Below are 525,000 nucleotides of genomic sequence, written 5' to 3'. Positions count from 1 at the left end.
CCTTTTCTTCTGTATGTGTTTAAACCCAGAACAAATGTCAATTTAACAATTTTATCCAATATTTAGATACATAGACACAGTGCACCTGTCTTCGCTCAACGTCAGCTGGGATCGGCTCCAGCGCCCTGCGACCCTAAATGGATAAGCGGTTTGGATAATGGATGGACGGACACAGTGCTGATAGATAGGAAGTGGCCAGTGGCCTCGTTGTCGAGGCACATACCATATAATCAAAATATATATTTATATCTTTACAGCATAGGCTAAATCTGATGAAACACTAACTCACACAGTCACAGCAAATTGCATTACGTTATGGTGTTATAAGTTAAATGTTCTCTCTCTTTGTCCACACTGTCCTTTCCTGAATAGTATCTAATAAACGACAAATGCCCTGAAGGATGATCCAATAATAAAGGACAAATGTGAATAGCTTAAGGTGGCCGAGCAGAGGGACAGAGGGAATGAAATTGAATGAGCAAAGAAAAGAGAGAGGAGAGAAGAAAAGCAGTAAGGGTGAAATTGTCATAGGAGGCATTCGGTTAAATAACAAGAACTGAGGATTGTGTGTGTGTGTGTGTGTGTGTGTGTGTGTGTGTGTGTGTGTGTGTGTGTGTGTGTGTGTGCGTTTGTTTGCTTCTGTCTATGTGGGTCCCAGACAACATTCTCCTTCTGGTTCACTCGAGAGTTTATCTGCTGTCTGTCTGCCAAAGAAAACACAGACACAGCACAGCACCCGCACACACAAACACACACTCTTGAAATTAGCATGACTAAAAACATATCTTGACATAAGTGAACGATGCCATGTTGAAGATACATGTTTCAGACAACATTACCATAAACTCTCCAAAAGTTGCACTTTATTCCAAATAATAACTCAATGAATATCAAAGAGTAAAGGAAGGTTTGGCAGTGTTGTAAGTCTTTTGAAAGATTATTTGGGAGCTGTTGAAATTTCGGAACTTCTGAAGCCAAATATTTATCAGAATTACATTAGATTAATTTACATGATTTATCCTTCAATAGCAACGGAAAGCTGTGTGAGAAACCAGACTCTGGTCTCTCATCTGACCATCTGGTAAAGAAAGACAGATATTCACTGTAGTGTGTGTGTGTGTGTGTGTGTGTGTGTGTGTGTGTGTGTGTGTGTGTGTGTGTGCGTGCGTGTGTTTATGTGTGTGTGTGTCTTTCCTTCGTTCTATTTAGTGGAACAACAAAACATTTAGTGGAACAACACACATGGAATTTACTCTGACTTTCGGAGTACACGTGTTTAATCTGTCTCCGTCTCTTGTCAGATCTCCCAGATGATCTCTGAGGACTCCAGAGAAGGTTTGACCGAGGCGGCCCTGAACCGCTACAACACACACTCTCCTTCACACACCAATTCAACATCAAACACAAACTCGCCCTCTCACACGCCAGCTGTAACCACGACCGCGTCGACCACCACCACCTCTGCTGCCGCCTCCTTCTTTGCCAGGTAAGATGCATTCAGATGATAACAACACTGTGGTCCTGTGTTTTGTTTAATCTCATGGGTGATTTTTGTTAGGATTTAGCTGCATTAAAGGGACTAGAATAATCAGTATAGGTCAGAATGTATGACCATTTCAGTAAAAACAAGGGTGTGCCATGCATTTTACCAGTGTATTTGTGCCAGATTCATCTTGGTTTATGGATACAGATTACCACTGTCCTGCTTACGCTGTCTCTTAAGTTGTCTAATAGAGCAGACAGATATAATGAATGGGAATACAATCTAAGAACTGCATTTCAAAATGTTGTAAAATGAAGTTGTTCGAAAAATTAAATCCTGTGATATAATGTTCTTAAATGCACTTAACTGTTTTTTTACGTGTTCATTCATAAATGATCTATCCAGTCAGCGACCGCTGATGAGCTGTGTAATCGAATCCAGAATAATGCAGAGCGACAACATGAATAAGACACTGGTAATCTGGGTGAATTATTGATGAATAAACATGGCAAGCTTGAAATGAATGAGTAAATTATTCATGGCTAACACAAGACTATGAGGGTGTCACGGTGTCTGAAGTATTGCTGAGACGTCGTATCAAATGAGTTGCGTTAAATCACATTTTGAATGATACCGTTGGTTTCCCTCCTCTCTTCTACAAGTACTCTCCTCCTTCTCTCATCTTCTCTATTGGTGTGTGCACATTTCTGTATTTTGTTTTCAGATAATTTAGTTTGTGTTTGATGTATGTGCTTCAGTGTGGCAGACAAAGTGCTGTCTGGCCTATAAGCACCTTTGACCAGGCGCAACTCGTAAATGATATGAGAATGCACATAAACACATACACGCGCACACACACACACTTTCTTTAGCTTTATTTCTATGACCCTTTGAACTTTCAGGTAACAAGGCCATTTCACAGGCCTTGTTACCTGGAACACAAACAAACAAACAAAAACACACACACACAGACACACACATCTGGTTGACATTTCAAGCATAGTACCAGCTGTAGTTGTGCTGATTTATGAGCATTAAACTTCTGAGTGAACAGTGTTTGTTTTATGGTACGGGTGTCACTGATTGTGGATACGTGCGTGTGTGTGTGTGTGTGGGTGTGTGTGTGTGTGGGTGTGGGTGTGGGTGTGTGTGTGTTTGTGTTTGTCAGTCTTTCTCCCCTGTTTCAGGCTCTATAATTACTGTAAATCTTCGATGCTGTGATCTGTAATGTCCTCTTCAATCACAGTGTCAGTGTTTGTTTTGTTTGCTTTTCAAAACTTCACATACATTTGTCTGCAATTTTCATATAATTTGTGTGTTGTGGGTGTGGTGGGATTTTAGTTTAATTGGCAAATGGTAACACTATACACTCTGTCACCTTGTGTGTGTGTGTGTGTGTGTTTATGGTCGATGGATGCAGCCATGCAGTGCTGTTAAATCCCATGGCTGTCTTAGTCTTTACTCTCAGACGTGGACTGCATACAGACAATCTTATTACGCACAAACACGAGCTCCCTCTTGCTCACCGTCTGCATACAGCAAAATCCCCATGTCCACCACATCTCCTCTCACCCGATCCCTTTCTTCCTCCAGATCCTCCTCTTTCTATCCCTTGTCTACATCTAATTGATTTCTGTTTTGCTCTCTATTTTGCTCCTCTCCTCCTTCGCTTTTGTTCTGCTTCTATGTTTTTCCAACTATTTCTCTGTCTCTGCATTGACCTTTTCTTTACCTCTACTAATGTGCACGAGAGTAATATCTTTCATTAGTACCGATCTGTCTGTGAATATGTCACACTCACGCAGTAGCGCTCCATCTTCTCTGTGCTGCAGTGGCCCTCAAGGGACGCCGGGCAAGAGGATAGAGACATGCTGCATGTGTGTGTGTGTGTGTGTGTGTGTGTGTGTGTGTGTGTGTGTGTGTGTGTATGTGTGTGGAGGCTCTCCTTCACTGGGGGAAGGGAGTTTCTATCAGTAAAGGATTTTTTCCTGCATGCTCCAAGGATTGGATCTTTGGGGATTTGGCGTGGTGTGTGTATGTGTGTGTGTGTGTGTGTGTGTTGTTGGAGGTAGCAGAGTAAATTAATATGTCCCAAGTGAATTTGTGAATTGGGAAGGCGTTGTTTTTTTGTGTACACTGTGTGGCTGTGGAACCACTCTCTTTCTCTGTTTACCTCTTGCTGCCTCTTTTTTCTTTCTTTTAAAAAAGTGTACTAAAATGGTGTAAAATGATAATTGGCCCCTAATGACGCACCACTTATAATGTAGGATTTGATGATTTAAATATCAACTACCCAATCACATCAGAACCACATTTGTTGTCTTTGCCCATGTGTCCTTTAACAGTACTTCAAAGTGGTCTTTTATTCTAACATTATTTCTAACACTATTTGCTCTTCGCGTGGCCTCGGTGTTTTCACTATCGGAGGCACCGGGAGTGCAGCAAAAAAAGATCCAACTTCACAGTTTTATCCATGCAATAGAAATCAAAACACCGAAAGCTCACAAACATTAGTTTCGGAAATTGCTTAGTTATAAGTGGTTTAACACATCACACAAAGAGTGTGCGTCATTCTGCTGTAATGAAAAAACTATTTAGTTCAGACAGATTAGTGACCAGCTCAGTTATCTACAGTATCGCAGACCAACGTGTGTGTTCGAGTACACATGAGCCAGAAGTATCATGTGGTCATCTTAAGCCATTGAAAACATCAATGTATTTATATTTTAATGCTTCGGCTTGTGTTACAGGATAGCATGGCAGATAGGAAATGTGTAAATTGGAGCCTACATGTACATGTCAATAGATAGATAGTGTCACTCAAGCCAGTTGGTCCACACAAGCCTTGTTGTTCCCCCCACAACACACACACGCACACACACACACACACACACACACACACACACACACACACACACACACACACACACACACACACACACACACACACAACATCGCTCTCTGTCTCTCCCTATATCTCCCTCCACTGACGGCCTGTTAAATAGAATGTAATTAGTTACTGAGTCGACAACATAGCCCACAGACACTAGTCATAAATCAGCTGTGTGTGTGTGTGTGTGCGTGTGTGTGTGTGTATCCTTTTCGACAGAGTCTTTGTATGTACGTGGCGAGTGTTTGTAGTTTTGTGGAAGGGAGAGGGAAACAAGGCAACAACACGTTAGTAGCTGCTGTCTTTGACCTGTGCTGCCTCCTAACAAGAGAGAGACACATGAAGGGACCGAGGGGAAGAGAGGCAAAGATGGGTGAAGGGATCAATATGTGTAAGGACGGCTGAATAGATGGTGGAGTGGAGAAGAAGGCAAAGGATGAAAGGATAAAAATAATGAGGAGGAAAGGAATACAATAGAGGGAAAGATAAGGGGATGGTTTTTGAGTGAGAGGGATTTGAAATAGAAAAAATAGTGAAGTGAAAGATGGAGGAGAGAGGAGGACTGACTGAATGTAATGGAGGAAGGGGAGGGGATAAAGGTGACAGTGGAAGAGCTGAGGGGTAGATAGATGGAGAGGATAGATGGAAAACAAGCACACTTCACTTTAGGGTTAGATTGGAATAGATCCACTTAACCAAATCCCAGGGCACTTGTCATCAAGCACTACCAATTAGATGGCGTTTGTGTGTGTGTCTACCATGCTTAAATTGTGCCATAGAATACACCAGTCAGGGTGAGAGAACATAATAATAGTGTAGTAACACACATACAAATATATAAGCGTGTTACAAAATTGATGTGGCTGACGGATTTAAAGGCTCCATTATAAAAACAATCACAACAAGTGAGTACCATTGCCCAGAGAGCAAGTGGGAATCTTCAGCAACAGAGTAACTGTGCATGAAACCATTATAGCCATGTCTCATCCGACAAGCACCGGCACTGCAGCAGCAGCACTGCAGCAGTTGCAGCAGCCTGTCGTTTCCATTGTTACATAGAAATCAAATGTAGATTTGAATACAAGCACATCTTCTTTAAAATTCTTGAGCCTCGTGTACCTTCGTGCTGCATATGGGGATCGGAGCATTGGAGTTATACAATAAAAAAAAAATTGCACTTTTGATTGCATTTGATGCAATATGTATAGAAGCAGAGCTGGCACACAATGAAAAAACAATTAGTGGTCTTCTTGTGGAGCTTTGTTTCAAACATAATGTAAAAACACATCCACAGTCACAAACACACCTACACACATTCACACACACAAATCCCCTGGGAGAGCTAGCCAAACGGTGAAACGCTTCGTCGTTCTCCGGGTCACTGAATCCACATCTTCGCCCATCTCCTCCCCCCACACACACCCCACACACACACACACACACACACACACACACACACACACACACACACACACACACACACACACACACACAGACAGACTCATTTCTGCAACCTGCTGCAGTTAATTGAAAGCCAATGGTGTGAGAATACGCCTCTTTGACAGAGAGTGTGTCAGGGCACAAGGTCTTCTCTCTATCTTGCTCTCTTTAAAATCAAAGAAATATATGTGAGGATAGATTAAAGCAGGACAGGGCAGAAAATTCCCGCCAGAGCACTTTTACTGGTGCTACATGTAACTCAGTTTGTCAGCAAATCTGCTAGTTTGAATTCTGGCTTCATAAATTGTAGAAAAGGAATTACACTGACGCGTATGAATACTTTTTACTAATGACAACAAATCATGTTCGCTGAATTACTGCCTGCAGATTTACTGTCCCTGGGTTTTCTGCAAGATTGCTCTCACTTAACCTTTATTCATCCCCCTGCATTTCTCTCTCAACGTGACCAAGGCTTTTGTCAAAATGAAAATAATGTATTTGTATCTATTCATCCATAACCCTTATTATCTGTACATGATCAACCACTCAGCAGCCTGTTCTAAGCCTTGAACATTAATGGTCACAAATTTAAGTCGAGATCAGTTACTAAGGTTAAAAAAGTTAACTGACCGACTAAACAAAATGAGTTTATTGAAGCTGCTGTTTATTGATCCACTTTCATTCCTGGAGTTCAGCTAGAAAACTGAGGAACATCTTTGTTGTCCTTCACTTCAGTTAATCCAGTAAAACTGTCTGTCAGGTGTTGCAAAGTTACTTTACCTAACTTTACTGTATGTTTGTACTTTTGTTGCTGATATCATTTGGCATTATTGCTCCATTAATAAACTTGATCTACTAAACATAGATTAGTTTTTAACTATGCTCTTTCAAAATTGTTACATTTTAAGTCAAATGCATGCATTGTATTTTATATCTATATATTTTGTATTTCAAATCTGAAACTCAAACTATGAATGTTAGATAAATGTAGAGTAAAACACACAATCTTTCCCAAAAGATCCTCAAGTAAAGCAGTTTCTTCCTTCCACTGGTGCTTGGTAAGAACTGCCTCATGTTGACTTTTTAGTTCATCTAGGTTGGAGCAGAAATTCAGTCTGTTATGTGGATATGCAGTGTTTCTGCAGGGAAAGAAAGAAAGAAAGAGAGTTAAAAAACGGATAAAAAGGTATACACTAGAGATGATGTGAAGTACCGTCGTGCTGACAGAGGCAGACAGGAAGACATTTCTGTGTTGAAGCAAGAAATGAGGAAGGAGACAGAAGCGAAATTTAGAAGTTGAAGTTAAAAGGAGACAGCAAATACGGAGAAGGCAGAATATATGGAGTATGAATATAATTTCTGGTGGCTCCTTTTCAACTGAATGCTATAGGGAATTGAGCTGCATAAAGCAAATGAACCACTCCCTATCCAGATGTTGCTACATATGTAAACAGCAGTGTGTGTGTGTGTGTGTGTGTGTGTGTGTGTGTGTGTGTGTGTGTGTGTGTGTGTGTGTGTGTGTGTGTGTGTGTGTGTGTGTGTGTAATTGAGTTCTATTCTTCAATTAGCATATTTGTCGATTGCCATGGCGGTACTGTGGCAAACTATGGGAGCATATAATTATAGCTGCATGTGCATGCAAATAAGCCACCATACCTGTCCTTCCTCATCTACTTAAAATGTTAAAATGTCTTTATTTAAACTACTGAGTGTGTGCAGTATTGTTTTTACAGTGATGGAGCGGAGTACATTGTTTTAAAAGATCAGTTTGATTGACTGGCTTCTCTTCTTTCCTCTCTTATGCTTTCCTCTCTCAGAGCTGCACAAAAGTTGAACTTAGCATCCAAGAAGAAGAAGCAGAAGACCGCGGCAGTCATGGCTCCAGTGACAACATCCTCACCGCCATGTGACCCCCCCTTGTTCCCCACCAATTTTAGCTCCGCCCTGTTGATGGTCCCGCCCCCAGCTCCACCCTGCCTTCTCCGTGCAGCCAACAAAATCAAAGATACACCTGGGCTTGGAAAGGTAAAGGAAATATACTTCCTCAAAATCTTTCTTAAAATATGTATAGTCTTCATTTTTTACATTTTTTTCAGAAAGTGGAGGCATTTGTTCATAATGGAGAATTTATATTAATTTATATATTTGGTAAGTGACATAATGCAATTTATTTTTATATCATAAATTCACTGACAGTTTAATGCTTTTTTTACAACATTATATTTAAAAAAATTGAACTTTTTAGCAAATGTCTAGTGTCAATTAATTCTGTGTCAGACACATTTAGTTAGTTATATAGTAATGTTATGATAGATAGACTCATCTTCCTTGACTTTTGAAGATAAATCCTGTATTTTGTTTCATTAAAAAACAGCCAAATCCAAGTCAGTTGATGTGAAACAGTTCTAATTTGTTAGTTGTATTAGTGTAGATTTCAGAAATTGGTCATTAGTGTAGTGAGGTTTCTATTTTTTCTTGCCTTATTAAATATAGACCGATTTTGTGGGCTACGGAGGTATTGATAACCAAAAAGTCTTCATTTTGATTAATAATTTATCCTTTATTAATTGCCCTGGCTACTGTATTTGTGAGTAGTTCAGTGTCAGTACTTGTACTTGGCGATCAGTCTGCCTGTCGGTCGGCCCACCACTGGCCGGTTTGTCCAAATGTATGTACTGGTGTGTGTGTGTGTGTGTGTGTGTGTGTGTGTGTGTGTGTGTGTGTGTGTGTGTGTGTGTCACCGGCCTCTGTACCATACTGGTGGAATGCAGACTAATGGTTACCACGGTAACACATCTCAGGCTGACAAAAGTCATCTGTCACCATTGCCAGCGGTTGATGGAACGGGCTTGTGTGTGTGTGTGTGTGTGTGTGTGTGTGTGTGTGTGTGTGTGTGTGTGTTGCGGATGTGAGGGGGTTTCATGCTTCTCAAGTGCGTGCAATATTGATCGTCCATGTAATGAGTTTTTAGTGCCCCCTCCTCCACAGTTTGAGTGAGAGACTCACTGACTCTGTGTTTGTGTGTGTCACTGCTGGAGAAAGAATGACGATGGAGGACAAAATCAAACAGACATCAAACAGTCATACGTCCATTCCGGTACACAGAGAGGGAAAGGGACCCCACACATCCTGTTGTGATCATGGGAATGAGTGAGAAACTGTACAGTGCATCACAGCTAGTTGTGCATACTGTATTTGTGAGCTCTTGTCTGTCTGTCTGTCTGTACTTGTATGTATGCTTGCATGTGTGGTGATGTGGGACATTTGACACTGAAGATGAAGATAGAAACAAAGGGAGGGAGATAGGGACATGACATGTAACAAAGGCTTGAAACAACTGTTAGTTGGCTTGTGCTGTCACCTTCCAGTCACTGGGGTCGAAAGATGTGACGTACCTTTACTTAAGTAACGAACATAAGTACAATTTGTATGTACTTGTATTACCTTTTCATTTTCCACTTCTTTATACTTCACCAAGTCAGAGGAAAATACTATGCTTAATATATTTGATAATTTAGTTACCCGTAGTTCTAAAATAATAGAAAAAATAATCAACAAATAGATTTTGACATTATTACATCAATGAGCCTTTATTGATCCAGAGAAAAAAAATACAAGCGAGCCAATAGTTTGTCAAGTAATTCATACAATGAAATACTATATGAATACTTTGGTCTGTTTCCCACACAGTCTCAATGTTGTAGTTTAGGTCTGGAAATAGACTGTATACAGGAAGTGGACGTACTCACCGTGTGAACAACCATTCGTTTTGAAACCTCGAGTTCAGCATTGATTTTTGGCCGTCACCATCTTGGTTTTTGGCCATCGGCATCTTGGCTTGCTTATTTGCAACCAGAAGTTGCACGAGAACAGTCGAATGCTGAATAAGAGATTTAAAACCAACTGAAAATGCTGAAATTAAGTTTCATGAACTGAAAATCCACTGTGAAAGGGTTTAAGCTGTAAGTAAAAAACACAGACAACTTCAAAACAACTAATCATTATTGATATTTCTAATGGTAAAGTTGCAAAGATATACAGACGTGTGGCTGTAGCCATGTTGGTAAAAAAAAAAAATGCTTTCACATGAAAATCTAGTTAGACATCTCATCATATTTAGTTGAGGCCTTTTATATTTTATTTGTCTTTTTTATGCTACTGATTATTTCATGTGTTGAGCAAAACAATAATAAAAAAGAAGGTTTTGCTTCAGCCCTCCTCTAAATCTTCATCTCCGTTTCTGTCCATATGGAGGTGACAGATGTCCCCTCAGTTGTCAGGGAGACAGATTCACACTCTCATATAAGCGCACTCACACACACAGCAGCCAAATTATACTGACATTATACACCCCTACACTACAAGCCCATATAAAGTACACATTATAAACCACATACACACAAACCGTCTTCACCGTCATTCTCATTCTGGCTTCTGTTTCTTCTCACTATGATCTTCTCGGCTCTTAGCAGTGATTAGCTTGTCTGGCCGGCCGCGCTGCTACTAATGTTTAATTTACAACTGTCAGACAGCCCCCCTTTTCACAGTCATGTGGACGTCTCACAGTAATCATTCAGGTGTGATCTGTGTTGTGGTGGACTTCTGATAAAGGTGTCCAGTTGTTTTAGCTACACGTACCCACTTTGTCTTCCTGTTGCCCTGCTGGCAGACAGCTCCTTCCAACTGCGACAAATGGAGAATACAAAATAGAAAAACAGTGTGTGAACAGCAAATCCATTGAAAGAAATCTTAATTATTTTTTCTGTGTCTTTATTCCATTGTTAAAAGGAGGAGCTTTATATTTTGTCAGTTCTTGTACGAATTAAACAAAGAAGATACACCTTGTTAATTGTTATATTTTGATGGAGCCAGGGCAGCTGTACTTTATGCTACGCTTGGCGGAGCGTTTTCTGGCCTTAACATCTTGAATCATGGTGGTGAGTATGGCAATTTATTTGAATTGCCTATATTTATCCAGTGTTTCTGATGCGTTATCCTTTGTTTCAACAATTGCTCTTGGCACCACGGCGCAAGCCTCTACAAATGGCCTGCAGAAAGGCATTCATGCTCGACGCGTTGTTCTTCGCAGTATTTTCAGGAGCGCTAGAGGGCGTACAAACACAAAATGGACTGTCAACAAACAAGAAGACAACCAGTGTTGAAACGCCATAAAACAACCTCCTCATTGTCAAGGAGGAATTGTGATTAACTGTGAACTCATATGCCATTATACAAGCCGGGCTGAGACAGAAGTTGAGTGTTGAAAGCACGTTAGGACGTGAAAGTTGAATATCCTGTAAACAATTACATGTGGATTCATATAACCTCGACTTTCAAAAGCATTTTAAAGGAAATGGTTGCCTTCGTAAAATCCTCAGACATGTTAACAAGACTTGTATCAGCGGATTTTTTTGTGACAGTCTAGTCTGAAAAGCCCAGTAACAAAAATGCATAGGTGCTGTGGTGACGTGTTGATGACTTTCTGGCACGTGCACCATATGCACCAAACTTTAGATGGCTCTCGCTGATATAGTTTGGAATGAAATGGGGAATGAAATAAGGACAGGACATGTACCAAGGCATGAAAATATTCTGTTTTTTGGAACATAACAAGCCTCTCCTGTGAAATCAATTGTAGCTTGCCAAAGCCTAATCACACACACACATGTACACACACACACACACACACACACACACACACACACACACACACACACATACAAATGTACACATGCACACACACATACACACATGCATATAGGAAGAAAATGGCTGTGGTGACATTTCTCAAGCAAAAATGTCACCTGCAGTGGGGGTCGGCTCCCTGCTGAAATGGCATTTGCACAGATTTCACGCTCACACACACACATGCACACAGGCTGGCATGCTCAAAAATTTATAGGATTATAGTTTACAATGAAAGATGTCAAGGAAGTGGCAAAGCCCCTGGTGGTAGTGTGTATGATACATCCTGCAGAATACATGGGCTTGTCTGCCAGTGTGATGGGGCTTTAGTGTTCTTCACGATGTTAATATGGCAGAAAACAGATTGAGACATCACATTGAAAGTCAGGGGAAATCAACCTGCACAGGTCACATACACTGGCTGTGTGTGTGTGTATGTGTGTGTGTTAGAGAGAGAGAGAGAGAGAGAGAGAGAGAGAGAGAGAGAGGGAGAGAGAGAGAGAAAGGGGGCGGCTCTATTTCAAACTCCACTCAGTATTTCTATATACACGATGCTTCTCTACGTGTGTTGTTGGTAAGCTCCGTTTCACTTTAATCAAATCAGCCAGCTGGGAGCCTTTCATTCAGACCCCTGACTGCTGGGGCAAGTTTGGAGCAATCGAGGAAGTAAGGCTGTGTACATATTATTTATTAGAAAACCAACTGCAATTACATAAAGCAGAGACACCTTTTTTAAGCTGTCAGATAAAAAATTGTTTATGAAGAATCCTGATCTGAAATTGAGGAAGACATCTTATTTTCAGATTTTTTGCAAAGTTTGAAAGCCACTGAGTGTCATTTAGCAGCAGTTGAGGGAGACAAATGCATTATTTGATTAGAACACATGTGTATTACTGCTGAACTACGAAGTTACTATTCAGTCTGCCTGTTGGTCGGCTCACCACTGGTCCAGACAGAGTCTCAATCTCAAATCTAATACCATATCTCTACAAATATTGGATGCATTATCAATATATTCGGAAAACACATTCATGTTCCCACAGGATTTATTATAGTAACTCTATTAATACCTTAATTAAATCTATTGCAAGGTCAATTTTTTAATTTGTCAAATACTTGGTTTATCCCCAAATTCCTGCAAAAGGTGTCTCCACAGGTCAAATTGTACGAGCTTTTATGACCACATGACTGTATAATTTGTCCTTCGAGATTGCTTACATGTAAATACATGGTAAATATTACCTGCCACACATGAGCTGTCTTTATCAACATGCTAACCCACTAATCTAATGGTGATTATAATAAACATTATTCCCGCCAAATATCAGCATTTAAACCATTGTGTTCGTGGCTATGTTGGCATGTCGACGCAAAGTTTAAAGTTTTGGTTTACCGTAGTCTCTTTCTCAATTTTACTTTATGGAGAAAAGTATTTTTGGAACCACAAACTGTAATTACACAGTTTGGCCACTATGTAAAATTTGCTTGAAGGCCTGAGGCTCTTCCAGGGGGCTTACAGCCTCACAGAGGCGCGAGCGTGTCTTGTTCAAGGCTGGATCACAAATACATGAGCCATGTCACAGTTGCCCTGGGGCTTTTAAAGTCTTCTGTAAGCTGTCTGCTGCACTTCACCCACAGTTCTGTATCACAACTGATTTACATACAGCAGTTTAATGTATCTGAAGAGGGATAAGAAATATTATCAAAATGTTAAAATGAAAGCTAACATGGCGTAGTCTCTCTCCTCTTTTCTCCCCTCTCTCACCTATCTTCACCGTATCTCTCTTATCAATGGATAAGGCTTATCTCTTACCTTGCCATCCCTTTATCCCAACCCTCTCTGCTCTTCTCCATATCTGAATGACAATGAAGGATTGTATGAGTTTTTTCCCTGAGCTCTTTCATTCCAGCAGCCAACATTTTGCACACACACACACACACACATGCACCCTCACAAATTGCGACTTGACCTTGGGGGAAAATGATGCCATGACAGCTAATCAATTTTTAATAGCAGCAACGATCCCTCTCAGGCCACAAGCTGTGTGCTCTGTCATGAGTGAGTATGTGCAAGTGCATTTTCCACAGGCATCTGTGTGTCTTCATGCCTATCTGGGAGTCTGTGTGTCTTGTATCTAAATGAGGGAGTGAGTCTGTTATGGGTTTCAAATTTGTCTCAGCCATGGTTATGGTTCTCCTGTGCCTCCATCTCCTCCAGAGGGCTTAGCAATATGACCTGGGTCTCCAGCAACGTGGCGTCGGTGTTGGCTAAACATGAAAATGCTTCTTGCTAATGGTCTTATTTACTAATTAAGGTCATATAGAGGCATCAAGATTTAATTTAGAGTAGATGAAGTTCCTCACATTGAGTTAACATAGACTGTTTCGCAATATGTTATTCAAAATAGCAAGGCTGTGTTATTTCACCATCTTTTAGGTAGTATAGTGGCTCATCTTTGTTGAAACCTGAGAGCTGTAAGATATATGCAGCACTTCCATCTAATGATACCATTCTCTGAGCTTGAATGAATAAATTGCTTGAAATTAGAATGTATCTAATGTTTGTAGCTATGTTTCTGTACATGTCTTTTCACAAATGTGTGTTTCTGCAGTCTTTTTGAACCAATTAGAGCTCAGTCTCAGTCTCTTATTGATTTTCCAGCCAATAGTAATGAAGCACTGCTGTGAGGGACTATCGAACAATCTTTTCTCAGCTTGGGCTTGTTTGTTGCTGTTTAGCTGGATTCCTTTACTTAAATTGACTCAGACTTCATTGTGTCTGATGAAGGGAGCTGTAGTGTATAAGGGGTTAGTTTCCCAGGTGAAAAAGGGACGCCTTGCCTAAACAACTGTCACAACATATTACTTTTATTACTTTTAGAAATTAACCACAAGGCGGGATCAACGGTGGTATTGTAGTTTAATAGACACACACAACCTACACTTCAAAACACATTACATTAGAACACAGATATCAATCGTTCCCCAAAGCAAATGGAAGTTCAATATTCACCCAGACTTGTTGAAAAAGTCAAAGAAACACTTCCGTCTCAAGCAGGGTTAGGGTTAATAATAATAATATGTACCCAACCTGGGCACACATTAGAGGCTGTATGTTTATATGTAGCCGACTGAAGGCTATGTTTCTTAAACCAAACTGTATTAGTATGTCTTATTTTTCTGAAACAAACACCACAAACTCCTCTCTATTCTGTCTTTTTCATGAGTAGAAGCTCTGTGTTCTTGCCACCATGTGTGCCTGTACGTCATTCTGGCTGCAGCACTTTGCCACATGTATTGATTCATCATTGGATTGAGGCCAAGGGTCCTTTGAGAATGTCGTAAATGTGGGTTTGATCACACTTGCAGACACACAATTGCACAATTAGGCTAAACGCAGGTTTAGTGTGAACGTCCCAATCAAAAATGTTATGTTTTTGTTTGTTTCTGGAGACCAAAGGCTGTTGTCTGGTTGGTCACCGCTGCAGATCTTTGATATTTGTTTAAAAAATAAAAGAATATGAGTTCTGACACCCTCAATATTTTGAGAAGTGGACATGGAATCACATTATGGTCTCCATGTCCACATTTATACATGAGACACACACACACACACACACACACACACACACACACACACACACACACACACACACACACACACACACACACACACTCTTGTCTTTTACACTCTTAGACATGACGAGGAAATGGGCTCTCAGGGGGGGAAGACTTTATGAGTTACGCCTTGTAAAGTGTGCAACAGTAAAAATCCCCCCCCCTCCCTCCCAGGCCCCCCAGACTCATACTGACGTGAAGGGCTCTTTTATTTGGGTCAGGAGAGGGCGTAGCACTGCATCTAAGTGCAAGTGTGTGTGTGTGTGTGTGTGTGTGTGTGTGTGTGTGTGTGTGTGTGTGTGTGCTTGAGAGAGTGTGTTATTCATCAGATTCAGAGTCAGAATCAACTTTAATGGCCATGTACATTTTCACCTTTGGAATTTGACACCAGTTTCACTTTGCTTTTCGTACTTGTTTATAATAAGCAAAAGATAAATATAAAAAAGACACACAAAAAAGAAGACATTAAAGAAAACAGAAAAACACTAAACAGTGGTCCAGGTCCATTACTGAGTTTTTGAGAAATGCTATTCCCCTGACATCAGGCCTTAGTTTCCTCGGTTTTCCAGGTCACCAAGGTTACACATATATTGTATTTGGGTGGCATCTCAGTTTATCTTGCAACTCATTTATGGACACACTTTAAAATTTATAATTAGCTTCATCTTAGAAAGATTTCAACACAAACACTCTATTTTACACACTCACACAATTTATTCAACGAAATTTCTCAAATGGCCTATGGTCATTTCATGATGCAACCAAAGGAAAGCCTGTTAATGTGCCTTATTAGGTGTGTGTGTGTGTGTGTGTGTGTGTGTGTGTGTGTGTGTGTGTGTGTGTGTGTGTGTGTGTGTGTGTGTGTGTGTGTGTGTGTGTGTGTGTGTGTGTGGGTGGGTGTGTTGCAGAAAGAGCGAGAGATAAATATGCATAAAAATGGCAACAAAGTCTGAGGATGTAATTTGCCTTTGTGCTTTTGACACGGCAGTATATGAGTTACCAGCAGGCTTTTATAAAACACTTATCCTTCTAGGTGATTGTGTTCAGTTCAATATGACCTTTTTCTGGTTGCCTTTGTCTCTTTGCTTCAGTGCGATTAAATAAATTACAGCAAATCATTTGGACCATTTTTTAATGTCTTTTGTGGAAAATTTCTATGTTAATGATGTTATCTATCATACTAATGATAGATAACAGGAGAGGTTATTTAATTAATAGTCCAATTTATTTCAGATATAAAGTCAAGCTCAAACATAAATATGCTGTACATTTCACAGACATTATATGATCCAAAGACTTAAAGATGCATAGTTTAACTCAACGACGTCTTCTGTTTATTCTGTGAGACTCAGAGTGCAGTGGGGGTTTGGAGTTGAGTGTTTTGGGATTACTGTGTGATTCGTTTACCCGTAGTGATGTTCAACTGGTAACGCAGTGTAGAATCACACTTCAGACGATGATTCATCTGTGCTAACAAGCACAAACAGACGAAAGATCTCTCCTCCCCTCTTTCTTTCCTTCTTCGGAGCCACATAAACACAGTAGTCTCTTTTCATCTGCCCTGTTGAGAAAATCCTACCTGGTTTAGAAAACCCATGGTGAAATAAGATTGGAAATAGATCTCATTTATTTTTTCGTTGGTCACAGTGTGCTATTAGGTAAAGTTGAGTTAGCACACATTTATGAAATATTACAATACAACTGAGAGTATCCTGTTTACTCTCAATCTAGGTGTTAAAGTCTAAAGGACTAAAGTCATTTAGAAAAGGGTTAAAATCTAAAGGACTTTAACCCCTGCAGATATATTAAAATACTCTTATCCATCTATCCTTTGATTCTCTAAACTCCTTTATCCTTGTCGGGGTTTAGAGGTCCCCGCACTGCACTGAGAAACAGGTACACACAGATGCTGAATCCTCATTCATAGTTTGGATCTTTTTAAGGATGTAGTCCACAGATTAAATGATAAAGCGGGCTATGCTTTAGGGCGTGGCTACCTTGTGATTGGCAGGTCACTCCCACAATGTTGTCTGGTCTGGGTGTTGTCCATGTTACAACTTTAACCCTTTCATAGTGTGTTTTCAGTTCATGAAAGCTTACTGTATCCATTTTTGCCTCAAACTTATATTCAGCATTTGGTTGTACTCCACCGTCTCATGCCACTCCTTGCTGCACAAAGCCAAGTTGGTGACGGCCCAAACTCCAAACCTCGAGGCTTCAAAACAGCAGTCCACAACCAATGGGCGACGTCCACTTCTAACCACAAGGGCCCCCTAGTCCCCTCAGCACTTACAGTGTGAGGAGAGTACAGAGCTGTACAACTGAGCAACAATATGCTGTGACATAATAGAAAATGAACATGTAAGTCAGCTCATTCAGCATAACAGTTAAAATGGAGTCATATCATGGCAAGATGTCTGCTATTTAATTTACTGTAATTAGCTCTCCCTGTATTTTAACAAACTGCCCAAATGATTCAGTTTGGTTCCAGTGAGAGCTTTATGAAGCAACGTGTCACACAGGTGATGTGCAATGTTGTAAAGGGAAAATAAGGGTAAAAGACAGCAAGAGATTTGTCAACAAAGTAAAAAAGTATAACTCTTAAAGGTAAAAAGATTCATATACCTTACACTTCCCCCCATACACTTTATAATCCATCCACTGTCAGTGTAAATATGCAATATATTTGATGATCATTCTCTGAGACAGTTGGTGTGGTTAAGACTGAATCCATAAAGCTTTCATTGCATCTGGCACTCTGTGTCATTCATCTGTTTTAACCAAGACTCTCTCCAGAAGGAAAAATCTGGGGTAAATCTGATGGATAATCATGAAGCATGTTGCAGGAAGAAAAATTTAGTGACAAACATCGAGGGGAAAAAAAACAGCCGTACTGAATCAAAATAGTGAAATAAGCAGTGAGAGATCAAAAGAGTGAGAGAGAGAGCCAAAGTCTAATTCACCCAGATGAACCAGAGGAGGATCAAGAGAACAAAAATAAACTGTTGGAAAAGACCTCAAACTTTTGAAACATCTTCAACTAACATAGAAAAGGTTGTTTATATGGTAAAATGTTCTGGAGCTCACTCAAATTCAATGACGCAGCATTTTGCTTCCTCTGATATCAAAGAAAACAACAGCAGCTGTCAGGCGGTAAATTGTTGTTGCTAACAGTTTATGACAGGAGTGGGAGCAAAGTAGAGTGAAAGGAGGAGAGAAAGCTAAAACCGGGATCCTGCACTTCAGGCATTTGATATGTTGCAGCAAGCTGAAGCCAGACAGGAGAGGTGATGAGGAAAAAAAGGGACAGGATTTGGGATAGTGGGAGGAAGAGATAGTGAATGAGTGACACGTGAAGGAGGGGTAGAGAAGAAGAAGAACTTAGTGTGAATAAGAGGCTGAGAGAGGATGTTCATATTCATGTTAGTGTGAAAAGAAACAAAGAGCTGCATGTACAGAAGGCACAGATGAGCTCTGATGTCTTCTTGCAACAATCCACCAGTATGATCAAATCTGTTCATAGTTTCCAGGTGTGTAGGTTTTTCTGAAAGTCTTGTAGTTATACGGCAGGCGCATGTTAGTGACGTTGGTCTGCAGCAGTGAAACTACAATGTTCTGACTACAATAAAGCTATCTTAAATACTTTGTCCGTCTTCTTACAGTGTTGCTTAACGCAGACGATCTAAACAACCCGGTAAAAATATTACTTTATGAACGAGTTTGGAATAGAAATGAAAGAAGGGATATGTAAGTGAAACCAAGGTTTTTTACACAGAGAGTACAAAGCTAAACTGTCTCTTCAGTTTCAAACATGCTAAATTAAATATGTTCTCCCACTAACTGTGTGTCATATATGTGCGTCTTATATCCCTTTTTGTTGTTATGGTTTATATTATGTATACACCACACAACTCACTATGACCTAGAAGGGTTTTATTGTAATGAATAGTTGATTTGAGAGATGGTGATCAGAAACATGACTCAGACTCAAGAGCTCATCCACTTTTTTTATTTGAATCAATAACACTCTGTTGTTTCACTCGCATGTTTTCTGTGTCTTACCCTTAGGTAAAAGTAATGGTCCGTGTGTGCCCGGAGTCTCAGTTGGACGCAGCCGAGTCCAGTTCCTTCCTTAAAGTTGATCCCAGGAAGAAACAAATCACCATCATGGACCCCTCAGTCAATCAGTCACCAAGCGCTGCCTCCCAGAAAAAGGCCGCAGCCAATCAGGTCCCACCAAAGATGTTCACCTTTGATGCTGCTTTCCCTCCTGATGCATCACAGGTCAGATACAATATTATGAGTTGAATAAAAAAAAAAAGATGTGTTTTGTATATAAAACCTTCCATTACCCACAGAGGTTTGCAATTCAAATAATACAAAATATACACTATACGCAGAACTTAAGACCCACCAATGCCACGGTGAGCTGCTGAGTGGATTATCTCAAATATGTAGTTCCATGCATGAGATGACCTTTCTGACTTTCTGCAAAAAGAGCTTACTCAGCTAAAACAATCTACAGAAGTGCCAACAGACTGGTGACAAACAGGCTGCAAAGCCACCACGGGTGCCACCTCCATCAGAATGAAATTCAATTTTAATAGAGCAATTTGAAGAATACACTTACTGACTATTGTCGAGAGTTAAATGAGAAGATTGATAGGCTACCTTCCTCGTGCCTGTGAGCTAAGCAATGTGTTACAGCCTGCAGCTGGTTAGCCTGGCTTTGCAGTTTGAAAGTAGCGGCCAACAACCAGTTTGGCTCGGTCCAAAGTTAAAGAAAATCCAGTTACAAGCATTAGGAAAGCTCTGCTGCCGGCTAAGAAATGTTTCCAGAATGCAACATCCTGTAAAACCACAAGCTGTTGTTCTATGTGTTTACAGATTAAACAAACAAGATGTGTAAGCTTAACTTGTGCTAGTAGGTGTATTTTGTTGGCGAGGGCTAGCCAATGCTTCTCCCTGTTTCCAGTTGTCTGTTCAGCAAAGCAAAATGTCAAACAAACATACTGATCAAAAAAGCCAAAATATTACTGAAGGGGCTGAACACTGTTTGGTTTCACTCGTCGATTAACCGCTACAAATGTAGAAGGAAAATTTACATTTTAAGATTCATAGTAATGTATGTGGGTGTGACTTATTATTTTCTTGACCCTCTGCCTTTATCTCTTCTGTCTGCCTGTTGCTAGGCGGAGGTGTGCGCGGGAACGGTTGCTGAGGTGATTCAGTCGGTGGTGAACGGAGCAGATGGCTGTGTCTTCTGCTTTGGACACTCCAAACTGGGTAAGTCTCACACACATGCACGCAGACTACAAAATCAAAGCATGTGTGGCGTGTGAGTCATCTTCAGTGTGAGAGTGTCTGACCGTCAGTGTGTCAGTCTTTCATTTGGCTGTCTCTCCACTGGCTCTCATCTATCAGAGAGAGAAAGAAGAGGATTAGTGTCTGCTGAAGCTGAAAGCATTCTCAGTCTGCTCCGTCTGTGTTTCTGTCTTCTTTTCTCTCTCCGTAATCCTTCTGAAGCTGTTTTTTAGAGAAGTTGTCTTAAAAAGGGTCAGGACCCCTTTGCTGCACACTGCAAGATGCCTAAACCCACTGGCACAAATAAAGACACACACACACACACACACACACACACACACACACACACACACACACACAGAGATGTTCTTCAACCCTGGGTCAACCCCTTGTTGTGTTTATTCCTCTACATGCGAGCAGCATTACCCTTCTTGGCTTGTGATATTCACATATTATATTCAGTCCCTAAGTCCCCTTTAACTGTTGGCAGTGGACGAAAGCAGAAAATTTAAATGGGGTGGTTCAGCAGGGAACACTTCTGTGTTAACGACCATCCATTTCCTCAAACAAACAGTAATGGATTTCTACGTAAAAACCAACATGCGGAGCGCTGTGTCTTCTCATTGTGCTGCAGGGATTTTATCCCTCGCCAAATCAGTTGTAAAAGTAAACTAATTTATGAATTAGTTTACTTTTAGAAGTATTTTGGTAGTAACGTGTAAGTATTTACATCAAGAGAAATTGCTGAGAAAAGAGACTATGAAAATGAGTCCAGTGGGGCAAGAAGCATGAGCATTAGACAGATTAACTGGAGTTCAGAAAACACCTCAGTTTTGCCTCCATAAAAATAATGTTATATTCTGAACCACTTCATCGGTAAAACTGAAAGTGATCTGTCACGAGGTACTGCAATACCAAATGGAGCCACTATGCCAATATCACCACACTGTCCAGCACTGTTCCTTGGAGTATGGTCCACTGTAAATTAAGGAAAAGGACTAAAAAAGAAGCTCTTAACATATTTGTAGTGTGGTCAACAAGCTCAACTATGAATAATAAAGATGGAAAATAAGACCTAAAATGTAATTTCTGTGTTCTAAATCAGGCTTTTTGGATCTTCACGTCCTCATATATTTTTATACAAAAATGCTAAAGAGTGGGCAGAGCGCAGCCCACTTCTCCATCAAAGAGGACAGCGCAAACAAACAGATGCACATATGATCACCAGAGCTCTAAAGACACAGACCAACATGGTGTACACATCAGACAGACTGTCTCTAGCAATGTTTTGCATCTCACCATGTTTACATGTTGTCATTCAGCTTTCAAATATTGACACCTGGAAATGACTGTCATGATTCATGATGATGATTCATTAACAAACCATTAAAACAAACCTCTGATTGTCAGTGTTTGATGGTGTTGGATGAATTTTATAACTGAACTGTTTTTAGCATTATTACTGAAGGTGCTTTCATATGATCCATCACAGACAGTTTGCACTTTCAATCAATTTTACTGTTCTATTAATGGTGCAGAGGGGCTCTGACATGGCTGGTTTCGGCGTAAATGGCTGCTGCTGTAGCCGCAGATGAGATCATTCTTGCCATGGACCTTAATGAGGCTGGATTATAACAACATTACCTTTTTCCTAATTAAAATGGAGAAAGTAACACAATGAGCATTTATCTTCGGCCCTATGGCCCTTGAATGTAGGCACATATACTCTGACACACACAAGTCTACTCATCTACACACATGCACACTTTCACACAGAGTAACCAGGTTTTAATTGAATAGGGAATTATTTTTTTTAAATGGATGAACTTCAAGAATATAATTGAATGCTCTGATGGATTATGGTATTGGTTATGTGATTATTGGCTTTGGATGGATCATCTTTTAGTAATGAAGAGAGAGAGAGAGAAAGGAGAGAGAGAGAGAGAGAGAGAGAGAGAGAGAGAGAGAGAGAGAGAGAGAGAGAGAGAGAGAGAGAGAGAGAGAGAGAGAGAGTGTATGTGTGTGTCTCTCTCTCGCACTTTCTCAACCTGTTCCCTTTCTCTCTTACAGTCTCTTACAGCCGGGAATATACATCAACTTCACAGAAATGAATACACACACACACACACACACACACACACACACACACACACACACACACACACACACACACACACACACACACACACACACACACACTGCTTCATCCCATGTTAGTCAGTCAGCGAAACAGTCAGCAAGCTGACCGTGTATTGGTCAGCTTTTGTATATGGTCAACTGACCCGGGATTGCTTTTTTTTTGGATACAGCCGATTCCATAATTTAATGTGCTCTTTGACATCATGTTGAGGTCTTATCTGAAAGAGTCTGGTCTTGGTCTTCAATTTCATTCATTTCATTCTATTTTTTAACCGAAAAACAACGTAACGTAACAACGTAACGTAACAACGTAACGTAACAACGTAACGTAACAACATAACAAGGTAAAAACAAAAATGGCTACAAAAAGGCTATAAAACGGACAAAAAACGGCTACAACACAACTACAATTTTTGTTAAATGGCTACAAAATGGCTTTAAAACGGCTATTAAAAAAACAGCTACAAAACGGCCATAACGTACTGTGAACAGCAAAACGTACAACAGCTGTTACGTTGTTGTAAGTAATCATCATCTTGCTGCTTAAAAGGGAAAAATCTGGAGTATTCATGTGCACATTTTCAGGCACTGAACCACACATACGTCTATTCATACAAAGCTCCTTTCTGACTGGCAATCTTTTTTGATGATGTTCATTTAGAGATATCCACCTTTAGTCCAATCACCCTTTCCCTATTTTGTTTTTCTGTCCGCCTCCAGGTAAATCCTACACCATGATTGGCCGTGATGACTCTCTCCAGACTCTGGGAATAATCCCCTGTGCCATCTCTTGGTTGTTTAAACTCATCAACGAGAGGAAGGAGAAAACAGGAGCACGGTTCTCTGTTCGTGTCTCTGCAGTCGAGGTCAGTGTTACTGGCGAGACCTGAATTTACGATATTGTTTGCGCAGTTTCACTTGTGCCATTACTGGTACAGACTTCTAGTTATAGTTGTTGTAACCGGGGTGCTGTTGATCTCGAATCAGACAAAAGTTCACCTAAATATTATTTTTTAACTCTTATTTGCCATCACAAGTAATTACTTCTCTCTGACAAGGTTTTAATAAAGACGGATGTAGGATCGAGTCAGAAAATAAAAGACAATGGGTATATCCCAAGTCTCTCAATTGTCATTTTCTCGCTTGAATCGGAAGTAGTTCTGCGCCGCCGTATTGACGGCCGTCCTAACGCTCTTTTTCTGCTCTGAGAAGCGAGGATCTTGGACAAGCCAGGATTGAAGAGGCACGAGAGCGGCTTCCAGGAAGTGTTTTATTGCTCAACACGCCCCCTTATTGTTCATCAGTTATTTGATTGGACGCTGTAGCTGATCGCTTAGTTTCATACCAAAGTGATCACAGATTTAAGTTATATATTAGATATGTTTTCTGAGTCACCATCTGGTTAAATCAGAATTTCAAAACATACAGGCGTAAATAATGTGCTTCTGTGTGTAGGTTTGGGGGAAAGAGGAGAACCTTAAGGATTTGCTGTCTGAAGTTGCCACAGGCAGCTTACAGGATGGACAGTCACCTGGAGTCTACCTTTTTGAGGACCCCATCTGTGGCATGCAGGTAATGTACAGAAACATTTAAATGCTGCAGCTGAGCATTTGTTTATGAAAGTGACTGCTGTACATTCAATTCAGCAAGTGTGTGTATAAACAGCCTTATGCCTTGGTATCACTATGCTTTACCATTGGTTTATACAGCCTCAGGATTTTCTGTTATTTTAGCTACTGTTTGCATGTGCATGCTTACTTAAGCACACACTCACATTAGACCAGCAGATACAATGTGATAGCTTTAGTATGCTATTAGAGTCAAAACACATCAAGCATCTTTTAAAATACCAGATCCAAAAATAGCTGTTACTTAAAATAGTGTTACACTCCAACGAAATCAAAGAACAACAAGTGCAAAAGACTTAATGACAAAGACAAAAAGGGCAAAACTACAAAACATGTACATTGTTCGATATGAAATAGACAATGAAATTGAGTTTGCTTTAAGGGACATTTTAAAATTCATTGATTGCTAAACAATCCATTTTGATGAGCGTGATTCAGAAAAGAAAAGATTACTTACATGGCACTAATTTCCAAAAACAACTGAGTGACAGAATGTGAGCTGTGTGTTGAGCTGCAGTTTTATGTTTATCGGATCATAGGGTCTGATACAAGAACAGCGGTGTAATCCTTAACTAATCTGACATAATCTCATCGGTAATGATATTCTGCAGTGCCGCGCGCACACACACGCACACGCACACGCACACACACAGACACACACACACACACACACACACACACACACACACACACACACACACAGTGTTTCCTCTCTGTCTCCCATACCTGCAGACCAACTAGTTGATTCTTTATTGGAATATGTCAATCAATCAGTGTATATTTGACACGTCTAGGAAGGTAAATTAAGCCTCAGCTGAGATTTAATTGTACCTTTCCTTTTGTCTGGTTCCTTTTTTTCATATTTTATTTTCCTCACACCCATCTTCCAGCTCCAGAACCAGTCTGAACTGCGTGCTCCGACCCCAGAGAAGGCAGCCTGGTTTCTGGATGCAGCCATAGCAGCTCGCCACAGTAGCCAACGGCCTAACACCACCGAAGAAGAACACAGAAACTCACACATGTTGTTTACATTACACATATACCAATACCGCATGGAAAAGACCGGCAAAGGAGGAAGTAAGTATGATTTGTTTAAATAAATAATAATAAGTAATAGTACAACAATATGAACTTGAATACAACTATAAAACAACAAACAAACAATCACTACTTCTGCCACCGCAGATACAACACTATTTGTAATGTTCAAATCACATCACACATTGCCTGCTGGGAGTTCGACATATGCTAATCATATTAGAATAAAAGCAGCCGCAAACATGCGTTTTACTAATGATATGTTGCTTCACCACGTGGGAGTCAAGGCAAGGAGTGAGTGTACACAACAATGAATGACAGATCAATGTATTATTTTATAGTCACGATGGATAAATAGTGCACAAACCTGTCATGATCCTGAAATAGATTCAATAGATAGTCAAATCACACACATGCGTATATATCCGTGCAGGCAATGAGGACATTTGAGATACATTTGAGAGGACATTTGACATAAACACCTTATGTGGGAACACAACATGTCTTCAATTGTGTTCACATAATTACTTTTAATACATTTTTCAGTGTGTATACCTTTAGAGAACAACGTTTTCTGTTATATTACAACACAAGGTGCAAGCATTGGTCATGTTAGTGTACCTTATTGTGCTATATTGAGTACTACATTGAATAGTTTTCAAACAGAAATTGTTTTTTTTGTTGTTGTTGATCTAGAGAAGGGCACAATCAGTTTGTATCTGTTCCCCTTCCCCTCGTCAGTCTTTCTGCTCCCATATTTGACACATTTTCTCACTTTGCAAGTGTCAGGAGGTCGCAGTCGCCTCCACCTGCTGGACTTGGGCAGTTGTGATCTCAAAGTTCTTGGAGGAGGAGGGGGAGGAGGAGGAGGAGGAGAAGGAGAAGGCGGAGGAGGAGGCGGTACCGGCAGTGAGAACTCTTTGCCCAGTTCAGCCCCTCTGTGCCTTTCTCTATCTGCCCTCGGCAACGTGATCCTGGCTCTGGTCAACGGGAGCAAGCACATCCCATACAAGTAAGGTGGTGTGTGCAGGTGTATGTATGAGGCAAGGATAGGAGAGGAGAGGCGAGGAGACATGAGCAAAGATGCTTTCAATAAAGTAAGGAAAAGAAATTGAGGTAGAAAATAATTTGGAGAAAGAAGTGTGGAGATGTGAAAAAAGGGGAAAGCAGTATGTTTTGAGGAGGGGAGGAAGAGAGGAAAGTAGACGAGAGATCTCTTAAGTTGCTTTAGGATTGAGGGAGTTAGTGCTATAAACAACAACAGCTGTTGTTACATATTCATCATATTCATTTTGCTGGTTAACTGACTGCCAATGAGAGCAAAGGAGAGAGAGAGAGAGAGCGGAGAAAAAAAAAGACAACACAAACAGAGACTGAATTCAGACTAAAACAGTACTAGAATACAAATATATGTCTCATGGGGAAAAACTCTAATGACTGTAGTAATGTTTGGCATGCCCAGGCAATGTCCAGGTATTGGAGCAAACTGTACCATGTCCTCATTTTACCTCGTCTTCCCACCTTCCCTCTTGCTCTTCTCCTCAAGGGCTTTGTAGCTCTGTGCATCTTCCCGGGTTAATTAAATCACAAGCTTTTGCATTTACATTGCAAAACAACCTGCTACCTAACACTTAAGCTGCAAGCAAAGCTGTGCCGAGTGTGGTTTGGCACTGATGACTCAGAGTGGTGTCGGATTGTCAGGGGATTTGGACTGATTTAGCAAAGTATGCAGTGTTACTGCCACTTCTCTAGAACCAAGGATCAACATAACGGTCACCACAGAATCACAAAGGACTGAACAAAGGCTTTGGAGCATACGTGGATGTCAGTGGTGATCGTGGATAACTTATAACACATTTCATAGCAATCCATCCAGTAGTTAACAGAAACCCCAAGTGCCAACATCATGGTAGCGCTATAGTTGAAAACTCACAGTATCACCAAAGTCATAGGTTTCATCATCTGCCGATCATGAATGTCGTTTCAGATTTTCATGGCGATTCCTCGTATCGTTTGCTGAGATATTTTAGTCTGGTCTAAATAAATGGTCCAATCAGCTGACCAACTGTCTCCCCGTCAGACAGTTACAAACAAGTCTGTCCTGTGATGTGAAAGTATTGGCAGAAATGACTAAACAAAAAATGTGTAGAAGTCTTTTTGGAGTCCAAGAAATCTGCTTCCATTCTTTCATCACAGCTGGGCCAGTCTCCCAGTGGTTCAATACTTTTGGCATGAAACGAAGCATCTCAGTGTGAAGCCAGACAGACTGGAGTTTTATGCTCATGTAGATTTAAAGGCTCTTCTCACATTCACACAACCTAATCCTTTCTAATCAGGGACTGTCTCCAGCTCCTTGTCCTAAATCCGACCACTTCCATCTGATTTGTTGTCATCTGATCTCTCTCCTGGCAAAGGCCCTCTCCAGTCATACAGCTCCCTAAATCTTTCCACTGAAACCCAACTGTGCAGGGACACAGTCAGTCTATAATCCAATATCCTATTTGACCTTTGCAATTACTAATATAAGACATATAAGCATATAAATTTCAGCATATTTCAGGATAGTCTTTAATTTATGAGCTCAGTCATACAGAAGTATACAATCTGTAAGTAAATGTGTTTTTAATGTGTCTTCTTTATGTGTGCTGCTCAATGTTAGTATCCTGTAAAATGGGGATCGAGGAATTTAGATGCTTCTTTCAATATAGGCTAGTTTTAATCAAAGCAAGCCTTCACTGGTAAAAAAAAAAAAAAAAGAATAAAAAGGTAATTCAAATTAAGCAGAGACTGGGAGATTGTATCGTCAACGTCCCCAGCACTTGAATTAACATGCATATGAATACTTCATGAGTCATGAATTTACTTGCATTATTCTCTGGGAGAAATATCGAGATAGAGAAAGATCTAGCTGGGAGAGAGATGAGGGTTTGTTGAGGCAAACAGAGAGAAGAGAGGATAGAGAGGAGGTCAAGATTGGAGTGTATACATACTTGTGTGAGTATCTGTGAGGATGTGAATGTACACATATGTGTGTTAGACATGCCTGCAGGCTGTGTTTTTAGAGAAGGGGGACAGCAGCGTGAGATATTAGGCCACAGAGGAGCTTTACTCACCATCAGCCTGCAGGCCTCTGCGAGCACACACACACTCACGCACGCACACACTCACGCACACGCACGCACACACACACACACACACACACACAATGAATGATTGCAGTAGCCCACCCAGAAGAAAGTCGTTTCTTTAACACACAGTCTACTTTTACTCCCATCTGCTAGCATAATCTCTCTGGGAGTTAGATCATCTCCCAATATTAGACTACATAATATCCAGAGTGCTTCTTGTAAGACTGTTAGCTTCAGCCTTGAATAGCAGACCTTCATGTGTTTAAGCAGCGCTGATCAATAGACATAATCAATAATTACCATTAACTTTGCCTCGTTTCCTTTTTATGAATATGCTAGCCAAGTGTAGTGTCATCTTTTAAATCCAGTTTGTGTGTGGGTGCACCGCTAGAAAATCAACTGGTTGTGTCACGTGTGTGTACCTGTGTGTGTGCGTTTAGAGCTCACATCTTGGCATGTGTCTGTTACCAGGGACAGCAAGCTGACCATGTTGCTAAGGGAGTCGCTAGGCAACATGAATTGCAGGACCACCATGATTGCGCACATCTCCGCCTCACCCAGAGACTTCTCAGAAACCCTGTCCTCCATCCAGATTGCTTCCCGTGTGCTCCGAATGAAAAAGAAGAAAACTAAAGTCACTGTGGTGAGTTTTAGTCAAATCTCTACGCTTCATAAAAAAATGGGATCTCAAAGTCTCATAAAACTACAGTTGTAGGTACATTAAGTTCAGCCTGTGTGCACCGCAAGTGCTGCTGTTACCCTCTCTTACCTATAAATGTTCATGCTCACTTATTTCAAAATTGTTTAGCTGAAGAAAAAGGGGAATGGGGTTTAGGAGTCTAAAAATATCAATATAGCTGAAGTAATTAAATACATGAAATTGTCAGTCTGTGATGGAAATGAAATAGAAATGAAAGTTCTTATCTTAAATCTGTTACTTGGCTAAGCTGCATGTCCAGGATCTGTCATGTCATCGCTTTCTCTCTCTTTGCAATCTTTCCCATCTCTCTCCGGTGTGAACTGTCAATTAAAAAGGGAAAAAAAAGAAATCCTGCCCTGCAAATCTAAAAAGGGAATATTTCTCTCTCACCACCAACTCTGCTCCTTGCTTGCTCGTCTCTATCTCTCCTCAGCAATATACGTCCAGCTCCTCTGGAGGAGAGAGCTCCTGCGAGGAGGGTCGCATGCGTCGGCCGACCCATCTGCGACCTTTCCACAACCGCGGTGACACCGACTCGGACCTTCCGCTGTTGCGACTGTCGAGTGACCCTGACGAATATTCGAGCAGCGAGCAATCGTGTGACACCGTGATCTACGTGGGCCCGAACGGGGCTGCAGTGTCAGATAGAGAGCTGACGGACAACGAGGGACCACCAGAATTTGTACCAATTATTCCTGCTTTGCTTCGAGCTAAAAAGTCAGAGCAGCATCAAACACAAAGTCAAAGTCAGGTGGCTGGATCCCAGAACAAGGTCATTCAAATACATTTACTTCTTGTAAATATTGTATTTTGTTTAGACAGTCAGCAGTTACCAAATAATATTTGATGCAAAGCAGCTCACTCACATCTTCATGATTTCTGTTCCAACAGGTGCAGTCTCAGCCAGAAGACCAACCCAGTGTCTCGTCCCAGCCTCAGCCTCCGCCCTCCCAGTCACTGCTCGGGCAGCCCTTGGCCCCCGTCCCAGAGGAAGGAGCCGAGTGCCTGAAATGCAACACCTTTGCTGAGCTGCAGGAGAGACTGGACTGCATTGATGGCAGCGAGGAGGTGATTTGAGTTTTGTTTTGCCATTTTTTATTATTTGTAAGAAATAACTAAAAATAGCACAGAGAGATGCTGTATTTAAGTTTGATGGCTTCTTTGACAAGTTAAACACTATCTATTAGAATGGATTTTCTTGTTATTTATCTGCTTTGTATTTTCCGCATGTACTCTGCGTAACCTTTTGCTTGCTGTCACAGCTCGTGTTTGTGAGGGTGATTTTCTGTCCCTTTCAATAAACATATGCTTCCAACTGTGTTACATTACTTTACTATTGTTAAAGTATTTTGTAGAGAAACTGTTTGAATTTCTCATTTTCATTCATTCTGTCCTTTGTTCAGGTGACAAAGTTCCCCTTTGAAGAAATCCCAGCAAGCAAACAAGGTGCCAAACAAGAGCCATGTCCATCTTCAGCTGTCCCAAGCTCAGCTCCTTCTGCGCCGGACTCTGCTGCTGTGTTGGATACAGAAACTAAAACAGGTTAACTAATTGTTTCCATAGCCAATACATAAATGTTTTTCTTATTAATCTGTGACCACAAACTGGCTTTGAAGAGTCCTGTAACTCAGCATTAAGTCCAGTTCCTTTTTATCGTGTCGAGGATTTAGAAAACATTGTCCTGTCCAATATCCCACAGACTCTGCATGTGCTGTAGGTGGTGCAGTGCAGTTCTCCTCCTCAGCAGCAACAGCCTCCAGGAGGAGGACCAATGACCAGCAGCTGCAGGAGATCAAGGAGGTGGTGGAAGAGGCAGAGCTGGCTCAGACAATGATCCACAACCTGGCACAGAGTTCTGGTTCCCCCATCGTTACTAGTACTAGGAGTGTTACAGGAAGCAGCAGCATCACCTCTAACCCCCTACAAAGGGCTAAGAGCTCCATGCATGACTGGTAAGTAGGAGTTATAAATGATTGGTGGGAATTTTATTTTTCATACATTGCCATTCGCCATTGAAAGGTTCGGACTTTAATTGAGAAGCTGTCTCTTTTATTATCTCTCTAAATAGCCGCGAGAGTCTGAATGGGGGCAGTAACAGTGAGGGAAAGACCCGGCCATTAGGATCACCGCGCCTCGGCATCGCTAGTCTGACCAAAACCTCGGAATACAGGTAAGGTACACATGTATATCTCGGTATGTGTGGACAATAATGTTGACTGTGGACTTTAGTTCTAATGAAAACAACATTTGTAAGATGTCTTAAAAACACAAAGTCAAAAAATAATTAAAATGTGTACTAGTACTATAGCAGCAGTGAGCAGCAATCAAGCAGTTGCATGTTGACTAATAAATGTCTAAATGTGTAAGAAGGCAGCAGCGCTAAAGACCTGCTCATAATGTTTGATCCTTGTATTGCTCCTCAGGCCTCCGTCCTCTCCGTCCCAGCGGTGTAAAGTCTACACCCAGAAGTGTGTGATGCCGACAACACCCCCCTTGTCCTCACACACTCTAGCTCAAGACGGACAGGCCACAGACGCTTTGACTTCAGACAGTATGCTCCTTTCTACATGTTTCTACTTTAGAATGGAGTACTGTATTGGTACTGCTTGAGTCTTAACGTTGTACGAACAGCCTGTTATTGGGAGTCTTTAAACGCATCTCCTTCTGACAGGCAATGTTGCGGTTTTATGCCAAACGTCAATAACAGACTCTACGTAAATGAAACGGTTTATCATTAAACTAACCAGTATTTCCAAATTGGAATCATAGTGTGAAGCCAATCTCCTTATATTCTGCACTTGGAAAACAAAATGAATTATAATGCCAAGTATGTGTTTTTGATTTTGCAGACAGTTTGGCTGCAGACAGCGGCCGATCCTCAGAGTCCATGCTGTCCAGGACTTCTCCTGTGGGCATGAGCCCCCAAGTCCGAGAGCCAGCTCAGTCTCTGTCTGCCAGCCTGGGATCAGCAGAGACACTCTGTGACGATGAAGTACCACCGATTCCCCTGGACACACACAGGGACGGTGAGTTAAACTAAAATATTGCTACAAGCAAAGGAGGTTGAGATGCAAAAAAAGGTCATATGACTTATACACAAAGAAAAACAATTATGAAATGAATATGAACAGGTAGGAAACTATCAACATTTCCACAAATGTGGTAACCTCGTTCTCAAACTCCATTTGTAGCCTCAGGACCAGCATCTTGTGTAGGAACAGTTGGGCTTCTCTCATTTGGGGAGGATGAACTGGTGTATACTGTAGCTTCTGGAGGTGAGGAAGACCTTGATGTTATAGTTCTTATAGAGACTCAAAGACTCACCTGTCGTTCAACGAGCATCATCAGCTTCAAAAGTGACTGTTGCTCCTTCACTGCCCTTGCTTCAGGCTCTCAAGCATCCTGCTGCATCAGTACTGCCGAGGATGGAGCTGTGGAGGATTATCAAATGTCTGCAGGTCCTGCACCAACCTCAGGAGTTACGGATGTTGCTGCCATGGCAGAGGTTAGTATGATTGACTCAATTTTCATTCACAGAGACTAAGCTCATTTGGCATGTCCAAATGTGTCCCAAACTAACTGTTCACACATATGGCTGATTTGATAATATTAGAGCCAAAACCAAAAATTCACCGTAACAAGGCCAAGGGGCTAGGGTTGTGGGGCCAACATGGCTGCCACTTACAATCTTATGCAATTCATCGTTTACAGTTCTTAATTCATAGTGTATCATTATGTAAATCATTGTTTTGGGAATTTCAAGATGTTATACCCACTTTAATTGTGTCCTGTTGTAGGTGGCCATGGCCAAGCTGCGAATAGAGGGTGAAGCCTTTTCCACAGTGATGTCGAACTGTGGTTCACCCATCTCCTCCTGGATGAGTGATTTGAGCATGGGCAGTGAAGCTGACCAGTCTCTCCACAGCTTCAGTCAGTCCCAGAGCCAGCAAGGGGAGGCCCTGGCTGAACCTGAACCCAACCAGAGCCTTTCGTTAGGATTGGATGGTCTGGGTTGTTATGCTAACGATGGCACTCTGAGAAGGGGGAGTCTGGAGGGAGAGGTGGTGCTGTCAGAAAATGGTGGTAACAAGGCTACTGCAACCAAAGACAGGCTGAGGAAACTGCCTCCATCCATGGCTAAAACTAACATCCAAATTTTGGCAGGACCAAGTAACCTCTCCCCTTTCAAGACCACCATCAGTGTGCACTCATGTGTGGCTGTCAAACCCATGGCTCTACAGGAACCAACCATCCTCTCTTCACCTACAAGGACAAGCTTAATGAAAGACTCAGGCAAATATAATGCACCACTTTTAGCTTCTATTTCCAGTGAGATGAGCTTTGAAGACCCCTGGTTGAAGCGTGTTGTGGAGGAGGGGAGATGCAGGGAACTTGTATATGAAGTGAAGTCAGAGAAGAGAGACATGGAGCATTCAAGATGTCAGACGGGAACTGCGATGGGAGATCACCGGATCTTCAGCAGGGATGGTAAGCGGGGTTGGACTGGGATAATACATCAGACTGTAAATCTTAACATCAGGCCAGGCCATGTCAATCTCCACACATTCACAATACACCAAAATATACTGCAACTGCGTCATTGAAATAGCAGTAAAATACTTTTTAACTGTAATACTATGCAAGAATAGTGCCTTAAATAACAGGCTTTTTTTTATTTTCAAGAGTTTGGCACTTCCATAATTACTACAAGAAGGAATTTTCTTTTCCTCAGAGCTCTGACTGGACTTCTGTTGATCATTATAAAACTCTGGTATCTCTGCGTAAGAGAGGGTATACCCACCTGACAGAATAGAGCAGGCCTTTATTTTCAATATCTAAAAGCATAGACTTAGCCTAATCAGCGTGCCGATAGACACTCCAGGCCTGATGCTAAGAAACAGGGAAATGTTGTTTGAAAGTCAAAGATAGCTAGGATCCTTAAATTCAGGCAATGCTTTTTGACATTTGTTATTCTTTCATAACCAGGTGGGGATTATGGCAGCTCTAGTTCAGGTGGTGAGATTGTGTCGTCTTCAGACTCCTTCAAGAGAGAGGTGGATGGCTGTGAGATGGTGGCAATTGTTGCCCAGGGAGAATGTCTGACGGGTATCTACAGCTCAGACATCCACCGCACTGCCAGTCTTCCCCGCGGCTGGCACCGTCTCAACCGCCATGACGGCTTGGACAATGGAAATGAGTATCGTAATCTTGGTGTCACCACTTCAACTCCGTGCAGTCCTCGAGCCACACTTGACCGCCGGGGATCAACTGGAAAACTAAGCTTTTTCTCCCACAAGAAGGGGGGAATACCACCACTACCACCGATACGGAAGTCCAGCCTCGACCAGCGGAACAGGGCAGCCAGCCTTCTCCACCAACCCAGCCACGGAGTGTCATTGCCGGGCATCTCGGCAGATGATGCAGCAAACAACAGACAACGAGGCTCCAGCATTGACAGCAGCAGACTCTTCAGCGCCAAGTTGGAACAGCTTGCAAACAGGACCAACTCTCTGGGTCGGGTCCACAGCTCCCACAGTGGTTCCCACCACTACGACTGCTTCTCTCTGGAGAGAGGTGGGAGCCTGAGAGGGGGAGAAGGAGAAGTGAGGGGGGACAGCACTATGCCTCGTACTGGGCGCAGTCTCACCCGTGCTGGATCAGCATCTTCTCCCACTGGAAACATCAGCAGCCCCAGTTTCAGTGCCAGTCTCGGTCCAAGCAGCGCACCACAGTCACCTGCAAAAACCAGCGGCCAGTCAAAGATCTCAGCAGTCAGTAAGCTGCTGATGACCAGCAGTCCCAAAACCAGGAGTCTGTCTGCATCCAGCACCAAGACTCTGAGCTTCTCCACCAAATCTTTAAGCCAAGCTTCCAGCCGCAGCTCCAGTCTTCCTCCTAATGGAAAGGTAGGAACACATATTTCTTTACTGTGAAATAACACACTTTTAACAACAATAAACTACATGACTCAGCTTATCAGAAAAAACTAGACAAACAACTCAGTTTTAACAACATCAGCAGACAAAAGCAAATAACTCAATAAATGCAAGTAATCCAAGTCATCATGGCATCCGTTTCTCCTTACATCCACCTCAGCAATGTATCTGTTTCCTCAGCCCCAGAGCTCAGTCCAGGGCCCTCTGCAGCAGCAGACACCCTCCCCTGGATCCTGGTCTACTCAGTCTTTAAGCCGCAGTCGAGGGGGGAGCCTGGCTGCCAAGCTGCCTCTCCGGGCTGTCAATGGTCGAATCTCAGAGCTCCTCCAGGGAAGTGCAGGCCCTCGTTCCAGAAATCATGCTCAAGGCGGTGGCACGGATCCAGCAGAGGAAAGAGGAGTCAGCGCATCAAGGTTAATCAGTTATATTTTATTTCTTTTTCCATTTTAGGTATTTAGTAAGACACCCTAAACAAAGACCATTCAGAAGGGACTATATATATATTGAGTTCATTACAAGACAATAACTATGATGCAGTGACAGTTTCTAGGCAGTAGCAGTACAGACACCATGTATATGATATGAAGGAATATCATCAATAACAGCATGAGTAACAGAATTTCTACGATGCATGTTGCAAAATATGCACTTCAACTTCCATCAGGGTCGTCACGCCCCCTGCTCAAATGTGCATTATTAACTAAAACAGCTAAAATGGGTTCATGGGTTAAACTCTTTTATCCTATTTTCAGTGGTGGAGGAACTGGAGCAGGAAGCGTTGGTGGTAATGGTGGTGGTGCTGGTGGTGGCAGTGGAGGTGGTCCGGTTGAGGAGAAGATAGCAGTAGTTCAAACGCTGCCCTCACCCTACAGCAAGATCACAGCTCCCAGAAAAGCACACCGATGCAGCAGCGGCCATGCTAGTGACAACAGGTATGACCTCAATTTCACTGAGAAATGTCAAAATCATTTTTTTCTGCTGCTTAAAAACATTACATTTTTTATTTTACCTTCAACTGTGATTTTATTCTGCCTCTAACAGCAGCGTACTAAGTGGCGAGCTCCCCCCTGCCATGGGGAAAACAGCTTTGTTTTATCACAGTGGAGGCAGCAGTGGCTATGAGAGCATGCTGAGAGACAGCAGCGAGAACACAGGAAGCACCTCCTCCGCTCAGGACTCTGTCAGCGAGCACAGCTCAGCCACCACCTCCTCCAGACGGAGCTCCAAGAGCAGCAAGAAGAGCAGGAGCAACACAGGTCACAATCAAATCTAGTTTCTAAATATTGCTTAAATTACGTTGTCATTTAATTGGATTAAGGAGTAGACAAGAAAGGCATACAACATTTTGGAGATCAGCTTAATTCTGGTTATGAGGGAAAGGTTTAGCATTTGCCTTAATCGGTGGAGCTACAGCACTCCTTAATTTAGAAATGTCAAAGCTATGAGTGCGATCTCAATTAAACTTGACTTTCATGAACCCACAAACACCCTGAAGCAACAAGAACACAAGTCTACAAAATCAAATGAGAAACTGACTCATGAATGAATAATTAACTTCTCAATCAGTGAACACAATCTTAATGCCACACGTACAGATAACCACTATTATTGAGTTGATTCTGTCCTCAATATGTATTTTTTTTACTATAGCTTTCTTTTAGAGTTGAAACACATGCAAAATAATCTTTGTATTGTGAAATCTATAGAGGTAAAAGCCTTGATAAGTTGCGATCAGAAGACTGCTGTGGCTTTTTGAAAACAAAAAAACAGCAAAGAAATGGACAACAACAATAAATACCTCTATGAGGAAAATCCATTGTTGAAAAAAGCGAAATAAGAAAGCAATGAACGGGTCAGAGAAAAGTGAACGAAGCTGTGGCTGCAGAAGGAGTTAGCAGGTATGAAAGGTGACCCTGACCATCCATCTGTGAAATGGTGAAAGGAATCTTCTGGTGTGGGCTGTAATGAATATATATTCACCAGAACAGTGCACAGAGAAGCTGCTAATGTGCCCGACAAATTACACTCTCCTGGTTAACCATGAGAATGGATATGTGCATAAAATCTGATTGGACAAAGGCAGTTCTTCCTGGTGTGTCTCTGATTATAATTTAAATTGGAGTAACCCTTTTCATACATGAGTATTCAGCCTCGCCTTCTGTCACGCAGCATAAAGTCTGGATTAAATCACATTTTGCTTAAAACCACAAACGAGAGCATTCACTGTCAAATCCCTGTTTGTTGCACATGTTCAAGATGGAAACAACGATTCTGTCCAAATTCAGGCGAACAGAATCAATAGGAAGAAGAGACGTGCCACAGACTGAGGCAATGTGTGAAGATGTTAGTGCGGCTGAAATTTCAATCAAATCTCCAGTTGACTCTCCCATCGTGTTTGATTTCTATTAGATTAGATTCATTAACTATCTAAAAAATATATCATTCCGAGTCTCTACCTCCCCCCATCTTTTTTCATCTATTCTTCTCCCACATTTGTCCAACTTTCTCGCCTTGCACCTTCTCCACCCTGCAGACCCTTATTCTTTCTCTGTCCTTTTAAAATCTGCTTCCTGCTACATAATGAAATACTAATGTCTCTGCTTGACCTTCCTGTGCCACAATGAGACAAAAAGACAGCTGCAACTTTATTAAAATTACCACTCTCTCCCTCTTCTGTCTCACACACACACTTTACCTCTCACTTCCTCGTGAATCAGATAACTCTCCTTCCTGCATGGCTGGCAATTTCTATGCAAAGCATGTGTGCATGTATGAATGTGTGTGTTCTTTCTAGAGTGGGCAGATTAGAGGGTGACCTGCTGTTCTTATCTGTGAGCTTCATGAACAGAGACTAAACTTTGTCTCTGCCTTCACACTCGATCATCTGTTTCTAGTTCCCTTTCTGCTTTTTCTATCACTCGATGCTTTTGATTTTGTCCTTTCCTGTTGCCTCTCTCCAGTTGTTGTTGTTGTTGTTGTTGTTGTTGTTGTTGTTGTTGTTGTCTCTACTACCCATGATCTCTTTCCTCATCTTACACTATTATTATTTTATATCTATGCCCTGTCTTCCTCTGTGAGTTATTCAAAGCAAAGGGTGAAGAAGTAGGGGTTCTGTATTGGGTGCAAGGATACTCAGGTTGTTCTGTACATGGCTATACAGTATTAACGCATGCGTAGCTGAAAACTTTTTTGTTCTTGTACCTTTACATTTTCATCCTGAATGGTCCTTTGTTACCACTAAGCCATGTAAGCCATTGTGTTAAATTAAAGACAGTTTGACATTTCGCAAAATATGCTTCCTTGCAGAGTTCGATGGTATGAAAGCAAATCAATGTCCAAATCCGCCAGCACAAATGAGATGCACGCACGCGAGTCTGTAGAGGTCCCGCGCGTGCAACCTTAAACAGCCGTGCACGCAAATTACTTTTGCAAGTGCTTTCACATCACTCTGCGCAGAAAATCTCTGCTCACACAAGCAAAATGAAAGCCCGCGAGGACAAACCCGTGCTGTGAGGGCGAGGAGCTTCCCCTGGAGCTTCTATCACTGCTCTTCTGCATCTTTCACCCGCTCTCCACTCGTGTTTTTGTTCTTCTTTTTGACATTAAGAGAGCGGACCCACTCACCATTGTATCACTAAATGTTAGATGTTTTTCATCTTCCTCTCGGACAAAAGCAAAAAAGTGTACTTCTGAATCACATGCAATTATTTTAATGGTATAAACTAGATAGAGAATAAAATCATGACCAATATTTGGCAATAAAGAAACGTTGGTTAGCCAATTAATTCAGAAGAACATGTTGATCTGGTAATTTAATTCAGTATCAAGCTAGGCCATGCTAAAAAAGTTTGAGTGGTGTAGCGGCACACTGGTTCATGGTTGAAATGGCTATTTGGTCAGTTGACGGAGAGAGTTTCCCTTTAAATTTGATGAAGACGAGCCACTGAAAAAATCCACAACATTCTTCAATGCATCACTTGCAGAAACATTTAAGAAAGACATATTTTGAACATGTATTGAGCCGTGTTAGAATAAGCACTCAAGAAATGAATAAGTCGCTTTGTGATAAACTTTGTTGTTGCGTAACACTCTATTTTGTCCTCATCCTATTTTCAGGGCTGCAGCGTCGTCGTCTGATTCCAGCACTGACTTTGGACTCTTCGTCCACCTCACCTTCTCACCGCTCCTCCAAACAGGCCATCACCTCTTCTTCCTCCTCCTCGTCCAGCCCAGGTGCATGCTGGGTAGATGGTCCACTGGGGCCCCCGACTCCCTCAAACCTCCGTGGCACGACTGCAACGACAGAAACCTTTGAGATCAAGGTCTATGAGATAGATGATGTGGAGCGACTGCAGAAGAGAAGAGACAAAGGAGGAGTCAAGGTGAGAGAGAGATTACAGGCGGCTGAATCGCGGGTGAAGGAAAGGGAAAGAGAAACAAACCTGATCCACTTTAACAAGAACAAGTTCCAACTGGAACACAATTAGGATTTGGGGATTCAGTTTTTAAAGTGTATTCATTTCATTCTGAAATATAATTTACACTACAGCTTTCCCTATAATATCGTGGATGTCAATATTCAGATAGGTCTGGAATTAACCTCGGGTTGTTTTCCCCAGCTGTACAGGGAAAAACTATGTGACTGTGAGAATTACAATCATGGCCGGTACAAATAAGATTGAAATTCAACAATCACCACAGGCAAAATAATCTCATTCACATACAGAGGGGAAAGAGGGAGAAGAGAGTGTAACAGTGTCGGAGTGTATTTGTAAATGAAAGAGAGTTCAAATAAGGCGTGTAAGGGTTAAAAAAAAAAGAAAGAAAAGGAAAGTGTGTGGGGAGAATGTACGTTATGGTGGTAGCGTGAAGGAGACCGAGGAACGGCTGTGTGGAGAAAATGAAGGAAGGTGGAGAGCCAAAGAGCCGTGAAAGAGGCCCAGAGGGCAGGAGCCATATTGTACTGATGTCAAGGAAAATGATTTGATGAATAATACTTGTGGGACACACTAAAAAGCAATAAGTGTTCTTCTGTCGGACGCTGCTGCTACAGGAGAACGAGAGAAAAAAGATGTGAGTTACTGTGTTGTACGAGAAAAAATATGAATTAATATTAGCACTGTGTTCTGTATGAATAGTGAGCTTTTCTTTTAAATAAATCTACTATTTCTCTGTGTTACTTAATTCAATAGCAGAATACAGAGTTTTACTCTGTAACTTGTGAAATCATTGCAAATTAATGCATGGTGCAGGCTTTTAGGGTTCCACTCCTAAACCTTTATGTATTCAGGGGAAGGAGCGAGGGTGGGAGAGAGAAACCATGCAATATAGATTTTCCCTACAGCAGGCCTTAAGAAAGCCACTTAACCCCCGACTGCTCCAGTGAAGCTGCTCAGTGTCCGAAAGCACTCGGCTGGGTTCACACTGAAGGGTCGATGAGGTGTGAATGTATGCAACGGTGTGAATGTTAAGCTGGCTGAGTTGTGTTTCCCAACAGTGTCCTCCAGATAAATAAAAGCTGAATAAAATCCATATCTGCCTCTCTGTCTTCTCTCTGTGTGTGTCTGCCAGGAGGTGGTGTGCGGCAGCGCCAAGCTCCGTCTGTTGGAACACCGTCAGCAGAGAATCAGTGAAGTCAGAGCCAAGTACCAGTGTCTGAAAAAGGAGCTGGAACAAACCAAGCAGCACCTGATGCTGGAGCCGCACAAATGGACCACCGAGTGTAAGTAGGGCTCTGACACATCAGGGAGTGTGTATGTGTGTGCCTGATCATGTATTCATGGCTTTGTTAAAAAAAAAACAATTGTTTACATCCATTCCTTTAAATACATATTTTGCTTCCTAAAAAGAAAGTATTTAAAAGGTGGAGTGTGTAGAATTTGCCAAGCGTGTAAAGGAGAACGGTGACTAAAGCGGAAACATGAATGGCTCTCTTGGCCAGCTCCAAATGTAGATATACACTGCTAACGATAACACAATTTTTATTTTGAATTGACTATACACTGAAGACAGCATGCTTTTTAATAATATATTTAATTCCTGCAAATAAATCCCCCTAAGTGATACACACTGGAACAGCAGGGCTCTCGTGAACTAGATCTAGTATCTTTGGATGCACAAAGCCACAATCCTACATAGTAGGATCAATGGATCCCTGGCTTTTGGTCAAGAAGTAAAAAATAAAATATCACCAGACTTTAAAATGTGTTGTATACTCATATACAGTGCATTGTTTTAGCAAAGTGTGTCATCTTTATATCTGTCTGTCTGTCCATTTTCAGTTGAGCTACAACAGGCCTACGAAGTAGACTCCCTGGAGTATTTGGTGGCTCTGGAGACAGTGACAGACAAACTGGAGACCCGAGTCAACTTCTGCAAATCCCACCTCATGATGATCACCTGCTTCGACGTGTCCTCGAGACATCGGTAGACAGATGGAGGGATGGAGAGCTGGAGAGGCCGGCACACAGCTGGACGCAATTAGATGACAACCTTTGGACCATATGCCCACCGATTAATCAAAAACCTTTACAAAATATCTCCTACACAAATACATCTCATCAGATGACTGGATAATTGCAAGGAGGGATCGACCACTCAATCCTGCATGTCATCCGTAAGTCTCCTCCAGATGGTAGTAGGCAGATAGACAAGTGGACGGAGAGATGGAGGGATGAAATGGCGAATGGAGATAGATATTTAACAAGCTGACAGACAGATGAGTCTTTATTTTTGTCTTGGGGCTTGAAAACAAACCTCAGACACAGATACTGAACAGCATCTAATGAAGAGGCCACTTTGAATAAGATGAATGAAGCTGGGCAAAGAGGCACGCAGTCGATTCTGAGAGGAAACATCAAACATAACCAAGAGAACCTGGGTTTCCAGAGATTCAGAATAATTACACCGCTCAGACAACTCTTAGACTGAGACGAACATTTAGGAATGTGGAGAGGAAAGGAGTGGAAAGTCAAACATAAACTGCCCATTTTTTAAACGAAGAAGGATAAAGAAAAGGTGCAGGAGAGAAGATGAACAATTTCTCATCTCCCATCATTTTAGAAGAGCACTTTTTAGAGTTCAAATACAGAGTGCTGATGACAGAATGGCCTGGTATTGTTGTGCATTTAATAAAAGAGACTGACCAAGAGAAAAGCAGGATGACAAAGTAAAAATGATTTAGATAAGTGCCTTGTGAACATTTCAACAATACCAAGACCAATTCTCTTTCTCTCTGAATTTGTGTACATGTAGTAAGTATGGTGCTAGCATAGAAAAAAAACACAAAAGATCATCGTCCCCTGGGGAATCTTTGAATTTATAGCCATTTCTGTTTTACTGTGGGTCAATGTTTCACTATATCATAAACAAACTAATACCGTATGTTTGAATGGTCTTTGGTACACCGATGAGAGATGAGACTAGATTCAAACAAAATTTAAAAAAGTCCTCTGTAAAAGAAGCAAATTGTTGCAGGGACCAAATATCTAATTTGACCCAATTTGAAAAACGTAAATGACTTTTCAAGAACACAAGAGTAATGTGTTTAAACAAAGATAAGGCCATGTTTTTGACTTTACCCACAAACAGAGCACCTGAATCTGAGCATCTGAATTTTGATCCTCTGGGGCATACATACAGCATGTTTCTCCTGATACAGATGTGATGGCTTTTTCATGTCCATAAAGCAAGGAAACGTCTGAGTCACACAGGGAGTTGAAATATAAAAGTGTTTTCTCTGATCCATCGATTGACTCGACTGTCAGACTGTCTGTTATTTGTATCTGTGTTGTTCTGCTCTATTACAAAAGAAACTGAATGATTTGTCAATGTGTGTGTTTTATATTAATGTATCATTTTTTATTTGAGTACAATGGGACCATGTAGAGACTATGTATGATAGTAAGAGAATCAAAGTAGGTTAAAGAGTTGTTGAAGAATAAATTGTGAGGAACGGTGTTAAATGTTTTTTAAAGATTTGTATTATTGGAACACAGTAGTGAATTTAGCCTGGAAATACTCACATGGGAGTACAGTTATTCTATTAAAAAGGGGCACATACACAATAAAGGAACAATACAAAAATATATACTATAAAAGGAATGAAACAGAACTAATGAAAGAAAAGGATAATGGCCAAATTAAGATGCATAGATCTCTGCCTAGTTCCATTTTTGTTTTGGACGGATAGCAACTCTTAAGATTTGTTAATATTATCTATGGTGCTTGAGATGTTTATGATCTAAATGTTTGTACAAATATAAATATATGAAAGAGCCTGTTTCCTTCTGAAATACAGAACAAAACCCTTTGAATGCTTCTTATACATTGCTGTCATCACATGTCTGTTGTTCACCATTCTCCCCTCTGAATGTCTTCTGCCCAGCAAGCAGAGAGCATCATGGGAGATTCTGTTTGTTGTTTGAGAGTTAAAGAGAGGAATAGACACCGACTGTAATGATAGTGGTATGATTTGTCAAAAGTGTTGAAGTGATGCATTTATCTTTATCTTAAAAGAGAAAACTCAGTTTTGATCCTTTCCACTGGATTGACAGAAACAAAATGGTTTGATTTTCTCATGACTGTGTAAAGAGGTAACAGTCATTCATTTCATTTGGTTTGCACGTGACAGCAACAAGATAATAGTAATAACAATAAGCCCAGAAACTGAGATGCTTTAGACAGACTGGACCTAAGAAGTGTTTTCACAGCAGCCCTGTGACACCTCTGAACGCTCCTTGTTTTCATCTCCCAGTTCCCCGTGCCAGTCATGAATGAAGGTTTATTTATTTCCACTTTGGAGAGCAGAGTCCATTATTAATGTTCTTATTTATTTACATTATGATCTGAAAACGTTACTATGCATTTAAGGAAAAGAAAATAATGACTGTACATACTTTGCTGAGCCCATGTCATATATAAATATGTATACTGTACACATATCATATATACGCTCATTTTTATTTTATATATTTTCTGTTGATTTGGTTTGCTCCTGTTGTTCCTGTTGGAGATTTTAATGCGCTTTGGGTTTCCTAAAACATTCACTTTCAGGGTAGTTATGTGGCTCCACATCAGAATTAAAAATGATGGTAAATTTTTACATATGAAGCAGAAAGCAGTGTTTTAAGTGAAATCCTTTGATTCTACAGTACTAACTACAGCCAAGTGTCATTAGCAGTGGATGTTTTGGGAACCCCAACCTCTGGATGGGCTGAATGGCCTGTACTTGTTTTCCAGATGTAAGATGCTATGTGTGAGGTTATGTCCTTGATGTGTCACTGCCAAATATACAGCGGTAGCGCTTTATAATTCTAGCAATAATTGTGACAGACAGCTGACGTTTTGATGGCCCCTATTGTTTTTAGCTAACATCATAGTCCATGTAAGCTTAATAAAGGTGCCTTTTTTCATCAGATATAAACATGCTAAAAGAGATGCACTCATTGGGAGGTGCTTTGAATAGGATGATTCACAAAAATGGCAGATTGCCGGGCGACCGAACAAACACACAGTCGAATGAACAAATTGACGAATGTGCTGTTATGTGTTTTACTGGAGTGTTGAAGAATTATAAGGTGTTATCTGGAAATTTGACACATAGCATCTTTAGGTTCTCGAGCAGTATTGTGTGTTAAAGGCTGTCTCAGACCACATTTTCCAGAAACTGATTTCATCTGTATCAGTAAGACAATTTGAATTTGTATCAGTTTTTAAGAACGCCCTATACAACTGATTAAAAGCAGTCTGTGTGTCAGTTTAAATTGCCAAGACGGAGTTATTTCTTATAAAAATAACCCAGCAACAGGACATACTCAGTGTTAACCGGCGTTGGATCCTTGATTCAAAACTTAAGATCATAACGTTCGCTGCAGATTAACTGTTTCTGAGAAATGTGATCCGACACATTGTGTTAATGGAAGAGCAAGATGGAGGGATGTAAATAAAGAAATGTATAAAAAGAGTTTCACATCGGTGTCGTCATTCTTTGAACGTTTGAACATGCGGTCGGTGCCAAACCCGTAAAATGCCACATTATACATTGAAAAGATCTACTGGGAACTTAGCTGGGAGGCTGCTAATGGGCCAATGGTACAGTGGCATTTGAGTTGCAGAAATTGAATTCTGGCAAATGGACGAGCCTGCCACATCATTTTTTCACTTCGATTTTTTGGGGTGTCTATGAAATCAAGCCCTCTGTAGGCTGAAACTTTTATTAAGATGTGGCATCCTTTCGTTCCTAAAACGTAAAACTATCCATATCAGTAGAGACAACCAACATACATTTTTTTCACATTAAGGATGTGATGTGTTTAAAAAGTGTTCTTTTAATTTTTTTGAGCATTGTATTTCCACCACAGCCTCTTGTCTCAGTCAGCTGACTTTGATAATCCTGTGATGCAGGCTAACAAGTGTGTGTGTGTGTGTGTGTGTGTGTGTGTGTGTGTGTGAGTGGGTGCGTACCTTCACTAGCCTGTAGGCAGCTTCCTAGGTGACATATTGCCCTGTTCAGCCTGCTTTGATCACCCACACACAGCAGGGAACAGGAAGGATGGTGAAGGAAGGAATGGGGGAGAGCGGGGGAGAATAGATGAGAAGAAAGGTCGCAAAAGGAAATGCACAGGGAGACGTGAGAAAGATTCAGAGTAAAGGATTACATTTTTAGAAGATTAGGAGAGGAAAGGGATCTTAAAGACGATGGAGGAAAAAAATGGGCGAGGTTAGGGGCAACAAAATACAGAGACAAGTGGATTCCTATTTTAGGTTAAAAAAACATTTAATGTAGACAATATAGAAAGAGACTGAACTCCTTTTGGACAAATAATATGATAATTATCGATTACCACCTGCTCTAATCATACATTTATTTATTTTATTCAATAATATATAGTCTTTTCTGAACTCACCTATCCCTAGAAGAGTTCAAATTTAATTTCCTGCAAGACTAATGTTCACTATCATTCGCTATCATGGTTGAGATCACTACAAAAGAAACAAGTGACTTTCAGTCCAACAAGAACTCGTAGCAAAGTTTAAACGTGTCCCGGAAGCTGCAATGGAGGCAGTTATCCTTCAGCTCAACGGCCCTCTGGGTTTAAGCGCCTGCTCTGATTATGAAGAAGCCCAATCAAAGATGAAAGAAAGACAGAGAGGTGATGAGGACATGGTGAAGATGTGGGGTTTACGTGGAGCGTTTGCAAAGTGAGATTACTCATAAATGCTCATTGGAACAAGCAGCTAAGAGGGGAGAGGAAAAAGTCGACTGTCAAATAGGGATTTTGACAGTTTGTTATTTTATGAAGTGGCATTTTCTTCCGTAAAGTTTAGTAATTCGGCATTTAGGTATTTTACAAAACTGTTGACAGATTTCCCTGCCATCCAATGTAAATCCTTTATGAGACCCCGACAGGTTATTGCTGAATTTAATAAGAATGAACACAGTCGTGAAGATACAGAAGAAGTGGGAGAGAAAGTGAGAGATGATGGCAAGACTCTCCCTAAAGAGAACGTGAGGTGAAGTGGCGCAGGAGGAGACATAGTGAGAGGGAGTGCCTATAAAACGAAGATGAAAATTGAAAATAGGGGAGAGCAAATGGCAGGAGGGTGAGTAAATGGGTTAAAACCACTAGGTGTCCTTTTTGTGATTGGCTCTGGCTGCCTGCAGAGATGTGCAGCAAAAGAAAGAGACGAATAGTGAATTTAATTTGAAAGCCTTTGGGGAGTGAGAGATACAGAAAATGGGAGAGAGACAGTGAGTGACAGAGCGGGCGAGACGGAGGGTTATGGTTAAGCAATAGTAAATCTAATTTAACGGCCGTTAAGATGTGCGAGAGGAGAAAGGGAGAGGGTGAGAGACAGAAAGCAACAGAGCCAATGAGGTGAATAATGGAGGGAGGAGCAGCAGGACAGACTCCGCCACAGAGCATTCAGTCCACTAGTTTCATTACGACTCATTCAATCTCCACATTCATTTCATTTAGTCTCTTCAAGATCCAATTAATAAAAGCCTTTTCTCTTTTCTTCCACACATAGCAGGGGGAAATTAAAAGAACATGTTCATGGCAAAGCTTTCGTGATTCTGTAATTTATAATTATAAAAAAAAAAACATCAATACAACATTGGTTTATGCTTAATAACAAGGACCAGAGAATAGTTTACTGCTGACGTATACATGAGTTACATGTCGGCTATTCAAGTGCTGAGAGAGCAAAACCTTTTTAGAAATATAAATATCAAACAAATTTCCCCCATAATCTACGGAAACACACACACTGTTTCCCTCTCAGCGGAAATGCTGTCATCAGTTTGCAAATGGAAGACTTTTGGGATTAAGATGGGAAGTGTACAAGAGAGTGTGTGTGTGTGTGTGTGTGTGAGAGAGAAACCATCACCACATTCCATCAGACACACATGGCTTAACTTTTAACTCACAAAACAGGGATTAACATGGGAAGTGTGTATGATGGATACATATCAACGAAAGATGGATGGTTCTAAACCTGACGAACACACACATCTAGATGGTGAAGATTAAACGCAGGAGACATAGGCCGACAGGTTTCCATGCTCTCTTTCTCACACACAAACAAACACACACATATGGCCGCTTACTTTGTACGTCAATAAAGTTGAACTGATAAAAGTAGGAAATGTTTTATATGTATCTTTAGGTGCAGTTTACTTAATTAGTGACTGGTTGCTCACCCCTACTTCCAGATGTCATGGCTAATCGCCTCCCAGTTCTAACTGTAGCGTTTACTCATCTAACTCTTAAAAAGAACACAAGCATCCCTCACAAAATGTTGAACTATAGTGGATGGTTTATACAGTGCTTCCTGTGAATGTGCTGGATCATAACACTCCAATGCAAAACTAACGGCATTCCCATTAGCCTCAGCTTTACTTTGTTTAGTGCTAATCACCATATATTAGCATGCTGAATAGTTCAAAGCCCCGCTGTGCCCGAGTAAAGCCTCGCATAGCTGCATTACTGCAGACTTTTGTCTGGGTATAACAACACATTTTAATCAGTTTTTACAAAACGAGGGGTCAAAGCATTTTTAGGAAGACAGTTTCTGAATACAAGATCACACTGTAAACACTCCAATTTTAATGAATGACAATTCAGAGTAGGCACAATGTATATTCCTCTACTTTCTGTTTATCTTATAGGTCTGATGATTGGGATCGATTGATCCACTAACTTGAAGAAAATTAAGACAGGAAAAGGAAGTCAGTCCACTAAATCAGAACACGAGTCCAGCCCTCGTGTCTTTGTTGGCTTTACGTTTTGTAGCTGCGACTCAATGACTGCTGAATGATTGTTGAACCATCTCAGTGCGACATTCCTCCATCTTCATCCGTAGTTCGCTGGTCATGGGGTGGTCGTCCCCGTGAGTCAGTTTTATGATCTGATAGGCCTGTGAAATGAAAAATGAAAGAGTCTTTAATTGAATTCAGTATATTTTGTATAGCCCAGAATCACAAATTTGCCTCTAAGGGCTTTACAATCTGTAGACGTACGACATCCCTGTCCCGTTTAACAGCTGTCATTTCTGGGATAGTTATGTGCTGTAGTTGAAAGAAGGACTTGGATGCAACTCTGCAAAATCTAATAGATGTTTGTGAAGAAAAGTTACATTAAAATAATGAGCCAATCTGTCTGATGACCTCTTTTGTGACATGTATCTAAACTTCAACACCGGTCACTCAGTAAGTAAAATATTTTAACTGAGAGGAGTGACGGATAAAACTGTAGGAAGTAGATTATTGCTTTACAAAAGAGCACGATGCTTTTACTCTCCAAATTTCAGTATTTTGTCCTCCGCACCTGTTTGAATGTTTCCAAAGCATCCTCAATATGTTCCAGGTAATGTTGCAGCTTCCCGACTCTCATCAGCTGGACCCCATGGACCGGATGAGGATCGGGGTAGTATTGTCTGTGGGGAGAAGAGAAAAAGAGAGGATGGTGAGACATCGGTGAAAGATGTTTAGTTTTTTTGCAAAGAGCTTTCAATTTAAATCACGTGTTCTTTCAGACTGGTGGAAAGAAACATCCAAAATACACATTTAAGTGTTTATTTTAATTCTATTACATCTATTTACGTTGAAACTTCTTCTAAATTCACCAAAAGTTAACATTAGATAATGTCTCATTTTCATATTTTTCAGATAATGTTTTGTCTTGTCTTAAGGTAATCAATCAAATGGGGAAATATCATAGAGATATCTATTATATATATATATATATATATATATATATATATATATATATATATATATATATATATATATATATATATATATGTATATTTACACCTGTATTCATATGTGGTGACATCCCTTAGTTTGGATAAATAATACTGTATGTAATCCTTTTGTGCTTTGTTACTGCAATTAGAATGCTCCTATTGCTTTTTGGTTAAATACTATATACTGTTGACAAAATCTGCATTTTACTCATAAACTCAGTCAAGAGTTGTTAATTCTACCAAAGAGAATTATAAAGGAGAAACTATTGCACTGCATCAGACCAGTGGCTGTACTTTATTATCTATCAATCGTGCCCTTCATTTTCTGACACTTCTCCAGTGCCAGGTCTGGGTGTCAGCAGGCATATTTTCCTTGAGCCCCATCTGCCAGCTACTCCTGGAAGATCCATCACATTTTTTTTAGCAAAATGCAGAAACAGCCCTCGAGGGAGACACAATTAAAAAAAATGCAGGCTGGATGGCCAAACTCCCTTGACCCCTCCCTTGATCCGCTCAAGAGTACAGAGCTGGCTCGATGTTGCATGACCAGGATATGAATTTCACAATATTCCTCATGATTCAGGGATTCTACAATCGTCACCAATCTTTCAGAGAAAGCTGAGCAGTGCGATGCCCCAATAACTGGAGCACACTCTCTGGTCCTATTTTTTAAATTGGGAACTGTTAGAAAAATTCACTCGACCCCTCGGAGTAAAATCATTAAAACAGGAACATTTATTCGTTGCAAGGAAGGAGCAGAGTCAGAAGTACAACGTGATAGACAAATTGCATATCCAAGACTGCTCAAAGATCTCCCAAAGAACCACCTCTTAAATACACATCATGACCCTCTAACAGAAACCCTCAGGACGTCTTCGGCCTAATCGGGAACCTTTCTCCTCGTCCCATAGAGCGGTTTGTAAGAAATGGTCATATGATAACAAAGGAACTGCACGTTCTTTCAGACAGAAACATACAGATTCCCCAGTCTCCCTGCTATCAGGAGACACGCTGAGTTTGTGTGTAAGATTAAACAGAGACAGTAAGATGAGAAGTCTGAATATAACAGTGAAACAGTACATGGTTAAGCGTGAATAATTTTTTTTCTTCCAACAGGAACCACCACAGGCCGCATCCTGAACCTCCACATGCCATGGAAATATTGAACAACTTTAAACCGTTCTCGGCAGCTATAGAAAGCCGAAAGTCGAAGGTACAGCAGGCCTAATATGATGAAGTCTGATCAAGTCTACTTTTAAATGAAAGTGTCGGCGACACTCAACGTGGCAAGACTTTGAAATAATTGCACTTCACTATTTGCTTTAATACTTGCTTTCAGTGCCACAACACTGCAAATGTTATAATATATATACACATATATGTCTATATCTATATACAGATATATATATGCACAAAATGAAGTCACATAATCACATACACTCATACCACGCACATCACATGACCTGTGCTACTTCAATTTAAGACATGTCTATCCATCAGTAATTTCAAGATGAAGCGCATGTCCAGTTTTGATTTCCACATGAAGCTAAAATGTATTTGAGAGCTGGATCATTTCAGCAGCAACTGCTCACTCTGTGGATCTCCATTTGAAAGGAGCAAAGAACCTTTCACTTCTTACAGGGTGTTGCTCTGTGCAGTGTGGCGTGCGTGCCTTGTGTGAGCAATGAAAAGAGATCAATGTGATTGAGCTCAAAAGTTAAGATGTATCAGTACAATCTCTGATGATGTGTGTCATCATATGCTGTCAGATATCAGATTATTAGTCTCAGTATGGTTACAGGTGTTTTTCTGATCTTTATTTTAAGAGACGTGAATGTAAGGCGATGTATGTTTGATGGGAGTGAAGGTGAGGATACTGAAAAATGGACAAATATACTTTCATGGGAAATATACTTTCAGTGTGTTTTCTGTTGTTTCGGCGTCGGCTACGGCCGACAGTAACCTGTTCTGTTGTTCTACAATAAATCACCTAATAAGCCAGACAATGTCTCGCAACTTACTGACGCTACAATATATTTAGTCAGTTGGATATTAGTTTATCAAAAATTATAATAAATATGAGATAACTGAATTTGTGGGCAGATATCTGGATGCAAATGGAACATATTGATGCTTAGTGAGACACTCTGATGTTTAATGACCTTTGTCACGCACAGTGCACCCCACATGAATGTAGAAACACACATACATTTCACACAGAGCTGGGACCGTCTTAGTCCTACAGAGATAAATACATAGCAGGGACTTTTAGGAAGCAGCTTTGTTGTTGGTAAACACTGGAGTTCTCAAAACACTCATTTACCCGACTCCACTTGTCATTTATCCTCTTTTTTTCTGCATCCTTCTTTCTGCCTTAATCTCTCCTTCCTTTTCCTATTTCACATATCCTGCTCCTGCTGGTTTGTATTTGTGCTTTGTGCTCCGCTAGCTGCAGGGATTAAAGTTGGTGTCATCGCTCGGTCGCTCTCTTCCTTCTCTCCCCAAATCTACCTCTGCTGCCCCCTTAAGTCTTCTCTCTGTTTCCTGTTCTCTCTCTCTCTGTTTTCTCTTGATTGCACAAACACAATATTAAAAAAAAGTATGATATAACTGCTGTAACGCTCGCTGACAAAGCACATTGGAACAAATTTACATTTCTTGTCTGGCTCATTTTCTTTCTCTGACATTTACTCTCATACACACAAACAAACAAATAAACAAAGAGACCTGGAAGTAAAACAGACACAGGAGTACACACACATGAACACCAGCATTAATGTATGAGCATGCATGCACATTAAGATTAGGTCAATTTGAATCCTTTTCCCGCTGTATAACCTGGTGTATTTCCCAGATTTCCCTTCTTGGGGTTCAGTATACTTTCAGTTCATTTGCATTTAAATATAAATAGCACTGAATTTGTTATTATCAGAGCATTCATCTTAATTAATTCTATATGGACAAAATAGAGCAACTTTCTGATACTAAAAGCTTTTTAACTCTTTGATTTAAAAAAAAGAAAATCTCTTTTCTGAAGCGAGAAAACGCAAAGTTAATTATCTCGTATTGGCCACAGCCAGAATCATTTAAAACTCTGTAGGTTCTTTGATAATTTTCCAGCAGTTTTCACTCGCAGTGCTAATTGCCCGTTTGTTCATACCTTCAAGCCGAACTTAACTACTAACTGGCCAGCCAACCAATTACAGAGATGGTCCCCGTTTCTGTGGTTAGAATTGAATCATTAAATAGAAAGTTCAAACCCTAAACCAACAACATTAGTCCTCCATGAATAACAGCAAGTTACAATATTGATTTAATTACAAAGCCAATGATTCAAGCTGCCATGACATGCAAACACACACATCAACAACAAATGTCAATTATGTTTCCTCTTTGCATATAGAACCACACAGCAATTAAAATAATTTCATTAACTTGCCGTCTCTAGAATTCTCCCATCAGTTTCTCCCGCGGGAGAGTAAATTCAAGAGGAATACAGTCTTGCCGTATGCTAGTTAGAAAGCCATAGCTCTCGGCTATGAGTAAGAGAAAGGGCAAGGAGGAGAAATAATAGTTGTGGAAAAGTGTAGCATTTCACTGCAAATGCAGTGGAACTAATGAGGCTCTCGTTTGGAAGAAAAGATCCACGGCCTGCTGTTAGTGAGATGGAAACATGGATTACCTTCTTAAGTAGAAAAGTAAAGTAGCATGAAAACAGGGAGGAAAGCTGTGAGTATTCTTCTTAATTGTATTTTGTGTTCTGTCCAACACAACAGTAATTTCAGTCCTGCATTCCCACAGTTCATCTGTTGCTAAAACGAAAAGCATTTCCGCAAACTTTAATTCACAGTTTAACTGCATTTGGCTGATCCTTCTTTCCATTAACTGCTTCCTTTACACTGCAGGAGAGTCTCTCAAGGCGCTGTGCCACCGTACCTAGTAATCTACAACAGTAGCGCTGAGGCTAAGCATGTGTATGAGCTTCAACCAAAGAGGGATGCTCGCCTTCATCCTAATGATTTATAATAATCTATCAAGATTTGAGAAAAGACAGAATTTTGGTGAATAAATTTATTTATTTAATTTCTTTCCTCACCTGTCAATCATCTTGCAACCCTTTGGATTTACATTTTTAATGCTGATTTTACAAACATAAGCAGATTACACCTTGTGGCATTCTGCTACGAGACCCCTGACATTTACATGAGTTAAGGAAAAAAAGCCATTACTTAAATGTTCACATGGTTTATCAGTGTGTGCTTTTCAAAGCAGTAGGAGTTTGACTTCAGGCAGTAAATTGCCCAAAATACTTTTGTTCTTATGGTTCCTAAAATACTTTTTGATTCAACACCACCAACAGATCCATGAAGACTGACAGCGTGGGTGCACTTTACTGGTCCTGTGAGGCCACCGTCTCAGCAGAAACCTTATGGAACAAATACCTCTGGAAAACTGCTAAATTGATGCATATTGAAAATACTTGTTTGTTTAAGGGACTGACCAAATAAGGTCATGAGTGGAAGCGGAAAGTCATGGAAATGTGTCAGTAGGTACTCTCTATTGGTGCTGCCCTGCAAATCGCAATATTAAGAAATATCTTCAATATTTGGGAAATTACACACAGAAATAATGATAATAGTTAAAAAAAACACGAAACATCAAAATGCTTCCAGATAGACAAGATGAATCAAAATATCTGTTTTTGGGCTCAACTTGTGTTAAATACGAAAACACGTATTGATGTGCAGAAATTAACACACACGAACATTCATGCATGTGTTTGTGTGTGTGTGTGTGTGTGTGTGTGTGTGTGTGTGTGTGTGTGAGTGTGTGTGTAAAACATGTGCAGCATGGAGACATTCATCACGCTGGAGTGTACATCCTGCTGCAGGAGGTGTGCAATATTCGCACAGAGAAAAACTCTCTCTATACATCATGAACTGAATAGAGAAACAGAAAAAAGACCAGCAGAGAGAGTGAAAGAAGAAAGGAATACACAATGAGGGGAAGGACAGGAGAGAGATAGAGAACTCCTGCAGCTATCTTTCTTCTGTGCCATCTGAAGAGCCCAGAGGAAGATAGCAGATGAATATGGAGGATCGTCCTCCTACTCTCTTTCTCTCTAACTATTTTCTTCTGAATGCATTTTCTCTCTTTCCCTTTCACTCTCTCTTTCATTGTTGTCTCTCTTCCTTGCCAAACGAATGCTCACAGCATTCCTCTCGGGGTCTACTTTTCCCTGTCTTTTCTACTTTTCACCCTTTTCCCTGTGATTCTGTCCCGTTTTGCTACCCTGCACCCTTTTCCCTGACCTTCATTTGTCCTTTATCACCTGCTTACATCCAATCTCTCACTTCTACTCTCACTAACATGCCACCTCTCTTTGTGTTGTGCATTGGTTGTTTCTGTTTGGCTATTTATTAATAGACTATTACTGTTTCTCTCCTGCACGTATTTTGTTCTGTCTGTCATCTGATGCTATTTATTGTAATCTGGAGTGGAACAAACAAAAATTTTGGATTATTTTGGATCTAGATTATTGTCTTCATTTTCATTTGTACTTTTTTGTTTGCTGCACATTTTATTCCCTTCTCTATTTATTCCCTATGTATTGTCACCACTTTGAATTCTCGTCTCTACTCTACTCTACTTTTCTTTTTCCATATTATAAACAAATCTTGTACTTTTAACTACAACATTTTTCCGGTCGTGACTTAATCTAATTAAGGCAAACCAAATGATTTCAAGCCCAGATATCACATTGCATCAGGAGATTTTAAGACATTGACATGAAGCTCCATTTAAAGATTTTGTTTTCCAAATACCATTCTTTTTTGTAATTTTGTTTTTAGGATATACAACATGATTAACATTACGTTGACGCATTGGTGCATGTGAGCCTTGACTAAGGGATTTAAAAAGATATTTCCCCCCACTTTAAATCTTAGATTAATAAAGCTATCCATCGGTGAAACACACACACATGCACACACACTGATATATTCACTCACCTGTATACTGGAAGTGTTTTCTCCCCGTACTCTGCTGCCTCCTCCCAGTGTCCCAGGTGAATGGAGGCATCTACAGCCATGTCTGTCATTCTGAGTTTATACAGGTTGTCATCGGGCACTTCATCACCAACAGGTGATAAGAGACGACTACAGCCGTCCAGTAACGCTTTCCAATCTGGAGGGTCATTTAAGGAAAAGCAACAATTATACTGGAAGTAAAAAATTAACAAATAAAGAAAAAAAAAGAATGTATTTATAAAGACAACTTTATGAGGCCTCGACTTTTTTAATCATCATCCCAGATTGCAGTAGATGGTGGTTTATGGCCATGCTTAGTGTCCATTGGTGGAAGAGGACCTTGAAGGTAAAGGATACCTGACTCTGCCTTCAGTCCTTCCAGTCTGGGTAGAGCCTCCTTCAGCAGGCGCCATGTTGCTTCGTGCCCTGACAGCATGAGTCTTTCCTGGGAAAGAGAGGAGAGGGACCACCTCAACATTTGCACAGTACACACTCCCATGTTTTAAAAAAAAAAAAGAGACACTCATGTACATACTTGACCTACATGCAGGCTCTTACTCTCTCAATTACTTACACACTCACAAAAAAAATAAAATAAATTGCACCAGATCAACACCACCTTGTACCAAAAATAAACAGTTGCTTCATCTGGTAGGAAAAAAGTAAATTAAAGAAATATTTTAAACACACATATGTGTGTTTAAGATGGGAGGAGAAAAACTAAATGTCCTGTGTTTGATGTCAGTCATTTGTCGCCATGACAACTTTAGGTCACAAGCCAACAGCCTGCCATCATCATCTGAAGATTAAAGAGAAAGAACGACAGAAAGTATATGTGCGTGTTGCTTGCAGAACAAAGGAGGATTGAATCAAATGAATGCAATTGTCCCAGAGAATCAACGGAGTGCTCTCTCTGACTGACACACACACACACAATCACACACACACACACACAATCACACACACAGAAGTGACAGCAAAAAAAGAGAAGATGAATGGAAAAGAAAACTGCAGCTGAAAACAAGATAATATTTCTCATGTTTCAGTGGTCAGAGAGCAAGAGAGCGAGAGAGAGAGAGAGAGAGAGAGAGAGAGAGAGAGAGAGAGAGAGAGAGAGAGAGAGAGAGGGGGGTGCGAATAGGTGAAGCGTAACAGAGTGACGGAGAGGAAGACGAGGACAGCAGGAGATAAAAGAGAGCAAGGAGCAAAACCTCGGAGAGGACAGGGAAGTGTACACTGAAAAACATTATGCACAGCCGACAGCTGCATGGTACGTGTGGATGTGTGTGTGGACGTGCTTTACTCGTCTTGTGGGGACATATGTGATTACACGGTTATAGTGTGGGGACTCGCCCTCTTTTTGGGGACAAAATGCACATCCCTATAACATAAATCATTACATTTTAGATTGAATACTATAAGGATATTTAAGGTTGCGGCAGGCTAAAGTTAAAGTTACAGTTTGTGTTAGTCTCCATGGAATTAATGAGAGTCAATCTAAAAAAGTCATGAAAATACTGTGTGTTTGAGAGATAATGCTTGTGTCTGTTTGAACTTAAAGATTTCAAGCAAGACTCGTTTTTACAAACAATATTTGGGTAAGGTTTGGATTTAAGGAAGAACTAAATGTGTGTGTGATTAAGTGTGTTTTTGTGTAACCTGAGAATGGCCTTAAAGGCAACAATGACGACCTTAGCTTGAACAGAAACAATCCAATCCTAGGTGCAGGCATAAATGCAGGAGAATGAGTTGATATAAGGTTAATGCTCTTCTTCCTTAGTTTTTTACTGATGGACATTTCAACCTCTTTATAGAAAATTTCATTGGAGTTTCTCATGTTGTGAGATACCAGCAACACACGTGTATCCTATGCATGATTTTTTGGTAGAGTAAGCTTCTCCACTGTGTCACCTCTATTGTTTAAATCTGAAATCTATTAAGACATTCATGGACTGTTCTCAACAACAATAAGAATACTGAACAACATTTATTGGATGCTTTGATGAGAAAACATCTTAAATGGGATAAATGCCTTACTTTACATATTACCCCTGTAAATGTAGTAATTGGCATGGTTTGGGTTTGTAAATGAACGACAATTATGTAAATATGTGTAACACTGAAAAATCAGCAATGAATGTGATGATGTAATTTGTGTTCATGTTACTTTGTCTTGGGAGTCACAATGCTGGCAGCAGCATGTGAAGTGGTATTGGTCCTCCAGCTGTCTCTGTCGATCTTCAGTCAACGACAACGTCTCAATGTAACTTATGGTCAGCTGAAAACAGAGGGGACAGTTTAGTTTGCCTGTTTGCTGTATTATAGATCATAGTTAAATGCAGGTCAGTGCAGGAGGATAAATCATTTCAAATCTAAATTGTGTAGATTGCTTTTGGTGGAAGTACTGTAGGAGTAAAGTGTGTGTGTATCTTCCAGATGGCATGGATGCATCTCATTATGCACCCATGCCATGCGTCAGGAGGGATGGTGAAGTATGGAAAATGAGGAGAGACACTGCCAAGTTTGAATGCGTCGTCCTGCTTGCGTTGCAGAGATATTTCACTTAGCTAGAATTTAGAGAAATACTCCAATACAATTAGGTGTATTGTTCTATCGATATACTTTATATTATTACTTCAACAATCAAATTCACCCAATAACCACAGGGATTTTATGTCCATGGAAAGCATACATACATTTCAGATTATGTATTGTTTAAAAGAGCCTGAGGCATTTGTTACTCCGTCAATAACAGCAGCAAATATTTAATATAAATTGCTCACAAAGAACACGCACATAAAAGCGAAGGCAACATCACAGTCAATAAAAAAGTTGTGATTTTATATGTTGTTAATGTTGTGAAAGGGAAGTATTTATTTCATGCAGTACCTCGTCTTCAGGGTTGATGTCCCGAACAGCTCTGAGCTGCAGTTTTGTTCCCACAAACACCATCACACAGTTTGGCCTACAGTCATGGTTTAGCAGAGATAAACTGGGAGAGTGCAAACAAGATGATGAGGGGCAGGAGGGAAAGAGAGGGAGACGGGGGAGGGGGGAATTGTATAGGTGATTAAATGCTTAACGTTCAAACCCTTCCTGGCAAACAAAAAGACAAGGAACATGGTAAAGGTTGAGAAAAGACACACATCCTCATCCTGCGGAGCCACCAACAGCCACATGTCCAACTGCTAAAGGGTTTAGTTTATTCCAACATGTTCAGAGACGAAACACATGCTGAATGACACCTCTGCGTCAAGATCACCATCCATCTATCACCCTGTTTAATATGACAGCTGCAGAATGCTATATGTCTTTCTGTTAGGTGGTTAAATATCATAAAACTCATAATCCTGCACACAGAAGTAAAGACTGAGTTGCTCAAATGAACCTCAGAGAGAAAGCTACACACACACACACACACACACATGGACACACAAAAACGTATAATTCCCTGCACAATTTGACAAAGTGAGTACGCTGCTTCTGTCATAACAAATGTCACTCTTCATTTCTTTCTGTCGGCCTCAGACATATATACACAAACGCATCTGGAAACGATGGGTACTCCACTTCTGTCACAACAAAGACTCATTTCCTAATTTTCTAAATAGATACAGCCAATCCTCCGACACATCCACACGCACACTAACAGTGTTGGCATCATAATACTGATGCCACATATTATTGTTTGAGAACGTGAAGAGCTTTTCCCTGATATTACCAGTAATATCTTCTTGGGTTTTTATTCAAATCAAAATGAAAAAGCATTTTAGACAATAAGAAAAAACGTGAGTAAGCAGGGGTTAAATTAGGATTAGTTATGTGCGGGGGGGATCCTCCACTGAGATTTGTTTTTTTATAAACAAACTGTATTTTCATACTTTTCTATTCAAGTCATTTACATGGAAATGTCTTAATGTGTTAATTGTGAATTATGACATATTATTAGAGATGAAACTACCCAACAGTATTGAAAGTAATTAACATTAGTTCCACCATCACCAGCTCCAACATTAAAGTGATGAATACATTAATGCATCAATAATTATAATCCCATACTAAAATGTATATACTTCTGAAAAGGGCAAGTCTGCATAAAACTTACTTTTACATTTGGTAGCCTACTTTAAGTGTATATTTATGCTTATACTTACTTTTGTACTTTTACTTGAGCAAAATTTTGTATACAGGATTTTTCATGTAACAAGAGTATTTTACACTGTAGTACTGCTACTAAGTAGATATTGGAGTACTTCTCCCCCCTTTTATGTCAACAATAATTTATTTAATTGTTAAAAGGTTTTTAGAAGAATGGTTTAAGTATGTTTCACAAATAATAATTTGATATTACCTTCGTTGGGGCAGGTGGAAGAAGAATTTATTATGATTTAATGAGAGAAAACATGGATTTACTATCAAAGTAATGTACACTAATAATGTGATATTTAATTAATTAGGTCTTTGACTAGTTCTGTAAAAACATGTAGTTCCCATGTATTAGGTAGACTAAATATTAGAAACACTTCTTAGTTCAACAGCAGCACAAACCACAGCCTCCAACAAGTCCTGAGCATTACAACCACCATGAAAGTAGGATTTATGCAGGACTGTTGCATTAGACTGCATTAGCTTTAGCTAGGTGCACCTCATAAACAAGTGTGTAATTGTCATAATATTGTCTTGTATGTACTCTTCGCTTCATGAATAAACAAAAAATAATTAATGGAACTATATTAAATTCGATTTGATTGTAAAGTCTGTGCTTGATGTGCATCGTCCCATGCTGAGACTGTAATTGTTGTAAATGTTGATAATTCTTTTTTATTAAGTATTTCAAAACCTCCCTGATCCATAAAAAAGACATTAACTGTCACTGCACACATGGCCGGGAAAAAATACTGAAGAGGTTTGTCTGTTTTATGGTATCCTCCATTACTGCTGCTCTTGTTTATCATATTTATAGAAGAAAACAATGGATGCAAGGGATAAAGAGAGAGAGAGTGTGTGTGTGTGTGTGTGTGTGTGTGTGTGTGTGTGTGTGTGTGTGTGTGTGTGTGTGTGTGTGTGTGTGTGTGTGTGTGTTGAGCCTTTGTAAAACAGTAACCCCCTGGCTTTGTTCTACAGTAGAGAAGTTGCGGGTTGAATATCAACGAGAAATCAAGCCCTCCAAACGATGCTTTTATCTGATGGAGAGCAGCTCATTAGCATACTAATTAGATTAATTAACTAAACCACATCTCACATTAACAATATCAGCTCACATGAACAGAAACTGTTGCTGAGTGCAGCAGGGTAGAGAGCCAAATATAACAGAGACAGTATAGGACCAATTATTGATTATATTAAATACAAATAAGGGTTAAATACTCTCTTCCCTTTGTTACAGTTTCTTGCATCTCTCTTTCACTCTTCAACGGAAGTAAAAATTTGAATGCAGAACATTCACTATGCTGTATTTATGTTTTAAAATAATAGTTAATTAATAGTTTTACTTCTGAAAAAAGTTTCAAGTAAGCGTAGTTCTCCTTCCACTGTCAAAATCAACATTCAACCAGATAGAAATAGGGTGAAAAATAAAGACATACAAAAGAAAAAGAGACCCTTCCTCTCGGTCACAACCATCAATACACTTATCGGAGGTAATGTCATTTCCAAACCGGTGTAGTCGCTTGCTATGAACAACCACCAGGGTTCTCAAACATGGATTTTAAATGACGAAGGTATTTTGCTAGTTGAATCGTTATTAGTGGCACACAAGCTGCAGTTTATTGATAATGAACGTGTTACATGTCATAATTGCACCAAATTCCACACGGCACTCCCTTGGTCCCCAGAAAAAAACCCTACCAAGTGTGAAGTAGATTGGATGAGCAGTTCTCAAGATAATGCAAAGAACACACAGACAGACGGAGATTACTGGCTTTAGAGTCAGATATTGTCAGCTCATCTCTTCTTCCTGTTGTCATTTCACTGCATCTCCGTGAGGATTTGGCTGTGGCTAGACATGGGTTTGATTTACTCTGAGTTGATATGGAGTGCAACTGTTATCAACCCTCCTGTGAATCAATTTGCTCCCAGGTAAGACCTCAGAGGATGGGATTTTACATCCTATTTTCAATAGGCTGATTAGCAAAGAGGGAGACGGAGACAAAGAGAAAGACGAGCTTGGAAGAGAAAAAGTTTTTGACATACAGTAGATAGAGAATAGATAGAGGTGAACAGAGGTGTCGCCTCCACAGAGCAATCCCCCTCTCTTCAGCAAACCCAGTTGTTGCTAGGCAACCCTAAATATGAATAGGCAGGGGACCATCCTGCGAACGGGCCCATCATTTATGGATGAGTTATGGAACAAATCGCAGAAACACACGGACACAGGCACACAGGGTTTGGCTGGCTGTGCTTTGGCAAAGCCACTGTGACCATCTGACATTTCAACACCGGCCAGATAACCCGGCCGAGGTACCTGGAGTGTGTGCGGTGAGAGAGTATGTGTGTGTGTGTGTGTGTGTGTGTGTGTGTGTGTGTGTGTGTGTGTGTCTAACAACATGTGCAACAACAGGCCAAATCCCAACAGGCCAAATCCCACCCAATTCACCAAGGACTCAATACACAGTATTACAGTGCATACTACCTAGCTCTGTTTCTGTAGTGTGTGTGTGTGTTTTACTCCCACATGCCAGACTCACAACATATCATATCAAACCTCGTGATTCTCCATGCGTTCCCGCTTCTCTCTGCATTCCCCTGTCTTCCTCAAACAGCGTTATAATATTCCATCACTATTAATTTTCAGGTTTTCGGCGTTGCAACAAAAACATTACTTCCTTTCCTCCTTGTACTTCAAAGAACTGTCATGAAAATCGGGAGGGGGATGGGAAGGGCTTCAGAAGTAGAGGATGGGTGGGGTTGGGTGGGGCGCGGCGATCTGGCAGGTTGCTCGAGAGCTACATATAAATTTAGTGGGTGAGTAAGAAAGAGAGAGGCACTATCTAACAATGGTTAGGAGCTAGATTGATATTAATGATGCTTTTTAGTGGTATACTTCACACATTGCCCTTTGTGTGTGTTTGTGTGTGTGTGTGTGTGCGTGTGTGTGTGTTACCTAGGATACAGCCCAACTCCAATCTCTTGCAGCTCTCCGTCACTGATGGTGAAACAATTACATGTCATCTAAAGGAGAAGAAGAGGATAAAATAAAAGTGGAGAGGAGAGAGAGATGATTTGTTAAATTGCCTCAGGGAACCAACAGCACCTTTCATCGTATGCTCTGAACATTTTTTCATATCTTTGGCACCTGCAAAACCCCACTGGCACTGCAACTGAAATGTGACATACAAGGTTTCTGCTTTGAGATGCAAGGGAGTTGAATGTGTAAAATTATCACCTGGTGTGTTAATGGCTAGGGAATGATTTCTTTGAGAGGAAAATAAAAGATTTTTTAAATGAAATACATGCCTGTAATGTTTTTCATCAACCGGGTAAACAGAATGCTGTAATGTGTCAGGTGGTTTTAAACAGAGAACAAGAGGAATATTTGTTTTTCCTCTAGGGCCTGTGAAAATAAGAAAGTGAAAACAATTGGAATGTAAATGTTTAAAGACAGTATTCCTTGAAAACTACACTGAGAGAAGGAAACACATAACAACAAAACACCTAGTGAAAGTGAAAGAGAGCCGATATGAAAGTAATTTACCACCTTCAACTTGATCAAAGATTAAGAGATGAAAGACAGGAGAAAAAAAGAAAGCAGATAAAAAAATAAAACTGATGGAACACTGCAGACTGTAAAGCTAGTGACTGTTCAGACAAACTAGTTACAGGTATGAACAGAATTTAAACTTAATGCGAGCAAAACTTGAAGACTGCTTTTTCAATAGACCTACAAACTGCCAGACTGCATGTATGTATGTTTATAAGTGGATGTATGCATGCATGCATGCATGTATGGATGTATGGATGTATGGATGTATGTCTTCACACTTACACTTCTTTTTAGGTGTAAAATGATAATGAAATACTGGAAGATAAACGTCCTTTTCATTAGTAGAAATTGATCAAATGGTACAATGCGGCCAATCAAAGAAACACAGCGAGACGTCTCAATGTCACATTGTAAGGTTATCAAATTAAGTTTAGTATACTATTCATTTTATTTGGCAAGAAAAAAAAACAATTGAAATATATGTATCAACACTCTGTTTTAAACACAACTCTAACCAAAAAATATAAACCAAATCAACAGTGAATCAACAATCTTTCCTCCTAAAGCTACAAAACTCAAACCTAGACTCAATGTTACTTTATCATAAATTTAAATACTGAATATACTTCAACACTTATGTGTATGAACCTCCCAGAATGCACCTGGGTGGTCTGCATGATATAAGGGACATATTTCAGGAATGAATTAATGACAGAGTCCCAGCTTTCAGGAGACAAAAGAGAGATTTCAAATGAGGGAGAGAAATGGTTTGTTTCTTTCAACTAACGAGTCGGCGCAGAGAAGGTTTGAATAACAACATGCTTGAAGAAGTTGTTTCAAAGTTAGAGACACAGAGAGATGATGAAAGGGAAAAGCAATAAACACTAAAACATAAACTAATTGAACAAAGAATTGAAAGATAATTAAAAAAAAGAAGGAATATAAAAAAGGTCTTTGATGTGTCAATTACTGAGCTAGTGCTGGTAAACAAGTGTGTTTGAGTGTGCTGGTGTGCATGTCTGCAAGGGGTCGAAGAAAGTAAATTAATAAATTTAACTTGAGTAACATGAGGACTCAGATAAAGAGGCAGACATTCATGCAGAGAGGAAGCTCGGTATTTAAAGTGAGCCACAGACAGATGTTTCCTATCCTGCTGCAACTCACACCAGGATCAGAACTCAGCAAGATCGATTTAAATATGCAGTTGTATTAAACACCACGAGAGTTGTGGGACATGAGGCTTTTCACTTAACTTATTTATTATAAAGCCAACAGGAGGAAACATGATTACAAAGAAAAACACTGAATTACACACACACAAATCATCCTTTCTTCATAACACACACACACCTCCTAGTTATTCAGTTTTTCTCACAATCATCCATCATCTGTGCCATAAATCATTCATTAACATGGGGGAGAAAGACACATCATATAATATGGCAATACGTTATGTATGAATGACAATATATTAAGACAAAAGCACTTAAAGCGTAACTTTAATATTTTTCAGCCAAGACCCTATTTTCCCATGTGTATGTGTCTTGAATAATTGTTGAAGTTGGTCCAATATTAAGGGAGAATGCAGACGGCAGCCACTAACCAGGCTGCAGCGTAATAATTTGGGGCAACTACTCACTGTCCACCGTAATATACGTCCACTAAATATGCTTATTTTTGCAAGTGTGAGGCTCAGATTGTTATTAGAAGTGCCCAACAACTTTATTGAAGGGATTCTACTGAGAAGTACAACTTTGGCTTTCTGTTTGTTCTTGTGTCATGTGACTTGTTGCCGGAAGACAACGGTGGAAACGCGAGTGAAAGTTGGCGAGAAGGGTTTGTTGTGTTGAAGAACAGAAAGTTTAGTTATCTAAAGGATGAAACACTTGAGGATTTTGAGCGGATGTTGGCTATAACAAAGATGAACAACGTATTATGAGACATCACACAAGTTGGTTAGAGAAATAAAACCGTGACTGAAGCTTAAGTATGTTTTTTTTTGTCCTTTGTTAATAATTTTACCCACATCATACACCTATCTCCTGCCAAGGAGTATCTGAGTCCCACACAGTTTCCCCCTCATTAGGAAAAGGCAGCATTGGTTAGTGACAGCGGGGATTAAAGGTCGGCCGTGCACAGAAAACAGAAACGATGGTTTTGAGAAGAGGGCTGGGGTGATAAAGTGTCGAGGAAATGTAAACAAACAGTGGTGGGGCACTCAGGCATAGATCTCTCTCTCTGTCACACACACACACAGTAAACACATGAAAATTAAATAAAAAGGTTCTACAGACGAAGGACAGATCACATCAGCACACTTAAAAAACGTGATCTGTTGCAGCTGATCACCACATTGAAAAATGTACCTAGAAATTGTCAACGCATTAAACTGGTCTTTAATCTCATCAACTCTCATCAACTGCTTGTTAACAAAACTGATGTCATATTAAGCTAAACTGTGACAAACATGGGGTCACTCTAACTCCACTCACTATAGAGATTTTTTGAGACTGAAAATAGTTTCTTTTTTAACAGAAACTGTGATCAATAGCTCCGTTACTTCTACACTCGATCCAAACAATCATTCAGAAGTAGAATAGTTGACCCTTGACAGTTTTCTCTGTTTCTCATAAATGTGCCCGATGTATAAAATAACTCATTGTATAACGTATGGTGCCGCCAGCACCACTCAAACTGTGTTAGGGAGACCAAGGGATCAGCCAGAGGGGACTGCTTTTCTAAAAATATCTTCCCGCCCACGGCCCGGAGAAGCAAATTGTTCATATCGCTAAATTCCGGCTCAACCGTTGTGACGTGGCTTTGTTAAATAAACTAAATATAAGCATACACCCATAATATTTATTGCTTAAGTCTTTTTTTTAGCAAAACATATCTGGCTCCAGATTCTCAAATAGGAACATCTTTAGGTTTTTCTGGTTTCTTTTATTACATTTAAGACAGTAAGTAGTATCTTTTGGATTGCAATTTCAAAACGTCACCTTTGGATCTGGGAAATTAGACTGTTTTCCACTATTGTTTGCTATAGAGGGAGAACATTAGTGGCAGATTATTTGATAGTGAACATATTCAATGGCTGCAGCCCTACGTTAGATACACCTACAGGATGTGTGATGAAATTAAACGTTTTCAAAAGGTTTTTTTTTTTTTACAAAAAGGAGACCATCACTTCTTTTTTTTTCTCGTATTCATCTTTTTTTCCCCTTTAGGGTAAGCTCACTGGTTTCAAGGGGTCATATGCATTTAAAGAGCACATAATACAACGCATTATATGGGCGACACCAAACATGTTATCCATCAGTAACTATGGTAACGGCTGTTTTTTTACTTTGATGAGAGATTTTAAGAGTCCCCCACAATTGACCTGTTTATTTATAACCGATCCCCATTAAGAAAGAGAGCCATGCACGGCTGTGAGTGTGGGGTTGAGATGAGGTGGTGAAGTGCCAGTGAGGAGGCACCAGTTTGAGAGAAAGCTACAGTTACACTGTCTGGAGGGTTACTTTCTATCCATCTTGAGTGAATGAGCTGCAGCACATAATGAAGCAGATATTCTACAGCAGGCTCTTAATGGGGATTACAGGCCTGATATGATTCAGGTACTGCCATTCCCCTCACTGTGGAGAATTAAACAGTTACTGCATCTGTACAAAAGATATCAGAGCGTGCATTTTGTCTTGAAGGCTTTTCTTCAAGATGGTGCAGAAAATGTCAGTCCCCCCCAGCCATTCATTTGTTTGCTCATTTATTTTTCTGCCTGTCACACACAATATTTCTGCTGATTAGATTTGGATGAAATGTGTAGAGATGATGAATATGAGATAGAGGAACAGAAGCAAAGACAGGCGAATGAGTGATGATTGTGTTGAACAGCCTGTGATGTGGAAAATAAAAAAAAGATCAAAAACACTCTCCAAAAAGTAATCTTCTGGGGGAGATAAAAAAAAATGAAAAATGTCCCTTTTTTAACAGTCATGATAGATTTTGGACACCATATTGTCAGTTGTGAAAACACTATTGTAAGGTTTGGGGTAATACACAAAAAAACTAATAGATTTCATGACAAAGACACACAGATACTTCAAGTCAAGTACCAAAAAAATAAATATTTAAGTTTTTAGGTAAATGGATAATGTCTACTCTGTAATGGATCAACATCAAACCCCCAAAAGCAAATCTCAAAACACGCATGGAAAGGGCCGGCCAGACTATGGTTGAGAAAAATATTTTTTTGTTAATTATGAAACAGGAGTGGAGTAAAATTGACGTATTGAAGCCGGTGCAAGTTTTTTGCGCTAAAGTGGTCGCGGTGCTCACCTCTGAAATGTTGTAACTATGTGTGATCGGACCATGAGCAGAGCCTTTGCAACAAACAGCATGTTGAGCAAAACGCCTTTACATGTGCTTGTTTTTGCAAATAGGGCCATTTGCAGAGAAAAGATTTTGCACCACATGTACACATTTTCAAATATGTGCATATAGCACAGGACCACCGAGACGCTTGTAGTCATGGGTGCATTTCATAAAAGCTGCACAATCCTTTCAAGAATTCACCTCTGAGACGGATGAACTAACCTACTACTATTCAGAGAGGGAGGGGCTGATCAACATCCCTAAGTGGATGGATGGAGGTTCGGATTGGTTTGTCCTGTCATGTCAGTTCAAAAAACTTGCGACTGGATGGTTTATGTCTTTAATGTTGCTGGAATTGGTTCAATTGCTGTCATTCTGGAAAACACTACAAAGGCCATCAGGCACAATCAAAGGCTGCATCTGTGCGTGGCGTGTGTGCACTATTAATGCTTTGATAAAGTATTCATGACCGAACCAAGGTTCTTTCATCTCTCAATAGACAAGTAGACAAACAGACAGAAATTCTGAGGAAATATAAGGAAAAAAACAAGGCTAAACATACACACGTACACACACACACACACACACACACACACACACACACACACACACACACACACACACACACACACTTTAATTAGTATTACTAATATGTTCCTCTGTCTCTCTCAAGTAATTGTGTTTACATTACTGTCACTCTAATTGGGCCATAATTACAAAATGTGGACATGTTCCTATTTCAGCTTGAAAAGAATATGGGACTTAGATTCATCAACGAGCCAGACAAACGACTCCAAAAGAAAGTTCCATATTTGCTGGATATGTCAAGTGAGAAAAAAAAAGAAGCTTTAAAAGGGTATTTCAACTGATTTGTAGAAAGGTCTTCATGGTTGACCTTCATTTTAACCACCATTGTTTCCTCACCATGTGTAAAAGAGTATAAGGGTAAGCACAAGAAAGAGACAGCCAACGAGGTGTATTATACATGAGTTATCACTCACACGGTGTAATTAAGATGCACACACTAACACTTCATAAAGATGAAATGCATCTGTGACTTTAAACTTTTATAGATGTGGTAAACAGGAAGCCATGACCTGCTGGTGCTGTTCCCTTCTCCGTTGAGCAAGTGGAGGCTAAATAAAAGCCAGCCAGGTGACCGAGGTTGTGTCCAGATGAGATCACCCCTCGGGAGCAGTCAGCTAGCTGTCCTGTGTGCACCTGCTGCCACAGAGTGCACCATGTGTTTGCTGAAAGGCTGCTGGATGTGTGACACTGCAGGCAACCGCGACAGTGAAAATCCACATTATTTCATAGCCACAGGTCTGAGCTTGTGCCACAGTTGTGACAATGCAGTTTGAGTTTCTCATCCCAGAGCTCCACCGTACATTCGTATAGCTACTAGCTGCATGCACTCATTCAAGATTAAGTCAATGTATTTATTTTTAATGCCCTCCAATTTGTGCATTTCTGTCGCCACAGAATTGGCAGCCTCAATATTTAACAGCCAGGCTTTGCTCCTCTCGTTGCTCTAACGGTGGGGAGGGTACCTTTGTTGCATTTTATTGCTTATCCCTCTCTCCCCTCATTTCCTGTCACCTCTTCACTGTAAACTCACTAATAAAGATACTGATTTTTTCTTCTGCGTGAACACACTCTTTATATTCTGCTTTCAGCCTTGTTTCAACTGTCCGACCACAGGACTTAAATAAACATGTGTGAATGAAGTTATTGCCCTTCCAATTAAATGACCTGAAAAATGACGCAAAAGTGAGATGAAAATGACAATCCAAAACCCATTAATGCCAATCTAAGAACTGAGAAAAGGAGAAGAGCAGAGGAAAGGGACTCTTTTATTTTTTCTCTCCCTCCCATATTTTTTGACTCCCTCAGCACACACCCCAAGAGTCTGTCTCTGTTTAAACAAACGTAAAACAGCCAAACCATCTCAGGAGGGGATAAGAGGGAGTGTGTGAGAGACAAGACATGATCAGGGAATGATAAAGGAAGGATAAGGGAAGAGAGGTAAAGAAGGGATGAGATAGGAAAAGACAGCAAAGGAAAGGCTCGATACAGGAGAGGGAGGGAAGGAGAGTGAAGCAGAAATGTGTTTAAACTCGTTAGTAAACTTGTGAGGGAAGTTGCTGAGCGTGAACGAGAGTAGGCGGGCTGAATTAGAGAGGTGCATACTGGGAAAACATCGAGCAGAATATTGAGTGGAAGACCACAGAAGGAATGACAACTACATGCAACCGCTTTGAAAAGTGCTGCCCGAAGCCAAGAAGTTTTAGACAGAAATCTTTCAGGGATTACGCCAAGACTTTACCGTGATGTGCAACCAATCAGTGACGAGAACACAGAGTCCATATGTAATCTAAGACGGTCGCGACAACAATAACATGTTTTTAAAGTCTTTGATTTTACATGAATCTGTGCAAATGACAGACAACACATTCAGAACAGTAGTGTGGTTCACTAGTGTGGTCAGAGACGTAAATACACCTCCAAACATTTACACACACACCGTTTGTGTCTATTTATACAAATAATAAGTCTTTGTGAAAATGGAGAGAGAGAGAGAGAGAGAGAGAGAGAGAGAGAGAGAGAGAGAGAGAGAGAGAGAGAGAGAGAGAGAGAGAGAGAGAGAGAGAGAGAATCACAAGCAAATACCATGTGGTGCACGCACACAGGCACACTGTCCCAACCCTGGGGCGTGTGTATGTGTGTGTGTGTGTATATAATCGAACACAAGATTGCATCTTGCTCTCTAATGACTCATTTCTATGCTGATATCCAATCATCTGAGAGAAATAAGAAAATAAAGTCCACATGTGTTTTTGTATAGTTGGCACATTTTCAGCTCATGAGCTGCTGCACGCACGCACACACGCGCACGCGCACGCACACACACACACACACACACACGCACACACACACACAGATATTTATGGAACATACTGTATATCGTTCACTCGCAAAAAGACACACACATATCTGGCTGTATATTAACAGCTGGTAGAGACACTGCCTGTGTGTGTGCATGTGTTTTAAATGGGTTTAAATCATGTACACACATTCCCATAGTAAATGGTTCAGTAAAGGTTGAATTTTGAATATCATGTGAAGCAGCTCTTTGATCAGTGAGTGGTAAAGGTTACACCCACCATTGATTTTCAAACAACATGTGCTTTGCATGAAATCTCAAACACATGCAGAGATAGTGGTGTTTAGAGTGTGGCCTCCAGCTGCAGCACATTCAGCATTACTGTTGCTTACGTGCAGATATATAACCGAGAGGTCGATACATTTTCTCTTTCCTTCCCCTCATCTCTTGCTTACTCTGTAGTTTCTACATAGCAACAAGAAAAGAAAGAAAGGAATATAGTTAAATAAAAGAGTCAAGCATGAAATAGGAAAACACAAAAAGAAGAGCAAAGTTTAGCTGAGACTGGGTGCAGGTTTAACCAGAAGAATAAGGGTGGGAAAACATGGACTAGTATTCTTTATAGGAAATCATTTTTACTGCTCGACTGCTCTGCCGTAGTCTGATTCGCAGGGTGTTTCTCAGGGGAAAAGCTTTTGTTCCTTCCACTCTGAAGGCAGCAGCTCTGAATAGTTTTTTTTTCTCTGCATTTGCAGCATCCATGACTTTAATCTCACAGCTAAACCCCCTTTTAATGTTTAACCTGGGTGACATAAAGGCAACCATAGGATACTGAGCATTAATACTTGCTTTTGATTGGTGGATTTGACTGTGGCTGATTTATGAAATACAAACACAAGTCCTAACTTATTCATGTATGTACATTATGTATGTAATGTACACTCCTCTCCTTTTGGTTTTAAATTGTGCTCCATGAAGCACCTGCTTATTAACTGAATTATAAGTTAATTCTTTTTTTTTTCAATCAATATATTTGTCCCATATGTGCAAAAACAACCCAAAGCACTATATTGTGTGTGTATTTGAATGAAGGCCGGCTCCTCTGAGGCGATTAGTCGACGAATCGGAGCGCAAATAAAAAAATTAATTACTGTATTTATTTTGTATTGGGAAGAATAAGTAGAATAGATGATATAATATTCTGCACTTCATGTTTGCAAATCTAAAACTGTTTTATGTTTCATTTATGCACCATGTCTTCCCTCTGTTCAAGCTGGTGCATGATATCAATGCTGTTACTTTGAACAGAACAATTGATACACTCATGTTTCTACCGGGAATATCTCTAAAATCAGACATTTTAGCAATACAGAAAAAGTCATTCATACCTATATTTCCTCACAACTGGACTATTGTAATGCCTTGTTTACCCGCCTCAGTGCTCCAGATGTAGCAAAACTACCGACTGTGCAGAACGCTGCAGCTCACAAAGACCAAACGCTCTTCTCACGTCACCACAGTTTCAGCCTCCCTGCTCAGGTTACAAATTTCCCAATTAGTCCATTTGTAAATGTGAATCCTTACTTACGAGGCTTTGCGTGGCCAGGCGCCAGACAGAACACATCAGTGAACTTTAAACTCCCTATTGCCCAAAACGGTCTCCCTACGATCAGCTGGGTTAGGCCTGATAGCTGTTCCAGACTCTCAGGGTGAGCGAGTGTTTGCTGTACTGGCACCTCGTCTTCCAGGTAGTTTTTTTTTTTTAAACATAGCTTTGTTGTGCAACCACTTCTAGGTTTATTTTCATAGTTTCAACTTAGAACTTCTCGTATATGCTTTGGAATGATTTACCTGTAAATGCATCTTATACGGTCTTTTATTTGTGTGCTTTTATTTTAGTCTTTTTGATTTATTATAATTTTTTTGTATTACTGTAGAATGTATTATTGACATGTGTGGATACAGGAGACTGAGACACTCATGACAAAGATGTCCGCAGTGTTCTCGGACTCAGCTGTGTGTTTTACAGAGCGAGTCCCAAGGCGTACAAATAGTGAGTTTGGACACGTATTTGGGGGCTAACGTTCACTCCGGCACGCTGTCGGTTGCCAAGTAACAGATGAACCCCACTCATACATTTTCAGTACCTCTTATCATTCAAGGTCGCGGGGCACTTGAGAAACTGATGATCTCATTCCAATTAATTTTGAACTTCTGGCATTTCATCACGACATGCACACTGACACAACTGTCCATGACTTTGTACAACTTTACATTCTTTAAGCCCAAATCTGTTTCTCTCTGCACGTCCTCACTGTAGTGTTGTTGAAGGTTGTTTGTCCTTGGCCTGCTGTTTGATTGTCTCAGCGCAGTCGGGTGCCACGGGGCTCATGCTTGTTTTTTAACGTGAGAAAATAACAACATGCATCACTTTAATGTTCAGTGCAGACCTTATTTGTTTTGTCAGGTAGGACAGATGTAAAGAGAGCACTACAGTAGTCTGGCCTGTGTTTACATGTTACAACACAGCAACATGCAAATATAAATTAGAAATATTACTGATTCCTAATTTATTTTTTAATATCTGGGATACCAGATACATTTTAGTAGAATTGCAATGAATGCACCTTCGTTCGTTCGTTCGTTCCTTCCTTCCCTCCTTCCCCACCCAGATGAATGCTTTTAAATGCACATAAGTCTCTTCTATCAATGGCTTTATTCTCTCGCACACATATAATCCCTGATGTTGTAAAACTACAATTATCTTGCACTCTGGGAAGACTGCCAGGTTATAGGTCAAATGCTTCATCCAACTATTTGTGTTCATGCGTGTGTGTGTGTGTGTGTGTGTCTTCAGGCATGTCTAAATGCTTACAATCATACCCACCTGTGCATTTATAAGCTACATGTGAGTTCCTGCATGTTTTAAGTGGACCATGTTGTTATGCTAATGGTGTTTTTAATGACACATATACTGTTTAATTAATACTCATACTCCTAATAATGACACCATGCCCATTACAGTGGTGTTTAAGAGAAATACAGATTTACAGTTTTCTGAGTGTAGGTATGGAAAACTAGAACCAAAAAACATCAACAAACAACCGGTCTCCTTAGTTTCATTTAATCTCTTCAAACACTGTTTTTGGCTTCACCTATGATTGAATAAATAAATGATTTAAAACCCAATGCTTGTTTCTTAATGATAAAATAGTGCCATAAACTATATGTTTATGTATACAATTTGTGTGTGTGTCTACACTATTGTGATAAAGTAGTGCCTGGGCCAATGAAAATTACCCTTATCCATCTCCAACAGAAAGCAAGCGACCGAATGCACGTGTCCGCACGTGCCCACATACGCTGACGCGCGCACACACGCACACACACACACACACACACACACACACACACACACACACACACACACACACACACACACACACACACACACGAAAACAGCAATTTGACAGATTCCTGGTGGATTAAAAGGCCTTCAAAACAACATGTGCAGCATGAATTTAAAGATATCAACGGAAACACTAAGGAAGCTTATTAAGACATTTAATACACGTCATCGAAGCTGTGCTGTTAAACAAAACTATTGTAAATGTCGAAGCCTGTGTTTGTATAAATTAAGATAAAACACAACACAAAAACAATGAATTTAACTATAAAGTAAGGAATCTGTCTGTCTATGTTTTTCTTGCATATCTCAAGAACCGCTCCTTGGATCTACTTCATGTTTGACGGTTGTATAGCAACAATGATATATATATACTGTATATTTAAAGTTTATCCTAAAATGAGTCATAGTCCCTTTACATTGTCCTCAATTTGTCCTTAAATTGTCCACAGAGAATTTTCTTTACCCCTTAGATGAACCACATGTCTGTTTGTTTTTTATTTTTCAACAAACATGGGGCCTTTATGATTGTGTAACTATGGAGCTAAGCAACAGTTCATTATTCATTCACTGTGTGTTGTCTATAGAAACATTGTCCCATTTATAATTCATATTATTCAATAATTCATTTATTTATTCCCACTTATTTATTAAACTCCACAGAACAAATACAACAAATAGAACTAACCTCTTAGTGATTGCTACCCTGGGAGAGAGAGACTCACATCACTACACACGCGCACATATGCACACACAGTAGTTCATTAGTGAAAATCCATGGATGGTATTTTTGTCTCAGGAACAAACCATGAGCCCCGAAGGCAGAGAAGAAAGTTGGGGTAGACACAAAAGATTACAAAAGAAAGATGAGAAGGAAAAACAGAGATTGATGAGAAGAGAAAAGTGTGGGAAACTGAATGGAACGATTTATTCTTGAAACAGAGTTCTCAACTTTCTGCTCTGCTCACAGACACACACTGCCCACAAGCCATCAATCTGCACACACGTCTGGTCTGTATTGTGCTGAAGCGGTCCTTCACCACAATACAGTCTATAATAGTCTGTTGCCCACAAAGGAAAGGTGCACGAGGAACAACATACTAATCAAAGAAAGAGAAAGATTGCAGTAGGAAATTATGTAATTTTAATATAATTTGCTTTGAAGTTATGCTCTATATCCTGAGCCGATTGTTGAGTTTTGAAAAAGGATAACTTCTATCTAATTATTAGCATTTTTAAACACAGTTGTTGTTATTTAAACATTAAATAGTAACCTATTATAAATAAAAGATCTTAATGCATCTTGTCTAATTTCCCTTTTTTAATCCTCTTTGAAGGCCAGCTTCTCTTAAGCAAATGATTCACCAGCTACAGAAAAGGACTACTTGTAGGTATACCATGTTTTCTAAAAGTATCTGATTAAAAAATATCCAACCGATCAACTACACCATAAAGAAAGACGTTGAAATCCTTAAAAGGGTCACCAATGCTGGCAAACTTTATCAACTCAAAACCTGCACGAGACACATAACAAATACAGCCTTGATATCTTGAACATTGGTTGTATGAGTTCATCAGTCAACAAAAGCAGCTCCAGAAACATGGGCATTGCTAGAGGGAGAAATGAAGGAGACACACAGAAAGAGAAGATAGAGGGACGAGGAGGGAGACAGGAAGTGAAAGGGGAAACACACACACAGGGTAGAAGTCAACAACAGCAGGTGACTGTCTGGAGGCTAGCTTCTACCAGCAGCTTCAAACAGCATGATGGAAATATGACACACACACACACACACACACACACACACACACACACACACACACACACACACACACACACACACACACACACACACACACACACCTTTCAGTCGCAGTGGTCAGACAAATAACCCTTCAGTCTAAGCATCACAGAGTCACAGCTTCCATCCTCTTTGGGAAAATAGGGCCATACATCTCTCCCTTTCTCTCCTCTCCCTTTCTCTCTCTTTCTCTCTCTCTGCTGCCTCTATCAACATAATGAAACTACCTCCCAGTTGGAAGCTTTCTCCAGAACAAAGCCCTTAAAGTTCTTGTATGAATCGAGTATGGAGAAAGTGTTTTTGGCAAGGCATGTAGAGACTATTAAGCAATTCAGTCAATTGTTGATTTATTTATTTATAATATTTTGGTCCCCACACCCTCAACCACTCAAACCTAAACAGCAAAGCTATTAAATGCAGAGCACACACGCACACTATAACATGTGATCCCAGGCATCCACTCAACCCATTCTTCACACAGCTTCCATCTGGTACTAGATACAGATCCCTGGACTGGAACGGTACGAGTTTTATCCGCTCTTCCGTGGCATCACTCAACTCAAAATCTCAGTAAGGTTGCAGTCACATGGAATCAGGAAGACTGCAGACCAGAGGGCAGGACGGTCAAATTTGGCGAGGCCGCCAGAGAATACCGGCAACAGTCATGGTAGATGCAGCTCCCTCACATACAAGTTTGACAAAAATATTTAAAAAAAAGAAATCTTGCAACATATCTGTCATGTGTGCAGGTGATATGTGGATAGGTAGATAGGTATGTGAGCATAAATGTGGACGCAAGCAATTCAATGTCTTTCTGGTAATTGTATTGTGGTGTATAATGTATCTGTCTATCTATAATATATAAAGCACTGTTAGCTGTGCTATTAGTTACATTTCACAGTACAGAGTTCCTAGAAATACAAAACACAGAGGAGCCTGTCGACATTGGAGCAACCAGTGTGTGTTGTGCAATGGACTGGAAGACCTTTTTTCTGCTTGGTGGAGCTCACACACACCAGCTGTACACAACACTGAGATAGCAGCTCTGGCTAACTCATCATGGGGTTGTTTCATAATTCATTACAACAGCCTTCTACAACTGTAGACAATGACATTTGATGCAGAGAGTGAGAAGATGGAAATAAGCTAGAAAGAAAAAAATACAATTAATGAGCCAGAGACAAAGAGAGAAATGTGGAAATGGAAACCTATGACGTTAATTGCGTCACACCAAACATAACTGGCTGCTTCACTGCTTGTATGCAGTGTGTATGAAATCTGAGTTATTGATTCATAGATCCCTAAAGGTACAGGATATTAATGATGACCTCTAAAGAAAAAGAGACAACGAAAGAGAAAAATAATGTATGGAAAATGAAGGAATATGTGTGGAGAAGATATAACTTGATAGAAAGATGATGTGAGGTTCAGACAAACACACCTAATATTGATGAGTAAATGTCAATGTGATTAGTTTAACGCACCATTCCTGCTCCACAACTTCACAGTGTACATATTCAAATACAAAACATGTAAGTTTACTACATGTTTTGAGATCAGATCATGAGAACAGTTAGGAAACAGAAACGTAGAAAATGTTAGTTTGTTAGTTATCACAATAACAATTTTTAGAACTCAACAATAATAAACGGGAAGGATTTTGGAAAGAGGAAGTGAAGAGGTGAAGGAGGTGGCATATTTATAGTAGTGATCAATAGGTGGAAAAAATAACCATCAGCATTAATTTCATCCTGGATTAACAGGGTTACTTGCTGGATTCTAACCATGTAGTATCTCAAATATTAAGAGTATCTGAAATAACAAATTCTAATAAAAGCAGTAAAGGAGAAGGCACAATGTCAAATTAAAAGAGTAGCAGTGGAAGATAGTTGGGAAGCAACAATTATACATTGATTATACAACTGTGCAAAAAAGAAATCTACTTCTTGCTCACCGTCCTAAACTCCTCCTTCATTAATCTACTTATGTTACATTTATCTCATCTTCCTCTTATTCTCCTTCCTTGTTCTTTGCTCTTCTCTCCCCATCCCCCTTTCCTCTGCTTTTCATCAGCTCGTTGCCCATTCCTTCAGATAGGTATAGGCCTACAGTCAGTACTATCTGATGGTATAACCATGGGATGATGAAAGGATGAGGGAGTAAAGAGGAGATGGGGGATGGAGGGGTGCAGGCAGAAAAAAATGGTGGAGTGAGCAGAGATTGGGATGTGGAATCACAGATCAAAAACTTCTAATATCTGAAACGTCAGCTAAATAGGGAAGATGGGCATGGGGGAGGGAGACTCACCCACTGACACAGTGATGGGGAGCGCTTTTTCAAACCGACGATGGGGGAATTTTATACCGCAGCTTTTAATGAAGTCCAGAGTTGCAAATATTTCAATACTGCATTCATATCAGGAATTAAGTAAACAAAGGCGATTATGTCTCTGTACTTTTTGTTTATTGTTATGCGCCATTCACCAATTTAAATTCCTCATATGTGTAACATACTTGGCAATAAGCAGTTCTGATTCTATTTGTTTGCTTGTGTGCAAAATCTTGATTACTGATTTGACAGCGTTGAGAGGACTGGTGGATCTTAGCTCGAGCATGTTCACCTCTCTTGATTGGCCCACGCAGGGGTCGCTGTGCTTGTTTGCCCATCTGTTACAGCTGAAAGCAGGACGCTAATTTCAGCTCAACAAGATGCTTTATATCTAAATGATTGGCCGTGAGGGGAATGTATTATTTGTATTATATGTTATTTTCTCTTTCTTTTCACCTACCATCCTCATCCCCTATTCTTCTTCCCCTTGTTCTCTTCCTCTCTTCTCTGCTCTTCTTTTTTATCCCTGGCAGAAATTGTCCGTGTTCCCTCACCTGTGAAACTAGGGGATGTCCTTGACTTACAAGGACAATATTGCACTGTGTGTGTGTGTGTGTGTGTGTACACTGTACAAATATGGACCACACTGTATGAAAAACAGTTCAAAACACCGTTGTCTCCGTTTGTCATGTCACTCACACTCTCTCAGACCAACCATTCAATATCAGTGTGAATGTCATTTGGAGGCATCTTCGCAGTGTGTTCAAATTGGATTACAAGTAGCCTGAAGCTAATGGCATTTAAACGACTGATGAATGCGCGCGCACACACACGCACACACACACACACACACACACTAGGGCTGACAATTTATCAACTTGCCACCTTCTTTAATGACGAAGTGAGGACTTGTGCATCAGTGCACATCGTTCACATTATCATTAGATGTACCATAATAAAGTTATAACAATACAAAGAGCTGCCGTTATTTGTCAATTTATTTTCCTGGAGGTTAATGTTTTTTCCCTGGAGGATAATCTATTTTTCATTTTTTTTTCACTGCCCCTTCAGTTATTCTCAGGTGTCTCTGCTTGCCGATACATTGTTAATGTAAACTAGTGGCAACTTTAGTTGCTTTAATGAGAAATGCCTCACCCACACGTACCACAAACTGGAATAATTGTGAAAAGTATGAACACTGAACAACAGGGTTACAAGTTGGCTATATACCAAAATAGACCCGGACACTGACTTTAGATTTATGAATTGAATTTAGTCCAAATTAACATTGCATGGACTATTGTAATCTTTAGGTTAGAGAAGACAATCAAAGCCAAGTTGGACTAAATTAAATGAACACAGTAGAACCAAATACTAAACCAGGCTGTATTAATCCTATTAATATATGTCTGAAAGAGAGACAAAAACAAATCCAAACCTCCACAAAATACATTCTCAAAGCAATAAACGTGAAGTTGTTTATTAAAGATTTTCCCTCTATTTTACACACACACACACACACACACACACACACACACACACACACACACACACACACACACACACACACACACACACACACACACACACACAAACACACACACACACACACACACACACTTTGCAGTTTCTCAGTCAATTAAAGGAGATCCCCATTGTAATTACACTGTGTTAGATACACTGGCCTACTGGGACATGAGTGTTTGTGTGTTTGTCCATCCTCCTTCTGTCATCTTGCCCTCCCACTCTTTTACTTGCTTTAACTCCACCTGGGGGCGTTTCCAGGGAGGGGCTCATTAAATCCTCAACCCTCCTCTCCCGAACTTAGAGGTGAAATACAGGCATGGTTTTTGCGATGATCCTTTTAAGTGTACAAAAAAATAAAAAATATTGAATTCCAGAACAAAAAACCAAACTCTCTGATGTAGACTCACAATAAAAGAGAGCAACCGGAGAAAACACTTTCTTTTTTTTATAAATTATATTAACCAATAGGGTTATCATCATGTGTGCATCTTCTTCTTATAAACTGCTGACACATCAAAACCTGCCAGATTTAAGCAATACAAGAGCACTATTTCTCTCTCTGACACACACACACACACACACACACACACACACACACACACACACACACACACACACACACACAGGGTGCTGATTGACAGACGTTTCAATATGTTCGATTTGCTGGTTTTCACAAAGTCAAAATAAAGGGGAAACTTTGTCAGGTCAAGGATTGAATGGGCCTCTTGGGTTTCATTGTGAACTGAAATATGTCAAATATACTTCAAGTTTTTCTGCTATATTTAATCTTTAACTTATCTATTGCAACAGACTAATAATACACTAATAATCATCTTTATGTGACTACTACAACACTAATAATCATGTTCACATGACTAATACTACAGTAATAATACTGTTTAAGTGACTAACACTACACTAATATTCATGTTTACATGACTGATACTAATAATCATCTAATACTACTGAATAAAACCTCCCCAGCTCTGTTTTTTTTGTTTTTTAAACTAGAATGGCCCCAATACCCTTTTGTAGAATGAATTAATCTTTGAGTAAAATGACTTTGGCGGCACCTGACTTAAAGTGCGATGGTGAACGGTTACTGTTCCATCTACATGGCAGCATTGGCTACCAGCCAATGGGAGAAGAGGCAAGTAGTGAGGTGTACATATCAAAGGAGACTTGTCCGACCTTTGTATGGTGAGTTTTGTGTTATTGTGGCAGCAAACACACTCACTACTCTATACTACTGTAAACAAATACAGGTGAAGAGGTTATCATTCCTGGAACAACATTATATGTACAAATGAGAAATGCACATAATAAACATTCTTTGCAGACAATTGTATTGATGTTGTTTTAACCATTAATCTTCCATAAAAGCAAGAGTATAAATTATATGAATATTCAGCTCAAGCTAAATGTGTATGAAACTATTATTATTTCACCAATCACATGATTACACTCTATTAAAATGAGCACTAAATCATGTGGCACAATTCAAGCTGTATATAAATATTTGTTTTGAATACTAAAAAAGTGTCAGCATCAAAAGCCGCTATGCAGTTAAAAGGTACAAGAGGCAGAGAGTGAAGAAGTGAGCAGTAAGGATGACAAATTGTTCAATATTACAGAAAACGGCAAACGTGCAGATTCCACACTGAGTCTCTTCCTGAGATATTTTCCATACGTTTTATAAAATGGATGTAACCACATTTTCAATAAAGGAATGCTTTGTCGATTGTCAACCAGCTTTATAGGATTTCAATGTGGTAAGAATATTAAAATAAACAATGTTTACATATGTTCATATCACCCAAAGGCCCCGTCCAATGTTAAACCTGCAGATTGTACTTCTGCATTTTATGTATGCCCACCCCCGCTGCTGTGCACAGCTCTTTAAAACAACCACTGGATGACCATGGCAGAAGGCACTGTTCCTCTAGATATGAATGAAAGTGAGTATAATTTTAAGGCTGGAATCGGACATTTGGGTCTACTTTGGCTCGATGAGCCAGAATGCAGAGTGGAGGATGAGGGGAAAGGGGAGGAGGCCCAGTGTCCCGTTTCACACCCAAGCTTTGGGTGCCATACGGACAGGGGAGCGCTGGAGATTCATTTCAGGCCCCAAAAAGGAATAACCAAAGCCAAAAACAACGTCCGAGCAGAGCGGAGGAGTTTTTTAAACATAATAGTAACTGTAAAAGGCGAATTATACTCTTGCAACTACAACTGCGGGTGGTCACGCAGTCGGATCGACTGACTCGTTTTGATTTTTAGTTCCTGTGCGTTTTCTATACGCCAGAACAGCAGGAGGCGCAACGACCGTTTAAAGTCGACCTGCACACCGACGTTCACCGATATCTCCCTCCGGGAATTCACCGCCATCTGCGTGTCCTTATACTCCGTCAGACGCGTTGTATAAATGCTCATATTTGCGGACCTCTTCAGCCAAACGTTCTTCAACGGGATCCATTGTTCGTGTTTCTGCAATCACTTTTAAAAACAGCGGTATTACGCTATGAAACCGGAAATGTGAGACTCCGAAAGGATGTGATTAGCGGACCAATCACAGCCTTGCGGGCTTGCGTTGCTTTGACAGATAGTCAGAAATTTGGGGTGACGCACGCAAGCACGCAAAATGGCCGATTTGACCACGCAAGGGCGGCCATGCGTGTCTTGCGTGCTTGCGTCACTGCGTAAAACCCGAGTATAAATCAGTCTTTAGTGTAACCTTATCATGGAAATTAGTATCACATTTTGTCTCCTAAATTAGGATGCAATGACTTTCTGGAAGCTTGTCATCACCGTGACGTTGCCAGGCTACCAGCACAGATTTAATGAGGGCCCTACTCTCGGCCAAGAAATACTTTGGTTGTTGTACAAATTAAACAAAAGAGATGTAACAAGCTAATTTGTAACCTTGAGGTGCTGAAAGGTGGATTGTTTTTACCAATAGACAGTTTGAGTTTCCCCCGGTTTTCAGTCTCTATGCTAAGCTAACTAGCCTTTGGCCGTATACATTTACCTGCAGACAAGAGTATTATACATCTTGTCGTCTAATTCTTGCCAAGTAAGGCAATAGGCACATTTTCCCAAAAATATCAAACTAGTTGCTCAAAAAGTATAATTATATTGTGTTTGTATCATTCAGTTAATTGTGTCTTTCACAAAAGCTTTTCAAGTGCTGCCATGTGATCTTTAAAAAGAGTTAAGAAACTCATTATGTATTTGGACAGAAATGATAGTTTACTGTAAAATTCATCTTTGCATTGGAGTCTTTAGAGGAGGCAAGGAAATGACACAATTGTGAGACTAAAATGTGTGTGTGTGTGTGTGTGTGTTCACATCCACACATCTTATTTGTGTTCCTGATGAGCTGCTGATGTTTAAGAAGAGCAAGCACAGCAGGAATGCCCACGAAGAAAGGGAAGGCTGAAACCACATGCGATACTGTAACGCTCTTATCTCTGCAGCCGCTGCGGGAGAACAGTTTAACGTACAGAACTCTGGCAGACACATTCAACTTTTGCTTGTCCCCAACTCTAAAATAATCCTCATAATAATGAGGTGCCTCAAATAGGCTCTTTGGGTTTCCAAGTTTTGTAAGCGCTTTAAACGATGGCAAAAACACAAATGTTGCAAACACACACAGACAAGTTGAAAGCTGGCGAGGTGCGTCTTACTGTCCCTGAATAGAACGGAGGGTTTAATGTTTGGCTGCGGTTTAAAAAGAGGAGACAGAGAGAGGAAGATGAGAGACAGATGAGAGGGAGAATGAGGAAATGAACCCTGAGGAACTCATTTATATTCAGGCTGGGAATAAAAGGATTGATGGTTAAGCATCCCTCAGCTGAATACTTTACAGCCTTAGTGTCCTTGTTTCACAAGGCAGCATTCATGGAAGCTTTACATAACTTGTTAATGACCCTCAGAGAATGACAGCAGGACAGGGAGAGGAGATGTGTGGGCGAATGAGCGCACACTTGAACCTGTGAAAACATGGACACCTTCTCTGAAGCTGATTGAGGCACCGAGACTGACAGACAAGTGTTTGGCACTTGAGGCTGATCCCGTGTTCTGACCACAATGTAGATGGAAAATGTCACTCAAGCGTCACATTACTGCAACAAGCATTGGTCAAAGATATTTAGTATATAAGTATTGACTTATAATGTTAATTACAGTGAGATATCATTGTGATTCTCCTTATCCGGCAAATTAAACACAGAAAATAAATCTGTTCTTTAAATCATGCAGTGAAATATACAAAAATGAAGTTCTAAATTAGGTATTAAAAACAAATGTATAAAGTAAACCACACACTTTGTTTGTTCCAAACAGACTAGATGAAACAAAGAGTCTGGTGATTATTGAGGTAATATATAATCATACAGGAAAAAAATAACAAATCTCCACTTGATAAAAAGGAACACCGGCATCACAGGTATCTAGAAGATCATTTAGGTTGACAATAAAATCCTAAAGGCCAAAGCAAGTTCCAACCACAAAAATATGCAGCTTTGCCTTTGCACAGCAAATATACCAATGCAAAAACAACATGAGCTGGGGAACAATATTTTAGCAAACACCAAAACATAAGCTGTGAAATATAATAAATAAGTGCTGCTATCAGAGGCAAGCTGGCCATCTGGAGTAAGTGCACTTATCCCAATGGACCAGTTTACTGTTAAAAGATTAAAAATGTCCCATGCTGTTTGATCTTGCATTAGTCTGGCCAGCCGGCTCCAGACAGAGGTAGGTGTGTGTGTGTGTGTGTGTGTGTGTGTGTGTGTGTGTGTGTGTGTGTGTGTGTGTGTGTGTGTGTGAGAGTGTGTGTGTGTGTGTGCGCAAAACTAATTACATCTCATAAGTTCATCTCTCCAGCGTGTAAAATATGCATGTTCGAAATAATAGAATTACAATTTTAGCCAGCAGGAGCTAGGCACTATAATGTAAAGATATATATTCATTCAAAAGGTAAGAACTGTTACAGAGCTGTTTAAATAGTTATTGTTTCCATCCCTCTACCTGTTGTGGTATATGTATGTTTATATGGTATCAATATTGTTGGGCAAAACCACAGAAAAAATTGTGCCATTTGTATTTGCAATAGAACAGTTAATATGGTCTTTGTTCACCGTTAGCCTGAGCCTTAATTCAACAGTCTGTATTTGCCCTTTGTAAGAAAACTGATAAAAGGATCATGCGGACGGCAGCTGATAACCCAGCGTCTGAGTAATGATGAACTCAACAGCTAATATGGCAGGTGAGTGACCAAGCAATGCAAGCAACGAAAGAAATGGAAAAAATACTGGAGATTCAACATGGTGGACGCTGCAGATTAAATGCTGTGCCATCAAAAGGTATTTCTTTATTTTATCTTAACTTGTTCGTAGTTAATGGAAAGTCATACACTCCGTAATTATGTTTCAATATCTTTACAATTAAATGTTGGACCATGTAATGTCGTACTAAGAAGGCAAAATCCATCGTCGATATCTACAATACAGTCACAGTAAATCTATAATACTCTTACCGCTGCTACAAGAGCCTTGTTTGAACCTTTTATCGCACAGCTGAGCCGTTTCCGACTCTTGTTCTTGTTAAGGGTCAGGAGAAAGTTTGTGATCCAAGGTTGGAATACATGCGCAGACCGTTTTACCACAACAGCAGAGAGCAAATCTTTCCCTGTCATAGTGTCGGCGTGAAGGAAATTTATAAGATAAAACTAGTTAAGGAATCTCACTTCCTGGAACATCCCTTTGGAGGACATTCAGGAAATTAGACAAAATACACGAACACTCACACTCTGCTATGTTATCAGCCTCCATCCCAGTTTCCATCCCTCTGAACCACCAAAGAACAGTAATTACTGTAAATGTTGGCGCGAAAGAGGAGAGAGAGCAGAGAAAGCACGAGGGAGGATAAAGGAGACGACAAAGATAGTGGCTGTCGCAGCTGGAGCCAAAAGCTGTTCATTAAGCCAACCCCAGCCCCAACTCACAAACACACCACTAAATAACACGCATCAGAACATACTAACAATACACAAATAGGCTGCACATGCTTATCTCCTCCAACATATTGCTGCACAAATCATTTAGAAGAATTAAACAACGAATTCAGATTTGTAATCAAAATCATTCTATCCAAATCTTTCCGATCTTTTTTTTTCTGCCATCTCTCATCCCCTCTTCTTTTTCACTATTCTTTCCTCACCCTCTCTCTACTTTCTATTTGTGTTACTCCTGGCTTCTTTCCTTTCTCTATTCCTCCACATGAGCCCACACACATGCAGCCAATACAAGTCAATTAAACAAATGTTTTTTATTCTCTCTTCCTATTATACTGTCTGTGACTGCATTCATGATGGACTTAAAGTCATTACACTAAGCTGCGTGTGTGTGTGCGTGTGTGTGTGTGTGTGTGTGTGTGTGTGTGTGTGTGTGTGTGTGTGTGTGTGTGTGTGTGTGTGTGTGTGCGTGTGTGCGTGTGTGCGTGTTTTTGCAAAGCTTAAACTAATTAGGTGGCGCTCATGGCACTGCCAGCAACAATGGCAGACCAGTGAAATGAGAGATAAGGCTGAACATACTAACACATACACACAAGGATTATTCTAACAACTTAACACATCACTGACAGGCAAACACATGCACCAGCATGCAACACTACGTTCTTTATTTTTATTTTCAAAATCTATTTTTTTTCTTTCCATTTTTCTAATTCAAATCTTTAGATTTTTCCTAAAGATCCTTTCATTTAAAAATGTGGCATATAATTTCCTATTTCCCTTTTTTCGTGACTTCATCCTCCCTTATTCAGAAAAAAAGTTAGTTGTACTTCTGCATTTAATATATGATACTTTCTCCCACAACAAATTTGGAAGTTGATAACTTTTCCATTCGTAAAGGTACGTCTGCATCTCATTTAGCTGCTCAACAGATGGCCAATAAATATAAAGGAAAGCCAGGAGAATAAATTACTCCTACACACAAACACTGGCACATCCACAACACACATCTGTACACACAGATAATTACATCTAGATACAGATATACACAAGTTATATTACAACAATCCAGACACAAACAAACAATTATAACAAACCAGAAAATGAGAGTCAACACACACACACACACACACACACACACACACACACACACACACACACACACACACACACACACACACACACACACACACACACGCACACACACACACAAAATTACACCTACACACAAAAAAACACTCATTTCTGCTTGTGTAATTGAAGCCAAAACAGTTTTCAGCAGGGGTGTAAATTTATTGGCTGCACACTTACACATGACTTCAGGTAGTTGTGTGTACGTGTGTGTCTGTATGCAGCCTCTCTGTGATAAATTGTCTCTACACATAGGTAATAAACAATACAACCTACTTTTCCATAGGGAGCCGGCTTGCATTCAGCACGGTCAGGTGAGAGGTGGAAGTGTGTGTGTGTGTGTGTGTGTGTGTGTGTGTGTGTGTGTGTGTGTGTGTGTGTGTGTGTGTGTGTGCGCGTGTATATGTGTGTGTGTATATGTGTGTGTGTGTGTGTGTGTGCCTCAAGGGCCCCTTACAACCTCATACACACAGCACCATAAATACAGCCACTTCAAACCTTTTATTGAGCTTGTACTCCCTCTTTCTATCCTTCATCCACTCATTTACTCCTTTTCACTTTCTACATTCTTCTTCCCTCTCTCTTTTTACTGTATCCTCTATTTTTCTGGTATTGCCCATTTTCCATCGGTGGTCTTTATTCTTCCCCTAACCCTCCGTTTCTCTGATTTAACCTTCTGTCTTCAATGGTGAGACTTCTCCCTCTGCACTCCCACATTATTTTTTCTCTTATCCTCACTTCTCTTCCAATTTTCTTCTGTTCCTCTACATCTCATCTTGTTCCTCCCACAACACTTTCTGTCAAGCCATTTCTTCTTACAGATTTAATGCAAAACATTTTTGCATTTTCTGATACATATCCTTACATTCTCTCCTTCTTCAGGACTTCTCTTTGTCCTTTTCGTCCTCCAAGTTAAATGTTTTGCCCACAAACAACTAAAATAATGAATGGGTTGTGGTCAGCTTGCACAGTTATATTTAGATTGATTAATTAATCTGCATTCAGCCCATTTTACATGTCAAACTACGAACATGCAGTGTAATTAGGAAAAGTTTCCATTTATAAATACATTGTACAGTGCAATTTTGTAGAAAACACCGCCAGAGAAAGACAAGTGTTTCCTCTGAGAATACTGAACAGGGGAGTTATCATGCAAAGTTATGGATCTGATTGTTTTATGACCAGAACATATTTTGTTTCATCACAGACATGATCTGAAACCATGGTTTATGTCTTGATGAATGTTCACAGAATCTGAGTCAAAATGAACATCTTTAAGAGTCACAAAATGTAAATGCTGGCATTGGCCTGTCATACAAATATGTCAGTGAGGTGTCTCTCCAAAGATATTCATAACTCACATATCAAAAGCTACAGTTTAAGAAACTTGAACTCAGAATGAATGAGAAGAAGGAACGTAAGTATACTAGAGAAGTGCTAGTCAGGCAGGAGAAAGAAAATGAATGAGGCTGAGTGAGCAAGAACAAGACAGAGGAGCAGGTTTAGAGCAGATGGGGTGTGTGTGCATCGGTGTATGTGTGTGTTTAATTGGGTAACATGACATGTGAGGGCTGTCTGTGAAAAATGGGTTTCAATGCAGCAAGGGTGGATGCAGCATAACAATAAGTTTTCACATGCTCTCAGACTGGTGTAGACACACACACAAATATCCATACAGTTTATGATAGGATGGATTCATAAACCTAAAGGTATGCATGTAGGAATACTGTTACTGTAAACAAACATTGACAAGTAAAAATACTATATTAAAAAGGCGCACTGTGTACAATACACATGCTCCAAACAAATAGTGGGCAGCGTTTTGTAGCCGTACAATTTAAAAGGGTTAAAAAAAAAGTACTCTGTTATCTAAAAGCAGGGCAACAATACGCACAATTTTACCAAACTCAAAGTGCCGGCTAAAATAACACTGCTAATTGTCATGTGCGGCATCGGCCTAAAGTTTACGATTGCGTTCTTTGTGTTTACTGTGCCACTAACCAAGCGCTTTATGGTCTGTTTACACTTCATTCAGCCGACAAAAAAACCCAGAAACCCAGAGTCACAGCGAGATAGTGGAGCACTTGGAGCACAGGTCTAATCTGTGCAACAGCAGCAACAGAAAGTTGACTGATCCAGAGTAAAGGGGCAGCGTCGGACTGCCTGGATTTGCACTTCTGGCAGAAATCAAGCGACCTGCTAACGGAAAGTCTGTTTGTCTCCTGCAGTTGCCGCAACATTTAAGTCTGAAACACTCGTCTCCTGGCGGCTCAGAAAAAGAGAAGTGGTGCGAGTACTTTTATTATTTTTGTCACTGTGGATTGAATTCACTAAACAAACTATCAATTAACTACTTCGCCCTCTCATATTGGACTGAGGGCAGACTGGACTCGACAGCGACTCCCTCTCGCCATGAGGAGCACGTGGTATTACAAGCTGCTTAGGATGATCATTGCAGTAGATATCTCTGCAACACAATACAGTGGCGACGAAGACTGAACATCAGAACTGTAACCTCTTCACATTTGGTTTAATGTTACGTCACTTTAAAAAAAAATGCTTTCCATTGCATCTTTCAAACACACACACACACACACACACACACACACACACACACACACACACACACACACACACACACACACACACACACACACACACACACACAGACACACACAGAGTCTTTCCAGAGAGGGGAAGTTGCTTGGGGGAAGCAATAAAATGTGCCGCAGCCAGATCTCATCTGACCGAAACCTGGTGCAGGCACACACCCACCACTCTGCAGTCCATCTGCATCACATAGCTGCACAGTGCTACACACCCCCCCACATGCACGCACGCACGCACGCCCCCTCCTCCTCATCCTCTTCGTGGCTTCCCTTGGGTATAATAAGAGCAGTAATGATGCAGTGCCATTACTTCATTGTGTGTGTCTGTGTCCATGCATGTATGTATGTGTTTGTGAAATACTATTAGTGTTCTGTGGAGGGAGTAGATATTAGCATAAAGGATGGCTTTATATAGCTCCCCACCACGTACACATTGCGTACACGAACGCACACATTTATAGTAATGACCTATTTTGTTAAGCACACTGAACATTCCAAGTACACAATAATAAACTCCTAATTTGTTATGTACTGGAGACATTTAAGGGAGACCATAAGGGAGGGAGGAGCGCGAGGAGAAAGAAAGAGAAAACAATTAAAAGAGCTGCATATGTAGAGGAAAAACAAAGAGGAAAGAAATATGGAACGAGATTTAAGGACAGGCAGAGACACGTAAAGACAAAGGACAGAGAGGCTCATGGACAGTTGGAGCAGACGAGAGAGAAACAGAACACAATACACAGCGCAGGATAAAGCCCAGCGGATAAAGACGAGAGGAAGCATAACGAAGGACTTCTCCACTCCTTAACAGCCAATACAGGATGCTGTCCATGAAATTACAGTGCCCCCTATTGGCTTTCTAAAAAACTCTGGATATTGGCAAAACCAGATGACACATAGGTTGAAGTTCTCTCCATTTTTGTTGTGCTTTATTTTGTGTTTTGGTTGCGTCTCTCTCTTCAGTCCATTAGTAATGAAGAGTCATTGGAGCTTTTGATGAGTGGGGAAAAACAAGCTTGTGTCCAGCTCTGAATTTAGATGTACTTGTTATAGGTTTTTGTGCTATGGTTTACTCAAATAGGTGTCTTTACATATACTACTACTATTTGTATGCCAGTGTATGTGCATGTATGCACGTGTTTGTCTGTGAGAAAACAGCACACCATTAGATACATGTAAAAATTGCTTTCTGTGTCATCTTTTTTCTGTGATAAACAGTTTATAATGTATCGGTACAGTATTAGGACGGTGATCGCCATTTCTAAACGTATGTATTAAGAAGTTTATTACACACTTCACTTACATCTACACGCTCACGTCACTTATGTGATACGATACACTTGCATGGTGCAATGCTTTAATGCCTGTAGCAATTAGGTAAACTGGTGTTCGCAAGAATGACTCAAATGGCACTCACTTCCTTCACAAACAAGCTGACGAATGTAAACAGTGATTTAATAGCTCTGAATCAGAGCTCTCTCAAAAATGAAATATTCTCCTTAGAGTATTGGCGAAACAACAGATATATGTAAACCACGCATCTGATAAAATGTGACTTCTCCACCAAGCTCAGCCAGGTTTTTGAGGTATTTCCTATCAAGTCACCAAATGAATGCTAACTGTAATTTTCTCCTTCTGAACAAGTCACATGAATATTGTTGAGGGTTCATTTTCTGTTTTTGAACTACAATTGAAAGTAAAATCCACCAAGACTCATCGGTCAAGGAGGCAAAGTGCAACTACTGCTGCTGCATGCAGAAATAAATAAAGCAATGAATAAATACATGAAGCAATGCAGATCATGATATATCCTCTGTAAAAGAAGATATTTCTTTTTTTAATCAAGTGGTTAATTGAAAGGTAATGAGCCACACTTCTTGTGGTCTCCGTGTTGCATTTCCATAGCTGCTGAAGTAACATTGTTCCTTCACTATGCGCTCAGAGTGATTTGAAGGTTTTTAGCCAAAATCTACGACATACTTCAATAGAATATAAATCAAGACAGCTTGTAACAGAGTGAAAGAGGAAGAGACTGAATCTGAGGGTGAGACGGAAACCTATGATGTGTCATCAGCTTAAAGATAATTTCTGAGTCACGACATCATACAGTATTTTACACACAAACAGTATATTTTATGTATATTTTATGTACTGCAGACATTATTACACTAACTGCTGAATTATTCAAGTTCTTTTTGATAGATATCACCTTCCAATTTCTGTCAACTGAAAAATTCATTTTCAGAGTGACTTTCATAAGGTTGCTTACTCAGCTCTCCAATTTCTGTTTACATTGCCTGTTCTGATACACTTTGAAAACTTTTGAATTTCCTGCTCCCTTTAAGTCTCCCTGTCTGAGTGGCTTCCTCCTCTCTTCTCCCTCCCTCATCTCTCTCTGGTCCCCGCTCGTTTTTCTCTCATAATCTTCGTCCCGCTCTACTTCTCTAGGATCCACACACTGTTGTTTGCTCTTCATCTCCTTTAGATTGGAGCAGAATTCCCATCGGTATCTTGAACCGCATTTAATCAGCAGCTTTCCAGTTTTCCCAGCTTCACAATCCAATCCCACGCACACAAACATACACATTTATATCCTATCTCAAATATTACTCTCTTGCTTACATTCTCATTCCACCATCTCTTCAATTCTTAATACATTAACATGGAAACACACACATACAAATATGTGTATGTGTTTGGGAAATTAATTTCTCCACAACTACAGAGATTCTGCTGTCACATGAAAGAGTCATCAACACCCTGTCCACCCTTAAGCAGATCGTAAGTGCCAAAGTTTGTGGTTCATCCTCAGCAGTCATGATAAAGTGAATGTAAAAATGGTACCGTTTGAAATTGCAGTGGCTATATTAACACATTTAAAATGACTTTGGTAACATGCGGCCGTCTATCACATAATGTTAACCACAAACGTCGTTATTGTGTAGACGTTTGGTCAGAAACCAAAGTCATTTTAATTTTGACCCAATGATGATTGTTGAAAAATCAGGGGATCACAGGTAATTATTACACTTCATCCTGTGGGGAACATGAATGTCTGCACCAAAAATCATAGCAATACCTCCAGTATTTATTTAAATGTGTTAGCATGAATCAAAAGTTTGGAACGACCAACTGATAGATAGATATCTACTTTATTAATCCCCATTGCTAGCCCTAAAACATCATTAGTGAGGCTACAAAACATGTTACATCATTCGTATATTTTGCTTTATAATTATATTTTGACATGCAAAAACTATAATCAAAAGAAAATTATATTTTGGATTTTGTAAAATCATTAAATAAAACAAGCAGATATTGCTCTGACTGTAGAATATCCACCTTACGTCATTTATGGGTGCTGGCTGCTTTCAGCTGAGACTCACACAATGATTGTGATGGGGCAAACTAAACTAACACACGCACATACACACACATTGGAATTTGAACACCTTGGAGCCATACAATCTCAAAGAGGAGTCACACAAGCTAACAGATGACAGAGGCAGGGTAAAATCCAGACTTCCTTGCATACATAATGATTTACGGTTTAAATTCTAGTGAAGGCAGCTGGTGTGTTTTAAAGGAATAAAACCTCTGGTAGTTCTGGGAAAACACACAAGCACACACACACGCAGACACAGACATAATCACAGATGTTGGGAAGAGCTGAGACATATGTTGGGGTCCACCCAAACGCAGCAGGGGATGCTAGAAGCATCAAACTGTTGCTTGTATGTGTCGTTTTGTGCACAGGACGAGTAAGCATGTTTGTACTTGTGTGTGCATGAAAGTGCCACGATGTGTCTACGTACGATATACACAAATGCAAACGTGAGCATATATTGTGTTACAGTGGCAAGCCTTCTCTGAAGGCCTAAACAGAATCACAAAGTTAGAACTATTTTATAATTAAAAAAATAATAATAATAACTATTTTATGATGCAATCGTTTTTCACAAATTCACTACACGTATTATAATATTTTTTTCTATTAGCTTATTTTCTCATGTCCCAACTGCCTTCATCTGTTCCTCTGCTCCTTCAGGCCTCTCGTATGGCTTCTTGGGACCTGTTTAACAGCATTTTTTATACAATCACATTTCAACCTAGAATGAAAAAGCTAACTTGCTGGTGGATTAGGACTTGCTTCTGTACTAATGACGCCTTTCACACAGAGGATTACGGAAATGTGGTGAGTGCAATGCTGGCTATGTTACTTATTTTTTTACATGTGCTGTCGTATTTAATCATACACAGCGCTGCTGCTGGTCAGACCGGGGCCGCAACTCTGCCCTCCAAGGTGCAGCAGATGCTGAAGATGTCTAGTGTGTGTGTGTGTGTGTGTGCGTGTGTGTGTGTGTGTGTGTGTGTGTGTGTGTGTGTGTGTGTGTGTGTGTGTGTGTGTGTGTGTGCAGGGTTTTCATTTTGTTAACCAGTTTTGTTATTACTAAATGTGACTGGTTGTTTGATGGTTATTTGGACAACATACATTGTTGATGACCCGACGGGTTTGGGGAGGGGGAGCGGGGGGCGGGGTCCTTGTGGCCGTCCGCACTGGTGGATGAAGCGGCTTCGTTGTTTGTATCACATGTTAAACTGTGGAGTCTCCTCTTTTTTTTGCGTCATACTGGTGGAGCGACACAGCGGTTCGGGCACTCATTGAAGGCCCTCGGTCTAAAACCCCGGCGGCCACTATTGTGTTCTATAGTATGGTATTTAAAAGCATTTAGCTCACCTTTGCAATAAGGCTGACGGGTTCTCGGCAGGAAGGTGGCAGTGCTGATGTAACTTCCTTTGTCAGGCAAGAAACTTCCTGTTGTAGATAAAGCTCTAACATGGATGCCAGCTGAGCCAGACCTTGTTTCTTGTGCTCAGACATTGAACTTAGGTCTGTAAAAAAAATGTTTATAAAACCAGAACGTGAGTTGTATACTTCCATCAACCAGTCATGCAGTTGACATTCATGTCTGTCCAAAATGTCTTTACTTTATAATTTCATCCGATTAGGCGTTTGTGTGAAATTGTCATAATTAGCATATGAATTCACGAGTTATGGTCAAAAACAAGTTTTGAGAGGTCACTGTGAACTTTGATCACCCAATTCTAATTAGGTCCTCGAGTTCCGGACAATGGTTGTGCCATAGTCTCAAGGACACAACCAGAAAACATGGCCACAGCAGTCACAAGCGTGGTAATGTAATGTCTAGAGATGGATTTCGCTTTGACACTGACAGACACAGAAATGCACACATAGACTTACGCGACTCGTGCTCCTCCAAAGTGTAAAGCTCCTCACTACTGCTCTCAGATGGACTTAACTTAAAAGAAAAAGAAGAGGGGGTATTAGCATGTTCTTATAGTATTTTTCTGCAATTGTTACACAATATGTGCGGCACTCACTGATGCATTGTTGCTGTTGAATAAAGCCCTTTAAAAGCTAAGACAAGCAGCTTTGTTTTGGTGAACTGATTTTTTAATACATGCACTGAAATCAACTTCGGTGCTTTTAATACCTCAGCGGACGTAAACACATGAATAACCCCCAAAAAATGAAGTTACAAAGTTTTCATGAACAAATAAGTAATGTACATTCCACCACAAGTAAAAGGTATGACTCGTCTTTTTTTTGTTGATTTTTCATCAAAACTGAAAAACATACCAAGGCAAAGAGGAGTCGAGCAGCCAGACGGACTGAGTCAGTGGGAATTCTGGGTAGGAGGCTTTGCATACATTTACACTCTCTCTTATGGACGGGCCAGGCTCGTTTCTGCGGGAGAAGGGAATTTCAACAAATTTACTTTTTTACACACACACACACACACACACACACACACACACACACACACACACACACACACCTGACAACTGATATTGCAGTAGCGAGCCATCTTGCACTGGGAACACCGCAACAAGGTCACATGTCTAGACAGGAGAGAGAGAAACAGGAGTTAATTCTGCACAGATAGTCAACTCAGCTTCCACAAAGAGAAATGTGTTTGTCACTTGAGTATTGAAGAAAACATAATGATTCAAAAGATGATTTCCTGGAATCAGACAATTGCTAAAGCTTTTCTCAATAAGTGAATGATTCAGTGAGCTGGAATGTAACAGAACAAAAATCACTGATGTCAAACTTTCATTTCTGTTGCACCAATTTAGTGTTTGGATAGAAACTGTTCCACTGCTGAGTTCTGTTCATACTCTAGCTGCTACAATACCAAACATATGCACATATCTGCTCAAGCATCCTTTGGTGTGCCATCGTCTTGACCGTTTCCCAACACTGCTGTCTGATCCTTTTCTATTTGCTGTATAAAGATAACCGTGTGGATCCATTATCTACTTTTATCTACCTACCCATCTTTTTTTAGATTGTCTTAGAGCAATACATTAGTGTACACTCTCCTCACTGTCGCAGCCTGTTAGTATCACAGCACTTGCATGTGTCTAAGCGCCTGCGTGGATTTGCTGTTCATGTGTGCGTTTCCTGCCTCCAAGGTCTGCTGTGCTCCTCAGAATGACACCGCTGTCCTTTCCGGTTTGCCTGTCAGTCTGATAACAAGCCGTTACACAGCAGTGACTGTCTGCTTCACACAGCCAATTACAGTCAGTTTGGAAAACCACGCTAACACCACGCACGCACTTACAGAACTCTGGAGTTAGTTTGTGCGTCAGTGCATAGGTCAATATGATCCATACAGAAAGATAATACTATAGCAAGATTCTTTTGACAACTTTCTCCTAAATTTGATGGGGAGAGAAAGAGCAAAAGAGAGCACAATTCTAAATCCCTTCCACATTTGTAATAACACTAATAATATGACAGAAAGAAGATAAGCATGAAAAACAGACAGACATACAAAAGAAGCCCCAGCTGAAATCAAACCGGGGACTACACGATTGCATGGCCTGCGTCCACTCGATGGCGAGGATGGCCCATAGCAGGGTTTTCCAAGACTATAACCTCTAATCTCACCTCTGTAACAACAGGATTTTTGGATCATGTGTCTGCACAGCTTGATAATCTCATTTTATACATTATTTCTGGGCTTAAGTGAGGTACAATTTATCTTATTAATTATGCTCATTTTGAAAGTCTCTGCAAATTGCATGCACAAGTACTGACAACTAATAACCCAGACTGCTTGGCATTCCATTTCTGTGTGTGAAGGATTTCTTTGCATTACTAGGGTTATTACAACATTCGAGAAGCAAAGCGCAGGGGCGTCAGGCTTAGCAGAGGAGCCTGAGGCTCGTTTGACATGAGCTCATATACAGCAAGTCACTCTGTGTGGTTTTTAAATGATGGGAGAAAGGGAGAGAAAATGATAAAGTACTGCTAATTAGATCAGACAATGGATGGTATTATGAGCTTACACACACAAAATGGCCTAATGGAGAACAAGCTATGATGGATGATATTACATTAGCCTGGGGCTTATCGTACCGAATATGGGACATTTGATTAGATTGGACATACATATGAATGCTGTAGATGACATTATGGAGACCTTCAAGGCAAAGTCAGATGTATAATATGAACACACACTTACTCACACAGCGTGGGTCTGACAGAAGGCTGTTGCTTGTTAATATTAGCGTCAAAAGTTAAGTGTTTCCTCTGACTGTTTATCAGTGTGCCACCAGATTGGACTGTTGTATTTGGCTTGAGGCCACCCACAGGCTTCAACAAGTTTCCAAAACACACTCCTTTATTAGGTTCTCTCCTCCTCGCCCTCTTAGTTGCTGTGATTTACAGCTTTCCCCTCCATCCATCGCCTCCTTTACCTCTTCCTACCCAGCTCTTGTTGTGTTGCCGTGTCATATTTGCGATAACTTTTCCAGCCTGGAGCCCAATGGTTAAATTTATAGTTCCACCCTGGTACAGGGGTTCGTGAAAACACAGCTATTCTTGTCACGTTGAGACCTACCAGAAACATGGAAGCCACCCACGGTTTAAGAAACACATGCCTGCAGTATGGGTCGCAATGCAATAACAGCAGATATGGGCAGGCCAGATCTAAACACAGACAGGTCCTGTGCAGCTTCAACAGATGAGCTGAGAACATAACTCGGGCACTCAGAGTTTGGTCACATCACAAGCTGCCAGCCGCAGAAAGTCCATCCATCTTCCAGGAGCCCGGGCAGCAAGGCGGATGCTAACCATGACACGTTTCTTAGTTCTAAACTTGTTCCCTGCAGCGTGACTTTGTGGGATATGGTGCTTTTTAGAAGGCAGTCCCGTGCTGAAAGCGCTATACTGAGTTCACGTACAGGTCGTTTTGATATCAGAGACAGTAGATTTCCATAACTTAACGTGTTAACGTTTGTGAATGAATCAGAAACATAATTACAATGTAATTTATTGAAAACGCATCTCTTTGGCTATATCAAGGAGCCACAATTCTCATCTACTGTAATGATACTAGAGTTTAATATTCATAAACTTATCTGTAGGAATCAACGCTGATAAATCGTAAATAAAGTGCGTCCAAAATGGGCACCTGATGATATATGCAACAAGATGAAATGTAATGCTGCCATACTGTTTTTACTGTGGGATCAACCACAGCTCATGTAAATCAATGCGCTGGACAGTTTAAGGGCAACATTGAGTGTGTGACAAAGTAACTTGATTTGACAGGTATTCAATTCACCGGCTGGGCCAAAAACAGGCGTTACGATATGGTTATTTGATTTCAGCAGTTTCACAAATTAATTTACTGAGAGGATAGAGAGAGACATACAAACAGAAACCTAGAGGGAATATCAGTCCAATACCGTATAGTTAGTTACTGATGCACATTAATGCATCGGTGCTCCACAGCAACTGTTGTTATGGTGACTGCTATTCTTTTTTTCAACGTATCCACTTAGAGAGTGAGAAAAAGAGCGAGAGAAAAAGAGAGAGAGAAAGAGAGAGAGAGAGAGAGAGCTCACATTCTCTCCAATTGGCAATATGATTTCAAGGCCATCTGAATTTCAGCACAATCATAAGTATGCAAGACGATATCGGCATGTCATTTCCTCCAACATGGCAGATGACGACATAGTGCTGAGAAGAGGAAGATCGACCCACGACTCTGTTGGTCGGGCACAGGTTTGGGCTGGCAGATTTATTGGCAAAAATACAATACTATGCATTCCAAAAACCTAACGACAATAAAAATATTTCTTTTTTCAGCCAACTGTTTTCCCAAATGACTAAGAGTAAGCAAACACCCACATACATTCTGTACAATTCACACACATTATTCCTTGATTCAAATACAGACGACTCTGTTCTGGCCTCAAGGGGAAAACAAACAAGAACATACGCTGCTACATACAGTACATACGGGATGATATGCACCCTGATTCAACGTAGTCCAAATATAGATGTGGATAATAACAACAGAACAAGATGGATCAAAATAAACTGGAAAAGACGGCAAGAAAGATATGAATGTCCTGATATAGATTTGTCAGTTCATTAGAGCCATACTTTCATGTTTATAAGAATACTCATTTTCATAGATAGATCATGATTTCTTCCGTGAAACACATGTGCCTCACCTTCAGCCATGTTCGCTCATTATCTTCCCTCTTTTCCTCCACCCTCTCTTCATCCCTTTCTTTCCCTGACACTTTCTTCCCGGTGTCTTTTTTCTTCCCTTCTTCTCCCTCTGCGTCAGATGCTGTGTGAAGTGACGGTCTTGTGGATGGCAGGTCCATGGTTGGAGTGCGGGCACAGTAGGAAAACTCATGAATAACATTAGATGGATTTCATTAGGAACATGTAGAAGAATTAATTAAAAAATAGACACATTCTTTCTCTCCCTATGTACTACTCTTATTTTGTTCCTTTTTTCTCCCTTAAGATAGTAAGTACAGCCTGTCTGCTGTGACCAATGTACTTTTCACACTTTTGATATCTATCTACATTCAGGATGATATGGGGTCCTGTTTTTCTGGGCTGTCAATCGACGGCAGTAGAGTTTTTTTGACCAAGCAAATTAGCCAAGTCTGAAGTTGTGCAAAATGTCAAACATGCAATCATCATCAACTGCTGAAAAAGTAGGTTGTTCTCAAAGATAAGGGCAGTGACACAGACAGAAAAGACAAAAACATAAAATTGTCACCAGCCAGTAGAGGAAGTGACTAAGATGCTGCTTTTCCTCATTGATATGCAAGAGCATACATGAGAGCACTCAAATGTGTGCGTATGTGGTCAGTTTTGTTAAATCTACGCTATCAGACACCTAATTAGGCCTACCTCAGCATGTCTCTGTTGGTGAGTGTGTGTAGCATGGTAATTAATTTCCTGTGAGAATGGGCTGCTGTGCTGCAGTCATGAGAGATTTAGTTATGTGGTGTGTGTGTGTGTGTGTGTGTGTGTGTGTGTGTGTGTGTGTGTGTGTGTGTGCCTGCTTGTGTATGTTAATAATTAGTGGGGTCCTGTTTTTCTGGGCTGTCCGGCCGTGCCTGAGTGAATTTTCTCATTTCCAGGCTGAGTGGCCAACACAACATGGTATGACTCACTCCCCCACATGACAGGTAGTGGTGGTGTGTGGAGTGCATAAAAGTAAATTACTGACAAATATGAACACAAATCAACAACATTTCAGATGCCTTCAAAATGGTTGAAGAATACTAGAACAGCACTTCATGTTTCACAGACAGAAACCTTTTTCTGAGCCACAATTATTAGATAGTTTAACAAATGAGATCTTCCTCATGCAGCAAAGCCAATCTGCTCTTTGCCAGCACCTCTACTGCTGTGTATTATAAAGTAAATGTGAAATATTGTAAGTATGAGAATTCAACAAACAAGCTTCCTAAAGTGACACTACTGCCATCCAGTGTTGCCTCTATGCTACAATACAGTAGTCCAGCACAGATCTGAACCACTCGGTACACTGTGGGCATCCACAGCTCAGCTTCACATCAACATGTGAGATTAGTGTAGGCTGGTGACTGGCATGTAAAGCACTGCTGCCAGTGTGTGTGTGTGTGTGTGTGTGTGTGTCCCCAGCTGTGCTGCGTCCACAACATCCTGGAGCACTTGCTGGGTTTTTAATGGTTGTTTAGAGGATGATTCATTGACACCGGAGGGGACTCTTATGAGACAAGTCTCCTCCTGGCATTTTATTATCATGATGACAAGGGTGCATATACATACACTCATGCACATGGCCACAGAATATGGCCTCAAGGGAACATCTTTCATTTTGTAAAAGTACTTTTTGTGTTTATGTATTGCAGAAAGACCTTTTCAGAACTTGTTGGTCTCTTTAGTGTAGGTTGTGTCCTTTCTTTGGTAGTTAATCCCAAACAATTCTACAAAGTAGAACATTCTAGATGGGATAAAATATGCAATAATCTCATGCAAAAGCTAAAAAATCGAATTACAAAAAATGCAAAAAACTGAGAAAAGCAAACGGGTTAGGATTCACATTCTGAGTGAATCTTAATGCATTGGAGGAGCCGGGGTAAAGAAAGAGAATAAACCAGAAGAAATATGAGCACTGATGTGGTCCATTTCTGAACAACCAGAATTTAAAAAGGAATGAAGCAAGTAGAAATGGGATTAATCATCCGAGTTGGCTGTCAAAAAACAGTAGCGAGCCGTGATTTTAGACCGAGGGCTTTCAATGAGTACCCGACCCACGGAGCCGCTCCACCAGTATGACGTAAAAAAAAGGACACTCTGCAGTCGAACAATGCGCGTGCTATGACCACTTCATATCTCAGACATTCAGAAAACTATTTCTGTCCACTTGAACTTAAATTATGTTTTCTTTTTAGCGTTCTACCTTGAGACATAAGCATCACAGTAAAATCAGTGGAATAACGCGACTCAAGAGGGAGCTCTTTCATTTTATTCAAAATCTGGGAACAAACGCACACGGTTCTGCACTTCCTAAGCTGAACTACCTCAGAACAAATACATGTTCTTCCTCGTTAGGGTCAACGTTAAAAATTGTTTTTAGACATTTGGTCCTCACAAGTACAGTTAAGATGATACATGTAGGTGTTTTACTTGATGAATACTAAGCAGATACACACATGGGCAGGAGGTGTGTTCCCAGTTCACAGGAAATAACTTGGTTTGCAAATTATACAGCTGTGTGTGTGTGTGTGTGTGTGTGTGTTTTGCCAACACCAAGATGTTTGGAGACACCTGGGTCTCTAACGGCAGGAGGCTGGGAAAGAGTAAAACTAGAGGGAGATGGAGAACATGGGGGGAGGAGAGAGCAGCAGATGCAAGCTAAATGATCTACATCAGGAAGGAGGCAGGAGGAGCAAGCAAAAGCAGGTGGAACCAACATGTATGAGGGATGAGAAGATGGTGGAAGAGAAGGGCGAGGAAAACAGAGGTGAATGAGAAGAGAAGGAAAACAGATGACAAGAAAAACTGTGGAAAAAGAGGAGAAGAAGGTGATATAGATTTTCGAAGTAGCAGATGGGAGGATAAATCGAGGGAAAGAGGAGTGCCGACTCGCCTTTCGAACCGTTTCTCTTCTCTCATTTGCCTGAGCTCCTCTTTCTGCCGGCTTGTTTAACTGCGTCTAAAGTAGTAATCTGTATGCTTCACATACCACTGCATCCACACTCTTATCAGTTACTGTGTGTGTGTGTGTGTGTGTGTGTGTGTGTGTGTGTGTGTAAGATACATGGGGAAGAAGGGGGGAAAAATGGTGTATGCATAAGCAAGTGATAAAATGTATGAAAAAAATGGGCGTGAGTAAGAGAGACGGGTGGATGCTTGACAGTTTGTGTCTGAAGATGGAATGAAGACAGATAATGAACTGAGAAAAGAACATAATATGCTGTGAGGGAAAAATATATAGAAAGTATTCGCACAAATATGTAAAGTACAGCGCTCTCTAACGGTGCATTCAGACAAAAGTGAAGCAGATTTTAAATGTGAAATGAAAAAAAAAGATGAGCAACTGAAAAGATGTTTCAAATAAAGAAAAGAATATGATTCCTGTGTTTAATAAATCTGCTCTATATGCATTGAGGCTGTCATTAATGATAAACGTTGATTATTCAACTCAGTCAGGAAGCCCCAGAGACGACTCATTAAGTCAGTTGAATCACTGCACATGTTCCTGAGCTGCGTCATTGTACACAGCAACGAAGGATGACAATATAATACAAACTTTTGCATGTGAAATTGGCTAAACGCCTTTTTGACCAGATGCTGGTTTTTTTAACGGTATAACAAGGTGGTTTGACTTTATGGTTGACAGACTTAGTGTAATTGTACGTGAGAGATGTATTTAACTTTCCATAACAGTGGAGAGTTTGTGAGAGATGCATCAAATTAATCAAAAAGGTTTTTATAGAAACATTACAGTTGTCTCTCCTATTTTTTCACACGACCAACATAAGATAAACAAAAAGCATAAAAACACCTGTTTTACATGTTAAAATTGAGGCTCATGTGGGCTACTGGAGTGGCATTTGATCCATTGTGGAAAACACATCAGTGATGAATAATGTTGAGTATCTATATGGTCAGTGTGTATGTTGCTTGCAGCAAACGTCTGTTTATTCGGTACACTGGCTGCATCAAATATCCAGCAGTCAAATGCACATAAATATCATGAGCCAAAATCTGACACCTCCCTGCTTATTTAGCATAACACACTTGGATCAGTTTGGAGTTAACACTGCAGGAAAAGACTGTGACATAATCTCATTTATCTTTTAACTTGTTTTCTGCTTTTTGTTGTATTTGCATTAGTTCAGCTTCCAACAGGGATTTAAATCCAACTGAAATTAGAACAAAACTTTTGAGTCAACTGCCTGTCAATATTTCATGTTTGTTTAAAGAATGAAGACCCTTTGGAAATTGGTTTATCCAACTTTTAATCAAAAGTTGCTGGCGATAAATAAGAGAAAACTTCCACTGTTCAGAAGTGTGTGTGTGTGTGTGTGTGTGTGTGTGTGTGTGTGTGTGTGTGTATTTCTTTTTTGTGGTCCAAAGAGACGGTGAGTGAGAGATTGGTGTCAAATAAAAAGACTTCATCTGACAGAAATATTGTCGCCCTGCTCCTGTTGCCAAACACACAAATACACACACAACCTGACAGCTGAGAGTAACACATCTTAGTTCTTCTTTGGTCTGTCAAAACCAGAGAAAAACCCATCAAAGAATTTCTGTGTGTCTGTGTGTGATGAGTTATCTGTCCAACAGAGACAGTGTGTCATCTCTCTTCTACCTCCATCTTCCTCTGGAACTCTTTACTCTTTACTCTTCCTCTTCCAGTTTTGATGAGTTTCTGCTTGATGATGGGAAAGAAAAAAAATGCTATTTTTTATTATGTTGCAGCAAAGCAACTTTACAATCATAAACAACTATTAGAAAATGATGGAATGAGGAATAGAATACAATCCTCCAACCACCTTCATCTGATTAACAGTTTTTTGACAGTGGCCATGCATTGATTTCTTTTTCACTGCATCTGCTCTGATGTTTAGTTTACAACATGTTTCGGCCAGAAATGAAGCTCAAACCTTGAAGTAGTATTGTTATGAGCTGACGCCTGAGTGACGATACGACCTGCCGGGGTCCACAAAAGAATGCACAACAATAACATAAAACCCAACTGGCATGTGATATCATCAGACAGGTGATGAAAACAACATGACTAACATTGACATAAAAACATTTACAACACCACTGATTAACTTCAAATGGGTTTCAGGGAAACACAATTAACACACTGATGCCAAAGAGATCGTTACACAACGTTGTTTTTGAATAAATTAGCAAGCAATGCAAAAGAATTTGGAAGAAGAAAAACAACTTGACTTTGTTTTTGTGCCTTTTGAAATGTTAAGGGATTGTCTCCTAATAAAAAATGTTTGTTTTTTTCCCCTATTTCTTTGTCTATTATCAATCTCTCTTACCTCCTCCTCGCTCTCAGAGTCTGAGAACCTCTAATAGTTGTTTGTTTGGTTACATCTGGCAATTTGAATCCTGTGTGTGTGTGTGTGTGTGTGTGTGTGTGTGTGTGTGTGTGTGTGTGTGTGTGTGTGTGTGTGTGTGTGTGTGTGTGTGTGTGCGTGTGTGTGTGTAATCTCTTTAGCATGTATCAGTCATTACTTACATACAGCCTTCAAGGCCTGTAATTAACTTCAGCTTTGATCCCCCAACCCCACCTGCTCATTTCCCCAACACGGACACACTACATTTCTGTTGTTCTTCAAATACATACGGGCACACACACGCACAAAAAATGCACACTCAGATCTGCACACATTCAGCAACATTCAGTCACACTGTGAGACTAATTGTGTTTTAGTGAAAACGGGAAAACACATTTTACATATCGTAGATACGTAATCCCTGCCTTAGGGTGTGTGTGTGTACGTGTACGTGTGTATGTGTGTGTGTAATTAATGGGGTCCTTTTTTCCGGGCTGTCCGGCCGTGCCCGAGTGACTTTTTGTGTTCCAATGTTCTACAACTGTTTCTGTGACACCAATACAACTCACAGATCTCTCCCTGATATCAAATCAATACAAGATGAGTGTCAGCCACGAGCCAAGCAGATGTAGCCATGACACATATTCAATATCACAAAAACATGATCATACTCTGCACAGCGCGGCCTCTGTCTTGTTCCATACTTTCCTCGAAAAATAATGGTATTCAGTGGAGGCACAAACGTTTTAATTTATTATTGATTTTGGTTGTTATAACTTCATCTTCCTGTGTGAATGAGTGAATATGTTCTTTGAGATATTGAATAAATGTCACATTATGATGTTAGGGCTTGTAGCCAGCAGTCATGAAATAGTGTGTGTGTGGTATTTCAGTCTGGACCAAAGTGGTCGACCGACTAGCACTGCCCTCTTCAGCGTGATGATGCTAACTTGGCTGGGAAGGACTTGAAAACTATTTAAGCATTATAGTCATGCTGAGGTAACTCAACAATCAAACCACAGCTTGTGTTTTTGTGGGGTGAAATTATCAGTGAACAGCATCTGCATGTTAATGTGGGGGCTACTTTTATAAACCATATCACCACAACAACGAGCATTAGTATGACGACGCATCAGTAATAGTGAGAACTTCAAACAAAACAGATTAGTCAATACTAGGAGTGAACGATGTTTGCCAAATTAATATGCAAGACTATGTTGAGACACACAAATCAGTAATGGCATAACAAGTTATGGATGCATGCAAACTCAAGTCTGATGTCTCACTCTAGTTTTAAATGAATTGCAGCCTGTAAAAGGGAGCAGCTGGAAGAATAAACTCAAATTGCACCAAATAAACAATACTACCCTGCTGTTACTTCTTGTCGGAGCAATTCTCCACATTTACATCCCTGCAGGGCTTTTGTTTGCTATTCTTTACCCAGAAAAAATTACTAAGCGTACATTCCCGTGATTGGCAGAGGAAACACACTCAACGGTCTTCTACGACTGTCCACGCAGTAGCTGAGGGCAAAGCCTCTTTCTAAGTGAACAGTTGCAGATGAATAATAAATAACTTCATTATCAGTGTATAAAGTGGATGTTGGTCAGCGCCACATGGCCACTGGGGATGCTGTCTAGTAATAAGTACATTGGGAGCAGAACCATGTTGTTTGGCCGATGAGACATTGACGTAAACCCACTGAGGGGATCTGTCCTCTCACAGCGAGAACGAACCGGCCGGACATTACAGCTCTGGATACTCAGTGTGCCAAATAATGAGAAACATGTGTGCTTGTTTTTTTATTTAGCCAGCACACAATGAGCTCCGATGTAATGTATAACAACCAACAAAACACATGTAGTAAATAATCAATATGAGCCGTCCTCGGGCAACATACACTAAAGCATATTTGCTATCGAGTCCTACAGCCTAGAATCAGAGCAGAAGGGAAACTTCAGATTTTCATTTCTTCCATTTCAATTATTGAGTGCATAGAATAAAACTAAACCATCATCTTAAAACCCGGTTAGAAAATATCTAAAACAATGAATCCTCATATTTGAGAAGCTGCAACTCTCTCAAAAGTATATTTGTCCATTTTTCAGTATCCTCACCTTCACTCCCATCAAACATACATCGCCTTACATTCACGTCTCTTAAAATAAAGATCAGAAAAACACCTGTAACCATACTGAGACTAATAATCTGATATCTGACAGCATATGATGACACACATCATCAGAGATTGTACCGATACATCTTAACTTTTGAGCTCAATCACATTGATCTCTTTTCATTGCTCACACAAGGCACGCACGCCACACTGCACAGAGCAACACCCTGTAAGAAGTGAAAGGTTCTTTGCTCCTTTCAAATGGAGATCCACAGAGTGAGCAGTTGCTGCTGAAATGATCCAGCTCTCAAATACATTTTAGCTTCATGTGGAAATCAAAACTGGACATGCGCTTTATCTTGAAATCCTCCCAGAGGTTATCTGCTCTCATTAATTATCTTCCATTAGCTACAAAGGCTCATACACACGCATAGTATATAAGCCACAGAAATTTACCCTTCATTCACCTTGCAGTTTCTGTACCAGAAATCAGGCGTAAACTCTGTGACACTCCAACTCTGATTACCAGTCTCATTAAATTCACATACGTCTATTTAGCTTGATGAAGTTGGTTGGGCTACAGCAGAGAAAGCAGCAGTGCTGCTATTAATCACCCAGCTGGACAAATATCACAAGCAAATGAGATGAAACGAAGGACAAATCATCACATCAGGCAGAAAACGGATACACTGGACATCTGTTCTACATTTAAAGAGTTTATACTGAGAAGGAATAGGCAATGAGGATAAAACCCTCTGTTCTAGTTCATTGTATATATTATACAGATTTATATTCATTCAACTTTTTTGAAATGGTATGAATAGTTTGTTAAAATATCTTCCTCACATAGTCCACGCCACTCAATCATGGTCATATTACCTGCTAGGCACCGGGGCAAAATGTCCTTCTTGGCCCACATCAACCCATGTTAGGAATATGCACTATGTAAGTAAAACATTAGCAGAATATTGAAGATCCTCACATTGAATCCAACTATATAGAGTTAAATGTAATTCTATATAGATTTAAATCAAATTCTAGTAAAAATATCAGTAGTTAAATATGAACACTAAATCGAGAAAAAATTACTCTATGTATACTGGGATCAAATGTAGTTTTTCAATTTGAGTAAAATTTACTTTGACAAATTTACTGTGTGGGTTTTAAATAGAGTATAACATAACGTAAGAATGAATGATATTACTACATTTTAACAGCCACACAGTGAACTTGATCATTTTGGCCTTGCACTCGGTCCTTCTACAGAAAAATTGTCTAAATTGAGAATCAGTGTTTTTTTGAAGCGATCCCCACATTAAAATTGATACGATTCAGTTTCACTAGAGCTACTTGTTAGCACAATCAGCCTGCGCCCCATGTTTGCGCAGAAGAAGCGGTTCATATCTGCAGTTTGTCATCTGCAATCATCATATTGACATTTTATTGCTGGATTTTTTTATAATGTCAATAGTGTGTCAGTTCTACTGCTGCGTCTCTGGGTACATCCTAAGTCTCTAAATTGCATCCCTGTTTCCCTCACTTGCGTCCTTTCCTTCCGTCTTAGTCCCTCCCACCAGAGGTGCATGGAGAAACGCAAGGAAACCAAGCGAGAGAAGACGCGAGGAAATATGTTTTAAGAGACATGACACATCCTTTTCTCTAAAAGCGTCACGTGAAGCGACGTCGGTTTCTGATGACTGCACCCGACTGACAGCTGATCATAGCTGGATCAGCTGTCAATCACTTTAACAGCTGACGGAGTTTGTGTTCATAAACATGATCTTTGAAACAGAATTGTTTTCTGCTCAAGACAGTTTTAGCAAACATTCTAATAAAAATCCACTTCAAATATTGATTAAAAATTATCTTGTTTGCAGTTGATTTACCAGTGTTAAACTACTACTACTACTACTACTACTACTAACAATAATAATAAAAACGTATATTACCCTGTCAGGTAATAGATGTATGTTCTCTGTAGTCTGTTACCTGTTAAGCAAACTGCATTGAGTAGTTATACACAGTGTGTGGTATTTATACTATGTTCGGTGTCCTGCTCATACCAGCGTAATGCGTTTTATTTTTTTATTATATGTCTGTATGTTTTGATATTCCGATTGTCACATTATTATAAAATAACCCACAATAACCAATAATAATCAAACTGACAGGAAAAATCAGCCTCACGTGACTAAATGAAAGGACGATACATGTTGTAAAAAGTGTGTTTCAACCAGATGGTGAATAGGAAAACGCTCTAAAATTGAGTTTATTCTGTGATCGTCTTCACTCTGGAAACTCTAGCGATTAGTCCTGATCTGCAGCGTCCAATCAAATAACAGAAAAACGGTGAGGGGGCGTGTCCAGCGTTAAAACACTTCCTGGAAGCCTGTGCTCGGGGCTCCTCGATCATGGCTCCTCCGATTTCCCTCCTCGATCCTCGATCCTCCGAGCCGAAAAAGAGCTTAGGGACGGCCTTCAATATGGCGGCGCAAAAGCACTTCCGGTTCGATCGAGGATCGAGGAAACGACAATTTAGAGACTAGGATGTACCCACTGCTGCCTTTTGGACTCCTCTGAAACCATGACAGGACAATGGTGCCCTCTAGTGGCAAGTTAAGGAATTTATCTGCATCTGCCAAAATACAACGATGTGTGCCAATGTAGCTCGCAATTAATCGTAATATCTCTCTCTCTCTCTCTCTCTCTCTCTCTCTCTCTCTCTCTCTATATATATATATATATATATAATGCACAAGAGTACGGCAAACATACACAATATCGGAGGACAGTGTGGTGCCAATGTATCTACTTTATGTACTGTGACTCAGACAAAAAAAAAACATGACACAATAAGCGCGCACTTTTAAACGAGCAGGTACCATCGATAAGTAAAGAAAGCAGCACGTTAGCGTGTCCGAGGACCGCCTGTCTCACCGTGAGAAGCAGTGGTGGCAGACTTCTCCGGCCACTTTGTTGGACACGCAGCAGGCCAGCGGCTCGGTGGAGTACACCAGCTGTCCTCTCTTTATCCGGACGGTCGCCCGCAGACCGTTACCTTTTCCGGGACTAACGAATCGCTCCAGCTTCGGTGGCATGGTCGGGTTCTCCCGGTCTTTTTTTTTTTTTTTTTTTTGCCTACACGTGAACCGGGCTGTGTTTACATCCGTAACGTGACAGACGCACACGTTGCGTAATGACGTCACGTATAATTGCGCAAGTTTGTCGTGCAGGCCACAATCGTTACCGATCCTTCGATCAGTCACATTCTTTATGTTTAACGGGACATTTCTGTCAATAAATAAATCATTAAGAAGAAGATTAATGATCTAAACATTCTAATTGTTTTATGTTTAATGAAGGTGGGCTATAAGACATACACATCTCTGTAGAAAGAAATGCAGTTTTAACCACAAAAAAAAGGTACAATCCTCCAAAATAATCGGAGTTATTGCAGAACTGTTGTATTAATTAGACTGTTACTTTTAGCTAAGTGTACTTACAATTTCACGCAACTTCAACTGCAGTTTGAGTTTCTAGTTACTTTTCAGATGACAACTTTTCATACACTTCTCGTCAAGTGATAACCATTTATCTTCAGATTTGGTGATTTTTAACAGCAACATAAAGTAATCCTTTATGGGTTGAGAATTCTCTCTCTCTCTCTCTCTCTCTCTCTCTCTCTCTCTCTCTCTCTCTCTCTCTCTCTCTCTCTCTCTCTCTCTCTCTCTCTCTCTCTCTCTCTCTCTCTCTCTCTCTCTCTCTCTCTCTCTCTCTCTCTCTCTCTCTCTCTCTCTCTCTCTCTCTCTCTCTCTCTCTCTCTCTCTCTCTCTCTCTCTCTGCAAATGTAAACATGTATCCTGTGTCAGAGAAGCCTTATTATACTATTGAGATACATGGAAATGAACAGCAGGACAATATAAAAGTGTGCACATTGCCTGTAGGTAAAAAGGGAATTTCTTTTAGAAGATCAAACTTGAAAACCATGAAAGTGGTCACAGCAAATCCACTTGGCGACTCTTCATAAGGCATGAGTCTTTTCTGCTAAATGAGGTCTTCTCAACTAAATGTATTGCTACTGTGACTGAAAAAAATCACATCCATTGTGTGACTTACAGTCTACTTTAACTCTTAGCATATTTTTTTAAACTCTGCACAGTGAAAAGTTTTCACAAAAGGTTTAAAATGTCTGAATACCATAACTGTCCAGCTGTTTGAAGAAGAACAGTGGCCATTGTCGCATTAGAGACAGATCAGAGACTCAAACAACTTTTTTTTAGCGGCTTTTACGGAAGATATAAAAAGGAAGATCATTAAAAAAAAACTCATCTCCTTATTACAATTGTTAAGAACAAAGAGAAAGAGTTCATCCAACTATTTATAAAACACTGTTCCTTCGGCTAATATTAGCGGTACACAGTACTGATTCATACACAAAAACCATGATTATTCATTCATTCATTTCTGAATGTTCTGTTAAAAAAAAAACAATTGGGCAAACAAATGAAAATACATCCAATGTTTGCATTTGGAAGAATCATGAATATTTTATCAATCATAGCAGATGATAATGACAACAAAAGCATAAACTCACCGGTTTCAAATCATTCTCAAAAACTGATAAAGGAAACCAAATGAAAAATAAACAACCCAGGTATTAAGAAGAGAAATCAGAAATTAAATTCTCTATTGAAAAAAAAATCTGATGTATGATAATCAATCACAGAAAACAAAAGCATCTTTTTTATTTTTTTTAACCACCTGCACTAACCACCAGATTAAAAAAGAGGTTTTCTGAGTGATGGTCATCTGAACCAGCCAGATGACGTGTGCAAATAAACAAGAATCCATCTACTACATTTTACATCCCGGAAGACCTCATATCTCAAACGAATGTCAGAAGTGACACAGAATGAGAGAAAGATAACATGGTTTCATCTTATACTATTATAAATGCAAAAGTAAGACAGTTAAATCTCTCTTTAATGGATTTTCTTTTTTCTATACGTTCTGACAATTAAGACCCTTGTAAGATGTTGTTTTTCGAGGGTAAGTTTCATGGCATTCAAAGGAAATATAATTTACCGGACAATAAACATTGCAATATGTTGAAATGACACATAACAAGTATGGATGCCTGACGAGACAACAAGGTAAATCAAGGAGTAAAATGACCCAGAGTTTGCTTGGATAAGATGGGTTTTAAAGACAAAGCGTTCGCCTTTTTCCAGAACAGTTTTTTCTTTGTCTCTCATTACAAACTCAGTTCTCCAGCCAGAAAAAAATACTTATTTCTCTATCAAATCAGGACTCAACAGATGTAACACAATAGACATATTTAACCAAGAGACTAAGTTGTGGCAGAAATCATTCTGAGTTGCAAAGAATTGTTTTGGAAAAAAAAAAAGGCTAAACACCGCCTATCTCACACTGAGGGTGATCATAATCCCTAAGAATAGCAAACAGACAAGAGCTTCAAATGATCCCATTGACATCAAGGCCTGTACCGATTGAGAATACACTGAATAATTACTGGTTCCTGAACTAATTGTACAATTCCTATGTAACTTTTATTTCAGAAAAAATGTCCATACACAGCTAGACTATCTTAAGAGTTGAGTATGTTCTGTTCCAAGTTATCTGTGCATAACTGAAGTTCATTTGCGTGAACTTTTCCCGATGAACCTGAAAACAGTTTGTTGATATGGATATTTTTTATTTGTAATCAAATCAAGTCTACATTTAGTCCAGGACCAATCCAACAACTCCTGTAGAAATATTGCATTATATTTAAAAAAATCGTACCAGTCTTATGTGCAACATGTTAAACATTCGTCTGACAATATATACAGAGTTGCACTGTGTTCCTATACATTTTGCATATGCTACACAAAGCGAAGTCTACCTCATTGAACACCATAAAGGTAGCTTAGACTTTAAGTCTCCAGTGGCAGCCATGTAAGCTCACTGCAAAAAGTTATCCAGAGAAGGGCAGCGACAGGACGCTCATGTCAAGTAATACATAATAATAATACATAAATGCCCCACAAGTGACACAAAACCAAGTTTAACATTACACTCCAAACCTTCATTCAAAGGTTGATTAAGACATAATGATTTCATTCCAAGTAGAAGACCACACAATGGTGTGTTCATTTTAAAGTTTCATTTGTGATTTAAAAAAGTCAACATTAAAAGCAACACTAGTGGTTGCAGAAGTTTGTAAAATTCCCATTGAGCCACTCCCCGTGTGTGCTGTGTGTGTGGCAGCATCTCTGTGCCACTCGGTTAACAAACTATACATACTTTTTTTTTTCTTTTTTTTTTACATATGTTATCACTTTGTTCTCATTCATAGATTGGGGGATTGAGTCTTGAAGAAGTCAGTGAAAGCTTGTATCCACTAACAGAAGCTTCACCGGCTGACAGTGAACATGTGTGCAGAGTCGGTGCTCAACTAGTTCAACAGGACACTTGAGTCACATTATATGTTTCTAAACCTAGCTTGAGATGTTAAACCTATATAATCTGGAGAGTGTTGAGAGGTGTGTAGGTCCCTTCTTCTGCTGTTATATAGTCTCCATTCTCCGCCAGTTATGCTCTTTCTCTCTCTGTTTCATTTCCCTTTTCAAAGTACTGTTGTAAAGGACATCTGACCTTTGACTTGTAGGCTCAATGAACCCTGGGATTGGATTCAAAGAGCATTAGAAATACAGTAGAGCAGGCTTATAAATGCCAAACGAATCTGATAAAACCGTTTGGCCGATTAGGCAGCATAATAGCAACTTGCTCCACATAGCAGCAGGGACTGTAGTAGCTGCCCGGCACCATTACCACATGGAACAGTGTTCCAGGAAGTAGCAGGGACTACTGGAGCCTGCAGCGATAAACAGTCAAGACAGTGACAGTGTTGACAAACCGTATACTGCTATGACCCATGAGCAAACCAATGCTGGACTTGAGCTATCCCGCTCTGTATCTGGCCGATGTAGAAGTCCGCATTTCTGGAGAAGTCCTGACAGACTGAGGAGTGGACATCTCCCAGGGCGCAGTAAAGAGCGGTGCCGCCTATACTGATCACGACGGTAACCAGACAAAGCAGGAAGAGAAGCAGGCAGGAGTCTCCACCGCCAACATCTACAGAGAAAGAGGAACAGAGGGAGAGACATGGTGGATGGAAGTTAAAGAGCAGTCGATAGAGAGATGTTTCTAGAATTCATCTATTATGTTTGACAATAGCACATTTGGTGTGTGTTTCATTGTCTTAAAATGAACCCTGCCAACATAACTTATTAAATCATCGCTTTAATGAGGCAATACATGTTCATGTTCTATGTTTATGGAGAGATACGAATCCATGACTCGTAAGCAATAAACACACCCTGCTCATAGCCGTCATCAGGGACTTTGAAGCGGACACGTCTTTTGGCAGGGATGTTTTCAAGTTGGGTCTCTGAGCTGGCAGACACACTCATGTTGTCCACACAAACATGGCGCTTCTTCAATATGGAGACAAGGCCAGAAGCAGGGGACATCTGACGAAGAAAAAAACAACAATAAAATGTTAGAATGCATACATCAGCAATTTATACCAAACTACAGTTTGATCTATCTTTTTATCTTCATACACAAACAATAAAAATGTAGTGTATGTGTGTTTTACAAAGGGTGCACTTCACCAGCCATGTCCACCAGGTGTCAGTATAACACACAATCGCAGTATTCAACTTTAAATCGCATGATCAACACCCCCTCCAACAGTTTCCCTTGTCAGGATATATAGTCAGTATATAGTCATACAATATCAGGCACGGCTTCCCTATGAGAAAAGTTGAACATTAGACCTCCAACTATTATCTGTTTATCTGTGTTTCCCCTGCCGTTATTTTAGGGGGGTGGTTTGCCCCCTGAAGAAACCCCCCGCCCTCTTGTAATTTTCTTTATAGCGCCAGATCACAAAACGTAATTTAAGGTTGTATTTCCTATAGAACAGGTTTACACCTTGTTCTGTTATTGAACAAACTAAACAGACATATTTTATTGATCATATCTACACAACAGCTTGTAATTTCTGTCTCTACGTGCTCACGCTTTAACACTTCTCCACTGATCTCTGTATCACGCACAGCAGAGCTCCGCCCTGATGAGGACAGACACTTGCGTGCACACAGGTGAGCACTGAGCACAGTCACAGCGGCGGACAGAGAGCGTCGAAAAATATGTGGCGTGAAAAGTAGACAATTATATCTGCGTTTTAGACGCTCTCAGAGTGAAGATGGCAACAGTAATGCTCCTGAACCCAGAGCAGCTCTTCGTGAGGTTTTCTCTGCTGTTCCGTCTCACAAAACAGAAAACAGATCTCAGATCAACATGGAGCATGAACTGAGAGCGGCTGTATCAAGTCTACAACCCCGTTTTAAAAATATTTATAGAAGAAAGCAGCTTACTACAGTCACTAATAGTGGACGTGATGGCTCACACGTGCACTAATTCTGTTTTGTAAAAAAAAAATATTTTATTGTTTTCCACAATGAGCTATTTAGTAGTAACTACATATTAGGCTTTTTTTGCAGATATAGAAGGTTATTTTTCTAAGTGATTGCAATTTTTTAATTTTATTTTTTTAAAATAGAGTAATCTGGTTTACCTGAAACTGGTTGCAATGTTCTTTATTCTGTTATCTATAAAAGCACAGATGGAGTCACAAAATGATTTTATTTACAGTAAAAGTTTGAGAACCACTGTTTTAAGTGTTTGTGTCAGTGTCATCGTCACCAACAGCCCTCCCCACCCCCACCTCCCACAAAATGTCTTGTCAGTCCAAATACTACAGGTACTACTGCTTACAAAACATCTCCCTGGCTGCGCTACATCCTGTCTTTGATAAAAGTGGGCCACTTCCCCAGTTACCATTGTGTCTCAGTTCTCTCTGTCTCTGCTCCATGCACTAAGCATCACCATGTCTCCACATGTCTTTCAGGTATCTCTCACTGAAGGTGAACACTTAGGCTACTTATTCCCAAAATTAGATTCAAACAAATCGAAAGGAAAAGATAATTTATTTGAAGTAATACAAACCCCAGCCAACCTCATGCCTTTTTGGCAAGCAAACCAAAACAAACCATATTCTTTTACATTGAGATGTTTAATTATGGTCATAGTCATCTGCCAATTCAGTAGACATTGCCCAACCCTAGTATAAACCATTCTGAATTTATTATATTAGAATAATAACACAATAATCCTGCTGGATGCTGAAATTGCAGGTGCATTACACACTACGTGACATGTCTAGTTTTCTTCTTTTCTCTAAATGTCCAATTTTCTCAGTATATAAGGTTTAAATGAGTGCATATCTATGAAGCGAGTCCCGAGTGTGAGGTATCACAGTAATGGCTACAAAACGCCATTAGGGCCGCCATGCTGTCCTAAACTAATACTACAAAACACACACACACACACACACACACACACACACACACTCTGGCATGCACAGCAAAGAATGATAGTGTACACACCTCCTCGACACTGATGAGTTTTGCCATGTTGTCCAGTGAGGAAGCTTCTTTGATGGTGTCAACTTGCTCTACTTCGTCGTCGTCGTCATACTCCTCTTCATCCTCCTCCTCCTCCTCCTCATCCTGTTCCTCCTCTTTCACCTCCTCACCCTGCTCTTGGTGCTCCGTGTGAGCCTTTTGAGGACGGCGGGCCTTGTGCAAGCAGGCTTTATCACTCTCCTGCTGTAACAAGAAAATTTAGTTATAACTTACATAATATAGAGCAATGGAGACAGTAACCAAATTTGTCGCCCTGTAGTTTGAGAACACAATTTGGAAGCCATTCAAATAAAAAACATAAATTGTACACCGTAGAAATCTGATAAATTATAGGAAAGTTGTTTCAAGGAAATGGTAATCTGGAACAAAGGAAGTGATACATTATTTATTTACGGAAGTAGCAACACTGGTTTAAGACATATAGAGGATACTGGTCCTGACACTGGTGACACAATTTATTTGGCAAATACTTTCAGGAAACAGAAACAAACTAAGCAAACAAACCAGAAACTCGCAGATGACGTAAATAACAGACTTTAAAACATTAATTGCATTTCTCTACATTTATTTTGAATTACAAATTCGGAGATGTACCTGGGTCTCCTCATGCAGTTTCTCCTCAGCTAGGGTGTCAGGGTGCATCTGTTGTAGCTCCACATCTGCCCCACTGGTTAGAGTCTCTACAGGGAGAGCTTTCTGACATAGAGCAGAGTCTTTTTCTTTCTGCCTCTCCTCCTCTTCGTCCTCATCTTCCATCTCCAAAGCCTCGGCTGCCTCCTCCACCTCCCTCCCGTCTTCCCCCCCTTTTGCCTCCTGTTCCTGTGTGGGACCTAAATCTCCTCCCTGCTGCTCTGCGGGCTTGGACTGATCCATTTCTCCAGCTGTAGAGGGGTGTAGTCCATTTCCTATAACTGAGATGGTGTATTCTGCCCCTCCCTCTGCCTCTCCTCCCTCTCTGTTGCTGCTTTGCTTGTCACTCAGCTGATCTCCATGGAAACAGTCCCTGTCTGGGTCTGACCTGCCCTTTTCTGAGATCTCAGGGGAATGAAGCCCTTCGGTCAAACTACTGGAAGGTATAACTGGATGGCCGCTCTGCTCCATCCCTTCGTCAACCTCATGGACTGGATGAAAAAGAGACACAGAGAGTAAAAAAGTAGAGTGTGTTGTTATTTTAAGCCATTAGTCCATGTGAGCCTTCCCTCCCTCGTTGACGTAATTAGAATCATCAATGAATGGTCTTGTAGCTTCGTCACTGTGATCTAAACACTCAACAAAGTCATGACTGTTTTCAGTCCTGGCTCCTCAATGGTGGAATGAGCTCCCCATTGACATCAGGACAGCAGAAAGTCTCTAAATCTTCCGCTGCAAACTAAAAACACATCTTTCCTAACTATACCTTGAATAAAGAAAGTAGCACTTTCTAGCATTTTAGTAGCACTTACTGATAGCACTTTGTAGTTTTGCTTTCTTGAAAAAATTGTACTTTCTTGATTCTTGTTGTTCTGAGTTTTTACTCTTGGTTGAATCCACTTATTGTTAGTCGCTTTGGATGAAAGCGTTAGCTAAATGAGATGTAATGTAACGGTCTACATTGACAAGGATTTCATTGCTATATGCATGAAGAGCTGCTCTCTAATACAAACTCAAGGGGCTCAACAGACCAACATTAAACCTCAAAAAACATATTTACAGTAGTTACCCTTAAAGTGTACTTTGCATAGGGAGCTGTATGTATTCATTACCTGAAACGTGTGTATGCATCAGTCACACATTTAACTTTAGCAAGGAAACCGCAAATTATACGTGTGGCAAAAAAAACTGACAAACAAAAAAGCAGACAGTATGTAGCCTTTAGCTGAACCCAGAAAAGTAAACAAGGTAAGTCTGATGAACATCAAAGTCCACCCTAGTCCATCCAAGTACACCATGAAAATTACTTTTAATTTAATAATCAGAGTTTGCAAAAGTGTGTAAAAGCAGTTTGATTGTGAGTATTTTGACAAACAAGTTTAATTTGTCTTTTAGTGAAACCGTGGATTGAACCGACCCTGAAGTACATCAGCCGTTCCCATGTTTAAAGCCATATGAATGAAATTTCTCAATCATACATTTGATCTGACTTCTGTATAGAGTTCATTTCAGGTCCACTTACCAACTGAAAATGTCAACTAAATCAGTATATGCGGCCAACGACTCAATCTCTTTTTGGTTGAAAGCTAAGTAAAGCCAGTAAGTGGACTTCCTACTTTGACATTGATACACCAACTCACTCACCTGAAGTACCTAACGGCAGTGCACCACCTTCTTCAAATGGAGACCTCAAAAAGTCCAGTGACGCACACTGTACACAAACAAAGAAATATATGCATTACATGTACATACACTACATAGTTTAGTAATTATGTTGTATACGAATCTTATATGCATGCACATTCTCTCTGACACACACACACACACACACACACACACACACACACAAAGATGAATGTCTTACCACAGCATCTCTAGCTCCTGGTCTATGAACAGAAGAGAGAGAGACAGAGTGAGATGGTGAAAGTATTGAAGGTCTGTTCTTGGCTTGAAGAAGTGAGAGATGGGTGACCCCGCTCTACTCTTCCAATCTAATATTAGCTCGAAACACATTTCCCTGGCTACTACGTGTGTGTGTGTGTGTGTGTGTGTGTGTGTGTGAGAAACCTTAGGAGTGTGATGGCTCAAATGTCTGAAAGTGCAGCAGCAGCAGCAGAGGACCATGTGTTTAAACTATCACTGCAGAGCTCAAAACACACAGAAATCCATGTCAGACGAACACACACACATACTCCCACCTGTCTGGGAACACACAGATTAAGCAGGTGCATATGTTTTGAGACGCTGTGTTGTGTATCTGAAAGGCATACTTTTTGACTTAAGTCACTTAATAGGACTTCCTATTTTAAAATGCCACGATGGCCTTTCCTTGACTAATTTGCATGAGCACACTCCACAACAAACACAAGTATGCTCACACACACACTTTTTATGACAGAAGCACAACAGTAATGAACATGCAAAGTTACCTTGAATGATTGTGTTGTAAAATCTAGATGTTCTAGATTGTTTCAACAACTTATAATTATGTCACCACATAAGTGGGTTAAATAATGTATATAAAAGACATATTCTGACATGTGGGTCACTATACTTGAATACAATCTTACAACTCGAGTAAGACGAGAACAACCAGTCCATCTGATCTATTTTCCTTAAGAGTAGAAAGACCAAGACAAAAAATGTGGAAACCACCTTGCTCAGTTTTAAGTTAGTAAATAAATCTAAAGTCGTCCAATTTACACCTATCTTGTCTATTTTAGTCACAGAAGAGCTGTAAGGGGTTTTATATTAGTGATTTCTTGGCGACAATTTGCTAAGTGGAAGGACTGTGTGCAGCCAATGGAAATGGTGGAAATGGCAAAAAGGTCACAATTTACTATCAAACTATTGTTCTCATGCATGTTGGTGACTAGTTTGCTAATTAACAATGAAATAAAGATGTATACTATCTGCAAGTTCCTCTCATGCTTTTTTATATTTTACCGGCACCACAAAAGGTTTTTTAATGCATCATTTTGTTTGGTTTCTTCACCACGATTACATACTAACTCTTCAATTTAGAAACTAAATCACTTTAAATTTGACATGATCATATGAATGCATTCAAATTTAGTTTGTCAAGCACTCATGCCAGTTCAGCGTTCTCTTCAACAATCCTCGTGAGCTTGCTTTGAATCTGGGGGGCAGGGCAAAGAGAGACAACCCTCTCCAATATTTTTTATTTGCGCAGGGCAACAGATTTTATTTGGGATATAAAATGTAAGAAATTATCCCTTAAATATTAGTTTTCCTTTAACCTTATTGGATGCTCCAGCTAGCCGTACCGCAACAGCATCTATAGAAAAGAAGAAAAAAATCAAGCCAGCGGCTTGCTGGGTTTTTGTAATGGATGGTTCACGTGATCACAGTTTTTTACGATGTTGCTGTTGCTGTGCTGCTCCGTCTTGTCTGCCTTTGCACCGTCAGAAACCTCATATAAATTATCAGTGCGTAAGAAAATGTGCCGGGAGCGCGTGTGAACAATGCCATCGAATGAGACTCGAGGACAATTTCCAACACTGAACAGTTACGTGAACTGATACATGTAGAGCTGAGAATTATATGCACAGCTACAATTTTATGTGCACTACAGTGCAAATGCACATGCTATTTCAAGCCCTGGAAGAGTACACACACACACACACACACGTACACACAACACACACACACCGTCTGTGTGTCTGGCAGATGTTTTTTAGTGTGTCCAGATGTTGGGTTGCCCGGTCGAAGAAAGAACTTGTACACCGACTCTCTGAGAGACATGGAGACACACAAAGATGCAGGGAGTTAAAAGCATTGTTACAACTATGAGGCAGCCTTTAAGAGCTGAGCTGCCCTGTAAGCAATACAAATATGAATGCAACATAGGTCAATTATCCTGAATGTTTCCTGATGGAATATACATTATATGATCACTAAAACTACATTAAATATACATTATTGGGATCCAGTGGATGAGACACAGACACTGCAGTCATACTGTTTAGCAGTTTTGTGCTTCATAGCTGTGCATGTGGACAAATACAATGACAAGGATGATATTCAGAAATATGTAAAGTGTATGTGAAGCTGTCATATAGTACACAACTTATTTATTTCACAAATGGTTGTATGTACTGCATTGTGATATTGTATTCTTGGTATGTGAATATCTCTGATTATTTAATATAAGACAACTTCTTCTACAGCTTTTTTTTTTGAGACGCCCAAATCCCAATAAACACATTGGTATTACAAATACAACAAAACATATTTTGTTACATAGAGAGGTATGTACTGTACATAAGATAGTGTAAATATGCATCTGATGTAGGTGTGTGGTGCGCATGTATGTTACCCCACTGTTCTTCTAGTGCATTCAGGTTGTGCAGTACTCTCTGGTGATAGAGTCTCTCTAGTTGGATGCACCATAATGCCCGCTGGTCTGAACATCACAGGTTAAGAACGACATCAACTTAAACACAAACACAGTACAACAAGCCTGACAGAGTACGGTTTATTTTAAACAAAAACATAAATTAAGAGAAAGACAGAAGAAGGCAGGGGAAAAGGGGTAAACAGTCAGGCCAGAGATTAAAAAAAAAAAGAAGTAAAAACACTCCAGAACGCAGTCTCTCATGTTTATGGAGAACGCAGTCTCTCATGTTTATGGATACGAGCAGCCAGAACACAATCCGTCTTTGACATGGATGAATGCCTTTTCTCTCTAAGTAACCCTATGTACATGCCTGACATAGCTTAGCTAGCTCTCCCTTCTCTTTGACTCTTTTATTTCTTCCCTCTCACTGTGTCTCTTTCCTCTGAATCAACCTGTCAAAACTTCCAATTCTTTTGCATGCTTGCCTTCTTTCTCCCTTACACCTACTTCATCTCATACTCTCTCTTTATTGACTGCAAGTGTGTGAGTATATTTTGTATAAGAGCGTCTCTTTTTGTAAGTGTGTCTGCAAATAATTAATGTAGTGTATGCATGATACAGAGAAGATCAAAGAACCTTTTTATTTGCAAACATTTAGAAATTTCAAATGATTGGCATCATTTAATTTTACTACAACTGATATCCAATCAAGGCAAAGGCTTTGTTTATGAATGCTGATAATCATTAATTTACTGTAAAATTAACTTGGAAATTAGCTTTCTTTCTTTTTCACCTGGTTAATCATCTTTCCTTCGTGTATGCGTCTTCTTTCTGCCTCTTTACCTTGCGAGTCTCTAAACAATTTGCATAAGCCAGATTAGAGGCAGGTACTTTCCCTCTGTGTTCTACCTTCTGTAATTACCCCTCTTCACATTCTCTCTCTCCCCCTCTCTCTCTCTCTCTCTCCCCCTCTCTCTATCCCCCTCTCTCCAAGTTCTTTTCCACTCTATTCTCCTCTGTCTTTTTTTTACCACTCCGTATGTAAATCTGAAGTGTTAGTGCGACAAGTCACTCCAAATCCTCAGGCTCTTACTCCAGTGTGTGAAATAATACAGATGGAAAAACATAAAATAAAATTGCCAAAAAAAAGTGCAGAATACCAAGCAGTAAGGTTAGCAGACCGGAGGTACGTTTATACCACTCATAGCACAACCCATTCCAAAACACACAGCAACATAATAAAAAGGATACAGTCTTTGTGAAGGACAAAGGCCTCGGCAATCTGCAGAGATAGAGAAAAGACATTACAACTTTAAATCAAGTGCATGCGCTTTTTTATGCTTTCATCACATCAGTTATGTCACAGAAGCTACCAGGAAAAGAGGGCTTGAATGGGGTTTGAACCCAGACTGAAACTATTCTTCATGCACAGTAATTCTCAACTATGACACAAGATAACAATCTAAATCAGATCTGACAAAGTAAAGGATAACAGGGAGAAAAAAACACCAATATAGAACGTAGAACCATAACACTACGAAGAGCTATAACTGTTCTGACACACTGACTTCAATCATTAACTATGACAGACAAAAACTTACTCTGATATGAGAAACCTAAGAAAATAGTTAAGCAAGTCCTTTGCATTTAGAAGGAAAAGAGTGAAAATGAGAGTGAAAAATAAGACACATAGCAAGATACAAAAAACCGAGAGACTATGACACTCTACCTCTCTTTAGCAAGTGTCGCTTTCATGCTGCTCAGTTGATCTCAGAACAAGAGTGTGTGTGTGTGTGTGTGTGTGTGTGTGTGTGTGTGTGTGCGTGTGTGTGCGTGTGCGAGAGAGAGAGCGTGTGTGTGTTTGAGAGAGAGGAGGAGGAGGAGGAGGAAAGGAGCACAAAAGGCTCTCACATTTCTAATGAAGAGAGGGGCAGTGACGACTGAATGACCTCTATAGGTAACTCTACTGATGCAACTCAGCAATAAAGTTGGAAAGAGTATAACATTGTCCTGTCTTTTCAATGTAGTTGTTAGGATTCTTATTAATGAGACTTCATAAAGAGAATAAACAACAACCTTACAAAGTGTTAGCAGCTTTAAGTTCCTGGGAATAAGCATCACAAACAACCTGATGTGGTCCTCACGTATCACACAACTTGTTTACCCTTGTGCAACCCTGTCGTACGTTGAAAAACATTGAAAAGAAGGATAGGGCAGATTTTAAGATTCATTTTCTAAAAAATAACATGATTACATACACAGTGAAAATGTGAAAATATATACATTTACCCATTTCTGCGTATGATAATGTGATATTGGCACATTATGTTTGTGAACTAGGAACATTCTAGGAAACTAGGAAATTCACAAGTGATTACACTGTTGACAGGGATACCTTTGTCATAACATGTTTTTAATGAACTTTGAAGACATTTGTCCATTCTTTGGCCCTCCACGCTGGCTTTCTCAGCTGGTTTTCCAACAATTCCTATTTATGCTACTGTGTTGGTTTTAGTTACTTTCAAACTAATTTGTGACCTCTGCTTCCCTCCTCTTTTGAAAAGCACTGAACTCGCTGCCAAACTATGGCTCACTAGCCTACACTACTGATGTTAAGTTACAATACATATAAGGCTATGGCCTAATTATAATTTGAACAAAAGTAAGCTGTATTTGATGTATTATAGTGTATTTGAATTATTGTACTGTATTTTGGAACAGAAAATACAATTTAGTAAATAGTCTTGTTCTTTAGTTTATATTGATATCACAAATATTTTAAAAAAAAATAGATGGATAATCTGCAGACAAAATAAAGAAAAAAATAGGGTTATAATAATAATCCACTTATAGCATTCAAATTGAGTAAGGCATATGAGCTCATATAAGAGCTTTCCACTGAAATTGCTTTTGATGGTTAGTTAAGATCAGACCTGCAGAGAGAAACACACAAAACGCACACGCGCACTAAAACACAGCTCAGGTGTGCCTGGTGGAGACATGTAACTCAAACTGACAGAAATATTCACACACCCTAAAACATGTCTAGTCACGCATGTCTGTGTGTGAGAGGTGGATCATGCGTGCAGGCCTGTGTTTGGATGCTGAAGTCACTCATGCTTTAGGGTACAAAGTGTCTTTTAGATTATTGGGTTGAGTAGACAACAGTGATTTTATAACTAGTGTGAGAGAAAAAATGTGAACAGACTAAAATGACAGAAAGAAAAAGGAAGAAAGAAAGAAAGAAACCATTAAAGACTCAAATAATTGTTAAAAGGTGAGTGACTGCCTGGTTTGGTGGTGATAAACTGTTTGAGGTATCTGACATACTATGCCACAAATAAAACAAGAAGAGTTACCTGGTGAAGGTACTGTGGAAGGTGAATGTCATCTCCTCTTTGTGCCAACTCCTCCAGAGACTCCAGCGGGGCAGGGCTTGGAATAAGCCCTGCAGCGCAGGTGGAGACTGAAAGACAAGAGGGCTCTGGAGTGGAGGTAATGTGTTCCCATTTTGAGGTGGTATTGGCTTCTGTACCAGTAGTCGTAGGCCCTGTGGTGAAAGGAAGGGATTTTGCTGTTGCACTCATAGGAGTGGAAGCAATGGAAGTGTTGCACATCTCGGTGCAAGCAGATACTGTACATGTCTCTGCTCTTGAGGGGAACCCTCTTGTGCATGTGGGCCCATAGTTTAAGTGCGGCTTTGTCGATGAGGTAAGATGTCCTGGAGTGAGGTTAGTATTTTTTGCCGTCTTGCCTGTAGCTTCTGTGATACATGTAGGCCCAAGTGGGCTGGCGTCTGAAGGTGAAGTTAATGTAGGAGAATCTATAGGCCATGTGGAGAAGGTGGACCCTGTGGTGGTGGCCACTGCGTCAGTGATATGAGAATCCACTTTGAGATCGATCTGACTCATTTCCACTTGACTGGCGGGATGCGCCGTTTTTGGGCTGACCACTGGAATGACAGGGGATGTAGGCTCTGGACTGGTCGTAGGGCTGAAAGGATACAGAGTCTCCAACAGACTGCCTATAGAGGAAAAGAAAGACAGCGCCAAACACATGACATGAGAGAACGCATAACCATGAAACTGCATGACTCCAAACCAGCTGTCTAAAACTCCTGAAGACACGGGTGTATAAGGGACTGTGCTGTGGAAGAGCTCCCAACATAGATACAAATGTCTTTACATTATGTATTGTATTAATAATATTATATTCAATATCTGCCAATAAACCTCCTTAAATGTGACACAGAATTCCTTCAAGCAAAAAAGCGTCTTTGTGTACTATGAAAAGCGCTATATGAGTTGAAACTATTATTATTATTGTGATTATAAAAACAAAAAAATCCAAACAAGTGACTACCACATTTGTAAGTTTACCCTTTTCCTTTAGCTATAGTATTGGATGCTATCTAAAGCTTTGGAATTGGGTGTTCATTTTTATAAATTTAGCCTAACTGTCTAACTTCTGTTACGGTATATTTTTTCTGTCCTCCATTAAATATTGTTTCACACTGACAATGAATCTACATGTAGTATAAAAGGGGTCGCTCCCAATGACGATCCCTGGCAATAATTTTGCAACACTGCTCGCTGTATCTGTTAGCTTGTTGTGGTCTTCTACTGCCTCTAAGGGGCTTAAAGAGTATTACTGCAGGCAAAAGATAAGACAGAACGTTGTGTCTGTGAAAGTGTATGTTTTTGTTTATGTTCCCTACCTGTCTCTGAATAGGAGGAATCTGTCATTGGAGTTTCAGGAGACTGGCAGCAAATTAGACAGCTTGAGTCCTCTGATTCTTCTTCTTCCTCCTCTTCTTCTTCTTCTCCTCCCTTCATCACTTCATCAATGTCTTCTTCATCCTCCTCTCTGCCTCTCCCTGTGTTGCCCTCCTTTCCGTGCACCTCCTCTGAGTCCTTCCCATTATTGTTGACAGGTTTTTTTTGGATAAGTCCTCCCCCCTCTTCCTTTTGTGAAGGGGAGAGGCTTTGAGTCTGTGCGAGCACGTTAGTCTCGTTGAGATTTCGTGTTTGGGCGGTGAGAGAATCAGGATTGAGAAGGTTATCACAGAGGTCAGTCCCACCCACCTGAGATTGTGACATTGCTCTGTCCTCCCTCTCAAGCTGACCTAGAGATAAAATAAAAGATTGGTTGAAGTTCCAAAAATATTAATAAAGTAAGAAAACCAAAGATCCATTAAATTCCTATGATTTACTTTGATCCATATATAAAGGTCAGCTGCAACTTAAGACAAAGCAACATAGAAAAAAAACTTGCATTCTTAACAGCTTTCAGTTAATGTTACTTTCACTGTAAATAACATTCAAATAGTATTTGTACCGTAGTTTTAAGGTTAGTGTACTTAAATATGTTGAGCGTATGATTTATGTTGTACTTTTGTGACATTTAAAACACTCACCACCATGATCCATCAGGCAACACCCTCACGATGTTTGAGCTTTCAGCATGAAAGTCTACACCAGCTATTAGATAAGCCCTTCTTCAAGTCTGCAAAGATAAGGAGAACAAGACAAAAGACAGGCATATTTTAATGCCAGAAGGCATGAGAAATACAGAGTCAAACTCCACTCAGAGGAACCAGAGAGAGAGCGAAAGGGAGACACACAAAACAAGTTTAGCATCATTCCAGAGTTTTAAAAAAAACCTAGTGCTTAAAGATTTTTTTTTCTTTTTTTAAGTGTCGCAGTCTTACCAACTCCTTGTTAAACCTGGTAAAATGCCAAAGTTATAAAATGCAATACATTATATTGCCCATCCCTATTTATATCCAGTAGAAAGACAGAGTACTAAACTGCAATGGAGTGCTGCAGGAATTGAGGATACAAACTACGGCCCCAAAAATGCTTATAGTATTTAACAACATTTTTAAGACAGTAAAAAGTATAACATTGTCAAAGATAGGATTTATTGCAAGGCGGTTGCAAAGGGTTGCAGTAGGTCGTGAAACTGGTAAATCAGCGTACAGCACAAATCAGTATAGTGCAAGAACATGCTTTTTTACTTTACTGCTTTACTTACGTTTACAGTTTCCTCAGCAAGAAATTCAACAGAAAAACTGACAGATTCAATCTTTGCATAATACCGAGATTGCCCAAAACAGCCAGCCTGCATTTAAGTTAGTGGCACAACCATAAACCGCATGCACTGTATAACAGACTTTCACATATATGCGGTGTATTTTAATGTTTTGAAATCAATAAAACTCTGCTAATAAAACTATTGTACTTTTCTATGAAAAATGCCTTTCACAAACACACAAAGATGCCCCCTCTTAAAACACTGCACTGACTTTGCCCGTTATCTTTGGCTAAAATATGCATGAACGTATTCTTTGCCAACACTCATTTATACATTCAACAACTGGTTAACTATTGATGGTAATATCTTGACTCCAAACCCTAGATATCTATTCCAGGCTAATGTAAGCTTATCTCAGAGGAATATAGCTGTTCTGGTTTCCTGCAACACTAAGCTAATTGTTCTTCCTGTAAGCCTGTACTTCCCTCTGTAACACTCAATCCAAACATTTTTTTAAAAAAGCAAACACACCTTGCACAACTTTGATTGCATGTGTGCATATTCTTACTAATATCCGTAGGGACAATCATACATATGTGTTAACAGGTATGAGTGTCTCAGAAAAATATCTTGGGAGATGAGTTCATGAACAAATCCGCACCAAGGGGATAAGAGGCTGTCTAGCAGTCTTCCTACTGCAAGCTCTTAATGTCTCTCTGGAGGATAAAATGGTCCCAGCACAACAACTGTGACATCAAGACTTATGCAACAACGTCCTTCAGGTTACACATATGGCTGTTACTGTACCTGTCATAGATCTTTCTAATGCTTTGTTTACAGTACAGTTTCCCTCCCCATCAATGTCTATCTCCCTCAAAGCCGTCTGTCCGTACAACCATCCATCCTCTCCTCTTTTTGTCTGCACCCTACTCCACAGGGGCCTATGAATAATGAAAGACAGAAGAAGGGACAAACAGAGTGGGGAATCGTCCAAAAGGACACACACAAAGTGGAGGAAACAGATCCTGTCCTGTGAGGGGCCACTACAAAGACTTGAGACAGAGAGACGGGAACATAGCGAAAAACATCGTGGCATGAACTGCCCTTGACTGTCCTGTTACGTTTTACAAATGAAATTAAGCTACACAAACGAAACAAAAAGTTAACAAATGAGACGTACAATGTGTGTAGTGGCGTGCACTCTTGACATTCAAAGAGGTGGGGCATTGGTGTTGGCCAAGTGGCCAATTTAGGCCAGAAGTCTCTCACGTTAGCTAACCAGTTAAAATGTATGTGACGTCAGTGACGGCGAACAAGATCAGAGAGAAAAAGTCTTCCCATTAGGTCCACAAATAATTAGCGCGTGTAAGACAAGTTGAAAATCCAATGTTAAAACAAGAGACGAGAGACGACACACCTGCGGTGACAGGAGACAGTGACTGTCATTTCCACAATGACACTCATCCCTTAAACCGTAACTGGTGAATTGCTAAATAAAGTGCAAGTTAATTGACCTATAGCTGGTAACAAGCTATCGTGTTAACGATACGATAACCGTAAAACACTTTACGTTACAGATTAGCTTTGTGGTCGCTATCGTCACGGGTCACGCGCGGTGTTGCTTCTACCGCTTTTGACGGACTTGTCCCGCCTCATCAGACGGATAAAGCACGTTTCAGTAGCTGGAGACGACTGTCCACCAATACCTGGAGCTACACAGAGATACACAACGCGACGGCGACAGATTAGTTGTAGCTAGCTAACGCGAGCTCGGCGAGTAATGGCACAGATCTGGCCGCACAACCGCGGACAAGACCTTTAAAACACGACGTGGCGCCGCGTTTTACTTCAGATAAATGCGCATCGTGAGCAACACCGTCAAACGGTACTTACGGCTGAGGTTGGTTGAATTGTAAAGGCTTAAGCATCACAGGCTGCTCGGGATCTCGTTGTACGTTTATGAATGTAGGTGTTACCGACAGCCAGCGGTCGTCGCTGTCATCAGGCCTGTTGGTCGACACAAGGAGCTCTGTCGCCATCTTGTGGTCACACACTGTCAGCACGTGTGGAGGCAGCAATGTTTCTGAACACTGAACGATTCAAGCCAGTGTGTTTTCTTTAAGCTCACCTATTTCACATTTTGGTGTTGCTTAAGCCAGCCATTTGCTTTGTCGACAGCGTTGGGTGAGGTAAGATACAAAAAAGCATCATGCTACAAAAAAAGTGTTAAATTCAGCTTTCATGACCTATGGGAACACTGTTCCAAAAATAGATGCATGATTAACCAAATAAATCACCAAGTGCAACCAGAGAAGAGAAGTAATATATTTGGAGACTCATTAAAATTAGAGCATTGAAGGTGCAAGCATTTTTCCCCATGCTGCATATCAAAATGCAGATTTAATGTTTTTCTAACAAATCATATTACACACACTGTACATAATCCATAAGACACGACATTTCAGACATTGAAATCATACTCACAAAAGGGATATAAATAAATATAAAAGACTTGCCTAGTTTTTTTTTTTGCCTTGACTAGGTTTGTAAATGTACGCAAGATAAGATACAAGCGAGGCTTTCTTGTGACACTGCTGTCACACTATATTGCATTAGCAAAACTGCAGTTGCATTATTTAGTCGATAATATGCACATTTCTGCATTAAGTATGACGCGGTGCCGCATAGGGCTTTTCTTTTAGCCCACTTGAACATGCAGACCTTTATTCTGCAATATTTGTTTGAATCTTTTCACTGCAGAAAACGTCTGCAGTTATGTCATGAACATTGAACTTATTACTACTTTTTGTCTTGTATGCATCTTCTCTGTCCCCATTTTATTACATTGCACATTGTTATTTTACATTATCACTATATCATACATGTGTTATTTTTAGTTGTGTATTCAATTTGTATAAAACTATAACTATGACCTGCATGTTCATAATTAGCCCAAACCGCCCCTCAGTGTGTTCTCCAGGGTCTCTTCATAAAGCCAGCTCTGTGTGAACTCCTGACTCTTGTCAATCAGTTGGAACAGTCGAAGATACTCCTGTGGATATACGTGGCCTGTCAGTATGTCCTCCGACATGCCCATTTCCGATAACAGCTTACTCCCACTATCTGGAGACCACAGACTAGGAAAAAACAAAAGACATAAGAAAGGGAGAATAAGCAAGAGGAAAATAAGGTTTGATGTGTTGACTGAAAAAGCCTACAATACATTTATAGTAAGGATGCACTTAGTGGAGGACTTAGACACACAAAGAGCAGTTATTTGATGCAACATGTACAACGTGTTGACTATAGACCTGTCTCAAGAGCTTTGTAAGCGTGTGTTGCTTACTTGAGCCTGTCAATGAGCTTGACCTTCCGCTGTACCAGACACTGTTTGATCATCATCAGCAAAGTTGAAGCATTAGAAGGAGTGAGGCCTGCAGAGAAAAGATCAGCCCGCGGACGCAGACGCACCAGGCACAAGTGGTCATTGGGAAGCTGAGGGGAGAAAGAGGCAGCGGATGAGGGGAGAGGTTTTATTAAACAGACCATAACAATCAACTTTGCATTGCTGTTATTGAGTTTGCTCTCTTCCTAACCATGCCCTTGTTCTTTGGGACTCTCTGTTTTGAAGACCTCGCAAATGACTCCCAGGGTTCCTGCACAGAGAGAAATGAGGAGGTTGACCACTAAAAGACTCTTTTAATCAGGTTCACCCTCTTTTAAAATATGTGCTAACATGGAAGCTTTAGTAGCATAATCCCCGACATTAGCTTCAAGGAAGTATCATGAAACAAAACTCTCCAACATGTTTTTTTTCAACTTTCAAATACTTTTGTTTTTACTGAAAATAAACAGTTGTTGGATGTCAACCTTACTGGTTTTATTACATTTGCACAATCATCAAAAGGTATTGTGTCATGCTTCTTTATATTGTACCTTGTGTAGTAGTTTGATATCACAGGCCATCTGCCAGAGTACACTAAAGGCTCTGTAGCGGCTCATTTCACCTGGACGTGACATCATTGTCTGATGGAGAAATAACAACACACAATCGGATTATCAAATAGTTTTAGTTAGCAGACACAAGTCTCCCTCAGCTTTAATTAGTGATTGTGTTGTCAGCAGCAAAATGACAATTTTCAGGGAAGATCTCTGAAGCTGATGATTGACAAAGGCTGTGGTTACACTTATCCAATTGATCAGGCATTGAAGTCTCATGTGGGGGGACACATACGTAGACACGGCTGAATTCCAATCTGGTGCATCTGATTACTAAAGTTGTATTGAAAAGACAAGTGAAACCACAGCCTCAGTATAAATCTGAGTTGAGTTAAAGCTGCCTAAAATGAAAACAAGAATCACGAGCATGGATGTAACACACATGCAGGTTTAAATGCTCTTGTTATTTTACCAGGTATTCCTTCTCGCTTATAAGGAGGTTGAGCTCTACTCTTCCGTATCTGTAGACAGACAGCCGTTCAAACAAAGCGTAAACCATCTTCAGCAGCATGCTACGCCCGTTACTCAGAGGCAGGATACCGACCACCTTCACTGGGATGTCTGGAAAGACACAAGCATGAATATATTACCAATACATTACATATGAAATTCAGAATGCTTATTCAGTCATATGTTATTGTGTAAAAGCTACATACAAAGTCATTACAATGATGCAATGTGATTTTTTTTTTTTTACACATTTATCTAAATGTTTGAAACCTTTGATTCACCAAATGTGGAGATTAAGGTAGGTAAGTAGATATACATGGTTAGAGAACTCAGGCAGACAGACAGACAGACAGACAGACAGACAGACAGACAGACAGATCTGTTTGCAGCCAGAGGCTCAACAAGAGGAAACCTCTTTGCATTTAGGAAATTGAGGGATATTGAATTTGCAACACAGTATTGTCTTAGTTTTCTTTTCTTCTCACCATCAGTCCAGCTAACTTCTGATATTCCCAAGTCAGTGAATAGTTTGTCAGTAAACATCGCAGGGGGTTTAAGGTGTCCACCGGCAATGGGGTCTAGTTTGAAATAGTCACAGTGAAGTACTTCCAGCTGACCATCAAGACGTCCTTCCAACTCCTACAACAAAAAAAGCTTAAATATTTCACCAACAACTACATAAAAGAAAATGAATAAATTATCAAATACAATTTAAAATATATATAGTCTGATAATTAAAATGAATAGAACTAAGCGTAAAAGGTACAAAAATTGTTTGATGCATAGCAATGTTTGTGTTACCTGTAGATCAGGTAAGAAGGACCTATTCCCTTCAAGAGCCACAACTCTCTGAGCACCAGCATTTAGCAATGTCCTTGTCAACACCCCAGGACCTATGAATATCAGACACAAACAAAACCATAAATAAATTGTAAATTCACAGACAAGACTAATGAAATGGGGACAAACATATACAGTAAATGATAAAATTGCATATTTTTCTTTATTTCACCCAACAAAACACATATTTGGTTGGTCTGTCAATATTTGTACCAAATAAAGATTACATTTACATTATTAAACAAATACGTACCTGGGTTAACTTCAAAAATAACACTTTTAGCATCTTCTGGACTGAGATGCTGCGATACCAATTCCGCTACGTCTGGGTCCACTATGAAGTGTCTATGATCTTTACAGGCTTGAGCACGCCGTACATTCTCCTCTACCTTGCCAAGCTCCAGAAAGTCATGCCGGCAAAGATGACGACATTGGCCCTGGAAAAACACAGAAACGCACTTGAAAAGTAAAACAATTGATATGATCATATGTGGAAAAAGCTTCATGTATATTAAAAAAGTCAAATTTCTCTTTATTATCTTTTTAGGCTTACAACACAAAACACAAGATCTCCATCAATACTTGGATTTTCTCCTCACACAAAGGGGTTCTTGGAGCCATGAAAACCTCAATTATTACACAGTGTTTTAGGATAGAACCAAATGAATTGAAACGTAATGGTCTCTGATGCAAACTGTGAGCATTGCCGCAGCAGACATAACAGAATACAGGAAACTAGAATGCAGCATAGATAAGAATACAACAAAAAAGAGTCATCATCTAGGCTAATAACAGTTGTCTTGGGCAAAACATTTTGGGCTGAGTAGATATATGCATTTGTGGGCCTCTACAATAAAATGATCAGACCTCAGTGAAACAAATATTTAAAAAGCTGATCATCAAAGACGACTGCCTACCTGTACAGCCACAGTAGACAGGTTCCTGTGTGTGAGTGCTGAGGAAGTGGATGTCCTCTGTGCACAAGGCTGTTGGGAGCTTGGCCCAAGTGTTGGGCAACCAGGACCCGAAGAAACAGAGTCCAGGCTGTAGGTCCTTTGATGAAGCATAGGAGCCACAGGGACACGCATGCAAGAATGACCTACAGAGGCTAACACTGCACTGTGCAAACAGGACCTACTTATGATGCTCTGGCAGCAAGCAGAGCGCATCAGCTCCACCGCTCTACAGATCTGGGTAGACATGGTGGACCTGTAACTGCAGCGAAGATTGGGTGGAAGTTTGAGGGACCTCTTCAATCGGCCATTGCCTGGAGGAAATGGGGAGGGAAAAGGATCAATGCTGTTAAGATTAACAGCAGACATTGCAGTGGCAGCAACATGTTACCATTATTAAATGACACTTACGTATCTCACTGTTCGAGTTGCTAACCTGACGTTTTACTAACGTATTAAAAGTGCAGAGACCGTGGATGACATATATAAAACACGCTTTAAATGTTGTATGTGATTAAGGTAATAACAAACACCATGATAAATATGTTCTACTGGCACGTAAGGAGGTAAACTTTCCTATCAGTCTAACTAGAGAATCGTCCCCTGTCCTACATCTCGTAGATTCACACACTTTGGTCATAAGTTCGCCCAGAGGTAACGTTACACAGTAAGAGACAGTCTGTTGCATGAAAGCGTTGAACAGTTTCATAATACTAACAATATCAACTGTGTTAGCCAAATGGCTAGCAACACGCGACCGTTAGTTACAACTACACTGTTTTAATTTCGTTATCTGTTAAAGCAGACATACCTCAATGAAGGTTTAACTATATTTATCCCAATGTAAGCACCTTGGTAATTTAAAGGTGGCTATTGTCTGTCCGTTCGCCGGTACAACTCCGTGACATTGAGTATCCGACCCTCCACAGTTATTTTGGCGAGTCTCGTGGTTCTGCAGGCGCATTTGAATGTCGTCATTGACGGGCGACTTCAACGAAGGCCAATCAGAGAGTCCAGGGAGAAATCCAGGAAGTAAAGATGTAAACAAAATAAATAAAAAGGAAAAGTAACTTATCGATCACGCATTACGAGAAGCATATACATTGCCAAACAAAATATATAGATAATAAAATAAAAACACACTTAACAGAAAACACTATCTATAAGCATATTAGCATAATGTTGCTACGGAAGTGGAAGGCAGCGCTGTCAAAACCGCACCACGCAGTCCTGCCCTCTCCGGTCAGTCTCTCTAAGAGGTGAAGGCACCATCGCAGTGAGATCCTCCAGCCTACTAGCTGTTAATATGGCGCTTGTCGAGACAACATCCAACAGGCCCTATCACCTGGTTATCTTCGGAGCCTCTGGGTTTACAGGGCAGTTTGTGGTGGAGGAGGTGGCGCGGACTACGTCCGAGGGTCCGAAAGGAAACCTGAAGTGGGCCGTGGCGGGCAGGAGCAAGCAGAAGCTGGAAAAAGTTCTGGAGCAGGCCGCCGGAGTCCTCAGTATGTATTTAAACAATCCTATTAATTGTGCCGGATTGTTTCTAGAACTGACGGTTCTGCAACAAGGATAGCTTCTCAATTATTTTTGTTCAACTGAGACAATGTAATATGCAATGATATTGTATTTGGTTAGACTGCACATTTTATCTGATAGATCAAGAATATTGTATTTCTAAAGCAAAGGTGAATTGCTTAACTCCGACTCAGCATGACTAATCTATGTGAACTGCGCTCGCTGATAGCGATATTGAACACGAGGCACAACGTACAAGTAAGGTTTGTAACAAAAAGAGAACCATTTAATTTACGCTATTGTTATTTCGAAGGCTTTCAAGTAATTAATTTATCTATTTGAAAATTGCAACAACAACAAAAAGCCTGAATCTCAATATCCAATTAGAGTCAATTTTGATGTTTTTCTTTGATTTTCTGTTTCACCATAATCCAGAAATTCAGTTAAGTACACAAAACAAAGAAAACTAGAAATTATCAGTTTCAAAACCTGTATCCAGCAAACAGTTTGCCCTTCGCTTATTAAATAACTTAAATCATTAATGAATTTTGAAAACGTAGTTAATTTTCTTTCGATTAACTAATTAATTAATCAAAAGAAAATTAATTCAGCTCTTACATATATAAATATTTTCAGTCGTTGCAATTTAATATTTACAGAATATATTTAGTAATTTTTCAGTTGGATCATTTGTATCCATGCAACACTCTAAACATGGAAAATTAAGGCTAACACCAGACCAGGACCAGGGAGCTATTCTGATGTCATGATAGTAATGTGAGTTTCCAGAGGATTAGATTGTTATTCTGTTGTCTCTTCAGGGATTGTACACAGTTGGTGGAACAAATCTGCTCACTGTACAATCCCCCTTTATGACTACACGCGCACACACACACACACACACACACACACACACACACACACACACACACACACACACACACACCTACACACACACCTACACACACACACACACACACACACACACACACACACACACACACACACACACACAGACAGACACACCCACACCCCCAAACCCTCACACACAAACGCACAGCTTTACAAGTCATTCCGTTAACACTGACACATCTCTCAAAAATAGCAAAGTTACACTGTTGCAAAAAACACTTTTATAGTAGTTGCAAGTCTTTTCTTTTTTCATTATTTCGGCCACTTATTTTTGCCAAATAATGTGCATGTGTGTGGTGTTTTTATATTGTCAACACAATACACATGATTAAGATGGAAAGATAAGCAGTATGTGAACAACTGTTTTTTTTAACTGTGTGCAGGCATAGCACTTAAGAAACTATCCTTACAGTGTGCATGCGTGTCGTCTACGTGTGTTTGCAGGTAAGCCCGAGCTCAGATCAGAGGTGGACATCATCGTGGCAGATGTAGAGGAACCAAACTCCCTGATAGCCATGTGCAAACAGGCTGTAATTGTTCTCAACTGTGTGGGACCTGTAAGTGGAAGCCCGTGATTGTGCTTCTTCAACACACACAGAACCTGCTCTGTCACATAACACAAACTTCATTCTACAACATTGACATTTTAGCGTCTACATTTCTCATCAGTGTAGCTCAACATGTCTCTCTCTCACTCCTTTTTTTAATTTATTTTTTACATTTTTTTTACACAGACTCACACAGAGAGAGAGCAGCCTTCATTTATACAATGAGGGCCACTGACTTACAGAACACAATAAGTTGTATTGTCTTAAAGTCAGAATGAAAAGAGTGTTTCCAGAACAGCTTTGTGTCCTGCAGTACTTTGACAACTTGGTTTAAACTCAGGCACAAAGTTAAAGTAACAAAGAATTTGACTGTATTGTCGCTCTCTTCAGTGTTTTTGTATTGGTAATTTAAAGTCATGGATGTAATAATTGTGATACATTTAAGTCAGTATTCTGTAAACCTTACATTTTGTATTAGAGTCTAAGGAACAGGAACAAGGCGTGTTATATAGTGAGAATTTACCTTGCTCAGCAAGTTGGTGTGTGTGTAGTAATACTGTAATCATCAGTGTACTTACAATCCACCAAATGACACAAACAGAAAGCCGACTGTAAAATTAAACATGATTATACAAAACATAAGACTACACAATTAACAAGTTCACATGATTTGCCTAGCTACATTCTGCAGTGTTTCATTCTGTGTTTCTATGTGGAAAGCCAGTGAGGGATAATTTTTTTATTGCAGCGCTGAATGTCAGGATGCCTGTATGGATCGAGATCAGGGGGATTATGGCGAGCAAGATACTAACAGGTTGCGGAAGAAAAAAAAATGTTTTTCCATTGTTATGGTTTCTTCACCAAATATGCCTCACACAACCTTTACACTCGCATTGTACTGACAATAAGATAGGATACCTTCAGGGTTCCAGTGTCCACCGTGATATGCAAGACAAGAAACTGCTTTATGAGGTGGTTACCCAAGACATTGTAGATAAAAGCAGAGATTGAGAAATGCTTCTTTAAATTCTTGCCATGTCGGTGTCACCGAATGCATGCTATATGCATTGCTTCTCTGATATCAGATATGTGCTGCATAAATGTATAGGCAAATATATCAACGGCTAATCAAGTTTTGCAGGTTTTCTTCATCTGAAATAAGTGTCTTTCTCCTTTTCATGTGAGGAGACTCATTAATCTAGAAGCTCTCTCGACCTACATGAACCATAGTTGATCAACAATCAACCAAAGTGTGTGAGAAATGAGGAAAAAGTGGAACTATGCATTAATCATTGTGTGTTTGTGTGCGTGTAGTACAGGTTCTATGGCGAGCCAGTGGTCAAAGCCTGTGTGGAGAATGGAGCTCATCACATTGACATTAGTGGAGAGCCTCAGGTATGCTCATAGTGCTGTGTGCACAACATCATGTTGTACATACTGGAAGGTCATTATAGACTATTGATTATTTCAGTTATCAAGTATTCTACTATTTATTCCATAGATTTATTGACTGAAATGCACTTTTGATTTATTTTAAAGAGACATGGTGAACAAAGAAGAAAATAAGATGAGCCTCTCAAAATTAACAACTGATTGGTTTTCATAGAACAATCTAAATTGTAATTGTTGTAAAACACCCATGTATGGTGTTTCTATTGGCGCTTTTACACATTTGTGTACATTTCTGTCCGTATTCAGTTTCTGGAGAGCATGCAGTTGAACTACAGCAGCCAGGCAGCTGACAAAGGTGTGTACATCATAGGCAGCTGTGGATTTGACTCCATACCTGCGGACATGGGAGTCCTCTACACCAAAGACCAGTTTAAGGGTACGTTCTTATTGATATGCAGAAATGCACATTAAAAATAGTTCAAAAGTGCAATTAATTATTAGTTAATTGTTCTGTGTCCACAGGAACACTGACTGCAGTGGAGAGCTTCCTGACTGTCGGCTCAGGCGATGATGTATGTAACTACATTACTAATAAATCCAACCAATGAACCAGTTTTTGTTTTACCTTGATTACCCACTTTTCTCCTCATTTCTGTACACTAGTATATTTATGTAAAATTTCATTTTTATTCTCCTAAAATCTGTTGTGAATAGTTATTTCTTTGTTTAGGTTCTCCTCCTTTTTATGCTGCCTTTTCCCTCCACGTTTTCTGCCTTTTGCATGTGTTTATCTTTCCGTCTTCCTCTATCAGGGTGGATGTATCCACGATGGTACGTGGCAGTCGGCTATCTACGGTTTTTCCGACAGCCAGAAGCTCCAGAGTCTCAGGAGGAAGTTTAATCACAAACCTCTCCCTACTATTGGCTCGAAGCTTAAACGCAGGTATGTAGAATAGGAAAAGAAAATTTAACTTTTTCTAAATGGCACTTACACAGCCAGTTTATTAATATTATGTAGAACATGGTATGTTTACAATCAAACATAAATGTAGGCATATCTAAACATTAAAAAAAAGCCAGTATGTCATTACTGGAGACCTTTGCTGTATCTTACTCAACCATGAAAGGATAGGTTCCCAATGTTTCAATCTTTCTTAAAACAACACTAGTACTGAAACACAAAGGGAAACTATTGGAAACTAACGACTGTGACTTTGCAAGCTACCGTCTTGATTTGGAAACACAGACTGTTGGGGCAATACAGAGATCAATATTTGAGTGTTTATAAATGACATTAGCAACATATCGGCCCATATTATTTTCAAACTAAATTAATATTTATCTATATAAAAGTCTAAGATATTCATTGAGCAGGAAGTCTTTCATTTGGAAAGACAAAGTTGCCAGTGCTTGTCAGTGGACAAACTATAAAGCCACACGTTTTTCAAATGGCCTCAAACATAACTTTGGTATTTTGGTTACTGTCGTTACTTATCAGCCGACATTTCCGCTCATGTTATATATGTCATAAGTTGGTAACAGCTAATAGCATTGGTGGATAATCATTTTTACAAAGGAAACATTGTTTTGGGTCAGAGTTCAATCCCACCATCCTTTAGTAGTTTGGACTACGTTTTAATGCTGTTGAAGGTATCGTGTTTTCTCAGAGTGTATTTCTTTGTGTGTGTATTTGTAGGGGATCCTTGTTCTTCAGTAATGAGATCCAGCAGTATACGGTGCCGTTCATGGGCTCTGATCCCTCCGTTGTAAAGAGAACTCAGCGCTTTCTGGTGGAGGAACATCAGGCTAATCCGGTCGGCCTTTATTTTCTGTGTTTTCTTGACATAATATTCCTCTAATGATTAACTTAAATAATTCTTAAAAGCGTTCTTGTAAAGAAGTCATGGAGACTTTACTGTGTCTAATTTCAGTTTAGGTTTCACAGGTGACCAATTAGGTTTTTGGGGCAAAACTGTTTTTGAATTTTTCAATGCTGATCAGGAAAATCATGCCCACCTATTCATCTCAATAGTATTAGTTTTTACTTGCAACCTTAAGTGTCATTGCGGTGTAAAGGCACCTTTCGTTTCAGGTTAAGAAGGCACTAAAATCAGCACTGTACATTTATTACTGCCTCTGCTGTGTTTGTCGAGCATTAAATAAAACTTATATTTATTTCAGGTTCAGTATGGAGCGTATGCAGGAATAGGAGGAATTGGCAACATCATCAAGCTGATGTTTGCTGGCATGATGTTCTGGGTCTTAGTCAAGTTCAGTTTTGGACGCAATCTACTAATTAAGGTAAACAAAGATGGCATGAGCTGACCACAACTGACTACTATATGATTGAAACTTAAAAGTCAAGTACACTTACTGTGTTCTGGGAAATGTTGAGACTCTTACGTCTGTCTGTTGTTTTGTTCCCTTCTTCTCAGCACCCAGAGTTGTTCTCCTTTGGACTCTTCTCCAAGGCCGGACCGACTAAAAAGCAGGTAAAGTGCTGACCAGGAAAAAAAAAGGCTTTTTGTGGTTTAGTTCATACACAAATGCATTTAGTTTTTATGGTAACGTATGCTGAAGAGAAGATGCTCTGTATTGTGATATGTGTGTGTTCATGTTTGTATTAGATGGAGGAGTCATCCTTCCAGTTTGCTTTCTATGGAGAGGGTTACACAGTAGGACAGGACCCCGCCCAAGAAAAACCTAATGGGAAGATTTGCACACTGGTTCAGGGTCCAGGTAACTGGAAATCTTAGAAGCAGTTTGGCTTGAAATATTTTAAACCCTGCATGAATGCAGGAATAAAATGTAAAAAACTGCAATAATATGAACATCAACTATGTTAGTTGTTTCTATTCAGGCTGGTTATGAAGCAAATCAGAAACGGTAGCCAGTCTGGCCTGTTTATCACCATCCTTGTTGTGTCTTATTGTTGTTCTATTGGGTTTTTTTTATTACTCAGAGTGTGGATATGTGGCCACACCCATCGCTATGGTACAGGCTGCTCTGACAATCCTCAATGAACCCACAGCCTTGCCCAAGACGTAAGTTATCACACCCCAAATCCAATGGCTCTACACCCAAACACAAACGCAGCACACAACATGAACTACTTAAGGAACAGGTGTGTAGCATTGGGAGGAGGTCTTCATCACAGAGCCGGCTGCCATGTTTCTACAGTAGCCCAGAAAAGTCAAACACTGACTCTGGATAGGGCCAAACTTGATGCCTCAGTCAAACGTTTCAAATATTAAAATTTCTCACATTTGGTCTCTCAGGTTTTATATTTTTTAGGTTTCTGAAAATTAGGTTACTCCATATATACAGGCACATGGCCGTAGCCCCACAGGTACCGATTGATTGAATCCATGATAAATCAGATGGAAAATGTATATTCATACAATTTATTTTAATTGACTAATGGTACTGTGAAATATAACATTTAGGAAGTGAGAGTAAGCTTGCATAGGGAAATGTTTTCTCTACATAATTGCTACTGTGCAGAGTTTGTTTGCCGTTTATCATTTTATGTTAATTAATGCACAAGCCACATTTTACTGTCTAGTGTATAAACAACCATGTAATCTAAGAATGTCACTTTTTTTTTTCCAGGGGAGGAGTTTATACTCCAGGAGCTGCTTTCGCAAAAACCACACTGACGGACCGCCTCAACAAACACGGCATCAAGTTTTCTGTCATCTAAAGTTTGTCCCTCCTCTGATGCCATACTCCAGGTTTTCTCAGCACTTACTAATTTGCATAATAACTGGAAAGTGAAATTTTGTTATTTCACCATGAGCACCTTGACTAGAAATGCAGTGCACTTTCAGATAAAGTTCTAACATCATCTTTGGTGCAACTTCCTGCATTTATCTTTTTCATTTGGTCAGAAACTGACTTAAATGCACTAATAACCTTCTCATTGCAAAACAATTAGCACAGCTGCAGCAGTGTGTTCTCGCCAAGGACAGGAAAATTTTAGATTTGTGTGAACAGGTTTAACATAGTCGTCCACGAACATGATAATTTCTAACGACAAGAGGATTTTGTCCATGTTGACTTTATGTAGTTGTTAATCACATTTGTACTTAATTGAACAGAAATGGATTATTAGCAGTCTCTCTCTACCACTGTAGACCATGAGGAGGTAAGAAAGAAAATGCTTACCAAACGTTTTCATTTTACAAAAGATTGGTTTGAAACATTTTGTGCAGACAAAAAATGTAATTAAGACCTAACAGTGTATTCATAAAATGATACTATAGCCACATCATCTGGATGAAGTATAGTCCCTTCTCAGTTGCAACACCTTCATGCTGTAGTCAAAAGGGCATTAACTGCACAGGACTCTCCATTATTTAATAGCAACAGTATGGCAGGCTGATGGCTTCATGGTATAAAATGTAGAGATCCTGGACAATATTCTCCATGGCTGGATTGAGGATTAATAAAGGATATTGAATTAGTGCTTGAGTTGTTATTGAATTGTGCGTCTGCGCACGCACGTACAAGCTTGTCTTTCCTGGCCTGTTCACTAAAAATTGTGAAAGCTTTGTTTTTGATAGTTAGGTTTGACTATCACAAAATCATATTGCATTCTTTGAGCTTTGTCAGAAAATGCATCTAGTTCATGCACAAAATGGCATGTGCAGTTTTGTTCAGTGTGTGCAATTTGTCTCTCTTGTGGACTGGAATTGTCTTATCCACAAAGTGATAATGTTGATGTCCATGCTTGTTTATCTTGTTTGAGCGTTATGTGCATGAAACAAATGTTTGGGGGTTTTGTTTTTGTGTGCTTTGCTTTGGACTCATGAATAAAACCAACTCTGCAAGAAAGAAGTCTTGTTTTATGTTCAAAAGCTTTCCAGAACTTGTTTTACATTTAATTTAATGTCTGGGTGTTCCTATAGTCTCTGGGTTGAGGCATAAAATACGCCGTCCATGATTTGGAATCCCACCTTTCCCCATGTATCATTTCCTGTTATTGTCCCGTCAACTCTAAAATAAAAGGCATAACCATGCCACAGTGAAACCAAATGCCAACACAGGTTTCACCGGTGATCATTTTGCCTTCATAATGGGATAATTCAATTATTTTGTGGTTGTCACTGATGAAAAGCTGTGTCTCGGTTAATTTCATGGGCTTAAGATTGTTTTGTTTAAATAGTGTAATAAAATAAATGTAGTTCGTCAAAGCAAAAATATTCTCATGTGCAAATCTAATCATCTATTCCCACCAGGTAACAGTGAAATCCTGCCAAACCCAATACTTCCTCTACGACTATGTGACCGAAATACGATATCGGTTCATCGTGATTTACAAATCAATATCTTAACCTAAAAGAGCTGCCCTGCAGTGGTGGTTTCCTTGGTGTCTGCTGCTACGACCAATTGAATTGTATAGCCATTTAAACATGTATTTCCTGTTGAATTCAAGGATTATATTTGATACATTACATCAGGTGACAAGTAAACCAGTAACTAAATTGTTGTGTAGCAATGCATTTCTGTAGAAAAAGATCTACATAACGTCAAACATTTTTTTGTATATGCTATTACCTTATTTTCAAAAAGTACTGGCAAGTAAAAGTTGGGTGTAAATAACTTTCAACATGAACAAGAAGTAAAATCTCAATACAACAAATTTATTCATGAAAATAGTTCTCTCCTTTACAAAACAGACAGCAAATTGTTAACTATTAAAATAAAATGTAGGAGGGGTAATTATTTTCCCTACACTTTTTCTTGACAGTGTCCTATATTAAACAAATTAATGGTTGCTCATACTTTATGCACCACCTCTCTCACACTTTTATATCCAGTATGTAAACGGTGTTGTCTGACTATCAGTGGTTATCGACCACTGATGGTCGATAAGCAGACATACTTGCCCTCTTGGCTCTATGTAACCCTCTACTTCACAAGGTTGAGTCAACTCCATTCCTCTCCTGCTAGACAATATCTTTGACAATTGATTTTAAAGTAACGTGGACTTTGTTTGCAGGTCGATCCAGCCGCCATTTCACATAGTTTGTTGTTCATATGTTGTCTTGGTTCAGCAGCTGATGAGCGTAGATGACGTCTTCATAGTGGTATTTCTCTGTTATTGCCATGATGGAGTCATTGCACCTGATTCTACTCAAAATCTGCAACACTTCAACGACAGAAGACCTACAGGAGACAGGGACACACAGGAGTGAATTAAAAAGTTGTGTGTTATAAATGCATGAAGGAAAGTCATGCAATCAGCGTGACATTATTAAGACAACCACTACAATTTGGACCCTGTGTCACTGAAGTCATATGATAGGGCAGGAGAGAGTCAACTGCTGTTGTGTTATGTAATCACAAACTTTTGAATAAATGAAAGTGTCAAAAAAAGAATTATGGATTTGAGCAGATACTAAACTGTTTCAGAAGGTAAACTTAAAATATTACATTAAGAAATAGGAGTCTGTTTTTCCCCAAGTTGAACTGCTTTTCTTTCTAATGAAACATGTTGTTTTTATTACCTGGTTTTTGGATCTTCAGGAGGCTGCTGTTTGCAGATGTTATGGACTTCCTGAACAAGATGGTTTCTGAAATTCTGGAGCTGAGGCAAACATGCACTCTCTCCTTTGAACCAAGAGAGCGGCAGACTATCTCCTATCTGTTGACAGAGAGACAGGAGTAGTGGGAGGTTAAGCAAAGACGACAGACAACCAGATCATTATCAAGATCAAGTGAGAGACATGCGCACAAACACCAAAAATATACTCATTCCAAATTTATGAATTTAAACACCTTTCTGCATGCATGTACAGCACTGTTGTACAGCGTCTGACTGCACAAGGTGATCATCAGGTATCGGTTCAGCAGTTTGTCCAACATCAGTTCCTTCAAAGTAGACTCGGGAAGCAGAAAATCCCATTTTTCCATGTTACCTAAGAGCTAATATAGACACAATACAATGATTAACAAACAATATAAAGCACACAAGTCTCTAAAAACAAAATGTATCTGGGAGAGGGCAGTACTTTTATGGCTGTCCAGAACTGTTGATCCCTGAAGCGACATTGAGGAGACAACCTGTCTTCTAGGAACCTGAAAAGACAAACAAACAGCATTTATAATAGATTTTAAATACCACAGAACATCATAAAGTAATGTGACCTGGGGTCTCATTTATAAAACAGTGTATAAGAACTCCACTAAATGTCTTCTGTCGAGTTTGTTTTTATACATTTACACCTCTTTCAGCCCCCGTTTTGTGCGTAAGCAACAGTTATAAATGGGATAAACAGTACATAGTTAAAGGTTATTCATTCACTATTTAATCTAATTATTAAGCCAAAACATACGTTCTGTTTGAGTCTACACTGTAGAATGGGGAAGAGAGATTTCTTCGTCGTAAACAAGGAAAACAAGTGTTAGAATATGGGATATTGGATCGAGAAATGTCCTTAACAAGGATGACACTGAGGGAATCACACATGCTTTCATATTGTTTGGCATTCAAATAATCACTTAATGTATAAACTTAAAGAGGCAAGGAAAGATACTGACTTTTTGGGGTACAGAGGGACGAAGACATCTTCATCTACGCAGCTCCTCAGTCGTCTGATCACAGCCTCTTTGAATGCCTGCATGGGACATGAATACACATCGTTAACACAAACATGTCTATATACTACTGTGTTTTTGAAATGCACATTATTGTATACGTATTGTATCTTTTTCAATATTGTGCCTTAATTGTTACACACTGTTAATCAGCACATTTGAATTTTACCTCTAATTAAAAAATAGTTTGTCATCTCTTTTCATCTAACACGCCACATCTGCGTTCGGCATAGGCTTGCTGGCCAAAAGTTTCTCTGCGCCCCATAAGAGTAGTTAACGTTATATAAATTATTTTAATTAATATCAAAGATAAGATACAAATTTTAAAAATGTTAAACGGAATACCATGCTGTGATATTGTCGCACCAAGCGTGGTTTGAATAGAGGAGACATTACTATTAAATGTATTATTTTTCAAATTAAATTGTCCATACTCTTATTATTGTTCATGCACATAACTTTAATGGTTTTGCAGGTCTTGCAGAATACTTAACGGTTCCATTATTACAATGCTCAGTCAGATCCTAAGCCATAGGGTCTCCCCCCGATGATCGGATTGATGTCAAGTAACCATGATTAGACTACAACGAAATAGAATCATCTCCCATCCCCATTTCAAACATAAAAAATGGCTACAGTAGCAAAGCAGGATGATATCTCTGTTAACAATTATGTGTCAGTGTTTACTTTACCTTGACCGGTTTACTTTGTTCTCCTTCGAAGATGGAATAGTCCTCCTTCAGGCTGCGACAAACATCAGATAGACAGACCGACTGATGGCGGGACATGGGATCCCACACCAGCTCCACATAGGCTGAGCAAAAACAGAGCAAAAAAAGAGTAATGTTTCGGTTGTTTGACACATCTATGATATATAACAAACTGCGGTCAAGGATAGCGTGTTGAGCGATTGTTAAAACATGATAGATCCCTCTGAAGAACTGTATGCCAGCTTGCTTTCAATTGTGGAGAAGCACCCTGTGCTATAAATTGTTACAGCTCCAAAGCCCTTACACCTTCAAAACAGCCTTTATCAATTGCTACATGCACGTTTTCTTACATTTGAACATACTGACTGAACTTTGAAGCAAGTATTGCGTTGTGGATAAGTACGTTTGTGAAAGAAATGTCACAAAGCATACATAAGTAAGTGAGGGAGTGAATTACCTGTTATTTTGGGTAGGATAGTCTTTTCTATGACATTAGACAGTGTCTGTCTGTCTGTGTGCTCTAGCTCCTCGTGGCCATGACCATGACAAAAGGTCTCAACAGCTGTGAACCACGGGAGGCTTTCAAAGTCCCCACAATTGTTCTGAAACATAAAAATGACATTGGACACATAACTTCACAAGTTCTATTATGGCATCTATATGTCATATGCATTAGTCTGTGTGTATGTGTCCACAATGTACCTTTAAAGGATTCCAGGCCAGTAAGTTATGTCTGATGATGGGGTTCAACAACTTGGGCAGACAGAGAGAGATGTAGGCATTGTGGTAAGAGTCAGAGTAAGATCCTCTCCATTCTTCAAATCGGGACAGAATCTTCTTAACGTTGCAGAAGTCACTCTGGACGTCAGAAAACACTGCCTGGGCTCTCAACAGGATATCAGCTGGAGCGGGAGCAGAGAGGGGATGGAAAGTGAGTCAGACAAAAACAATAAGTGATTACTTTTATTCAGCTTGGACTTTCTTCTACTAATTCTCTGCAATTGTAAATAGAAAAAGTGAATGAAAGTAGGTGAAAAGAGAAAAAATAAAGATACCAAATGTAGAGTACAGAATTATATTGCAGCCGGGCTGAAGTTCACTGTAATGCTCATTATAGTGCAGCTAACTAAAACCTGGGTCTATAGGTTGAAGCTTTTAGTTGAAGACCTCACCTATTGTCTTCTGCAGCTGCTCCTCCTCTTCGGCTGAAGGGTGTGTGTCTTCAGGTATGTCAGCATCTTGTTCTACTTCAATACCAGAGGCTAAGTCGCTGCAACATGTCAGAAACATTAACAAATCGGTGTAAGTTTTGAAGCAGAAAAAATCCCATGACGAAGATGAGACGATGTTGAAACTAAGTCCTCTTGACACTGTGCTACTATCATGCATAATGATTGTGGTTTGCAGGCTGGATGGGTGTGAATGACCCACACATCAAATGAGCAGTCAGGACGACTAAGAGGAGCAAAGCTCCAATCTTAATCATTTAAACACTGTTTACTGTGACATAAGTTTGACTAAAATGACAAAGTTATTAGTTTTGGCTGAATTAGATGAAATGCTCAATATAATTATTTAATTAAGAAAAGACATTGCTGCAAAATTAAGAGATAAAACATTTTGACTTAAAATTGCTTAACATGCAATGACTTTGTCAATTAAAATGATACTAAAACCATGAAGGATATAAATGATTAAAATGTGACTAAAAATGAAGAAATATTTTTGTCTGAAGAATAAAACAAAGAAATAAAATAGCTGTCAAAATAAACATTGATAAATGTATCTGTACAAGGGCATAGAGTAGAACACACGTCACTTTTTACATCCCGCTCATTTTGTAAACCTTTCCAATTTACTGCTGCAGCAATCATGTTGTTTATGTATAGAATATATTAAATACATGAAAAAAGACATTTGTATTACACTCACCCTTGAGTTTCTGTTCTATCGGTGGCGCTCTGCTCATCTGTGTTATGTAAAAAAAAAAAAAATTTAAATCAAGTTAATGTTAATCTTCCTTCTTATTGTACAGATACATAAATGCACATATACACACATGAACACAAAGATGTTACTCACAGCTGAGCTGCTGCAGACGGTCAGCCTGCGCCTTGATCCTCTGTCGTCTCTGTGCTAACATCACATCCATCTGGTCAGACAACAGAGAGTGCAACTCCAGTTCCAGTGAGTTAATCTCCATAACCTGTCGACAATCAACACATAATCCACAGTCAGCATATTACCATCGTCTGTCTTCAGAAGGGAGGTATTTCTGCAGCTTGCAGTTGATCCCGACTATTGTTCCAACTGTCTGATTATTGACAGAAAGTTATCACAATCACTTTACAATTACATGTGGTATAAATACACATAATTATCACATAAGGTACAATAATTACAATATGACAACCAGTTTATCAAATTTGTCTATCAAACCTGAGGCCTGCCACACAGGTCTAAAATCTAAAAGTGCAATCTTTTCTCACAGACACTCTGCTATTTGTTGTACTGTTGACATTTAGGAAAGGTCAAATTTAAAGTTTTATTTGATCAAATTTCTGAATCATTTTTTATTTAGGCTTTTATATAATAGGTGACAGCAGACAATAACTGAACAGAGTTACTCATTTCTGACCTTCTCCCGTAGACACTCCACCAGGTTGTGGACATAGATGGTCATGGCCCGGTAAAACTTCAGCTGTCTCTCTGAGGAACTTTCCTCCAGAGACTCTGCGGAGGTTTTAGCACTCTCAGCATCGCCCTCCATCCTCCTCAGCTCTGCCTGTCGTGCTCTGTGCACCTCCTTCAGAGAGTCTAGTCTGAAAAGAAATAAAGAAGAAAAATCAGAAAGCAGTTTAGTGGGAAGTAAAGTAACCTGTATTGTTTTGCAATGTGGAATCACAAAATGTATTGGGAAATAGTGTTACCTTTTATTCATTCAATTAAATATTCCAATACTATTGCATATTAGACCAATATTTCTTAAATGAATGTTATATAGCATATAATAATGTTTTATTATGTGGTGCAACATTAAGGCAAATAAAGCTTGTGGAAACTTACTTTCCAGTGATCCTCTTCTTGACCATTGCGATACTTATCGAAGAAAGAGTTGGGATTTTGACTCCTGCTGATATCCTCTTTTGTCGTCCTCTCTCTCGCCCGCTGCTGCTGCTATAGCTGCTGGATTCACTGCCAGATGGGCTCTGAGGTGAAGAAAAATGAGAATAAAGAAAGTCAATGTTGCACTACTGAAAGGAGCAGTTACACTAGCAGATGGCTTGAGTCTTCAGAAAGAGACTATTCAGCTAATTTGAAACAAAATAGGACAAGAGTTCAATACAGAAAGAGTGAGATACAGAAAAATGAGACTAGAAAAGAGGAAGGAGAACTTAACAGAAGAAAATTATTAAGAAAAGTAGGGGGGGGGATAAGAGGGCTGCCTCAATCTCTTCCTACCTGTCCTCCTGGCCGTCTCTTGACTCCCTTCTCAATTTGTGTTTCCTCCCAAAGTTCCTGCTCTTCTCCATCAGTTCCTGAGAGACTGCCATCACTTTCTCCTATATTACACACAAACATACAAAATATTACCTTCACATTCCCACAATTTGGTGAAAAACAAGCAAGACTTTTTAGGCATAATGTAATTTTAGCATATCACAATGTAATTTTTCAAACATCATACCATTTTAGTTTACACAGTTGTACTATTTCACATGCTCAAAGAAAAAGTGATCACAAAATTCCAATTCCATGTTATAAGATAGATATCCATAATACATGAATTATTCCCTGCCTCTTATACCAAGTTTCTCTGCAATCCTCTCCCTAATGCTCTTCAATCTTGGGGCAAACTCGATTCTTCTCTCATGATCATCTGGATCATCATCGTCATCAACTCTTTCCTCGTCATCTTCCTTGCTGCAGTGATCTGGGGTGCTCCCAGCGGAGCTGTGTCCGTCTCTACCCAGAAAAATGAATTCTTTCTGGGTTCGAGTGGTGTGACGCTTCCGCCTGGCTGCCTTGATCTCTTTAGCATTAGGGATAACTACTGTAAGGACAAATTGACAGACAATTAGGTCCAGGTATAGACAAGTAACATGTATGGTAGACAAACACAGATCCAACTGTTGACACACTCACATACACACACTAACACCAAACATACTAGATGCAGGCATAAGGCAAGCAGGATACCACGTAGCAAATTATGCAAAGCAATAACAGCAGCAAATCAGTCGTAACTGAAAGTTGCCTTCTTAACACTGCAGGAATTGATCTTACGAGCAGAAATAACAAGACATTCAATGTGTACTACAAAATTTCGTCTGGCATAAGTGCAAGTGTAATCAGTTACACATTAATTTATACTCTCAGAACAAGGTCTGACAACACCTCATTAACCCCAATGATAAAGCTCGGTTGTATGTACAGCGATAAAGTATTGAACACCTCACCATTTTTCTCAGTAAATATATTTCTGAAAGAGCTATTGACGTGACATTTAACAACCCAAGTAATCAATACATTCAAAGAAAATCAAACAAATACATTCAGAAATTAAGTTGAGTAATAAATGGAATGACACAGGCAAAAAGTATTGAACAGAAATTTATTTAATACTTGGTACAAAAGCCTTTGTTGGTTCAAGACTCCTCCTGTTTGAAGAAACTAGTTTCATGCATTGTTCAGGTGTTATCTCATTCTTCCACACAAAAAGTCTTAAAATATTTAAGCTTCTGTGGGAACTCTGCTCTTTAGTTCTTTCCATTGACATTCTCTTTGACTCCAGCCAGCTAGCAGTTTTATTTTATTTTCTGGAAACCAGGTGAGAGATTCCTTGGCCGTGTGTTTGGGATCATTGTCTTGCTGAGATGTCCACCCTTGTTTCATCCTCATCATCCTGCTGGATGGAAGCAGATTTTTAATCAAGAAAGTCTCGGTAGATTTTTCCATTCATCCTTTCTTCAATAATATGAAGTTTGCTAGAGCCATATGCTGAACAACAGCCCCAACCCATGATGCTCCCACCTCCAGACTTTACTGCTGGTTCGGTGTTTTTGGTGTGATGTGCAGGTCCCTTTGACATCTAAACATGGTGTGTTAGACTGAGCATCCAAAGAGTTCCATTGTAGTCTCTTCTGACCAGACTATATTCTCCCAGTATGTTGAGCAGAACCAGCTTCAACATGCTTTTTCTTCAGCAATGGAGTCTTGGTGGTGAGTGTGCCTACAGGCCACTGTGGTTGATGCATTACATATTATTTTCTTTGAAACAATTGTACCTGATAGTTTCAGGTCTTTCTGGAGTTTTCCAAAAGTAGTTATTGGTTCTTGGACAACTTTTCAGATAATTATTTTGACTCCTCTGTCAGAAATCTAGCGAGGCGCACCTGGTCGTGACCGGTTTATGGTGAAATGATGTTCTTTCCATTACCAGATTTTTGCCCAAACAATGCTCACTGGAACATTTAGACGTTTAGAAATCCTTCTGTAACTTATGGCATCAGTATGTTTGCAACAATAAGGTTGAATCCAAGAGAAAGTATATGGAAAAAGCTAAAGATCAGATTTCCCACAGAAACGTCAAGATTTGAAGACTGTTTGTGATGAAGAATGGGCCTAAATCTCACCTACACAATGCATGTGACTAGTTTTTCATACAGGATGCATCATTAACAACAAAGGCTTTTGAAAGAAATATTAAATACATTTCAGTCAGCGTGTTCAATACTTTTTCCCTTAGTCATTCCATTTCAATCCACTTAACTGAATTTCTGAACATGTGTTTTTTTGTATGTATGGATAACTTGGCCTTTGTTACTGACATATGGTAAAAATGTCATGTCAATAGCATCTTTGGAAATATACCTACTAAGAAAAATCGTGACGTGTTCAACACTTATTTTACCCGCTGTACGTCTACCTGTTTACACTTTGAGTTGGGACGAGAATGACTATGTCAGAGAGAAGGGAGTATTGTAAAATGGATGTACAGTAATAATTATTACAAGAGATCAATATACAGGCTGCAGAAAAATATATAATGCAATGGCAACATTTCTTAGTGTGTTTAATACAACTACTAATGAAAATTCCTTCTGACCAAACATCCGAGTAGAGCTTTTCAGCGCTTTGAATCTACCAGAACAGCACTTCTGTCAAGCACAACCACAAATTCACATACTTGGTTTAGTAGCGGAGCAGATGGAGTCTGAGGCTGAGGCATCTGAGAGAGAACTGAGATCACTGTCATCAACATAATTTTCGTCGTCATCATCACTATGGTGCACGCTTGGTGAAGCCTGACTGTCATAATCTTGCCTGGAAGAAGCAGATGTTGCGACACCTCCACCTGCTGAGGCTGGGAGAGAATAGAAGAGGCATGCAAGCTTGAACATTTTTTATTATTATTATTAAAAGATTGTTTGCCAATATTATCACATTATCTTGATAAATACTGAAATGCAATGGAAATCTTTAATATTACTTTAATGGCTAAGGTGTGGTTTGTAGGCTGACATTCATAACACCTTTTCAACAGGTAAAAGTTCTTTATAAGCACTTTTTCAAAATATATTTTTTTACTTCAGACTGAATCTTCTTTGACCACACTAAAATGCTAATGCTTTACCCCTGCACTCATTTATGAATCGGTATTTGTCAAACTATACCAAATCAATCTGTATTCATCATTGTGTACAACTAGTTAATCTGATTGGTATTATAATATGCAGTCTGCGCTCATGTACACAAATGATGTAGATGAAATATTAAAAACATTAGACATCAGACTGTATTATTGTGAGCAAAGAGTACTTCTGAATATGGCATCTGACATGTACTAAGTGTATATGTAGTGTATTTTAACATCAGATATGTGTATGTACCACAGCATCTATAATAGTGGCCTGCCACATGCTGTCATGATGAGGCTGTCTAATATGAACCAGTCATGCACCTACCTGGGCTTTGGCTGGTGGTGGCAGATGAAGCATCCTTCCTCCTGACTTTGAACAGCACAGCTTTATCAGAGGATTTTTTCAGTTTAAATGTTGGTTCCTCAGCTAAGACAGTAAAAACAAAATCAGAGATCAATGAGCACAAAATTGCAACATACTCCCCCAAATGGCAGAGTGATGAAGAGAACTGGAAATAAAATCCAATGCCAACCATTCTGATTAAATGTATTGTTTCAATAATATCTTCATACCTTATCAATATGACCCAAAACAAGATATCATTAGGGAAATCTATGATTTATTTAGATTCTTACGTTGCAAAAACGTTTGTTACCAGCTGTCTGGGGTCTAATATGGACAGAAAAACGCAATATTTACACTTGGTTACCTTCTTTATCGTCAGAAAAACTGATAAGGTTTTTTTTTTTCTTCTTAACCCCATCGTTGTCTTTGGGCTTCTCTCCTTTTTCTTCTGTCACTTCCGACGTCTCCCCGTCTTTTCTGTGCCTGCTGTCCGGCTTGGGAGGCGTCGTTTCCCGCTTGGAGCTGCAACTAATGCCGCGGCCCTGAGCCAGTTTGGACTGCGTATTTACCGCAGCAGGAGCTTTTTCGTCTCCCTCTCCATCTCCTCTGCTTTTCTGCTCGTCCTCCTCGTCACTGGAGTTCTCTTTTCTCTGCCGGAAGTTCCTCCGGGGTTTCTTATTGAACATTTTTGCTCTACTTGTTACATGAAGGCAGGTTGCCGCTGCTGAACAGGCTAAACTGCTGTACGTGAAAAGCAGTACGACAAAGTCGCAAAACTTAACGTAAAACAACCGCAATGCACTGTGGGCTGTGTAGTTTGGACATAGGGGCTAAACAAACTGTAAAGAACGTTTAGACAACTTTAATTAAATTTTACATTATTCCGACTTTAATCGGCCCTACCAGTTAACATATTTTACATTAAACTACAGTATGCTTCTTTTTTTCTCTTTTTTTAAGACAGATGCAAAGCGAGACAGGTGACCCGGAAGTACGAGTCAGTCAAACTAAAAGCTAAGGCAGCAGAAGGACTGTGGTTTAATACAAGTCATTTCGTGTGCAGAGTTGTTGCTGTTAGCCCTCATGTATTTTTCCACCGTATTGGGCTGTTTCTTGAGTGAACGCAGAGCAGAGTGTTTATGAGAAGAAGCAGAGTAAAGATGTTTACCCGTTCTACCAGTATAAGGGTATTCCAACTTGAAATATACTTATACTGCCATCTACTGGTATAAAGGGGAGACACTTTTACTCTGCGACACTTTTACTTACAGCGTAATAAGATGGAAAAAGGTAATAGTGCTAACAGCAACAACTCTGCACACAACAAATACGTTGATTAAACTATATTACGAACTGTTATTGCAACGATTAATTGAAACGTGATTATCAATGTGTTCATGGATACATGAATATTATCTATTATCTGTTGTCGTGTCTTTTATTTTGACAGAATCGTATTTCCGGTCACCTGGCCTGCTTTGCGTTTCTCTTCCAAAGAAAATAATAAAAAAATAATAAAAGAATACATATATATATATATATATATATATATATATATATATATATATATATATATATATATATATATATATGTATATATATATATATATATTCTTCTTTTATTATTATTTTTTTATTATTTTTTTATTATCTCCTGTGTATTAATGTAAAAGAAGTTTCTTGGATTCTTGGATTCTTGGATTCATATATATACATATGTATATGTATGTATATATATATATATATATATATATATATATATATATATATATATATGTATATATATATGTATATATGTATATGTATATATATATGTATATATGTATATATATATATATATATATATATATATATATATTTTTTCATATATATATATATATATATATATATATACATATATATATATATATATACATATATATATATATATATATATATATATATATATACATATATATATATATATATATATATACATATATATATACATATATATATACATATACATATATATATATATATATATATATATATATATATATATATATATATATATATATATATATATATATATATATATATTCCTTATATCTCTTCCCCCCCCTCGCCCCGCCCCCCTCCTCCGGGTCCTCTCTCCTCCCACTCGGTCAGACGTTAACAGCCACACAGCCACCGATCACTACTCGTCAGCCATGTTGTTGGTGTGACACACTGAGCTGTCAGCAACAGGTTTCTACTCTGAGCAACACGGCTGCTGAACTTGAACAATTATACGATAATATTGCGCTCCTTGGACAGTAAACCTTCACGGTGTTCCGGGAAACCGTCCGGAAGTAGTGGACGATAACTTCGGGCCCCTCAGAAGCTCGGAAGTGGATGTTTATCGGCCGTTGTGAGAGAGGTACGCACGCGAAACTGCTTGTCTAAGCAGGAGTGCAAGTTTAATATTGTTATGTTAGTGTTTCTGTGGATTACTTTTAGTTTTCGCATTCACGTTTGGACTACGTTGCGTACAATTTCGTCTGTTCATGTTTTGTGAAATTTGTCTTCTTTGATTCAGGAGTAAATACAAATCTATCTTTGAAGTGGGGGCGGGGGGGAGGGTACTCAGCTGGGATGGGAGTTAGGTTCGCTAGCTAAATTAAATTTCATTATGTGTTGGGTATTATCAATAACTACATACGGAGTGTTTATTGGTACCTCTGTAAAGTTTGTTGAGGCAGGTCAGTCTCATATATTCCTCCTCGTTCAAACGAGTTGAGCAGGTTGCATTGCAGGAAGACAGGTATGGTGACGAGTGATCAGGGAATGTTACTCTATCAGTTTATCGTCCATATAGATTGACAAATTGAGGTTCAGGTCAGTTTAAGATTGCGAATAAAGTCATCTGTTGTTCACAATAGAGTAGCAGTGCTCTGTTTTGTGTTTTATTTGATAATCGGACTTATTTTAGGTGACATAATCAGAGCCATCAGTAAATAGGCATAACTTCTCACATCCTTAAATACAAGCAACCCAAAAAGCAGTGCTGTAGGAATCCACAACACTAATTATTTAATATGTATTTCTTATTAAACTAATACTTTGTCTGTATTTGATTCAAAAAGCCAACAAGGTAAATTTACTAGCACATCTCCCAATTGTATTTTTGTAGTCCATGCAACAGCATTTCATTGGAAAAAAATTAGCACATATCTAATTGTAAAATTATAAAACAAATAGTCATGGTGTCATTCCCTGACACTGATATACTGACTGAAATGGTGGAGCATTTTTCAGTATACTTGCAACCATGGAGCAATTTTATGACACAATTTCCTTGGAAAATAAAATGTAGTTTTAAGAAACTGAGAAAATGGATGTTCCAGTACAACGTTCAGGATAATGATTCAGTTAGAAAAGCCTGCTTTGAGATAAATGTTGAAGAGGCTGGAATATCAGCTTCTCTTTAGAGAAGTTGATGCCACCAGTATGGAGTTAGTATTATTATGTTTTCATTTAGTTGTAAAAGGATTGTGGTTGTGTATTCTTGCTTGACACATACAGTGATATATTAACAGTATGGCTGAGTAGAGTTGAGATTGAAGGCTTGACAAGCTGCTTATTGCGACGTCTTGGTCATTGCTGATAATATAATAGACTTTTCGATCCAGCAACAGTTTTCTTTACTTTTTCATGATTTTATTGCGAGACAAAAAAATGCAAGATGATAAATGCCTGCCAGATATAAGGTTGAACTCCTCCTTAATATCTTCCTCATTAAAAGCTTCAGTTAAGATGATGGAGGAAAACACACACTTGATGTACTAGCATAGGTATCGTATCCTGTTGGAACCCTTGTAACACTATAAATTAACGGTCTATCAGAGTACTCTCATCAGTTCTGTCATATCCTCCTGATATATGAACAAATCTGGGTGGGTCAAAGCAGACTAAAAGAGGGAGAGGCATGCCTTGCCTCTTAAGAAAACAAACACAGCATTGCAAACAATGTTCACAAATCTGAAACAGTCTAGAAGGCCTTTCCACCACTTTCTCAGTGTATGAACGAAACTGGTGGTTTGGGGTGTTTATGGCAAAGTAGGTGCGTGCCTTGTGCTCTGCAGTGAGAAGCCTTTGGAAAGATACTGAAATAATGACACAAAAGAGTGGAAAAAGAGTTATAGTGGGTGATCAAATGACTGTAACATGGTTAATTCTACTGTACATGGAAACAAACACAGAGTGAAAGAGAGCATCTGGGGGATAGAGATGATGTCATTGGTGTGAGGTCAGCGGGGCGGCTGAAAATCAATGCTTTTGTAGAATAACAGACTGCTTGTCTCTGAACAGAGTAATGCTGAGGACAGGTCAGGGTCACACAACTGGAAGAATATAGAGTTAAGGGCAGAGGGACAGACATTGATACCCAACGACACACGAAAAGCATGGGAGAGAAAAAAAGGACTGTCTAAAAGACAATTAGGGAATGAGGAAGTGGAGGGATTAAGACAGGAGAAAAAGCGTATTGAAAAACATCCTTTCGTCTCATCCATCACTGTCTGGTTCTTTATTGAATTCTGTACACTTCAGTCGATGGTAAGAGTCTACTTGGCAGCAAAGTGCAGTATAGAAAGTGCACATTAAACAGAGCATATGGGACAAACAGACAGACATGCAGGGTTCAGAGCTGCTACTGAAGCAGCTAATGTGAGGGACAGCCCGGCTATTTATCCAACAGTTTTCAGTGTTGTGTGTGTATATACTAACAGAGAGACGGAAATATCCTAGTCTTTCAGCAGGAACCAAAGCGGAAGTGAAGCAGGTGAGGTCTGACCAACATAGCAAATTCATAAATTAAATTCAGCATTAAGTGTTTCATATTGATCTTGAAAAATAGTTCAACACAATCAACTTTTAGACCAACGAAAATGTGCAAGCTGAAAGACATTTGGAAATTTCTACTGTTTTTAAAAAAGATCCACGCACTCGGGCTAATTAAAAGGGACCGCACAGCATTGCTTTGGACCAACAAGCCCCTTTCACAAAAGACATTTTGACTCGATATAGCAGGAAAAGCTCAGGTGTAATTAATAATACTGCTTGAGTTTTACTAGTTTCAGAGCCATGACCTTTTGTCTTCTGGCGCACAAACGAGGCTTATTGATGCACTGAAAAGGACCACAATCATCGTTAACAGTATTGATGACATCTGGGCTGGTCTGATCAGCTTCTCACCTGTTCTGGGCACCTTGACATTTAGGCCACATTTGCACCTGGTATCGACATGTGATTTGTGTAGCATACATTATCTAGGTATTGACAGCTTGTTGGGTATTAATAAACATTCTGCCCGTATTGAGATTTTATTCTAAATGTGCAAATCAGGCCAAGCTGGTGGACAACAAACATAATGTATTGCAGAACAAGGAATCAAAGTAATGGGAAGGAGTCCGTCATTAATAAACCAATAATGAAGACCGTTTTTTTCTAAATTACAGGTTGGCACATGATGAGTCATGTCTATTTATGTATTCAACTGTGACGATAGTAATGGGACTACTTTGCATATGTGGGCACCAGGATGATCTTACAGTCTCAGTCTTCTTCTGTTCAAGAATAATCAAAATGTATTCAAGCGATCTAACATAAGGAGCCTCTGAGATATTATTTAGGTAAAACAGAAATTCCCAAAATGGACCCTAAAAAAATAAAACAGGTCGTTCTCATGTATTTTTTATATCAAGCATTCCCATACAGTTAATTAAATACAGTGTCACACAATGGTTTTGCTAAAGCTGGATGGAAATCAAAGACTTGCTCTCAGTTGCCAGTCTCCATTCAAGATTGTAGTGGCCACTCTAGAATGTTTTGAAATGTTTTTCTCAGCTTCAGAAAAATGATCAGCCAATTTGATGATCATTCAAACCCTTGTGTAAAAGAAAGGGAAAAAAGGGTGTAATCTCTAAATAACTTAAGTCTCCTTTTCTATGACGGCGACCGTAACATTATCGAAACGGAGCATCAGGCTTTCATTCCCAGCCTCCTGCAGTCCGCTTTACAACTTTTTTTTTTTTATGGGTCCTGCATGGCAGGTAAAGAAAACCCTCAAAAAGGATTTGCATGAGGTTTGTAAAACTGAGTCTCCCACTGAAGTCAAACACTCAGTAGTTCAGTCGGTCAGCTGATCAGACAACTGTCCAGTCAGGCTGCGATCACCTCATATCTTGTTTTTACATATAGATAAGTTGGTCAATATGTACAAAAAGTGCATGAATTACAACTTGATACAGTTTGTCTGGCAAACCCCACTGTTTATTATGCAATACTTGAGAGTCCAAGCATCTGTTGAGATTAACATTTTTATTATTTAAGTGTAAAATATTTTTACTGCAACTCCTTGATGACCAGATGTGATGGGACCTTGCTGAAAGTGTGTTTTAGTACACAAACGAACCAGTCAAACATTAACTTCGATATGAATATATTCTTAATCCATATGTACACAGTCAGCCACTATTGGATGAAGACTGCAAATGAAGGACAAGGGCATAATGAAAGAGAATAATGTAAAAAAAAAAAAAAAAAAAAGGGTGTGAAAAGAAAGAGCAGGCGTACTTTACGCAGTAAAGTAGGCGAGAGGGAGAGCGACAGATGACGGATCGTAGATTAGCCCTCCCTAGCAGTTTTCTGCCCTTGTGACAGTATCGATCAGACTACGTTCACAAATAAACAAAACACCTTTATGCTCTCCCTCTCATCCTTTACATTTTATCTTATTCAAGTTCTCTCTCATAGGCGCATATCAGCAGACAAGTAAGTGATCAGTTATCTAGCTTCCTAAAAATCACTCGGCAAGCTACAATTCTTGTACTCCCTTAGTTCCAACCCGAGCTCTGACTCTGGCTTATGTTTTCTGGGACATCAATACTGTCCCTCTGCCAAAAATCCATGATCACGTCCTGTTAACGGACGTGTGACGAGGAAATGCCTGTTTCTGTGGGTTACCGGACAGGAAGTGTTGAGAAGAAAGATTGGAATTTCTTTACTCCTCTATCCACGTCATGTGAGTGTGGCTGATAGATGAGAGATATTCAGTTTTTCAGCAAGCCAGAATTGATCGAATGTGAAAGCTAACAAACCTACATAATATCTGATTCACAGTGTCCCCAACTATGGTGCATGACAATACTTTCAGCGGTTTATTTGTTGCCAGATTGCATATATTCAGTTGTTTAAGAATACAAGCCCTCACAGTACAGGTGGGCTTTAGTTATCTGACTTGTATTGAAGCAAAGATTCACACTTCCTATTAGCTGGCAAAAACAGTTTTAGATCTAAACAAGGCAGTTTAGTGTTGGCTGTGTTTCAACAGGTGGCACAGTGCTGTAGTCACAGATGAGACCTGAACGTGCTGGCATATTATTTATTTATTAACACTGAACCCATATGTGTAACATTTAGTCCAGACACAAAGTCTCGTACATTTACCATGTTGTGACCTGCGACAGACGTCCTCCTAACCGTAACAAGCAAGATTACAAAAACAGTAAGCGGAAATGTGGTCTAATCGCTTGCAAGAAAATACAAATATTTGAAATGAATAAATCAGTAAATTTCTTAAGATAACTAGTTAGCTACACAACTGTGTTAAGAAATCTATTATTATTGTAAACTACATTGAAGAAAATAGAGGAACATGGACACAGACACATCAACCCCTGCACTAAATGTAGTAATTAATCACTTAAATCCTACAAACCGTAACCTTGCAGACCATTTAGGCCCTCCCACTACATGAAATGGGTTCATGCAACAGCAGCTGGATTCCCACACTTGCTTAACAAGCATGATGCAACATACTTTGAAAAAGGAGTGGTCATGGGGGACGGGATGGCAGGTTTAAAATCATTTAAGTCTTTGTTTAAATGGCAATGACGGTTGGTCGGTATCCGACTCAACTGCTTGATGGATTCCCATCAAATGTTGAGCATTCATTCATTTATTTGCCTAGAGGATGAATCACAATGACTCGTTCTTTTTGCAGCTTTGAGAGATTTCTTAATGATTGGATGGATTGCCATGATGTTTGTTACACATATTCATGGATGAATTGTAAGTACTATAGTGGTCCTCTAGCTCTGTCATCAGGAAAAAATGTTAATTTGGCCAATGTTTTTGTTTATGAATAAATGCCTGCAAAACCTTTCCATCAAACTCAGCTAAACTGTACGTTGAATGGTAATTAGTAAATGTTTGCATGCTAACATATGGTTTACATACTGCAGCAGTAGATAAACGTTGGGAGCCATTTTGTTCACTTGTTAAAAAGGATCTATTGCTGTTCACAGTACAAAATATAATATCCTGATACGTGTGTGCTTTCTAATAAAGGTTTATCAGTCTAGTTTGTGTAGTGTTGGTATCTGGCCACTACCATGGGCTGTGTGGACAGTGTTGGAACATGTCCCAGTAGTTTAAAAGCTTTGGGACGTGGCCAGAGTGCTCCTGACTGAAGAGAACAGGAGGAGCTCTGTTTAACTCTGCTGACTGACCAGAATATCTCTCTCTCTCTCTTTCGCTGCCTTTTTTCTCTCTCCTCTCAGTGACACCACTGTCCTATCTTAGCTGCAGTAGTGACTGATGACTGGGCTGTGACTGTGTGTTTTGCGGATGGCTGCGAGCCGTAGCTGAGGACACCGCCGGTAGTTCCCCCTCTCTGCCTCTGCCACCTGCAAATATGAATGGTAAGGTGTGTGTGTGTGTGTGCTGTGTGCTGTTTTTTTTTTTCTTGGTTCAGCATATTGGCTAAGCTAACACATTGATAGTTCTAATAATTCCTAGTTTTACTCAAATGTGTGGCTGCACATCCAGCTGTCTGAACGCACTCCATCTATTTTAGTGTTTCTTACTGTTTGTATGGAAGAGGTTTTCATCTTAAAAGCTCAGGAGTAAAGTTACAGAAACTGTATGCGTTGTTATCATTAAGTAAACTGTCCATTCACTGCGTCTGCTGATGGGCCACGGAGTAAACACTCATGTGTAGTCAAGTGTTGTTCTGCCCTCCTGTCTGAACAAAGTGACACAGTAACAGTGTGCTTCATTATCACTTTGTCAAAATCGGTGCATTCCCAGCTCCTGACTGCCACTGAGGCTGGCCTCAGGGTTTTCTGTCATCTGTGTGTGAGTGTCTCTTTGTGTTTGTGTACCAGTTTTTTGAAATGTCGTAAAATGGTTCCTTACTCTTTTGTAATCATGCTGGTTTGCTTTACTCGGATTTACGTGTTGTCTGTGTGTAATGTGCGCTTGTGTGATTCATTCAAACATTGAGAAGGTAAAACAGCCGTGGGCCTGTTTGAGGAGCAGGTTTTCTGAATAGAATATGATTTATTTTCCTTCAGTGAAGTGAGATGACTGCTTTACACGGAATAATGCTGACTAGGCTGACACTCTTCTAGTGTTACGGCTATTTACCATGTTTGGTGCTTCACACTTTGACATTTATAATGTTCCTCTCCAGGTGGCCCAAGTGTATGGGCGATCTCCCCAGAGGAGAGGGTCAAACATGATCAGAAGTTTGACACCCTCTCCCCATCAATGGGCTATGTCTCAGGTACACACACGAATTGGTGCACATCATGCCAAAAGTAATTTGCCTGCCTGTACGTTTCTCATAGTGCCGTTTGACCATACAGCTGTATGATGTGCAGTGATTCCCAATTTCACAATAATAGACAAGCAAATATAAACATATGTAGCTCTAAAATGAACACAAATGTTGTCAAAATGCTCAGTTGATCAGATAGGCAAAGAAATGTTGTAGATAGTGATGTTTCACATGAAGTCATTTTACCAGCTTCGCATGCAAGGGAATCTCAATTTTTCTGTGTTTCTCTCTTTATTCTCTTCCTGTCTCTTTCTGTAGGGGAGCAGGCAAGGAAGTTTTTACTCCAATCAGGGCTTCCTGCTTCAGTTTTGGCTGAGATATGGTGAGAAACACACATACTCCCACACCCACATTGTTGAGCAATGTAATCTCTGGAGGTTTTCAATAAAATCTGTACTTTAAGCACAAGATCTTAACTGGTCTCTCTCTCTCTGTTTTCCCCGTTTCTTTCAGGACTCTGGCTGACATGAATAAAGATGGGAAGATGGACAGGTTGGAGTTTTCCATCGCTATGAAGCTCATAAAGCTAAAACTCCAGGGTACATTGCTTCCATCAGCACTGCCAATCATCATGAAGCAGCCTCCCGTGCCAGCTCCCAGTCTCAATAACCCCACCTCATTATTAAACAACCCAGCCTATGGTACATTATTATTATTATTATTATTATTATTATTATTATGAACAACTATCAACAATGTGAAAATATGTAATTTGCTTGAACAATCAAAGTCTTGAACACAAAACTTTTATGATTAAAAGATATAAATGCATATGCAAAAAAACTAATTTGGGGGATTCAAACAAATATTGACAAACGAAGTGTGTCTGTCTGACTGATTGACTGTTTTGCACACATTTTCACTGCTGTGTCATCTGATTGGTTTAACTTTTGTGTTTCCTAGGTATGGCTACTGTGCCTAACATGTCCATGATGACCGGGCCAAACCGTGCAATGTTTACCCCTATCTCCATGGCAACCCCTGGCCTCTCACCTTTGACACCAATGACAGGCTTCACCCCTTTGGTTCCCACAGCAACAGGCCTTAGCCCTCTAATAAGCTCCACCCCCTCCAGGCCGCTGATGGGAAGCTCCACCTTGCCTAATGGCACCATTGGTCTTCTCGACCCATTCGCAGCTGGTACAGAGAATTTTCATTTCCAGCTTTTAGTCTCCTGTAGGATTAAATACATTCATCTGTCCTTCCTGATTGTCATTTGCAAGTTGTTTATTTTCTCTGATGCCCTACTCTGAGAGTGCGGATGATGATATATTTCTGAGGGGAAAAGATGATAATGTTTCTGGCCTGGTTTTGCAGAGTCCGATCTCTGAGTGTCATCTCCATACAAACAGCCTGACTGTCCTTGGCAGGCTTAGCTGGATGGAAATATTTTACTGACCCATTCTAGAGGGCTGCTGGTTAATCGCCAAGTTCTGTGTTAGTTGTCTAAGAATGTACAGCCTTTATGATGTGACAGATGATTGTATGTAATGGGTATGTGCTTTGTGCTATCAGGCTTACCTCGCTCTGCATCACCCTACTCCTCTCCGCTCGCACTCTCCTCTTCTGGTATGAACAAGGCCTCATCCATGCTGGACCTAGGATCAATCAGGTAACATACACAAAACACTCACACAAATGTGAAAGCACTAAGCAATTTCTGGAGTGCCTCGTTTATATTTTGTTGAACTGCAAAAACACACTGGTCTGAAGTCTGTTGCATAGTATTTTTGTGTCATCTTTATTTGTCTTTCAGCTCAGCTTCCTCTTCCCCCTCTATGATGTCCCCTATGGTTAATGTTCCAAGCGACTGGGCTGTGCCACATGCCTCCAGACTCAAATACAGACAGCAGTTCAACAGCTTGGATAAACAGATGTCAGGATACCTCAGTGGTACGTTGTGTGTGTGTGTGTGTGTGTGTGTGTGTGTGTGTGTGTGTGTGTGTGTGTGTGGTTATTAAGTAAAGTTATGTATTAAAGATATATACAGTATAGGCCTACATATTATCAGTGCCTGGAATGCAGGTGTGGATGTTCATGAACATCAGTCAGCGATGATTTCGTAACAATTGCTGCCCCTTTTTCTTTTTGTGTGTGTCAAGTCTTAGCTAACTTTAAGGAAGTGGAGGGTGTTTCTGCCCCAGATGTGAGTGTGTTAGACACAGTGGCAGTTGACACACACACACACACACACGCACGCACACGCGTGCAGCAAGGTATGCATTTGCGTTTGGGTTCTGTTACTGCCAGCCTTGTTGGACCTGTTCTTTTAAAATACCCATGATGAGTCAAACAACAATTGTGCATGCATGTGCACACATACACACTTACTCACTTCAGTAACACTTTTAGGTAATTTTAGCAAGCGTGACTCTGCACATTACGTGCGTTGCACCACATGAAATACAGTACACAAATTAGTTTTCTTAGCTCTTGGTCTAATCTCTCTGTAAAATAAACATTGACAAAAAAAGTATGTTGTTGATACAGTCCTTTTGATTATCATCTCTTATATATCCAGGTGAGTGAAGAAAGGTTAAAAAAGTTTCTAATTTCTTCATTAGTCATTTTTTACACTTTTATTAAAACATCAAGAGGACCTGGAATCGGTCTTAGAAACCAGCTATGGGACTGCCCTCTTTTTCACCTGAAAACATGTTTAGTTTAATGAGTAAATGGGCACATACTGTACAGGTCCTTATACACACACCCTTGACCCTTTTCTTTCTAAACCACACCCACACATTTGTGTTATACAGGTGTTCTCACATTTGTCACTCTTGTTGCCAGGTCAGCAGGTGAGAGGTGCCATGGCGACCACGATGCTGACTCAGACACAGCTGGCTTCTATCTGGTAAGAATATTTGTTTGTGTGTCTGTGACTGTGCATGTTCTATGACTGCTACCTGTTGGGTTTAAGAGCCAAAGTCAGGTTTGTGAAGTGAGAAAATGTATGTTGTATGACAATAGGCCTTTTGTTTGTTAAGGAAATAGTTTTCAGGTCAAGGCTGCTTTTAGGAAGTATTACCAATAAATGCAATGAAATTATGTTGGTTATTTTAATTAGCTACACAACTGTGGTTATTTTGGTCTTAATTCTATAGCTATGCTGTGATCTTTGTGGGGGGGTGGTTGAACTCCTGAAACCCTGTTTGTATGCAGTTGATTCCTATAACTGTTGCCTTTAACTCGTGCCTCAACTTAGACTGGACTGTCAATGTAGATCTGAAGTAGCTGAGAAGTTGAGTCGTTAATCTTTTACTAGAAATTTCAGCAACACATAAAATGAAAACTGAGTTCTTATCATATTAAACACCTTCTCTAATAGTGCAACATATTCCTACTTGTCATAAAGTACCTTCCTATCCTGTATGAAGTCATGTATAAACCTTGCACCTCGGATTTGCAACCCCCCACAGGACTTTAGCTGATGTGGATAAGGACGGGAAACTAAAAGCTGAGGAGTTCATACTGGCAATGCATCTTGTGGACATGGCAAAGATTGGACAACCACTGCCGCTATCACTGCCAACTGAACTGGTACCACCTTCGCAAAGGTATGTGCACACATTTGGCGCAATTTCACAAAAATATTGCAAATGATCTGTAGAGTAGATAAAAGTGTTGACAACATTTAAGTGCATTAAACATGGACGATAATAATGAATATGTTCATTGTGTATATGTTCGGTTCCAGGGGTACAGTGAATGGATCCAGTTCTCTCTATGCTGCTCTGACTGATAACTTGGACATAGAACCTCCACAGAAATCCAGACCAAACTGTCAGTACTCGCACTACCAACCCTAAACTCCGGATGTAGCCTTGGTTGATTGTTGCATAATGTTCAGTCTTGTTCTCTATATTCTCCATTGCTAAGATAATGCAAGGCAGCAACAATACACAGTAACCAGATAAGATCACTCAATGATCAATTACAATGGCTGTCAAAGTTGCTGTTTATCTTTGCACTCATACTGGTGAGTCACAATATAATAGTATAAACATAAATACATGTTGTGACATACAACATGTATTTAACATGCGCTGCTTGCAGCAGCCTAAGCTGTAGCCAAGTGACTGAGGTTAGGGCTTTGGTGTTGGTTTTGTACTCACTATCATCTTACACAGTCACAAGTTGTAGCAGCTAGAGTTAAAACTTATGTCAGGTGTTTTTAAATATTAAGTTAATGGCTAAATGCTTTTTTAGATCCCTAAATCTAAATCATGTATAGTATTACTTCTTTGTGGCAGTTTTTATAAAACTACAAATTAGTTTTACATTTATACATTTTTCATGCTTATCTTATTATCTAAATAAGTCATCAATGGGTACTTTTTTGTGTTAAAAATGTCTAATGGGCACATTTTAATTCTTAAAATGAAAACCCAATGAACTGTACTTTAAAGTATTTACTGCTTAAACCTGATACAGATGACACCATGTTCTCTAGCTTCCTTATTGTTAAAAGCAAGTAAAATTTTAGATTTAGATTTGACTGCTTACTCCCAATTATCATAGAAAGTATACCAACACTGACTTCATTAAAACGGTTTATTTGTCTTTATTCAGTGTCGTTTGAGGATAAATTCAAAGCCAACCTGGAGCGAGGGAACGCAGAACTGGAGAAAAGACGACTGGCGCTGGAGGATGCGGAGAGGAGGGAGAGGGAGCGGCGCGCTCAGAAGGCAAAAGAGGAGCAAGAAATGAGGGAGAGGGAGGCTCGTGAGGTCGAGGAGAGGAGGAAGAAAGAGGAGGAGAGGAGGTTGGAACGACAGAAAGAACTGGAGAGGCAGAAAGAAGAAGAGCGACTGAGAGAGATAGAGAGGAAAGAGGTGAGGGATTGTAGATTCTGTTTTTACAAGTATGAATTCACCCTCATTTATTGCCACAGAAGAGTCGTTTCTATACATTTCAGTGTCCTGTATGGGTTCATTCCAGGCTGCACAGCGGGAGCTCGAGCGTCAGAGGAAGGAGGAGTTGGAGCGGAGGCGGCGAGGGGAGCTCCAGATAAAGAGGGTGCAGGAGCAGGATGATATCACCAGATTGAAAGCTAAAAAAATGAGTCTTGAGATGGAGTTGGAGGCTGTGGTGAGTGGTGGAGAAACAGTAATTTTGTTCCAGTGCAACACATCACAGGAATGTAGACATACAGTGTTCATGCAGTGTTTGCCTCAGTTTGTCCAGCTGTCTCTCATCCATTATAAACACATTTAGGACTTTTCTCTTTCTTCTCTCCTCTCCTCCTCACTACTTCTCGCTACCTCAGGGTAACAAGCACCGTCAGATTTCAGACCGACTGCGAGACTTTCAGAATAAGAAAAAGCATCAGAAGACGGAGCTGGATCTGACCAATCAAAGGAAAGAGACTTGCCATCAGGACATCACCAACCTCCAGAAACAGTTGGAGGTGTGTGTGTGTGTGTGTGTGTGTGTGTGTGTGTGTGTGCGTGTGCGTGCGTGCGTGCGTGCGTGCGTGCGTGCGTGCGCGCGATGATTGATTTGTCAAATCATTACTTTGTTAATAGAGAATGCATAAATTTTTTCCCGTAATGATGCATTTTTATTTCTGATGCATATGGTCCTGTTCAGGAGTTCCAGAGGAAGTTATCCCAGCTGACTCCAGAGCAGAAGAGACTGACTGAGAAACTCAGAAACATGTCTGTAAAAACATTGCCTGGTTAGTACTGATGGATGGAACAACAACATATTACAACAGCACTGATGATGGATGTTTGATATACACAATTTGCCCATAAATGTGGTTTCTATCACAGTAAATTCAGAATATACTGTAGAATATGAAAGTCTGCAAGTATTTGATGTAATCCAACAAACTGCTGCAGAAGTGAAAATTATATAATATATTAATATTACACACATCTATACAAAACGTATAAATGAGAATTTAATGAAACACTTTTGCTTGTTCAACTGTATTTCACCTGTTTGTAGCGTCAAGCATGTCCACCCTGAAGATGGGCGTTACAGAGAAAAAAGGAACATGTCTGAAACTGCAAGGACAGCTGGAAGTCCTGGAGAAAGAGACTGCTGCCAAACTGTCTGAGATGGACGTGTATCACAAAGATATGCAGGTAGGAATTAAATATGTAATAACCTTCATAGAGTAACTTAACATGGCATCAGAGTCATTGTTTGTAGTTATTGTTATTTATCAAACATAATATATCACTGGATTAAAAGATTGACGCGGGACATGTGACACAGAAGTGTGTTTCCTGAATTACATGAAATAAACGGGGTGTTGCAGGTAACATGATGCTTTAATACAGAGCTTGTGGTTTTCATTACAAACCAAACTAACCACGTTTGATATCTTGTGTACCTGGTTTCACAGCTTGTACATGTTACAGATTACAAATTAGTGATTAATTCAAAATATTTGAAAACGATTAACAAAACCTTTTTTGTTTTTCTAAATATATGATAATATTACATTCTTACATACAGCTTGGGCCCTGATGGCTCTTTTCTCTCCTCCAGTCTTTCCTTTCCACCATAACCTTCTTTTTTACCATCCGATACTGATTTGAACTTTTTGTTTTCTAACTTTTCTTCCCTTCCTCTCCATCTTCTTTTATTTTTTCCTGTGCTGGATGCCTTTCCTCCTACCTCTTCTCTCTCACCCATCTCTTATCCCTAACTTTACAGTATGTGGGTGATGAGGACCCAATGCTTCAGGCTGTCTTCTGTCTGCTGGCCTGCCTTCGTAACCTCTTCTACCTACTAAAGGTTTTCGCTTTAGGTGTCTTTTGTTTATTTTGTCTTTATATGCTGTGTTTTGCATGTTTCTATTCTTCATCTCTTTGCTCATATATCCCCATCCTTTTGACACCTTGTGGCTTTTTTTTGTGCCTTTTTTCAAATTTATTTTCTTTTACATCCTTCCACAAATTGCTGAATATTACGTGTTTGTGCATGCTTTTTGTTCAGTCTTTATCTCGTTGTGTCTATCTAGTCAGCTTGTTCTTTAATTAAGTTTCACATCTTTCACTCTAGTAAAGGTGTGTGTTTTTTTGTGTGTGGAAGGACCTAAAAGAGAGCCAGAGAAAACAGCAGGCAACACTTGAGAATTTACAGAGCATCAAAGAGGGCAAACTGCGTGAGTTGAGTCGAAGGAAGGAGGAAGAAGAACAGAGGAAGAGGAGGGAAGAGGAGAGGAAAAAACAAGAGGAGGAGGAAGCTCAGAGGTATTTTTAATGTAAATTTTGTTTGCATTTTTTAACACGCATCTCCTCCAATGTGTCATGTTAAAGCAAAAAACATGATTTCTCCACCAACTCTAAAAAGTCCATTTAAACTTTTACATTTTTACCTTGATGTTCAAACTTTTAAAATAATGTTTGCTTTCTACTCACAGGCTCATTAAGATAGAAAAAGAGCGCCAGTGGCAGGAGAAGCTAAGGAAGGATGAAGTTGAGCGTCAGAGGAAGCTTCAGGAGGAGAAAGAGGCCAAACAGAGGGAGGAGGCGGAGAGAGAGAAACAGGCTCTCATCCAGGCGACGAAGGAGAAGGTTGAGCGGGAGCTCAGAGCAAAGGAGGAGGTAGAGCAAAAGAGAAGAGAGATGGAGGAGAGGAAGAAAAGAGAAGAGGAGGAACGACAGAAGCAAGCAGAAAGAAGGAGGCAGGAGGAGGAGAGGAGACAGCTGGAGGAGGAGAGGAGGCAGCTCGAGGAAGAGAGGCGGAAACTTGAGGAAGAGAGGCGGAAAGAGGAGAAGAGACGAAAAGAAGAAGAAGAGCACCGCAGGAGGGAGGAAGAGAGGAAGAGATTAGAGGAGGAACGGAGGGAGGAGGACCGCAGAAGAGAAAAGGAAGAAGAGGAGAGAAGGAGACAGAGGGCAGCTGTGGCCGCCGTCCGAGATTCAGAGGAGAGGAGAAAGCAAGAGGAGGAGAGAAAGAAGAGGGAGGACGAGGAGAGGAGACAGAGGGATGAAGACAAGAGGAAGCTTCAGCAGCAGCAGGATGAGGACAGGAGGAAGCGTGAGGAGGAAAAAAGGAGGGTGGAGGAGGAGAGGAAGACAAAAGTGGAGGAAGAGGAGAGGAGAAAAGCAGAGGAGGTGAGAAAGAGAAAGGAGGAGGCGGCTCGTCAGCAACAACCGGCGATTGGAGTTGGGAAGGTGGATATTCAGGGGAAACTCACAGCTTTGCTGAGAGGACTGGAGGAGAGGAAAGGTAAGACAGATGTTTCTTTACGTCTCTGTAGTCTCTTCCTGTCTCCAGTGTTCATCAAAACACCTTTGAAGCTCAACTTTCATTATTTTGTCTCATTTGCTGCTTTAGGTGGACAACCCAGGGTCACACAACACAGAAAGTCAGCAGCCCTCACATCTTTTAAAGCTCTCTATCCGTTTGCTGCCCGAAACAATGAAGAGCTCAACTTCAATGCAGATGATATGATCGAGGTAAGATTGAAACTGAAACTTGACTCAAGATACAAGTGCAAAGACGGAATGTTGTCTTCCTCAAACTTTCCTGTCTGTCAGGTTGATGAGTCGACAGAGCGGGAGGAAGGTTGGCTGTACGGCAGCCGACAGGGGAAGATGGGCTGGTTCCCAGAAAGCTACGTTGAGAGAGTGGCCTCATCAGATGCAGCTAATAATACTACTACTGCTGCTGCTACTGCTGCTGCTGCTCCTAATGTGCCACTCCACTCACAGCTTTCCAATGCACTTGAGGGTGTCAAGGCAGCAGGCACAAAATCTGCCTTCACGCCAACACACTCTCCAAACCCTGCACCCTCTGAGACACAGGGACAGGTGAGAGGTTTAAACCTTTATACAATGGTTCTTGTTACTGCTGCACTAGCTTCTAAGCTTGTATGATTATTGTCTGGAGCTATGCAATGCTCAAATACTCACTATACTGTCTTTCTATCTGTGCCATGACAGCAGGTGGTAGGTAACCTGTTGGCCCAGGCCCTGTGTTCGTGGACAGCAAAGACCGACAACCATCTGAACTTCAATAAGGACGATGTCATTCAGGTGTTGGAGCAGCAGGAGAATTGGTGGCTGGGAGAGCTGAACAGTGAACAGGGCTGGTTCCCCAAAACATATGTGACACTGCTGGGAAAAGATGAGAGTTCAGAGTGAGTCACGCATAAGTGTTCCCCGTAACTAAACTTGTGGGAGGACAGTGGATTTTCTCAATTATATGAACATTTGTAAATGTTAAATTCCTCTTTGAACCCTTTCTAGAGACCTCACTTGCAACAAGCCACTAAAGGAAATGATTGGTTTAGCTGGCAAAGTACATGATGTGTATTTCACTTCTATTGACTCCCCAGCTAAACTTCAGACCTCAGTTTGCATATATTTTGTTGCCAGGCTGTTAGGGACAGTTCTGCCGGTATAGTAAAGACAACTGGGTGTCATCTATAGTTTGCATTTTATCACAATGTGTGTTTCTTCTGAATGCACTTAATGCACATTTGAGGTAGTGTAACACCAATGTCATAATCTCCGATATCCTTTGCAAATAAATCTCTATGAATTGGCATAGAAATCTATTGGGGAAAAAGTTCCTTGCAACTCCAAAAGTTGCTTCACAATCATCAAAAACATTTTTTGAACATAGCCCAGAGCTAACTATCATATTTAATTTGTAAACATTCAAGGTTTATTTATTGTACAACACAGTCATGTATTTCCTTTTATGCAACATTAGAAAAAACTAAAACGCACAAGTCAGTAGCCTCAAGCACATACCTGTCTCTCACAACATATTTTTTGGTCGTTGGGATGTGATTTATCTCGGGGTAAATCGGTCATCACGTGCATCACGTCTCATGATAATGTTAGTGACGGTCTACAGGTTTGGAAACAATTCCAGTCCATCAGATATTTACAGCAGAAATTACTTTTTCTGTGACGATAAATGTGTTCAGAGAGTCTCACACACACTTACAAATCACACAGCAGCATAAAGCTAAACACACAGTATGATTCCAGCTGGTGTTATACCAGACTGTTGTGGTGAAGAGGAAGTTGAGTCTGAATGTAAAGATTTAGATGTAGCAGTCAATCCAGTCAAGTGCACATTCCACCATTTATCTCTGATCAAAAGGTTTGGCTTATAAGCAAAATAAATTCATGGCAGAGATGCAGAGTAGCTCAGAATAAAACCACTGCTTTTTATTTAAAGGATCTGGTTAAAATGTGTTGAGTCTTTTAAAGGTATGACTCCATGCTGCAGGGATTCATAGCCCCATCTGACTTAAGAATGCTTTGCATCCCCGGAGGAACTGGAGGGAGAAATGTTTTTGGTATTTCTGTGATTCAAATAGGCATTGGAGGATGGATGGATGGAGGGATTATTGCAAACACATTTGAGTAAGTATGGTAAAGTCGCCTTTTTGTGTTTACAGCGTGAAAAGCTCCCCTCCTGATGCTTCGGATTCTAGCGATAGTCTTCAGCTTGAAGGTATAGTAAAATATCCTCATGTATTTCAGTTAATATTTGATTATGATACATTTAATAAAACCTTATGTTCGCCTGGCCCCTTTTTTTCTTTTTACATTTTATGAGGATTTTTAGGTGGTTTAAGGGACCGAGATCGCACTTCCCATTTAGTTTTATCCTGAATTATGTGTGGTGTCTCAAGTTTATCAACATTTTAAAATATCTGGGTTAATGTGTCAGAAATCTTGTGGAGTTCAGCATATGTTAGCAACAGACGTATCAGCTGGAGCCTCATTGAGTACATTGCTTTTAATTTCTGTTCATTTATTCTTTCTAGAATACACAGCGTTGTACACCTATGAGTCTCCAGAGCTGACTGATCTGACGTTTAAAGAGGGAGATATGATCTTGGTGAGCAAGAAAGATGGAGAGTGGTGGCATGGCTCTATAGGCGACAGCACAGGCGTCTTCCCCAGCAACTACGTCAAACCGAAAGAGACGGACGTAAGAACTCTTAACACATGTCATCATATAGTATGAAAACTGTATCCAGTCCATTACTTTACATACCTGTGTTTTGTATTTGTAGTGGCTTGTAGTTCACTTCCTGTATGTTTTCATGTCGTGTTGTCCTTTTTCTTTCCACTTTATATTGTCCCAGCATAAACACATATATCCTTGACAAGACATTTGCTTCTAAAGGTTTGTAATGATTATATTTTTTTTTTTTTTCAGACATCAAGCACATCTGGAAAGAAGAAGCCAGGTATGCTCTTCTCTCTGTGTGAGTGTGTCACATAACAACATTTTGCTATATTGCATTTATGTCTTTTATGCGCAGAGATCGCCCAGGTGATTAGACCCCGCCCCTCTACCAGCCCTGAACAGCTGAATCTGGAAAGCTCCCAGCTCATCCTCATCCTTGGCAAGAACTCCTCTGGCTGGTGGCTCGGAGAACTGCAGGTCAGTCTTCAACAGCTCTTCAGTGACTTTCTGTGGTTCCTTAACACTTTACAGGAATAGCTGACCACAAAAGGTCTGAGCAGATCTTGACATTGTACATTAGCCAATATTATTGGTTTGTCACCCACTAAAACAAAGCAACGTCTACTTGTTACCACTCACCTTTTGCACAGGCATATCGATTGTGAGCAGTTCGTTATTTATTAGAAACATTTAAGGTGGTGTGTTGAGGTCAAATAATGCAGTTATTCACAGACTTTAAATAAGAACAATTAAAAGTGAGATTGAGAAATTCTGTTTTGCAGAAATGTTTGTTTTCTGTTCATTATCTTGGGACACATTAGACTTACTTTGTGAGCTCTTGTGGGAGACCCGGCCTGCAGGTTGGAAACTGCACTGCACCTGGAGTTTCTGATGGAGATCCCTATGTTCAAGAATTTGGAGAGATGGATGGATGGATAAATAGATGAAAGTTGGATAGATTGAAGTTAGCGGAATGAATCCCATCAGCCAATATTAAACCGGCTGGAGATTTGTAAAAAGAAAAATTCAGCCAGGTCTTTAAAGGTCGTCTTATAATATTAAAATGATTTCACCAGCACTGCAACGAGAGGATAACCAGACAGATCTCACTCTCACTCTCTCACTCATTAAAACCTCATTACCCCAATTTGTTTGTTGTCTGACTCTAGGCCCGTGGTAAAAAGCGTCAGAAGGGCTGGTTTCCTGCCTCTCATGTCAAAATACTGGGATCCAACAGCGGCAAGTCCACGCCAGCAACCCAAACAGGTAACATACGCACACACAGGTGAAGGCCAGAGGTGAAGAGTGACAAAGTACTCTGCATTAATGAAATAATGGTGTGTTAAACATCCTTTTCTTCCCTCTCAGTCTGTCAGGTGATAGCCATATATGACTACACAGCTGCCAATGGGGACGAGATGAGCTTCTCCAAAGGTCAGCTGATCAACGTTTTTGACAAGAATGACCCTGACTGGTGGAAAGGAGAGATCAACGGGGTCACTGGTCTCTTCCCCACTAATTACGTTAAGATGACCACAGCGGAGTGTGACCCCAGCCAGCAGTGTAAGTAAATTCCTTAAACAAAGCATCATGATGACTATCTTAAAACAAAGGGATGCTCCTCTTCTATGTTGCTTCAGACCACTGTGACTAACTAATGCTTAACCTTTTGTTCATTTATGCAACACCCATCTACCATCACCCATATTTTTCTTCGACCCATCTTTTCATCTGTATATCATTTCTTCTCGCTGACTATTTCCCCTGTTTTCCCCCACTTTCTCCCTCCCTCTCCAATATGTGTTTTTCCTCCCTCTCTCTCTCCATTCCTCGACTTCTGTGTCTTTCTCCTTCCAGGGTGGTAGAAAGTCCTCTTCCTCCTCCACCTCTTCTCCCTTCTTCCAACTCCTGACTTCAGAGAGACCCACTATTACACACTGCTCTGATGGGGCAGGGTGTCTGGACTTCTTATCTGATAACTTCTCCCACTGAGCTAATGTCACTGTGTGAGCGTGAACAGCTGTCTGTGTGATAGCGGGAAACAATGGAAACAAGTCATGTGTTCCCTCTGAAATGAATCAGGACCTGAAAAAAACTTTATGACTCGATTCTGTGAACTGTTAAAGCCTTTGTGCCTTTTGGGATCTTCGAGGTCCGTTTTTTTACCCTGAACTGATTTTAAACTATTGCTAAAATGGATCTGAAGCAGAGGCTTAGTGGGTCTCTCTGTGTGTTGTCCCTGTTTCTTTCATTTGCTTCTCTTATTATTTCCCCTTTATACGTGCCACATCACTCTTTTTACCCTCATATCGTTTACTTTCCCCCTCTTGATTTCCCAATTTTGTTTACATTCTTACTCTCATGTTGTGAGTTACGCTCACACAGAGCCCACTATTTGTCTCTGTCTGTCCTGAGAGACGTGTCTATATGCAGACATGATGTGCAATGTAATAAGCCTGAAGCCTGTGTATATTTAGATAAATTATGTACGGTCCAAATTCCGGCCGACCATCGGTGCACTTAACTTAAAAATGCTTGAAAGAAAGCATGATGGAGCAATTTGACTAATGTAAATTCATCACAGAAATGTGTTCATGATGGAATAAAGCAGAGATTACACACAAAAAATAAGATTTAGTTAATTTCTTCTACAATTAATTTTGATTTTGATTACTTTCAGCTTTCACCTATAAATTTTTTTGCAGGAAATGGTAAAAGCAGAAGCTTACAGTTTGTTCGCTACATTTCAAAGCCAGAACCGAATTAGCCGTTTGTCACCAACAGACAGGATACAAGTAGTTTTGAAGAGAGATGAAGCCACTCTTCACCATATGGCAAACTGTTTTTATAACCATTGACAGACAAAAACCTTTCCTTTTTCAGGGTGACGTCACAAACTGCTACTGCACCTTACATGAACTGCTATGCTGCTGCTCTGAATGTTTCTGTCTGTCTAAAAAGTGAATGCATATCTGCTCAGAGTTCACCTTAGATAAAATAACATGATAGCCATTATTGTCAGGATTATGGATCAATGAACTTTAGGTCAAATCCTAAAAAGTGTCTCATAAGGAATTGTGAGGTCCACTGACATCAAGGAGTTTCGTGAAATATGCTACTATACAGTTGAGATGTCTGTGGTGTTCCACTATCAATTTCTCTGGATGAATGAACCCTTATGCAACAAAAGGAAATGGCAGTTTTTTTCTGTAATTTAATAAATAGGTTACCTGGCTCCGACTGCAGTCAAAGTGGGTGAACCACACCGACAGAAAGCTTCATCGAGAGTTTAGCAGCTGTGAACAAAACTGATATGACAACATATATCGAACATTTGTGGTACGAGGTGGTTGAACAAATTTTAAAGATGTCTAATATATTGTCAGATTCTGAAATAAAATGCAAAATAAAGATTGGATTAAGATGAAAGTTGATTGTTTTATTATTTTAAAATAATAAAACGTGTGTGGGTGGGTGGGTGTGGTGTTTATATTGTCAACACAATACACATGATTTAAAATGGAGTGATAAGCAGTTTGTGAACCACTGTTTTTGTAACCTGTACACGTCTCGACGGGGAGTTAAATATGTATCTTCCTTTTTATAGTGGTGTGTGTGGTGATATTGGGCATCTGATCTGGAGTGTATTCCCAAAGAAAACGTCCCAATTGGCAGAAGAAAAACTTTTTCTACATACGTCACAAGGTGATAAAGAAAGAAATAATTCCTCTTCCTGTTTTGGTACAAACAGATTTGATCCAGGAGAAGCTTTAGTCTGGTACCAGCAACGAGAGGATAACCGGACAGAAGAAGGAAGAGGCAAACAGAGACGGACAACTAACTAAAATACTCGGAGGGACAGAAACATAGCAATGACTTTACAGAGCAGCTTTCACTTTCTAAACCTGTGGGATGAGACAGATGATGAGGCAGGGCAAAGAGAAAGGTCAGTGAGGGAGCAGAAGTCGGCTAGTATGAGAGACTCCCTTGATTCAGGTATGTGTACAAGTCTAATCTAGACTATGGCTTTTCCGCATCCTCTTATTCCCCTTCGACGTTGGCATCGTTCTCTTTTCGAGATCCCGTAATTGTGCAGTAGACTGAATCAAAAGCAGCAGCGTGGGTTACTTTTTTTTTTCTTCAAATGTCCAGCAGGAGGCAGTGAAGGCAGTGCCAAAGTCCTGGTTTGGTTTAAGAAGTTTTGTTTTTCATACAATAAACCCCCACCTGTTGTGTGTTCCTCCTCCCCTGCAGGGTGTGCAGACCTAAACAGCCTGGACTCCTTGAGTGCCCAGGAGAAGAGGAGACAGGGTTACATCCATGAGCTGATTGAGACCGAGGAGAGATACGTGGACGACTTGCAGATTGTGCTGGAGGTAATGTCCAGATTAATCACTCATAATAAACAGTGGTACACTCTGAAATACGTTTCATGTACAGTACATCTATCCAGTCTTTAATGAGATGTGTCAAAAATGTCTGCATGATCTCCTTATCACATCCTAGACAGTCTGTGGAAATCAGTCATTCTCTTTATGCCTGTGTAGGTTTTCCAGAAGCCGATGTCAGAGTCAGGTCGGCTGAATGATGCAGAGATGGCCATGATCTTCGTCAACTGGAAAGAACTGCTGGCCTGCAACTCCAAACTTCTCAAGTAAATATCACAAGGACAGTGTATGAAATCTAGAAGTGACAGTTTTATCTCATGGAGTGATGTAATGTTATAGAATTGCACCTTTTGTAATGTTGTGTCTGTGGATTCTGACTGCACAAAAATACTGAGCTGCTTGTGTTTATGCATGTATATTTATGTGTATGCAGGGCACTACGTGTGCGTAAGAAGATGGGTGGGGAGAACATGCCGGTGCAGATGATCGGAGATATCCTGGCCGCGGAGCTGTCCCACATGCAGCCCTACATCCGCTTCTGTTCCTGCCAGATCAACGGAGCAACGCTGCTCCAGACGCGCATCGACAGCGAGCCAAACTTCAAGATCTTTCTCAAGGTAGGAGAGAGAGGGAGTAGTGAGCAAAGACAGTAAGTAGAGTAGGTCATAGACACAGGCTGAAGAATTGTGGGGATGTGTCAAAGGACAGGAAGAGGTGAAGATAAAAAGGGAGTGTTTAAATTTAGAAACCAGATGTTTTGCGGGTACATCCATGAAGATGGAAACAAGGATCTTAAAGGGAAAATGTGCCACATTTTTATGTGAATGTCCAATCACTGTTAATGATAAGGCACCGATGAAAGCAATAAATTACCTGACGTGTGCAAAATCTATTGTTTGTTTAGCGTTTGTGGTGTACTTTAGACTATTTTAGCTTGGATTTTTAGTCTCTGCTTCTGGGCACCAAGGGGACAAAACATCCTTGTTCCCTGCAATTTCAATCTAGTAAAAGATTGACAGCAAAAAAAGTATTTCAAAATATTAGTGGATACATTTTGCAGCATTTTGGCCGTTTAAAAAGGGACAATTTGCCATACATGAATGTGTTTTATTCCCATCAGAAAATTGCCACCGACTACAGGTGTAAAGGAATGCCGCTGTCCAGCTTCCTGCTGAAACCCATGCAGAGGATCACACGTTACCCACTGCACATCAAAAACGTAGGTTTCATGTTCATAAGTGTCTGTTTGTTGAACTCATCATTAAGTGCTCAGACCACTGACCTTACTGTGTGTAATGAGAAAAAAAAGAGTGTTTTGCCTTTTTTGTGTGTGTGTAGATCCTGGAGAGCACCGTAGAGGGCCATGCTGACCGAGTCACTCTTAAAGAGGCTCTGGAGAAAGCGGAAGAACTCTGTCAACAGGTTAATTTCTTCACTGATTCTCTTTTTTATTACCTCACTCGTTTTATTCAAATTTTGATTTATTTATTTTTCCGCATTCTGTGCGTAGAAGATTTGATTTCTGTACTGAATTATCGCATTAATCAGGTAAACGAGGGCGTGAGAGAGAAGGAAAACTCTGACAGACTGGAATGGATTCAGAACCACGTACAGTGTGACGGTGCTACAGAGGTATTAAGCTTATTAATTACCTTGCGTTTTAGTATCATCAATAATGAATGAAATGAAATATTTATAAAACAATGAATTGTCTTTCAACAGCACCTGGTCTTCAACTCTCTTACCAACTGTTTGGGCCCCAGGAAACTGCTCCACAGCGGCAAGGTGGGTGAAACTTTTCTGAAAGTCATATTTCAAAAATAATTAACATTTTCCAGTTCACCAACTAAGTTTTTTTTTTTTTTTAAAATGTTAATGAGACCAGGCAGACTGCAGAGTAGAGGGAGATGATATGTGAAATATTACTGTGTCAGACCCTGGGTGTCGTGGTCACCTCAGATTACAAATTTCACCACGGAGATAATTGCGCTGGTTCATCTGAGCAGAAGGTGGTGGTGATAGAGCAGCATGAATAATATTGTTATATAAACATTTGCTTTTTGGCCGCTGACCCTGAACAGTTGACTATTGTTCCACCATTTGGCAAAATATTTTCATAATCCTTGTAGATACTGTTTAATTATATAGTGATTATAAATAATATGATACATAATGTTTCTTTTCAGATGAACAAGGTAAAGAGCAACAAGGAACTCTGGGCTTTCCTCTTTAACGACTTTCTGCTTTTGACTCATGCGGCTAAGCAGTTCACCTCGTCCGGGCCTGATAAATTGTTCAGCAACAAGAACAATGTACAGCTCAAGATATACAAGCCGGTAAGAATCACTCTCACACGGACACACATACACTTTGGCCCAATCACGATATCCACACTCTCAGACTTTGAGGCGGGTTCCTGCTGCCCGTGTGAGGGCTCAGGGCCGTCCCTCTGTCAAATCGTCAAGTGCATAAGGGCTCCGATGGGGGCTTTTAAACACCGTCATGCCCCCTTTCTGTGAGTCGGCATATAGTTCATAGTGATATTGGTGACATTTAAAACGTGGTTGTCCAGCCCTTACAAAATGTTCACAAACCGAGATTGCGTGGCAAAGGAGGGAAATCCGCTCGGAATTTATCAGGGACGGCATTAATATTTAACCTTCTATAATGTGCCTAAATGTTAAAAAAATAATAATAAAGTGAACAATTGTAGCTTATGGGACACTTCAAGAGTCATGGTAACAATATGCTGCATTATTACAATGTATGCTAAACTTCCAATTATTCCAAAGTATTCATAATATAAAATACATTTTTAAAACATGTTGATGATGTCAGCCAATCCAGTGAGTGTGCAGAGTTGGGGTTGGGCCTTTGTAGTAAATGTTGGTGTGTTCTTGACAATGTATAATCTTGTATTTCCTATAGCCTGTGATGTTAGATGAAGTTCTGGTGAAGCTGCCGGATCCTTCCAGCGACGAGCCCACCTTCCACATCTCACACATCGATAGAGTCTATATACTCAGGACCGACAACATCAATGAACGGTAGCTGCACACACACAGAGACAGATGTGGTCGGTCGCATGGTGGCCTGTACGATCACTGTGTGCATATGTGCTTTCAGGACGGCTTGGGTTCAAAAGATCAAGGCTGCATCTGAAGAATTTATTGAAACGGAAAAGAAAAAAAGGGAAAAGGCCTATCAAGGTTTCTATCCACACTTTTCTTTGCACAGCCGTTCCTCATGGCAACAAATGGGACACTATCAGGATTCAGCTCTCTCTCTCTCTGTCTGTGTGTGTGTGTGTGCGTGTGTGCGTGTGCGTGCGCAGCCCGATCTGTAAAGACGAGTGGAATCGGCAGACTTCTTGTTAACATCTTGGAAGCCACTGAACTCAAGGCAGGAAAACCCAATGGTGAGCACGGCTGCACTCATGTTACAGGGGGTCCTTACAATTAACTTCAAATGTTTTGGTAGAATCTGTATGTTGATCGTTGCTGCATGCACTGCTGCATGAAAACCTAATGAAGCCAAAAAATAAAGCCTATGGTGCTTTGTCATCCTTGTTCTCATCACTTTACTTTCAGTGTGAGGCCTTTCTTTGTGCTTAAATGTTTTCTTTTTCTCTTTTTCTCTTCCTTTCAATCCTCTTTTCTGTTGCTCTTCTATTGTATTTGTTCCTCCTCTCTATTCCATGTTCTTAATCTCTTCTTGGCTTTCTTCTTCTTTCCTCTACTTGCTTTTACTCCCTTATCCCTTCCCTCATCTCACCTGTCTTCATGTTCTTCTCCAGGTAAAAGTAACCCTTACTGTGAAGTGACCATGGGAGCTCAGATCTTCACATCCAGAACGCTCAACGACACTCTCAACCCCAAGTGGAACTTTAACTGTCAGTTCAACATCAAAGACCTTTACCAGGACGTCCTCTGCATCACCATCTTTGAAAGAGACCAGTTTTCACCTGATGGTCAGTCACCTCCCTGTGTCTTCCCTTTTTTCATCTTCTTCTCCGTCCTCAGTCCATCATTAACTCCCATTAACTCTCTATTGTACTACTGGAACTCCACACATACTCAACTATCACATTTTTTTCTAATACCCATTCAAAATGTTCTTTTTTTCTTAGAATTTCTTGGTCGAACCGAAGTACCTGTGGCAACCATTAAGAAAGAGTTGGAAAACAAGGGACCAGTAACACGTCGTCTTCTGCTGCACGAAGTTCCTACAGGGGAGGTGTGGGTCCGCCTCGACCTGCAGCTCTTTGCCAACAAATAGACATATAGGATGAACTGTAATAATAATTCTATCAAGACATCCAAATAGGGATATTTTTCTCCTACAGAGTCCCCAAATGAGACTTTTCTTTTTTCCTCCCGTTCCCCTTCACTAACCCAAATCAAACGGTTCCTCTCTCCCTGCCCTTGAGCTGAACACGCCTTAATATTTCGATATTAACCAGCACTAATAAAACCTCTTCTGAAGTCGTCTAAATCTTCCAGTAAGGGATTAGAGTCTGACAACATCTAAACCCACCAATACAAGTACAATTTCTCCCTTTTTTTTCTGGCATGACCTCAGATAGAAGAGGTAGCACGGCTGTTTGCAGCTGCACAACATGTACTGTCCTCTCTGAAGGAGGTAAAAGGAACAACTACAGCCTGGCCTCGTAAACATAGGAGACAGTCATGGCTTGCATCTGGATCTTCTGCTGTAAGAATGTATAGCCTATAGAAGGAGGTAGACCTGGTCAAAATATTAATAAATAAATCAATTATAAGGACTCTTAACGGCTCCATATCATTTATAACAGTTGGATTTTCAGTGATCGGTGATCAAGATCAAGTCTGGTCAACAAAGGCCATTTAATGGGTTTCAGTGATTTCTCTTAACGTACAAGATATGTATAGGTTGGCTTCTTGTGACTGATGATTTTAGAGAGACTCTGCTTCATGGGTGCCTGACCTAAAACAGTCATCTTTTTATTTTAAAATCTATCAGTTTCTAAAACCATTAGAATTATTTAGGTTGATATTGGTCTTTGTACTGTTATTTTTCTTTTGTGTTAAAAATCAGCCACGGCCAAGTAGTTGGATTGTAAAATGTTTTATGCGGCAAAATGCCGCTGATATAAATAGCTGTACGATGAACACTTTGAACTCATTTTACAGCGGAGTCAGCGCTTCCTGCCTTTACAGTGCGGAGGATCTCAAGGATTTTGAGGCAATGCAGATTGACAGTTTGTCAGCAATTATAAACAGTATTTGCTCACTTAAATTTTGTGTTCTTTACACTTTCCCCTTGTCAGACAGATTTTCAAGTGTCATTCTCCAGTCCCCGCCTCACTGACTGCAATATTGTCCATCTCTATTGCTTTAAAAAAGTTGCCCTTCATAAATATCCGCCGTGAAAACTTCACAAGGATGTAGTGTGTCGAAACTTTTTATTTATTTTGTTGGTTGACTTCTTGCGGTCTTCTGCTTCATTTTGACTCTGTTGTTCTTTACATCCAGTTTCTCACTCTGAGCGCAGCATGCGCTGGTGCTCTGGAAAGGAAAGCTGTTGTATTTATTTCTTAAATTATGCGTGTGACTATCCAAAGGTTTGTTGCGGCTTTGCTTGCTGTGTCTTCTTGGATAATCAGTTGGTACACTGGGTTTGTTTTGTGTGACGTCAACTATTGAAACTGTTCATGCGGCACATGTTGATACTGTTCTGAAACATCTTCTCTGCAAGTGTTACTGTAAGAAGACTAGGTCACCAGGCATTTGTTAGGCCTGCTGTTTTGTACGCTTTTATTCAATCCACAAAACTCAGTTTTCAAGTCCTGCATTAACTTTTATGTTTTGTTAATTGTGGAAAATTTGCAAAATGACTGCACTACGATCCTCTTCTGTGTAGAGTGTTAAATTCTCTCTTATGTTACTTTTCATTTTCTGCAGCTTTCTGCATTGACTGCTGCTGTGCTAACTGAGATAAAGACCGCTCTATTTCGTCTGTATGATCAACCTGGAGTCTGTAACCTGCTGTTTGTACTCACTTTGGTCATGTGGCACTCTCTGAATCAGGGTTTCTTAAGTCAAATAAAGATATATTAAAAGTGAACAAACTGTCAAATTATTGGCTGGTGAAAGAAATGTTACATTTAACACTGAACTTTGACTGCACAACCTCCTGCAGCAGTACATTTTAGGTGAGTATCCCCCGAACTTCAGCTTAAGACAAAATTGTTATTTAATATTTAAATGCTGTATGTTAACCGGTGAGACTCGAGCTCGTCTAGATGTTATGTGACCGCTGATAATCTTAAACATAGCTCTATCTTGATGTTATTTCTTTCAAAAAGGGCTTATCTTGAGTGACTCTGCTTTGGCCTTTGTACATAATTACACCATCTCATCATTATGATTATGATGAGCAGGTCTTGGTTGCTATTTTTAAGTCATATTTTGTGTGGAGTGAATAATACACAGCAATCATGATGCAATCGAAAACAACACATTTTTAAGTTTCCTACAATGAGGAGACGTATAGCATTTGAGAGGAGACATTCGGGACTGGAAGGAAAAATGTTTATTCCTCCACATTAAAAGCATAAACTGTCTTGATCTTTTCCGGTACATCACATATTTGAGGATATTTTTATTGTTTGATAAAATATAGTGAAGTGTGTGTGTGTGTATATGTGTTCAAGAATATTCAAGGAGTTTTTAAGATTTGAAACAAGAATACCATTAAATGTTTTTCACTGGTTTCTGTTGGTGTCCAGCCACAGAGTCAGTGGAGTTCAGTGTGGCGTCGTCAGTGCAGACCAATAGAGCTCATTAAGTCCTTCTTCACCCTCCACTGGCTCTGGATCCACAAGAGCAAGAGTCATTATGTAACCACACTGAGTGGCTCTGCAAGGGGCTGACGGCAACACAGCTGCGAAACCGAGTCGACTAAGTCAGCTGAACTCAACCTTCTCCAGCAGAGCGCTGCAGTGGGAGTAATGGATGCAATGCAGTGGGACTGTGGTGGTATCTGTGATGCTAATTAATGGTAACTAATTCCTACACTCGATAAGGAACTAATGTGTCACAGACGTAGATTAAAAAGACAGAATGTGCCTTTTAATATGAAAATGTAAGAAGAGAAAAAGTTTGTGTTAAATGTTGCTTGTAATTGTAACGCTAAAATAGAATATTTGCAAAGAGATGAATACAAACAGACAGCTTCCTCACTTTTCTTTTATATATATAGTGTGTAACGGAGTCTTGAAGTCCTTGGGATCAGTTTTACACATGAACAACAGATCACATTACGACTTGTGTCTGCAAGGGGTTGGTCTTATGGTGACAAACTCAGTCTTTACCAGACTGCAGTTCTCCTCAGCTTTACAGAGCTTTTTAGCATCTTTCAGCTCTAATTGTGCTGTACAGTGTGAAGCAGCTGTGAAGTGAGTGAAACAGCAGCAAAAGAGACTGATATTTCCACGTCCATGGTTGTGCACATTTAATCTTCAGTGCTTATAAGAAAAATGTGTTATTATCCTGAATATTAATTGTCTATGAGTTTTCTGTAAGATCCGGTCTCTCGTGTCCTCTCTGTCTCTCTGTTGCTACATGCCACCTTTGCTCAGTGTAGGTTTTTGGCCAGAACACAGACACCCTCATTATTTTTGAGTTGAGTGTGTGTGTGCGTGCGTGCCTATGTGTGTTTGTGTGTTACATAAGACAGCTGTTCATGTGGTGAAAATCAAATCATTTACATGACTGAGTCAAGTGCAACTGAGGGCCTCTCAGACTCATCCTCCATGCACATGTCACTTTCTCTCTCTCTCTCTCTCTCTCTCTCTCTTTCGCTCTCTCCATCTCCATGTGTGTTTATTCCCTTCTGTCTCTGTTTTTTCCCTCCTTTTGCCTCTAAACTACTCTCTTCTTCTGCTTTGCTGCACTTTTCTTTTATACTTTATCTCACTCACTGGTTCTCTTTACCTGTCACCCCCTTTGCTCTGTCATGAATAAAATATTAAAAAAGAAAAGCAGCAGCTAACTCATGTCTTTTGTCAGTAAAGTACAAAGTCCCCATTAGTTTTAGTTGGTAGCTGTGGCAGACACTTTTCTTCCATATTGACCTGGTGCTGGTAATGCCAGAGAAAAAAATTGAACTGTTTCATAAACCTTTGACTTGCTTGTTGTCATATTTGCAGACGGAGAGCAACACTATCGTGCATTTGGGGTTTTGGTCTCCACCAACTCATCTGGGAAATATTTTACTCTTCTTCTGATAAATGCACCACCTTGTTCACTAGTCTCGAACTAAGTTTGTTTGCTGTTTGTGTTGAGCAGGTAGTGAACAGTGGATTTTAAACCCTAAAGTTGCAGGTCGGTCAGCTAAACAAAGACCTAAAACTCACAAAGCTCAGTAAAGCCAAAGGGAGCTGCAGACTAAGGTTATTATTCTCCGTAAGTCCACCACAACAAGCAACCCATTTCATATTGTCCTTTGATACATTATCATACAAATTATGGCTGTTCATGGGCTGTGCAAACAAAAATACAAATTAACAGCATTATCCTGCAAGTAGTGTTCTTGAATTTGAGTGAAGCTGACGCTGTTTTATTTTTCTGATTGACTTGAACTTAACAAAGACTGTCCACACTGACCTGAAGGTTTACCCTTTGGTTCATGAATAATTAAATTAAATACCAGTGGAGCAAATAATGTACTGTTATGCAGTTCAGCATTCCCACCCACTTCTGAAACTCACAACTCCTGTCCCTTGCTATTTCAGAGATGACTGACAACAAGTTAAGAGTGTTAATATTTAATCACACTGAGCAGGAGGTGCAGAAATACATGCATTATTTATTGGTAAGTGGTGCATGTTTTGAGCATTTTGAATGGAGAACAAGATTAAGATCAGTTTATTTGTATTCATCAGTAAATATTTCTTTTATTTATTTCAGACTTGTAAGTCCATATAACAACAACCAGAACAACAACACTATATAAAATACAATACACTACAATACAAGGACACAGGTATAATCATTAGTTAAAAAAGTCACTCGTGGTTAAAAACATACAAACACTTGTTCCAATGCTTCCAGAGACAAGAAAAATACCTTGTATCACTGTGTGTTGGCTTGGTCAAGGCTTTTATAATTACATTTTCGGATTCATGAAAAAGATCAAGATGGTGATTACTTGATTATGATGGGGTGTTGTCTATGAGGTATGATTTCCAATCACATTTTCACTTTTTTCTCTTGCTTAACAAGTGGCTTTTCTATATATCCTCACTTTCATTTGGTGTGGCGATGCGCAGAAAGTCAACAACAAAAAAAGAATGTGTTAATAGGGGAATTCCCATACACCATTGCTGGATAAAAACGTAATAAATCTTGTCCTTGTGGTACACATGCGTCGTGGAATCCCACAGACTTACTCTTTTACTTCTTTGAGCCTAAAAGCGACATGAAGTCCAACCAACTGCTTCATTGGACTCCATGTTGAATCTGACCACAATCTTCTCTCATAGAGCAGACAGAAGCACTTTCTGAATGTCTATTGAATGCATATTAATGTGTCTTCAATAACCAGGTATTAGAATATTACATGGTCTAAGAGTAAACATGTCCCTTACTTTAGCTATAAAATATATGTAACACCGTATTTACAAACAAGCATTAATTTGAAAAAAGTTTTTCTTTAATTTACCCACATTTCTTTTTGATATAACAAGAGGAATTTCAATGTAATTTTACCCCATTTTTTAGTTATTTAATTTTGCCAATTCATAACTTGCAAGTAACCACAAATATATGCTTTATATTTGTTGATTTTATTTAAGTATCATTAAAAATCAAACTCAGATAACGGGGTCGACTGGACGTAGCAGGGTGGATGGAAATCATATCAGTGAAAAATACATTTAATTAATGAAGGCAATTCATTCACATTTCACATACAAATCATGAATGCAACTTCCAGTAACAACCATTAGACATTAATCATGACCAAACATATTTAGTTTCAAAAGAAAAACAGGCTGCTGCAGCTTAGCTACACACACTGGGGCAAATATAATATGGAAGTACAACATTGACCTGAAGTCATTTTGGTGGAAACATTTGCTGAACTTTTTAACTGTTTGTGAGCCATGAAAACAGTTAGAACAGGTTACTTGAACAGCTGTTACAATAGTAGTGAGTCAAAGAGAGAAAGGTCATTCAACAAAAGGTAAAATATTCATGTCCTCAAACCTGGAGTTAATTAACCACAATTATTTTCTCAATTCTCAGTTATTCTTCAGTCCTGGAACCAAATGGTTATGCAGTAACACTAAATCAAGGGAGTTATGATTGTTAAACTGGAGAGAAAACGTTGCTGAAGAGAAAAAAGGTTAAATATTTACCTCAGTTTCATCACCTATGATAATTCAGCTCAAAGCATAATGCTGCATAGAGGACATGAAATACTTTGACGATTCAAAACATGACAATACATACCACATGAAACATGAGACAATATCACAGAAACGAACACCAAAAAATTGTAATTAATGTGTAGTTTCATTTTAGCTGAATTCATTTTTGAGTCTGTATCAGCCTGACCGCTTTTAAGCGTGTGTGTATGTCACTCTAATACAGAGACAAGAACAGCTCCACAGTCAGTCATGGTGACATTTTTAACTTCACAAAGATATCAGCGCTGAAAGCGCTGATATCTTTGAGTCTCTCTGTTGATTGAAATATGTTGATGATTTGAGGATGTTTTTGCCTCAGAAGCCAGCGTTGTTGAGGCTGTAAAAACCGTCTTTCCTTTAGTTTGAGTTCAATCACCTACACAACGCATCATAATTGAACAGTCTATTGACTGGAACATCTCCCTCTACATCAATTTTATCGACTTTGAGAAAGCATTCGACAGCTTGGACAGAACAGGACTATGGCACCTTATGGACTACTCACCAAGATTACAAACCTAATCAGGAACTCATACGAAGGAACGTCATGCAAAGTCATCCATGCAGGCCAACTCTCTGGGAGCTTTGACGTTAGGACGGGCGTCAAACAGGGATGCCTTCTATCTCCATTCCTGTTCCTCCTGGCAATAGATTGGATTATGAGGGAAACAACTGAGGAGGGAAAGAATGAGATCCAGTGGACACTGGGTGGGGGAGCAGCTGGACGACCTCGATTTTGCGGATGACTTGGCTCTTCTCTCACATACACAAGCACAGATACAAGAAAAGACAGACAGACTCTCACAAACTGCGTCAAAACTTGGTCTAAACCCCAATACAGCAAAGAAGCAGGTTATCAAGATTCACTCCAAATCCAGCAACCCCATCCTCAAGAACAGCAATGCCCTCAAGGAAGTGAAGGCATTCACATACCTGGGCAGCGTTGTGGACACTACGGGAGGTACAGAGGTGGACATAAAAAGCCGTATCAACAAGGCAAGAGGGGTGTTTAATATGCTCAGGAAGATCTGGAGCTCAAAGAACATATCCATTAACACCAAGTTACACATCTTTAACTCCAACGTGAAGCAGGTGTTGCTGTATGGATCCGAGACATGGAGAACCACTAAGCAATCAACACACATGCTGCAAACATTCATCAACACCTGCCTCAGAAGGATAATGAACATCTGGGGGAAGGACAAAATAAGCAATGTGGACCTGTGGAAAAGAACAAGCCGGGATCCAATCGACATGCTGATTCTCAGACGAAAGTGGAGTTGGATTGGACATAATACATTAACATACATCCTATGACGTTCAGTTTGAGTTGACTTAGGGGTGGCCTTGCATTAGGTTTTAGAGATGTGTGTGCGTTATATTCTGAGTCCTTTTGTTTGACATCAAGATATTAGAAAGACAAACAATATGGTAAATAACATAATTCATGCAGATGATGAAGGTGAAGATAGCTATGGAAATGAGTAGGATGAAGAGAGGACTAAGGATGAAGAGGGATATTGTAGGGGTTGATTCTGAAGACTATTTGCAGATGACCTTGGACTATTACTTATTAAAAATGAATGATACATTATCATATTATATGAATCATATAATATTGATACTGTAATATTATTTATATTATATTGTGCCGCAGTGACCTTCTAAACAGCAGAGACCAGAACAGAAAGATGTCTGTTTCCACCTTTGTTTACTGTTCAGGGCATAATAAAAACCTTAATAACCATGAAGGAGTTAATGCAATGTCTTGTGATGTTCTCTCTGCAGTAATTATGTAGTCTGTTGAGGTAAGCAGGCTAAAATGTGCTGAGATTTCAGATTGACTAAAGCACACCCAGTATCACAATGCTTTTGAGTATTATTAAATATTGTGTAAACAGATCATAACCTTTACAAAAGCATGTGTTTTGTTGATTCAGTTAAAACACAGCACTAGTTCATACAGTTGCTTTCATTGTCTTAAAACATCCTGGCCACTACACCAGCGTACAGCCCCGTCTTAAAACCTATTCTACGTAAAGTTTTTGGTGTTTTTTTTGTCCTATACTTGTTGAGAGCTATTGCTATTGCTTTCTCAGGCTTTTCCCGTTGCGTAACATAAGCACGGAAATAACCTGCTGAGATGACAGGTAGGCTGATAAAAATTTCATAAATGGTATCCGATAGTTATTTTTAGAAAATTGTTGATTTAGCTCTGAAACATCATTCACATGTGTCCCTAAAATTCTGTCACATGCACACACACACACACACACACACACACACACACACACACACACACACACACACACACACACGCACACATGAATAAAAGTCGGTATTGTCCCATTGGATGTCCAAGCAAACAGCAGCAGCAGGCATCTTTGAGAAGTTGACAGCTGAATGAAATCCTCACTCTTTTTCACTGATTCACTGACATTCATTATCACCTCTGTCTATTCATGCAAAATGCATAAACACTGCACATTTGCTGTTTGTCATCTTATGTTTCATTATCTTTTGTGTTCTTGATTTTATTCTCTTTTGTTCTTTTTTTTTATATTTATTGCATTTAAAACACTTTTTAACACTGGTTTTGATAAATGCTATTTAAATAACATGTAACTGTGATAAAGTCATATATTCTATAGGCACATTGGATTTTTGGATATTTCACATATGGTTCATTTATATAGTTATATTTGGTTTTTCAGCATTATACGGGACACTTGTATTTAATTACAGATTTCAAAATCAGAATTTCACATTGGATTTTTTTTCAGGCAGAGTGTCGCTCTGTCCGTCGCTCTCTCCTTCACTCCTTTCTCTCTCCTCTTGCTGTTGAGGGCAGGAAGGCGGAGGCAGCGATTTTGCATTTACAACTATGTGCGTGAGTGTGACTGTGTGCATGCGTGAGTGTGACTGTGTGCATGCGTGAGTGTGACTGTGTGCATGCGTGAGTGTGACTGTGTGCATGCGTGAGTGTGACTGTGTGCATGCGTTAGTGAGACTGTGTGCGTGCGTGAGTGTGACTGTGTGTGTGTGTGTGTGTGTGTGTGTGTGTGTGTGTGCGTGTGTGTGTGTGTGTGTGTGTGTGTGTGTGTGTGCGTGTGTGTCGGTGAGAGAGAGAGAGAAAGGAAAGCAGACATTTGGGAGAAAGAGGAGAGAGGGATTTGGCCAACTTGTCGGTGTCTTTCATGTCACATTTCTGCCCTGAGGACCTGACCTCTGTCTCCCTGTCTGGAAAATAACTGGAAAAATAAAATGGAATTTCAGAAAACTCAACTCTGCAAAACAGTTGGACCAACAACCCTCCTGCTGCTCTACAGAGAAAGAAGAACTGAGGGATAATAACTGAACATTTTAATTTGTATCAACAAAAGAAAATGAATTGGGCTTTTGTACGTTGGCCTGTCTGACAACTGGGAAGGACGCACAACATTTATTCACATAATTATACTGTTAGTGTTTTTTTGTCTTTGGAGTAAAGGCAAAGAGCAGAGAAGAGATAATAGGAGAGGAGAAAAAGGGGAGGAGAGAGCAGAGAGAAGAAGACTACAGAGCAGACAGAGGAGAGGACGAGAGCAGAGCAGAGGAAAGAGAGGGGAGGAAGAGGAGACGAGTGGAGGAGCGGAGAGGAGAGGATGGACTGCAGATGGGATCTTGGCAATAATGAAATGTAAGTATGAACAGTGTGTTTGCGTGAGTGTGAGGTGAGAATTGCACATGTTGATGCTGCTACTGATGTTATTGTCTTTGTCGATATTGATGTTGATGCTAAGGGTAATATGTTGTATAGAGTGAGTTACTTTCTTTTTCTTTTCCTCTCCAAATTGACCTTTCTTCCTCTGGACTATCTTTACTTTCTCCTGCCCTAGTTCTCTTTCTCGCTATCTGTCTTATTTTTTATTTTAATTCTGAGTAGATACTGTTTCTCTTTGTCGCTTCCTCTACTCTCTCCGCAGGTCATGTTAGATAGTAACGGTGCAGCTGTGGATGGAAAGGCCAGTGTCACATCGCATTAGCATCACACACACAGAGGGAGAAATACGCTTAAAGTGTGATGAGCGCACGTGGACGATGTGTGTGCTGGTGTGCAGTGAGAGCTCAGCTGGAGCAGGTTTAAGAACCATACAGTCTTCTTGACCACGTGCAGAAAACAAAGAGCTATTGTGCCACGTACAAATTTTGCCAGACTGCACTGAGACATAAAGGAAAAGCGAAGAGAAAGATCAGAATCCATAAAAATAGGAGGCATGTTGGATCAAGACCTTTTTTCTGTCTGACCTGCCATGATGCAATAAACCTGGTGCATTCAGTAGTTTAGACTTCTGAATAATAAACCTGATGCATTCAGTAGTTTAGACTTCTGAATAATAAACCTGATGCATTCAGTAGTTTAGACTTCTGAATAATAAACCTGATGCATTCAGTAGTTTAGACTTCTGAATAATAAACCTGATGCATTCAGTAGTTTCGACCATGCTTAAACCAATAGGTACTTTTCACAGCAGCCATTTTGACATGTCATTGCAGGGTAAACACAGCTGTAATTTTTAACATTAATTATTGTATTGTGCATGCTGGCTCGCTGGAAGGGCCTTGACCCACTAAATAGAACCTGACCATAATTCAGGTAATTTATCAATTACACTGTGTTTGTCCTGCCTTGACACGTTAAAATGGCTGCTGTGGAAAAGACATGTAGTTCTAGCTAGCTCGGCTCTGTTTCCGAAGGAAACAAACAACTCCTAAAGTGGAATCACTATCGCTTTAAAACAGGTAAATGCATACCAAACATTAAAACCTAATGATTTATTGCAGAACGGTTATATTTGACTGCATTAGTTTTAGCTAATTCACCTAATAAATTAGTAGCTGATGGAAAAATGGTTTAGCACGTTAACCTCTAAATTTTAGTTTTTACACTTTAGTTCAACAGATTAAAAAGTAGCGTTTAGATTATTGAGCTTGGTTTTTGGTACATTTGGACAGAGCGAGGCTAGCTGTTTCCCCCTGTTTCCAGTCTCTATGCTATGCTAAGCTAAGTGGCTGCTGGTTGCAGCTTCATGTTTACTACCGACACAAAAGTGGTCTTCAAATCTAACAATCTAACTATCTCATCATGAATAATAGATTTATTTTGAAAAAACAAATCTTCCCAAGCATATTGTCATATTGTCAGAGTAAACAGCTCCTGTTGTCTAGACCGTTGAACAAAGTGGCTGTAATGAGCTGGCTGCAGGCCAAGTGTCTCATACTAATGTCTTTACGTAACTGTGATGTTCAGCTGCCTGATAGAGCTGAGTTTTCACAACACTTACCTGTTGGGACAGTTTCTTCTTCTGTTCATCGTTTCGCTGCTCGTACTTGTTCGTATTAGTTACTTTTTCATTTTTGTTTTCAACAAAGTGTGTTCCATGAAATGCTTAATACAAAAGCATGCTGATAATATACCAAACTATAAATGAAAGAAACTCATCATTAATCCCCTGGGGGGAAATTCTTCTCTGCATTTAACCCATCCTTGTTAAGGAGCAGTGGGCTGCCCTGTGAGGCGCCCGAGGAGCAACTAGGAGCAACTAGGGGTTAGGTGTCTTGCTCAGGGACACTTCCATATGTGAATGGCGACTGGGGAGCGAATCGGCTACCTTGTGGTAACGGGACGACCGCTCATCGCCCTGAGCTACAGCATGACTTGTGATGGCATGATGACATGCTTTGTGCTGTAACAAATAGTAACCTAAATTGAGGGATCCAGAAGATTGGACGAGAGAGTAGAAACAGGAGAGAGAGAGAGAGAGAGAGAGAAAAAGAGAGAGAGAGAGAGAGAGAGAGAGAGAGAGAGAGAGAGAGAGAGAGAGAGAGAGAGAGAGAGGGGGGCAATCACATCCTGCAGCATTTACACATAACATCACAAAATGGCCCTGACAGTCAGTGGCTTTAGAATTGCTCGGAGGTTGTTGTGTGTTTGGTTGTGTTATGTTTCATTGCAATGTCATGTGATCTGTTGTCATGTTGTTTCCTCTCCCAATTACTGAGTTGATGCATTGCTTTTAGACTGTTTTGTTAGTTTTGTAAAATAACTACGTGGTTGTTTTTTATGCTAATCGGATGTAGGGGTGAGACGTAATGCTTTTTGCTTTTTCTTTAGTTGGATCTCAGTTTTCATGAACATATCAAGAGTACTGCACCTTCTGTTTTTACAGCAGAAAACATCTTCAAAAATTAGGTCAGTTTGATCTTCTCTGAAAGCATCATACATTTTTTATTTGTTAGAGTTTAAACTTTTGCCATGTCTTTACAGCCATTACGGCAGATTTTGGTGTATTTATACTTCTGTTCAGTTTAAGACTTGTGAGAGAAAATTGTGTTTTCATGGTCGGGTACATATGCAGTTGTTTGTCATGAAGTCTGGTCTGTCTTTATTGAGTGATTAGGTCCATTTGCAATCATTAATAAAAGGTTTAATGGGGAAAACACTCATCAACATCCAATGTATGTGTAATGAGATGTGTTTAAAGTTGTCAGCTTGGGAAATCACAACGGGTTCATAAAATTAAAAAAGAATCTCTACAAAAAGCGAAAACCAATGTCTGTGTCATTTTAACCCTGCTGCAGTCTGCATTTGTATTTTCATAACAAGATTAATGCTCACATCTACAGAGCTTCATTTCATTTGGGATAAGAGATACAAAAATATTACAAAATGTTAGTGAAGAATTTCAGTCTTCCCGTGGGGCTTCACAGCTAATTATGGTGTTATGCTTCAAGCAGAGTTCACATATTTAAAATGTTACTCATATTTTCAAATATTGCAGAACTTAAGTGTTAAAATATTGCAGATAAAGAGAATAAAAGAAATTTACAGATTTTAATTTATCTTTAAAAACAGAGATTTTAAATATTTGCAGGATTTGAGTGTTAGTGAACTCAGTAAGTTGTTATCTAACACAAGACTGTCAGGGTTGTTGCTCATTGGCATTATCCACTGTAAGAGGAGGGAGCCTTGAATTGCTGGACATGTTAGGTTTGGAGCAGTATAACCCAGTCTCACCACATTAAGCAAAGTTAACTTAAACGTTGTCAAAGTTTGCATGTTTCTATAATCTGTGATCAGTTTAAAGCAGTGGTTCTCAACCTTTTTTCAGTGGTGTACCCCCATTAAAATATTTTTTCAGCCAAGTACATCCTAACCAGCTCAAAGCTTTCTTGGTTGAAAAAAAGATGTAATCCACAGCAATGTGCCATCATATTTAAAATATTGAAACTTGCATTAAGAGTGAAGCATAAAGCAACGCTCATAAAAGTGCTCCACAAGAAACAAAACCGGATCAGATAGACTGTGAAGCTCTCAACTTGGGCCAGGTTAGAAAGAAATTAAGAAAGACAATCAGATACTGTGGAGTCATCTTGTTTTCTTCCCAATCCTACTCTCCTGACAGAGAAAGAAGGATCTTCTGCTTTGTTACTCTTTATACCTACCTTCCCCTCTGACAGCTCTCCTGCTCTCTCTCCACCATCAGAGAGGCTGGACCAGTTTAGAAAGATTCTAAAGATACTAAAGATTAATTTTGTATCAGAGCTATCCATAACTAACACACAGTGAAGGTGTAATTCTGAGTGTGTATGGGGGAGTTCCAGTCTGGGTGTGGGGCTACGTGTCGAGACACAATACTGTATAGAACTATTTGTCTCTATCTCTACTCTACATTTATCCTGGCTGTTGCAGACTAATGTGGGCCATAAATGTGGCACTGGCTGATATCTTAACATCAGTCCCTGAAACACGCTCATAACACATCAAGGCCCACGGCGAGTGTTAGCAAATCACCTCCAGGTCTCATCTTCAGCTCAATCTGTCTGAAGGAGAGCTGCACAAGACAAAGAAAGTAGATATATTAATAGTTTGGGTTTGGGTGATATCTTTAGGAATTGGGTTGAAGCCCTTTTCATACAGATAAAATCCCCCAAAGGAAAATACCACATGCCTGTCGAGTATTGATGTAAACACAAGTCAACAATTTCAGCACAGAAATCAATGTGATGGAGTCAACCCACACAATAAAAATCAAATCATGGTCGAAGTCTTTCAGTAAGTGGGATTTATTTTGCCTTTGCTCAGTCCATGACACCAGCTTGTCTGTGACAGAGACATCACAGCCTCTGTCTGAGTGTGTTTATGTCTACCAGCAAGGTCAGCAACATCTTGATCTGAGTCTATTTACAACATACAAAGACAAAGTTGGCTGACGGCTGTTTGTTGACACCTAGTGGTCTGGTCACCAACTATTTTACCTTCACTTGAGTCACACAAGTAAATGAATGTGAGGGAACTTCTGAAATGATGTCTGCCCAATTGAAATAACAACATTTGATAACGTATTTCAGGGCGTTACATTAACAACACAGTGTATAATGGTGCAGCTGTATAGCCCAAGCACAATGGAAATCAAGTCAAACTGTTGCCATCCAACAGCACAAGAACTCCATAGTGTATGTCACTGAAGAGAAAGGTTTATAACTAGATTTTCGATTGTATTGGATACATTTATTTTTAACATGTAACAAATAATAACAACATAAAACAAGTAAAAAAAAATAAAATTAACAGTAAACATATATAGCACATTAAATAAAAAGTTTCAAAAACTTACATAATTACCTTGTTGAAACATTATCTGTGTGTTCCCACCCATACTACCATATTATTAAGTATTCCAGAAAAGGATGTAGTATGTTCCCAATACATAGCCTGTTAAATGCAGTAATAAAAAAATATCGGGATGGTCTCTAGCATTTTGCAGTTAGCATGCTTTTCTGGCTAATCTGAAATAATAATAATAATAATAATTTGAAATAAAAAGTAAAAATTCAAGGTACAACGTTATGAATAGGTATAATGTACCAATTGAATGCATACTGACTGCAACAGAATTTGTGTTTGTGAGTGAATAGCTACTTTATTACTTTCAGTTGTACATGACCGAGGGGGGAAAGCCCCAAGTTTAATTGGCTGTCTTTTCTCCTCAACCCTTCAGGCAAACAGCTCAGGCATGTTAGAAACAAGGGGGGGATTGAGAAATGATGTATAGATTAAGGTACAAGGTGTCCCAATTTCCAAAGTACTATAATTATATTATAATTACCTCATCTTCTCTTGACACGGGACAGGTTTTAGTTCTGGAGAGATAGACTAAAGGTGTAATTCTGAGAATATACATGGGAGTTTTAGTCTGGGGTTTGGCCTCTGAATTTATTCACAATTGATTCAACTTAAGGGGAGAGATGATTTGTAGACTGTGTTTCTAACCATATAACCATGTCTTACTTCTGTCCTCTACCCTCCACCCCTCAGACCTGTGATCTAGCGGGAGTCTCCGAGCATGAACTCCACTGACCTCTGCAGGAGAACAGAACAAGTGAAATCATGAGCAGTCCCACGTCAGGAACCCCAAATATGGAGGTGAAGGTGGTCTCCCAGGAGATGGCATTGCTTAGCAACATACTGGCAGCTTACACCTTCATTGCAGGTAGGTCCAATCAGACACACTACCATGACTGTGATGTGGGATCCCAGTCATCTTGGTAGCCAGAGAACAAGCTAACAAAAACAACAACCGGTGAGAAAGCTCGGGTGGGGGATCTTTAGGAGTGGACGGGTGAGAGGAGTGAACAGGTGAGAGGAGTGAACAGGTGAGAGGAGTGAACAGGGAAGAGGAGTGAACAGGGAAGAGGAGTGAACAGGGAAGAGGAGTGAACAGGGGAGCGTGAACAGGGAAGAGTGAACAGGTGATAGGAGTGAACAGGGAAGAGGAGTGAACAGGGAAGAGGAGTGAACAGGGAAGAGGAGTGAACAGGTAAGAGGAGTGAACAGGTGAGAGGAGTGAACAGGGAAGAGGAGTGAACAGGGAAGAGGAGTGAACAGGGAAGAGGAGTGAACAGGTAAGAGGAGTGAACAGGTGAGAGGAGTGAACATGTGAGAGGACGTGTGAGATGGCAGTCTGAGACCACATGGTTATGCAAGAGCAGTGACAATTTTTTATGTATTTTTACTACTTTTTCTCTCAGACCAACCCGAGAGGACAGCCTTGGTGTTTTTGGGCGGAGTTTGCGTCGGCTTGCTTGTCACGCTCTGCGCCATCGTCTTCCAGATACACTGTCGTGCAGACTGTCACTATGGCAACAGTAAGCACCCTAACCATCGCCACAGGAACAGGCATCATCAGCATCGCCACCTCAGCTGTCCCGTCCATCAGCCCATTGACAGTAATCCAGACAACACTGCTGTTGTTGCCACTGGAGGAACTGGGCCTACTGGGGACAGCGAATCAGAGGACTGGGACGACACGTCTGACCTGTCGTCACGGAGACGCAGACGCTTTGAGAGAGCCCTGCTGCACGCCACCATGTTTACGTCGGCTGAGGGTACCTCACACAGACACACACACACACACACACACACATAGTATCGTTTTAAAGAATGAGTTTTCCTTCCAGTGTTTTTTAACTTTATAATGTGTCAATACACATTTATACACACTCACTCACAAACTGTGTATCTCACAGCTGTCATGCAGGCTCATATCTTAACAGTGATGTGAAATTTGATGGTTATGTGAATGGATACTGTATGGACGTGTTTTAATCGTGTGTGTGTGTGTGTGTCGTCAGAGCTGGACCGGGCTCAGAGGCTGGAGGAGCGGGAACGGATTCTCCGAGAGATCTGGATGAACGGACAACCGGACATCAGTACTGTCACTCAAAGCCTAAACAGATATTACTGACGGATAATCAAACAGGCAAATAGTCAGAGACGTAGGGACAAGAAGATAAACAGGTGAACAGATGGATAAAAGGTGAAAAGTAAACAAATTAAGAAAAAAAACAAGGGATGAAATGAACATAAATCATCAGATCGGGATTGCTGTCAGCACTGCACCAAAGAGACTCTTCAAACTATTAGTGGCAGTACTGCCAGGAGCAGTCCCCTCCATTCTGTAAACAACAAGCAAAATCATATGAGTTGTGATGCCTCAGTCCTCAAATACAGGTTGACACTGAAATGCTTGGAAGAACAATGTCCTTGTCAACCAAAAAACAAACAAGTAAGCTGACAGAGACACAGCGGACCTTCAGAGTGGGCACATCCTGCGATGTGGAACCGCTTTTGGTGAAAACTCAACAAGGGATTTTATACCTTTCACATTTTTAACTGGTGCTTTTGAGAATTATGGACAAAAAAGGATGAGGCCGCAACGCCGCAGCTGTAAGTGAGTGTTTGGGTCCAAATATTGGTGATAATGTGATATGTTGCACTTTTCTCAGCTCACCCTTTTTGGTGTGAACTGGAACCGAAATGAAAGGTGCTCAATGAAGAATTTGGAGCATTTCTATTGCTTCTAAGTCGACAACGGTAACCGTCGTGTGAGCGCTCTGAAATTAATGCTCTGAATTTTGGATTCAGGACCTTTAAAGACAATAAAAGATACTGGAGAATAAAATGGTGAGCGACTTTGCTCATGTCAAGATACATGTACTGGTGCTTCTACTGCTTTAATTCTGCATCCCTAGATAAAGAGAAACAGGACACTAAAATATGCAAGGTATAATATGACATGTCTGTTAGAGGCCGATCAGGTCCAGGTGTCGCTGCACAAGAGCCATGCTGCTTCTCTTTCTTTGACTTCTGTGATAGTGAAATGATAAAAAAGTGTAAACTTTCATTGCAGGAATTTATGGAAGCGGTTGTTTGTACATAAAGTAAAGTCCCATATTAAAAGGAAATATTGTGGCTCACATTTCTTTTTTTAACAGTTTTTAAATGTCTTTGGGAATGTTGTACATGAGTGTCATCTGCTGTTCTGGGAGTCCAGAAGAGACAATATTTCCATGGAACTATCATGTTGACAGCATTGAAATTAATATTAAATCTGATCAATCTGATCAAAAAGTAAAGGTGTGTAGTGAAGGTCAACACAATGTAGATGCCCTTACCAACCAGTCACAGTTACAGTGCTTACTGTTCCACACAAATGTGACTTTTCGTGCTCGTTGGACACAGGGCAAGGCGAGTCTGGGGTAATGCACAAAGATGCTAACTCTATCATTTATGTTCTGTGAGAATGATCGATTATTGGAGTCAGACTCCCCCTAGTGTTGAAAATGTGCCCTTCCACCCACAGCCCAGTATTTATTTAAATAGAGCTTGAAAAGCCAAACGGTAAATGCCAAATGGAAACGAGCAGTCAATATGGGAGGGGGGGATGAAAAGACAAAAAGACGACTTTCAATCAGATAATTAGAAGTAAAATTAATAGATGAATAAGTGACTACAAAATAAAAGCAATCATGTCAAGTCATACTAATATTTTTGGAGTCTTAGCAGCATATGTTATAATAAACATGGCTCTTCTGACTCAGTTATTAATAAACCAAAATAAATAATCAAAAATAATTGAAAACTCAGCACTGTTGCTTTATTTTTTTTAATCTCCCATATTTTCCTTAAAAAATCTATTTGCTCACTGTGGTTTCGGGTTTGTGTGAGCCGTTTTCATTTTTTTTTTTTTCAAAAGAAAAATTAAACAATTGATTATTTTTTTCAAACTCAGACTCAATGGCCGTGGCTAATTTTCTATAGAGAACATGTATGGGACTGATAAGAGTGTGGAAATTGTGGGTCCTGTGTCATTCACTATGTGTGTGTGTGTGTGTGTGTGTGTGTGTGTGTGTGTGTGTGTGTGTGTGTGTGTGTGTGTGTGTGTGTGTGTGTGTGTGTGTGTTTGTGTTTGTGTGTGTTTGTGTGTGTGTGTTCTGTTGTATTGCCCCCGCCATTCCCGCACAAGGTTGCATCATTGTTGATAAATTCAAGCCCTGACATCTGTCTGTTCTCACGTTCCCACACATTTTACCCTCTGCTCTTGCTCCATCCAAATTGGGGGTGTATCACAACTGATCAAGGTGGCCAAAAGATGCTCTGCTCAGGGGGTCTTGCAATTTATTTAGAAAGAGAGAGAAGCTTTTGATGATGAAGTTGTAGAGGAAGAAGCTTCAGAATATGAGAATCACATTTATGAAAATTCAGAGTCTGACAGTAACTTTGAAGAAGAGGATAAGATTGAGCCTCAGATAGTTCCAAAATAAAGACGAGCACCAGAATCAGCTAGCAGCTAGCAAGTGAAGAAATATGGATGATCTGATCTCACGCTGCTCTGACCTATGCGCTGACCTCAAGGTTCTATGCTCTTGCCTCATGATTCTATGCTCAAACCTCAGGGTTTTATGCGTTGACTTCAGGGTTCTATGTTCTGACATTAAAGGTTATATGCTAATGCCTCAGGATTCTATGCTCTGATCTCAAGATTCTATGCTCTTACCTTAAGGTTCTATGCTGTGACCTCAATGTTATATGCTAATGCCTCATCGTTCTATGCTCTGACCTCAGGGTTCTATGCTCTCACCTCAAGGTTCTATGCTCTGATCTCAAGATGCTATGCTCTTACCTTAAGGTTCTATTCTGTGACCTCAATGTTCTATGCTAATGCCTCATCATTCTATGCTCTGACCTCAGGGTTCTTTGTTCTGACCTGAAGGTTCTATGCTCTGACCTCAAGATTCTATGCTCTCACCCCAAGGTTATATGTTCTCACCTCAAGGTCCTATGCTCTCACCTCATGGTTCTATGCACTGACCTCAGGGTTCTATGCTCTCACCTCAATGTTTCACCTCAAGGTTCTATGCTCTCATCTTAGGGTTCTATGCTCTGACCTCAAGGTTCTATGCTCTGACGTCAGCCAGTTCCAAAATGAAGACGAGCCCCAGGATCAGAACAAGCCCGTCAGCAGCAAGTGAAGAATTTTTGGATATCAAGGGCTGCCTGTGATGCCACTTTCTCATATAGTTGGAACTACACATGAGGCCTAATGGAGGAGCCACTCAGAAAAATCCAGGAATGAGATTTGTGCTGGACATGACTCAGGGACTCAGTGGACACAACATCACATGCAACAATTTCACTTCACAAAAGCTGGATCAGGAGCTTCTAAAGAAGAAGCAGACTGTGGTGGGAACGATACGGAAAAACAACTGCTACACAGAACAGGCCTGTCAACTCTTTCAAGTTTGTGTATGTGCCAAAGACAGGCCAGAAGTAGTATAAGCTGTACTCATGAGTAAACTACACAGGGATGGGAGCATCTATGCACAGGAGCATCACTCATATACAATAAAGGTAAAGGGCAAATACCATATATGTTGTTTATATTGCTTGTAATTGGGATTAAGTAAACATCTGTTGAGTATTTTAATACAAAATTGTGTGATTGTGTTGAATTAAAAAAGAAAATGCAGTGGGTCCCCAGACCTACGAACACTGGCTGAATTACAAAAATATGAACACTACAAAGCAAGGCAAGTTTATTTGTAAAGCACATTTCAGCAACAAGGCGATTCAAAGTGCTTCACATAAAACCATTAAATAATAAAAGTTGCAATGCAGTTGAAATAAAATACAGTAGTGAGATGCAGCAATCTAGTCTGGTTCAATTAAAGGCAACCTCAAACAGAAAACTCTTGAACCTGGATTTAAAGGAGCTGAGGGTCTCAGAAGACCTGCAGCTTTCAGAGATCTTCTTCCAGATATGTGGAGCAAAAAAGCTTAACGTTGCCTCTCCATGTTTAGTTCTGAAGGGTTAATCTTCAGGGTTTTAGGTAGTTCAACACAGTTCTGCAGACATGTGCCTCCATCCCTATAATGTTAACCAGGTGCCATGTCCACTAAATAAAATGTGTGTTGGAATTGTAGACAAATTAATTTAGATTCACGAAAAAGCAAAGATTGCTTTACCGCAACATACCCAATAGGGAGTTATATGTTGTGTCTTTCCTTTGAGTTTAAAGTCTCGTAAGTTCATATTTTTGAGCATCTTAATAAAATATATTTTCTACTATAAATTAAGTGAGTTTAGTCATATTTTGGCCCGTTCTGTTACAGGTAAACATACCATATATCCATACAACACTAAAACCAAAGCACACTGTGCTGTGAGTCGTAAGTATTATGACTCTCACCACAGCGTGGTAACTATGACCAAGGTGACAATCTCGAATTAATTTAACCAAAACAGGCTTCACATCTGTCAGGTGCTGGTCTGGCTCTGTCGTCCCTCCACTACCAGTGCTATCCCTTTAACGGGACGGGCGGGGACGTTGGGACGGGGACACGAGCAGGCAGAGCAGGCTGCTGCAGCTGGACCGACTCCCGACCAGGACCAGAATAATACCGGCCTTCCACAGACTGACACACTGTTATCATCGTAAATCTGAGAGTCCAGGTTCTCAATCCGCTATGAGAGACTACTCAGCGACTCCGAGCCACGGAGGCGCCTGCATGCCGTGCTGCCAAGTTTGCGTTTTCGCCTTTACCGCATTTCTCATCGTTGCAGAGAGGACGGCGCGTGAGTCTTACCTGGGACACACACACGCTTGCGCGCGCCCACACGCAGTACACGTACACGCCCTGCGCACAAATTAATACAACCGGGTGCAGTACAATTTACAGTGTGCTGGTTAATTGTATCTGTGTGGCACGGGCCCACGCGTGACCGTGATGTGTTTTATTTGACTTTACTGGCGTGCGCGTGCATGTGTGTGCGTGCTTTTTTTGGCCAGAATGAAATGATGTGTGGTGTGAGGGCTACGGCGGAGAGAGATGCTTGCACATTGAAGACCAGACAGAGACGTTGGGATATCATGTTGATCTATTTATTGTAAACGCCAAACTAAAATAATGGAAAATACAAAGTTGGACGTTTGTTTTCACTTTGCTGGCTGTCTCTTGTTATTATGAATAATGGAGTCAGAGTCTGCAGTCAGCACCAGTGCGCCTCTCCCCTATTTTTATACGCTGCATGTTATGAAAACCTATAGCCTATGCAGCAAAACTGCAGACTCATGCCAGAGTTGTCCAGAGTTTAGTGTTTTTACGGCTGTGTCATTTCAGCTTCGAGAACTCTCCTCAATAAAAAAAAAAAGAGTGGGGCCATGTTGTCATTTCAGCGCCTTTTTTTTTTTGGAGGTCTATGAAATCGGATGGGCGTACCCCATGATGGGGCCTAGTCTGCCCGGACAGTCCTCCTGTTTGGCATCTAAAACGGTTCAGATTACATGTTTTGACGGAGTCAAAGCTGCGGAGCTCAGCCAGGCTAGTGTGATGTGGAGAGGAGTCTGTACGTGCAAGAAGAGGGGATCCCATACAGTACCCTCTTGTAAATATATCTTCGATGGGATACAGGTTAGAGGTTATAGAGAAACGAGTGGACACACAAAATACAAACAGCTCCATGATCTGACACACTGATGAAATGTTGTTGCGCTGCTGTAAAGACTTATATGCTGAGCACTGCAGCAAAAGTAGCATTGCACAAAATACTGCCAGGTTGGTTATTGATAAGTGTAATAATAACAAATTTAAATCATACAGATGAGATAAGAGATTATGAATCTCATCTGTTGTATGGTCCTGCAATTATGTGTGCATGCGAGGTTTGTACAAATATGCACTTTGTGATTTACAGAATCAGAATCAGCTTTCATTTTTTTACATTTTTACCTGAATGTTTCTAGCCTAATCAGTACATCTAAGCATTTCATTGAACTGAGTATATCTGTATGTTTCCTCCCTTTTCCCCAGTGATCTATTGCTTTGTGTACTATCTTTGGGTGGGTCACAATTACTGCTATGCCCATCTCTCTGGCTTCACTGCACTGTTCCTGCTGCCAGGTGAGATAACAACAACAACAACAACAACAACAACAACAACAACAACAACAACAACAACAACAACAACAGCTTGCCAATCTAGGTTTACAATAGAAATATGTTAGTGGGTTTCCTCAAGTACAGACACAAATAGAATAACAAGAAATGTTGTATTCAGCTTACCAATATGTTCTATCATTGATTTTGACCGTAGAAACAATAGACCAGACAGTTTTGCATAACGAATGGAAGGTTGGTGATAGATATATGGATGTATGAATTAATAACATATATAGTTCATCTATATTTGTTTTATTCTATTTTTCAAAGGTTGGGGTCCTCAGTGGCTCAGTTATCTGTGGTACCTCTCAGATGGACGCATTCGCAGGAAGTCTCTCACCTGGACACACATACTGCACCTGGGTATCTTCAAAAGGTGGCCCAACCGTGTGCATCTGTGTTTGTGTGTGTGTGTGTGTGTGTGTGTGTGTGTGTCTGTGTGTGTGTGTGTGTGTGTGTGTGTGTGTGTGTGTGTGTGTGTGTGTGTGTGTGTGTGTGTGTGTGTAAATGAACAATAATGGTGCTCATTTGTAAATTCATTGAACAAGGGCAGTTCAGTTCGATATTAAGACAAACTGAACATTTGTCAGATTTTGATGGTTATGATAATTATGATCTATATACTCATGTGTATGGGGCATTTCCTTTTTCTCTCTGTTTATTTCTCCCTCATCCATCTCTGGCCTCCAAAGGCTGTGGGAGTGCATGTGTCTGCCAGACGTGCATGTGTACTGTGAGATCATGCAGCAGGCTGATGCATCTGCGCTACGTCTGTTCGAGGCCTTGGTGGTCACCCTCCCTCAGACGCTGCTGCAGACCTATGTGCTCATCTGCACTGATATAGGGATCAAATCTCCAGGTACAGAGACTCTGAATAGGAAACGTAGAGAGCATGTATGCAAGGTTTATAAGGTCTGAAATAGCATGTATAATTGTGTGTGTATGGTAGTGAAAGCATGTACAGTGTGTTTCTATATTTTCATTGAACGAACACTCAAACAGATGAGCAATAAACTGTGGCCTGATAGACCATAGTTGCAGACAACTCCATGAGAGACCTGCAAAACATAATTATAACGATGTGCATTTAAAGCATATATCATTTATATTTTTATATATAAAATAACAAAGTGAGCATAATGTGAAAGGGGTTGCCCAGATGTATGATATGGAGAAAATCAAATGACACAATATTTTTGTGTTGGCCATAACAACTTTATAGGCAATACTATGTTAGATGATTTATTTTCAGAATGTTTTGTTTCCTGTAAGTGGCCAAAAAGTAGTTGTGTAACCAATTTCTCTACGATCTATTTCCAGTATTTGTGTGCAGCAGACATTCATCTGATGTACAGGATAGCATTACAATGTATCACAGTATTCACATTTCTTCTCCTCTCCTCCTTCTTCCTCCCTCCTCTGTCTTCCAGCCTCAGTGTGTTTTGTGGTGTGTTTGTTATCTCTGTCCTGGGCCTTGGTCCTCTACGCCAGAGCCTGTTTACTCATCAGACCAGGACACCTACAAATGACCCCCGCTGCCATTCTCTGTCGACTTCTCTGGAGGGTGGGCATATTTACACACCCTTATAAAAGCCAATATGCACATACACCGTCAATGTAACAGTCTCAATTTAATGGGTGACATATTTATAAGCACATGCATGGCTTTGTTTGTGTGACAGGCATATTTTCTCTGTCTGCAGGTCAGTATGTTGGGATCTCGATTGGCTGTTCTCATGCTCTTCACACGTATCTTCAAACAGTGGATCTTGGGAGTCATTGGTAAGTCTGGTAGTGCCTAGTCTTCATCCCCAAGCTCTTATTTTGTTAACCTGACAAACATTTCATATTCTCCTGGAGAAGGAAGTGAGTCGTGTACTTTTTTTTTTAGCAGAAGATATTTAAATATTGTTGTGTGGGCCTTGGTGAGGACACCCTGTTGAGGTCCTCCTCATCTGCTCAGGTTGCCTTATTAGTGTGTTTATATATATATTGATAGTGGATTATTTAATTGGTTGTGTGTGTGTGTGTGTCAGGTGTGCACTGGCTGGGTACAACTTTCTGGATGGTGTCACAGCAGACCGACATCATACGTTCCACAAGTCGATGGAGACTCTTTAATTTTGTTCTGGGAGCCATTCACGTCTTCTTTTTCCTCAATGTGAAATACGGTCAATCCAGATACCGCATGGCTGTGTTCTACCTGGTAAGTGTGTGTGTGTGTGTGCGTGTGTGTGTGTGTGTGTGTGTGTGTGTGTGTGTGTGTGTGTGTGTGTGTGTGTGTTTGTGGTCTGTTCACACAACAGTTAAACTTGTATTGAATGATACATAAAGTTATGATTCAACATTCTATCCTTTGAATTTCATTGGAAACAAATCTGAATTAATTTTATTGTAGAAAATGTCATTTTGAGAAACTCTGAGTCATATTACAGCCATGAGTTAAATTTATGAGCTAACCTAAGTGTTGAAAACATGTATTGCATAAAGGTGTTCACCAAATGGCTTATTTGACATAAGCTGACAATGCACCGGTTGAAGCTAAATAGTCTCAAACACACCAGATAGATCACAGTCAGATAAGCTGAAAAAAATAAAATCAAAAAATCAAAAGTTAAATGTGAAAAATGTAACCACATTTCTCTATTTCTGTTCATTCTTCTTCAGGCCATGTTCTTAGAAAACGCTTTTCTTCTTCTGGCCTCCTCATGGTTGTTCACAATGGTGTCCTGGGACACTGTGGGGATCCCAGCTGCAGTCTTCTCCAGCTTCCTCATTGGTGAGACACACAACTACACAGTATAACGAGACAAAGAGTCGATCGACATGCACGCAGCTCTGTGAGGCGGTACACAGCTGCGCTTTAAGCTAAATGCTAATGTCGGCATGCTAACATGCGCACACTTAAGATGCTAGCTGATGTTTAAAAGCTATAGTTGGTAATATGTTTGAGAAACATTTTTGTTATGTTTGTTGGAAATCTAATCAACCTGATCTATAATTAAAATGCTCTGACCAAAACAAAAAAAATCCAGTATCAGTGGCTGTAACAGGACTGTAATAAGCCCCTTGATGCTAAATGGCTAAAAACCGATGGTTTTCTTGTGAGTTATAATGAATTTTACACATTATTGCACACCTCAATTAAAAGACCTCCCTGTTTTTTTAATAATTACTTGTCCCTCTATCTATCTAGGAGTGATAGCGTTGGTGCTGTACTATCGTTTCCTCCACCCAAAGTCCTTTGAGATTTTCCAGAGTATTCGCCACAGGGGGATCGGTGGTGCCTGCACGGAGCGTGGATCTACACTGTCATTGGAGGAGAAAGTAACACCCACTTTCCATCGCCATGCAACACTGTCCGGTTTGTTAAAGATCTGTCTGTCTGTCCGTCTGTCTGTCTGTCTGTCTGTCTGTCTGTCTGTCTGTCTGTCTGTCTGTCTGTCTGTCTCTCTCTATTTATCATAAGGACTATGGTTGTTCATCTAATCAGGAGGTGGGACCCTCATGGATCTCCCTATCCAATGGGAGGGATGGAAACATCACCACTGGCTGCTGATTCGCTTGGCCCTGAAGACGGGGGATGTAACAAACATCTGGTCGTCGTATGGCGAGGGGGGACTTGCCGGACTGATGGGTCTGTCTGAAGAAGTTCACTCCCCTGATGAACCACGTGTTCTTCGGGTTTGTTGCATTCTTGTTGTTGAATGACTTCCTGTGACTCGATCTTTTAGAGAGTATAGTAAAAGTTGCTTTACTATTAGTTTAAGAGGAAGAATTAAATTTCTACTTCTTAAACCTGTCCTTTCTTGCATGCAGCTTAAAGTGTGACGTTATTATATATATATTTAAGAGGGTTTCTTATTCTTATTTGTGCTGTGATTCGTCAGGGTCCACTTATTCAGCCGCAGGTTCCTCAGATCTCACAACCAGCTCCTCAACCAGCTCCACCACAGGTGACCGAGGCTCCACAGGCAAGAACTTTATATGAACTAGGACTACAGTAAATGTATACTTGAAGCTACAATGTGTAGGATTTAAAAATGGAGACAGATGAGATAAAAGCAACACATAGACTGCACAAATATTGGCACATTTTTCTACAAACAAAAACTTTTTGCCATAAGACTATTTTTAAAAAGACGCTATTATGATCACTTATGTTGCAGTTTGTCCGTCTGCAGTCTGTGGCTCAGCTGTCTGTCTTGTTCCCAGGTGAGAGAGGTGGTCCAGCCACCAAAGCCAGCTCCCTCCAGTGTAGTGGCCAGACCAGTTAGAAAAGCTCCACCCACAACAATCCAGGATTTTAGAAGTTTTCCAGAAATCATCCCAGTCCAGGAGGTCATTCTTGAAGAGAGCGCAGAAGAAATGTCCAGCGCCCAACATTCAGAAAAAGGTTGGATTCCTTATAAACACTGAACCCTGCTGGTTCACACACTCATGACATTCAGTGAGCATGGAAATGTCTTTGTTTGAATACCCAGAGAACACAACAGATTGTGGTATCTATGATCAATACTGTCTGTAAGATCACACTTTAAACCTTACATGTGTCTATTTACAAATCCAGCATATACAGAGCAACACTAGCATTCATTTAAAGAATATAAGTCTAATATTCACTTCCGTAAATGCTCCACTATGTTCACCATCTAGTTTTTAACTGTGTCTTTCTGCCGTTTAATGCTGCATTGGTAGTGTACAGTGGGGTTTTAAGAGCTTTTATGATGAAAACAGACAAGTAGTTGCAACGATTGTTAATATATATAAATATTGATTGTAGCCGCTTTAAGTTTAGTAATTTGAGGCATTTATTTAATTCCAAAGTAAGTGTGCAAAAGGTGTTGCTGTTTCACATACCATTACTTCTTGACCTAATCTTTTAATCTTAACTATGAAATGTTAATACAAGTGGCATAGATATTGTTATATTCAATCTTTACTAAAATAAACTCAGTGTAGATTATTGGTAAGCATTTAACCTAATTATTTTGTTTCCCTTAAATGTTGTAATACACATTATTTGTAGTCATAGTACCACAAGGATGGTATTAGGAGTTGCTTTCTGTTTTAAACACAACTTTACCTTTTCATTTCATTTTCAAAGGTGATGATGAGTTTCAGAGTGCTGCTTACGGTTCACCAACACCTTCATCTCCACTGCAACCAGGCAGCCTCCACCACATCGATAGCAACGCTGTATCCCTGACTGAAGCCTCATCCTCTGTAGCTTCTCTGGACATCAAGACTCCAGGCTGGTCACCTGAACGCCGTTCCCCTCTCCTGATTGGTTCCCCAGAGAAAAAACCCTCACTCCCTGGAGAGTCCAGCACTACACTTTACTTCAGCACGGATGCACAGTCCCCCTCCAGTGGGAGCTATCTTGGCTGGGGCTCTCAGTTGTCGCCAATCTCCACCTACAGAAGTCCCTACCGGATCAGAGAGGCTCGCTTTATCACATCCACCCCTCGCCTGGAGCCTCAAGCTTGGGCAGAAAGTCCAGGTCCGTCCCCTGTTGTTATCACCCCCGCCACTCCTGGTACCACACCGGGCCCCACTCCAGATGGGACCCCCGGTGCGTCGACCCCTGCTGCTTCTACGCCTGTAGCTTCAATGTCTGCTGCTTCAACTCCTGGTACTCTTAGTGTGTCTACTCCTGGTGCTTCTACTCCCGGTGCGTCTACTCCTGGTGCGTCAACTCCTGGTGCTACTACTCCTGGTGCTACCACACCTGGTACTCCAATCATTCCACTCACTCCAGTCATCTCCCACGCTCGCAAACAGATGGTCCAGTTTGTGGGCAGTAAGGAGAGGATGGTATAAGGAGCATGTGAGGTAAAGGGGAAGAACAACTTGGTGGGCAGTGATGTCTTTTCCTGTTTAGTGGTTAAGGACTTACATTAATCAATGCATTAACTTATTTAGGGAAAGCTTGGTGGGGTAATCATGAGTCTTTTCAGCTCAGTTAATTTGAATCAGTCATAGAAGGATACACAATAAAACATATTATTTATGTTTTTCCCTGACATGCAAATACAGGGGTTAAAGTAGCAAAAAGTCAGGAAGCATAGGTAGTAATCTTGTCAAACACTGCAGAGATATTGGCTCAATCCTTAATATTTTTTGACCTTGCTGTACATTCTTATTAACACATTTAGCAGTGTGTATTGTAAGAAAGCCAGATATGGGCCAGGTTCATGTTGCTGCACAACCAACTTGTTTGTTTGGAGTGCCTCCTTGCAGTCCTCGCATGCTACTTTGAAAAGGACGAAAGGAAGGCATCTGGCACATTATGTGTGTCAGGTGAGGCACATTGTTGTCTGCTTCCTCCCAAGGCCACCAAGAGAGTTCGGAGTGACAAACATGTACATACATTACCAGGGAAATAAAATGGGGACGGGGGATTTTTATCAGTTCTTTATAACCATTTTATGGGGAAAAAAACTCAATACTCTATAGATAACAATATTTAGCGTTAACAATCAGGTGAACCAATGCGAAGAACTCTCAAAATGAACCAGATTTTAACCAGTTTACAAACACATTCTTGTAACACCACTCGATCAGTCGTTTTTGTTTTTATACTTTTGTGAGTCTGACACAATAAAATCAATAATTTGTGATAATAATCCAGACTTAATGCAATTACAAGCATGCATTGATGTTATTAAGCTGGCAAAAGCTTTTTTTGTTTGATAGTTTTTTTGTTTACAAAACGTTAAGATAATGTTAAATATCCCCTCCAGTTTTCGCATTATGACACATACAAACAGACACAGCTCTTATTTACTATCCGTAAAACAGTCAATTTTGTCATTATCACATAAGCAAATGACAAAAATCGGAGGTTGAAGGGATTATTGTTTTAGAAAGTATATGCTCTACTTTCCTTTGGTAATTGTAACTGCAATAATGTCAGCAGGCACTTACAGCAGTAAAGGTGCAGCTAAAGTAGCATGATAATCTGTAGACTACACTATGATTACAGCATAAAGAGGCATCCAGGAAAATCAGATGATATTTCTATTGTTACATGCATATCATTTAATTTGTCAAATTCTTTTTTAATGACTATTTTAATGATCATATAGTTGACATCAAAACTTATATTTTATGTGTTTATTTCTTATAACGATGATCGTCAAAATAAGTAACAATGTTTCCATAATTTTAGACAATTACCTCATTTGGCCCTTTCCAAGAAATTGCATATTAAGGACAAAATTAAACTCGTAATTTTAGTGACGCAGAAAGATGAAATACAGTAAACAGAGAAATTGTGCAGGACATAACTGAGTCTGTTCTTGTCTCTCTAACAGAGAGGAGGTACAAGTGAACCCCTCTGACAATCAAATCTTTTATTTTTATTGATGAAGTATACAAATGATGATAAGATACAATGTACGATAGAAGCTAATGAACTGCAGTAGCAGCAGTTCTGGGTTAATGTGAGTTGTTGCAACAGACCTTTATGTGCTGGGATGGAAGTTGCCCCATGGTGTTTTTTTCTGTCTCAGCATTGCATTTATAGGCTTGTGATCTATATTTGTGTGTTCCCAAAAGTGATTGTTAAATTTGGCATTCTTGTCTGGTTTGTGCCGTCTAAATACTGGTTGGTTTTATTGGAGAGCACGCAGCAAGCCAGCTGTTGTTGGCAAAGTTAAACATGCACTTGTGAAATATAATGTCACCAATTGTGCAGAAATGATGCCTGAATCCAGCTGCTTTAAAAAAGAAAGGGTAATATCAAGGTTTATTTCACTTCCTTTAGAGGAAAATGTTCCCATCCAGTTTTGTGTTAAGAAATAAACAACTTCCTCATTTACAGACAGTCCATCTCAGTCAACATAAAGGTTGAAATCTAATTTGGAAATAGTCTGAAATGAATAGTTATTAACTCTAAATGTCTTTGCTACTCTCTTGTACAGCCTGCCATACTCACAGATACGTTGTCCTTCTACCTATTCTTTAGTTGAACCTCCTACCTCAGCAAAACTGAATATCAAAGTGACAAAATGGATTTTATTATCTTTTTATGTCTCAGTGAGAAGTATTATGACATGTTATGAATATTATTTATTTAATTAAGTGAAATCTGATTGTAATTGTAGAATACCAGTCTTTCATCTATATTATTTGTTTTTGCGATGTTATTTAATTTTCTTTCTTTCTAAAGAAATACAATTATAAAGTATGGTCTATATCTGAAACGACTAGTTAAATGTTAGCTGATAAAACCTGTGCAGCACTTTGAGAAAAAACATACTCTCTCAAACTGTGTCAAACTGTTATCCACATACCTGCTAATAGATAAAGTCAAGAGTCACTGCATGTTACTCGTTCATCCAGAGAATTGTATCTATTCCTTGAAAGAAAGAAAACACACTGTAACTACACACACACGCACACACACACACACACACACACACACACACACACACAGACACACACACACACACACACACACACACATTGCAATAGTTAACACACATGCTAGAATGTATGTCAATGCAAATGCAATAAGCTAGTTAATGAGATGTGTATTAGTGCACTGATTAAAAGATATCTACGCACACGCTTTAGACTGCAAACGATGCCTTGGCTTGATCATCATGAATCGGTGCTTTGCCTTGTAGAGACAGTTTCAGCTGCCATGCTTGTATTAGGTGTGTTTTGCTTTACACTAAAACAATATGCTTTGCTTTGTGTACCTGTTGTGTATGATAATATTCACTTGCATTTCTAATTTGTCGAATTTTTACTATTTTTTTATTTTCTTTATCTGGTCACATTTACTGTTATGAAATGTGTGAACACCTACGGTGCAGTATTCATGGTTTTGTGCGGAAGTCTCCTGGAAATTACTTTGCTGATTGAGTGTAACATCACTTTGTCACTGGACAACCTCCGTTTATTAACTTGCATCACTTTGTCTCTGCAAGGATTCCCACAGAACAACTGTGGTTGGTAATAGTGAGTAAATTACTGTGCTATTGATGTGACAAAATAAAATCATTAGTCATGATTAACGCTAAGAGTGCTGTGTCGTATTGATCATCTAGCATTCATTTACAGTAGAAATGCACAAAAACAGTATAAAGCAGACAGTAATGATTACATGGAGTATATTTACAGCACAATGGCTCGTTCACCATTTAAAATGAACATAATGTTGTTTACAGTAACACAGGGCTGGATGGGGTTCTGGGGCATTAACAACTACCCCTCACACTCTTTGTGTAAAGTATTTCTGGTTCACTAAATGGCACCACATTTGTTGTACATAAATTATAAAACAATATTTGTAGCATGTTAGCATAATATCAGCTGAAAACACTAAAAGGTCTTAACTTTGAACCAAGATCATGTAATAAAGCAGAAATCCTCTTAATTTGGTTATTATCATAGTAGATAGTGTGCTTTAATTCAATCAATCCATTCCAACATTATTTATCCCTGCAAATTGTATTCAGCAGCTCACCAGCCAGGGCAACAAATACACTCACAATAGAAAACAAAACAAAAACATTGTGAATCACAAATAAAACATTGTTAATGATTATAAGCTTTAAACTTATATGTGTAACTGGTAATGCATACGTTAGTAAAACTATATACATTCAGAAACATTATGACGAATATATGCTATGTATGTATAGCAATATTATGGAGCAGAGATGTTATATGCACATTCCTACGGACCAATTGCCACATCAAATAATAGTGTAATTGAATTAAAAGAAGATTGTGACAGTGATTAGTTCGCCTGGTTAAATAAGTGGTTGGCCCCTTAACTAAGTGTGGTTGGCCCCTTAACTTCAAAAAGAGGATCTGCTCTTATGCAACTTTCTTGGTCAGACAATGATTATTAAGTGTGTGTGCTGTTCTTACAGTATTTTTCCCTCTTCATCATTTTGAAAGTCAGATGACAAAAATATTAAAGGAATAGAAAACTGCCAAACAATCAGCATGTTCTCTGTGGTCAGTAATCTGTCACCATCAGTGAAAAATAAAATAAAAAATACACATACATAATGTCATCTATTATTAAAAAAGGTCCTCCGAATTATGCTTCATGTCATGATCTCTTGTCATTACTTTACAACACCCTTTTAGCAGACGTCACACAACTGGTAGAAACTATATCAGTGGTTTGCTGTCTCAGTCATCCATGACATTTAGATCCCTATGTTTACAATTACATTTAATTCATACAATTTTTATTGCAGTACTTACACTTGAGAAATAAATAAAACACTCAAGAAGTAAATAATAAAAACAATACCTAGATTATAGGATTTTATACAATGAGGGTGAGCTTCAGCACCGCCTAGCGGTCAGTGTGAGGTGGTGTAGTTCTTTTGCGTCCCACCCACAGGTCCCACTCTCTCGTCGTTTGGTGTTTTTGCAATATTTGTCTGAAAATAAAACGTCTCAGTTCTTACAAACCAAGATACCCAGAGACTGGAACAAAAAAAGGAGTAGTCAAGTCACGTGGTGGTTCGGTTTTGGTGTCGTTCCCGATCACATGAGCTGCGTTCACGTGACCGGGTCACGTGGTCCGATGAATAAAGAGGGGCAGCGTTTCTCAGGTTGTTGACGAGTGACGGACAGACGGAGAACCACGAGCAGAAGATTTGATATTCAAATCTACAGCTGACAAACGAGCTACAGGTAAATTATTTATTTTAAAGGTTGCTTATACGGAGTGTTAACGTTAACTTAGCTAGCTGGCTGTTTCACTTCACGTTAACTAGTAGACAATACACGAAACCTTATTTTCATTTAGTAGTTTCGGACTGTGTGACTCAAAAAGAAAAGCATTGTAACTAAGTCCAGTTTGTTTTCGTTGCTCACGTCGTGGTTGTTGTTTTCGACTGCCAGATTTATTTTAGGCTTCATGGTCAGAGCTGATGAGATAACAGCTACTGGGGCTTCTTTACCCTGACACTCTTAAAATGAATTCCTTAATTAATGATTATGACACATCGAAATGTTGAGTTAAATCCGGTGTGTGCAGAAGGTCGCAGTAAAGAAAGGAAGAGAGTAACTTAACACCTGAAGTTAAAATGAGCATGAAACTTCATACTGGACAACCTGGAAATGGAAACTGAAACTACTGAAGGTGTGTGTGAGAGCTGGAGGCCGCCATTCTGTCCTCTGCTTTTTAACAAAAGAAAAGAAACCGGACTGAGACTTGTTCACACAGGTAAAATAGCCATGTCGGTGACACAGCAGACACCAGGGGATGAAGTCAAGCTGAATATACAGGAATATTTTGGAGACTTAACTACGACACAATTTCCAACCAGACTGTAAAAAAAAAAACATGAAAAAGTGAAGTCTGTTTATTTCCAACCAAAAGGGATGTAGACCTTTCATCCGATTGTAAACCCTCCTCCTCCTTGTCAGCAGACCCTCAGCATTGTGACATGAAATAAATACATTGGTTGTCTCTGTGAGTAGATGGAGCACAAACAAACCAGATTGATTAGATTGTGTTTTGCACCGTTGTGTGTTTCACTTGTTACATGTTCAAGACATTCTTTACTAGTACAACACCTTAACATTAGAGCATTATTACATTATTGCTTTGTTCGACCTACAGTACAGTATTGTTTTATAGGTACCTCTACTAAATCAGCATGTAAGAAACGACACAATAATATAAAAATAAGATGAAGTAGCTGGCTAAGCACAATTTATAACGGTCTCCTCCTTCTGAACTCAACCCAATGTTGTAGGGGACTTTGACACTGACTCATCCATTTCTGTCTTGATCTTAAATCACCCACATAATGGAAATATATTTCACACCCCTTCACCTTTTTTTTTTTTTTAAAACACTCTTGGTGAGCATCGAGTCATCAAGCTTAAAGCAACACTGCTTTTGTTTCAGAGAATTGTACATACTTGAGGCTCAAGAGGGCCTTCAAAGAAATGCCACACCGCCCTCCACTGTGACTCAGCAAGCTAATGTAGCTGTTGTGAGTCTTGCTTTGTGGTAACGGTGTTGAAAGTTATCGACATGAGACTGATCAGCAGACTGAAGGTTCACTTCCCCAAATCACATCAAAATCATTTAAATTTTAAGGCACTTTCATTCCTGGTTGAACCACTTCTCTAAAAAAAATTGAAAAAATAAACTTGTCATTTCATGTGTAATTTTTGTCCAGAGTGTCCAAATGTTTAACTCATTAACACAACATGTAGATGCTTCACAGCGATATAAATCACATACAAGCTGTTCACAGCCAATGTAGTCACTACTTTCCCTTTTTGTTGCATTATATAATCTGAAATAAAGCCCCAAAAAAGGTATTTAAGAAAGTTTACTGAAAGAAAGACAAGTGGTTGGAGTATGTCGAGTCATCATTCTGGAAAGGGGAATTTTCTGGTTTTACTTCCCCTTGTGTACTGTTTTATCATGACACTTCATTGGTCTCAGTCATGTGATATCAAACCAGTTTGTTGAAATTCATATTTCCTCTGTTTCGCGCTCTCTCAAACACACCTGAGGTGTTTTCATTGGCTTCTCTTCAGCTTTCTCTGTGATGGAAACACTCGTGCCTAAACGGGTGTGCAGACAGGTTACTAACAAGACAGGCTCTTGTTCTTCAGAGGAAATCTGTGCGCAGTGTGCCAATGTATCCACCGACTGTGTAGAAGTCTATTAAGCTCCATGTAAAGTTGTGTTTGTCAACAGACTCATTCAAAATCAGTGTTTGCTCATTTTGCTTCGAACACAACCCGGTAAAAAAAAATTAAATACGGAATGTCTAAATATCTGAATGGAAAAAGAAAAGTCAACATTTCCTGTGTTTTTTTTTTTTTGTTTTTTTTTTTTTTTTAAAAGCTGTTTGTGCTCCATTCCTGGTCTTTTGAGGAAGAAAAAAAAAACGGTTGAAGTTGCATGTTTGTTCATCCTATTAGGTTTATTATAAAAAAGCAGTGTGTGTCTGCACTATAATGGATTTTTCTGGACTGAGAGCATCCTGCTTATACTGAGCACAACCAATGCCTCTATTTAATGACTATTTTATGATCTATAATGGACTTTTGTCTGCAGCTGATATCAACTCAGTGCATGTCACCTCTGATAAAATGGTCTCATGTGTACCATTCGAGACCAACCTTGATTGTAGCTAAAAGCTGGAAGAGTGCATACATTTGCATTCGTTGGGGTTTTTTTCTGCAGCATGGCGGGAATATGAAGAGGACGTTTTATTATAACTGAAACCCAGTCAATCTATTATAGAAAGGTCATGTAGATATAAATCTAAGTTATTGATTGAAATCACAGGACTGCTTGTTGTGCATGTGTGCCCTGCTTATGTAGCGTGTTTTACCACTTGAGAGGTCTGTGAAGAGCATGACTGAGGATAAGAGGTTTTTCTCTGCTCTCTGTGTACGCATGTTCCACTTGTAGCTGCAACCAGAGTCTCAACGACTAGTCAGCTGTGAATGTTTTTTTGTTTTTTCAGCTTTTAGTTTCAGGCCTCAAGTTTCATGCGTGTGTGTGTGCATTGTCTCAGGCCTGTATTCATTTACAAGTCTAACTTTCTCCACATTATTCATTTCATTTACTGATCCATTATTTACTGATTAACTGTCTCACTTGTCTCACGTATGCATATAATACAGGTATCAGAATGTATGCAATTAAATAACGATAGCTAAATATGTGCAACAAATAAAATAAACTTGTCCTCTTAATTTTGGATTTTCCAGGCAAAATGTGGCATTCAGCCTTTCTGTTATTGGCTGCCAGCTGGTCGGTGAGCCTGGCCAGACCCAGCCTAAAGCCACTGTCCAGTGAGATGGTCAACTACATCAATAAGGTCAACACGACTTGGAAGGTGGGTTTTTAGTTTTTTTTTGTTTTGTTTTGTTCTTTTTCAGCTTGGGAGCAGTTTAATTTGACTTAATCTCCTCTCGCTCTCTGTCTCGCAGGCTGGTCATAACTTCCATAATGTCGACTACAGTTATGTCAAGACACTCTGCGGTACGATGCTGAAGGGGCCAAAGCTGCCAGTCATGTGAGTCACAGGAGATGAGCTTTAGATTACCATTTCATTATGCGAGCATATCATTAAGATTGAGTATTTGCTCTGCTGTACATCCATAAATTATATATGCACCATGTACATTTGTATATACAAACACAAACAGTGGACCAAAACTCCACTCCTCACATCCTCACTACAAACTGAAATATCCATCAAGTCAGCCTACAATTGTAAGGTGTAACGGCGCACAGTAAGACTCCATAACACTGTTTTACTCTGCAGCATGAAGTATGGTAGAGACATGAAGATGCCTACAAACTTTGACTCCAGAGAGCAATGGCCCAATTGTCCCACACTGAAGGAGATCAGAGACCAGGGCTCCTGTGGATCCTGCTGGGTGAGATAAAAACTCAACTGCTCAAAAGATGTGGCCACATTTATCTTTGGTGTGTGTGTGTTTATTGGCACGGCACAGTACTTCTTGCACAGCCCGTCATTTACTGTAATTTTAATGGGTTTTTTTTAACCCGCATGCCGCAAAGACACTTGATTGAGGGTTTTTTTTTTGTATGATTGGGAATTTTGATTGTGGTTAGACACTAAAAGTTGACATTCACTTTTTCCAGCTGTTAAGTCCTCAAATCATTAACATGCTTTAAAGGATTAGCAATTTGAAAAACAAACAAGACAAACTATTCTTAAACCCTCAATAATTCAGATAATGAAATCTCCCCATAAATTGTGTGTCTGTGTCATGTCTTGTTTTTTCTTCCCACAGGCATTTGGTGCTGCAGAAGCCATCTCTGACCGAGTGTGTATCCACAGCAATGCCAAGGTCAGCGTGGAGATCTCCTCAGAGGATCTGCTGTCCTGCTGCGAGAGCTGTGGCATGGGGTGAGAGGCAGGAATGTGGGAAAAGTTTCACTCCTTTCTTGTCTTCAATTGTTCCCAGTAGATGATTGCAGTGACCTGCTATATGTGGCCTGCACCATATTAATACCAAACCTGAAGTTGTTTTTTTAATTTGAATGACTTGAATTATTTGAATGGGAGGAGACAAAGTATTAACTCAATACAAGCTATCCGTTAATGACCTGATAGAAGTCTGATAATGTGGAGGAATGCACCGAGTCAATACACAGAAGTAGTATCTGCACCAAAACTGACCTTATTAAGTGGATCGGGCTATGACTTAACTGAGCCACATGAAATACAGTGGCCTCGATGTAACAGGACTGCAAGATGATTCCAGGGAGAAAGCAAGCGATATTAATTAATCAGTTTTTGGTATCAGAAGATACAGTACAGCTTCAAGAGGTAGGGTTCAGAATCTGTATTTGTTGAGGTGCCTCTCGAATATTGTACAGTGTGAACATTCAGAGTTTGGGAGCAGGAAGTGCATAGCGGTTGTTTGTAAAAGTGGATTATAAAAGACAAACTTTTGTTCTCTCTATTTAGCTGTAATGGTGGCTACCCTGCAGCTGCCTGGGACTTCTGGACCACTAACGGACTGGTCTCTGGCGGCCTCTATGACTCTCACATTGGTACGTTTTGTGTGTGAGACTCCTGCAGTGGTACATGTGGGGTGTGTACGATTCTGATCTTTATGTCTTACTCTTTGTGCGTGCAGGTTGTCGGCCCTACACTATCCCTCCCTGTGAACACCACGTGAATGGCAGCAGACACTCCTGCTCTGGGGAGGGTGGGGATACTCCTCAGTGCGTCTTACAGTGTGAAGCTGGATACACACCCAGCTACGAAGTGGACAAACACTTCGGTAATAAAAGCTGTAAAAAACATAACTTCCATAAGTTAAGAGTTAACCATGCTAAAATTAGCTCTGTGTCTTTTTATACATATATTTAGTATATAAAATAATATTTAAACTGTATATTGCTCTGGTTATTTGATTCAATATATATATTTTTTTTTTTTTTGTTCCAGAAAATATTTTTTGATAATATATTGTACTATAATGCTTAGTTGTAATTTGATGTGGCTCTTTCAATGAAAACAGTATGAAACACAAAATGTAAATTATTTGAATAGTAAACAAACTCAGTTAAAGCATGATTTATTATCATGAAACATGTAAGATCATATTGAATTCATACAAAACAAAATGTGTAAAAGAAATGATGGTTACTTAGACAATGTATTAATACATCTAGAACCAATAGTCAAAACTTGATTAATCTATCACTAATGTGTATATATTTAAACTAAGTATCTTACTCATTCATAATATTCATTAGATGTTTGTTAAAGACTAACTGTTTATCTTTGGATCCAGTCATGTCCATTAATCACTCTAGTATGTCCTACAAGCAGTATGTTAGTGTCCAATAATGATGTATTCACTCACTCAATCTTTCGGTACAGGTTCCTAACTCAAAAGTGTGTTGCAGGTAAAACGTCTTACAGCGTGCTGTCAGAAGAGGAAGAGATTCAGAGTGAGATATACAAGAATGGCCCAGTAGAGGGAGCCTTTACCGTCTATGAAGACTTTGTGCTGTACAAGTCTGGTAAGAACGGCTGCACCATGAAGAGACAAATGTAGTACAAACACACAGAATACTCAGTGCTTGTACACTCACAATCTGTTGAGAACATGTTAGATGCTGATTGCAGATTTTGCCCAGTGATTCTTAAAAACTATGTTTGTAACTTTCTCTTGCACACACTCGCAATCAGACTCAGCTTTACTGAACACTTGAACTGAAATAGTTGCCTCTTATACATCGTGTTCTTTCCTTATTTTTTTCTTCTTAATTCCAGGTGTGTACCAGCATGTGTCTGGGTCTGCGTTGGGTGGCCACGCCATCAAGATCCTGGGCTGGGGAGAGGAGGATGGTGTTCGCTACTGGCTCTGTGCCAACTCCTGGAACACTGACTGGGGTGATAATGGTGAGCAAAGATGCATATTTTATATAATTTAACCAACATTTATACACCAATAGTCATGATGATAATAATGTACCTATTTATATTAAGGACATGGAATATTTAGAATCCCTTCAATGTAATACAGTCGGGAAGCTGCATCTCAGTGATGAGCAGTTTGATTCTCTGTCAGCATGTCGGTGTGTCCTTAAGCGAGAAACTGAACCCCCAAGTTCCTCCCCGGACTTTTTTCAGCAGCTCACTGCTCTTGAATGTGTAGGTTGGGCAAAATGCAGATGTCAAATTTCATATACCTGTATGTATATGTCGATTCTAATAAAGTTTACGTTTTAATACACCAACTGCAACACATTGTTGAATCAACAGCTGACAGTGTCACACAGACTTTTCATACCATCCAAAACCTGGATACCCAAGTACTTTTAATCTAATACTATTTTGTTAGTGTTATTGCTGTGTTTAAAATAATATATGAATACTTGTTTGCAACAGGTTAAAATATGCAAATTTGCCTAGCAGCTATTCTAAATATGAGGCGCAAATTAACATACCATATGTTCTCACACGTAAAATATCTCCGTATTTGATACTTAATAACATTTGGTAATGTTGGGTCAAATCTTTTTTTTTTTTTGTCATGTATGTAAAGTGCCCCCTGGTTTGTTTCTTTTTCTTCAGGATTCTTTAAGATTCTGCGAGGATCGGATCACTGTGGTATTGAGTCTGAGATTGTGGCTGGTATACCCAAATAGATTTTAAGGTAAGAGAAAACTATGTACGAGCAAAATTAAGTATTGGCCTCAAACAAACTTTTGTTTATTGTCTGCTTATACAGTATAATGCTGCCATTCTCTTGCACCTTCCCTAGTATAATGTAATAAACCTGACTGGAATGCATGGCTTTGTATGTGTGCTCAGGCCTCATAGCTGTAGCTGTACCACTCCAGTGGCTCCCATTTCAAGTCTAAGAAGCTATTGTCTTTGTGAAATCTTCAACAAAAGTACAAATGTCTTTTTCTAGCTCGAGGTCTGTGGCTTACTGACACTGTTTCTCTCTTGCAGGTTTTGAGCTGCGGTGTCATTACTTAATCACTGGAGAGCAAAACAGCCAAAATGCTGGTTCTCAAACTTGTACAACAGCTTTTAGTCCTTTTTAAAAATAAAAAGCCCACTGATTACCTTGCACACATTGCATGTTTGACAACAGACTCAAGAGCAACCTTCACCTCATCTATTAGCGGATAGAGTATGTGCTTAAGCAAAAATCAGCATGGTTTTAATGAAGGTATTTTTTGCAAAGTAGCTTTTGCAAGGGCTTGGTCCCTTATCTCTTATAGCAATGTTGCACAAGAGGAAAATGTTGTGTTTTTGTAAATGTTTAGGTGCATTACATTTTGGTATCTCAAGGTAATTTTAAAGCATACTGTCACTGTTGTAGAACTTTATTTGTTCCCTGTGTCATCACATCTTCGATACTTGCAGAGAATCTTAGAGCAACTCAGCTTATGATTGAGAGAAATTACAAGACTCGGCCTAATACAGCAGAGACTGTTCGAATGTGTCTAATTTTTAATGAACGCAGCTTCCATATTTTATATTTGATTCAACATTATTTTTCAGTGCCACAAATGCTCCTCAATAATGTTAGGATGTACCCATTGTGATTGGCACCTCTTAGAGTTTATTAATTTTGTGAAATTATACTTTTAAAAAAAAAAAAAAATTTTTTTAAATATGGTTGACAATGGGAAGTTTTTATTGTCTGCCTGTATCGATCAAAATATCGGCACGTAACTGTTTTATGTTCTGAAATAAATAAAACATGCCTTCCAATTTTATGTCTTTACGCCGGTATTTTAAATCAATTTGCATTTCATGTGACTGATTTGCATGCCTGATGGGATTCATTCACCAAGAAAATGTGGTGATTGATGAACAGATACTTAGTTGTGATTAAAAACTACTGGAGTGGTGATTGATAAACATTGTAGGTTTCTGCTGCACCTAAAATTGTAACTAAAAGGTAATAAAAGAATGGTTCATAAACTGCGGTCAAGTGAGCCCACATCTACCGAGTGAGCCTCAATTACAATTCTGACTGCACCTCTATTCAAGGTGTTACGGTACGGGGGCGGTACGCAGCGCAGAGAAGCCGAGCTCAAACGCTCAAATTAAATGATAATCTTCATATTCAAACAGCATATCCCTAAACTTGTAAATTAAAAGTACAACGCAATCTTGTTCAGACTGATCCCTGCTATGTCCATGTGTATGGCCTTGAGATTTTACTGTACAGTTTTGGAGGAAAGTGACTTCAAAGTCAGCTTTAATGACATAAAGATATTCATAATGTCTCAATTTCCAATATTCAAACTGCTATAAAAACAGATCCTTAAACTTGTAAAGTTACGACGCAGTCTTATTCAGACTGACCCTGCTATGTCCATGTGTATGGATTTTACTGTACAGTTTGAGAAAAGTGACTTCAAAGTCAGCTTGTAATAATGATCAAAATAATAATGATGATAATGACTGCATTGTAATTTTACTTTACAAGTTTAAGGATCTGTTTTTATAGCACTTTGAATATTGGAAATTGTGACGTTATAAATATCATTATTACATGCAAGCTGACTTTGAAGTCACTTTTCTCCAAAACTGTACAGTAAGATTTCAAGGCTATACACATGGACAGAGCAGAGGTCAGCATGAACATGACCGCGTTGTAATTTTAATTTACAAATGTAAGGATCTGTTTTTATAGCTGTTTAAATATTGGAAATTATGACATTATGAATGTTATTATGTCATTGAAACTGACTTTAAAGTCAATTTTCTCAAACTGTACAGTAACATCTCAAGGCCATGTACATGTGCGAAGCAGAGGTCCCCCTGAACAAGACTGCGTTGTAATTTTGCTTTACAAATTTAAGGATCTGTTTTTATAGCTGTTGGGATATTGGGAAAGTGGGAAATTACGTTTGAATGTCTTTTTGTGCTATCTCAGCCCCATACCGTAATACGAGGAATAGACGGTCATTTATTTTCATGCGTGCGGCTCACTCGGCGGATGAGGGCTCACTTGACCGCTGTATTCATAACATTCATCCTAAAGCAGTAACCAATGTAGATTTTGTTTTGTAAGCAAGACTAACTAGAAACGTTGTTTCTACTTTGTGGACTAACTGGAAAACAACGGTTAGAAGCAAAAACATTTAAGTTAACTTGTTCAAAGAAAAACACTTCCGCTTTGTTGTCAGCAAAACAAACGCTCCACCTTGTAGTAGAATAGAAGGTGTTCGTTTTCATACCGGCGTCTACCATTAGCCAACCTGGAAAGCGGTGCTTGGGTAAAAACGAAACAGTAAAGAAGCATCCTTTTACAAAAAAGATTTAGAAAGCAGTTCCTCACATACGCTGAAACACGTTTGAACTGTTGATGTTTTAAATAAATAGCTGAAGAACTCGATTCTGCTGAGTATTCGTCCTGTTAAGTGACATCCGGCACACTCCGCCTCCCAAAACAAACGCACAACCCAACCCACGGCTTTTTACTGGTCGAGCGCGCGCACGTTGCTCGCTCGTTTTTTGCTCGGTGACCAACTGGAACGAGTCAGACTCACACGGAGAGCGATGGAGGGAGAAGGAAGGGTTTCGTGGATGAAATATGGACCCCTTGTGTCCCTGTTTGTGTTATTTTTGGCTATCTGGTTCCAGTCACCTCATGACGCGGTCCTGAACGACCGGCTGGACACCGTCCTGTCCTCTCTGCTGCGGGCGGAGGGCAAAGTGGAGATGAATAACGTCGCCAAACCGAAAGTGGCGATCGGTAAGTGCAAGAGGAGCGAGCTAACGTTAGCTAGCTTCACCTTGTTTTAAGGGCTCCATAATTGGTCAAATCCGAAATAATTCTTCACGTCAAATATTATTGCAGTTATTAAGATGCTCCAGATGAAAGAGTTGCATGCATCACGTAACGTTAATTGCTCCCACTTGCTAACATATCAATACAAGTAAACCATATCGATAACCAGCTATAACTGGAACTGGGTTGTGTTTGTGTTTACTTGTTAACCTAAAAACAATTAGGGCCTCATGGAGATTAAAACAAGTCAGTGACCGTGATGACACAACATATCTAAGTCCACAGGTCAGTTCAGTGCAGAGACCAACACGACGCTGTAGAGAGGAGATGAGGGAGGAGAAGTGTTGGCGAGTCACTTGTATAGACTGTAGCTTAGTGTGACACGTCTGTCTAGTTTTTAAAAAGGAGGTAAATTGATGAAAACAGACTTGTTGGAATGCACTAGCCACTGTTGCAGTAGTTAAAACAGTTTTGTAAGTGTCAAGCCCTGTTATGACTTTTGCACGTTGCCTTAAAGTCAACAGCTGCATAGTCTCATACCCACAACTGACACAAAGGTTTGCTGTGCCACAAGTGAAAAGCACAACAAGCATTTTGTATTCACCTTCTTGCATTGTAACTGCGGACTCCAAGAAGATAGATTAGCAGTATTAAAAGATAGGATTCCTCACCTGATAAACCGTTTTAGCAAACATGATTAGCGTGTGAGACCTCTGACTTTACTATCATGATCCAATTCTTAAATCTCTGTACTTTGAGCCTTGTTACAATCGCAAAACAGAAGTGATCGCCATATCTGTTCAACCTATACTCGGTTCAACACCAGGTTTCATTGTTGTTATTTAGGATTAGATATATTTTTTTAAGTTCAAGGTATCTTTATTGTTCCAAAGGGAAATTAACTTGTAGCCAGGTTTGATACAAAACACACACACCCTAAACAATCTTGGGGAAAAAAACAACATTATTTTACAAATTGACTTTTGACTTTCAACTAAAAGCACAAAAATTATACACCACTTCAGCAAAGTAGACGGACACTGTCACATGAAGAGCATTGGAAAGCAAATGCAAACAAAGCCAAGCTACTGCCAGAATAGGTTTAATATTCAAATCAAATTTAAATGTGGGTGCAAACTTTTGCCTTCTGACTTCTCTACAAAGTTGCCTAAGGGAGGTGGTTGTTGTGCATCGTGTGTGCTTGTTTGTAGATGAAAAGTTATGCATTGATGAGGTTTGATCCCACAGCAGAAACTGTATCGAAGTGTTGGATCATTTGATCAGCCAAGGTGGCAGGCCCTGGAAGCCGGCTCTTTCTGTGCTCCTTCTCGTTGTTCCCAGATTTTAACTCCTACAGCTGTTTTTGGGTGTGTTTTTTTTAAATCACAAACATATTCCTCTTGGTCTTTAACTCACTGCCCCTCTTACTCATCCACAGGTTTTGGAGGTTGTGTTGACCTGATAGTAGATGGGGTTACTCTGCTTAATAAGATCGGCCTCCCTCCTACAAACCAGCCCCTGCACCATGACTACATAGAAAATGAAGTGCAGCTGGCCGAGAGCTTTGCCTACTTCTTCGCACCGGGAGCCGCTGCAGAGTAAGTGTTGTTTGTGTGACTATGAACAGGACATTAGATAGTTGTAGTCTACTTAATAAATCCTGAATTCACAGTATAATAATATAAATAAACGTGTGAGAACAGGTGCTTATACAAACTATTGACGACTTTAGTCTTCTGCAGGCTTTAACGTGTTGGTTGAGTTTTTCTGTTTACATACTGCAAGGTGTGTCTAAATGTGTGTTTGAAGTTATTAAATAAGATTAAAATCAAGTAAACAGATTGAAGCCAGTTTCTTTGTTGTATGCCTCAGGCTACTGTGCTCCTGACTCATGCTGTCTCCGTCACATGCTCTTTCACAAACATACTCGTATGCCACCATAAATGCTTAGTGGTTTATTTATAACGAACATACATAAAAAAAAATGCAACCTTACACTATCTTCTTTCCTCTTGTCAGCATATTCATCAGCAAAATATACGTACCAAGTAATAATAAGAAAGCTTGATTCAAATGCTTTACAAATTGCATAAAATAACTACAATATAAGACAAAAAGCAGAGGTTTTAGATACATTATGTTAGTGCTTTCAAGTTTTAACTTTGTTTCTCTGTTAGTTTGACTTTTTTCATTCTTTATTTTGCAGGCGTTTTGTGCTGAACGATACCCTGTTCAGTGAGCTGGTCGAAGCGTCTCGTGACCTACCTGGAAACAGATGGGCAGTGGGTGGCAATGCCCCAGTAATGGCGAGTCGCATGGCAACTGAGGGATGTGATATTTTGCTAGGGGGAAGTTTCAGCCCCGATTTTACTGATGTCCTGTCCCAGCACATTACAGGTACAAAGACAAATACTGCTACACCCCCTCCACCTCCTCTGCGCTCTCTGTCATGTTTACCACCTCGTCTCCTTCACTTACATGCTCCTGTACTAATCTAGCTCTGTCTTTCTAGTGGCAGGTAACATAATTGAGGAGCCAGACATCCATCTGATCCTGGAGTATCCATCTGGCGCTAGCTGGGGCCACTACACCTCACGTCGAGCTAACAGGTTTGAGAGATAGTTTGAGAATATTTAGTGATCATTAAGGTGAACTACGTATGTAAGAGCATTTAATCCAGAGACACATTTTTCTACCGTAAAATTAATGTTGTGAGTCGCAGAACCAGCTGTTCTTAGTGTGTATGTACATGCATATAACTTCTTAGCCTCTGCAATGTTTGTTTCTGCAGATATATCGTCCATAGTGATGACCATAACCCCTATCTGGACTCTATGGCAGAGTTTGCTGAGAAACTCAACGACTTTAACCCAGATTTGCTGGTAGTGGGTGGGCTGCAGATGATGGATAACTTCCCTTTCCAGGAAGGTAAGAGACAACCGTTTTGTTAGTTGTAGATTTGAAATCTCCAGCCGCAATGTCTGCTGCTTTGTATCGCACAACTGAAATGGGACCATGCTGAACGTTTGTCAGTTGTCCTGTTTTAGAAAAGCATGTTAATCTATCTTTTTATAACAATGCTACTATTCCCAGTTATGCCTAATGGCTGAAAAGGCCTCTGGTATATTAGTAAATTGTGAGTAAAATGCAACAAAGACAAAAAAGTTATTGAGTAAGAGGTACGCATTCCACAACCTGTTTCTTTCTTTTTGTTCTTATTATCTGGCTACCGTTTGTCTGAATTTCTCCTCTTATCTTTTACCGGTTCATTTCATCCTTCCAGGTGAGCGGGACGCTCTCCTTTCCCGCCTGTCGGACCTCCTGTCCTCTTCGTCTCCACTGATTGGAGTCCATTTTGAGATGGCCAGTTTTGTAGAAGAGAGTATAATGGAAGATCTACTTCACTATGTCATTCCCCACGTAAGTATGACTGAACAGTTACATGAATGAACACATTCATTCACATTAAGGGGACTAGAACAATTACAAAAGCACAGGAGTGAAAAAACTAAATGTTTATCTGAGGAAAAAACCTTAGTGCTCATAAAAATGGCAACTGGAAGAACTACTTTCTGGCCCATTTTATAAATAGTCATTATAATTCTTAAGTATAGTTTGTGTAGTGATCTGCATGGTGGTGTACACTGGTCGTCCTTTTTTTAATCACGCATCCGGATTCTGCTTTCCTTAGGCGGACTCTTTAGGGATGAATGAACAGGAGCTTCCCAACTTGCTCAGCCTGCTTAAAGGCTCCAACATCACTGTGTTGTCGGACCCAAACCCTCGTGTAGCTACTGTTCTTGACCAGATGAGGGAGGTCTATCGCATTGTGAACCAGCGCTCCATGGATGGCAGCGACGAAAGGGACACAAATGGTACTAAAGCTAAGCCGCTGACTCGTCTCCATGTACACACGCTGGCCTTTCAGGCCATGATTGTGACACGCGGCTCCCAGTGGAAGAACACCATGTCAGCCACCGCCAAGGCCTCTCTCACGGCTAACCGCCATGTCTGTGGCTCTAATGACATTGACCCAAGCAAGGCGAGGCTCATCATGGATGACTCCTTCTCTATTAGCCGGAGGGAAGGCAGCCAGCGTATCCCTCTGCAGGAGACCAGGCCGGTCAGCTGCTGGGATGAGGGCAACTACGAGATCTGTGTTGCACCAGTGCTGGTGTGCACTGAGGTTTACCAAACTGCAGGTGGAGGAGACAACATCTCAGCTGCTGGCCTGGTGCTGCAGATCTAGAGAATACACAACAAGGTCTATTGGGGTGTGGTGCTAACTACATGTTGGCAACAATGTGACTCTGGAAATGTGATGCAAACACGGGTATTGATTGTGAAATATATCAGGCTATTGCTGCCACTGTTGGCTCATATCCCAGGTGGACCATAAGGAAAACTTGTAATCATTCGAAGGAGTCAGGTGGTGGTATGCATTGGGTATTAATCAGGTAAATCACCAGACTTTAAGTACATAGGCTCAGTGCAAAGCTCTTTTGCATCAAGTTTATTTAATGTTTCGATCCAAAACTTCAGAAAAGACACTGCCCTGTTCTGCCCTGCTTTGCTTCAACACACCAAACATCTTTGCCAAGTCATTGTTGCCCATCATGAGACTCCTATCTGCTTTTACTTCTATAAGGCGTTACAAGACTTGGCCTTAAGTCAGGATTAGATAAAGAGGGACGAGGTTTGGATAAAGTCCACAAAACAAAGTTGTGTTTGGTTAGTAGCCAGCAAATCTGTTACAATTTCAGCTTTTGGATAAATTATCATTGTGTTGTTTAAACAAGTGACTCCTCTATGCGGCAAATTCATCCAGAGTTGGGTAATTACTAAACAATGCTGAATTAGCCAAAACAACCAAAAAATGGGGCATTTGCCATACCTGCTTTGCAGCATATGCAGGTTCAACCAGAAAGTCAGCAATTTGCGAGAAGTGGTGGAAAGTAACTTTTACTTAAGAAGAAAGTCTGTAGTACTTCACTGCATTTGCTGCATAACTTAAGTTGTATAACTAAGAAATGATGAAATATAATATATGTTAAGATACCCAATAGTGTATAAATCAAACACATTTAGCTACACCACTAACAGCTGCATTAATATAAAAACATTTATGCATCACTAATTGCAATTCAGTGATATAATATATCTGAAATGGTCTATTCTGCATAATGAGTACTTGTACTTAAGGTGTTTCAAGTATATTTTGATGCAAATACTTGTAAAATACTGCAAAACAGTTCTTTCACCATTGCCTGTCAGTTTTGAAAAGGGGCTTGATATGAAGTTTTATTTTTATTTTTTATGAAGCTGTAATGAGCAGTCTCTATCCGGCCTCTTCCCTCATCTATTCAATTCTAAAAGAGTAACCTAGTGATGTAATCGCCTCCCGTTCTTCCTAATATATGTGAACATGCGTGTTGTGAGTTGGGTGTGCTTGATTTGTTTTAAGACTGTTGGTCTTCTGTGTGTTCGTTGCAGTGCAATAATGCAAAACAATGTTAAGAGACCACTGCAGGAAGCTGGATATGATGTCAAAAACTTCCTCTCTACCTCTATGCTATTTTGGTTTCTCCTTTTCACTGTTTCCTTTGTTACTTTGTCATATCTTGTGTTGTTTGTTTATGATTCTTTAAGGACCAAATAACCAGTGTGGGCTTCCTCAAGTTCTCATTAATGTCTGCATAAAGTGAAACACAATCGCATCTCTAGTTGGAGTTTGATTTTATTATTGTAAACTAGACATTAAGCTATGTTGTTGCTCACCATGAATTCACTTTATCTGTGACATATTGGACCAAATAGTAAATTTATTCGTGTTCATCTTGCTTGTCATATGATTCAGTCCTAGATATCTTCCCACTAATGAGATGATCTATAAATGATAATGAGGTTCTGTGTCAGATTGGCCATCACCTTTGATTTCACTGTTTTCAGGGACAAATAAATTACTTTTATTTATTTTTCAAACTGAATGTGACTGTACTTCAATGGGATTTATGCCATGTTTCTCACTATGTACAAGAAGAACATTCCATCACAGACACAGCTTTATTTATTTTCTCCGAATGAAAAATAATTTAAGTGTAATCAAGAAAAACAATAATGTATTAGTTTGTTACAATATGCTCGTCAAAGGCCATTTTCACTGAGGAACACATTTATTCATGTTACAAAAAGTATGAACTAAAGAAGTCCCTTTTAAATGTTGCTTTATATCAACACTACTGATTGAATTCTGTTTGGTGATGCTGAACTTTAATGAGCCTTATTCTGTTTTGACATTTGGTGTTTAATGAAAAGGGAACATTTAATACAGCCTTGTTCGATTACTGTAGCCTTATGGGGTTTTCTTCTGATGTGTTTGTCTTGCACAGTGATTGGAAGACAAAAGTAACGGGTTGTGTTTTTACTGTGAAATTAAACTTTCATTCTTTCAAACAAAACTTCAACATGCATTTATGTTCGAATAGAGATCTGCTTGTGTTTGCTGCCATATCATATACTTATCTAAGTTTTAAATAAGTAATGTTACCTATGTTCCAAAGCTGTGTTTGAATGTTTCATGCATGTTGACTCTCCAATGCAGAGCCATTTAAGATAAAATGCTACACCAATAAAGCATTACTCACGTCATTGCTTTGTTTATGTTCTCATGCTGGGGGTCATTTATTGGTTCATTGGGTCACAGCTATCATGGCTATAAACTGTTTAAGATAATACTTTGGACAAGAAAGGACTTGATTTGTTCTTAGTGTTGGTCTTCTGAACTCAAGTGCTTTTTCTGGATTGTCCCATCATGGCTTCTTTTTTTCACAACATCCTAACTCGCCATGGTGAAGGTTGTTTCCTTTCTTCACACATTATGCCAAAACAACTGTTGTGTGGCATCTGGTAATTTAAAGAATTTAAAAAGATGTATTTTGCAAGGGAACATTTTTCACATGAGCAACAGCACTAAATTGTTTGAAGACTGTTGGTCTTCTGTGTGTTCGTTGCTGCGCGTCGGGCCTAACAACACCCTTGAACAGTACATTATTGAACAACACAGTACTGCCTCTCAAACCTTATTGCTTAATTATATGGCATACAATCATATATTTTTTATGGAGTACTATACTAATATTTCTTCATGGCACACTGACATTTTCCTACTATACTATGACAGCTTTTATGACTTTATTTTAACATGCAATACATGTGATATTTGTATGACATACTATCATGTCATTATCATTAACTTCTCATGGAATATTATACTGTTGCAGTTTTTATTATTTGTATTTACATACTATACTATTATGACTTCCAAAACTTTTTAATGGCATGTCAGGCTTTGCCATTTTATGCCATTTGTATGGCATGCTGTAGTATGACATTTTATTTACGCACTATACAATATTTTCCTATGTATTTTTATGCTTTCATAAATATTTTATGGAACGCTATACAATGACTTTTACTCAGCTGACGTAACTGAGCTGCTTCTGATGAGCCTCCCTGTGGTTCCTCAGATGCTCCTCCTGCGTTTTCTGGAGGACAGAAACACAGTCAAAATAGATTGTAGACAAGCAATCCTTCAAATCTAAAACTTATGTCTTGACTGTTGCAGTTTACAGTTGTGTACAGTTTGTATTGTTTTTAAGGTCCGCCTCTTCTCACCGAGATGTCCTTGTCTCCCTCCAGTCTGCTGCTCCTCCCCCAACAGCGTCTTATCTCTGAGAACCAACCAACTTTGTTTTTGTTTGTTTAGACCTAGTCTTTGTCATTGCCACTTATTCCAGTAATCACAATGATATAATGACATGTGATACAGCCCACACGGGGTTGATTAGCCAGTAAAGCAACTAGTACTTTATATCCTGTGTAAAACATTTGCATATTTCCACCTCCTCGTATTAGATCATTCTGCTCAAAAGCCACACGAGCGTATTAAAGCAGCTGATAATGACACAATGACAGAAATAGGTGCATCATGTGCTATGAGTTTAAACTGCACCTCAAATAATAAAACTGCTGCTGAAAACGCACAGATTAATTATCGTACCATATCTAAGTAAGAGAAAATATTTCAAAAGAGAACATATAATCTGACGAATTCAACAAATCATAGAAACAGGAGACGGGATGAAAGGCAGAGGGACAAAGACGTGTTTGCTTTATTTTTTCTATAGCTTGAAAGGGTAAACAAGCAAAATTAAAACAAATACTAAACCCTGGCTTTCATACTGTGAACAAATTCAAGTTTGCAGATAAAGACTGAATTTGGTATTATAGTAAATAACTAATGTTATTTCAATGGGGCATTCCTGACCTTCTTTAGAAGATAAATTGTTCAAGCCTGCATCACCAACGACTGATGGTAGAAAGCTGTAACTCGCTAAGTACACATTAGGAACACACTATTCATCTGTAAGTCCATGGTTCCCAACTCAACTTACTGGATTTTAAACAAGTGCATCAAAAGAAATAAAGGCTTGGATCATGCTGCAAAATAATGGTCTAGGCTGACCAAATAAAAAATCCATGGCTTAGTTGTTGTTGCTGTTGGTTTGTGCATTTAGGTGGAGTCAGAGAACAATAATTATATATTAAAATGTAATACAATATTCTGATATCCAACCTAATTAAACATTACGCCAATACATTCAAACAGTAAGAACAGAACCTGAACCATACATTTCTCATCAATTTAATTTTTTGTAATTACTGTTAGCTTTTTATGTGTCAGTTATCATTCTATTGGGGTAAATAGATTGTATATTGGGTTATATAATGAAACACATATGTAAGTCTGTCTTGTCTTTTATTATTGTATAATTTATTTTATTTAAGTTCATTTTTTAACTTTAATTGTATGACTAATGGTTATAAATAAAGTAAAATAATATGGCGTCCCTCCAGAAGGTTAGAGGTAAACTCATCGCTCAGTGTTACAGGAAAAGGGCCCAGGTTTGTTTTGTTAGAGTGACTGAGCTTAAACAATGTTGCATTTGATTTATAAAACTAACTCAATTGAAAATGAGTCGGACTAACCAAAATAAGCCTGACTGATTTGGTAAACTGACTTTATACAACGGACCCCATGTGCATACTTATTAGGTGCAAATCCTAAACCAAGAGTGTGACAGACACAATAAGGCCAACCAGGGTTTACAGAAGAAAATTACAGAGAAAACAAAATCAATTTTAAAATAAAACAATATATTTTGTCCCCCAGGCCAAACAGAAAGGCTAAATAAAATAAATATCTAAAATAAAATTCACTTGAAATTATTGAGCATTAGATAATCAACTGTTGGTTTTCAATTTCCTTCAAATTGAAAACAAATATTGTAATGTACTAATCCACATTCAGGTCATCCTTAATTTGGATTAGTACATTACAATATTTGTGTTCTTCTGTTTCACTAGTTTGAGTAATATTGCATTTTGAATTCAGGACCTATGTCCCTTTTACAGTTATAGAAAAAATTGCATTTATAATTAAAACCAGTAATTTAGTTGTATTTGGTTGTAGAAAAATGGTTTCAAAAGTAACATGAATATTTTCAATCCATACATCTTTTCATTAAACAACCATCTTAGTGTTTAACAGTCAAATTAAATCGATAATAGTATCTCAAAATTCAAGTCAAGAGACAGATGTGTGGGGATGAAGATTAAAAAGGTCATCTTAGTGGTATTTTTAACTCATTCAACAATCTTCTGCTGACTCAAGATAAATATGAAGTGGACCCTGATGTGTGTGAATACATTCACATCTCTGGTTGCCCTTGATGAACAGGGACTTTGTGGTCCTGTCCTTGTTCTGTAATGTGTTGTCCATTCTGTTCATCTACTACTTCATTTACGACTTCATCTTGAGGCTGCAACTCCTCATGAGCCTCCTCTCTCGGCTCTGCTGCTCCTGCCTTCTCCTCGTCGGGACCGGGGGTGGACAGCTTCTCCTCTGTTGCCCCCTCCTGGTGCGGTGCATTGTTGTTGCTGGAGTCCTGCGGTGGAAAAAGTAGAGTTGTTACTGCAGTCAACCACAAGTGAGGCTGAAGATAAAACAGGTCAGTATCTCAAACGAAATTTTAACTACCTCTGTCTACATTTTAATTAGTGGTAAAAACTGATGTTTCAATTTAAAGAACTTTTAATTTCTCATATTTATACATACAAATGTTGTTCACTAGATTTTGTCAGTTTTTTGTTGACCTAATGCAAATCCCTTACGGTACATAACAAAAACTATACAGTACCTGTGTGTGAGGTAATGCAGGAGACAACAGCTCCGATGGGGCCAACAGGCCGTCTTGGTTTAGATCCTGACTCTGTAGTAAAAAATCTACCATAGACACCACCTGGAGTCAGAACACCACACACACCTTAGGTCAGACAAATACGACAAAAAGTATGACCGTGTTGGGTATTTACAAGCGATAGCCACTCTGCCTCACCAGCTCATTGGTCTGTGCTCCAGGTGTATGATAGGAGTTATAGTCTGAAAGTAGCTTCATCATCTCCAAGCCATCCAGCAGCCCACTGTGATCGTAGTCATGAAGACGAAACAGGGAGAACACCTCTGACAAAAAGCAGGAGAAGACGGACATATTTAACAAACATATTTTATATACTGCTGAAGTATAACTACAGAGGTTGTACAGCAGACTCCCTACACACAAATACAACTTTATTAAAACCTGAGACATAGTTCAGAATTTCAGTAAATAGCTGTCTGTCTAATTATCGTGTTTTGGTAATGATGGTCGAAGGGACAGCACTGTGTTCGACCTTATATAAGGGTTAGACCAGTCGCTAAGCCTTCTTGCTGGCCTAAACAGAATCACAAAGTTATAGCTATTTTATAATTTAAAAAAAAACAATTATAATGTAATTGTTTTTCACAAATATTGGTTTGCCCTACTTTCCCTTCTAGAAAAAGAACACTTTAACTTGTAGAGAAGACAAAGTCTCCAACTACAGAATGGCCCAATCTCCACCCTGAACCCTCAAGCCCTGAACCCTCAGGGACTCACTGGCGTCAGCTGCTGAGTGGTTGAGTGTGAGAGGCTGTGAGGGCTCGAGCTGGTGTAAACATGAATTGGACAGCACTTTGCTGCAACATCACGTGACTTACATGAAAAAAATATTGGATACAATTGTGTATTTATTTTATACTTTTCATTCACTGATTTGAACGTCTTCCTCACGAGATGAGAATTTCAAATGATTTATTTACTTGTTTTTGTCAAAACAAAATGTTTGATGAATATATATATATATATATATATATATATATATATATATATATATATATATATATATATATATATATATATATATATATATATATATATATATATATATATATATATATATATATTCTGCTTGCATTCCTCTAATTCATATGTTTTTATGTTCCATTTTTAATCCGTAATGTTGTAAAGGTATTTTATTGGGCTAAATGCCCATGTGTAAATGCCCACGTCTCCATTGTTCCATTGAGAACTGTGTGTTTAACCTCACATTGCAATGCATTGTGGGTAATTCCCATAGGCAAAGTCTGCATCTAAAGTGACTTGAGTTAGACCAGCACGTGCAGATGTCTACCTTGCTCCCAGGTGCTGATTTCTGGTCCTCCTTGGCCATCCTTCAGACTTGATTGAATGTAACTTTGCAGCAAGCTGTGGTACACACAGCACAGAGAAGATATAAATGAATCAGTGAAACATTAGGAACCAGGAATTAACTCTAAGAAATCAGACTCAGAGACAAAAGACAAAATTAGAATCAAAATATGTAATTTTGGAAAATATCCCTTTGTTACGTTTCTCTTTTTCTGTAGGCTGAAGTGATTCTGTATTATTTTCAGCCACAAGAGGGACAGATTTGGCTACATAGAAAAAGTAGTAGCACATGACACCAGGAGGAAGTGATGCCTCATTAAAAAGCATTGTGGTTAAACACTATCCCTGTATTTGTTGATTTTCCAGTTTGCTAATTTGTTTTGCAAAGCTGGAATGTTTTACATTGAACATGAAGCAGATAGAACGAACACACTCAGGCTACAATGATATGTAGTATAAAGCAGCAGTGCTATGAATGCTATGAGTGCTATGAGCTGGAATGTTTTACATTGAACATGAAGCAGATAAAACGAACACACTCAGGCTACAATGATATGTAGTATAAAGCAGCAGTGCTATTTCAGACCACTCAATTCTTGTCAGGAAATGCTTGTTGACCAAAGTTTCTCTCAGAAGCTTTCAGGGGGAATCAGACTTGCCAGATTGTCACCAACAACAAACTCTCTGACACAAAAAGTCAGCAAAGTGGTTGTGTCTCATTTTGTTGCCTGACTAAATGTAACCTGTGATTCATTAGGTGTCAGTTCACACTACTGCACAGTAACAGAAGTGGGCAGAGATACCAAAGATAAGCTGTTGTCTTTGCTGTATGTCTGAGTATATTCTAGATGTTCTGTCGTCATAAATGAAAAAGAGTGCATAATTGCGACATCAATCATAAAGTATTATTGCACATGTAATCTTATGAGTTTATGGCACAGGCCACATCGTTAACAGCAGACAAAGTCCAGCCTCACCAGACAGCAGCAGCAGTCCACTAACGGCCACTGCATGTTGAACAGATTTGGATCAGTACTACTACAGTAGTTTGATCAAAGTTTGATCAAGCTTTCAACTTAGGGACAACATCCGCTCTTCTCTTTTCAAGAAAGCAATTAAGAGTAAATGTATAGTTTAAAATGAGCTGCATCTGTCACAGCTGCAACAGCATCACCATGCTCATGTGTCACTCACCTGCGATCTGCGGAGCTAAATGGATTGACTAGTGCTACGACATTGACCGAATCCTCCCTGAAATATAAAATACAAAAATATTACTTTTCGGCATTATTGCTTTGATTTAAATGTATCGTCTCTAATATGGGAATGCAGCAGGTGAAACAGAGCTGTTTAATTTGCTGTAACAGTACCATACATACATGAGACATACTTCATTTGCCAAGTTTTGCAAAAGGTCTGCTTCAAATATACAATGTTATATGTTAACCTTGATCATTCTGGTATTCCTCATGCTTTAAAAAAGTAGGTTTATTTAAGAGAAAGCATACAAACTAAAATGTTATGTCTTGGTATGTGTTGAAAAAGAAAACGTATAAACTAAAGTATTCGGGAGGTGCGGTTACCTTTGTGCTCCAGGGAGGCCTGGTGCAGCCTGGGACACGTGTATTAACAGGTACAGGTACAGGACACATGGGACCAACCTGCTCAGGTGAGACTCCATGAACACACCTACAAGCACAGAGACATGTGATAACCTCACACCACATCTGTGAGAAAATCTGTGATATGTTGCCATCATGACTTTATCTGCCCAAATGTCAAATTATAACTAGTGTGCATTTTAAAGATTGAACAAACAAAACAACATAGGCTAAAAATAAACCTGCTCCTTCTTTGAGACATATGGTTTCATGTTGCTATACTCTGGTATTTCCACATGACTACTACAGCTTCTAAGTATTTACTTAATTACAACCTGGCAGTCACTGCGTTGTTAGCTGTGTCAAACAGTGCATCTACATGTAACACTTGCACACTACAAATACAAACCAATGATTGTATGAAATGACTGCCGCAATCCTGCAGCCTTTACAAGTTAAACATATGGTAGATCTTAAAATCACAAACCTCTCCATCTTTTTACAGCTCAGCACATATGTCCATGTCGCTCTTACGTTACATGCAGATGCTCAATATATAGACAACAAGGCTGCTTTGGGATGTCTCCGAAACGCAGCTTTATATCACACAGAATGACACAAGCTAACGTGACTGCAGCTTTCCCATGTGGAGTAGCAGCGGAGCTAACAAAGCCAGGCTCACACAGCTACACTGCAGCATTAGTACAGCCGGAACAGAAGCACACACGCACTATTACCACTGAAACTCATATGCTGTCAGCCCTGTATTAAAATAACAGTGAAAGAAAGGATGGTTCGCAGTGCCGTGAAAGCCTTGTTTCGCACATCGACTACTTTGCACTAGGATGTATAGTATAATGTATGAAGCATGTACTAAAATATATACAAGTATCGCTGTGACACTGCAAATCTCTCGTCGGTGACAATGAACCTACCCGTCTGCATAGTTGATGTGTGGACAGAAAACTGCTTAAATTTGGGCAGGTCTGCGCTTTAAGGTTCACATCTGGAGAGCACCTCTGGCCCGCACCGCCCTGCTCGCGCCTACCGGTCTGCACTGCGCAACGGCGGCACGCGCGCTCCCCCCGGCTGCCACGGAGACCGGAGTGTTTTGGTCAATGACGGGGTCCACGTGGAAGAACAGCCGCTGTCGTGTCAGAGTCTCTGTGAGCTCCTCTCGTCGGGGTTTCCGCTACGCCACGTCCTCACCGACAGATCTGACTACAGGGAGCGGGAGGAGTGGAGCAATCTGCTCGTATCGTTTTTCATATCGAGCAGGGAGTCAGACGGACAGTTTTTGGGAGGTAGGCCGCCAGACCGGGCTCCCGTTGTGGCAGCGAGCAGAGGCGCGTCCGGTGTTTGGACATCAAAGTGATCCAGAGTATGACTGTTGGTATTCAAAATTGATTTAGTTATAAAAAAGGTCGAATTGAAATCTTTTTTTTTTGTACCACATTTTTCTTTATCTTCCTCTGCTCTTGCATTCCTTATGAAGTCATTATTATAAGAATATTCAAGTGACTAAGATATTGTGTGACACAACACACATTTACTCATGTGTATTATACATGTACATACATTCACATGAAAAATAACAATAGTGTGAATTATAAACTACATTTAAAAAAAGTATTTTTGAAGACTTTTTCAAGCTCTATTTGAACCTCCTGGGTCGAAAGGAGGAAAAAAGCAGGTGACAAACATTGCAACACTTCCCAAACAGAGTTCAGACATACCATGTGCCTACCAAGTCCTTACTAAGACCAGGAAAGTGGATCACATCCCACCATTTCTGAGGTTTCTGCACTGGCTTCCTTTCCAACAAAGGATTGAGTATAAAATCCTGTTGCTGGTTTATAAAGTAATGAATGGTGTAGGGCCTAAATACATGTGTGATCTGCTGCTACCTTATGAACCACCCCGACCCCTCAGGTCCTCTGGTGCTGGTCGACTTTCTGTTTCAAGAGTCAGAACTAACTAGCTTTCCTGCTCCACATATGTGGAACGAGGTTCCTGAAAGCTCCAGATCTGAGGATGCAGATCCCCTCAGATCCCATCAACTTTAATGGAGACCCTCAGCTCCTTTAAATCCAGATTGAAGATTTGTCTGTTTGCTGTTGCCTTTAATTGAACCAGACTCAATGATATTAAACACTTTCTGCATCTCACTACTGCATTTTATTTCACAATTTTCAGCACTGCAACTTGTATTATTATTATTGCTTTTTGACTGTTTTTTAACGTTTTAAAATTAATGTTCTTAATTGTTTTTAAATCTTATTTTCTTATGCATTATTTGTTGATGCTTTAATGGTTTTATATGAAGCACTTTGAATTGACTTGTTGTTAAAATGTTTTGAGGTAACGAGCAACAGGTGGACACAATGAGGGCAGCACAGGTGCAGGAAATACACAATCAGGAACCAGGTAGACAGACAATCCCAGACGATCACCAGGGCAGGAAGTGCAAAGACACAGAGGACACAAGACTACAAAATAAAACAGGAAACAAAACTCAAACTATGACGCTTAAATATCTACACGGGATATGTGTTATTTGATCTGTCGTGTTGTGAAACTGTTTTAATTAACCCTAATTTAAGTTTTTTTTTTTTTTTTTTAATTTCAAGTTATTGAAGAAGACAACGTTCCCAGCAGGACTGCCACTTCCATACATATAAAGACAATAGCCAGAGGTCTGCACTGCAGCTATTGGACCACAAGATGTCCTTCTCACTCATTAGTTGAATTGCTTCTGGCAAGGCATCGTACAATAAGTTATATCATACTCACATCCTCAAAACGCTAATGAAGACGATTCAAATATGATAAACAGATGATCATAACTGTAAAAAAAATTAAAAGTTACACATGCCATGTTGATAATGGACTATTATTAGGCAGTAAGTTCTATGGGTAATATAGTCCAGTCATCTGGCTGAGTAAAAAAACTAAACTCAAACTAACACACGCACACACACGCACGCACACATGCACACACACACACACACACACACACACACACACACACACACACACACACAAACACACACAACCCTCTACAACCCTCTACACCTATTCAATCCAATCCTGAAAAACTACAGCGAGGCTGCAATCTTTAGTGTGTGCGTGTGTGTGTGTGTGTGTGTGTGTGTGTGTGTGTGTGTGTGTGTGTGTGTGTGTGTGTGTGTGTGTGTATGTGTGTGTGTGTGTGTGTGTGTGTGTGTCTGTGTGTGTTTCATTTAGAAAACCCTTTTCATTCTCACAATGTAGAAAATAGGACCGGCAGGCAGCGACTTGCAGATTACACCACACAAAATGTGTTGTTTTTGTTTTTAGACAGTGATTGTGGTTGGTTGAGTAGAGACACCGGAGTTATGAGCATAATTTAACTAACGGTGCTGTGGAATGATATGGTTTTCAGTCACAGATACAGATGTAATGTCCTTTGACACTTCCAGTGAAGCATTTTGTCCCTTTGACCCAAAGTCTAAATCTTCCCTTGGTTTCTAATTGGATCGTTTGTTATTTCCTCATTTGGGCCAATGCAAGAACATTACACACATTGGCTACCCACACATCTTTTTTATATATATCTTTATATTGATTTCTTTACTGTAGATTTAATTGCAGATCTTACAATAAAAACTTCCACCAGCAAAGCAGCTTTCATTGAAAATGATGGTTAACTGAGCCAGTTCAGCATTTTATGCATGTTATGATTTTAATTATTGAATTGTATTACGACACCTGTACGGCGGTATCTGAATTTATTATGTTTCTCCCCTTATTTATTTAGTCGTTTCTGTGCACACTAGAGATTGAGGAGTCATTTTATCATAGAAATTCATACAATCAAACTTCTTTTTGCAACCAGAGCAGTCGCCCCCTGAAGGCACTTCTGCTTTGGCTACACTTTTCAGACCCCACAGGTTTCTGCATAGTACTCACACAGGGTTTTTTTTATAACTGTGTGCTAATGCTGAGTGGTACTGGATATGTGGCTTTTTTCACAGAAGATATGCAAAAGTATTAGCAGAGCTGTACATTTTAAAAAAAAAGAATTCCATTTAGCTGCTTCAGTTTTAGAGGACTGGTATAGTGCATGTTGACTAACTGGGACACTTGAATGGAAAAAGAGCCATCGTTAATGTCATCAGTAACACCTGTGCTTCTCCTTCTATGCTGGGAAAAAAAGTCTGATACCAACATCTCTATGTACTACTACTAATAATAAAGGTTTAAACTGCCCCACCCTAACAAGAGTCAAAACAAAAGTGACAGTATTAATGAAAGCACCTTTGTGGGTGACCCCGAGTGCGTCAACAGTCTTTATGTTGCACCACACACAAACAGTGTGTACTTATCTCTGTTTTCTCTCCCCCTAAAAAATCTGTTGTTTCTTTTCTTTTCTCAAAAGCGGCTCTAATGTTAACACATTTTTTTCCCCTTGTGGGCTCTACTTTGACCATGGTCCCTGTTAGTGCGGATGGCAACACTGCATTTTCTAACTTTCTATTCCCTACTGTTCTAATCCATTCATTAAGAACCACAAATTACAAACTCACCTGGATGAAGACTGAGAAACATAAAAGACGAGTGAGGGTCAAACAAAGAGTTACAACCAATATCTGACGTATGTTTAGACAGTTTGATCATTTATAGCTTTAAACTGCTAAAAACCTCAATCATTTACCCCTCCTGTATGTGACCATTGATCAAATGTATTCAGTCTTGTGGTATCTCATGAAATCTCACTTTAAAGTTTAAATTAGACTCAAAGATGTAAAGCATTCCCCCTATAAAATGTGCCAAAATCACCAGCTGCTTAGTACCAATATTTGCCAATTTCCGTTCCCGCTTCCCAGCACAATGTCCTGCAACTGCATGGCTCTGTTTGTTTTTAGCATAGCCCAAGTGCATTCACATGCATACTCACACAAGCCTGTACTCTGGTGGACACATACCCCCCCCTCCCCCGCCCTCCCGCCCTCCTCCGCCCCCCACGCACACACACACACACACACACACACACACATACGTCCTATACAGAAACCCTCCATTCAGTTATGTAACAAGGATTAGGTTCCATTATTTCCTGGCCCCAACAGTCAAAACTATGCAAGCTATTTTTAACCCTGGACCCCAATATAATATCAACAGGCGCTTACCATAATAATGGCAATATGAACGGCCATTGCTGCTCATGTGGACATGCCCTCCTAACATTGATATGCACTGCATGGGCCTCCCGTAACAACACCAACAGCCATTGTCACTCCCTCGACACATCTGAGGCTGCAACTCAAAGCTTTGGATCTGGAACAATTTTAGGGCCGTCAGTGAGTCTGTTTAAACTTCTTGTTGCTGCAGCTTGATGCAAACTATATGGGTCCCATAATCAAAAGTTTTGTGGGACCTGCAATACACACACACATACATACACACACCACAGGGCAGTTCTATACTATGAGTTTGTTTGAAATAGTTGCTGTCACATTCCACAAGCTAAGTCCTCGAGGGGGTTCAGGTCATTACAACTAATTATGTTACAGTGGTTACACACACACACGCACACATACACACACTCACACACACACACACATTCTCACACAGTGTGCAGTTCCTAGAGACAGCTTCACACATGGAGGATGTTTCTCTTGCACATTGGCAACACGTACTGTACTTGTGCACGCACACACGCACACACACCCACACCCACACACACACACACACACACACAGAGGGCACTTCCGCTTCATGGATGTCTAATTGAAGGCTTATGTCCAGCCAGGAACCAAGGACCTAGGGTCATTTCTCTGAGGGGGCACCACACTGAGAGGTTATTTAGGGGTCACCATACAGTCAGGACCAATCTCCATAAGAGGCACTCTGCTGCTCAGAAACACCAACATACACATCTATATGCAGTACATATGTGTATGCACTATACATGTATACGCAGTAGTGGCGAGCCGTCAGGGCCTTCTATGCCTTTTCTGAAGGCCTAAACAGAATCACAAAGTTATTACTATTTTATAATTTCAAAATTATATATTTAAAATCATAGTAAAAAGGTTTTTTTTAATGTAATTGTTACACATGTAATAGTATACACATGCACTACACATGTTCTGTGTTTAAACACATGTATACTCTGCTGCTCACACACACTGTCACATACACACACACACACACACACACACACACACACACACACACACACACACACACAAATACATACAAACACAAAGATACTTTTTCAATACCTCTGTCCATCAACTTCACCATTACTTACGCTCCTTTATTTTGAGGTAAATAATATTGGAAAACAAAAGATTAACATCTGAAAATATAAGCACAAAAGAGGGGCTCACATGTGGAAACTCGATCTGAATATATAGTGTTGAATAAAAAGGTTTTCATGTTTTAGTCTATTAAAATGTATGTATCGACTGGAAGGTATAAGTCAGTTTTTGCAATTACTGTGTTTCATTTTGGGTGAAGATAGATACTGTATGTTTTGTATGAATGATCAAATAATGATTGATCTATTGACACAGCTGCACACAATTCATAATCAGACACAAGTCAGCTGTTGTTGTTTTTCTTTGTTCAGTTCATAATTAAAGGTCTGCACGATACTTCAGGTTTCATGATCTCCAGAATTGAAAAACTAATATAATGTTTCTACAGCATCAGATTAGTGGAGCACTAATTGTTCAATCATTTCATTCCATCGAAGCATAACATTTATTTATATTTGTTTACCCTCCAAACAGACTGCATAGCACTGATAATAAATGATGGAAAATATCAACTGAAATGAGAATTATATATTATTCACTGCTGTGTAAATTGACTATGACTAAGTAGCACCATTTATTATCATACACCAGACTATTAGAAAGCAATCAATTGTTGCAGCATGAGACACAAAGATATACTGAACACACAGGCCTGTAAAACACTACTGAAATAATATTTATGTCAAACAAGATTCATTTGTGTGTTTTGTTCAGAAGACCACCATGTGTGGAATACAACAAACTTTACTTTGTTTTACCATCGGCATATTTCAATTTTACATAGCCATGAATAGATGAATTACCTCGTTGATATTGGGGACCTGTAAAAAGTTGTGTTTAAAAGAAAACTTGTAAAAAAAAATATCACACACCAGCCAGATCCAGATCTTTGCGACTTGAGGGTCATAGGAACATTACTCTTTCGCCTCACAGGGTCAACATCCCCATTGGTGATTGCTGGATTGATTCACTTCCTTCAGTTCAAAGATTAGTAGTCACTGACTGCAGTTGGTTTACTTTCATCCAGAGCAGAGCGTTTGCAGCACTGTTCAAATGCTCTACAACAGCAAGTACAACATCCGTGTTAATAACCTTATGCAAGAGAGCAGGGACACATCTGGTCTGAATGTCTGCCTACACCAAGCAGCAGGTGTGTCAACAAATTTAGAAAGGTGAGGCGAAACTGTGATTCTTATTATGCTCTCTCTCTAACCCCCCCTCCACCCCTCCCCACACACACACACACACACACACACACACAGGAAAAAAGACATGCAGTGCACTCATAAGGAGAGCTTGCATGAAACACACATCATACCTGCCCACAGACACAGACACAGACACACACACACACACGCACACACACACACACACGCACACACACACACACACACACACACACACACACACACGCGCACATACACAGACATACGCACACAAATACACAAAAATGACATGTGCATGTTAGTAAGCATGCAACTTCTAAACCAATATGAATCCCACACACACAGAGTGAGACCTGCCAGCCACAAGATGGTCTATGTTTAGCTGTATAAATAGGCGTGTAATTAATGTTTAGACGTTTGAGTCATAAGCAGGAAGCATGGACATTTAACTTGCTATTAATTTCTCATCAGGGGCCGAGATACCGAGAGAGAGAAGTGGGATGGAATGGAAAAGAAAGAGAGGGAGACCAGTGAAGCACAAGAGATAGATGTTCATTATTGATTGTCAACTCATGAAAAGCAACATTTAGTAAACGTGTACATTTTAAAGATGATCCCGAAGAGCAGATTAATTGCTGTTTTAGAAAGTTAAATAAATGCACAAGCACAAGTGTTCAATAAAAAAAATGCGATACATTTTCAGAGTCACATTTCAATCCAATCAAAACTTTTTGTTGGAGCTGTTAACACTTTATGCAATATGTCCAACTTGTGACGAGGGTCAAGAAACAATGACTCATTAGAAGGCGTTAAAAGACAAAGAGGTCGGGGACCCCTGCTTTAGGAAGCTCTAATCTGTAGAAGTGCAGCAAAATAACCTGGGGCCCTACAAAATAGCCATTGCCCTCATAGGTGTAGTTCTCTGGTCTCTGGTCTCTGGTTGTATTGCACGTGCACGTGAGGACAATATGGAGGACAGTTAAACTTATAGCCCAATGGTCACTTAAATAGTGCTTACTTATGAATACACATGCAGTTAAGTCATGCAGATGGGACTCCTGGAACTCTGTACATGGCCTCCCTCTCGTTCTGGGAACCACCTCCCTCTGTCCGGCACCTCCACCCCTTCCCTCCTCTCTCCACCCCTCTCGGTGTTGCCCCACCGATCCACCGGTGAGCTCAAAAGCGAGAGCGCAGCCGGAGCGGATGCGAGAGAACTGCACGAGAAAGACCAGAGAAAGCTCTTTGAAGTGACTTGTGGATGCAACAAAAGCACCTTGCTAGCGCAGCATCAGTGTCCGATCAGCGGCTAGAGGAGAGGAGCGGAAGAAAAACGGAGCGCCTGTTTGTTCCCCCGCTTCAGCACCGCAGGGAAGAGACAAGCAGAGGAGGAAAGATTCCCCTAAACGCAGTGAGAGCGTCGAATGAGGAGAAGAGGAGGGCGGAGGGCATCGGATAGGCAACAACAAGAAGTAAGTACACACAGAGAGAGAGATAGGAGCTGTCCTCAGACGTATTCAGAGCCTGGTGCCGTGAAAAAGTTGTAGAACATCACGCGCACAGTAAAAATAATGTGTTATTTTGAAGCTCAGGAAAGTTGTTCAACTTGTCTCCTCTGTGTGTGTGTGTGTGTGTGTGTGTGTGTGTGTGTGTGTGTGTGTGTGTGTGTGTGTGTGTGTGTGTGTGTGTGTGTGTGTGTGTGTGTGTGGTGAAGATTGAATATTCATGATAAAATATTTCAACTTTATGGACAACCAACCCTCGTGGTTCTCACAAACACCTAACATCTGACGTTTTAGTTACACTCATTTGTTGTATTATTCTAATATAAATATGTCATGGGCTCAGCATCCTTGTTGAAAACAACAACAAAACATTCAGGTCCCACAAGACCACTAAGAAATACCCCAGAAAAAGCTGGAGGATTATTCAGACAAGGCCTTTTTTGTAATTAGATTTCACTGGTGTTTGAGTTGTAGTGATACTGAAGATAGGTGTGATAATAGATTTGGTCAGTCAACAAACATTTGGCTTCATTCATAGAAGAGTTTTAGGGACCAAGACTTAAATCTTTGAACATGCTGACATGACGTGGTGTTTGTATTAGTCGAACATAATTACTTAAATGACACTGGTTCGCGACTGCAATCGTTAAGTTGTCATGCATCATGCAGTGTGTATGTGCGTGCGTGCATGTGTGTGTGTGTGTCTGTGTGTGTGCAAAAGACAGTGTTTCTAAGGTGACCCTGATTAAAGATTATTTCATGTTACAAGCACATAATGTATCTCATTTTGATGAAATCTTTATGTTGAAGGTTATCTACTTGAGTGCTTTTTACCTTATGTTTTAATCTCATCCATACAATTTTGAACATTCAGTAAAAAGACTAAATCGTTAGAATAAAAAGGGTTACAGTAAAATAATGCTTATTGTAATTTTTCTCAATTTGTGGAAGCCATAGAGAGTCACCTGTGACCTCGTTGGATGACAACAAGAATAGATTGTGGACTACAATACAAATGGACATTTTGGGGGGCATATTGTAGTTTATTCTAATAAAGGAAAATCACAGTTATGTATTTATTATCCTGTCTGTTGATGAAATAGGTATTTGGCCTTAAGTTTTGTGGGGTTAGTAATGACGTTAGCCCTGTAGCAATACTTTTTAAATGTATTTGTTTACTTTGGTCTACATCTTCTCTTCTGTCTCAATGATCCTGAACAGACTCCACCCCCTGACCATCCCTTCTGCTTCTCTTTCCTCTCTCCCCCTTTTATTTATCCCCTCTCCAGACATCTCTCTCTCTCTCTCTCAAACACACACACACACACACACACACACACACACACACACACACACACACACACACACACACACACACATATTCTCTCTCTCTCTCTCTCTCTCTCTCTCTCTCTCTCTCTCTCTCTCTCTCTCTCTCTCTCTCTCTCTCTCTCTCTCTCTCTCTCCCTCTCTCACACATGGACACACATATTCATACTCTGGAGCTGCACAATAGGCAGGGACGGGGTCACCAGGGTTGGATTATTATTGCCTGATTAGGGAGTATAATGTACATGGAGCTTCTAGCTGGATCTAGATCCATCTAACCATTTATTGAATGGGGGGAATAGATGAATAGACAGAGGATGAATGGATGTTTGTTTCTGTATACTGTAATATACAAACATAAATCAAGGTATTGTCAGGCATATCATACCTAAGAATAATAAACACAAATAACATACATTTTGGTTACATTATTAATGCCTCCACTTTTTATAGAATAAATCATATAAGTTACATTAGGCTGCTTAGTATGTAACATAAGTCAAAGGACATAAACAATAAGTAATGTTAAACAAAGTGGCAGCATGGTCGGTCCAAATCAATTATGTAAGTACAAAAAAGTGAGCCAAGGGTCAAGACAATCAACAACTTAAGAAACTGAGAAACTACCTTCACTAAATGATGTCTCTTTCTGCTCTCTGACTGGAAACAGATTGAACAACAAATGCAAATATGAGTTCTTAGTTCTCTCTGTCTATAATACCTACCATACCGACCACCTGCTTAAAATGAATATGAACATAAAAGTACTTCATCATAAACTACAAACAATTCAGCAGCCGCTTCCTTCATCATCTTAGTCTCACCAGACACATCAGCAATCTCTGTCTTCCTCATTCAGCCTGCTTGCTTTCTTATTTTTGCATCTTTCCCATCCATCCACTTACATTAAAGATACACACACTTTTATGGCCCTCTTTTTCTTTCTTCCTGCTGCATGGCGCATGTTGCAGCAAGAGCAGGAGAAAATACCTGAAGACTAAATGTTAGTACTTGATTCATGCTTTCAGTGTTCAGATTTAAAAGCCTCTACTGTGATTTATTTATTTAGGACTTCTAACTTTAACAGCTAAAAATGTTAAGATAGACAGATAGATAATTACTTCATTGATTCCCTAAGGGAAATTAAGAAAGTGTCTTCTCTCGGAGTCAGAGAGCAGAGACAGGGAGGGAAAATAATGTAAGAAAAAAAATCTTAATGCCATTTTCTCATTTCTCCTGACAGTGGCAGCTCCAGACTTATTGGACCCTAAATCCGCCACTCACAACAGCAAGCCCCGGCTCTCCTTCTCCACAAAGCCAATCACAATGTCTCCCTGCGAGGAGAGTGAGGTGAGAGAAATAGACAGAAGTCAAGATTTTTAGAGTAATGGGGGAGGAGGCTCCTGTTTATATGTGGGTTGATTGATCAGTTGAAGTGTTGTAGGTGGTTGCAACAGTGATGAAATGGAAGACGGTGACAGCCATCTTTCTTTTGGTGGTTCTTTACCTGGTGATGGGAGCAGCAGTATTCAGATCCCTGGAGAAGCCTCACGAGAGGTAAGCTGGTTAAATAATGTCTACCTGTTTGTCTAACTCACCAGGAAAGCCATCCATCCATTTACCAAGTATACCCCCGTTATTGACATTGTCTTTGAAGCATTTCTTCAATGCCACCTTTCAATGTAATTTTCCACAAAAAAAATTAAACTCAACCAATTCCGCATAGACTGAAACACTTTGTAAGGCTCTCTGTTGAAGGTCTGTGGCCAAGTCCCATCTTGAATGCAGAGGTTACGCTGTTGAAAATGGTACTCATTAATCTGAGTGGATCCCTTCAGCAAGTGGATTCCCCAGGGTTCAAGAATTGGGCCTTGTGTAGTTCAATCTCCTTATTCTTAAATCCCAAATCATGCAGGACAACAAGATTTATTATCGCAGCTTCACAGACAACATCCAGATTTATGTAGCTCTTTCATCAAATGACTTTGGTGCTAAAGATTCACAGCTCCAGTAGGCCATTACACCAAGTGAACAAATAGTTGTGACTACACGTTTCCCACAGTTTAATAACGTAGTACCACCGTTCATACTCCACTAGACAACTCCAGTAGTACAAAGCACACTAGTCCTGTTAATTCACAATAAGTCATAATTCAGTGACAAAAAACGTTCGCGATAAAAGTAAATCACAAATAAATGTAAGCCGCACCATCTCTCAGTACTTCCTCTCTTCTAGTGCCCAGCGTTTGGCCATCCTGACCCAGAAGCTGGAGTTCCTGTCCAGACACTCCTGTGTCAACCAGAGCCAGCTGGAGGAGCTGGTTAAGGTGACATGAAATAGTAAAAGTATTTACATTTAAAGTTTTGTATGTATTGTACACATTTGTAATGTTGCAGTAGTTTCAGCACTATGGACAGCTCCCACAGCGGTAAAGGAGAAGAACACGGTGTGTTTCTGTTTTGTAATAGTTCAGTAATGTTCTGAACTATTATGAACTATTAAACTCTGTCCGTGGCTCTTTGATTCACCTAAATTAATTATCTTTGACAGCTTAAGATGTTTACCTCGCTAAAAGTAATCACAAATTTTAAATATTATATCTTTATTTCATTCGACAGGCAAGCACACACACAGGTCCTTTCCAGCATAGTTACAAAAAAACAAGCCTCAAAAGCACCTTCCTAAATGTTTCAGAGTAACAAGAAAGTAGCACAATTGTCTTTTCGTCAGAATTTGAAAGTGTACGAAGATCATTCTTTGACAACCCAAATATCTCTTTCCCCTGCAGCAAGTTGTGTCTGCTATCCGTTCAGGGGTGAACCCTGCAGGGACACTGACCACCCACAGCAGCCTGTGGGACCTGAGCTCTGCCTTTTTCTTTGCTGGGACTGTCATCACAACCATCGGTAGGACAGACACACTCCCACACGCACGCACACACACAGATGCACAAGGGTGGGCGACTAACACACATACGCATGCTTTTAAGTGATTTAAAGAATAAAGCTGCTATGGTCACTTACTGTTGTGAGGAATGGAAAGTCATTTGGCTTCCTACTTGTTGGAGTGCTGCTATTGAAGCTGTTTCTTCAGAGGTTCAGAAGGTACAATCCTAATTTAAAAAATGTCATTTTGATTAAGAAAATCAATCATGTATCACACATAAATGCACATGTTGTCACATATTGATTCATCTCACCTGTTGCTTTGGTTCATTATGATGCATGACTTAGCTTGCATCATCTGGTAGTTTCAGTGTATTTACTGTTCCTATGGAAGCCAAAAAATGGTGATTTATATGTTAAGTCTCTTTTTTTCTGTCCTCTCTGCAGGTTTCGGGAACAGCTCTCCTCACACAGAAGGTGGAAGGATCTTCTGCATCATCTATGCGTTGCTAGGGATACCACTCTTCGGCTTCCTTTTGGCTGGAGTAGGAGATCAGCTCGGCACCATATTCGGAAAGGGCATCGCCAGAGTGGAGAAAATGTTCGTGGTGAGTTTGGGGAATTAATATTCTGTCTGTCACAGTGGAATATAGACAAGTTTATGGCCTGCAGGTCACAAATCTGAATAGGCTCCTGAATAATTTACAACAATGCTCTTTGAACAATTTCCTCACCCAAACCAGCTTTCAGATCATATTTACAACATCTGATTTAAATACCATGTTATATATGAATCCTCTTGGCAAGATGGTTTAAATTATATAATTATTTGATGACATAACATTGATATATTCTGTGATATTGTTAATATTCTGGAGAATCAATCATTTCTTGTTTAAGCTTACAGTATGTATGCCTGTGTGTGTGTGTGTGTGTGTGTGTGTGTGTGTGTGTGTGTGTGTGTGTGTGTGTGTGTGTGTGTGTGTGTGTGTGTGTGTGTGAATGTTTCACTTTAGATGCAGCGGGAACAAACCCTTTGACCAGAATTTATATTTGGATTGATAATTTTTCATCTGAGTGACATACTGAGAGGATTTCTGTGCATAATGTCTTGTTTTAAACTTTAAACTGTTAATAATTATAATTTTATACAGTAAAGTATCTCATTCTGGGGTCCAAACTCTTTAACATTAAAAAATAAAAATAAAAAAAACATTCTGAACAAGAAGCATTAAAAAAAAAATTTAAATTAAAAATAAAAAATAAAAAAAAATTCTGAACAAGAAGCAGGTATCCTTGTAATTGTTTATTTGTTATATAAAAATGTTCAGACCTAAAAATGAGGCTTCAGTAATCACAGTTGGGGTTGTTGCTGTGAATGATTTGTTTCCAGTTTTGAATGAAAATGTGCTTTCTAATTTTAAATGAAATGAGTAGATGAGTGTAATTTAGAACGATCTGCTCCTTCTGGTACTCTCAAGGCACCCACAGGACTCTGTAATGAATATATTGATTAAGGCTGAAGACAGAGGACAAAAGTTAATTGTGCAAGCATGTGTTTGAGTGTGTGTGTTATTTCTCTGTGCCCAGACTGTGTGAGACTGCATCATTATCATCAGTGAATGAATGTACTTCCGTTGCTACTGCACCCAGGGGACCAGTTTATGGAATAAAACTATTACTACTCACAGCATCTAGTTATTTTACCAAAACAAACGCACCCCCAGAGAATGATTTCTACTGACGTTGGGGATCGTCTAACTTTTCTTCCCTGAGTGTGACATTTGGTTTTGATTGAAATGTGCCAACACATATTGGATGGATTGCCATGTAATTTGAAATCACACTTTATAGTTTCCTATCATCCAATACTGCTGTTTGTGACAAAATACCTACGAACTCATGAATCTCCATGATACTCAGCTATACTTAGTGCGAGCTATCACACTTGGCATGCTAACATGCCAACATGCTACATTAGGACAGGCAGATCAGATCTATGTGTGGTCATATTGCTGATTGTGTCTGCCGCTCTCTTACCTGCAGCATTGGGACATCACTCAGACAAAGATCCGGGTCATCTCCACCCTGCTGTTTGTGCTTTTTGGCTGCCTGCTGTTTGTGGCGCTGCCGGCGGCCATATTTAAAAACATTGAGGGTTGGTCTGCACTGGAGTCCCTCTACTTTGTGGTCATCACCCTGACTACCATAGGGTTTGGAGACTTTGTTGCAGGTACAAACACATAGCTAGAGGTTCAATACCAACACCCAGCCCGTCTGTCTCTCTGTATAATGCCTGCATGTCTCGCCAGGTGGATTCTACTGGATATGTGACAGTCATTGTCTCTGTCTGCCTCTGTCTCTGTGTCTAGGTGGTTCAGAAATAGAGTACTTAGATTACTATAAACCAGTTGTATGGTTCTGGATCCTGGTGGGACTAGCCTACTTTGCTGCCATCCTCAGCATGATAGGAGACTGGCTCAGAGTCATCTCCAAGAAGACGAAAGAAGAGGTACGACACTGCTGGTTTCATTTACTCCTTTGTTCATTGACCTTTTCTCATTTCCCACCCTCTTTGTCTCTTTCAGGGCAGTGACACGTCAAGCTACTCAGTTACAGTGCCTCAACCTTTGCCCTCTGCTTAACTTCATTTCAATGATAAGACTGCTTTCTAATCCAATCCACCGTCTGCCATCCAAACACCTAAACACAGTCTTATGCCATTACCTTGAGCATCTCCAGAGAGAAGGAGAAAAAGAGGTCATTTAAAAAATGTGTAATGATGGCCTTATCAGAAAATGTATCTAATCGAACAGTGTGTGCTGTAAATGAAATCCAGTTGATGCAAATTAATGTGTTTGTTTCCATAAAAGGAACATCTAGTACTTTTCAAAGAGACCCTGAATTGAAAAAGCTGGAGGATTATACAGACAAGGCATTTGTTGCAATTAGATTTCACTGGTGTTTAAGTTGTAGTGATACTGAAGGTAGGTGTGAATATAGATTTGGTCAGCTAGTACTCAAACAAACAGTTTCGCATGGAAGAGTTTAAGGGACCAAGACTTATGTGTTTGAACATGCTGGCATGACGTGGTGTTCCCATTAGTCGAACATAATTAGTTAAATGATACTGGTGTGCGACAGCAATCATTAAATTGTGTGTGCGTGTGTGCGTGTGTGTGTGTGTGTGTGTGTCCGTGCGTGTGAGTGATTAATGCTCCCCATGGGTTCTCGTGCTATACTCGTGCTGTGATATATGAGTGTGTTATTATCATTACGGTGATATAGACACAACTAGAGGCAGTATTAGAAGTGTGAGTCATTTGATGCCCGTAAGCAACACTGGAATGTCTCAGACCCTCTTTTACGGAGGTATTAGGAATAAACTGAAGCACATTAGTGTCCCATTAAGGCTTTTTTAATTCTTAACCTGCCCTTTTTTATTTTAAGATGAGTAGATTCACTTGTAGGAGATGATAAAGTAATGAAAACTAAAACCTGGCTCCATTGATTAGTAGTAATTTGTCATCATGCCATTGATTGTCATTATATTGTGGTTTTAACATTTGTAGAAAATACATCACATAACAAACAGCCATTTAATTGACAATGTGACATATAACAGTTTCAAGAATGAAACCTGTGTATCCTCTGTACTTATGTCACTCTCTTTTCCTTTCCTTACAGGTTGGAGAGATCCGAGCTCATGCCGCAGAGTGGACGGCTAACGTCTCAGCAGAGTTCAAAGAAACACGGCGACGTGTTAGCGTTGAGGTCTACGATAAGTTCCAGCGTGCCACCTCAATTAAACGCAAACTGTCCTCTGATTTTGGATTCAACCCTGGCCCCGAGCTCACTCTGCCCAAGAGAGCCATGTCGGTGAATTTCAACGACGAACTGGACAGAAACGAGAGGGATGCTGGGCTGCCAGGCCTGATGGCTAGAAACGGAGGTTTGCTCATGAATGGTTTGGACCCCGAGAGAGGAAACATCTCAGTCATTGAACAACTTAAGTAGGAAGAGGACGGTCAACACCTTTCAAGATCTTTCTGAGGTCTTTCCTCTTGTCATCTTCGGTGGCAAGCTAAGAATGAAGTGTTTTTATTCCCAAAGCAAGCAGTAATAAGAATGTGCAGGGACATCTTAACCTCTCTGCAGGGATGTAAGCTCTGCTCAAGAACAGTTCAGTGGACCTTTGACAGCGGGACACTTTTCACCATCCTCATCCCGCCAGTGAAACAAAGAGCAAGAAGAAGAACGTACAGAACTTTAGTTGAGTTTGTTGAAACTTGCATAGATTTAGTGTCTGTCAACTAAATCTCACTTAAATCTTGGACGAAGACAAAGTTGCCCATTGATGACGACTTGGGATCAACAATAAACCCATCCCTGAAGGACAAATAAACTAACATTTCCAACATACTGTGACATAAAATTATAGTGTTTGGTGACGTAATATGTCCAAGGTGCCTATCTGTGTTTGCAGCAGTCTCATATGTTTTAAATTGTAACAATTTAGGATACATTTTGCCACACAGCATTGCAACTTATAAAGCTGCTGTCTGCCTGTATTATACTGGCAATCACACGAGGCTGTCAACTAAAACAATGCAAGACATATCAGAGATGTTTCGTACATGGTGGGATGTGATGATATCCGAATTGTAGACGTTACAGAAGATGAACTGCAAAGATTGTGTGTGATGGGGAGAGGCAGATTTTGTGCTAAATGACTGGAGAATATAAAAATGTTGAGATGGTGGGATATGTTATTGTTTAAACTACAAAGATGGACAAGTGTGACGTTGATCAAGCTCCAAACGTCGAGTACAGATAATCTATAGATTAAGCTCATATCTATCTGAATTCACACCTGGAAAAACTTGATATCCCAGAAGAGTGATGTGTTTGTAGTTCTGAACCAATCTGAAATGTGAAACTAAAAACATGTGCAGTTTAAGTTGAGTTTCTTTCTATATGTATCGTCCACCATTTTAATTGACTGAATCAATCGAATATAACTTTATGAATCTAAAGCTTCATTGCTGGTTTCACTATGCACATTTTAAAGAGTGGTGTATAATCATTACCACAAATTTATCCTCTAAATATCGTACGACATGGAGGTAGATGTTCTAATTTACACATTTAGTTAAAATGGAAACTGCAACAACACTTTCACATCTGTTTTTGTTTTTTTTATCAGTAAAGAATAACTTCCTTCCCACCATTTAAACATGCATTGAGTAACTGAAGAGGTTTGTTACTGTCTTGCCTTTGACCTGGAGGGTGTGAAGCTTCTGATCAGAGCCAATCATTCAAAGTGTTTGACCGCCGTGTTTTCCAGTGGCAGCCATATTAGTCCTACATTCCTGTTGTGTGGACTGTAATAGTCTTAACTCTTAAGATCTCTTTATTATGTTGAAATCTCAGTATTTCTGGTTTTGATGGAAGGCATCATTGGATGTAATTTGCTACCAACTCTTCTTAGTTTTAGTGAAGAGGAGAAGGCGCAAGCAATTTAAATTGATCAACGCGTGTTTCTCTGATTTTGGATGTAGCTATAAAAGAAATAGAGCACTGAATGTCCATATGAGGAGATTTTCTAAACTATCGCTGTGCCTTAAACTCTTTACTTTGCCAAAACAAGGCTAAGCACAACACACTGTGAGGTGGGCAATATATTTAACAAGGGGTAATTTTCTGTTGGTGTTCATCCTGTCCAACAAAACTAAATCCGTTGCTCACTCTCATAATGTTGCCTGGATACACATGTGGCAATACTTATCTAATACTTTGTGTTTCCTATAATAATATCCTTACGGCTCAGAGGAAGAAGACTGTTGAAGGCTTGATTAAGTAATTTGTTTTAGTGGCTAGATGCAGAAAAATGTTCACAACTAGACCTTTTTCACAGCATTTTGGTACGTCCCAATAGGAAATAGACAGCCGTAATTCATAACAACAGCAACTGCATTACTTTTAGCTGTGCTAGTTCAGGGTCCCCCCCATGATTCATGGTGGCTTTGTGTCATGCCTTACTTAAATATACAAATAGTATTTCAAAATATATATACATACGCTAGTTTTTTTTAAAATCCCGTTTAAATTTTGCCATAAATTAAACAACTTCACCTCTATATTCTTAGAAACTGTGGAGCCTCTGGTATATTTTATAATTATTGTTCCAGCAAAAGTTTCCATTTACACTCTGCTGACCAACCTTAAGCTGCTATTACATAACGGAGTGATTTCCTTCTGGTGATGCCACCAAATGTGTAATTATGTTAAACAACATTTCTTGCAAAAAACTCTTGAATTACATAGGAATTAATCTCTGTTTGTCCTTGTTGTAGCTGTTTAGTGTCCTTGAGAACACATCTCTACTTTAATCAATTTACTGTCAACATGTTTCAGAGTAATAGTGGAAAAATCCAGACATTGTGTTCGGATTGTTCAAGGTTGATTTGCACATTGACAGGTCAGGAAAGTTTAATTGTGACGAAGAAGAATCAATTTACTTTTAATGCCCAACTTTCTCACACACACACACACACACACACACACACACACACACACACACACACACACACACACAATGAGGGGTTCTTTCATGTGTGTACACCTGCCGTTTAAAATGCACTTTGATTTAACAGCCTTTGAATTTAACAACATCCATTCCATCCAATCAGAAGGCTTCGATTTAGTTGTTCAGTGGAAGTAACGACAACTACATGGTTTAACACACAAACCTTTCTCTTTACTGTAAAAATCCAAGCAAGATGATTTAACCCTTAGATTATTACCCACATAAACGAGTATGAAACCATTTTATATCTGACAGCTTGATTCAGTTGACAACTTTACAAAATTATTAATGTTGAGAACGATCTGAAAGGATTTTGAATTGATCTATTGAATGTAATGACAAAAAGTCTGTTGTGCAGCTTGTAGTTGTGTATGCCCCAGTAACACACTGAGAACAGCAGGTACACTTTTTATAAATGAGAAAAGTAAAACAATAATCTAGTACTATTTGTATTATTTGATCTGTGAGAAGTGTTATAATTTGACATTTAACTTCTTAACCCTAATTGAACTGATAGACGGGTTGAGGGAGCAGCAGGAAAGTCTCCTACATGTTTGACTTTAACTAAAGCAGACTATAACAGCCTGTATGGTTCAGTGCTAGCTAAATAGAAACATTAGTGGTGTCACACTCTGTAGTAGCTGGTTGGTCTGCCTTTGCCTTCTTCTAGCAAACATATGTCCTTGTTACACAATCATCCATTTTAGCTTGCTTAACTCATTTTCTGCTAATATGCTAGATGTTTTAGTGCTTTTATTATGATGAAGACTGTATTTTTCTAAACTTTTTGTTTGTACTTGTATAGTGTTTCTACACTGCTGTGAGCCTGGGAGAACACATTGTATTAATAATGTATGTAGCGCTTATCTAATCACAATGTAAAAAATGTTTTTTGTAAGATGAATGACTTGAAAATACACCAGATTTTAATTATTTTGCTGTCTTATTCCAAGTGCTCAACCATTGCTTTTGGATCCATCTCCATGGTAAAAAAAAAACACATTTATAATAATTGTTTATTGAATTACATCATACATACTTCATCTGTAATGATAAAGGTGAAGATAAGACTGGTAGCATTTTGATAGCATCTCAACATGACAGCTGGCGGTGCTAACAGTGCAAACTTGAGCGATGAAGGCATGTCAGATATAACTGCTATTTGAGCGCTATTTGAGCGCTATTTGTAACCACACCCAACGGTGATGTCATGGTATACCAACACACCCTGGAGTACCCTTCTACATCATTGCAGCAAAATGAGTAGTTTAACCACTGGAGGCTTTTTTTTTTTTTTACAAAAAGAGGCTGACACATCACATAGAGGCAATTAAGATACTTCAAAACCCATTTGATTTTACGACTTCCAACTCAAATCTGACATAATTAATACATTTATTTATTGATTGTGACTTTACACTTGGGATGACATTATCTCCGATGTCCATCACAAGCAAACATTGACAAATTAGCTATGAAAAAAATCTAAACTCAGTTTTTGTATTTAAATTTAAACTAATTATAATTTCAATTTTGCATGTTCCTAAATTTGTTATGAATATGTAAAGTTAAAGAGAAATATTCTATAAAATCTGATCTAGTTTTCAGGGGTCTTAAAGTTTGACTTAATGCAATGACCAACTCATTCCCACCACTGCCGACATAACTCTGCTTTGTAAGACTTTATAAAGATTTGGAAGCACAATAATCCGAACCACTCAGGAAGTTTAAATTATAGTTTAAACTTCCTGGGTGATAGAGTGGTCTGATGAGTGTGACTGGCCAGTAGTGGCAAGGCTTATGATGCATGAGATAAAGTTATCAAAGCAGGAAGTACACACTAGAATCAACAGCACACAGATACAGTACACCGGCTCATTTCACCAATATATTTTCTCTGTAGAAAGAACCCATCAGGCCAGCAAAGCTGGCTCACAGAAAACCGAAAATCCTAAATTGATTCTTGTTTTTATACAAATTTGTTCTGAACAAACAAATGAGATATAACATGATAGTGAGCTTTAGTGTTGCTGGTTGTTTAACTTCGGATGGAGCCTGGCTAGCTGTTTTCTCCTGTTTCAAGACTTTATGCTAAGCTAACTAGCTGCTGGTTGTAGCTTCATATGTACATATAATTCTACTGTGACTCTCAGCAACAACAAACATATATCCATGACTATTTTAAAACATGTCTGAAGGGTAAAAAGTAAAAAGCAGTAGCTTGTTGCAGTTAGCCTCGATAATACATGCAGTCTGAATGAATGCTAAACTTTGTATTTTCTCTGTTTAAGATAACAAAACGTTATTAATGCAATTTCCCCACTGCAGGACTAATAAAGGAATATATTTATATATAATATAATATACATTTTGTACTGAAGGACATTTTGCCAGAGGTTGATGAAAGACTACAACAGAAGAATAAGAAAAAACAATAAAGTATGAATATATATACATAGGCTTTTATGTTGGTTTGATTCTAAAGGTGTCTTGCCCCAACAATTGAGAGCACTTGGAGAAATCTTGAATATATATATTTCATTGTTTTCCAATTTTCGTAAAATAAATTATCAAAACAATTCAACTTGTGATTACATTTCATGACTCATATGGTGCATGTGTTATATTGCACAAAGATGTTTTTGTTATCTTGGCTTCTAGCCATGGTTGTGCTGTTTCCATAAAGGTGCAGTGCTTCTATATTGCAGTGAAAATCAAGGCCGTTGAGAGTAAAATGGGACATATTTTACTAATGCTTTATAAATTAGTTAACCATTGATAATATATCATTGCTGGTTAAACAGTGATTGATTAATTTATCTAAGCCTCATTAGTTTATTAACTATGGATAAAGCAAATGACAGCAGCTCATAAGCTCTTTATTAAACTCTACTTGAAAGTGGTACCCATGTGGTGCGTTGCTACGTCCATAATTTGTAGATTACATTTTTTAAAGTAATTTTAATGCACTACCATTAGTTCAACGCTTTTCCCCTCTGTCCTGTTCATACAAACTGGTCAACACTTCCTGTCGGTGACTCCCTCTGGCTTTCAGAACTGCTGCTTACACAGTGTTGCCTAGTGAAGAATGGGACAAATCATGCATACAGCAGGGGGATCGACGGTCAGTCAGTCTGTCAGTTTTAAAGACAGACACACACACACACACATGCATACACAAACACACACTCTCCAGTCTGAGTGCCAGTGATAACATAGCTCAGCAGACCCATCTCCTCATTTCCCGTGTCCTCGTCCAGAGTTGGTTCTGGCACTGCAGCTTCCGCTAAGAGCTCCAGCCAGAGACATCAGAGCAGGACAGTATCCGCTCTGAGGTGTGTGACTGTGTGGTCTCTTCTCCGTTCCCATAACCCAGCATGCCCTGGTACCCCTTTACCCATCGTCGGGCAGTAAAGAGAAGGGAATGCATGAGAGGGAAGGAATAAACCAGGTGTGTAAAAACCTCAGTGATGCTCCAAGAGGAAACTGATGAACGTCTATCATGTCCCATCTTAATGTGTTCTAACATGCCCTCAGAAGAACAAGAGGTCAAAAGGTCAGCACTCATCAATACCTAAAATGCTAATATGTACGCACCAGAGGAGAAGATCAATTTTATTGATCCAAAGTTTAGTGTTCCTCAGACACAACATTAAGAGTTCACCCAGAGAAATCCATCATTTCCGGCATTTCACATTAGCTACAGCTCTCGTGAGTCACAGTCAGCATGAAGGACACTTAAGGTTATAAGTGTGGCATGCTGATGTGCTGTAAAAAGACAAATCTCTGAAAGAAGAGTTTATATCGCTTTTTGTGTGTAGATCTTTAAAAATGTCAATATGAATTATAAATGTAGATCCTGTAAGTTCTGTGCATTGAGTAAACACATGGATCTACTAGAAGTTATGCCAGGATTATATTTAATATATTTATGTTCAGCTATGTGTAATTGTTTTTCTGTTTGTGTCATTTTTGAGCAAATCCTATTAATTTGATGTTTGCAGGAGGAACTGCATTATTAAAAAGGCTGAGAGCTGATGGTGTATCCTCAACACCATTAAGTCAACCAGATGTAAGGTGTACTGGAAGGAGGTCATGGCGGCCCAATGTCCCGCAGGACATGGAGTCTGTAAAGGTGGACTGGAAGATTATAAGTTGACTGATAAATCAGTTCACAGCAAAGCCTGAGGTGTCATAGCGCTGCAGTCCAGAGTCAAACATCTTTCATATGGCTCAGGTTCTCCACCTTGTGGTAGCATAATTTATAGTGTACTTGTATGGCAGACTCCCATGTGTATACAATAAAGAGACCACAAACATTATGATGCAGTTATGGTTTAGTATAAAAAAGGCAATTAACTATTTACAATGATCAATAACATTTAACTACACTTGCGACAGGAAATACAAATCTGTATTCAATATATTCTGCAAACATTAGAAAGAAATCACAAAGTTAGGAACTTTTTCATGACTTCAACTATACAAATATTTAGAAGATAGCAAAAACTACAAAATCTTAGCTGCCATTAGCTCGTATGTTCAAGGACTGATAGATGGAGGATGCATAGCTGCTGTATAACATCTCTTATTCTCAGACAAGAAAAGTACAAAAGGAAAACAAAGTACAACCAGTAAGTCAGTAAAGAAACTTACCAAAGTAAAGTCATGAAGAAAGAGGAACAAAAGTGGCTCGTTTACATTGTGAAGCATCACAAAACAATCAGGGTTGTATTTATTCTAAAACAGCAAAAGACAGTTTTGTTTAAAAATATAGCAAAAAAAAAAAATAGTGCTTTGAAGAATATTGGAATTTGGAGAGTAACTCACTCATTTTCCACCTGCCACATCATCTTACTTTGGTTAATGATTTATTGTATTTTTCATGACTTTAAAGAAAGAAAAAAAAGTAAAAAGGCGCACGCACACACACACAACCTCCTAAGTTTAAGTGTTTACTTGTAAGATAAATGTTCCCCCCCAAAAAATTATTATTTTGTTTATCCAGTGTGCATGTGTATATTAGAAATGAACAAAGAAATCAATGCGAGGCTGCGTGCGTGTGGAGATCAATCTACTGGACATGACAGTTGTCTTCTTGTCTCTCTTGTTGCTTCGGTGTGTTGTGTAAATTCAGAGCATGATCCGTAAGTTCATCCTCCTCAATTGGGGAGACACACTTCCTGTTGGAGCTCTCTGCAGAAGGACTCCGGAGAGGTGAGAACCCCAAAGTCTGTGAATGAAAAGTAAAACGAGACAGATGACAAGATTAAGGGAGTCAATGAGAAAAATACAACAAAGAGAAAATATTTTGTGAATTAAAAACACACTTGTGAGTTTCCCATGGAAATGTGTCTGTTCAGAAAGGACAGAATGAGAACCACTCATAGACAATTTCACACTGCGCTACCGCAGGCCTTGAGCAATACATCGTGGTTGTGTCACACACCCAAGTCGCAGCTATTCAGAAACACCAGTGACATAAAGTCTGGTTTACAGGTGTACTTTAAACACTGTATTTTAAACACTGTTTAAAATACACTTGTTTGCTTTGCTACATAACCATTGATGTTTTACTGGCAGGAAGGTTCCAAGTTGTTACAACAAAAATAATGAGTGATGAATAAATGGCAGTGTTTTCCACATTCCTGCCCATTGATTAGGGAAGGGAAGAAAGTTGAATATATCTAATATACAGCAGCAAAATTAAACTGCTGTCAGAATGAGCCGCAGCCTGCAAAGGTCCACTGCAGCCGACATGCTCGACTCAGCCTGCAGAGCCCTGAAGCCCCGCCCCCTGCTGATGCACAGAACATTGTTTGCTTGTTTATTCAAAATATGAATATTGAACGTGTCTCAGGTCCAAATTGCACAATATTTGAAAATGTATGTTCTTGGGTCCCCAGCAGTATATGTAGAATTATGAATGGTACAGGAGACATGCAGATATTAAGACACAATGTCATACAGCAGGTCAGTCAAAGTAAATTGACGACATGTTTACCTCTTGACCTCTCTGACTTGAGACCTTTAATTTACCGCTGGTTTACTTCAGATGACCTGGACTGACTGAAAATTGAGGAGTCTGGTTTAATCAGATACCAAGAGGTAACCTCAAAGATACTATGTCCATATTTCTAAAGAGCATAAAGTAAAGACATCACTTCCTTAATTGTGATATTGCCTGGATATTTTGTTTGAGCACTTTTCAAAAAATGGCAAGCTTTTCTAGCACCTTACAGCTGTGATGAATTACATACTTATATATACAGTAAACCCATTGGACGGCATACACTCAGACATATGTTAATTACAACATCAATGATAAACATATGCTAAATCGAGAGAAAACATTTTTTCTTCTTCTTCTTTTGACCGGTCCAGCTGACTGAACAGAAAGAATGTGGTGCAGTCAGGAAGATCCTCTTTGAGAGTCACAAAGTCACGTTGAGCTCTATTCAGCTCTGTCCTCTTCATTAAGCATTTAACTCTGTTGTTCATAATTTGATCAACTAAGGTTTCTTTTCAATGTGCAATACAAATAAAGTTTGATTTGACAATACTGTGCTATATACGGCGGTGCTTATAGTATTGATCATATTGTATAATGCAATAATGCAGCGATGTGATTCACTGTTTTAAAGGCTGTGTCATTAATGACATGCATATGACAAGCAAGTTAATTTTGTGCTGCTGGCTGTTGGGGATAGATGCCACAGGTTGCTGCTGCTCACCTTGCCGTCAGATACAGATGTGTGAGCAGTCTGTCTGGCAGCTATTCGAGGACTGCAGCGCTTCACTGTGGTTCTCCTCATGATGAATGGACTGGCTTCCCCCATAGGAATGTCAGCAAAACCTATCAGAGTACAAATATTGACTTCATTTTATTTTTTGCACCACAGAGAATGAAAGTAATAATACAGTTAATGTTACACACACTTAAGTGTGTCTTAAGTTCCTAAAGAGCAGCAGAAATCTAAGAACCAACAGCTGGAGGTTCAAGTGTTAAACAGCGTTTCAAACCAATACAAATTAGAGCAGAGCATCTTACTGGTGCTTATTACCTGTAGACGCTAAATTCTCTCCATCTATGACGCTAATTACACTCCATCCCACTAGCACGAGACCAGATTGATAAAACTAGGACTCACATTATAATACACCGGCACAGAAAACTGGCGAACTACAGTTGTGTCTATGTTTGATCACCAGCCAAAATGTACCTCTCTGCACCAGCTCAGGAAGTCCCTCTGGTTTGAACTCATCTTCATGTTCAGTTCTTGGTTTGGGTGTAGTCACTGCGTTGGCTTTGATCTTCTTTGTCAGGTTGTGCAGGGCCTCCTGCGCACCGGCTTTATTACTGATGTCACGGTGACCTCTTTTCACTGAAGATGAACCCTGAGGAGACCTCTGAGGTGTTGAAGGAGCCATGTTTTCAGTGTTCTTATCCAGTTCTTCCTGGTGTTTGGAGGAAGACTTTCTTCCTGACCGCCGCCGGTGTGTACCGTCAGTGCTGCTGGAGGGGACTTTAGCTTCGTTAACACGGTGGACAGCAGTGAGCTGCTCCAGCCGGGTTGTCAGTGCATCATTAGTTTCTTCCAGTTTGTGGACTTTAACCATCAGACCACAGTATTTGTCGATGCTCTCATCTGCCTCACTGCTTTTCTCCTCCAGGAGTTTATTCAAGTCATCCAACTCACTCTTCATCACCGCCAGCTCTGAGTTTCTCTCGTCCAACTCCTTCTTCCTTCCATCGAGGGAAGCCTCAAGTTCTTCCACCTCCTTAGTTTTTTCTTCTGCTTCCACACTCTTCTGCTGCAAGGCAGTGTTTAGCTCTTCCATTTCCTTCTTTCTCTTCTCGGCCTCCATCTTCAGCTGGTTTCCCTCAGTCTGCACCTCCTCACTGCTCTTTCCATCATCTGTAACCAAAATAATTACATGAATAGAATTACTCAGCTGCACCGTCTAGGGATTTAGTTTCCATGTTTTAGGGCCAAATTGAAGTAAAATTATTCAATCTGACTGTTTACAACACAGACCTAAATTTCTCTAGTTTACCAAAATGATTTGAAAGGTATAAAAAAAAAATAAACTACTGAAATGTCTGACACGGCTATCATAGCCATCTTGTTTCACATGATGGTGTATGCTTTTCATTATATTGGCCTTTGTCTGTAATTAGTCAGATCTTAGATTAATTAAAAAATGCAAACTGATGTCTGTATCCAGATTGAGACTTCTCGTCTGTCCCGATTACCTCGAGATCAATTTAAAATATATATATAATACCACACCTGAGCGGTTTAACATCTCTTGCTTCTCCTGCTCCAGCTGTTTGCAGGTCTTCATCCAAAGACTCATCTTGCTCAGAGAAGAGTCCCTCTCTTTAGACAGACGAGCGACTTGAGATGTTAGCTTTGACACCTTAAGTAAGAGGACAGACAGTTATGATTTAGTCAAGAGGAAAGAACATAAATCAAGATACCATAACCACTTACAGCATATGTCTCAAATGTAAGGTATTTTGAAAATGTACAACTTTTTGTGGTAGATGCCGAATGTTGGCACGTTTTATTGTAGACCTCACAACTCCTGCTTTACAGAATGTCAGTGTAGTTTTTGTGAAAACTGCTGCACTGAGATTCAGAATCATTGGAACTTTATCATGGGATTAAAGGCGACGCAAACCAGTAAAAGTAAGCCGATTGTTATTTTTCAAAGTTACAGGGTGAAATTACATTTCAGAGTGCATGTGTAAACGTTTCAGACTTTAACAGATCTACACATGTCTATTTACCTGCTCACTGAGCTGTGCAGCAGACAGTTTGGATGCTTCCAACTCCTTCTCTATAGAGGTAACTGTCAACTGAAGAGTCTCTTGTGCTTCAGTAAGTTTCTCTTTCTCCTTTTCTGCTTGTTGCTTCTCTTGTTCCAGTAAAGAAAGAGCTGAAGCTAGGTTGTTTTTCTCCACTTCAATCAAAGAAAGGGAAGACTGCAAGTCTTGTTTTTCAGCTTCTAACATCAGTTTCTGCTCCCCTATTCTTTTCTTTGCTTCCTTTAATGAAGAAAGAGTTGTTTGCATGGTACATTTTTCATTTTCTATCAAGAAAAGACTAGACTGAAGCGCCTCCTTCTCGTCAGCTAACATCTTCCTCTCTTGCTTCAGTCTCTCTTTCTCTTCCTCAACAGATGCAAGAGTGCAATGCATATTATCTCTTTCTTGTTCTACTGAAAACAAGGTTAAGTGCAGTTTCTCTTTCTCCTCTGCCAGCCTTCTATTTTCTTCTATCTGTTCTTTTTCCACCGTGATAGAAGAGATGTGTTTTACTGAGGCCTCCCTCTCCAACGTTTCTCTGGCATCGTTTTTAGCTTTGATAAGTGTTTCAAGCTTCTTAATTTCTTCTTCCAAAGCCACAATACTGGTCCTCAGGGTATTTCTCTCCTTCTCCCACTCCTCTCCCTGAGAGTGGAGCCTCTCTCCTTCTCTCTCGCACTCGTCCAGAGAAGATTGCAGAGATGTTTTTTCTTCCTCCATCTTTACCAGCAGAGACTGCATTTTCGCTTTCTCGCCTTCTGTTTCTGCACTCTTTTGTTCAATCGAGATCGCTCTCTGCTGAGAGGCCAATAACTGTGCCTGGAGGTCAACCATTTGATGGTTTAGCCTTTCTGCTTCCTCCTTCATTCCTTTCTTCAGCTCTTCTACCCTGCATTTCTGTCTTTCGTCTTCCTCTCTTCTATCCACCTCAGCCTTCTCCAACCCCCTCTCCAGCTCCTCCTTAACGGCTTTCAGTTCTTCTATCTCTCCGTTTTTTGTTTCCAGCTCTCTCTCCATGTGTTCTTTTTCAGATCTAAGGTTTTCCAGCTTGGCAGAGAGCTCCAATAGTTTCTCGCCGAGCTCCGTCTTCTCCTCCTCCACCTGAGGGTCAGAAGGTGGTGACAGTTAAAGAAAGACAGCAGCTAAGTTTGTGAAATGAGACACGGTGGATGAGAAGTAGAGAGAGGAAAAGAGCAGAGAAAGGGGAAAAAATCTAAATATTATATTCCATGGTTTACAAAAACAAATATTTTACTATTACATCACATATACATAGCAACTGGCATCAGATAGCAAAACATAAATGTGAAGGTACCTTTCTCTTTTCCTCCTCCAGATCAGCTTTGTCTGACTCGGCCTGTGTAAAGAGCATAAAACATTTGTATTATTTTAAACTGAGCAGATGCTGACCTTTTATAGAACACCCTCAAATGGGAATTTTATCCAATCAATGGTCAAATAAATTTAAGTGCTTATTTTTGTCAGACAAATGAATGTTTATAGAATACAGAATACCTGTAACACAGCTTCTTCTAGACTTTGCTCTTCATCTTCCTTCTCTCGCTCGAGAACATTAATGCGATCTTGCAGTGAGTCAGACTTCCTGTGGGCAGCTAAAAAAGGTAGAGTCACAATTAGACTGAAAATAACTCACCAAACTCAAGAGGGTAAATAATTTCAGAGGATGTTAAGAGCCACCTTTGAGGAGCTCTCCCATCTTCTTTTTCTTTCGCTCGTCTGACTCTATGCGGACTTGGAGCTTTTCAATACCGGTCCTCATCTGCCGGACCTCATCTTGTGTTGAGTTCAGACGAGAGGCAATCTCTCCTTTTTCAAGTAGAGAAGACTCCAGAGACTGGGAAAGACGGCAAACTTCTCCCTCTAAAGCCTTGAGGAGAAAGGAGGAGGATCAGAAACGAAAGTGCATCTGAAACATTTTTGAGTTCATTGGTCCAAGCACTCTTTACAAAAAGAGTGCTAACTTTAAATTCTCTTTAAAAAACACACTCTTAACTCTCCCCTTAAAAAAGGAAAAGTTTTGTAAAAACAAGGTCTCAGAGAAAACCCTATCTCAATAAGTTGTAACCCCCTCACCTGTATCTTGCCAACCATGGACTCGGTATTTTGATTGGCCGAGGTGTGGTCTATTGCGATCTGGTCCAGCTGGCTGATAAGCTTGTGTCGTTCTCCACTATGTTGGGACATTACCTGTTCAAGTGCTTTGATCTGTTCCAGAAGCTGTTGAGAATGAGAAGAAAAGGAGGGCGTTAACATACCTGACCACATGACAAGATCTTCTTCTATGCACTATGTTTGTTATGCACCTTCAACTTCGTCAAATTCCTTGTATGTGCAACGTACATGGCAATAAATTATTCAGATTCGGACCCCACCAGAAACAATGTTAAATTAATATTTTTTTCCTTTTTGCTATTTACATTTCTTTAGCTGTAGTTACAATTAGGATAAAAATGAGAATGTGCAGAAAATGCCACAGTCTGAACTATTTACAACTTAAATTGATGAATAAGGTCTTGTATAAACTTATTCTAGCCATTTAGAGGCATTTCTGCTTCTATCCATCCATGTTGCCATGTTCTAAATTAAAAACAAAAAATCTAAATGGAGGACTGTGCCTCCAAGACTATTAAATTAATTATTTTTAATTAATTAATTAATTCATTAATTAAAAGCCTATTTTGCCCTGTTTCACATTAGTTGACCTTATGGAACTGTGCACAAGTCCGAGACCCTTGAATGTTACACATACGTACCTGTTGCCTCTCTGTCTGCAGTTTCTCCATGCTGCTTTGCAGAGCTTCATACTCCTTCCTGTCTGCTCGAATGTCATCTTCTAGGATGGAGATCAGGTTTCTGGTGTCACAGTTGGTCTTCTCAAGACTGTGAACTTTCTCTCTCCACTGGCCCAAAGACTGTTCCAGGTCATCTCGCTCCTCAGTACATGACACAAGTTCAGACCTCAGCTGGGTTGTCTGGTGAAATAGAATGATTGAGAATAGTTATGGTACACTAATTAATGAGCCTAAAAAAACACCAAATTTTCAATGAGTTATTGCTGTTGTCAAGTTTTTGGACAGGGGAAAACAAATGATGGAGCCTATATTAATGTAATTGATAAATCCCTGATCCATGCACATTCATTTTGCTCTCATATCGAGTATTTTGAACTTTTAGTTCTCGAAAAGTCCTCACCTCATTCATAATTATTTGCATCTGCTGCTCCATGCTCGAACAAGTCTTTCTCCGGATCTCCAGCTCATCCACCAGTTTGTTCTTCTCACCCTGTAAAGTCTCCAACTCAGACTCCATGCCCAGGATGTGCTGCTCCAGGTTGGCTTTCTCAGAGCGAACTCTCCTCAGCTCACTCTCCTGCTGAAGGAATTTCTCGTCCCATCCGCCTACAGAATCAAAGAAAATATCTATGATAAACCAACATGCAATAACATAGCACATATCTTCAAACCTGCACATTCATTTATAAGGTGCCATGACATTTACGCTGCGGTTAAAAAATAAACTTGTATTTTATTTGTAGGCGTTCGCAGACGCATACTTCAACTAAGGTTTAAAATCAGTCAAAATAAGCTTCCGTGGCCCTTATAGGCAGTAAAATTGGGCAATATTTACCTTTGGCCATTTCCAGTCCTTCCAGCATCTCCATAACATCATCCAGCTGGAATTTAGCGGTTTGGAGTTGCAGACTTAATGTCTCCCTTTCCTCTGATAGTCGAGTTGTCTAAAATTGAATTATGCAATATTAGTGTCAGTTAAACTAAAGCATTAGTGTAACAATTTAATGCATTGTTTAGGTGGTATTCTACAATTTCTTTCCACTACCTGATCAGCAACAACTTTCTTCTCCTCCAAAGCGATTTTTAGCTTATTTGCTGAACCCTGTGCCTTTTCCTCTGCTGCATGAACTTTCTTTTCCAAATTTTGAACTTGGACTTTCAGTTCAGAAGTCAACTCCATTCTCAGTGCGAGGTCGGAACTCAGCAGCTCAAACTCCGAGCGTAAGGTCTGGAGTTCTTGTTTAGTGATCATTTCCGTGAAGTGGTTGAGGTCATCTTGTACCTGCAACGAGTCTGCTGCTGACAGACAGATTGAACATAAAAAAGTTATTCTACTAAAGTGAGCTGCTTAAAAACCCATACTCGGCATCTAATGTCAATTCTAACTAATTTGAAGATGGTGAGATGTTTATATTGTCCTCAGCAGTAGCCTGTATCTGTACCGCTTAAGTTTTTAAAGCAAATTATACAACCCATATATATTCCTTTTATTTCAGACTGGTGAGTCCATATAGCAACAAAAACAAATACAACAACGATATATAAAATACAATTTAAGGGACACAGGTATAATCATTGCAGTTGAAAAGTCACTTTCAACGATTGAAACTGCAGTCACGAGCACCATTGAATTACTCACCAGAGGATTCTTCTAATTGTCTGGTCTCACCAACAGAGGAAGATGGTAGAGAAATATTGACTATTTCAGGATTACTTTTAAGGACATCTCTAGGACTACTGCTGTTTTCAGGAAACTGCAAAAAAAGAAGACAAAATCCACTCTGTCTTCATCAAAACTCAAATTTACCAGGAACAAAATGCTCAAAGCAAAACATGCCTTTCGAGGAGAGAAATATTGGTCAAGGTTCCTGGTTACATAAATAATAAAATCAATAAGTGAAGTATCCCAAATTTAAATCAATGTAAGCATTAGGTTTGAAGGAGAAATAGATGGTAATATTGTTCTACCTGATCTAAAGGGGGTTGTTGTTGTTGATGCGGCTCCTCGTTACCCGTCGTAGCGGCTGTACATGCCTCCCTTTCCTCGTCAAGTTGTTGGACCATCTCCTGTTCATTGATGTCCTCTTTAAACACCAGCTCCGTCTCACTGCCAGGGTTGCGGGATATTTAAATGTATAACATAAAAACATACAAAAACACGTTTGTGCATATTATAAAAACTCATTATACCTGAATGCTTCGTCAGACTGGTGGGAAAGTTCACCCAGTTCAGCTACCATTGGGGTCAGCTGTTCCTGTACTGCAACGGACTCCGCATTGACGCTTGTATTAAGTGTTGGCTCTACGTCGGTGTGTCCTGCTGGAAAAAATGTTGCATTGACGTCATTTTAAATATTTACATTTATTTATTTATTTTCTATTATATCAAAGCTGGTCGATCAATCAATTAATTCAATAGATGGTTTGGGAAAAGGTTTAAAAAAATTAAAAAACCTTTACTTCTTCACCTGGTTTGATTTTAATGACAAAATAATTGGAAGTGATGCGACACAATCTGACATTTTTGCCAGCCAGCCCGTAGTGTTAGATAAAAAAATTAAAAAAAACTGTAATCTTCGTTAAACTTACCATCAATATCCGTCTCCTCAGTCTCCATGTGGTGGACCTTCTCTCCTCGGTCCTTCTGGGTTCCTTGCGATTCTGAGAGCTGCTGTATGAGGCTGTGTTGTTGGCCCACCTGCTCCAGTAGCGAGTCGTACTGCTGTTTGAACACAGTCAGCTCGTTCTGTAAGCCCGCCAACTCCTGATGCAGTTCTGCCTGCTCCGCCTCAAACTGTTGGATTCTGTTAAATGTCAACATAAGCGTAATGCTATTATAATTCTAGCTAATATTACAAGTTAAAGATACTGAAAATATCATCTATAGTGATTCATAAAAACTAAATATGTACGGTACCTGTCTCTGTTCTCTTCCTCCGTCCTCTTGTCTGTTAGATCGAGCCGCTCTTTAAGTGAAGCTACCTCTTCTTCGTGCCTTTCTATTATTTCTTGTAACTGCAGCTTTTCTTCAGTTACTTGATTCACACTGGAATGCAGTTTGATGTTTTCTTCAGTCAGCTCTTCATAGTTACCCTCCAGCTGAAGCTTTTCCTCAACTACCAGATTCAAGTTGGTAACAGCGATAGTTTTCTCGGAGATTAGCTCAGTTAGTTTAGCCTCGAGTTGTAACTTTTCCTCATTTATCAGATTGAGAGTAATATCTAGTAGGGCTTTCTTCTCCACGACTTGTCTAAGGGTCGATTCAGCTTCCAGTTTCTCTACAGTCATTTGATCAATATTCTGCTTTTCTGTAGTCAACTGCTGAATGTTGGTCTGCAGTTGTTTGTTCTCCTCAGACAGCTTGTCTAAACAGGCTTTCAGCTGTTTCTTCTCTGCATTGACTTGAATTGCCTCAGTTTCTACCTGTTCTTTTTCATTTTTTAACTGTGCCAAAGTAGTCTCAATGTTGTTTTTCTCCTGTTGCAGCTGGTTAAGATTATGGTCTCTGTCCTCAATCGCCTGCCTGAGGGTAGTCTCCAACTTGATATTTTCCTCTGTGGTCTGACTGAGTTTAGACACTAAAGTAGCAACATTCTCCTCCAGCTGTTTCTGTTCAACAGCTTCATCTTCCAGACGAGTGATTTCACAGCTCCTCTCCATCAGCTCCTCCTTAGCTGTGACATACTGTGTCTCCAGCACTGAGTTCTGAGACTGGACCTCATCTAACCGGGTTTCCAAAACAGATACCTGAAAAGGTGAAAGCTTAGATTAAATTCAATCATGTTTTAGTAGCTAGTAACGATGATGACAATTTGCTACATGAAGTTTAGAAAAGTAAATACACAAATGATTTTGATTGACTTTTGTGTAACAAAGGGGTTCTACCTGGGCTTTGCTGTCCTCCAGCCTGGCCTCCATGTCAAACATCTGAGTTTGGTTGTGAGCTAGCTGAGCCTCCAATGACTCTTTGGTTTCCTTTAGCTCCTCTACCCGACTGTCAAAAGAGTTCATGACCGTCTCATTGTCCTCCAGGTCCATTTGCAGCATCTCCAGCTGAACCTTCATGAGAAGAACAACACGATGAATCTTCAAACTTAATTTTAGAAATACCTCTTCCAACCTACCCACTTGGTACAATACTACAGACAAGACTTCTATAACTGTGAACCCTTTCCACTATATGTAATAAGATTGTTGACATATAAGCAAGAATTAATCAGTAACCAACCTTGATTTTGTTCATGGCAGCCATCTTCTCCTTCAGAAGATCTGCTGTTTTGACCTGTTCTGCCTCTGCTTTATTCAGCTTCTCCTTCAGACTCTTGATCGTGTTGTCTCTCTCTTCCAAGCCGTGTGACGCTGCCAACAGAGTTGCTTTCATTGTCTTGATCTCCTCCCGTCGAGAACATGATTCTGTTTTAGCAACAGCCACAGATTTCTTAGCGGCTTCAAGTTTCTCTTTGAGGATCTTCTCTTTATTGAGGAAATTTTCAACATTCAACGCATGACTCTCTTTGTCGCTGTTTATCGTCTCTGTGAGCTCTTTGATTTCTTTCTCCAATGTAAAGATCAGATTGATTTTCTCAGCAAGGGTGTTCTCCAAAGTGCACTTGGTTTCAATAGTGGAGATATGACTTCTCTCAAGCGCTTCTAGATGCTTGTTAAGGTCAGCATGGGACTGGTTGACCACAGCCAGTTCCTTCTTCAAGACTGGAAGCTTGTCTGCTGCATCTTTGCTTGCCGTTACCTCCTCTTCCAAGGAAGCCACCTGCTCCAGAAGGTTGTTGATCTTCTCAGTGTGAGCTTGCTGGAGGTTCTTTATAAGAAATAGAAGTTTTGTATTATACAAGTACAGAGCATGATACACAGTATTAGAAACTATGTAAAACAAATTAAATATAATATATTTTAGTGCAATATATTACCTCAGCCACTTCCTTTGTCTCTTGAACTGCATTTTCCAGCTCAGCCTTTTGTTTCTCCAGACACAAAATCTGAGCTTCAGCCTCTCTGAACTGCTTCTCCTGCTCTTCTGTGTGGCTCTGCAGATCAGTTAGTTCATTCTCTAACTGTTTAAGCTCTTCTGATTTCTTATCATGCAGCTTTCTGTGTTCCTCTTCATTGTCTGACATTGTCTTTATTTGTTTCTGCAGCTCAGCTCCCAGTTGCTTCTGGACCTTCAGGAACTGATCCGCTGAACTGACCTGAATACAATTAGAACAACTATAGCTTTTACTGGTTCAGACTAAAGTAAGGAATAATACTCAACATAATGAAAAAGCATGGGGCGTAAGATTACAAAATCAGATGAATAGATTGAATCTCTTACTAAAATTTAAACTCATTCATAAAATGCTTCAGTGCCAGATATAAGAGTGGTAAAAATGACATTTGTGACAGCAAAGATAGTCTGACCATAATGTACACATTGGTCAAAAGATTATCTAGTATTTTACAATATATTATAATCTGTTACAACATCACTAAAGTCAGCCAAAAATGCCCATACATTTCAATCAACTAAAAGAAATGACAATGTATAAACAAAAGACTGCTACATATATAAAAATATGTTGCAGTACAGAATAACATACCTGATTTCTGGTGAGCAGCAGATCTTGCTTAGTCTCCTTCAACTGAAGCTTAAGGTGCTCATTCTCTTCAACCTTTGCTGAAACACTCTCCTCACACTGCTTCAGCAGGGCTGCCTTCTCTTCTGCCAACCTGGTCGAGTTCAGACAACAAAGACAGATAATTGCATGTTAAAAGCAAGCTAAAGTTATTGTTTCCCCAAGGAAACAATAGGGACACAGTATTCATATCACTAAACACCAAAGCATACCAAAGTATTTTATTGTGGCAGTTATAAATTATTCTCTGAAACCTTAAAATCTCATGTAGCAAAGTGACGCAGTCTCAAAAAATACTAAACTTTATTAAGTTTATAAAAGGTTGGATTTATCACAGGGCTGTTGTATTGGAAAAGGAGTTCATTCAAAAATATTAACTAAACAACAAATACAACTCCGACCTGATAGTTTGCTCTTCTTGCTGTGCAGTAGCTTGAGCGAGGCTCTCTCTTAGCTGTCTGGTCTCAGCTTGGCCCAACTCGATGAGCTGGTCTTTAGAGCGCGCAAGGTCACAGGCTGCCTGGTGGTCGCCCTGCAGCTCGGTGATGGTCCTCTCAGCCTCCTCTCCTCGAGTGATTTCCTTTTGCAACTGCAACTCCAGACTTTTGACCTATTTAGATTAAAGAATAAGCACACGGGCAAGTTTAATCAATGGCTATTTCTGTAATTGTTTAAGGTCGAATCATATTTAAAAATGTTATTGGTGCCGTAACCAAGACCAAACTCTGAATAAAAAAAGTAAATTTTAAGTCACGGTTGCAGAAAAATTCCATTGAAAGATAGGAATTAGGGATGCCATTTTGTGTCAATTTCTTTCTTTAAAAAATACAAATTTAAAAACATTTACAAAGAAATCACCTGTGCTCCAAGTTGAGCCACTTGCACAGCAACATTTTCCAAGTCTTTGGTGTGCTTCTGTCTGGCCTCGGAGAATGTAGACTGGAGCTCGTTGTACTGATGCTCCCTCTCTTCCAAGTCTGTGCTCTTGTTGAGGAGTTCTCCCTTCAAGGAATCAATGTGAGCAGACATGCTGGCCTTGTCTTCTTCTACGCTCATGAGCTGCTTCTACAATAGCAAGTGGAAAGGGATCAGACCACAGAATTATAAGACAATAATTAGAATACAACACATCCTACAATGCACTTGGCAACACTAGTTGAAGATAAATAGACTTAAAAGACTTTATGTGCAATTTATGCTTTCTAACATTGTTATTATAAATAAATCATTTTTTAATTAAAATAAAACTTTAAATCTAAAGATAGGTTTTGAGTTACACAACTAAAAAAAACCTGGTTCTTCCAATATGCACATATATGTGCTAAACATGACAGAACAAGTGCCCAGTATGCATGCTCATGAATGTTTCCTTAATCCATAATTTAGGTGAATATATTGGAAGTATATTCCAACGTTACCTTTACGTTATCATTAGCCTCATTCAGCGAGATGAGGCTGTTCTCCAAGTTGCCAATTTTGTCAGTGAGGTCTTTTTGCACCGCCTCAGTTTCATTAATCAAGGTATCCTTTTCTTGCTTCCATTCCAGAAGAGCTTGATGTTCTTGTTTCAGTTTCATACACTCATTCTGACTTGCAGTGAGATTGGATTTCAGCTCTTGACTCTCATTTTCTTTCACAGTCAACCTGTTGGTCAGATTTTCTGTCTCTTGCTTCTGTTTCTGCAGTTCAGTCTGACATCTGGTGTGATAAATACATTGACAATAATTGAAAAGCATGTTAAATATCATATTGTACATTACACTTTTTTTACTTACAGTTTTTTCCGATTGCTAAATGACAGTGGGCACAACTGGAGTCACTGTAAAGTGTGACTGAACTTTCTTCTTTTCTACAGTAAATCTTTGCTTACCTGTCATTTTTGGCCTCTACATCAGAAAATGTCTTCTTCAAGTTTTCCAGGTCTCGGGACGAAGTCTGAGTCTGATGCTCCAGTTTAGTCTTAAGTCTCTTCAGCTCATCGGCCTGTCCTTCTGATTTTGCTGAAGAGCAAATACCATACCAAAAAAATTAAAGATCAGGACAATTCTTGAAATAAATCTGCTGTCATTGCCAGTCCTACAACTATTTTACCTTTAATGTCATCTAGTAATCCATGGGTGCGTTTGAAACTCTGGTCTGCACTCTTCTTCTCTTCCTCCAGCTGACACAGACGCCGGCTACTCTGGTCCAGCTGGACAGACGCAGTGTTCTTCTCTTTCTGCAGCTCCTGGAGGGAATACAAAAAATGCAAACATGAATGGCAGCAAAATATGCTGACAGATAGGAAGGACACACACACACATTTTTTTCTTTAATCAGTTGGAATGGGAATTGCAGTATCAAGGCCAAAAAGGCAGTAACCAGCATATTGAAAGCAAAGTTACCCACCTCCATTTTTTTGCGGAGGTCCTGCTCTTTGGTCTGGCTGGCCTGGAGACTCTGCTCTGACCTCAGCAATTTCTGTTTCTGCTCCTCTACCTCCTTCTCTATCTGACTCTTCTGGAAGCACATCTGGAAAGAAGCAAAAGGAGAGAAAAAGTTAAGATGAGAAGCGAGAACAAGTATATACACAAGAGCAGAAAGAGAGACGTGTGACACAAATGTCAAATGCCCCAAACCCTTACACAGACAGATGATGCAAAAGCTGGAGCTACTCCTGATATTCTACATTACATCATCCATCAGCCAATGTGAACTGCAAATAACAGTCAGCTTTTTCAGCATTGCTGGCAGGTGGCATGCCTTGCACAGAAACAGAAGTAGATGATTCCACTACATCTTGAACTGAATTGCACTATTCTCACAACTTTCATACAACATATCTGAATCTGTGTATATTATGTTAACAGTAACAATATCATTAAGGTAGGAATAATATTAATGACAACATTACCTTCTCCATGTCAGCCTGCAGTACGTTGTGGTCTTTTTTAGACTGTTGAATCTCTTGTGTCAGCTTGGTTCTGGTCTGGTTCAGCTGCTGATCCAAAGCCTGGTGAGATGTCTGCAGCTGGACCAGTTCCTACATAAAATAAGTCAGAGACAAACCTTTTTAGATTACAATTCTCAAACTATTAAGGTAAAAAAAAAGTTATGTATCTAAGTTATGGCACCTTTTGACTATCTCTCTCTTGGTCCTTCAGTTTCTGCTCCAGGGCTCGCTTGCAGCTCTCAGCATTGTGTCTCTGACAGCTCATCTCCTCTGAGACTTGTTTTAGTTTCTGCTCAACTGAGGTACACTAAGAACAATAAGGAAAATAGTTGCCATTTACAAATCTTTTTACCCATCTTGCTTTCTTTAACTATGAAATCAAGCTGAAATAGAACAAAAACAATACATCCCATATCAATAAAGTCTTTATGTACTATCATGGAGACCTACTTTGGCCACAACTTGCTGTTGTCCATTTGTGGCCTGACTCAGCTCGTGGCTGGCCTTGGCCAGGTCTCTGTCACGTTCAGTCAGCTCTTTGCGGGCCTGGTTCAGTTGAGTTTGTAGTTCCTGCAGCTTGGAGGCTTGGTTATGAATTTCCTTTTCGTGCGTGGACAGATTCTTTTCCAGCTCTGACGTACGGCCACGCAGCTCTGATGAAGAAAGAGTAAACATATAAGGGCTGTGGCTGAACATAATCAGGACATTTCATTCAAAAGGATCTAAATACATTTTTCAGTGGTAGTAGATGAGCAAAACAATAAAAGGCTTTCTAATATTTCACAGGAAAGATAACAAACACTTTATATGGTATGAATTCCAAAAGAAATGCTGAAACAGTCCACCTTGGTTGATGGTCTTCAGCTGCTCCATCTGTTGAGAGGACCCACAGGGACTCTGCACTGCTCTGGAAGAGCTCATCCGCTGGCTGGTTTTAATAGGAGTCTCCTCATGGGATTTCCAAAGGGATGTTCCCCGCCTCTTCAGAGGCGTTTCCATTGCATCCTGAGACTGGCGACTGTTGGTCTGATCCTGCAGTTGCCATGGGAATATGGAAGATCCAGCTTGGCGGGCAGCAATGTCCTTGTGGCTTACAGTGACCGAGGACTGATTCAACAGCTAAAAGAGAAGAGTTAAGTTAACGTCAACAATTACAAAGAAACAAACCCACATAATAAAGTTATGAACTTACCTTGACCTGTAGGACTTTGAGTTCAGTCTCAAGCCTTTTTCTTTCTTCTACCTCCTGTCTGTATTTCTCCTGAAGCTCATCTAGTCTATTATCTATGGAACGCAGATACAATAATCATGTTAGGGCAAACTGACAAACTCATCCAGTCACTCAGATACATATTGTTTTTTTTTAATATAAGCAAAAGATACACAAGTAGATGAGAAGCAGCGATATATCTAAAATGTGCATTGATATCACCATCGCAGATAAGCACTCTGGAGACCAAAGAAGTAGAAGAAAAAAATCTAAAGAAAAATATAACATAATACATGCAGCAGGAACTTGAGACAGGTTAAAAACAAACAGAAGTACCCTGCTGTCTATCGGCTGGGACAGGAGCTGGGGTAGAAAAAGTTTTCTGTGGGGTAGAGTAGGGCTGAAGCTCAGAGGACGACGACGACAAGGAGGAAGAGCCAGCAGACTGCGAACGATCCAGTTCATTTTTGTACCTGAGCAGATGGAAAGACAACAAAGAATGCAGTGTTTTCCATCAGATCAAAACCTTTATAATATCCATTAATTTTAATCATGACTCACTCAGTACTTGACAAAGCCCAAGTCTGAGTCACTACATTGTAACTCTCCTCCTCTCCCCACATAAAAAATATCCATCAACAGACACCAAACTTACTTTTTCAGCTCCTGCTCCAGTCGCTCTATGGTCTTTCTACAGGAGCTAAGCTGACCATCAAGATAGCTCACCTGGGATTAAGAAAATCATTTAGTTAGGGTTTATTTTCCTTTTTCAACATCTGATCTTAAAAACATTTTTTTTGTTGCATCTGTAAAATATGAATATTGGCTGTTCATTATCAGTAATCTGATAACTGTCCCGTACTACTGATTGAATGAGTTTCAAACTAAACAGCATTAAACTGCAGAAGATCTTTCATTCTCAAATCAGTAACTGACCTGCTGCTCTTTGACTCCAAGATCATGGACAACCCTTTGACGGGCTTTCTCCACAGAGTCACAGGACTCTACTAAAGACTGGTTCTCTCTTTTCAAAGCAGTGGTCTCAGTACGTTCACTGTCCGCCTGGAGAAAAAGAAACATCGATAATTATTTAACAGATATCTATAATAGTAATACTAAAATTGATCATTCCTGTGTCTGTATATTTTCTATTAGAATTTCAACTTCTGTTAAGACAATGCAAAATAAATTTCACCAAAGGACGCAATACAGTTTAATCATTTTGATAATTATCAATTAAAAACTGACCTTTTGTTTCTGTTTTTGCAGGGCAGCCTCTAAGGCATCCAGCTGAAACTGTTTCTGGTTCCTGTCCTTCTTCAGTTTGTCCAGCTGGACCTCCATCTCCTGGATCTTCTGCAGGGCTTTCCCTGGAAGTCCATCCTTCCACTCCTCCACCGCCCAGCTCATGGTTTATAACCTGAATAACCAGATATTAATTAATTACAATAATATGAAGATCAGTTAGTAACATTACTGTCACAGATGATTTCTGTATTACCATATGACAACAAATGGTTTTATCCCAGAGAGGCTACAACACTAAACACTGCACATGAAGTTCAGCAGATCTGCAGCTTTTAGGAAACTTGTTCCATATATGTGGAGCAGAAAAACTGAATGCTGCCTCTCCATGTTTAGTTCTGACTGTTGGAACAGAAAGTCGACCAGAATCAGAGGACCTGAGGGGTCAGGGTGGTTCATAAGGTAGCAGCAGATCACTCATGTATTTAGGCCCTACACCATTCAGTGCTTTTTAAACCAGCAGCAGGATTTTATACTCAATTCTTTGTTTGACAGGAAGCCAGTGCAGAAACCTCGGAACTGGATTGATGTGATCCACTTTCCTGGTCTTAGTGGGAACTCGAGCTGAAGTGTTCTGTATCAGCTGCAGCTTTCTGATTGACTTTTTACAGTAGTCAACTTAGGTCTACTGATGATTAATGCATGAACAGGTTTCTCCAAACCCTGTTGAGACAAAAGTCCTCTGACCCTTGATACACGACAATAGTAGGCAGATTTTGTAATTGTGTTGATATTGCTGTTTAGGTTGATGTCTGAATCCATCACGTAACGTTATTGTTACCATATTGGCGTTAGTTGGACTTTAGTTATCGTTTGTACAGTAACGTAAACGCCAGATAAACATACATCTCATAATTGAATAACTGAATTTAGCTTTAATTTGAAGAGAAGCGTAAACGTTGACTTTACGTTAGCGTCAATTGTGTCTGTTAGCGTTAACGTTAGCTGCGTTGAACATGGTTTCAGCAAACGTTAATTTTTATTTAACGCAAAAGACGACCAATTAACGACTGGAGGAAACGAAATGGGTTTTTTTTTGTGAAGTGACATGCGATAGCGTTAAGACTCAATGAGTTGCTACAAGCGTAAAGATTCAGGATAGATACACTTACTTTGGGCGCGATGCTTCGTATCACACACACAAACTGTTTGGGATTTTCTCGTTGAAAATTCAAACTCAGCCGGAGCAAACCGCAAATCCCTCAGCTCCCTGCTCATTGGCTATTCGATATGACGTCAGCCACACAACGCACACGATTGGTTAACTTGTGGTTTACTCAGCGCTCCCTAGTGGCGAAACTGTAGGTACGCCTCCTCCACACTATTTCTTTTGAAACGCCTAGTTTTCCTGTCCTACTCGGTGTTTCCCTAAATATTGGATTCGTTAGATTAGTTCGACAAATGTTAGGCTGGGAAGACAAGCTTGTGTGCCACGTGTGAGACTATATTTCACATTGGATGTAAAACATTTAAGATCCTCTCAGAAAGAAATCTATATATACACATACATATATACACATACATACAGATAGAGGGAGAGCTCACATAAATACTGGTTTTCAGGGTCATTTATAGCATTGGGGTCAAAGGACAGTTCTTGGTTAAATAAAATAATAGTATATTTATCAAAGCAAGTGCAATGCCTTTATTCAGTTCCACTGACATGGTACAGAAAGAATCAAGCTCAGATTTTAGTAGCATTAGCATTCCTATAGAATAACATTCATGCCTGATTAAGTAACAGCTCATTACAAAAACAACTGCTTGGCCTACTACATGTTCAGTATTAGTATATCTTTGTCACAAGTTCTGTTATGAAGTCACAGAAGAAAGAAATCATATGCATTCTTAAGAGTCCAGCTAGAAATCAAATGAAGTGCTCAAATGGCAAACTGAGGGTTTAGATGTTTTATGGCTTGTACAAACCCTCTCATTGTCTCACTTTTCTAAAAACATGCAAAAATAAACATGTGGAACAGAGTTGCTGAGATGCTGCTTTTGGATTACTCTCGCAAAACTGGTAGGCAGGCACGTTCTAGAAGCATTTTTTTCAGTTGCCAGAGAGTCGCCTATGCATAAGTTGCTACAAATATGACCACAGGCAACTCATAACAATGGGCATTGTTAACCCTCAGTAACTCGCATTCACATGGTGCATAAAACTGCATCCATAGTAAACAAGAGAGAAAAATACTTGGATATGTGACTGTAGTTTCTCTGGAAAAAAAGAAAAATACTCAGATATGTGACAGTAGTTTCTCTGGTGGTTTAAAGACTGCAGGAAGACTAATTATCCACTAACAAACTGGTAAAAAATGCTTACAGGTTTGTCATTCTGACAATTTTATCACAAATAATGTACAGAATTTGAATGCAATACCAACTCTTAATTAAGGCCAGGTCAAATAACTTTTTTAAAGCCGTTTATACAAACACTCACTCCATGCTTAGTTTTAGATTTCTATATTTATGATTCAATCAAATCCACAGAGCTTCTGGAAGAGACAAATCTTCCAGAAGCTCTGACCAACTTGCTTGTCAACAAAACTCCATGACAGATTATATTTGTTTGGAGTACCCATTCATAGTGAAGTTAATATTTCCATAAAGAGTTTCCATGTTGGTATAATTTGCTATATATTATGATTTTAACCAAAAGTAAAACTGTGCAAAAATAACGGTGGCACAAAAGCAGAGATTGGAGGAAGATGCTTTTTTTCTTTTGAAGATATAATGTATTCATTCTTGTTGATTATAAAGTTAAAAGTGGTATCACCTGCATGTAAAAGGTAATCCTACCAGATGATACTGCATACCAATATTCTGCCTGCCGCTCTGCTTAAGTAATTTCAGTCCCAAAAAATGACTTATCTGGATTCTCAATGCTTCTTAAAAATCACAGAAGATAAAAATAATGCATCTCAAGACAAAAGGCAACAAAAGCTACAGTGTTGAGCCTTTCCCTGAAAGCATAAGAGTTCTGATCCTCCATCATCATCATTATCGGTGAGGTCATAGTACCAATGTCTTCACTGTGACTCAGTAGTCACACTGGCCGCAGATCAGCACCCCCGTTAAAAGATACACTGAATAGAGAATTACAGCTGGTTCCCCGTCAGTTAAACCCGTGGCCCCTTTGGTCAACAAGCCTCGTATGCATAACATAAACATGCGTCACGTTTTCTGGTTCTTTAAAACAAGCAAACATATCGTAAGACAAGCCAATCAATGGATTGGTTATTCATTCAGGAATAGTTCTTTGCATTCTCTTCGCCGTTGCTACAAAGTATTTGATGCATGGTCAATCACATTTTTTTCACAGTTTAAACAAGAATTAATGAAGCCAGAAACTTTGATAGTATTAAAATGCATCGGCTGGGGGAAAGTAATGCCCTTCATATCAACTATTCGCCACTTTGTACAGAAATCAATCAACAACTGCAACAACTGCGCAGATACAACTGCTTACAAAGACATACATGACAATGAAAACATGGTCTGTTGATTGGCCGATTTTACCTAGCTTTCAAATGAAAGCTTCGTCGTCTTATTAAACACAGAAAGTATTCAAGTCCTTTTTTTAATTCTCCTAAACAAAAATTGGAATCCTAATTTGTCTGCTTTTAACTCCAGGTCTGGTACAAGTACAAAATGTGGTCTTCCTCACCCACAATATGGGGAGACATGAAAAAAGAAACTGCCTACAAAAAGGCATAAAAAACAAAAGAGTGGGCGATAAAAAAAACAGAGGCAATAAGAATCACGGCATGCAGTTGTGATGTGTATTTTCTGTTGCTTTAGAAGTCTCCTCAATCCAGTGCTCCTCCTAAATTTTCCCTCTGTAATATGTTTGCTCATCCTGTTGCACCTCGTTTACTTCTGCTCCTCAATTTCACGTTTGACTTCTGCAACATAATTGTGATCCTTCCCATGAGCCACTTCCATGATGGCAACTGCCTGAAGACAGAAACAAAATATATTGGAGTTAGTTCTTTAGAGTTATCCAATTGCAAATGAATAAGCAACTGACTCAATTCATGCCTCTAAACTTCTGACTGCAGATCCCTTTTACAGCTCTTTATCGCTTCTCCGACATTATTTTCTGCCTTCACTTTAACACTTTTTAATATCTGACCAGATGTCTGTAAACTTACTTTCTTTAGAGCTTTGACTCCTTGCGTCTTCTTCTCTAGCCCCAGATACAGACGTCCCAGTTTCAGATACATGGACGCCACATTCAGAGAGTAGGCTGGGTAGTGAACACTATAGAGAGAATATGATTTACAGGTCAAGCAGTAAATGGTAGAGGAAGCAAGATATAATTTATAATTAATGTTATCATGGGTATTGCTGTAGTGCTACAAAAGTTTAAAATATTTAAAGCTTGAAAATACAACAATATATAGATGATATATTCAATGTGGCAGATCGTGGTGGAGCACAGTGAAAATACAATATGTTGAGGGCATATATTGCTACAATTGATTTACTTTACAAATATCTATTTTAATTGTTGTAAATATTGTAATTACTGACTTACCTGTACGGTTGAATGATCTTCTCCCCGTAGCTCATAGCTCCATCCCAGTCTTGCATGTAAAGACAGACACCCATTGCCTGATACATCATGTGCAGCATGTATACATTGGTGTCTGCAAATATAGATCCCATCTTCTCCTGGCTGAGCTCACATATCTCCAGCAGCTCACTGGGGGGTGCCAGAGAGTCAAGGATAAATGACAAACTTTGTAGAGAAAGAAGAGGTGGCTGGGAAGTGGAAGATTGTCCTTAATAAAGAAAGAAAAACTCACAGACTGAGGCAGAAATAATAAAAGGTGAGAGAAATATGTAGCAAGAGACAGTGAAAAATAAGTATGAACAGAGGAAGAGGATATTCTTGTAGTGTTTGGCTCTCCTGAATTCCTCGATGACATTCTTGGCGTAATAGACCATAGATTGGATATCCTCTGGCTCTGGTGGAGTTCTCTGCTTTCTGATCTCCATTTTAGCCTTGTCCTGGAAATAGATGGAAAGGAAGGACATACGAAACAGTTGTATGGTAACAAAATATTGGTGTGTTCACACCAAACGTGTCAAGATTTTGACACGACCAGATTACATGCAAAGTTAATGCACAGTTAATGCTTAAGTTAAGTTAAGTTAATGCTGCGTAGACGCTGCGTAGACGCTGCGTAGACGCTGCGTAGACGCTGCGTAGACGCTGCGTAGACGCTGCGTAGACGCAAACAGCGCGTTTGCCACGGGGCAAACAGAGCGTTTGACGCAACACTTTGTCGCGCCAGTTGAAATTTCCCAACTCCTACAGCAAAAACGAGCGAGTCATGGTTGATTCAGCGTTGAGATGTTCTGCTCGTCAGTGCCATCTTGTAGTTGCTGAATCAAACTTCTGCCGGTCCCTCTGAAGTAGCGCTGATAACGTTAGTTATTCAGATGCTGTTGTGGGACTACGGAAAATATTATGAACCCAGACACGATGGAGTTTGATGTTCTGACGTATGTAAAATTTCCACAATTAGTATAAAGCAGAACTAGTGGTTATTAACCACGGCTGTTGCTGGCATGGCAGCATATAAGTATAAAAGCAGAGCCAAGTTAAAAGCTTTGTGTGAAAACATGTTTTGTAATCAAAATTCATCTGCCATATTGAACAGATTGGGATGTTCGGCTGGGACCGACTTCAAAGCATCTACCTTCTACAGCATTTGGTAAATATAAATCGTATATGATATACAAATATAAGTACTTAGTATGGGATGGGGACACAGCTACTCCGTTTGCTTGAATGTGTAAGACATTGTTTCCAACAAACAAACAAACGGTATTCAGATGAGCCATTTTCTTGTATATTCCTCACATAAACAATGCAGAAAAGCATCTAGGGTTTAGAGTGACAAGCCAACAGTACCTTTGACTTGCTGGTGCACTCAGTACACTGGCATGTGAAGAAGTAGGAATCTAACAGCCTTTCTTTCCTGTCCTCTGTTGGATAGAGCAGGTCTATGTAGCTGTTGAAGACCTACAAAGAGAGAGGAAAACAATTGTGCATCAATCAAAATAACTGTAATAAGCTTCTGTATTTCTTCATGGTTGTACGTGGTCTTAAAAACTGCTATCACTATGAAGCATCATCGTTACTAAACGAGTCCGGTGATTACGTACCTCATCTCCGGGGTTGATCTCTTGGACAGCTCTGACCTCAGCCACTGTGCCTTTATAGGTCACTATGACATTAGGACTGCAGCTGTGATTCATCAGTGCTACACTAGGAGGAAGAAAAAGGAGGAGAATCACAAAAGGTTAAAAAAACTATTTTTAAAAAAAAAAATTAGAGGATTGTGATAAATGCATTAGCTTGCTTGAAAAACATTAAACAATGAGAGAGAGGGAGAGAAAAGTGCAATGAAGAGGAGACTGAGGACTGAAAAGTATGTATGTAAGGAGACAGACCGGGGAAAGGAGGAGGAACGGCAACAAATGATCAGTTTTTTTGATACATGCTGACAATAATGTAATTTCCAACTTAATCAGCAGAGTAAAATACACTGATAAATAAGATGAACTGTTGAATGACAGTGATTTGTTGACATGGACTACTTACTCAGGAAAAACAGCCGATCCCAGATGGGAAAGCTCTTCGTCCTCTATAGTGAATCCATTACAGTTAACCTGGAGACACATGAGAGAGAAGGAGAAACAGAGCAAGCGAGAAAGAAGGGAAGACACAAACAAACAGGTGGAGACAGTGACAGAGAACCGCATGGTGAGTAATACGATATTACAGCTGCCATCCCCCTCCACTAACATGTGCTGGAACACCCCCTCCATTGAGGAGGAGGAGGAAATCTGGTAGTGAAGAGTTAAACATACAAGGGGAAGACGGTTAAAAAGATATGTAAACACAAGCATGCCTTAAGCATAAATGAGAAATGACAGTACACATAAGCTAAATGTATTTGCACACTGTGTGTCTAGAGGCCCCGGGGAAGACCCAGGACACGCTGGAGGGATTATATCTCCCGGCTGGCCTGGGAACGCCTCGGGGTCCCCCAGAATGAGTTGGAAAATGTTGCGGGTGAGAGGGAAGTCTGGGTCGGTCTGCTGGGTCTGCTGCCACCGCGACCCTACCCCGGATAAGCGGTGGAAAATGGATGGATGGATGGAACTCTGTATGTTTTAAATTGACGGAATTGTGTGTAGTTATCAATCACACGACAGTAAGAGAACACACACAACCTAAGATCCTGGATCCTTCTTGGAATGGAAATGTTTTCATCAGTGGATTTCTAGGTGAAAAGGATGTAGTGTCCAGTTTTACCTGTGCAAATAGCTCAGTGAGAGCCTGCTCATCAGGAAGGTCACTGATGTGTTTGGAGTAGAAGTGGTGCAGCGCTGCGATGTCTGCCTGGTTCATCTCGTCCTTTTCACTGTCCATCTTATCTAAATCTGGAAAATGCATTTAAAGACGGACAATAAATACAGACAGAATGGAAAGAAAGAATAAATACCAAAAAAGGGATAGAGAGAAAAGTAAGAGTTTGGCTGGTTGTGATTATTATTGGAGCTTTATTGAGCCACTCGCTGGACTGAGGACTTTTAGTTTGTATTTGAGAAAGTGTGGACATTTTATACAAGAGGGATTACTAAAGTGAAAATGAGGACGAGCCAACAAAAAACAACAAGAGATAACACATAAAGTTGACATGCATAATTGTATCAGTATGATTTTTATTGTTGTTGCTTTATAGAAGAACCATTCAGCGTTGGCAGCAGGTGTAGAATATACCAATGCTATACGCCATGTGTCATTGTCAGTCACACACACACACACACACACAAGACAGGTGTGAAGGTTAATTCTGTGACAATCCTCTGATGGCACATGGCTGCAACAGCAGCTCAGACTAAATGATACTACCAAATAGAGCAGAGAATAGAGTTTGAGGAAGCCTTACATATGAATGTAAAATTGGACAGCGTTTGATTTGATTGCTGAAACTGGGCTGATTAAGTATTTGGAGTAAATATGTGGACATTTCAGAGCTTCTCAGTACAACCACAGTTTCCCAAAGGAGGGTTGCGTACCTTGCCCAAGGGCACAGTGGCAGCAGTTTTTAAAGGAGGGTAGAGAACATGAAATTACAGCACCCAGAATCTTGGGATTTGAATCCCAGAGCTCTGCAGACTATGAGTGAATAAAAAGAGACAGAATCAGGACTGGAGGCTACAGCGGAGGATATTAATACACACACTGCTTCAGCGGCAGAGACACAGAAAAACCCCACACTGTGTAACTAAAAATGCACACAGATGTAACTAAACATACACGCTCATATATTCATACACGCACACACATCTACTTACGGGATTCAAACTCTGTGAGCAGTAGCAGCTTTTCTGAAGGGGTGCGCTCTGTTGTGACTCTCTGCAACAACAGTCATTTTAGTCAAAAAGTCATGAAAAAAAGAAAAATTACTTAAGTTTCCTTTCTCAACGTTTATATTATAATAGCAAATGTTTTTGTGAGAGACTTTCATGTCAATTAGGAAGTCATTCAAATGTTATAACAGTATAGCAGCTGCTGAGCACAAAGGGGTGACAGCAGCATTGGCTTCAGGAGCAACATGTTTACATTGAAAAGTATTGTGTGCTTTGACGCAGTAGTCAAAACTAATATTACCTTTGTGACCAGTAATACATGATAGCAAGAACATGACACTCATGATACTCCTCTGACACTACTCATGCAAATACATACCAATGAAACTGAGATGTGTTACATCTTTGCATCGCTGCTTTAGCAGCTTACAGCTGGTTTATTGCATAACATATGGTCGAGCTCATAACATTACCTTATTATCAGGCCAGCCAATTATATTATTTGACTCTATCTTCTTTTAAGTTTGTATAAATGTATTAAACACACGGCATGTTGATGTACCTGTTTTATGATGATTCGAGCCACCAGTCTGACAGTCTCTGATGGACACCAGTTTTCCCCGTAAGCACACATAGCTACACACTCCAGTTTATGCATGGACCAATCAGCTCTCTGTATAAACACACACACACACACACACACACACACACACACACACACACACACACACACACACACACACACACACACACACACACACACACACACACAAATTCAAGTTCCAGTTAGTAAACCCTCCAATACTACAGCAAGTGATCCCATTAATCAGGATAATGGATGATAAATTATTTTATCATCACAAAGCAAATCATCCATGAATTATTGCTCCATCCACCCCAGTCTCTCTATCTCACACAAGCCTCAGTTATAGCAACAGAAGCATGACCATGTGATCCCCTCCGTCTCTTGCATTTTGCTCAGCTGGAGTGGTTCTCAATTTGTGGTCCAAGGTCCCAAAGTGGGTCACAGGAACATTTTATGTATTTTAACTCTAATGTGGTACCGGTGAAGCAAAATGCCCATCTTTTATCGCTACACTTATAGATGCAAACAAAAGACTCACTGCGACACCCAAAAATAAGTAATAAAAGTCTAAAAATACTCATAGGCTTGGTCTTGGCCTATCCTCACTCTTTGTAGCAGGAATAAGATCAAGTGGAACACATACTCGCACACAAAAAGTACAAGTCCTCCATAAAAGTGCAGAAAAGACTCTTACCTGACAGTCAACATTGCAGTAGTAGGCCTGCTTACATTTGCCACATTTAAAAAGGTCTTCACTCCTGTAATGACATGAAGACACAAAACCTTCCTCCATTACAGCTGATAAGTGGGCCGGTGGAACATTGTGTCGGTAAGATTTGATGGTATTCATCTGTATGAAATAATAACAGGCTGTTCATCATCTTTCATTAATAACCACTTCATGTGCATGAGAAGACGATTTTCCAATAACATTCCTCGCTATTTTCAATAAACATTTCCAGTCAAAAGAAGTCTAATTGAAGAACTATATTACAAAAAGAGACAACGTATTTCTGACTAATGTACACACAACCTCCACCGACACGCACCCCTGGCCTTCTCATCTCTTGGCTCCTTCTCTCTCGGGACACATGGACAACTATAATTAGCACCCTAACCTTTTACTGCTCTAAAAACCTTAACTGCAGCTTGGGTTGAAGGAATGTGTGTATGAAAGTGCTCCTTTGAATGAGCGCAATACCTATGATCAGAGGTGTATTGTAACAAAGTCTATTTACATAAGTATTTAACTAAGTATACGAGGTATTTGTTATTTGTAGCAGAGTATTTCCATTTTGGCTTAATTCATAATTGTACATCATTATTCAGAGGGACACCTTGTACTTTTTACCCCCTATCATTTATTTAAATTGTTAACTTAAATTACTCGTTGCATTGCAGATTCTGACAATAGAAAATATAACTCAACAAATGATGTACAACAGTGTGCAGAATAAATACAAGCAGATCCACCTTCATCAACTACATTCTTTATCCTTCAACTTGAGTGTAATTTTAAATGCATTTTAAATGTGTACCAGAATATTTCCAAACTGTTATTACTACTTGTACCAAAATAAAGATCTGAATACTTCTGCCTGCGATTATGAGGAGCCTATTTAAGACAGTATGCTAGCATATTAATAGCCTCATCAGTAAGACAGGAGGAAAGCATGTTTCTTTGGCACCACCAGGACGGCTGTTGCACGTGCAGGTCGCAGTGCAACAGAGTAACGCTGCAGCGTCAGTCAGGTGGCCACTGACCCATTTAAAGGGTGTCTGCAGCAGCTCGATGGATGACCAGAGGTTCACAAGCTAGCCTAGCTGGGTGAGAAGGTGAGCCAGCGTTCCGTTTTAAGCTCGGCTGAAAATAAAACACTCTCCGGCCAGACGACAGGTTAACTGTCACGTTGGTGTGTGTTTTTTCTTCAGCGGTTTCGCAGAGAAGGTAAGCTGGTACCTGGTGAAGCAGTTGTCACAGTGGGCTCCCCTCTCGTTCACTGTTAACACGTACGAGTACGCAGGGCAGGCGAACACCAGCTCCCCCACCGCGAAGTGCCTCTCCGCCCGCAGGCCTCTGCCGCTGCCCGGGCTCAGAAACCTCTCCGTCCCCTCCATCCCCTCGTTCTTCATGCTTCACGGTTCTGTTGACAGCTCTTCACTCGGATACTACCGGGCACCAACTGGGTCGTTGCTGGGGAGCTGCGAGCTTCTGTCCCGAGTCCCGTCTTCTTCTGTGGTCCTCCCTGACCGGGGTAGCCCGCTGCGCCCCCTGCTGGAGAGGAGACACCACGGACGAGCAACTCGTGTGCCTAGTAAAGTGCAGTTAGAGTGAAAGTAGGCCTACTGATGGGTTGATCCTTAAATTAAGTAGAAATACTTGTATTAAACCGGGAAAATACTTTACTACATGTAAAAGTTATGCAATCAAACCGTTGCTTAAGTAAAAGTGATATCAGCAAATGTACTTGAGGTATTACATTTCATTTAGCTGACGCTTTTATCCAACACTTACAATAAGTGCATTCGACCAAGAGCACAACCTCGGAACAACAAGAATCAAGAAAGTACAATTTCTTCAATAAAGTTAAACTACAAAGTGTTGTCTGTAAGTGCTATTTAAGTGCTACTAACGTGCTACTTTCCTTAGTCAAGGTGTAGTCAAAAAATATGAGTTTTTAGCCTGCGACGAAAGATGTAGAGACTTTCTGCTGTCCTGAGGAGCCAGGACTGCAAACAGTCGTGAAGGTGGACGTGAGGGAATTGTGTAGTTAAGTAATTATTGTTCAGTAAAATGGTCCCTCTCCACAAATTGTATTTATATATTTCCACGCACGCACACACACAAACACGCGCACGCAAACACACACACAAATGTAGCTACATTCCTCCACTGTGCACTAGCTGTCTGCACTGATATGGGAAGCTATTAATTATATACTTGCCTTGTCTGCTCTCATTTGCTTGGCTTTTTGTCAATGTTTGTTAGATTGTGTGCCATCTAATTTAACATTACCTATGTGTTCTATCTAATGTGTGATTCTTTATGTCGTTATGTTTTAACTGCCTGTGCTGATTGTCTGTTTGCCATTGTTTTGCATGAATTGCCTGCATTGTACATTGCAGAGAGCCCTGGCCTTAACCCAGTCCAACACTTAAGGAACGGTATGAGGCAAATCTCTGAAGCCAGGTTACCAAGTCTTTTGGAAAACCTTCTCAGAAGCGTGCAAACTGTTAAAGCAGTATGGAAAAAAGATATGTTTAGCAATCACATAAAGTGATGTCCATGTACTTTTGTTTTTAATGTTAGGTCAGAGGAAGAACATGATTTGGTACTGAACCACAGTTGTCCTCTCCAGTTGGTACAAAACACTAATTGTAAATGTGTCAATGCATTAACTCCATTGCTTTTGCCCAGTAATGCGTCTCTGCCAGATAAAACACTGTATTAATCTAATTGTTCTAAAATTTGGGGGCGTAGCAGAAATTTGTATCAGTCATTACAATGTATTGTAAAATGTATCAGGACCACAATATGATGCCATATAAATAACTAATTGAAACGTCTACCATGGTTTTGCATCTTAACACCTAACAGTTGGATGTTAGGCTGACATTCACTCATAAGAACCAAACCAAATCGACAATATTTGACGATTATCTCTCTCTCTCTCTCTCTCTCTCTCTCTCTCTCTCTCTCTCTCTCTCTCTCTCTCTCTCTCTCTCTCTCTCTCTCTCTCTCTCTCTCTCTCTCTCTCTCTCTCTCTCTCTCTCTCTCTCTCTCTCTCTCTCTCTCTCTCTCTCTCTCTCTCTCTCTCTCTCTCTCTATATATATCTATATATATATATCTATATATATATATATCTATATATATATATATATATATATATATATATATCTATATATCTATCTATATATATATATATATATATATATATATATATAGGAGGTGATTGCAGTCCAGCTCCACAACTGCATTGAGAACTAAAACAGTCGCATCAATTTATTCTCTGGGTTTGTTTTTTGTACAGTTTTCCATTGTGAGCTCGCACCATTGACCGCTGAAGTGAACCAATACTCAACACTGTTCAGTTTATCTATATCTATATATATATCTATATATATATATATATATAGATATATATATATATATATCTATATATATATATATATATATATATATGTAGATATATATATATATATATATATATATATATATATATCTATATCTATATATGTAGATATATATATATATATATATATATATATCTATATATGTAGATATATATATATATAGATATATATATCTATATATATATATAGATATATATATCTATATATCTATATTTACATATATATATATATATATATATATACACACATATATATACACACATACATATACATGTATATACATATACACATACATATAATATACACATATATATACATACATACATATATATTTATATGTATATACAAATGCATTTATTGAAGTTAATCATTTCTCCTCATTCAAAGTTAAATTTCTGCAGCATCTATAAAATGGGACATTTAGAAGCGCTGTACAGTCTGACAACAAAACTACAAACCGCAGCTGAGTACACTGTATATATGTACATACTGTACACACACTGATGTAGGTATATGCAAAAATATACACTTTTACATGTGTGACCCCTCGTGCCATATCCCCCACCACTGTCATTCAATGAACTCTCTTAGAAAACACATCATCACCCCTTCAAACCCATTGATTACTATTTCACCTTTGTATCCTTCTTTACTGGTTGATGAGCTTGATACAGTATTTTGTCTCATGTGCGTGTAAAGTCCCTCTTATGCCCTGACTCACACACATAACATTACAGTTACCTGTAGCAAAAGATGGAGGCGTTTAAGCAGTCCTAAGCTGGATGTCTCAGCAGGGCTTGTCACATATCAGAGAGAGGGCTCTTCTGTTAATCCTAAAAGGGGATTTAAGGTGGGCTGAAGGGGTAAAACATACCTCTTGTTCAGACAAATCATGGCTAAACTCTGCTCTTTGAGGAAAAAGCTGAATACAAAGTTTGACCTTTACGCCTCCTTTCTTGTTAAAGTCTATTAAATAAAGCCATTCATTGTTTTCCTTCAAAATACAATGAGTTTGAGGAAAGTCCTACTGGCTCAGTGGGGAAGATGCTCTTGTTCACTGACTGGTGTTCAGTTATACGCCCCCTTCTTATGATGATGAAGACGCCCGTATACAAGATGGACAACAGATCAGCTGCTGAGAGATGTCCTCGCCCTGGCATGTCCTGCAGGTCTAACAGACGTGGAAGAAGAATGAAATACACAACATATATGATCCGCCAATGTGCAAAAGAGTTCTCTGCATCTCATTCTGCATTTCCAAATACTTTTAACCCTTCTCCTTCACACAGAGGACAGGAAGGAAAACTTTGGCACATTGTGCGAAAGATGTAAACATTTAAATCATCCAATCAAAATGAGGCGCTGGACTACTTAATTATTAGTCAATCCCTCTGCGCATAACGTAGAAATAATAAAAAATAAAATAGCAATCTTTTCAACTTCACAAGAACAAGACTTGTTTAAAAATGAAAGGCTTTTAACAACATATCTGAACCATTGTAGCAGACAGTATTGCCATGGTCGTTCAGGTGTGTGCAATTTGGTTCTCATGCCTGCTCAGTTTATACTGTCCATTTCCAGTTTAATGACAAAAAAAATGTATGAAACTCCCAGTGGTGCATTGTGCATCAGACATGTACTACCTTGAGTCTCTTTTTCTTTCCTGTTCCGTTTTCTTTCTTTACTAGTTAACAAGAAGTGTTACAATAGAGGGCGCTGTACTCCACAAAAAAACATCACAGGGACAAGGGCCAGATGCTTTGAAAATGAACGTTGAGTATGAGGTTCTCATCAAGAACATTCAGGCATCAAAATTTGATGACAGATGTTAATATGAGAGAATTGCCAAACAGTTTGATGTCAAAAAGAAATCACGTTCAGGACAACATTTGTGTATGTACCCCATTACCATGTACCTGACAAACCCAAATAGTATTCCTTTCCATCTCTGTGATATGTAAAGGAATAATTAATTTTAAAAAAATAATAGTACCAACACCCAACTTATATGAAGAAATCCTAAACCTCAGACCTGCCCAATACATTATCAAGTTAACGCCCATCAGGCTCAAACAGCTGTTTGATCTGCAACATGTGTCTGTCATGTGCTGCGGTCCACCAAAGCCTCCGATGTGACTGCAAATACTGTTTTGATGCTAAATTGAGGACAATTTACATTTACATACATTTCCTATCAGCTTTTAAAATGATTGATTCGCAACATTCTTAAGAAATTAAGACAACTGAGAATGTTTTATAATTTTTCTGCTGTTCCTCCACAGAATGGCAAAAAAAAAAAAATTCTCGTACTTAGCGTCAACACCACTCCCTGCTTCACATAAAATCAAATTGAAACCATATATCAGATTTGGGCCCAGTGTCTTAAGACCATGTTTACAGGGATCACATCTAGGCTCAACCTCCTAGCTGACTTTCACAACTGCACTCACTCTGCCTAAAGTCATGTGAATGTTTAAGACGATGCGAACATCAGGTCCCTGGAACCAAAAGGCAAATAAACAAACAAACAAAGTGATGGAACAGAGAATGAAAAAGTATCAGACAGCACATCAAGCATGAACAGCTGTCTTTGTCCGTTTCGGTAACACAGTAAATCAAAGAAATAATTTACAGGTAAAAATGTGAATGTGAGAGATGGAGGGAAATGTTGAAAGACAGCAAGAAGATTTGACCTTAAAAAACACTTGAGGCTGCAACTTCTTCCTTGAATAAACTCAGACATAGATTGTGGGATTTTTACAAGCCATTCCTGTTGTACCATACTGTACAGTAGTCATCCTTTGACCAACAGTACAGATCATCATAGCAGTTAAGACAAACCCATGTTGAAGCCCAGGAAAGACTAGTGTTGCAAAGACGCACAACAGGCATCAGCTGATGAAAATCTAGCAAACAGGAACATCCACTGTAAATGGGTTTAGTAACCTTTTCAGGTAAAAGAAACAAAGCAAGAAGTGGCACAACTGCTGTTTGGGGAGACTGAAATCTTTCCAATAGGAAGTGTTCTCATTGTATCAGCCACAACTGAGCAGTCCTGCTTGTGCAATCATAAAAAATCTGCTCTCCTCTAGCAGAAACAGAGTAAAGACAAACAGTAAAACCTTGTTTGTTGCAGTTTCAAACTTCTAAACAGATGGCTCATCCAACAGGCACAACGAAGAAGCAAAAACATGTTGATGGGAACCACTTCTAACAGTGTGAACTGTGGGAGCTGGTTGCTGACGCATGCAGCTAGAAGGAGCTTTTCAGAACACATGTGCATTGCACACATTCCTACAGTTTGACTATAGCTATGAAACTGTTCATTTTTGCATATCGGTTCACAAGTGCGACCTTGTCGAAATGGAAGCCAAATATTAGCGCTGGTGTTTCCTTCTATTGCCATGCAAGAGCAGGCAGGAGAATGTTGAAAGTATATTATGAATGTTACAATGATCCTTTTGCAACACCGTGTTACCTCTAGGGAGCATGCTGCTACATTAACTCCTGTTCAGTTGGGATTGTTAGTCGGTTACCTTCCTACAGTGGCAATATTAGACACAGGCAAAGAAATATATTGGTGCAGGAAAAGAAGATACATAAACTGAGCTGCTCCACAAGGAGCAGTTAGAGAGCAGCGAGAGTAAGTAAAGAAAAAACTCTTTTAATCACTCATCTGGTATTCCTGAAACACAAAAACATCCATTTGAAATTTGGTTCAATTTTTTTGACAAAAGTAAACAAAAAAGAGATTTTTTGTAAGAGTTTTTTTTTCTGTGTATTGTTTCTTTAGAGACATAATGGTGTAGAAGTGAAGATGCTGTGGCAGCCAGTGCTACAGCCGGACGACAAACAGTAAATCCTGAGGGGTGGCTTCAAGACACTTCCTGGCTGGCCAAACCAAACCGATGTCAGGCCCCATCCAAAGCAGAGAAGCTCTTCCCTGGAACCCCTCCCCCTCCCCAACACACAATCTGTAGAAAAACAGTGTAGAAATCAAAGCAGAAATCACAGCATTCTTCTCTCCACTTTGCCTCAATTTTCTCTGTTGATCCTGTGAACAAATGAGAGTAAAAAGAGGAACAGCTCAAGGATTCGAGTTCATTTCCTCCCTTCACGTCCCTCTACACCCAAACCACAACCTGAAGCCTCCATCTGCCGTTACAGACTCTCGCTCTCGGCCCGAGCTCTGTGTGGTGACACAAAAAGAGAGAGAGAGCACCGGAGAGGAGAAACAAACACCAACGTCCCATTCTTTCAAGAACGAAAAAAACTCCTATGAATCTTCCGTGAAAGAGTTAACAGCAAGAAATAAAAAATATTAATAATAAAATAAAATAATTACAAAGTAAAAATAGTTCTACCTCACCAGCATTAAAGAAAGTAAAAGAACAAAAATAGCCTCTGACACCATCAATGAAAAAACACTGAGGTATGTAGTTTGGATGGAAAGCCTCTTCATCGCTTATATCCTCATTATGATCATCACTGTCACCATCCATCCACCAAATACAGTCATTTTCCTGTTTACTCCATTGTGGTCTACAAGCCCCTCCCCCAGTAGGTGTGGCTCTTGGTTATCTTGGGAGGGGTGAAGGTGGGGGAGAGGTGTATAGACGTGACTGGCTGCACCTCTGAGCAGGAAGAGGAGCGAGAGGGATCCATTTATCCATCAAGTTGGTCTTTCTCCTCAAGTCTGTTTCCATCTCTTTATCTGTGTTTCAGAGTCTGTTGGTGTCTCTATCCATTATCCAGCTCTTCCAGGCTTGCTAGCGCCTCCTATGATTGTAAATTGAGGGTGAACTTCCACTGTTGGTTGAGGCTCGGGCTGCAGACCTCCACAGTGAGTCCACCCATCCTGGCGCTGCGGCTGTCCAGACAGAGGTTACTGCCCACGTGACGAAGCTTCGAGTTGGACTCAATCTGCTCCCATTTCTGCTGATAGACAAACAACAAAGTCAACAAGAAGACATGTGCAGGTGAGAGTAAAGCTGTGGCAAACAGTCCAAGCAAAGTGCGTATTTTTACCTGTCTGCTGTCGTTCTCTCGACAGCCTTGTAGTTTTATGAGGGAGCCAGCCGTTCGGTCCACAACAGTCAGACACAAGTCCATGTGTTTGACGGACTTATCCTTGGTCAGGGCCCACTCCTTTACAAATAAGAATAAACACATTAGTATAAACCCACTTCTGTAGGCAAACATTTTGGGGTGAGGGATGTCCTGTGCTTGCAATGATCTATAGTTGTTTTATATGGACTAGTGGCCAATTCATAATATCTGATGTTATATTAAGCTCTGCACATTAAGAGTAAGAAAATCAATCCAGAAAGAATGCTTGATAGCTGCAGCTCTTTACATAAACACATGAACACTGTTGCTCTATAAATGTTTGCACTGCACTAATTTAACAAACTGCCGATGGAGGTTGGGTGACTTGATGTCGGTATCTGTGTTATATCGTACTCTACAGCATAACTGACACCCAGAGGAAGAATTATTAGCGAGCATCAAGACACGCCTCCTCAAATATTGCCTGAAGAGCTGCATTGTCATTTACATGTCTAATTTGAAAGAGCATCTGTTAATTTCAAGCTTGATTTGAGTCAGTAAAATTAGGTTTTGAAAATGAAAAAGAAATACTCATGTAGCAAGTTTTGAACTATTGCAAAAATTATGGAGGTAAACTTTATAAGACTCCAATGTTACCAGTAAGAACACTACACCTGTTATTCTATTTTAGAAAGGACCATTTAAAAAACTGTAGACACGAATACACTGCTACAAGCCTGTGCACGCGCCCTCACTTACTGTACATCCTCCACATCTTCCAATACATTCCACAAACAACGTAAAAAATACTTCAAAGTTGACGCTTCAGTGTGAAAGTTTGCTGCTTAACTTACAGGCAGACTACATGTAACTGTAAATATATTCACTTTTTGCTGCGAATAAGTATAAGTCTGACTTTAATTCTGAGCTGACCCTTATAGTAACTACAGTCTTGCTTATAAAACTCAACTTGTGCAACACTCAACCTTTAATAGTTGAATCCTATGACACTCCCATGTGCTATCACCACGAGTGCCACCACTTACCCACCCGTCTTGGGAGCAAAGAATTTGACAAGCTGACCTGTATGTGTCGTCGTAGTAACGCTACCTGGTTTCCTCCGGCGTTGTGGCATTCGTAGACACCGACCACACCGTCGGCAAAGTGGCCCAGGGTGTCCAGACAGTTCCCTCCCTGCTGCAGCGCTCCAAATGCTATGTCCTGGTGGTCCGGGACTCTGAACACACACAATCACTCTGTTGTTAAAATGTTCACTCTATCATAGTTGTATCAAATCCATAAAGGCTTTATTATTTATTAGTGTATAGTGGAAGGTAACACCAAAGAGGACAGAAGTTGGGTGAGCTAAATAGAGAGAACAATGTTTTTGTACCATTTTCTTCTGTCAAATAGGAGAATATAACCCAATTACATCTGAAATTATTAAAATTAAAATATTTTACACTCATTCATTATTAATTTCATTCATATAAATGGCAAAGTGCAAACCAGACAAAACGTAATAATGTGCTAAAGGCATAATTGCTAGTACGGGTTAGTCATTACCATCACAGTCATTCCTGAGTCTTATTAAAGCATGAAACATTAGATCAGAGCACAGAGGAGATCACAGTCACCCTGATACTCCTGGCAGAGCCGTGGTCTCTTTCAAGCCAAGCCCTCGTATTACGGAAACTTAGGTGGGAGGTCTTCTTAAGTGCCATTTAAGTATTATTTCATAATATCTTATATTGTGTCATACCATTATATGCTCCAATTTTCTTACCGCAATTCAGGGTAGACATTCTCCAGGTACCATTTGAATGGCTTGCATCCTAATCTCTTCTTCATCTCCATGCGACTCTGGATGCTGAGAGAGAGAGAGAGAGAGAGAGAGAGAGAGAGAGAGAGAGAGAGAGAGAGAGAGAGAGAGAGAGAGAGAGAGAGAGAGAGAGAGAGAGAGAGAGAGAGAGAGAGACAGAGAGACAGAGAGACAGAGAGAGATGTTTACTTGTGATTCTAACCGCGTTTCCCCACAAATGATTAAGTTACAGCCTCTGTTAGGACATATCATGGAGGCCGAGGGGTAAATAAGTGCTTTTGCTGGCACTGGAGGGAGATGACAGGAGTGTTTCACATGGTCACATTATGAGCATTTTTCTCTTAGTCCTGCACTTCATGGATGTGAGGACTTCTTGTTGTGTGGCCTATTCTGAGAAAAGTGGAAAACGGTGAAAAGCCACACAGCAGCAGTCAGCTGGTATACAGATACAAGCGAAATAAAGTAGAGACACAAAAACAATGATGGATCCAAGAATATAACAAGGGTCCTGCATGGCATGACTAAACCCTCTATAACTAACCTGTTTATTATGGATCCTGGCTCCTCTTTATCAGTGCGCTGCATGTCCATCATTTTATTTTGCTTCGACGTATGCTGTCACAATCCAACACCAATCCGACAGCACGTCAAATAATACAACATTCTTTTGACTTTTGCCCTCTTTTAAACCACATTAAGTACCTCGTTTCACTTTAAAGAAAGGAGTAAATGATTTATTTCACAGCCGACATGCTGCTAACTGGCAATATAATTAGTTTCCCCATTCACATGGTTGGTTTTGTAGTTTTATGATCTAGCTACATTATGCCGTCTGACTCCTGTAGGGCTCATACTTGGTACTTACTTCCCGTAGGGGACATTTCTCGCTGAGGGGACGGCAGCGTAGTAGAAGTTTTTAAACTCATCCATCCACACCTCTGCTGCTCTCCTCGTGTTCCTGAGAGACAAGTGGGAAAAGAAATATGAGGTGAGGGTGACGGACAGGAGGTACATGGGGAGAGGTGTGATGGAAGACAGACAAAAAGAGACATCAAACCAAGAGTATGTGAGGAGATAGAAGTAGTAAGAGAGAGATAGAGGAAGGGAATGAGACAGAGATGGAAGAATAGGGAAATAGAAGCAGATTTACGAGAATGGTACACGACGGACTGAGTCAAAGTTGCTTGGGAGCTATGGAGGGCTGCTGTCGTCTAAGATTAGCAATTTTTTATGCATTCATGCTGAGACTTAATTAAAAAAAAAAAATTTAGTTGACTAAATAGTTGTTTGGTTGAGGACAGCTGTGCCCAGACATGTTATTTTTGTGCCTTTTTTGATGATGTAACCGTACTGTCAGCTGGAGTCAGAATAAATCACAATTTGATATTCTTTCTACAACAACAAGGCTTTTCAAAGTCTGACAGTGTGCTGAGATAAAGTTGTGACAGCGCTTCATTACTTTAAAACTGAAGAAAGCCGATAACTCCAGATCCTCAGGCAAGTTCTGGACTTATAAGGGAGCATACGGAATATAACAATATGTGTATCATGTCTGTGTGCTCATGTTTGACATTTTTTTTATTACATTACATTTCATTTAGCTGACTATTCTTTCCAAAACTTACAATAAGTGCATTCAACCATGAGTACAAATTCAGAACAACAAGAAACCAAGAAAGTACCAAGTACAAAGTGCTATCAGTAAGTGCCATGTAGGTGCTACTAAAGCGCTACTAAAGCGCTACTCGCACAATTTTTTGTCAAAATGTAGTAAAAATGTGAATACACAAACATTGAAGCAAGTCAACATTTGTAGCTGCACCAAGGCTCTATCTCATGAAGTACAATTAACAGGAATTAACAGGAATTAACAGGAATTAACGGGAATAAACTGGAAATTTTGGGGTAATTGAACTGTATTTAACTTTTCATGAGCAGACATGCATGCAAACATTTATAAAACAACTTTTAAAAATGTAATTTTTGACTTTTTTGACATTTTGTGAGTAGAACTTTATTTACATACATATGTCCTACTCTCACTGCTGTAAAAAGTTAGTCTACTGTATACAAATAAACTTGGTATTAAAATGAACATGGCTTCAGTTTACCAAGTAATCAATATGCTAGGTAATGACAGTGTTGGGAAAGTTCACTTTCTACATGAACTAGTTAAGTTCATAATTCAAAATTTTGACAGCTAAAGGGAGTAAAATCAAATATATATATATATATATATATATATAATATATAATATATATATATATATATATAATATATAATATATATATATATATATATATATATATATATATATATATATATATATATATATATATATATATATATATATATATATATATATATAATATATATATATATATATATATATATATATATATATATATATATATATATATATAATATATATATATATATATATATATATAATATATATATATATATATATATATATATATATATATATATATATATATATATATATATATATATATATATATATATATATATATATATTATTGACTCTGAGAAGATGAAAAAAGAAAGTATCCTTTATTAATCCCCTCAGGAACATTATTCTCTGCATTTGACCCATGCTTAATTAAGGAGCAGCATGCTTCCCCTTTAAGTGCCCGGGGAGCAACTGGGGGTTTAGTTTAGTGTCTTGCTCAAGGACATGCAAACAATGTGGACGTGTCCTTGAGCAAAAACCTAAACCCCCAGAGGTAAGAGTAGATTTTACTCTATTTAGACTTTAAGTAGTTTCTTTTTTTTCAATTTCAGTAAAATTAACTTTGACAAATGTACTGTGTTGGATTACCGAGTTGGCATTACTGGGTACAAAACAGATATCCATGTTCCACATTTGGGAGTATAATCACTGGCATGCAAAGAGCAGCAAAGTTATCAAGCTAACTTTATTGGTTTTAATTAATCGATTGATTGGCAGTACAATTAAATCAGCATCCATTTCGGTGATAGCTTTTAGTCAGTTTTTTTTTTTTGCAAGAAAAAAAAATCAGCTTTCAGCTTAACAGTTGTTTGGATCGAAAGATCTTTGGGGTTTTGACCATTAGTTGTACAAAACAAGCAGAGACATCAATTAAGGCTTTGGGTAAATTGTGATTGACATTTTTGGACAATTTCTAGACCAAACAATTAATCAAAAAAGAAATTGTCAGATTAAATCGATGATGAAAATTAGTGTTAGTTCCAGCTCTTGTCATTATTAATAGTCCATCATGAGACAGCTGATTACATCTGAAAAGGCTTTGAGCGCAGAGACTGACAGAAGGTGTTATGATTCATCATAAATATAGACAAGTTAAGGGCATGGCACTGTGGTGACACATGTTTACGGTTTAATTTATATGACTTATATAAGAAGGGATTTTTTTCATCTTGATAGTAAGATGGTCCCGCCTCCATATGTCCAATATACACAATATTTGGGAATTGCTGCCCTCATCTAAGCAGGCCAAACAGTTGCTGTCTCGTAGCTCCACAGTTTCACCGCCAGTGGAGGTTTTTGGGGCTTCAATGGGAACTGAAGGGCAAGACAATGAACTGAAGCAGCGTCAAAGCACCAATGAAGCTGCTGTTCTGCATGGTGAGTCTCTATTGCTGAGGCCGATACAAAAGAATACCACTGCACACATCATTTAATAAATTATATTCAAATGAAATTTGGAAAGGGCTTTGCAACTAATTTTAAGACCTCAGAAATGTAGATCAGAGAGGGTATCTTAGCTGGAATGGCAGAGCCACATCGACAGCCAGCTCGATATAATAAGCTCTAAGACTGTTTGATCTAATGTTGAAGTTTATATCCACTAAAGTCGCCTCTTTTTGGTTTCATCCAGCTCAGGGTCCATTTACAATTCATAAGAATTACCTCAGTTTATTAATACTATTAAGATGTCAGTGCCTTTTACTTGTTTAAAGAGTTGTTGTTGCTTTACGGTTAATTTCCAGCCACCAGGAAACATTCAGTCATTTTCATCTGCAGCTGTCATCAGAAATGTCACTCAGCATCTCAGAGTGACCATTTCAATATCTAGATGAGCCAATTCCAAAGTTACCATGTTGGTTTATGACGCTCTTCAATTCTTGTTGCATAGAAGCAGAGGAACCACAGGCAAGGGTTTGCAGAGCTCCTTTTCCAGGGGCTGGTACTTGTGGTTGGAGACCGTTTCAAAGCAAAGATCCATATCTTTCCATGGATCGAGTTTCCTATTACTAATGTCCACTGATTATGTTGTCACATTTATCAGAGCTCTTAAAAGTGTAGTACATGCAAAAACGGATCTTCTATAATAAAAAAAAGCATTCTTTCTCAATCTGAAGCCAATTTTCCCTATGATTACTTTTTTTTATTGCTTTTTAATTGTTGGTGCTTGGTTTTAATTATCCAACACTAGTCTAGAAAATCAATACAGAAATAATTTCCACATAAAGAGAAGTCTGCAGAGTTTTGTATGGGAGGGGGGGATTATGATTACAACATTTCACAAACAACAAATAATTATTGGTAAAGCTGCTCTATATATCAACTTATTGATATTAGCTATAATATTAGATTAGATGCCATCTGATGTTTTAGTAATTACTAATATTATGGTGGAGCTTAAATGTTGAGAAAAGGTTGTAAAGATAAAGTGGAATATGTCTTCCTGATCACACAGTAAATTGACATACGTGTGTGTGTGTATGTTTGTGCATGTGCCTCATTGCTCACAGTTGCCCACATTGCTCTCATACGGAAGCTTCAAGTCGCTCACAGCTGATGATGCTGTCCAGACCGACCGCACGCTCTGGTTCCCCCTCAGGTAAACACTGTTGCGGATGTTTGTACCGTTAGTGCTGTTAGCACTGTCACCTGCAAGCTGTCTCCATGCTGAGCCGTGTGAAGGCAATAGAAATGCTCAGAATTTTGTATTTAGGACCTTTAAAATGATACATAAGATATTCAGTATAAACTAAAGCAATAGCAGCAATGCAACATGTTTGCATGAGACATACTGTTTTTTAGTAATTGAATAAATTAATGAGATGGGATGAACCTGCCATCCTGCTTGGTGTGTGTGTGTTACCTTGCAAACACAGTCCCACTGCCCCCAGGGAAGGTGTATGGATGCTGCTTTCTGAAGACGTGGCCAACTCTGCTACAGGGGATGATCTCCAGACTGCCACCACACTGCCACACGCGAAATGAGATTTCTGAAACAAACACACGGACAGACGCCATTACAAATTTGTTCCAACAAACTGTTTCCATAAAAATATCACAGTGGCTTATTATAAGCGGTTTGTAGGACGTATTGTGGGGTTGTTAACTCAGGACGTCTGCATCTCATTTTTGTTTTTGTCTGCTGATAGTCAGCTTCCCGACTCAAACATTGTTTTTATTTGAATACGTGTTGTTTAAATGAGCAAATAAGTAAATTAGTATCTGAATTGTCAATCCAGCTCTGAAGTATTGTGCCGTTTCGAGAGAAGCATGAATCATTCTGTTTTTTTTCTTGACTATTTCCCAGTTGAATTCAGACAAAGGGAACAGGGAGACACAGCTGTTATTTACTCATTGTGTTGTTTGCAAATGATCTCTATTGTGTGCCCTATAGTTATTACCATAACAGAACGGTAATTTTCTAAAGATCAACTCTAGTCTAGTAATTTGGTTGTCGTATCTGGGCAAAAAAATCTTCCAAAGGATTTTCTTGGCACACAAGCCCAAAATAATCATAGGTTGATGAGACGCATCACAATAAATTTGTTGTTTTTCAAGCCAAAAGAAAGAAGTTACAAATGTGTGCCTGTTTAAGACTTAAAAGAACAGTTTGACATTTTGGGAAATCCGCTCATTTGCTTTCTTGTTGAGAAGGCGTATTTGTATGTTAAACACGAAGCTACAAGCCATTTATCTTAGCTAAGCATTAAGACTGGAAACAGAGGGAAGAGTTTAGCCCGACTCTGTCTAAAAGTAAGACACCTACCAGCCTGCACGCAAGAAAGTCAGAAAGACAAACGCCTGTTAAAACACACATTTTTGCTTTTGGTAGGATTATGTAAATGCAATGCTTTGTGTTAAAAAGTGGGCGCATATTTTATTACTGTTGTACAAAGACAGGCTAGCTCTTTCCCTGGTTTCCAGTCTTTGTGCTAAGCTAACTGGCTGTAGCTTCATATTAAAGTACAGGCATGAGACCTCTGGTGTCAATGTTCTCATCTAACTCTCGTAAGCAAGTTCAAAACTGCATTACCCAAAATGTTAGACTATTTCTTTAATGCCTCTGGTAAAACTCCTGTCACTTCCATCACGTATAGAAGCAGATAGTCGTGACTTCAGAGACAGTTAGGGTGCAACAGCAGAGGAGTCTAAATTTAAAGACTGACAGTTTGAGATTTTTTTCTCTACCTGCCACGCTACTTTCCACTTTAAATCGCACTATGTTTTTTGTTTGTTTATTTCACTCGCCTCTATATTTACTATTCATCTGCATCTCTTAATGTGTCATATTTTCATCTTCTAACCACCATCATCTGTCTACTGTTATTCTACTGACTTCATGCTCCATTGTGACTCATCTGAATTTGCATTTAGACTTTAGCAGCACTCACCAAGGTTTTCTCCTCCCCATACGTCCATCATCATGTCATACTTCCCCAGCAGCTCAAAGTAATCCTTATCCATGACAAATAGACCCCCTGCTATCATTGGAGTCCTGCAGGGGCACAGCGAGAGAGAGAGGCAAGGTAGTTGGAGTGAGGAAAAGAACAAGATCAGTAGGAGTAGTGGCAACTGGCAAACAAAAGTGCGTCTGTGGTGCATGATCACCCGAGTGAATGTGTAAGTGTGAATGACTTACTTAATGGGCGCTATGGGGTTGCCTTGTCGGGCCCGTCTCTGATCCAGAGTCATGTAGTCCCATTTAAACACCAAATTCCAGTCAAAACCTACCAACATTAACAAACAAACAAACAGACAAACAAACACACACACACACTCTTTAAAATCCAGTAAAAATCCAGGTCACTCAGCATGCAGTGTGGAAGACACAGTTCATGTGTAGTAAGTGGTAAAACTAAACATGCAGGGTGTGGTGTGTACTTAGCAGACATGTTTGTCTTGTGTGTGAGTAAAAGCCGCAATAGCCTCAAGTGAAAACTGTTAATGAAGTAGAACAACAGGTATAAATGCTTCTAGTACCAAATAACACAGACCACTGTGTGTACTGTACCTCCTTTCAGGTCGGCCGAGGCTCCAACATACTGGAAGTTGTCCATGTTGATGACATCAATGATAGGAGACACTACTCGGGTCTTGTCCTGAGAAGGAAGGACGGAGACCAAAATAATCAATTCATCCTGAACAAACTGGCGATAACAAGAAATGTGGCTGAATACTAAAGTATGTACTAAAGTCAAAGTTTTCTATATTTTGTGTAGAGCAGAAGTGAACGTTCCCCTCAAACACCAATGACTCATATGTTTAGTTTATCTTAGTGTTCATGAAGCAGAACTGGAAGTAAAGTCATCTTTTCTACAATAAATTACTCCCTCAGCATCACATCTTACAGCAGTTTAGAGAAAGGATTGCTCAAGTGGCCAGAATGACAACAACAGAAACGGGTCTCGCAGGTACAGCGTTAGATTATTTATTTTGTGTTGAAACCTTTTGATATGACACATGAGGTTTCACCCACACAGACTGCTTTTTTCCTTCTTTCTTTTTGAATTGAGTGATTCATTATTTAGAGGTGCAACTAAAGTGAAGAAAAGCAAAGTCAATTTCTTTGACAGCAAAAGGTTTTAGATTTGGCTCGAGGCATTTATTAACTAGGGAACGACAAAACACTGGGTTTGGGAGGATCAAACGCGCAGACTATGTTGAGTCATTTTAGATAAATATAAAATAACAACCTCCATTTTACACAGTGTCCCACTTCATACTGAGATTACATGTAATAAAGAGGTTCCCTCTCAAGTCATTACTGAATGAATTATCAACACACTTAATCTTTTATGGAGTTTGTTTATTCTGTCAGAGGAAATTAATTTTACAGCTCACTGTTTTTAAATCAAATGAAACCTGGTGGAAAACTGTTTTCCTATAAAACTGTACTGACACTGGAACTAAATCCTGACTGACATCTTCACCTAGCACTCTGAGCTCTGACTGATGATTACTTTTGATTTCCTAAAATGAATCAAATAAAGCTCAACATCAGGAAGTTATGATCGTCTGAATCACGGGATAGTTGGACATAAGATACAAAAAATAAAATGTGAACTTTTGAGGCGTGTGCATGTGCTTTTTATACTGAAGGGGTCCAAACATTCCTGTGTTTTTGAAGTCATGCGCTTCTTGTTTTTAACAAGAGACTGACTGACTACCAGATAAAGAAGAGCTGCTTTGTCGTTGACCCTGACCCCTGACCTCTATGTGAAAGCGTTAAGGAAAAAGCTAATTCCCTTACAAATATGAATGATCAACATGATGAAGCAATTTTGAGCCCTGTGATACAGTACATCTGCCATTTATCATATGCTCACTGTCCTCAACAAGCAAAACTAAAAAGGAACTAAACTAAAAGTGTTTAGACAAAGACGGAGGTCAAATCAAAGTGATGTCATCAAATGACTAGCTGTTCTACAGAGTCTGTGTTAATAGACTTATAGTATCACACACTTTAACACTTAAAGACTTGTGTGGCTCAAAGGTCATTCTTAAAAACGACAACTTTAGTATTTCTGAATAAAAACCCCAGCCCCCCTGTTTTTGTATCATAGTGACAAATGAGAATGTAAAAAAATAAATAAAAGCAAACACAGGCATGGAAAAATTGGGTCCAAGTCCAAGTTAGCCTTTAACATCATATCGTTAAAAATCCTTTCTTTGTATGTATGATTATATTCTTTACTGATGTAAAAAGGTGTGTCTTTATATGTGTGTGTGCACATGCTTGTGTGTGCTTGTGCGTGCACGCGTACCTCAGCCACTCTCTCCAGTAGCGGTTCCAGCCAGTGGTCGTTACATTCACAGTGAGAGTCTAAGAAGGTGAGGACAGGTGCCGTGGCGGCATCTGCACCACGAACCCTTGAACGCATCAGTCCTGAGGGAAACATCAAAATTATACATTTAGAATGATTTCACCCGCAACCATTAGCATGGGTGAACAATTGCATTCAGAAAACAGCGCTGTGATGTTTTTTTTAATGATGTGAAACTTTCTTCTTCTAGCTACCTTCTCTGCGGTCGTTTTTCAACACACGCACTTTTTCAATCTTCCCCAGCAGCGAGCCATCCTCCGCTGAAACACGCAGTGTGTAATTATTCACTGAACCTGTTAGGTTTGTTTCGTTGTACAATTTGTTTGCATGAATTACTTACAATTATCACTGTAGTCGTCAACCAGAATGATCTCTTTGACCAAGTGAGAAGGACTTTTCTTCAGGACACTAAACCGAGAGGGAGAGACAATTTATAGGAAGATAAAACATGTAAAAAATGTCCAAAATCAAAACAGGAAAGGTTTTCTTAAGTGGTCAGCACACACACCATTCACCTACCTGACCACAGTCCTCAGCAGAGCAGAGCGAGCTTCATTGTGGAAGGTGATGACGACGCTGGAAGCCGGCAGGTCTGACTTCCATTGTTTATGTCTGCAACTTCACACACAAGAAACCATCACAATTAGGAAGAAAAAAGAAGAAAAAAAATACAGAAAAGCAAAAATGTCTGAATGTGTACAACTGCACAAACAGTCGTACGCACAGAAGCGCACAGCTGAATGTGTGAGCAAAGCTGCGAGCTGGAACTGCTCCCTAAACAAGAGCGCGGGGCAAAAATCCCATGAGATCGTGTACTTGCGTATCTGTGTGTGTCCAACAGAGACAAATCCTGACCCGACTTAAAAAGTGAGGAACATGGATGATAGAACGCAACATGACAAGGATCTAAAGGGAGGATGAATAAATCCTGTAGTAATGCCCTGCACACGCTATACATGTATCATATAAGCCGATGTGTCTGTGTGAATATGTTTATATAGAAAGAATCCACAATCCTGGTTTCGGAAATTAAGCTTCATCTATAATTGAAAAGACTTGCTGCCAGCAGAGGGTTTGGGCTTAGCGGCTTCAACACATACCAGATGTACAATATGTGCCGTTTAAAGAGTACACTACATATTGAGTGTACAGAACACAAAGTGTCCGTCAGAGCAGCACTGGCTTTAAAAACCTGAAAACGGTCAATTTGAAGCTACATCAATCTTGAATGGACTCAATCCTCCTAAACATTTCTGATGCTGGTGTGTGTTTTATAGCTGGAGAATTACACCTATACATTCATTTGATCTTGATTTCAAAAGCACTAATGAAACAGCCTTGGCTTGAAAGAAAAGCAAAAAGGCAGTTTTTTTCTGGAAAACCTTCACAAATCAGTGCTGCCGAATGCTGTGCAGATGACTCATCACTCGCAGATCAATAAGACACATCCCTGCTCTTTTAGCTGGCTAATGGCTCTAGCTGTCTAAGTAAGGTCAATATGAGAGAGGCCAGACCACAGCCTTTACATAAATAGTCACACAGCTGGTGCAGGAACCAAAGACCAAATACGATGACATATTGTTGGCAGCACTTTCCCTTCTTTGCGTGTAAAGTTGATCGACAGCTGATCTTTCAAATCACCAGACCTCATATGGAGACCTGCTTTGCTCTATTTCTGATTTTCATTCATAATTCTGTTCACAAAGAGTTGCATAAGTTTGTCTTTATTTTTGGTATTATGGTCTTGTTAAGGCCTAAAGATTTGGGGTCAAAATGTGTTTTTTTGTGGTTTATATCACAAGAGTTGTTGGAAATTAATGCTGTGAAATATTATAGTGAAAAAACTGAAACTGATTCATTTTATTTTACTTAGATTTTAGACCACTAGTCAACACATTTGCTTGTTCTGAGTCTTTCGTGTGATGCGTTTGTTAAACAGACTCAAGCAGGTTCAGCATTACTTCAAACCAGCAATGAAATGATTTTGAATTCTGTTGAAACACTTAAGAGATCAGTTTGTATACATGTTAAAAAATGTTACCAATATAATTACTGAATGCACTTTGGAAATCATCTTTGAGATGATTTCTGGATAATGTCTCTTCGGAGCAGGTTGAGACACAGCAAGAAAAAAAAAAAGCCCATTCCAGCGGGGACGCATTCCTCTTGGAAAATGTTCCTTATGTTTTGGAACACCCCAATTAGAAAGTCAACCAGTTCACCCACGGGCTCACACTTAGTCACTTTCTATGACTTGTTTCGAAGAAGAAAAAACAACAGGTTTGGGGTCTTTTTAATTATAGGGTAAGACTTAAAATTAGACAACACCACATCTTTTGTACTCATGTTCTGATCAATGAATCACTTGAAATCAACCTTTGTTAAAGCGACACTCAAACACCTTCACAACATTAATACTGGTTCTGCAGATTTCAGAGAACTTTAAGGCTAAACTATATTAAAGTAAACAGTATCATGGATTTAAATATCCATTGCATCCATTTAACAAACAGCCATTAGGAGACTTCTGTTATTTATGGAGCAGACGGTGAACAGTGCATGTCTGCTCCGCTGCTACTTCCCCGTTATTATCCGATAGACGACAATAGAGGGAGTTTCCAAGAGTTTCCAAGAGATCTTATCCAGTCTAGAACTAGCTCAATACACGAACAGCAAAAAACAGTATGTACACAGACGAATCCCTGCAATTTCACATGCAACAATACATGTCTGGGAGAGAATGACGCAGACATTCAGTGTAATGACTAAGGTACATACTGGTCATGTCTCGTATCAGGCACCGCTCTGTCCATCCGGAGTTTGTCGCTCTCCACCTGGTTGAACTTGTTCCTGGCGTACGGATCCTGACCCGGTCGGACCACCGTGGCTCCAACATATAGATCTTGGTCAAAATCTTGCCAACGCACCTTACCTGGATACACACACAAGCACACACACATTGAGTAAACAGCCAATGAATGTCAATAAAAGTAGAATGGACACATTATTTCAGTGTTGCCTTGTTTGTTCCATTCATTCTCATAAATGAGATGGAAAGGGACAGAAATTCCAGATATATCTAAACTTAAATCCAGACTCCATGATCACCATGTGGTATTTGGAAAAAGCAAACAAATACATACAGATACAAACAAAAATACATTGTACCATGTTTTTTTTTTTACCTTAAAGTTGACAGGTTCCAGGATTGATTTATACATATGTTTATCCTTTATTGTTGAATAAGTAAATAATGAGCATACTGGTTGAAAAAATAACAATAAACTAATTTCACATTTAACTTTCATCCATTATCCAAACCATGTATACTCTTTTAGAGTCTTGGGGCGCTGCAGTCGATACCAGCTGTCAATGGGAGAAAGCAGGGTTTCAAGTCACCAGTCCATCACAGGGCAGACATAGAGACAGACAACCATTCACGCTCACATTTACACCTACGGGTAATTTAGAGTCCAATTAACCAAAGCTGCATGTCTTTGGACTGCGGAAGGACATGCAAACTCCACACAGAAGGACCTGCCAGACCAGTATCTGAACACAGGCCCCTCTTGCTGTGAGGCGACAGTGCTCGCCACTACACCACCATAGAGCCCACATTTACGGACGTACAATTTGTTTACATTTAACTTTCAAATAAACAAATTGTACATCTGAATTTTAATATGAAAACACATTCCTAGTGTGACCAAAAATTAAAGCTGCCACCAAACATGAAGTTCAAACCTTTTCAAAGGCTGATAAAATGTGTCTCTGGAATGAATGGGATGATACATCAGTGAGAATATGAAATGTAGGCAGCAGCTTGGCTGATGCAAGAATCCTTCACGACTGACAGGAAGGAAACCTGGCTGCTTCAAGCTGCTGCTTGACAAGGCGGCAACATGGCAATGAGGAAAGCTGACATGAGATTTATGTTGCATATATGAGAAACTGTGCAGAAGAGAATTCAGGAGGACTGGGCCAGACTACTTTAGTTAAGCTAGAAAACACAAAAGAACGTTTGCTATGCACTGCCCGAGTTAGAAAATAAATCCTACTCAAATTAGCCATTTACATTTGGAAAGCCTTAACCCATTATCAAACGTGCATATATACACACACACACACACACACACACACACACACACACACACACACACACACACACACACACACCACTCTGTCTGTCCATATTATGAAGATCATGGCACTAAACAGAGGAAGTTGTCATGTTTAATTTCACGCTTTATCATTGACTACCGAGGCACAGACACACACAAATAATAATGCAACTAATTAGCCGGGTGCAGCTGCTATGCTAATGACTTGTGTTAAGCATATGGCTGTGTGAGATTACACTACCTCTCAGTATGAATGAGCGTGTGTATGACAGGCAGAGACAGATAGACAGACCCAGAGAAACGGAGCCTGACGAGGAGGAGAGTGTGTGTCTGTCCTGACAGCATGTGAACGTGTCTGGCATGCTAATTAGCTGAAACTCGCAATGATCCGCTGGCGACTGTAAAACGGCCTACAGCGTCTCTGAGACACTGCTGTACGTGTCAGAGTGTGTGATGTCCTTGCTGATATCCATGTTTAGTGGCAGCAAGTAATTAATGTGGTGAAATTAGTGTTTCAATTTACGAGTATTTAGCTCAGACTTTGAACATCTTTATCTTTACCGTCCCTTTCAATCCTCCTTTTCTATGGTTTTGCTGAAACCCTCAAGGCAGATTAACGGTCCTGTGTCTCACCGTGATTACTCATTGAGCGGTCATTTTTCCAATACTCTCTTGGTGGTTTGTTGTACTGGTTGAAGGTGTGGTCTGAACAGTTTGCACTCTGCTTGTCGTCAATGAGACGTTTCCACTCACCGCTGCTGACTGCTTGTTTTTGTTTGTTGCAAAGCTTTCTGGAAATGCTCGATGTGCACACACACACACCTTGTTTGTTTACTCACTGAAAATGATCCAAATAAAACTGTTAGTGCCAATTTCCATATTATAATTTTAACAGTAATTTAGACTCAGATGTTTATATTATATTATTTAGATTCATATTATAGTGATTGCATAATTGTATTTTATTTTGCTTTTAAGTTAGAATATGTTTTGCACATGTATTAATTAGAATATTCATAGATAAATTGTGACGTCTGAGCTCACGTATTATACACTGTCGAACCTTTTTTATTTTTGAGACAAGAATTCAGTAAAGAACGGAGCGAAACACTGTTTTTCTACCGTTGTTGAAATGCATACACGCGTAGACTCGTTGTTTTATCCGTCCAAGAGTGGTTAAACGAATTAATTAATTAAGAAACGGTAACTAATAGTCATCGGGTATTTTAGCCACTAAAATTAAGTAGAAAAACAGTCGCCGAGAGCGAGAGAAGATCATCGTGCTGCCAACGGAAGGAAGCTAACCAACGGAAGAATTTGCTTGTGCCGGTGATAAGGCGAGTCGCGGACGAAGGAAGCTAACCAACGGAAGAATTTGCTTGCGCCGTTTACAACGCTGCTCAGCTGACCGGACATCCGGTTGACTTCCACGATGATGGATAAGTACACGGAAAGGAACTGAATGAACAAATAAGACATGCTACTGGACATTGGCCACACAGGACATTTGAGAAGAGTGATATTGCTAGCTTGTCATATTTGCCCAGAAGAAGCTCAAGTTTTATTCTGAAAATAAACAGTCCTGGAATCTTTTCTGGAAAGCATTCACATGTTTTGAGGTTAAAGGACTGTTGATCTGGATTTCAGAAGTTTGCGAGAGCTTGCTATAATAAGAGACTTGTCTAACAATAATAGCCTTTTGAAATGTCTGATTCAAATGAAACCAGGATGGAAGGCAATGTCGAGCTAGACATAAAAAGAAAGATCAAGTTGACCACAAAGGCCCTAGAAATGAAACTTGATGAGCAGATGAAGCTCAGGAAACGTGCTTTAGTACGCCTTGTCTCCAAAGCAGAGGAAATAGAAATTCTCATGATAAATGGCTCCAATGCACTTCAAGTGGAAAAGGATCATCTCAGTGAGTACTGCAAATTCCTGAATAAGTTTGCTGAAGTGAACGACGCAGTCAGTGAACTGTTATCTGATGATGAAAGGGAAGCTGACCAGCAGTATTGGAGTGAGCCAAATCTTATAAAGTATGAGAACTTTTTGACCAGATTGGAGCAGTGGATAATAAAGGCAAGACGACACGCTAATGTCGATAACGAACAGGCTGCTACAGAAAATATAACTCCGAAGACTGGTGCGACAACGCAGCAAGCTGAGTCTGTCGCTGAAGACGTGGATCCAGACGACAGTGCATCTGCTGTAAAAGAAAAATATAGTTCAGTCACCGCACAAAGTGCATGCAGCAGACATTCAAAGTCATCCAAAGCGTCATCTCATGCTTCATCTGTGCGTAGAAACGAGGAAGCTAACCGTGCAGCCCTACTCGCACGCGCAGCCTCACTTAAGAAGAAACAGGCATTGCAGTTGGAAGAGGCTCAAATGAAAGCCAAGCAGATTCAGTTGAAGGCTCAAATGGAGGAGCTAGATGTCGAGACTGCTATCGCAGAGTCCACAGCAAGGCTAAAAGTTATGGATGAGTATGATAACATGGACAACGATGGGATGAATTTCTACCTCGTCCAGAACATGCCTACAGCAGCAACCATCGAACATCATGCTCCAGATGTCAGACCAAAGCTAACCAGCAGTCTTCGAGTTAGCCAATACAACAGTGCTTCTCACTATCCAGCTAGACACAAGTCTTATGTGCAAGTAAAAGATGAAAACAACAACACAAGTACAAATTCCAATGGAAGGCAAGTTGAACTTGGCGAAATGATATTGAATCAGAAGAACATCACAGAAATGTTAGTCACACAACAGAGACTAGCCAACTTACCTCAACGAGAAGTCCCTGTATTCAGTGGCGATCCTTTAGAGTTCCTGCCATTCCTGAAGGCCTTTGAGCACATCATCCACAGTCGTACGGACAATGATGAAGACCGCTTGTACTATTTAGAGCAATTCACCAGCCGTGAACCAAGAGAACTTGTGAGAAGTTGCCAACACATGAGCGCACAACAAGGCTACAATGAAGCAAGAAGGCTTTTGATCTATCACTATGGTAATGAGTATAAAATAGCCACAGCCTACATTGACAAGGCTCTCAAATGGCCTCAAGTCAAAGCAGAAGATGCAAAGTCACTTCACAGCTTCTCCATCTTTCTCATCGGATGTAACAATGTCATGAAGGACATGGAATACCTTGAGGAGATGAACAGCCCAAGCAACCTGCGGATTGTCCTCTCAAAGTTGCCCTTTAGACTTCGTGAAAGATGGAGAGTTATAGCTTTCGACATACAAGAAAGAGAAGGAAGAAGAGCAAAGTTCTCTGATCTCACGACGTACATCAACAGACAAGCTAGGATAGCTTCAGATCCACTGTTCGGTGACGTCAACGAGTACTCTGACGCAAAAGAAAAAGGCAAGTCAAACTTTAAATTTGCCCAAGGAGGCGGACCGAAAAGAACCACTGGCTGTGCTACAAGTGTTAAGCCAGACGAAGGGGGTGCCTCAGAACTAAGAAAGAACAAGCAGACAAGCAACGCGTTTCAAGAGCCATGCATGTACTGCAACAACAGACACACATTGAGCGTGTGTTACAAAATAAGAAATCTGCCAAACAAAGAGAGAATTGAGTTTATTAAAGGTAAAGGACTTTGTTTCGGGTGTCTGACCCAAGGGCACATGGCAAAAGACTGTAAAAAGAGAGCCAGTTGTGAAATCTGCAGCAAGAAACACCCAAGCCTGCTTCACAGCAAATGGGATGAGAGCACCGACCAAGAGAACATTAAGCCTGAGAAAGGTCAAAGCTCTACCAGCGGACACTCAGCTCCACAAGAAAATGCGTCAGCCAAGAGTGAAGTCACGGCTGTCACCGGGGCCGGAGGCAATGACTGTATCCTGTCTATCGTGCCTGTGCGCATCAAATCCAAGAGGAGCAACACGACAATAGAGACGTACGCGTTCATGGACTCAGGAAGTTCTGCTACGTTTTGCTCCGAACGGTTGATGAGACAGCTCGGCGTACATGGCAAGAAGACTCAAGTGCTGCTCCGCACTATGGGCCAGGAGAAGCCTGTGTCCTGCTACGTGCTCTCAGATTTGGAAGTGTGCGGTCTAACAGAGAACAATTACGTAAGCCTGCCAGACGTCTACACCCACACAGACATACCTGTAACGAAGGACAATGTTCCTGCTGAAAAAGACCTGGAACGATGGCCGTATCTGCGTAAAGAAGTACGGTTACCACAGATCGACGCAGATGTTGAGATACTGATTGGAATGAACGCTCACTCTGCGATGGAGCCGTGGAAGATAATCCACAGCCAAGAAGACGGGCCTTACGCAGTAAAGACGACTCTCGGGTGGGTCGTAAATGGCCCTCTCAAGAAACATGACGACCACCACAAATCAAGACAATTCAAGTCAAGTCACTGCAGTCTAAGGGCTTCAGTCAACAGAATCTCAGTCAGTGGCATGGACAATATGCTGTTGCAGCAATACAACCACGACTTTCCTGAGCAAGCCTGCGAAGAGAAGTCAGAAATGTCACGAGAAGATGTTCAGTTTATGAAGTCTGTGACTGAGACAATCAAGAAAGTCAATGGGCACTACAGCATTGGGATGCCTCTCAGAAACAGATATGTGGTGATGCCAAACAATAAATGTGTTGCCGAGCAACGGGCATCAAACCTGAAAAGGAAACTCGCTAAGAACTCCAGCTTCCATGATGACTACAAGACCTTCATGTCAGACCTGCTGAACAAAGGCTACGCAGTGGAAGTCCCTGAAGACGAGCGCAATCGCAACGACGGCAGAGTATGGTACGTTCCCCATCACGGCGTGACCCATCCACAAAAGGGAAAGCTGCGGGTTGTTTTTGATTGTGCCGCTTCGTTTCGGGGGAAGTCACTGAACGAAGAACTATTACAGGGTCCAGACCTCACTAATGGTCTGGTTGGAGTCTTGACACGGTTTCGACAAGAACACATCGCATTCATCTCCGACATTGAAGCGATGTATCATCAAGTAAGAGTTCGTGATGAGGACTCTGATCTTCTACGATTCCTCTGGTGGCCACAGGGGGATCTGAAACAGCCTCTGCGTGAGTACAAGATGGTGGTCCACTTGTTCGGAGCCAAGTCGAGCCCAAGCTGCGCTAACTATGCCTTAAGACGGACTGCAGAGGATGGAAAAGACAGGTCATCGCCTGAAGCGATAACTACAATCCTAGAGCACTTCTACGTCGATGACTGCCTGGTCTCAACTTCCAATGAGAAGAAGGCCACTGCCTTAACCAAAGACCTCATTGCACTGTGTGAAAGTGGAGGATTCCGCCTGACTAAGTGGTCAAGCAACAGCCGCGAAGTGTTGTCATCACTTCCGGAACAAGAAAGAGCCAAGGAGTTGCTTCAAAGTCTGTGCGAAACAAGGAAGAAGTTAGAGTCGCAAGCCCAATCTTCAGAAAGTCATGACGCAAAACCCAAGACAGTTGAATACCACATGCAGAAATGGAAATCTACCCTGAAAGGAACTCAATTGACTGTCAAGGACATCAGAAGAGCAGAAACTGCGATCATTCAGTTTGACCAAAGTCAAACCTTCCATGAGGAGCTTCGCGCTCTGCAGAAAGGTGAAAAGATCAGGAGAAGCAGTTCCATCGTGAGGCTGGATCCCTTCCTTCAAGATGGGGTTCTCCAGGTTGGTGGAAGATTGCACCAGGCAGCCTTGCCAGAACACACAAAGCATCCAACTATCCTGGCCAAGGATCACCACATCACGACCCTGATCATCAGGAATGCTCATGAGGAAATTGGACATGGAGGGAGAAACCAAACCCTTGCTCAGCTGAGACAAAGGGTCTGGATATGCAAAGGAAACGCAGCGGTGAGAAGTGTGCTTTCAAAGTGTGTGAAATGCCGAAAGAGTCAAGCTGCCGTGAGTGAACAGAAGATGGCGAATCTACCGCCTGATCGTCTACTGCCTGACCATCCACCATTCACTAACGTCGGTGTAGACTATTTCGGCCCCTTTGAAGCAAAGCGTGGACGCGCACAAGTAAAGCGTTATGGAGTCCTGTTTACTTGTCTTACAGTCAGAGCAGTCCACATAGAAATCGCACACTCTCTCGACACCGACTCATGTATCAACGCAGTAAGACGTTTCATAGCCAGAAGAGGACAAGTCGAGATTATGAGATCTGATAACGGAACGAACCTGGTAGCTACAGAACACGAGATCCGCAGGGCAATGAAAGAATGGAACCAGTCCCAGATCTCTGAAGCTCTACTGCAAAAAGGAGTCACTTGGATCTTCAACCCGCCTGCTGGGTCGCACCACGGTGGTGTCTGGGAGCGACAGATAAGAACAGTCAGGAAGATACTTACCAACCTTCTGAAGCTTCAGTCACTCAACGACGAATGTCTGCAAACTGTAATGTGTGAAGTTGAAGCAGTGATCAACAGCAGACCACTAACCAAGTCATCTGATGATGTGAACGACCTTGAGCCACTGACGCCAAATCATCTTCTCCTTCTTAAAGGAAAACCAGCACTCCCTCCAGGCGTGTTTAAAAAGGAGGATTTATATACCAGACGACGATGGAGGCAAGTGCAGTACATCTCCGACATCTTCTGGAAGCGCTGGTCTAGAGAATACTTGCCCCTCCTACAAGAAAGGCAGAAGTGGCTGGACAAGAAGAGGAACGTAAAAGAGGGAGACATCGTACTCATCGTGGATGAGAGAGCTCCAAGAGGGTCCTGGTTGATGGGAAGAGTGGAGAAGACAGTTCCCGACGCCAAAGGTTTCGTCCGTCGGGCCCTTGTCAAAACGAAGACCAACACCTTAGAGAGACCCATAACTAAGTTGTGTCTCCTGCTCGAGATGGAAGGATCTCATGGACAATAAAAGACATTGTTATTTAGGATTTAGTATTTCTACAGTTGTTTATCTTGTAGGCCTCATCTGGACTAGTTTAAGGTGTTTATGTTAGTTTAGGCCTTAGTGAAAGAGAGAAATGTTTAGAATATAGAAATTGATTTTATTTTAGTTAGGTAATTGTCATCCCCTTGATGAGCAATTAGGGGCCGGAATGTTAGTGCCAATTTCCATATTATAATTTTAACAGTAATTTAGACTCAGATGTTTATATTATATTATTTAGATTCATATTATAGTGATTGCATAATTGTATTTTATTTTGCTTTTAAGTTAGAATATGTTTTGCACATGTATTAATTAGAATATTCATAGATAAATTGTGACGTCTGAGCTCACGTATTATACACTGTCGAACCTTTTTTATTTTTGAGACAAGAATTCAGTAAAGAACGGAGCGAAACACTGTTTTTCTACCGTTGTTGAAATGCATACACGCGTAGACTCGTTGTTTTATCCGTCCAAGAGTGGTTAAACGAATTAATTAATTAAGAAACGGTAACTAATAGTCATCGGGTATTTTAGCCACTAAAAAAACCTTAAAGCGCAATTTAACATGCTGCAAACACAGAATCCTTGATGGATGTGGTGAGAAGTCTGCTTCTTTACACCTGTAGCTACACCCAACAGTGATGTCACGGCTAACTGGAGTACACTTCTGCATCCCTGCAGCAAACTGAGAAGTCAAACCATTGGAGGTCAACAAAATTAGATTTTTCAGGAGGTGCAGTTACTCTTTAAAAACCTGGTTTTACGTTATGGGCAGACAGGTATCGCAAAGATTTTCCAGCTTTGTATGATTATGATAGTTTGTGGCCATGTCTACTACCGCTACTAATCGATATTCAATCGGGAAAAGACAATGAAAATATTTGTTAAGGTATTTAAATTTGAGAAACCAATCCAAACACATGAAGAGCTGAAGTGATTAGTAAATCAATAGATGTGTCAGTTGACAGACAATTAATCAGCAAGTATGTCGATATTCAATTATTTTTAAATATTTAATTATCAATTTTCCAGCTTATTTTTTCTAATTTCTATCATTGTAAACTCAGTATCTTTGGGTTTGGTCGTACAAAACAAACAAATTGAAGATGTGAAATGAATTCAGTGCACTAAAAGTACCCGGATGGCGCACTGCAAACGGTCAAAAAATGTAGTGCGGGCGCCATCTTGGCTACGTAGCGGAAGAGGAGGAGCCATTTCGCCAGCTTTTTATTAATTTATGTATATCCTCCTGCCGCGATTGTGGAGGTGTCGCAGTGTCCACATAAGTTGGAGAAAGGGGAACACAAGGGACAAAAGTAGGGTAAGAAGTGCGTTCATTTTGTCAGTTTTAGTTTCGCGAGCAGATTTGCGGACGTCACTTCCGGCTTTATTTTCGCGGGTGCCGCAAACAGATTTGCGTCCGTCACTTCCGCCAATTGGTTAACGTACGTGTTCCATTTGATACAGCGCTTATTAGCGACACAGTGCACTACATATGTTAGTGCACTGTGTTATAGTGCACTGTATTGCAGTGTACTTCGTAAAGTGTTCGGTAGTAGACACAGCCACACTCTTAAGTTTTAATGAAAACAAGCTCAAGTTTAGCATAGCTACAACACAATTTTTCAAATATCTCCAGATAAGAAGCTTTGTAACACAGACACTGAGATCTGTAAACCACCCCCTTCTAAATTATTGAGAAAAGATAGCTTTAAACCATCATGAATAGCTGGGCTGATCTCAAAGTTTTATCATACCATCATAGCTGCAGCAAAAGAATCCTCAGATGACAAAAGGCTTGCATGGTGTTCTGACCTAAATGATGAAATCAGTGTAGAAGAGGACATATGTCTACAGGGTCAGGTCCAAACAATAAACTCAAGCTTCAAGATTCTTCAGTATAAATGGCTCATGAGAACTTACATTACTCCAGAACGACTATATCGCATTAACCCCAACACATCGAATACATGTGTTAAATATGAAATACATAATGGTAGTCTGTTTCATTGCCTCTGGGAATGCACCCTCATTCAGGATTTCTGGAAAGAGATTATTACATTTGTTTCTATCTGTATCAAAGAACAACTTCCATTATGTCCAAAACTATGTCACTTTTGTTGCAACCTTGTAATCCATCGTTTTCCCTCATTCTTCTTTTTTGTGTCCTTTTTGATACATCTGAGTTGCCTATGTGTATCTTTTTTGTTTTTGTTCTTCGGGTTTGTTTTGTATTGTTTTGTGCCTCGTTTTGTTTTGCTCTGTTCTGTTTTTGTGCAATAGGGAAAAGACAATGAAAATATTTGTTAAGGTATTTAAATTTGAGAAACCAATCCAAACACAGGAAGAGCTGAAGTGATTAGTAAATCAATAGATGTGTCAGTTGACAGACAATTAATCAGCAAGTATTTTGATATTCAATTATTTTTAAATATTTAATTATCAATTTTCCAGCTTAATTTTTCTAATTTCTATCATTGTAAACTCAGTATCTTTGGGTTTGGTCGTACAAAACAAACAAATTGAAGATGTGAAATGATCTAAAACACAGAGCCTGTAAAAAAATATTGTTGTAAGAAGGTTTACTTGGTGCATTGTCATGGTGCAAATATTCTGGTGACTGTTGGAGTTATAAAAAAACCTTGATGCACTTGCTGAGCTTTCTCTCCTTCCTGCCACCATTTTCTTTAATGATTCTGTACTCAATCTTTTGCACCCTTCCCCCTCCCATTCTTCTTCTCCCTCTTCTTCTTGCGTGTATGTGTGTGTGTGTGTGTGTTGGAGGTGATGTTGTGATACGCTGCAGTTGTGCAATCGTGTAAAGTCACCTTGAAGTTGAAATGCCCCCACTTCAACATTCAAATTGGATTCCATTTGCAGCACTGGATCAGATACGAGTGTGTGTTCAGCTTTCACAGGTCACAGGGCTTTTGAGGGAGGGGCGGCTGCTTTGACTCGGGCTGAGGTTGAGAGCTGAATGAGAAATCGAGGCTCAGATGCTCCGTTTGCTTCGACTCTCCTGATCTGCTCTACACTGCTGGATTCTGAGGCAATGCTCCTCCTGGGAGGAGATGCATAGCTGGGTTTGTGGCGGGATTAAAATGAATACATGAATTATTTTGTACAGCTCCAACATTTGGAATTTGAGTCACACTGCTTGCTGTGTTGAATTATCTTCTCTTGGTTAAGGAGGGTTCATGCTCTTATAAAACTATGCCACTGTGTTACCACATTTCAAAGAGGAAAATATTTTGGTTGTAGTAACATGATGTGGAATGCTTTCTGGATCCATCACTGTAGTGTTCAGTGTCGGCCATGCGCATGATTTACAGCTCAGATGTATTTGTCCTTTTCCTCGACTATTATCTCAAGCAGAAACAATGACGTACAGAACTGACCCTGATCCCTCTGGTCAAATATCCTGACTTTGAATATGAAAAAAAAATACATTTGAGTAGCTCCTTCCCTTAACATACTCAAACAAATATCCTAAAAACTAGTATTTTATCGCTTTGCAACATTAATGTCATCATGTAGTCAAGGCAGACCGTTAGATGAGACGGTTTGGCTTCCTGTGTCTTGTGGGTTTCACCATGGCCCCGGCCCTGTGGAAGACTACCAGCAGGTCCTGAGTCCATCAACTCCAATGACCGATGCTTTTGTTCCACTGTCACAGAAATATTGGACCCAATTTTTTACAAACCAAATATCTTCCGAATACTCCAACACTGAACTTGCAATTTTCAAACACACAAATCAGAAAAACAGCCTCATACTGTCTAGCAAGGTCTCGCAACACAAGTTGGCAAACTTTGGAGATGACTATTTTTTGTAATGGCGTTAGCTGTGTAAATATATGATCTTTTTTATTTTTTTAAAAGAAAAAATAAATACATGATGCAAATAAAGCCCAATCCGCTTTTATCCATCCACACAATCTTCACACCACTTTTAAACGAGGTGTGGGAGGTGTCACCACTGAAAAGACAGGAAGTGTATCCCATGTCCAACTATGCTGAGCTTGTAATGCATCATCTTTGTTGTAGAGCATCTTGGTTGTAGTGCATGATGGGTAGTGAAGCTTCCTACCTGGCGGCAAAGTCTCCAGGCCGTGAGTCTTGTCGTCAGACATGTGAGCTTTGCTCTTAATGGACAAGTCACGGGAGCCCCATTCATCCTGAAATAATCAGAGCAAACACATCATCAAACAAACAGAAAAGCAATGATACACACAGTTTAATCTGAAAGCAAACAAACAGGAGAGCAGCTGAGCCACATCCTTTTATTTGGGCTGTAGAATATGCAGTATAATGAACATTATTTACACTGTAAAACACCATACAGGAACTTTTTTTAAAATTTACTTTATGTAAATATACATGTTTCATATGATTTTAACTCTTCTGACCATTCTGTTTCTGAGTTTGAAGAGCACTCACATGATGGAAACTTGTAAGTCTCATTCTTAAGCAAATATTTGGGCATTAACAGGAACCTAGCTCAACATTAAAGTGAACGCATGTGCTCTGTTTATTTATGGGCAAAAGTACAACACAAATGTTTTGCCCTTAACATCATCATGATCTCAACATTGATAAAAAAGTAATTGGGAATATAGTTTTTCCAACAAACGTGATTCTATCGTCCGAAGAACAAACCAAAGTGTCTAGCAAAGCACAGAATTAATAAATAAATTCATATACACACTTTAATCCCATTCAATAATATAGTCACTCATCCACAGGCAGATAATCAGACTGCATACACACATTTAGTTTCAAGATGTGTGCAGTGACTTGGAGGTCTGGAAGCAGACTAAGTCATCCATTCTTCTCTTCACTCACTCTTTTATTGGTTCCTTTCATTTGCTCATGTCCTTTTTTTCGGTTCTCATTCATCCACTCCACCAGTCCTGTGAGAGATCACAGTTCAGGCCCTCACAGAAATAGACCGATGACCGTGTTCCCAATAAAACCCATTGGATCGATACACTGAGAGGCAGAGTAATTAGTGCCATTCTTTCTCGTCCAGTCTGCTGCCCTTGACTTGAAAACTATTGTCCAACTCCATTTACTCTTTAGTTCCCCTTCACCTTCAGCCTCTCCAAAAGGCTTTATTGATCACACTGTCTATCAATGACAGCGTCACGTTAGAGACCACAAAAACTATTTAACACTTAATTTCTACACCTCAGAGAAGTGATTATGGGAACACAATTTGTTTTCGTTGTTTTTGTGCCTGTTAAGCCTTTGCATTTCTAGGCGCAGAAACTGCTGTCTCTTTTACTGTGACTCTCACATCATGTCACTCTGTGCCAGCCTTTCCATTCATCTACTGCGGACAGTGTATCAAGCTGCTTTAAAAATAAACCAATTTTTCAGTGACTGAAATAAGATTAGATTGTCCAACACCTACAACTATGATAAGAAACCCTACATAAAATCAATTTCTATATGTGTTCATGACAACTGAGTGAACAGTCACATGGTGATGCTCATTGGAGGTTGAAAACTAAAGCTGGCAGTATATCTCTGCAAAAATACAGTTTGACAGGCTGTGAGGGGAAAACAGGACACATTTCAAAGTGAAATAAAGCTCCAAATTGGCTTTGGATGTTTGCTTCTTGGGCTGTTTTGCCTTTCTGACATTTTACGGTCAACCCTTTAAAACCAAAATGTTTCAAGACTCTACAATGGAGATGGTAAGAAAATCTCCAACCCAAGCTTAATGTGTTTTCTCTGCTTCAAAGCATCACTAAACATGCAGCGAGGACAGTGTACACTCACATGAGATGTATGAGCATCTTCTGCAGTGGTGTGATTGTCAGATTTTTCAGGTGCTAGTATAACACCACAGTAACTTGATTGTAAGACCCTTGAGCAATAACAGACACCAAATTAAGTCACTTTAAGTGTGTGTTTATGGCTATCAAACCAGATTGATCACATTTGTCATGTCCTCTGTTTCCTCTGATCCTAATCAAGCTTCTAAACATGTCTGCCTGCCTCAGACTCTACAGTTCAGCCATCATGAAGTCGGTTATTTACACATCCGCTTTTCCTGCTGTGACATTAGAAATGACTATAAGCCATAGCAGCAATCCTGCACCTGGCACACTTATATGTAATTCATATTATGAGTAAGATGAGTTTTAATTCAGCATTAAAGTCTAAACGTATAGTTAATCCATAATATGATTACATTCTTTCAACATTATTTTAATTTAGGCAACAACCTAAGTTCACTTCAAACGTACCAGCTCTGTGCAACTCCAACCTGCTGGCAGCAAAAAAGGCTTTGATAGTTACAATAGTTTGAGCAGCTGCTCTCAATTTACAATAAATTTATGAGAAGACCATTTAAATGACAGACAGCTGGCTGAACAAGTGGCCAACAGCCTGTTGAATATCTACTACAATATTTTGAGTCTCTCTCCACTCCGTTGTAAAGTGATGCCTTGCACACCACTTTCTCTTCTGTTTCTTTTTCTCTTTACTGCACAGATTTAAAACATCATATGAATATGTAAAAATTTCACTTGGGAATTACAAATCTGTTTAGAGTCCCACGCCTTTTGTTTGCTTGTATCCTCAACAGGCTTATGAAGAGCTGGGAACAGGTCGACATGTAATTTCTCCTACTGTGCTTGTAAATGCCCAATATTTATGTTAATGCTATTCTAGGTTCCACTTGTACTCATTTTAACTACAGAAATGCTCGTATAGCTTTTTTTAAATGACCAGACAAGTGAGAAAAACAAGGTGATGATAGACATTAGAAACTAGAGCTCATTTGTGCATTAAAAAAAAAAAGTAAGACGACATCTGAGTCCAAAAAGTACATCTGCATCCGTGATGTTTACTTCCAAAACAAACCCTGATGTGATTTATGGTATTGCAGTCCGTACCGAGAAAGAAAGCATTAGCAGAAAATGACAATGCATTGCCGTAAGGACTCGTAGGCATGATTGATTAACCAATGGTTGCTACTATAAATAGGACATATCGTTGATTGAAACATAATATAAAAAAGGCTAGAGAGTCGATGTCGGAGAGATCTGTTTTTAACTTGCATCATATGAATGGCTTTGAAACCCTCTTAGTGATAATGGGCCAGCCGGTATCTGCCTCTCCGCCAAACACAAACATGGTTGATAAAAACTATGCACACACACACACCCAAAAAAAACTCACAGCATGAGCTACAGACAGAGATATTGGAAAATTAAGACAGCGTAGTGTTTTGAGCAATTGTTAACCTCTTCACAGCCAGTTTCCCCATTTTTTCCCCCTTCAGGTGTCTGACGGCCTCATATATTCTGTAGCGCCTTTAGGGCAATGTATTAATATCAAATGTATCCTCATACAGCGACTCGTAAGATATGGAACAAAAAGGCACTATTCATTTTTGTGCGTTTTCCTTTAAAAATCAGCACCATCTGTCAATGTTTGCTTGTCGCATGTTTATGCTCTTTCAAAAATAAACTTCTGTCTTCACACAAAACAACTTAGTTGGGTTTAGGAGATCATTGTTTGGGTTAAACTAACTACATCAGTGCCATTACTGAAGTCGAAGGAATCAACATTTACTTCTCATTTCAAACTGGTAATAACCGATGGTAGTCGGACCAAACCACCTCCCCTCTTTTTTAAATCTCTTAAAAGTATTTTGAAGAAGCACCAGTTGTCAAGCCAACAAGATCACTGCATTATCAATATCAAGATATTTGATCAAAGTATCAAGAAACATGATATCTAAACACAACAAGACTCCACGTTTGTGATGAACAAAGTGTGTCTAGACAGCATTAGTTATTATTGACCGACTAATCAGCTGGTCAGTATTTAAAGGAATAGTGAGACATTTTGGGGAAATACGCTTACTTGTTTTATTACAGCGCAAACTTAAGCTACATCCGTCAGTCGTTTAGTTCTAGTTCAGTTACTGAACTAAACTGATAGAAATAGTGGGAAACAGCGAGCCTAGCTCTGAACTTTCTCCTTCTCATCTCTCTGTCCATCTCTCTTTACCTCATCCCTTCCTTCTCTCCGTCCTTCACATCTTTTTGTCACTTTGGCAACCGTTTGCTTAGTTCGCCATCTAGCAGATGGTCATGACACATAAAGGCAAAAAGACACTTCATACACACATTGAATATTAAAAAAACACAGACACACTTGTGCTCATTCAGAGGAGGACAGTTGCGCCGTCTGTCACTGTGGTGTAAAGCCAGTTTCTGTCCAGCTCTCCGGCCAGTGAGAAAAGAACTGAAAAATGCTCTACTGCAAAAATATAATGTTATAATGGCATGTGAAGGGTGGTCCTAAATATCTGTGTTAGGCTAGGTATAACTTATTTTCACTTGGTTATCTTTCAGTCTGGTTTAATCTGCCTTTAGGGATTTTCTCTGCTGGAGTTTTTTTCCCCTGGTTTGAGCCACCTGACAACTCTCGTGGGTGTTCCTGTCCCTGCGGCGGTGTTTATCTCTGTACTTTGTTGTTGGTTCATGTACGACAGCATCTTACTGAACCCAGTGCAATCAAGACAATTTTGGGGCTTTTTATGTCATGCTGCAGGGTGTAAGGAAACTAAAAGGGCCAGTGAGAAAATGTCAAAGCACCTATACAGTCAACTAGCATACTGAGGTTGTCACAAATTGAATTCAATATAAAATTTTCAGTCGGATCTTGCCAAAAGAGACACGTTAAAAATAGCAATTTCTATTTTGCCTATTACTCCCGACTGCTGAACGCCTCTCTGGCTCTGCGTGTCGTGACTTCATATGAACTCTGTGAAAATAACGAATGCTGCTTTTCGTAACCTCACCTCCAGTGTCTTCAAGATTATTAAATTACACAGACTCGAATCAATCAAGAATTTACATTAACAAAAAGGACAGGTTATCAATCCACAAAATGTATTTAATATAAAATGTACATGAATTACTCCAGCCCAAACAAACGACTTTCCCAACTGGAGGATCTACACGGGGCACAAAGTAGCTCTCCCACCTGCTTCTTTGATAATGGGATGAACTTTAAATCTCCAACAGATCAGACCAAACATGCGTGTGTGTGCTAACCAGTGTCAGTTTAAATTTGTGTATCTAGGGTTTTTGAGCTCACATGCATTAGTGTGTCATTCTGGTCACGCACATGGTATCTGTCTTTCTGTTTGTGCTTGAGACAATCTTGTTCAAGCTCCTAACAGTGAGAGTATAATCCACAGTAATCTGATCACATCCACTGATAGATAGAAGCTCAATGACACACAAACACACACACACACACACACACACACACACGGGAAAACAGTGTAAATTCAGATTAAATCATGTTCATTAAAGAAATTGAGCAACGCCAATGATCAAAATTTCTCTGTGGGTTTAATTCATCACAGTATCCCACCAAGAAAACAGTAGCGACAGTCCGCTGCAGGGCATCATTATCAAGAGCAGCAGAGAGAGTACGCAATGAAACGCAGTGATGGATAGCAGCACACAGTGATGATACAATATGCTGCTGAAGGTTGTCATTATTTAAAACCCATTTTAAATTGAACCCGTCTCTTGGTTGTTAGGCTGCATCTTGTCTCGGTTGTACGACTGGAGACTTGTAAACAGAAAGTGCATTCTGATCTTCAACTGTGCAAAACAAAAATAAATGAGTTAGAAAACTAATTTATTACAAAAGAAGATTAGCCGTCTACCGCCACAGCAGCAGTTTGTGAGGCTACAGTATTAGCTAAATGCTAACGCCAGAGTGCTCACAGTGACAATCTATCATGTCGACGCTAAGAAGGTAAAGTAGGTTACCATGTTTACCGTCTTAGTTTAGCATGATAATTATTAAACAGAACGTACTGCTGAGGCCGAATGTAATCAGTTTAGCAGGTTAGGTTCTGCAGGAATAAGTCCTAAAACCCAGAAATGAGTAAACATTTAGCACTTCTGGTTCCCTTGTCTTGAAGTCTATGTTTTTTTGGTAAGATACCTGAAATGAGGTCTATGGTTAACTCAAGCTTAAGAGATTCTATCGTATTGTTCTACGATATTCAGATACCCATTGACCTGAGGATGGTGCTAGATAAAAACTCAGGGGATCATCAAAAAAATAACAATTCATCCTGAGTAGACGTAAAGGTGTCAAGAAAATCCATCTAATATTTGTTGAGACATTTTCATCTAAAACCAAAAATCTCAGCCTTATGATGGTGCGAGAGAATCACCAAAATCTTTATGATTAATTTATGTTCATGGGGAACATGAATGTTTGATAAAATACGAGAGCGTCACATCTCATAGCTGATGTGATATTGCAGTCCGGACTCAGACTGAGGTGAACTGACCGACATCACAGTGATGCCACGAACAAGGCTAAAAATCCTTTAAAGAAATAAACATTTTGCTCCCTCACTTGAGTGCACATTTTCAAAATTTTAAGTGCGTCTCCCGTTCATTAATGTCACCCAAACCCAGAAAGCGATGCAGTTGGTTTTCTATTAAATATGTTGTTCTGAGTAACATATGCCACTTGCAGGCTTTTAGCCACAGGGTGACAGCTAGCATCTGTCCTGCTGAAGTGTCCTTAAATAGCAAAACACTGAACCCAGATTAGATTACTGCAGTTCTGACTGAGAATAAAATATTCATTAATAATAATAAATCATTTAAACCCAGCAATAACCAGTCTATATGCTTTAATGTAAAAATGTAAATTTTCATGTAGATTTTATCCTCAGCCGAAGGCTGCTTATAACCTCTTCAGACCTGGAAATGAACTTGCCAGCGTTACATTTCAAGACAAGTACCAAAAGGTGAAGTCAATCAACAAATAACCACAGAAGAAGAAAAAGGAGAGGAGAACACAGACAAACATAGCATTTGTTTCACCATGAAGTACTCATTGACACATGTCATTCTTTGGAATGGAGAATCCATCATGTTAGTTATTGCAAAGACTATCTTAGTGTTAGCTAGTTAATGAGCATTAAACACGGCTGTAAAGAGACAGCACGGCTGTAATTCAAGAAGTCGGATATACAGTTTACCAACGTGTATTGGAGTCATTATTTAAAACCCCAGTTTTCCGGTTAACTTCTCAAAATTAGCCTAATATTCACAGTTAATGAAAAGCAATTAAAAAGCAAACTTGCCCAAGGGATTCTTTTACGGTTCCTGAACTGTACGTTTCTTATAGTTAATGCAGGCCTGCATAGATGTGACTGGGTAAGCGTCTCATGGCCAATCCTTACAAACAAAGTGTTTGCTCCAGGACAACAAACAAGATGGACAAACTATTTTAGGTTGCAACACGCCAGCTCAGTCACTAATCCTCAATGTATGAGCAGGGGAAAAAAGTTGGGCACACGTGTATTTTGTACAAAAATGTAAAATCTTCGTCTGTGTTAATATTTGTGACTTCGGCTCCCTGTAGTGATGCTGTCCTCTCCAGGCGAGTTGTTTATTCAAGACTCTAGAACAAGTCACAGAACTGTCTTCTGGCGGTAGTTCAACATGAAAGGATGAGAGGAGTGAAAGAAGCTTGTTGCTGAAAACAAGTCTTTAAAAAAAAAAAAACATGAACTGGGATGTCATTCCTCGCAGGAGGAGAGCAAGGTTATAGGAGGAGGGAGGATGCAGATGGAGGTTTTTTTATTTGGCCTCAGCGGAGCTTATAAGCAATGCAGTGTTGAAGTTTAACTTGCTTTTTGTTCCTCAGCAGCAGCAAACTTTCAGTCTGATATTATTCTGCATTACCCGAGCTCCTCTACATTCACCACCAAGAGCAGCCACAAAGAACTGGAGTCCTCGCTCATGAAAAACGTAGAACTTAATTTAACCATATGGTCCGATCTCTCAAAGGACTTCAAGTGAGACCGTTATGCTTTAGGTTAAAGCCTTTAAACAAAGTGGAAACATTTCACCATCCACGTGCCAGTTTTTCAGGAACTGAGACTATTGAAACTATTTATTGGGAACATTTTGCTCATAGCTGATTAAACTCTCGCCATAGCATGGTTGGCAGACATGCGGGAACATCCTTATACAAGAGTGAGAGAGATAGAGAAAAGGAAGCAGCGCATAAGGAGGCAATAGTCAACCAATGGGAGGTTGATCCACATCCATGAAGGACCATGTGGTATTTTATCTGATATTAAAACAAAAATAAACATGTTATAGAGGACTTTAATAATTAAAACTAAATTACTAAACTTCAAACTATATTAAAACAACGTTACTATCTTTCTAGACAGGAAGAAATCACATTAAATGACTTAAAGTCTGTGTTAGTTGCGACTGATTCCTAAGGAAACAAGTTCATTATTAAAATACAGTTTTCTCTGTTGTCATTACTTTAGAGGAGGTGTCTATAGTTTCTCCACAGATAGTTAGAATTTCATAATTCACACACAGCATATGAATAGAAAAATAAATGAATCTCCTCCTCTGTACGGACTAATTTGTCTACAAACGTTTATGCAAATGAGAAAACAATGCACAGTGACCTCAATCAACCAGCATTAAGCTGTTAAATCATTAGTTGTAACTTTACAAGCAGCGACTTAACTTCCATCCAATGACAATGTACTATTGTAAAACATTAAAAATAAAAGAACACATAAAATACACAGAGTGAGGACAGGATGAGAGAATAATTTTTTTGGGGACAATATAAAAACAGTGCTGCTTTCCGTCTGTCCATCTCTATGACGTTTAATAGAAAGTTAACAAAACATCACACACGCACTTAAAATAATGAAACCTCTTTATCAAAACATCACACACACACGCTCAATTTAAAATATTGTAACCTCTATAAATGAACAGAACAAAACGAAAAGAGAAAGAAGGAGCTGATTTGAAACTACACAAAAGCCCCTTCGACTGCACTCAGGCTGCACTAAGCAAACTGTGACAAGTCTCACCAGAGTGTGTGTGCTAGAAAATGAAAAAGAGAGAGAGCGAGAGAGACTTGGGGGATGCGAGTCAGCTCAATGAAGCAATTGTGTTTGCTGGCCCCCTTCCCAAAACCCCATCTGCATCTCCATCACACACACACACACACACACACACACACACACACACACACACACACACGTTCAAAAAGAGAATTTCTTTGCCCTTAACCTGCAGCAAACTGGTGAACGTGCAAACTTAAACCACAACATTCAAATGTTGTGTTTACGCAACAGGTAGAGAAGATGCATGTGCAAATACTGTTTGCTGGAGAGTCAGAATCCCACATCTTCCACTGCTCCATGTCTGAACTGGCGAGAAAGACAATGCGCTGTTGGTGCTCCGATAACGTCCACTGCGTGGACCACATTTCTCAGGGGGAGAATCAAGTTAAGCATTTGAGCAGTCTGCTGCAGTGACTCTGCACAGCTGCAGCTTAATGACGCTGGAAGAGAGTGGACTGGTTACTGTTCCACACAGAAACGCTTTAGTTCCACTCAAGCTGCAATGATTAGTTGCAACAATTTAGATAATTGATAATTGTTTAAAGGGATTTTATTTTTCAGGAAAATGTGCCAAACATTTTATCATTGCAGCTTCCTGTCACAATGTTCTGAGTTTCATTGTCTTAATATGTGATAGTTAATTGCATAATATGTGTTTTGGGATGGAAAAATCAAGACATTAATTGTCTTGTGAAGTCTTCAAATTGCTTTTGTCTCAAAGATATTCAATTGAAATTTATAGAAATTACAAAAAGCAACAAATGTGAGAATTATTTAAGCTTCTAAAAGCAGACAAGAGTGCGGGTAGAGGAAAATATGCCAAGCTTTAACCTAGGTATACAGTCTGAAATAATGTCGGTTGACTGTGATCAGAATACCTGGATCAATGCACCTGTACTGCCATTAAACACCATACGAACCACTGGTGGGAACAGTGAAGGTACTGCCCATTGATATTTGACTTGATATTTCTTTTATCTGGTAATGACAGCAATTAACTGATAAAATAAATGACTAAAGAGGCCATTGTACCAAACACATGTTCATTGTATTCTGTTGCCAGGACTATACCATCCGTTCACGCCTGCCTGTCTGTCGGTGACGGTCCAAAAGACTATTAACTGCGCTCAGGTTCATGGTGTCATGGTGTCCATTACATCTTTTGTTGTGGCACAGTAGTCGTGCCTTCGAGGACACATACACACAAGTCTGTTCATGTTGAGAGAGAAGGGTCAGAGACTTGAGGTTCTGCCTTTCTGGACTGCGGAAGAACAAACAAGAGCATCAAAGGCAGGACATAAAAAGTGAGAAAGAGAGCAGAAAAGAAAAGAAAGCTGGAGAGAACACTCGATTTACAGTTGACAGGAGAAGTTAAGAGATCTGAGAGAGACAAGAGGGCAGATAAACAAGAACGGCAGAGGAACACGACACCAGATGTAAAACTATGTGGTCTACGTCCTTCTGCGTAAATTTAAAAATGATCCTTTAAGTGCTGATTGAGGAACACTCAAGGGAGTCATAACACACAATACAGTCAAAAAGTGACATCATCAGTCTAAAAATAATCTTTCCAAAATGTCAGAGTTTCACTAGGTGGTAATGATTATATTCAGCATTGTGAACGCTTGCTTATTCCCCACAGCTTGTCAGCGGGAGTTAGATAATTAATTTAAACAAATGACTCCAAGTTCAGATATCATTTTCAGAAGAGGGAAGGCGCTGCAGGAGGCACCGAAAGAGGGAACAAAAAACAAGAGGAGGCGCGAGGGAGATGGAGAGAAAGATGTCGAGGGTGAGAGATGAAGCTGGGAGGGAGATGGAGTGAAGTGCTGAATCGTGGGAGGGTGGGTGTGTGTGTGTGTGTGTGTGTGTGTGTGTGTGTGTGTGTGTGTGTGTGTGTGTGTGTGTCAGTGGAGAGGAAAAGTAGGCCAGGGTGGAGGGTGTGGATGTTAAAATCCCCAATTCAGTTGTACAAACTCTTTCATTAACCACTTGCTTCCTCCCTTTTCTTTCCCGGCACCCCCTCTTCCTCTCTGCTTTCTTTGATGCCCCCCCCCACCCCCCACCCCCTCTTCCCTCTTCACCGCCAACAGTAAATGACTGTCCCCTCCTCGGCCACAGTGGCGGTCTGTGATTAGTACCACGAGAAATGCTCCTTCTCGCTTTATGACGGCCTGCATGTTGTGGATTGCTACACGAGAAAGTATGGGGTGATTTGTGAAAATTGCAGCATGTGGTTTTATTTTGTAGAGAACATAAAGTGAAGTTTTTCTCTAAAAAAAGAAAAGAAAATTGTCTTGTAAGGTTTGGATAAATTCACAGAAAGACCATCCTTAAACGATGCTGAGGTCATTATTGTTGCAGTACCGATAGCCACACAGCACATGTTACCTCATACCACAGGGGAGGGGGGAGTGCAGGAAGGAGCTTTAGGTCCATAAATATTTTCTTTCCCATACAAGGAGCAACATTTTCTGTAAGTCAGCAGAAGAAGGTGTGTATTTTCGTGAATGGGTATCACGTATGTATGTGAACAGTAGAGTATAGTAGAGGGTAATGTATGTTTGTCGCTCCGTGTGTGTTTAGGTTGAACCAAAGCCAAGATGTCTATAGTATGTAGTTGTGCGTGTGCTGCATGAACCTTTGTGTAAATTCATTGTAAAAACATACACATATAACCTTTGCTCTAGATTTTTTTTCTCTCACTCTCTCACACACACACACACACACACACACACATTACATGAAGCACCCAATGCCGTTTGAGCCACACTATACTGTTACACACTTTAATGTGTATCAATGCATGTCAACACACTCCAGTTGGACATTCACCAGAATCGGCCTGTTTTAACCCTGGCAACAATTACACCCTCTCAAAGTACCAAAGCAGCCTTTCTGTCATTACACAACGCAGAGTGCCGGATCACATGAGCAGGTCAAAGTCGATCAAATCCAACATTAATGTACAGCGAGGGCGACATGATGTAAACATCAACCCGCTGTATCGAGAGTCTTGAGGAGATCAAGATTGAAATAGAAGCATATTTAACCAAAGTTAATTATATTTGTTTTATCCCTCTCCGAGCTAAATCAGTCCTTCACTCTTTTAAGGGGAAGTCTGGAGACTTAGTGTTGTACTTCGATAAATTTGGCTGACTGTTGAGTGACAGATTGAAAAAAGGTGGTCCACTCAAAGCAGCAGAGTCAGAGATACCCTGACTTATTGTTTGTCCAGCCTTCTTCTGGCAAGATGTTTGTAACGCACATGAAGGGTTTCATCTTTCTGATGTTCCAACAATCATCAAGTCTGGTTTGAGAGTTTGTAAGAAAGACTGAACAAGAAACAGATTTCAAATAGTAGTAATAATCACCCAATTTTTGTTAACTAGCTCTGTTTTCCGCAGCATCCATTGCCAGAAAAAGGCATACTCGTCGACTGCCAATGGAGAAAGTGTCTTTCGCCTGATTTCAAAGGAGATTTTTTTCCCCTGTAATGGGATACAAGTCCTTTGAAACAAATTGCTACTCTCATCATGCAGCTCTCCCTGGGGGAGAGAAGTTTTAAATTATGACCTGTAGTTTCAGTAACCAGACAGTGACATATTACAGACCTCAATCAAGCCATTTTTATGAGCTGCTCTGACAGTTTAGAGGCTTTTAGGATGTGTTGCTCACAGTTGGTTTCAGTTACTCAAAAATTTGGCCATCGTCCATTTGACAAAGCTGTTGGAAGAGTCCTGATCATTTCATCACATCTGTGACCCGCAAACAGCAAATAAAATGTAATGTTTTCATATGAAACATGAAGCAGCTGCTGCTACTGAATCATATCCAGAGGTGTGAACGTGACAGCACACTGAAGGGCATGACAACTGGTACGCTGAGAAAGGTCGGTCCAATAAAACGCAAACGTATAAACCTGCACAACACAATGCATCTCCTGTTCATCTGTCAAGTTATCAAAGTGTAAAACTCAGCAATCTGAGGTATTTCCTTCCGTTTGCTGATGTAATGTAAAAGCTTTAGGTGAATCTTTGCCTTTTAACTCAACTGTGCCAGTACAGAGCCACTTTGTCTGAGTTTCCCCTCAACATGTTGGACTGTGCAGACGTTTGCAGACAAAGGACGAAATGTACTTCTTGCAATGAGGAAAGTATCATTTAGACCGACTGAAATATACTTAATTACATTTTGTGACAAGTTTTTCTTGATCATATTATTGAGAAATTTGAGCATACGTGCATGCACGCGTGTGTGTGTGTGTGTCTTCCTACAACCGGCACCTGGTGTCATCATCAACACCTATTTGCAATCCTGTTCATAAATCCATCCTGTCAAATACCCCGCCTTATCTCGCCATATCAGTGGTGGTGTGACTCTCGGCCGCTCCGTGTCCTGTTCTTGACAAGGAGCTCTTTTTGTGATTCCTATTCTCTTGAGCTAGTAACTAACCTCTCCTCGTTGTGCCTAGGAAACCAGTGCCTCCATCGCAGCCCGGTTGCCCCCGCTCACGGCACCTCACCTGCTTACCAGCATTCATTTCCTGCTCTGCAATCACCAGCTGTCATTAAATAAATACTCATTTCTCTAACCTACCTGCGTGTCCGCTCTTGGGTCCTGCCTAAAACACAACCGTAACATTTTTCACAATATGGTACAGGAGTTATAATTTATATATATGGCTATATTGTACATACATTAGTGTATGCAAGGCTGTGTCATTTTTGATCTAATGCTAGAAAAACTTTTGTAATATAAAAAAGGACACCAAAATATTCATAAAACCTGACTGAAAAGAATTAAACTTTTTATGCAATCATAAGAGTCACTCTGCAATTGAATTTATTGCATTTAGTCCTCAAAGGATCTAACAGGATGCGACTACTTGTACTCGCAATCTAAGCCTGTTTACAACAAATATTTGCAAAAAAACAACACTGTTTTGGGATATCGGAAATATCAGAATATTATAATATTGCAATACGGAGTGGATTTTCCTAGACCCCCAGTTTATGACCATCATAATGCATTGCACTGGCTTGGATGGCCACGACTGGTTCAGGGGCTGATAACAGTAACACAGCTCTGCTCTCCACCACAAACACATCACCCGTAACTCGTCACATATATATTTCCTATGTCCAAATGTTTGTGGTTTATTCGCCCCACGGACATTTGCTCATTTGAAAGATTGATCGATCGAGACTGACTGAAGCCGTTCGAGGATACAATGCATGCTGTGAGCATACAGGAAAAATCAGCCCCCGTCTTGAAGTTCAGCCACAAATTGATGTATTCAAACAGAGCATGTTGCAGAGTACAGACATTTACTTTCAGCACAATTTTCCTACTGCTAGCAATAACTATGTGTGATTTGATTTCTATTGTGCTCCTGTTCATAGGACCTGTGAGAAAATTGAGTGTGAGAGAGAGAGAGATCAGTAAGCGGCCAACAACAGAAACAGCAAACACAGCAGTCCAGCCAGAATACAAACTCTCTGCTACCACAATCCATCTCAATCCTGCCATTACAGTTTTGAAAGTGTAATTTCATTTAGCTGTGTTCATACATTTTAATGAGTCAGCTGACAGGATGCACACACACAGCCTCCTTTGCTTGCTGTTTATGGCTGCAGATCCTTGTTCTGTTGTAGTTACACACTGTTGAGTCAATCATTGTCAGGTAGGGTGGGACTGTGTACTCTGACCTGTGCGGCTGCCATGTTTATCGACGGCAGCACAGGGGTAATGAAACAGTCCCCAAGTATTTCCAAACAGAGAGGGTAATACAAACACACAGTCTAAACGTCTAACACAACCGCAGTACTACTTGGCCTACATCAGTGTGCTGCAGATTTGGCCTCGTCTCCAACAAGATGTCAGACTCCAGAGCATGACAACATGCAGCAACGAGGGTGTGAAACAAACCATTTAAAACCAACCGAAGCTATGGTGTTAGATGGTTTTAGCTATTCTTAGCCCGTCTTGATGGAGCCTGACACAATCACATCTGCTCCACCCCCACCGAGCTGAAAGCACAGATAAATCAAGCCCACCTTTTAAGGCAGAAATGCACACAGAAAAGGGCATGAGGCCTGCTAACCAGAGAGCTCTGGATATTGTGTTACTTCCTTCTTGTTAGGTGGTTTCTAAAGCTGTGTGTTTGGGCACAAAGTGGGTCACAGGCCTGCTCCTGGTGGGTCTGAACATGACAACAATTTTGTCTTTTCATAATTGGCTCCCAGGGTGACCAACTGAATTTATGGCCTACTTATTCAGAACAAACAAACTGAATAAAAGACACAAACTACTTATATGAAAACAGAACAGAGAAAAGTATATTTATGCAAGACAGAAACACAAAGACGCAAAAAAAAAATAAACTGAACAAGGACCAGGGGGACAAGAACCAGGAGAAAAGGGAAATAAAGAAAGGAGAGGAGGTGAGTGGCTTACCAAATGGCCGATAGGACAGAAACTAACACTGAAATATGTCCTGAGTCAGGGAAAGTTAGTTGCTTTGTAATGTTTCCAGCTGACTTGTTTGAAAACAAGAATCCTATAACGAGATTTAAATATGTACACAACGGCTACAGTCATCATACTGAGCAGTTAATGATCTATAGGGAAGACAGGAAAATAAAGACACTGCATTGATCTTGTTTGCTTTGGTTGCTGGTAAACGTCAGCAGTATGGCGCTACTAACGTTGGCCTTTTGAACAAACAGTAACCCCACTAAATAATGTAGTATGAATTGCCCCATAGCTTGGAAAAACGCTGGTTTTACGTAAATGTTACATTAGAGCGGAAAGTTTAATCCAGTTTAGTCCATTCCTTACACTTCTGCTTTGTGGGGGGAGGATCTAGCCAACGGTCAGCTAATATATGTATTATTTACAGGGAACCTAAACACCTCAGTGACTTTTCTTAATAAATAATGCCACTACAACAGAGCAAAGAGCCTACAGTCTGTTTCAATATTTGCCACTCTGCTACAAACCGTTTGATGGCAGCGCTGGTATTCCAGACTGGTCCGGTAGTTTATTTGGAGTAACAAAGAATTTCCGACCATAAATCATTTTAAGTGAACTCATACAATTACAGCTGGCACAGACTGTAAAGTCCTGAGGCAGCAGAACTAGTCTGGCGTTACACAAAAACCTCTGCTGATAGGAAAGGCAGGCCGGGTTTATGTTAAAATAGAGGGTTTATGTTAAAACAGAGGCATCATGTAAAACGTATAAATGCATGCATCTATTTTTACAGAACCACCATCTAAGGTTTCTGTCACCAGAGGAATATACCAAACAGCAGAAGTCTGTTTTTAGCTCCAGACGAGCTGTGCTGTCTCAAGAGTCTTACTTGTTTCAAATTATGTGATTTTCAGACTTTTTCCTACAGTATTTCAACCATTTGGACAGATGACTTCTGTTCGTGTTGCTTTTTCAGATTTTTTGAGTCATCCAGGTCAGACACAGCAACTCGACTTTAAGGGATGAGTGGAAAAAAAACATTTCTGTCTTACCAACTTGTGCTCTAAGTTGGTATATAAACATGGGACAGTCTGAGGCACAAACACAAAAGCACTGAATCTGCTGACGTGTCCCTGAGAGGAGAGCCCACAGGAAAAGGTAGAACTTGTGGCTAAAGAGACGCACACGCCACACCCACTGATTCCAACTATTTCGTCAGTCAATCCAATTCTTCCTCCTTCTAACTGAAAGAAGCCAGTAAAGCCGAGTCAGCACCTCAGCATCCTGAAACACGTTTCAACATACTGTAAAAAGACACTTTACAAGCTTTTTATTTACTAGCATTGACCAATGACACACTTTACTGTGGAATTGGTACCTTTACCGGTTTATGGGTTTGTGTGTGCAGCAGTGTGGCCAATAGTGTGCAAACCTTTGTCAACCTTTATTCCACATATGACAGGAATTATCTTGTATATTAAGGTTGGTGTTTTACCTTTTTTTAGCACCTCTCTCCTGCAATTACGTACTTTCCTACTATTCCCAGAGTTCCTTTTGGCAACCTACAGAGAGCATGTCTGAGATTCTGAAGCAGCGGTGATCGTGTCAGTTGATCTAGGAAATCTGCGGGTTGTACCAAAATAAAACACAAGCAGTCTTACGACTGCATTGGAGTCTATTCTATGGAGGCTGCTGTCAGAGAAAAAAAAGGTTATATATGCATCCATTTCCACCAATGTTAATTGTTGACAATTATTGCAAAATGTTGACATTGACCATCAACGTCACTACTGAACAAAAAAGGCAGAAGAGTTAAATTTGTGTATAGCTCTTAATCCAGAATAAGTCAGAGAGTGCAGTCGGGGCTGAGCATTGCCAAACACAACGACAATGAGATAATCAAAGCATGAATATGAGACTAAATAAAGGAGATGAATTATTTTAAGAAACACCTACAAGACAAATTACTTCATTAATAGCTTTTTTTTAACAGTACTATGAATGTTTTTGGTGAATTGATTTCCTACTCTGCAACATTTTTACTGAGTAAAACTGAAAAAAATGTTGGTTGGTTATTTCAGAGTGAGAAATTAACACCTCCTGCCGGACCAGTGTTAAAAAAATAAATCTATCAACCCACCACTTTGGCAGGTGGTCAAACATTATTTGGACATTTTTTTCCATTAAAAAAAAGAAAATCTGTTACTTAAGGCTGCTGAGTTTCAGCAGCGGGGCCTTTGCTGTGCTGCCGTTCTACAAATACTTCTAATGGACTGGCCTCCACCATCCCCACTCTCTACCATGCTGCTCACCGATTGATTTATTGACGATCTCATTTCAGTATTGTTTTCTGAATGATGTAATACAATCAACCTCAAAACTTTTTTTTTTTTAAATTAGAGAACATCAATACTTCAATTGAACATGGATTTCACCATTTGATATGATTTTCCATTTGGCTGGTACATACTAAAGTATAAATTATGATACTGTCATAACATCCTGTTCAGAAAACAGAAGAGGTAAACAAAGTTATGCACCTCATTTGAAGTTGAGGCCAATGCACATTGTCAGCATCAGGATACTGTGACCCAAATGTGACAGATCCGCACACGTCTACTGTGAGTGTTTCAGGATGAGGAGAAGGTGGGCGGCCAGGAGGTCTGTTTGCGAGCACCTCAATCCGCTCTGAGTTATATTTGTTTTGTACATCGGCAGCAACAAACAGCTGAGAGCGGTGCAGATGTGATATTTAGACTTGTGTCCTTCAAAAAACAGGTTGAAACTCAAGATATCTTTTATCATGAAACACAACTATCTTCGCCCCTGAATTGCCCATCATAGGCTGCATAACTTCTTAGTCGCAAGTGCAGCGTTTTGTTAATCATGTGGTGAAAATAAAATTTAAATTGTGAATCCTTATAAAGTAGTGTCAGTTGGTTTGCAAGTGCCGTTACATTAGAAAAGAAATAGCAAAATGTTTGCATTTCAAGCGATACATTTTTCAGCTTTTTCTGCTAATTTATTCTCAAAAATCCTGCACATCCTTTTCATTATTCCAGTCACCGAAAAAACTGAGCGCTGGATTTCCATTAAAGCAGTACACAGTCCGGTAACAGTGACTGAAAATGCACCAGCTAAATGAAATAATTATATTCAGTGATTTGAATGTCCTTGCCGCAAAGAGGTCACAGGCAAAACGTCACGGCCACCTGTGCTACCTATCAGGCCCATTTGAATAGTAAAGCTTGATAACGGGAGCACAGGTTACTGCTGACCTGACTGTTTGCTTCACTTCTGAAGACGTCAATATATTATATAATGAAGCAGATACAACAGTTTGCTTCTCAGTGACAAGTGTAATAAAAGAGGCTGGCTCTGTGTTCTCTTGATGTCTGAATAAAAAACAGATATTTGAAAAAGCTCTTGCCTCTGCGCTGGTCCCATGAACAATGAATATCCTCATCCCTTTCAACTTTTCCATGAATGCTTGTTGTCTGCCAGGGAAGAAAATCATCATAAGAAACAATAATCCAGTCGAGAGCACACGCACAGATGCAACATGTTGTTGTGTTTAACCACAAGGAAACTACCCAAGACGGAGACGGGTGGATACAAAAGACAGACATTCACAATAAATGAAGGAGATAAAGAGTTATCGTGCCACAGATCAGGATGTAGTGTATCTGACAGTTTGATTTAACAGATATAAACTGCTCTTTCAAATGCCTACCTTTATGGTCGCCATTAAGTAAACTATTTGTCGTGGTGATGTCTCAATCTATATTGAACAGTCAGGCTTTTGGTTTCAGGGCTGACGGATTTGGACTAATTTCTTCTGACTGGTGGAAAATAAAGACTTTTCAGTGTTTCCAGCTGACTTGTATTAAACAAGAACCCTCTAAAAGGCTCTTAAATATGCACTTCATGGCTATGCGATACGCTGCTAAAAGGAGCAGTTCCAACCGAACAAAAACTGTCTCTCTCCTGCTACGACGTTGTGCAACTTCAGTGAGAATGTGATGCAGTTTGTTGAGTTGCCAAAGAGTTTTGGTTTGACTGAGAAAATAAATTCTTAATAGATAACAGAGACACATCCTCTTCTTTTGGTTTCTCTATTTACTATTTGAATCTGTTGAGCATCTGTCAGAGGTCCACACGGGTGCACGCACGCAGTTCGTGCAGACAGATGTATTGATAAAGCCGTTCATTGCGACATGCACGGACAGGCAGAAGCTGAAGGCCTAGAGCTGCAGCTAACAAAAACTGCAACTTTCCCTCGCAAGCTCTGGACCAGCCAGCGTTAAAAGCTCCCTGAATCCCCGTTGAGACGATTCATGTGTGTGCTTCTCTGCCGTTTGCTGCACCGAACTCCCTTCTGAGTCCTCTGCCACCAACTAGAAACTAATCCAAACCTCTGGCTATTCACAACACTCTGAGAAATACTTGTACTGTGGCGATGCCCCATTGGGTGAGAGCTGAGCTCCATATCAACAGTGGACAATGTGTGCATGACTGTTTACCACATGTGTGTGTGATTTGTTCTTGCAGAGTCATTCTTCCCTACTCCTATTGGTCAACGTGACTACAGGTTTTTTTATCTATATATTCATCATCACATTTTGCGGATACATTCTTATAAAAGACATGCGGTAAAGGTTGAACCACTCAAAAAACACTCACTGTTTACCACTTTGATAAATCCAATTACTGTTTGTCGGCAGCTTTAATCAAACAGCTGATAACTTTCTTACCAAGTCTGTTAGTTTTTCCAGTGGTTCGGTGCCACGCTTCACTATCTACCATTTAGCTTCCCTCTCACGCCGCTGATTAGCAGCAAAGTGGACTCAACAGTGGGACGTTGGTTTCTCAAGAGCTACAGGAAAAGCCCTCTGAGGTCTGTCCAACTAGGAAGACTTTAATAAGGCATCCTGGTGAGCCAGCAGGGCCGTGATTGTAACATTACCCTCATGTGTACAACAATACAGATACAGGCACATGTTTGTACTGAGTCCGGCTGCTGGGTGCCTCCCAACATTTCCCGTCATTCTAAATATTGTTTATTGTCTATGGAAGGAGGGAAAAAAGGAAAAACTTAATCCAAGAAACTACACACTGCAAGAATACGGTGTATTATATAAGGTTTTATAAGAAAACATGGGTCTTTGCTGCAATTTTGTTGTACATTTCCAATATATTTCTACAGTTTCCCAGAAATTACAAATGTAAATGGTGACCAATGTGCCTCAGTTTTAGAGCAACCAAAATGTGGTCGCATGTTGTTGATGGGTAAACCTGAAATAAAGGTCAGTTCAAGACTCTGCTCCTATCCTCTCAGTTTAGCCTAGGAGTCAGGCCAGTAAACCGGAGAAATGCTCATGAACACTCAGTACCATTGTATACACAAACAGAAGATAGACAAACTTTCCCTATGACGCAGATCTAAATTCATGATCAAAGATATGAGGAACACTGTGTGCAAAAGATTAGCTCAAGACCTCTGGAGATGCGTGGTGATATTTTTGATTTTTTGCCAGACCAAAAAAAAAAATTTAACGTTGACCAGCGTTTTAATTGGCTTTAAAATGGCACACAGACCCTAACCTGGGGGAAATTTTTGAACTGATAATAGTAGAAATGCTGTTTGTGGGCACTTTGATCTGAAGAGCCAGATTATCATGTGTGTGCCTGATAGAGGGGAAGAAACTAGTTGAACTTTTAATTCTTCTGGTACGGTCCTTCAGATTATTCAGTGGGCATTTGAATCAGCTACCATGACAGTGAGAGTTCTGCTCAGGCTGGCATGAAAGTGCAAACTTGTGAATCCCACTTTTAATGTAACTCTACACAAATGAGCATTCATCCACATTTAGCAACCTTTTAACATTTAATTCACAGCATTCCCAATTCACCTCTCTGTTGCAAAGAGAAGGAAAAGGATGAAAAGGAACCGAAGAGAACCAAAAGAGCTCTTTGTCATGGTAATGGTTCAAAGAGCACTAGAATTAAGTTCTTTATCAAGAAATACTTCAGTTTATGCTTCGCAAATATGTAGTTTTGCTGTTTTTCTCTGGTTCATAACATGTTGTGATCTTTGGGCTCATAATGTGATTTTTGTATTACTTTTTGGCCTTTTAGAGACTAGATAATTAATGCAGATTAAACGATATTCCAAATCATCGTTAGGTGTAGTACTTAAAGGGCTGCAAAGCAACAAACTACAAATTCAAAAATGTTCAGTTCCTATACATTCATAGGTCCTCGGTTCAGTAGATTTAGTCCATCTAACTTTTTCCATCTACCTTTGTGTGACTCTTGAGTGCTTTTAAAAAATTCACTAGCCTACAGCTATAGTCAAGTTTGTTTCATGACAGCAGTGAGAAATTATTAAATGCCTCTACTCCTTCAAACAGGATGAAGATGTGATGGAAAACAGCACTTAACCTGTGCAGCTCCACCTTTGTTTGCACATATTCAACCTCTCTTTGTGTAATGACACCATGTTAATGCTGCCTGCAATCTAACTCCAGTGAAAGTTGCTTATCGTGGAGTGTCCCTTTGACCCCCTGAAAAACCACAAATCTACACACATGCTCACACACAGACACACACAGCTATCAGCCTAATGGAAATGTAAAAGGGTTGCTCTGGTTGACTGGAGCAAAGCAAACACAGAGAGACAGATAGGACAAGACAAGAGCCAGGTGGACTACACACACGATGTTCACACGCACTCACACTGAATCCAACCAAATCTAGAGGGGGTAATAGAGGTAGTGTACTGTGCACACAGCCACCCATGTTGAGCACTTTAAACAAACACACATACAGCAGGATACATGGCCAACATTGCTTTATTAATAGGACTGTAACTACAAATGATTTGCATCATTGATTTATTTGCCAGGTAATTTCTTGATTGATCGGTTGGTCTAAAGTCAGAAAATCGTTAAAAATGTCTTCTTCATGTCTGGTTTTGTCTAACAAAGAGTCCAAAGCTCAAATATAAACGGTTTAATATCAGAATCAGCTTTATTATAAATAAAATTGAATAAAAAGTCAAAAGAAGAAAATTCAGAGAAGTTGGAACCAATGACTGTCATCATTAATTAAATGACTCAAATTATTAGCACATGTTCTGTCAATCAACTAATCAATTGTTCCTGCTATAATATTTAGTCAACACTTATATAAATGGGGGAGACAATATATTAGAAACGCAATGCCGTATCTCAAACAGCTTGGACAAAAACTGCACATCATAAAAAACATTAAAGACTGCATTGAATTAATCTTTGTGTAGCAACACATCTGGCATTTGAGTGCATGTGAAATAACAAAGCTGGGCCAGAAAATCTGGACATCACAGCAATCCAATCCGGTTAAACTCTATCACGGATCTTCCCACAGGAGAAACACCAGAAGAAAGATTGAAAGCCTTTTTATTTAACCCCATCGTGACAGCATGGCGTATAAGTGATTTAACTCTTGTCTTAATCTGCACACTTCCTGATCTCTGCTCATTTCTGGGAGCAGCAGTTAGTGCTGACGTGCTCCACAGGCTCACCCTCCCGCCCCCGGCCCTGTGAGCCAGGCCAGCAGCCTAATATTCATAACAATCACTATGCATGCTTTCACCTTTATTCTGCTGTCACATTAACCGGCGCCGCCACGTTAAAGAGGCTGACAGGCTGCCCGGCGTGGACGGGCTCCTCTCCCACTTCCACGGGCAGTCAATCACCGGCGCTGCGGGAGGTCCGTGCACGCCGACCAGCCAGCCCCGCTACCCTGCTGCCCTTGTCTACACTCATCTCCACCAAAATCAATGCCTGCCCACTAATACTAGCAGGCCCTTTTTATCACATTCCTCACAGCATCGGTGCAGCTGCAGAAACGGAGCCCCCCCGAAAACACACACGGCAGCGGCCGAAGCGCACCGCTCCATCTTCGCTTTGTGCGGGTGGAAAAGCTCCACACGGACACCGAGGCGGAGCGCATCGCCGTGAAAGGGGTGAAGCGATCGAGGAACAGAAATCCTACCTTTCGACTCAACGCTGTCCCCGAGTAGAAGTAGTAGGCTATCCCCAGCACCCACAGCACCGCAAAGCATAACAATATCCTCGATTTCCTCCGCATGGCTGCCTCGTTTTCTCCGTCCGCCTGCCGGTGTGTTTCTTGGCTCGTACTCTTGTCTGCAGCGGCTCGTCCCTGTCGGCTGTGTCCGTGCAGGGCGCTTCGCCGTGCGGCTTCGGCGAGCTTCGTCAGTCGGTCGGGGGAAGCGAAGGGAGCAGGAAGCACCCAGCCAACATCAGCGGGGTTAGAGGGCAAAGGCTATCCGACTCTAATCCAATCAAACGCCGGCTCAGGCGGCCCTGGAGGAGGGCCGGGGCTGACAGCGAGTCGAGCCGTGCCGCGCGGTTCCGTGTTGAAGCCAAGTGGAGGGGGTGGGGACAGTCCCAGTAGAAAATTATTGTTGTAAAATTTCAGTTATGTGGCTGCGGGAGCTGAGAGAGATCTGTGATCATCGTTATACATCGAGTCAGCGTCTGGCGTGGAGCTGCGCGTACGGGAGGAGACGCAAGGGGCGCCAGAGACACTTTAACCCAAGTTAACGAAACAAAAGACTTAATCTTCTGGTTCTTCTTTTAAATTGTTCTGGTCCTGTTGTTTCATTTCATGCCTTCCTTCCTTTTCTTTTTTTCCCCCATCCTTCCTTCACGCCTGTTCTACCCTTCTCTCCTACCCTCGCTCCCTCCTTCTTTCCTTCCACCCTCCCTTCTTCCATTTCACACTTCGTACATTTCTTCCTCTCTTACCTTTCCTTCATCTCGTTATCCTCCCTCAATTCAATCCCTGCGTCTTCACTTTGTTCCTTCATTACACTGATGGGCTGTCGGGGTCTAAGCCTTCTAAACAGATTAACAAAGTTATAACTATTTTATAATTAATATATATATATATTGTCATTGCAAATTATAGCTTTTTATAATGTAATTGTTTGTTTGTTTTTTACAAATATACTGCATTATAATTATTTTTGACTACTAGTTTATTTTCTCATTGCACAACTGCCTTCATCTGTTCCTCCTTCAGGCCTCTTGTTTGGCTTCTTGGGACCTGTTCAACAGCATTTTTTTTCATCCAATCACATTTCACTTTTCTTCATCTACGTAAGATTAACCTGATAGACGGAAGGGCCTTCCAGACCCTAGACTTGTGATTGGTCACAGAGCCCGTGTGACCATTAACATGCACGGTGATTGGTTGGTAAAGCTAGCGTCTCACCTGAAACCTAGAACCTCAGGATTTATTGATGACCCCTTTCCCACAGAGGTTCATGTGCGTCTGGTTACTGTTACCGTTTTTTTTGTTTTTTACATTTGCTGTCATATCTAAATAATAAACTAGCCACAGTGCAGTTGTTGCTGCTGCACCTGGGGGTGCTGGTGGCTCTTCCCTGGGCCGTGGATTATGTGCTTGCTGTGACTTCTCTCCCCAACTGGGATGGATGCGGCTCCCTGCTCCTGAGCCGACTGTCCACCAGTGCTCTGTCCTTACTTAGTGTCGAGTCTGCGGCGATGTCGGCAACCCACCCGACCTGTCTTGTAACATGGACCGAGGAGTCTAACGCACACGCGAGTTAGAGGGTCTCTGAAGCCCTGTGGCGCAATGAAAGCTAGGGCTGGCACACTGGCGTTCATACAGTCCACTACCACCCACTCCGCCACACGGCTCCACTACGAGCATAGTGGGGTCAGTCCCCTCGCCCCATATGCTGGTGGTGGAGCCGTGTGGCGGAGCGGGTGGTGGTGGACTGCATGAACGCCAGCATGTCGGTCTGTGACCGTAACTCCAGGGACACCTTTTCCTCCCAGTCCGCCCCTGATGTGGACTATATGGCACTCATTGAAGGCCTATGTCTGAATCCCATGGCCCGCCACTGCTTCCTTCATCCCCTTGTTCCCTCCTTTCATTTTCTCTTCTCTAGTTCTGAGCCAGGCTACCAAAGTTAGATACAACCTGAAAGACTGGAAGAGTACATGTTTCATCTCCTGTTCTTTTCTCCCTGTTCTGCTTCCGTTACTCCCTTAATTCTTCCCTCCTTTATTTCTTCCTCCCTTCCTTTGTGTGTATCTTTTGGAATAGACCCCAGACAAAACAAGCACTATCAAATATTCAACATTCAAAGCCAAAGTTTCAAAAGCATTGCAAGGCAGTATTTACTAAGAGATTCTTAAAACAGCTCGACAGCCATGTGTGGAAATGTTTGATACTTTGAGAAAATGTGCTGATACTACCTTTCTACTTTTACGTAAGACTTAAACTTTAAATTGAGCATTCACAAGGTCTACTTAAATAAATTGGAATACTTCTTCCATCATCATAAAAAGCCAATTAAAAAACTGAATTATGGGGCCATTGAAGCAACAGAAAGGGACTTTTATAAAATGTTGTAACTTTTAGATACAAGAAGCAAAGAAGTATCTGTGAAATAAAAATAAACATTGTGAGACATTTAGGAGCAATTCAGCCTGTCATTGAACCCCTTGATATCCATATGGTCTGTGACACACACAGCACAGCAGGAACACCTTAAGCTGAATTAAAACGGCTTGTTCATGTTCAACGTGGGTCAATCTGTGTCTGACCATTTTCATCTAAATGGTGACAAGATGTCATTTTTGATCAAAGAGCAGTGTAAAATAGTTACCAATACACTTTATGCTGTAACTCCAAAGACTGTCCGAGTAGTGTGTGTGTCTCTCTCACACACACACTGAAGAGTGTGTTTATGTTACCTACAGTAGTGTTACATCATGGATGGATGGGAGTCAAACCAAAGTCAGAGCGGTGGAGTAAGAAGCAGCAAAACAGATGTGAAAAGTGAGCAGCGGAGGTAAAAGAGTTTATCTTTTGAGCTTTGCCGTCCTAAATAACTGTTAGGATCTCAAATTTCTCCTGAATGGCTCAGTTTGGCTTTCTGCTCTCCCAGAAATAGAAGAGAGGCAACAAGTTTGTCTCTTGGCTGTGAGTTTGTCAGCCATCTTAACTATAATGAAGTGCCTGTAATTAGTTGTGTAATAGTATAATCATAAACAAATTGAAGTCAGCTTTGTTTAGATTAAGAAAGTAAAACCAAGACCATTAATGCAGTTCCACCTATCCTGCTTGAAATCTTTTTGATCTGTGTCTTTGTCTCTTCTTTTCTGTCAACTAAATTTAACAGGTGTGCGTCTATTATCGCTGTATGAACATAAAGCGTACACAAATTGACTTTACTCTTTAAATACAAATACTTTAAAACACACTCAGTTAAGCAAAGCGAAAACTGACGGAGTCGATCACATGATCTGAAACAGTCGGATCTCTCATATAATAGATCTCTTAACATAGTTTTATACTGTTAAGTCAATGACAAGTATACTGTCGTTTTGCATAACCTCGTGACTAACCCTTAAAACAAGCCTATTTGGGTCTTGTTTTGTGACCCAAGAAAACCACTGTCCATTCACCTGTATTTTGTCTGCCTCTTTAGTAGAAATATAAATCATAACCCTGTGGTGGTGTCACAGTGGGCCGGTGTAAAAGATGGAAACTGCGTACCTACAACCCCCCAGATACTCCTTTAATCAGCCCATGCAGTTCCCGTCTGATCTTATAGGCAAATAAACACGCATGAGACGGTTGAATTTGAAATGATCCGTTAAATCATGAAGTTTTGATTTAAAAAAACAGACAGAAATATACATTAAGCATAATTCACAAATACATATATTTTCTAAAGACATTTTATGAAATTAAACCCTCTTTAAATTAAAAAACACAATATGTCACACACCATTTGTCACGGATGCAGTGAGGTCATTCTTCAGCTAGTTAACAGCTGTTCTTCCAGTCAGCCGTGGCTGTATGTTGAAGGTCTAACCAAAGAGATCCCTGTTGATAACTTTGTGTTTGCAGAAAACAAAAATATTAGCAGTTACTAATTATTAGGCAGTGATACCTGTGGGTCTGATCAAGTCAAATTATTTTGGAGCATTTTTGGTTGCCTCTAACTATTTTCAGCTTTATGCATTCAAATACTCAAATAAGGGTATAAACAAACTTTTATTTTGGGATGCCGCTGTGTTGTGTGCCTGTTTATTAGTTATTGTGTTTATGTGCAGAATTCAAAGCAATAAACAGATGTATAATTTCTAAATTTAAGGAAAAAAATGGTGAAAACTGTGGACTACATCATAGGGTATCCACAATCTCCCATGTCTCCCCGGTCAAAATATTCATCCAACTTAAAGCAAAAATTAAATATAAACAAAGTATTTTCCTATCAAAGAAGGTTTATTCTAATTGAATTAAATAGAAATTCAACTAAATGTTGCGAGTGCTTGTCGTGATGGTTCAAACGGTGTACTTGTCCTCTCCTTGCCTCTGTGCTTTGTGGTAGTGAGTGTAACTGCTGTAGAGCTCATTGAACACCTCTCTGACTCCCATCTGCAGTCCGGCCATCAGAAACTTGATATTCTGCTCCCCACACAGGTCCAGTATCCGATAGATGCCCTCAGTTAGATGTAGCTTAACGTCTGGTCGCAGAGTAACCTGAAGAGGCCACGAGAGGAGACAAATGGAGGAAAGACAAGTTTAAAAGGTGAGGTCAAACAAAGTTAATATCTATTTTCTTAATGTATTGTTTTCACCATCAATAGGCTTAGTTACACCAGGCAGCAGTTCATCTCTTCTTCCACATTTTTCTCATACACTTTAACCAGAGCACGTTTTTTCAGTTTCTTAGTTGATCACTGGCAACATGAGACGTGTGCGTCTACAGAGAGCCAGAGGGACCGCCTGAGGCAAACCTATCAAGCCACAAATTATGTGCCACAATAGTTGAATATTAATTTGAATCTCACATCTAGCTTCATAGTTTGAGTGGCATCAAAAGGACAGACAACATAATCTATTCTGTCAAAACATTTTTTTAAATGTTAAGAGCAGAACTCCGAGGGGACAAGACTGATGATCAACTAATTACTCCTGTTTGGAGAAGAAACATCAAATATTTAACGAGGCAAATGGAGAGGAGAGTTGGTTATAAAGAAATGGTCCATAAACTTGGATATAAACCCCCAGGGTCGTCAGAAAGAAAAACATCCTAAAGAGAATCAATAAAATATCATAACCTTATTATAGTTGCTTATTTTGTATCCTTCTGTACTCTCGATGTGGTATAAACTTCCTAGTTATCATTCACTCTTTTTGTTTTTGCGACAGTGGCTCTGAACTAAACTGAAAAATGGACAGGTAATTTTTGTTTAAACATACAGAGTCAACAAAGCTCCTCATTCAAACCCCTTTTGTCATTCCGCTGATTTTCCACAGCTGTAAGAGAAAACTTGCGGACATGCACGCACATGGTGAACAGTGAACCAGCCTTACAAGCCAGGAGAAAATTCAACAGCGTCTGGTTATTCATCCTTGTTACTTTACACCTCAACAAGTGTTACACACCTAAGGGCTTGAACAGTTGGCTGGACCACCGTCCTCAGATCTTTCACATACATCATTATAAAAAATAATAATAATGCATTTTATTTATATAGTGCTTTTCTAAGTACTCAAAGTCACTTCACATAATAGTTAAAATATCCTAAAAAGATAAACAATAAAACATATAGACTAAAACAAATAAAACCAAATGAAAGTAGTTAGAGAGCACACAGTCATACATTAAAAGCAGTTCTAAAGAGGTGAGGTTTGATTTGGGATTTGAATGTGGGGAGGTCAGAGCAGTCACGGATGAGTTTGGGGAGCGAGTTCCAGAGGGAGGGGCCGGCTACAGAGAAGGCTCTGTCACCACATGGTCGGTGCTTGGTCCTATGAGGGATGGACAGGAGGTTGGCATCTGAGGAGCGGTGAAGATGACGGACTGTGCTGTTGACTGTAACAAAGCTCACCTATCAAGTGTCATTTGGAGCAGAAGTATGCCTGTTGGTGTCATCGTACCTGGATCAGGATTCTGTGAAACCTGAAGAGAACCAGGGTCCAGCAGCAGCACGCTGATAGCCTGTTATGTTTTGGGTCTGAGGTCCTACTAGGACTCGGAGGCACCTGGAAGCTCATGAGTCATCGTTTCCTCTCACATCCAAACACTTCATCACTTGTTTGACAAACGTTTGTTTTTACACTAAGTTTTTTTGCTGATACATTGTTATATTTTACATGAACTCCTCTGTGATATAACTCCACTGGCAGCAGTCTGGTTGTGAAGTGCAATTCTGTATTGTTTTTTGTATTACTTTGTAGCATTGCTACTTTCATTACATGCCACACCTTTTTATTGTTTACTAGGACTGTTGGGCCTGAAGACTAGAAGTTTGAAAATGAAAAGGTGAGGTTTTTGTTCCCTGTAGCCCATTCCTGATCTCTGATTGAGGCCAGCAGCGATGTGCTTTATTATTGTAGAAGAATGCGTGGGATAAAAATAACAATCTCTCTGATTATTCTGCATTGATTCTGAAGACCTTTTCTTTAAATTGTGCTCAACGAGTCAGAGTTACAAGTTATTAGAGTGCAATGCTAAATCAGTGGAGCACTCTTTTAAAAGGGTTTTCAATAGAAGACCAACTTGAGACAAATCCGTAAATTCACAAACTCCACTAGCATAAAAACTGTTTTTCTAACTGCAACTCCACTCTGGTTTAATAACACCTGGCGGCTGCACAGACGGGTTAGTTCAGGCTAAGAGCCATGAGAAACAGCTCTGACACAGAGACGGCTAAATTACTCAGACTTTCAAAGAGGTCCCTATCTTTGAAAAGCCTCATTAGAAGTACAATGAAAATCCAATTTTGGGATTATTAGAGGACTCATACAGAGCTCAAAAGGATCCCAAACACCTCTTCTTCACAGTTTCTGTCGGCCAGTCTCTGTCCATCTTACCATCTGTCTGTGCACTTTCTTGTCTTCCTTTCAATGTGGAAACTGCTGAGTCAGGTTGGCGTCATGTTAAATACCGTCTGGTAGCAGAGAGGAGCCACGTTTACCGACCAGACGTGACTCACTGCACTGTGGGAATATTTAGCATAAAGCACATGGAGTTACAGTAATCCTGGAGCTGTTCACTCAGATTTGTGAACATTCACAATCTGGCCAATAGAAATACCACCGCTCTCCGCTTCTGAGTGTCAGCATCTCTCGTCACTCTGCTAAGCTGAATTTCGCCAGCTCAACGCGCACAACCAGACAAACTGTGCTGGATCAAAGGATCAGCTGAGACCCTGCTGCCTTATTCATATATGTGTGTGTGTGTGTGTGTGTGTGTGTGTGTGTGTGTGTGTGTGTGTCCCTCACAGCTGTGGAAAATCAGCATTAATGACAGAAGGGTTTGGATGAGGAACTGTGTTGACTCTGTATGATACAATGACTGTGTGTGTGTGTGTGTGTGTGTGTGTGTGTGTGTGTGTGTGTGTGTGTGTGTGTGTGTGTGTGTGTGTCTACCTTCTGCAGCTCTGTGACATACTGAGCCACCATGAAGGCCGACAGTGTGGTAAAGCTTTCAGCTCTAGCAGCAATGTGAGAGTACATCCTCTCTATCAACCTGGAGCACTGGAGATACACGTCACCGTCTGCACATGAAAGAAAAAAAGAGATTGCGTTTTCATTTGAAAAAATTTGAATCAGGTTTGTTAATTTAAACATCACTCCCCGGTATGCAATAGGCATCATAGCCTGGACTTTGTTCCTTAGACTTGCTTTTGAGTTGCATCTATTTGTATAACAATGCTGCTGTACAACACATGAATTAAACTATTACAGCTTACATGTCATTAAGAAATGAGGAGCAGAGAATAGGCTTCACAGACTCTTCTCAGACTTCCAAAAAGAGCAAACTGAATAGCTTATTATTATAAATTTTGTGTTGACTAAGTAGAGATTTATACAACAGAGGTCTGCAGTTTACAGTGGATTAAGGCAGAAAAGACTGTGAACGTTTTAACATTTGTCTATTTCTGGAAGTCTACTCAAGTTGATTGAGTATCAGAAATTGCCGACAACTACCAACCAGTTGCAATTACAGTAATTTCCAGTAACAGGAGGTTGAAAGACTTAAAGTATTAAACTTACTTTCCATTTATTTATTTTTATCGATTGAAGAGTGCAATTTGTTACAGGACAACAAACACAAGCCAGACCCAGATTGAACAGTAGATGTTTGTTAGTAAGAGCATCAGGGTTTATTCCATCAGGCCTTTGGGACTTTTAAAGCTTTCCTATTACTCTCTCAGCCTACTTGGAAAAACATTGTGTACCCTAAAAAGAAAACTCAACTACTTGCTTTTCTCTCCAAACATTTCTTTCTCCACATTAGTGTATCGTAATATAACAAGTCTATAATGAGTCTGTAAGTGTCACCTGTGTCACTGTCTCCTCTCTGTCGACCCTCCTGCATGATGGACGCCACCAGACGATAGAAGACATTTAAGAATGACGGAGCTGCATTCAACATCACCTGGACACCCGAGAAATAAACATATAAATATATACAGTAAAACATTTGTAGTAGAAATGTGTGAAAAAAAAAAACATTTGTTAGTTTTCTTCTATGGGTTTAGCCGGCAAATTTGCTAAAAGGCATGAAGAATAGTAGAAAGCTGACCATGGAGCAACTCTGGAGCCGCATAGTTACAGGGCATGTGACTTGTGTCACATAGGGTTCCCCTCTTTCCAGCCTTCCTCTGCATTTATCAGTAAAGGAACAAAAATAATGCCCTCCAAAAATATCTTTGTTTTAAAAACCTCAATTATATGGGGGAAGGATAAATATTTTGTTGAGGGCATCCCACTGACTTTACAGTTTGACTTCACATTCACAGACTTTCACATGAGTACCACTCTACCAGACCAACTTCTCCATCTCACAACTCTTAAAATATAGTAGCTCTGCGGTATTTTACACCCTCATGACGTCACTTTATATTGTAGAACAGATTTAATTATTTAAGAAGAAAACTAATATGTAGTTTAGGTTACAGGGAAAAGTTAGGAAATTGTGCAGACGACTTGCAGAAGACTTCTACTTATTGTAATGGCACAACCTACAAAAACACTTTGCAACATCAGCAAATTGCATAATTTTCACTGCTTGAGTCATAAACTTACAGTCCAATAAATGACTGAGGTAAAAGTTGGATTCCCACAAGAGCTACGTTTGCATTTCTGTCCACACCTCTCCTTCTGTTCTCTATTCAAGGCCGACAGTAAGGGGGGGGGAGAGAGAGAGAGAGAGAGAGAATATAAACGAGGGGAAATGATGTCACAGCTCTAATTGGAGCTCGGTAATGGTTTCCATTGACTTAAACCAGCTCCATGCCAACCACCATTGCCAGCACCTCTACCTCTCCTCCCTCGTGTCGTATCACTCCTCCTTTCTCCAGCTTACTCCCCTGCTTTTCTACTTTCACGAGAAACTTCCCTTGTGCAACTCATTAAAATCATATATTGTCTTTTGCTCTCTGCCTACTGCTTCTTCCCCATTTATTTTCGTGCCCCCATCTTCCTCTGTACATGTACCCTTCTCTCGGTTTTATCTCCCCACAGCCTGTCTCTTCTCCATTACTGCAGTCTTTTGTCCTCACAAACATCTGATATCTGTTAGCGTATTCTTGCCACATTTGATTCAATGCAGCTGCCACATTTCAATCTTACAATCTCATTGTTTCTGAAATAAAAGAACTGTCAACACTTTAAAAGCAAGAAACAAAAGAATGACCACATGAACACTATCATAACATAAATGCTAACCAAGCAAAGGTATGTATGTGGGCTGAAATGTGAATTCCCATTTAAATGTTTAGCATTTATCGTAAAATATTTGTTTTTGACACTTTGGGTGCTCTGCAAGCACTTCCAGTAAAATGTTGGACTTTATAAGGTTTTCGTGCAGCTGGAGCATGACTCAAGTGAATTGCAGTATCCTTTATTTAAAAGCGACATTCCTCTGAGACATCCTGTGGGCTCAGCCGCAGCGTTTAAAACCACATTTTCTTCAAAGCAGGTATTCAATCCAGCAGCCTTGAGCTATAATGAACTTCATTACAGAAGAGTTACGCTTGGTTTCATAAGTGGACAATGGGTTAAGATATTTCTAAAGTACGTATAGTTTCCTTTAAAAACCTGATACTTTTTGAAAAATATGATGTTGTATAAATCAATTGAAATCAACATTTCCAAGGACAATAATCCTGAATACAATAAATAAATAATGTAGTATTTCTATCTTTACTACAAAGAAAACAGCATCTTTAAAAGCATTATCTTTGAGTTATGGACGACGTTACACAGAAAAGGGTTCAGTCAACCCTCAACAAAATAAATGGAAATGGGTGGCACCTCTCTCAGTATGACACAGCATAATAATCTATTACATCACACACTACAGCCTCCAAACTGACAATACAGTTGAATCAACACCGCCGTGAAACAGTTTCAACAAAAACGTACCACTAAAACAATCATGAAGTTTTATTGCTGGTCTGCTGGATTACACCACAGTAGTTTGAGCTAAGTGTACTTAAGAAACTGGCACAGAGTGTAGCTATGTGCCATTATTCTTTTAAAGGGTCTCTCTGTCCTCTGTAATGCTCTCTAATACACTCACGGCCCCATGGTGCATATTTATTTCATTCATCTCATGTCACTTCCTTTCACTTTGCTTCATCCCCCATTCACTCCCGGCCTCCATTCACCCCACATATCCACCTCTTCATACCTGAGGATGACACTGGATGATGGCAAACAGTGCCTCATGAACTGCCAGGAACGCAGATTGATAGACGGATGGGGTCAAGTGATCGAGGGGCAACAACTGGAGCGCCCCAAGGACCAGTATGACATGATGAGGGTTGGTGATGAGCCCCTCCCCCTGGCGCAGCAGTGATGTCATTGACGCCACCGTAGGAACAGTAAAGGGAAGGGTCAACGAGACGTCCTGAGCGGACGATTTTACCAGGAACTGTAACACAGAGATATGCACACACAAATAGTTAGAACAGCGAAACAGTTTCAGATACAACCAAGAGAGAAATTGGCTGCAAATGCAGACACATACACAACATGGCAGGGGTGTTTTACAGCTTTCTAAAAGTAATCAATATCAAATGCAATATGAAAATGAATAAACTAACACCACCAACAGACAAAACATTGTTGTTGTTTTTTTTATCTCTGGCCTGGTGGGGATCATGAGTTTCAGTCACAATCATTCTAATATTGTTTGATGCACAGTTATAGCTGTATGCCCAACAGTCTCCTGTGGTGACATTCAATTACAATTTTTGGAAAAAATATTTTTTGACTGTTTCATTTTAACTGCCTCTAACAGCTGAATCCTCACTCTTTTTAACCAGCAGATGTGGGCTGCAAGTGACCAACAACTGCTTCAGTTTTAAATATTGTTTCTATAACAGAATATGAATTGTTCCTGTCCAGATGCAGAAGTATATCCAGGAGTAGTAATCAAAACACCACAGCAGTTTTAGTGAACTTTACTGGTTCAGGTATTGCAGAAATCTGCAGGTCTTGAACAATGAATATTTACCAAGCAATAAATCATGTAAGATGTGGAAGAAATACAGAAACAACAGATCAGACAGATGACAAACATAGGGACATAGTGATTGAGGGTAACATAGACAAAACAGCATGGTTAGCATATGACTGTGTGTATGTGTATGCATGCGCGTGTGTACACGTTTGCACGGTATGGTTAAGCAGATTGCTGTGTTGTCTGTCTGCTCCACCTGGCCACAGGCCTGATGGAAAACACATTGACCAAAAAGAGCCTCACCGGAAATGACAATGAACAGGAACTCCAACGGAAATCAGCAGACTGGGATTGTTACTGGACTGAGTCCCTCAAGACGGCTGTCACATGTACTTCCATGTACACCGTCACTAAAATGATTACTGTTTTAAGAGCATACTGTAAAATACTTAGCGAGTCACTGTCCCCTGCTTGTCTCAACATTTCTGTGCAAGTCATACAGTGAATGTGTGCTTTACGATTTTCCTTTCTTCTTGACATATTTTATTTAAAAGATTATAAACATGTAATGACGGTGATATGACAGAAAGTGCACTCTTCAGTCAATTAAATCAATTTTCTCTCAAACTGACTAAAACATGCACAGAGCATGTCAGCCTCACAAGGATGTGTTTTGAAAATATTATTGTTGTTAATATGTGTTATGGTCTATGAGAAAAGGGCATTTAGACAGCACAACATCACACACATGTACTATTATACTTTTACTAAATAATTTTAGGTTTATGTTCAGCTCCTCCTGTCAGGTTGGCAGAGAAAATGCAATCATGAAATATCATTTCCTTCCTCAAGGTCGGACATTTTCAACAACATTTTGCCAACTTTGTCATAAGGTTTGAATATAGTCGAAAAACTCCTGATGCCAACAAGAAATGTTCCAAACCTTTGTTCAAGTGCATGTATGTGTGCTTGTCTGACTGAGTAACATATGCCCACTGAAGAAAATTATGTGCACTTGGCATGCGACTTTGTGTTTGTGTGCATGTGTTTGTGTGTTTTTCTCACCACCATAGCAGATATAATCTGTGGTGCAATGAGCCACAGAGCTTTAGTGCAGGGCTCAGGTAACTGACAACAGGACAGCAGCTTAGTGATGATTGCTGCAGATCGCACTTCCTGGAGAATAAGAGAAGAGGGAGAAAACAGTTTATAAACTACATATTCAATGTCACCGCAAATATGAGTAATTGCCAAAAAAACAAGGTAAAACTTCCCTCGCATCAACTAAGAGAGCTGCTTGTGTAAAACATTGTAATTACATCCCAAAATGAAATTTGATTTAATTAAATTTAAACGGTTTCTGTGGTATTTAAACATCAGACAACAAGATGTAAAAGTGATCTGGATGGCGCCTCACCCTGTAGTTTCCGGCCCTTAGCTTGCCAGTGACCAGTCCCTCTTTGATCGTCAGCAGCAGCAGGTTGAATCGGCCTGTCGTACTTTTCTCCACCAGGTGGCGTAGCAGCTTCTGCACAGCTGGCTCCAGCTCACAAACATCACTCTCAGAAAGCCAAGAAGCTGAAAGCAAAAATGTGTCAGATTCAGGATGACACGCAACTGAAATGCAAATCTCCATCCAGTAAGATCGACAATAAGACTTTCGTTTGATTTACATTCGTTTTGAAAATAACTCCATAAATAGACTTTCAACATAAACACTTATCCAAAACAGCATAGCATAAACTAGATATAATCAGTTGTAAACTTATGTCAATATGTACAACACGCAGAGGTCATTCAGGGAAGAAAAACACTGACTGATAGCACAAGTGAATGATATGTTTGTTTTTTAATGTCCATGTACCTGTCAGCAGTCTGTGCAAAGTCTGCAGTATCTGCACGTACAGCTCATTCAACTCCTTTCCTGCCTTGTCCTTTCCTTGCTCCTGCTCCCCCTCTCCTCTCGTCTTCTCCATAGCATTGTAGAAAGCGGACAGGAAATGGAGAGAGGAAACCAGGAAGTCTAAAGGCCTGTAGGCACAACTTATTTCTTTGAAGATCTGGTAGCAGAAGCTCCGGTAGAGGGCCATGTGACTCAGTGAGAGCTGGGTGTCATTCTGCTTACTCTCATCCTCCACTGAATGTGAGGAAAGTTCACAGTGCAACATGACAGTCACAACTTCTACCAAAAAGGCTTGACCGAGGATGCAGGCTGGTTGGATGACTGACTGGCTGACACTTTGGGACTTCAGAACGGACTCAACAGCTGGTCCCAGTGTAGCAGTCGTTCTTGTAATCATTTGAGTCAAAGTTTGATCCATTGGTTTACTTCTCCCGAGGTTAGAGGTCATTGCCTGAGAGAAAGAGGTCAGCGATGCCAACAGGATATAAACAGACAAAATAGACGCTCCTGGTTTATCTGCCACAGTTGACTTGGATGCCACAATTTGCATGTTTGCCATTTCCTTACTGGTAAAATAGGAGGCAATCTGGTCCAGATTAAGTCGAACGCTGCTCTTTCTGATTATAACCAATTGGACTAAGGACCTGATGAAGCTCTGCACTGCTTTGATAAAATCCAACAATTCAGAGCTGCCTGTGGCTCGAAAACTTCCATTGTGGCTATGCCAGAGGAGAGAGGACACAAAAGCCTGCAGCAAAGAACCACCATGAATGAGCTTCAAAACACTTTGGAAGTGTCTACCCTCCAGGAGACAAGTCATAATCCTGAGCAGCTTCAGATGGAAGAAGGCATCATCTCCCAATTCAGGAGGGTCCGCGGCCATCTGGTCTCGCTGAGTAGAGGTGGAGGTGAGCATGAAGAGAAGGAGGAGAAAAATAGAGGAGAGATCCTCACAGTTCATCCCATCTGGGTTAAGGTTTGTTAAGAGTTGGAGTATATCTACCAGCTCTTTCCTCTGCACATCAGTCAGCAATACAAATGCCTCTCCAGTCTTCGAGGATGCCAATATATCCTCAACTATAGCCTCTCTGAGTGTGGACATAGAAGGCTGACTAGCATCTCTCTCTGGAGTATTAGCTCTGTGTCCTTTCTCCTGAAACTTCAGGAGCGTAGGACAAACCTTGGCTACATGAGCTGCCTTGAGAACACTGATAATCCTTTGTGTTAGAGAACACACTGTAGCAGAGAACAGTGAAGGCAACTCAGCAAGAATGGGACTTTGGAGAAGTTGTAAAGATATAAGAGAGACAGTAAGACAGCCAGACGGCCGGGCTTTTCCTCCATTGGTCGGTCTGTTAAGCAGTGAATTGACAAGCATGTCTGCAAGGCAGCCCACATTTTCTCCGCTCAGGTAGGGAGCAATCAAAGGCAAATTGGATGTGACAAGATACCAGTGTGCTACACGGTTAGAGCTGGCGTTCACACTTGCTATCTGACCGTCCCATACCTGCTCTCCATCCAGACTCCTCTCCAACTCTGATTTCTCTAAAATGAACTGGGCTGCTGTGTTTAGCAGTGCTGCAGTGCTGGGTTCAGAGAGTAAGGAGGTATCTAACAAAACTTTCTTCATCTGTTGCACAGTGAGGAGGTTCAGCAGGAAACTGCTCATGGGTCTGCGAGGCGGCCGTAGACATGCTGGAACAATCTCACCAGAGAGGAGATTTTTTATTTGAGTTAATACAGGAGCACCGTCTTCAGTCTCACTTGCTGGTGCTGTCTGGTGAGACCTGTATTTGCTGCAGTGGATACTAAAGAGCGTGTCTACTTCCACCCAGGTGTATCTGAGGAGGAGAGCAGCCTCCTGAGTCTTTTGTTCCCACATTGCTCCCACTTTAAACTCTGAGACCTTCTCTGACTCTTTGAGTGACACATTTTTGCCTTTCCCTGGTGTCGTTTTACTTGAACTTATATTTGTTTGTCCAGCCTTCTTTTCTGTTAACAGATGCAGTAACTCCTTCGCTACCTGTTGCATCACCTCCATCAAACCCTGACTCTGCCTGACTATGGTAAGAGGAGAGGCACAGTCTAGAGTCTTCAGACTAAACATAACAACATGAAGCAGGTGGCTGAGGGAGAATAGCTTCATAGATGCATCCTCTCTCTCCAGGTCCACCTTTATTTCTCTATTCTCCCCTTTATCATTTCCTCCCCCATCTATCTCCATCTTCTCTGCCTCTCTTTCCTTCCTCACCAAGCCGGGTAGTATACATCTCTTGATGCTCTCCAACACTAATGAGCAGATCTCTAGGCCCTGGGAAGCAGGAGTGTCCAGAAGACAAGTCCTGAGCGAGGCAGAGACGCTCTCAGACAGCAGAAGAGGTTGTAGGTCGTCCAGTGCTGGCTGACAGATCACAGACAGGAGCTCAGAGAAGAGCCGAGGCAGCTGACGGAGCTTAGTGTAAGTTTGAAGGAGACTGCACACCATGAGCTGTCGGGGAAACAAACATTTTGTCTCAGTCAAAACTAATCTCCTAAACATTTTACCATTTAAAATTCTGCATTTGCAAGCATCCAGTAGATTTTTTTCTAAATACAGACAACAATTGAGGATTCAAATCAAGACCTGTCTGGCCCGTTGCACTCGTGCGTCCATGCATTTGGAATTAACCCAGGCAGAAGACAACAGCTGGTCCAGTTCTGGTTCAAGAATCAGATGGTTGAGACTCAACAGCATCTTTAAACAGCGGTACCATGCTGGGATGCTGAAGGACAAGACACATTTTCAATGTATGACCAAGGAATAGGTTACACAAAAAAATTCAGAATGTAAAACAACTTAAACAGACAATGAAAAAAATACACACACACACACACACACACACACACACACACACACACACACACACATATACACATATATGTATACATACATATACATATACACATACATACGTATGTATATATACATACATATATATATACACATATATACCTTTTTTTATTTCTTTCTTTACCTTGGCTGGGCCTGGTTCAAAAGCATTTGTCCCAAAGCGCTGTAAAATTTGAGTTGGACCTCTTCATGTCTGATTTTGTCTGCTGCAACATTGTAAATATCCGCTGACAGCGCCTGGCTTAGCAGGGACTCCAGAGCCAGCAGAGCCAGGCTCCAGCTCTCTGGGGAACAGAGGGAGAGTGGGGGAGATGTCTGGCCAGGGGACACAGAGACTGGCTGGTCTGCTTTGGCAGGTGAGAGTGACTGTCCATCAAGATGTACTTCCAAGGCTGGGACCAAACTGGTGAGGAAATAAAAACACAGCATCCTGTGGGCCTCCTCACTTCCTCTGCTTTTTGCGTAGCTTTCCAGAAAGAACTTAAATAGCAGAGACAATGTGTTTGACTTCACAGTGTAGTGTAGAGAAGGCTCACAGTAGCCCTGAGCACTCAGTTTTGAAAGTATTGCACTGACTGGCTTCAAGGGGCCTTTAGCCCCTCCAGGACCACGTTTCCCAGAATCCTCTTTGGATGGAAGGAGCTCCTCCGTGTATGAGGTCAGGTGCTCAGAGGGAAAGAGAGCTAACTGAAGGATGGAGTCTATTTTGATTCGGATGTCTCTGGACAGCTGCTGGCGGAGGCGCAGATGTGTGTGAGCGGGTGCAAATTCCCCAGAGGTCAGCAGGTGTCGGAGTAGGATTAAAGGTTGGATCAGCTGGTTGGTTACCAAAGTAAAGACTCTGTTGGGATTAGCTTGTTGTCGCTGAACTGATAAATAACATGACAGCACCTGAAGCAACACCTCAAACAAACTAGCTGAACGGATTATTTCCTTTGGCTTCGGGGTGGATGTATTCGCATCAAACGTTAGCTGATTTGGTGAATTTTCAATCATCTGCTCAATTTGGGAACTGTCCAAATCTCTAGTAGGCTGAGGTTGAAGACAATCATTCATCACCTCATCTTGACATGTAATGGACTCAGTCATCAGGGGTTCTGTGAGCAATGGCTGTTGTAGCTCACGGCAGGCCAGCGAGCAGAGCTTTGCCAGAAGATCGACAATGAGTTCATACTTGGTGGTGAAGACGGATGAGAGCGCAGGAGAAGAGAGAAGGCCTTGACACACACTGAGTATGGTAGACACACACGCCATGTTCTCAGGGCCAACACGTGCACACTCCTGGAGACGGTCTAGCAGCAACTACAGTCATACAAAAATAAGAGGTGTCAGTAAAACCTTCAAATATCAATGATAACGCATCTTTTTTTTAGTATGTTCTACAGCCACAGTACTAGTTCAATATGAGATAACCACAAAAGTAAAAATAAAAACAGTGTTGTTTTTATTTAAGTATTGCAGCACACCTGTGCCATGTTGAGCCTCAGGCTGATGGTTTTGCCCTGCTTGAGAAGAGAGTGGAGCTTTCGGCTGTGAAGCAGATCGTCGAGATAAAACCAGAGTCCTTCCAGAACATTCTGAGAAAACTCCACCTTCTGATTGTACCGGCCTGTCAGGGCGTGGATGCACCAGTCCAACAGCACCTACAGTGGAAGAGGGTCAAGACAGAGATTGATGCAAATTCAAGTCTGTGAAGTATGTAAATAAGAATCACTAAGAACACCACAGTCAAATACATCTTAAAAAGGTTTTAATAAAGACACAAAAGTGTTGGACACAATAGATACAGACAATGTTAATGAAATAGTCAGAAAGACTAGTGTCTATATAAGGGCAGACAATAGTATTGGTTTACATTCTGGATTTAAGTCATGTAGTAAAAAACTACAGTGGGCACTTCACACTAAATACAGAACATCTACAACTCATCATTATCATTATATGAGGACACACATCTTGTTACACAACTTGAATGGTTACCTGCTCCTTGTTGGGCAGCAAGCACTGAGTGGAGACCCAGGCAAAACGTGCCAGCTTTAACTTGTCCTCCCAGGGTGTGTTAGGACTCTTCAGTTTCAGATGGATACCTGAGTAAAAGGCAGCCATAACTGCAGCCGGTGACACTGCTGCACAAGCCTGAAGAGAGGGGATGAAGAAGAGGAGCCAGGGCCAGAGAGAGGTAACACATCAGGTCAAATGCGAATCATTTTAATAGTTAATTAGCAGTGTTACCCTACCATTATAATAGAGGTGCGGGGAGCTGAAAAAACACCCTGCCCCCCTGTAATTTTCTCTATAGCGCCAGATCACAAAATGTCATTTGCAGTTCTCTTTCCTGTAGAACAGATTTACACCTTTTTCTGTTATTGAACAAACTAAACGGCCATATTTTATTGATCGGATCTACACACAGCTTGTCATTTATGTCGAAAAATATGTCGCGGGGAAAAGTAGACAATAAGTTATATCAGCGTTTTAAACGCTCCCAGGTTGAAGATGGCATCAGTAGCTCTCAAGGATCACCAGAGCAGCTCTCTGAACTGAAAGTAAAACGAGCCAAAGTGCTCGTGTCTTGTAGCAACAATGAGCTGCTGGCTTCACACATTACAAAGTACAAAGTACACGGACATAAAACTACACGGACATAAAACTAAGTCATTAATAAATATATGGAGAAATGCCTGTACTGTCGGGTAAATGTTTAGTTACGCCGTTAACAGGTTAAACTTGCGCATGCGCGACTTGCCGATTCTTGGCGTTTTGCCAAAAGTCAAATCTCCAGAAGTTTTTCTGCTGTTCCGTCTCTCGCAACAGAAAACAGATCTCAGATGAACATGGAGCATAAACTGAGAGCGGCCGTATCAAATCTACAACCCAGTTCATATTTGTAGAGGAACGCTGCTGCTTTCCTCTACAAATACAGCTCACTGCAGTCACTAATACTGATACAACCTGATGCTCACATATCTGCACTCATTCTGTTTTGTCAAAAAAAATATTAACTCATTGTTTTCCACAATGAGCTATTTAGTAGTAACTAAATATTATTTATTTATTGCACGTTAGAACGTTATTTTCATTGTTCTAAGTGATTGCAATTTAAAAAGAAATTGGTCTGATGGAGCAACCTGGTTTACTTGAAAGTTATTGTAATTTCCTTTATTCTGTCACTATAAAAGCACAGAGGGAGTCACAAAATGATGTTATTTACAGAAAAAGTGTAAGGGTCTGTGTCGTCGTCGCCCATTCCCCCCCCTCTCCGCCCCTCCCTAATAAACTCATCATTATAATTGTAATATAGTGTTGGTAAGTATTCATTGTATTTAAAAGTGATACACGCTACATGGGTAAGACTAGAGAAGAGGGTAAAGGAACCTTCATTCATTGGCGGTATTTACATTTAAATGCATGTGCAAACACCCACACAGGACTGTAAATCCTGTAGATCTCTCTCGTGAACAGTAACCTGCAGTAACCTCTTACAAAGACACATTTTCAATTCGAGATTGGTCGAACAGATATGTTCAAATCTGTCTGATAACGTTACCCCTCCTAATACACCCGACTTTCCCAAACAGACGCGCTTAGCCACCATCAGCTAGGTTAGCTACGTATAACATGTGTTTTCTGTACTCAAAGTAACGTCAACTGAGCTAACGTTAGTACTTGAGTTTTACTCTGACAAGCAAACCATTCCTGATCGCCAGAGCTCCTTGTTTAATGGGAGTTAAATACACTTGTGTTCACTTAGTTAGACTCACGACTTTTTATCCCGCACGTGCCTCCTGTTTTCCTTCTTCTTCTTCTTCTTCTTCTTCTCCTTCTTCTTCTTCTTTTTTCTTCTTCTTCTTTTAGGTTTATTGGCGGTTGGCAAACAACTGTTCGGTGCATTACCGCCACCAACTGGTATGGAGTGTGGGTCAGAATGTCTATTACTAGGCCTATCAAAAATATATATGTAAACAAAAATAAAAACCAAAAAATAAAATAAAATAAAATAATAATAATAATAATAATTATATATATATATTATAAAATAAAAAATACAAATTGAAATACTTATATATACATACATATGTACATATACATACCCATACCTACGCACATACATGCACAGTTTCAACAACCAAACCATAGCTGCCCAACAAAACAAACCAATCCAACCGAAATATACATAAACCCAGAGCTCAAATCCTGTCAATTGTATGTGTTACCCTAAGGTACTGCAGTAGCGTATTATAGCATCCGCTGGAGTTACTTTGTAGTACACCCTTCAACTCCCACCGTACCCCCTCCTTGCCGAGGTTTCTAACAAGCTGTTTCCTTTCATTTTCATACCTTGGACAGTGTAGCATAACATGTTCTATGGTTTCATTCTGCCCACAATGGTCGCATGTGCCTGTATTATGCTTTCTTATTTTCTCCAGCCTGCCGTTCAGCCCAGTGTGCCCAAATCGCAGCCTTGAGATGACGGTTTCTTCTCTCCTGTTTCCTCCTGCACATCTCATTTCCCCTACTTTTCTCTGAATTCCATAAAACCATCGCCCTTTTCTGTCCTCCTCCCATTGTTTCTGCCACCTTTCCCTCAACCTCATTTTAATATTCGCCTTGGCCTCTAACTTACTTACATTGATTTCCACTTTTGTACAGCTGCTCTTTACAGCTTCTTTTGCCGCTCTATCCGCCATTTCATTTCCCCTAACACCCATATGTGCAGGAACCCATACAAACACCACTGCGCTACCCACCATTTGAATTCTGTATAGTGTTTGTTGCATTTCAATGAAGATGTCTGCCCTGCTGTCTGAATGACTGTTCTGTAAGGTGTAAAGTGAAGAACTGTAGTCGGAACAGATGATTGCCCTTAATGGTCTTGTGTCCTCTACCCACTGTAGTGCAAACATTATTGCCAGATATTTCCCGTGTACACCGATAATCCCTCTGTAATCCTTTTACCTATTTTGATGTTGAATTCTGGCACTATAACTGCGATTCCTACCTTATCTGTTGAATTCTTGGATCCGTCTGTGTATACCTGTACATAACTGTAGTAACTGTCTGTGTGTGTCTGAACTGTATGAACATTAAATGAACCAGCTCTATCCCTGTTCTTCTTTTTAAGTAGTGTAATGTCTACTGTTGCCTCTGGAAGTATCCATGGTGCTACTGCTGGTAACCGAGTTGTTGGACTGAAGTTTAATTTGTCTATGTTAATTTCTTTTGCTTTCTGTGTTGCTGTCCATCAAAAACTTCTAATTTCTTTCTTCTCCTTCTCCCAGCATGGTACTAAATTTCGTGCATTGGATGGTCTTCACTGTGGCCCTGAAGATGAGCCCAATAGGTTAATGCCAACTGTGTCACCTGTAATTCTAGTGGCATTTCACCCATTTTTACCTGTAATGCCGCTGTTGGAGTTGTTTTAAAAGCCCCGATGCATATTCTTATTGCCTTATACTGAATTTGATCTAATTGTTTCAGAGATGATTTTGCTGCTGACCCATACACCACACAACCATAATCTAATATATATGGCTTTCAAAGCCGTTCTATCTCTCACAAAACCGCCAAAACTTCACAGCTGCTCTCCACCGCGTGTCACCGGGAGACGAAAATCGCAGTGAGGAGTTGTAGCAAACTACTCTTCTTCTTTGGCTTTTTTCGCCTCCTGTTTTCCGATTTTGATGACGAAATTTAAACTTTCACCCCGCCAGTCAGGCAGAAGCAATCGAAAGACGAGTTATCAATCGGCCTTATGCTTTTCGTCTTCGCCATTCACTCACCGCACGCCAGAGCCTGTTAGGAAATATAAACCGTTTTTTCTTTTTTTGTTTGTTTTTCTGAACATTATAATTGCAGTTGATTTCCGAATAAATGAAAATTCAGTTTGTCGAAAAAAACTCGTCGAAACAATAACTTACCTAATATCCGACGTCATCTTGTTTTTGTGTCTGTATGCACGATATACAAACAATATTATACTTTGATTTTGTTTTTTGTTTAGGGTACAAATGTAATAAGACATGTTTGTTTTTTTTACTTTTTGCAGCTCGTTCACTAAATACATTACATCGAAATGTCGTTCTGGGGTTGTTTGGTTATGTCTGGGAAAGTTTGCTTACATCGTCAGCCATTGGAATTTCCCTGCGAGAGGAGGAATCGTGTGTAACATTACATGAAAACCAAACCAGGGTCACCTTTCTTCTTTTTACCCTCTTTGTCTCTTTCCTGAGAGAAACGGTGGCATCCTCAGAGCGGGTTTGGTGTTAGTGGGTCTTCCGCAGCTGATGTTTCCACTTCACCCGCCTGACAAACAATTATTCAGCGACAGATGACAGTGACAGCCAGGGTGTTGTTAGCTGTCTGATTCTGATAAGAGATAACTGGGTGAAGGCGGCTGCCAAGCGCAGATAAAACGGATATTAACGGTCTAAACTGGACAACGTAGCGTTGAGAAGCTCCACAGCTGCTCGGCTATGGACATGGTACGTTGACCTCCCGGTGGAAAGGCTAACATGAGTGGACTTAACATTCACACGTAACTGAATCTGCCTCACCACTCAGGACAATACTTCTATTTCCTGTGTTATCAACATTTCAAATCGGACGATGTGGCTCTTAATGTGCTTGTCGAGGTGCTCACGTGGAGCACATGTGTCCAAACTCAAGCCGATACAGCCGAGGACGTTGTGGCTGCAGCACCGTCAGATTCCCTCGGCTGCGCTCCGGAGGAAGAGACAGTCGACCGGGGTCAAGTCATCAGGCACCCCGACACCTGCCTTCCTGCTCTCCTCTTCCGGGTCCTTCGTGTCTGTCTTGCCCTGTAGTCCACTCAGAGGTATCGCCATACTCCGTTCCCACACACCGAGAGGCCGACCAGTCACACACACACCTGTTGCCTTTGCCACCTCGTCAGCCGCCTCTACATCCACACCAGCCGGATCATTGAAGACCCAGACGGACACGAAGTCCACGGTCCATGACGTGAAAAGGATTTGGCAACTTGCTCACCCGGAGAGGTGGCGACTGGCAGGTAAACTGTGTGTATACTGAGAGCCCCTTTGCATTTACTTGTCTCCTTTCCCAACAATGCCCGGGACAAAATAAGGTTTATCTATCCACAGCACATCTCCAATAACCCATTTACGCACCAATTTAAGGTCTATTGCCTTTATTTGTAACCCTGATAAAATCATCAAAAAAGGTCTCCAACTTGTAAATTATGTTTTAGTAACCTTCTGCAGCAAAATACGTTTTATATATGTTTAAGTTATTATCACTGCAGTATTAGATAAAAGTAAAACATGTAGGCGACGTGTTTTCTTAGTTTTATTTATCAGTCTCGACACTGTAGGGTTTTCAAGCCTCCCTTCCAAATGTTTCTTAAGTAACTGTGAGTTGCATTGTCTTATCTTACCTTGTTCAGAGACAGACTCTACCAGATGTGAATCTGGAGTTTTAAGCCAAATTGCATTAATCACCTGGCAATGGCTGCCCTGCTCTCTACTGTTTATGATCGGAGCTCTTTAAACGTACTTTTAAGCTTTGAAAAACAATCCCAATTGTCTTTCGTCAGGTTTTGCTAGATAACCCTTTCAAAATAAGATGCTAAACTTCCTTTAATAGATTGTAGACCTGGGTTTTGCTTTCCTCAATCATTTGTTTAAATGAATGTATTCTTTTTCCTGTCTTTTCCTGTATCCACAACAGCTGCTTTGGGGTTCCTAACGGTCTCCAGTGCAGTAACCATGTCAGCTCCATTCTTCCTGGGTAAAGTGATTGACACCATTTACACTACTGGATCAGACACAGAGACAATGATCGCCTCCCTGACATCATTATGTATCATGCTGACGGGAGTGTTCCTGTGTGGTGGGGCAGCCAATGCTGCCAGAGTCTACCTCATGCTGATCTCAGGTGAGATGAAGAAACACATCATATACATAGAAATGACTGCATCATTGTAGACACAACCAGCACTAAACACAAACTCACTGATGTCTGTGTCAATGAGCCGAATGAAAGAAATCTACATGTGTCCCTTCATCTTTGCATTTCCTGTGCAGTAAATTATAGGAAACATTAACTGTCACTGTTTTACTACTAAATATTCTGAAAGACTGGGAAATATGTTCACAAGAGTTTTGTTTCCCTCTTGTTTCTGTGTGTTGATTGTAGCATGTAAACTACAAGAGTAAATCACTAGGCTCACTCTGTAAAAAGATAAGTGCATTAATAAGTGCATTTGAAGTGCATTAATTAACATAACCTATCGTGGTTGTTTAAACAAAATGTAATTATTGTTTAGTGGCCAGCCACATTAAATTATTGGAAAACCTATGGAGGCAACATCTCTGTTTGTGTACAGATTACAATTACAGGATGTTAATGAGTAAGTGAGCTATAGAGATGCAGGTTGGGTTTATTGTTACCTTTGGACAAAGTTCAGCGAGCTGTTTACACCCATGTCCAGTCATTGAGATAAAGACTGCCTGTCGGCTCGATCGGTCTTCTTATTTAACTCTTTTTATTGCATTTTGTACAGAATGACAAGTATAATGACTCATGCCCATCACAAGTTTACAAAACCAAAAGTAATGTGTTAAAATGTTTCATTAAATATGTGTAACTAGCCACATTTGTCAAGCTATAACCAACAATACTATTTTTTATTTTTAATGAAAAATGGAATTGATTAATTTTGTGATAATTAACTGAAACTCTCAATGCAACAGTCTCTTATATCTATCTTTATCGCTAAACTATTTTTTTCTTCTCTCTTTAGGGCAACAGATTATTCGTAATCTCCGAATTGGCATCTTCTCTTCCATCCTCAGACAGGAAGTGGCATTTTTTGACAGGAATAGGACCGGCGAGCTCATCAACCGCCTCTCTGCTGACACGGCCGTGGTGGGCAACTCCATCACTGACAACCTGTCCGATGGACTGAGAGCCGTCGCCCAGGCAGCTGCTGGCGTTAGTATGATGGTGAGAACGTCCCTCAGAATGGTCCGCTGTGGTTGCTTAAAATAGGTTTAAATGAGGACTCAACAGGTTTCCTTCAAGATACATTTATGAACGGAATACGTTTAGATGTGATACAATTATTGCAAACACTTAGTCAGTCTGACTTTTAATAGCACCAGTAAGAAAGTAACAACATGTGTGTGTGTGTGTGTGTGTGTGTGTGTGTGTGTGTGTGTGTGTGTGTGTGTGTGTGTGTGTGTGTAGGTGTGTGTGTAGGTGTGTGTGTAGGTGTGTGTGTAGGTGTGTGTGTGTAGGTGTGTGTGTAGGTGTGTGTTGTGTGTTTTGCAATGCAATAATGCAATACAGGGAAGTAGTTTCGATTCTCTTTTCCTTCTGTCAGCTCTTTCAATTGTGTTCGAGCTGTAAGCTGCAATTTCCTGTAAGTTGTTTTGGAAACAGGTTTACTATATCAGCGAGTAAAACAAAAGTAGATTCTGTTGAATGACTGCCGCACCCAGAGCCATAAAGCGGTGTGTGTGTGAAGACGGTCACTTCTATTCACTGTTGATGAACAAACACTTAAGCTGGTACTAATTCTCAGAGCTAATAAACTAAATTACACTCATCTGACTAGATTCTGTCACCAGTTTCAACCATTTTATGTCTAATTTTTTTCATGGATCAGAGATTTGCTGACCAACTTTAACTTCCTTTAACTTATTTCTTTCACTGATTTTCTCAAACAGAAAATAATAAAACAAGGTCCATGCTCAAGAAAAGCTGTCCTTTTTAATATGGTTCATTGGTGTAATGAACATGAAAATGAATGGAAGTCATTGCTGTAATAACTGTCGTTTGGTGTCAACATTCTCTTGTCTTCCTCCTCGGCTCCCCCTGTCCCTCCCCCCTTTCTTTGCTACCATTTTATTTCCATTAACTGCTGTATTTTTACGTCTCTCTTTGCTTTAATAGTTCTACATCTCTCCCAGTCTTGCGAGCTTTGTGTTACTGATTGTTCCTCCTATGGCCGGTCTGGCTGTAGTCTATGGCCGATATCTTCGCTCCATCTCAAAACGCACACAGGACGCACTCGCTCAGACCACACAGGTACAGTGCACAAACACACACACACACAAAATGGTTTGGACGTTGTGTATTACTTTACGGTGTTAAGGTGACTGAAGACATTATTTGAGGATGTGGTCATTAAAACAAGGAAGCGGTGACAAAACATGATTGCAAATTTGACATGTCAATAAAGCCAGTCTCTTTGCCTTTTATATGATTTTAGTGAAGCTCTACACTGATAATGGCAGTTTGGTTAGTGAAGGCATACTGATAAAAACGCTGCACTGCCTGTGATAGCTTAATTAAATCTGCAGATAGAATAAGTTTTCTATGTTAATCATCTGTTTACATGTTTGTAGTTGGCAGAGGAGCGTATCAGCAACATGCGGACGGTCAGGGCTTTTGGTAAAGAGCTGTCGGAAGTCAACACATACACACAGAAGACAGACGTGGTCCTCAGCCTGGCCAAGAAGGAGGCTGCACTACGAGCAGGCTTCTTTGGAGTGGTAAGTGTGTTTGTGTATGTATGTGTTTTGTCACATGACCGCAGTGCCTGACATCACCATATATGTCGGATATTTCACAGAAACAAAGTATTCAATCCTATGGAATAAGTTCAGAGAATACACATAAATCATTCTGTGGACTCTAAAAGGTTAAGACAGTGTGGAAACAAATTGGATTACACCTATTAAACAAATATTTTCTTTTCATATCTTTAACATTTGAACTTCTGTGTGCATTTTTCAAATGTTAAATTGAAAAATATAATAATAATACCTTTATTTATATAGCACCTTTTAAAAACAAAGTCTTCAAAGTGCTCAACAGAGAAGCAAAGCATAGTCGGAGCAAATGGAATACAAACAAATAAATAAAATAAGTAAATAATAATAAAATAAACAAAATAACTGCATAAATGAACATAAAAGGATGCCATCACTTAGAAGGAATTCTATTAAAAAATGTGTTTTAAGAAGTGATTTAAAATAAGTTATTGATTCTGCAAGCCATATCTCCTCAGGCAAGCCGTTCAAATGTTGCGGTGCCCTAATGGCACAGTCACCCTTTGATTGAAGCCTCAACTTTGGAACGGCCAGAAAGGCCCCACTGGAGGATCTAAAGCTGTGAATGTAGTGCACTTCATCAGAACCACAAAAATAATGCACTCCATGCTCGATGAAGTGTAGTTCAGATATCAAGAGCAGGTTTCCAAATGGGCTGTAATCAGTATCATCAGTGCTGTGTTAGGGAGTAGCGGTGATGCCAGATGTCGTGGTAATCAAATAACCAAGGGTGTGTGTTTCTGTGTGCATGTGTGTTTCAGATTGGTCTCAGTGGTAACATCATGATCCTGTCAGTGCTGTACAAAGGAGGCCTCCTAATGTCCTGCCAGCACATGACGGTGGGAGATCTCTCGTCGTTCCTCATGTACACCTTCTGGATTGGCATCAGCGTTGCAGGTACTATACACATATATGCATGTGCTCTTTCTAAGTATATGAATCTCCTTATCTGTACTCTTTACATCTGTGCTGTGTATGTGTCCGAGACGTCTAATGTGACTGTATTTTTCTGCTTGATGTGTAGGTCTGAGTTCATTCTACTCTGAGCTTATGAAGGGGTTTGGAGCAGGAACCAGACTGTGGGAGCTGCTGGACAGAAAGCCTGAGTTTCCTCTAAATGGTCAGTACACGCACACGCACACGCACACGCACACTCTCTCATGGACAGAAGACTATTACCTCACTACTTCACAAAGTACCAATGTTGTCCTTGAAATTCATCATTATCATTATTGGAATTATTTATGTATCCAGAAAATAATAATGGTTTTTTTTTTTTTTTTGTGTGCATGACATGGAACGCAAAGTTCTTTTATCTCTGCGGTTTTATGTAACTAACTACATAGTCTCAATGCTTGCGAAACATTTTCTGCCCAGTTTGTCAACTATGTACAATTATCAATTCAAGATGTAGTAAATAACATAGCTTTTTTTATTTATTTATTTCCTTTTTTATTTTTAGTTTTTTTTATTTCCTCTTCTTTATTCTACTAAAACCAAGCAAGCACTTGATCTAAATAATGGTTTTCTCTTTGTGTCCCTCTCCGCAGAAGGCCTTGTGCTTCCTCCAGACCAGTTGAAGGGTCGGTTGGAGTTCACTGATGTCTCCTTTGCCTATCCGACCCGTAAAGATGCTCCTATTTTCCAGAACCTCAGTCTGTTGGTCCCAGCTGGTACCATCATGGCAGTAGTGGGAGCTAGTGGCTCTGGAAAATCAACCCTGGTCTCCCTGCTGCTCCGGCTGTACGACCCTGTAGCAGGTGAGAGCAAGCTTGTTCTGTCTAATACTTAATCAGGCACTAACTTAAGAGTACAAGCTTCTGTCAGATGGCTGTCTTACCTTCAATACTAAACTCTTTTCTGCAGGTATCATCACTATAGATGGTCATGACATCAGAGATCTGAATCCATATTGGCTCAGGAGTCACATAGGAACTGTCAGCCAGGTAACAAATTAATCTTTCACTTATTTTTGTTCCTGTATGACAGATTTTGTAGTACAGTATGCACATAGTCTGAGCAGACATTCACTATTGCCTGTGAGCCTTTGAGTGAAGATGGTCTTCCCACCTCTCTCCCAGGAGCCAGTGCTGTTTTCTTGCTCTATAAGAGATAATATTACATACGGCGCAGTGGACCCAGACGCTGTGACCACAGAGGACATCTACAGAGCAGCCAGAGTGGCCAACGCCTTTAATTTCATTCAGGCTTTTCCTCAGGGCTTTGGCACTGTAGTGGGGGAGAAAGGAGTGCTACTGTCAGGTGAGGAACAGAGGCAGGGACACAACAGAGTTATAATCACAAAATCTAAGAAACTGTGGACGCAAGAAAAGCAGAGCTGATGATACTGAGGGTGATATTTGTTTTATATGAGCCATGGCACTTTCATCACCTAGGTCTATTTAGGCGCAGTCCGTACACGTTTAACTTGTGTGTTTGTTTCTCAGGTGGGCAGAAGCAGAGGATAGCAATAGCCAGAGCTCTGCTCAAGGTGAGTGCAACAAGATGGTCCATACAGCTTATTCACATCAGCACATATCATTTGGGATCTGTTGTAACCAGGACTGGCATTTCCTGTCATTGCTCACAGACTGTTTTCCACAGTCTCTTATTATTATATTCAATGAAACACAGATTATTTTAAAATGTCAAGTTGAACCAGGATCTACACTTGAGTCTCAGTTTTCTTTATTTCTGTGAAACCTGATTCAGTTTGTATCACACTATTTATGTTCTCTCTTTACAGAATCCTAAGATCTTGTTGTTAGACGAGGCTACAAGGTGAGAAAGACTGAGACTAAGGAGTGGTTGTTGATTGGCTGACAAAACAGCTTTACTTACAATACTTTTTCTGGGTTCTTTTGGCCTTCATTAACTCTTCTGCATAGCGCTGTGCTATGAGAATAATGATGATAACACTGCCTTTTCTTGTTGAAGAAAACTCTAAATATCCATCTTTCGTTAGTGCACTGGATGCTGAGAATGAGTTCCTGGTCCAGGAGGCCTTGGAGCGTCTAATGGAAGGTAGATGTCTCTGTCTTCATTTCGGGATAAAGCTTCAATGGTGCATCAATATGCCACTCTTTGTTTCTCTTGACTTATTTTTTCCTGCCCTTCTTACCCGATCAACAGGGAGGACAGTCGTAATCATCGCTCACCGTCTGTCCACCATCCAGAATGCGAATGCCGTTGCTGTACTGGACAAGCAGCGTATTGCTGAGTGTGGGCAGCACACTGAGCTGCTAGGCAACAAGCAAGGGCTGTTCAGAAAACTAATGGAGAAACAGGCATTTCTACAAGATGACCAGCGACGAGCAATTCGCTGAGAGCCCAGGGAGTAAATGCGAGTGCACGAGGAAGATATCAGAACGGTAGGTCAGTGCCAGGGAAGAAGTGCCTTTGCTCCAGATGGGTGGGAGCAGAGGGGAAAGAAGAAGATCTAGAGATGGATACAAGCTGAAAGAAAGCAGAGCTTTCTACAGGACGACTACAGATGAACACAAGAGAAGGAGGAGAATGTAAAACCACTGAGAAACATTAGAGGCGTTTGCAAATGTTTTCTCTCAGAAGTAACTATTTGGCACAACATAGAGAGCCATGTGGACATAAAACAGCCCGAAGAACTGAAACATGGATGGAGAGTTCATAGAGATGCTTTATTTTTTAAATATCTACTTCAACACTGAAAGTTAACGTCTGAATGAGAGTGAAAAGAAGAAATTATGAATATACACACTGGAGAAAGCTCGTAGCCTACATGTCATGTTTTTTTAAACTACTGTCGCTAACATAGTTTTAGGAAAAGCCCAAATCCTGTTTTCAATTGTGACTGCATACCTGAGTATGTATCCAGAAAGAAATGGGTTTTCTTTTTTGTAGTCTATTATCATTCATGATTTTCAGAACCAAACCAAAAAACAGTCCAGTGTCATGTGCACAAAACTGATAAATGTGTATCTGTTTTTACGTAATATTGATTTTTGAAACTTAAAGCGGAAATGCAGAGCCTTTTTAGTGTTTTTTTTACATTTTAAACAAGCCAAATGAAGCAGCTATTAGTGTTGTTGAAAGGACATTAATGTTATGTATTTGCCATAAATAAATATCCTGACAGTCACAGCTGAGGTGATACACATCTAAAAAGATGGATTTGGTATCAGTTAAAAATATTTTAATGGGATGAGTTTGCAAATATGTGAAGATTCAATTTGATTTTTTTTGCTCTGCCCAGGAACTGCTTGTCTTCCATCAGTCTTTATATGTCAAACAAAATACATGTGCACGGTGATTGAGATCTGCTAAAGGCCTCTTTTCTGGTAGATGTTCTGCGACTCTCAGAAGGACGGTGCAGGAGACAAGTCATCATAGTCAGAGATGGTCTTCTATGTTGTCTCGTAATCCCTCTATAAATGGCGTAAACAACAAAAAGCAACATTACAACTCCCTGACTAAAACCACATGCATGTTAGCCACAGCACTGTTGAGCAAGCTAAATATTAGAGAGCCCTGAGAGGGCATGCCTCAGGAGTAAATATTTGCATGTGAAAAGCCCTCTTCACTGGTCCGGGCACTCTGGAACAGTCTTACCCAAAATGCAAATAAGCTTAACTTGAATTCAAAAGGGACTGTGGATCGGATTGTTTTTAGATCTGCTTGTGAGAAACAACTAGAAGAGAAGCTCTAATCAACAACATTTATACACAGCACAGTTTACATGTTTACGTAACATTCAAGTCTGGTCTTTATCCAAAACTGTTTCCTATATTTCCTATATTTGTATTGTCTATTTCTAAAACAGAGGTCAAATAGTATGTTGGAGCAGCTTTCTGTCACATTCGATCAAATTATTGCAACAATTGTATATTAATACGATACATTTCTTGATGACTAGTTTTTCTTTGCCCGTTCGACAAAAAAATGAAGATTGCAAACCTGTGTGCATTTCTCTGAGACTTATGCTAACATGTTTTTATTTATATGTTTTATAAAAGAGATAGTAACTTAATTATTGAGGATGTAACTCTTCATTCAGTGTGACGGCTATGACTCACAGAGACTCTCAAAGTGGATTGCGGCCTGTTGCAGAAATCTGAATTACTAACTCTACGATATTTACCAAAAAGAGATAGATGAATTCAACATTGTTAGTTGACTGTATAAAAGCCTATAATGTTGTCCATGTACCATAGTAAGCACTCGCTGGTTGTATACATTTAGAAGTTTTATTTCATCACAGTGTATCGACTGTATGTCAGCAACATGTGAGCTCTGCTCTCTCTCAGTTAACTGACTTAATTATGGAAAGTTTGTATGTTTTTTTATCTTCTTTTTGTTCTTGTTATTGTCCCCAAAAGACAAAAGTGGTTCTTACTTATCTCATAACAGATTTGCATTTTCTCACAACATGTGCATCTTCATTATAAAGTTAAATTTAATTTGAATATGATACCTTGAACATCTCATGTCCAGACTTGTTGTGGTTCCTGTGTGAAAGAACATTGGTGATATTACCAAAACCTGCCCATTCAAATTCAATAGAAATAATTCATGTTTTATAAATATACCACTTCTGTAAAGTAAACACTGAACGTTTGTGGATTAATGATGGGTCCATGTCATAAATAATAGGACATAAATGATTTATTTTTTATTTGTGTTTGCTAAATTATTCTACTTGTAAAGGTAAATAAAGTGAGATATTAAAAGATATTATTTGTGGGAAGATTTCTTAAGTGTTTGTTTGTTAAGCTGTTGAGTTATTACATCGGAACATATTCAAGTTTCAAGGGTTGCGTAGATCCATTATATTTTATTTTGTATATTTTACCAAGATCACCAGAGAAACAAAAAGAATGCTGGGAAAAGGGGACACACTTATGCCACATCTCCTGCTAACTGTAGATTGCATTTCCCAGTGTGCACCAGATCACATTTCCTCATTCAACTTGACATTTTCATTCAATATCCACTGTCACAGTGTGTTTTTCTCACAAATGAATATGCGGTGTGCGAGTACTGTCAGCAAGTGGTGCTGTTGCTTTATACAAGTGTTCACTGCTCACTGCAGGTTAGTGGGATCAATGTTCATTCAGTCCATTATACCAAAATAAAACTTCCTGGTAATGAGTGGTGTGTATTCAGCTGCTGCAGGTTGTGCTGACAGTGTTGGAAGCTTCTCATGCAAGTAGACTCTGCACATTGTCCCATCTGCTGGCACACAGACGAGTCCTGGCGAAGCACTCAATGAACGCAATCCATTGATCAGAATCAGCTTTAATGGCCATGAACATTTTCACGCCGGATTCTGTGCTTCGTACTTCTTTTGAATGCAAGAGCTAGATATAACAGATAAATATAAAAGAAAGACCAGAAAAATAAGACATTTAGGAAACAGTAAACAGTTTAAACAGTTGATTTATATTTGCTTCTAAGTCATTGTTGCTCTTGTGGGATAGTTTAACGGTGTAGGACTTTTGATTTTGGCTCTAAAGATTATTCTCATTCGATTCCTTCAGACACTGTGATTTCTCTCTGAGATCAGTAATGTTTGTCTCTTCATTCTTAAGTCTCCCTAAAACTAAACAGAGGCAGCAGTTGTTCCTGTTCTGCAGAGGATAGCTCAGCTGGCTCATGCAGCTCACCAGGTGTTGCTCAGCCTTGCAAGGGTTTCCAATTCCAGCTCCATGTGCTGCAGCTCCCTTTGCTTTTCACTGTATCTGGCCCGGGCTATTTGAAGAACTCCAGGAACTGAGGTTCTGACCCTTTTCAGCCTTACATAACAAAAAATTAAGATAATTCATTTGCTTGTCGCTTAAAAAACATGACATAAAGCCTTATATTGGCATAAATTGGCAAAAATCAGTATCCAAATATGCATTTAAAAAGAATCTTAATAAGTGCTGTATTTCGGTTAAGCTCAACCATAATACATTTTGGTTGGAGACCATGCAGAAGTTTCATAGTGGAGAGAGTCTTCTGTCTCATAAAGCACATTAAGCATCATTTTCTATCAAATTGACTGTCAATATCAGACATCCCATTTTAAAACTTGTTGCACTTCACAGACACAATAGTATCTTGTTTTTTGGCCGATATTCTCACTGATCAGCGGTCATCATTCTCCCAGTTCTGCCTCTTTGTTGTGAAATACTGCTGCCTTTTGTATATCTTGCGGCAGACACCAAGCACCCTCTCTTACATATTACAATAAAGTTACTATTTCACTTTAGGAAACCTTTGGACAGATAGACACAGAAGATGTGTAGTCTTGTTTATCTTCATCATGAGCATAGAAAGCAGCATTAGAAAGCGGTGCATATACTCGGCAAGGAGCTGATTTGTGCAGTACATCACAAACAAAATGAGGCTGAATAGGAAGCAGAATTAAACTTTATGGGATCAAATCACACCAGTTGTACTACTTATTAAATGATATGTTCACAAACTTAAAAAATAAAATATCTCTCCCTGAAGTACTTTTACCTGTCTATTCACAATATCCTCAGCTCAGTAGTGTCAGTATCCCCAAACTTTCTTCACTGTATCACCTGAGATAGAAAATTAATCTCCAACACGCCTCCTGTGTGTTCTGTACTGTATATGCAATTGGTAGCCTCTGTCGTTGAGCACACTGCCACACTTAAAAAGGTAGGACGCTTGTGTACAGCAAATGTATTGGTTCCAGTGACTGAATGCCGAGGCTTGTGCTATTCTTACTCTTTCTCTGTCACTATGACCCCCGGTGCTCTCATGAGAGAGACAGAGAGTGTGTTGACTGAAATACAAATCGAACTGAGGAGGTAGAAATGTGGAAGACTGAGCATGCGCTAATAAAAAAAAGCCTGTACCTTTTCACTTCTCTCCCTTTTCTTTTACTTGCCAAAATATTGACTACTGTGTCTACTATCAGACACTATCAAGAACCAACTATACTTCCAAAAACCACTGAGAAATACACTGTTTGTCTAAAGTCTCTCGTTCAGCTGGCTGGGATACATATCTTCTGACAAACCAAACTATTTTTTTATTCCACCTGCTGCCCACACCCTTTTACCGCCCTCTTTGTCCTCCCTCCATTAGACTTTCCAGGAGACTCCCTGGACTCTCCTCCCCCTCGGCCCCTCTGACCTCCCCTCCCCTCCGCCTGACAACTGCCAGCCCCTTTACATTTTAGGCGTTTCACAGGCCCTCGGGTCTGAAATGGCTCACAACAAGTGCATAAAAGTAGCTCTACCTTCCTTTGCCGCCCCTCCACTCCCTGACGCCCTCCCACCACAAACACACACACACACACACACACACACACACACACACCAAGCAATATTCTCTGAAAACTTGCAAGGCCAATTAAGGCAACTTTTAGTTGCAATTCCTACTAATTAACAATTCATGCTAATTAACCAAGTACAAAAGATGAACTTTCTTTGCTATATTAGTAACTTTTCTCTTCAGGTTACGTGTTAACATTTATCTGCTCCTACATAAAGCCAGCTATAGGTTGTGACATGAGAGCAAAAATAATAAGGCATGTGTTTAAACCAACAATTACAAGAAGCAGTTTTTGAACGCTGGCCTCCTTGTAGACTATTTAACTTTAACTATACATATGAAGTTATCTCTCTCCTCTGTGCTTCTGCTGGGTTCATTTACCAAATTAAGTCTAATATACCTTTTTATTTCGATAGTTGTGTCCCTGTCATTTTCTCTATGATTCACACCGTTCCTCTGTTATTCCCCACTTCATTTGAGTGTATTATAAGCTCCTTTGCACCTCCTGTTCCACTCCTTGTTATGTCTCATGCCACAAACCACACACAAACATACATGTGCATGTATGTACACACACTTCTCACTCCCACATGCACACACACACACACACACACACACACACACACACACACACACACACACACACACACACACACACACACAAACACACACATGCCCATGAGCACCAGCTTCCCCTCCTCCATTAGAGTTATAATTAATCCAACTGCTCCAGTGAGAGCAGAGTAGTCCTGCAGATATACGGTTTCAGCTGTTGGCTGTTTGTGGGTTCTCTCCTTATTTATTCAATAAGACTGTGTGGACCTGTGTGTATATCAGACTACAGAATAACATAGTTTGAATTAAGCCAATTGTTAATTAAGAAAAGGGATTCTAGTTTGCAATCTCTTAATGTAGAAGAACACATTTGTCTATGCACACTCACCAATAATCTCTGTTATTTAAAAAAAAAAATCATAACATGCTAAATAAATACAAATACACTTGCAATCTATAAATGCAAAAGGGACTTCTGTTTTCTGTGTCATATTAAGCTCAACTTTATGCAAGCTGGAGTTAATTAAGCTGCAGCATTTACTGCAATCAATTACAAATAGTCTACTTAAATTGTTTGTTAATATTGAACTTTCATGACTGGAAAGACGAAGCAGCACATATTAAGTGTTTACACACCAAATCTTAAATCCCAGCTTTGATTAAATGATTTGTGTCAATTTGTATTGATCCCACAACGTGAATTGAACTCTTAATTGGCATTTTTCGGCTGCAGCGCCGTTGGTTGACCTGTTAGTCAGTAGATCGGGCCCTGGCTCTCACTCTGGTCTAAATCTGTTCAGATGAGGGCAGCATTTTCCCGTTTTAAGGCTGGATGAGGCCTACTAGCAGCAAATCTACAACCCTGGTTGGTAACAACTGGCGTCTCCCCGAGAAAACCCCCACTGAACCGCGCGCTCCTTTTACGGCCCTCGAGGTGGGACCGCGAGGCTCGATGGGAGGTCAAAGCGACAGTTCCATATATGGCGCGCGCTCTCTCCTTGTCGGGGACGCGCAGCGTCAGTCCGGACCCTCTCCTCAAACCTATGGATGGAGCGCCCTCCGTCTCCGCGCTGGACCCCACCCACTCCTCACCCTCGGCCTGTCAGCATCCTAATATGGCAGAGGGCCGGGATTGGGTCCGGTGCTGAGGTTTGTGAATGGTGGAGGTTGGGTATATAAGGTGGACCGGGAAGCAAGGAAGATTGTAGCTGGTTCAGCAATAGCACTGGTTGGGTCTTTCTCTCCGAGCCGCAGACACACTCCCAAGGTAAGACTCTGCTAGAACTCCTGAAGCCTCCCATCCAGGTTGGGACACAAGAGTAGGCCGTAACCAGAACAGCCATGGAGCATACTGGAGAAGATGTTAGGCAGCACTGCCAGGGACAGGACGCCTAGGACCAGATACCACTGGAGCCACCATGGGCAACTCCACTGGATGATAGGATTGATTGTAGCAGAGGCTTGATGCTGGAGAAGAAGAAGAAGAAGAGGAAGAAGAAGAAGAAGGGACAGTTTTCTAATTAGTAGAGGCTGAGCAGTATAATATAAATACGGTGCTGGGCAGCAGAAGCTCTAATCTGAACTGTCCTTGCTGGGAATTTTTGACAAATAAATTCATAGATAGATCTATAAAGACTGACTGGTTGGCGTCAGCATCTTCAGGTGTTACACTGAATCCTGTGAAGGTGCTGAGGCAGTAAGACGCGATGCACCTTTAGACCAATTAAAAAGCTCAAATAGTGAATCTTAGAAAGTTCATATTGGAAAAAGAGAGAATGTTAAGATTTAACCTCAACTTTAGCAGACGTTAGATCTTTAATTTAGCTTCAAAGACATTTAGAATAATGCAGAGGTATAAATGACAGATTAGTCGATACAAATTCTGAAACATGTCTGAAGGACAAAACATAGAGTTACAGATTACAAATAGTTTACTTTTGAAGTGTTTGTTACACTGGCGTATAACATATGGCGTATTACATATTGCGTTTAGCGCAAGACATGAATCATGGTCCAGTAAATGTTCGTTATTTTCTATTAAATTATTTGACTGTGTGAGCTTGTAGGAAACGAAAAACGAGTAAACGAAAACACACGTTTGAGATTAATTTGTCACACAGCATGTTTCACCACTTGGATTTGATTTAGTGAGCTAAACTCTTTTTCTTCCCCCCTGCTCTCTGACAGAATCCAACATGTGTGACGACGAGGAGACTACCGCTCTTGTGTGCGACAATGGCTCCGGTCTTGTAAAGGCTGGCTTCGCCGGAGATGATGCCCCCAGGGCCGTGTTCCCTTCCATCGTCGGCCGCCCCCGTCACCAGGTAAACAGCAGAGAAAATCCTGAGACTCACTGGAACTATGCTCACTAGTTGTTCGTTACGAAAAACAAATCCTGTTATATATAATATACAAATAATTACACCATTCTTCATATATAAAAACAATATGCTTTACAGTATGTTTTACAGAAACAAATATATTACACTTCATATAATGCACACATATTATACACTCTTACAGGGCAGCATTTTCAGCATACATTGTATTGATAATATACTCTTACTGGAGGGAATAACTCATTTAGCTGAGATTTTAATTTTTTTGTGTTAGAATTTGGTTATTTTTGTGCAGTTAGAAAATATTAATCGATAAAAGCGTGGCATTATGTTTTGTGAGTCGTGTAAATGTGGCTCCTATATCACCAGCAATGTGGTCTTTGACTCTTTGAGAATACATTTGTCACAAATATATACTGACAGTCACACAATTGCTCTCTGTCTGTCCCTATGGCCAACGCTGTTATTTGGCACATTCACACAATGGTCAACGTTCCTTTTGCGTCACACAGTAAAGACTTTAATCTGACCAGAGGAAAGTCATACCTCTGTTTGGGTGATTTGACGTAACCTTTCCATTGTCTTGTCATCTCCCCCTCTTTTAGGGTGTCATGGTCGGTATGGGTCAGAAGGACTCCTACGTCGGCGACGAGGCCCAGAGCAAGAGGGGTATCCTGACTCTGAAGTACCCCATCGAGCACGGTATCATTACCAACTGGGACGACATGGAGAAGATCTGGCACCACACCTTCTACAACGAGCTGAGAGTGGCACCCGAGGAGCACCCCACCCTGCTCACTGAAGCCCCCCTGAACCCCAAGGCCAACAGAGAGAAGATGACCCAGATCATGTTTGAGACCTTCAACGTCCCCGCCATGTATGTGGCCATCCAGGCTGTGCTGTCCCTGTACGCCTCTGGCCGTACCACCGGTAAGACTGACAACAAGAAGGAGCTGTTACTCATCGCACAGATTCACATACATAATACAAAAAGACAGTCGCCTTTATTGTAGAATACACTTTAGAACTGACTTATGCAAATGATAAAAGTACAATTGCAACACATAATGTGGTGCCCATTTTGCGCACACCTTTTACGCACAGTGGGCCAGCCATTCTGGGACTGTTTGTGCTCTTCTATTGCCCTTATGACGTATACATTCAGTGTGCAATTGTACATTCTCATTCAAGCACTTCAGGCACACTTTCACGCTTGAACCTAAACAAATGTGTCGACATTTTGATCGTCTGGACTCTATACTAAACTCTCACCTTGCCTCTCTCCAGGTATTGTGCTGGATGCTGGTGATGGTGTGACCCACAACGTCCCAGTCTATGAGGGTTACGCCCTGCCCCACGCCATCATGCGTCTGGACTTGGCTGGTCGCGATCTGACCGACTACCTGATGAAGATCCTGACTGAGCGTGGCTACTCTTTCGTGACCACCGGTGAGGAACTCGGCCTACTCCAAAAACAAAGCACCTGAAATAAAGAAACAACCCTCGACAGGCTTTTAGGCAGAAACAGTGGAACCTAAATTGTTATCAAACTTTATTTTTTATTTGACCAGCTGTTTTTTATAGCAACATATCGTCTACACACGGCCCGAAAATGCTGAAAATTAGGCATATTAATTTAAAAAGTAAATTAACAAACTCGGTAACTCGGTTAAAGAAAAGCAAACAATTATATTTTGTAATGTAACCGATCGTTGTGTCGGGGCGCCTAAACTGTGTAGTCATAAGAAAATAAGGAAACGATGCTCGTTTGTGAAGCCAAGCCGGCAACTACTTTATTAACGTTCTCTTTCCCTTCTTTACCACCAATATTTCTCCGCATCTTTCCTTCCGCTTTCCTCCTTCCAAAATAAAAGCCCCGGAAACACAACACAATAGCTTACAGTAACTTTCGTAGATCAGCCCACTTAATTACGCACACGGTGTCTGTGTTTTGTTTGTCACTCCGGACAAACTCTCATCAACTTGTCCCCCAACAGCTGAGCGTGAGATCGTGCGTGACATCAAGGAGAAGCTTTGCTATGTGGCTCTGGACTTCGAGAATGAGATGGCCACCGCTGCCTCCTCCTCCTCCCTGGAGAAGAGCTACGAGCTTCCCGACGGTCAGGTCATCACCATCGGAAACGAGAGGTTCCGTTGCCCAGAGACCCTCTTCCAGCCTTCCTTCATTGGTACGTCAGATAGTTCTTCGTGTATTCTCTCAGTGCCCTACGCAGCTATTGTGCCAAATAGACACCCCCACTCCGCTTAACACTTGTCCTTCTCATCTGACCAGGTATGGAGTCTGCTGGTATCCATGAGACCGCCTACAACAGCATCATGAAGTGCGACATTGACATCCGTAAGGATCTGTACGCCAACAATGTGCTCTCCGGTGGTACCACCATGTACCCTGGTATTGCTGACCGCATGCAGAAGGAAATCACTGCTCTGGCCCCCAGCACCATGAAGATCAAGGTACTTATTATCACAGCAAACATATTACAGTTCATCCCCAAAACAAAATATTTAAAATGAATGATTATGATTGACAAATGTGACTCCATCTCTCTCCTCCAGATCATTGCCCCTCCCGAGAGGAAGTACTCCGTCTGGATCGGTGGCTCCATCCTGGCTTCCCTGTCCACCTTCCAGCAGATGTGGATTTCCAAGCAGGAGTACGACGAGGCCGGCCCCAGCATTGTCCACAGGAAGTGCTTCTAAATCCTCCATCGGCATCTCCAGCTTCTCCATTATTTACACCACCAGATATTTGGAGATCAAGCGAGAAGGAGGATCGACCTCTGCAACACAGCAACACTCTGCTGTCAATGGACTGTCTGTCTGCGCTGTTGACATTCATATGCATTTTTTATTCTTTTAAAATGTGCATATTGTTTAGCTGTTTGTTGTTTGTGTTGCACGGAAAACGTCTGTGAAAATCCACCACTGAACCATGCATCCACCCAAAAAGAAAACTTTAATAAAAAAGAATAACAACATGTTGCCCAATACATGTGAATGTAAGTGTATATACATATTGATAATTTATTAAAGTCCATTATTTGGTATTTTTGACCCTGGCCTTGTTTTTCTATTAGAGGGAGGGTAGTGGAAGAGGGTGAAAAACAAAAGCTTTGGGGAAATAGAAATACTGGAATGTGGACGATTTAAAAAGGTATTAAAAACAAGGCTTTCCTCAAAAAACATGAACATTTTCTTAATTTGGGGGAGTAACCAAAAGCATCATAACAATTAAATCCGAGAGAGACTTAATTGGCTTAAGCACAAGTGCACCTGACAAACTCTACCACCCCATAATCCAATCAGCTAAACAGGTGCCAGGGGAATTCAGACAGTTCGATAGTGGACAGGTGACAAGGAGGGAGGGTGTCTTTCTCTGCCCCATCAGTCACTGCATGGTGGGGGGCTTCTGGGCGACAGAGGTAGTGAAAGGTGACGCCTGAAAGGTCCGACAGTCGGAGTTTGACTTGCCAGGAATGTGCCAGGGCAGCAGCAGCTCCGCTTTAGACCGCGGATCAGTAGCATGGGACACCCGACACCCGGCTCTGAATCCCGTTGAGCCGTCTGCCCTGAAGGACCTTATGAGCAGCCCCGGCTCCCAGACCATCTTTAGGCAAGACTGGACCCGCAGCCCTTCCCTTATATGCATAGAAGCTCAGCAGGTTAACTGGGCGTGGGGTTTGGGTCTGGCCCTCAAGCACAATGGGCGCCCACCACCCTGTGCCCCACTGTGCCCGCATCATTGATATTGACTAGCACCAAGCCTATAACACCCGTATTATATTGTTTAACCTCTCCTATGCCTATGCGTACGCTGGTTACAGCTGTATATACTTTTTGGAGCCATTAATGGCAAATTAAAGCACTGTGTAGCCCAATTTAAGAAGCGACAAGTTACTCAATTAAGCTATAGTATTAGTTAAAACTGTGGCTTGAGTCTTAATACAATAAAACGAATCGTCTTTTCATAGTAGCTTTCCATCGAATATAAATAATTTCAGCAATATTGGTTCATAAACCCCGCGACCACATTCCTGACATCCCGGTCCAGGCCACCTGTTGCGGGTGTGTTTGGCTTTTTAAAAACGTCTTGAAGTGGGCGGAGCGAAGAGACGCAGCCCAGATTACAGCAGCGCCGTGGACGCCATCTGTTCTGCTTTGCGTCCGTGAAACCCGAGTCCAGTGTGAGTATATTTACAGTCCACACATTTAGACTCTTACAGCTCTGCATGTCTGCTGTCAAGCCTTGCACTGTTACGGACGACGGGGTGGATTGTCAGTGATGCATTGGCAATTATCTGCAAGCTGTGATATGCGAATATTGGTGCTGTATATAGATGAGCTCACATATATAACTAACAGGGGACACATCTGCAATGATGACGGGTAACTGGGAGCAACTTGCCCCTCGTTCAACCAATATATTCACACCCTGTTACGGTGTTGTAGTTGATGTGATACAATCTATGACGACGTTTTTATGTGCTCATTTTTTAAGCCTGCGGTTACAACAACGTCGTATTTCAGTAACGCTAACACGCAAATACAGTTGTGGTGATTTGTGGCACAACCGAGTGTAACGCCTGGCGAGTGTTCATACAACGGTTACGGTAGTCGGTAACGGAAGGGCTGAATATGCAAAAGTCGTTCAGATCGCCGCCGCCAATCAGAAGAGGAGATGACTCCTACGTCATCGCGTTTAATCATTTCTGCTGTTAATGTTGTGACGGCGCTTTTAATTCCAGCCGATTTCAACAGTACCGCGCTGGTAGAGTTGACAGAACATACGTCCGAGTTATTCAGATTAACTTCCTCCAAACTAAACCTGTGTAGCCAGCCTCGGCTCAAAGAGGAAGTAGGCGGGTCTGGTAGCCGAGGGAAGCCTCCAGCTGCTCCGCCATTGGCTTCCGTAGTCTAAACACCACGGTTTAAACGTCTGGCGGTGACGCCGATCATCAAAGACCTGAAAACGTCGTAGCTGTTTTTTTGTGTGCATTGTTTCACACATTGTTACTGCACATGTAGTATAATAGTACACACATCGCAGGCATGTTATGTGTGCGAAGCAATAGCTTTTCGTGAAAGTGGAGAATTGTACAGCTTTGCGGTCTGTTGATGGCTTTCAGCTCAAGATGGTGACCAAGAGGATCCGCTCGGAGTACATGAAGAAATTTAAAGACCCCAAATGGGAGACCTACACTAAGTGTTACGAGGAGATGCTGAAGTACAGGCTGACCCGCAGGCTGCTGGAGCACACACACAACCCCTGGTTCTGGAGTGGCTCTGACAGCGATTCAGACTCTGGAGGAAGGAGCCCCCCTCCTCCCAGTAAGAACCAGGTCCAGCCCGAGACCAGCAGAGAGGTTGAGCTGGAGGAGTGTGAGGGGGCGAGGATGGACCGCCAGCAGGAGCAGCTGAGCAGAGCCCCCGGGTATCCCCCTCCAAAGGGGGACAACGTGCCAGTAGTCCATGGTAATACTGAGCTGCCACACGTGTGATTTAAGGGCTGTGCAACATATTGGGATGTTTACAAGCTGCTTTTCTGTAACATGGCATTCGCTGCTCTCAGACTCACAGCTTAAAGGTGCCAGAGAGACAGAAGTATCGGAGGAGAGAGAGAAGCAGACACCCAGCGAGGACCGAGGTAATTCAAAGTATGTAGGATTAGTGTACATTCGTCAGTGCCTTGAGGTGGAGTCAGAACATTGTCAACAAGAGAGTGAGAGAGGAACACATAGATGTGATGATTAGTAGGGTAATAACAGATAGGCTGACTGATGTGGAGATGAAAAGCATCAATTATCAATGATTTATGAGCTTTTTGTGGACACAACTAAACTCTGCAAATCTGAAAATGACATGTCAAATATATAGAACCCTCCATTCAGCACCTGCCACAAACGACCAAGAAAATCACACCAACAGGGACACCTAGTGCAGGATGAGCGTCATAGCTGATTAAAACAAAGGACAATACGTTCATGGGATTTATTACAAAGTTTCACCAAATGTTCCCTTTTATGTAGAGATGTATGAAAATTGTGCTATTTCTATCACTAATGTCACATTGTTAAACAAGTAACATACAATAAATCGAATTGGGTGAGCAGGACAGCCTCACTATTCATTCATAAATCTTGCATTGCTTTGTTTCTTGTATATGATCTTTCTCCAAGGAATTTACTGTCTATACATTTTAATTTATCAGTTTTATCATGTCTTTTTATGCTGATTTGACCTTATTTGTAGAGAGAGACACTGAAGGAACCAGACCAGAGCAGAGTAAACCCTCCAAATCCTCAAAGCAAATATGGCGCTCCCAGCGGGTCAGGACTGCACCAACACAGCAGCACATGGATGACAGCAGGGAAAGCAGACATCCTTTTGCTCTGTACGGTTCAGGAGAGAAGGACGCAGACATGGCAAGCAGGAAGACACACAACGTTGGCCCTGCAGCTTCTACTACTGAGGTACTCTTCTTCCTGTGGAACAACACATTGTAACCTGTGTTGTGACGACAGGAACTGACAAGTTTATCTTGACATTTATTCTCCCGGTAGATCCATGAGTCGGCTCTTCGTGCTAAGATCAAGCGGGAGGTGGAGCGTCAGATGCAGACCCAGAAGACTGAACGCCGGAGAGCCAAGTCTGACAATCTGGACAAGGCCAGAGATTTGGTTCAACCAGAATTCAACCCCTGGCTCACTGAGTACATGCGCTGCTTCTCTGCTCGCTCACAATAGGACAAACACACACACACACACACACACACACACACACACACACGTACACACATAACATACTTACATCAGGGTCATTCCAGACAAAAATACAAAATTAAAGCCATTATTGCCAACAACCACTAAAGTTGAAATACCCACAGCTGTAGAATAGAGCATGGGATTGATTCATACAAAGGCTTTTAAATGTGATTCCCATTCCCATTGGAGGTGTAAACTGACACAACTTTGAAATTCACTGTGTGGCTTATTCCCCAAGTGTACGATAATGTTTTTACATGAATCAATTGTATTTGTAGATACAACAATAACAATTTTACAGGGTATAAGAGAAGAATTGATTTGAAAGTGTAAGTATACCTAATAGATTTATCGACTGAAAAGAGCTATTTTAAATAGAATGAATAGTCTAAAATGCATTTTACAGCCATGCAGCATGTCCATATCTTTTATACAGGGACATCAAACCACAGTAGACTAATGGGAGTAATGAAGCACATGGCAGCATGTCGAAATAGATTCAGCCACGTTCTTAAAACGCTTCTGAGATCTTAGAACATGAAGAATGTAGTATATACACTTGTTACATATACATATCAACAAAACTAAACACACTTACAGTAATATGTCTGTCAAAGAGCTTTACAGTGTTGGAGTTTCAGATCTCTTAGAGCTGTGACATGGGTAGATTTAATAGTTTTTGTAGCAGTTCATAGATCATGAATCGGTTTCGATGAATAGCAAATCACACTGTGTCAAAGTCCATGTAAAATCCCAGTTGTTTGATGTGATACATTTTCTTCAAATAGTCTCATCACAACATTTGTGTTTGTTCTTTATTTTAGTTCTTTAGTGCCATTGCAGCGTGGAAATGCACGTTTGACTTTTAAAGCCGTTGGTTGACTGAATATTGTGTTTCTGTGCTACTATGGATGCTGCAGAGTATCATACAGCTAATTCAGGTTCCTAATAAGCATAACAATCAATTGTTAAGGCCAAAAATCTTCATCATTACTGTTTCTGAATATGCGTTAGAACCAAAAGTGGAACCATAACAATGACGTACATTAGGGTGACGCTAAATAAACATCAGAAGTACATGAGTACATATTGCTGATTTACTACTTACTGGTTAAAGTAGTATACTCTTTAAAGCTGGAGCACCACAGCACTTTGATAAGTCGTCACCTAAAATAATGTGTAGATATTAATGTAGATGCATAATTTCTTGCTACCTATTTGGCTTTTAATGTAATTTTAATGTCTGTATTATTTGTTCTTATGTGTGTCGAATCAGGAAGTGTTATTTGTACTTTCATAAGAAAACTAAAATGGACTAAAATGGATCAGGTCTTTTCATCATCAAAACCACGAGAATCATTATTATTACATTATTACATTACTTGCTATTGTAATGATTTTGCTCATCAATGTTTTTAAATTGAACCAGAATATAGATCAAACAATCATTAAATCATGCCTTCAAGCCAGTTTGTTTTTTAAATGTCGTAAACTTTGACAGTCTCAGAAAGGAGCAGTGGAACAAGACCGACTTTTTTTAAATCAGGTACAGAGACAAAACTTTTAAATTAAGATTATCTCAATGTTGAATCAGCCCTCTTACTTGTCACATACGTTTCTCAGTTTTACTTACAATGTATAGCAGTGATCCATCAAACCTAAATATTCCATTGAGAAAGGACACAGTCATCTCATAAGATCAGAAATGTTATCAGGTGTAAGGAAGAATAAATCAAGTTTATGACCAATAAAGCATCAGAGGTACTTACGGTACCTGGCTTTAGTGAAAAAGCTTCTGCTGTTCCTCACATATTTAATTGAGGACATTAGGAGCACAACAATTACAGAATACTGTCAAATTACATGATGCTTTACCTTTTTTTTCCTTTTTCTGACTGTACATATTTTATTTCATGTGGAAGAAAAGACTGTTGGTGCTAAATTGTGTGGTGCAAAGCTTTTTAATAAATATTTTGTACATCTGTTCATCTCTACCATCTCTACATAAGAAAACAATACACAATAAAATCTCTGAAGAAAAACATCAATAATGCAATGGACAATCTATATTGTAGTTTTTATTTTAAAAACATATGCTTTTATCATACACAATAAATTAAAAATCCATGATATTCATAATGACAAGAGATAAACAGACATCCATAAATAGACGAAGGAGTTGATGACAAACACAGGACAGCAACCAGACGTAGAGCAGCCAAAGACACTATCAAGTGATTACTAATACATTTCTACAGTTTGAAGTGTGCTTGATTTCAACATCTAATGCATACTTGTCAAGGGTCTAAAATGTTATACAGATTTAAAACATAAATGTGTTGTTGTCCTAAATCCAATTGCCCAGTTGAATTGTTTAGTGTCAAGAGTTTCCTGTGGCTGAACTGAACATAAAATATCTTTGGAAACAAATAAAAATCAAACACATCAGATAGTTTCATACCATTGCTCAAACGTAAAATGCATTTAGTTAGTGTGACCCCACAGCTGGCAGCTGTCAATGAGGCTTTCGTGTAAACAGGCATCATTTATAAACGAGAGGGATCTGTCATTATTGGAATCTTTTGGATAAAATAGTGTGTTTCACTGTCACATGAGTCACTTAACTGAATGGTAAATGCTGAACATGCTACTTTAAATTAAAAGATGACATGACTTCCACTCAAATGATTTAAATAAACCATTGCTCACAATATTTGTTTTTCTTTTTTGCAATCTATGAGCTTGACACTGATAAAACAGCAGTTTCCCATGTAAACATGTAAGTCCATAATGTAATCCACATCAGTTTGTCCCATTTACAAATAAACAATTGCTGCAAACAGTACTCTGTCCATCTATACCGCTTACACGTTGTCAGTGTATTGTGGCTAAACATGAGATTAATACAGTGGAGCATAAAACAGATGCAAGATATGATATCTACTTGAATATACATACAATATCTCTTCATAATGAAATACTCTGATATTTTGTTTGAGAAAACATGCGTTAGTCTCTATATACAGAAACACTGTACAGTGTACAAGATGCTGTAGGGCCACGGAGGAGATTCAGAGAGATACTTTACTGGGAGAGTAAGTGTAGAAGAAGGGAAAGAGGGAGTCATAGGCTGTTTGTTGGTGGTGTGTTTAAAACAGGAAGTTCATGGGCAATCTAAGCAGGTAGGTAGCAAAAAGAAGTTTCATAGCAGGGGAGGATGTTGGATATGCATGTGGTTCAATAAATTGTTTTTTTAATATGTTTTCTTGCAAAGAGTTGTGTGAGAAAATTGATACTTTGTGCCTATGTATCAAGTATTAATCTGGGGACAGAAGGCAAAGAAGCAGACCAGGTTAGCCTGTCTGGATCCAGAATTCAAAGATTCCACCTACCAACGCCATAAAAGCTGTCTAATCGTTATTTCTTGTTTGTTACAATATTTTTTCTGCTTAATATGTAACTTTTTCCTTTAAAAGTGGATAATAATAATGAAAACATAATAATTACTTTTTTCAGTCGACGGATCCTCCCAAAGCCTACACACTGGTCATTTAAGTATTCCAGGTTGAAGGTGTATGGGAGTAGTGATTAAGGAGAAAACTGAGATGTACTATGCTGGGAAGTTAGCAGGTGTGAGGGCAAATAAGTAGAAAGGTAGGCGAGAGATAGAGAAAGAGAGGAAGAGCTATAGAGAGAGCGAGAGAAGCTACGTACATGTCAGTAATGCACATCCTGATTGGAGGGCGAGGAAAGGTCTCATCCAATAGAGGAGCAGAATGTTGAAGGGTGGGCTGTCTCTGATTACCTTAGAGATGCTCAGAGTTCTGAGGGGGGCTGGGAGGTGCAGCCATATCAACAAAGGTTCTGGAGATTGATGTGAAAGGTCAAAGGTCAGAGAGGAGTCACCAGCATAGCAACCTGAAACCTGGTTTCCCCATGGCTGTTCTCCTCCTGGTCTTCACAAACCCGTCAGAAACACACTGATCACACACAAAGAGAGACATAAAACATAATCACTTAAATTTGACTCATTAACTTATGACATATTATTGACAAGTTTGCAGCGGTGGACCTGTGCATTTTCTACCTAGCCGTACCGTCTGATGTCGTATACATAAAGCTCGCTGGACAGAGCAGAAGCAGACAGACCAGGCATGAGAAACAGACAGGAGACAGGAGCTGTGCAATGAGAAAATAAGCTAATAGGGAAAACATATTCTCATACACATGGTGTATTTGTGAAAAACAATTACATTATAAAATAGATATAACTTTTAATTATTTTTTTTTTACTCTTATTAACTCATTATTGGGGGCTCTCTGTTGTGTAGTTACATTGTGGTCTCACAACAATTAAAGCATATAAGTGAGCATTGCACTGGCTAACATAAGTCTTCATAATGATGAACATGGGCACTGTCGTGGCTGAAAATAGCATTGTTTCCTAAAAAGTTCAGTGCCCAGCTGTTTTAAGAAGGAATTATTTATTTAATCAAAGGCAAAAGCTTTTTACTTGATGAAATAAATAACTCTTTTTAAATTGTTGAAGATTTAAGTCTTCAAAAGCAGCATATGGATACAGGGCTTAGAGCCAGACAAGCTGGGGAAGACAAATATACTTTTGTGCATTAGTATTGGTCTATTTATTGGCTACGTTGACAAAAACAAAATATAGAATATATACAACGTTACCCTTTTAGTGACTAGTGAATGATTACCAGCTTGTCAATCTTCAAGAATAACTAATGAGGGCATCACAAAGGTGCTTCCTCTCACATTTATTCAAGATGCAGCAGAATAAATAGGTTTTCGACAAACCTAAAATGCTCTTAGAAAATAAAAGCAACCCTTCACTCTGAATTTCGTATTCCGACTGGAGTAAATCTGAAGATGAGCAATAGCAGACAAGCAGTGCAGCCCATGCAGTGTCAAGTCGCTTCAAGCTGCTCATAAGCTCTGGCACTCTAAATGAAAAACCTTATTCTGTGGCTCACTCGCCCTTTCACCTTGTCTGTGCGCGTTACTAGCAGCCACAGTCCTGGGTACCCTGTGGCTGACCACGGCGAGGAGAACGCAGCTGTCGTAGTGCAGCGTCGCCATATTGGATACCTGAACCCATCCTCTCTGGATCCAGCTCCCCTGAAAATCAGACAAGATAAGAGGACAAGATGTGAGGACAGAGACGTGAGAGACTGGGCTTCATGATGGGATCTCAACCAACTATGAAAAGATGGCATTTATCGTTGGAAATCATTTTCCTACCTGACTCTATCTTGTTGAGGATTTTTCGAGCGCACTGGACAAAAGCCTCTTCAACGTTCTCTCCCGTTAGAGCGCTGGTCTCCAGAAACATTAGCTCTAAGGCGCACACACAAACACACATATGGCAGTTCAGTCCTTTGAAGTCTTAAAATACATTTATTTTAAGCAGTATAATTATTTACAGAACCATAGTGAATTGCAATAATTTTAGAAAAATTGAGATGCTGATTAAATGCCAAAACCATCCTTCCACTAATAATAATAATAATAATAATAATAATAATAATAGGTCAATGTGTGGAGCTCCCTTCTACTGAGAGAAACAAGTTCCCCAGTTATGATTAGAGGTTTTGAGAGGAACTATCAAAGCATCACTAAATCATAAACTGTTGAGCCTACCGTTCTCCTGAGCGAAGCGTGAAGCCTCCAGGAAAGTGACCTCTCTGTCCGCATCCAGGTCCTTCTTGTTTCCACAAAGGATGATCACAATGTTCTGACTGGCCAGCATCCTGGCATCACTCAGCCATGTGGTCAGAGCATTGTAGGTCTCTCGACTGCAGCGTACAGACAGAAGGGTTACATTGTAGAAAGGAGAAGGGAACTGACACTGAGCTTAAATCATGTTCTGTGATTGGCTCGGCTGATTTACCTTGTGATATCATAGACCAGCAGAGCTCCTGCTGCACCTCTGTAGTAACTCCTGGTAACAGACCTGACACACGCGCGCGCGCGCACACACACACACACACACACACACACACACACACACACACACACACACACAGACAGACACACGCGCACACAAACACACAAATAAACTCAAAGTCCATGTGAGCATGTGGTCAGATATTAGAAAAACGTACATGAGGGCCAAGGCGGCTTGAGGGACATCCTTGGTTCCCAAATTCTGATTTGTCATTGAAGGACTGCTTGAATCAGTCCAAAGCAGCAGACTTGGTGAGTCATACAGCCCTTCTTTCTATTGGAAGCACAAACAACCCCCTTTTTCGAAGCAGACATTTTGTCTTATGTCAGAAAAAGCACAGGTGAACTAATGACGTTAACAATGGCTCTCTTCAAGCCATCATTACAATGCAATTAACTAAATTAATGTAATTACTCCTGTGTAACATCTTGTGTCACTGAAACATGTATCTGTGACCTCTGTCTTTCACCAGAGTAGTCAAGTGGGGTACATTAGATTTTAATAGCATGCATGTGGTTGAAAAGAAATGACTGTACGCAAAGTGTTTGCGAAAGATGAGAAGAGGATAACATTTGCTTTTAGTGATGGGAAGTTCTGTTTGTATGTATTTTTCCCTACCTGAATCTTTCTTGTCCAGCAGTGTCCCAAATTTGCAGTTTGACCATTTTATTGACCACATTGATGATCTTAGAGCCAAACTCGACTCCAATTGTGTGGTTCGATTCATCCTTAACTGAAAAACAAAATGAAATGGGTTCATTATGTAAGACATAACAATGACGACCTGCAGTGTATCTTTTTAGTGAGGAAAATGCACATGGCACTGATCCTTAACTGGACATAACACATCTTAAGAGATATTATTTCCTCAAACCAACATTAAAAAATGCCCATCTAATTTTACATGATAATATGCATTAATTACTCAACACTACAATACTGCACTTACATCAGAAGTCAGAGCAACTGTCTGTTAACCGTTAAATTATGAACGGTGTGTTATATCTTTCTGACTTACATCTCTTCTCTATGAACTGGTGCAGCAGGCAGGATTTCCCTGTTCCAGCGTTCCCAATCACCAGGAATTTAAACAGGAAATCTGAGGTGAAAAAACACAGAAATTATTGTGCATACATCCAACACAGTATTTGTCTTTTTTTGTTTCAGCTATCATGATTGTCAAAGATAGAGCCACAGCTGTGTGATGCCAACACCAGCTTATCACAGGTATATTAATAGCAATGTATACATGCCATCTAATGTGTATTAAGACATTGCAGTACAGAAATTCCGAACATTTCTACAGAAAAATGTTGTGCTCAGTACATGTCTTAGTCACAATTATTTAATAACCATATTTAATTTTGCGTGTTTGTGTTAAAATACAATTAGCAGCTATATATATTACTTTTCCCTTCAAAAGGTACAAAATACATCATAGTGGTACACAGCTTTAAGGGTGTGCAATTATACACATCTTTGCTTTCCATACATAAATATGGATGGTGATGGGACTGTGTATAGTATCTAGTAAATGCTAGTAGCCACACTTTCTAAAATCATCTTTATGTAAAATGTTGAAACTATGATACCAATCCCCCACGAACCAATGCATCGCCTCGATATGTATCGCCTGCGTCTCGTGTATTTGCAATATAGTACAGGATGCACAGCTCAGTCTGATCTCCAGCTCCATCATCCGCAGCCCTTTCCCCTGTTGTCCGCTAACCTCTGTGGGGATCTGTAACCTTCAAATACCAACAATTCCGTAAATTCAGCCAGAGTGTAATCTACTGTATAACCTTTCTTGTATTACTTTCGCTGACATCGCATTTTTTAAGGCCAGCAGCCTTCCGTTAGCCTGTCTGCTATCTGTTTACGGTGAGAAAAGGCTCTCTCGGCACACCTGCCTTATCCCGTGCCTGTGGCTACACGAAGATATGAACGGCGGCCCGTCGTCCAAACAGTCTCCTTACCGTATGACTCCGACATCGCCAGTGTGGCGTTGTGACAGCAAAAAGGAAGGAAACGAGAAATAGAAGTTGACAAGATGGATAGCTCGCTAAATTAATGCAAATAGTACTGTTGATAATTTCCGCGGATTCCAGCTGATTTTCCCCTCCGACTTCCCGTACGTGGTTCGTTTATCTCTTTTTTCAAAATAAAAGCCGAGCCGAGAAGGTAATGTCTAAAGACCGCCGCAGGGGGGCGCTGTTTTAAAAGCGGACAGCGGTTGGAGGCTTCTGACACAGGCTTCTCTCAATACCATTCAGTTTAGTCGAAAGTTTGTGAAATGTATATCTTTAAAATAATAATAAAATCAACAAAATGTGTAATGATTGTGTATATAATGGAAATACCAATCAATCTTTAAGATGTAGCGATGAAATACTCCACTCACAACATACTCTCCAGCCCACAAGGCGGCGGTTATGTCCGTGTTGCTACCGCCAATAAACCTCAAAGAAGAAGTAGTGGCTCGTGAGCTAGCCTGGCTGCAGGCTTTATTTAGGGAAATATGGCTGCTGTGCTCCCCATCAGAGCGCCCTGCGACATTAATCCCGCTACTCCCGAAGCACAATCCATAAAGGTAACATTTATATTCCTCGAACAACAACAACATCCACACATAATACTGATCTCGGTTCACGGAGCTCTGTGGTGTCTGGCTCCTCAGCTAACGGCTAGTTATTTATCCGACGGCTCCTCGCGTCCATCATGGCCCTGCCGTTTCAAATGTGTTCAGGGAGATCGGTGTGGTTTGTTTGGTCTGTGTCGTGTTCACTAACATGCATGTATATGTTGTATGCCCACATGAGACACATAAAGTCAAACTGTGTTGATGTGAGTGGTTTGACAGTGGCAAAGAGAGCGCCTCTGTATCTGTGCTTTCCCAGTTACCATTGGTAACTGGGAAAGCACAGACACAGAGACGCACTTACCAGCTTGCCAACTCTACTCACATGCTCATGTATTTAGTTTGTTTAACGACCTAAATACTGCGGTCAAGCTAGCCTCCATTTCGAAAAACACAGTAGGGCCAGCCCGCACGTAATTTTTTAGGGACCCGTTTGTGCTAGGCATTACGGGACGAGTCTGTAAAAACTGACTTCAAAATAAGAGCACACTTCCGGTGAAGGCAATTTCCAAATAAAAGGTATTTGAAAGGAAATGACGCCTAGTTATGAACTATATCCACTCCACATTAATAGTAGACCACATTAATAGTAGATGTCACTCAGAAACAATTAAGACATTCTGATGTTGAATTGAATTAATCTAATTTGAAGAACTGTACAGTGTACTGCTGTGCACTGAAGAAGCCAGGGCTGTGCTTATGTGGGCTTCAGGTTCAACGGAGACATGATCATAAATGATGAAGAAATAGAGCCATGTCTCTGCTTAAATCATAAAGAGAGAAAGCAACATGAAGATTATCCTGTTTTTTTTATAATAAGCACCCTGTGAACTTGCCCCAAAAAGCAAAATTGGGATATAGGGATTTCTATACCTGCTGTGAAAAAGTCAAACCACAAATGAGGTAAATACAAAATTGCTCCTAAAGAGCATTCAAATGTGAGAGCTATTAGGGCGTCATTTTTTTGATGGTCTTACAGTTTAATTCTTTGGTTTCAACAACACATAACATAAAAAACAGATAAGTCAATAATTGTGTTTTTATTTTTTCTCTGTAGGAGGACGTAATTGAAGAGGAGTCCAATGATGGCAGCCACCTTCCCAAAAGAAGGAGAATGGGTTCAGGAGACAGCTCTCGAAGCTGTGACACTTCCATTCAAGACCTTGGGTGGGTTGGCATTGCTTAAAATGTTAAGTCAGGGGTGGGCAATTATTTTTCCCAGGGGGCCACATGAGGTACAGAAAATATTGTTGAGGGCCGGACCAATAGCCTGATCTCATTTATGTACTCTCCACGATGGAGTTTGACAGGACTTCCCAGCATGCAGTTCCGTGGTATAATTTTATAAATGTGAAACCATGACTTAAGTTCCAATCCCTGACATCTAAGTAGCTCCACTCAGTAGGTTTCAGGCTGTAGCTGTGGAAAGTAAATGGTACTGCCTGTTTAAATGTGTGGTTATGTGCTGTCGTTTCGACGGTTTGTACACCAGGCCTGCCTATAGTGCCAGGTCTAACATTTATAATAATTCTACACAATTATAATTATTTTTTTTTAATTAGAAAAATTACAATACTTGGTGAGCTGAGTTACATGCTCACACCGTTTCATTGTTATCATATAATTATGACGTATAATGTGTTAAAAACGGAAGATATAACTGTAGCCATCTTCAGTTTCATGTGTCCCCCTCTTGCATACATTATTTTAAAATATACAATTCCCTCATAGTATTTTAGTTGAATTTACTGTCCTAGCTGAGAACCTACTAGTCTCTCGCAACTTCCTAAAGTATTCTCAATGCTCATAAAGAGATAACGACTGATCTTCGAAAAAAAATTTATCCTTGATCCCTGTTGTCTCTTAACCCGCCTTCCAGCCCGACCTATTTCCCGGCAGAGAACCTGACAGAGTACAAGTGGCCTCCAGATGACACAGGAGAGTATTACATGCTTCAGGAGCAGGTCAGCGAGTATCTGGGAGTCACGTCCTTCAAGAGGAAGTACCCTGGTAAGACTGAAGTAAAAATCTTAAAAAGTGGCACTCTATCTCGTAAAATACAATTGACTCACTACAATACCAATTGTTATTGATTTGCTAAAGTTTTTATTATTGCTGGAATAATAATGCAATGGCAATATTAGTATAGGCTGATGTAGCTGTTTGGCTCGTGCCATACTGATGATAATGACTTTTTACTCATGTTCTGACCAGAGGAAGAAGGAAACTGTCTCTTGGATAGTGATGTTGTTTCTTTGTCACTCTGTAGATATGGACAGAAGAGACTTGTCTCACAAAGAGAAGCTTTACCTGCGGGAACAGAATGTCATTACTGAAACACAGTGCACTCTGGGTAGGAGCTACACAAACACTCTCAGACCAGATATAATTGTTTCATTACGTTCTCTCAACTCGGTGCATTTAGGATGCAAATAGTTCGACACCTCAGTGCAGTCCCATTTTGTGTGTGTGTGTGTGTCATTGTATTTTTTTCTTCATTTTAGGTCTGACAGCTCTGCGGAGTGACGAGGTGATAGATCTGATGATAAAGGAGTATCCCATCAAACACTCTGAGTATTCAGTCATACTGCAGGAGAGAGAGCGGCAGAGAATAGCTAAAGAGTACTCTGTGAGTATAAGTATATAATGATGATTACTGTGACAGTGATGTTACAGTAATTAATTTAATGATAGTCCTCCATAATACATGTGTGAACACATCTCTTACAGTCTCTGTTTCTTGTCTTTTGTAGCAAATGCAGCAGCAGAACCCTCAGAAGGTGGAGGCCAGCAAGGTTCCTGAGTACATTAAGAAGGCAGCTAAAAAAGCTGCAGAGTTCAATAGTAACTTCAACAGGGAGCGTATGGAAGAGAGGAGAGCTTACTTTGATCTACAGACACATGTAAGTACTACCTAGAAAAACAGGAATTTAAAAAAGTTGTTGGGTGCTCATTATTGATGAATCAAAGGCTTTGATTTGATGGGTCTGAAAGGCAAAGATGTTTAAGAAACACTACATGTAACAGTTTTGGCGAATATAGTGATTTCTATCAATGTGGAAATGTCAAACCACAAATTGGATCCAGAAAAGGTCTTTGTATACTTCTGAATGTTTTTTTTTTTCCGTGAACTTTGTGTTTTCTCAGATTATCCAGGTGCCACAGGGCAGGTTCAAGGTGCTGGCTCCAGAGCTGACAAAGGCTGGGCCTTACCCGGTGGCTCTCATACCAGGACAGTTCCAAGACTACTACAAAAGGTACAGTTCACACTTTTCAAGATGAAAAACCCAAAATTTGGTTCCCTTCTTTCTGGGTGAAACTGGACAATTTCTGTTCCTGTATTGTATATTACCATGCTGAATGTTTTGCCCTGATGCAACAGTGTTTTGTGCATCACAGGTACTCTCCCAATGAGCTGCGATACTTGCCGTTAAACACAGCTCTGTTTGAGCCTCCACTGGATCCAGAGCTCCCTGCGCTGGACTCTGAACCCGACTCCGATGACCCTGAGGATGGCAAGGGTGACAAAAAGAAGAACTCTTCTGTAAGACATTCGGCTGTGTACAAATACTCTAGTAGCCCACACGCGTCAGATCATGCGTCCATCTTGGACTAATGGTACAGATGCTTAATGGTAGATGTCTTTTATGCAGTTATGCAAGCAACTGCATGAATTACCTCAACTAATCTGGATTCTGATATCTACATGTCCTTCACTCTTTCTCCTTCCCTTTGTGTTTCTCTGCAGGACAGTTCTTCAGGCAACACGTCGGACGTGGAGAGCCAAGAGGGAGGAGGGAAACTGGGCCACAAGTCCAAAGCCAAAGACAAGACGTCCACACCGGGAAAAGATGGCACCCCGCGTCATTCTGCCTCCCACAAAGCCACCCCAGGGTACAAGGTAGAGGACAAAAGCAACTGAACTCTTCTCCAACAACAGCAGCAGCACTTTTCTACCCCCTCCTCCTCTTTCTACTACTACCACTCCCTTACTCCATTCATCCCGCCACCCCTCCCTAGCTTTCTTCACTTTGTTCTCCGGCTTCTATCGTTGGGTCAGCTTTTCGGCTGGGACAACCTGACACAAACTCATACACTTGCAGACTCCCTCACACTTACACTCTCACACATTTACACATAGAGTCAGACTTTGGGGGTCCTCTCGCTCCAGGTTTTGTTCTTATGATTGCCTGGTGGCTTTTTTTCCCTCTTCGTACCAGACTGTAAGCAATAAGAACATTTTAAAGAAACAGTTCACTAGTTTCTTTTTGAATGCACTTTCACTTTTTTTTTTTCATCGAAGACAAATTTGAACTTTAAAAGTTTTTCATTTTGAATGTCTTCAATATACCTCTTGTCTGTCCTCACTTGTCAAAAAGAGATACTTCCTAGACAAGTAAGTGGATGTTTTGGCTGCTAGTTTTCTTTTTTTCTTTTTTAAAAAGAAAAGTCTTGTTACTCTGATATAAAAAATATAAACCACATTTAATTTGTGGTTGTTTTAAAAGGTAGTTGATGTTAACACTAGATACTTTTAACATTTATATCTAAAGTGTAGAATCCACTTGAGCCTAATATTTTAAGTGTGTATTGATATTATAATATGCTTTCATTATACACTATGTGATGTGCTGTTTATCTGTTACTACGTATCAAACAGCTGTTTGACATGAGGTTTTCCTGTCCTTATAATGTCATCTTGGAGAGACGACGACATACTGACCTTGTTCACACTGTTGCTGAGCTGAGCTGAGCTAGAAGTAGTCTGTATGACATCTGTCTGGGTTTTTACTCTGCTGGACAATTCCCAGATCAGCTTACCTTTCGTTCATACCCAGTCATGGCACGTCGTTGGTAGATTTTGAATAAATACCTTGAATTTAATCTAAATGTTCAAATGACTGTAGATGGGGGAGGGGAGTATTATTTTAGTGTCCCACTGGCTCCCTACAGCCCACTGGGCTAGACACTTTGATATTTGATTAATCCTTCAAATCCTTAAACTTGCAGTCAAAAGTACCTAAAATATGCATGTATATTACCATTAAGGAGAGTATGATGGTCCAGTTGCGTTCAGCTCAGCTTTGTGGTGTGGGCATGGTTCTTTTCTAGTGTTCTGGTTTCTAGGTTCAGTTTAAGTTTGACTTGATTTTCAGTCCTCAAATTATTTTGCATATATGCTTTTGAGCTTGCAGACATGGCATGGCATGTTGGTAGCCAGAATAAACTAGTTAACTGTTAGTCAGTAAAATAATATCCCTGTACTGTTTCTGTGATGAGCACAATAGGAAGATATAATACCCTTCAGGCATTTCTAATTTGAGAAAATGCTCTAGACAGAAGTCAACTACGATCAATATTTTTGTAGCTCTGGTAAATCAGCCAAAGTAAAATACATGTAAAGTTGAAATGCACCAGTTTCCTTTTAGTGGTAGAGTTTTCATCCATTTTTAAAACCCGAGTTAATGGTTCACGGATGTCTAATTGTTGTTCTCTCCTCAAAGGACACCACATGTAACAGCAAAACTTTTAGTAAATGATGCCGGTCATGGGGTGATAAGCGTGACCTCGCTCTGGTCTGACTACCATCTACAGTATATGCATTGGTTAATGATGACCTCATGATTAGTAGAGTGGTATTTCATAAACGGCTCATGAATAAAAAAACAATTCCGAACAACAAAGGAATTAGTTTAACTAATTGCCTCTTCAGCAGTATTTTGTTCAGAATGTGTCAATGTGATACATGTTGCATGTTAACATGTTAAATATATAGTATATTGCATCATTAACATGACGCGTTAATGTTGTTCAGTTTAAGGATTTGTGGAAATCAGTCACTCAAAAAGCTGTGACTCAACAGCCGTTTTGTAGCTTATAGATAGAGGAGACATTTTGGAGGTCAAAGCATTGTGTTCAATGCAGCTGCATAGAGTAATGTTATATTATTTACAATTTTTAAGTGTTTACCTTGATACCGCTCTTTGTCTTCCTGATACATGCAGTGCTGGCTTGATTCTTAAAAAGAGCTCAGAATATGTGTTATTTTGTGTGTTAGACGTATTGAATGAGTGAATGATGTTGATGAGATCCATTGTCATCACTACGAGTTGCAAGGCTGAGTCGAGTCCAGTTTCATTAGATAATGTGCATTGGGCCATAAGACATATAAAAAGTTGTGAGGCACAGCTAACGGGTTCGCATTATCTTATCACTTATTTACTTTACAGAAATCTCAAAGTACAAATATGATGTTTAAACCATATGATCTGCTGATCATATGGTTAGTTGACTTAGTTGTGTCTAAGTATGTATGCCTCGTCTGAATTATACGTAATGTTTATAGCTATATGGCCAATAAAAACTAGCTACCAGGTCATATAAAAGCAAATGCACCTGAAAGTGAGTTCTGACCGTTTTTTCTTTTATGTGCATAAAATACCGCATTTCTTGTGTTTACCAAATTCAGTTAATTTAGAATAAAACGGGATTCAACCTCATGAACTGGTCCTGTTCTATTTTTCTGTGTGGATGTTGCCACTGAAGAAATGTTATGACTGTGCAGCCATCAAGCAGACTCATAGGACTTAATGACACTGCTTGTAATGTAAGCATTTCGTGTGGCCACAAATACATTTATAAAGTTGTCAAAAGTCAGCTCACAATAGCAATCAGGATAATCCTTTCGCTAAAGACTTCAAGGTATGAACTGTTGACTTTATAAATAGAAATATAGATGAGACTATATATTTGTATACGCATCATGAGCATGTATGAAAATCTACACGGCTCTACTTTCTTATTTCCCCCTCCTGCTGCTGCCTGTCTATTAGTTTAGTTCTCAGCTTTGTTTCTATTCCTTGAATTTTCATCATTTCCAAACCATGTCCTTTATTGACCCAAAGTATTGTACCTGTGGCTGTTTAGTGTAACCTGCTAACTTCCTGTGAGGAGGACATTTTAATGAAGGATGTTACTATCTTAAGGCTTTCAACATAAATGGATTGCTATCTTCTTGAGTAACTGGAAAGTTAATTTCGCAGGACAGTTTTTTTTATATTTGGTGACAATAATTAGCCGACAAACTTACCTTCGCATAGATGTATTTCATGCTCTTGAAGTCTAGACTGTTGCAGTCCAAATATAGAACTTTGCTCAATCTTTCATGATTTAATTGTGAGGATTTTTTTTTTTTTAAAGTGTAGCAAGTTTCTTGTTTATCTCCGTGACATCCTTCTTTAAATGTCCCTGAGCCTTATCTTTCTACTCTGTCCCTGTTAAACTGAAAGCAACGGCAAGATATTTTAATTTAATCTGCTCCCAAGTTAGTCATCGCTTGACTAGAGTGACAATACATCTGCTGTAGATTACAGGTGCCACATGCATGCACCCTCTTGTATTTTACCATGAGCTATACACCTAGGGGTGTTCCTTGCCACAAATAAAACGACAAAGAACGAGCTTGGTACCAATAAAAGAATCAAACTTAGTCTGACAGCAGCTTTGATGCCATGTGACGCAGTTTGTGTACAAAGTAGTCAAAGTAAAAGAGTAAAGTAAAAAAAAAAAGCTTTTTGGATTGGCTTTTTTTTCTCCAGGCATTAAACATTTGTTTGACTAATATATTGTCCATGACTACAGGATACACATGTTTTTTATAGCATTATTCTGCCCTTGCAGCCTAAGGTCATTCCCAATGCTATATGTGGCATTTGCCAGAAGGGTAAAGAGGCCAACAAGAGGGGCAAGCCAGAGGCTCTCATTCACTGCTCCCAATGTGATAACAGCGGTAAGTTAACACTGTTCTTTTTTGTTTTTTTTTATACACAACAAAATGTATTAATTTTCAATGCCAGGTGTTTTTGTTTAAACAATTCTCCCTAGGACACAATTATTACAATAAGATTAGTAGTAATCATAAATATGTTATACCTCTCTCACTTAACCTAGTCAGTACATTAGGTACATTGTTATTAACATCAGAGATTATCATTGACTAATGAATCATTGCTATTATAAGTAAAGGAAATGTTGAGGTTTCCATTGTACCACCAGTCAACATCCTTTCATTGTGTATAAACAAGTTTTATACTTTCAGACAAGTGTTTAAACTGCCTGGTTAAACATTAGAGTAATGTGAATATAATTCCCTTTTATAAATATTCATACTGAGCATTCACAAAGACATAGTGGTTCAAAGTGTCATGTTTTTCATCTGTTGGCTGGTGAAACGTTGGCAAACTGAGAGGCAGTTATGACAAACGGAAAAAAGGCTATTCATTTGTTTTTAGATGGTTCTGATTAATATCAATGGGTCTCTTAACTCTACATATGTTTAAGTATTCCCGATAAGCTTATGAATGAATGAAATGAAAAGTACTTTATTAAGCTCCAAGGGGAAATTTTTTTTTTATTACAATAGATGTGTTTAAGTCCTCTGAATTAATGTGTGTGTGTGTGTGTGTGTGTGTGTGTGTGTGTGTGTGTGTGTGTGTGTGTGTGTGTGTGTGTGTGTGTGTGTGTGTGTGTGTGTGTGTGTGTGTGTGTGTGTGTGTGTTCACTTTGTCGGTTTTTGTGTCTCTTGTGTTTTTGTCTGACTTGTTTCTTTACTTATGTCTGTGTGCATGCGTTGTATAATTATTTGTGTGTGTGTGTGTGTGTGGCTCTGTGTATGTATGCTTCTGTCTTTGTGTCTGCACACTTTAGGCCACCCGTCTTGCTTGGACATGAGCAAGGGGCTGGTGGGTGTGATCCACACGTACCGATGGCAGTGTATGGAGTGTAAGACGTGCACGGTGTGTCAGCAGCCCCACCATGAGGACGAGATGATGTTCTGTGACAAATGTGACCGAGGGTACCACACGTTCTGCGTGGGCATGAATTCCATACCTACTGGTGAGTAGATGCGCACAATTACAAGCATACAGTGAAATTTTTATAGACCAACCACACACTCGGGGACTGGCCCACAATCACTACAAGAGAGAAGTAGACTTGTACACACAAAATGTCCATTAGTCATTTACCTTTTTTGTTTGCTTATTTAATGTAGGTTTGTTTGTCTCTTTCATATTAATAAATGACTTCTCTCTGTCTCCTCAGGCCTTTGGGTATGTGAGGTTTGCGACAAAGATTTCACCACACCCAAGAAGAAGGGAGCAGCGAAAACGCCCAAGAAGTCTAAATCGGCTCAAAAATGATCAACAGCATCAATAACCATAATATCTTCAACAGCATCAATAACCATAATATCTTGACCAAATTTGACCCAAATGCACATTATTGCATTTGTTCAATCATTTGTAGAACCTATACATTTAAAATAACATCAAAAACAAACAAAAGTGTATCCTTCCTACCAAATACCAGCAATCCAAACGCAAGATCTTAACCTGCTGCTAGTCTTTATTGATTGACAGGTCTGTAAATACACAGGTTAACGTGAGTAAACACGTTTATAGATCTTTTCGCTGAGAGCACTGATGACATCAGTAAGGCAGGCCTATAATTTGAATCGCAATCAGTTAAACACTGAGTTTACTTGCCAACTACAAATCAAACTTTGAATATTGTATGCGATACCTCAAATGTACATACTCCACATAATCCAGATTAGGCATTAACTGTAGCCTAGTAACTCTTGTTTCTAAATGGTAGACATTGACGTCATACATAAATAATGATAACAGACAAAACCATCCAAATGTGCTGCATCAAATCCTGTGATCTGCTCACCACTAACGGCATCAGTGCATTCCTACTTTATGTAACTGATATTATAGTTTTTGTCTGAACATTTCTGCGGTGGGAAATTTGTTTCAGTTAAACAAATGGTGCTTTAGATCCGGTACTACTGAAACAACCAAGAGCTCACTGATATAAATCAGTTACTTCTAAAACAACATTTTTTGTATGGCTTTGTATTTTTTGGTACTTTAATTGAACATTTATTTAACGGGGCAGGTCAGTAAGGAGCAACATTATTTAAACTGAGTCTTAAATGATGACATGGTGCTTGTAATTTTGTGTAATGAAATGTAATAGATGCTGTGGTAGACCTCATGGCTGCAGCAGGTTTTTATTTTTCAGTCTTGATTACTGAAAGATATAGGGTCTCACTTGACATGTATTGATTTTGTCAAACCTCCACTTTTTATAATTATACAAAAATGTAACCACTCATAGTAATGACATTGAAAAGTAACATCCATCAGCTATGATTAGATACCATGCTATTGGCTTGGTGAAAAAAAAAGTTCTATTATTTGGTATTGTCCCTCAGTAAGCTAGTTTTTTGGGAATAATGTCATTGTCACTGAATTGCGTGTTTCTTTTTTTTCTTCTTTTTTAAAATAAAAGCAACTTGGAAAATACTCCTGTTCATCCCAAATCTATTGTGTACCATGTTTGATTGAATCCCCGTTTCTATACCAACGATCAAAACAACAAGGGAATAGAAAAGAGAATAGAAATTACTTAAACGTTTTAAGTAACTTGTATTTTTACATTTGAAATTATGTTTTAAATTGTTCATTCAACAAACTTTTGATACATGTAGTGGTCCCTGGAAGTTAGAATTTTAAAGAAGTGTTTTAATGTTATTAGGTTAATTTGCATGTAATTAAAAATGATATTACGGACAAATTGTTATCACATATCCTATAAGGTATTTTTGGTCTAAACATCCAGTCTAGCAAATCTGTTTGGCATATGGTCACATTTGAGTGCATCTTCTATTCAAACATGTTTATTTTTTGCATCGAAAACCAAATTACATATTTCAAAATAGTGAATGTGAGATATTTTTGGTATTCTGAAATAAATCCTCCCGCTGCTCTGCAGTGGTGGAGCAGGTGGCCCTGGTGGCCCTGCGCCACCACCAACAGCCTGTGGGGGCGCTCTCGCTCAGATTTCCTCTGAACACGCGGGTTTGATGACCGTAAAAGAAGAGTCTGCCATATTACGGTGATACAGCGACTTTACGCTACTCAATCTTCAACACCGTCGGTTTCCTGCAACAACAATGCTTTCGTCTAGTACGTTTTCAGACCCCGGGAAGATGAAGGAGTATCATTACACCGGTCCGGTGGAACACCGCTTCTCTCCTTACTCGTTCAACGGAGGGTGAGAGGCTTTACACCGTGGGCTGGTTAGCCTGTTAGCTACTCACTGTGCTTAGTAACGCTAGCTAACCGGCTTATATATCAAACGAAACAAAGGTTGAAGTTGATAAAAAGTATGCGTGTAGACTTTTTTTTCCAGAACATCAAGTGTGATTGTAATCTTAAAATATAGATAAAGGAAAAGATAAACGTTTACTCCAGTTTCAGTTTCGAAACGGTAGCTTAGCTTCCGTTAGCAAGTGTCTGGAGAAACGGACGAAACGTCTCACTCTAGATGTGATGGGTTATAAGATGAGTGAACTAGCGTGTGTTTTTTGCTTTGTGTTTTCCAGAACTGTACTAGCTGTTGCTGGGGAAGACTTCGCCATCGTAGCTTCAGACACCCGGCTGAGTGAAGGCTACTCCATCCACAGCCGCGACTCTCCAAAGTGCTACAAGCTGTAAGTTTGCACCGTCACCTTCCTCCACCATCAACGGAAGCAAGCTCAGGCGTATGATGACCCCCTGTATACTATGAACGACAGTTACATGTGGAGTGAAGCACTGAAGTCCCTGCAGCTCCACTTAACGTTTCTAAAACTGAGGACTGTAGTCTGTTCTTGCTTGGTGCCCCAATGATTTATTGTCGTGCTTCTCGAGATTTGGTAAATGTCGTTAACATCAGGTATTGTTACATGAATCAAGGCCAAATGAACAATATGCTGCTCTGAGTCTCGCATATTTTGTGCTCCCCCTTATAGGACCGACACAACCGTCATTGGCTGCAGCGGATTCCACGGCGACTGCTTGACACTGACTAAAATCATTGATGCCAGACTAAAGGTGGGGCTGGTGCAGCAGGGCTTTTTGATTTCACCCCTTTTTCGAAGTCTCATCTTCAAAAGGATCCTATTCTGCTGACTCTGCTCACTGTCCTGCTTGAAAATCAGGGTGTTGATTGTAGTGGTTTTCAAGACAACCAACATAAGCCTGACATTCTGTTGTGTCTTGCTGTCTGTAATGAAGATAATTGTGTCCAATTGTTCAGTTATATAACACAAAGGACGTCATCTTTGTTACCTCTATGTTTCACTGTGTTAAGTTCTGCAGACCCACAGAGGATGTCACTTAGTTGTTTCTAACACCTGAAATGATGTTCCTGCCCTTTTCTCAGATGTACAAACACTCAAATAATAAGACAATGACCAGTGGAGCCATTGCAGCCATGTTGTCTACCATCCTGTACGGCAGGAGGTTTTTCCCCTACTACGTTTACAACATCATTGGAGGACTGGATGAACACGGTGGGTGTAGCAATGCTGCAGACGTTAAGTGGAGTAAATGTATCACGTTTGTCTGCATATCCTCATTGTGTAAGTTTAACAATAAAACTGCATATTTAATCTGTAGCTGAAAATGGCTTGTTGCCTTTATTGTGCTTCATTGTGTCAGACTGTAATTGTTTTTTTTGTTGTCTTAGATGAAATTGTGTGACGCTCTGACTTTTCTTGTAATGACTGTTTTATGTGCAATACTCATATCAATGAAGGTAAGGGAGCGGTGTACAGTTTCGACCCAGTGGGCTCCTACCAGAGGGACACTTACAAGGCTGGAGGATCAGCAAGTGCCATGCTGCAGCCCCTACTGGACAACCAGGTAAATTCCACACTGCAGGTGGACCTGTTTTTGCCTTAATCCTGTTATGTTTAGGTATGTTGACAATATAGTGTGGTAGTTAAGTTTGCTTGCTTTGGGCAAGGACATTCATGTTTGTTTGTCTCTACCACACCCTTCTACAGATTGGTTTCAAGAACATGGAGGGTGTTCAGCACGTTCCTCTGACTCAGGAAAAAGCAGTTCAGCTCGTCAAGGATGTCTTCATCTCGGCCGCAGAAAGAGATGTCTACACTGGAGATGCTCTTCGGGTCTGCATCATCACTAAGGATGGCATCAATGAGCAGACTGTACCACTGAGGAAAGACTGAGGATGGAAATGTTTTCCTTGCTCTGCTTTTCTCTTCGGTCTGTTCTTTCCACATTCACCTTCAAGTTTTTGCCCCTAAACAAGTTTCTTAAAATAGGAGTGTTGATCCAGAATCTGCTTCTAATGGCCTCTAAAGTCTGGGAAGCGGATTTGCCTTTTTTAATATCTACTCACAATTTACATCCATTGAAATCCATACTTTTCTCCTGCTGTGCAAAGTCATCTAATTCAGTTTCTGCTATTATTCCATCCTTGTTTGTGGTTTAGAAACCCAATTCTCGATCAGCATTCCTGTTCTTAAGAAGCAAAGGACTCTCTTCACTCAATCTGCCTAGATACTTCCTCTCTTTGGATTTTTCATTGTGTTTTGGAAGGATACATACTTTGCTTTTTACATTCGTAATAAATGTAAAGAATTTAAAATGTTGGTGTTGTTCATTGCTTGTCCACCCATGGAAACTCCATCTAGAGCAACTCATGCTTTTCAGTGTTGCTGTAAAATATGTGATTATCCAACAGGTCAGGAATGTTTCCTGAGTCAGTCTTTATGCACCACAAGCAACACCACACTTATCTACGATAATATATATAATAAAAACATCTTTTTGAACTACATTTCACAAGTTTTACGATCTTGCAAGCTGCAAGTATCTGATTGTCAGTATTTTAGCAGCCATTATCTTCAACTTGAAAGAGTTGATAAAGTATTGCCAGGCTCAGGGCCCTGACTACATCTATGTGAACGGGGGGAAGGTCTATTTTTCCTTTTCATTATTTTTACACTTTAACCACATGCGCGAGTAGAAAGTTACTTTAATTTTGTAACCATTTACATCAAATGTAATATAAGAGATTCATGATGTTAACACTAAGGATTAAATGCTTCCAATCACATTCTACGGTTGTGAACACAATGCAGCAGGAAAGGTATGGAAGGATTTTTTTCTTCACACATTGGCTCAACACAAACCATTTCATACATTTCATTTATTTTATCCAAAGTGACTTACCATAAGTGCATTCAGCCATGAGTACAAACCCAGAACAACAAGAATCAAGAAAGTTAAACTTAGAAGTGCTGTAAGTAGTAAGTTCTACTATGATGCTACTTTCCTTATTCAAGGTGTACTTGAAAAATATGTTGTTTAGTTTGCGATGAAAGATGTGCTGCCCTGTTGTCAATGGGGAGCTCATACCACCATTGAGGAGCCAGGACATTTCATAATGTACAGTTTGTTCCATCAACCTTTCACTTGGACATTAGCAACATGAAAAGCTTGTAGAATATCCGTTCTCTTCTGCAGTGTCGAATTCAACCTGATCAGAGATGATGGGAGTTTTAAGTGACATTAACGTATCTTTCTTTTTTCCCCAGTACTAGTTTGTTCTGTTTTTGTTGTCAATTTTGAGGACTCATGCATTACAGCAGGTTATCGCACTAGATATACAGTGTTGGTGAAATAAACATCTGCAGAAACATCATTCTGCCCTTGATTAAAACAAACACACACACATGAAAAGTTACTTGTACAGACTCTAGAAACTAATAACATTGGAAGATGGCTGCATGCCATTCATTCCCAGTTCCACTGCTCTGGTTTTGTGCAAGTGGGTTCACTGGGCTGCACGATGGTGTAGTGGCTAGCACTGACGCCTCACAGCAAAAGAGTCTGGGGGTTTGGATACTGGCCTGGCAGGTCCTTCTGTGTGGAGTTTGCATCTTCTCCCCGTGTCAGTGTGGGTTCTTCAGCTTCCTCCCACAGTCCAAAGACATGCAGCTTAGGTTAATTGGACTCTAAATTGCCCGTAGGTGTGGATGTGAGCGGGAACATCTGTCTCTATGTCTGACCTGCGATGGACAGGCGACTCCAGGATGAACCCTGCCTTCACCCATTGACAGCTGGGATCGGCTCCAGCGCCCCACGACCCTAAAGACTTGGTTCGGATGATAGATGGATGGATGGGTTCACTGGATGGGTTACTGGGATACTTGCTGAAGACAAGCTGTTATTAGTATATTGTGTTGCATCTGTGCATTTCCTGCTAAGACAAGTCAAACAAAAGAAGATACACATCCTGAATCCAGATTAGATATGCGTTCTTAGCATGTGGTGTGTTCACACTAGACGTTGACAAATTTAAGTTTAGCAGACAGAATACTAAATACTTTGATGTTTGAGTGTGCTGTTTATGGGTACTATTCTCCCTTAATGCAATGTGCAAGAAGCTGCTCAAAACGGAAGTTTTAATACATTGAAACATCTTTAAACAACTCCAAATATAAATCTTGGAAACAAAATGGGTATTAAATGCCAGCAAAAATATTTTTGATGCATCTTTGTGAAGTCTAATTGGCTTTTCAATGCTGCAGTTTGATTGTCATTTCCTGTTGCTATAAATGCTAAAGAAGATTTATATTTCTGTGTAACTGCTAAAAAAGTATTAGTATATATTATAGGTTTGGGACCGTGTCTATAGAAGCACATTGAACTGTTACACTTTAATGGAAACAGGACTGTGGAAGAAAAGTTCACAATATCACTGTAATACATTAATTTTAGTATAGACATGTATTTTTATTAAATGTCATCCCCATCAAATAAACTTTTGTATATATGTTGTATATACATATATGTATGTCAAGTTTATAGCGTTGTCCCCATTTTTCCTACCGTCTACATTTATGTTATGTTTTAATTAGCTTTAAGTTATTCTAAATAACACTAAATACAATCTTCAGACCAATAGACTGCACTTCTCCGATTAATAATTTTACATCGGTGCCATTATTTTTCACCACCTGAAAGAGTGAAAACATAGACCATAAATGCTCAACAGGAAGAGACAACACTTAATTACATTTTATTTATTTTTATTAACCCAAGTTAATCAACTGTAACAAGTGTTTACCCAACAACTGTTTTAATAATCAAAAGACTCTCTCACACACAGACACAGACAGTGTCTTCAGGCATAGTACTGAAGGTTGGCCTTCTTCTTGGCCTGGACCTCCAGGATTCCCTCCATGTAATCTTCATGGTTCAGCTCTGTGGCCCCACGGCGCAGTGCAATCATGCCAGCCTCCACACACACAGCTTTGCACTGGGCTCCGTTGAAGTCGTCGGTGCAGCGAGCCAGCTCCTCGTAGTTAACATCAGGACTGACGTTCATCTTGCGCGAGTGGATCTGCATGATGCGAGCTCTGGCCTCTTCGTTTGGCATGGGGAACTCAATCTTTCTGTCCAGGCGACCTGAACGGAGCAGCGCAGGGTCCAAGATGTCTACTCTGTTGGTGGCAGCGATCACCTGGAAAATATAAATACATGTAGTTATACTGTAGTTGTCACTGTAACATGAAGACACCATGGTGACTAAAAAGACAGACATAAAAAAAAGGGTGCCTAACTTTTTTTACCCCAAAGTAGAACCAACTTTTCTTGTTTTGGTTTGGTTTTGTTTGTACATCAATTACACATTTTGATGTGTAGTTTGTTCAAATAAGTAGTGTGCTGTACAGTGTGCCGATATTTAATATATAAATGTTTACAGAATTTTGCTGTTAGTATTGACAGACATTACTCAGATTTCTCCCAAAATGATGCTGTGAATGAAATACGTAATCAAGAATGTGAATTTAAATAAATATATATGTGATGAAACAGGTATTTTTTGGTGGCAGCATATTTACCTTGACCTGCATGTTGGGCTGAAATCCATCCAGCTGGTTGAGCAGCTCCAGCATGGTCCTCTGCACTTCTCTGTCTCCTGCCTTCTCGCTGTCAAACCTCTTGGTCCCGATGGCGTCCAGCTCATCGATGAAGATAATGGACGGGGCTTTCTCTTTGGCCAGAGCGAAGGCATCCCTTACCAACTTGGCTCCATCTCCGATAAACATCTGGACCAGCTGTGGACCGGCCAGCTTCAAGAAAGTGGCCTTGGTCTGAGCGGCGCAGGCTCTGGCCAGAAGGGTCTTCCCAGTGCCAGGTGGACCGTACATCAGGACTCCTTTGGGTGGCTGGATGCCGAGGTTTTCAAACTTCTCCTTGTGGTTCATGGGCAGGACGATGGCCTCCACCAGCTCCTGGATCTGCTTGTCCAGTCCTCCTATGTCACTGTACTGCTCCGTGGGGCGCTCATCCACCTCCATGGCCTTGACTCTGGAGTCATACTCGGTGGGCAAGGTCTCCAGGATCAGGTAGGAGTCCTTGTTGACACCCACCAGATCTCCGGGCTTCAGCTTCTCGGCGTCCACCAGCCCGATCACGGGCAGGAAGTAGGTCTGTCGAGTTGAGGTTTTAATGACGGCGCACTTTCCTTTCCTCTGAGAGTCCAGGTCCACATTAGCCCCGTCCTCCTCTTGGTCGTTGGGATCCACATCCAGCAGCTCGATCACATTCGACACAAGGTACGGCAGGGTTTTGTTCACCTTTATCTTCTCCGTGTTTTCTTTGATTTTATCCTTCATGGCCTGAAGCTCGTGGGTCACCCGAAGCACTTCACTCTTCATGATCTTGATCTCGCTGTCGAGGAGACGAGTTCGTTGAACTATCTCCTCTGTGGACATTTTTAACACTTCTTCGCCGATTCCATCCTCCACTTCGTCCCAAACTGATTTGTCACTCAGCGACGCCATCTTTGCTCTAACTGCGTTAACTGTGACCCGGCGGAATATAAAGCATCTTCTTCCGGAAGTAACCGAGGGCGCTTTTTTTTTATTAAAAAAAAAGAAGTTAAATTTGTGTTTTTTTAATTTTGTTTGTTTGTTTTGTTAAATTTGTATTTGTTAAATGTTTATATTGTTTTAATTATTTTAATTATTTTAAATAATATAAGTACCAGACATTCTGATTCACAGCCCATACCAGTTGGTGGCGGTAGAGCACCATTTAGTTGTTTGCTAACCGCCAATAAACCTCAAAGAAGAATAAGTAACCGACGACGCTCGCAGCAGGCGCCGAAGCACAAGAACGCGGATCAAACAAACCAGAAGCTAAATTATTTCGGTGCCTGTGCGATTCTGAACTGCGAGAGCGTGAGTGTGAGTTGGCAGGCAATGAGCTGTGGCGCATTGGTAAATGCCAAAGTTATTTGCAACTATTTTTAGCGCACAAAGCTTTAACTGTTGCCACAGTACGTTTGAATGCATGTTAGCTGGTGTTGCTAGCATTAGCTCCTCAGCTAACTTCAGCTAGTCGATGTGTTGATATCATGCTGGATGCTGTCAAGACGTCCTGCGAGGAGACGAACGGTCGTCTGGTTGAGACACATTTGTCACCAGTATTTTGCACATGCTAAAATTTAAGCTACATAGTGCATCATACATTTTGGGCAAAATTGAATGAACGAGCTGAAGTAACGTGCATGAGTTAAAGCTAAAAGTGGTGATGAGCAAGAAAAGGATGTGTTCGCGCCACACATTTGGGTTCAGGTCATTTGCAAGTTCTTCACTCAAGTTTTTATCCGAGTGAACCCGGGGTTTGTCTGACTTTTCAGGCACAACACAGCTTCCAGGGAGAAGAAGAAACGAGAAGAGGCTGTTTCTGCAGAGTCTGATCCGCGTGAACCTGGGGTTTGTCTGACTTTTCAGGCACAACAAAGCTTCTAGGGAGAAGAAGAAACGAGAAGAGGGTGTTTCTGCAGAGTCTGGTCCGCTGTGGTCATTGGTGTTTTTCTACTGTATTATAGACTGTACACGCACAGGTTTGAGGCACCTGCAGTGTGAAGTTAATTCCTGCTCTTGAGTGGCAGTGAACTAACGCGAGGAGTGAAAGAGATGGACCAGAACAACAGTACCCCTACCTTCCAGGGGCAGGCCTCCCCTCAGGTAAAACTAGTTTCAAGTTAATCGGGTTTATACTTCAAGGTACCAGCTTGATTCTGCTAAACATCAGCTCCCATCTTGCAGCTTCAGTGCTTATTTATATTAAACGACAATATTTACTCCCAGGACGAGGGAGAAAATGTGATTCTCAAATAGTCAAGTTGGGGCTAGGGAGTAACTTTGTCACTGTAGACTTAGCATATCAAGCATGTAATGTAACATACAGGATTACAATTACATTTATGAGCCACAAACAGGTGCTGTAAACCAAGACATAGTTCCACGTCTTTCAAGTTTACAAGATGCAATGATGTCACAGCAACCGATGCTTCTGGTATTGACAATTCATTTCATGGAATGTTTAAAATAGGAAGCACACTTAAACATGTGGCTGCAATGATTAATGACAAAAGCAGCCGTTTAGTTAACCTTAAAACCTATTTCCAACGTTTTACGGCTACTACTACTGTTACTTTCACAGGTACCATTGCTGTGCAGCCTGCATTTTCAACCAAAAAAAATGTTAACTCGTTACACAAAGTGGTATTTAGATACTCATTTTTTTCATGTTGATTAAGATACAGTGAAAAATATTGTGACAATGGAGATTTATTTTTTTGCATACAGATTTGTCACTATGATTTGCTTTTACTGTCGCTTTCCTGTGCAGTCCCAAATTCATGTTTCTTTTGGGGTTGTGTTATTTCTGCAGGGTGCCATGACTCCAGGCATGTCAATATTCAGTCCCATGATGCCATATGGCTCAGGCCTGACACCACAGCCCGTCCAGAACACCAATAGTTTGTCTATACTGGAGGAACAGCAGAGGCAACAACAGCAGCAACAGGCACAGCAGGCAAACACAGGTACGACACTCACTGCTGCCATAATCACCTCCACCCTTTCTGTCATCCCTAGAATTGTTGTCCTCCTCTGAAAACATAGAGCCAGCGTGAAAGTTTACTATCGGTTCATATTATAGGAAGAAAAATACTTTGTTTTCCAGGACTTCCTGGAACGTCGGGGCAGACCCCTCAGCTTTATCATTCCCAGACGGTTGTAGGCTCGACCACCACAGCGCTTCCAGGAAACACCCCACTCTACAGCACTCCACTTACCCCCATGACGCCTGTCACACCGGCCACACCAGCCTCAGAGAGCTCTGGAATAGTACCGCAGCTACAGTACGTTTTATAGTTTTATATCCAAAGGATGGTCAAAGCATCAGTTTATCAATATAGCTAATACACACAGTTTTCTCTTTGTATGTTATGTTATGCAGGGACACAATGCAACTAAGCAAGTTGAATCATAATTTATTTAAAAATGAAACATGAATATCGTTGACATTTCAGAGACGACTTTAGGGTGTATTATTTTTTACTTCCAAAGTTGCCATTATTTCCTCAAACTTTAACTTGTGTCTGAGTTCCTAACTGAACACTTTCCTTAAACGTCTCTTACTGTGTCTCTGCTTTTTTTTTGTACTCTACTTTTAGAAACATAGTCTCTACTGTAAATTTGGGCTGTAAACTGGACTTGAAGACTATTGCCCTGAGAGCCAGGAATGCAGAGTACAACCCAAAGGTGAGACTGCAGTGCCATACATTACCGTGATCATCTCTGTTGAAAGTAGTCTCTTGGAATAGCCACAAAGGCTAAATGCATAGGGATTTGCATCCAGATCAGCCTGCTTGTTGGTTTATTTATTTTGTGTGATTTTATTAGCTACCATTTGAAATTTTGGATTGTGTGTCTAACAAAATGATTAACTTGATAACAATTTGTATTGACCTTTTTCATGGCACACATTTTGACAATATGAATTAATCGCATGGTTTTACAATCAGAACATTCAGATTTTCTAAGAAATTTTAGTTAAAATGGGTGTGTTATTTATATTTACACAAAGTTATTGTATACAAGGATTTATTACTTCATCACAATTTGATTCCTTTGAAAGATGATACATAATACTGGAATTACAACCTAGCCCTACTAGATATATTCATGTTTGTAAACAACTACATTTATATAGGAGGACTACTGGCTGAAATTTCTGCTCTATTTTTTTTTTTTTTTAGCGTTTTGCTGCGGTCATCATGAGAATACGAGAACCCAGAACCACTGCTCTCATCTTCAGCTCTGGGAAGATGGTCTGCACTGGAGCCAAGAGGTCAGAATACGGTTTATTAGCTAACCTTTCTTGTGCTGAAGATCATGAAATACCAGATTTTTACACTTGTGATGTCTAGGAAGGACGCTCGCCTTTCTCTGTCCTTGAGTAAAATGTGTCCTACCTTCTTGTCATGCATTTTAAATTATCTCCTCTCTTGAATACGACAAATGTTTTTCTCCATATTATCTGCCCTGTTTCTTTTGTTAGTGAGGAGCAGTCGAGGTTAGCTGCCAGAAAATACGCTCGCGTGGTGCAGAAGCTTGGTTTTCCTGCGAAGTTCCTGGACTTCAAGATTCAGAACATGGTGGGAAGCTGCGACGTTAAGTTCCCCATTCGTCTCGAAGGATTAGTCCTTACGCATCAGCAGTTTAGCAGGTAATTTCTGTTTGTTTTATTGTCTTGCGCAGCTAAAATTTAGGGGCGGCTGTAGCTCAGGGGGATGAGTGGTCGTCCCGTCACCACAAGGTAGCCGGCTCGATCCCCAGTCCCCCCACAGTTCACACGTCGAAATGTCTCTGAGCACGACACTTAACCCCTCGTTGCTCCCCGGGCGCCTCACAGGGCAGCCCACTGCTCCCTAATCCAGGATAGGTCAAATGCAAATGCAGAATGTCACGCCTGCGGCTTCACAGTTGTTCCACAGAAGGAAAACCTAGATGGGGCTGGATGAGATTTTTTTCAACTTAAAATGCATTTGTTTTAATGACCAAGCTAATACTTGTAATGATGATTATAAAATGATTTGTTTGTTTCAGCTATGAACCAGAGCTGTTTCCAGGACTGATTTACAGAATGATCAAACCTAGAATTGTACTGCTCATCTTTGTGTCTGGGAAAGTTGTACTCACAGGTAAGACCTGATCCTCACGGCTAATGGCTTCACTTCACTCATCAGTAGTTTGGATTAGAATTCATGACAGTGTCCGAATTACAACATTGCAGGTTGTTTGAGGCGCGTACTGAAATCAGAATTTTTAAAGTTAAAAATAACTATCATTTTGATTTGAATTCCTTAAATAGTTGTTAAAAATTAACTTGACCAACACTTTCTAAGTGTTCGTCGTTGCATTGAGTTACTATAAAGATTGAAACGATTCCTTGTATCGACCATGTTTATGTAACACCCAACCACTTAGAAAACAAATGGATTAGATTCCTTAAAAACTTCGTGAATAACTAACTATTAATTAGAAATGGAAAAGATCATCTGGATCATAATGTTGCTGCATATCATGATTTCTTCTGTCTGTAACTCATTGATACGTGTTGGTTTTGTGTTTAAGGTGCTAAGGTGAGGGGAGAGATCTATGAAGCGTTTGAAAACATTTATCCCATCCTGAAAGGCTTCCGCAAGACAACGTAGAACCTGCAGCTGCTTGTACCTTTTTTCTTTTCTTTTTTTTTTGAATCATCGACTCTTTGTACCTTTTTTTTTTTTATTCACAAGAAGAATCATCTATACCTTGACCTTTTACAGATGGACTGTACAGGGATGTGAGCTGTCTATTTTTCCAATTTTTTTTGGTTGTCCCTCCAGTCTTCAGATTTTTTGAGTAATAAGATTTTTTTTTATTTTACAGGTTTTTTGTTTTGATCACAAGCGATGACATATTTTCACACAGACCTCCATTCATTTTAAACCCATTCACTGTTTTTCTTTGCTCGGTTAATTTCAGATTTTTCTGTTGTGCCGTTCACATCCCTGATTGTATATAAGATTGTAAAGAAATGTAAAAAGTGCTGATTAGAAGAGAAACAGTATGACAAGGACTGTTTTTAGTTTTCATTTTAAGCCATTTTAAATAGTTTTGTACGTTGCATTTTTATAAATTGCTCGACCCCCAAATTATAACAAGACATGTTCGGGTCAGCCCCACATTCCTCTTAACAGTATTTTTAAGATTTTAGTTTGAGTGACTGTTTATCTCAAACCAAATCTGTCAGGTTTTTGGGTGTTTTATCTTTGTCTTTTACATTCAAATCATTCTGATCTTGATTTGGCTTAGTCCTAATTGGGTGAATGCTTGAAGTGGATTTCCTTCTAAACTCAAGCATTTCGACATGAGAGATACAGTCTAGTCTATAAATCTGTAACTGAACGTGGATGCTCTTAAATTTAGATTTGACAGAAGTTGAACTAAATGGATCCAAGTCCTGCTACTAAAGTTGTTGTTTAATTCTTTGACTATTGCGTCACTTGGTTTGGACTAAATTTGTACTTATAAATCAACCAGAATCCAAACATCAAGAAAAGACTAGGTGATTGGACGGCCTCTTCTTTTACTTTATCTTAACATCTTGCATCTTCTATTCAAGAGCACTAAAAGATGTCTGATAAACAAAGCACTGTTATGCCATGTTTTTGTATTATGTATTTTTTTTTTTTGCCCATTTAAAATCATATTGCAATTTTTCTGTGAATTGTGTATCGGTTGTCTATAGTGCGTGCTTAGCCACACACTCACAAAAGTAGTGAACATTTTTGGCACTTCATGGGGATATTTTTGTGGTGACCTTCAGTTTCACCATGTGTTCTTCCACCCTCACGTCATTATGGGCAGCAGAAGAGAATAAGGATAATCAATACGTTCCTCTGACTTGTGAGTTAAGCAGCAGGAGACCAGGAAGCCCTGTCACACATTTCAAAGCAATTGTTCTTCTAAAATTATTAATGTGCTGCACAGCATTATTAAATGTGTACATACAGGATTCCTTGTTAAAGCTGCTTCTTTTACTCACCAACAATCATGGCACGTTCAAACTCAATTAAATCACCTTTCTTCCCCATTCTGATTGTCTCGACCATGTCTACATGCCTAAATGCATCGAGTTGCTGCGACGTGATTAGATGTTTGTCCTAACGAAAGTTTGAACCTAATGAAGTGGTGAGAAAGAGGCCTTTCCTAACAAAGAGAAACTATAAGAACAGGGGAAAGGTGAGTAGAACATTAACTGTGTGTGTGTGTGTGTGTGTGTGTGTGTAAACGGATGTACTGTTCTCCCACTGGTTGCCATTGTTGCCTTCGAAATGTTCACTAAAACCCCACTGAACAAAGTTGAGTTATTGCATCTATCAATACTAGACAACTTCATGATGGGTATCACGAATGTTCTTATCTTTATGTTCAAATACTTAGCTTCTGTTTGAGAGATTTGATGCAGCCATCCTCTTCTCATGGTGCATCCAGGAAGTAAACGGCTTCGGTCATGTGATAATTTAGAATTTAGTGGCAAGTCTGGCAAGTGAGTGGCACCCATTAAGAAGCTGACTGGGTGGAGCCACATTTCCTGGGAACACCCATTGTGATAACCAGTCAGCTGCCTTAAATCAGTTTTATGATCATACTATGGATTTAAGTTCATTTGAGGAGCTGTGTTTTTTTCTTTTGTCAATACCTAAATGTACAGATAAATAGATAATACTTACAATATGCAATACTGCTGAATTCTACTGAATATTGTTTTGCTACTACTACATTTCACTTTATAATATTACACATATATACACATATATGTATAATGTACCAGCCCTTTTTATATTTATTTGAGCATACTGTTGTACCACCATAATGAGACTTTACTTTGAGACAGCCCGGTTAGTCTCAGCTAAACACTGGAATAATGTTTATCAGGTAAACCTGAACACTTACACCTCTCTTGAGTGTAACAGTGAATATATCGATTCTAATTTCAACATTTTTTTTTTTTAGTAGATTTTAAACCCTTGAATGTAAACAGGACCCATTAAAATCACATGGGAAATATAACTCAGCAATGGTGCAAATAATTGGAACTATGTAGTTGGCTTGAACCTGTATGTCTGTTTATTTAGAAATGTACTTCTTGAAATACTTCCACTAACATGATTTAGGCAGTTTTGAAACAAAAAGGAACACAATCACACTCTTTATTAATAATTAAGCCTACTTTAATAGTCATAGCTCCAATAAGGAATGACAATCGTTTTTTAGTTTTTTTCCACTTTCGTGGCATTTGCAGAGTGCCAACTGACACTGACAAGTGGTTATGTCTAAATGATAGAATTTCCATCCATCCATCATTCGTCAGCAGTTAATCTGGGTTCAGGGTGTGGTGGCAGCAGGCCGATCCAGGCTTCCCTCTCGTAACTTTTCCAGCTCATGCTAAGAGATATAATCCCCCCAGCATGTCCTGAGTCTTCCTTGGGCCTCCTACCAGTTGGACGTGCCTGGAAAACCTCCAGTGAGAGGCGTCCAGGAGGCATCCTGATGAGATGGCCGAACCAACTCAGCTGACTCAAGGAGTAGCGGCTCAACTCCAAGTTCCCTCCTAATGTCCAAGCTCCTTACTCTATCGCTAAGGCTGAGCACGGCCGCCCTACGGAGGCAACTCATTTCGACCACTTGTTAGAATGTTTTGTTTTTTAAAATACAAGTCGGATAAAATCTCCACTTGTCCTCTCCTTGTATGTAGTTGGGTGTCAGTAGGTGCCTAAAGCTGACAATAGTTCTCACAAAAATGCCTTGACTAGTCAGAGACTTGTCACAACCAGGGTCAGATTATTGCCACCAGTCAGAGATGTGCCAGTAGTTATCAGATAATTGCCACTAGTCAGAGGAGTGTGTCCCCTCTTTTATTCACTTTTCTTCTATAATTGAAAACACAACTTCCACTGACATTTTATCAAACCACTTTTTTATTGGTCATTTTCTAAATATTTTTTTAATTTCTTAGGTTCCATTCTGTCAGCTGAGGATGTCGTCTTGTTCATCTCAGACTGTCAGCTGATTGCCACTCTGATGATTACCACAGAGTGCCAGGTTGTGTGCCAGGCTGACTTGACGTCAGCTTAATTATTCCAAAGGAGGTTGATGGTTATCACAAAGGTGGTTTACAAATGTCTCTGTTAACTATAATACTAGCAAACAAAAAGAAAAAGTCGTACATAAATAAAATGAATGAGAAATAAAAAAAAGTACAGGGAGGTTGCTTGAAGGACATATCACATATACAAAGCACGCAGGCTCAGTTCACTCAACTAAAATCCTAAATATGAGTTACGGCAGCTGACCCGTCGTAACAATGGGTGTTCCCAGAAAATGTGGCTCCACTCATTCAACTGAGCAGCTTCTTTTTGGTATTCTTTATTCAACAATGCACACGTTGTGGCAAACTCGGAGGAAACTCGGGAGACAGTAACATTTTAACAAAAAGTGTCCTTTAAAAAGTAGGCTTAAGGAAAAGAAGGATGGGGTCAAATTCAACAAAAATATTCAATTTAAATTCAATATTCAATTTAAAGTGTCGATAAGAGACGGCATAACACATTTAAACTAACATGCCAGAGGTGCCAAACGAGGGAATGCCGGCCACAGACTTGCCGCTGTCCTAACACATGACTGATGCCTGCCACCGTCAGTAGTCACGTTCAATGTCTCAAATATTTGGAAGTGATGCGAAATCAGAACTAGAATTCCTGTCTAAACTTTTAATAGAACAATTAACACGGATGGAGAATTTGTGCTCTCCAAAAACACCTTCATTGTCCTTGATGGTCTTAGAAAGATTCTTCTCTCGGCCATCTTAATTGCACACCGATTTTAATTTGATCTGTGCATCATCAGATGGACGAGCAGCAGCACATGTTCATTCTACTAAATGGAGCGCGACATCCCAATGAGTGAAAACCAGCTTCCTCACTGCTGAGCTATCACGTGCATCCTGAACTCCGTCCAGCAGCAGGAAGATCTCATGTGGGTTTCATCTGCACGTCATCTGAGCTGAAGTCCTGTTTCCAGATGAACTCAGGGCAGTACTGGTCGTCATGGTTACAGCTGGCAGAGCACGTATAGACAGCGAGTGTCCCCCAGTCGATACTGGCTCCAGTCGAGTCCACACACAGACTGTTTAACAGCTGTGGCATAACCTAAAAACACACACACATGGTTATTACATGTGTATGAAAACACACTCAGACACTGATGCAAACAAAAACGTTTTCACCTTTTCAGATATTTAGTGTTTTATATCATACATATTGCATGTTGGCACATTACCACCATGATATTTTAAGTTTTTAAACCACTCAAATGTTGCAGGTGAGAGGTAAGCATGGGATGAAAATGGATGGATGGATCGATAAATAAGTAATAATCACAAACATCTTCTATTGAACTGTGGAAAGAAACCTCTGGTCCAGTTCTGAGGGAACTTTGGACATTTCAGAGCCTTTCCACAGCTAAAATACTTGATCCACTTAGTTAATACTAATAATAAAGTAAAGCTTAATTTGGCACGTTTATCACAAACCTGCACACACAATTTGATGTACTTGGTACAGAATAATAGTATGCTGGCATTTAAGATAAGTGAGAAAGAAGGAAAGCCAGTAAAAGAGAAGATCAAGGGGGAAGAAAGGACTACCTGAAACTCAAAAGTCCTCTTGGCGCCACAGGTGCATGCTGGGATATCCTGATCACAAGGGATGTGCCGAGAAGAAACCCACAAGGGGGAGCCCCCTCGACTGTAACGCACCACCTGAACACAACCAAAACACTTAGACGCTCACAGAGGGAACTGTGGAAGATCGTTCTAACTTCACATCGTCAGTGTTGACGTCTTTTTCCATGCGAGTCAAGAGTTAACCTGGTGTGGTTCTGGCGCAATCCTCTTTTTAAACCGCTGGAAGACTTTGTGGTCTTCAGTCTCATGCATAGCCATCTCCTCCAGGTCCACCTCTGCCAGGGCTGAATAGAGAACGGTCAGTCAGAAGAGATTAGTGAACCACTTCATGTGACCAATGTTGTTATAGTTAGAAGAAATATTTGAAGGCTCACCGTCTGCTAAGGAGGCACAATCTTCACTCCCTTTCTCTTCTTCATCCTCTTTTGTGTCTTCCTCCTGCTCCACCTCCTCCTCCTCCTCAGGTTCAGTGACCAGCTCAGACTCGGGGAAGAGGAAGGTTGAAGTTGTAACAATGGATGCTTCTGTATAGACAGACAAAGACACAGCGGAGACATTAAGTCTTCCTTGTGGCAAGAATTGAAAAACTCTGCTCTAAACTCAACCAGGAATAAGAACATAACTGCTCAAACATGCACACACACACGCACACACACACACACACACACACACACACACACACACACACACACACACACACACACACACACACACACACACACACACACACACACACACACACACACACACACCTTGAGTGCAACACTCCCTTTTGTGTGCGTGTTTCCAGTGAAGGGTCTGGTGGTGTTTTCCACAGTAGTTTACAGTGTGACAGCGGGAGCAGGCTTTGTTACCGGGACCACCGCACACCCAGCATAGTTTGATTCCAGAGACGGACAACACGCTGTGGTCCGGTTCGCCATCGCTGGAGGGTTTATCCTCTGAGGAAGAGAAAAAGTAAGGAATCATAGAAAAGCAAAGTCACTGAAATACATTATGAATTCAAAAATTAAAAAGCATCACCTTTACGAGTTTGCGTAAGTACATTACATCATACCAACCATACTGTACCAATACTTGTGTATCAGCTCACTAAACATATACTATACAAATTAATAAATGAAACCTCTTAACTCAACTCTGGCTTAATTATAGTTGGAGCTGACAAAAAATGATACTTTTACTGACATCCTGCAAAACACACTAACCTGGAGGATCGTAGGAGTAGAACTCATTCCTCCTCGGTAGCTGGCACCTGAAAACTAAAAGGAAAGAAGGAGAGAACACAAACGGTCAGAAAAATGGAAAAATACAATTAAAAAAAAAAGTTCAGTGTTAAATGTGGGGAGGATGTGGGCAAGGGTTGAGAAGAATAGAAAGCAGAGCAAAAAGGTCAAAGAGTCCTGTTGACAACAAACATTACAAATGAGAATATTAAAGAAACAATAATGGTGACAGGTTACCTTTGACACAGCGGCTGTCGTTGCACATGTAGCACTCACTAGTTTTACAGCAGAACAGAAAGAGCGTTCTGTGGAAACTTCGGTCCTGACCAGAAATTGGTGCATACACCTGCAGGAATGATGGAGAGCACACATTCGTACTTTATCTAGTTGTAGGACGAATGGGGTTTTGACAGGGACAGATAAGTTAACTACTTGGCAGGATTAGGGTGAGTACAATTGTCAGTTAGGGGTTACGTCTTACTTTAAGAGAAGTTGGGTCTAAATATGTCTGATATTATATTTAGGATTTCTCTGATCCCACGTGGTTTTTCAAATTTCCCTCATAGTGTGTTTTCTATCTGCGAATACACGGCTACAATATTTTTACTATGATGCCTCCGGTCTTGATTATACTGTCTTAAATAATAAAGACAAACTAAGACCCAGCAAACGCTACTTTTTGGATGAGGTTCATCTGGAGACAAGAAAGTCAACACGTATACTGTATTGTACCGAGACTACTGTCGCCAGCTTTTCATTTCCCCCATCACGGTGACATGATCACTGACCTGCGTGCAGCGTGGTCACTAACCTGCAGGAGGAAGGCCATAGGCAGGCGGCATATCTCACACTCCAGCTCGGGCACCGAGGGCAGGCCTGTCTGGCTGAGCCACGCCGGTTTCCCACCGACTTTACAGGGGAACTGCGGGGAGAGAAGCCGCCACGACTCCGTCTCCTCCAGGAAGCCCAGATCTACCTCCGCCGAGGACCGGCTGGGATACCCGGCCATATCGGAGCAGTTCCTGTGTATGTCACGGGAATATGTTAAGATAAATAATCCAAAAGAAACGAATTTTTACAACAACACATGCAATGCGAGTGCAGTTCAGTAAAGTGTCCGTAAGGAAACACTGGCTATACGGTGTTCCGTTCCGCAAACTTATTATACGACAGATTCACTGGTTTAGATTTTAAACCAGAACATTTTTGCAAGAAAGTCACTATATATATATATATATATATATATATATATATATATATATATATATATATATATATATATATATATATATATATATATATATATATATATATATATATATATATATATACAAAGTATACACCAGTATCAAAGACACAGGCAAATATATGGTTTAAATACACGTATACTGCCATCTACTGGTAGAAAGGGTACAAATTAGGAGTGCTACCAGCACCAACACTGCACACAAAAAATAGTTTGATTAAACTATATTACTTGAATATATTACTGTGATGTTTTGTATTATTGTTTCATCTGCACGTTGTTGAAGTACTTGTTCGTTGATATATTAAAAAAAATCGATACAAAGAAAACCTGACATCATGACGCGCGACGTATGTCTAGGGCACGCCCCCTTGTTCGAACGAAAGGGACGTGCGGTGCGCGTGCGCTCACTTCCTCCACAGCTCCTGCTTCTCCTCGCTCGGCCCGTGTTGATAGCGGCTTCTGCTTTCACACGTGCAATCTCATCTATGTGAAGCTCTCTCCTCGGAACACGGTTATAAAACTCATCCTGATCTGTCGGAAGAGGTAAGTTAAGCTTCGGAGGTGTTTGATCTGTCCATAACTGCGCAACTGTGTGTGTGTGTGTGTGCGTGTGCGTGCGTGCGTGCGTGCGTGCGTGTCTGTGTGTGTGTGTGTGTGTGTGTGTGTGGCGGGGAGCGGGGGGGGGGGGGGGCAGAGGTTAGGGCTGGAAGTTTAGCTGTGTTAGCATGATGCTAGCTAGCGCGTTCACTTTTTTGTTGTGTTGTTGCTAACGTTAGCTAGCTAGCAGGCGGGTTGAAGTGGGACAAATGAAAAGGCTCGCGTCTCTGTCTGTGGAGCTCAAATGTGACGTTTCCCCTCACGTCATCTTCTTTCCAGGTGTGAAGCCATAGTATCTGACGACCATGGGGGCTTATCTGTCGCAACCTAACACTACCAAGACTTCTTCCGATGGCGGCAACGGCAACATGAGCTACGGCTTCTCTGCCATGCAGGGCTGGCGCGTCTCCATGGAGGTGAGGCGGACTATCAAAGACGACCATGTTGCCGCTTCTTGAATGCAACAAACAGAGAATTCGATTTGGAGCTGTAAATGGCGGGATAGGGGTGAGGGGGTTTGAGGCCTCTTTCTGGAGAGGTTTGTTTGCACAGGGCTAGCTGGTTGTGATCTTACCACAGTAAACTGAGTTTGTCACACCTCTTAAGTATCTTGTCTCTGAGAATCAGCTGCAGTGGTGGATTAAATCCATAGTTTTTTGTTTTCTGGGTTTCATTGTATTCACTGCCCCACAACACAAGAGCATATAATTGATCCATGCTGTTTGACTCTTTGTCTGGTCTCATAAGAAAATATGTATATTACAACATGCTACATTTTGGAAATGCAGTGCCGTTGCCTTATTCTATTATGCCATTTGTGATGATAAAAACGGCTTAGCAGGAATACACCAGCTCTCAACAAGACAACAACTGGTAATGTTGCTTACCAGATACATGTACGGATCTGTGTAATAATCAATGCAAGGCTCATGAATAGTTAAAAGAAATTTTGAAACAGATGGAAGTTAGGTGAGCAATATAAGTATTTAAATTGTTTACAAAATGAGTGAAGATCATTTATGTCTCTACTTAATGTACCGGTTGCTTTGTTACTATAAGAGAGATTTCTGATTTGTAAACTGTCAAGCTGTCTGTATTCTAATGTGCATTATTCTGTTTGTTGTTCCACAGGATGCTCACAATTGTATCCCAGAGTTTGATGGGGAGGAGACAGCTATGTTTTCTGTGTATGATGGACATGGAGGTATGGCGCATACACTGTCCATTCATTATTTTGCGGGATACATTGTAGCATGTCGAGCATATTACTTAACATTAATTTTAAAAACTTGTGTTTGGCATCACAAACAGCAGCAAGAGACCCATATATTTGCTTCCCTTTTTTCTTTGATGTGTTTCTGACGATTTTACCCTATTTTAATTTTGGTTTTGTACACCTCTGAGATCTTTGTATACCACCTATCATGATAATTTATTCAACCTGCTGTACCATTCAGGTGAGGAGGTGGCTCTGTACTGTTCAAAGTATCTTCCTGATATCATCAAGGAGCAGAAGACCTACAAAGATGGCAAACTTCAAAAGGTGAGATGCAATAGTTTGACCTTTCTTAAACAAGTTTGACGGAGCAGATGTCATCACAACCTGCCGAGCCTGCTGCTCGACTGTGGCAGTTACAAATTAGGTGGGGGCCCAGCAGGGGTGGGCAAACTTTTGGGCTTGAGGGCCACAATGAGTTTTAAAATTTGACTGCCGACCCAATATGAGATAGATGTTTGAGTGAACTAATTAAAGTCAACTAATTAGTAAAAGCTATTAAGTAAGAGTCATTAACTACAAAATTAAGAAAACTTAAATTTAATTTCAGTGGAAACAGTGTTGTTGGTCACCATTCTTTGCCAGTGCATCAACATTTGGTGTCAGTATGGTTGTGGCAATTCTCAGGATAGATCTGAGGTCCTCATCAGTAAAATGAGATCTGTTGATGTTCATCACACTGAACGTCTGCTCAAACACGTTGGTAGAGCCAAACAACACCGGCATCCTCTGTGCCATCCTCCTGATGTTTGGAAGCTTCGCTTAGTGAAGCATAAAACTCATCAAGGCAGAAGAATTTTTAAGACAGTCACATTAAAGCCTGGTTGCCGAATCAACTGAGACTTGGGATGAATGGCGTCCCAGAATCGGGCCGAATACACATTCCCAATATTGACTGATGTCACTGGGCCACAATGAAAAATAACCGGTGCAATCATCATATGCCAAAACCCGGCACGCCAGAAGAAACGTCTTAGGTCCGGTTGCCAACTCGTTCGAGACTTTAGATGAACGACTCCCCAGTTCAACCCAGATTCGGCAGCCACCAATGAGCCAGAACCTGTTTTAGTGCTGGCTGCCGATAAACCCGGCTGCCATATCTCAGCCAGAACAGGCCTGTCTCTGTAACAGCTGAATCTGGGCCATATAAGGCCAAAATGAAATGGACCAAAGCTGGCTCACATTTGGCTGCATCAAGCCGACACTCTGCCCGTGTCTGTGTCTTTTTAATATAATGTGATTCAACAGGATTCCTGTGAACCAATATTGCACTTACGTTTCACCTTTACTGACACACCTTCCTTTTTGCATGATGTTTCCAGGCTCTGGAGGATGCCTTCTTGGCCATCGACAGCAGAATGACCACAGAGGATGTCATTAAGGAGCTCGTCCAGATTGCTGGGCGTCCCACTGAGCCGCCGCCCGTTGCAAAAGTGGCAGAGGAGGATGATTGTAAGTACACCCCTAACAATGCAATGTATATAGTCATGTTTGATGTCTATACTGTAAGAAACATACATTCATGTTAAATAGTACAAAGAAACAAGTGTATTGGCATTGAGCACAGGATATTCAGCATTCAGCAGAAGAATACAAACATCCTGGCGTGTATGCACATTTGCTTTAGGTAGTTGTATTACAGGGATATCAAATCGTAATTATTATGACGACATCTAAATGTTTCTGCTCTCCTTTCAGTGGACACAGAGGAGGCAGCTTTACTCCATGAGGAAGCCACAATGACCATAGAGGAGCTGCTGGTACGCTATGGCCAGAACCTCAATGCGGTCAAGCATGCAGCTGCCATCAGGTAGTCAATTACTTTTTTTAATTTGGAATTTTTATAAAAAGAACACCAATGTGGCAACGAAGAAGTGTAGTTTGAGCTGATGAAACCTTCCTGCAAATGTTCCTTTTCGAAAAGGATGCAGAGGTGACGTCAAACAAGTCAACCTATACAGTAATCGCATATTTTTGTAACCGTCATGTCTTTCTGGCTGTTTAACTAACATAAAACTGATTACCTTGCTGTATTATGTATTGTCTCTATTGAACGTAAATCATACATCACATAAAGAAAGTAGTGGTAGTATTAATTGGCTACATTGTTGATTTTCTCTTTGTACACATTTGTATGTAGTCTGCATTTTTTTAATTTAAAGAATTAATAAAACAACTATAAGCCAGAAACCTCTTTCTTGGCTTTAGTAACTCTGAACCAGATTCTTTGTTGTGTTAAAACAGTTGTTAAAGTTTAACGCTCATGTGGTTGGCTTCTCTTTTGTTTCTCTCCTATTTGTGTTTTGAACTTAGTGCGGCTGCTAAGAAAGCAGCTTCTTCGCAGGCTGAGGCCTCGGGAAACAAAGAGGAAGGTGGGAAAGGACAGAAGGAGGGGATAAATGGAGAGGTAGAGGAGAGCAATGGGAAGATGAAAAAGGTTGAAGCGGTGGCATCCGGGTCGAAGCTGCGAGCCTGTCGGAGAACAGGAGGTGAAGGCAGTGGTTCAGGTACGGAAAGAAGATTAAGGACAAAGTACAAAAAGCTGACAATAAAGCACGTCTTGCGTTATTGTTCCAGTTTAAATCTAATTGCAGAACGTTTTAATTTAACCCTCACCCTAACCCTAACCCTTTTGTGAAAAAGGAAAAATATTTCCCGACTCAAATAATGAAAATGTATCTTAGGAATTTACTGTTGTGTTAAAAAAAAAAAGTTACAATGAGTAGACATGGCTTCATGAGTAGGCACAACATTGTTATCTGAGCACTTACCCACCATCCTCTCGACAGCAGCTGACTGTGGAGGTTCAGAAAGCTCCAATGGAGAAGAAAAAGCTGGTAAGCCAGGGGGAGACGCAGGTCCCTCCTGCTCCTCTTTGTCAACTAAGGATGGAGGAGATTCCAAATCCAAATTTTTTGATGACAGCGAGGAATCTGAGGGAGAAGAGGAGGGCAGTGATGAAGAGGTCAGAGCAGAAAACCAGAATAAACTGACCAATTTGGTTCTGAAAGCTCATTCTGATGCCTTGAAAGGATTGAAAGTGTCATTCTCACCTTTTCTGTTTTTTAATCAGGAGGGCAGTGAAGAGGAAGAGGGGGACAGCAGTGAGATGGAAGAAGAAGAGGATACAGAGGGAGAGGAAGACTCTGAAGATGAGGAGGAAGAGGAGGAGGAGGAGATGTGCCTTCCTGGAATGGATGGCAAGGAGGAGGTGTGTACAGGAGGTTGACTTGTGCCTAATGTTGGGGATATGGGCTGACTGTACTTCTTGGTAACTTTTTTTTAGCTGTTGTGTTGGAAGATGAATTGCAGTGAAAACATCTTGTGGGTGTGGCTAAACATATTTATATAATTATTTAAACAATTTTGGCTTTCACATTAATTTACATTTATTTAGGTTTGGGGGAGACTAATAATACTGATGATCACCGATGTTTGTTTCGAGCACACTACGTTAAAATATGGATACAATATTATCCATGGACAACAATAGATTTGACTGCGATTAGTATCAGATTAATGTGGGAGTGGCATAGTCAAGTTGGCATAACAATGCACATTTCATATCAATAAAACTGTTGATTTTGACTTTGAGACATTGATCACTAAAATAATTGACATCTTTCAACTGGTAACTTTCAAACTAGAGTTTTGACAAATTGTTGACCTAGTCTTATTACACGGCAAAGTGTTGTCAGGTGAATGTTCATTGGTAGAATTGGTCATATTGAAACCATTGTAGGCAACACGTTTTACACCAATGGCGTCTCCGGAGTCGCAGGTTGCCGACCCCTGTTCTACATGATCCCAGAAAAATTAACCATGATTTTTGGTTGTCATTTTAGAGAGCTGGAGGAGTTGTTTTTTTTAATGTTGGCATGAAACATCATGGAGGTTTTAACGGTGCATCACATCTCCCATGTTCATGTACTCACAGCCTGGCTCAGACAGTGGCACCACAGCTGTCGTGGCTCTGATCCGAGGAAAACAGCTGATCGTGGCCAATGCTGGAGACTCTCGCTGCGTGGTGTCTGAGCGCGGTAGGTCCAACTGATTTGGTGTCTTTTTTACCTTAATGAAAGTGTTACAAATACATGTTTAAAATGCATTTTAAAGTGAACTTCATCTCCCTGCAATACTGTTGTATTAAATGTAAGAGCTGTGTTGCTGTAGGCAAAGCTGTCGACATGTCGTACGACCACAAGCCAGAGGACGAGGTGGAACTTGCTCGCATCAAAAATGCTGGAGGGAAAGTGACCATGGATGGACGGGTCAATGGTGGACTTAACCTCTCCAGAGCTATAGGTATGCCTTCCTTTGTGACCGTTGGATTAGTCTTTTAAGCACTTAAACCCCAAAAATTAAACTCAAAAAAAGATCTTGGTCAATTATAATAATTTTTTTTAAATTGTGGGGTTTAAATTGGCATCTAAAATGTTTGCTTGCGCTTGTCCTCTGAGATGACAGCCCCGTCTAAGCAGAATGCATTTCTAACTTGGACTTTCAGGTGATCATTTCTACAAAAGGAACAAAACTCTGCCTCCAGAGGAGCAGATGATTTCTTCAATGCCGGATGTCAAAGTTCTGACACTTAACGGGGACCACGATTTCATGGTCATTGCCTGCGACGGCATCTGGTGAGTTTTAGTGCTCATGGCACTTTATCCCTGTTGTTGATTATTCATGAGATTTATCATAACCCCTAGTCTTACATATGAAATGTCTCCATGGCAGTTACCATGTTAACACATGTGAGGTTTTTTTTTATCTGTCATGTAGTTGTTGGTGAGCCCTGTTACCATATGTGTTGTGTGCAGGAATGTGTTGAGCAGTCAGGAGGTGGTGGATTTCATCAGCGAGAGGATCAAACCAGACAAGAGCGGCAATGTTAGACTCCTCTCATCTATTGTGGAAGAGGTAAGAGGGGGCTCCCGATACACACTTGACTCTACTATACATAAAACCATCCCCTACACTCTCTCATAGAGAACCCCCATTAGCAATACGATGGAGGATGATGGGACATTTGTTCAAAAGCTATTTGTCTGTATTTTAGCTTTTATTTGTCTTTGTGTGAGTCATTATGCTATTTAGCTTGTAGCCTTAGTTGACTCCCAAACATTGACTCTGTACCACATGGTACTATATGCCTCTTTAATTTGAAACCCAATATGTCTTCCTGACAGCTTTTAGACCACTGTTTGGCCCCTGACACATCTGGGGACGGGACAGGATGTGACAATATGACCTGCATCATCATCACCCTCCGGCCACACCCATCCCCTGCTCAGCTAGACGACACGAAGAAGAGGAAGCACCAGGATGAGGCGGAGGGAGCCGAGCCAGAGAAGAACGGAAACGATGGCAAAAAGGCTAAAAGCGACTAACGAGTTACGGCAAAGAGAAATGGTTCCAGGGGAGCAGCTGGTCCTAGGCTACCCAGAGACGCATTCTGTTTAATCCTTACCTGACAAACATGAATTCACCCTAAAACAGCTATTAAGATGACTATATGTTAGAACGACTGAACTAAGATCATCGGTATAGTTATTTGTCCGATTACACCCCCGCCAGTTTCTTTGTTTTCGCTCAAGCTGGACACAAGTTAACTTAAATTTAACAAAAACATCTGGGAGGAATGTTGACGAGCACATACTTTTCCATGTATTTGTAACTGTAAGGAAGCTTCAGAACGAACCAGTCTACCAGACATTCACTGCACTCTTATTGAGATCTTTTCACACATTTCTTTTTTTTTAAGTTTGAAGTTGGCTCTCGTAGTAACCTGCCTCTGATTGCGTTCACATTGTACAGTGACGCGTGCATTTCCATTGCAGTTTTGCAGTATGTACCCGCACACCTGTGTTGTGTTCAGATTTAAAAGGCATTCATTGTATCTCAAAGTGCCATATAAAAACATGAATTACTTTTTTATTGGCACCAAATCATATCCTCAAATTAGGAAATGGCAGCAGATAAATTTGCATTGCATAAAGTTAACTGTAGAAAAGGGGATCGTATGGGGGGTATTATTGTCATTTGTTGCCCAAATTGAAGCAGCTAGAGTGCACTTGTTTGTCCAGTGTGACATTGAATGTGTTGCTTCCCTAGTTTAGTGAGCAAGAGGGACAGAAGGTTTAACAGTAATAGTCCATTTGCTCTTGTTTGCCATTTTATATTTTCGCCCCCTATTAGCACCCATTCACTAGTGAGGATCATTTTTTCAGTCTGGTTGGTCACACAACAGCCCAATCACCAACAACACATCACCACCTTCAGCCTTTTTCCCCATTCCTGCTTTGTGTCTCAAATTTAAATCTGTAAATTTCCAGACAAAGTAAAGAGGCCAGGGTTTTGTGAGCTTTTGTACGTCTCATCTGTAGGATCTGACAGCAGGGAAACGGGCGTAGACATAAAAGACTTGTCTCCTTTTATGTCTGTGTCCATCCGGAGTTCGGTGGTGATTGAAGCCCTGGACTGGCCCTCCACACTAAGCTCGTCTCTACCTTTCTCTGCTCTCCCGGTTTCTATTGTAACACCTTTTAAGATCATCTTTAGAACATGTGTTTTAAAGAGTATTTCCACTCAAATGTTTATTTTTTGATGCTTCAGTTATGAGCAGTTAATTTCTTTGAAGCAAAACATTTTTGGGACACACCCTGAAAACGCCCAGACGCTGAACTGTAGAGGTTGCACAAGGTTACTCTTTGAGTGGAAATACAATTTGAACTTCAGAGCACTAAGACAGTGTAGCTGTTAGTAATAATTGTCTTTTTTTTGCAGAAGCCTCATTAAAACCACATTGTGTGACTGTACGTTTGTTTCTAGTGTACTATCTTGTCACCATGCCCTTTTGTTCTGTACATAGTTTTTTCAATACTTGTAATTGATAAAAAAGAAAATGCTTTTTCTTTGTAATTGTGTCAATGTGACATTTTTGGTGCATACTCTTTTGACACCAGTATGTAAGTACATACAAATACATTTTTTAAATAACGACAACTGTATTCATGTGTTTATTTAAAACAACCAGTGCCTTTTTTTACTGTGAAATTCTGCTTTTATCTTTGATGCATTTTTTTTAATGCCAGACACTAAATTTGAGTAAATCAGAATGCAGCATCGTGTTTGAAGAAGGGTATCAACTCAAGCTCGTCAATATTTTTGATTGTTATTAAACATAATCATGCAAGCCAAAGTGGTTTAAATGCTGCTTAAGATAAATTAATAAATTGTTAGTTTTGCTTATGAAACTAGATTTTTGTGGCGAGGAATCTAAAATATTTGCACTCAACAAAAATGCTTATTAAGATTCTTTCTTAATAAATAAACAGCAGAGAGTTTTCTCCTTCCACTTCCACCAGTGAAAACACAAATTTAAACAACATATTTTTGGGATGACCCCAAATAATGTGTTCCTCTTTTGGTTGTGTTAGCAGATACAATAAACATCATTTTTTTCCATTTAAGTACAGTAATTATGAACCTGCTGCTTTGTAAAGTAGCCACCCGTCCTTGAGATGCGCCATTTTGGAAAAATTGTTTTTCGTAGACTCGACAATTACATTTAAATTAAAAGAAATTTCGGACAGTTTTATCATGTAAAAGGCATTAGACAAAATTCTTACACATTAGGCATTGTGCCTGCTTCAGCCTATAAAATACCTTTGCATGTGTAACATTAGATGTCACAGACAAAGTCCTCTTTCCTAAGCCTGCCTCCATTAACATCAACTCATCCACTGAGGGTGGTGTCATTTCTACTTTTGATGCCAGTAAAAACATAGTCAGGTCAAAAGACGTCTACATTGACCTCTGGTTAGCAGTCGTTTCTTGCCCCTAAAGAATCCAGGGAAGGACTTGTATGATTTTAGAAGAATATTACTTTTCAATTATTATAAGCTCAAGCTTAAGCGAGCGCACCACATCCAAACGTTCCAGAGTAAAGAAAACAACAGTTGCCCTTAACCAGATTACTTTCTAAAAAGCTTAAATAAAGGCATACGTAATGTTATTTGACAATTGCGTAATTATACTGCTGCCATCATGGTACAGACCAGACTGATGACACATTGGACCGGCTCATTGATATGAGTGCATGGCTGTCTACCTGGCCATTTCAGTTTGCCATAACATAACCTGACTCTGACTCTGTCCCTGCCTTTGTCCTAGAGGTTCTTTCTTTCCTTGAAATCAGGGACAGGAGATGTTGTGCAGCCTCCATGGCTTCATGTGCATCATATTGGAAAGGGATTAAGACTAGGGGTTATGAACGCAGTAGAAGGACATTACAGTGTAATGCATTACTGTCACACAGGCTGTATCGAAACAAATTAAGCAATTGCCTGATGTGTTTGTTGTTGGTTTCCATTATGACATTAAAAGAAAACAAGTAAGTATTACCATGACAGTACCAAAGTAATGTCATTATTTGATCAAAAACAACAAGCAAATTATGAATCACTTTTGCCTCACCTTCACTACATGATATCACTAACTAAGCTAACATAAGTTGTCTTAGTAGTTACTTTAAAAATGTTTTGACACTTGCAGGTTTAGATTAGATTGTTAAACGCTGCTGCATGGTGTCTTTAGCCAGCAAGTTTTAAGGATTCAATAGCTCTTTCAACTTCAACTTATCTTCATCAAGTGTAATACAAGACAGTAACATGGTTGTAACCTCCTCAACTGTACCTACCTCAGTCGGAGTGATAATATAAATCTAAAATTTCTGTAGATGCTTTCATGTTCATATGTAGTAGAGTTCAGATTAGGTTAGTGAGGTCAGTACAACACAGCTATGCAGCTGTAGTTGTGTCTAGAAATGTTTGGTTCTCAAGGGAACTTTAGTCACACGCCTGCACTCCTCAACACACACACCTGTTTATCAGTATGTTGACACTAGAGAAGCAGACTGGACGTTGCACATCCCTTTCTGTGAGAAGAGATGAGAACACAGGATTCTCCTCCTCTTGACAGTTTAGAGCCAATTAAATGTTACTTCGATTATGATATGTTGATGACGGAAAACCGTGTATTAAAGAGCCGAACCTCCGGCTGTTTGGGTGTTGTTTTAGACGGGCAACCTGCGTTGACTGGACGACTCCCTGCTTTTGCAACTGCAGAGCTTGTTATTTTACCTGTGATCGAGGAAATAAATTACAAGAAAAAGAGAAGTTGTCGAACTGAATTCTTCTGGAGGCTACACCAGGCTTCCAATAATTGATTCATGCGAACAGGAGAAAACCAAACTCATAGGATTTATTTTAAATTGTGCCGTTCATGCGTAGCTGACCTTAGCTAACTTACAGGCTGATGGGAAGTATTGGACAACAAAACTCCACTAACACTGATCGCTGCACTTTATGTATATAATACAAGTTTAGATGTCTTTCATTTTATACACTTTTACTCAGTTCTTTTACTTTTCTCTATTCATCTGTACTAATTTATGTCTTTGTGCTGCTGCAACATCTGAATTTACCCCTTGGGATTAATGAAGGCTTTATCTTATCTTAAAAAATGTTGACCTGAGAAAAGGTTAAGGGATCACCAAATATATTACCATTAATTCTGAGCGCTCAATAAATATCCGTTTCAAAATGTCTTGACAAGCCATCCAATAGCTCCTCAAACACTGCTGGACAAATCTTTGTTCCATGTCGGACAGAAGGTCCTGCAGATGGCAGCAAAGACATTTGGACCAATAATGCTGCTTTAGTAGCACGTGCCATGAGGGCAAAGAGCCTGAAGGGTTTCATCCCGACCAGGAAGCACAACCCCTGGTTCCACTGACTCCCACATCTTCAGTCAAGAAGACATACCTGACAGTAACCCCATTTCAATCAAATAATGGCTATTTGCCCTCCTTGGCACATGATCAAAGTCCTTCTCACGAAGACGCAGAGGGCTTATACATTACATCTCCATAGAAACAGGAAAGCAAAAAAGGACAGATGTAAGTTCCCATCAGCCTCGGGGCCTCTCTGTCCTGCCCTGCCATTGGCTGCTGCCCTACAGTCCTTGTGGCTGCTCTGCTCTCTGAGGATCAGTGTTGCTGGAACAATAGAAAGCAAGAGAGGAACACACCCTGTCCTTGGAATCTAAAAATGTCATCAAACACACACACACACACACACACACACACACACACACACACACACACACACACACACACACACACACACACACACACACACACACACACACACACACACACACACACACACATTTTATTCCTGTCTTCAACAGGAAATATGTTTTTTTTGTTCTTGTCTGTAGATTATTGGCTTTAGTGGTGCATGTAAAGTTTGTTGGTCTAGGTTTTTGCTGTCTTGTTGATCGATAGAGATATACAGGCCAAAACACACTTGGGGTTGTGTCTGTGTGATCGGGACTATTTTGTCCGGCTGTATAATGAATTAATTTAAAACGACTTTGCTCTTGGCTGCCATAACAAAAATAAGATGCATGACTCACTGTAGGCAGCTGTACTAGTCAGATTCTTCACTGCAGTAACTACGAAAATGGTTCTAAAAGGCTACGTCTATGGAGCTCAATGGCTGCCTTGTCCAGCTTTGTGTTTTGGGGGAGTTGCTTCCGTCTCTAGATGCTTAAACCTGACTGATGGCTGTGGAAGAGAGCCACAGGAGTCCAACTAGACCTGGCCAGCGTGTGTGTTTACATGAGACTGCAAACCAGATGAGATGCTTTGATGACTACTGCTACACTCCCAGTGGTCGCTAAATGACATACACACACATGCACACACACACAGAGTAGTCAGACAGGGGCAATCGGGACTAAATCCAGACTGGTGGTTTGTCTCTACAGTTATAAATATCCTTCTGCTTAAAACAAGATCACACACACAAGCACTAATGCTTATGTACAGAGAACAAAAACATTCATTCACAAGCAAATCAACACACAGACTAATGCAAACACACATATATAGCCATGCACGTATAGACACACACACACACACACACACACACACACACACACACACACACACACACACACACTCACACTCACACTCACACTCACACTCACACTCACACACACACACACACACACACACACAATTAGGATTATCTTGTATAAGGTTGCGTTACTTAATGTGACAATTGCCATTTTCCCTAAAATACACGTTGCAAAAAATACTTCTTCATCATGATAAGGTTTTTTACCCTCAAACCTAGTTAACACCCACCCACTCACACTACCACTGTACTTCTACTTATAAGGACCCTCGTTGATAAAATGCATTCCCTAAGCTCAACTGCTAAAAAGCCAGATATTTTCTTCAGGACTTGGTAAAAACCAAAAGTTGAGGTAAAAGAGAGTGAATGCTGGAGTTAAATTCCTCATCTGGACACAAACTCAAAATAGATGCTTGCTCCATGTCAGCTGAAAGAGTAAAAGACATCTAAAACATCGACGTATAAAATAGTATTATGTTTATTTTGTGCTGCCCCCAAGCGGACACAAACTGTAATTCAGGTTTTTAAATTTAAACATTAACAATACATTGTACACACACACACACACACACACACACACACACACACACACACACACACACACACACACACACACACACACACACACACACACACACACACACACACACACACACCATAGTTGATATAGGAAGATGTCACAGTCAGCTGTTCTATTATTGGTAGGATGTACCACTGTGTCAGTTACAGACACATCCTTGATGTGTGTGTGTGTGTGTGTGTGTGTGTGTGTATGTGTGTGTGTGTGTGTGTGTGTGTTAATATGTAATTCATCAACATCATGTTGGATGGAAAAACAGGAAAGCTCCCTACATCCTCCCCCCCCCTTCTTCCCATTCTCTACTCTTTTACCCGTTCTCCCATTTTTCTTCTCCACCCACAGTCACTTCCTGTCAGCTCTTCACTCCACTTCCTCTCTTTTTCTATCTCTTCTTTTACTTCAGGATCATTTCAGGCCCGGTTAAACCAAGACCCATATGGGTCTGTACCTCTTGTTCCCCATGTTCAAGTGGTCATATGAACCCCAAATGAGTTCTAATACTTGTGGTATTTAAAAAAAGTTTTTTTCCCAGTTTAAAAAAAAATAAAAAATTATATGTTACGTAAGTACTTAAATTTAACAGTTACTTTATTTTTTTACCCATATGTACGGTCTTACAAGGATTTCAGTATTGCAGCACTTTAAAGAAAGTTAATAAACGTTGTGATTGCGGAGATAATTAAGTTTACATTTAAAAAAAAAAGACTTCAAAAATCAGGCTGGGTGACTCAGGTTCCAAAAGGTAATATAAGTGTTCTTTAGGATTGTACAGCAATCATGTGGCTTTCCCCAGGGATATAGAGTAGCAAGTCATATCCAAAAAACATCTTTATGCGAAGGTTTGAGGCTGCGACAACTAATCTAAAAAGGAGCCAAAACACAAACATGAAATGTGAAACAACTTGAAGGATGCACTCAATAGAGTGCAGATCTCCACCAGGTGTGTCTGCAAAGATCACCTGCTCATTCCAAACTCAAAAGAAGCAGAGCTTTTTGAGCACCCAGCTATATAACTGAGCACCCAAAATACAGAATGTGAGTTAAGCTGTGGACAGACACAGAGGCGCACACCCACCCACTCACAGACATACAGACTCATACAATCGCACGCATGACTGAACCTCTCCATAGGCTTACGTCTAGCGGAGATAATTACAACAACAATAATTGTTAAAAATATCCCTGAAATGGGTTTAATTAAGTCAAAATTTAAAAATACAAACATTGAGTCAATGGCATTTGGGTTCATCAGAGCAGCACAAATCAAGACCTGAAACTCACACACAAAACTGATCGTTCACAAACACACCTGCAGGAACAGATTCACACACACATATCAGGACATCAGAATGTACAGTAGGAAAACACACGCACACACACACACACACGCACACACACACACACACACACACACACACACACACACACACACACACACACACAGTCACATACTCACACACAGGGTGCGGTCAGCGATAAGAGAGAAGTGGAAACAAGCAGCTGTCTGATCAGCGGACATACTGCTGCTCTAACTAAACATTTCTTCACTCTCATTCTTTCACTCTTTCTCAGCATTATATTCATCTCCTTACTAACTCCCTGATAACATTTCAGTGTGTATTCAGCATATTTGCCCTTTTCCCACTAACAACATATTTTATCTCTCTCATTCAAACACTGGTTCCTATTCTAACATTACCCCCATTATCCGTCAGGTGTGCACACAGAAATATTACTTTGTTTTACACTAACAGCAGCCGAACAAGATATAACTCAACATCAGAAATGAAGCCAGAAATGCTGCTTTTAACAGCCACAATTTAGCTTTTCAGTGTTTCAGACTGAAAAAATACATTATGAAGTATCACTTAAATGACAGATTTGCTTCCTCATAGTAAGTATTTGCTGTTTTTAGCATAAAAAAAATGAATAAATGAAAATGTGATGCTTCTTTTCTTTCTAAATGTCCATATCGTGCATTCACAAAAACAGCAACTCGTTGTACACATTAGTATATTTAGAGTAGCCCACTGGTGTGCATGCTAGTGGGCTGGTTAAAGCTGGAAGTATACATGACTTAAATGCTCAGTCATTGGATGAGCTTCTACAATGAGGACATTTTGTGTCATTACTGAACGTATGTCTTGACCGAGAAGTATCATTATAATGTGTTCAGAAATATTGCTGCTGTTACCTCCATGCTGTCAATGAAGGAGCTGTTCAGCTGTCACCAGCATGAAGGCCGAGAGAGATCGTTCAGTAGCACTGAGGGACAAGGAAGTATCTTGTCTGACAATCAAGGGTCATTAGTTAATCAAGAGCGTTGTCCACTAAAATACAAGAAGATACAACACTGTGGTTACTTTAGGAACTTGACAAATATATAAATAGATATTTTTCACCCATCTTGTGATTGAATAAGTCTTGCTTCTCCACAGCTGAATCATCTTGTGACCGGGTTGAAAACCACAGTTGCAGTAAAAGCAACAACAGATCTATGGGCACAACTTTGGATCACAGGCATTTAATATCTTATGACTGAACCCATCGTTTATAACTATTTAACCAAGAAAAGCAACCTTGTACACTTTTTGGGAGTTAAATTAGAACAAAGCAGTTGTGGTATTGATATGCAGGATCTAGCAGGAGTAAAGTGGCTGTGCATTTTCCTAAAATAACCTTTATTATACAGCAAATAAAAAACCCTAATATTTCTATATCCAGCGGGATTATCGAGTTCATGACTGAATCAGTACCTTGTTACGTAGCCCTTCAACTAGTCTTCTTTAGGAAAGAGTTTTTTGTTTAATTTACCCCATTTTCCAATTGGTCCAGGGTTTTGTGAAGCAACTTTTAACTGCAAGGTCATTTCATCCAACAATTTAGGAGTCTCTGACAAAGTAAGGCTCGAACACCACTTTGGTTTCTATAAAGACTGAATTAAATATAGAAACGGCTTGTTACATTTCAAGATAAAAATGTTGAACACATCCCTGGTGCTATTTCTACAGTAATCAAGACTGTGTTTTTTTCAACAGAAAGACAAAAACTGTGGAGAGTCATCCTCCCACTGCTCCCAAGACCAGCCTCCCATGACTCACAGAGCTTATCTGATGAACTTGACTCCCTGAAGTCACGACTTCAACATCACATCACATCGACTCTCTCTCTCCTCCTGTCTGCTTTGTTTTAAACAAACAACTCTTCACAGATTCCGTCATCTTTCTGTTGAACACACTCATACAGGTCATCCCATCCCTTTCTCTGCATCTGAGGATTTGATTTATGATAAGTCACTTGTCTGTTATTCCTGCTTTAAGATAATGATTCAAATGTTTCATTCAACCATCCGACAGTCTAACGGTTAAAGAGTTTCCTGGAGCTGTTGTCCTGTTGATTCATTGGCTACAGAGATGCATTGAAGCTCCGTCTTTGAACTCTGCACAGCTGAAAGTGGGCCTCTCTCTCTCTCTCTCTCTCTCTCTCTCTCTCTCTCTCTCTCTCTCTCTCTCTCTCTCTCTCTCTCTCTCTCTCTCTCTCTCTCTCTCTCTCTCTCTCTCTCTCTCTCTCTCTCTCTCTCTCTCTCTCTCTCTCTCTCTCTCTCTCTTCTCTTTCTCTCTCTCTGTGCCAGTGTGTGCCAGCTGGTTACATCTGGTTTAAGAGGCCACAGAGGGAGGCTGCTTTCTCCCACCTCTCAGTATCAGTTACTAATCCCTGTTTCCCACAAGTGTGTGTGTGTGTGTGTGTGTGTGTGTGTGTGTGTGTGTGTGTGTGTGTGTGTGTGTGTGTGTGTGTGTGTGTGTGTGTCTTTCTCAGATATAGATCATGAGGTCCCAACCATCCAAATCACTTTCACATTAACATCAAGTGTTCAACCCCATCAGGAGTATTAAAACAATACGCGTTTGATGAAACACAAATTAAAACAGACAACTAACACACTTAAAATGATACATTTTAAGATGATGAAAATGTTGAGAAATGTGTTGGATTGAATTTGATAAATGTCGTTGACAGCTTCTCCAGCCTCCTCTTTCCTCTTAAGCCTCAGGTTTTATCTGATTAAACTCTGTGCTGACCTCCCCTCCCCTTCCTGACCAAACAACTACTCAGGTCTTAACCTGAACCAGTCATCTGCTAAAACTAGTTGGAGTATTACATTTACCTAACCTCACATGTTACAGATTCAGATTAGACTCAGAAAATATAACAATTCAAATATGATGCATTATTATTTATTATCCAGCAACGTATTATAATTGAAAGCACCATCTGATGACATCTCTCTTTCACTCTTTACTTGAAATCAAAATAATCTGAATAATAATTTAGGATTTTTGCCAATGCTGTAATTTGATATAAAAAGACAGCCTAGATTAACGCCTCATACAACATGGCGACTATTAGCTAACAGTTTGAACATGCAAACATCAACAACATAGATGTTGGGACTGTGCAATTAGCGGCAATTTAACCGTATGAGCACAGTGCAAGGTCTAACAAGGTGAAGTGTAGATTCGTGAGGCAAAAATGTACACAGTTTGGGATACAACGGCAGAGTGGTTCCTGTAGAGCATTCACTTGCCTCGTTGACTCCATGGAGGTGAGGAAATGTCCCGTTGTATCGTTATCCAGCATCGATGTAGTGTTGGGTCTGTCGCACGACATGCTCGACCATTCAGAGCCCCCGCTGGACAAGTCTCTGGTGGACAAGTCTCTGGTGGACAAGTCTCTGGTGGACAAGTCTCTGCTGGACAAGTCTCTGGTGGACAAGTCTCTGCTGGACAAATCTCTGGTGGACAAGTCTCTGGTGGACAAATCTCTGGTGGACAAGTCTCTGGTGGACAAGTCTCTGGTGGACAAGTCTCTGCTGGACAAATCTCTGGTGGACAAGTCTCTGGTGGACAAATCTCTGGTGGACAAGTCTCTGGTGGACAAGTCTCTGCTGGACAAGTCTCTGGTGGACAAGTCTCTGGTGGACAAGTCTCTGCTGGACAAGTCTCTGGTAGACAAAGGCACTCGAGTGTGAAGTAAATGGTTGGTGAGAGATGTGAAGGACATCTACATACACACATATGGACAAGCAGACAGGCAGACAGAGAAACTTGCTCTATAACGATTATTAGTGAGTGACTGCTTATTATTCTAATCATAGCTCTGTCCAGCTGTGCAGAGGTCTATTTAGTGAGAATAAGAGAAAACGCCGGTGAGAGTTTGCAGGTTAAACAACTAATTTAAACAAAATTGTATTAAATATTATCATACACGTTTGTAAATTCCCTTTTAAGCTAGTTTTAGAAATATACATGTTCTATTAATTAAACTTGTATTTTTCAAAAATATTTTAGAATAGTGATTGAAATTAGTAAAGGCCGTCAGGGCGTTGTTTCAGTTATTCTAAGAAACCTGAATTTAGCAGCTTGGAGGTGTTTATATTATCTGAAAAATTTTGTAGGTAAATACTTATTCCTTTCTTTTGCTGAGCACATATTCATAGAGACATTTGCATTTTTGTGTATTACAGAACAGAGATATACAGAGATGTGAAAATAGTAATGTTGACCTCGACCAGGATGTATGTGTTGTATCTACAGCAATGTGCTGATGAAAATACAGTGGTCAGCTGTTGTTAGCAGTCAACAGGAAAGATGTATGTGGGGAGGCAGAGAGTGGGAGGGAGCTGTGTAAACTGTGTGTATCACACTGTTTCTCAACTGTGTAAATGCCACATGACACTCTGTGAACTTTGAACACATGCAAACACGCACATGTGTCGTCAACAGATTATTCAAATAGACAACCTGTAGAGAAGAGGAGCGAGAAATGCTGTGATGAGCGGAGAAGATGAATGACAGTGTGAGAGAGAAAGAGAGTGTGTTTGACAGAGAAATACAGAAAAATAAACAAAAGGTGATACGCAAAGGAAGGTAAGGTGTGTGTGCTTGCACAAGAGTAAAAATTGAGACAGCGATAAAGCAAATAAATTCACTAAAGATTACAATGTTGTGTCATGGTTTGCTTTGTTTTTACTAATCACATTGTGAGGAAGGAAATCTGTTAGCTGTGTCCCAATTTTAGGACTCACCGCTCAGGATTCAGGATTAAGACCAATAATTAATAGAGCTGTGTTAAATGTCTTGGTGGTCCGGTCTGTGTTCTCTTTCGTGACGCACAGCGTGGTGTCTCGCTGAGTCTTTTCCTGGTCCAGTTGCCATGAGCCAAACCCTCTTTACTTTGTGTCACTTACTTTTTCATTCTGTTGTTCAGGTAACGAAGAATCCTAAATATATACTTCTCATTTTTTTTTAAATCAGACATTTAATCTACTTTAGTCTATTTAAATGTCACAGTGTCACAGTGAACCACCATGCACAAAACCAAGACAGAGAAACTGAAAAAAATGTAATCAAAAAACAACACAAAGTGTCACAAAACTTGTCAAGGTGCAGATATGGTTTCATGCAAGAAAGAAAATGTCCCAAAAGAAAGCCATGTGTGTGGGGGCTGCAGTAAATGTTGGAGTTAGACGCAGTGAATATTAAACAGAAAGGGTTTCTATTTCACTTTTCATAGATGTTATAAGTTGGACGTCTGACAATCAAACTGCTGCGTCTTAAACTCCAGAACATTTATTGTCTGTGAATCCCAAACTCTGCTTACGAGATTAATGTAGCAGCGAGAGTTTCTGATGTTGTGGTCGTCTGTGAAGTTGTGTCTCTTTCGCTCAATGAGTCACTTTCTACAATATAATTTAGGGTTTTTCTCTCTTTGTCTGTCACCCCCTCTGATGTTTATTTCTTCACTTTCTCTTAACCACTGTCTCTTTTATGAGTACACAAACACACACACACACACACACACACACACACACACACACACACACACACACAGCAGCTGTCCACACTCGTATTGATTGGGTTCATAGCTTGTTAGGAAAGTAGAGATTGTATTTCAGCTCTGCTCGTTAAGAGTCAGCACTGATGTCACTCTGGTTATGTAACACACACACACACGCACACGCGCGCGCGCGCACACACACACACACACATACACACACACACACACACACACACACACACACACACATAGAGAAAGGCTATAAAATTGGCTTGAACTGAACCTCAGACCGCCGACTTGCGTACTGGCAGCTTTGTGTTTATGCATGCACATGTGACTGGAACATTTCGCAATAAGAAGTTAAACATAAATATACTGTATGCTACAATAATAGGTTCTGTACCTCTGTTATGTCCCTCTTTCCTGCTTTGTTTCTCCATGTGTGAATGTCACCACAATAATAAAACACTTGTCTGATTGAGTAAATATGTTTCATAATAAAGCTGCCACATGATGGATCCCTGGATAATGTTCTTTTTCTGCAACTATAAGTCTGGAAAGGACACAACTTAACTGATGTACATCCAAACACAGGATGTGGCGAAGTTTGTGTTTCTAAACAAGAACAAGACTTGACCAACATTGGATAATGACGTGGTAAAAACACATGAGAAAAGGCTTTCGAAACTATTTGGAACAAATAACGCTCACAGTTTAGGCCCCGATTTCATATAATGATGTTGGAAGAAGCTCCAGAAAACTTCTGACATTTCAACTTTCATATTGATGCTTTAATTTGTTTGCCTCAAATTGTCTCAATATCTGCTCAGTTTTGTGAGGTTTTACATGGTTACATGGTTCATTAATAGAACTGATATGATCTCAAACCTATTTAGGGGGACTGTCATTTTTTTTCTTGTTTCCTGTTTTATTTTTAAGTCTCCTGTGTCCCTGCACTTCCTCCTGCTGTTGTTTGTCTGCCCTGTCCCTGATTGTTTCCTGCTGTTCAATCACCTGCACCTCCTCCCCTTGTATTTAAACCCTGTTTGTCTCCGGCTCCAGTGTCAGATGCTACTGTATGCAGACTCCGTGTTTGGCCGGTCAGATGTCCTGTTTGTGTTGCGTTCGTTCCTCTACCTGTTTGATCCGGTCTGCTGGTAACCTGTCCTGTTTTTTGGAAGAATACATTTACTTTAAATAGTTGTCGGCATTTTGTGTCCTCACTCAGTAGCAAATCTTGACGGGGACATTGTATTACATTCTGCATGAATATTGGATTATTTTCTGTTTTTATATAATCATTTGTTACAGGTCTTGTGAAGTTTGCAAACAAAAAGCTAAAAATAAAAGCTAAAAAAATCTGCTGGCTGGGGACCAAGACGTTAAAAGAAAATGGTGCACCATATCAGATTTCCAATTCATCATAATTTAATTTTGGAAGATAATGATTGGAAAACAAGCTATGTATCAGGTAGTGTTTGTATCACTAAGGACTTGGCACTGCTTGAGTCGAAGAGCGACTAATTTAACCAGAACAAAGATGGCCTTCTCATTACGTACTAACTCTGTTTCGTCAGGTAGAGCAAAGCAGTTTGTTTCCCAGACAGAGTTAAGTCCGGCCATGACCCCCCCACACGCACTGCCTCCAAGACCAGAGACATGCCACTAACGAAATGTCACATGACAGCCTTCAAAATAAAGCTCTTGCATAACCATGAGGGCCTGGAAGCTGTTTGAAGAGACTGTTTACAATGATTTAGTCTGAAATGTGTGTGTGAGTGTGTGTGAGTGTGTGTGTGTGTGTGTGTGTGTGTGTGTGAGTGTGTGAGTGACCAAGCACCAAAACATCGTTCTCATCTTATCAACTCTCTTCTGATGTGAGTCAGCTGAGCACAGCATTGTTGTTGCACTTGGTTATCACAAAGTGCACAGTGCAATTCCAAAACATTACTTCAGCCTCAACAACGTGGAAAAAAACAAGTCAAAGTTCACAACTTCCCCCAAAAAAGGACCTGTTTCATGTACAATAATCTGCTACTGATAATCCTGACTCCTGTCTTTTTTTCTTCTTCACAAATTCTTTTTTGTGAGGAGACACACACTATACAAACAGCAAAAATTCTCAGATGCAGCCTGTGGGCTCTCACAAGGAGGATTTAAACGCACACATTCCCAGTCCCACCGCTTAGCGCCAAGCCTCAAAATCAACAAAACACAGCATGTGTTATACCAAATAATTTTTATTTCTCAGGCTATAAAACTTCTGTACAAACACGTCTTTCTTTGACTGACGTACTTGGTTCAACAGAGGATTCAGTGTGAGCAGATTGCAGCAGCGTGCTCTCTGTTACAATGTTTTTACATGCAAGAAAAATGATGTTTCACACAGGCTGAGGAGGGTGAGAAGCTCGCAGCTGGTGACCCACGTGAATAAGCTCAGGTGTGCTTCAGGGGTATCAACTTCAATAAAACAATGAAATTTCAAGAATGAACCACTCTGTCTGTTTCCCTAGGCTGTCTACTTTGGTTTAAACCTACTGGTCTGTATATGGGATACTGTTGTGTATTTAATGTGTGGGAATTAAGTGTCAAGTCTAAAAAAACGTATTTCCTTCCAGCGATCTGAGGTCATTCACATACAGACACTGTTTCATTTTGTATTTGGTTTGTAAATTCCAACACCACATTAATCACATTAGCTAAGGTTAGCCATCGCAGTCACACTTACATTTTCTAATCCACATTCAGACTTTGCACGTGTCCCAAAAACAGAGCATTAACTTTTCTGTCTAACCTTCAATAAAACACAGATTTTGCAGCACAATACTTTGTCTACCTAGTGTGGGCGGTCGCCCTCGTGTCTCTTCTCTGACTCTCTTTAAACACAATAGTTCACTTTCAGAGACCATCTGTTCAACATAACAAAGCCGTTCATCTGTCATATTAGACACATACACTGCTGTAGATCAACCGGCCTAGCCTGGGCTTTGACAAGCAGTTAAAACATTAAAACAAAACTATGTCATTTTTGAATGAAGAAATAACACAATCTTAGTCTTACATATGACAATTTGAATTCATACAAAGAGAAAAGCACAATTTGTCCACTGCTGCAGCCTTATCTGGTCTGGTATGACCAATAGCTTTGACTAACTTCAGTTAACAATGTTATAATAATAATCATTTGCGACAAGAGTGGACAGCAGGGGCTCGCTTTTCAGAATTATACAGCACATGCTCAATTTACCTGCAGAGGATAGAGAGGAGGAGAACCAAACAAAGATGGCGTCCTTCTCAAGTCCTCAAAAACATGCAGGTAATCATTTTTGTTTTTATAATGTATATAAACTAACACAACAGGTTTATATTTGTCTCTGTATTGAAGCAGGCACAAACCACATGCTGGATGCAAACAAACTCACTGTGATGAGAAACTCATGTGCTCCATCTAAATTATACATGTAAGCAGGACCTGACAGAGGAAATGCCTGCTATCATAAGGGTCTGTGTGACCTTTACCCTACTTAAATCCAACATCAGCCAAGACTGCAAGACAAGCAACTTATTATGCCTTTTCCCCCCAAAGCACGAAACAATGCATTTGCTATCATGAGTAAAACATTGAGACACAGTCAACCCATTCAGTCGCAGTTGTAACGTCTTCAGCAGAAAACTACCAAACAGCTCTAGTTAAACATTGTCTGCTATTCTGGAGTCTTAGTTTTAAACTCAGGCCTCAAATCAACATTTCAAGTTGAGAGACATTTTAGATTAAGTTCACAGTTTGCTCATAGAGAACAATACTGGATGTCTTAGTGAACTTGTCGCTAAATCATCAGGTCAGTGGGTTTTTGTAGATAAGTCTAGTAAGAACCAAACAATGGTGCCAATATCAAGCTGCAGTTGTGTTCAGTGTTTTGGGACCCATGATATAGAAATCTTTCAAAGAAAGTCGTAAACAAATGATCTCCTGGCTTTCTCATCTCACTTGGCAATAACTAGACTGAAAACGCTGCATGAATACCAAACTGTGAACATTTCTTTAATTTTGACATAACATATTTTCTGCAGTGCAGTGCAATTTCAAATGACTTATTGTTTTTGAATTTCAATGCACATCAAGAGGAGAAGTGGCTTTGAACCACACTGTCATATATTGTAAAGATTACAGGAGTTTCCCTGTAGTGAAAATACTTGAAGAAACACAGGGGGAAGATACCTGGTGTAAACTACTTTGAACAAAAGCAGCAGAATGTTAGCTGTCATATTAAATGTTGTTAACATTGCGAAGATGTTTACCCTCAACCTTTAACATTGTGTCATAAACTTTGGTTTACTATTCAGACAAAGGTTTAGCTTGTCTCTAAATGTCTTTCTTGACACGGCTTTAGGTCAAAGTTTAGATCGTCCCAGGGCTAAGAAATGTTAGAATGAAAATTATTTTCTGTGGTTGATCCTTATGAAAACTTATGATGCACACTAAATATTGGCAGATCTGCCTTGAATCCATTACGGACTAAGACCCAGTTGCACCCTTTTCCTTTCTGCTGCAGTGGCTCTCACACAAAGAGTCATTCAGATGAAGGCACTGTGGAGAAATTATTGGGTTTCTTGTTTTAGTATCTACAATGTACAAAGGAAGGTGTGGCTGCTAACTGTTTGACATCCACACATGTCTTTTTATTTCTGCTTTCCAATATATGCAACTTAATCTATAGGAGAGTAAAGAGGCTGTAGAACTAACTGCATACAAGACATAGGACGGACAAAGGATGTCTAGTATTAAAGCATTATGGAAGTGGAAAGATAGAATTGGTTACAACTGTAATAATAATATGCATATTTTGGGCAAAAGCAACAAACAGAGCCACACACATGATGAATCTAACTATAGTTCATAACTACAAATAACAGAGTTCACTGAATATGTACATAATTTAAACTTCACAGTCTTAGATACACAATCGCTTTGAAAAGCTCAAGAATAAAATCCCATATTTTTTCAGTTTCTTTTTTAAAAAACTTTGAACCCATGCAAAGAGCACTTGGTTGACCAAATTCTGTAAAGTGCTCACACTTACAGTAAGGCTGTTTAACTGTCTATTGAACTGACTTGCAACTTACTGGTTACTGGTTGGCAGAAGTCACTTCCCATTATGAGCAAAGCTGTGGCTTGTTGAACAGTATGATCAGGATGTAGAGAAGAAAAACGCCTTAATTACAAAATGTCCTCCTGCCCACTCAAGGTCAAGTGCTACAGGCCACCACAGTACACATATTTTTGTTTAACCAAACCACATAAATAAGGCACAGACTGCAGTCCTTCAGTACTAATGTAGGATAGGTGAGGATGATGACCACGTTTTACCCTCACATGGAAAAGACATCAGCATTAGTTATTTTTAAATAAGACACAATATGAGCCTTACACCTCAGCTTCAACAAACATATCTACTGTCTGGCTGCATTCAGCAGACAGTTAATACGTTAGGTGATGTTTGGTATTCAACAGAGGCAAGAAAACCACACTAAAACCCAAGCCAGACGTAATTCCACGAAAAGTTCAAACGAAGACTAAAATAAAAGGTAAACCATGATTCAGGTCTCAGATTAGGTTTATAGGCTGCACCTGGTAAACCGAACATGTGACCATTGATTAGCTGCTTGATCTTTCATTAGAGCAACAATGATCCCAGTTATAACAAATAGTTTAAAAAAAAATCAACCGTGGGCCGACTGATTTCTGACTTCAATCGTGCCTGGTGACCATGTTATGAAATACTGAATTACTTCTTCTTTTCATGTGAAGATGAGGACAATTTCCGATCAGAGAGACAATCTATATCAGTCAGCAGTTATTTCTAATCATTAGTGTTACAACAAACACGTTAGGCAAAGGAAGTTCAGATGGAGTCGAGCTCCGTTCCAGGCTACGTGACAAGCATACATAAATCCATACAAGGTCGGTAAAGGTTGTTACAAGAACACCACACTAGACACTATTCCATTATATGCGTTAACCACGGAGAAGACTTTAGACTTTAGACTGGTCGAGAGCAACATTGTCACTTCCACCAGGCAGGATGGATCACACTGGAGGCAAGCTAAGATTTAGTTTAGATAAAAGATACGCCACGACTGCTCTTTAGGAAAAAACAAAAAAACAAAGGTTTTGTTAGAGCCAGGCTGGGATCAGTTGTAAATCTCTTCCATGATTAGACTAAAACCCCACTTCAAAAAATGTTTAATTTAAAACTTAGATCCATGACAGTCTTACTTTGGTTCCCTGCAACGGTCCAGTCAACATCCGGCTCCATCAGAGAAAAAAACCCAAACTGGAAGCTAGAAGACCAACCCAGCTGAAGTCAACAAAGGACCAGAGTCTTAAACCCAAACTGCTCTAGGCCACGCAGCAGTATCTTTTCCACCATGACTTGGACAGACTCTTCATCTTGTCTGGGGTCTGCCTTTGCTTTTTTCTTCGTTTCTGTTTCCCTCTTGGGTGCTTATGGGAGCTGTAGTTCTGCAGGCTGGCCAGTATGGCCGTGTCAAACACTTCTTTCAAGTTCTTTTGGGTCAGGGAAGAGCACTCCATGTAGGACACAGCTCCAATCTCCATCGCACAGTCCCGAGCATCCGCTGGGTCCACAGGTCGCTCCCGGTACTTAGCCAGGTCAATAAGAACCTGAAGAGAACATGTTAATATACCTTTGTAGATATTGTATCTGCTGATTTATTAGTCGAGGACACGGTGAAGTACATAAGCCTTGGGTTCTTCCATCAATAATATTTTTTTAGAATTTCAGTCTTTTGGTAAGAATACTACAATGTTTTTTTTACATGTTGGATAAGCTGCACATTTTCCTTTGAAAGGAAAAGCACAGTTGTTAATGGCCTGTTTAAGTAACTTCCTTTACTAGTAAAATTGTCATTTTGATTATAAAGACATGTGGCCTCCATTTACAGTAATGCTCATGGCAGTATTTTTTGTTGTAGCCGTAAAGCAGATTGTACTCCACCTTGACATCTTCTCGGAGGTCACACTGCGTCCCAACAAGAACGAGCGGAGCGAAGGGAGCGTGTCTTCGGATCTCTGGAACCCACTTCTCAGGAACGTTCTGGAAGGAAGCGGGACTGACGACGCTGAAGCACAGCAGGAACACATCCGCACTGGTGTAGCACAGAGGCCGCAGCTTGTCGAACTCATCCTGGGAAGATCAAGAGAGAGAAAATTGTTGAGGACAAAACGGCTTTTTTAAATCAGCACAATAGCGATTTTAGGAGTATTTGAACAATGATGGTTTAATGGTGCAGCATAAACAGCGGTTAACAACTGATGCTATTGCGTGCACTGTTTTAATTACTATGAGATAAGTCTCGTTTTATCCCTCCTTTATCATCTCGGACTCTCCTTCCTCTGCTTGTGATCCTCCCATTTATTCTGCCATCATATCTGAAAACACACCGATAAAGAAAAACTGAACTACATTATTTTCTAATTTTGTATTTGTTGTGTCAGACAGCTGATTGTTAATTGTTTCAAGGTAAACATTAGCTATCCTGTATGTCTAACCAGTTGTAGCTCATTCTGAGAAGACAGTTGTCCTTTATTTCAGATAACAGCTGTTTCTGTTATAAACCGGGATGTAAAATCACTTCCTGTGTAACAGAACATTTTTTCTCAGAAAGACCAAGCACACAATTTCCTGGACAGTTTCCCGGAGTCCAGCAACGGTAACACCAAATCATACTGAGATATCCTGAGTAAAACATGTTTAGTTGAGGACTAATCTTAAACTAAGCGCCAATTATCTCTGTTGGTCCAACTACATTGTCATTCTTTTCTCATATTTTGACAATTGAGATGTAGCTAGAGCAGAGAAACTTAATTGTATTTTTATTATATGAAAACTCACTTGTACCAACATTTTTGTAGTTGCCATGACCAAAAACGTTTTCAGCTTGAGGAAAATACTTTTTTAAAATTACCAACTAAAGCTTGTCTTTCTTTTGCATGTGTGTCCTGTGTAACTACACTGTCAAATATAAAATCAAATAAAGAATATGTGTTTGAGTAAACTACTTAGATCATAGAGAAAGAAAGAAAGAAAGAAAGAAAGAAAGAAAGAAAGAAAGAAAGAAAGAAAGAGGATCGTTCCATCACTTCCTCCGGTCATTGTTTCAAATAGAAGTAAAACAGGAAATGCTGCCGCTCCCCCCGGAGTGTCTGCTGTGTGTATTTGTGTTGGGATCACTGACCTGTCCGGCTGTGTCGCAGAGTTGTAGTTTGACTGGCTGGCCGTCCACTGATACCACCGCTACACACACACACACACACACACACACACACACACACACACACACACACACACACACACACACACACACACACACACACACACACACACACATTGTCAACAAACATTGTAGACAGTAGTTTAGATATTCATTCACTGAAGAAAGAAAAAAAACATATGGCCGATTTCAACTTAATATATGAAGTTATTATATGTATCTATAATATTTGATAACTGAACATACAACAAGTTAAGTTGTACAACTATTTCTAGTCACCAGTGGACATACAACTATGAAATAAACTATTAACTTTCACATTAACTGAAATGTAAATCATATTGGACTTTACATATTGAACGATTAAATAATTAAATAAACATAATCCTGGTCCACAAATAACCGTGTCGGCTGTAAACAGTATTGTGTTCAGAAGGCACCATGTGTATCCACACTGCAAACACAAAGAGAACACAATAACACGACCATGGAAGAGAGACGATCCTTTACCGGAGAAGTTGTCAAACGCCGTGGGCACGTACTCGGTGGGATACCCGTTGGTGGTGTAGCTCACCACCAGGCTGGTTTTCCCCACAGCTCCGTCTCCCACCAGCACGCACTTCACCCGCCTCTCCGCGGCCCCGGCCCCCGCTGCGCCCGCTCCAGCCCGCCGCGTCCTGCCGCAGCCCCTGACCCTCCTCGGTGGGACGGGCGGAGCGGGGGACGCCGGGGCCGACTTGTAGCCTCCGTCGCCCCGCAGAGGCATCTGGCACGGAGAGGAGGGTGACATGTAGCCGGAGGAGACCCGGGCAGGAGCTTCAGTCCCGGTGCGGGCCAGCGCTCACATCGTCCATTCTTCCGCTCCTGTCTGCCGGGTTACGCAGCGGCTTGTCGACTGGCTTTTGAGTTGTCGCTGCTGTCCGCTTCCTTTTAGTTTCCATAGTTAAATCACAGGAAGTTTGAACTTCTTCTCTGCCCCAACACTGACACGATATCCACGTCACGCTTCATGGTGGAATTACGGGAAATCAAGTTAAAAGAGCGGGGATTAAATTGACGTCGGCTGTTTGTTCCAGTCTGTGTCCGCTCTCTGCCGTCCAGCGGACAGACCCGTCCCAAACTCCCCTTCAAATGACATCACACTGTGTGCGTGTGTGTGTGCGTGCGCGCGCGCGCGTGTGTGTGTGTGTGTGTGTGTGTGTGTGTGTGTGTGTGTGTGTGTGTGTGTGTGTGTGTGTGAGAGAGAGAGAGAGAGAGAGAGAGAGAGAGAGAGAGAGAGAGAGAGAGAGAGAGAGAGAGAGAGAGAGAGGGCGGATAACAATAATAACTACAACAGTACTACTACTACTACTACTAATAAAAACAACAAAATTATTAATGATAACAATAGCAATAATAATATCAAAGTCATCATCTGCAATGCAGCAATATATATATATATATATATATATATATATATATATATATATATATATATAGTACAATATATATATTTAATATACTAATATATATTTAATATACTAAATATGAAATCAAAAATACAAATAACTCAAAAGGCTACTCAAGGACAGTACTTAATAAAATCTACTTACTTTCCACCACTGCTATCGAACTGAGAATTTCTAATTTTCCAAAACAGTAAAATTGAATACGCTTTGATTTCTTACTTTACGTTTTCACAGACTATTGACAAGACACCAGCGCCATCTAGTGGACACGGTGGTAAATAAACATGACAGAAAAATACAACTTTCAGGCAGACATGGGTTAAAGATACTGGGTGACATGGGATTGTTACCTACTGGAGAAGGACACAGACAGTCTGTTGTTATTTTAAAAAAAAGGTAATTTAAAAACATGATAACATGTTATGGGTCTCAGAGTTGCAGGTAAGATACGAAATACTATGTTTCCCTTCCCCATGAGGACCTAGATGAGTCTGAGTCTTTTGTTTAGAGCAGAGGTTCTCAAATGGTGGTAAGTGTACCCCTGGGTGTACGTGGAGGTTTGAACATAAACGTTTTAAATTAGCATCAATTAAAAAATCCTTTAAAAATAGTTATTAAATAAACATTCAATAAAATAAATGTATAAATTAATAAACAGATTTTTATATATTCCATATTAAAACTGACACTGCTGGCACAGCCCGGTGTATTGCATTTTCACCTAATGAAACCTTAATCAGAATTCACATACACGAAATGTGTCATGGTGGGTGGTGCATAACCTAATCTAATCCTAATCTGACTTCACTGACATGTTTTGATATTTGGGTTGAGTCCGATGGATTCCCAGACGAGCGGCATCTCGCTCTGAACGGGGCTCATGTAGTGCGCAGTACCGTTCCGAACCAGGAGATGGCGACATAGCGCCACATCGTTGTTTGGCGCTATGAGAGAAAAACGTTACAAAAAGAAGAAGAAGAAGAAACGTCAGCGATTCAACAGCGCGCGGGAAACCGGGGGGAAAGATGGAGACGGATGCCCGCAGAGAGGTCGATGAAGAGGCAGAAAGCATCCCTCCGTCCACTTTAAAATTGTACGAAGCACAGTTTTTCGGCTTCACCCCGCAGACATGTATGCTGCGGGTCTACAGCGCCTTCCAGGACAGCCTGTACGACATTTTACCCGTCGTGGAGAAGGTGTGCGTCAGGCAGCTGAGCAAAGGCGACTCGGCCGAGGCGGAGGAGCTCCTCCGGTCCCGGGCCAGGGAGTGCAGCCGGAAGCTGCAGCAGTTCCTCGAGGAGCGGTTCAAGCAGCTGTCCGAGCGGATGGACGAGCTGCTGGCTGACCGCTGCTTCTCCGTGCCGCCAAATGTCCTCCTGCCGGAGGACCAGCTACACAAGAGATACCCCCAACACATGCAGGTGGGTGGAGAACTAGTTCAATGCGTGCTTAACAGTGTTATCATGCCTTCATAACGTGAACGTTACTCATAAATAATTGACTTTACTGCAAATATTTGAAACATAAAAGGTTCACCATAAATATATGCCCGTATTTAACAAAAAATGCAAAAGGAAATCCCTCATTGTTTTACTCAAACATTTTGAAATACAATATTTGTACATGATAGGACTATCAAAGACCGATTTATATAATGTAGAAACTGAAACCGTAAATAGTTTGTTTATTTCCGAGATGTACAAGCTTTCTGTCTGTCATGTATTTCATATAAAATCATTATTATTGGTATTTACCACACAGATTGGAGAAATGGAACCATGGGATATGTTGGCAAAGGCAAGATTATATGATGGTTTTAGCTCTTTAGAGAAATATTTTTAGATGATTAGTTATAAAGAAAGAGTTTAAATTGATCTAAACATTTTAAATTCTAAATAGTTTTCATGGAAATAGCTTTGTTTATCTTACATGACCTAAGTATGAAACTGCCATGACAAGTGACATTTTTTGTGTGTGTTTGTGCTGTAGACTCTTGAGATGCGGCTGAAAGCTCACCTTAGTATCTGTTGGTGGCTTTAAAAGACGTTGCTTACTTACGCAATTGAATTGTCACATCTTCATGTGTTCATATTTGCGTCTGTTGCCCCAGTTATTTTGGGGTTCGGTCAGTATTGCTCATTATATGTTTAATCATACAGTGCATTTGTTATCAAATATGGTTTATTTTTACTGGTAATATATGTTGTTGAAAACAGGGAATGTATCTAATCTATCTGTCTGTGGTCCTGCTCCCTCAAGGAGGTGCTGAGGCGGGAGTCGTCCCTTGCTGATCTCCAGAGAGCCTACAAAGCAGAAGTATGTGCCAGGCAGGCCCTGCTAGCTGAGCTGGAGGAGCAGAGGGAGGTGCAGAAACAGCTGGATGGGATTCTGACATGGGTCAGAGAGCTCCAGGCGGCCTGGGTGAAGGAAGGTAACGGCAGCTTCCATGACAGTTTCCGGCTAGTAATGGAGTCTGTTAAGAAGCTGCAGGATGCCGTCAGGGAAGTCTGCAACAAGGCGCCTCATAAGACGAAATCTGTTTAATTTTATAAATGGATACCAAATCACTTATGAATTCATGCTACAAAGTGTGTAAATATTGTAGAACATTATTAGTAACTTTTCCTCGAGGCAAAGACGTCTGTTGAGACTTTTAGCCAACATAAAGACATTTTTTTGTGCACTTGGACAGTGAGTTTTGGCTGCCGTTTGTAAAAAGAAAACAAAGAAGTGCTTTTTGAACATCATTATTGTTTATTTAGTAATTACACAACAGCATTGTCAGCTAATATTAGTTCAAGTTTACCTTTTTAAATTTAATGTAAATAATAAAGCCAATGAATGTAACTCTGTCCCTTTAACTGTTTTTAATACTTAGATGTTTTCCTTCGTCTCCTGTCTCAACTCATCTCTCAACATAAAAAAAACTACTCTAATTTCCGAACGCTTATTTTCTTGAGTTGATTTATACCAGTGGGGTGGGCATATTTGTTTCATTGGCTTTCACTGGATAACTTTTGATTGTTGAGTAGTTTGATGAATTGTGTCCACTGTCTGGAGATCTACAGACTTTAGATGCAGTGACACCCAGCAGGGGGCGCTCTCTGCTTATTAACGTAACTCACCCAATTTAATCCAGTTGATAAACTGGCAACTGAACATGCTCAATGTTTAAGGACCTCTAAAACTTAAGGTTTTGCTATTTAAAGTTACAGGTTGGAGACACTGCTGAAACACATGCACATTTACAATTCTGTGTTATCCAGCCTTTTCTTGAATGTTTCACCAACCCAAATTCCTTCTATGGCAATGCACTTGGCAAATAAATTCTGATTTCTGATTTGACTATTGTTGTTTAATATGTTTTAAAAAACAATCCCAAATATAATGAACTCGTTTGCATACATTTGTTTCAAAAATAAATTACCTTGAATTAAGGAGTAACACTATTGGTTCATACTGCATAATAAGGTCGAAGGAATGCAAACTATTTTTAGAGTTGTGATGTATAATATATTCATTGTTATCATTGGGTTTGTCTGGAGTTTACTTTTGCTAACAGTATAGTAAATTATCATTCCTATTTCCTTAAAATAATAAGTAGTTATTTCTGATTTGTAATAAACCTAAATTTCATATCTGGAGCAAGGAAGCCATTAACAAAAATCAGAAAGATAAAGTGTTTCCACATTGTGTAAATATAATGCATCAATTTCAGGTCCTGGTGTTGTCCTTCCTGCCTCACCGTCACGACTTAATGCGACACGTAGCAGAACTAAAGTTAATGTCTATGAATACACCTGTGTCAAAATGTCTTCTGTGGAAAAGGACTGTTTTATTTTTTTTTTACAGCCATCAGCATGGTTAGTTATAGTAATTCATTTCTCAAAAATGGTGACCCAAACTTCTAATTATAATTTTTGTTGATTGGTACTATTGTTTTCTGCTAAGCATAGGGTGTATTTTTCATGAAATAAACAAAGTATCATACAAAGACTCACTTTTGTGCTTAGTTACAGTGGGGGTTGATATCTGCATGCCATAATAATTTAATGTAACATAGAAGGATTCATTTCCTTCACTTTCTTTGCTAAAGAAATATTGGGTTTTCAGAGCCGCATGGATTAGACAGTTGGGGGTGCTATTGTTTATCTATTTGTCTTGTGCAGTATGATGCTGCACACAGTTCAGCACAGCAGTTTTCAAATGTATTTGCAAACCTTATCTCCAGACAGTACAATGATGAATCAGATTCTGATTCTCAAAATTCAACAGCAACCTGGTATCCATTGAACCTGTGATATGGAATAATCTATTCGGGACAAAAAATCCATTATTTGAAGCCGTTATCTTGTTGAAGTGATTTTGCTGTAATTGCTATTGCTGATGTTGAATTTACAGCTTCAAACAACAACAATTGCAACTGAACGTAAACAACTAGAGGTGTAAACTAAACATTTGTTTTAACATTCCTGGAGTGTGTCTGCTTTGTGTGTGTGCACCCCCTCACTTGCTTGTTGTGATTAACATGAGAAATGATCATGTCCAGGTGGAGAAGTGTGAGAACAACTCATTATTTCAGTTTGTGTTTGCCAAAGTAGTATTTCTTGGGAATAAGGACCTTTAAAAAATGCGGCTGCTTCTTGTTTGGAGCTTGTTTTGTTTGTATTGCTATAAAAACTAGAAAAAGACCACCGAGGCAGAGTCAAGAATCAAACAGCACTTGTCAAACCATTTGTTGTGTTCAGTTTAAAGAGTGTGTTTTCTCTGTGCTGTTTGAAATGAGCCAAAAGCACAAAGCACTCTATTTAGTGAGTGTTGTAGGTACAATGAGGCAGAGTTATTGGAATATTTATTTCTATTCAATTCAGTTTATTTAGTATAGCCTAAAATGTATAGCTCAAAATTTGCCTCGGAAGGCTTTACACATTGGATCAGGAAAAAAATCCCCAAAAAGAGATATAAAAAAAACCTTTCCCATGGAAAAAAAAGAGAAGACACCTGAGTGAGAGCAGCAGAGGAGGATCCCTCTCCCCAGGACTGAAGCAATTGATGTCATGTGACCAGAATGAGCAACGTAACGGAGTTACAGCACATTACATGAATATGACAAATTATTCATATAAGGAGTAGTAGGCATGGACCACGATCCAAATAGCCACAGTCCATGTTAGCGAAAGAGGTAGAGAGGAGGGGCATCAGCAGGGCCACCAAGGCGGGACTTGCTCCAGACGCAACTATGATCCATGGAAGGAGGGAGAGGAGGGGATTAAGAACAGAATTAGAATAAATAAAATAGAAGCAGATGTATGACGATGTTTTTTCTATACTTCAGAACTGTATGATAAACTACCACCAATACTATGGTATTAAATATAAATAGATTTGTTTTATCCTAAATAAACGTGCGTGCATATGTGTGCATGCGCGTGCGTGAACTCAACTGCCAGCTGTTTATGCTTGCGTACAAAGGTACAATAAATCCCAACCGCTGCCTTCCTCATGTGCATGTCATACTTTCTAAAGCCTATAAAAGATGTTGTCAAAAAATACGAGGACACAGCTGTTTGCAGCTGGCTGCACAGCCTCGTGCGTATGTCTTCATCCTGCTGGCAGAGAAAATAAAGTAATCTGAGGGGAATAGAAGTGTCTAATAAGCAAGAGAGAGCTAAACAAGTGTCAGTGAGTGTTGGAAAAGTGAAATTGTTTGTATTTGAGGGGAGACACAGCAGAGACAGAAGGTTGAGTGCCTTTCTTTTACAGCAGAGTCCTAAACTTTCACACTACTGTCTAGAACAGCTACGGCTCTGAGACTTGATGTGGTTTACATTTGAAAACCATATGCGTTCACACTTTTGAGTTTGTTATTATGGAAATGAATTTAAATATTATTTTGTGCTTCTGTCATACATCTCTGTGAGCATACAGAATGTTTATAATGATCTGAATGTATAATGTGCACATAGTCTTCCTGACAAATAAACACTAGGGTTAAAAACCATACCTGCTGCATGATATAATAACAGGTAAAGCAAGTGAACACAGGTGACTAGAAGTCAAGGCCTCAGTTTGCTTCAAACAAAGTACACGTCTAAATCTCACAGTTTTCACCACACGATGAATAGAACCTTTAATACGTGTTTATTTTTCACTTTTCTATTTTAGTTAAACTCTTTGTATGTATCATACTTTTATTGTTATTATAAGAGGCCCTGCTGTTAGTGTGACTTCTGTGTTATATAAGATGTGGACCCACTTGTAAAAGCATTCCTCCATAGTGCGACATGTGGTCAACAACTCCACAAGGAACCTTTTAAAATGAAAATAATTCACGTTGTGGACTGAAAGATCAAAACAGAGATTGTTTTTAGATTCAACCTGTCGACATAGTGTGAGCTGCTGTGTGTTTGTGCACGCGTTGACATTTGAGGGGTGTGAAGTTGTTCATATTTGTTAATCAAGTTGTTACATACATTTTACTGTATACGTCAATGTATGTGAGTGTTTGTGTTTGTGTGTACCAGCTGAAATGTGTGACAAATCTGTATGTTGCTTGAAAGTGTGTGTGTGTGTGTGTGTGTGTGTGTGTGTGTGTGTGTGTGAGTGAGAGAGTGTGTGAGAGAGAGTGAAGACAGCATATGGACTGTGCCCTCCCTTCCTGTTAGGAGGGGAACAACGTGGCTCTCTGTGAACCACAGCTTGACCTCTGCCCTCTGAGGATCACACACACACAAAGAGAGCGAGACACACGCATAAACCCAGATACCTACACACACAGATATGCATCCACACTCAACCGGCCAGCTGTCCTGCACCGGCTGAGTGTCCTACAGAGGAGAGAAGAGAGAGGAGGTGAGAGTGACAGTCAGGCGGGCAGACAGACAGGATTGTTTTCTCAGGCTGTGAGAGTGAGTCTGGAATTCACTTTGACTTTTTTAAAACCACGTGTCACCCAGCAGAGAAACAAACACCCAGCAGCAGACCAACCCTCTTTTCCTATTTCAAACCTTTCCTCCAACTGTAGATCCGTGTGACGTCATGAATGAGGAGGAAAAAAAGCCTCCTCGTCTTAAACAGCTGTGAGCGATCACATGTACTGGCTGCCATTTAGTGCAGAAAACAGTAACGAACAGACGCCAAGCTTCTTCCTTTTCTATCACTGAAATCTTAAAGTGGCCTCTCACTCTTTTATTTTGCTAATGTGTGGTGTCAACTCGAATTAGACATGTTATGCATCTGAATGTATTGAATTTTCTCGAATCATGTGAATCTGTTGCTGAGGGTGCTACAATGTTGTGTTGTAACTTTGTAACTTGTAAATAAGGTTATTAATTAAAAGTTATTTTGACTTTCAGAATAAGAATCCCTTTTTTTCTTTTTCCTCACATCTAGCTTAGTGTTTAAGCCTCAGTTGAGCATAAACATTGACTAAAATTATTTTTTTCTTTTCTGTTTGGATCTTTTATTGAATTTGATGTTTTTTATAATCTGTTTGTACGACCACTTATTTATAGTTGTGTTTTCCTTTTAATGTCTCTCAGATAGATATCTTTCATTGTGATCATTGTTCTGTTGTCTTTTTCTGATGAGAAAAAATATATTATTTGCAGTTTCTTTAGGTTCTGCTATTTCCATTGTGAGCAGTGTGTCTTCATGTAATTATCCAGCCTGTATATTAAAAATAAGCCACAGTTACCTTAGCTTGAAACATAAAATGTGTTCTGTGACCTGCCAGTCAGCATAGGTTGAATGCACATTTAGTAAAGCAAGGTCTTTGCATGTCTGAAAATGTTGCAGATATTACTATGACATCCATCACAGACACTTGTTTCAACTTTAAGCTAAGCCTGCTGCTTTGTGCAATGTCAGCCAAGCGGCTTTGTGCTGTTTTGTCGATATTATTTGTTGTTTACAGAACAAACATGAAAGAAGAAAACTATACTGACAAGTACACACCTCAGCATTGCAAAACCTAATTTGAAGAGAAATAAATACCTGTTTTTAGTGGTTGAACACACCATTTAAACATTTGTAACATTTCAGAGTTAGCCACAGTGTGTAAATGACCTCGCTTGTGCTTTGTGCAACCTGCCTCTCAAAGTGACAACAGTGACTCTGCTTTCAGACACTGTGGTCTCTTAATGATGCCGTGCTCAACAGTAGCAGGTGGTTGGTGTTGAGGGAGCGCAAGACCGTTGAGGAATCTGAACATGAAACCTTGTAGTTACAATTAGAGGTCGCCATTATAACAATAGTTTGGAGCAGGCCAATAAATCGGCCCATATCAGGAGTTAATCCCATGCGCACACATATTTTCAGCAAAAGTGGCCCTCAAATGATCAGCTATGGCCCATAGCCGTGCTAAGCTTGCATCCACAGCTAGCCAAATGATAACGACCATGCTTCGACTACTATCGGAGCCCAGTTCCAGCGATAACAAGTTTGTAAAAAATCCTTGTTGTCGCAGGTTATTTTGACAAACTCGAGTTACAATCAAGCTCACCACTGCTGCTCCATGTACATACAGCACACAATGTACTCTCGCTCTTTCTTTTATTGTACCTTGAGCTAAATAAATTAGGCTTGTATTGGGCATGCGGTGTGTTAATGAAATGTTCTTGAACTTGATGTCATTTGTGGTCAATTTTAAACCCCAGGAACAACTATTTGATCTTCTGAAATGTATTTTCAACAGTTAAAGAAGAAAGGCAGGCTGAATAGAGCCGAGCAGGGGGAGAGAATAAAAGAGATGATGAGGTGAGAGGAGAAGGAAAAAGAGGTGAAGAGGAGCAGAGCAGCAGCTGGCAGGTGTCAGGAGTCACAAAGGACCATCTGTCCATCGAGTGCCATCTCCACACACACACACACGCGCGCACACACACACACACACACACGTGCACATTAAACTTTCTCCCTCAAAACAACATGCCTCCACAAAGCTGCTTATCCTCATTTCAACTGACTTTGTTATACTATTCAACTTAGTTGAAAAGTTAATTTTAGGTGACCGTTTACAGTGAAAAGAAAGTTCCAGTTATGATTTTTAGCTTTAACTCTCCTTGTCTTTAGAGACGGAGTGACAGTTGGGAACAAGTCCAGAGAAGTCATGTTGGTGACAAAACAGAGGCAATGTGGCAAAGATAGACTGTTTATGTGTGTGTGTTGCTCTTGCTCTGAACTCTGCAAACTTCCTCAGCTACTTACCAAGACAAGCATGCATCCAGAAACACACAACCGCTGACCTTTCACCTCAAAACAATCTCTCCCGTCTCTTGGGAGTTTTTAAGAGTGTGACACATGTTATAACCTCCATACGTGCAGCAACTTCTGTCTCAAGACTGAGTTCACTGTGGAGTGTGAAAACGAGGAGGTGACCTGTAGTTCATAGTACAGTGTAACTCACTACACTCCATGGCCAGAAGTATGTAGACCCTCATTCATGAACCATGAGCATTAGTCTGCTGCTTTTACACTTTCCCCAGGAGGTTTTAGAAACAAGTCTGCAGAGATTTGTTCACGTTCAGACACGAGAGGTCTGGCTCACAGTCGGTGGATAGGTGTTTGATGGGTTGAAGTCAAGGCTCGGTCAAGTTCTTCTGCACCAAATTAAAACGACCGTTTTATTTTAGTCCTTATGCTTAGTCATACATATTTGCAATACATGTCATTCAGATTTTATACAATATCTGTTCTATATATTTAATTATTTTTTAAATATATTTCTGTTCCTCCTTATTGCTCTTCTTCAGGTTTTTTTTCCCCATTTTGTTTCCTGTTGAAGGTTTATTTTTAGGCCGTGTCTGTAAGGACAGAAGGTGTCATATGCTGCACAAATTTGAATGCCCTTTGAGGCTAATTTGTAATTTGTGAAATGTGGTTATGTAAAATGTACTTTACAACAAAGGGCTTTCCCAAAAGTGTAACAGAATATTATAGACCTTTCAGAGCAAGGATGTGGTCTTGGTCTATTTTTTAGCACTATAACATGCCTACTCCAACAGCACATTAATACACTTGTGTTTGACCTGTTGTTTGCAGGTTTTGATGTTTATGTTGTGCATTATGTCCAATACCCCTGCGGCCATTAGGACAGTGTAATTTTTCAGATCATTTAGTATTTAGTGCAACTTTAAAATGTATCATACTCTCTTTCTTTCTCCTCTTCCTTAAAATACTCTCTATTTTGTTTTCCTCCTCTACCTCACATCCTTCACAGCAACCCTCTCTCCTTCCTTCCCCGTCCAGCAGACAGAGGGCGGATGCTGGCAAACACTTCCTCTCTCAACGAAGTTACTTCCTGTCTCTGGGAATCCATTTCCTGTTCTCTGCCGTTACAACAGCACTGAGAGCATTCCTTAGGAGTCTTTCTCGCACACGCACACACACATGCACACACACACTAAACATATGAACATGCATTAATGGCTGTGAGTGGGTGATTTGTTTTCGTTTGACTCAGGGGCTTGTTGCTTGTCAGCAGTTCTCTCCTGTAACTTGAATATGTTGGTCCTGTAGGGCAGTCGCTCACATTGAACCTTTACATTTTTCTGACAATAAGACAATTTTGAGATGACAAAGAGCTGGATGGGACTTTGTAAGAGGGGACACTGTATGAATTAATTAAAGTAGCCCAAAGCAGAATTCAGAGTAAATCTGTGATTGATGGATTGCCTCCACACGGCTCCTCAACTAGTAACGGTCGAGACGGCAGCCAGCAGCTAACTGTGTTAACAGCACAAACAGTGCAAACGTCAGCTTTGTAGTGCTAACAAAGCTAATCTCTGGGACCTGGACAGTGTATTCCGTTGGTCAAAACAATGTTGTGGGCACACAAACAGGGACTAACATGCACATGCGGCCGGACCGGACACGTCAACGAAGCAATGAGAAGCTTGGGGAAGAGCAACTTCCTTTTCTGGAAACATTGCTCCACTATATCTTAAAATATATGTTTGCTGCTAAATGAATGATCTGAATATCGTACAGGGAACCTTTAATTTCACAGCTTGATGCTGCAAACGTGAGAGGCTGCAAACAACAGAAAGACTGAGAATGGAGAAAGAAAGATTGAAAAATAAAAACTCTCCTGGCAGGACACAAGCACCCGTTTCTTGGTGTTAACACACACACACACACACACACACACACACACACACACACACACACACACACACACACACACACACACACACACACACACACACACACAGTCTTGCTCAGTGGCAGTATCATCTGGCCTTACAAGGGGAAGTGTTTATATTTGTCTAGTAGATTGGACTGCCACACAGTCCTGGAAGTGACACACACACACACACACACACACACACACACACACACACACACACACACACACACACACACACACACACACACACACACACACACAAAGGGACAGGGATACATATATAATCAGCACAAATGTGGCCCCTGACAGACACTAGCTAACACACATTAACATATTCTTACATGCCAACACATACAGTATCCAAACACTCAAAATAAATGCAATGGTGGATGATGTAATGATTACAGTCTTCCTCACACTAAAAATCCATTGAATTCAGGTCTTTACGACTATGCGTATTCAATTGTGACTTTTTTGTTTGTTTTGCTTGGTAATCATAACTTTATTTTTATGTTGTGCGTAGAAAATATATTGCATCTACTTAAAAAGGGAAATTTAACAGTTTTTTTATCAAGTGGAAAAGACTGCAAGCCATACATTGATTAAAAGTGGTAAATGTGTTCCAGGAGAACATGGACATGATCACATCTAGGATGGAGTTGACCGTACTCAGTGTTTACAGGCTCCAAGTCATAATATCAGGGTGTCTGTGTGTGAGGGAACAAGCCCACCAGGAGGGTCTGGTTGGGTTTTTAAGTTGTGCGACTGCTGGTGTGTTTGTTCATTGTTGGTCCAGTCTCCTCTATCCCATCTGCTGCTACTCATTAGCATGGAAACAGGACCGAGAGCGTTTTCACACATACACACACTGGCCATTAATCAACAAGTCAGACCAGGGTCCATTCCCACACATACACACCACACAGATGAAAACAAAGACCATACACACTGAGACACAGAGCCCAATCACAGAAACAACCCACAGCACACTTTAGTAGGTCTCGACCACACCTCTCGTCTCAACGGATCAGACCTGGCAACCTAAATGTTTGTCTATCAAATTTGGCAACCTAGTGATGTCTCAATTGCTTTTTACGTTAAGTGATGACTGTCCCCTGGTGCCACCGTCAGTGAACACAGCGACGTTTGTTCTCATCAGCTGTTCTCTTTTTTGTCTTCATGGGATGAATTAGGATTTATTATTGTGTGAATTTGTTGTTTAATCTGTCTAGCCATCATGAATGGCCACATTGAAGAGAGTATATGCCCATTGAACTGACTATACCTCGTGTTAATGAGTGTAAAGAGGTAAACCAGAAATTACATTTCATAATGTGAATTTACTGCATTGAAGAAGGTTATAACAGGAAGAATTATCAAATGCAGTATATGTGTCAGGTAAAAAGCAGAGATCACGTTCCAAAAGAAAAGACTCAATAAGACATTGAAAATGTGTCAAATCAGAAGTAATACAAGCTGTGAAGTGATATGGTTGTGAAATAATGCAATGATAAGCCTCATGGCTCACTTTTTAAGTTATTTTGCCAAACGATCTGACATTTGTTTCATTTGTTTGCAATTTCTATTGTAAATTGGACATTTCTTTTTTAAGTTTCAATCCTAGCCATTGTATTGTGTAAAAGCTCCAGATGGGTGACCTGAGGCAGGAAGAGACAGAGCTGCTGCAGCCGGAGCAAGAACACATGAAAGCATTCATGACATAAAAAAAAACTTGATTGATCCAAGACTGCATGAGTTTCCTTTCTTGTTGTGTAAACAGTGATTTACTTTCACGCTAAACACCTTTTGTGAGAGCCAGTCTGACTTTTAGCGGCTCACTGTATCATAGCAAACAAACATCAATGCTTTCTGCAAAAAACTATCATCCAACACTTCTACTGTCCAACCAGCTCACATAGAGGAAGCTTACAGAAAGACAGTGCAGGTCACTTCTACAATGTGAGTCAGAGACGGCAATAACCACTTAAATTAGAAATATTACTACTGGTGCATTTGAAAAACAGATGAGACAATCAAGACTGCATGCGGGTTCAGTTTCCTCTGGTTTTTCAGTGGACTGCTTTAAAGTTTCACTCGCTTTCTAGCGCCATCCCAACTAAACCCGCTTTTACTTGATCTGATCATATTCACAAAAAGTACACTTACACTTTATGTGTCAAAGTTGAGCAATGTGAAACAATTAATTATCTGCAACGTGTTGACAATGTTAAAAATACCAGTATGATGTTAAAGATATATGTTAGTTTAGAAGTGCAGGGACATGTGTATAAAATTATGCACAAGACATTTATAGGTTTCATTTGATGGTTCATTCATACAAAAACACACAGCCTTGAATCGTCAATGTTTTACTAATTGAAAGCCTCATAAAGCTTCAATCAAGTGTTGGAAGAAACACAATACCAACAGATGAAAGACAAATTAGATTAAAACCAAGCTGAAGTGGCTCCATGAGGTGTCGGGCCTCCATGAGTCTGCTTTCTCCAAAAAAAATTCTTTCAGTTTGGACGACACACACATCACTTTAAAATCTCTCACAGACATTCAGCTAGTTTGGTTTTTAAGGGAAGCATCCTCATCATTCGCTGTTTTATTTCTAAGCTCATTTATCCAGACTTAGGCTTTAATTTGTTTACTGCCTGTATGTGATATTGTCATTCAGTGTTGTTATTATGTTTTTTCTTATGTCACAAAGGGGCATTTAAAAGGAAAGTGACTCGTTTTAGATGATTAAGGAGACATTGTGAACCTTGTGGTTGTCTGGCAGACACCCAATCCCAAAACTATTGTAAATATCTCACACCGCCGCAGCAACAGAGAGGTTGACTGAGTAGAGCAGCACAAAGCTAAGGCAAGTCAGGCTGTTGTGTCTTACCTGTTTCTGCAGAGGTGAATACAAGGTAAACTCATCAGAGTGAGAGAGAGAGACATCTGCTGTCTCTCTCTCTCCCCTCTGTGTCCACTGTGGCAACATCTGCTTCCTCCGCTGTTCTTTCCCATCATGCAGTGGGCGTGTCCTTTGTGTTGCCCCCCCCCCAAGCTTCTTTGTTCTAGCCAATCATTGTCCTCGCCAAGCTGTTCCCACGATGCACCAGTAATGACCAGAAGGCGCTGATGGTAGATGGTGGCTCTAAAAGAATTACTGTGTCTTTAAAACCACTTTAACCCCCAGAGGGAAATGTCAATACATAAAATAATAACTGTGCTAATTTATTTTTTTTTAAAGTTGAGGAAAGTGTTGAGTTTTAAGTGTCTAGATTTCCAATTATACCACCCAAAACTATTTCAATAAAGAATTTATGTACATGAACTTTAAAAGGAAAATACATTTAATGGAGTCATGCTGTGCAGATATTAACAGAGTCAGAGGAGAGAGACAATCAAGGAAAGAGGAAGAAGGAAGAAGAAGAAGAAGGGGGAGAAGGAGTATGTGAAAGAGAGAGATGGAGCTCTGGGAAAAGATCAGAGCCTGGTCCCTAGGGAGCAGCGACAGATGAAGTAGCTGAATAAGCTGTCTGTCATTGTGTGATTCGGGCTGCTGTGGTCGATTCGTTTGTTCATACTCAACAATGGAGGAAGGCTGAGAGAGAAATCTTTGTCTTCCCACAAGATTCGGCACTAAAAAGTGATGCTCAGTTTGTGTCGGGACAATTTGAAAAGCTAATAAAAAAGGGGGAAGAGATGTAAAATCAGTGAATCAATGTTATGATGCTTTTTCAAACATGAAGAGAAGAAAAAGGTTACAAATGTACTCTGTGTTTTAACAAATCTATCAACTTTTCAACTATCAACTAAGACTTTTGTGTTTACGTTGTGTGTTTTGTGGTCAGGTGACATATTCACATTAGAACATGAACACAAATGTGTTCATACATCAAGATCGCACATCTTTTATGATTATTAACTTTTTTATACCATATTTAATCAAATGTCCCATGTTACTGTGTTACTGTGTGTGTGTGTGTGTGTGTGTGTGTGTGTGTGTGTGTGTGTGTGCATGTGTGCGTATGTGTGTGTGTGTGTGTCCCTGTTACTGTGTATCCCTGTTACTGTGTGTGTGTCCCTGTTACTGTGTGTGCGTGTGTGTGTGTGTGTGTCCCTATTACTGTGTGTGTGTGTGCGTATGTGTGTGTGTGTCCCTGTTACTGTGTGTATCCCTGTTACTGTGTGTGTGTGTGTGTGTGTGTGTGTGTTACTGTGTGTGTGTCCCTGTTACTGTGTAAAACATTTAATTAAAGGTTTCTTGGCGGCCCTCAACCTTGTTGGGGCCCTGAGTAGTTAGATGCATTATTCCCCTTATTACTCCCTGTCGATGTCTGTTTATGTAAATGGTACTTATCCATTTATAGAGCATCCTTCGAGTCTTCAGCACACTCAAAGCGCTGTAGACTAAATGTCAACATTCAGCTATTTGCACACACATTCATACGCTAATGGTTGACAAGGATCCACCTGCTCATCAAGATTTAAACTCGTGCTCACACAGACACTTCTTTAGGTTTTAGTATCTTGGCGAAGGACACTTTTGATTCGAAGATGACCCGCTACAGCCTCCTCTGTAAGATGCTGCTGCATGCTCAGTACTGAACCTCAACAAATATACAAATATATATCATATACTGAATATATATGTGGATGCCTTCATAAGAGGCCTGACACAAAATAGGTGGGGTACAATGATGGGGAACAACATGCAACAAAGGATGTTGTGGTGCATGACCGGCACCATAACCCCCAATAACAAGAGGGCAGCCCAGTTTCTTCAGCTTGAACTTTCTGCATAGCACTGGTGTGTACACGTGTGTGTGTGTGTGTGTGTGTGTGTGTGTGTGTGTGTGTGTGTGTGTGTGTGTGTGTGTGTGTGTGTATGACAAGTGACCATTGTGTGGACAACAGAAGAGTCAGTGGCAAAATCTAGGCTCTCTTCTTCCCCATTTTCCATTTTTTGCTCTTATCCCAGAAATCTCTCTCTTTCTCTCTCTCTCTCTCTCTCTCTCTCTCTCTCTCTCTCTCTCTCTCTCTCTCTCTCTCTCTCACCCATATACACACACACATACACAGACACAAACCAACGATTATTAACGTGTATGCTTGGACACTGACACACACACACATACATTCTAACAGATCTGAGAGAGGAGAGGAGTGTATGAATGGACAGATTAATCAGATTATAGCAGAGACACACTTAAACAGCCTGTTCTCTGGATTAGCTGCGGTCCTGCCTACTCCCTGTCAGAATAAAGTGTGTGGAGAGAAAGAGGGAGTAGAGCGAAAGAGACAATATATTATCCGACACACATATTTGCATGTTTTCAGATTTGTGTATCACATTTTGTGTTGCTTTTGTTGTTGGTTCTGACATTAAACATCATCCATGTTTTTTTTTTTACTAAATAAAGGATTCAAAATCCTGCACTACAAATTATGGGACAATTTATAAATATCTTTAAAAACTAACAACACTGGAAACTGACTGAACAGTTGAGCACCATGTGGAAAGGAAAAACAAGCCTTTTTTTGTTACAGTCTAACTGATCTAATAACACTTATACTATAAATATTATACCCTGAAGAAGTTTTGATTCCCCCCCTCAGAAGTGCTGTGCTTTATGTGCAGCGGGCGACATATGGCAGCCAGTGACCAGGGCTTTGTCTGACTATTGACACCAGAGAGATGCAGAGAGGGAGGATGTGAGTGTGTGCGACTGTTCGGGGCCGGAGGACAGCCTAACAACAACAAAGGACCAGCTTTAAGCCTGTCTCCTGTGATTTTCCAACTCAGCGAAAAGCTATTGTGGCAGTAAAAAAAAGTTAAGTTAAAAAGCTTAGCAAGGTATGTGCTAACAACTGCCTGCCGCTTGTGTAATACAAGCAAATACTTTTTGAGCAGTCTTTGGTAGGGCAGCGGTCCCCGTGTCTACAACGACTGGACAGGCCACTGCTCCAACATGTCAGTCTGTAACTGGACTTTCATATGATGTGACTCTGTGTCATTATACAAAGGAACGAATGAACTTAACTTTTAAAACACATTTACTTTTATCAGTAAGGCCATGACCTGTGATTATGTGTGTGTGTGTGTGTGTGTGTGTGTGTGTGTGTGTGTGTGTGTGTACGCTAATGTCAACACTTAATTCACTTTTGCTTCTGTAATTTGAGCACAAATTCACCGTCTTGTGTGCGTGTGTGTTTACATGAGACTGCAAACCAGATGAGATGCTTTGATGACTACTGCTACACTCCCAGTGGTCGCTAAATGACATACACACACATGCACACACACAGAGTAGTCAGACAGGGGCAATCGGGACTAAATCCAGACTGGTGGTTTGTCTCTACAGTTATAAATATCCTTCTGCTTAAAACAAGATCACACACACAAGCACTAATGCTTATGTACAGAGAACAAAAACATTCATTCACAAGCAAATCAACACACAGACTAATGCAAACACACATATATACCCTTGCACGTATAGATACACACACACATGCACACGCACACACACACACACACACACACACACACACACACACACACACACACACACACACACACATGCACAAACACTTACACACAAAGAGATGGCTCTGGCTTCAGAGGAGTCTAGCTAAGCGGTCTATGATTACGGGGTGTGTCTTTGTCTCATTTAGTGGTTCCACAAGGAGACAGTCTTCTGCTGCGTCAGACGAACGCACACACACACCCACGCACACACACACACACACACACACACACACACACACACACACACACACACACACACACACACACACACACACACACACACACACACACACACATGTAAATACCAATACACTATTACTTAGAGACTTAAAGCCATTAGCTTGATTTTGTTAGATTGCCCTATAAAAACAGCTTCATATGAGGCTAATATTTAGTTTAGTCTTTTTTCATGACGAAAAGCTCCTAAATATAGCTAAACGTCTTGGTTTTGAAAATTAACATGTATTATTGCTGTAGTGGAAAGCCACAGTCGTAATCATTCTATTTATTCTTCTTGTAAATGTAATCTTTACTCCGAAAAAAGCAACTTAAGTAGAAAATCACTCAACACCAATCGTGCTATATTTCATTTCTCTTTTATTTTGGAAAAATATTGCGCTGATTTCCAGTAATAAAAATGACAGGCTCTGTACATACGAGTTTTCTCTTAAATACAACACAGTCACAGGGGTCTCAAGTGCCTAACACATACATGCATACATACATACTTACATACATACATTATCTGCCAAATAAAAACAATCCAACTTAAATTATAACATGTATAACAAAAAAAATTCACAACAAAATGGAACACAATAATTACGTTATTAAATTAAAAGAATACATCTTCTTTAGATATAAAATAAAAGCAAATTATCCTAACCAAAGACAGGCAGAGTGATGGTGTCCTTTAATTGGCTAATAGTGGAAGACTGGGAGTGACGGGAGTGGGAGTGGGCAGTGCGTACATTTGACACCACACACAGGTATCATCTCTTCTGTACACACACACATACACGAACACACACACGCACACCTCCATAGTGCAATGAGGTCTTGGCAGTTAAGACTAGTCCTTGATAGCTCGGCTTGCTTAGAAACACAACAGCATCATTGGAGGAGATTTAGTGAGCAACTTCTTTTAGGTACTTTTGTCAATAAATTGCGGCAAAAGGAAGAAATTATGTAATTGACTTATTACACTTCCTTTATGTTCTGTCTGATTGGTTTCATCATCTCCTCCTTTTGTTCTTTGTTCTCTTGTGCTGATTGGTGTGTTTCCTAAGTTGCTCTGCCCAAAACATTGCCCTGTGTATCACAACCTTCAGGGGTCAGGGGGCCAGTATGGCCCAACAGGATCCATGTTGGATCGATCTGCAATCACTACTGGAGTCTTCAGTTCTCTATTTTCTGCTGAGAACCAGCTCAGCCAACACTGTCTCTGTCAGTGCTGTAAAGCTAAAGATGTGCAGCTGCTGTAGAAGTTAAGCGGTTTTTACTTTTGTTTTGTCAGGAAAAGTTCCAATTGAGATTTTAACGAATTATTAACGATACATAGACATGCGGCAGCAATAGCTGCAGTACTAGCCAAGTACAGGGACTTCTAGTATTACTTCATCTTTACTCTGCAGCACTGCACAGAACATGAACTGTCCAATATCCACAACAGTTTTTACACTGCATCGTAAAACCACAGCACATAACAGTACTACAACAGTACTTCAAAAGTTCTCAGTACTCCAAAAGGTACTACACAGTTCATTCAACCAGTACTCCACGGTACTACAATATCATCGGTCAACATCCAAGTCAATACTCCATAGTTTATCCCAGGACAACCAGTACATCTTCCACTGCTGCATGAGTACTCGCTCAGCACTGATTCTGTACAAAGAGTGCGAGCATTGTCTTCTGTTGCTTCATCCATAGCTCTGAGTCAGCATTAGACATCCATTGCAGCTCAAAAATGTCAATTATTCACCCGTAGTACTACTGTAGTACTAAGTCCATGCCAAGTCGTTACTGACTCTGTGTTGGCTCAGTAGCACCGTAGCTCAATGTCCTCAGGTACATCCCAGGGAACAGCAGCAAACAGCAGGAGTAAAACCTCCTGGAGACAAGCTGAGCTCTACTGCTCAGAGCTGGTGTGTGTGGACCACCATCAACCACAGAAAACTGGTCTGGTCTGGTCTGGACTGGTATCATACCTGGAATACAGAGAGAAGAAAAGTCTGTTTTAGTGTGTTTTTACATGTGTGCTGAGACAAGTTACAATCAATCTGTATTTTGTATTTGCAGGGCAGATTATTATATTTTTCGTGTACTCACCTCCGTAGCGATGATACATTCATCTTTTTGGTCCGACATGACGTACACGGACTGGTATTTGGTGTCGTTGGTACACTGGTGCCTGCTGTCACTGGGACTCTGGTATTCAACTTCACTGGTTGACTGCAATTTCAGATCACTTGCTGCGTGATAGTTCAACTCGCTGGACGACTGATATTTCGCTTCGCTGCAGCTTGGTGACTCGTCTACTTGTTTCATTTCTGATGCGTCACTGTAGGACGAAGAAGGACACAAACAAATTCAGAAACGCCCTTCTTCACACAACACACGCTATCCTTGCATTGAGGCCAGCATTTTTATCCATGCAATTTAATGCAGGGACAATATCAAATTTTACCCAGTCTACCCATGTCAGTGTATAGTTTGTATGTACCTGTTTTGTCTCTTCCTGTATCTTTCCTCTGAGTCAGACTCCTCAAATATTTCACATTTAACCTGTGGCTCATCACGCTCCTCTTCTTTACACAGCAACTGCTCCTCAGGCCGGAGCTCATGAACCAGGTTGTACTCCACACTGGGGTAGCGGGTCTTAAAGCCGTTCTTCTCTGATCCGTTAAGCCCACCGATTCCACTCAGAGCCCCCAGTGACCCATCGAGGTCCGAATGGTAATCCACCTTCTTGTTGGTGTTTTTAATTGACGTAGTCATCATATTACCCAGTTCCTTGTCACTGCGAAGACAGTTGTTGGTGGTCGTCAGGTTGTTCATGGTCTCGTGGCTGTCGCTGTGGACACTGTCGCTGTGGTGACTGTGTCTCTCCTGCAGTTTGACCCGAACGTAGACCACGAGCACCGAGCAGCCGATCAGAATCACAAGGACGAGGAAGACGCCGGCACACACAGCGGTCCAGGGGAATCCACTGTCGCCATCCTCCTCGTATTCAATATTTTCATTTTCTGGAGAAGAATATCGCCGATCCGGTCCATCCACCACTGGCTGACCCCTGGGAACCTCTGGTAAGAGGAACTGGCAATTGTGACCCCCATAGCCGGGCACACAGGCGCACACGTAGCGACCGCCACGCTCATGGCAGGTGGCTCCATTGTGGCAGGGGCTGTGATGGCAGCGGGAGATGGGGGAGCTGCAATTTTCACCAGTATATCCTAAAGAAGAAGCAGAGTTTAAGAGTCTCGAACAAAGCTAGAATGGAGCTTCATTAAAAAAAAGTCTAAAATGTTAGTGTGCTCTCATACCTGGAGGGCAGTTACAAGTGTAGCCATTCACTTCCTCCTGACACGTCCCACCGTTCTCACAAGGGAAGGACAGGCAATATCCAGAGATGCTGCTGCTGTCCTCACAGTTTTGACCTGAAAATCCCTCAGGACACTGACAAAGGTAGGAATTCACCAGATCCACACATTCTGCACCTGCAGACGGGAGAGGGATTAAAACAAAGAGTGAGGATTAGTCCCGAGATTCTTTAATTCAAGGTTTATGTTTGATAGTAGGTGATATAAAACAAAGAGGACAACGTACCGTTCAAACAGGGGTTGGAGGAGCAGTGGTCAATTTTCTTTTCGCAATTGAAGCCTGCGTATCCCATCGGGCACTGACAGAAGTAGCCTCCTTCAGGGTTGTCGGCGCAGCGCCCGCCATTGAAGCACGGCCCATCTGCACAGGTATTGGCGCTTAACTCACAGTTGTTGCCATAGAAACCAGGTGGGCAGGTGCACTTGTAACCGTTATCAATGTCCTATAATGGAAATAATGGAAACAGTGGTTACACACACAGGCTTGATTCAGTGAATATACTTGTTTTTGTCATCACTTCTCTCAATTATTACTCACAGTGCAGCTGCCTGCGTTGCGACAGGGGTTTCCAGAACATTCGTTGACCTGGATCTCACAACTGGCACCCGTGTAACCAGGCAGACAGGAACAAGTGTAGCTACCCTGGCCAGTGTTGGTACAGGTGGCTCCATTAATACAGGGCTTATGGTGTGTACAGTAGTTCAGATCTGGAAACATAAACCAGGAGCAACATTCATAAATAATACAGCCTAAATATGAAGGAATGAGAGCAGATTGAGTGCCAACAAAGTAGTAAATCTCTTAGTAAACTCACCCTGGTTGCAGAAGAGCCCGCCCCATCCCTCCTGACAGTTACATTGCCAGGGCTGTTGGCAGGTGCCATGAAGGCAGCCTGGGTAACGAATGCAGTCATCACAGTAACGTCCACTGAAGCCCACTCTACACCTGGGAAGACAAAATTCATTAAATATTGTTAATAACAATAATAATAATAACAATATCTATCCATTCATGATCCATCTAATCAACTCTCAGATATGAAAAATGTATTTTTATTGTCAGCATGACTTACTTGCACTCTCCGGGTTTATCACAAAAGCCATGTTCTTCATCACATCCAGGAAGACAGATTGCTGCAGGGAGGAAACATAGTGACAGGTGAATCATCGGAAACCAGTGTTGGAAACATCTGTTTGCCTTCCATCAGTCTCCCGTTCACAGAGGGTCTTTTGAAACAGCTGCCTGGCTGCCTGGCTGGCACCTTGGCCTTCTTATCTGTTTGTCTGTCTTTCAGCCTGTCTGTTGGCATGTGTCTCAACAATTAGTTTGCCTGCTCACCTGTCTGTTTATCAGAGAGAAAGACACACTGGACCAAACTTAGCTGCTAAAGTGGGAAAGGATAATACCTTGAATATCATCAGGTCATTCCTGACCATCCTCAACGCTGCAAAAGTTGCTGCGAATGTTACTTTTTAGCGTTAACAGTCTACAGGCAATTTTGGTCACCAAACTAGGAAACCAGTCCACAAGCCGTCTCCTTTAACATTGTTTCTCTCAAACACAAAAGCATCCCACACAAAGCCTCCTTTCTCCCCTTGACTGTGGGTCAGAAGTCCCTTTTCTCACCCTTGGCCCCTCTCCTCCTCTCCCCCTTTCTACCCTCCTACTTCTGATCCTCCTCGCTTCGTCTTCAATCAACCTATCCCCTCTTTTCTCCTCCTCTCTTCCTCTCCTCTTCCAAATTCATCCTTTCCCTCCTCCACTCCTCCTGTCTCTCCTCACTCCCCTCCTCCTCCCTCCAGGGCCAGCTGGTCTGTGCGGAGCTAACCACCAGACAGCTGCTCCATTGTCTCCTCTCACCGAGCAGCTGCCCCCTCCACAACAATACACAACCCTGCTCGGCCAATCACCAGCCTGAGCAGCAACAATACAGGACCCCCACTTGGCCAATCGGGGAGGAGGTTTGGGGTGAGGAGGCCCCAGTGGTCTAATGGAAGGCACGCGGCGTGTGAATTACTGAGGAGCCACTGCGGCTCATTAGAATTGAGGCCTCTGGTGCTGTGGGATAACTAACTGACGCCTGTTGCACACGGGCTGTGCATTAGGAGTGGAAAAAAGTTGCTCAACAATAAAGATGGGCAAGTGATTAACTTTGAAAATTGCTTCTCAGAAATCCAGAAAGTCTTTCCCGCATAAGTGTTAATTTAGAGCTCCTTAGTTAAATAATGCATTCTTTAGCGCTCTGAGCCATAACTAATGAAAAGCATGTTTTATTATTCCTTGTGCATTGGGGCAGACTAATAAGCAAACACACTTACATTCAGTGCAGTATTGTCCCTTCCAGCCAGAGTTGCATATGATCTCTCCGCGCTCGCCACAGGTGAAGTGCCCAAAAGCATCGTCTCTGGGCCGGCAGAAGACAGAGCAGCCGTCGCCGTAGTAGTGCTCATCACACAGGAAGCGGTAGGAGTAACGCAGCTCTGTTCTGCCTGCTGTCTGCAAATCCTTGTACCACTCATCTCCCACAGTGAGGTGACGCTGAATGGTGATCCTGCTGATCAGACGCTCCGGGTTGTCTGCAAATGTCAACAACGCAGGTTGTTATTGGTCATACGTTAACACTGTTGGTGTTATGATGAAGTGCTAACCGCATGATGTTCTGCCCAACAGGTGCACAAGGGGAGTGACAATGTGTTATTGTCAAATTATTATACTTGTAGATACTGAGATATCTGTATTCTTCATATAATGAAGATTTCTTTGTTTGCCTTACATACATATCTTAGTATTATTTTTGATTGGGGCAGGTGGTTTAATGTCAGTAAAGCGGTGGATGCTACAGCCTGAACGAAATAAAATAAAACATTTTTACATATGGATTGTGCCTTCTCATTTAGAAATAGAGTGTGGACTACACCTAGTCACGACTAGATTTTTCTCCATAATCACAGACACTCACTCCCATGTTATGGTCAGTCGGTATAGTTAGTCATCATTATCGAGAAGAGCAAAACATTAAGATTACATTAAATGAATATCTGTAGGGGAAAATCTTAACTGGCACCTGCAAAAACTGTTACATAAACCTCTAGTTGGGGAAAAAAGTTGTGTCTTTAAATCAAGTTGTTAAAAAAATCAAATCTAAAGGTTCATATTCCTTGATCTAGGCTACTGAACTATCTGTATGGTAATGCGTAGTATAGTGTAAATTGCTCTTGATAAAGACATTCATTTAACTTTGTGTTGGCCTGTTAAGCACTAATGACTGAGCACTAAATGAAAAACATGCAACTGTGAAAAAACAAGGCCACCATTAGCCTTCTGGCCTGTCTTTGAGTTACACTGCTGCCCTTTCTGGCTGTCACCCACCTGTTGTCAGGTCGTCCAGGGAGTCAGTGTGCAGAGCTTCAATGATCAGTGAAAACGTCCCCTGAGGAGAGAGAGAGAGAGAGAGAGAGAGAGAGAGAGAGAGAGAGAGAGAGAGAGAGAGAGAGAGAGAGAGAGAGTGAGTCAACAGCTGCTCAGCCTGGAGGCCTCCCTCCCTCCAAAGAGCAGCAGAGGGCCATTAGGAGGCCTTGCAATAAACTTCACAGTCTAATTCCCGTGTTGATTAGGGTCCTAATAAGGACTACTACCTGCTCATTTTTTCACACCCCTGCCACTATCACACTCTGACACAGCCGTAAAACCATACGAGGCGGAATTTCACGCTGCGCTGCCAATGATGTGCCAACTCAGAGGATGTTAAATTTCCCACCACGCCTGGTCGGAGGAGAGGAGCGTTTGGTGACACCCCCTCCTCTTCTCACAGACACACACACTCGCCCTCCTCCCCTCCCCGTGTTATCCTACCAAAGAGCACAGAAATACTACAATAGCCCCTCTCACACAGCGCTGACAAAGACCCTCACAAGTGTGGAGTTTGTGAGCATCTGTTGCGTTTTGCACTCTTCAAAGCTAATATGTCCCAATGGAGTAAGACTGTACTAACTTTACAGTCTAACAGTTACAATTACTACTACACAAATGTGATATCAATCAAAATAAAATCACACATGACACAAATAATATACACAAAAACATTAAATGCGGTTAAAAAAATAGTTTTAAAATAATCTTGCAGGAAAGGTTGTCGTGGTATGATTGAGGCAGAAATACCGTATTGCAAATAATGTTTCTCATAAGATGTTTATAAACACTTACGGGCCATGTGAAGCCGAAGAGGAAGCGGATTGGGTTGGTGAAGCTGTCTGCGTTGGTCTCCGGCACCTGGAAGGAGTTGGAGCCGAGGACGGGGGTCACGGCCCCGCCATAGGTGCAGGGAGGCTCGGGGGAAACGTTAGTCTGGTAATGCTTCAGACAAACCCGAAAGAAAGTCTTGCACTCACACTGCTGGCTATGGCCCTGCGGATGAGCAGAGCCTCTGGGGCAGCAGTTTGAGTTCCCCGGTATCCCTTTCTTGTTGAGGAACTCTTGCAGCTTCAGCTCAAACACCCCGGAGCACAAAACCTAAAACACACAACCAGCCCAATGTGTTTGAAATAGGTAACTTATTGATGTTTGAAAAGTAAGGTACAAAGTATTTGGAAACTTTTTAACAACCATAAAACTAACCAAACACACACGCTGTACGTTTTTAACAGCCGATCATGCCCTCACATTGAACCTACCTGGCAGGTGAGTAGAGAGAGAGTGACAACCAGGAGCAGAAACAGGCGTCCCATTGTGTTGACAGCCCTTCAAAAAGCAGTGAAAGCTCCACAGGTCCGTGTAGCCCGACTCAAACAATCATGGAAGAAGTTTTTTTGAAAGTCTCTCCGTTATGTCACAGTCAAGGTGAACTCTTGACGCGCAGGAGTAAAGATGCGGTGAAACTTTTCCTTTGGTGCGTGTCTTATGCCCCTCTATTTTTCCATGCGAGGCACGAGTTTTTGACAGAGAGGGAAAAAAAAGTTTTACAGTGAAAAGTAATCCTCAGCAGAAGGCTCCCTTTGAGAAAACGTGAATGAAATCCCCGATGGAAACATAAGAGAGTTAATTCCAGTCAATCGTTGGAAGAGAAGAGGCAGATCTTGACAGCGTAGTTTATTTCCCCACTTGATAGATAATGATATGCTGATGCTAAGTCTTCGTCTCTCTGTGCCTCTCTCGGGATAACAGTGCGTATGTCTGATGAGTCTCCTGCCCTGCACAGGGTTTTATACCGAGCCAACAGGCGAAGGGTAATAAGATGCAAATGAGCCCCTCTGCTCCTCTTCTTCCCCTCCCTCCACCACCACCACAAGTCCGCCCCGGGGCCATCACAAAGAAAGAGGGGGGTGGGGGGTGCACCACACAACTTTTCTAAACCCGCCCCACCACCCCCCTCCACTCTTTCTCTCAAAGGGACAGACCAAATGGCTAGTGAGCTGTTAAATGTGCAACAACCCCTTGCTTCCCCTGATGCCTCCCTCCTCCACAACGAAACACACAGGACCCATTTACATTCCGACAAATTCTTTAACCTCTGCAAGAAATCCTCTACATCTCAGCATCAAGTGATTTATACACGCAGCAGCGCAGTCGGACGGTGGCTGCTCGTAGCCTTTTGGGGTGATATGCTAAAGGGTTGGCTGGGCTTGTTCCCCGCATGGCCAGCCGGCTGCCAACCGCACCAACTGCGTTACAACGACCATCTGCTCCGCCACATTCCTATGGTGTTACCCCTGCCGAGGTTTTCACATGTTCACACCCCTCAAAACAAGTCGATTTGTTCCTATTACCGTATCTTTATTTCTTGGTTGCATGCCCTACACACCACACCATCCTAGTCTGGCTTTACCATGTGTTATCTTAACGTGTCGACACATTCATTGCTGGTACTCTGATCTACAGATTTAATAGTAAATACGAAATGTAAGAGCATTTGATTGACAGTTTCCCTAAAGAAATGGCATAATGTAACGGAACAGCATCTCGGTATACAAATAAAAAAACAGGTGTCTACATTTACAGATCACCCCATCTCCAAACATGTTTAATGAAGATGACTTATTTATGTTGATGATGACTTCCGAAAACCCATTCACTGCATCATCATTTAATGTATATGGATGCAGGTCAAAAAACTCTAAAGCCGAAAATTCTAAACCAGAGACGCACCAAAATAAATACACACTGGCTGCTGGCCAACACACCTAAACCTTTTACTTGCTCCTTGGTAGAGGCAGTAAAAAATACTTGGTGGTGTGTCACTCGCGTGGCTGTCATTAAGGGACTTTGTGAGGAGAAGGAGGGAGAGTTGGATGAGGGGTGGGGGGAGGCATAAAGGGAGTAAAGTTTTTTTTCTTTGTGCTTTCAGCTGTATGGAAATTGGGCCGGCAGCACCTGCTCTCCCACAATAATACATCACCAGAAAGAGAGAGGGAGAGGGAGAGAGAGACACAGAGACAGAGAAAGAGAGAGAGAGAGAGAGAGAGAGAGAGAGAGAGAGAGAGAGAGAGAGAGAGAGAGAGAGAGAGAGAGAGAGAGAGAGAGAGAGAGAGAGAGAGAGTGTGTGCCTGGCCCGTTGCACAACAGTAATCTATACAATATTTTTGATAACAAAATATCACAGTTCCTGCATACAATCCAAGATATAAAACAATTGAGGCGACATCAAATGAGGACATAATAAATGTCCCTGAAATAAAATGTCCACTATTAGAACATAGCACTGACTCCACACATGGACTCACTGTCTAATTTGCATATCCGTTTGTATATGCAGGAAAATGTGGGGAAGAATTCGCACTTGTTGGCATGATGCATGTTGTTGTGAGTTTTTTCTCTGGCTGTGACGATGTCAAATATGGCCAAATGTGCTGAATGAGGATTGAAAGCTTTCTTCGTGAATGTGGTGATGCAGGTAGTGAAGTTCACTGAAGAGCAACATTACAGAGCATCTTCTGACGTTTACACATTTGAGCACACACAGGGGCATTGGGGGGAGGAGGAAGGGGGGTGCCTTAATTAACAACTCTAATTGAGACTGGTGTCTCGGCACAGCATCTCTGGTCTGCTGCTGTCCCTAAACAAGGCTTTCATTCACATTAATTCATCTTATACCCGTGGACAACTTCCAGTCTATCGTGTCAACACACACAGTATTGCTACATTGATGTGTAGCGGAGCTGATGTTGTCCTATCATACGTTTGATGACCCTGCTCAGCTCCCTCAGGGTCAATGCATATATAAACGAGACGCCTACGTTTAATGTGGTTGCGTGTCCATGATGTGCTCTTTACACCCCTCGAGGCTGATTGAAAGGCCTTTAACCTTACGCTTTAACACTATTATCCTTGCCTGCCACCGTCTTCCCAGATACCCGTATGTGTGTTTAGCTAGAGGACGCTGCTCCGAGCTGCTCATTTAATTTAACCAGTTGATTTCAGCCCCCTTCTCAATAGCATACAATGCTCCTATGTGGCGTGGCGTAAAATCCCTCTCTTGAAGCCTTTTATTTACACTCATCCCGACTTTCAGAGGTCCCCGGTGCTCTTTCTCCCCTTCTCTATATTAGGCCAATATACTATCAGTCATTCATCACCATGACGTGGCACACATTTTCTGATTACGCCGGCAAAGCGTGACCGAAAGGCATGGTGAGATGGAAAGTGACCCCCTTCCCTCGTTCATCAGCATCAAGTCGACATTTTCCCCTAAAACATAATTTATGCCAGCAGATTCTCTACTTGTGTTTTAAGGAAACAGCAGAAAGTAGAAACTCCTCCCAACTGATCCCTCTTTGAGAGAGAGAGAGTGTGTGTATGTGTGTGCGTGCACGCGCGCGTCGGAGGTTAAAAAATTGTTTAACTGGAGGTCGATTGTTTAACTGAAGTGCTTTCCTATTGTCTATGTGTGTACGTGTCCCTGCGTGTGAACGCGCGCGCGCACGTGTGCGTGTGTGTGTGTGTGTGTGACCAGGAGCTCTGTGACACGCAGGGGGACAACAAAGGAAGAGGTCTCGCGCCCCGCCGCCCATTCATCCCTTTCTCTTGCGAAGTAATTCCCATTGATTCTTATTGAACGGCGAGTCGCGAGCCCCTCGGGGGAGAAACCGTGTGATTTGTGAAGGGTCGCGAGGACAAGACACGCCCCTCCTCGAGCCCCAGCCATCTGCTCCCCAAACACCACAACACCAACCAACTACCAAATGCCTTCCCTCGTCTCTATCTCTCTGTGGACTCTCTTCGTGTCTCACCTTTAGCATCCCTTTACTCTTGCTCCTCACTCTATTAATCTGTTTCTCACAGCTCTATGGCCTTCCTCTACCTCTTCCTCTTTTATTTGTCTCTACAGCCTCTGATTTACAGACCAAATGCCTTCATAGAGTAAAGCTACTAGTTGCTTGATGGGACCCTGTGCCAAATCACAGTGGAGGCATGCAATGAGTATGAGGTGGCCACAGGCCATATGGCCAGTGTGTGTGTGTGTGTGTGTGCGTGTGTGTGTGTGTGTGTGTGTGTGTGTATGTGTGTGTGTACGTGTGTCTGTGTGTATGTGTGTTTGTGTGCCAAGAAATGGATGGATGGATGGCCGTCGTGGGAACCTCCACAATATCGCCATCACACCAACTACCCACACACACACACACACACACACACACACACACACACACACACACACACACACACACACACACACACACACACACACACACACACACACTGTTGCAGAAGAGCAGCCTTTGGCCTATAGTTAGTTATAAAAATTAGAGTTCACAGGGACTCTGGATCATTCAATTTAAGCCAGAACAAATGTAACTCCATCTATGTTGCTTGGGTTCCCACATGCACAACGGGAATAATAGTTTTAATCAGCTGGGGTGCTGACTGAGATATTTAATTTGTGCACAGTCTGAAAGGGTTTAAGGGCGACTGAACAGAGGCTGATATTCAATTAGACAAGTGTTTTACATTCCTGTGCTGCTATGTTATTTCATTAGTCTGATTCATTGCATGCATTATGTATTTGTTCCATCACATTGTGTTGATAGATGGATAGATGGCTGGATGGATGAATACATGGATACATGCACAGATGGATAGATAGATAGATTGGTAGATAGATAGATAGATAGATAGATAGATAGATAGATAGATAGATAGATAGATAGATAGATAGATAGATAGATAGATAGATAGATAGATAGATAGATAGATAGATAGATAGATAGATAGATAGATAGATAGATAGATAGAAAAGGATCATTCCTGTGCTGATTATAATGATAAAGGAAGAGTTGTGTGGCCAGGCCGCTAACACCCCACCAGCAACAACACCGTGAAGTCAGAAACTCAAGCCTTATGTGTCCCCTCCCTATCAGAGCCACAAAGACCTGAGGACGCCTACCATCCCAGTCAAGAATGTAGCATCTTACACCACCTGTTAGCCTCAATGTGTGACACAAGCTTGGAGTATACCTGTGTTACAGTACATATATGATATACTGACAGGTATATGAAAGATAGGGAAACAGTTTATTAATTAGCATTTTTAGATTATTGGTCAGACAAAATGTGCAATTTCAAGACATCAGTAAATTTATTGAGGAAAGGATTTGTTGAAAATAAGCATCAGTTGCAGTTGTGCCATTGAGTAAATTAATAATAAATGTTGTTTTTATTTTATGGCTATACCATTACATTAAATGGTGAATTTTGAGATGTTTGGTAGTTTGCCATGTTTTCTCTCTAATTTACCACATAGAACATTTGTTATTTTTGATTAGAGTTCAAACAACGTTCTGTAATTTTGAACACTTGGTCATAAAACATAAATATGTAAAGATGAAACATTTTCTGTTTATGACTTAAGTTTAAGTTTAAGATGACTTAAGGTTTAAGTTGTGCTACACTATCACATTTACTGTCTAATGTTTAACAGACTTAAAACAAGCAAACAAACAAACAAAACAACTTTTGAACATGTCACACACTGCCTGCTCCCTGAGATCCCTGCCCTGCGGCCCCCTGGGGGTCCTTGGCCTTTAGTTTGAGAACCAGTGGCCTCCAGCAGCAGGATTAGCCAGGCCAGCTGCCCAGAGAGACCCTGGGCCCTGGACGCTGACACCAGGCCTGACCCCTGGGTGGCTACTATCAGGGACACTGAGGGGATTTGGACAGGACTTGGTGTGTGAGTGTGTGTATGTGTGTGTGTGTGTGTGTGTGTGTGTGTGTGTGTGTGTGCGTGTGTGCGTGCGTGTGTGCGTGTGTTGTTCATTCAGTTGGACAACTGTTGAGCCAGTGCAGATTTGTGCAGTGGTGTTCTTTGTATGTATATGTGTGTGTGCTTGTATGGTCAATTCTTTCCGGGGGTTAACTGCTGATCCAGTACAAATGGAGGGAGGTGGAGGGGGAGGGTGGGGTGGGGTGAGGGGCTGTAGTCGTGTGCTCCTGGAACATCTGCCTCTGTTTCTCTTGAGTCAAGCCTTGGTCAGGCGTGGGGGAGGCAATAGGGGGGAGGAGCTCAAAGAAGAAGTGATGGAAGGGAAGAAGGAAGTTGAAAAGATTAAATGTGAATAGGCAACAGATCCAAACATTTTTAATTTTGGCTGAAATTAGGACACAGGATGAATTGTGTTTACATATAGAGGATATACATAAGGGCATGAATAAAACAAAAGTCTGTATGTGTTCACATGTTTTTTATGTGCAGGTTATAAAAACAAACTTTTCCCAGGAGCAATAACTCTGAGCCTGGTCCTAATCAAACCAAGACTAAACAGTGTGTGAGCTTTATGGGGCACATACTATACCAACATTTTTGTTTTTATATAGAGCTCATTATCTTGACTCCAGATTTCTGAGTTGTCACCCACCCATGATCTTTTCAGCAAGCTAAATATGGTGAAAACTAAATGGCCATTCCACATAGATTGCCACAATATATGCAACCTGTAATTCCTAAACCATGTCAATACAACGTCCCCATACAGAGCTCATAAGACAATTCACTAGCTGAAGTGAAACCCACATGATATTCTATCACAGTCTACATGCAATTCATGTATTTTATTCCCCTGCTCTGTACACCAGTTCCATACACAGTGGACTATCCCAGATCCTGGCCCCAGTACCCTCTTTGTCCAAATTTATCACAGCTGGGTGACGTTCTGCTCTTCCTATCAGACTAAACCATTCTCAATAGCATTAACTGTGGATAAGAGCAGCATGTTACTCATTAGGAAAGATAAAGCAAATGATCCAGTTGTTGCATGTTGTCAAATCACTCCAGTCTAGACAAACTCATAGCAACTTTATGAGACAACTTCAAACTGTAAACAAAACACTGTGTGATTGTTTGTGATATAAAGCTTATGTCATCTATTCTCTCTGTTCTGCCCTGTTTTGTGTGGCTATATACACCTTTTTGTGTTATGTTGATGTGCTTTGTACTGCATTGTCTCTTGTTGTTTACATTGCAAATAAAATAGCAATTCTGTGTGATTACCAGGCTATCAACTTGGACCCCAGTGAGAAATTACCTGAAGTTCTACAGCTCAACAGTTTTCAACATGAACATACATTTTCATGTCAAGTGGGCCAAGTTTAAAATAGGTAAAACAGCTGTTTGTTCAACATCTGCACAGGTCCAGGAGAGCAGCCTCCTAAAACTGTCCTCAAGGCTAAGATCATCCTTACATATAGACTTAAAATTAAGTTGCTGTCGTTGGTGTTTTGGAGAGCAGATTCCTGAACCACTGGCTAAGTTATATTTAAAATAACCTATATGTAGTCTGCACAAGTCCAGTGGCAATAACCATCCAGTGCAATCATGGGGGGCAGATTTACAACACAGCTCCTCCCTCCTTGAAGATCAGTTGACTGGAAGGGGTGGATTGTCCTCCCAGTCCACAGAGCATCTGGCTGAGGAACGACAGATGCTGACAGCTGGACTGACATCCAGCATATGCCCCATTCTTTATTCCTGTTCCACTCAGACAATAGAGTGGAAGGGACGGGGGTGCTTTGTGTTGAGAAGGTAGACCTAATAGCTTGTGACTCCAGAAAAGAGCCCCCATTCTTCAGGAGAGGCTGGGGAGCAATTAGCCTGTCTCTGATCCTAGCCTGGGGAGTTATTATTGGTGGACTGAGCCCACAAAACCCTCAATGGTCTATTCTCATTCATGCCACATTAAGATGTTTATTTTTTCATTACAGCGCCAGTATAATGATGATCTAAGTTAGTTGTCCAAAGTGTGCCTCAAGAATAGATTGTTGGTTTGCATATTGTTTTATATTTGGATTAATCAAACAGATAATTCACTGTGTGTACTACTGCATTGCAGACGGTGGGCCCCATACCACGCTGAGCATGTGTGCTTTGTTTTGTATCGTGATGACGCCACGCGTAGAATATGGGAAGACGTTCTCAAGTAAACACAACACGGATGCATCCTGCCCATGGAGGCTACACCAAGATTTGAAAGTAAGTATTTGCTGTGTGGAGCACTATTGTGGTGTAAAATGTTTCACACACATAAGTGTAGACAAGTTGGATAGTAGATAAAAGAAACGCAGCAGCCTTGCGATAAATATGTGAATAGGCAGGAAGCCGAGCTAACCTTTAGCATGCAGGTCTACTCTCACGGAGCCCTGAACGAAACACTGTCACCACGTGTCTTGCAGTGACGTGAACTTGAAATAGTGTCATTAATGAAATATAAGATATATAACAGTCCAATAAACCGGGAGTAGTTTTAGCATTTGGCTTTTAAGTTACGTTAAAAGTTACAAAAGCTGTCTCTCTGTTTCTTCTCTGAATGGGTGTGAAAGGTCTTCAGTGCTTTATTGACAGTTGCTGCCCAGAAGCCTGTGTGACTGTGCGTCTGAGGGAACTGGCCAGACAACACATCATTAAACGCCAGCAAGGCTGCACGAGCACAGCTAATTCAGTTTTTTCAGCTTTGTTTAGTCATGGAGGATATTAGTTGTTTTAAATAAATTGAATTAAGTACATCATATTACTTGTCTACTGTGCTTGTTTTATCAAGAATATTTTGATATTTAGTGAGAAGAAACGTGCGTTTCTCTTGACCGGGCAATTAGCCAAAAACTGTAATAACATTATAATTTCCAAAAGGAGTTAATGTTTCAGTTTGGGCTCTTTAAATATTTATAGCACAATAGTAGTGAAAGCATTCATGTGTTAGTCCAGTATTACCATAGCCATTAACGCCGCTTTTCACAAGATCAGACAAGCCTAGCAGTCTGAATGACTGGCTTTAATAATCTAACAGCCGTAAACTTTGTAAACCAAAAGATTCAAAAAACAGAACTTGATTATTAGGAATGTGTCTTTTAGGCCCCACACCTGTTATGGAGGGTATGGCCTCCTTGCATCACTGGTACTCATGTAAAGAGTGGGTGTGCGGGCGGGGCAGTTGAGGGAGTACATGGATGTGCTGAAGAGCTGGGTGGAGGCCTTCACATCAGCAGGCATCAGACTAGTCTTCTTCTTTGATAAAGTGGTGGAAGAGCAAAAGAGACAAGTGTGAGGCTAGAAAATAACTGTAAACTTGTGTTTAAATATATTAAAGTTGAAAAGTTTGGAAGTCAAATTTTCTTATACTTATTCCAGATAATACAACAGGGGGTTATTATTGTAATTTGTGTTACTTTGGTATCTTGTACAACAGTGCGACATACATTATCACATATCTTTGCTGAACATTTAAATAAAAAAGATTTTGAATAAATCCACTACTTTCTTTAGTTACATTGACAGATTATTTTGAGCTCTAGATGTTTATAATGTGAAAATATTCAGAAGACATAGAAAACTTGATATATTAAACGTCTTTGACATTGAAATCAAAGTAGTTTTCTCAACTGATCAACTCTCTGTATGCAACATTGTCTCCTGTCCACAGGTGAAGAGAAACGCAGCACGAACGCGGAGATTTTTAAAATGTTGCGTCACATGAAGGCATGTGGAAAGCAGCCTGGTAGAGAGCTCTTCTGTCTGCCAACATTCACACGCTTTGCTCTCAAGTCAGTACTTAGAAGACTGGTTACAGCGCGGTCATCTTCTTGTACAGAATGTATACACTGTGATAATAAAGTTAATTCTGTATATTAAAGAATAGGAATCATTGGATCGGGTTTGAACTGATATCCAATCTTGTTTCTCGTTATTTTGGTTTATTATTCGGCATCATTGTCTCTGTAGTTTGATATTATTGCAGACTATTGCAGAAAACTTGCACTACAGTAGCTACTGGGCAGTTACATGTTGATAATGGATTCTGTGGCTTAATGTTGTTGATACGACTGTGACGTGTTTTTTTATTTAAGTGCCCCCTACTTATCTGTGGCGAAGCTGCGGATGGGCAGCCTCACCACGATGGTGTACGAGCGTCATCGGCTCTGTCAAACACTCGGCTGACCGTTACCCAGCTACCCCTGCTGGGTAACGGTCTCCAAGGTAACGATGTGGTGTCAGAGGAGAAGATGCAGCACATCAGGAACAACGCCATGGCAACATACAGGTAACTGGGGTTTTACATTGTGGTATTTTCCAAGCCAGACTAATCTCGATTAGGCATTCGACTCAGTTAAAGAGTAGATGAGGACGTTACAGTATTATTGTTTCCCAGGACAAACAAGGACACACTCTGGTGCTCCTCAGGGACAGAAGGTGCTGGCTGTATCCCACCTCGTGAGCTCCTTGTGGGGAAGAGAGGAGCAAGAGACTGAGCTTCTTCCTCAGTCGCTGGATCTGTCAGCTCCTCACCGAGAGCTATTGAAGAAGGGGGTTCGCTCTTACTTGCTACATCGACACAGTTTTTCCCAGAGGGGACATCTCTGCACAATCCTTTACCTTTGAGAAACATTTTAGTCCAGAAATATTAAAGGTATGTTCTGTACCTTATTATGTCTTTTCTGTTTTGAGAGTACAGAATGAATTTTAATGTTTCCGAGGATTTATCTTCTAAATATCTCTAGACTAACCTCAGCGCTGGCCATCAGAATTCATTTTGAAAGGTTGCATCTGGTTTGAAAGTTTAAACAAAATGTGTCTGGTTTCATGCAGTTTTGTTCCCATCCAAAGCAAAACCCCACAGTATTGTTTACACGTCTCTATGTGAAGATGATCAGCCCAGTCTGGACTTGTTATGGTTCGACATTGGTCCTGAAGTTTCTACACGTCGCGTGATGTCCTTCCTTTCAATCTTTGATTGAAATAAGTTCTCAGACTTGTATGGAGATATTGAGACTCTCTCCTCTCTGCCTGGTCATTTTTTCTTGTTTCTTTGATTCAGTGAATGAAAATAAATAAAACAGAACTTGTAAGCCAATGCCGAGGAGAAAATTTATTGAGCAATAATCAAATGAATTAGACAAGAAAAAGTGAAACACTTTGTCTACCAGCATAAAACCCTCTGGAAAAGGTAAACAGAAAACCACAATAGCGACAGTTGTGTGAATTTAAGTTAAACATCACTTGTTGGTGGTTTGTTATGCGTTGTTTTGTCTTGACTTAATGGTAACCACTATCACCCACTGAGTGCCCAGTTTAGCCACAGACACTGGTCTTTGTAACTCCAGCTCTTACGTCAACAGCTGCTTTGATAACCACCCAGAGGCTTTGAATATCTTAAGAGCCATTTCTCAGTTTTCCTTGCTTCAATTGTGTTCTTGTTTTGGTTGTAAATATTAAACCATAAACATGTGTGCTGTTTATAATCAGGTTATAATGCCTTGTTTTTTAATTTTTCCAACAGGTCACTCTTCAAAGCAGAGATTTGTGATTTTGGTTTGCACATTTTGCATTGACGTCATCTTATTGAGCTTTAACACAACAGAGATTACAGGATCAACTGGATAAAGGTGCATGCGTCATTTTGCAGAAGCTAAACAAAAATGTACTCTGTAGATTAATGTATCATCTCTGTAACAAAGAAATCTGACAAGAGATTTGACTTGATTTGCATTTTTCAAAACAATGCTGAAACATCACTGAGTCACAATGTGTAAAATACATTCGTTAAGTTTCTTCCATAAAATTGTCAGACTCATGAGGGACAGAATAAAACAAATCAAAGTGAATGTCGATGAATGAAAAGATTGTCTTTTTACTTTTAGTAGAGTACATTTGCATGCAGTATGCATTCAATAGGGACATACGACTTCATCATAGCATTGTACCTTGAACTTTGACCCTCTTTCTCATATAGAAGGACATCTTTCATTTTTCGGAGTACAGCATTTTACATATTTGGACAAACTAGATATGTTTCTGCTTTACAAAATGGTATGTTAGTATAGGTATTTATTGTTACCAACAATGCAACTTACCCGCTCAGAGTTCAGTCGAAGATTCAGGTGTATTATCCTAGTCGCTGTTAATGTAGCCCTAGTCCATAGATATGGAAGTTTCTGGTTATTTGATTCTCTAAAGTCAATATGTTTTGCTTCATCCCGCAAAACAAATTTTATATCGCGGCTGTTTTCAGTTGGCTCTTTCTAGCTTTCAGTGTTGACCAGTGAGCTGCAAAGGTCTGGCAAGATCTCTTCTTTTTAACTGTACAGCCCCATCCTCTAATTTTGTTCATTTCTAAACTTGTAGTCTTCAGCCTCAACCAAAGCTGACTCAAGTGACATCATTTGAGGCTTTACACGGCCCCTTCTGGAGCCAGTAAAAGCTTTATACAACAGAAAAACAACAATTGTACCCAAAGTCAAGCATACAATTGAGTTTTAACAAACAAGCTAAATGAGGATATTGACTTCACACCTTTGTAAGTTTGACCAATCTTTATCATAAAGTTTTACCTAACAGCTCTCTCTTCAGATAGACAGTCGAACGCTTCAGAGACTCAAAGGTCAGATCCAGATTTTGGGGATCGCAGACAGATCGTTTAAATGGATAAAGGACCAACAGACAGACAGAAGAGCAGCTTGTTCGACGGCCCGTTAGATGAGGAGTCAGGCTGACAGACAACAGTAGCTGTTGTTTGATCACTGCTGCATTCACATTCCCTCGTCACTCATCAATTAAAATAGCTTCAGGGTTTTGTTTGTTTTGTACACACAGCTGGGCAGCCTTGTTTCTGCTTTCAGCATCTTCTCTCTGTTGAATTGTTGTACCGAGAGCAGACAAAACAAACTGACCCGCACAAAAGACATACTGGGGGATTGAGTTGACTAACCATATATCACTGTGCATCTGTTCGTATGTTTTCCGGTACAAACTTGGTCTCAAGCGGACGTGGATGCTTACCTGAGTCAGGCTGTGTGTCTGAGACTAAAATCCCCTGATGAGCTTCAACAGATCAAGGTCAGTTAACACAAACACACCATAAATAAATGGTCCACTCGTTTTGATTTTCAACCATTACTAGACACATCAGATCAGTGTTCTGATTTCCACCAGCTCAGTTGGTTACAATGGCCTCCGAAGTTGTTGATTTTCCTGCTGCAGAAGACAATGTTTTTACCGAACAATGTCTTCTGTAGTTTACAGTAAACAAAGTCATTCTGTGGCAAACACAGCCCCGAAAATGTTTCCAGTTATAGAAAGTCAGAAGGAAAATGGGGAGAAAACACAAATAAGCTGCTGATTGTAGACAAACAAAACAAAAAAAAACATTTTGGTTAAACTGCAGTGTGCTTGTACTGAAAATGGTAATTTTTGTATTCTAAAATTAAGAAAACATAAAATGTTTACCAAGTTCAAATTCTAAATGCATACATTTGTTGATTCTTTGTTAATTTATGTATTTCTGGACAAATATAATCCCCAAAAATTGAATACGTGTATATTTTTGCAGACACAACCTGAACGCTGATGGTTTGATCTGATATCACAGTACAGCACTTGTTATAGCTGATGATCAAACAATTAGAAATCTGTTCTATCAGAGAAGTTATAATTAAATAATAAGATTAACAGCTTCTCTATCATCACATTGTTACATCGCAGTGTTTTAAATGATGAAATTCTGCTGATGTATTAAAGTACAAACTGCCGACAGATGTTTAAAACTCTGATCTGAACAGCAATTCTGATGCCCAGCGATGAAGAAACACGAACCAGAATGAACAGAAAATGTATCAAAAACTATTTTTAGAATCAATTAAGTTGTTCTAAGAAAACAATTCATTTGATTTTGTCACTTTGGGCTTCAGAACTTTGTAATAGGCTTTTTCACCATAATTACAGAGTGGTCATATAACAATAACAATAATTGATAGACTGATTGAAAATGCTAAGACTCAATGGTTGCAGTCTTAATTTAGACAGAAGTGTGAATATAATCAGTGAGGCAGCATTAATACTTCTGTCTCCTCGCAGCCTTCGGTGAGCTCAGTGGATCTGATTCATGTGCTGTTTGCTGCCTTGTTGTAGTACCTTTTATTTTTACTGCTTAATTACCATACTTATGTCAAGTAATTTGTATTTTTGCTGCTTGTCTGTTTTCTACACAATAATTAGGGCTGGGCGTTGATTTGAATATGCTGTCTGGGAGAAGTTCAAGGCTGCAGCAGGGGGGTTAGCTGAGTGACTAGTATGGATTAATTAAACACACACACACACACACCCACGCACACACACACACACACACACACACACACACACACACACACACACACACGCACACACACACACACATGAATATGCTGACATGTACACCCACAACCATTTTTTCAAATATTTGATCGTGTATGTGTGAATGCAGAGCACCAATTGATAACCTATATATTTTTTAAAAACACATCCAAAAAAAACAACGTTAGAAAACAAAAAAATAGAAGTAGTATGTGTTGAGCTGACTGAAAATGACTCACATCATATGTGTGAGTGTTTTGGGTAAAGGGGTTTTGGGTAGGTTTTTTGACGCATCGCTTATGTTTCAACATTCTTCCCCAGGGGACTGTGAATGTTTGTGTGCGTGTGCATGTGTGCGTGTGTGTGTGTGTGTGTGTGTGTGTGTGTGTGTGTGTGTGTGTGTGTCAGAAAGTGTGCTGGCGACAGTCGCCTGTCTGTCCTGGCTGACGCTCACCACATGGAGCTATTTACACCAAGCACACTCCACCCGCTGGACACACGCACACACACGCACACACACGCACACACACATTTCGGTCTTTGTCTCTCTCACTTTGAGTGTTCTCATGTTCTTCTACATTACGCTCTTGAACACTTTTTCTTTTTTCTGTCTCTCTTCACATTGCACTTTATCTCTTTTTTTTCTCTGCCTTTCTTTTTTTGTCGGCGCTCGCCTTCAGGCTTTTGTGTCTCTGTCCGGTGGTTCATTGTTTTCAGAAGGTGAAGCTGTGTTTGACTGGTAGCAGGTGGCAGGCAGGGGTATGTGTGTGTGTGTGTGTGTGTGTGTGTGTGTGTGTGTGTGTGTGTGTGTGTGTGTGTGTGTATGTGTGTGTGTGTGTGTGTGTGTCTGTGTGTGTGTGGACACGTAATCACTGTTATCAGTGCTATCTACCAGAGGACAGGTGAGAGCAGAAAGAACACACACGTATACTGAGAACATCTGCCTGGTGTTGTCACACTCTTCTTCTACTTCTACTTCCTCCCTCTTGTGTTCTTTTGCTTAATTGTCCTCCTCCAGTTTCTTCTTTTTACCCATTCTGTTTCTCTTTTTTATGATCTTTGTCAGCAAACAACATAATCTTCTTCCTGTTTTTCCTTTAATGAGTCAACTGAAACCATCCTAACTAAATCCCTTGTAAAAAAAACAAAGAACATTCCTAGCGTCACCATTTATTTTGCCGAAACATAAAATATCCAGTGTGGTGAGCTGGCTGTCTGGCATTCACCTTCCCCCTCTGATCTCATCAGTCAAACTTGCCAGAATTAATAGTGTCAATCTTCAAATAATTTAAGAAGAAAAGTCTTAGGCCTCATTCAAAGACCACATATACGACATAATTTTACTTTCATATAAGTGTAAGATGCTGTTGCAGTGAACAAATCTATGCAAAGAAGTTTCACAGTGAAATGTGGAAACCAGATCAGCAAATCAATTTCAACTAGCTAGCTAGGTAGCTAGTGACAGTGAAGTGGGTGGTCTGAGTCGTATATAATTGTGTGATTTACGTGTTCGGCTTGAGCAGATGAGGTTGTGCAAATTGGGGTTCAATTCATCAACTAGTTTAGCATCTGTGAGTAAAATGTTAAGAAATGTGTTTCGGGTGGTGACACTAAGCATATTGAAGAAACAGATGGCTCTTTGAGGCAAGCGCTGTTAAAATGATGCGCGGTCTCACTCCACGTAGGGTGGCCGGATCATCTCTGTGCTCAGTGTTGAGACTTCACCTGTGTGTTGAAGTCAGGCAGGACCTGCTGGCAGCTCAAAAGAGACGGTCACTGCAGGCAGGTTGATACTCCAAAATATCAAGCCTCATAATGAAGATGTACTTTTAAAAAGTGTATTTCAGCTGCCTGTCCTGTCCAGTCGTGCAGTGCAGCTAGGATCTCTCTATGTCCGAGGGTTGAGCAACCTGCTGGGTGCGAACTGTGCCAGCGGCTGCCTGCTGCCCAACGCTGCCCTTATGCCTTGGCACAGCTTCGATGGACAGCTGTTCCGATCAAAGTACCTGCTGGCACATAGTGGCACAGAGAAGACTGTGCTGCTGGACAGCAATGTGAGTGGGACAGAAAAACTGAAAGGGGAATGTGTGTGTGTGTGTGTGTGTGTGTGTGTGTGTGTGTGTGTGTGTGTGTGTGTGTGTGTGTGTGGGGGGCATGATGTTAAGGAAAGAAAAGAATGTATCTTCTGTTGCCACTGCCTGTACGGTGTTTTTGTGTTATTTTTTAACAGAATGATTGAGGCAAGTGTGACCAAAGTGTGTTATTGTCTGCTTTTTTCTCCAGCCGTCCTGTTTGTCTTTGTTTCTCCGTCTGAAAGAGAAGCTTAAAGAAACCTGCAGGAAGAGAGTCCTGCAGTCCAGACCTTTTGCACCAGGACAAAGTCACAGAATCACACCAGGACCCAGAAACAAAGAACGACATGCAGGTGAGGTGTAATTATGTCTTTACCATCTGCCTTTCACAGATTGTTTTCAGTCCAGTGATTACAATATTATCCAGATAATTGTTCAAATATGCATACAACTCTGAAGATGTTTTTTTGTGATTAGCTTTTTAGTGAAAATCAAACAAACTGAAGTAAGCTCATCATAAACAATGAGGCCTCCCCCTGCCTAAATGTAGGTAAACAACAAACATTATGTGAGTCGGTTCTTTCTTACATAATAATCTATTTTGTGATGATATTTATGATTATCCCAATAATAGATTTCTCTCAATTTGTAAGGTTTTAATCACAATCAGCTATAAAAGCTTACATTGTAAGTACAAGGTTTTAATGTTTCATGTTTTCTCCTTTACGCTGACTCAACTCTGTCAGTGAATGTTGGTTCTGTGTTTTTTTCGTATTGCAAAAATATGTTGCTATTTTGTCTTAAAACTCTCTGGAAAAAGAGAGTTTGACGTTGACCATCATGGTTAAATAAAGGCCAGAGAGACAAAAACGTTTTGACCTGAATTAAGAAATGTTATGGTGTTTCTGGGACGCCCTGGTGGCCTCGTGGTTAAGATGCATACCATATAACCACAAGGCCTTGGTGCAAATCTGGCTGGGGACCGTTGTGGCATCACATAACTCTTTGTCTCCCTGTGTTTCCTAGAATTTACAATAAATATGCAAATATTACCCCCAAAACATTGTAAAAGTGACGTTATGACAGCTGTGTTATTTCTAAGGCTTCATGTCTTTATGTCTGATTGCTGTTCAAAGCACAGAGATGTTAAGGGAACTCCAGTGATCCGTGTGGTAGAAACACACTGTGGCTCATATGAAAAACTGATAAAAAACAACAACTCCTGGAGCCAAACAGAGTAGCAGCATTTTAATCTGACAGTTCATCTGTGGTTGTAGTTTTCTGGTGCCCATCACTGAACCACATTACCCAGAGGGCCTCACTGTAACGAGTTCCATGTGTGCTGCAGCCTTAATGCATACCAGTGTGCGCTCGTACACACACACACACACACACACACACACACACACACACACACACACACACACACACACACACACACACACACACACACACACACCCACACACGTTTGGATCCGAGACTCTGCCTTGTCAGTGCACCAGTAATAGTAGGTTTCTGTTTATAGGCTGAGAGAGCTCTATTTTAAGACACACAACAAGGCTGACTGATTACAGACCTCTCTTCTGTCTCTCCCCTTCCCCTCAGTCGTTCCCCTCTGTCTAACTCCTCATCCTTTTATTTTTATTTTACTGTTTTCTTCATCCTCTTTTTTCCGCATTGCTCACTATTGTTCTATTTCTGGTGCTGCATTCAGAGCCTTAACCTTCTCCAGACGCCTTTCCATATTATACACAGATTTTCAAACATATTCACCCTCTTTAACACCTACAACTTGACTTGTGAGAAAGCATTTACATCAGAGACGTGACAAATACATTACATGAAAATATCTAAATACTTGGCTATTCTCAAATCATCTATACTATTCATAACGGCGGAAATGTGAATTTGCGACTGCACCTTTTAAATGAAATCTTTGAAGAGATTCACGCCGACAAAGGATCAATGACTAGTAGTCTAAGCTATTGTAAGCTATTTTATTCTTGAGTCTATTGTTTTCGCAAAAATGCTCTGAATTAATTTGATGTCTCTCTGGTAAACAGTGACACAGTGTATTTTTCTTGGGTTATTATCGTGAAAGGTAAGAACTGAAGGTGTGGATCCAGTTTCTGCTTCAAAATGAGTGATAAAGTTTGCTGTATTGGTTTGGACCAAGGAGCCTCTGATGTTGTAGAGCAAGAACCGCCGTTTTGTGAACGCCTTTAAAGTGGATTGTCAGTAGATGATGCTCTTCACTGTAGTGTAAAGACTTTAGGTCAAGTTGAGCTTCCTGTTTTCAGGACTGTGCTCAGAAGACAACTCAGCAGTAGCTGATGAAATGTAATCCCATAGTTTCTGTTCAACTCGGTGACTAAACCTTTAGTAAACCTCTAGCGACTGCTGTTTCTCTGCCTGCCATGTTGTTCCAGTTGTCCAGAATTGCGCCGAATTGTCTGCGTTTTGTCCAAGTCAACCCTTGTTGGTCTCATGAGGATGTTTCTGGTTTTATAGATGGAGAGCTATACACTCTTTCTACCTCAGTGTTTCATTTCTGCCAGACGCAGACACCAATCATTACTACAGAACTGTGGGGATATGGAGTGTGTGTTTGAGAGAGAGAGACAGAGAGTTTGTGTGTGCGTGAGAGTAGTGGTGGCGCTATGTGGTATCGTTGAGGGCCCAGTTTGGTTTTTGTTTGGAATCAGGCCTGATGTTTAGTCTCCTCAGCAAATATCTCCTCTGCCCGCCTGCCCTTGCAATTACACTCCGACAGTGAATCCAGTGTAGCTGCTCTCCCACATCTCTTTTATTTTCTCAGTTTATTTCAATTTGTCTCCTATTTCTAGAGTATATTTCATTTGAGCTGCAGGCAGTGTTGTCTCTTGATTTTCATTAACACATTTATCTCTTCTCTAACAAAGCAAGAACATATTTTTTTCTAATATCTCTCCCTAATCTTATTTGTCTCCATGTTTTGGTTTTAGTCTGAATCTCCATCTGAGAAACCTTTCCAAAAGACAAAGCAACTACAGAAACAGTTTTGGTGTTTGTGGCTTGACTGGCACATTTATTTATGCATGGCATGCTTTCATGTTTTTTCTTCTTCTCTACACGTTCAGTGAGTGGATTAATGGAAGGATGGCGGCAGATTTGCCCTAGCTGGCTACGGCTCCCTTTTGGCAGCATCTAAAGTTGGACTTAGTGCTTTTTTCTCAAGCATTTTGTAATTAAAATCCGCCACATCCGTCAAGGTTTCTGTTGTGAAAAGTTCCTGACATGCTTTTCAGAACACAAGAGCAGAGTTTAATTGTAGCTAAACAGGAGTAAGGGAACATTTAGCAACGGACCATGAATAGAAACATATTATCTTAGTTTTTTTTTGTTAGATGACGGTTGACAAGGAGATCTGAATAATTTGACTTTCAACACTAGCAGCATTTGTCAGTTGTGATGAGTGTGTGCGCCATGGCCAAGGTTTTTTTATCGGGCTGTTCTGTGGGTAACCTTGAAATAATTGTGGACAGACTTTAAAAGCTGTGTGTGTGTGTGTGTGTGTGTGTGTGTGTGTGTGTGTGTGTGTGTGTGTGTGTGTGTGACTAAAAACTTGCACACTATGTTGTGCCTCAAGAGTTTTTTTCACGTAGTGGGTAATTTATCCCAGATTTGCCAAGATTGTTGAAATCAACTTACCTGTTCCATAAGTCCAGACTCTTAAAAGAAAAACTCTAATGTAGGCCATTTATCAGAAAACTGAAATCAATTGATTAGATTTTCCTTGCCAGAAGTTAATTGTTTTTCATTCTCATCGGTTTCAGTTGCAGCGACAAAGCACTGGACACAACCTGCTCAGCACTAAGCAGCAGACAGACGCGGTCAGAGAATAGCTGGCGAACATACTGGAGCATTTAGCACCTACAGAGATTTCTAATTTCTGATATACAAAATTTTAAATTAATGCTCATGTTGCTCTGTAATGATGTGTAAATAGGAAACAGTTTGCAATTTAAAAGTAGATTTAAGCTCCACATATTTCGGTCAAAGTATTTCTCTTTGTCTTTGTCAGAGCACAGTGTGTTCAGACGGATTGCACATTGTAAGAAAATAAGTTTTATTGTCCTTTTTAAATATTACATTTCTCATTTTGAGGTAGTAATGAGAACTCGAGGGGAAAAGGAGAAACAACAGGAGGCCATCGACATGGAGGAGGATGGAGGGAGAGAGAGGAGACAAGTGGAGACCCGAGTAATTTCAACGCTCAGTCTCATTCTCATCCTTATGGCCATGATGGAGGACCCCAGAACACAAGCCGTCCTCAAATACAATCCAGGGTTCGATTGTACTACAACAGAGGGAGATACAGGCCGACTTTAAAGTTACATCAGTGTGTAACTAGATGTTCCTCTTCTTTTGTTATGTCTAGTCTTTTTTTTTAATCTCCTTTATAATGTCACATTTCATCCTCTCCTCTCAGATGGTCACAGCCTCCTGCACCAGGAACATAACTCAACCCTGAGTAGAGTGGAGAAAAGAGAAGGATTAAAGGGAAGGATTTGAGGAGTCAAGAGGATGGGAGACATGTGATGAAAGGAGTGAAGGAATCACATTTCTCTGAACAAACTGATTAGTGAATTACCCGTCAGGAATGTTTGTCTAAAGGATGCAGAAGGTAGAGATGTGGGGATTAAGAAATGGCAGAATGAAGAGATTAGGAATCACCATTTAATTTGGATCTTACCTGTTTTGATGTGATGAAGAATGAACAGTTTGCATCAGCAATCACCAAACAAACACAGAAATGATCCACTTCAAACATGCACTGAAGTAGATTAATGGATAATCCCCAAGCCTGTTTTGCCTCTTATCTTTGACAATAAAAGAAAAGAGGACTTAAAAGCTGTGATTGTCTGGTGGTATAATCCTTTTAAGGGCATGGCTTTAACTGAAACAGTAATGCAGGTATCAAATATCAGCTGAAATAGGCCGTCAGTGCCGGAGATTTATACACCTCTGTAAGGTGATACCAAGAGCCGTTTGTGACATCCAAAACAAAGTGAGGCCACTTGAGAGTTGGCTTTCTTTATACATTGTTTGTAATGAATAAAAATAGAGGAATAGGTTTATATGTTAAACTGTTTTGTACCGAGTCCTGAGTCAAGTGAACATGACCAAAATGTGAACAAGATTTCACACTATGTGACAATAACATTGTGTGTGTGTGTGTGTGTGTGTGTGTGTGTGTGTGTGTGTGAGGGGGCGGGAGAGGGTTGATAATGAATGTATAGCCTTTACAGCTAGGTTGACAGAAGGTCTTCCTGTAGCACTGTGTATGTCGTAAAACTTACCAGAGAGGAAAAGGATGCAGAGAAAGTTCCACAGCCTGAGTGCTCTCCTTTCTGTGTGTGTGTGTGTGTGTGTGTGTGTGTGTGTTTGGGTGTGGGGGCGGAGGGGTATAAGCACATAAAGAAATGTGAGAGTGAATTTCTCAACAAACGGAAACAAATGAGGGGAAATCAGAATGTTGATACAGCGATGTGAGACAGCGTTTGGCTCGACAGAGTGGAGAGTCGCATCAGTTTATTCTCCTGTAGTTCAATGAACCGCTGGTTTTAAAAGCCCCCAGACTTATATAACCACTCAGTTCTTTTTTAATTAAAAACTCAACATGCATCAATAAACATTGTTACAATCTTTTCATTCTCATAATTTTAAGGGAGGTGAGTTAGCGTGTGCCCTCGATCACAATCGCCACACCTTTTTTTCTTGTATCTCCATCATATTTATTCTATATACATTATTCATTATACGGTAGGTAGAACGCCACAGCAAGGTGTTGTTTTCATATGTGATGTAAAGTGTAAAACTTTCCGCATATATACAGAGTTAGTGCATGTGTGAAAGCAGCTGTCGGTGAAAAACTCATTGATCATTAGTTTTCTAAGGGGATGTGATCGAAGCGTCCCCTCCCAGTCTTTCTTCTCAGTCCAGAGGCAGCAGAACAAACATAAGAGAGTGTGTGTTTTTAGGTTTGTAACTGTGGTGAGTGGCGTAGTAGTGTACATGAGGAGGGGCAGCTAGGGTGGGGCATGCAGCACACACATTAGTCGAGTCCAGTTGCCCCTTCTTCATAATAACAATAACAGGAGGAGGTATGTTTTCTGTGGTGAAGAGGAAGCAGGGGATGGAAAGTTAAAACGGGAGGAAGAGGGGAAAAAAACAAAGTGGAAGACGGAAATGAAGGAGTTTAAAGGAGAGATGAGAGGTAAACATTAAGAATAGGAAAATGAGGAAGACGAGGAGCGCAGGAAACACAGCAAGAGGAGTGGGCCATGGAGAGGTGGAAGACTAAGAATAGGGAAAACTACACAAAAAAACAGGATGAGAGTGGAGAAAAGCGAGGAGGTGGATTTAGAGTAGAGGAAAGGGTAAGACAGAAGAGTTAAGAACACAAGCAATTTGAGTCGGTAGTCCTGCTTCAACCACAGGAAACCCTCTTGGCTGCCTGACAGATCAGCTTCCTGCGTGTGTGTGTGTGTGTGTGTGTGTGTGTGTGTGTGTGTGTGTGTGTGTGTATGTGTGTCTGGGTGGTGAAGGTCTGGGTGTGGTCCCTCCAGAAGCAGGGAGACAAACAGTCAAACCCCGTTTCGAGGCCTCCTCCTTGGGATTGGCCTCTTTCCTCTCCGGTGCCATTCATTCAACAAGTCGTCTGCTCTATTTCGTCCTCTCTCTCTCTCTCTCTGTCTTATCTAAATTCTCTGAGGCTTTCTTCCTGCGAAGTCATCAAATTAGGCACCCAATCATGAAACCCAGCTGGATCTATGGAATTTGATTTTAAACCCTTGTGGTGTTCAGAGGAGGCCACAATGGGTGGCACCTAAATATTGTGACCTCAATACCACTTCAACAAACTACAACACAGAGGCCCTTTGAGGCAGAGTTACACTTTCATGATTTCACACATTTACCTCTGGACCGGTGTAGCATCGCTATACTGTGTCATATTTATCACAGGTGTTTTGGATCTTATGATATTGCTCCGTCTCAATCTGGTGAGTATGATGTCTGTGCTGATTGGTCCTAATTACATTACATTTAGCTGACGCTTTTATCCAAAGCAACTTACATGTTTGCTTTATACATCGTAGACACAGCAATGGGGAGCAATTCAGGGTTAAGTGTCTTGCTCAAGGACCACTCTGTATTAATTGTGAGAACATCCGTTAATTTTCATCTAAAGGCCAGTTCATCTGCCGGTTCATCTATGTGGCTGCGGACTGTCTGCACTACAAGCGTGCCTAATGAGCCTGCACTCGAAAAGTTAATTTGACACTCTTACCATACTGTTCTTGTCTCATATTCCCCATCAATGGTCCTATCCTTTTCCAGGAGCTCTTCTTTTTGCTGTCAGGAGATCGCGTCACGTTTTCTTGCATGTGTGTTACACTTTGAGGGTAAGCATACCCGCGATTGTGATATGTATCTGTGAGGACTTCACCATGCGGTTGAAACAAAGAGAGAGGCTTGCATGTAATGTTGAAAGCCTAGATTGTGAAATTGCAGCAACCCGCCTTCAAAATCTCACCTGAGTGTGAGATTTTGTTCTAACCACCACTCTGGTGCCTCATTGGACGAAGGGAAATGGGAACCCCGGGGAGTCCCTGTGACAGGGCCATGACATCACCAAGGCTATATAGACCAGCGCATACCTCTCGCCAGGGGCCGTCCATGCAACTCACATTGCTGAAAGGGGGTGAACCAATGTTGGTGCATTTAAAGAAAAAACAGAGAGAAACAAATTCGCTGGTTGGACAACCGACTGTTTTGGGATCCTGAAGGAGAAACGGATGACTTGCAGAACTCAACTCCTGCAGAAGGAAGATCACGGGATCTCCAGATTCTCTTTTTATTAACCTTTTAAGCCCTGAGCCTCTTTTTAGGTTTCTGCTTGAAAATGACATACCCAAACTAAAATGGGTGTATCTCTGCAACCACTGGAGCTATTTGAATAATCTTGGAGTTAATAAAAAAGTATAATGTTAAATTTTGCTCAGATGTGTAAATATCAGTCTGTGTTACTGGTTAAGAGTAAATGAAGATGACATACAGTGTGTAATGTAAAGTTTTCAGGTCCGCCTAGAAAAAAAAAACTTTTAGCGTGATTTTTACCTTGAAATGATGCATTCGTAAGCTTTAAACTTCTCCCAAATCCTACCTCAAAGTTTTAACATAATTTTTGCATTGTTTTACTTTGATAAAGTGAAGCAGAACAAAGTTAGAGAGGATTTAGTACAGAAAAAAGTCAGGCAAGGGCTCACATTTGGTCACATTTGGGCACATTTGCAGAAGAAAAAAGAAAAAAATTCAGATTTTTTTTAATTTTTTTTAATTCATAAAACAACCCATATTTCCCTTTAACATAAAACAAGCACACATATTAACAATTATCGAACTGTAAAACAAAGGTAAGCAGTATTTGCTGATCGTAAAGCAATAAAGCGATCAATTTTTCTATGTTCTTTGGCTCATATCTCCCTGGTTCTTTGAGGTGGAAGGATTTGGAAGACTTGTCTGAAATCTGTGTGGGATTGTCTTGCTTCTGGACATCAGGATTTCTCTGATAGCACCAAGCTAAGGGTTGCTGGTTCAGGAAACATGCTGATTTTGGGCTTTTTTTGTTTTATACTTTTATGATTATCTTTCTTTCTGTTTGGGTTTTTAAATGGCTGACTGATTCTTGTAGCAAAGGCTTTGGTGTTTAATTTGGTTTATAACATCAATATATTTTCTTGTGATTTATATGTTGTATTTGCAAAAAATACTAAAAACACCCATATATGGGTGTGTTATTGTGTATTTTCCGGACCACCAAGTCTTGTTTAGTGATGAGTAACATAACTGTTGTGCTTGTTGCTGCTGTAATAGTGTTGTCCCACACTGCTGACCTTTGTGTGTTTAAATCCACCACCATGACTAAAGTCGATAAACTGTACTTCCTTAGTCTAACGTCCAGTGTCACGTCTGCCGAACATGAGTTCGATAGTTGGGTTCCTGTGTTATAAAGTCACAGTTACTGTAATTTACTCCAGCGGTAAAGATTTGCCTTGTTTTGAATGTTTTCTTCTTCTTTTCACACTAACCCCCACACACATACACACTCTCACACAAACCTATGGGCTTGGCTGTTGCACTTATTTCATACACATGTGGCATGTATGCGAGGCTTCCCTTGTGTTTCTTATTCCCACATTAAATAATTTTCATACTCACGAATAACCAAACACACTCCAGGCAGATCCAAACATATAGATCCACTGAAGTATGTTCAAGCCTTAACACCATCATCAAGTCAAAAATGTTATTTGCTTATGTTCAAAACCAAGGAATTCAAAACGATCCCCTCGATTGTATTCGTTGTTTTGCGCTGGTTGTCAGTAAGTGGCACGAGATGGATGATGCGCCTTGTTTGTTGAACTTCTGAGCAGCTTTCAATTACAGCATTTTGGGAGAAAACGTGATTGGAGACATCAATTTACCTTAACCGCACCACCACTTGTTAACACACAGCAACCTGCCAACAAACACATGTTATAGAGGGTAATTGTTATCATTATATGGTGACTAACATGTTCTTCTTAGTTAACAAGTACCTTCACGTTTAAGTGTTGTTATGTAAAAAACTTGTTGAGCTTCAGGATGGCAGAGGAAAACAGGTTGAACACATTTAGAAACAATATTTTGCAAATATAATATTTATGGACAGCTGTATTTTTACAATGAGCCTCTTTCTTCATCCAAACTGTTGTTGCGTTTAGATAGACATGCAGAGAAGACGTCCTGTTTGTTTTCCTGGGTCACTGTGTGTGTGTGTGTGTGTGTGTGTGTGTGTGTGTGTGTGTGTGTGTGTGTGTGTGTGTAAACACACAAAGAGTCATGGCGAAACAAATTGCTCTGTTTTTTAGTTGTTTTTTTCTGTCGATTTTACAGAGGCACACCAAAGGGACACAGGCGTCCAACAATACACTGAGCAGTGACCAAATATATCCCTTCTGTATTTACTGCAAAGTCTATAAATATTGACTTGAGGAAGCTAAAACCATACATGCTGCCAACAAAAAAAAGAAGAGGGACTTTCACTCAAAAAATACTGTACTTTTGGAAGAAACTTACTTGATTTGGCTCACAGGATGGACAGAGAAATAATTACATAGACCAATAATTCCTTCAACCTACATTTGGCATGCAAGTATATTATCAAACAAATAATTACACATTTTGGAAAACAGATACCACTCTCATATTTGGAGTCAGGATGCAACTAGCTCAGCTTAGCATAAGGAAAGAACTAGCCTGGCTCTGTCTAAAGCTAAACACAATCTGCCTACTACCACCTCTAATTTGTATCTCAAACACATACCCTATGACACCTGCGGGAGTACCAGGCTTCATTTTGATCAGTCTGTAGCTTGAGGAGAGAGCACAGGAGCAAACTGTTGGTGCCAAGTGCTCAAGTTTGCTTGCAAGTAAACAGGAAGCTGTTCCTGATTATATAGCGCTCGTTGTGGGATTCATCAGCCAGGTTAAATTTATACAAAAAGAACATTTTTTGCCTCTGGAAATGCAGCAGCCATCCAGTGAGCACTAAAGGAATTTGTTTCCGGATTAATTGTTCTTTGAATTAGCTGATGTAGTGCTGCTGTAACCATGGCGATAGACCATAATGATCTGGAATGAAATAACAACCTGTAGTGTAACACTTTGTTATGGGTCCATAATAATTTGATTGGAAGTTGCTCGTAAATAATTACATTCATCGGCACTACTAATAAGGAAAACAGGAATTTGCTTGAAATAAAATCTAGTCATCATTAGATTATTATTGGAAACTTTCATCTCCATATGTTGATTTGTGTAGTTGTTTGTATAAAGATTCCACAACCAGCTACAATTCAGAAATCATCCCCAACTTTGTTTTTACTTAACAGCAGAAGACAAAGGTGTGACCTCTCTCTTCACCTCCATGTTGACATCGGCCCACAGAGCGAGTGTTTGGTTCCAGTGGTGAGTCGGAGCACGGTGTCCCACCCTCCCTCTTCTCCTCCAATCAGCTTCCTCCATTATCTCGTCCTCCTTTATCTCTTTCCACCTTTACCCGTTCCTCCCTTGCTCTTTTGCCTTTCGGGTATCTCCTCCTCCTCTTCCTCCTCCTCCTCCTCCTCCTCCTTCTCCTCCTCCTCCTCCTCCTCCCCCTCCTCCTCCTTCTCCTCCTCCTCCTCCTCTCTCTGTCTGTCCTTGAATGAATGCTCTCTGACTAGTGGAACATATGCTGCTGGTTGTTCAATACCCTCCCTCTGAGCGGGGGCGCATCCATGCATGTGTGTACCCCGTGTGTGTGTGTGTGACGGAGAGCGTCGTGGGTGTGTATTTGTGTGTCTGTCCCTGTGTGAATACGAGTGTGTGTGTGTGTGTGTGTGTGTGTGTTCAGTGAAACATATGCCTCCTGTTGCACATCGGCCATCTGTTCCTTGAATGGACTGATGGAGTGCTGCTGTAACCATGGTGATAGGCCATTCAGTCAAATAGCCAGTCAAACAACCCCTGGCTGCGTGTGTGTGTTCGTGTGTGTATGTGTGAGTGAGAGAGAGAGAGAGAGAGAGAGAGAGAGAGAGAGAGAGAGAGAGAGAGAGAGAGAGAGAGAGAGAGAGTGTGTGTGTGTGTGAGAGGGAGAGAGAGAGAGAGAGTGTGTGTGTATATGCGCCCGCGTGTGTGTTGTGTGTTTGTGTGTGTGTGTGTGTGTGTGTGTGTTGTGTTGTGTTTATATGTGTTTGTGTTTAGGAATTGACTGGCAGAGTGGAGGAATTCCCACATGTCGATGAAATGAGGTTGACCTTCCAAGAGGACCCGCTCCAAATTCACAATGACTGTAGCTGACTGAGGACATTATCTCCAGTAGACCCACTAATCTCGTCAGACCATTTACAACCAGGCCAAAAACTTTATACATTTAATCAATCAAATTGTGTAATATGTACATATGTGTGTATATATATATATATATATATATATATATATATATATATATATATATATATATATATATATATATATATATATATTATATATATCTATATAGATATATATGTTTATCATATAGAGAAAGCCTTTTAAATAATTCTTATCTGAAAGAAGCTCAAGAACTGTTCTGTTGTGTGTTACGTCAAAAATAGTGACGATGATAAAATACTCTTTGTCATTTGATTTTTTTGGATACTTAAAGAGTTCAGAATGATATTTAAGATGTTGGAAAGTGAGAATAACTAACAATACAAGATGCTGTATTTGATATATAGCGCATCAAGGATGCAGCTTACATCTCTTCGCGATGTAAATATTTAGTGGAGTAACATCTATTTGAGCAGAGAAGAAAGTGCTTCACTGTGCTCTGCACTGGGCTCATCTTACAGCTGATAACGCGACGATGTATCCACAGAAGTAGTACCCACACCTCGTTTTTTTTCTTTCAGCCCTTTTGACGTAGTTTGCAGTGTTAGTGAGCTGGCGGCTCATCCGTTGCCACATTGAGACAATCAGCAGGAAGGCAACAGTGAAAATTAATATTGAGCGGCAACTCTCTCTTTAACCATAGTCTATTCATCTGCACCCTCAATCACCCCAGCAGCAACCCCACCCTCACACACCCATTCACACACTGTGTGTGGATGGGTGTGTGACACACCCATCCACACACAGGCCCCATCTACCCACTACACACACGTTCCCTGCTCCACCCAGTGCAGTGGTCTGCTGGCCATATGTCAGCCCATCTCCTCAAAAACACCTCTCCTGGGACGCCTACTTCTTTTGTGTAAGTGTGTGTGTTCTCTAATGTATTTGACATGTCCTCTCACTATTTCTCCTGTGGATTCAATTCAATTGGACTCCACACAAGCAATTTACTTCAAAGAAATTGAATTCATGGGGCTACAGTTAACACAAAGCAAACCACAGGGTTTGTAGTTTGGCAATGAAAGCCATGCAGAGATGTTTGGGTACTGTTGAAGGTGCGAGCCAAAAGAAGAAGATAGGAAAAGGGAGTCAGGAGGGAGCACAGGGCCCAACGATCCAGGTGAGCTTAATCAACCGACGACCATCTTATGTCAGCCATCTGTTGAGTGAGATCGGCAAGGACAGCCACAGAGACAAAGAGGAGCATCACATCCCTTGACATCTGAAACACATAAAGTAAATCTACCAAAACCAAATCAAAGAAAAAACAATATAAAAACAGAGTTTTGAAAGTACTGGAACATTTGCAATTGTAAAATGAAAGAGATATCACAGAGCTCCCCAACCTTGTCGAACTATTTCCTTTTATCTACAAATCTCAACTATATTCTTTGGACTGATACTGGTGGTGGATACTTAATCGGGGATTTCACCAGAACCAAATTCCAACTACAAACTGGCAATCCTCGAGAAACCAGGTAAATATGATCCTCACCCACGCTCCGACAAACAGAAATAAGGCTACCAAGTACATACGTTTAAACCCAAGGATTAGGGGACTAACTCTGCTCCCTTCCATCATCCATCATCCATCAAAACAAACTTAACAGAAGTAACCACCACAGTAGCCATGCTAAATTACATTTGTCAATACTTTATGGTCAAGACAAAGACTCTGAGTTTCAGAACTAGTGGTCACCCAGTACCCCAGTGTCGGCCCCTGTGACTTGCTTGCAGGGCGTCATTGACATTGATTTCCTGAGATATGACGGTAAGCTTTGGGTTGTAGTAGTGTCTCTCTCTCTCTCTCTCTCTCTCTCTCTCTCTCTCTCTCTCTCTCTATCTGTGTGTGTGTGTGTGTGTGTTTGTGTATTCTTTATATAGCTTGAGAGACATTATCTCATTTATTCCACACTTTGGTTTATTGCCTGAGACTCAGAGGAGTGCAGTGTCCGATTTGGTGCAAATTGGAAAACAACACCTTCAATATGAATTGACTTTGAATGAACACATCGTTGACTCCAGGCAGACGTGCCTCATGGACTCATTGACATGGCTCATTGACCTTATTTAGCCTGCTGGATGCCGGATCTAGCGCGCTAACTCTACATGAGTGCTGGAGACTCGGCTCTGCAGACTGAGATTCTGATAGTAGCGTTACAATCAAACTCTTCTAAATTTTTCTGAAGTCATCGAGCCATGGGCGGTAGTCGACAACAACACAAGAGCACTGCCGAGGGCCAAGCCAGCGGACTATTACAAACGGGCATGCATGCCAAACGTGCACTCTAGTATTCTAATGCCAACACAGTTACTCTAAAGGGTAAGACCACACGAAGGTTGGATGGATGGATGGTTCAATAGATGATGGGCATAATTTATGTTTAATATCAAGCTCAGGTACATCTTGTAAGACGTCACAGGCTCTTAAGTGATTTTTAATGCTATCAGGAGATGTTTTAAAGACATAAAAAAATTAAAACTGTATATAGACGTCAGACGACAGTTACCAAGCCCTTTCTGTGTTGTACAGCATTACAAAATAAATCACTCACAGGGATCCCCTCTAATACAAAAAGTGTGGGACTAACTGCAGCATTTGGCAGCAGGGTCTTATTCCATGTTGTGGTGTTTTATGTTTGAGCCCAAATTATGATCTTGGTTTAATGTCAACCACCTAAATTCTTTCCCATTTTCTTGGTCTCTCACCACTGTCTCCACAAACAGACATGCCTTAAATATACTGTTACATTTTCCATAAGTAATACATTTGTTATTAGTGTTTGTGCTGTTATACTTTCTTTGAGAAACATGTAATTTATTGCTGACAATGCTTATGTATGAGACTGAATACTTATTAGAGATATTAGAGATTTATAAAAATTAACAGTGTCATTTGTAAATAAACAGAGAAAAGACATGTTCAGTTTCTCATTTTCTCAGAGAGAGACAGAGAGAGAGAGAGAGAGAGAGAGAGAGAGAAAGAGAGAGAGAGAGAGAGAGAGAGAGAGAGAGAGAGAGAGAGAGAGAGAGAGAATTCACAACCGACAAGGCAATTTTTATGGTTAAGCATTAAAAGATCGGGTCCCCCAAAAGACCGTGCGTATGTGTGCGTGTGTGTGTGTGTGTGTGTGTGTGTGTGTGTGTGTGTGTGTGTCTGTAGTAGTACTCTGTAACTACGCATCGGACTAAATGATTTTCCCGCCCAATCAATTGCAAAGGATTGGACTTAAATCCCTCTCGTAACTGTACACAACATAACTATTCTGTTACACTGGGAAATCTGTCACAGTCGAGAAGCTTTTCACAAATTCCTTCCTTTGACAGTTGAAAGAGTTTTGACCTGACATTGTCCAACTGGCAATGGACAGTTAAATAATTAAAATCGATGCAGCAGACCCAAGGCGATTTTTTTATTCTCCACATTTCACCATTTTAAACTTGTTGTCTTCACCCCTAAACAACACCAACACCATGCATTAATTCAGTCTTTATTGAGCACAGACTCTAAAGCGTTTGCTGCTTTTTCTTGGATCTCTGTTGGGCACTTGTAAAGAATATCTTGGTTGACATATAAAGCAAAACATGCAGACAGACATGATGAACTACAGTACATCTCTGTGTAAGCGAGAAGGGGGGAGTTAATATTGTGCAAAAACAATTGAATCATAGAAATAGCATTACAACTGACCACAATATCGTAAACTAGTTATGGTTAACCAAAACGTCCCTGTGCATTCTGTATGTGAGCATGCAAACTAGTTTTGTTGCACATCTGGTTGTGTGTTTGTCCGCATTTTAGCTGCAAATTCTTGAAGCCTCAAACCACTCTGTTTATTTCTTTATTTTTCTGTTGATTTCTTTCTTTTTTTCTCTTTGCTGTGATCAATCTTACTACTCTCTTGTTGTCTCCTCATCTTCTTCCCACTCTTTTTCTCTTATGTCTTAATGAAGCAGATTTTTGTGTGTTTTGTGGAATTTAGTGCGATTGCGCTCCTTCCTCCCTACAACTATAAGTATGTATCTTTGGCTCTGCTTACGGCAACATTTAGATAATTTATTCTCCACAGGGTCAAGAAAGGAATTTTGGCCGCGTGTGACTGCTTCCATCTGAAGCTATTTGTGTTCATCCTAATGATGAAAAATACCCGGTGTTTTGTCTCTTACTGTAAGACCGTGATCTTCACAGATGTTTGTGGGTTTTTTGTTATTGTGTAATCCACAATATATGTGAGTGAGTATGAGTGTAGTGGGTATACACTGTCTTTTGACAAAAGTGGAAAAAAGACTATCTGTAACAACATACAATATTAGGTCTCGTAGTCAACATTTTATTGAAATTAACCTCATAGCAGTAGCAAAGAATTGTCTTAATATCAATAGAGAGAATATTTATTAAATAATAAACTCTTATAGAGTGTTAATGCTGCTACAATGCTTTTTTGTATTAACAAGAAACAAACAATTTTAATAATCCCTTTGGGGAAATTCTCCTCTGCATTTAGCCCATCCTTGGTTGGGGGGCAGTGGGCTGCCCTGTGGGGCAACGAGGGGTTGGTTGTTGTGCTCAGGGACGCTTTGGTGTGTGGGCTGTAGGGGGGCTGGGGATCGAGCTGGCTGCCTTGTGGTAACGGGACGACCACTCATCCCCCTGAGCTACAGCCGCCCCGCTGTAAACAACGAATCCTACAAAAATATGTTGCTGAATACAAGTCCAAATGAGTGATAATGTTGTTATAGGTCTGATATCTGCGCAAAAGTATTGTAATTACAGCTTGTTTGAGCTGTCTCCAAGTGGTCTCACAAAGAGTTGATATATGTTTAAATCATTGGTACTTTAACACACAATAAGATTGTGTCTATGGTCCAAGTAGGTCTATCCACTACTATACTGATCTGTAACAATTAACAATGAAGCAATATTTAATAGTCGTATTGTATGATTTGCATGCAAATCATTATCCATCCATTATCAGCCGCTTATCCGGGTCGGGTCGCGGTGGCAGCATGTCCAGCAGACCGACCCAGGCTTCCCTCTCACCCGCACCATTTTCAAGCTCATTCTGGGGGACTCCCAGGCGTTTCCAAGGCCAGCCGGGAGATATAATCCCTCCAACATGTCCTGGGTCTTCCCAGGGGTCTCTTTCCAGTTAGACGTGCCTGGAAAACCTCTAATGGGAAGCCTCCAGGAGGCATCTGAATTAGATGCCCAAACCGCAGTCATTTTCTAGATGGAGCTAAATGATATCAAAAATAAATAAAATAAAAGAGACTTGTGGCATTCACTGATGGTTTCCATTCGATCCAAACAAATAGTATGAGTCTGTTTGTTCAATGAACCTTTTTAACTTGACAACATACACATTCTAAATGCGCCTCTTTGTATTTCCTGTTGCAGCGTTTATTAATGCAATAGCTAGCAGGAAGTAAACCTGGAATAAAACGTTTGCCCTCGCAACAAAAAGACAATGAAACGGTCCACGAAAGTAACATATAGGAGTATTTTCAGTCCCTTGCTTAACCTTTATCGTGATGCCAATAAACTGAGATTTGACTATTGAAATCTGCCCTTAATGCTAGTATGTTTTTGTTTTGTTCTTACTTATATGTAATCTTTCTAGTTTATATCGTTTTTGCTTTTATTATTTCTGTTATTACCATGTAATGTCATGTTAGATACTAATAAATTGTATTATTATGATTACACAAACTCACCAGATTTGACTTGTGGGGAATAAAATGAACGTTTTCAGTATTGAATTTGACCTTATTGTTTTATTATTGTTCTGAGCCCTACAAGAGTAGAGGGACAACAGCATACATGAATTTGGTTTTGCTGCAGATTCTTCCTTCAACTCACTCCCCCCTGCTGTTCAAAACTGCCATGCCTGTTCCACTTCTTAATGGCATTCCTGTGTTAAAGCATAAATCACAACACATTGCTGTTCCTCTTTCTTCCTTTCCCTCGTTCACATTCATATCTTTCTCTCTTTCTCTTGGTAACGGTCTAACCTCCTACAGATGACTTTGAGTTGGGACTTCCTCTGAAGTGCTGATGGGTCACACGCATGACGGCCAGGTTAACAAGCCGGCAGGTTTGGGAGGTTGGTAGAAGGGGGACAAGGTCAAAGGTCAGGATAACAGGGAAATCCCAGAGCTCAATGCAGGGCCGCTCATCCTCCTGCGGGATGATTACTTCAGAAATCTGCTTTGATCTGAGCTCTTCAACAGTACATCTCCTTCAACAAGTGATAAAGCACTGTTGTTATATATTCTGCTATCGTGTCACTATTTTATCCGTGAGCTATTTGGCTGTGAGCTCTGCTGGTGACTTTATATTTTTAACTCAGGCATACATTATTTGTCTATTTTATACATAGCAGCATACGGCCAGATTCCATCATGTTTGTGCCATATGAGCAATAGGTGGTTTTCTATATTATCATAAATGACTCTGTAAATGGCGTGCATTGCTTGGTTTAGCCGTCCATACAACTCTCCTGTCTTTTCAACACTGAGGAAAGTTTCAACCCTGAAGTCAGAGCTCAGAGGTTCTCTGATCTCAGAGTTCTATGCTCTGAATCTATCATCTGATACCGGCGCTGTGGTTTGTGTTGCCAGTCTGTCCACATGACTGCAATTCAAGTCCGCTGCGTCGTGAAGTGAACACAGCACTCAATGAAACAAGCTACAACAAATGACAAGCATCTTTTAATTCGTCATCATATTGGACTCCAAAATGTACTTTGAAAATGCTTTTTGTCTGAAAATGAGAAATGGAAGAGCAGCAGTTTAATTGACCTTTAACTGTCTGTCACACCACAGTGGCGTCTTCCTCTGTGTAAATCACACATCATGGCTGTAAAAGGCCTGACTGCAAACTCTTTGATCATAGTGAGAGAGAAAAAATGAGAGAAGAGAGAGGATGTCGGTGTTTCACTGGTGAGGTGTACCCCATGTTTTAGGATATCTTTTTCTAACTGGACACATGAGCACCTTAGCGGGAATTTGGAAGACAGTTTACAACCCTTTGTATATACTGCAGGTTTATATCCATGTCACGGGAATAAGTGAACACTAAACATAGAAATATACTAAAACGTTTACAACTTCATATACTGTAGAAGAAAACCAAATAAAGGTTTAAGGATGAAAGAAAGAAGTCTGATAACTGCCCAAAACACACACTCACACAGGCACACACACACACGCACACACACACACACACACACACACACACACACACACACACACACACACACACACACACGTTCCAATATTTACTAGCAACATTATCTGGCTCAATTGCTGACTCAGCTAGTCTCAGATACTACGACACTTCTAGAGTGTACAAGATTTTGGTCACACAAACCAGTTCATTCTTCACATAGACCACATACATGTATATAATATGTTGTTACGTTGTCATTAAGTATCAAACACACACACACACACACACACACACACACACACACACACACACACACACACACACAGAGAGTCTCTGTGTAGTTGAGGGTAACAGCACCGTAAAAAAATACTGATAGCTCTTCAGCAGGTACATGTCAGCTTATCCAGCTCTTTGATAAGCACAGACACTTCAGTTTAACACGGGACTGACAAACACACACACAACATTTTTGCCAAGACTTCTTCTTTCCGCCTTTTTGGTGGTCACTGAACCCGGATTTTTTTCTGGGTTCAGCTCTTGGCTTCTGAGGGCTTTAACATGGAGGGCGTCTTGTGCATTTGTTTCAAGGCGATTCCAAAAGTTGAGTGCTCGTTTGTGAATATTTATTTTTAGGGGTTATCTGCCTAATTCTGCCCTAGATGCATTTGTTGACACACACACACACACACTCTCTCTCTCTCTCTCTCTCTCTCTCTCTCTCTCTCTCTCTCTCTCTCTCTCTCTCTCTCTCTCTCTCTCTCTCAATCTCTCTCTTCGTTCATATTTTGGTCTTCTGCCCACATTTAAGTCAGAGGGTCTTGCAAGCCTGAAATAATCGTATGGTCAATAGTCTAATGTAAAGTTCCCCTTGGTGAGTGGGTAGTATTTTATCAAATCCCTCTTGTCTTGAGATTCACTTGATATTACAAACTAAAAACTAAAACACAGGATAAAGAGAGTTCTGCTGCACTGACTCAAGACAGAAGTGATCATTGAGAGTGGGAAGTGACAAAGAGGAGAGCAGCAGACTCACAAAACTCTCACAGTGGCCTTACAAATGAGTCTCAGTCTGTCTTTAGCATGCATCCGTCAAAAGGAACAGGATGTGTGTGTGTGCGTGAGAGAGAGAGAGAGAGAGAGAGAGAGAGAGAGAGAGAGAGAGAGAGAGAGAGAGAGAGAGAGAGAGAGAGAGAGAGAGAGAGAGAGAGAGAGAGAGAGAGAGAGAGAGAGAGAGAGAGAGAGAGAGAGAGAGAGAGAGAGAGAGAGAGAGAGAGAGAGAGAATTTACAGGACTATCACACTGGCAGTTTGGAGCCTTGACATTTAGCTTCAGCAAGCCGGAGGAGCATATTTTTACATCAGCTCTTAATTGATGCACACTGTGTCCTATTCTGCTCTAATGGTGCATACTTTTGCTGTTTCAGTGTGGATTAATGTGAGCAAACCTTCCCACAGAGAGGCTCCTCATTGGACTGGAAAAATGTCTCAAACAGCAGTGAAACTTTGTGACAATTAACCACTCCTTTGAAAACAGAGTCTCTTTTTTTTCACATCACTGTAAAATAACTATTTTACATGTCGGCATGTTTGTGAGAAAAGGTAACATTTCACAGCAGGAATCCAATT

At 40.2% G+C, this 525,000-nt stretch overlaps 31 protein-coding genes across 49 annotated transcripts in view; 17 read left to right on the top strand and 14 right to left on the bottom strand.

The window, feature by feature from the left end:
• kif26ba (kinesin family member 26Ba) overlaps positions 1 to 43,931 on the top strand; it is a 77,397-nt gene extending 33,466 nt beyond the window's left edge. The window contains exons 4-29 of the mRNA XM_068592786.1: positions 1,302 to 1,486; positions 7,631 to 7,838; positions 19,185 to 19,400; positions 20,309 to 20,402; positions 23,280 to 23,425; positions 24,015 to 24,131; positions 25,078 to 25,264; positions 26,009 to 26,237; positions 28,825 to 28,996; positions 29,487 to 29,825; positions 29,945 to 30,121; positions 30,457 to 30,595; positions 30,753 to 31,005; positions 31,122 to 31,223; positions 31,477 to 31,604; positions 31,903 to 32,079; positions 32,245 to 32,328; positions 32,443 to 32,558; positions 32,851 to 33,541; positions 34,040 to 34,959; positions 35,170 to 35,402; positions 35,742 to 35,921; positions 36,031 to 36,245; positions 39,106 to 39,371; positions 40,561 to 40,711; positions 41,271 to 43,931. Of these exons, the coding sequence (XP_068448887.1) occupies positions 1,302 to 1,486; positions 7,631 to 7,838; positions 19,185 to 19,400; positions 20,309 to 20,402; positions 23,280 to 23,425; positions 24,015 to 24,131; positions 25,078 to 25,264; positions 26,009 to 26,237; positions 28,825 to 28,996; positions 29,487 to 29,825; positions 29,945 to 30,121; positions 30,457 to 30,595; positions 30,753 to 31,005; positions 31,122 to 31,223; positions 31,477 to 31,604; positions 31,903 to 32,079; positions 32,245 to 32,328; positions 32,443 to 32,558; positions 32,851 to 33,541; positions 34,040 to 34,959; positions 35,170 to 35,402; positions 35,742 to 35,921; positions 36,031 to 36,245; positions 39,106 to 39,371; positions 40,561 to 40,711; positions 41,271 to 41,419 (5,874 nt within the window). The 3' untranslated portion in view covers positions 41,420 to 43,931. The remainder of the gene's footprint in view (positions 1 to 1,301; positions 1,487 to 7,630; positions 7,839 to 19,184; positions 19,401 to 20,308; positions 20,403 to 23,279; positions 23,426 to 24,014; positions 24,132 to 25,077; positions 25,265 to 26,008; positions 26,238 to 28,824; positions 28,997 to 29,486; positions 29,826 to 29,944; positions 30,122 to 30,456; positions 30,596 to 30,752; positions 31,006 to 31,121; positions 31,224 to 31,476; positions 31,605 to 31,902; positions 32,080 to 32,244; positions 32,329 to 32,442; positions 32,559 to 32,850; positions 33,542 to 34,039; positions 34,960 to 35,169; positions 35,403 to 35,741; positions 35,922 to 36,030; positions 36,246 to 39,105; positions 39,372 to 40,560; positions 40,712 to 41,270) is intronic.
• Positions 43,932 to 47,080: 3,149 nt separating this feature from the next.
• Positions 47,081 to 109,195, bottom strand: smyd3 (SET and MYND domain containing 3). 2 transcript variants are annotated; one of them, XM_068592670.1, is made up of 13 exons: positions 109,023 to 109,159; positions 103,261 to 103,320; positions 94,906 to 94,969; positions 94,707 to 94,814; positions 94,308 to 94,365; positions 93,783 to 93,937; positions 62,374 to 62,441; positions 58,161 to 58,263; positions 57,439 to 57,549; positions 55,629 to 55,716; positions 55,254 to 55,428; positions 48,822 to 48,930; positions 47,081 to 48,411 (listed from the first exon to the last, which is right to left on the bottom strand). In XM_068592670.1, exons 3-13 carry the CDS (start codon positions 94,933 to 94,935, stop codon positions 48,295 to 48,297), a joined length of 1,122 nt encoding a protein of 373 aa, XP_068448771.1. In that variant the 5' UTR covers positions 94,936 to 94,969; positions 103,261 to 103,320; positions 109,023 to 109,159; the 3' UTR covers positions 47,081 to 48,294. The 2 variants fall into 2 exon arrangements, with proteins under 2 accessions (XP_068448771.1, XP_068448688.1); XM_068592587.1 differs by lacking the exon at positions 103,261 to 103,320 and having other exon boundaries at positions 109,023 to 109,195.
• A 1,175-nt stretch (positions 109,196 to 110,370) lies between these two features.
• On the bottom strand, positions 110,371 to 128,690 carry cnsta (consortin, connexin sorting protein a). Of its 3 annotated transcripts, none has more exons than XM_068592292.1 (13): positions 128,562 to 128,690; positions 126,049 to 126,137; positions 125,350 to 125,757; positions 123,992 to 124,656; positions 121,884 to 121,914; positions 120,612 to 120,698; positions 119,945 to 120,026; positions 118,137 to 118,158; positions 117,917 to 117,983; positions 116,237 to 116,763; positions 115,604 to 115,825; positions 113,467 to 113,620; positions 110,371 to 113,222 (listed from the first exon to the last, which is right to left on the bottom strand). In XM_068592292.1, exons 2-13 carry the CDS (start codon positions 126,059 to 126,061, stop codon positions 113,014 to 113,016), a joined length of 2,487 nt encoding a protein of 828 aa, XP_068448393.1. In that variant the 5' UTR covers positions 126,062 to 126,137; positions 128,562 to 128,690; the 3' UTR covers positions 110,371 to 113,013. The 3 variants fall into 3 exon arrangements, with proteins under 3 accessions (XP_068448393.1, XP_068448567.1, XP_068448483.1); XM_068592466.1 differs by having other exon boundaries at positions 115,604 to 115,822; XM_068592382.1 differs by lacking the exon at positions 128,562 to 128,690 and adding an exon at positions 128,239 to 128,311.
• A 299-nt stretch (positions 128,691 to 128,989) lies between these two features.
• Positions 128,990 to 133,859, bottom strand: tfb2m (transcription factor B2, mitochondrial). 2 transcript variants are annotated; one of them, XM_068574112.1, is made up of 10 exons: positions 133,762 to 133,852; positions 132,875 to 133,224; positions 132,211 to 132,394; positions 131,919 to 132,010; positions 131,603 to 131,756; positions 131,080 to 131,228; positions 130,605 to 130,694; positions 130,265 to 130,324; positions 130,015 to 130,163; positions 128,990 to 129,805 (listed from the first exon to the last, which is right to left on the bottom strand). In XM_068574112.1, the coding sequence occupies exons 2-10, from the start codon at positions 133,157 to 133,159 to the stop codon at positions 129,616 to 129,618; spliced, it is 1,353 nt and encodes a 450-aa protein (XP_068430213.1). In that variant the 5' UTR covers positions 133,160 to 133,224; positions 133,762 to 133,852; the 3' UTR covers positions 128,990 to 129,615. The 2 variants fall into 2 exon arrangements, with proteins under 2 accessions (XP_068430213.1, XP_068430204.1); XM_068574103.1 differs by having other exon boundaries at positions 128,991 to 129,805; positions 133,722 to 133,859.
• Positions 133,860 to 134,054: 195 nt separating this feature from the next.
• Positions 134,055 to 142,119, top strand: LOC137794962 (saccharopine dehydrogenase-like oxidoreductase). The gene is made up of 12 exons (XM_068592175.1): positions 134,055 to 134,415; positions 135,785 to 135,897; positions 137,203 to 137,283; positions 137,587 to 137,716; positions 137,803 to 137,852; positions 138,093 to 138,223; positions 138,977 to 139,094; positions 139,462 to 139,581; positions 139,716 to 139,772; positions 139,908 to 140,019; positions 140,243 to 140,324; positions 140,893 to 142,119. The coding sequence occupies exons 1-12, from the start codon at positions 134,217 to 134,219 to the stop codon at positions 140,981 to 140,983; spliced, it is 1,284 nt and encodes a 427-aa protein (XP_068448276.1). The 5' UTR covers positions 134,055 to 134,216; the 3' UTR covers positions 140,984 to 142,119.
• A 796-nt stretch (positions 142,120 to 142,915) lies between these two features.
• gcfc2 (GC-rich sequence DNA-binding factor 2) lies at positions 142,916 to 153,317 on the bottom strand. The gene is made up of 18 exons (XM_068592049.1): positions 152,946 to 153,317; positions 152,561 to 152,662; positions 151,783 to 151,959; positions 149,401 to 149,646; positions 149,055 to 149,155; positions 148,659 to 148,801; positions 148,231 to 148,414; positions 147,675 to 147,798; positions 147,525 to 147,561; positions 146,765 to 146,862; positions 146,295 to 146,494; positions 146,050 to 146,194; positions 145,575 to 145,696; positions 144,826 to 144,902; positions 144,297 to 144,363; positions 144,064 to 144,210; positions 143,793 to 143,929; positions 142,916 to 143,451 (listed from the first exon to the last, which is right to left on the bottom strand). The coding sequence occupies exons 1-18, from the start codon at positions 153,265 to 153,267 to the stop codon at positions 143,319 to 143,321; spliced, it is 2,562 nt and encodes an 853-aa protein (XP_068448150.1). The 5' UTR covers positions 153,268 to 153,317; the 3' UTR covers positions 142,916 to 143,318.
• A 1,422-nt stretch (positions 153,318 to 154,739) lies between these two features.
• Positions 154,740 to 183,614, top strand: itsn2b (intersectin 2b). Of its 2 annotated transcripts, XM_068591828.1 has the most exons (41): positions 154,740 to 154,982; positions 161,234 to 161,307; positions 162,081 to 162,173; positions 162,486 to 162,549; positions 162,681 to 162,868; positions 163,131 to 163,367; positions 163,743 to 163,839; positions 163,984 to 164,120; positions 165,018 to 165,081; positions 165,647 to 165,784; positions 165,925 to 166,010; positions 166,800 to 167,062; positions 167,169 to 167,318; positions 167,497 to 167,637; positions 167,820 to 167,907; positions 168,183 to 168,322; positions 168,900 to 168,980; positions 169,278 to 169,438; positions 169,609 to 170,420; positions 170,529 to 170,650; positions 170,732 to 171,004; positions 171,137 to 171,333; positions 172,612 to 172,667; positions 172,984 to 173,150; positions 173,382 to 173,412; positions 173,488 to 173,609; positions 174,302 to 174,398; positions 174,501 to 174,695; positions 177,387 to 177,508; positions 177,680 to 177,786; positions 177,954 to 178,137; positions 178,641 to 178,739; positions 178,859 to 178,942; positions 179,069 to 179,152; positions 179,243 to 179,305; positions 179,707 to 179,856; positions 180,449 to 180,567; positions 180,647 to 180,729; positions 180,855 to 180,938; positions 181,317 to 181,490; positions 181,650 to 183,614. In XM_068591828.1, exons 2-41 carry the CDS (start codon positions 161,301 to 161,303, stop codon positions 181,796 to 181,798), a joined length of 5,709 nt encoding a protein of 1,902 aa, XP_068447929.1. In that variant the 5' UTR covers positions 154,740 to 154,982; positions 161,234 to 161,300; the 3' UTR covers positions 181,799 to 183,614. The 2 variants fall into 2 exon arrangements, with proteins under 2 accessions (XP_068447929.1, XP_068448019.1); XM_068591918.1 differs by lacking the exon at positions 168,900 to 168,980.
• A 7,965-nt stretch (positions 183,615 to 191,579) lies between these two features.
• On the top strand, positions 191,580 to 199,699 carry eva1a (eva-1 homolog A (C. elegans)). Its single transcript, XM_068575606.1, has 4 exons — positions 191,580 to 191,652; positions 197,332 to 197,506; positions 198,045 to 198,401; positions 198,648 to 199,699. The coding sequence occupies exons 2-4, from the start codon at positions 197,404 to 197,406 to the stop codon at positions 198,758 to 198,760; spliced, it is 573 nt and encodes a 190-aa protein (XP_068431707.1). The 5' UTR covers positions 191,580 to 191,652; positions 197,332 to 197,403; the 3' UTR covers positions 198,761 to 199,699.
• A 3,496-nt stretch (positions 199,700 to 203,195) lies between these two features.
• xkr5b (XK related 5b) lies at positions 203,196 to 213,824 on the top strand. Its single transcript, XM_068591723.1, has 13 exons — positions 203,196 to 203,431; positions 204,667 to 204,756; positions 205,066 to 205,171; positions 205,488 to 205,654; positions 206,226 to 206,359; positions 206,499 to 206,577; positions 206,832 to 207,001; positions 207,463 to 207,574; positions 207,992 to 208,159; positions 208,289 to 208,479; positions 208,686 to 208,769; positions 209,011 to 209,191; positions 209,903 to 213,824. The coding sequence occupies exons 1-13, from the start codon at positions 203,323 to 203,325 to the stop codon at positions 210,616 to 210,618; spliced, it is 2,307 nt and encodes a 768-aa protein (XP_068447824.1). The 5' UTR covers positions 203,196 to 203,322; the 3' UTR covers positions 210,619 to 213,824.
• A 1,517-nt stretch (positions 213,825 to 215,341) lies between these two features.
• On the top strand, positions 215,342 to 223,546 carry ctsba (cathepsin Ba). The gene is made up of 11 exons (XM_068591589.1): positions 215,342 to 215,469; positions 218,527 to 218,654; positions 218,749 to 218,834; positions 219,087 to 219,201; positions 219,583 to 219,698; positions 220,263 to 220,348; positions 220,435 to 220,581; positions 221,213 to 221,329; positions 221,583 to 221,711; positions 222,387 to 222,468; positions 222,771 to 223,546. The coding sequence occupies exons 2-10, from the start codon at positions 218,532 to 218,534 to the stop codon at positions 222,458 to 222,460; spliced, it is 993 nt and encodes a 330-aa protein (XP_068447690.1). The 5' UTR covers positions 215,342 to 215,469; positions 218,527 to 218,531; the 3' UTR covers positions 222,461 to 222,468; positions 222,771 to 223,546.
• Positions 223,547 to 225,226: 1,680 nt separating this feature from the next.
• On the top strand, positions 225,227 to 232,214 carry adpgk2 (ADP-dependent glucokinase 2). The gene is made up of 7 exons (XM_068591463.1): positions 225,227 to 225,537; positions 227,012 to 227,171; positions 227,780 to 227,970; positions 228,086 to 228,182; positions 228,365 to 228,501; positions 228,857 to 228,993; positions 229,265 to 232,214. The coding sequence occupies exons 1-7, from the start codon at positions 225,342 to 225,344 to the stop codon at positions 229,820 to 229,822; spliced, it is 1,476 nt and encodes a 491-aa protein (XP_068447564.1). The 5' UTR covers positions 225,227 to 225,341; the 3' UTR covers positions 229,823 to 232,214.
• Positions 232,215 to 233,781: 1,567 nt separating this feature from the next.
• On the bottom strand, positions 233,782 to 240,142 carry cgref1 (cell growth regulator with EF-hand domain 1). The gene is made up of 7 exons (XM_068573902.1): positions 239,737 to 240,142; positions 238,784 to 238,889; positions 238,395 to 238,451; positions 237,184 to 237,257; positions 236,031 to 236,155; positions 235,833 to 235,934; positions 233,782 to 235,580 (listed from the first exon to the last, which is right to left on the bottom strand). Exons 1-7 carry the CDS (start codon positions 239,744 to 239,746, stop codon positions 235,344 to 235,346), a joined length of 711 nt encoding a protein of 236 aa, XP_068430003.1. The 5' UTR covers positions 239,747 to 240,142; the 3' UTR covers positions 233,782 to 235,343.
• LOC137784737 (potassium channel subfamily K member 2-like) lies at positions 239,920 to 256,012 on the top strand. The gene is made up of 9 exons (XM_068575631.1): positions 239,920 to 240,105; positions 250,313 to 250,459; positions 250,554 to 250,666; positions 251,346 to 251,436; positions 251,899 to 252,016; positions 252,443 to 252,603; positions 254,042 to 254,228; positions 254,368 to 254,507; positions 255,683 to 256,012. Exons 1-9 carry the CDS (start codon positions 239,920 to 239,922, stop codon positions 256,010 to 256,012), a joined length of 1,473 nt encoding a protein of 490 aa, XP_068431732.1.
• A 6,891-nt stretch (positions 256,013 to 262,903) lies between these two features.
• cenpf (centromere protein F) lies at positions 262,904 to 282,502 on the bottom strand. Of its 5 annotated transcripts, XM_068591094.1 has the most exons (39): positions 282,402 to 282,437; positions 281,802 to 281,952; positions 281,233 to 281,404; positions 280,921 to 281,046; positions 280,640 to 280,710; positions 280,321 to 280,457; positions 279,967 to 280,058; positions 279,620 to 279,893; positions 279,225 to 279,427; positions 278,956 to 279,081; positions 278,736 to 278,864; positions 278,231 to 278,353; positions 277,934 to 278,069; positions 277,713 to 277,842; positions 277,261 to 277,540; positions 276,701 to 276,907; positions 276,244 to 276,452; positions 275,807 to 275,936; positions 275,138 to 275,416; positions 274,441 to 275,028; positions 274,098 to 274,271; positions 273,130 to 273,959; positions 272,802 to 273,016; positions 272,403 to 272,532; positions 272,181 to 272,319; positions 271,852 to 271,966; positions 271,258 to 271,511; positions 271,048 to 271,156; positions 270,613 to 270,818; positions 270,174 to 270,392; positions 269,494 to 269,637; positions 269,098 to 269,287; positions 268,915 to 269,012; positions 268,715 to 268,756; positions 267,382 to 268,500; positions 266,879 to 267,008; positions 265,808 to 266,503; positions 265,319 to 265,440; positions 262,904 to 263,817 (listed from the first exon to the last, which is right to left on the bottom strand). In XM_068591094.1, the coding sequence occupies exons 3-39, from the start codon at positions 281,392 to 281,394 to the stop codon at positions 263,659 to 263,661; spliced, it is 8,493 nt and encodes a 2,830-aa protein (XP_068447195.1). In that variant the 5' UTR covers positions 281,395 to 281,404; positions 281,802 to 281,952; positions 282,402 to 282,437; the 3' UTR covers positions 262,904 to 263,658. The 5 variants fall into 5 exon arrangements, with proteins under 5 accessions (XP_068447195.1, XP_068447149.1, XP_068447349.1 ...); XM_068591048.1 differs by lacking the exon at positions 281,802 to 281,952 and having other exon boundaries at positions 282,402 to 282,502; XM_068591248.1 differs by lacking the exon at positions 281,802 to 281,952 and having other exon boundaries at positions 271,258 to 271,508; positions 282,402 to 282,502.
• A 408-nt stretch (positions 282,503 to 282,910) lies between these two features.
• Positions 282,911 to 292,705, bottom strand: smyd2a (SET and MYND domain containing 2a). The gene is made up of 12 exons (XM_068590925.1): positions 292,233 to 292,705; positions 290,967 to 291,030; positions 290,249 to 290,359; positions 289,672 to 289,732; positions 288,626 to 288,753; positions 287,909 to 287,976; positions 287,470 to 287,572; positions 287,216 to 287,326; positions 286,185 to 286,305; positions 285,830 to 286,004; positions 285,444 to 285,552; positions 282,911 to 285,246 (listed from the first exon to the last, which is right to left on the bottom strand). The coding sequence occupies exons 1-12, from the start codon at positions 292,403 to 292,405 to the stop codon at positions 285,163 to 285,165; spliced, it is 1,308 nt and encodes a 435-aa protein (XP_068447026.1). The 5' UTR covers positions 292,406 to 292,705; the 3' UTR covers positions 282,911 to 285,162.
• A 2,395-nt stretch (positions 292,706 to 295,100) lies between these two features.
• Positions 295,101 to 349,152, bottom strand: galnt2 (UDP-N-acetyl-alpha-D-galactosamine:polypeptide N-acetylgalactosaminyltransferase 2). 3 transcript variants are annotated; one of them, XM_068590625.1, is made up of 16 exons: positions 348,834 to 349,152; positions 325,443 to 325,530; positions 313,132 to 313,285; positions 310,873 to 310,971; positions 310,694 to 310,761; positions 310,548 to 310,613; positions 310,294 to 310,415; positions 308,541 to 308,628; positions 308,169 to 308,256; positions 307,921 to 308,024; positions 306,393 to 306,519; positions 302,144 to 302,236; positions 301,243 to 301,326; positions 300,567 to 300,693; positions 299,436 to 299,555; positions 295,101 to 299,345 (listed from the first exon to the last, which is right to left on the bottom strand). In XM_068590625.1, the coding sequence occupies exons 1-16, from the start codon at positions 348,927 to 348,929 to the stop codon at positions 299,187 to 299,189; spliced, it is 1,683 nt and encodes a 560-aa protein (XP_068446726.1). In that variant the 5' UTR covers positions 348,930 to 349,152; the 3' UTR covers positions 295,101 to 299,186. The 3 variants fall into 3 exon arrangements, with proteins under 3 accessions (XP_068446726.1, XP_068446812.1, XP_068446895.1); XM_068590711.1 differs by having other exon boundaries at positions 295,101 to 299,342; XM_068590794.1 differs by lacking the exons at positions 325,443 to 325,530; positions 348,834 to 349,152 and adding an exon at positions 315,108 to 315,238.
• Positions 349,153 to 352,502: 3,350 nt separating this feature from the next.
• urb2 (URB2 ribosome biogenesis homolog) lies at positions 352,503 to 368,952 on the bottom strand. Of its 3 annotated transcripts, none has more exons than XM_068590491.1 (13): positions 368,888 to 368,952; positions 367,107 to 367,262; positions 366,593 to 366,769; positions 365,251 to 366,428; positions 364,860 to 364,998; positions 364,488 to 364,724; positions 362,198 to 362,300; positions 361,751 to 361,911; positions 361,399 to 361,509; positions 359,560 to 359,802; positions 357,204 to 357,300; positions 356,289 to 356,416; positions 352,503 to 353,390 (listed from the first exon to the last, which is right to left on the bottom strand). In XM_068590491.1, exons 2-13 carry the CDS (start codon positions 367,230 to 367,232, stop codon positions 353,193 to 353,195), a joined length of 2,898 nt encoding a protein of 965 aa, XP_068446592.1. In that variant the 5' UTR covers positions 367,233 to 367,262; positions 368,888 to 368,952; the 3' UTR covers positions 352,503 to 353,192. The 3 variants fall into 3 exon arrangements, with proteins under 3 accessions (XP_068446592.1, XP_068446508.1, XP_068446422.1); XM_068590407.1 differs by having other exon boundaries at positions 362,198 to 364,724; positions 365,251 to 365,529; positions 366,301 to 366,428; XM_068590321.1 differs by having other exon boundaries at positions 362,198 to 364,724.
• Positions 368,953 to 371,265: 2,313 nt separating this feature from the next.
• On the top strand, positions 371,266 to 380,485 carry abcb10 (ATP-binding cassette, sub-family B (MDR/TAP), member 10). The gene is made up of 14 exons (XM_068590088.1): positions 371,266 to 372,156; positions 372,834 to 373,040; positions 373,909 to 374,111; positions 375,063 to 375,197; positions 375,518 to 375,664; positions 376,486 to 376,621; positions 376,749 to 376,844; positions 377,275 to 377,484; positions 377,591 to 377,670; positions 377,806 to 377,986; positions 378,172 to 378,215; positions 378,471 to 378,505; positions 378,690 to 378,748; positions 378,857 to 380,485. Exons 1-14 carry the CDS (start codon positions 371,733 to 371,735, stop codon positions 379,048 to 379,050), a joined length of 2,151 nt encoding a protein of 716 aa, XP_068446189.1. The 5' UTR covers positions 371,266 to 371,732; the 3' UTR covers positions 379,051 to 380,485.
• A 5,221-nt stretch (positions 380,486 to 385,706) lies between these two features.
• On the top strand, positions 385,707 to 389,954 carry acta1b (actin alpha 1, skeletal muscle b). The gene is made up of 7 exons (XM_068590195.1): positions 385,707 to 385,814; positions 386,735 to 386,871; positions 387,492 to 387,816; positions 388,174 to 388,335; positions 388,884 to 389,075; positions 389,180 to 389,361; positions 389,464 to 389,954. Exons 2-7 carry the CDS (start codon positions 386,743 to 386,745, stop codon positions 389,605 to 389,607), a joined length of 1,134 nt encoding a protein of 377 aa, XP_068446296.1. The 5' UTR covers positions 385,707 to 385,814; positions 386,735 to 386,742; the 3' UTR covers positions 389,608 to 389,954.
• A 1,102-nt stretch (positions 389,955 to 391,056) lies between these two features.
• On the top strand, positions 391,057 to 395,723 carry ccsapb (centriole, cilia and spindle-associated protein b). The gene is made up of 5 exons (XM_068589718.1): positions 391,057 to 391,091; positions 392,034 to 392,379; positions 392,477 to 392,551; positions 393,157 to 393,377; positions 393,468 to 395,723. The coding sequence occupies exons 2-5, from the start codon at positions 392,040 to 392,042 to the stop codon at positions 393,648 to 393,650; spliced, it is 819 nt and encodes a 272-aa protein (XP_068445819.1). The 5' UTR covers positions 391,057 to 391,091; positions 392,034 to 392,039; the 3' UTR covers positions 393,651 to 395,723.
• On the bottom strand, positions 395,673 to 401,763 carry rab4a (RAB4a, member RAS oncogene family). 3 transcript variants are annotated; one of them, XR_011078234.1, is made up of 9 exons: positions 401,613 to 401,763; positions 400,655 to 400,735; positions 400,255 to 400,369; positions 399,580 to 399,642; positions 399,330 to 399,484; positions 398,931 to 399,026; positions 398,675 to 398,807; positions 397,766 to 397,847; positions 395,673 to 397,648 (listed from the first exon to the last, which is right to left on the bottom strand). XR_011078234.1 is itself a non-coding variant. In XM_068589965.1 (8 exons), the coding sequence occupies exons 1-7, from the start codon at positions 401,626 to 401,628 to the stop codon at positions 398,692 to 398,694; spliced, it is 642 nt and encodes a 213-aa protein (XP_068446066.1). In that variant the 5' UTR covers positions 401,629 to 401,763; the 3' UTR covers positions 395,675 to 397,532; positions 398,675 to 398,691. The 3 variants fall into 3 exon arrangements, 2 of the variants coding, with proteins under 2 accessions (XP_068446066.1, XP_068445948.1); XM_068589965.1 differs by lacking the exon at positions 397,766 to 397,847 and having other exon boundaries at positions 395,675 to 397,532; XM_068589847.1 differs by lacking the exon at positions 397,766 to 397,847 and having other exon boundaries at positions 395,677 to 397,648.
• Positions 401,764 to 402,096: 333 nt separating this feature from the next.
• phf10 (PHD finger protein 10) lies at positions 402,097 to 412,634 on the top strand. Its single transcript, XM_068589593.1, has 12 exons — positions 402,097 to 402,226; positions 403,332 to 403,441; positions 404,154 to 404,284; positions 404,544 to 404,627; positions 404,779 to 404,903; positions 405,028 to 405,177; positions 405,422 to 405,531; positions 405,674 to 405,818; positions 406,023 to 406,175; positions 409,955 to 410,063; positions 410,981 to 411,169; positions 411,377 to 412,634. The coding sequence occupies exons 1-12, from the start codon at positions 402,155 to 402,157 to the stop codon at positions 411,472 to 411,474; spliced, it is 1,476 nt and encodes a 491-aa protein (XP_068445694.1). The 5' UTR covers positions 402,097 to 402,154; the 3' UTR covers positions 411,475 to 412,634.
• Positions 412,635 to 413,203: 569 nt separating this feature from the next.
• psmb1 (proteasome 20S subunit beta 1) lies at positions 413,204 to 415,783 on the top strand. The gene is made up of 6 exons (XM_068572805.1): positions 413,204 to 413,398; positions 413,730 to 413,837; positions 414,138 to 414,219; positions 414,551 to 414,680; positions 414,926 to 415,032; positions 415,176 to 415,783. Exons 1-6 carry the CDS (start codon positions 413,298 to 413,300, stop codon positions 415,359 to 415,361), a joined length of 714 nt encoding a protein of 237 aa, XP_068428906.1. The 5' UTR covers positions 413,204 to 413,297; the 3' UTR covers positions 415,362 to 415,783.
• Positions 415,784 to 418,215: 2,432 nt separating this feature from the next.
• Positions 418,216 to 420,027, bottom strand: psmc3 (proteasome 26S subunit, ATPase 3). Its single transcript, XM_068589462.1, has 2 exons — positions 419,049 to 420,027; positions 418,216 to 418,666 (listed from the first exon to the last, which is right to left on the bottom strand). The coding sequence occupies exons 1-2, from the start codon at positions 419,991 to 419,993 to the stop codon at positions 418,328 to 418,330; spliced, it is 1,284 nt and encodes a 427-aa protein (XP_068445563.1). The 5' UTR covers positions 419,994 to 420,027; the 3' UTR covers positions 418,216 to 418,327.
• A 273-nt stretch (positions 420,028 to 420,300) lies between these two features.
• On the top strand, positions 420,301 to 426,284 carry tbp (TATA box binding protein). 3 transcript variants are annotated; one of them, XM_068589265.1, is made up of 9 exons: positions 420,301 to 420,398; positions 420,854 to 421,184; positions 421,894 to 422,047; positions 422,188 to 422,365; positions 422,681 to 422,768; positions 423,266 to 423,357; positions 423,568 to 423,735; positions 424,116 to 424,210; positions 424,644 to 426,284. In XM_068589265.1, the coding sequence occupies exons 2-9, from the start codon at positions 421,134 to 421,136 to the stop codon at positions 424,721 to 424,723; spliced, it is 906 nt and encodes a 301-aa protein (XP_068445366.1). In that variant the 5' UTR covers positions 420,301 to 420,398; positions 420,854 to 421,133; the 3' UTR covers positions 424,724 to 426,284. The 3 variants fall into 3 exon arrangements, with proteins under 3 accessions (XP_068445366.1, XP_068445454.1, XP_068445288.1); XM_068589353.1 differs by having other exon boundaries at positions 420,302 to 420,392; XM_068589187.1 differs by having other exon boundaries at positions 420,307 to 420,431.
• A 1,934-nt stretch (positions 426,285 to 428,218) lies between these two features.
• On the bottom strand, positions 428,219 to 435,595 carry pdcd2 (programmed cell death 2). Its single transcript, XM_068589066.1, has 9 exons — positions 435,426 to 435,595; positions 431,839 to 432,049; positions 431,265 to 431,373; positions 431,010 to 431,063; positions 430,554 to 430,742; positions 430,176 to 430,325; positions 429,985 to 430,085; positions 429,763 to 429,876; positions 428,219 to 429,265 (listed from the first exon to the last, which is right to left on the bottom strand). Exons 1-9 carry the CDS (start codon positions 435,458 to 435,460, stop codon positions 429,089 to 429,091), a joined length of 1,140 nt encoding a protein of 379 aa, XP_068445167.1. The 5' UTR covers positions 435,461 to 435,595; the 3' UTR covers positions 428,219 to 429,088.
• Positions 432,680 to 441,151, top strand: ppm1g (protein phosphatase, Mg2+/Mn2+ dependent, 1G). 2 transcript variants are annotated; one of them, XM_068588937.1, is made up of 14 exons: positions 432,680 to 432,819; positions 433,153 to 433,289; positions 434,005 to 434,077; positions 434,331 to 434,416; positions 435,472 to 435,601; positions 435,848 to 435,959; positions 436,463 to 436,656; positions 436,942 to 437,114; positions 437,223 to 437,360; positions 438,087 to 438,189; positions 438,323 to 438,454; positions 438,657 to 438,786; positions 438,967 to 439,066; positions 439,336 to 441,151. In XM_068588937.1, the coding sequence occupies exons 2-14, from the start codon at positions 433,179 to 433,181 to the stop codon at positions 439,534 to 439,536; spliced, it is 1,683 nt and encodes a 560-aa protein (XP_068445038.1). In that variant the 5' UTR covers positions 432,680 to 432,819; positions 433,153 to 433,178; the 3' UTR covers positions 439,537 to 441,151. The 2 variants fall into 2 exon arrangements, with proteins under 2 accessions (XP_068445038.1, XP_068444952.1); XM_068588851.1 differs by having other exon boundaries at positions 436,939 to 437,114.
• A 13,633-nt stretch (positions 441,152 to 454,784) lies between these two features.
• On the bottom strand, positions 454,785 to 462,613 carry rhoua (ras homolog family member Ua). The gene is made up of 5 exons (XM_068588722.1): positions 462,439 to 462,613; positions 461,357 to 461,988; positions 460,811 to 460,869; positions 459,571 to 459,759; positions 454,785 to 459,236 (listed from the first exon to the last, which is right to left on the bottom strand). The coding sequence occupies exons 2-5, from the start codon at positions 461,634 to 461,636 to the stop codon at positions 458,952 to 458,954; spliced, it is 813 nt and encodes a 270-aa protein (XP_068444823.1). The 5' UTR covers positions 461,637 to 461,988; positions 462,439 to 462,613; the 3' UTR covers positions 454,785 to 458,951.
• A 693-nt stretch (positions 462,614 to 463,306) lies between these two features.
• Positions 463,307 to 466,480, top strand: mis12 (MIS12 kinetochore complex component). Its single transcript, XM_068574674.1, has 2 exons — positions 463,307 to 463,715; positions 464,554 to 466,480. Exons 1-2 carry the CDS (start codon positions 463,320 to 463,322, stop codon positions 464,836 to 464,838), a joined length of 681 nt encoding a protein of 226 aa, XP_068430775.1. The 5' UTR covers positions 463,307 to 463,319; the 3' UTR covers positions 464,839 to 466,480.
• Positions 466,481 to 480,551: 14,071 nt separating this feature from the next.
• dld (deltaD) lies at positions 480,552 to 488,278 on the bottom strand. The gene is made up of 12 exons (XM_068572795.1): positions 488,225 to 488,278; positions 487,758 to 488,063; positions 486,924 to 486,984; positions 485,873 to 486,130; positions 484,627 to 484,687; positions 484,369 to 484,499; positions 484,092 to 484,261; positions 483,780 to 483,996; positions 483,497 to 483,670; positions 482,677 to 483,406; positions 482,283 to 482,514; positions 480,552 to 482,161 (listed from the first exon to the last, which is right to left on the bottom strand). Exons 1-12 carry the CDS (start codon positions 488,276 to 488,278, stop codon positions 482,156 to 482,158), a joined length of 2,400 nt encoding a protein of 799 aa, XP_068428896.1. The 3' UTR covers positions 480,552 to 482,155.
• An 8,061-nt stretch (positions 488,279 to 496,339) lies between these two features.
• On the top strand, positions 496,340 to 509,013 carry fam120b (family with sequence similarity 120 member B). The gene is given in 12 exon segments (XM_068575618.1): positions 496,340 to 496,490; positions 496,882 to 496,952; positions 496,955 to 497,075; positions 497,450 to 497,600; positions 497,874 to 497,956; positions 497,959 to 498,067; positions 498,644 to 498,835; positions 500,742 to 500,859; positions 503,979 to 504,185; positions 504,415 to 504,556; positions 508,351 to 508,585; positions 508,676 to 509,013. Coding segments are annotated over 12 exon segments (1,611 nt in total). The 3' UTR covers positions 508,707 to 509,013.
• Positions 509,014 to 525,000: the final 15,987 nt, after the last annotated feature.

This window comes from Clinocottus analis, unplaced genomic scaffold, assembly GCF_023055335.1.
Source record: "Clinocottus analis isolate CAN_PGR_092001 unplaced genomic scaffold, fCliAna1.0.p SCAF_1, whole genome shotgun sequence".
NCBI lineage: Eukaryota > Metazoa > Chordata > Actinopteri > Perciformes > Cottidae > Clinocottus > Clinocottus analis.
This window is presented reverse-complemented; position numbering and strand designations above follow the sequence as displayed.

Excerpts from the sequence above, each read along its gene's own strand:
- tfb2m (XM_068574103.1), bottom strand. The coding sequence starts at position 133,159 with ATGTCTACCCAGATCTGTAGAGCGGTGGAGCTGATGCGCTCTGCTTGC. Across the intron at positions 131,229-131,602 it reads AGAAGTTAGCTGGACTGATG|ACATCCCAGTGAAGGTGGTC; the intron begins GTGAGAAGAAAA and ends GTGTCTTTCCAG. Across the intron at positions 129,806-130,014 it reads AAGCTCATTGACAGGCTCAA|TCTGTGGTCTCCAGATAGTG; the intron begins GTAAGCAACACA and ends GTTTTTTCCTAG.
- cgref1 (XM_068573902.1), bottom strand. Across the intron at positions 238,452-238,783 it reads GGCCTCCCTGGAGCACAAAG|GGAGGATTCGGTCAATGTCG; the intron begins GTAACCGCACCT and ends TTTATATTTCAG. Across the intron at positions 235,581-235,832 it reads CTGCATTACCTCACACACAG|GACTCCAGCAACAACAATGC; the intron begins GTACTGTATAGT and ends TTTCCACCGCAG.
- rhoua (XM_068588722.1), bottom strand. The coding sequence starts at position 461,636 with ATGTCACCCTCCTCTCCGTGCCAGATGCCTCTGCGGGGCGACGGAGGC. Across the intron at positions 459,760-460,810 it reads TCTGCGACACAGCCGGACAG|GATGAGTTCGACAAGCTGCG; the intron begins GTCAGTGATCCC and ends TGATCTTCCCAG. Across the intron at positions 459,237-459,570 it reads ACCTCCGAGAAGATGTCAAG|GTTCTTATTGACCTGGCTAA; the intron begins GTGGAGTACAAT and ends TGTTCTCTTCAG.
- tbp (XM_068589265.1), top strand. The coding sequence starts at position 421,134 with ATGGACCAGAACAACAGTACCCCTACCTTCCAGGGGCAGGCCTCCCCT. Across the intron at positions 421,185-421,893 it reads AGGGGCAGGCCTCCCCTCAG|GGTGCCATGACTCCAGGCAT; the intron begins GTAAAACTAGTT and ends TTATTTCTGCAG. Across the intron at positions 423,736-424,115 it reads ACGCATCAGCAGTTTAGCAG|CTATGAACCAGAGCTGTTTC; the intron begins GTAATTTCTGTT and ends TGTTTGTTTCAG.
- ppm1g (XM_068588851.1), top strand. The coding sequence starts at position 433,179 with ATGGGGGCTTATCTGTCGCAACCTAACACTACCAAGACTTCTTCCGAT. Across the intron at positions 435,960-436,462 it reads AAGCATGCAGCTGCCATCAG|TGCGGCTGCTAAGAAAGCAG; the intron begins GTAGTCAATTAC and ends TTTTGAACTTAG. Across the intron at positions 437,361-438,086 it reads GAATGGATGGCAAGGAGGAG|CCTGGCTCAGACAGTGGCAC; the intron begins GTGTGTACAGGA and ends ATGTACTCACAG.
- itsn2b (XM_068591828.1), top strand. Across the intron at positions 162,869-163,130 it reads ATTAAACAACCCAGCCTATG|GTATGGCTACTGTGCCTAAC; the intron begins GTACATTATTAT and ends TGTGTTTCCTAG. Across the intron at positions 167,063-167,168 it reads GAGAGATAGAGAGGAAAGAG|GCTGCACAGCGGGAGCTCGA; the intron begins GTGAGGGATTGT and ends GGTTCATTCCAG.
- xkr5b (XM_068591723.1), top strand. The coding sequence starts at position 203,323 with ATGAGAGACTACTCAGCGACTCCGAGCCACGGAGGCGCCTGCATGCCG. Across the intron at positions 205,655-206,225 it reads TATAGGGATCAAATCTCCAG|CCTCAGTGTGTTTTGTGGTG; the intron begins GTACAGAGACTC and ends TCTGTCTTCCAG. Across the intron at positions 208,770-209,010 it reads AGGTGACCGAGGCTCCACAG|GTGAGAGAGGTGGTCCAGCC; the intron begins GCAAGAACTTTA and ends TCTTGTTCCCAG.
- adpgk2 (XM_068591463.1), top strand. The coding sequence starts at position 225,342 with ATGGAGGGAGAAGGAAGGGTTTCGTGGATGAAATATGGACCCCTTGTG. Across the intron at positions 227,971-228,085 it reads CCTGTCCCAGCACATTACAG|TGGCAGGTAACATAATTGAG; the intron begins GTACAAAGACAA and ends CTGTCTTTCTAG. Across the intron at positions 228,994-229,264 it reads TTCACTATGTCATTCCCCAC|GCGGACTCTTTAGGGATGAA; the intron begins GTAAGTATGACT and ends TGCTTTCCTTAG.
- acta1b (XM_068590195.1), top strand. The coding sequence starts at position 386,743 with ATGTGTGACGACGAGGAGACTACCGCTCTTGTGTGCGACAATGGCTCC. Across the intron at positions 386,872-387,491 it reads TCGGCCGCCCCCGTCACCAG|GGTGTCATGGTCGGTATGGG; the intron begins GTAAACAGCAGA and ends CCCCTCTTTTAG. Across the intron at positions 388,336-388,883 it reads CTACTCTTTCGTGACCACCG|CTGAGCGTGAGATCGTGCGT; the intron begins GTGAGGAACTCG and ends GTCCCCCAACAG.
- LOC137784737 (XM_068575631.1), top strand. The coding sequence starts at position 239,920 with ATGACGGGGTCCACGTGGAAGAACAGCCGCTGTCGTGTCAGAGTCTCT. Across the intron at positions 250,460-250,553 it reads CTCCCTGCGAGGAGAGTGAG|GTGGTTGCAACAGTGATGAA; the intron begins GTGAGAGAAATA and ends GAAGTGTTGTAG. Across the intron at positions 252,017-252,442 it reads GACTGTCATCACAACCATCG|GTTTCGGGAACAGCTCTCCT; the intron begins GTAGGACAGACA and ends TCCTCTCTGCAG.
- psmb1 (XM_068572805.1), top strand. The coding sequence starts at position 413,298 with ATGCTTTCGTCTAGTACGTTTTCAGACCCCGGGAAGATGAAGGAGTAT. Across the intron at positions 413,399-413,729 it reads CCTTACTCGTTCAACGGAGG|AACTGTACTAGCTGTTGCTG; the intron begins GTGAGAGGCTTT and ends TGTGTTTTCCAG. Across the intron at positions 414,220-414,550 it reads TCATTGATGCCAGACTAAAG|ATGTACAAACACTCAAATAA; the intron begins GTGGGGCTGGTG and ends CCCTTTTCTCAG.
- dld (XM_068572795.1), bottom strand. The coding sequence starts at position 488,278 with ATGGGACGCCTGTTTCTGCTCCTGGTTGTCACTCTCTCTCTACTCACC. Across the intron at positions 484,500-484,626 it reads GATAAACCCGGAGAGTGCAA|GTGTAGAGTGGGCTTCAGTG; the intron begins GTAAGTCATGCT and ends TTGTCTTCCCAG. Across the intron at positions 482,515-482,676 it reads TACAGGAAGAGACAAAACAG|TGACGCATCAGAAATGAAAC; the intron begins GTACATACAAAC and ends TTCGTCCTACAG.
- ctsba (XM_068591589.1), top strand. The coding sequence starts at position 218,532 with ATGTGGCATTCAGCCTTTCTGTTATTGGCTGCCAGCTGGTCGGTGAGC. Across the intron at positions 221,330-221,582 it reads CTTTGTGCTGTACAAGTCTG|GTGTGTACCAGCATGTGTCT; the intron begins GTAAGAACGGCT and ends TCTTAATTCCAG. Across the intron at positions 221,712-222,386 it reads CACTGACTGGGGTGATAATG|GATTCTTTAAGATTCTGCGA; the intron begins GTGAGCAAAGAT and ends CTTTTTCTTCAG.
- psmc3 (XM_068589462.1), bottom strand. The coding sequence starts at position 419,993 with ATGGCGTCGCTGAGTGACAAATCAGTTTGGGACGAAGTGGAGGATGGA. Across the intron at positions 418,667-419,048 it reads AGCCCAACATGCAGGTCAAG|GTGATCGCTGCCACCAACAG; the intron begins GTAAATATGCTG and ends TATATTTTCCAG.
- rab4a (XM_068589965.1), bottom strand. Across the intron at positions 399,485-399,579 it reads CTGGTCTATGATATCACAAG|TCGAGAGACCTACAATGCTC; the intron begins GTAAATCAGCCG and ends TGTACGCTGCAG. Across the intron at positions 399,027-399,329 it reads ACGCTTCGCTCAGGAGAACG|AGCTAATGTTTCTGGAGACC; the intron begins GTAGGCTCAACA and ends TGTGCGCCTTAG.
- smyd2a (XM_068590925.1), bottom strand. The coding sequence starts at position 292,405 with ATGAAGAACGAGGGGATGGAGGGGACGGAGAGGTTTCTGAGCCCGGGC. Across the intron at positions 288,754-289,671 it reads GCTCACAGAGTTTGAATCCC|ATTTAGATAAGATGGACAGT; the intron begins GTAAGTAGATGT and ends TGCATTTTCCAG. Across the intron at positions 285,553-285,829 it reads AAGATCATTCAACCGTACAG|TGTTCACTACCCAGCCTACT; the intron begins GTAAGTCAGTAA and ends TTCTCTCTATAG.
- LOC137794962 (XM_068592175.1), top strand. The coding sequence starts at position 134,217 with ATGGCGCTTGTCGAGACAACATCCAACAGGCCCTATCACCTGGTTATC. Across the intron at positions 137,853-138,092 it reads CTGTCGGCTCAGGCGATGAT|GGTGGATGTATCCACGATGG; the intron begins GTATGTAACTAC and ends TTCCTCTATCAG. Across the intron at positions 140,325-140,892 it reads CCCACAGCCTTGCCCAAGAC|GGGAGGAGTTTATACTCCAG; the intron begins GTAAGTTATCAC and ends TTTTTTTTCCAG.
- ccsapb (XM_068589718.1), top strand. The coding sequence starts at position 392,040 with ATGGTGACCAAGAGGATCCGCTCGGAGTACATGAAGAAATTTAAAGAC. Across the intron at positions 392,552-393,156 it reads GACACCCAGCGAGGACCGAG|AGAGAGACACTGAAGGAACC; the intron begins GTAATTCAAAGT and ends CCTTATTTGTAG. Across the intron at positions 393,378-393,467 it reads CTGCAGCTTCTACTACTGAG|ATCCATGAGTCGGCTCTTCG; the intron begins GTACTCTTCTTC and ends TTCTCCCGGTAG.
- galnt2 (XM_068590625.1), bottom strand. The coding sequence starts at position 348,929 with ATGCGGAGGAAATCGAGGATATTGTTATGCTTTGCGGTGCTGTGGGTG. Across the intron at positions 325,531-348,833 it reads GGACAGCGTTGAGTCGAAAG|GATGAATGGGGCTCCCGTGA; the intron begins GTAGGATTTCTG and ends TGATTATTTCAG. Across the intron at positions 306,520-307,920 it reads ATGGGGAGGAGAAAACCTTG|AAATCTCATTTCGCGTGTGG; the intron begins GTGAGTGCTGCT and ends TGTTTGTTTCAG.
- mis12 (XM_068574674.1), top strand. The coding sequence starts at position 463,320 with ATGGAGACGGATGCCCGCAGAGAGGTCGATGAAGAGGCAGAAAGCATC. Across the intron at positions 463,716-464,553 it reads GATACCCCCAACACATGCAG|GAGGTGCTGAGGCGGGAGTC; the intron begins GTGGGTGGAGAA and ends TGCTCCCTCAAG.
- pdcd2 (XM_068589066.1), bottom strand. The coding sequence starts at position 435,460 with ATGCAAAAAGGAAGGTGTGTCAGTAAAGGTGAAAC. Across the intron at positions 432,050-435,425 it reads TGTGTCAGTAAAGGTGAAAC|GAACTGCTCCGATATGGCCG; the intron begins GTAAGTGCAATA and ends TGACATACACAG. Across the intron at positions 430,743-431,009 it reads CTACTCCTACGATCCTCCAG|AGGATAAACCCTCCAGCGAT; the intron begins GTTAGTGTGTTT and ends TCTCTTCCTCAG.
- eva1a (XM_068575606.1), top strand. The coding sequence starts at position 197,404 with ATGAGCAGTCCCACGTCAGGAACCCCAAATATGGAGGTGAAGGTGGTC. Across the intron at positions 197,507-198,044 it reads AGCTTACACCTTCATTGCAG|ACCAACCCGAGAGGACAGCC; the intron begins GTAGGTCCAATC and ends TTTTTCTCTCAG. Across the intron at positions 198,402-198,647 it reads CATGTTTACGTCGGCTGAGG|AGCTGGACCGGGCTCAGAGG; the intron begins GTACCTCACACA and ends GTGTGTCGTCAG.
- gcfc2 (XM_068592049.1), bottom strand. The coding sequence starts at position 153,267 with ATGTTCAATAAGAAACCCCGGAGGAACTTCCGGCAGAGAAAAGAGAAC. Across the intron at positions 144,211-144,296 it reads AGTTCTGGACAGCCATAAAA|CTCTTAGGTAACATGGAAAA; the intron begins GTACTGCCCTCT and ends TGTCTATATTAG. Across the intron at positions 143,930-144,063 it reads CTGTACATGCATGCAGAAAG|ATAGGAGATAGTCTGCCGCT; the intron begins GTGTTTAAATTC and ends CTCTGTCAACAG.
- urb2 (XM_068590321.1), bottom strand. The coding sequence starts at position 367,232 with ATGGCTGCCTTTTACTCAGGTATCCATCTGAAACTGAAGAGTCCTAAC. Across the intron at positions 364,999-365,250 it reads TTGAACCAGGCCCAGCCAAG|CATCCCAGCATGGTACCGCT; the intron begins GTAAAGAAAGAA and ends CTTGTCCTTCAG. Across the intron at positions 361,510-361,750 it reads TAAGGGCCGGAAACTACAGG|GAAGTGCGATCTGCAGCAAT; the intron begins GTGAGGCGCCAT and ends CTTATTCTCCAG.
- cnsta (XM_068592292.1), bottom strand. Across the intron at positions 116,764-117,916 it reads ACTGCCGTTAGGTACTTCAG|TCCATGAGGTTGACGAAGGG; the intron begins GTGAGTGAGTTG and ends TTTTTCATCCAG. Across the intron at positions 113,621-115,603 it reads AACTCATCAGTGTCGAGGAG|ATGTCCCCTGCTTCTGGCCT; the intron begins GTGTGTACACTA and ends TTTCTTCGTCAG.
- cenpf (XM_068591048.1), bottom strand. The coding sequence starts at position 281,394 with ATGAGCTGGGCGGTGGAGGAGTGGAAGGATGGACTTCCAGGGAAAGCC. Across the intron at positions 276,453-276,700 it reads TGGCTCAACTTGGAGCACAG|GTCAAAAGTCTGGAGTTGCA; the intron begins GTGATTTCTTTG and ends TAATCTAAATAG. Across the intron at positions 270,819-271,047 it reads AGGACTGGAAATGGCCAAAG|GCGGATGGGACGAGAAATTC; the intron begins GTAAATATTGCC and ends TTGATTCTGTAG.
- smyd3 (XM_068592587.1), bottom strand. The coding sequence starts at position 109,183 with ATGCCACCGAAGCTGGAGCGATTCGTTAGTCCCGGAAAAGGTAACGGT. Across the intron at positions 94,366-94,706 it reads CTCGACTCCTCTTTGCCTTG|TTAAGTCCATCTGAGAGCAG; the intron begins GTATGTTTTTCA and ends TTTTCTTTTAAG. Across the intron at positions 58,264-62,373 it reads GGAGTTGGGCTGTATCCTAG|TTTATCTCTGCTAAACCATG; the intron begins GTAACACACACA and ends GCACTCTCCCAG.
- phf10 (XM_068589593.1), top strand. The coding sequence starts at position 402,155 with ATGGCTGCTGTGCTCCCCATCAGAGCGCCCTGCGACATTAATCCCGCT. Across the intron at positions 404,904-405,027 it reads GAATAGCTAAAGAGTACTCT|CAAATGCAGCAGCAGAACCC; the intron begins GTGAGTATAAGT and ends TGTCTTTTGTAG. Across the intron at positions 405,532-405,673 it reads TTCCAAGACTACTACAAAAG|GTACTCTCCCAATGAGCTGC; the intron begins GTACAGTTCACA and ends TGTGCATCACAG.
- abcb10 (XM_068590088.1), top strand. The coding sequence starts at position 371,733 with ATGTGGCTCTTAATGTGCTTGTCGAGGTGCTCACGTGGAGCACATGTG. Across the intron at positions 372,157-372,833 it reads GGAGAGGTGGCGACTGGCAG|CTGCTTTGGGGTTCCTAACG; the intron begins GTAAACTGTGTG and ends TATCCACAACAG. Across the intron at positions 374,112-375,062 it reads CTGCTGGCGTTAGTATGATG|TTCTACATCTCTCCCAGTCT; the intron begins GTGAGAACGTCC and ends TTGCTTTAATAG.